Below are 576,716 nucleotides of genomic sequence, written 5' to 3'. Positions count from 1 at the left end.
TGCTGCCAAGGGTGTAGGTTGTTCCAGTGATTTCTCTTTTTCATTGACAGATTTGGTTCTTTCATTTACTCTTTCCTGCAAGGGACTTAGTGAGTTTTCTCCTTCTGGTTCCAAATGTGCAAAGAAGGGATAATAGAAAGATCTCTCCCCCCACTTTTTGGAACATTATCCCCCCACCTATGACACGGTGGGTGGCTGGGCTTCTATGTCTCTATCATGGCTCAGAAGGCCTTGTTTAAGAAGTGCACTCAGTGTAGTGCTAAAATGACCAAGACAGATGACCACTATCTCTGCCTTCTCTGTCTAGGCAAGGGCATAATGTTTTGGCATGCAAAGCCTGCCAGCGGTTTACTCCAAGGCCAGGAGTGACATCAAAATTAAAAGCTGCACTTTGGGAGAAAGCCCTTCTCTTGACCAGTGCCCCCTAAAAATCAACATCAGGTCCAGGACGTCTGTCGAAGTCATCTTCTTCAGCCTCAGTGAGGTCGGTTCCATCAGTACAGTGATCTAAACCCCAATGGCACTGGTCGCATTCACCATCCCCAGTGGCTCCGAGGTGCCCTGTGGAACTGCCTGCAAAGAAGACCAAATTTAAGGCCAAGCACAAGTAGAGACACAGATGCGGCAACGAACACTGTCTCCAGTACCGGATCCATCTCGAGAAGTGGAGGAGGTCATTGCTCTCCCCCAAATTCCTTCGCCCAGACCAGCGTTGCCTCCATTATCTTTTTGCAAGGGCAAGATTGAACCAAAACGGAACCCCACCCTGGTTCCACTGGATCCAAGGCTGCCCTACTGGTTCCATCACCACAAGCTCTGCCATCTATGCTTTGCCCTCCATACCCATGTTTTATGTCTCTGGCATATATTGGGGGATTATTATGGAACCCCATCCAAACTGGATCTGACTCGAGGCCAGCAACCCTCCCACACAGACCCTCAGCCATCTCAGCTCCAGCCAGTGTTTCCAGGCAGCCAGTTTCAGTTCATAGTATATACCAATTGAACTCACTATTCCCATATCATTTGAACCAGTCCTGGGAAAGTAAGTAGATCATCATCTGTGGTCCAAAAGATAGGTTGCTGGATATTTCATAGAATGTCCCTGGATATTTTAGTTCAGAAATAATTATACTTTAAAACTACTTGTTCAAAATGTTTTACCACTTCCAAAAATGTACATTTAGGAATTCAGCATGATTCTCTACATATAATTGTATATCTACAATTGGAAGAGCTAACTTTTTTTTCCCCCTCTGGGGATTCCTCACTTTAGAAAATAATCTGGTTTCCCACTTGTTGATACCTGAAGAAAGAGGGTGCCGCCATTTTAAAAAGGGTGGAGTTGCTCTATTGACATCTATGCAATGTGGGTTTTACACTGTAAGTGTGAATTAATTCTTATTCTTTTTCATATACTGTCTGGTGGCTCCAGGTTGACAGCTGGTAGCTGGGAACCAGACTGGGGTCTCTTTGCTCTCTCTGCTGCAGGACAGCAAGCCACTTTCAGATAATATCTTTCGGTTGCTGTGACCCGTAAGGTCGATCCAAGGTAAAGAGTACAGGATGAAAGTCTTTTCTGTGCTATTTCCTATTCTCTGGGCCATCAAGTGTGTGTGTGTGTGTGTGTGTGATCCTAGAGTTCCCATATCTTCCACATAAGAGATTCCAGGCTACCTTTGAAGTTCTTTCACAAGTACCGTATTTTTCGCTCCATAGCACGCACCTGACCATAACACGCCCCCCCCAGCTGGCCGTCGGGGCGGGGAAAGCTGGCTCGCGCTGGAACGACGCGAGCCGGCTCTGTGTGCCCCGCCCACCTCCCAGCTGGGAGGCGGGCGGGGAAAGCCAGCTCGCGTCGTTCCAGCGCGCCCAGCCGGCTCTGTGCGCCCGGGGCGCACTGGAACGACGCGAGCCGGCTCTGTGCGCCCCGCCTGCCTCCCAGCTGGGAGGCAGGCGGGGAAAGCCGGCTCGCTGTTCCAGTGTGCCCAGCTGGCTCTGTGCGCCCCAGCAGGGCGCACAGAGCCGGCTGGGTGCGCTGGAACAGGGCGCACAGAGCTGGCTCGCGTCATTCCAGTGCGCCCAGCCGGCTCTGTGCGCACATTTGCTCCATAACACGCACAGACATTTCCCCTCACTTTTGAGGAGGAAAAAAGTGCATGTTCTGGAGCGAAAAATACGGTATTTAGTGTGTGGCTTAGCTTTTACAGAGTCGGCATTAAACGTGCTAATAAATCATGTGCCTGTGTCATCTAGCTGCGTATTGTATTATTTGGGAATGTCATTAAAAGTTGCTTTACATATTTACTAGAAGTAATTGCAAACTAGGCAAATAAATCATATTTAACCCTTTAAATCATATATATCAGGAATGGCTATTTAAGTAAAATAATAAAATTGAACCCTGTGTTGTCTGCTCTTTCAGTATCACTGTTGGTAAGTTCCAGTTAAGCCTTTTCTGTTATATTTACACTTTAATATTCTGAGACTTCTCTTGATCAATCTTTCTGGATCAGATTACCTGTCTCTTCAGTCCAACGGCCAATTTCCCTCAGTGACTAACCTAATTAAGACAACATTTAAATAGCATTCCCATTGTTTAAAGTGATTCATATACACGATCACAGTAAGCATTACAGCTGTCATGTAAGGTAGGGCAGTTTATTATCCCCATATTGATGATGGGACTGAGAGGCAGCTGGTTGCCTAAATCCACTTAGTGAGTTAGTGGCTGAAGTGAGATTTGAATGTGTGACTTCCCAAATTGCAGTTAATTCTCTTAGCCACTGTGCTATGACAATCAGCAACTAGTATTCAGAATTATACTGCCTTAAAAAATGGAGGATCTATTTAGCTAGTGAGACTAATATCTGCATAACTGTGTATAGTATTCCAAATGCAGCTATGCAATGGATTTATGACATTGTTCCACTGGCTTTTTTATATTTAGACCTTTTCCCACTAATTCCTATCATAGAGTTTTCCTTTCTTTTCTTTTTTATGACTGATGCATACTGAATTGATCTTTTGATTGAGTTATCTACCACAGCCCCAAGATTTCTTTTGTGGCTAGTCACCACCTGTTCGGTATGTTTGGAAATTAGGATTTTCCTCCACTGTGCATCATTCTATACTTATTCATACAGAACCTCATTTATCACATTTTTGGCCTTTCATTCAATTTCATGGGATTGGTTAGGAGCTCTTTGCAATTTGCTTGGGTTTTGGCCACACTGAATAATTCAGTTTCATCTGCTCACTTCTAAATCAAAATCATTTATGACTAATCTATATAATAATAAAGTGAACAATTTATTGTGATGCTCACCACTACAATAGTAGTAAGTGTGCTAATGTGAGGACTCAGATTAAAGTAGGAACCTGAGGGTCCCCTCCCCCCAATTACCTATCTGCAATTCTTCTAGATTGATGGACATGCCCTAAAAAAAGTCTGCTTATGAAGATGTGGGGTTCAAATGCGAGTGCATTCACGTGAATTAGAAGGCTGCAGCACACTCAGACACAGGTTCCTGCTTGGCTTCCACCTATCCAATACACAGGACAGTGAACTAGGTCAGAAAACCCAGAGCACTGGAAAAGTAGAGCCATTCACGTACACTCTTTGGTTTTTAACACTCTAAACTACAGCAGTAAGTTTCTCAAACAAATGCACTGGACGCTTATGGATCAAAAATTATATCCACAAGTTTAGGCTTTAATTATCCAGTGCTTTAGGCTGTGTACTAATGAACGTGATGAGCGCCATCATAAATTTGGGGTGCTAAAACTAGTCCATAAAACATTTTATAAGCTGGCTCAGTGATGCAGCACATCATGTGATCCAGTGTAAGACTCCTAGCAATGATCAGCCTAGAATCATGCAGAGATATGACCCGAGTTCCATTTCACTCGCTAGCTGACAGCAGATATTCCAGGCCATGGGGTGATGAATGGAGGGAGAAGGGTGCTGATGCATGAGCAATAAAGAGGAAAGCAACTATTTCACCTGCATCTCTCTTGCCAAGTCTGCCAGTTATCAGCCTCTACTGTAAGCAGATGAGAAACAAAGAGTTGTCTATGTATGTAAATAGGCTTTGTAATTCATCTTATTATGATGATTATTTATTAGAGCCAAATACATACAGCAATCCTTTGGATTATTCTTCTCCTGTGTATCAAGAATATAAAAAGAAAGTGTAAGCTCTTTTTCCCATAGTCAAGAGAGGGAGGGGGATTTGTTACCACTGAAGCAGTGTTGTAGATAACAGCTGATGGCAAGCTATTAATTAGTTGCTTTGAGAGATTTCCCAGTTCAGCTGCCTAAAAGCATTACTTTGCAAATCAGGAAGATTTCACAAAGCCCGTTTGTTCGGCATTTTTCAAGCTGTGTGTTCCTATTGGTGGTGAACCGATGCAAAACAGTTGGAGTCAAAATAAACTGTATTGCCTGCCTACAATAAATTTTTTTCAGGCATGGTCAGTTTACAAGCGTCTAAGACAATCTCTTACTTTTGTGTTTGCCATTGTTTAGAGAATCCGCCTTTTGTTGGTTTTGCTTAAAACTGAGCTTGTGCGAATGGTGTTTTCCAAAACAGGTCTGCAACATCAGCAAGTTTGTTGAAGAAAGACAGTAGTTTGTGGACCCTGGGAAAAGGTTTGGTGTGGCAGAGGCCTCTTGAGCTCTAATCCCCTCATGAAGACCACGCAGTCTGCAGATTCCCAGACTGAACGGAACATGAAAATACACTATTCTAAATATGATGGACCATAGACAAAACCATGACTCCCAGTCCCTGCCCTGACTGGAAGAACAAGTTTGGATGAGACAGTAGTCATAGAAAAATTCTCAAAAACAACAGTAACAGGAGCTGCCAGAACATCCATCAGAATCACATGGACATTTCCTTTGTGTATTTGTCAGAGAAAACATGCCATTGCTTTCTGCTTCAAGACCATCACCCAGTTCCAAAATTTGTGCTCCGTTTCTGCATATTAACATTAACTTTGTACTATGCTTGCAGAGGTAAAGCTTTGTCATAAACAATTCATGAGTCAGGGAGGAGGTGGTGAGAGAGAGATAGGAAAGAGGATGGGGCAAGAGAGAGAAAGCTAGGCAAAAAGGTTGTGATAAAAGCAGAGATGCCATAGCCAAGGAGGCAGGCAAGGAGTTGCAGGTAGAAAAGAGATGTGTAATGAAGTGGTTAGAAAGAGGCAAGAAGGTGGCAGGAGAGGCAGAGGCATGCCAGGAAGAGAGTATCAGGGGATAGAATCAGACTAGTGAGAAGGTAGTGTATTGTATGAGCGAGAAGTGGGAAGGGAGACTTTCCCATTGTTTGTGATTGGGTAGCTAGATAGAAGGTAGAGAACAGAATCTTATGCCTTGAACTCTGCCAGCCAAAGCATCGGCTGCAAGACTCTTTGTGAGTAAAACACCAATTCAACCCTTCAAACGCTCTGAAGAAGGTCTTGAGGGGTTTCTGGGGGGGATGCTTGAGTCATATTACAAGCAAGGGAAGCAAAAACTTCACATCATGATTCTGTGATGATTTTGGCTATGGCTGAGTAATTCTCAGGCATTCCGGATGGCATCAGGGATTCTGTTTGGAGGCAATCAGCAGACTTAATTGAAGTTTATGTACAAACTGATTGGTTATATACATTTGGTAATCTGACCAGAATTTGTGCAACAAGCCACACTTTAAACAATCCTCAGTTTATCATGATGTCCAAATGGAGCCATTGTTCCTTTTTCATTCTCTTTCATACCAGTTATGTGTTAATCATTGTGGGGCTTTATAATATCTGTATTTTGGTCTTCACTGTTTATTCCTTCAGGCATGCACAGTACTTTTAGTTGCAGGACACATAGATGCTGTACGCTCAGCCTCTAGATTTCAGATTCCCCAACTCCGTTATCATTCCATTTGTTTGGTACTGTTTCAGTGCCAACATACAGTAAATATCTCTCTCCTTGTTTCTGCCTTTCTGTTTATGCAAATATTTGTGATTCTTCCTGGGCCATTATAATATAGTTTTACTATTTACTGTACTGGGTGGCAGTACATTATGAACTATGATTTTGGGGGGAAATTGGTTAATCATAGCATAAGAACATAAGAAAGGCCCTGCTGGATCAGACCAAGGCCCATCAAGTCCATCAGTCTGTTCACACAGTAGCCAACCAGGTGCCTCTAGGAAGCCACTAACAAGACAAGTGCAGCAGCACCATCCTGCCTGTGTTCCACCGCACCCAAAATAATAGGCATGCTCCTCTGATACTAGAGAGAATAGGTATGCAGCATAACTAATATCCATTCTAACTAACAGCCATGAATACCCCTCTCCTCCATGAATATGTCCACTCCCCTCTTAAAGCCCTCCAAGCTGGCAGCCATCACCACATCCTGGGGCAGGGAGTTCCACAATTTAACTATGTGTTGTGTGAAAAAATACTTCCTTTTATCTGTTTTGAATCTCTCACCCTCCAGCTTTAGCAGATGACCCCGTGTTCTAGTATTATGGGAGAGGGAGAAAAACTTCTCCCTGTCCACTCTCTCCAAACCATGCATACTTTTATAGACCTCTATCATGTCTCCCCTCAGCCGCCTTCTTTCCAAGCTAAACAGCCCTAAGCATCTTAACCGCTCCCCATAGGACAGTTGCTCTAGTCCCCTAATCATTTTGGTTGCTCTTTTCTGCACCTTCTCAAGCTCTGTAATATCCTTTTTTAGTTGTGACCAGTACTGTACACAGTATTTCCAAGTGTGGTCTCACCATAGATTTGTACAAGGGCAGTATGATATCAGCAGTTTTATTCTCTATTCCTCGTCTAATTATAGCCAGCATGGTATTTGCCTTTTTTACAGCAGCCGCACACTGGGTTGACATCTTCATTGAGCTATCCACTACCACCCCAAGATCCCTTTCTTGGTCTGTCGCTGCCAGCACAGATCCCATCAGTGTATATGTGAAGTTGGGATTTTTTGTCCCAATATGCATCACTCTACACTTACATTGAATTTCATTTGCCATTTTAATGCCCATTCTTCCAGTATGCAGAGATCCTTCTGGAGCTCTTCACAGTCCGATTTTGTTTTAACCACCCTAAATAATTTGGTGTCATCTGCAAACATGGCTACTTCACTGTTTAACCCCAACTCCAGGTCATTGATGAACAGGTTGAAAAGCACCAGTCCCAACACAGATCCCTGAGGCACCCCACTGCTCACATCCTGCCATTGGGAGAGCTGACCATTGATTCCTACTCTCTGCTTCCTATTTTTCAGCCAGCTCTCAATCCATAAGAGGACTTGTCCTCTTATCCCGTGACTATGAAGTTTGCTGAGCAGTCTTTGGTGGGGGACTTTGTCAAAAGCTTTTTGGAAATCCAAATACACAATATCCACAGGCTCATTCCTGTCCACATGCTTATTGACACTTTCAAAAAACTCTAATAGGTTAGTGAGACAGGACCTACCGTTACAGAAGCCATGTTGGGTTTTGCCCAGCAGACCTTGCCCTTCTATATGCTTGACAATTCTATCTTTAATAATGCTTTCCACTAATTTACCCGGAACAGGCATTAAGCTAACTGGCCTGTAATTTCCTGGGTCCCCCCTGGAACCTTTTTTATAAATGGGTGTTACATTGGCCATGCTCCAGTCCTCTGGTATAGAGGCTGATCGAAGGGACATATTACATATCTTTATTAGAAGTTCAGCAATTTCCCATTTGAGTTCTTGAAGAACTCTAGGATGAATACCGTCTGGTCCCTGTGACTTGTTAGTTTGCAGTTTGTCTAGATGTTCTAGGACTTCCTGCCTTGTTATCACTATTTGCCTCAGTTCCTCATTTTCCCCTCTCCAAAATCTCTGTTCAGGAGAAGGAATCTGCCCTGTATCTTCAACAGTGAAGACAGATGAGAAGAATTCATTTAGTTTTTCAGCAATCACTTTATCCTCCCTCCTTTACTCCCATTGTCATCCAATGGTCCAACCGCTTCCCTAGCTGGTTTCCTACTCCTAATATACTTAAAGAATTTCTTATTGTTTGTTTTGATGTGTTTAGCAATATGCCCCTCAAAATCTTTTTTTGCATCTCTAATTATCTGCTTGCATTTCCTTTGTGCAAGTTTGTGTTTGCTTCTGTTTGCCTCGTTTGGGCAAACCTTCAAGTCTCTGAAGGAAGACTTTATTTCTCTAATTGCTTCCTTCACCTTACCCGTTAGCCATGGTGGTGACCTCTTGGACTTATTACTACCTTTCCTGACCTGCGGTATACAAGCTAGCTGAGCCTCTAGTAATGTGGACTTGAGTAACCCCCAAGCCTTTTCAAGAGATTTAACCCTCCTAACTGTTCCTTTCAATTTCCTCTTTACCAGTTTTCTCATTTTAGAGAAGTTCCCTCTTTTAAAATCAAAGGTAATTGTGTGAGATTTCCCGGTCACTTTCCCATTTGCATATAAATTAAATTTGATGCCATTGTGATCACTATTGCCAACTGGCTCAACCACATCCACATCCCGCCTTCATCACCTTTCTTTCCCTGTATTCTGACTAGTATGTGATCAGTTTTACTCAAATAATTTCTATATGAATAAGAAAAGGATTGGAAATGATATCCCTCTGAAGCACTCTAATGAGTTGATTTTTTTTAAAGCCCAGAATTTGTTTGAAGCGTCCCATCTAATTTTGCTGACTCAGTGGCATTCGTTAATTTCTCCCTGAACACTGTAGAGCAGCTGAATCTAATTTCTTGGGAGATTATCATGAAGAAATTAAATTAATAATCTTCAGGAAGAGCAACTGATGATCACTTGTGGCAGGCTCTATTACATGCAAGATATGCCGACTTCCATTGGAAGGATGTTTTTGAGCCGTCCCAAGAGAGCTAGAAAGGGATCTCCAATTAGACAGATTACTGTCATAAATTGTAGGCTTTCTGCTGCTTTCCCTCCCTGGCTTTTTCCATTCTGTTCTGTATGTGTCACTTGCATATGACATACATGCATATTTGGTGGAAGGGAATTGCTGTCACTTCATCATAAAATGTTCAGTGCTCGTGACAAGAAGGGAAAGAGCAGGAAGGTACCTAGTTGGAATAGGCACATTTTTAATGGAATTCTGATGTGTGTTCTGGTGGCAGACAAAAGGAAATGCGGAAACCAGTTAACGCATGGGTTTAAATACACCAGAAGCATTCCCTCACCACCACCCTGGAAAACTGCTCATATGTTGAAAGCCTGGCATCTGACTTGGTCAGTACTAGAATTCTTTTTAAAAATATGTCTTTGGCTTTTCCACATAAAAAAAATCTAAAGAATGGTGTTCATCAGTCATTCTACAGGGTGAAAGAAGCAGCTCTGTCTTGCAGTCTCCTCTTCCTAGCTGTCTTCCCTGATTCTCGTCTACCCCCTTTCTTAACAATGCATGGCAGGATGTGTCAAAGAGGAGGCTGTCAAAGGCCATCAATTTATTGTGAGTCTCTTGAGATTTGTTATTTTTTCCCATATAGCTGTAGGCCCTTGAGTGATATAAATAAATCAAAGTGGTGCCTTTTGATTAAATGGAAAGAGGAGTGTTTCTGCTTCTGGTCCCCAAAGACTCACTGAACACTCTCTAGGCAAATAAAACAAGGACAGTGTTTCTGATTATCATCATTATGGTAAAGATCGGGAAGTCCATGTCTTTGGAATACTTCAAGTAGGACGGATGGATAAAATGTACCTTCTGCTAGGAATTTGTTGGAAGATATACACTTGCTGTTGGAGAGCAGAATTGGAATGAAAAGGCATGGCCATCCAATAATGAATGAAAGTGAATTTCTATCATCCCCAAAAGCTTAATGCTATGAGCTATTGTTGTTCTTGCTCCACAGCTCTTGAAAATGAGCTGGCACGGTAGTTCTGTGCTGGTAAAGCCCTCTAGTAGCAGCTTCAGTTTACTGGGCATTTGAAGAAGGGCTTGGGACTGTTGCTAAGGGACTGAGGACAACGGGTACTACTTTGTGCATGACTACTTATAGTAAGGGATCAGGTACAGAATTTTCATGGAGAGAGAGAAATGTCTCTGATTTACTTGCGAGGAATACATGCCATGATACATGCAGTGCAACACAAGTTCTTGGTGTATAACAACTTGAGAAGAAGAACCTTGCTGGATCAGACTAGGGGTCCATCTAGTCCATCATCCTGTTTCACACAGTAGCCAACTAGTTACCCTGGAGGGCCAACAAACAGAATGCAGAGGCCAAGTCTTCCCCAATGCTGCCTTCTAGCACTGAATTTCAGAAATTTACTGCCCCTGAATATGGAGGTTCCCTTTACTAACCATGGCTAGTAGCCATTGATGGACCTGTCCTCAAAGAGTTTGTCTAATCCCCTTTCCGATTCGTCTATGCTCATGGTCATCCCTTCTTCCACTGGCAGTGAGTTACATAGTTTAATTACTCATTGAGTAAAGAAGTGTTACTTATTGTCTGTCCTGTATTTGTTGTCCATAAACTTCATTGGCTGCCCCCAAGTTCTAGTAGCATTGGAAAGGGAGAAAAAGCTCCCTGTATTCATTTTCTCCACCCCGTGCATAAGTATAAACCTGTATCTTGTGCCTCAGTAGCCTTTTTTTTCTAAACTAAAAGGTCCCAGACTCGCTAGCCTTTCCTCATAGGAAGGGTGCTCCAAATTCTTGATCATCATGGTTGACCTCTTCTGCACTTTTTCCAACTCTTCAATAGCTCTGCAAGTTCCTGGTGGATTAGATTCATTGGAGAGAACCTTATAAAATGAATCTACTATTAAAACAGGACTGTGCAGTGAAACATGTCAGTGCCATAAGTTAACTGTAAACATTTCCTCCATATCTTTTGAAAATATTGTGCATTACATTTGTATAATATAAAATATTTCTCAAAACATATCAGAACTGCAAATCCTATCTGTCATATCATAAACAAGTATGCAGTACATCTTAATGATAGCAATGCAATACATTGGCATCGGTGTAGAGAAATAGCTATTTCTTGACATGGCAATGTAATGCTTCTGTCATCATTATTTTAAAAACGAGAATAAGATAAATATTTACAACTTTGTTAACCAATGTATAAATAAATAAATAAATAAAAATCTAGGTCTCATAAGAAAAAAAGTTGAAAGACTATAGATATTCTGTGACCATGCAAAAAGTATGCATAGTCTGATATTTTCAAGATGAAGTTTTCAATACTTGAATTCACCTCTGTCTTTTGGGAGTTTATATACACTGAAGAACAATGTGCCCAATTTTTACATTAGTATATATCCCAAAAGTGAAACCATGGAAAAGTAGATAAAGTAAGCTATTAATAATGAAAGCACAATCAGCCCACTTTATCCATAGTCAAAACAGGCTACAATACTAAGAACACTTTCCTGAAAGTAAGGCCCATTGAGTAAAATGGGGCTTACTTTTGAGCAGACCTGTTTAGGATTACTCCTACAAAGACGCAGTTTAGCAGATTTGTTATAGCTGATATGTATTTAACCACATAGTTTCTCTGAGAGAGCAGCATTTCAGGAAGAGGAGGTGGCGATTTCCACCAGTTCCCCTGTTCTATGGCAGACCCCCACTTTGCCCCCCATGTTGTTCCAGATGGACAGCTGACCTCTGGAAAAAATCAGCTGTAGTGGGAGGGGGGAATGGGAAAGCCCCACTCCATGAAGTCTGTGGAAGATAAGCTACACAGAGTCTTTTATTTGTAAAAGTAAGAGATTTTGCTGACAGTAGCAAAAGCTAGTGTGATGTAGTGGCCAGTGTGGTGATAATTGCAAGAATCTAACTCCAACTTTCTCTGGAGTTGAAAATGTTCACAATATCATAGCTACCTTAGCCTCTCCACCCAATGGAACTAAATCAGCCTATAATAGCCTGAACATTAAAATCATAGACCGGCGGTCCCCAGTGTGGTGCCCATGGGTGCCATGGTAACCCACCACCACATGTTTTTAGAAAGTGAGCAGGGCCAGACTGGGCTGTTGTCCAGCAGGGCTTTTGCTATTGCAGATCTCGTTGGCTGTGTGGGGTTTTCTTTTTTCTAATTGCTTCAGCAGTAGCTGCCACCACAGCACAAGGATCGTCACTGCATGAATGAAGGTAAGCTGTGTGTATGCAAGAAATTTTTTTAAACAATGTGTTAATTTTAAAAGGTGTCCTGTTAAGCAGAGCTTCTGCCTGAAATTTTGAAGAATTGCTATTAAGAGTTATGCATGAATTCACTCCTTGATATTTTGTGGTTGGTTCTGCCTCTTGTGGCAGCCATTTTGTGGTTGGCTGTGTCTCTTGTGAGAGCCATTTTGTAGTTGTTGCCCCCACACTGTTTCAGAATTCAAGAGGTGCCCACGGGCTCAAAAATAGACCTTGGTAAGGGATACTGTTTTTTACCTTAAGTCAAAGATCTATGTATCTAATACCCCTATGTACAGATAGCTAAATCCACAGATGGGGGCACACTCACCCCAAACAGATGTTTCTGCAGACTTGGGGACTCCCTAGGTCTGCAGAAAAATCTGAAATTTTTAAAAATAGGGGATTGAATTTCCCCCTACTCTGGGCCAATCCTCTGTGACTGTGAGACAGGCTGCCACAGTGGCGGATGCCTGGAGTGGCTCTAGGCCTGGCCGCAGCCAGGGTGGTCTCTGGGAGTTCCTCCAAGCCCGGCCACAGCAGGGCTGGAGAGAGAGCAGGGCTGGAGGGGGAGGCCGTGCCCACTTGGAGCAGCTCTGAGTAAGCCAGTGAGAGCCTGTGGCAGGGGGAGCCTCAGCGTGCGCGCCCAGAGCAGTACAGGTGAGCCACCAAGAGCATGGCTGGGGAGAAAGAGAGAGTTGGTGGTAGGGACAAAAAGAGAGAGAGAGAGGTGGGGCAGGGGACAGAAACTGAGTGCTTGAGTGGGGGGCAGAAAGAGAGAGCTGGGGTGAGGAGATAGAAATAGAGCTGTGGTGGGGAGGTGGGCAGAAAGAAATCTGGGGTAGGGTGGCAGCAAGCGAGACTTGGGGTAGGGGAGCAGCAACAGAGAGAAGAGTAAGAGAAGGGGTGGCAGGATGGAAAGTGAGAAGAAGGGGAAGAATGGAAGAAAAAAGGTTAATGCTCCCTCCTCGCAAGTTTCTTGCAGGTCTCCGCTTGTTTGTTTACTAACTCAAGATGAAATCAGATGGTTTAAAGCTGGGAAACGATCCATGGATATTTTACTTGTTGATCAGAAGACACGAGAGCAGTGAGGAACACTTCCTGTTTTGATGCTTTTCTCCCTTACACTTTGGATCGTTGCAAGAGGTCTTTTTTAATCCCATCCAGATGTGAGGTTTCCTACATGGAGTGAAATAATTCTCTGGCTGCAGATAGCCAGTGTATTTGTGATCCCAGAGTTTTTACCTCGCCATCTAAGGTGAGCATCTTGGTTTGTTTATGTGAACCAGATGAGCCCTATTAACAGACTTTAGCAATAAAGTGAGCCAGTGCCCTTGGTACAGTGCTCAGAGTGTCAGACTCTCTGGAGGGAGACCTGGGTTCAAATGCCCACTCTATCATGCGCTTCATGTGATGACTTTGGGCCATTTAGATTCTTTCTCTGTCGACCTAACCTCCCTCACAGGGTTATTGTAAGGATAAAATGTGGATTAGCACAGGCTGATCTGAACTCTTTAGAGAAAGGGCAGGATTAGTATAGCGTTACTCTGTTCCCTCAAAGACTGAGCTTGCATGGCATAGGTGGGGGCATTGCTTATTGAAATTATGATTGCGGATTCTGAACTGTGAGAGGCCCCAGCAGCTTCCTTCTTTCCACATGGTTTTTATACATTTTGCTCAGAGGTTAAGATAAATGAACCATTATTAGGATTCTGAATGCTGCACTTCTCATATGGTAGTATTGGTTTAATTTCTAAGGTTTCTTTGGAGATGCATCAATTAACTGAGATCTCATTTTAAACACAATGGAGTTCAGCACTGAATGTGCAGACATATTGCTAAAGAGCCACATTTACCATGAATTTGTTGAGAACACTGGAAGTCTATTATCTGAGATAATCTAAAAACTGCTTTATCAGCGTTTGTAAGGCATGAAAATCAGTCAGATAACTTTATTTGTATTTGTGGTCCAGCATCCTCCTCCACTGCTAGCAGTATTGACTATCTTGTTAAGTTTTGGTGGTCTGTATTGAATTCTAGCTGCACTACTTTTCCTTCATAGATCTTTGGTTCCATACTAGGCATGATGTTCAGTTTTCAGGAAATCACTATTATATCCTTTGTCTGAGCCAGAATTCATCTTGCATGCTGTGTTCTAACTAGGCGTATTTCCCAAAGGCACATTCCTCAAATATTTGCCTCCTTTCTGCTCCCATTACTGACAGCCTTGCAAGCCACCTCGGTGAACAGTCATACCTGAACTAAATGTGTAGGTTGTTTTCGTGATGCTGTGCTGTGTACGTTTAGGTAGCCCTTTTGAGCACTGGGAGAGCAGATTAGGGCAAAAAGGAATTGCTGAGTACTCTTTACAGGCCGTTGTCTGTGAAATTAGAAAATGCAAGAAGTGTTGTGATTAATAGGCAGATTTGAGATCTTTAAAGCAAGACAGCCTGTAGCTTTATCACAGCACCGATACCACGGGCAGTGTTTTAAGTCTCAGCTGCAGCTGTGTTGAATTATTCATTATTGCATAAAAACAGTGAAGCTTCAGAGGGCAAAGCTGTGGGATCCATTCAGAAGCTGCAATGGAAGACCATGTAATTAAAAATAATTATTAAACTTCATTTATTCTGTCTAGTTGGAGCTTTTTCACCATAGGATCATTATGAAAATTATTGTGTTTATTGTGGCTTTTATCTCTTTCTATCTGTTGGAGGGGGAGGATACTGGGTTTAAATTAGGCCTGTTATCCCTGTCTGCCTTGGACGGTTTGGAGAATGTTTTCGTCTTGCTGCCTCGCTTGTCAGTTGGCTTGTGTGAATAATGACAACGTTCATGGAATTTGACTCCAGACAACACATACACAAACAGAAAGCATCTGCTTTATACAAACTTGTCACTTAGGTGAACCTCTCAAAGTGCTCGAGATTTCGTAACAACTTGGATCTGTTAAAATAGTATTTTGGCTTCAACATGCAGGGAGAACAACAAAAACACAAGTTTCGTTCTGCGCTCTTAACAGTGGACAAGAAATCAAACCTCTGTTTCTTATTATGTCTCTGATTTTGAACAACTATAGCTCCTCTTTTTTTACGGTTTTGACATCTGGTGTGTTTGTTTACATTAACCTGAATTAATAGCACAGACTAATCATCCTCATGCATTTTAGAAGAGCCTTCCACTGTTCATGGCTGAAAACAGCCTCCATATATGAAAAGAATTGATTGTGCAACATATTTTCTCAATCATATATTTGGAAAGAATCCTCAAGGACCATCTAGTCCAGTTTCCTGGAGTACAGGATTATACTTCATCCGTCCATAGTGATTGCATATCCAGTGCTCTGAAAATGTCAAGAGTGGCTGGGTGAGCATCCAATGGATGCTCTAATTCTAGGGGATCCGGTTGTTCCAACTCTGATTCAATAAGCAGTGAAACAAAATTAAATTCTTTAGGGGAATAAAAGGCCCTCATATGGAAGTCATAATCCGTAACACTGCATAGAACCTCTTAAATTTCTCAGGAATGTTTCCGCTTGTTGCAAAGCTAAGGGGAGTAAATTGGTTTCCTTGAGTCTGTTTTCATGCAGAAAGGGAAGCTCCCAAATTAACCCAATTCAATCCTCATGAGTTACTTTATAGTACTGGGTTTTGGATTTACTAGAGCTATTAACTGTCTTTCCCCTTATTCAGTCACTCTCAGCAGGGTTTGCATGAATTACCTCTGCTAGTGAACTTTATCTGTCACAGAATAATGGCATGTTAGCAGGCACCCTGTTAGAAGGCTGACATGCTTTCTGGTATGAGTCATAAGGATAGTCTATGCTCCTGCTTATTTCAGTGCCCCTGTGAACCCAATATAATGTGTATCTCATTACAGTCCTTTTATTCATATCTCATTCATCATTCTTTAAAAAAAAACTTTAGAAAGAATGAGATCATAGCTGGTGTTTATTTAATAAGTATGTTGCCTCCACCCTTCTGGCTATTTCCATAAACTGACCTTATCCAAGTTGTTTCTCTCTTCTTGGTTTAGGGAGTCTTATAAGAGTCTTCATAATAAGTGAATGCTAGAACTCCAAATCTTATATTTCTTTCTGTGCCTTAGACAACAGAAGGCTATAGGTCAGGGATAGGAAATATGTAGCCTATGGGCTTTCAGTTAACCTCCTCCTTTCTTCTGTATGTATGTTATGTATGTATGTGTGTGTATGTGTATGTATGTATGTATGCATGCATGCATGCATGTATTAAGAGAACATATATGCTACCTCTCTAGAGTCTTGTTGTCTCTGTCTTTCTTTATGCTGCCTATTCTTAAGTTGGGAGGCACATGCATATGAATTTTTCCCCATTTGGGAATGATTATTTTTATTTACTTTATATCTCACCTTCCTCCCCAGTGGGGACCCAAAGCAGTTTACATTGTTCTCCTCGCCTCCGTTTTGTCCTCATGACAATTCTGTGATTTTGTTGTAATTCCCAAGCTTCTATCCTCTAGCAACCTGTCCAGAGATTTAATGATCATGTTACTTTTTTCCCACCTCCTCATATCACACTTCCACTCTTTATTTTAAGGCACTTGCCAGCACACCAGCTGGGCGGGTCTGTGCAGTGCTAAAATCTGGCTCTAGTCTAGAGGGTGAGTGACAAAACAGACAATACCATAGTATTGTACCTGTCTAGCAACCACAGGAGAAAACATAATGGAAATCAGACCTGCTTGTTGGTATAATTGATGGTGGTGGAATGTGTTGTCAAGTCGCATTCAACTTATGGCAACCTTGTAGGTTTTTCAAGGCAAGGGACGAAAAGAGGTGGTTTGCCATTGCCTGCCTCTGTGTAGCGACCCAGAACTTCCTTGGTGGTCTCCTATCCAAATACTAACCACGGCGACCCTGCTTAGCTTCTGAGATCCAACAAGATCAGGCTGGTCTGGTATAATTACAAAGGACTAAAACAGTTGAATATATGCAGAACACATGCATTTAACTAATGGAATATAATAATGATATAGCAAATTAATGATACCCGTAAGAAATTCTAGTGGCTGTTTTTCTCCCACGTGAAAACTATTGAAACACTGATACATATTTTTTCATAGAAAAACATGGTATTTAGTGTAAGAGAAACTTGGATATGAGGAAGTTAGTTGATAAAAGCCTAGTAAATCTTGTTTTGAAGAGATAGATTGGGATGAACATTTCAATGGCTCAGTTCATACTGTGCTCCAAACCATGGTTTGAAAGTTCAGGGATGTGCAGTAGGATTCATGGTTTGACAGTTCCCACTGACACTTCCAGATTGGTCCAGCTGTAAATTTTCTATGACATCTGAACTGGGCTAACAGTTATTAGCACTGATCTCCAGAAGTTAATTTTTAACCCATGGTTTAAAGTTAGTTGGCCAGCCCTGCCTGGCATAGGGTTGCCAACTTCCAGGTAATAGCTGGAGATCTCCTGCTATTACAACTGATCTCCAGCCGATAGAGATCAGTTCCCCTGGAGAAAATGGCTGCTTTGGCAATTGGACTCTGTGGCATTGAAGTCCCTCCCTTTACCAAACCCCCCTCCTCAGGCTCCGCCGCAAAAACCTCCTGCCAGTGGTAAAGAGGGACCTGTCAACCCTAGCCTGGCAACTGGATTGAGCTTTAGAGGGGCAGGGACATTCAAACAGGCATAATGCCGATGGTGCGAACCCAGCAGTGCGAACCTGGTCTGGATGTATGAACCTGGCATTGACGTCATTGTTTCAGCGTAATGCTCTTGGATTCTCCCTGAACTCTATGGTTTTACCATCGAATTTTGGAGAATCCTAGAGTGTCGCACCAACGCAATGACATCACTCTGCTGATCCAGAGTATGCAGCAAATGCTAGACAGTGTGCCTGAGGCATTGACATATGGTAGCACATGCACAGTGTATTTTCAGCAGCTGTGTTTCTAAAAAAGATGATAGAAAATGTTGACGTCCCCACTTATTTCAAATGTTAATCCTCAGCCACTCAGGAAATATACATAACAGCAGATTACGTCTATGGGACATCTTTGGTTCTCATCCAGCTTCACTGTACTGTGCATATGACACAAAAGGTTTCACAGCAAGTGTTGTTTCTAGTCTGAAGGGGGAAAACTTAGTCCTTGTACTGTTAATGATACTTATGGACTTCTAAAAAAGTACTGAAGGCTGTTTGTGAACTGTTGCTGTTGTTCCGAAGCAAAGGATGTCTGTAAGAGTTTGATATTACATCTAGATTAACTTCAGCATCTGTGCTGTTTTTCCTCATTGTCCGTTAGGCCCTTATGAAACCAGAATAAACCTCCACTGAACAGAGGGTGGGCCTGTAAGGGAGGCCAGCAGAGCCTTCAGGTGTAATTGAGAAATGCACTATTCTAGTTGGGGCAAATGCACTCTTGGATAATTTCTCTGTATTCTTGCACATATGGCTGCCAATTCCATATTCATATGACCTGACAACATCAAACAGGTTATCAAGGTCAGGCAGCATTGAAGGCACTGATAAAGGAGCGTCAGAAGGTTTAGTGAGCTGAAACAGAATGTTAAAAAGGAGAGTCCATGTCCTTGCAGTGACAAGAATGATAAGATGGGGCATACTGTCTTCTGTAAAAGCAAATACATTCAGTTTACAAATTTAATGTCTCAAGCTCATTTAGTTGATTCCAGACCAAACGTTGTTTGTTGAAACATTGCTGCTGCTGTGGAACTCACGCTATTATGTGATCTTAGGGGGAAAACTGTTTTTATGGTTAAGAGGTTTCCAAAAATGGCCTTAGTATTGGGCAAAACGAGCCTTCGTGTAGTACCACAAGGTTTCAAATTACAGTTTGAATTGTACATCCTGACCAGGTTTTTGCCTTATATTCCATTTCTGGAAATCTTGAAATGCTACAACATTTACAATGTTTGCAAGTTTTATTCCAGTACATGTCAAAATACAGTGAACTATCTCCAGGGCTTAATTTCAGCCAGGACACAGCCCTGGGATATATTTTCAGTATCAAGGATCATATCTACCAAATTATTACTTGCATTAGCCTTATCTGGGATTTTTTTGGCACAAAAGTTCCTCTGGAATTTCAGAGTGCATTCTCTCATTGCTGAATAACCTAAACTGTTCCCCAAAGATCTAGAATTAAGGAGCATAGGTTTAGGAAGGTTTGAGCCCCACTACCTCTCATTTTACAAATTAAGTACAGCCTATTCCCAGATGTTTCATTAAACTGCATACCATTTCTGCCACGTAATAATTCAGTTCTAATGTTTAAGAAAAATACAAAGAATGCAGTATACTTCCCCCTCCCCAAATGGCTTATGTTTATTGTTTATCACAGAGCCTTATCCCCAGCATGCACACACACACATACACAAATACATCCAACATATACTAGACACAGAATACTTCAAGCAGTCAATCAGAATCTGTACCTTATGTGCTGGACCAGAACATTCTTTGTAGCCGAAGAAGCTCCAACTAGTAGAGCTGGTGACTCAGTACTTTTCAGTTCAGTATGACATGCAATGGGATATGGTACAGTAGGGTTGCTAGGTCATTCTTCGCCACCGGTGGAAGGTTTTTGGGGCGGAGCCTGAGGAGGGTGAGGTTTGGGGAGGGGAGGGACTTCAATGCCATGGAGTCTAATTGCCAAAGCGGCCATTTTCTCCAGGTGAACAGGCGATCAGTTTTAATAGCAGATCGCCTACTAGTACCTGGAGGTTGGCAACCCTAGGTAAAATAAAACAATCCAGATAAATGAGCACTAACAAAAGAGGAAAGAACATTTGGCATGGGGCATAAATATGCAGATCTGTTCAAAACTGAGTGAAGGATACATCCCTAGATCTTACACTTGTACCATCAATTCATGTCCGCACCTACAGTCCTCACTGATTTTACACCTACATCTTCATCGTTATGTTTGTGTGTTTGTACACATTCAAGACAGAATTTGTGTTGCAGCCACCAAGTATATCGTACTGTTATGACAGCAATTTGAGGTGTGTGCTTTCTAGCAAAAGAGCTGTCACCACTTGGTTTGATTTCACTGTTGTACCAGCACATTTTGGAGTCTTCCTTCCTTTGTTTCCTTTATACCTCACTCCCCAAATGTGGCTTGCTGGGACGATTCAAAAGATAAAAGGCTTGTGAGTGGCGTCTCAAGGATGCTTTGCCTTGCAGCTATAAATTAAACTGTAGCCTGAGTGGCTTATCCATTCTCCAGATCACCTCCCTTACCATCTGTGTGCTGTGCCAACTCTACGTGACATAGGATTATGAAGTCAAAAATAAGATTTTCTTTCTTTTCTCAACTATTGCTGCTTCATTTTTCACTGTTCTTGCTTTCTGCGTGGGAGCCTGAGGCAGTTCTAAATCGCAAATGTTTAAGCAGATCAGAGTTCAGGATTATTTCAGTCCCAGGTCACTATGTCAAGTGCTGCTGTTTGCAACAATAGTTTGAAGGATTTAACTTCTTAAAGTGTCCAGTTATCTAGAGAATAAGCATACTGGTTCAGTGTGGAGCACTGTAATTGTAACATGTATCTCTTGCAAGCTTAATACAGGAGTACTGAAAGGGGCCATTGGTGAAAGTTGAACAAGTAGAACAATTCTGTTCTAGCCAGACCTTCGAATACACTACTGGAGAATTTGTCAGGAGAGAAATTTGGGTTCACACTCTCTCTTCTAACAACCATCTTCGTCAGTTTTTCTCAGCATTCAAACTTGATCGCTCATATGGCCATGAACATAGATGGCTTTGAGAAGGAATTATATTCATGGAGGATAGATCCATCAGTGGCTACTAGCCATGGTGACTAAAGGGAACTTCCATATACAGAAGAGCAAGATTTGAGTCCAGTAGCACCTTAAAGATCAAGAAGTTTTCCAAGATACAAGGTTTTGAGAGTCAAAGCTCCCTTCGTCAGATATCAGCTCTTTGTATCTAACGAAGGGAGCTGTGATTCTCAAAAGCTTATACCCTGGAAACTTTGTTGATCTTTTAGCTGATATTGGACTCTAATCTTGCTCATCTACAGCAGACCAACATGATTACCCACCTGAAACTGTCCATATAAAGAGGCAGTGAACCTCTGAATGCCAGTGCTCGGATGCCTTCTACCATCAGAGGAAGGCTTTGGCCTCTATGCCCTGTTGGCCCTCCAGAGTAACTGGCTGGCCACTGGGTGAAACAGGCTGCTGGTCTCGATGGACCACTGGTGTGATCCAGCAGGGCTCTTTTTATGTTCTCACATACTCTTTCTCTTCAATCTTTATTTTGTACAGTATCTCCCTGTACTACACTACTCTGTGGGGAAACAGTTGGGGCTGCTTGGACGGCTCCGTGGGACTCCAGTGGTCCAGTGGCACTCTTCACAGCCCAGCCAGAAGAAAACATGGCCCGGCCAGACAGAGCGCAAGGACACTGGCTGGAGGGCGGGGGTTACTCTGATCAGCAGCATGGTCAAAAGGCAACCAGGAGCAAAGGAAAAGCAGGAGGTGAGGCAAAGGAAGGCACACTGGGGCCACAAATGGAGTGTGGCAGCACCCAGTCAGGAGAAAAAGTGGCCTGGGTGAGACACAAACAGCAAGGCACCCGGGGACTGTCACCAGGACCTGTGAGGGTGGCCGAGACTCAGTGCAGTCCAAAAGGATACCCTAGCCCTCCCTCTAGAAGAGGGAGCCAAGAAGCTCAGAAGGGGTGAGGGGAAAGAAGAAGGGTGTAAGGACTGCAGGCAGGCAGCTACAGGAGAATTGGTGTGTGTGTGCTAAGGCAGCAGGGACCAGAGATGCCAGTCTCCACCTCAACCCCAGAGAGTCGAGAAACAACCTGGCCTGAAAGCATGGAGGTGTGAGGGAAAGGTATTGAGATTCTGCACAGAGACACCTGTTTGTGGCAGAGATTTTGGCACTTAGTACCTGGTAAGGCCAAGGAGGATCCCCAGAGGAACTGACCACCAGCCGATGGTGAGCCACCTGGCCTGAGGCTGCAGGCAACAGCCAGAGCAGTCTTATTTGGAATCTGTTGAGAGCCTTTTCTTAACCAGCTTTGGTTCAGTTCAGATTTATATTGGAACAATGGTGTATGTTAACTGTGGTTAGTTTATTAAACCAGGATTCAGCTTTCAGATATCGTCCTGGTTTGCCTCAACAAGTACTGGTTTTATCACTTTGGTTTTGGTTTGACATCTCTGTAGCTGTGGCATGTTGTTCAAGGGCAGCATAGGCGAGCAATCCAGGGTTAAACCAAGATGTTTGTGTTTGTTCATCATGCAAAAATCACAGTTAAGACTAACTGGTAAACAAATTGACTTCAATCCATGGTTTCAGATTCTGGTTCGATTGACTAGTAGTTAAATCACATTAACTATTTATTTTAATTAAACCATGGCTTTGTGTTTTGTCTGAATTGAGCCTTTGACTAGATCATGGTTCTGTCACTGCAGAGTAGGCTTATAGAATTATAGAATCATAGAGTTGGAAGGGACCACCAGGGCCATCAAGTCCAACCCCCTGCACAATGCAGGAAATTCACAACTGCCTCCCCCCTCCACACCCCTAGTGACCAGAAGATGGCCAAGATGCCCTCCCTCTCATCATCTGCCTAAGGTCATAGAATCAGCATTGCTGACAGATGGCCATCTAACCTCTTCTTAAAAACCTCCAGGGAAGGAGAGCTTACCACCTCCCGAGGAAGCCTGTTCCACTGAGGAACCGCTCTAACTGTTAGAAAATTCTTCATAATGTCTAGACGGAAACTCTTTTGATTTAATTTCAACACGTTGGTTCTGGTCTGACCTTCTTGAGCAACAGAAAACAACTCGGCACCCTCCTCTATGGAAACCATTGATTGTATGGCAGAAGATGCTTTAGAGACCAGTATATTTCTGACTGCCCTGACCTGGATGGCCCAGGCTAGCCTGATCTCGTCAGATCTCAGAAGCTAAGCAGGGTCAGCCCTGGTTAGTATTTGGATGGGAGACCACCAAGGAATACCAGGGTTGCTGTGCAGAGGAAGGCACTGGCAAACCACCTCTGTTAGTCTCTTGCCATGAAAACCCCAAAGGGGTCGCCATAAGTCGGCTGCGACTTGAAGGCACTTTACACACACACACATATTTCTGACTAGAAGCCTGAAGCCAAGGAATTGGCTGGTTAATTCCAATCAATATGTGAAATTCAACCCCACCCATTCCCTTTGGCACTTACAGCTCCCCAGGATTGCCTGCCATATCACAGAATTCTCACCTCTGTACAAAGGAGGTCTCTCAAGATCTAGACCTGGTAACCCTGTGTCCCTTGGCTCCCTGGATTCTAAGCTTTTTTTCTTGTTCCTCTATATTTCTAAACCATCTTCTTGAGGTTCTAATATCTTATTTCGTCAGCATCTACTCTGTGTCTTTTCATCAGCCATCTTGCCTCTTGAACGCAGTGTTTGCTCCTAGTCAGCTTTCAGATATTTCGCTTGTCCACAAGTGGCTTTTTCTTCTGTAGTGTGATGTTTTAGTCCCAGACAAATAGAAAACTTTCAGAAGTAGGACTGTGAACATTTTGTTTCCAAACAGCTTTGCTCCATAAGTGGGTAGAATATTCATGGATATTGTGTTGGCTCAGTTGGACCAGAGAGTTCACTGATACAAGTGTAACAAATGCAGAGTGGCAACTAGGCTGACCGGTGGTGGCCACCTTAGGATAGAATGCTACGGTTGCAGTGGCAGATGAACCAAAAGGCTAAAGAAGTAGGAACACTTTTGTCTGGGCTAGCAAACCAAGTTGTTGCCCCTTCCCTTGTATGCTACTGCAAGGCATTCAAGCACCTCTCGGGTCCATGCATTTCACCATCCATTCTTAATACTGTACTTAATACTGTTTGCTCGAATACTAAGCCCCACAATGTTCAATAGGGCTTACTCTTTGGAAACTGTGCATAGAAATTATGCCTTAGTCTTCAGCGGCCCTTTCAGTTTCATGTGGTCAGGAGTTCTGGAATCCTAAATTTTGGGGAACAAATTTCTTGACTGAAAGAAATCTCGTACAGAAATTGAAAATGGATGCAATTTATTCTTTTCGTCAGTTTTATTCTTATTGCAAAAACCTAACTTGCACTTGAATCCTCTGCCCCAGTTCTCTTCTGTGGAATGATTTTTGATTGTCAGTCTCTGAATAAATCCATCATTATAAACTGCTTTGTTAGTTGCAAGCTGCCTTGGGCCTCTTTGGAAGGAAAAGTGAGGGCAGAAGAATTTTAATACATTTTAGTACCTAAATGATTTTTACCCAGGCATTCCTTTCAACTGTTACTTTTGATGATTACTTTAGATTTGAGCTGAACTGAAGCATTTGATTGATGCTACTTCTACATTGACCAATTAACAGCTGGTTGCTTCAGTACAAACCCACTAGTAATTGAAAGGTGTGATCTAGAAAGTGAACCATAGTTTTATTTTCATAACAGTCCTGGTAGGCCTTCTTTAATAGTAAAGTTCCAACTAAATGTTTTAGAGGCTGTGAACAGAGGCAGTTTCCCTACTGAAATTTTGTACAGCAACAGGATAGGGTCCCATTGTTGGAAATATAAGCCAATATTCATCTAGCTTTAGCATGCTAATCTCTTGTTAGGAAGGGAAAGATTTTCATGTCACTTGCTCGTCATCTAGAGGTGAACCACCACAAACCTTATTACTGACTCTGTGCAATCTTCTGCCCCATTACGGATAATAATTTATCATGCTAGTAAAGTCACCTATTCATCTCAGAATGCCCTTGTTAGTTTCACATTCAGTAATATAAGAAAAGCCAGGCTCACCCGGTCTAGGAGAGAGGATTTTCAGACTCACAAGAAAAGAAATGTAAGCACAGCCTAGGAGAAAGGAACTGTTCAATGACACAAGAGCAGTAAGCTTGAATTGAGAATGCCAGCTTTGCTCCCAGTCAGAAGCGGAATTCCAGAGAGGGAAGATGCAGGGCAATATTTTAATTCTCCAGTTCAATAAGGACATCCACAAATTTATGCCTTGTGCATTGTCTGTATGTTTCCAGTCTGAAAACACATTGTTCTGTCTTTCTTGAATGCTGTTCTGCTAAGATAAAATAAAAAACCCTGTGTCAGCCGTGATGCAGCTCTCCCTAAAGTGAGGGGGGTGGAGAAAAAGGCCCAGCTGGGTAGCATTGTTCAGTGTGGGGCTTCTGATCTTAAGGAAAACCTACATGCACGCTATTAACAGAAGATGCTTGGTGGATTCAGTTTGTAGACTCAGCCTTTCTCTGTGTATTAGACATAGATTTTAAACACCAGACTTAACAATTAACACAAAGCCTGTATATTTCTCTTTGTATCATGTTGCTTCTTGGCCATTACCCAATTCTGCTGCCTCTTGTGCCACTGTAATGATGAACATAGTTACATTTCAGTACTTCATAAAGACACACACAACATATTTTTTTATTACAAATGATGGTACTTCACATCGGAATTAGGCTTTTAGTTTCAGTCAAGAGCCTAATATCCTAAAAGCCACTCAACAAAAACCACTGTTGAAATTGAGAAGTAATAACAGTAAATGGTACGGTTCAAACCTGAAGACATTATAACAATCACCATGGGGAACAGGAAGAGTTAAACTGGCATCCCAGGTATCCACTGTTCTTCCTATGACAATTGGAGTGATACATAGCAAGGAGGAACACTTGTTGCTATAAAACATTAGAAATAAAATAACATTTTGAAGCCTGCAAAGTTCTGTGAAGAATTGTAGGCAGGGAGTTGTTGCTTATCCCAGTATCCGTCAAGGGCAATATCTAGTAGGCATGCCCGTGACAATTCCACAGCCACATTCCCCATACCTGTCACACATTCCCCATACATCCTATCAATGGATGTCCCACCATGGGGAAGAATCACATTTTCCACTTTATAGAATAAAGTTGTCTTCAAGGAAATGCACTGTTCTGAAATATGAGTTCAATTTCAAGTAGTTATTATTTGGAACTAGCAAAACTAGCATTATAAACAGCTGGTAGGGAGAGAGCCCATATTTTGGATTGTAATTTTGACCCTAGTAGTGCAAGACACTGCCGAGATGGGTTTTTCCCCCCTACTGTACTGGTGTCCCCATCTGCAGACCTTTGCCCTTGGGGTGAATGATTCCAACAGTGACTATTTTCTGTTGAATTAAAAACAGAAGGCAGTCACAACTTTGTTCCACTGTCCATGCATACAATACTATAGCAGTGTCGCTCGGCAGAGCTCTTTGTATGTTTAAACCTCTCCATACATTCAAGCTAGCTCACAGGATTACCTAAAATATAATTAATTGTAAAGACCCTCCTTCCAGGACAAGAGGACTTTAATGTCTTGTTGTCCTGCCTCGCTTGGATGGTGGTTCTCTAGCCCTTCTTCCCAAGACAAGAGGTCTTTAACACAAAATAAAGATGTGCATAGAGGAAAACAAGTGGAAAATGCTACCTCAAAATTAGTCATCTATTTTGTCAGAAGATCCCTTAAGAAGAAGCTGAGAAAAATTCATCTCCTAGAACCATACATGAGTATTATTCTGTTTATAATATTTTATTGTCACTTCAAAAGTAATGATTACAAAGGGTTTTGTTTTGGTTTTAAAAAATGTTTAAAATACTGTCAATTTCAGGTCATATCAAGTAGTAGAAAAGGGCAAGAGTCCAGTAGCACCTTAAAGACTAACAAAAATATTTTCTGGTAGGGTATGAGCTTTCGTGAGCCTCAGCTCATACCCTACCAGAAAATATTTTTGTTAGTCTTTAAGGTGCTACTGGACTCGTGCCCTTTTCTACTACTGCAGACAGACTAACACGGCTACCCACTGTGAATCAGGTCTTATCAAGGTTTTTTTTATCTTTTTCCAAAAGTCTGCTTTTGCCTGGATCTCACACTGTTGTTATTGTTATTTTGTGCTTCAGCGACAGGGTTTGGGAGATCAAGGTATGTTTTTGAGGTGGAGGGTCAATTAATGTATTTTAAAAGTATAAATATTAACTTAGGTGGTAGTTGTGTGTTGTCAGGAATGAAATGTGAGCCTTCTGCACTCAACATTCTAAAAAATCTCAGCAAGGACAAAATAGTTAGTGGAGTGCTGCAGGTTCACTCAGGTGTAAAATGGAACTCAGGTGTAAAATGCTTTGTAAAACTAACATCCATCAGGTGTGATGACTAGTCTCCAAGGTGCCGTGGCCATCTCATAGTTTCTAGTGGTGAGAGAAATAAGATGAATAGACTTTTCCTGTGAATTGGTGTGCCTTAGGCTCTGTTTGAAAATTCAGAGCTTTCCCAGTATGAATCTTTAATAGGCCCCTTCCTGGTATGCTTAATTTGTGCCCTCAAGTTAAAACTGTGCTAAATAAATTTATGCTTCCATTGTATTTAATATTATTTTATAAAGAGCCCTTTTTTCTAAAATACTACACATAAAATTTTGTCTAGAAGGAAAATGTTGTCTGTTTCCCTTATATCTATATCTTATGATAGTTGGTGTGGCATTTTAGACAGAATATCAGAATTGAAAGACCGGAGTTTAAATCCTCATTCAGCCCTGAACTCTTAGGTTGACTTTGGGTCTGTCACTATATTTTAGCCTAAATTCCTCAAAAAAGTGTTGTGAAGATAAAATGTAGTAAGCCCATCCTTATAACACCAAGTTTCATGGTTAGGTATCTATCATGAAGGGGCCCATCCACAGACCAGGTCATGCTTGGAAAACAGTAAAATATTATGCAGGAAAATATTACTCTGTCAAATAAAAAGAAGGAAAAGAAACCAGAAAATGGCCTGAAGTGGACTGTACACACTCATCCAAGTTGGGGAACTTAAGCTGCTCAAGCCTCTAAGAGTTTATATTATCTTCGGAAGAGAGATTTGTGGGTGGGGGGACGACGACATTTCCCAGTTGTTCATCCCTTTCCCCTATCCCATGAGTTTTTATAAGATCTCAGTTATGTATGAATATTTGCATTTGCCTAGCTGTGTGGGACATGATATTAAAGTTCCTGCCAGAGTTGTACGTTTCTCAACAATGGTTCACAAGTTGAACAACAGCTACTTTTCTCCTCTAGTAGAATATATTCTGTCATTGCTAGCAGCTGTAGTTCAGATACTGCATAGTAAAAACTTCTCAAATAAGTAACCCTTATGCACATATTTTGTCCTTGGTTTTAGGAAGAAAGTTGACTTTTTATACTTTAAAACCTTTGAATACTTTAAAACAAAATAAATCATACTATTCCAGTGATTCACTCAAAAAATATGACCTTGTGGGGCCATTTCTGCTGCAGTTGACTTTGGATAGAACCAAAAGGCCTGATCATGTTTTTTTATGATAAACAGTAAGAGTTCTTCTGATGCCAGATTGCTGTTCCATTAATGCAAGCGGTCACTGTATGCTTGTCGTGGAGTGAATGGTCACCCTCTGAGCAAACGTGTGCTGACAATGAGACAACGTTCTTTTGTCTAAAGTTAAAGTACAGGAACCCAATGTTTCCCTTTTAGCTAATCTAATGCAGGATAATAGCGTTGCAATGATGCCTTGCCTCTTTTGTTCTAGGACAGGATGAGAGAGAACAACCTGTTGTTTTCTCACTCAAAATGACAGTCCTTTGAGTCAGTTGAAGGAGAGAGGGGTTGTAATGATAGCAGGGACAGAAGAGATCTGTGAGTGAGTATACGGAAGTTAGCCATTGTGGGGAACACCAGCAGGGAAATGAAATTAAGACTGCATCCATTTTGAGTTCATCAGTAGCAAGAGTTGCAGAGGGATATTGTAAAGTGTGTGTTCCACACATCAGAGTGTGAAGCAGCAAATATTACAGGATTGAGTACAGAGCTAGATATAGCTCACATCGGTCATTGTCACCAAGGACAGAGCATTGCCTTATGAATATTTAGGGAATACAGTCAACAAATGTTTTTATTTTTGCAACGTGTATTACAGCTCATTCCTGAGCTGTGCAGCGGCTGGGGACAGCATAGCCGAGGCGCCACCGCAACACCTCCAAAGAGGTTCCCCGGCTGCCAAAAGGCTAAAGAAAGGCTGTTTAAATTTATAAATTCAAAAATGGGGCATTTTCCCCCATTAAGAACAGTGAGGCTGCACCAGGAAAAATCTGGTGCAGCAACACTGTTTTGGAGGGAGGCGTTCCTGGGCTGGAAGGGGTTAGGAGGCAGCCTACCAGCAGCCCCGCCCCCCGGAATGCCCCAAGAACACCTGCCAGGACGCCGGTGTGAGCACTTGCTGGTGGGTCGCAGGAAACTGGTGGGACACAGAGTCAGCGTCCATGGGCCGCACTGCCACGCCAGTCCTGGGGCGCCACCTCAAGTGGCACTATGCTGGCGTCCATGCCACTTTACATGGCACAAGAGGCACAGACACCAGTGTAGGGGGCTGGTTGCCTCCTAAGTCCGTTCAGCCCCCAGACTCAGGAATGGGCTGTTGATCTGTATGCTTGACAGCTTTGTAACCATGGTAGCTCACTGGCATCAGGGCTGCAGCCATACTTCCCTGCTTTCCTGGGGCCAATTCTGAGGAGGATTAGAAAACCTGGCCAACCTGGAGATGTGTGATGGCGGGCACAGGAGAGTCCACACCAACCAGCTGAAAAAGCAGCCCCAAGTGCACTGGCTGAAAGACATTTAGTTGTGTGTGAACAGAGTGGGCTGTCTCAACCTCACTGAGTAGTGGATGGATCCCACCCTGCTCAGTTGAGCAGTGGCTCCAGAAAGAGGGCAGGGAAGGAGAAAGCAGTGAGGGAGGACAGTGTTTAAGAGGAGGGAGGTGGCTGATAGGGAATGTGAGCAAATATTGGGCACGACCAAGGAGGAAAGGAAGAGAGATGGTTGGCAGAGGATCAGGGAGAAAGACCAAGAGCAGAGGCCTAGCCTAGAGAAGCTTTGAGAGAAGGAGCAGGAAGAAAGAAGGATAGCAGGACAGGGATGAGCCTGCCTGTGAGGCTCTTTGAAGGAAAACAAGCTCAAGGTGGCGTGAACCATGGAGATGTTATATTGTGACCGACTTGTTTGCAATACATGAAACTGTGAACCAGCCTTTTTGGATCTGGTGTCATTGATGGATGGCAGGCATGATACCCCTCTCCACAGATGGGTTCCCAGTAACACACAAAATCATTTGCTTTGAGCCTCTTTGAGAAAGGTGTACTATAAATAGAGTAAATAAAATACAATAAGTATATTTGTAAACAAACCCAATAGTAAGGAATATTAATAAGCAATGCAAACATATTGGTATATCAACCCAATGGCTGCCACACATGACTGCATACCTTTGCTCAAAATTCTTATGTTTTACTCTCCTCTTTTTTTTACAAGAATAATCACTATATAGTTTATTACCAAAACAAAGTTTTCAAATACAATTTTTCATATTGCATGTTTATTCAGAACTCACTGCTGTAAATAAAGCAACATTAAAATGCAATAAGTGGTGATGAGGAGGCAGAAGTAGAAAACAAAGACCACACAGCATCTGTATTCTGGTCTTTCCAAGAATCTTTTACCAGACTTGACTCTTTGTTCTCTGTCATACTTGAAAAAAAACCAAAATCTGGAAAAAAAAACTCAAAATCTGAATTTGCATCACTGGTTTAAACAATTCTAACAGCGCTTGTGTTGATGAGGTCTGTTTCCTTTGTTTCTCCTCTTGAAGTGGCCCTTCCCTAGGCTTGTCACCTGTCTCTGTGATGGAGCATGTGCAGAAGGGCCCAGATTTGATCCCTGCCTTTCCAGTTGAAAGATCTCAGGAGGCAAGTCATAGAATCATAGAGTTGGAAGGGATGACCAGGGTCAAGGAAATTCACAACTACCTCCCCCTCCCACACATACCCAGTAACCCCTACTCCATGCGCAGAAGATGGCAAAAAAAAAAAAAAAAAACCTCCGGGATCCCTGGCCAATCTGGCCTGGAGGGAAAATTACTTCCTGACCCCAAAGTGGCAATTGGAACTACCCTGGGCAAGCAATCGGCCACAACAGTCAAACACTGATGCATACCTTCCTGCCTTCCCTCTCATGATCTGCCTAAGGTCATAGAATCAGCATTGCAGAGGGATGGCCATGTAGCCTCTGCTGTAAAACCTCCAGGGAACGAGAGCCCACCCCTTCCCGAGGAAGCCTGTTCTACTGAGGAACCGCTCTAACTGTTAGAAAGTTCTTCCTAATGTTTAGCCGGAAACTCTTTTAATTTCAACCTGTTGGTTCTGGTCCGATCTTCTGGGGCAACAGAAAACAACTCAGCACCATCCTCTATATGACAGCCCCTCAGATACTTGAAGATGGTTATCATATCACCTCTCAAATGTTGGGAAATACCTTTTTGTGCCCCAAGACCTCAATAAGCCACTGCCAGACAGAAGACAATACTTGACAGGATGATCTGGTTGGTATTAGAGGAGTTTCCTATGTGTTCTGGGTTGGAAGAGGAAACATCCTGTAATCCTTAAGCCTCCCTGGTCTTTACTTCTTGTTTTGTGGCTTTCTTTATCCTCTTGCTTCAAGGGTCAGTTTTGCTTCACGAATACCCCAGTGCATGGAGGCAATTTGATTAAAATTCACTTGTGGACCAAGAGGCTGACCTACATAGAACTGCCTCCTGAAGGCATTTGTGTTATCTTCCTAGTTCACTAAATATAATAAGCAAAGCAATAAAATAGAAGCAAATATTTCATGTTTAGAAGTCCTTTCTGTTCTAAAATTATGCAGCATTTAAAGCAATCAGTGTGAAAAGACAAGGAGGTGCATTTCATCCTCACGTCTTTCAATGCAAAAAAAGAAAACCTGTAAATCAAAAGACAATCGGTGCCACAGACATTGCCGGCATCCTAAAAAAAATTCCTATATAAGCTGTTTGCATCTGACCAGTCATGGCTACTGGGTTCCACCCACCATTGCCATCACCACTCATCAGAATCGAATGCACAGATTTATGCACAGACTGACTGATAACAAAAAGATACTTTAATAGCATACTTGGGAGGTTGGAATCTGTTTAGGAATGGGGACTAATGAAGACAAGCACCTCCAAATATACCCAGGCACTTTGAAAGATAATTTAGTAGAAGGGCCGTCAATAAATAGTCATTTGTTGAATATTTAGTCAAGCCCTTTCAATCAAGTAGAAGGAGAGCCAGTTCCTTGACTTCATTGAAAGGAAATTAACACAGGAGTGAAGGAACTTGGAAGGTTTAGCTCTTGGTTTTAGTATCCCACTGTGCATATTAGGAGAATTCTCAATTAACAAATGTTTATCCTTCCCTGGGAGAGTGTTGCCATGCATAGTCCATCTTACTGTTCTCATTAACTCCATCCTGGATACAATCTTATAGCAAGACAGTTCTAAGGCACGCCCCCCAGAAAGCCTTAGGAACATCAGTGAACTCTTAAGTGGTCTGTTTTCTCATTTAATTCACTTTTTATTAGACCCAGAGTCAAGTGGAAGGCTCTGTGTGAAGGTAGAGATTATACATATACATTTTTGGGACACAGCATTAGCTAATAGTGCTTACCTGTCTTAGCCCTGCTCAGCTTGAGGCCTATAACCTGACAACTCAGATATGGTATATGATGATTACATCCTGGAAACATGTTCACAACAGCTTGTTTATCCAGAACAGCTGGTGCTGTCCATATCAAATCCTGGATGGAATAAATTTGTAATGCTCAGCTTCCAGGAAGGTTGCAGGAAAGTGAGTCATTTGTTCAAGAGAAGCTTCTTTTACCCACAAAGTTTTTCAAGATGTCTGAGCAGCTATCTTAAACATTGTCCCTCCACTGGCAGCCAATCATTTGATAAGGTGGTTGTAGCTATGTCAGAAAGTTGAAATCCTTTAGAAATATGTTCACAGAGCAGAAAGGAGAAGGAAAGGTGGCATGTCCTCTTTACATCCTGTTCTGTGCCCTAGGAAGAATGGCACCTTTCTTTTTAGGCATCTGCCTTCCTTGTAAAATAAAAATAAAAAATCAGCCAATAGGAAATGATTACATCTCCAATATATTGCTTTCTAGAACTGGCTGCAGAACGTCCCTGCCAGTATTAGCAGCCGTAGGGAAGTCGCAGGCTTTCTTAGCAAGTAATGATGCTTGTGAGGAACAGCTGAAGTTCTCTTCACCCGCATCTCACTTACCCCACCTGCAGATCCACTTCAGAAAAACAGTGGAGCCTTGTGTGCCAACATAGGCTGACCCCTGCTTCATCACGGGGTCTACTTGTGTCTTCACATTTAATTCCCATGCTGCCGTTTGCATGTGCGAAAAGTGTGAGGGAGATTTACTGGGACAAGCAATATGAAGATTGCTTGCCCTTCTTGGCTGGTGCACAGACATCCTGGGATACAAGCTGGACTGCACATTGCTGTCACTTCTCATTCCACATTCTAGCTGAATTCTGAACACAGATTCACAGATAAGCCTGAGAACCAGCTCAACCATGGGAACAGAGCAGAAGAAACAGGGTCACCGAGGTTTTGAGCACTACTTCCTGACAGCAAAGGATCCACTCATTATCCTACCAATGGCTTCTTGTAGTGTCAGGGCTCCAGCAGGCAAGCCTGACAAGTCTCGTTTTTTCCTAAGGCTTGAGAAGTTTTCTCAAGGGACTTGCCTAGCATTTTATTTATTACTTTGGTATCCTTGCTCTAAGGAGCTCAAAGCAGCATATGTTGAGTTGCACAGAAATTTCCTATCCAAGGAAAGGCCAGGCTTAGACAGTTTTAGCTTAAGAGATGGACCTATGGCTTTAGAAACAGCTTGTGGCTAAGAGGTGACTTTGAAATCTACAAAGCTTGCAGAAAGGAATCTCTAGAAACCAACTATTATTTATTACAGCTGTCAACTGATTAAGGATTTGTAGTTGATTATTATAGGACATCAGCATAAGCACCATTTCTAGCACATGTAACAAGGACAGTTATTTCTCTTAAGTAAATAATGCAGGCAGATTTTTCACAATCTTTGCCAAATCAACCCTGGCAATCAGTGGGGTGACAGATGTCACAGCCAGATCGTCCTCACACTGATTTTTGACATCACGTTCAGCACCGAATATTTTTTCACATAGGACAACTCCACTTAGAATTCAATTAAAGCTTACCTTTACAGTCTTCAGTGTGTGAATGAATCAATCAGTTCCTTGCGCTCTACCATATATTTGTCAGGCCTTTGCCTTTTTTGCTGGAGCAAAGGCTCTTGACATGAGTCAGGCCAGGTTCTGGCCACACGTCAGGTCCTTGGTTCTCATGCCTATGAACGTCTGTGTACAGTTTCGCTCATCCTGTTTTCTGCAGCTGTGGTAATGTTTAGTCTGTCTTCCTGGGAACCACTTATCTCGAGGTTGCCTAGCAATGTTTACCTTTTCAGTCCATAGTGTCTTTAACATGTAACCTGCCTGTGTTCGCCCTTACTAGCCTCACCTGCCTGTAGGCAGTCAGTCCTTTAATCTGTCTTTTTGCTCCTAATAAAGTATTACTGCTTCAGAGCTACCTGCCTGGATGAGTTTGCTTATGGGATGCTAGGGACAGACGCCTGAAACTGACAATATTGTTCAGAGACAAAGAGCCAACTTCAGAGTGCAAACCAGAATCACACTAACTGGCCATTGTGCTGAAGCCATTCAAGTAAAGAAATATCTTGAGATCACACAGTTTGCAAAGCCTAATTCATTTGTGTCCAGCTGGACTGCTTCTGATTGCTTCTAATTGCTGATATGCATAGGCAAAAGTGGATTTCTGTTTGGGATCAACATTTGTCTGACACTTCCTTCCTCCTAATATGCAGAAATAACGAACCCATTCCAAAAGCAAAAAATCCTGTTTATTATGTTTCCACTCTACACAAACATTGTTTGCTGCCCCTGGAGGCTAATTATCACCTAAGAGATGTTAACAGCCAAATCATTGAAACTTCCAAAAGGTTTAGATCAAATACAAGCAAGATGTAGTTTGTATATTACCGCCACATATTCCGGGAACAGCTGGTCTCCTGAGGTAGCAAGTGTGGACTGTGTTAATGAATTTGAGTACGTTTCTGGTAGATCTTTTAATTGTAAATGTAATTGCAGTTGGTAGTTGTTTTAATTTTTAAAGCTAGAGTATATGTTTGAATTTTTTGTTTAATTTGGTGCTGCTAAAACGTTTTCCTCTGAGGATCTTGTTATCATGGGCTGTCGGCATGCTGTGCATCTTGAATGAATATAGAACAAATATAATTTATTTAACTAACATCTCTCATCTCTCCTGCTTCTCTAATCTGGGAATATATATATTCAATATATATAGTGAACATATATTGTGCTCATCTTGGCACTAGTGGGGAGGTATATAGCCATCTTGTGCTGAGTTTAGAGTCATACTTTTTAAAAAAAATAAATGCTGGCATTTACACTTGCTAAATTGGAGGAGGCATGGCACACATCAACTCTTCCTTCATCTGGAACTACATCAAAGGGAGTTCCAACTCCTAATCCCACCATTACATTATCATGTGGTACTTTCTTGTTTGAAATAAATTAGCAATAAGAATTTTTTTTAATCAAAAGGATCCATTAAACCAAAGGACTTCTAAGTTCATCATTACGAATGTTAAAATAATACTGTAGTTCTTATTACTGTATTATAATAATGGTGACATTTGCATCCCTAGATTCGTTAGAAATGGGGTGTCGGAGAAGAGTTTTACATATACCAAGGACTGCCAAAAAGACAAATAAGTAGGTACTAGAGTAAATCAAGCCTTAATTCTCCCTAGAAGTTAAAACGATTAACCTAAGGCTATTTGGTCACTACAAGAAAAGGCAAGACTCACTGGAAAAGCAATAATGCTAGGAAAAGTTGAAGGCAGTAGGAAAAGAGGAAGACCCAACATAAGATGGATTGACTCAATAAAGGAAGCCACAACCCTCAGTTTGCAAGACCTGAGCTAGGCTGTTAATGTTACAAAGTCTTGGAGGTCCTTGTCATAGAGTTGCCATAAGTCAGAAGCTACTTGACAGCACATTACACACATACTTCCTCCAAGGAGGCAGAGATTGGAGATTATCTCATTTTAGGTTCACAACAACCCTGTAAAATAGGCTAGGTTGAAATATAGAGAGTGGCACGCAGGGTCATGAACTTCAGTGCTGAGCAGGGATTAGAATTTACATCTCTTCAATCTGACATTCTCTCCATTACACCAAATTGGCTCTAGGAGATGCAGTGTGTCATAGACTGTTGATATTTGGTTGGGATTGGAATAACTGATCATGCCACATAAAAGAAGAGGATCCGAACAACTTTCTAGAGGCTTTCAAACATAAATGCCCTGTTGGATCAGACCAGTGGTCCATCTAGTCTGGCATCCTTTCTCATATATACCAGTCAGCCTCTGCCTCTAGATATGGAGGTTTCCTGTAGACATCATGGCTCCTAGCCATTAATGGAGCTGTGTGTGTAAAGTGCCATCAAGTCACAACCAACTTATGGTGAAAGGAGCTTTCAAGGCAAGTGAGAGGCAGAGGTGGTTTGCCATTGCCTTCCTCTGCAGTCTTCCTTGGAGGTGTCCCTTCTAAGTACTGATCCAGCTTAGCTTCTGAGATCTGACAAGATCAGGCGATACCATGCTGCCTTCCCTCCCATTGATGGACCTACCTTCCAAGAATCTGTCTAATCCCTTTTTCAAGCCATCTGTGCTAGTGGCCCTCACTATGACCATTGGCAGTGAATTCTACAATTTAATTACTTATTAAGGCCTCTCAGATTGAGAGTCTTGAAAGGGCTATAAAAGGTTGGTGAGGCAGGATTTCGCGTTGCAGAACTCATTTTTGCTCAGCTGGCCTTGTTCTTCTGTATGCTTAATATTTCTATTTTAAGTAATAGTTTCTACTAATTTACCTATTACAAACATTTGGCTAATGAGCTTGTAATTTCCTGGATCCCCTCTTTCCGTTTGCCATCAAGTTACATCTGATTTAGGGCAACCCCTGGTGGGGTTTTCAAGACAAGAGACATTCAGAGGTGGTTTGCCATTGCTGCCTCCGCATCATGACCCTGGTATTCCTTGGAGGTCTCCCATCCAAATTCTTGCCTGGGTTGCCCCTGCTTAGCTTCTGAGAACTGACAAGGTCAGGCTAGCCTGGGCTATCCATGTCAGGATGGATTCCCTCGAGAACCCCTTTTAAAAAGGGGGTCTAGAGGGGACCCCCCCCCTTCAGCTGTCTGAAGAACCTTTTTTTAAGATCAATGTTAACGTTTGCTACTTTCCGGTCCTCTAGTAAAGTTCAACAGTTTCACATTTGAATCTTTGAATTCTCAAGTATATGCCATCTATAGAGAGCTATTTATTTTTAATTGTTCCATTAGGTTTAGAACTTCATCTCCATTACATCTATTTGACTTGGTTCTTCAGACACTCTTCTCCAGAAACAATAGCTCTGGGTAGCTGTCACACATTTTCCATGGGGATACAAAGAATGTATTTCATTTCTCTGCCATCTCTCCACCTTCCTTCAGCAATCCTTTTACTCGTTTATCATCCAGTGGCCCAAACCACATCCTTGGCCAGCTTCCTGATCCTGAAACATTTTAAGAAACACTTATTGGTTTGTCTTAATGTTTTTAGTAACTCAATAACTCTATGGATTAGGCCTCCTTAATTTAAGATCAATATATCTTATCTGTAATTTTACCACCAGTATCCAGAAAACCGCTTTTGTAATTGTAACCATTAACCATGAGTTCTTTCATTAACCATTAACCATGAGTTCTTTCATAGTATTTCATAGTTCTTTCATAGTATTTGCCTTCATGTGGATGATTTTTAAATTGTTCTCATGAAGAAAAAAATGCATGTTATAAGATTAGTCATGCACATGGATTTTTTTCAATAAAGATCTGTATGAAGGCACTAGCAGATATCTTGTACTTTCTCATGACTGTTTCTTGGGCATGGGGGGGAAGCATGTGGATGGATGATCAGTTACAAACTAATGCTTAACCATAGTTGTTATTCTGCGTAGAATCATCAGCTGTCTAAAGAACCTACTTCACCCAATATGTCAGCTGTGATATTATATGCCCTGGCCCCAAGTCCCTCTCTTTATTTCATATGTTTTCAGGAATATAAGAGATTTACGTGTACATAGAGTGTAATGAATCTATGAAAGTCATGGTACTTTGCAATGAAATGCATACTTCACCAGCTGTCTTTTGCATATTGGGGAGACCCAGCCGTGTGCTTTGTTTGTCACGCATCCAGCTATTGACTGAGCTGGAAACAGATCTAACCCCCTTCCCCTCTGGAATTGCTACTGCAGCTTAAAAGAGCTATTAGAGTCCTGGAAGGAAACAAAGGCGGGGTGGGGGGAGGTGGTGGTATTAATTGTAGCCTTGTGCTGTGTACTTTATGAGAGCCTTCGAGAGGCTTTCTGCAAGCCCAAAAACAAAGTTGTTCAGAACCAACTAGGCAACTGTGTGGTTTGCTGGTATTCTAGACAATGCCGCCAACAAGCAACAACCTGGAATGGGGACTTATTTAAATTTGATGCGCACTATTCCAACACCCAAGGCAGTTAAAAATCTAGAACCCACGAAGAGATCTGACTTTTCTGCAGTTTTTCTCTATCTTCACACAGTTCAGTTGACACCCAAGGAATCATGATGCTTCTTGAAACGAAAAACGCCCACGATCATATACGTCTTCAGAACATTTTAAATTGTAATGGTGGGCATTCACTCTGGTCTGGGCAAAAACATTGCACACCCTGCTTCAGCAGGCAATAAATATGTCCTACAAAGCTGTAAGCATTAATATAACATGAACACCGGTGGCATCTCCTGTGAATTCTGTACAGCATAAAGGAGATTCAGTAATATGCCAGGAAGTCCTCCTTGGGGAGGATGTACTTGGTTGGCTTGGTGTGCCTGCCTTTGCTGGCAAAACATGCAGTTGGTACCCAGATGTGTCCTGACGCCACTTGGTTCTCCTTGTCAATCCTTGTCAGTTCACTGGCATTATGAACCTGCAGCTGAGATCTACATAGGAAATGGACCCCCTTCGTTCCTTTTTCCCCTCTTATCTCCACAGCCAATTATATTCAATTCCACTTGTGACCTTAATATGTAAGACACATAGTAAACCCCATGAGAACTGAAGTAAATGTATTGTAATAATGTGAAATGCTACAATCTTCTGCTCTCTAGAAAGTAATATCCTTTCAGAGGGCTCCTCCTCACCTTCTAGATTTCCAAAGTAGAAAAGTGCCATCTAGTGGATATTTCCTTGAGTCACTGCATCCTGGACATACGACTGTGGAGATAATTGCTGCTTTGACTGCTGCTAAAAATAGATTAAAATTGGTGGAGGCTTTGGGGTTTTATTTTGAGGACCCCCTGTCAGATTGATTTGGTTTGATATTGTTTGATTCATGTGAATCCTCAGTGCGGGTGGGGAGGGTGTCATGAAAATCTATTACTGCATATAGCTTTTCAAAAAATGCCAGGCTATCGTTAAATTGGCATTAATTTACTTAATCTAGGATGTGATATTAAAAGAAGCCTTATAGATAATGCAAATGGGGAGCTAATGGAATTCAAGGCTGGGAACTTTTGCTATCTGGGTTCCAAAACAGGCAAACCAGAAGCTAAACAGAGCCTTAAATAACTAGACATTTACAGTCTTCTGTGATTGTGTGTTTATTTTTATCATTTCTCTAAAAGGAAGGCTCGGGGAGGGGGGGATTGTCAAGTGTCCTGGCTTTAACAAGCGACCCTTGTCACACCAAAGTTCAGTCATCATTTAACTATGGCTTATTGATAGATTATTGACCCGTTGGGTTCACACATTCTGTTTCCCTTTTCTCCTCCTAACACATAGTACAGTTCTTTCCCTCTCTTCCTGTTTTATAGCAACCATGTCGTTGTATCCAACATGCTTTTCTGCTGGTTAAAAAGGGAGGAGAGGTCTCTTTTGACCACTCAAAGAGGCTATGCTGGGCGATAATGGCATCTGCATGGACACAAGCCATGAGGGAGAACTATTTATTTTTAATGATTTATTTAACAGATTCCTATGCCACCTCATCAGAGTAAAAATTATCAATATTAAAAACAACAAACCATTAAAACAAGCCATGGGTTTTTGAGAGCATAGAATTGGGCAAGCTTGAATGAAAATGTTGGCTGGATCCAACTCATAGTTTGCCATGACATCCAAACGAGCAAATGTATGTTTTATATATGCCTTCCAACCCAGAATTGGAAACTTCAGTTTAATTCTATGTTGTTCGAATTGTTCAACTAACCAATTTTGCCGTCACACCTCTCGGCATCTGCAATGTGCTGGGTTGGATTATTTCCTCTTTGGAATAATTGCCTGTGTGAGCCTGGCTTTGGCCAGGAAGAGCGGGGTAACAAATGGGAATAATAAATAAATAAATAAATAAATCTGCCACATGTTACACATGACAAAACCGGATTGCTGATGCTTCAGATGCCTGGATACTGTAGTACCATGTGGCATAAAGCAGTTGAACTCTCCACATTCTTTTCAAAACAGGAGGAAAACCTTAATTTCCGGACAAAACATGCTGTGGTATTTTCAGGCAAATGAAGTTGGAACCACGAATTGCCCTGCTGTTTCCAGATCAGCAGTTTGTGAAAAATGATTAATGAGGCTCGTAAAGTCTCCAGTCACATTTTCAGAAAGCAGCAGTCTTAGTTACTCTACCGGAATAATGAACAGTTTTGCTGTGATCCATCTGTGGTGTGTTGTGATGCTTCTTGCTTCTCCACACAGCAATTTCATATTTTGAGCAATTTTTCAATACGCTTTTAAGACCAAGTTTTAGCCACCATTTGGAATATTTCAGAAGATAGTTCTATATGTGTTAGCTGGCTGTTTGCAAATTGCAAGCGCATCAGTTCTTTCTATAGTTGTTGTCTTATTTTGCATCTTGCAGTACAAGTAGCGTGGCTTGCACATCTTTGTTCTATGTGTATAAAGCTGTATATGGGTTTGACAAACTGGGAAAATTCAGGGAGTGTCCTCCAAAAGGTAAATTCCATTGTGCTAGATGTAGATTTCTTTTCAGTGAATTTGGGTGTATAATCTGCCATGTCAACAACAGGGTAAAGGTAGTCCTCTGTGCAAGCACCGGGTCATTACTGACCCATGGGGTGACATCACATCCTGACGTTTACCAGGCAGACTTGTTTATGAAGTGGTTTGCCATAGCGTTCCCCAGTCATCTACACTTTACCCACAGCAAGCTGGGTATTCATTTTACCAGTCTCGGAAGGATGGAAGGCTGAGTCAACCTTGAGCTGGCTACCTGAAACCAACTTCCATTGGGATCAAACTCAGGTCTTGAGAAGAGCTTTTGACTGCAGTACTGCAGCTTACCACTCTGCACCACAGTTTTCATGTCAATAACTTAAAGGGCACAAAGCTGTATTCCACTAAGCTGTATTCCTCAGAATCTACCAGTTTCAATGAGCCTTCAGTACACTTCCTGTGTGTAACTAGTGGAAATCATGCAGTGGCATTGATCAGTTGAATGGCCCTCTAAACCACTAGAACAGCTGTGTTAACTGGTGTGTTTTACTGCAGTTTTGCAGATGATGGTTGTTTAGGTTACTTTATAGTAAATCATTCAAGAGCATATACTAGCCTGTGAAAGGGAAGCTCAGAAGCAGACAGAGCATGATTTACCACACCATCTGGCAAATCTATCCACCCCCTGTCTTTGTTTTATTTTGGACTAACATATTTTAATTCTGCACAAAAGTGTTTTCTTTTGATCTACAGCAGTAGGATTTTCAGCAACCAAATGTTAGTGACTAAATAATGCATTATAGTCTGTGTCTGATTCATCCTCTCAACAGCTCTATGAGATAAATCACTCACTAATATTACCATTTTACAGATGGGAAAGGGCTGAGAGAAATCACAAGGCTGAGACCGCCTAATGTGTTCATAGAAGTGCATGTGTTTTTTAGCCCTCTTCGGCCAAGCCTAACATTCCACAATAGCTGTTTTCCTTTTTGACACATCTTTCTGTTCTTTATGCTTTTGGTACCCCGTTTTATGTATAGGTCTCTGAAACAGTATTTTAGCTGGAGCGTGCTTAGGTTGGAGCAAAAGTAATCAGGGAAGCCAAATTACCTAATGACAGTTCCTGTTGTATTTAACCATACAATTTCACAAGGGCCACCATATTAATCCGTTGCAACAAAAAGCCTTGTGGTACCTTGAATGTATTGTGGCATAAGCTTTCATAGTCTAGAGTCCACTTCATCAGATGCATGAAGTGGTCACCTTATTGGACTGGAATGTGTGTTTTAAACTTTTATTTGTATGTATTTACTTCTTTTATAGCCTTCCTTTCTTGCTGAGACAAAGCAAATTACAAAATATTTTTTTAAAAATTCAGTCAAACAGCAGACATCCATTTAAAAAGGCAGCATGGCTAGGATTACAGAATTAGAAAAAAATGCAAAAAAACAAGTACTGTGTAAGCCACGCAAGCCATAATGCTGAAAGTGGTTACAAAGGTAGAAGACAACAACAACATTAATAATATAATTTATTTATATTCCACCCTCCCCCTGCCAAAGCAGGGCTCAGGGCAGTTTACAACAAAAATAAAACAAATCTTCAATAACAACAGATAACAACTCTAAAATACACTCTAAAATAATGGCATTTTAACATTTGTCTGCCCCCAATACTTAAAATGTCCAGCTTGTATTTCACACAGCATGAGGGAATAATGACAAGCCTGGCCTGGATGCAGTAAAGGAAGGTGATACATACAGTTAAATTCTGCAGTATGCTGAATTCAGAAAGGGGGAAACATTAAAGTGAGGCCAAAAGGTCAGGCATACAAGAGATCGTAATACCTGTGCCATACTCCTGTGTAGAGCCCAAATGAATATAGAATGCAATCAACAATAAAAGATGCTGTTAGCATGAAAGTGACTTACTCATGAAGCTCTGCGGCCCATCCTAGGATCATTTCCTCTTGTAGGCCTCAAGTGGTAGACGCCTGCCCTTGCTTACTAACAGATGCCAGCCTGAAGCAGGTTCACCTACAAGGGGCCACCTAATGTAGATACAAATCAAATAGCAAGCCCCTGTAATAAATAGTGCCAACTCTGCCCCCCCCCTCTTTACTGAAACAACAAAGCATCAATCATGTCACCCAGGGCTTGGTTACCTGCACATCTGCCAATGTTACATAAGTCATTAGGTACCACCATCATAGGCCAGTAGGCCAAACAGTTATGGTTGCCAGGTCCCTCACCACCACCAGTGGGAGGTTTTGGGGGTGGAGCCTGAGGAGGGAGGGGTTTGGGGAGGGGAGGGACTTCAATGCCATAGAGTCCAATTGCCAAAGCGGCCATTTTTCCAGGTGAACTGATCTCTATCGGCTGGAGATCAGTTGTAATAGCAGGAGATCTCCAGCTAGTACCTGGAGGTTGGCAACCCTACAAACAGTTCAGCCTATTCAGAAGAGAATGGTTACAAATTAGACTCTTAAAGTAGTAAAGCTTGACATAAGGAAACAGAACTATCCGCTGGTTACAAACATAAAAATCAGGGTTGTTAAAAAAGAGGCTTTGTCCACTAAAAATAGAAAGGACAAAGGGAAAAGAAAAGGAGTATAAGAGGAAAGCTAGCCCCCAGTTTCCTCCAGAGCCTAGAAAAGGGTGCCTTCTTGAGCAAGCCAGACTGATGAGCTGTTGGCCCTGCTGCTTTTCTCTGTCATGCTTCTTGAGGGTAAGGCTGATTGTGGCATCTGCCACTACTGCTGTTAAGTTTGAGGCGTCAGCAACTGCTGCTTCTGCCCTACTTGACAGCCTACTCTATTCTTCACCACCAGAACATGGAGAGGGAGACCATTTTTATGACATACATTGCTATGCCCCCTCTCCCTGTGCCTCCACTCCCACCTAGCTTCCTATCACAGCATCTCTCCTTTAACGGGCAACAGGTCAGCTATGTTTGGACAGGGCACCTGAGCTTTGGGACTCTGTGATGGTAAGAAGCCTCCTCTGAAGTATGGCGGTGTGAGCAGGCCCATCTAAGCCAGTAAATTGTAGCACACCAGTCTTGGGAGGTTCTTGAGATGTGGTGAGGTTGGTGGCCACGCCACAGGCAGCATTTCAGTCTCATATTATGTAGATGACCTTCAAGTTGCCATGCGCTAATGAAAGTTTCACAAGCGATTCCAGTGTGAAATTTCCTAGATGGAATTCATTAGCACATTTGACATTGTGAAATTTGGTCTCAACATATCTTGGATGTGGAAAGCTCACTGCAGAAACTAATTGTCCCCTTTTAGGCATTTAGTTGTACTACTGATCTTTCTGTAATGGTCTTTGATTGGGGGTGATTCAAAACTATGTCAATTGGATTCTGTATTCATTTGTGCTTGGCTTAATACTGTGAAACTTCTGCTATCTCTTGAACTGACCATTTGGGCTCATTTTTTTAAAAAGCTTTTGTATGCAAGATATGTATATACTGACTAATTGGGGTGACCATTGCATGCATCTGATGAAGAGCGCTTTAATCCAATAAAACTTATGCCACAATAAATTTGTTCTTGGAGAGGATCAAACTTTTTGAAGGTTTTTTTTACACTGGAGAGTGCCTGTTGTTCAGTGATGGCCATGCTCAGAAAAAAATGAGTTTTGTGGCACTCTAACCATCTATACAGAAGTACAGATGAGAAAGGAAGGACGGGGCTTATTTGGGGCTGATACGAAGAGAACAGACTGTAATTGTGTGCTGTAATTCATTTCTCTTCTTTGGCGCATTTGAGTATCCATCTCTTTGTTGTCTCCATTACACATTGTTGGGCTCTCAGGGAACAGATTTTCTAAATATAATAGGTCAATCTCTTTCTCTTTCATATTCCTTCAATTTTTCGGGTAACTTCTCGCACAGATTAGTAATCAGATAGCAGAACTCTAGTAAACCGCTGCAGACCACTGGCCATTTCTGGGCCAGTTTCTAGGTTTGTTGAGAAGGCAAGAATCACTCATTTTCATATGGTGCTCAGTGCCGCAGCCTACGCTGACCAACAGAACTTATAACACCCACAGGATTCCTCTGGCGTCCCACTAGCTACCTGAAATATACAGAACATAGGGGCCAAAGCAAGGGGGATTTGAAACTAAACCAAAACTGAAGCCAGAGCTGCTTTGAGCTTGTTGTTTTTGAAATAAGCACTTAAGAAATGTTTTATTTTTTTTCAATTAACCATGAGGGAGTGTTTGGCAGTATTCCTCCTATTTGGAGTATTTCTTTTTAGAGAGTGAAAATCATAGATAAAATTATACCTTTTAATAATAATATTTAGAGTATGCCTACTTCTCAGATCCTCAGAAAGTTCTTCTTAGGCATACGTGTTCAGAGCAGAAGTAAAATAGATTTTGTTCAGGGGACAGACTTGGAAGTACAACACATGGATGTTCTAGTTTCACTCTTTTTTATAGTATAGCTATCAATTGCTCTCCAGTGGTGTCTGATTTTTTTCTTATTATCTGGGGAAAGTTGTCTTGTAACCATTAATGATTCCTCTTCAGTATTACACTCCTGCTAAACTCTCTAGGTTACAGTTCTGACAAGGTATCAGCCTTTTGACCTGGTGCCTGTGCCAAACAGCTACTGGATCAGTCTTATCTGCTGGATCCATATACAGTATGTGACAGAACCATAGAAAGCATTCACTGAGTTATGACCTGTGAATAGAGGATTGTGTTCACGAAGCTGCTCAACATTTCACATCATAAACAATTCATCTTTTTCACATCCCAAAGGAACAATGCATCAATTTAAAAAAACAAACCCAGCTTTCAGCATAAATGCAGCTACCAAAGCATTCATTCACTTGATACACAGTACTCTATGACTGATGGGAACATAAAATATTAAAAACGTGTGTGTGGGGGGGGGGTATTTATTCATTATTTCAGGAAAAAGCCCTGAATTTTGTTGTCTGTTTGCCAATTTGTGTTGCAGTCTTTATTTTGCACAAGCATAAACATAAGCACAAAGGAACTGTGTTTTTGTACTTTTCACTGGGAACACTGAAAAGGCTGGTGGATCTATTTTGAGTGCGGAAAAACAGGAAGAGACCTAATAAGCACCATATGAGAGGAACAGGTTGAGGAAAATTAGACCTATTTGCTACCAATCATTATACACATATTAAATTACATTCAAACAGAGAGGACATGTTATGTCAGGCTGAAGGAGAAAAATGGAAATCGAATTGTGTGGCGTCAGAGAGTGAAGGAGACTTCTAAGAAAGGTGGTTTTTCAAAGATACGCTTTCTTTGTAGCGGGAGTCCATTTCCTACTTATCAAATAAATGATACAGTACAGAAGGGGCAGCAGAATGATCCCACTAGCTAAACACTGGGGTGTGTTTTTTTTTCTTTTGAAAGTTTGTGCAGTGACAAAGAGTTCTATCATCGCTCTTGAAAGGGCCTGTTACCAGTTCTCTATTCTTGTTATACATTTAAATATATATTTTTTGCACACTGCTATAATTTTTACTGTGTACTTTCAAGATATATCAGTTGCATAGGTTCAACTGTGTTAGAACTGTAGGCTGCTTGTATGGCAACAGGAGCCAGCACAGAATGCTGTTTTCCTTCCTTTAGCAGACTGGTGACCTCCTGGGTGAACATCTCATTAAATGACACTGTGCCTAATGCTGGCATAGCCTTAGAGAGAAGATCAATACATGCACAGTAATTTATTTAATTGCTTCCACAATGCTGAGCAATAAATTGGCCAGATTAGTTTACCTAACTTTTTTTTTTGTGAGACAAAGATCTGTGCAGTAAAGTTTGCTTTATTTACTCAAACCTGGAATATTTTAGCAAAAGTCTGGGCCAGTTAAGAAAGACTTACTGATTTTGTTTCATTAATTATAGTCAATTACCAGGGGAAAAAATGAACATTTTGGATCAAAGAGCTGCATCATAGGTTGTGGCAAAGCTAAACTTGGGCGTATACCGGTGACTTCTTCCCAGCCATATATCCCAGCATAATGTTCATAATTCTTTAAATATAACTGAGCTTTATATAGATAAGAGTCCTGTTTAATTAATTTAACCAGAATAAGTAGAGAAGGCTGAAGGTATCAGTATTTTAAACCAGCAGAGACATTCTCACACTGAGACAGTTCATCCTAGCAGATTTTAGGTTATCTGTTTGCAAATCATCTAGTTCACCTCCCTCTCCTATGGCAGGTATGATGGACTGAAGTGGAATTACTTACAAGATAGAGCATGTAACACCATTAGGCTGTGGCTAAAGGCCGCCAGAAGAGGAGTTGTGGGCATAATGGCTTGCAAAACAAACATTCTGCTGTCTTTAAAATATCTCTGAATGTCCAGTTGTCTGGGCGGCTGTATCTCCTACTTGAGGCCTGTATTCAGTTGTCACATCTGAAAGATCAGTGTTGCTACTTTTGTATATAGCAAGAAGGGGAAGAGAGCAGCCCACCACAATAGCACCACATAGGGTTGCCAACCTCCAGGTACTAGCTGGAGAACTCCCGCTATTACAGCTGATCTCCAGCCAATAGAGATCCGTTCACCTGGAAAAAATGGCCTCTTTTGCAATTGGACTCTATGGCATTGAAATCCCTCCCCAAGCCCCGCCCTCCTCAGGCTCTGCCCCCAAAATCTTCCCGCTGGTGGCGAAGAGGGACCTGGCAACCCTAGTGCCACACCTACCCTGGGGCCTGCCCTCCCCCTCTGCCAGCACAGAACGAGTCATCAGGGTTGTTTTGCAGGAGGTTGCCCTCTGCCCTTGTTATGGCACACTGTAGCCAACACAAGAGAATTGCCTATTCTTCCCCCATCCAGCTCTTGGTTGAAATGCTTCTGTATTCCTTTTTTATTTCATTTACCTTACTTGTGGAACACATTTCAACCAAATGGTCCCCAAGGTGATTTACAAACAATTCAATAAAATCCAAGTATAATTGCATACTAAAACACCATATAAAAACTTTGTTCTTATTCAGCCCCACTCTCATAAAGTGCCATCAAATTAATCTGACTCAAAGGCCTTCTTGAAAAGACAGGTTTTCAGACACATCCAGAATGCCTTCAGAGATGTACCAGCTCTTAGCACCGGAGGGAGGGAGCTCCATATGGGGGGAGGGACAGTGACTGAGAAGGCCCTCCTCCAGATTCCTGCCACCAAACCTATGCTAGTGTTGGTTCCAGGGGGGAGGCCCCTATATGGACCTCAAGCCTTGATGTGGGTGGAGGCAGTCCTTCAGATATTCCAGGCCAGCAGAGAGAAACAATTTCAGTGGGAGATGGGGAACTGATTTTCAAATACCACTGGGGCAGTAGTTCACTGAATTCATGTTAGCAGTGCAAAGTATATAACAGCCAGCAGTGGCAAGCAAGATGATTGCAGTCATAAGGTAAGGCAAATGAATTCTGCCATGGAGCTGGTGTTCTAGTGAAGTACTGTTCCAGTATTGTCGAAGGCTTTCACGGTCAGAGTTCATCAGTTCTTGTAGGATATCCGGGCTGTGTGAACGTGGTCTTGGTATTTTCTTTCCCGACGTTTCGCCAGCAGCTGTGGCAGGCATCTTCAGAGGAGTAACACTGTGTCCTTCAGTGTTACTCCTCTGAAGATGCCTGCCACAGCTGCTGGCGAAACGTCGGGAAAGAAAATACCAAGAGCACTGTCACACAGCCCGGATAACCTACAAGAACTACTGTTCCAGTGTTTATCTAGCAACAGTTGTCATCTAGATTAGAAAAGAGGACTTCAGTACACTCCGCTGCTGATCCTTAGAACCCAGTGCCAGAGGTCAAAGATAAAAGCCAAAGACAAATGGCACATGCAAATTTGATTTAAAAAATGTAACCACTAAAACTAATTCAAAGCACGAATCTCGCTAAAATTATCAGCACTGGGAATAGTTTGTCCAGAGTCCTGATATCTTGCAGTAGTTACAAATAAAAAATGAGTGGTTGTGATCAAGAAAAATATTAGCCAAATATAAGAAAAAATTGAAGTACAGTCTCAGCAGAGAAAGAATAATAGAATCATAGAGTTGGAAGGGGCCATACAGGCCATCTATCCCAACCCCCTGCTCAATGCAGGATCAGCCTAGAGAATCCCTGACAAGTGTTTGTCCAGCCACTGCTTTAAGACTGCCAGAGAGGGGGATCTCACCACCTCCCCAAGCAGCTGATTCCACTGCTGAACTACTCACTGTAAAAAAACAAAAAACCTCCTAATGTGCAGCTGGTACCTTTCCGCCCATAATTTATACTCATTATTGCGAGTCCTATCCTCTGCTGCCAACAGAAACAGCTCCCTAGCCTCTTCTAAATGTTAGCCTTTCAAATACTTAAAGAGAGCAATCATGTCCCCCCTCAGCCTCCTCTTTTCCAGACTAAACATTCCCGAGTCCCTCAGCCTTTCCTCATAGGGCTTTGTCTCTAGGCTCCTGGTCATCCTTGTTGCTCTCCTCTGCACCTGCTCCATTCTGTCTGCATCCTTTTTGAAGTGAGGCCTCCAGAACTGCACACAGTACTCCAGGTGCAGCCTGACCAGTGCGGTGTACAGCAGGACTATGACACCTTGCAATTTGGATGTTATGCCCGTTGATACACCCCAAAACTGCATTAGCCGTTTTTTTGCCGCTGTATCACACTGACTGCTTATATTCAGCTTACATTCCACCCGTACCCCTAGATCTTGTTCATACACATCCAGTATATCGCCCCATCCAGTATGTGTGCTTCTCTTTTTTGTTTCCCAGATGTAGAACTCAGCACTTCTCCTTGTTGACTTGCATCTTGTTCATATTTGCCCGCTTTCCAGTGCATTCAGATCTTGTCGAATTCTATCTATCTTCCAGGGTGTTCACTACTCCTCCAATCTGGTGTCATCTGCAAATTTAATGAGTAATCTCTCCACTCCCTCATCCAGATCATTTATAAAAATACTGGAAAGTACTGGGTCTAGAACCAAGCCCTATGGCACCCCACTGGATACGTCCCCCACACCATCAGATGAAATGCCATTGACAACTACTCTTTGAGTGAGGTTCTCCAACCAGTTCCCTATCCACCTAACTATCTTAGAGTCTAGTCTGTAGTGCTCCAGCAAAGAATAGCAAGGGATGTCAGACACACTCAGTAAAGTAACAAGGACATCTGTACCCTACTATACTCTGGGTTATTTTTCATTCCGCTCATTTCACACTTGGAAAAAAGTTTCACGATGATAAACTATTTTGTATGTCATTATGTTCCTTAGAATGGGACAAAAGTTTTTCTGGCTAGATATGAAGTCTAGCATCCTGTTTTATACATGTGCAACCAGATCACTCTAGTAGATCTGCAAACAGTGTACAGGGCCCCCCCACTGTTGCCCCCCCAGCACTGCTATTCAGATGGTTATGGCTTCTGAACATAGTGGTTCCATTTAGTCACTGTGGCTAAAAAAAATTAATGGATCTGTGCTCCATAAATTTATCTAATCCCCTTTCAAAGTCAACTAAACCAGTGGCTTTAATGTCCTACACCTTCAAAAAACGTTCTTAAGATTCTTTAAGAATTATATTGGCTTCTAAATGCCAGAGGAGGTGGATGTTATAGTGTGTTCTATGAGAAGAGTTAAGCTTGTCATCTGAGCTTTGAAAGTCTTCTACAACATTTTAGCCTGATGAATTAATCGGCTGTAAATGTTTGAGCAGCAGTCATGTCTGAATCCCCTTTTGTGAATAACATAAAAGGAGAGGGGCCAAAGAAGCACTGCCACCTTTCTACAAGAGAAAAGTACAAAAATAGAAATAAAAAAAACAGGCTGCTTGAGTATAAGTTCTGTGGTTCAAACAGAACTTTTTTTACATGTAACATTTAACATTTAAAAAATTGAATAAATGTATTATTATTATTGTCGTTGTTATGGTAAAACAGCTTGCAACAACCAAGAAAGAAGCTTACATTCTAATACTACTGGGGGAGGTTGTGAGGGGTTTGTGCTTTTGGGGCAACGAGGCTGAATGTTGAAGAGGAATAGAAATATGGTTGCCATACCGTCCAAATTAGTTGCCCAGATTCTAGGGAAAGGTCATCAGAAACTTGGGCAAATTGCCTAATCAGCTAGCAGGGCCAGGGATGACATCTGTTGGGCTGGGATGGTCAACTAGCCATATAATCAAGGCAAGACTAGCATTTTCCCCTACAGCCCTTTTTTATATTTAGACCCAGACATGCTGCTGCAACCCTGAGGAGGACTGTGGCCTCAGTTACCGCAGAGGCTCAGGCTGAAGCAGTTCAAACACTCAGCAGAGTCTGAGAGGTAGCCTGCTTTCTTATTCCCTAACCCTAAATGCACAAATTGTTTGATTAAGATATTGTCAAAGGCTTTCACGGTCAGAGTTCATTGGTTCTTGTAGGTTATCCGGGCTGCGTAACCGTGGTCTTGGTATTTTCTTCTTTCCTGACGTTTCGCCAGCAGCTGTGGCAGGCAACTTCAGAGGAGTAACACTGAAGGACAGTGTCTCTCAGTGTCAAGTGTGTAGGAAGAGTAATATATAGTCAGAAAGGGGTTGGGTTGAGCTGAATCATTGTCCTGCAAAAAGTATCAAAGGTAATGTGCTAATCATTGTCCTGTAAGTATCAAGATAATGTGCTAATGAGGGTGTGGTATGTTAATATGGAACCATTGTATCCTGAAGTGATCTGTTAATGTGTGAAATCCAAAGCTAATCTGCATGGCTATTGTGGACTGTAGTCTTTGTTAGTCTGGAGGTTTTCAGGAATGAATAAGGCTTGGCTTCCTGTCCCGAAAACCTCCAGACTAACAAAGACTACAGTCAACAATAGCCATGCAGATTAGTTTCGGATTTCACACATTAACAGATCACTTCAGGATACAATGGTTCCATATTAACATACCACACCCTCATTAGCACATTATCTTGATACTTACAGGACAATGATTAGCACATTACCTTTGATACTTTTTGCAGGACAATGATTCAGCTCAACCCAACCCCTTTCTGACTATATATTACTCTTCCTACACACTTGACACTGAAGTTGCCTGCCACAGCTGCTGGCGAAATGTCAGGAAAGAAGAAAATACCAAGACCACGGTTACACAGCCCGGATAACCTACAAGAACCAATGTTTGATTAAGGTTGCTAGGGGAGAGATAGCATAGCATAAGAGCTCTGCACAGAATTCAGTAATGTCTATTTCCATTGATGAAACTGTGTGTGTGTGTGTGTTAAGTGCCATCAAGTCGCTTCTGACTCATGGCGACCCTATGAATGAAAGTCCTCCAAAATGTCCTATCTTTGACAGCCTTGCTCAGATCTTGCAAATTGAAGGCTGTGGCTTCCTTTATTGAGTCAATCCATCTCTTGTTGGGTCTTCCTGTTTTCCTGCTGCCCTCAACTTTTCCTAGCATGACTGTCTTTTCCAGTGATGAACCTACATTTACAGATATTCATTAGACTGCTGGACCAAGTCTGAAGAGATCCAGGTTCCATTGCCCACTCTGCTATTTGGGTGACTTTGGGCCAGATCCTCCATCTCAGCTTAATCCTCCTCACTGTGTTGTTGCAAGAATAAAATAGAAGAAGGGAGAACTGTGCGTACCGGCATGAACTCCTTGGAGAAAGGGTGGGAGGAAAATGTGATAAATATGCATGGACTGCTTATGACCAGTAATTCGCTTATTCAGTCACAACAAACCTGGATAATGGGTGTCATTTATTGTAGAAAGTTTTACCTGGTTGGATAGCACTAGTTGTGTGCAGACTAACTTGAGGCCTTGGACTGACATGTTCTATTTTCCATTTGTTTAACATTGGCAGTCGCCATATTCCATGGTCTTGGGAGCTAGATTTGTTCAATGCTGCAGTTCTAAGCGTATATTCTAAGAGCTCAAATATACATGACATAGATTACAGATTTCATATCAGCTTGTTAAAGGTAAATTGCCCATGTGTGTACCTGCAAATAAAACAAGTTTTACTAATCAAAACTGGGTTCCCTGCACTATGTTATCAGATATAAAGGCGGGGGGGGGGGGGGAGAGAGAGAGATGTGTCCTTCACAACTGAATAGCGTAGGAAGCCCAGTTCTAATTAGCAGAACCAAGCAGGGTTAAATGCCCTCTTCCTTTCCTCCATGGTTCTAATCTGAATCACAATTTCCTATGTAAGCAATTTACCTTTAAACCAGATCAGAATTAGCCTCTGTGGCTGCAATCATATCCACTCATTCTTGGGAATAATTCTTATTGAACTCAATGAAGCTCCATTAAAATCAACAGGAACTTGTTAGGAAAGGTTATAAACTGGTATGAGCATCATGCCAAGATAAAAAGGGAATTCACTTTGAAACGGATACACTCAGCAGTATCTGCTTTGTGGGTTTATTTATACCTGTTGACGTGAAAAGTCATTGGTCATAAATTTAAATCGGTGGCTGACAAATGTCTGTCTCTGCTCATGTTCTTAACCACACAGAAGCAGAACACCATTCCTCTGAAACGCCAGTAGCCACTTAACCTGGGCAAATGCCAGGGGATCCTCCTGCTGCTACTTCCTTTTAAGCAGCTGGGGCTCAAAGCTGGCTTTGTACGGAGGTATTAGGAAATACTCCCTCTCATAATACTAGAATGCGGGGTTATCTGCTGAAGCTGGAGGGTGAGAGATTCAAAACAGACAAAAGGAAGTATTTCTTCACACAACGCATAGTTAAATTGTGGAACTCCCTGCCCCAGGATGTGGTGATGGCTGCCAACTTGGAAGGCTTTAAGAGGGGTGTGAGCATGTTCATGGAGGAGAGGGCTATCTACGACTACTTGTCAAAATGGATACTAGTCATGATGCATACCTATTCTCTCCAGGATCAGAGGAGCATTGCTTTTTAGCTCTCTTATTTCACAGTAGGCCTAAATGCAGCTCAGTCCAAGGAGCACCCTGAGAACGCCTCCCAGGACACCAGCGCAGGGACTTGTGCCACTGGAACGCTTCCAGGAGACAGTGCTGGCACCCGAGCCCCGCACGGCTGTGTTGCATCCCGGTGCTAGCATGTGTGCCACCTGTGACGGTGTGAATGCCTCCTTATCCTGGGTTAAATGGCCACTTATGCCGATACGGGGTCATGCCAGCTCCTAAGGAGCTTTGCCCCCCCCCCTCAGGATTGCAGCCAAAGTATTTGCAGTGGTGCAGTAATAATAAATAAGTCCAAAATGAGATTTGGAATTTCTGTGGTCTAACTAAAAAATACCCCCCCCAAAAAAATAACCTCAGTTCACCATCTAAAATGAATAGGTTAAAGGTTTTAAGTCTGTGTCTGTCTCTGGAACATCTGGCATCCGTCGTCACTTCTGCGTACCTTCCAGTGTCATATTTTATCCCTGTCTGTTGGGGTTTTTAGAGCCCTGATGATTTAAATCAAACCTGGATCCTGGTCAAGGAAGATGAATCATGATTATGGGCTGCTGTTAAAATGAATAGAAAAGAAATGCATGGGAGCTTGGTTCCCCCTTCTACCCTCCTCTATAAATGTTTCCTTATTTGACATTGTAACATCTTTGGCTTGGTGAGAGACTGAATAGCAGACATTCTTACTTGCTCTGCTTACAAAACCAGAAGGTGGAAGACGCATACTTTGGCCCTACTCCAATGACAATAAATTAAATGAACTTTTTCTCAATGATTTAACTGGGGGTTGCATTGAGTCCATTGGTGAATGATTCGAAAGTGACGATGTGAGCGTTGTTTCCAGTTTGATCTTCTAACCGGTGTTTTTGATGCACTTTTAAATTAAATGGGCTGACTTCTACCCAATTTTTTTTTTAAAGATAGAAACTATTAGAAAAATACTACATATCTGTCGAAATACTAAATGCCTGTCCAAAGGAAAGCAGAGATGGGTTTAATATTTAGGGCTTTGTTACACATAGATGTATATACCTGGATATCTCATAATCACAGCTGAATGTGTGAATTGCCTTTATTGAAAAGTATTGTGTCTGAAATCATCTGAAGAGAAATGAAAGCTCTGTTTGAGGTGTTACAATATGTGACGCCACATCCATATATGTGGATCCTTACTTGATGTTGCACTTATTTACTTCTTTTATACCCTGCCTTTCTCCCCAAAGCAGCATACCATGTCTTCTTCTCCATTTTATCCTCATTCATTGTATGTCAAAAATTTCATTTTAAATGGTGAACTGAGGTGATTTCTGTATTTTCTAGTTAGACCACAGAAACATTGTGTGACAAACATGTGTATGATACCTTCCCATAGTCCTTTCCAAATATTGCATTATTTTCCTTTCCCATAGTCCTTTCCAAACATTATATTCAGCCATAGCAGACCATTGTCTTAGGGGAAATAATTCTGCTCCTGCCCTATTGAAAAAGCCCAGGGGGGATTCCTTGATCTTTCTAAACACTTTGGCCACTGTTCCTGTTTGGAACACATCTGGTCCTCAGCCAGCAGGGTGTAGTGGATTGGAGCAGTGGACTCTAATCTGGAGAACCAGGTTTGATTCCCCACTCCTCCACGAGCGGCAGACGCTAATCTGGTGAACCAGGTTGGTTTCCCCACTCCTACACATGAAGAGGGTTGCCAACTTCCAGGTATTAAAACAACAGATAGCACAGCAGCTCAATGAAAATAAAAATAAAAAACAACGCCACTTGAAAGCAATGAAATAATTTGTTAATCAGGGGCTGATAACTTCTCAGCCTCTTACAAACTAACATGCAAACATACACCACAAGCCAATATACTCTCCAGTATGCTGGCACAGTCCAAAGTGAAGAACATAAATTGTTTGCATCAAAGGCGGCAACGCGCTCAAATTACACTTCTGTAAAGATAATCCAGCACTCATGGGATGGTAAAGGGACGCAGAGCCGGTCTGTCACACGTTTCAATCTTTCTTCAGCCTCACCATCAATCCTTGTAACAAAATGTCTTGGCTGGTTCACATGTAACGAATATGTTCTGACTCACTGCAGTTGAGTGTAAAGCAACAGGAATGGGTTATTTCATCAGTTATAATTATTTTGGAAGTACAAATACTTTTGTCTGGGAGAATGAAAATAAGAGATTGCCTGGCCACTACATTTGTTCTTCAAAGCTGAATAGTATTATATTGCCTGTTCTAGATGGGATATCACTCCCTCTGAAAGACTAGTTTCACAGAGGTACTGCTTGGTCTAGCTTTCTGGGAAAAAATCAAGGTGCTATTTTTAACCTTCATAGCCAAAAATGGTCTGGGACCAGCATATCTAAAGGGCTCCCAGCAGCCATATAGTCCTGTACATCTCTCAAGATCTTTTGTAGATGCTTGCCCCAGGTGCCCATACCAAATGGAATGGAGGTGGGTAGCAACCTGGAACAGAGCCTTCTGCATGGTTGCACCACAGGTTTCTCTGGGAATTTAAGTATTGCTGTGTTTCACTGGGCTTTTATTATGTCTTGTTGAGTCTCTTATGGTTTATTGCAGTAATTGCTGCTTTTGATAATGACTTTAATATTATTTTAGTTATTGTGCTACTGTTATTATTTAATGTGTGATGGGACCAAATATATTATTGTATTTTTATTTTATGATTATTGGCTTCCTTAAACATTTTATCGAAAAGGCAGGGTTCAAAAAATCCTCTTGAATATAATAAAAATGTGGGGGGGGGTGAAAGAGAGAGAGAGACAGAGAGATTATGCAGTCTGACGTTTAATATATTCCTTATTATGCAGGCACCTTAGTGCACCATGAGCCATTTTGTTCTTTGTCAATAGCACTCTGTAACCTGGATTAAATAATCTGTTGAGAATTTTGTCCTATGGTAATCCTAGGGTAGGTTGATTTAGATTAGGTTTCATCTAGACAGCAGTTCTGCAGTTGTAGTGGGTGTCCTGTATATAAAATGTGAGTGGTATATGGGCCATGCCATAGAATGAGATACCTTGACGAAATTCTAAGGTGTATGGTATTATGGAAGACCAGTTGATCCCTAAAAGTTAGTGGGCTGTTTGAATTCTGGTGATTTATTCGGACCTTGCAGTCTATTGCTGGAAGGTGATATTGTAAAGCATGGCTAAAATAAAAATAATGCTTCTGTAGTCTTTGCTATATAAAAGATGTATCACAAAAGACTCTTATGATTAAAAAGCCAGCAAATATAGACAGTATCCAGATATTGATTGTTAACTTTCTCATCTTACATGTTCAGTATGCCCCAGTAACAAAATAATTATTTCATGGTATAGACTATTTATATACTTTTCTCTTTCTTACAGGAAATTTTATTACATCACTCTGCTGAGAGATCCTGTGTCCCGTTACCTCAGTGAATGGAGGCATGTGCAACGAGGAGCTACCTGGAAAACATCCTTGCACATGTGTGATGGCCGGACCCCAACCCCTGAAGAGCTACCATCATGCTATGAAGGCACAGACTGGTCAGGCTGTACCCTTCAGGAGTTCATGGACTGCCCATATAACTTAGCCAACAACCGTCAAGTGAGGATGTTGGCTGATTTGAGTTTGGTGGGCTGCTATAATATGTCCTTTATACCAGAAAACAAGCGAGCACAGATACTGCTGGAGAGTGCCAAGAAGAATCTCAAAGACATGGCCTTTTTTGGCTTAACAGAGTTCCAGAGAAAAACACAATACTTATTTGAGAGAACTTTCAATCTGAAATTCATCAGGCCGTTCATGCAGTACAACAGCACAAGGGCAGGTGGAGTGGAGGTGGACAACAATACCATACGAAGGATTGAGGAGCTTAATGACTTGGACATGCAGCTGTACGACTATGCAAAGGACCTCTTCCAACAGCGATACCAGTACAAGAGGCAGCTGGAGAGGATGGAGCAGAGGATAAAGAATCGGGAAGAGAGGCTTCTTCACCGGTCTAACGAGGCGCTTCCCAAGGAAGAGATGGAAGAGCAAGGACGCTTGCCTACAGAGGACTACATGAGCCATATTATAGAGAAGTGGTAACCTTGACAGAATTTTTTTTACTGAGAACAGGATATTAAGGTTTCCATAATAAAAGAAACATGGAATTAAAAAAATCTTATTTAAGAACAGTCTGTAAAACAGAAGGTAGAATGCTTCTTTAAACAAAGGGTCTTTTTACTATTTCTTATAAGACCAATGGGGTTCTTAATAAAATAAAATAAAACAAAAAAATTAAAGAGTCAATACTAGAAAGCTCAGATGCACAAACACTGGCCCCCAGCTCTGAGGCCAAATTCAGTGTAATGTTTCATTTCCTCATAGAGTCAAATCTAGAGGTCATGGATGGTAGCTTTGTAACCACTCTTCTCCTTCAAGTTGATCTTCCAAAGTCTGAATGTTTTTTCCTTGTTCATGTGAGGTTTTCAATTATTAAAATCATGATAATGGTGGTGAATCTCCCAGACAGTGACTTTGCCCCAGATACAGCTTCTTGGCCTCAAATGGAAACAATGATAAAAAAAGAACGGCATGTAATCAACACAAGGAAACACAAAGGAAAAGGAAAAAGCAGAGAATGAGAAGTATTCAAGCAAGTAGACCTGGATCACATATCAAGCACAGAGGTTTGGATATGTTGTACTGGTGTCTTGCATGCATAGACCCACATGCACTCATATACACTGCATTACCTAAACAACTGGAGAATTTGCAAACAAATATCCTCAACCTTTGCTTTACAGACAAGTGTCCTAAAGCTTAGTAAGTCCTACACTCAAGACGGAAGTGATCTTATCAGATAATCATGTGATTCCTTTTATCGAGATGTGTTGTGTGTGCACCAGTCCTTTGCATTTAAGAAGAGATGGTCCACTTGGGTTATGATGTTTCATACAAATGGATCATCACAGCCAGGGTCAATTGATCTCATGCTGGAGCTTGCTTATGCCTAAAAATATCCTGTGCTCCAGTGAGGATATTCCTTTAATTGGAAACAAATATGAAACATTTAGAATACTCCTTATTCAAGATGACACATTTTATCATAAACATCAGTGAGTACAATAAAGATAGGCCTATTTAAGTCCCATACATGGCTTGACATAAGCATTCAACTAGGCACTTTAGCTGCATTGATTTCAACAGGACTTAGATGCAACTATTTTTTACTAGATTACATCCACTGTCTATAGGAGTGATAACTGCAGTTTTACTGAATTTATGAGACAGCACTGTGTATCACTTTTTCACAGGATAGACAAATTTTGCCTTGACTTTTCATTTTGAACAAAGCAGCTGCATTGGAAGACTGGAAATCTTGACTGAGTCTTAGCTTCAGGCTTTGATTTTACAGTCCTCTTTATAACCACTGTATTATTTTCTTGAACGCTATACATCTTTTGTTCTGAGCTTTTCCAATGATAAGTTTGATCTCCCCATTTAAAATGTTGGTTTTGTTTCTTTTCTATGCACATCTGTGAGTTGGTCTGAATGATGCAAAAACAAATTGTGTCCATCACCTTCCTTGCCTGTGACTACCTGTTCCTAGAAAGTGAATTGGCTACATTGGCAGTTTAGTCTGACTGAGTGGACCCACCAACTTTATTTTCAGATGAGGGTTCACTGCAAATCATTCAGACAAATGACAGTACAGAAGGTGATGCCGACGTTTATCTAACTTCTATATACATAGCTTTATCTTTTTAGTCATTCTCCCCCAGGCAGTCAGTGAAAAGGACTTGGATCATGTAGAAAGAAAAGCTCAGTAAATGCATGGAGTTCTTGAAAAACATATTCATCTAATGTAATGCTTATGTGATGAAGCCGAATACCCAAGGGCCCCTAACTACTCCCACATTGAAAGTTACACAGGGTCTTAAGTACTTGACCAGATCAACCTGTCAATCAGTGCTAGTGCTGTACCTTGTCTTGGCTTGTTAGTGCTTCCATGAAGAAGGCCTTCCTGTTCTCTTAGTGTACACAGCTGGCCATATGTATTCACTTAAGGTTTAGGCAAGGAAAACCCATCTCAACCTAGAATTATTGTTTTATTATTATGGGGGGGAGGGGGCTGCATGTTTAAAATCTTAAATTTGGAAATAATGGTCATTGGCTAACGAATAGGGCACCTGTGCATTTCTATAACTAAACAAAGCCTTTTAAAAAGATGTTTTTAACAAATTCTTTACCCCCAAAATGTATGTCAGCCAAGGAAGGCAACTGTTCTTTATGCAGTACATGTAGCCTCACCCAATGGCTTTCTACTGTGCATTCAAAATTAGGGATCTATAATACAAAAATGCAGCTTGTCCATATTCATAGTGCACAGAGTGGAAAGCCTGCTGTGTTACCCTTTGTACAATTCACACCAAGTTCCAAGGGCCGAAATTTGCTTCTGCATATTGAGCTACATGATCAAAGACAAAACGTATGGTACTGTTCTTTGTATCTAAATTTAACTTCCACAAAAACCTGAATATATCTTAATGGCCCTGCCTATGGGAACCTCCTGAAACATTAGTTGTAGGCTTTCTCCAACATTTTCTTTGTATAATCATGGTATAACAACAAGCTAAAGAAATAAAACTACTGAATATGGTTATCAACTTCACTTAAATCTGCCAAAGGCAAGTGAGTGGGTGTGATCTTTTGTGTTCGGAATTCATTACCTGTAGTTGAGGGGGGTGAAGGGGGTGTATCCCGTTTCAGGTCCCAACTCTGGCAAATGGTCCCCTTCCTGAATTTTCCTATATGTAAATCAAGAACATTAATCTTTACCCATTACAAAAAGAGATCTACCAGTTGACATTTCAAAATGGTTTGAATCGCAACATCTAGGCTGTACTAGGTGATAGCCAAAAAGCAAAGAAGCTACAAAAGAAAACAAGAAACTGGCTGGATCCTCACCTAAATCAATACAAGGGCAGAGAAGGAGCAATGTGTTAAATTTCCTGTCTTTATAGGCATTGTAGGGAAACTAACATAGTATGAATATAGTTCATTGTAATTTATATGAACTGCTGTTTGGTGTGACACCAGATGTTTTGAGAGTAGATGGATGCTATAAAAGTAAAATATATGCATTGTTTTAAATCTGAAATACTGCTTAAACCTCACTAGGCCACATTTTTACATGAATGATATTCTACCCTTTCTTATTGCATGTCACCCACTGAACTTTTCTTACATTGACAGTTGCCTACATAGTCTGCAACCATAGAAAGCTGCATGATGCTGGAGGTACCTTTGATATTTCTATTGAGACAGCTTGAAGTCAGTCATGCAAGTGACAACAATAGAAACTTCAGAAACACTTCAGCTACACATGTCATTCCTCCCTTCCCCCAGTGATCAAAGCTCTATACTGTAGGTAGGATTGCCAGGCCTCGCTTGGCAGGGCAACCAACAGGAGATGGGAAGGAACATGGGGGGGGGCTGTCAGCGATGGTGTGATGTCACTTCCAGGGAAACCCAGAAGTAACTTCATATCTCTCTAGGAATTACCAGAAACTCTATGGTAAAAACATAGTTTTCTGGGTTTCCTTAGAAGTCATGTCAGTCCTTTCTAAAAATTGCCAAAAGCTCTATGATTTTACCATTGAGTTTCTAGCAATTGCTAAAGAGGTGTGACCTCATACCATTGTTGACAGCAATTTTCGTTTCTTTCTCCCACTGGGTGCTTGAGTGCTGGTGGGCACATGGCAACACTGCCTATAGGATTTTAGCATTATTCTTTTAAACAAAGGAGGATTTTGTAGTGCTACCTGCTGCGCAGTGCTGTCTCAGTGAAGAAAGCTGAGAAATGGTTTTTGGTGGATGCCTTCCGTAGGTAGGACTTGCTGAGGCTCATGAAAGGGCTCTGAGGAAACCAAGGAGGAAGACAGACTGGACCTCAGCCTAGCAAAGCATTTTTCATTATAACTTGAATTATTATGTTATCAGTCTGCTGTGGTTGCAGGATTGTTCCAAAAAAAGCTATAATTAGTAACACTTTGGGGTGAGTAGAAATGTTTAATGAGGATGACAGCAGCTTTCCCTAATACTGGTAATACTAAAGATGAAAGTGTGGGGAAGAGAATATTTGCAAAAGTATCGACTTGCATGCAAGGTGTTTTTGTGCTCCAGTTACTGTGCCACCTGTACTGGCCCTGCCAAGTAGCTGCAATCAGCACGAGGGCTGGCAGACTGTGTGGATTGTACAGAATGATCAGTAGGAAACAGCCACAAAATTATAATCTTAAAGTTCTTTCCAGTGTCATGTGGCACCAGCTTGAAATATGTGTGCCAGTTAGTTTTTTGCAGTTATCTCCTCCACTGAATATTGTTAAATGGTTCATTCCATGTGGCTAGGCAGAGAATGCAGGGGGGGTTAGTCCACTGTATATACCATTGCTCTTTGTTGCATTTTTATGTGACCGAGACACAGAACAAGGCTATGCACATGAAGGAGCTTAGCTATGAAGAGTCTATCCAGTTCTTCAAACTTCTCCCCTTTCTGTGATAACAATGGTGGCAACGACTTGGACTGAACACTCCAGTGTTCTACATCCAAGTCACAGCATCCATCACCAACCCAATGGGCCAGTTCTCACTCTGCCCTCCTTTTGGAGCAGTTCACCTGCACACCAAGGAAAGCAAGTGGGCATGCAACATCAGTAGACCAAGGCCCTTGCTCCCTCCTTGCATTTAACTAAGCATAGATTCTCACCCCCCAAGCAAATGTCATCTTCAAAACACAGTTATTGTTACTGGAAAGTATATACCTTTTGCTCAACCAGTCATATCAGAGCCACTTCTCAGGAGTGATGTCTCTGCCTTAAGCTTATTTTCCCCATTGTGACACTCACCAACACAGGGTTATCTGGCCTCAGAAATGCACAAAGCAGCAAAAACGCCCACAATACTATTCAAGCTTCATTTTACCAGGGCTTTTCTTTTGTCAACTGGAAATATGTGCACACTCAGCTTTTAGGCTGGTTGTTCACTGGCGGTATAACAAACAAGGACGTTCAAGGTGCCTCTGCAAAGGGCTTTCTTCTGAGACTAGGTGCACTTGCCACACCTGACACCTGCATTGCACATAGACATGGATCTTCTTTAGCCCACACTGATCCCTCAGTTGCTTGAATGACAAATGTGAAAAAACTGACCCTGTGCACAGTGGAATGTCAACCTGAGATGGGCTCATGTTTCATCAGACCTTCTTTTCAAGGACTTCTAAACTTTCAGCTTAATGCTTAAGAGTCAAACTAAAAATGTATGATGCTCCATTGCAGAAGCACCTTAATTGTAATTAGGGCATCATTTTTTCTCACCTGTTAGATGAACCATGATTTCAGGGTTGTTCTGACTAGGTGAGCCTGATCTAGTATTTGAGAGTAATGGCCCTATAAAAGCCTTAAATCTGTTCGAGCCATTCAGCCCTCCATAGTTATCTGGGTAACAAACCAGTGGCAGCACTACAAGCAATCTTCATACAGGTAAATGACCTGTATTGTTTTGCACCAGAAGATGCTTCAAGCGGCAGCTCTTTGGCCGCTTATACATCACATTCCTTTTTATTAAATGATACTACTCGTAGGAATTAATTCAGGGTTTTTAATGGCCAGAGCAAAGTCTGAGCTGGGCCAGTTTAAAAAGCACAGAGCAGTTAGCCAACAAAATCACTGTCATTTGGGACATGACTGAATGTGATCATGCATCGAATAACCTGGTCTATAGGAAGGAACTGGTTTTTGTTCATAGGCAATGGCTATTAAAATTTTGTTCTGCCCCCTCCATCAATATTTTTGGTTTCAATAAAATCTGAAGGGCACAATATGCAAGAGAGCCTCCCTCATCTCCATCTTGCTCTGCCATTCCCTTCCCCTTTATCAGGTGTCCCTCCCACATGCTGAACTTGAGAGCTGAACTATGAAAAATGATTATGTTAAACTTATTTTCAGAGGATGATTTGTTGTGTACATATTGGAATGTTTTTAACTTATTTTTATTGCCTCTTTTGAACTGATTTTAAAAGTGCTTTTTAAAAAACACTCACTGTGACGTTCCTTCATGTGTCAATCACCAGAAAAAATTCAGAAGTCTCCAAGATTTGCCACCTATACTCTTGCAATCCAACAAGAAATGTCATAATGGCTTGCTTTGTTCATGTACTCCTTGCTTTCCCACTGCTGTACAAGAAATATCAGGAAGACCGTGGACAATGCATATATTGGGAATCCCTTCCTTTCCTTGTGTGATTATTTGCCAAGGAACTGAGTTTGACATCTGACCTTTCAAAATAAATACCTACTCTCTCTTTCTCTCCCACTTGAGCTCTGACAGGCTCTTATTATTGCAAGTAGCTGAGAGTATCCCAACAGTTGTTTTCCAGTGGACTTAATCTGAAGGTCTGCATGTTTGCTGCAGGAACTAAAAGCAATGTCTAAGTTGCACCAAGTAACATTTAAAGCTTTATGTATTTATTTATAGCTTCATTTTCAAGGTATTTAAGGTCAAGGGAGTTTTTTTTTCTCGACAACTACTACAAAAATGGATAAACAAAGCAAAGAAACAGTCATTAACTGTTGGTTCTTGTAGGTTATTCGGGCTGTGTAACCGTGGTCTTGGAATTTTCTTTCCTGACGTTTCGCCAGCAACTGTGGCAGGCATCTTCAGAGTAGTAACACTGAAGGACAGTGTCTCTCAGTGTCAAGGGTGTAGAAAGAGTAATATATAGTCAGAAAGGGGTTGGGTTTGAGCTGAGTATTGTCCTGCAAAAGTATTGTCCTGTAAGTATCAAGATAATGTGCTAATGAGGGTATGGTATGTTAATATGGAACCATTGTATCCTGAAGTGATCTGTTAATGTGTGTAATCCAAAACTAATCTGTATGGCTATTGTTGAATGTTGTCTTTGTCTGGAGGTGTTTCAGGGCAGGAAGCCAAGCCTTATTCATTCTTAAACTCTCCTCTTTTCTGTTAAAGTTGTGCTGATGTTTGTGAATTTCAATGGCTTCTCTGTGCAATCTGACAAAATAGTTGGTAGAATTGTCCAGTCTTTCAGTGTCTTGGAATAAGACCCTGTGTCCTGTTTGTGTCAGTCCATGTTCAGCCACTGCTGATTTCTCAGGTTGGCCAAGTCTGCAGTATCTTTCATGTTCTTTTATCCTTGTTTGTATGCTGCGTTTTGTGGTCCCGATGTAAACTTCTCCACAGCTGCAAGGTATACGATATACTCCTGCAGAGGTGAGGGGGTCTCTTTTGTCTTTTGCTGATCGTAGCATTTGTTGTATTTTCTTGGTGGGTTTAAACACTGTTTGTAGGTTATGTTTTTTCAAAAGTTTCTCCATCCTATCAGTGACTCCTTTAATAAATGGCAAGAATACCTTTCCTATGGGAGACTGTTTTTCTTGAGTTTTCTGATTTTTGTTTGGTTCAATGGCCCTTCTGATTTCATTCTTGGAGTAGGCTACTCCAAGAATGAAATCAGAAGGGCCATTGAACCAAACAAAAATCAGAAAACTCAAGAAAAACAGTCTCCCATAGGAAAGGTATTCTTGCCATTTATTAAAGGAGTCACTGATAGGATGGAGAAACTTTTGAAAAAACATAACCTACAAACAGTGTTTAAACCCACCAAGAAAATACAACAAATGCTACGATCAGCAAAAGACAAAAGAGACCCCCTCACCTCTGCAGGAGTATATCGTATACCTTGCAGCTGTGGAGAAGTTTACATCGGGACCACAAAACGCAGCATACAAACAAGGATAAAAGAACATGAAAGATACTGCAGACTTGGCCAACCTGAGAAATCAGCAGTGGCTGAACATGGACTGACACAAACAGGACACAGGGTCTTATTCCAAGACACTGAAAGACTGGACAATTCTACCAACTATTTTGTCAGATTGCACAGAGAAGCCATTGAAATTCACAAACATCAGCACAACTTTAACAGAAAAGAGGAGAGTTTAAGAATGAATAAGGCTTGGCTTCCTGCCCTGAAACACCTCCAGACAAAGACAACATTCAACAATAGCCATACAGATTAGTTTTGGATTACACACATTAACAGATCACTTCAGGATACAATGGTTCCATATTAACATACCATACCCTCATTAGCACATTATCTTGATACTTACAGGACAATACTTTTGCAGGACAATACTCAGCTCAAACCCAACCCCTTTCTGACTATATATTACTCTTTCTACACCCTTGACACTGAGAGACACTGTCCTTCAGTGTTACTACTCTGAAGATGCCTGCCACAGTTGCTGGCGAAACGTCAGGAAAGAAAATTCCAAGACCACGGTTACACAGCCCGAATAACCTACAAGAACCAATGAACTCTGACCGTGAAAGCCTTCGACAATAGTCATTAACTGTTTTTGTCTAGATCAAGACTGAATGTTAGCAGATTAAATAAATCCTTAAAAACAGTCTTGGGTGTGTGCATGTGTGTATTATTTAATCTCCAACGTATAGTCTCCAATGATTTGACTGGTTCGAAAGTATGAGAAATGTCCTTGCTTCACTGCAAGTTATTGAAATTTCTTGGTAGGAGAGGTAGGTGACAAGCTTTTCCTTGAAGTGTTGCAAAAGCAGAATCTGCACAATGAGAAAACAAAGAAGTAGGCAGAAAGTGATAGTTTGGGGCTATTTCTTCTCACCCTCAAATATGATAATTGTTTTCTTTAGAAATGTTAACATAAAGTATTCAGGGATATTCACACATCAGCTGTAACAAAATGCTGTAATTTAAGCAGTATAAACCAGACATGACAATTTTTAATCAAAGTGTCCATTTTTAAAAAAGGTATATATCATGGGTAAAACTGTACAGCAGAGGCAAGAATTTAAGTCATGTCCTTCGTGTTTTGACTGACCAGGCTTCAAAGAAAATACCTGTAGAATCAGAGGTTGCTATCTGTTCTTCTGAAATGCAAAATCTCATTAGTATGAAAGCACCATCTGGCTTCTGTTAATGGCTAGCAACAGCTCCTTCAACAGGAACAAGGGTAAATTAATGGCTGCTGCAAGATACCTGCAGGGAGAAGGGCTCCAGCTTGCTGCCTCATTAAAAGCTCCTGGCTGGGACCAAGCTCATGCCCCAGGAGATGGGAGGAGGAAAGGGGGAAATATATATGCTCTGCAGATCTTAGTCTATAATTCAGTGCAATGCTGTCTAAGATATTGTTGCACCAATAGTCTGACTTATTTGCGTATGGGACAAATAGTGTTTCCAATAGTGGGGTGGGGCTGCTGCTCAATGGTAGAGAATCTTGGCATGCAGAAGGTCCCCGCTTCAATCCCTTGTATCTCCAGTTAAAGGATCTGGCAGATGATGTGAAAGACCTCTGCCTGAGACCCTGGAGAGTTGCTGCCAGTCTGAGTAGGCAATACTGACCTTGATGAACCAAGGGTCTGATTCAGTATAAGGAAGCATCATTTGTTCATGTGTGTTCAATAAGGGTCTAAAGACGATTGCAGTATCTGTTTTATGTATTTACTTACTTTATTTATAGCCCCTCTTTCTCCCTAATGGGGACCCAAAGCAGCTTACATTGTTCTCCTCTCCTCCGTTTTATCCTCACAACAATCCTGTGTGGTAGGCTGAGAGTGTGGCTGGCCCAAGGTCACCCAGATCCTTGTCCAACATTGAAACCACTACACCACTTTGAAAATTGAAACACTATACTACTCTTACTATCTAGTAATGATAATAGTAAAATGTACATATTGGGAAATCAAAACTTTATAAAGCTTCTGTAAATAAGCAAGTTAGTTTACACACAGGCTAAACTACCTAGGCAGAATCAGAAGGAAAATACGAAATTTATGGACACAGCCCATGGTCCAAATCCAGTCAAGAAAAGTTAAGCTATGTCCTGTTGAAATCAATAGGACATAAGAGAGTTGCAATTAATTCCCAGTAATCTAAGAAAGATTTGCAGTGCCACCCTAAACAGAGTTATACCCTTCTAAACCCATTGACTTTAGTGATCTTAGAAGGATGTAACTGTGCTTAAGGGGCACTAACTATTGTCTGGTTCGGGCCTATGTCTGCACAATGTTGTGAGGCCTTGTACACCAATGTTATTCCACAGATGTGTTAACTATTATTTGTGTATATAAATTTCATTCAGTGTGTTCCAATCACGATGTTGATTCTTTTGAATGGCAACATGGAAACTACCCACCTAATCCCCCTCTCTCTCCCTCATACATAATTTTTTGTCTTCTCACTGTTAGGACATTTCATTCAATCCTCTTGTCTTCCAGACTGTCTCAGTTCTTGTTTTTAGTTTGTTAAAGCTTTATTACATTTTACATAACAATACATTTCAATATAGTATTTATCTTGCATCCAGGTTTCTTGAAGAACATTAACTCTAAAATTTAACTTTAAAATTAATACAAAGGGGGAAGAATACAAGGGTGTGGAGAAAGTTCTATGGAAAATAGTTTCATGGGGGAAGGGGGAGATGAAAGGGATTTTTTATTTTTATCACCATTATTTTTTAAGAAATGCCAATCCAGGCCTAAAAACAGCACATTATATATAAAATGTCACAGAGGGAAATGAGGGGGGGGCAGAGTGAAGAAAACCCACAGTCGTAACAAGGGGAAGGGAAATTTTTAATAAAGAGAGGAAAGAAGTTTGACAACAATTTTACTATTCAAAAACTTTAAGGTTTTCTTTCAGATTTTTTCCTTCATATTTTCAAAAAAAAAGTAAAATTTACAGAGGGCTGCCTGATATTCCCCTTTCTTTCACACACCAGAATCAAATGTACAGCAAAAGCCTAAAGGGGGACCCAATAGGCAACAATGCCACAGTCTACAAAAATAAACCAGAACAATTACCACACTGCAAACAAAAACATCCAGAGTTAATACCATTCAGCCCTACCAAATATACTCCAAACTGATGGCTAACATAAAACCAGGCATCCTGCACAGCAAGAAGTAACAACACCAAGGCAAGAAACACTGCAGCCGCCACCACAAGAAGAAGAGTTGGTTTTTATATGCTGACTTTCCCACTTAAGGAAGAATCAAACCAGCTAACAATCACCTTCCCTTCCCCTCCCCACAACAGACACCCTGTGAAGTAGGTGAGGTTGAGAGAGTGTGACTAGCCCAAGGTCACCCAGCTGGTTTCATGTGTAGGAGTGGGGAAACCAACCCTGGTCACTAGATTATCATCCGTCGCTCATGTGGATGAGTGGGAAATCAAACCCAGTTCTCCAGATCAGAGTCCATTGCTCCAAACCACCGTTCCTAACAACTACACCACACTGGCTCTCTCACAACCATCAGAAAAAGCGCGGTTTCAACTCCACACCATACTCCCAAACCCAAAACCGCCACTGTGGTTCAAATGGATGACCAAACAGGAACACAGCATCCAAGGGAAAAAAGACATCACTCCCACCCACAGAACCCGAGAAGCCAAGGATGAGAGACCCCCCCACACACACACACACACACACAAATGCCATCATCCCCAGGGCCCAGGTCTCCATAATGAGTTCCACCAGGCCAGGGCCAGAGCTGAAAAAGCCCTGGCCCTGGCTGAGGACAGCTGCATGTTCCTTGTGCCAGGGACCACCAGTAAGTTGTTAGTAGCTGAGCTTAATGCTCTGGGGAGGGGGTGTATCGGGAGAGGCAGTCCTGCAGGTACAGTGGTCCCAGACTGTTTAGGGCTTTGAACCTTGAACTTGATCCAGTACTCACCCTGGAGCCAGCAGGTGGAGCACCGGTTGTATGTGTGTAAGTGGGGAAACTGCATACTACTGCTACTGTTACTAAAACAGCTGTCATTGTACTAGCACTCCAGAATAGATAAAATGTATTTCAGATACATTTTTAATGAGTATGCTTGCAGGCCTTAGGACAAGTGAGACATGTTCTGGCAATGACCAACTGCAGTTCAATTTACTAGGCTGGAGATCCAAATGAATGTAAAAACAAAACCACCTATCCCAGGTTCATTAGCATCCATCAGCTTGCTGCAGGGGGCGAGAGTCTTGAGGCTGGAGGAACAGACATCTGCCTCTTCTGGAAAAATTGACAGGTGTGCACCCCTAATACATAATGCTGACAAATGATCTGTTTCCATTATGCTTTGTCATATTATGGTTTCCAGAATGGACTCGTGGGATGGCAGGATTGCCGCCTTAGGTCGATTGCCTTAGGTCTTCTCACTCTATATATCCAGTGCCTTCTCCTAAGAATAGGCAGCTGCTCATTATCTTGCTGCCCCAGGTGGCTGCCTGCTCTTCGAGGAATGAAAATCTGACCCTGACAATCCCAGCACCATAGCAGAAGAGGCAATGGTGAATTGCTGCTCAGAAGTGAACTTTCTGTATCATCAGCACAAACTGCATCTAACCTTGGATTTTCTTTTCTATTTCTCCTTCTACCTGGCTTTGGGGACGTTTTCTGTTTTATTCACAACCACAAGGCCAATACAACTCAGTTATGACAAAACATAACAGCCCTGCCTTGCTTTTGTCTTCATCACACAGCCAGTCGGCATTCTACAGACTTAAAACTGATTTAACAATCACTCTGCCTTGCCTAGGAACCCTTGGGACTATAGTCCCATTAAGGGAGCTAGCAGAAAATTCTTGGCACCCTCAGCAAGCTACAAATGATGACCTCCATTATATCTGGGGATTTCACCATTCATGGCTGGCCCAGCATCCTAATTCTACCACCTGACCAACTCACAGCAATGTAGAGCCTAATGTTCTACCCTCAACTGTGCTATTAGGAAGGTTTCAGAAAACTCCATACATAAACAGACTCTGCCCTTACAGACTGAGATGTGTAGAATCATTACAACGTTTTTCTGTATCGCCCTTTTTATGCTGACATTCGAGCCAAACTCCTTAACCCACCCTTAATTAATTGGAATGGAGCTTTAGGCAAGTGCAAGGAGCAACTTTTCCTTCCTGGACAAAATCCTGCCACAATAGACAGGATAGCAAAATTTTTGCAGCTGGCTATGAGGCTCCGAGAATTTAAATCTTAATCCTAATTTTTATGCTTTACAGTCTTTGTACTTATTTCGAACATGTTGTTGTTGTTAAAAAATAAAGCTCTCTTGGATACAAATAGGGTTGGATACAAATAGGGGCCATTAACACCGCCAAGGTAAATAGTACAGCATTCTCCAAATTTTATTTTTCTGGAAGAGGAAATCAGTATATTCCGGCAGCTTTAAAAGTCTTTAATGCCAAAATAGGGACACAATTACTTTATGGTGCCCCTATTTGGATCCAAGCATCTGATAAATCAATAGAACAATGCAGCGCTTCCAGAAGTAAAACTGGAAGTGATGTCATTGCATGCACACAGCCATGCATGTATACGCTCACCGTGCAGGAGCAGCTGGGTGGATTGGCGGGCAATTGCCCGCCAAAACCACCCACCTGGCAACCCTAGCTACAAATGATAAACAAAATAATTATTGTGACCTATGAAAACCCAGGTTGGCTTTGGGCATGAAAGGTGCAAACTTGGGAAGGAAGGGTCGTGTCATAGATAGCTCTCACGGGTATGGAAACCACTTTCTTGACTTGTTTGTAGACATCATCCTGGTAGTTCTCTGTTTTGATTTGTTGTAGCAGCCAGGTAATCACAGCAATTGGGGGAAATATATAAAGGCATTCCCATGGCCCTGCTGCAATCAACACCTCCATAGCCACCAATGGAAAGCCAGTGCAAAGAGTGATTGATGCCCAGCTTCTTTGCTTTCAGATCTAGACAGTTTCCCCATTTCCTTTCTGATTTACCTTAGTTATCACCCACCATCCTTTGACCATGAAGAGTCAAATCCCAAGAGGCACAGTCAACAGATGAGGAAAAATGAAATGTGGAACCACACTATTTGGCTATCTTGATGACAGTAATCAGTATTTGAGTCGGACCCAAGGGGTTTCTTTACATTGTCTTCTATCCCCATAAGGACAGAGACCACCTGATGAATAGCAGGAAAAGGAATCTCTGCTGGTTGCCCTCCAACACTTCTTGATTTATGGCAGCATTCATGACATCCCTCCCACTGGAGGAACTGTGTTATTTTATGGGACCCCGACCAATGACCCCCAACAACCATTTCATCTATTCATCTGTTTGAGCTAATGTGACTAAGGAAGGTGGGGTTAGGTCCTTCTCTTTTGGATTGAGAAGCAGCTTAAGCAAAAACCTGTCTCCACAGCAGCAAGGAACAGTCTGGCCTTCCAAAGAAGCCCCCACCCCCGCATCCTGCATCCCATCAGCCCAGGGAGACACATTTTCCAATAAACTCCTGAGGGATATTGTTATATAAGACCCAACATAAACTTGCATGCCTTGTTGCTCTTTGGACAAGGAATACTGAGTGCAGTTCCAGCTACCTGGAAATCTAGTTGTCATGGCAACACTGAGGCAGGGAATGTTGTTAGGTGATTAATTCCACAATGGTCAGTCATAATCTAGTTTTCCACCTTAATGCTAGTGAGAAGCACACCCATATATTTTGATATGTTCTTTTTTCTAAATCTATTTTAAACATAGAATTCACTCTGCTAGCCAAGCCATCTAATCCTCAACCCCTCCCTTTGTCCAGATTGCTTGTGTGAAAGTGGCCACGCCTACATTGAAAGTGACCACTCTGATGCCAAGGGTGACCTCACTATGTCCTCTAGATGGACTGTTATATTATCTTGGCACAGCATGAGAAACAGGCAAGTCAGCCTCCCAACTGGCTATCAGTGGGGAATGCCAAGAATATAGGTGAGTGTTGTCAGAATGTAAGAATATAAGAAACAGCAGGACTTTCCCTCTCTGCTCTTCTGTCCAAGAGCATTCTTCAGTCTGGTTGAGGTGATGAAAACCAGATGCTTGGTTAGTGACATCTAATTCACATCAAACAGAAAGGCCATTCATGGTGTTCTAAACATCTCCAGTCTACGCCCTTTTTAAAGACCTCTTTCAAATATTACAACCAGGGTGTAATTCGACAAAACCATGGAGTTCAGTGATCAGATTCCCATCTTGTCGAATTCCTATAAATAGTAGCTGCCATGTATGAACTGAATCAGGACCATGATGCTGAAGAAGAAGGTTACCCTGTCTCCCCATGCTATTTTCCTTCTGAAACTACCCCCTGCAGCTGCTATTTGACCTAACAGGGAAAACATATAGGTATCTATATTTTGTTTTCCCTACCGGTGCAAATAGTTTCGGGAGGGCAATCTACAGTAAGAAACTGGCACAGAGCAGAGGGTTAGCCCTGCTCTCCCAACACCACAATCCTGATCCGATTCTTCCCATCCCTCACTGCTGCTGTTTATAGAAATATAGACAGGTGGGAGGATGGGGGCCCCCATGTGCTTACCCAAGGCCACTCTTTGGAAAATGTTGCAAGAGGCTATTCAAATGAATGGTTCAAATAATAATTCACTGATAGAGGGATCTGTGCCTCTAGCTTAAAGAGAGGCAGTGGTACAGCCACCATTCAGGAAAAAGATCCTTGCAAACACGAGTCAAGGGAGTAAAGAGGTAAAAAAGCTCTTTGTGCAAGAGTCTGACTTATACAAGAATAAGTTGGGGGCAAAGCCACTCAGCCACTGTTCAGCTTAATAAACAGAATCTCCATTAACATCCAGAACATTACATTTTGTATTGATGAAAAAGCATCCCCACCCTGCGAACCCATTTGTGATCCTTATAGGGAATACAGTTGTACAAGAGCCCTGGGCTCTGATTTATGTTGTTTGTAATGTTATTAGTGATGAAGCACCACATCCTCCTCATCACCACCACCTTGCACCCTCATATAAATATATATTTTAAAATTTGGTTTTAACTCTGGATACCTTTGCTCCCCTGTTAAGCAGACTTAGCACTGAAGTACTGAATCATCAATTTAAAAAAAATTCCCCAAGAGCAAATCAATTCTCCCTATAGCTCCGTTGTCCCACCAAGGTAATAACTTTTTTGGTTTTCCTTTAGTTGGCAGCATGCTTTCTTGGTACGCACACGAACACTGGGGCAATCCTTCAGTCTAATTTTTTAAGAGCAGAAATTACCCCTCCCCAGCCACACACAGCAAGTATAATCCCCTTATATCAGGCTGGAATGTCACGCTGCTGGCACCAGGCTCATGGAAGTATAGTTCTGAGGTCCTTTTTATACCGGCTCTCTAACCCACTTTGGCAAATAGGTATTTAAAAGGCTTCATACACCTTAAGGATAAAACGCAATCTGCCTGTAGTTAAACTTTAATTTGGGTTTTCCAAAACCTGCTTTAGTCCAATTTTTCTTCTTTGTGTTGCATTTTATACTTAAGGTAAAGAAATCCAGTGGAATTCTGATTGTTCAGAAAAGCTCTTAGTTTATCTCCTTTGCAGTCCCCCATGCTGTTAAACATGTGGATATTTTAAGCCATTATAGAGAGAGAGTTGTAGGGGGGACGTTGTTGTACATATACTGCTCTAATTGCATTGCTTTTAAGGGCATACTCAGCCTTAAGTCTCAGTGAGCCAGGCTAACTATAACTCATGTAAATAAATGAGTATGTTAAGAATTTCTCTGTTGCCTTTTGGTTTAAGCTCTCAACAAGGCTTACAGGAGTGAAACAGGAAATTCAAACCCTCAATATAGGCTCTTCTCCCAATGTCAGGTGTATCTTCTGCAGGGGGGAATTAAAAGCTAAATGTACATGTACACTTACAATATTTATTTCCATTTGGAAACTCATTATTTGGGGATATTTTTCTAGTAGAGATTTCACAGCGATACATTTCTCACCTTGCTGTGCTTACAGAATCAGAAAATCTTATTTTCCCCCCTGAAAACTTCTAAAATTGGCCAAAGCAAGAACTTACAAATACGTTACACAGTGATTTTTGTTCTCCATGGAAGAGTAAAACTGGCAACCACTCACTGCTCCAGTGATTTAACTCAATCTTTATCTAAAAAAGGTAAAGGTCCCCTGTGCAAGCACCGGGTCATTCCTGACCCATGGGGTGACATCATATCCCAACGTTTCCAAGGCAGACTTTGTTTGCGGCGTGGTTTGCCAGTGCCTTCCCCAGTCATCTTCCCTTTACCCCCAGCAAGCTGGGTACTCATTTCACCGACCTCAGAAGGATGGAAGGCTGAGTCAACCTTGAGCCGGCTACCTGAAACCAACTTCCGTTGGGATCGAACTCAGGTCGTGAGCAGAGCTTTTGACTGCAGTACTGCAGCTTAACACTCTGCGCCACGGGGCTCCTCCCCATCTTTATCTAGAGATGTAAAATTTCTGAGAAATTTTTAAGCCACACACAAAAACAAAAACAAAATTCAGAGGAGGGGGTTCAGGAAACAATTGGGAAGAATTTATGCAATATTTACTTTCCTATCAAACCTAAACTACCATTACTGGTTTAACAGCATAAACTGCATCATTTATAACTTATAACATTGTACTACTTACCATATTTATGGAGTTTAAACTTATAAATATCTTTTATAAGAATTTTTTGAAACATATGTAAAATTTGAGAGTTATAAACTGCTGCAATCTATGCAGCCATGGAACATGTATCTTAATTTTTGCCATCTGAGAGGGGGGGGGCATTGAATTTAGATTGTGATGGACAGGTCCCATTCTACTTCCTTCAGAGCGCAACCAGTGAGAGCTGATGGAATGTTGGTGCGAGGCTGACAGCTGTTGGGGGGAAGAGAAAGAAAAGGGTAAGTATTTTGAGAGTGAAGGACAGAATTGGAAGCTGACAGGGGGGAAAGATAGTTTGTAAATGAGAGGAGTGGATGAAGATTTAGTAGGGTTGCCAGCTCTAGGTTGGGAAATACCTGGAGATTTTGGGGGTGGAGCCTGAGGAGGTCGGGGTTTGGGGAGGGGAGAGACTTCAATGAGGTATAATGCCATAAAGTCAACCTTCCAAAGCAGCTGTTTTCTCCAGGTGAACTGATCTCTGTTGCCTGGAGATCAGTTGTTATAGCGGGAGATCTCCAGCCACCACCTGGAATTTAATAGGGATCGAGATAGGGCACTAAGACTATATAAACATTGAACACAAACATGAGACTGCTTTATTGACATTTATTTCATTATTTTCTACATGTATTGTATGGCCATAGTGTCTGTGATTTTTGTATGCTCCAATTGTGCAGCACACGTTTTCTTGTTTTATTAACCACCTGGAAGTTGGCAACTCTAGGAGTTAGGGATCAGGAGTTCAAGTATTGAGAAACATTGCATCCAAGTACATAGATCACTCCAATATTGTTTAAAGTTTTAGAACATAAGAAAGGCCCTGCCGGATCAGACCAAGGCCCATCAAGTCCCGCAGTCTGTTCACACAGTGGCCAACCAGGTGCCTCTAGGAAACCCACAAACAAGACGAGTGCAGCAGCAACATCCTGCCTGTGTTCCACCACACCCAAAATAATAGGCATGCTCCTCTGATACTAGAGAGAATAGGTGTGCAGCATGACTAGTATCCATTCTAACTAATAGCCATGAATACCCCTCTCCTCCATGAATATGTCCACTCCCCTCTTAAAGCCCTCCAAGCTGGCAGCCATCCCCACATCCTGGGACAGGGAGTTCCACAATTTAACTATGCGTTGTGTGAAAAAATACTCCCTTTTATCTGTTTTGAGTCTCTCACCCTCCAGCTTTAGCAGATGACCCCGTGTTCTACTATTATGGGAGAGGGAGAAAAACTCCCTGTCCACTCTCTCCAAACCATGCATAATTTTATAGACCTCTATGTCTCCCCTCAGCCGCCTTCTTTCCAAGCTAAACAACCCTAAGCGTCTTAACCACTCCCCATAGGACAGTTGCTCTAGTCCCCTAATCATTTTGGTTGCTCTTTTCTGCACCTTCTCAAGCTCTGTAATATCCTTTTTTAGGTGTGGTGACCAGAACTGTACACAGTATTCCAAGTGTGGTCTCACCATAGATTTGTACAAGGGCAGTATGATATCAGCAGTTTAATTCTCTATTCCTCGTCTAATTATGGCCAGCATGGAATTTGCCTTTTTTAAGCAGCCGCACACTGGGTTGACATCTTCATTGAGCTATCCACTACCACCCCAAGATCCCTTTCTTGGTCTGTCGCTGCCAGCACAGATCCCATCAGTGTATATGTGAAGTTGGGATTTTTTGCCCCAATATGCATCACTTAACACTTACATTGAATTTCATTTGCCATTTTAATGCCCATTCTTCCAGTATGCAGAGATGCTTCTGGAGCTCTTCACAGTCCAATTTTGTTTTAACCACCCTAAATAATTTGGTGACATCTGCAAACCTGGCTACTTCACTGTTTAACCCCAACTCCAGGTCATTGATGAACAGGTTGAAAAGCACCGGTCCCAATACAGATCCCTGAGGCACCCCACTGCTCACATCCCGCCATTGGGAGAACTGACCATTGATTCCTACTCTTTGCTTCCTATTTTTCAGCCAGCTCTCAATCCATAAGAAGCCTTGTCCTCTTATCCCATGACTATGAAGTTTGCTCAGCAGTCTTTGGTGGGGGACTTTGTCAAAAGCTTTTTGGAAATCCAAATACACAATATCCACAGGCTCATTCCTGTCCACATACTTATTGACACTTTCAAAAAACTCTAATAGGTTAGTGAGACAGGACCTACCCTTACAGAAGCCATGTTGGGTTTTGCCCAGCAGACCTTGCCCTTCTATATGCTTGACAATTCTAATAATGCTTTCCACTAATTTACCCGGAACAGACGTTAAGCTAACTGGCCTGTAATTACCTGGGTCCCCCCTGGAACCTTTTTTATAAATGGGTGTTACATTGGCTATTCTCCAGTCCTCTGGTATAGAGGCTGATCGAAGGGACATATTACATATCTTTGTTAGAAGTTCAGCAATTTCCCATTTGAGTTCTTGAAGAACTCTAGGATGAATACCGTCTGGTCCCTGTGACTTGTTAGTTTGCGGTTTGTCTAGACGTTCTAGGACTTCCTGCCTTGTTACCACTATTTGCCTCAGTTCCTCATTTTCCCCTCTCCAAAATCTCTGTTCAGGAGAAGGAATCTGCCCTGTATCTTCAACAGTGAAGACAGATGAGAAGAATTCATTTAGTTTTTCAGCAATCGCTTTATCCTCCCTTAGAGTTCCTTGTCTTCCATTGTCATCCAATGGTCCAACCGCTTCCCTAGCTGGTTTCCTACTCCTAATATACTTAAAGAATTTCTTATTGTTTGTTTTGATGTGTTTAGCAATATGCCCCTCAAAATCTTTTTTTGCATCTTTAATTATCTGCTTGCATTTCCTTTGTGCAAGTTTGTGTTTGCTTCTGTTCACCTCGTTTGGGCAAACCTTCCAGTCTCTGAAGGAAGACTTTATTTCTCTAATTGCTTCCTTCACCTTACCCGTTAGCCATGGTGGTGACCTCTTGGACGTATTACTACCTTTCCTGACCTGTGGTATACAGGCTAACTGAGCCTCTAGTAATGTGGACTTGAGTAACCCCCAAGCCTTTTCAAGAGATTTAACCCTCCTAACTGTTCCTTTCAACTTCCTCTTTACCAGTTTTCTCATTTTAGAGAAGTTCCCTCTTTTAAAGTCAAAGGTAATTGTGTGAGATTTCCCAGTCACTTTCCCATTTGCATATAAATTAAATTTGATGCCATTGTGATCACTATTGCCAACTGGCTCAACTAAATCCACATCCCGCACTAAGTCATTGGCAGCACCACAGAGTATTAAATCCAGGATTGCCTTCCCTCTGGTTGGGTCTATGACCAACTGTTCAAGGGCACCGTCATTTAGGATGTCTAAAAATTTTATCTCTTTGGCTTGACTGGAGCATACATTTATCCAATCAATATGAGGCAAGTTGAAGTCTCCCATTATTACTACTTCATTACCTTTACATGCTTCCCTAATCATTCTCCATCTCAAGATCACCCTGAGCCATCTGGTCAGGGGGCCGATAGAACGTCCCCAGTACTAAATCTCCTTTGGGGCCCGGAATCGTCACCCATAAGGATTCTGTGGACGAGTCTGCCCTTTTTATGGTCTCTAGCTTATTAGACACTGTGCCTTCCTTGATATACATAGCAACACTCCTCCAATACGCCCTTCCCTGTCATTTCTATACAGTTTGTAACCAGGGATGACTGTATCCTACTGGTTCTCTCCCCTCCACCAGGTTTCTGTAATGCTCATTATATCTATGTTTTCTCTTAAAACCATGCGCTCTAATTCCCCCATTTTTGCTTGGAGGCTTCTAGCATTAGCATAGAAACACCTCCACACTGTTTCTCTCTTTCGACTTGCCTGGCATGTGCCTTTGGGCATCTTTAAGTGGCTATCCATCATTTTTTTTCCATTCCCTTTCATGTCTAAGTAATTCCTATGTGGGCAATCTGAAGCAATTTTCGCTTTGTCCGTATGCACTGAGTTTGCCCGAACCAGATGCTTCTCAGCTCCTGTCAGCTTTCCCCCCAGGTTCAGTTTAAAAGCTGCTCTGCCACCTTTTTTATATTACGCGCCAGCAGTCTGGTTCCATCCTGGTTCAAGTGGAGCCCATCCCTTTTGTATAGGCCCGGCTTGTCCCAAAATGTTGCCCAGTTCCTTACAAATCTAAAGCCCTCTTCCCTGCACCACCATCTCATCCACACACTGAGACTCACCAACTGTGCCTGCCTAGCTGGTCCTGTACGTGGAACAGGTAGCATTTCTGAGAAAGCTACCTTGGAGGTCCTGGCTTTTAGTCTCCTGCCTAGCAACCTAAATTTGGATTCCGGACTACATTTCCCCACGTCGTTGGTGCCAACATGCACCACAACCACTGGCTCCTCCCCAGCACTATCTACCAGACTACCTATATGACGGGTAATGTCCGCAACCTTTGCACCAGGCAGGCAAGTCACTATGCGGTCCATGCACCCACCAGAAACCCAGCTATCTACATTCCTAAGGATTGAATCCCCCACTAGAAGAAGCCCCCCTTCCCCTCTGAGGCATATCCTTGGTACGAGAGGATATCTGTTCATCCACCAAGGAAGAGGTCCCTTCTAAGGTACCGCATCCCCCTACCTCAGCGAGATGGCCTCCTTCCCCAAGGGCTCCATCATCCGTGACTGGCAGGTTGCCGTCACCTTGGGACTGGGATGTGACTATTTCATCCCCGGAGTCCTTAGTCACCTCTCTCTCTGCCTGCCTCAGCTCATCCAGCTGAGCTACCTTGGCCTCAAGGAAGTGAACTCGCTTCCTGAGAGCCAGGAGCATCCTGCACCGAGAACACACCCACGACTTCTGTCCAGCAGGCAGATAATCATACATGTGACACTCCATGCAGCACACTGGATAGCCCCCCGACCACTGCCTGCTTTCTACCTTCATAACTGGTATTTAATTAATTAATTATATTATATTATATTATATTATATTATATTATATTATATTATATTATTCTTTGGTGTTGTAACCCTGCACTTTACTCTCTTGCAGTCTTCCTGTACCAAATAAGAACTTGCCCTGCAGCTATCTGCTGCTAATTCACATAGATATTCAAGTTGCTCGGTACTCCAACTGGATGGAGAGAGTTACTCTGCCAAGATAACAAGATTTTATACTCACCCTACAGATCCCCAGTCACGATCCACAGGCTAAGAGCCACAGGGCAAGAGCCCTGGCGAGCAGGAGCCTTAGAATTTAAATGCTCACAGCCCCCACCTCTCTCACACAAGCTCCAATCACAATAACCCCACTTAACAAGGTAACAGTCAAGTTTTCAGGCAGCAATCAACCTTAATCACCCACTGGCACAACAATCACAACCCTCTCCTAGCAAACCTCAATTAAATTCTCAGTTTAGTTAGGCTTCCCAGCGTTTAAAAAAAGGCAAAGTTTAAACTCACCCCTGCCTGTAGTCCCCAGCTCAGCTCAGCTGAAAGTAAAAGTAAACTCCCTTTTGTTTATCCATGCTGACTAGGGTTGCCAACTTCCAGGTACTAGCTGGAGATCTGCTATTACAACTGATCTCCAGCTGACAGAGATCAGTTCACCCGGAGAAAATGGCCTCTTTGACAATTGGACTCTAAAGCACTGAAGTCCCTCCCCTCCCCAAACCCCAACCTACCCAGGCTCCGCCCAAAAAATCTCCAGGTATTTCCCAACCCAGAGTTGGCAACCTTAATTCTGACTGAAAGTACAGTATATCAGTCAGGCCTCGGCCTTAGAGTTGCCAACCTCCAGGAACTAGCTGGCAATCTCATACTATTACAACTGATCTCCAGTCGATAGAGATCAGTTCACCTGGAGAAAATGGCCGCTTTGACAATTAGACTCTATGGCATTGAAGTCCCTTCCCTTCACAAACCCACCATTATTTTCCCCCAGGCCTTCATATTGCTACCTTTACCCAAAAATTCACTTAATTCTGTTTACCCTACAACTGCACTAAAGCTGTCTAACACTTTAACAAGAGTAAGATTCCATTTCCTGACTTTAACAGTCAGGTATGACACTGACAAACATCTCGGTATTAAGATTCATGTGAAGTTGGCTTCAAGGAAGAAGATTCCCCCAAAGCCAACTGACTTCAAAAGAGCTTTTTAAGCACCACTTAAAACATTATAACATGTCAAAATGTAAAAATCATTATTAGAGTTATGTGAAGTCTGTTTAAATACCCAATTAATCTATCAGGGTCTACTTAGATATAGATGAGAAAGAGGGGTGGTAATTTTTAAGGGACGAAGATTTTATGACACTGATGAGGAAGTCTGAACTCTCAAACTCTATTAGCGTGACTGAATCACACAGTTTCCTTGTGAGTTAATTAGAAAATCATTTTTCCTAATATAATGAAGTTGTATTTGATTCTAAGATTGTTGCGGCTGTCAGATTTATTATAACTCCAGATGGCCTGGTGAGCTCCCCCACCCCACCAAGCAAAGATTTTTCAACATGTTATGAAGTTAAGCTACAAATGCTATTTGGTGTCTGTTGTGTTAATACATTTTCTAGGACTGCTGTTAACTTTGAAAGAAAAACCTTCAGAAAGGTACAGTTCACCTTTTGGGACTTCAATCAGTTCCACATGAGGGATGATTAATAGTCTGACAAAAGACTATTAATTAGTTTGGCCAGAGGGCATTACATCCATAACTCTAACTAAATATTAGAATTATTAAAGGCAACATGTCCCTTAGATAAATTCCCTATGATTTGACAGTTCTCAATTGGCTTCTTACCAACAAGAACATAAAATGGCTTGGGAAAATGGAAACTGGCAGGCAAGGAGTTTGTATTCCAACTGCAGTTCCTGATAAAGGAGGGATCTGCCTTGCACAAAGATAGAACCCAGAGCAACACTGAGATGTTTTAATCCTAACAAGAGAAAAGAGGAGGAAATTGCCTTCAACCGTCCGCAAAAAGACCAAGAACTGAAACCAGTGGGGTTATTTCCTTATAGTCAGTTGTTTGTTCATAAACTATTAGACTCTTCCTCAATTTTCATTTTAGGTTTTGATCCAACCTATTCAAGCTCCATGTCATTCAGCAGCTGCTCAACTCTTTCCCTGGCAGTTCTTATGTCATCGCAGATGCCATAATTATCTTCTCCCTGGACCTCTGAGACTAAGGTCATTTCTGCATGGTCGCTTGACCCTCCTTTATTCTCTGTTTCAGCCAGGATCAAATTTTTCAGTATGCCCGTTACCTCATTCCTTGGAAGATCAATGCTGTTTCAATGAAAAACGAGCCTGGCTTTTCCCATTCCTCTTCTGGCCCGAATTAAACCGTTCATCCTGGCTCATTCTGGAGTCACAGAGCATGCATACTCTGTTCTCGGGTAGAACTTCACCCCACCCTTTCCCAAACCCTTCTTCAAGGCAGCATGCGGATAGCCAAACGGGAAGCACAGAAGATTGGCTTCTCTCACAGCCAGTCATGAAGCAATGTGTAAAGAGGCAGGGATTCAAGTGTTTCCTGCTACCTTGGAGCTCTTTCTGAGCAAAGGAAAGGCTCTTTTAAAACGAGGCTTGGATTTTTCCCCCGACCCCTTCTTTCAGATTGCTCCATTTTTTGTTTTTTGTTCTTAAAATGCTTTTTTAAGCGGCAGTTGGGTCTGGGGGGAATGAAATCTTCTCTCAGGGTGAGTACTGTGAAGTCATCCAATTACAGAGCAGATTTAAAAAGGTGGGACTAGATTTGAACTTGGGAGAGTGCTTTTCTGTATTCATTCCTCCATTAGCACACAGTTTCGTCCCTGATCATTCCAGCCAATGCATACACCTCCTTTATTCCCCGTTTCAGCCAGGATCAAAGTAGTACTTCCCATTTTCCCAAGCCATTTTATGTTTTTGTTGGTATAAGGTATGAGGAATGAGGTAACGGGCATACTGAAAAATTTGATCCTGGCTGAAACAGGGAATAAAGGAGGGTAAAGTGACCATGATAAATGACCACAGTTTCCTCCAACCTGGGTTACTTTGATCCTGGTTGAAACGGGGAATAAAGGAGGTTAAAGCGACAATGCTTAAATGACCTAACACTAAAATCCTATGCAGACTTACTCCAGTCTAAGCCCATTGAAATCAATAACTCTCAAAAGGATTGCAATGTAAGGGCCTTTTACGGCAATCACATACAAGTACTTAAGCAATACAAGCAGCAGTTCTTCATCTGCTGTGGGAGATTCAAAGTATCATTTCAGAAATGAAGATATAACTTTTTATTGTATTTAAAAGTAATTTAATGGGGAAATCTATTCTTCCCCTAGCCAGAGAGGTCACAGAGTCCTAGAGTTGGAAGGGGCCATATAGGCCATCTAGTCCAACCCACTGCTCAATGCAGGATCAGCCAAGAGCTTCCATGACTAGTGTTTGTCAATGACAAGTCACTGCTACCTATTAGATTTGGTCTAGGATATAACCACAGTTTAGGGAGGGACACAATCTTCCTCTTCCATGTGCCATTTTGTGACTTCTGGTGGCATTCTTTTCCCCCAGAAGTTGAGCATTTCTCCACCACTACTATCAGTATAGTGCACACATGGCCATGCCAGACTTTACAAAAGTGGTCACTACCATTAAAACGATGTCTTCCTCTGCCTGCAAATCCCTGTTATTTTAAACTTTTTCCTGTTCTTTTCTTCTGTTCTAATTGTGGGCTTCCCACTCTGGTATCTTGGTTTTAAAAGGGAGGACGCAGGAGAAATAAGAAACCAAAGATTTTCTTGCCTTCCTCGCAGCACCGAGGTTCCTTGAAGAAATTAAGATTTGGAGATAGAATCTGAACCTTAGATATAAGCACCCACCTAAACCTGTGGCTGATAACTGAAGGATTAAGTAAATGGAGATAAAATGGAGTATTTTAAAAAAAACTGAATAAGAACGTTTATTTAAAACAACACAGACTGAGGTAACTAGAAATAATGAAGATCAACAAGTGGGATTTCAGTTTTCCAACTATACATGCCAGAAAAAAACTGTTCTAGGCAGATAGCACTTTCACTCTCTTGTTAAAAAATTTACTTTAAATCCATAAAATCCAATGTAATTTGTCGTGCCACCCCAAGCAGTTGCATCCTTCTAAACCCATTGATTTCAATGGGATTAGAGGGGTGTAACTCTGTTATCTCAGTTCCACAATAGTTCCCACTTTCCTATTACACCAACCCTCTTTGAAACTCTCCCCTCTCGCTACCAGCTTCTAACCTTCCACTGATAAAATCTAAACGGATTCCTGCTGATTGAGCGCTGCTCTCTTTGGCTTTTTGGTTGCTGAATGCTTTTTTCTTCTCTCTCTACCATAACTAGAAATTGTAAGGTTATCTTTGACTTTGAACATAGGAGACTATTCCACTGCAGATGGAACACAATCTAACCCTAGATACTGATTGTGTTAAGGCAATATCTTCAGATTCTCCTCATAAGGTTTTTCAGCTGTGACACATGATTACCTCAAGGTATACTAATGGTTCTCAAACTGTAAAAAAACCCATTTTGATCTTTAATGTTTTATGGACCTCCAAGCCTTCCCCTCCTCCCTCATCAATGGGATTGCTAATCACAGGACAGAGAACCCTCTTTAAAGTGTGAGAAAAGCCAAGCATGCCCCAAGGAGGCTTCTGTCCATTAGTGTGCTCAAAATAAAACCATTTAACAAGAACCACATCAGCTATGCTTAAAAAAAAAATAAAGTAAGGTATTTCTGTTAAGACATAATCTACAAACAGGGCCCCCCAGTATGGCATTCATCAAGCGTTTTTAGAAAGTGGGTTGGGCCTAGGATTGCCAGGTCCCTCTTCGCCACCGGCGGGAGGTTTTTGGGTGGAGCCTGAGGAGGATGGAGTTTGGGGAAGGGAGGGGCTTCAATGCCATAGAGTCCAATTGCCAAAGCGGCCATTTTCTCCAGGTGAACTGAACTCTACCAGCTGAAGATGTTGTAATAGCAAGAGATCTCCAGCTAGTCTCTGGAGGCTGGCAACCCTAGTCAGGCCAGCAGGGCTTCCGACTGGCCATGGAGATCTGATCAGCTGGGCATATTAAAATAAAATACTGCCGGCCATTTTAGGTGCGGTGACTGCAACGCTTGTGCACAGGCGCTGCAAGTAAAAGAATACTGGGACGAAAAAACGGGCTTCAAATTCACATTAAAAAACTTTACAAACTGTAACAGTAAATATGTTATTTACATTATTAGAAGCCCCTGTGGTCTTCTTTACGTGGGTAAAACTAAAAGAGCCATTAAAATCAGAATACAAGAACACAGGTCCCGCATACGGAACCAAAATTTGGAAGCACCACTTACCGTCCATTACCTAGAAAAGAAACACCTAGATTCTGAAATGCAGTTCTTTGTTGTTTGGCAATATAAGGGCAAGTCCTTTTCAATTACTGATATAGATTGTCTTATGTCCCAACAGGAGTCCCGTTTTATATTTATGTTCAGTTCCCTAGCCCCTAATGGCCTCAATACTTTTATGGATCTTTCCAGTTTTCTGTAACTTCCTACTATAATCACACATGGCACTTTAAAAAAAGACATGGTGCTATGTGTAGAGTTAATACGGTAATGAGTTTGCTTGTTCAGAGACCCTTTTTAATGACGTGACTCAGTCACTAAATTAGACGTCTTACTTTGCCGTCCAGATACACAGGAAAGGTACACTCCTTCATGCACTGATTGGTATGATATTTTAATTATTTATGTATTTATTCTATTATGAGCATTTTACAATGTATGGCATTCTGTGGAACTATGTATTTTTTTGCAGAATAGTGCACGGCAAGATTGAAGGCTTGAAAAAGTCTACTCGAAATGGAATTATACCGGATGTCCATTGCTCCACATCTTGTTGCTGTGATTTACTGATGCACTTTGCACAATTATTCATACGGACTGAATAAGAACTGAGCATTTTGGCTTATATTTTGCACTGTAAAGCCTTATGCTAAGAGTTGGGGTCTGACTCAGACCAATTGTGATATACATTTCTTTGCTCTAGAGTTGCATGTTTCCAATATATATCTTTAATAGCAAGAGTTGCTTTTGTTTGATTCCTTTAATTTGGAAATAATAGTCTTGTGCTGTATTTTGAATTCCACAGTACCTGGAGCTTGGCAACCCTAGTTGGGCCTAGGGTTGCCAGGTCCCTCTTCGGCACCAGCAGGAGGTTTGGGGGCAGAGCCTGAGGAGGGCGGGGCTTGTGGAGGGGAGGGACTTCAATGCCATAGAGTCCAATTGCCAAAGTGGCCATTTTCTCCAGGTGAACTGAACTCTATCGGCTGGAGATCAGTTGTAATAGCAAGAGATCTCCAGCTAGTCCCTGGAGGCTGGCAACCCTAGTCAGGCCAGCAGGGCTTCCGACTGGCCATGGAGATCTGATCAGCTGGGCATATTAAAATAAGATTTTGGCAGTAGCTGCTTTGGCAATTGGACTCTATGGCATTGAAGTCCCTCCCCAAACCCTGCCCTCCTCAGGCTCCGCCCCAAAAATCTCCCACCAGTGGTGAAGAGGGACCTGGCAACCCTATCTATGACATTGAAACCCTTCCCCAAACCCTGCCCTCCTCAGGCTCTGCCTCAGAAACCTCCTGCTGGTGGAGAAGAGGGAGCTGGCTGGCAACCCTACTCTTTAAAGTTATAGGGGATTAACGCATGGGCAGAATGTTCTTGGTTCGCTCCTCCCTTATCTCACTATATTTTAATCCAAGACTGGATAGTCAAACGCATGACGCTAGTCCATCCCACTATAAGTCTGAAGCAAGTAGCTGCTGGAGGCTCCCTGTGCGTTTGAGCCACCCATATAATGTGGGATAGTAGGAGAGTGACCGCCGTGTCATTGCCCAAAGATTGGCTGAGGGGTTATCCAATCAAAGGCCGATTCTCCCCTTTTTTTTCTTGGGACACCAGCGTTCCGGTATACCATCGTGACGGTGTGAAGCACCCTCCCTACAGGGCTGGTCGGGGGGGGGGGTCTGTCTGGCCTGGAGAGGGTCGGGGCTTGAGGCGCCTCTTCAGCCTCAGACCAGTCCGAGGGAGAGTCTGAGCTTTCCTCTCCCTCGGAGGCTACCTGGGTGGCTCTATGCCTGCTTCCTCCCTGGCTACAGCTCTCCTCTGGCCTTTTATACTCTTCAGGCCAGAGAAGCTCCGCCCCTTCCACCCTCTGCCCTCCCCCCGGAAGTCCATAAAAGGAGCTCTCCTTCCCCGTCGCGTCACTTCCCTTCCTAGCCAGCAGCGCGGCTCGCACCTGCCCCGCCCTTGCTCACCCGCAGCTCAGCTGTTTGTCGGGGCTGGGAGCTTGAACGAAAGGAGGTTAGTAGCGGGCTAGTCATGTGATTACATGCACGCCGGCGTTCCAGTAATGTAGCGAAATAAAAAAAAAGTAGCTGTTTAGCATTGAAAAGATCGCTTAACCCGGTTTTTGTGTGTGTGTGTGTGTGTGTGTGTGTGTGTGTGTGTGTGTGCTCAATTCGCGCCTAAGGTGGGTCCGATGCTCAGCCCTTGGACGGTCATGCGTTTAGACCACGGGAATTCGCTACTTTTAAGGCACAAAGGCGAGACAAATTGGCCATGCGTTAAACCCCATTGTTACAGTAGATGTTAGACACAGTGAGAACACTGGCCCCTCTTTCCTGCTCAAACCGTATCATTTTTAATTTAAATTACTTTTGACTAGTTTTCTGTTTGGTGCATTTGCAGAAATATGAGACTGCAAAAGGACACTGGTTTTTCATAGCAGCTGTTTGTCCAAGGTACTAGTAGAAATCATTCAGAATTACCAGTTACAATATGTTGATGGAGAATAAATAAGTATCTGCCACCCCACAGCAACAGACAGCTGTAAAATTCTATTGGGCCACCTGCAGGTATATTATTCATTTATTTGAGTTATTAATGACCTTGTAACTCTCCAGTGACACAGCAGATCCTGTCCACAAGTGAACGATGACAGGTCATAAATAATAGAAATAAATAATGTATCATGCAGCAGGCAATGTATGCTTCACCTAAACAATGGTGGTTTTACTTTATTCTGTTCCCCCCCTACTCCTACCCTGTATTTCAGAGACTGTTTTATCTGGTTATTCTCTATCCTGGTTGACTAGATCCACCTAAGCTCTATCAACATAGTACTGGACACAAAAAGTGGTCCTCTACAAAAGGTGTCCCTGGAAGGAAAATTTCCTGAAAAACAAGGACTATTTCTACTTAGAGCACCTGTACAAAAACATCTAGGAAGTGGATTATCCCATTTTAATAAGTTGTAAAAGATCATGTATGTTAAAATGTGCGACTACCCTCCCATGCTGAAATCTGTCTGCAACATGGACAGTAGTTACACTCAAAATCATCTTCTTGATATGTTAAGTCTTTCAAAAACAGGGAGATTTTCACTTAAAGTAATCCTCACGTGGTACAATCCCAAATGATAAACATTGAAATTATATCAACCACATGGGCTGGCAGAACTGGAAAAGTTCCCATTCTGGGGGGAGAAAAACTGGAAAAGTTTGCCTGCTTCTATAACAAGAGTTGATTCCAAGCAGAGGTGCATATTTCATGTTTCTTATTCAGTGGGACCCATGAGCATGTACACTACATGCTCATGGGGTTGGATCCAGCAAAAAAAAAAAAAAATTCCATTGGGGTATGATTATTGCCCATTTCCACTTCTTCATGGCAGACCTCAAACTCACCTCTCATGCTGTTCCTGGGGAGCAGCATTTCAGGGCCTATTCTTCCTTTCTTAAAGGTATGAATTTTATTTACAATAAAGGGCTTCTATTTTCGTCTAAAACAACAAGCCTCATGTGAACTTTATTCTGAAAGCAGCATCTCCCTTGTGCAGCACAAACCAAGCTCTAAGCTAACACAAAGCACCTTTCAGTGACACCTCAGATAAATCCATTGACACTTGGATACCTTGTAAACAATCAATTGAAAAACAAGTTGCCTTTGAAATGTTCATTTTCTTCCTGGACACAAATAATGACAACCTAAACCCGATAAAACTGTAGAACAAAACTGACAGTTACACCAGAGACTCCTGTTCCCACTTTGTGTTGGTCAGCCAAGTGAGTAAACACCCTAATTGACTGACTGACCTCATGGATAACATTTAGAAGGGAAATTCAGAGGTAAAATAGTTGTGCACATCAGACTGGGCAGTCTGTCCGGATATCCAATTAGCCTGTTATTTCTATCATTCCTTGCATGTAAAACTTGGGAACACTACTATTCAATGTGATGAATTTGGACAGGAAAGGATACTGTAGCCTGAAATAGCAGGTTATTTGGTACAGTCCCTCCATGGGTGGGAAGTAATTAGGAATTAGTCCTGTCTTTGGAGCACCAGCATTGTGAAGAAAGATGAAATGTAATGTAAGGAAACATAAGTTAGCCGGGTTTCATAAGCTTAATATCACACTAACATGGACTGGTGAGGCCCAGATTCAAATCCTGTTGAGCCATAAGACCACCTAGTTCTGCACTCGTGTATATATTCCTGGTGAGCCGGAAAGCTGCTGAGAGTGATTTTGAGCTGGAAGGGGGTAGGGCAGGCAAAGGGTTACATTTCCCCTTCCCCAGACACCAAACATCTAGTCCTGGCTACACCCTCCCATGGTGAGATGTGGAAAGCCCTATGCTGAATTGTCCCAAGTGACAGGCTGGGCAAAAACAGAACCAGCGCAGGTATCTAAAATAGCATATCTGGCACAAATCTACTGCTCTAGTTACTTGGGTTACATTCACTTCAATTTAAAGTCACAAATAATTACCTATGTGGGAAAGTACTGTCTAGACTGGGCCACTGACTATGGCATCAGGATGAGCCAAAGGTACTGAACTGGAAAGCCCCTTAAGGCCCCCATTTTCCCATTTAGAGGAAGCAGACTTTAGCTGATTACAGATACAAAATTCCAGTGTTTCCCCCCTTCCCCATTTTCTCCTTTTGGTCTCATTACTACTGAAATACTTTCTATTGCTGCAGCAGTACCTGTGATCCGGAACCCACAGCCTCCCAGCGCAGGGTCAGCAGAGTACTTTGTTTAATGCACCATGCAGCCATCTTGCTTTGCAGAGCCTGTAGGAGAGCAGCTCAGTCTGATTTTCTGCTGCATGGGCATTTAACTTTACAGTCTTAAATAAATGAACCAATGAAAAGAACAAGCCAGACAGTTCTTAAGTGGCTAGAAGGTCAGGGCCTTCCACAATGAGCTTTTGAAGTAGTTAACTGACAGCTTCTTTTCTCTTCACCCAGCCTCCACCTTTCTAAAATAACTTTGATTTGCTGAAACTGCTTTTTAAATAAAACAACTGAAATAAAAACCCAGCAGCTCCAAACACAAGAGCAGCTTGCGCTCGATAGTACTAGAACTATTTTCAAATCATTTTTGCTGTTTGCAGAGCATGCTTCTTGCTTTGATTAACACCATAAAAGAAACAGGAGCATGTATTATTCTGTAAGAAACTGATGCAAACAAAAGAGTCCTCATACACCAGTTCTTGAACTAGCACCCCTCCTCCAGCTCATTTAACGTTCAGAGGATCCTATTTTTTTAGCATGGGGTAAACACTGTACACCTCTGCAATACATATAACATGTGTTCCAATGATAGAATGTTGGCTTTACTGCAGGATAGAGGTATGATCTCAATAACTGGAGCAAAAGGGTTATTTCTCACAAAGGATTAGCTCTTTCAACAAGGTATCTTTGGAGAAACATGTGCTCTACCACTGTCAGACTGTACTGGAAAACAGCTGGCAAACTGACCTGGGCTGGCAAAACCACTGAGGGGTTTTCATTCACGAAAATCAACCTGTTCTTATAAACAAAATAAATCTCACTTCTACAATGGAAAACCCTTGTGGTCATATAGGACTTAAAAGAACTGGGGCTTTCTGTTTAGAAGCCCAGTGGAGGGATTTGACCTTGCCTGGCATAAGGGAACCTGGTAACTGATGAAGATAGTTGAAACTGTACATTTGTAAATTAAGGTTTTTTTTTTTAAATCCAAGACACTTGTATTCCTAACAAGACACTGGTACTATAACAGATGTCTTCTTAAACCTTTATTATTCAGAAAAGTGGTACTGAAACAGAGGCCTTTTATGCATGGCTGTTTCCCTTGCTGTCACCCCTCCGATGACTTCTGGTCTTTGTTTTTATTATGCCTGTCGTTTCTGACCATCAGAGGTTGCCTCGCTCTCCCCCTGCATTTCCCCGCGTTTTCAAATTTGAGATAAAACTGGTTCCTGAAAACAAGGGCAAAACGTGGGGAAACACAGGGGGAGAGTGAGGCGACCTCTTACGGTTGGAAACGTCATGTATAATCAAAATAAAGACCCAAAGTCATCAGTGGGGTGACCTTGAGGGAAACAGCCATGCATATAGGGCCATTGTGTGGATTCACCTTGGTTGTTCAAAAACAGGAATGCTTGAGAGACCATAATTGTGTTGCACTGATTTTTTTAAGGTAATGCAGACGATATTTAAGCTTGCACTTTCTGACTTGAAATGATCAGTGAGAAAGTGTTAACACACAGCAACAGCTCTTGAACCTAATCAGCTGGCCCACATATCTCCTTCGTATTTCAAAACCAGCATCTGGTAGACTGTCACAGAAGCAATGCTGGAGGCTCACATGTGAAACACCGCAACTGGTCTTGCCAATGAATAACTACAGTGCATTTCCTGTACTGAGACCCAATTTTGATTAAGATCAGTATGAGCCACTTGCCTTTCTTCGCTGTTAATTTCCCCAAGTTAAATGCCATTTCAAACCACATGGAACAAATGTGTTTCCCAATTTAAAAACACTGCTGGGAATTATAGCTGGAGAAGTTTTCAATAGCGCAAGTGCTCCACCTATAGGTATTGACTGTTCCCAAATGGTTCTTGAAACAGTTATAGCTAACACTCAGATTGGCTATGGGCACTCTTGATAACATGATCATAAATTAATTACATTTGTGCTAATCTGAACAAAGTTACTGCTTATTTCTCAAACTAGCTGGATTTCCCCTGACCTGGAAGGAGGCAGTTATTAGACCTCTGCTGAAAAAAAAGCTTAATTGGCTAGGGATGAGATGGCTAATTATAGGCCAGTTTCTAATTTATCTTTTCTAGGGAAGGTGATAGACCATGTGGTGGCAAAGCAGGATTTCCTGAATTATGTCTGTCCTTGGCCCATTTTAACTTGGTTTCAGGCCTGCGTTTGGTACTGAGACGGCTTTAGTGGCACTGGTAGTCAATCTTTGTTTAAAGGTGGACAATCTTCCCTGTTGATGCTGTTAGGCCTTTCAGTGGCCTTCAGTGACCATTCCATTTTCATCCACCAGCTTGAATATGGCGTTGGAACTAAGGGTTTAACTCTTCAGTGGTTTCACTCTTTTCGGTCTGACTACACACAGAGTCTCCACCAGAGGTGCAGAATCAACTGCATGGAAAATATTGAGTGTCACAAAGTTCTATTCTCTCACCCATGCTCTTTCTATCTGTCTGTCAGTCTGTAAAAGAGCCAAATATATTTAACAGCTTTTTATTTTTAACCAGTACTGGAATATTATATCGATACACCATTGTAATAACCTGTGTAGCAAGTTCCCCAAATTCCCAGCTTTCATTTTTTTAAAAATCTCTAGTCTCATCTTTTCCAGACATATAAGGAAAAAGGCATATCTTTGCAAGGGAAAGGGGAATTCAGACTGGGAATTCAGACTGCTGTGCTTTATCTGCAGCCAAAAAATCCTGTCCCTGTGTGGAAGACACCATAGAAAGATAATTGAGAGTAATGCAAAACAAAAAATGTCTTGTAGTTTAAATAAGCAAGACCGTTTAATCTCCCATATTTTCTCTCAGTTCTGTTTCAAGACTGCTAGATAATTTAATAATCCACGTGCAACTCTCACAAATGAAAAAATACAGCACAATTGTGCTTAAAATAATCATGTTTTGTTATGGTTCTCCCTCTTGCACAACAATGATACTGGATAATTAACTCCTTTATGACAACCAAGGGAAGCCTATTAGCTGCTATGGCTTTGGGGCCTTCTTTCCCCACTGCTGAAGTGGCTGCCCAGTGCCTCTCTTGGAGAGCAGTGCTTACACACTGCTGTTTGCACGAACTCCTCCTCATTTACCATTTGTATTCTAATTACATACAATCACGTTAATCAATCCCCTTTCTTTATAATTAATCTATATGTATACATTCCACAACTACTGGTGGCTTACCTGTTACAGCCAGCTATTCTTTTACTTTGGCAAGAATGAATGCTCTTCCTTTGGTGGTTTTGGAGGGAAGACATAAAAAAAAAAATACTCAAATAGTACATGTAGATGCTCATATGATAAAGTTGAAACTATTGAACATATGATCATGTAGTGTCCTATATTTAATGAGCTGAGGGTCAGTTTAATTAGTCTTGTTAGGGGCTTCCCAGAGGCACCTGGCTGGCCACTGTGTGAACAGACTGCTGGACTTGATGGGCCTTGGTCTGATCCAGCAGGGCTTTTCTTATGTTCTTAATCCTTTATTTTAAAATATGGAAAGGTCCAATGAGGCATCTGGCAGAACGAGGGCACAGGTGATGTGGCTGCTATCAGATACAAATTATTCGTCTGTGGCAAAATTTATAAGGGCAATAATTAAATACCAAAAGAATAACACTACGTAAGGCATTTTTATTTATTTTCTGCTCAAGGCTATAGCTGTATGAGCAGGACTAGATAGTCAGCTATTGCAAGTATAATATTGGAAACTGCAGGAGTAGGAAGAGCTACTATGGCCGTAAAGGATTTGTTTTATTGTAAACTGCTTTAAGCTAGGATAAGGAGCATAAAAGTATAGCCCGCAAATAAACAGCCAATTTGAAACCACACTTTAAAACATAGTTGATTAAAGGGAGAATATTCTTGCCCATTACCTGAGACAGAATTCAGTCAGGCTTAAGAACGCACCTACAGTTCTGGAGCCTTCTTTTCTCTTTCTGAAACGGCTGCCTCTTCTGGTGAATTCAGCTAATGGTGCACACTAAGCAGAAAGCGCTCTCCTTTTGCAACAGAAGGGACAACATGAGTGGCCATAACTGTCCATTCTGACAGTCCGCCAATAATACAATTAAGCAGCCGCATTGTTAGGTCCCGGTAAGCAGTGTCTGTTATTAAGACCTGTGGAGTTGGCCCTTAATGAGGCTTCTGGTTGCCAGCAAAAGGGAGTTCTCTCAGCTTTTACAATGGAATCGTTAAGAGGAAAATGCCGTTTAGGCCGTAGCCAATCACTGCCTGGCTGCCCTATCCCTCATGAGTAACTGGGTAAACTTTGGTACACTCAGATGTGAATAGCTAAATTGACCAAGCAGAAGGATGACCTATATTTTCCAGGGGCACAGCCTCAGCTCTGGCAACACGTTTAAACTGTGGGTCTTATCCAACTAGGCAAACTCACATCACTTGTGTGTGTAAAACAACCTTCAGCTGCAATTAATATCAACAACATAAAAATGTAGCTCTAACAATTAGCTGTTGAAGAAGCAAAATGAAATGTTGAAGACTATGTGAGACCAAGCCCTTCTACTTCAGAGGAGAGCTTCATTAAACAACAACTCAGGAGTAACTAATCAATACACAACAACAAATAAGGAGGCCAAATCAGCCGCTTATAGATCCGCCTAGAGGAAACAGCTGTTCTAAATGTAGAAACTAGGGGCAACAAAATAATGCCTAATTAAAGCAGAACAGTCTGCTTTTACACTAGTGCACTATGGGTTCAATCCTAAGGACACTTTCTGGGCAGTAAGTACTATTGGGTAACATGGAATGTCGGAGTAGACTTGTTTAGGATTGCTTTCTATGGTACTGAACCAAGGTGGTGGGTAGCGGGTAGCAGCCATGCTGGCACATGCTAATGAAACCAAATGGCATCAACCACGGCAGCAGTTTCTCTCGTTCATTCCCAACTTCTCCTGTCCTCTTTGCCATTACAAGTTCAATAAATGTTCCACTTTGTTAAGCATTTTTATATTCAAGCACACACACCATTCATACAGAACAAAATGGAAATTAAATACATTGAAATGCATATATTAGTTGTCCTACTCTTCTCCCATTGAGAAAGATTAGTAAATTGCAGAATAAAATAGCTGAATGGAGGTTCTGTGGCAATCCAGGTTAACAATAAGCCTTGGTAGTCAAAAGCAGTTTTGCTCTGGTTTCCTCTTTGGAATCCAGATAATTGAACAGAGTTCTTTCACAAGCAGCTGGCATGCAAGCAGGAGGCAGGTATGGTGAGAAGTTAATTATCTTGAAGTGAAGAAAGATCAGCAAGCTGACTTGAACCAGATGGAGTGCATAATGTACTAGCAGTATGTGCGCCTTGGCAAAGCATAACTTCCCACATCTTGGAAAATGGAAGCAAAACTGGTAGGAATGGAAAAGGAAATTATCTCATATAGCTCCTGATTTGTTTTTACTATAGTTCTGAGACACTGGCAGATGAAGACAACAGCTTATGCATTGAACAGGACACCATGATGTAAACGCTGGTTCTGAAAACTGTACGGCAAAAAACCACAGCTACATAGCACCAGATAAATCCCACTTGGGAAATAAAGAATCTACATGAAAAGTGTGACCTCATATTGCTATGCAGTGTTTAAAACTGCACTCCAGTCCTTGAGTAACCAGTTCAGAACAGACCTTATTCTGCAATAAGGCAAAGCCTAACCTCACCTAGTAATTAATAGCTGGAGGGAAGTCTTATTGAGTAAATTGTGCCTTGTGCCTATTTACCCTAAGCCCACAAGGCATTGGACTAAATAAAAAAGGAAATCCTTGCATTAGAAGGACCACCCTTCTTTGCTATAATGAGTTGAAATTCGAAGGACAACTGTGTTAACCATTAGAAATCTGAGGATACTTAAATCCAGTGATTGGAGCTGTGAACAAGCAAAACGGACCTTTCTACAAACATGGAAATCGCCCCTGTTTTGTAGAAAAATGTGAAATCTAAGGAGTGGGTACATGTAGGTTGGCTGTTGGGTGGGAAGGAGAGAAGGAAGCATAAAAGAGGAGAGGCTATGGGGGCTTTCAGGAAAGGGAAAGAGGAAACAGTGTGGGAGTGGAAATGAGATGCCTCCTGTAAGTCTTTGTGGGTTCCCCTTTGTGCATTACTAAAGCTTACTCAAAGTAAACAGGGCACTGTCAGCATTTTCAAATGCAGCAGGCTTCTAGAAATACAAACATACAGACCCACTATGTAACATTTATCTGAGCCCAAGAATCAGACACATTTTGAAAGGTGACTGATGAAAAGACTTTATTGTGTTGAGCAGAACTGGGAGAATCAATTGTAACTTACTTTCTGTTAACATCCTGTAGACATTGAACATTTTGTATATCAACATTTTTTTACTCAGCATGGTATTATCAAACACAGGCAAAAGGGGGGGGGTTTACACAAATTCCTTGAACTCCTTGCCCAAACCAATTTTATATCCAAAAGCTAGCTAACAATGTATTATATCCACAGTTTCTGTTCTGCTAACACTGGAGACTTCCTCCAGCACAAGGAACTACTTCCGCTGGCACATGGCTCTGTGTGTCTGAGGAAGGTTTGCTGGTAGCCAAACCTGAACCCAACACAATGACCTTTTACATCTTCATTTTGTTGCAATTGCCAGTTTTAGCATTCACATGGAGATAACAGAAATTACTGCAATAAAAGCAAGTTACAAAGCAAAATTTTGAAAGATTACTTTTTAAAAGATTGTCTTCTTCAGCAGCCAATCAACATGGACAGAGATCTCTCTCTCTCATTAACGGTACTATGTAGAGCACCAGGTACACTGATGGATTTGTAAAAATAATTACAATTGTGTAAGTCAGTCCCCATTGCTATTTAATAAATTATACTCCCCTTTTCAGGAGAAATGAGTAGGTAAGATTATAAACGAACCTGCTTAAACAGGTTATAATCCAAGTAATTTCAGCATACCAGTTCCTAAAGAGGCAAAGTTTTGTACAATGACGTAGAGGATGGACTTGCCTGCCGTTCTGTTAATGTGCAGCAGACTAAGGCGTGGCCCAACTATCTTATTTTACTCCCCTTGCTTAAGCCCTTCAATTTTACTCTTGACCCTCCCCTCAATATGTTATCATCTTGTCCTACCACTATCAATATGCCAGTCTCCACCATTGTCTTTACTGTCTCAAACAGCAATTCCCTTCTTCCACCAGTGATCACTTTAGTGGGTGGCTAGAAGCATCAAAGATGGGATGTTATTTTAAACTTAACTCAAGTCAGCATTTATTTTAAAAAACGTGAAGTTATTTTTCAAAAAGCAATTTTATAGATTTATAACCCATCCAATCACTAAGGCTTAAGGCACGCAAATGTGCCGAAGTCATACCTGAACAAGAAGGTTCTGCACCAAGTGGAACATACCCAGACCTGGGCTTTCCCAAATTCTCCAGGTGTTGAGAGTTCCACAGCTGTGGAGAGCCCTCTTCCTATGGGCCTAATGCACAGGTGGTCAAGGGTGGCACTCGTGGCTGGTCTTCAGCATCACAACATGACATAAAAAGTGGCTAAGAACCTGATTTTCCCAGGATGCCTGCACACAATGAGTGGTACAGGTACTCACAATCATTTACTTCAAATGCCGCTTCAAATGCCTCAGATTCCTTGTGCTGCTGAATTAACAGGAGCAAATGAAAGAGGCAACTGTAGTCATCACAGCCAAGGTTATTTTGTCCTTCCTTGGTTCAAAATGATACAGCGGTTGTCAGGCCCAGTCAACTTATCTCCTCGGGAAGCATCAGAGACTCCACAAAACGGAGTTCAAACTTCAATGTTCCAACATCCTGACTGTAGTACAAGAGAAAACATTACACTGCCAATGGTCCTAAAGAGAAGCATGTTTAGAAAACAGCAGTTTTGATTTTTTTTAAAAAACGTTCATTTACTCGATATCAAAGCAAACCATAAACCTTCATAAAACTGGAATATATGTTACGCTGATCTTAAATGAATCCTCTTCATAAAGCATAATAGACACATAAAGCTGTGTCAATAGCTTCAGCCTGCTTAATAGCTTCGCACACGCTATAATTTTTTAAAAACTGTACAGCAATGTCATACTTGATGATCCATTGGTGGTAGATATTTCAAGAAACCAGGTTTTTTGAACTGCAAATTATGTTGCCCCTAACCTGCTTAAAAGCTAAGAAGTTACAAAGTTTCTTTTTAAATTAAGAGTTAAGAGATTCAGCATAACATTCTGATTAGGACACACACAAACATCTTCACATCCACCATACTTCTGATGGGAAATGTGTTTTCCTGATTTTCCAGCAGCCTTTCCCATGTTCCCATATATTGCGCACTACAGATAATAATATGCGTACAAGTGAATTATCATCTCTGAAAGCTGAGACCAACCTAGTTAGTATTTTGGATGGGAGAGCACCAAGGAACACCAGGGTTGTGATGCAGAGGCAGGCAATGGGCAAACCACTTCTAAAAGTCTCTTGCCTCGAAAACTCCATGGGGTCACCATAACTCAACTATGACTTGACAGCACACACACACAAAAAACAGAGTTTGTATGGTGAGATGCAATTATTGCTACTTTTATGAAACTGAAATGTATACAGCTAAATACACGCCTCGTGACAGCGGGGTGCTAGGGATTTAACTCACAGTTCATTACTTAGGGTATGTGAGAAAGCACTTGTTTACTGATTAAGATTCTTATTTTGTATATGGAGACATCAGTGGACGTCCCTTCCCTATTTTGTAGGCAATGACAAATATTTTTGGCATTCACTATGCATTCTGCTGGCCAGTAAGCAGTCTAGAAAATGTAACAGTCTTTTTGATAACAGGCATTTGTTGGCATTGCTCTTTTGGGGGTATGCGAATGTACTGGACCCCATGGGATCTCTTTAAAATTACTTCTAAGACCAGCTGGGGATTGGTAGTTTACAAAACAGAATCTGAGCCAATGTGTTGACATTTAATTTTACTGTTTAGAAGTTATGCCTATCTTTCTCTCTATTGAAAATGAATAGTGTGATCACCAAAGCTACAAAACTAGCTTCTCCTCACACAGCTAATGCATTTTTATGATCTGGGAAAACATGGAACGCTGTTACCCAGTAAACAGTTTTTGTAACTATAAGTCTCTTGGCCATTCTGTTCTGACACACCTTTGGTTTTTTTAAAGTTTAACTAGTATTAGATATGTGAAGAAAACAGTGGTACTGATAAATCATCGTTTCATACTGTGTTACCCTAGGTATTAAGGGAAAGTTTATAGCAAAGGTCTAGAAAAACAGTAACATTAACATTTTCAAAATGCAAAAGACCTGTTTGCTCATTTATGCTCTTGTATCCGCTTTCCAGCCAATTAGTATGCCCTTGTTTCTTAAGTTTTTATTTGTATTGAGTGCGTGCTGCCCTTTCAACACCACCATCCAACCAGTCTAGAAACACTGGACCTTACCACTGCAATCTGATCTAGCCTGATCCCAGCTGCAGGGGTGGCTACCCAAAGCATCCATAATGCTTCTCTTGATGAGGAGGGAAGACGAGGCAGCACTAAAAGCCACTTTGAAAGCCTCAGCTGCCTCAGCTCAGGAGGACAGCCAGAGGTACTAAGTAGCAGGTAGTGAGAGAAAGAAGCAGGCAACTGCTGTTTTCCTGTAGTGTCTCCTTGCCTAGTCCCCCTAACACCTTCAGTTCCAGCTATAAAGCATTCCAGACACAAGATCAGAAACACAGCTACTAGAACAGTCTAAGCAGGCTTGAAGTGCTCTTAAGAAAAAGGATTCTCCCTAGGAGTCTCCCCAGTATCCTGACCAAGGTATGGGAATACTAAAGGGCTGCAAGTACAAAATTTAGGAAAGGCGAAATCCAAAGAAGATGGCAGAGTTTGGATGGATCCTGGAACAAGCCTGCTTCCTAGTCTCAAAACAGTACCAGTATGGAATGGACTGGTGGTGGGGGAGTAGATTCCCTCCACCACTGGAGTCAGAGGTTGATCCTAACTTTTTGATCAAGAGATGGTGTTTTCCCACTTGTAAAAAAAGAAACCTGCCCTTCTCCGTCACAAGTTTAAACAAGTTTTAAACCTATAGAGATCTTGTCGAAGGCTTTCACGGTCAGAGTTCATTGGTTCTTGTAGGTTATCCGGGCTGTGTAACCGTGGTCTTAGAATTTTCTTTCCTGATGTTTCGCCAGCAACTGTGGCAGGCATCTTCAGAGTAGTAACACTGAAGGACAGTGTCTCTCAGTGTCAAGGGTGTAGAAAGAGTAATATATAGTCAGAAAGGGGTTGGGTTTGAGCTGAGTATTGTCCTGCAAAAGTATTGTCCTGTAAGTATCAAGATAATGTGCTAATGAGGGTATGGTATGTTAATATGGAACCATTGTATCCTGAAGTGATCTGTTAATGTGTGTAATCCAAAACTAATCTGTATGGCTATTGTTGAATGTTGTCTTTGTCTGGAGGTTTTTCAGGACAGGAAGCCAAGCCTTATTCATTCTTAAACTCTCCTCTTTTCTGTTAAAGTTGTGCTGATGTTTGTGAATTTCAATGGCTTCTCTGTGCAATCTGACAAAATAGTTGGTAGAATTGTCCAGTCTTTCAGTGTCTTGGAATAAGACCCTGTGTCCTGTTTGTGTCAGTCCATGTTCAGCCACTGCTGATTTCTCAGGTTGGCCAAGTCTGCAGTATCTTTCATGTTCTTTTATCCTTGTTTGTATGCTGCGTTTTGTGGTCCCGATGTAAACTTCTCCACAGCTGCAAGGTATACGATATACTCCTGCAGAGGTGAGGGGGTCTCTTTTGTCTTTTGCTGATCGTAGCATTTGTTGTATTGTCTTGGTGGGTTTAAACACTGTTTGTAGGTTATGTTTTTTCAAAAGTTTCTCCATCCTATCAGTGACTCCTTTAATAAATGGCAAGAATACCTTTCCTATGGGAGACTGTTTTTCTTGAGTTTTCTGATTTTTGTTTGGTTCAATGGCCCTTCTGATTTCATTCTTGGAGTAGCCGTTTGCTAGCAGTGCGTGATTTAGATGGTTAGTTTCTTCCTTGAGAAACTGTGGTTCACAGATCCGTCTTGCACGGTCCATTAATGTTTTGATTATTCCTCTTTTCTGTCGGGGGTGGTGGTTGGAGTTTTTGTGTAAGTAGCGATCTGTGTGAGTTGGTTTCCGGTAGACCTTGTGACCTAACTGAAGGTTTGATTTACGGATGACAAGGGTATCAAGAAATGGGAGTTTACCCTCAATTTCCTTTTCCATGGTAAACTGAATGTTTGGATGGATATTATTAAGATGGTTTAGAAAGTCCATTAATTTTTCTTCACCATGGCTCCAAATGGTAAATGTATCATCTATGAACCTGAACCAGACTGTAGGTTTGTAAGGTGCTGATTCTAATGCTGTCTTTTCAAAATATTCCATGTAAAAGTTTGCTATTACTGGACTGAGTGGACTTCCCATAGCTACTCCATCAATCTGTTCATAAAATTCTTGATCCCATAGGAAATAACTTGTTGTCAAACAATGGTGAAATAAGGCTGTTATATCTTCTGGAAAAATCTGGTTAATCAATGAGATTGTGTCTTTAACTGGAACCTTGGTAAAGAGGGATACAACATCAAAACTGATTAATATATCCTTTGGATTGAGTCTTAACGGACTGATTTTGTTGATGAAGTGAGTTGAATCTTTGATGTAAGAAGTGGTTTTTCCAATGTGGTCCTGTAGGAGGGTGGTCAAATATTTAGCTAATTCATATGTTGGGGAACCAATGGCACTCACGATGGGTCGGAGTGGAACGGAATCCTTATGAATTTTAGGTAGTCCATATAATCGTGGTGGTTGTGCTTCAGTCTTGCATAGTTTTCTGTGTGTGTCGGGATGAAGAGTGGAATTCTTGATCAGAATGCTAGTTTTCCTGGTAATTTTGCAAGTTGGATCTCGTTTTAGTTTTTTGTATGTGGCAGGGTCCAGAAGTTCCTCAATCTTCTTTTTGTATTCTTCTGTTTTCATGATCACTGTGGCATTGCCTTTGTCAGCTGGTAGAATAATGATTTCTGGATCTGCATTGAGGGTCTTGATGGTCTTAACAGATCACTTCAGGATACAATGGTTCCATATTAACATACCATACCCTCATTAGCACATTATCTTGATACTTACAGGACAATACTTTTGCAGGACAATACTCAGCTCAAACCCAACCCCTTTCTGACTATATATTACTCTTTCTACACCCTTGACACTGAGAGACACTGTCCTTCAGTGTTACTACTCTGAAGATGCCTGCCACAGTTGCTGGCGAAACGTCAGGAAAGAAAATTCTAAGACCACGGTTACACAGCCCGGATAACCTACAAGAACTATAGAGATCTGTTTGACTTTATTTCTGCTCTAAAGGAGGTATTTCAAACTTCAATATTCTTGCAGCTTACTTTGGAAGCAACAGAACAAAAGCATACAATTTCTCAGAATGTTCTTATGAAAAACTTGACACAAAATAAATACATTCCATAATGTCAAAATACCCTGGACTGTTAAAAAAACCCAACTATAGACAAAAGCTGTCGTTACAAGAACTTAGCACAGTCACATGAATGCAAAGTAGCGTTCTGTTCTCTTGTTTGCAGGTCAGCTGTAGATCTATTTGGGAATATCCAGTATCAGCCATGAGCTGTGGAGGCAACACTTTTCCATAACAAAGCCCACTACTACCAGTGTCCAGAACAGAATGGATCTACAAAAATGTCATGTTTTTTATAATGACTGGGCACTTGTTCAGCACATCTGTGCTGGATCTACTAGTAACACATGACAGCCAAAAAAGGTAATTACAAGTGGAGAGGAAAATCTCCAAAAAAAATAAAAATAAATAACACCCAAAAAACCCTTTTACCCAGTGCCAAACACGTTCTGCTTTGTGCACCTGAAACCTAGAAAATACAAGCGGCCATGAACAAAAAGTGTGAATTTAGAACAATATTGACAAAAAAAGTCAAATGGTGTTTTATGTTAAAAAGCATTACGAAAAAAAAAGTGACTAATAGGGTTTGAGAGAGGAGAATTCAAGAAAAGATCTAGGAACTCTAAGGCTTTATTTATCTGACATTACTGTTGTGTTGAGGAAAAATAAACTTATAAAATTTACAAAAATCAAGAAGCTTCCACAGATTTGCATCAACAAAGTACATTCATGAAATGACGAATTCACAAGAGTATTAATGCCCTGATTATTTTGCAGTCTTTAGGAACTTTGAGGGAAAATGTCAAGACGGCATCTGGGCATCTTCCCCAACGAGGGGAAAAGTGCTAGGTGTTTGCTTCATTAAAATATACATTTATTTTCAAATGTACACTTTTGAAGATATTGGGGTTGCTTTAACATTTTGTTGTAAGATGAGTTAAAATGTGATATTCACAGTCCCATTTTAAATGAAAGCGCTGCAGTTCTAATACCAAAGATGAGGGTGTAATGAAAAGGGGAGGGAAAACCTGAATCTCATTTGACACCTGTGTGTCAGTCAGATACCAAGTGTGTTACCAAGCCCTGTTTCAACCAGAAAAAAACTTAGCTCTACCTCAAAACCACAAGCGAGGTAACAGCCTGTGCATTCTCAGTGTTTTGCCCTTTTCTGAGCAGTTCTTTTCCTCTGGCTGTGCCAGAAAGGTAGACACAGCCAACACGACCTTGATGTTCAGTGGCATCTTCTTCCAAAAGTTGATGAACAGACCTGTTGCTTGCTTTCCAGGGTGCTTCAAAACATTACCGAAACCTGACATTCCTCTTCCGCTTCATCCAGGTGCAAATAAAGCCAGTTACACTCATTCTAAGCATCCAGATCCCATTCCATCTGCAGAAATCAATTCAAACAAGCAAGCAAGATACATCAAAAACCCCTTTCAGTTTATTCAGCAGTTTTGCAAACATACTAGAAAAAACTAGCATTTGATAGAAAAATTGTCTATGGAACAGTCTCACTTGGTTGGTTTCCGTGGATCATAATTCTATGTGTGCTGATATTCCTGTAGGGGGAGAAAAAGGAGAAATCAACATGCAAGTCACAGGTATATAGTTTTGGTTCCAAACCATGGTTTGTGTCCCAAATATACAGAGACCAAAGCAGGGTTTGTGCTCCTTGCCTTCTTCCTATTTAATCTGTATGAGACCAGTATTTTTCATATTAAGGTGAAAAGCAGTTGGAGGGGGGGATATGATATTTGATAGGAGAAACATTGCAGGGGGAAGTATTAGCCCCTACCCTTCATGGTGTTCCCAATCAAAACCGAGGCCCTGTGAATTTTTGTTTATAAGGAACAATTGACATATCAGGAGTTACAATCTAATCACAGAAATGGACAAGAGTCCAGTAGCCCCTTAAAGTCTAATAAAGATTCTTGCGGGGTATGAGCTTACATGAATCACATCTCACTTCTTCAGATAATCTAATCATAGGGTTGGATCTGGATTAAACATTTCCATAGGTACAAGGATTTCCACCCATAGACCATGATTTTCCTGCCTTCCCCCAAAATGTCTCCTACAGTCCTATTGCTGGAGATCCCCTTTAGACCAGAACAGGATTTCGGGGGCGCATTTCAGGCTGCTGCGTGAGGAAGGGAAATCATGCTCTGTGGGTAGAAATTCTTGCACCCCCGGAAATGTCTAGTCTGGATCCAAGCCATAGTGCAGTTTTGCCCTTAAGGAGGTCCCAGGAAAGCTTCAAGCATACAGCAGTTGTGTTGCCATTCCTCACTGTTGGCATAACCACTGGGTTTAGGTGTGTTACAGATGTCACAGAAGAAAAACAGCTACCTTCTTGACTTGGCTGCTCTGTTTCATTAGTTTTAGAGAGTGATCCTGTTGATTTCTCTTGTTGGAAACGGCTGTACAGCTGCTTGATTTCTTGATCATAGTCCTGCCATTCAGGGACAATCCTCACAGCTGCCTCCAGCTTGGGCTCTTTGGTCATTGGGTTATTACACTGCAATAAAATGCAGAGGTTAATGCCAAGAAATGTGTGGCCTTTCATACATAATGGAAGAAAACACACATCACAAATATGATCTACCATGAAAGACCGCTTTCTAGTTCTCTTTTAAATTATACTGCTGCCACCATCAAGAGCTGAAATTTCCCAGAGAGAGTAAACACATGTTGCAAAACTCCACAAATTAAGGCAAAGGGGCCTGAGGCCTCCAAAAACTGGCAATTAAAAAACATATTAACATTTATTTTAAAGTACAGACAATTAACAATAAATAAACTTGAGTTGATGTAAACAAAAGTAAACAGATTCTTAAAGATGGTTTCCAGCTGCCTTACCAGATTTTAATCAAGGCGCAGTAAAATAAAATTGATGTTAAAAGAAACGGATACATTCCACAGTTTAATGTTACTTACATCTGTACTGGATTTTTTAAGCTAATGTGTATGTGTCACGGTGGTTTAGGGTGGTTCAGGTGGAAGGATAGAGGAAATTCAGAGACAGAGATTGTTGCTTCCCATGATCCCCTGAACCCATTTGACAGCTGCCTGTCCACACAATTTCAACTGCCGCCAGCTTATCCATTTAAGATCCTAGGCAGAATCTGAAAGGCTAAGTTCTGCCTCTCTCTGCCATACACATCCAGCTACGCAAACAGCCTGGGTCAACTGAGAGCTGGCGTACACAGAACACAGTTCTTTCATAACTGAGACATTCAGAGACAAAACAAAATTTTCTTAACTAGAAAACTTAACTGTATTTGAAAACAGAGGAAGAAGAGAGATTGCATGTTAACTACTTCCATGGAAAAAGGAGAGTAAGGAAAGATTTCAGCCACACGGGAGGAAGCAAAACAGAGATATAACGACACAGCAAGCTAACACAATCTGACTAAACTGGTTCGCTAGCTTGACAGTTTATAGTTTTTTATAGAACTTGAGTCATATTGGCTTGACATGGGACTCTTCTTCCCTTGCTTGCTCCTGGAAAAGGCCATAGTAGCTCCCCCTTCAGGGCTTTAAAAACAGAGTTGCACTTACCTGTAACTGTTGTTCATCGAATGGTCTTCTGTGCAGGCACGCATGGGACTGCGCTTGCGCAGGCCAGCCGCGGAGAACTGACTAGAAAGCTTTTAGGAGCCATAGTAGCTCCCCCTTCAGGGCTTTAACAATTTTTCTACAATTACACTCCTTTTGCATGGCTAGGTACTCTTCTCCTGCCCTAGCTGGTGATAAGCCAATCAGGTGACCCCTTTTGCAGGAGAAACCCTATCCCTCTCTGTCGGGTTTTGCGATTTGCTGTTCTGTTCCTGCTCTTGGCTAGACCTGCCTGAAGGTCTAGCCTGGTCTTGGAGCTCAATTAGAAACAGGAAAATCATATGGACCAGGGTGGGACACATGGCAGTATGTAGATATCATATTTATATATAAAGTGATGCCTGTGCTCATCTGGTCTATAACAAAGCATTTCCTCCTAGATGGCAGCCAGTTTTATTTGAAGAAGAGTTGGTTTTTATATGCTGACTTTCTCCACCACTTAAGGCTCAAACCACCTTACAATCCCCTTCCCTTCCCCTCTCCACAACAGACAGCCTGTGAGGTAGGTGGGGCTGAAAGTGTGACTAGCCCAAGTCACCCAGCTGGCTTCATGTGGAGAAGTGCGGGAAACAAATCCAGTTCACAAGATTAGCATCTGCCACTCGTGGAGGAGTGGAGAATCAAGCCCGGTTCTCCAGATCAGAGTCTACCGCTCCAAACCACTGTTCTTAACCATTACACCACACTGGCTCTCTTGAGTGTCAGTTTGTGTGGCAATGCATACTTCCAGTCTCTACGTGGAAATTACTGTAGCCCTCAATAACAGATAGTCATCCCTCATGTAAGTGTCCATGCTTTTAGGGGGGCATGAAAACAGCAAGACTGAAAGAACATTCTTCTTTTATAGTTTATAGCACTTAATTCAGTTTAAAGTTTTCCTAAGTTGCGCCATGACCCCTTCTTATGCTGTTCATACCAGAAGCCTTACCAAATCAATGGTTTTTGCTCTCTTCTTTGACACATCATCACACCACGTTTCGCACCAAAGCCACTCTTGTGGAAGTGATTTAATGGGCACCTGATGGATCATGTTATTGGGCAAGTCCTGATGGAAAGAAAACAAAGCTGCAGTTCTCTTAATGTGATAAAACCATTTTGGAGACAAACTCCATAGTTACAACCAGATGTTAAACAGAACTAGAAGAAACAGAAAAATCCAGAACAAGCACATACTAGGGGAGTACAATCAGAATGTCATTTTCAATACATGAGGGGCTTATAAATAAAGGTGAAGCATGATGACATGTAAACCAGAAAACACCAGCCAGACAAACAGAACAGAAGCCAGTAGTAAAGAATATATATTCTCATCCTTTTTTTTCTTGTTTCAAGCCCAGGCACAATCTACCGCCATAAATTTTAATCATTTAACTTATAAACAGTTATAACCATATTCTGATTTTTCCCCTTGCCTACACTTAAGAGTCCATCAAAATGCCATTGAGTACCAACTACTATGCCCAATTCTACCAAACCAATCCAGAGCCCATTTCCTCTTTTCATACTCTATGGAATGACAGTTACTGACTTAGAACCTCATTTGTCCACTCACTGCAGCTATAGTATTTCTGCATTCTTTTTCACTCAGTGTCTCTTTCCATAATTAAAGCATAGCAAGTAAGTACCTGATCAAGGTTGGACAGACTGTTGGGGTCTTGGCTAAGACCTTGATATTGTCCTCGGAGCCGGTCACCAGCAGCTATCTTTCTGAACTTCTTCAGATCTACCACATAGAGAGCACTAAGAACAGATAAAGCGGCTCTTTTAGTCAGTGAACAGGTATGCTTCTTTAATAGGCCAAATGCAAAACAGACTCTAATTAGACCCTAAAATAATTAGATCAAAACTGGATAACTAAAATAATATTCTTAAAAAGAGAAAGCATCACACCAACAACATGATTCAATGTGATTTCATAAACTCCACTGATGGCAGCCAACACAGGTTGAGTATCCCTTATTCGGAATGTTTGGGACCAGGTGTTCTGTATTTCAGATCTTTCAGTATTTTGGAATATTTGCATACACATAATGAGATATCTTGTGGATGGGACCCAAGTCTAAACATGAAAATTCATTTATGCTTTATGTATGTTTTATATACACTTTATACATATAGCCTGAATATAATTTTAAACAATGTTTTAAATAATTTTGTGTACATTCAACACTCAGAAAGCAGCTTGGCACGCTGCTGAGGGCCTGTGAGTAATGCCTGCATGTTGGCTCAAAATGCCCATATTTCAGATCTTTCTGCATTTTGGATGTCCGGATAAGGGATATTCAACCTGTATGATGGACTGTGAAGACCTAACTCAGCTGTGAAGCTCACTGGGATGACCTGGACAAGTCACTTGGTCACTCTGTCTGGGCCTAACCTACCTCTTAGGATTATTGCAAGGATAAAATGGTGGAGGGGAGAACCATGTATGCCACTCTGCGCTCTCTGGAGGAAGGGAAGGATAAAAGTGTAATAGATGCACCAGTCAGGGATGAATTGGTTTCAGTGTGCTTTAAAAAGGAAACAATAAAACCAGTAATCAGTCAGAAACAAACTTATGTCACCTGATGTGGTATTTTCTTCCAGCCAAGTGACTTGCCCAGTATCCTGACTGCCAGAATCTGTAGCCATCCATCTCTCGTCGGCTGTCACAGAATGGTGTATAACCATATGGTGCACCGTCCAAGTTGAAATCTCTTAGCTCCTTGAGGTCCGTCCGAACAATCTGAAGAAAAGTAGTTCACAGGCTACCTTGAATTTCAGAGTTCTGAGGGAAAACTTGGGACTGAGACCTCTGAAATTATTATATGACAGTTATTGCATTACTAGCTAAAGTTTCATTAAGATTGAAGGGGGGATACAGATGAAGGGTTCACCTCTCCATTTGCACCCTTTTGAGGCCATTGCTATCAATAGGGCAAAAACAGACTTGTTGTTTCTAAACCGGGACTTTCCCCTCTTCTGCTAAAGAATGCTTCCACTCTCCTCCCATCATGAATCTGCACTGCCTCCTTACTTTCTCAAATATGGCTTTGGGGGCAGGGGAACAGGAAGAACCACCTCTGAAAGCATGCTGCCCTTTCCCTTTGAACCCGGGACCTGCCGTCAGAAGGGGCTGCTTGGATGTTGTTTGAACAGAGGGCAGATTTTACAATATATATATATATTAATAAATAAAATAAATATGTATTCACTGCCTACATCCCTCATCGAGAAAGTGTAGGAAAGTTGACTATAAAAGATGTCAATAAAAGTAAGTAAATTGTAAAAACGGTCCTAAATGCACAGCGTGCATATTCTTATGAACTGGTTTAATCTAACAACCAGCTTGGTCAATTTATATTTATTTCCCTGAGCAAATGGGAAGACTGCCTGCCTGCAAACTTAGAAAGAAAACCTAATGAACATTTTCCAGATTTGTTAAGCATCCTAATCTTTATCCTTCTCCTGCAATTAAGCAAGGACTGAAGTCTGAGGGGTCCATTTGTTAGTCAACAGTCTGAATGAGCTCATGTCAGTTTTTTTCTGGGGTTGCAAACAGGCAAATAGATATACAATATTGGTCTACTGCTGTGTTGGCGAACCCATGGCACGCGTGCCGGAGTCGGCACGCAGAGCCCTCTCTGTGGGCACGCTGCGGTTGCATGAGAGGGCCAGGCGCACGGCAGCAGCGTCCGCCCCCTCCCGAGCCTCCCGTCCTTCACTTCCAGGGCTCCAAAAGGCCTCCCAGGTCGGCGTCTGGGCCCCTCCCTCTCTCAGCTGAGCTGCGGCCATGGCTCAGCTGTTCCTTGCGCCTGCTCCCCTCTCCGGCTCTGCCCTGCCCGTCTCCACCTCCGACGGGTGAGGCTGTGGCTGTGTGCCTTGGTGGGCAGCTGGGTCGGGAGCGGAGTGGGACGGATGAGCTGTGGGGGCGAGAGGCGGGCCGGCTTCGAGCCCCTCCGCAGTCGGCCTGAGCGGTGCACTTTGGGGGACAGCACAGAGTCCTCTTCCTTCTCAGATCCCCCCCTTCCTAGACGGGTTGGCGTGGGAGAGGCGCCATCGTCTTCCTCTGGCTTCCCTCTGGGCTAAGGGAAGTGGCCAGGTGGGCCCCTTCCAGTCCAGCGCTCTTTGCATGCTCTCCTCCCTCGGTGGGGAAGGGCTGTCCTTAGCTAGTTCTCCGCCGTCCACTCTTTCCCCCTAAAGTTGGGACTGATCGGTGTGAGATCCGCCTCCTACTTCAACTTGGATCCCCATAGCAAGATGGTACAGGGGACCCCCCAACACACATTTTCTTGCTTCAGGCCCCTGGGATAGTAAATTCTCTCAAATTCTCAAAACTCTGCATGGGGCTTATTGTTGCATTTTGAGAACCTGGGTGAGAAAAATGTGCATCTAAAGAGTGGCAAATTCAAGATAAAACCTCCCATGCATAAAAGCTTTCAAGCTATGACTGTCTTAAGAAAACTTCACATTACTAGTTCAGCTAGTAATGGATGGCCTCTGTATTTCTCCTGATTAGATTTGAGCTTTGCAGAGTTGCATTTTGCTCTGTCTGCCCTGTATGCCAGGGGCCCCTCTTGGCTGAGCTAAGTGAGTACATGTTTTCCCCAAACCGTATGCATACAACGTAAGCCGAGTGAAGATCTATCTGCTTGGTGCATCTAAGAAGCGGAGTTTTAGCCACAGGGGTTTCTGCTGAAATAAAATTTTGCTAGCCTGCAACGTGTTAAGCAGGGACTAATGTTTGCTTTTGCTGTAATAGATGGATAGGGCGACCCTTCTTATAGTTCTTCCTTTTCCATGTTCTTTTATTTAACGGTACCCTCCAAGATGGATTTATAGTGGGGTCTTGCTCTTTGCCTTTAAAAAAAAGTTTTCTGCTACCAAAATTCTTCTCTTCCTCTTCCCCTAGATTCCAGGTTAAATTGCTGTGTTGGCACTTTGCAATAAATAAGTGGGTTTTGGGTTGCAGTTTGGGCACTCAGTCTCTAAAAGGTTCGCCATCACTGGTCTACTGGCTACTGACATCATCAAAACCACTCAAGTCAGATATCCTTCCTGTTTTGTACCACACTGCAGTTCCTGGGAAGAAAGAACATTTTGATGACTTTGTCCCAAGTCATAGGCTGAAGATTCCCCTCACATGAAGCTGCCTTATACTGAATCAGACCCTTGGTCCATCAAAGTCAGTATTGTCTACTCTGACCGACAGCGGCTCTCCAGGGTCTCAGGCGGAGGTCTTTCACATCACCTACTTGCCTAGTCCCTTTAACTGGAGATGCCGAGGATTGAACCTGGGACCTTCTGCATGCCAAGCAGCTGCTCTACCACTGAGCCACAAACCGTCCCGAAAAGCCTTTCCTTCTTCAGGGCCTTCTGAGAGTACAGGAGGGCAAAAGTATTCAGGATCATTTATATATGACTTGATTTTGCTAGCACTGAGATTTCAAACCCGTTTACCTGGTCAGCATCCACAAACAAGAATTTATCAACTGCGAGGGGGAAAAGCACATCCAGAAAGAGGATTTTGTAACCCCAGATGATACGCTGCTTCTCTGTTTGCTGGTGAAGCCATCGTGGCCATTTGTACTGGACTAGCTCATACTGGAAATTGTACTTCTCAGCCATATATGGGATGAACTCCTGGAATGATATGATGGTTACAGGTCCGAAGAGTTTCTAATACTTCAAAGACAATGTTCCGAGAAAACATTACTTTCACAATTAAAAAAACCACCCTTTAAAAAGCCAGACTGTGAAATTTTCCCATGCAGTGATGGAAGTGCAAACTTAAGAGCAGGGTTCTAAAGTTTGACTTCTCTTGGTAGCAACCATTGTTTCTATTTACCACTGATGTTTGGCTTTCTCATTTCCTGCTCCAGAGGCAAAGTATGTGTGCCGCTTTTGGACCCCCTGCCTGGCAAAAGAGGTTTACAGGGGAAAAACAATAGGAAAGTGTGTTTGTAGCACCCTTTTTCCTGCATCCTACACCTTGGGATGTTGTATGCCAGTGAAAGATGCAGCCTGTTGCTCTACCGAAAGAGGCATATTTTTAGTTTCCCTCTGTTGAATGTCCATTCGTTTATTTCTTCTACAGCAGATTATGAGAGGATTTCTGTTGAGTTCTCTTTACAATAAATCAACATATTCTTAAATGAAAAAAGTGAGGTGCAAATTATATTATCAACTGTATTATAGTGTTCCTTAGCCAAGCGTACAGATATGAAGCCTCCTTCCTCAAACTGTGCTACTATATGCACTTAATATTTTCTTTTTTCTTTTTTACAATAATGTATAATTGTGCATTCCTGAAGGGGGGGGCGCAGCTCCATAGGAACCGGTGTAACCTTGCACTGGTATGAGTGCCACTTCGCCCCGTGATAAGGGGCACTTATGCCGGCCCCGGAGAGCGACGCAGCAGCGCAGCGCTGTGACGACGGTGCAGCCTCCTTGCCAGCATTGTCCTGGCGTATCTCCCCATGCTGGCGTCCTGGGAGGTGTTCCCAGGGTGTTCCTGGGGACAAAGCTGACATTAGTCAGCTTCCAAACCTCTTTTGCCTCAGGAACGCCCCCTCATGCTGCGACATTGCTACACCAGCCTCACTAAAGTCAGTGAGACTATTTTTGGGGGGCTTTTTTTCAATTTTAATTGTATTTTTATTCCTTATTCTGGCCGGAAAACCTCACAGGGGAGGAGCGGCAGCACTTTCCATGGCCACCATCGTAACACACACACCGCTTAGAATGGGCTGTCTGCCTCTACCAAATACCTTCATTAGACTGGATCCACACTAAATTTTCCCGTGACATTCCTATCTCACCCTTCCTGCTGCAGCCCACTGATCTCTACAAAATGCTGCTCCTGGGAGGAGAGGGAACCCCTGAAGAATGATGTGAGGGTGTATAAAGTGGGAAGGGGGAATCAGTGGAAGTGGCCAGTTTAGTCCGGATCAAATCCATTGATCTACAGATAATACATTTTTAGGACAAACGAATGTTTTCAAAATGCTTTGGTTCATCTCTAAAACAGGTAACATTTTTGTTTAAACAAACCTTAAATGTGGGTGACAAGTAGTTCTTCAAGAACCAGAACTTCACGGGAGTCTTTGTGTGTTTCAGCACAGATAACATCATTATGCTGTCAAAAAAGAAGTAGCTTTTGTTTGTAATTGAAGCAAACCAAAAGCACAGATGCTACAAACTGATGGTGTTACATCCCAGGCCCTCACACAGTTTGTATTGGAGTAACTGGTGATGACCACACACTGAAGAGCAAGAGGGCAGCCCCTTTTTATGTAAAACTAGTGTGATCAGCAACAACAAAAACACACATCCATCCTTAAATAACAGCTCAAGGCAAAGCAATTTGTGTTGCTAGGTGGCTATGATCATATAGCAAATAAATCACAGGATATATTATATGTGTGGTCTTGTATTCCTGCATGAACAAATCTCGAATCACTATTATTAATCATTACATTAAATCAATACATTAATGAATAGGTGAAATAATGTAATAATGAATACAAAAGAATAAAAATCCAGAATAAAAATATTTCTCCCCTCAAGAGCTGTATTATATAAGCAATATAGTTTCTCTCCCAGTTCTTTAGAAGTTTATAAATGATCTAAATAAACAAACCAAAAATATTTTTATTAACTTGTATAAAGGTATGTTACAACACACCCTCTTGTAACTCCTTGACATTCAATGGCTCTGTGGAGGTTTTAGATGTCTTTTAAAAAAATCACTTTGGGAAGGAAAAATTGATCTTGCACTCAAACTGACAAATTGTGAGAACTGCTCCCGCAGAAAAAGGGAAGTGTACAAGAAGCTCTAGGAATTTCTCAATTTATTTGCAGCATTACAACTGATGCTTTTGCAAATCTGAGTGAAGACAGACCCTAAATTTAAAACAGTGCTACCTGGGAATGCCTTTAATGTAGCTAAGCAGTTGAATTTACTTTAGGAAACCTAACTCCACTTGGGAGTTTTTCAGTATGATTATTCAGAACATGGCTATTGGGCTCGACTGAAACCTCATACCTTAATTTTCTGACACGAGATCTCTGAAGAGAAAAAAAATGAATTTCAGGGATTACACAAAACAAGTGTAGATTTCAGTGAAAACCTCTAAAAACAAAAAGGCCATCTCCTTAAAAAAAGAAAGAAATCCAAACACTTTTCCTATTTAAGTAGCAGGGATACTGTATGAGAAGTGTTGTCAAAATCGGTTGAAGAACAACCACGAATTGAAATCTTGGGGGGGGGGGTTTCTCTTCTCAAAGCTAAAAATGCTAAGGGGCTCAAGATTTTTTTCATCTCCTACAGAGAAAGTGTAAGGGTAAAAATTGTCCTTTTCTAGCTTGCCTGGAAAATGAGTAAAATTTAGATGGGTTTGATCCAAAGGTGCTCTCCTGTCAACATTTGTGTCAGTGGAAGTGCACTTCTGTTGGCAGAGGCGGGGGGCAATTTGTGTTAGTTTGCACCACATACAGGGCAGACCTCCACGCTGGTTGGGTCCTCTAGCCCCCAGGAACGGAATCTGAGGGCTCAATGGGCTACATCACTGGGGGGGGGGGGATATAAGAAAAGTCCTGTTCTATGAGATGCGCTGCTCATTTTACTCTGGATCCAACCCTAAATGCCTTACTTTTTATATAAATAAGAGGCTACATATATATGAATCCAGCTTTAGTATTGATGCAGCAGCCATTGTAAATTTGGATTGTTTAGAGTAGACTTAGTGCAAAGAAATTAATGGAGAGACTATATACCAAGTCTTCAAATTACCTCTTACAAGCAACAATGCCTTTTCTAATTTAAACACCACAGTATTGATCCTCAACTCACCGAAGGAATCTCTCATATAGATGTCCTGATGCCACAGAAAATATATTGATCACATCATCTTTATCCTGCTTCACCTCTTCTTTCTTCTGTCCACCTGTAAATCCCCTATAGAGAAACAAAATAATGTTTACACTGAATATGCAATGTCACCAAGGACAGCCAGGTTTCTGCTTCTGGTCTGTGGTTAAAGAGCCCTTGTTACTAGGGAGGAGAGAAACCTCATTTAGCAGACACACCCACACTGGGAAATCATAACTAAGTGAACTGAAAACTTCAATTTTCAATCTCTCGCAGGGGGAGGAGGGAGCACACAAACATGACAACTGACTAGATTTGTTCCAGTCACATATAAACTGAGGCCTGCTTGTAAAGTCTGAACTAAGCCTAACTCCCAAATGCAACTGATATTATTTGGGGCTGCGGCAGACACTAGGTGCTTGGGCTTCAGGAAAACACGACTGCTTAGTATTATCAGCTTAAGTACATAATATCCTCCTGAATCCAATGATTTTGACTGTGACATGACCAATATGAGAAAGCCAAGGGTCCAAAATTCCAAGACATAAATCCAACCTTTCCTGACTATAAAAAGCACATGATTAAAAAATAACAAATGTATCTGATGATGTGGGAACTGGACAGAGACACTCTCATAACCCCCAGCAGCAGCAGATTTGTAAGTTGTCCAGAGGGGAGGTAGGAAAAAAATCTGCTTCCTTGAACTCCTTCCGTTCATAGTCAAGTTCAAGCAACATGAAAGACAGTGGAAAACAGGCAACCATGTTTACCATTTAAGAGATTCCCAAAATCCAGACTCATTCTCACTAGTTCCATCACTTAGCAAATCTTCATTTATCATATCTAGTTTCTTCTGAACCTACAAAGAGATAACGTGCTTTGATATTTCTTCAAGTAGAATTGTTCAACACTATCAGACAGAATCTTTTAAGGGCAAAAAAAATTGAGTTTTGACTAAATAGGGTATAATCCAAGCTAGCTCTAAAAACGTGAAGAGACGGGTAGATGTATTTTATGAATGGGATGCCACAGAAAAAGAAATGGTCATCTTGCACTTCATCAAAAGTTTCCCACTGAAGTAGAATTGCTACATATGGACTAAAAAACTCAATAACAGACAGAAAGAAGGAAACAGAAGCAGTTAACAAGCTGGTGTATAGCAAGTTCTACCATATGGGGTAGATTGCCACAAACTAATCATGTGCCTGCATAGTGATTACATACCATCACAATTATCACCCATCGTTTATCCCCATAATTAGACAGATTATAAAGCTCCCTCTTTATATATCTTTGTTACAGTGATGGCGGCAAAGAAACAACACTTTCCCACCACCATTGTGTCTGTACAGTGTAGGGTTGCCAGGTCCCCCCTGGCTGCCAGCGGCAGGTGGGGGGGGTAGGTATGGTTGCCAGCTCCGTGTCGGGGACCTCCTGGAGATTTGGGGGTCGAGCCTGGGGATGACACAGACCTCAGTGGGGTACAATGCCATAGAGTCCACCTTCCAAAGCATCTATTTTCTCCAGGGGAACTGATTTCTGTAATCTGGAGATGAGCTTTAATTCCAGAGGAATTGAAATAGGCTATGGTGCATTCACTTCTAAAGAGGCCTACCCTGAACCAAGGAGATCTCAGTCTGAAATGTTCTATTCCTGAACAAGGTGATTGAATGGGTGATGGCTGAACAATTCCATACTTTCCTGGATGAAGCAAATTGTTTCGATCCTTTCCAATCTGGTTTCAGGCCTGTTTGTGGGACTGAAACAGCCTTGGCCACCCTGGTGGATGACTTGTGCTGGGAGATGGACAGGGAGAGTGCGACTCCATTGATTCTCCTGGGCCTCCCATCGACTTTCGATACCATCAATCATGGTATCCCTTCTGGACTGCCTAGCTGGGCTGGGATTGAGAGCACCATTCTGTAGTGGTTTCGGTCCTACTTGGAGGGTAGGTTTCAGGTGGTGATGGGGGACTGTTGCTCAGCCCCTTGGCCTACGGGGTCCCACCATGCTCCAAATTAAAAATTTGCAACTCTCAGCATGCAGCTATAGATATTAGATTGGACCTTAAGGTGTCCAGTGGGACCTTCCCCTGATATGGGTACATATGACTGCTGCCTCTGCCTTTCACTACTCACTGCCTCAATTTCCTGGTCTATGGGAATAAGAATTTAAAAAAGCTTTTCTGGTAGTCCTTGAAAGGATTACAAGGTAAGATAAAAATTCAGCAGTGGCAGCAAAACATATTGTTCTATCCTTTCAGGAAGCTGCGGCAATAGAAAACACACATTAGTTAGCTTACACAGCTGTTATTCCATTCCCTTACTGTCTATAACTGAAAAAGATTTAGGCTTTGCCTTGCCCATAGGGTCCTCTATAAAATAGGTATATAAGAGGACAATAATTTTTAAGAGTCTCTTTATCCCATTACAAAACAAATCTCCTCCTCGCAAAAGCTAGTTTATAGGGTGATGTTTGAACTCACCTTCACTTTGATAATTTTGCTCTTGAAATTGTTGATAACGACGACAACTTCACTGGCATCAGGAAGAGAATCTGTGCCATCATGGCTAAAATTAAATATAATAATTAAGACATTCAGAGCTAGTGATGTGTAAGTGGCTAGAGCCTGGACTGGGATCCAAGAGTTCAAATCCCCGCACTGTCATAAACCTAGCTGGGTGACTTTGAGTCAGTCGCACACACAGCCCAACTTACCCCACAGGATTGTTGTGAGGATAGAATGAGCAACAGGGAACAACACTTGCTGCCCTGGGCTCCTTGTGATAAGAAATATTTTGTTTCTGGTTGTGCCATTCCTTTCTTCACCATAAGCCCCTCTCAAAATACTTTTCCTATAACCCAGTTGCAAATAGATGTCCACTGCATTAGTTCAGGGAAGTGAAGAATGTCTCTGGGCCACTGTGTACCCCTAGCTACAACAACTGGAGTGTGTAACAAATGGCATGCTGATGTGCCATATTATTCCAAATTGGTTTTGACCAAACCAAAAGCAGTAATTCCCAGTACTCCACCTGTAGATTCTATAGATATCCTCAGATCTCCCCTTTCTGAGTCTCAGAATCCAGGCACCAGGATTGGCTTTTAACTGGAAGTAACCCTATGAAAGGGGAAAGAGAAGGAGACAGATGTTCTAGTCCAGTGACAGGCAATTTCTTCAGCACCAAATAAATAACATACCGTAAGCTGACAGGCTGCAGCTAATTAGCATACCTTAGTTCAACAAATTAACACAGTAAACACTTTCAAAAATGTGACATACACCCAGTTACAATTAATGGGGATTATCCGTTTCCTCAATAATTGAGTTAGACTTTAGAAATTAACATCAGAAACTCATCTTGCCTTGTTTCAGAAACTGCACAAATGCGATAGTAAAGTTCTCCAGAACCAAGAACAATTTTTAGAAAAACATAAAGTGGTATTGATAAAATTCTAATAAAAGCCCTACAATGACACAGGAACGTGAGTTAATGTATGAATGATTTTGCAGATGCCTGCCACTCGTTATGATTTATGAAGTCATGGAAAACCCTGGGCCAGGATACCTTATGAGGTTCCTATTCCAATACAGGGTCCAAAGACGGCAGCTAGCACAGCAAATTACGATAAGAAGCCTGTGACCCCGGCACCCTCTTTTATGGAACTCCTTCTCCAAAGTAACCTGTCTTTATTTGATTTTAAGAAATACTGCACTTATTCTAGAAGGGGTTTTGATTGCTACTAATATATTATTGGCCTTTTTTTTTTTTTTTTTACCAGAATGTGTTTTATTGATTTTATATGGATTTTTGTTACAAGTGGAGTTACTTTTGGGGGGAAATGTATAGAAAGGATTGAGATTTGCATGAATGAATTTAGATATAACCCTTTAACAGCTCAGCCTCTAATCTGTTTGTACACTAGGAGAATGCAGAAGCTATGAAAGCAACATAACACCACCTAGTAAAATCAGTGGTTCTTAAACAGCTTCCTTTTATTCCATAACAAATGATTGTGCAAATAAAAGGACTGACGTCTCATATATGCAGATATGATATACTGCAGATCCTCAGGATTCCAGCAGATACCTTGATATCTTCTTATAAAACACCTGGTACACAGGGGAGCCCCGTGGCGCAGAGTGGTAAGCTGCAGTACTGCAGTCCAAGCTCTCCTCACGACCTGAGTTCGATCCCGACGGAAGTTGGTTTCAGGTAGCTGGCTGAAGGCTGACTCAGCCTTCCATCCTTCCGAGGTCGGTAAAATGAGTACCCAGCTTGCTGGGGGTAAAGGGAAGATGACTGGGGAAAGCACTGGCAAACTACCCCGTAAACACAGTCTGCCTAGTAAACGTCGGGATGTGACATCACCCCATGGGTCAGGAATGACCCGGTGCTTGCCTAGGGGACCTTTACCTTTACACATTCAGTACAGGGAGATGACCTGAGGTAACAGAATGGAGGTAACAGAATGGACTGTGCTACTTCAGGGTGTGGATAGGGAAGATGCCCACCATTTTCTTAATGGCTGCTTGTGTAAAAATCCCCTGCAAGTAGAAAACTAGCACAGCAAGGAACAGGCTAGGCTAGAACATCTTGCATGGTGTGCTTTGCTTTATTGGCAGGTGCTGGGTTGGATCCTATGACTGCCCCACGAATGGCAGTTCTTTCCTCCAGCACAAAGACACCTTCCACTGAGGCTTCCTTGTACCTGAGGTAAGCAAAAATGTAGTCACTGATTCCAACACATTTTTTATATGAAGGAACATTCAAAAGGAATTCCCAGCTGGTAATCTGATGTGGTATAGTCCAATTCTACCATCTCAGAAGTCTATCACCTCCTTTGGCAGCACCTATAGACCACGTTGCACCTATAGGCCAAGTTTCATTCAGCTGGGGTGGCAGCTGAGTATATGCAAGTTTGTTTCAAAAGGCATTTTATTCCAGCTTGGTTGGCAAGATAATCACTTACTAAGTTGGCCATGACAATGGTGTCAACCACCACAGGGCTTGTTGATGTTCCTAGTGTAAACTGAAGCCCTCGGGGAGGCTGCCCTGTAGTGATGTCATAGCAGTGGCCTTCCAGAAGGAGGTGCTCTAATTCATACTCAGCTGCCACTACACTCTCCACCTGCGACAAGGAAGAAAGAATCACTATTTAAGCATTCCAGAAAGTATGACAAGTTAAATTTCTTAGTAGCTGGTTACTTTTTGTAACTGAAAACAGGATGAAACACTGTTCTGTTATGCATTTTGCAACCAAATACTCTAAGCATGTAGCATAAATGTAGTAAGACAGTTCCTGGCTTTGCAATTAACACTAATCCTAAGACCTTTAATGCATTTGGAAATTTAGACATCAAAGTTGAATAAATTCCTTGAAGATGCAGGCTTGATCATGAAAGACTTCTTAATTTTTGAGCCTTGCTATAACCAACTTTTCATCTTCCAACTCAACTATTCTACCTCTAAGTTAGTGATAAAATGATGCCATTTTTATTACTGTTATTATTTATTATTTTATTAGATTTTTACCCTGCTCTCTTCCCAGCCAAAGCCGGGCTCAGAGAGTCTAAGAATCATTGGAAAAAATCCAACATCACAGCATAAAATTCAATATAATAAAATGTATTCATTTTAAATTGTATTTGTGTTACAAATTATTGTAACAATAAAACCAATAAGGCCCATTAAAACCAGTTGGCACACGTTAATAGCACACTGGAGCCACAGTGTGTCAGGGGGAAATCAGTCAGGACCCCACCAAGGAATGGATTAGATGAAAGAGAAAACAAAAAAACAGAAGTACTGGTGGGCAGGATTTTAAAAAAATATATCTGTTTGGAGATATTCAAAACAGCGACAACCTCTCTTTGCAATATTTAAGTAATGGGAATTTAACATGTTAAGATTCTTCAAATGAAACCCATCTCACTCAAGCATTTTCTCCACATAGGAAAGGACGAAGGAACCCCTGATTCTCAAATTCTTACTGAGTCACTATTTGCATCAAGTATTTTATTTAATTAAGCTTAAACCCTGGGCTATGAAGCAAATGAGCTTTTTCCAAACAGAAGTCATCTTTCAAACTCTCCCTCATACCAATTTTGGAATGAGAAATGTAGGATATGCCCTAAGAAAGAAACACACTAGCGGTGAAATAACTTCAAAAACAGGTATGTTAAACTTCCATTACTTAGACTATAGGCATAAGATTTCAACTGAGCACTGTTCACTTCAATGGCATATGGTTTTTAGTGCTGTGAAAGAAAGCCATTGTGGTTTTCCCTGAAATGCAAATACCAATCTGCAGCACTGGGAGGAAAGACTGACATGTCTTTTCAGCTTGCTCCCCAAATAAAACAAAACCAATGACTCAGGGCAGATTTAAATCTGCCATTAAACCTGATCAAAGCATGCAGGTCTATTCAGTATCTGTCAAATCCTAAATGAAATCTCACTCTCCAAAAATTAATGTATGTGTTTGACAGCAAACCTGTCACGTCTCTTACCTCCTCTAAATAAATGTTGTCAAGATCATATGTCGTCCTTACAGACTCCACCATCCAGCTCTCTGGAGTATTTAGATTCAAAGTAAACAAAGGAGACTGAGGCATGTCCAAAAATGTGGCCACCGGGCCAGGAATGAAAAATTTGTCCGGTGTGAAAGTGATCTCTGGCTCCAACACGTAACGATAAAAACTAAATTCAAAACAGCAAACATGAGAATGTTTTAGTATCAACGCCCGTCACTGTCACAGTGTTTAATGTGTTTTCAGTTTGTAGCTTTGATAGCCTCTTTGCCAACCCTGCATGCCCAGCATTAAAACATATTATTTTAAAATAATGTACTTGGATCCCTTGTACAATAAGCCTGCTGGATTCTAACGCTCTTCCAAGCAAAGGACAGAATTTTAGAAACATATTTTTCCCCTCATTAATCACTTCTTTAGTGGCATCAGAGGACTGAAGCAAAGCAGGAGATATACTGTTCACTAAGTACTAACAAAGTAGTTTGCTTTGGGTTTTTTTGGACCTTAAATCTTCAAGTTTTGAACCTATACAAGCCTCTTAGGTATTTGGTGTCAAATAACACACATGATGCCATAATGTACAGTATTTAGAGATCCTAGCTTGCTGACGTATTACCAGGTTGTGCCATTATTTTACTCATCATTCAATGAAATTTCAAACCTTAAGAATGATTTACCAGACTGGTATCATATTTTGTAAGCAATTCCACTAATTTCTTTTCATCTCTAATACAACTGCACCAGGTTGAAAACCTTGCAAATTTAAACATATATTAATAAAGGCATGGTGCTATGGGACCAGCATGGCAGATCACCCTTTACTACAAGTTTAGCAGTGCAAGAAATTGGGCACATGCATGAACATGCAATCCCCCTACCAGTGACCTGGGTGTGCCTGACAAGGCCTAAACTTCAGGCCAATTAACTGTTGCAATTTCTGCAAGCCTGCTTCTAAATTGCCTGAAGAGCTTACATGAACAATAAAGCGATAAAACATGATGGGTAGCTGTGTTTGTCTGTCTGTAGCAGTAGAAAAGAGCAAGAGTCCAGTAGCATCTTAAAGACTAATGCATTTTTGGCAGGGTATGAGCTTTCGTGAGTCACAGCTCGCTTCTTCAGATACCTGAAGATCAGTTATCTGAAGAAATGACAGTGACTCATGAAAGCTCATACCCTGCCAGAAATTTTGTTAGTCTTTAAGGTGCTACTGGACTCTTGCTCTTTCCTACTAAAAGACAAAATAAATTCTTAGATTTTATTGCACAAAGGCCAAAACCCTTCAGATGTGGAAGTCATATGCCAATCTGAGCTGAGACTAACACCACCTCCTTGGACTATTAGACCTGCCCATGCAAAAAGTCATCAATATACAAAGGAGCTTTGTGGCAGAAAACCATCACAAGACACATTCATAGCGTTTTTTTTAAATTAATGCTTTCTATCATATTCTGTAAACTGCACCAATTCTCACCTTTTCAAAGGCATGTCAGAGAGTTTGGACTGGCAATTCATGAAAACTACGAGGTTCATGTTTATCAGTTTGTTCAACACCTTTAAAAAAAGGGGGGCAATACACACAAAATTAATATTTACAACAGAACAGGTTTCTAGCAATCTTGTGCTTCTTTCTTAAGCCCATCTTTTTCTGTTAACTGACTAAAGCTGCAGTGCCCCCATCACATGTCCCACTGAGGTCATTTCAACATAATCTGGAGAGAAGGGAAAGATTACAAGGGGTTCTAGAACAGAGTCAAAATTAACTATCCAAAGAGGAGCAAGTAACCCCCGCCCCCAGAAAATATCAGCCTCTATACAATCATGCAGTTCAAACAATTTAATTTCCATGAATTCTTCCCTCCCACTGCAGACTCCTATATGGTGATGCTGAGGGCTCAGTGACCGCCCTACCCCCGGAACAACATTTCTGGAGGCTAAGGGGGCTACAACAAGAGGAGGAAATTGGCAGAAATTGCTGCTATTCCCTTAAGCAAATTTAAGCACCTAAGTCTCGGGAACTCTGTGGTTGGATACAAGACATTATCATGGATCCTCTTTCTGCCCCCCCACCCGCCCCAGCCACTTCAGAGGCCTGGAGAACACTTGAATGGTTTGGAATGTTGTGCAGGGCACAGTGGCAAAGGTTCAGGAAGTTCCAATTTAAAAATGGCTTCTCCCTCCCACTCCACCCTGAACTCTTCCCCTCATCTCCAATTTTTCCAATAGAAAAATTAAAATTTAGGGGAGCACTGGGGAAATAAGTGAAATACTTTTCAATACAATATTTTACCCACTCATAACATGCAAACAGATTTTTATGTAAGATTGTGTATACTACAGAGATACACAATATTTTCACAATTCATAAGCTTTAGCATGTGTGAAGATAATACACCATATGAGAGTTCAATTATTTCCAGTGTTACAAAGTTTAACTTGTTACCCAAATATGTTGCTAGTCTATTTGTGACTATGAGACTAATTCCGTCTCAACACTACACTTTCTTTTAGCTTACTACAAAATGTGTGTTTTCTGTTTTCAACTTTTATCTTTTCCCTACCTTTGAGGCAGCAAAATATAAGATGTATATACTAATGTAACACAAGTAGTAGAAAAGGGCAAGAGTCCAGTAGCACCTTAAAGACTAACAAAAATATTTTCTGGTAGGGTATGAGCTTTAATGTAACACAGGCAGCAACTGCCTCTTTCTCTAGTTATTGGTTCTATTCAAAGTTTTGCTTGAAGGCACTTATATTTGTCATAAACAGTATATTAAAGTGTAATATTTAGAATAAGTTATAAACAATTCATTTTGTCTTGTTAAAGCAGTAAAATGAATTTAGGTTTGATAAGGAAATAACATCATCCTAAACAGAGTTTGTAGCTCATCAACGTCAGTGGCCTTAGTGCTTAGGATGGCTCTGTAATTGGTGTATGTATTTCAGTGTTTCCACAAATTCCCCCCCCCCCCAAAAAAAAAACAAAATAGAGTTGACTCCCAATAGAGTCAACATTTCTGGAAATGTTAATCCCTAGCATGGAGGGCTGCAGTGAAAAGGAGACGGTGAGCTGGAAGAGAACCAAACATACCAACTAATGACGGCTTGAACAATTGGGTACTGCTATGTGTACAGAAGACAGCTCGACACATACAAAGAGGTCAGGGTCCCACAATTTATGTAGAATTCCCCCTTGAGCTGCAGCATCCCCTGCCATGTACCAAACTAGCCTCCCACCCAGTGCTCCAACCCCCAGGAGCTGCTTTTAAGATTCATCCCACAACCAGATTCATCCCACAACCAGAGCTCAATTTGCATTTCACTGGCTCCAATCCATTGCCTTTTGTATGCCAGTTTTATATGCTGCGAGATTTATTCCGCAACACTGTAGGCATCACACAGAGTCTGTATTCACCCTGCTACCCATCATAAAGAGGGCAGAGGAAGAATTAAACCTGTTAACTTCAGAAAATATCAGTTTGATTGTCCCTCGACTGCTTATCACTATGAAACAATAACGTATTCACACCATAAGTAATGGAGCCAGCCTTTGCGCATCTCTAGTAGCAGGGTCAACAACAGCCACAACATCAAAATATGTCTCCCCCTCCTTTGGTCTCAACTTAATTGCACTACTGTAAAAAAAAAAAAACAAAGATAGATTTTACAAACATACATACATATATATGGAAAACATTTTCACTTTACCCCCTGATGGAAAGGTAAGTAAAGGCCTTAATCAAGAATGCCATAAAATTACATGTTTATCAATGACTTCTTTAAATAAAGATTGAATTGTCATGGTACGGAGAGATATAACCCACTAATGATTGAATTTCTCTTCCCAGTAATTTGTTAGCATTGTTCACTCAGCCATCACAACTTAGTCAATATCTTTACTTGTAACAGCTGGTAGAGAGAAGTTATATGGTCCATATATGTCTAATGAATAACCAATTCCACTAGTTTTTTTACCTATGTCGGACTTCGAAGAAAAGGTTTTCCATCCTCGCCTCTCCTTTCGGCTGAGCAGACAGAAGAGCATCCACCTTCATAACAAGGTCACTTGCACTAAAATAAAAGAGAAGTTCCATCTGCTAAAACAATTCTTTTTCCAAATCACGTCATATCTGCACAGGAAGCTGCCTAATATGCAGTCAGAACAGGGTCAACGAGCTCAGTACTGTCTTATCTCCAGGATCTCAGGCATCTTAACTCCAGGACCACTCCATCCCGACGCGCAATATCCTTTAAATGGAGGTACCAGGGACTGGACATGCCAAGTACACAGTCTGCCACTGAGCCCCCCCCTCCCAAATACCCAAGGGGGCATTTGAAAAAGACATATCCTGGCAAACGAATTAAAAATCATTGCAAAAAGCAATCCACATAGATCCTAGACGTCTAAAGTGGGGCTCACAGAAAAAAAAGAACCAGCAAATTATGTTATATTCTAAATCAAAAAGAGTCCATAACAGAACATGCACTAGCTAATATCAAGAACTGAGCAAAAGGAAACAGGACTTCACTGTCAACATTATTTTCAAAGACTACTACATTTTTGCAAAATTCTATCTATGTTTAATTGGTAATGCAGCAAATTGAGCTACTTTTAGGAATACATATTCATCTACATCATTTAACGTTGCCACCATGGCCAAGAAAGGAACCAAAATGTCCTACCCAGGGCCTCTATAAAAGGGACAGGCAATGCATAATAAGTAAGACCTTCAATGCTCCTGCACCATATAGGCAAGGTCTTGCTCCATAAAGTATGCTCTAAGTTCACTACAGATTGCATAGTTTGCAAACAATATAAAAATAATTATCTCGAATCTATTCTATTCCTCTTGACCAACACCTATAGAAGCCAAATAAACAAATCCCACAGCCAAACTTTCCTGTAGCTTATTTTTACTTACAGATCTTCTTCCACTCCTAGCTCCTGAACATGGGATTTTATTTTCTGTCCAGAAGTCTTTAACATAATATTTTCTAACAAGTGGAAGTCATCCTGGTTAAACAGCTCACCATCTTCCAAAGGGCCAATAATCTAAAGTGGAAATGATACAGTGGAAATGAGGTCGTAAGCTAAGCAACTGCAGAAAAAAATCAAGGGCATCTGGCATTTATTAAGTCCTGTGGCATACCCAGGGCACCGCAACTCATATTATTGTTGAGAATTTGAACACATCAAGTGCCTTCAGCTGGATTCTAGAAACTCTAAAGAGTTGTACGTCTCCTAATTGTGCTATCAATTGTCACAGGGACATTTTGCCATTCTGCATCCACAGGAATTAAACTGGTAAGAAAAACCAGTTTCACTGTTGTCTTTTAAGGAGGGGAACGGGGAGAAGGATTTGGAGTTTCAATTTTATTTTGCTTTTAACTTAAAATGTTTTCAACTATTCTTGTAAGCCACCTTTGAACCATGAGGAAAGGCAGGATATAATGTTTTCATAAATAAATAAAACTGCAAACCAAATATTTGACTAATGCAACATATTCAATTAGAACAATGCATTTGGAGTGGCATTGTTTGCATCCATCAGATTCTGGATATTTTATTCATTTATTTTATTAAATTTGTACCCCGCCCTCACTCCCCAGCCAAAGCTGGGCTCAGGATGGCTAACAAAATATAAACCATACAAGTTCTGTTAAATACAATAAAACCAACCTGAGTAAAATTATAAACTATCCAAAAACTTTTAAACCAATAAATAACTAATAGATGGTCTCATATATTAAAACTGCTATGGTTCTCAAGCAGGCAGAGTCTCCAATTCCATCAAGGATATGACTGCAGTAGAGAAAGGGGGGGGGAGGCCAGCAGAGACATAAAACCAGAGCTGTCCTCAATCAGAAGGAAGAAATTCTCTGTTGGAATCAGAAACAGAAGTGCCTTAGTGCAACATCTTAAAAGGCTAGGCCACATTCCTTTACATTCATACTGTTCTATCCATGCTACAAGTAACCGTGCTCCTAACATCTATATCATTTTTACAGTTTTCAGATTCAAAAGGCTTCTAAAAGGCTCTTAATACCCAATGAAGGAACTTAATGGAACAGTTTGAAATCTTTAGAAGTAGTCCAGTAAGTCAATCAGCCATGTCTGGCCGCATTCATCTCCAGATGTCTTTAAGAAGGTAGAAGATGTGAATGGAATTTCAGTCTCTCATAATCCGGGGCTAAGATAGGGCTTTGACCTATTGGCCGGTAAGCAGCAGCTGCAGAGAACTGGAAGGGTTATTGGGAAGAAACGGTGACAGAGATGTGTATGAATGTGTCAGCAAGCTGGGTATGGCAAAGTTGGGTGCAGTGGCATTATGGCACTGGAAGAGAAAGCAATAGTATACTGCTGGGTACACACATTCCTGGATAGTGATGATAAAGCCTGAGAGGAGTGCTTGAACTGTGATCTCTTGAGCTTGGTGTTTTAACTTCATCTGACAGTTTTGGAACCATGTTTTGATTCTTTTACCACACAGGCTCGCAAGAAGCTTCCGGGCATGAGGTAAATGTAGGGTGCCTGCAGCAGGGACAGCTTCAGCACCTTGGACAGCTGCTGCTTGTTGCTGGTGCCGAGTGCTGCTCCTGGAAACTTCTTTTCAGCTCTTGCAGCTGCTCAGCCACTTGGTGTGGCTGAGACCTGAAGTGGCCATGCTGGTCTCAGAGCAATGGCTGTTGCACTCCCAGGCTTCTTGCTCGTAGGCACTTAATTTGGAATGGCTCCTGCTTGATTGCTCCCTGGCAGAGGCCCCTGAAGCCTCACCTAAGGCCGTCCTTGCACTGCTATGGGCCTGCCTTTCTGCCCCTGGTTGAGCCTCATGGGACAAGCCTTGCTTCTGGAGCAGGCACATGCGGCAGTGAAAGGGTGGCCGCCTACAAATCCACGGCTACCACTGCCAACCATTCTATTCTGCTTCAGTTCACTCTTCAGCCCTGCTCTGTGGCCAACATGCAGGAGACTCTGGTAGCTTCAAGGAGAGGGACTTTATTGCTTTCAACAGGGAGAGAACGCTCTTGAGAGTTGATTTAAATATGCACACTAGGAATGACAGGCATCCTGCCTTGTTGCATTCCATTGCCTCAGACACTGGTGGGAGGAAAATCTAATGGCCATGGAAATGTCTTTCACATACTCAGAAGTAGAATGCTATTGTGAAAGTCATCTTGAATGAAACAAACAAAAATGAAGGCATTCAGTAGTATTTTTTCTGGATGAACAATCTTCCTGGCTCTTTCGGAATATATTATCCAAAGCAGCCTGGACACTGCCCAATAAACTGTAATCTTAAACTCTAATTTAGATCTGAAGTACACAGCCCATTCAGTCTCATTTGTTTTTTCTGAGGCAAGACATTTGTGAACTGGGCAACTGTTCAATGCAGTTAGAGTGAAATTAGCCGCCGATTCCACCCAGAACAAAGATCCATACGATAACACTGATGATTTTCGGTTCCAACTATTAAGCCATAGGTAAAACCAAAGGATTACAGTATCATTCTGATTTCATCAGGACATGTACCAGTATAAAATTCTGAAGTGCTCTAAGCATGAGGAATGAGGTTAGACATGTAATTAAATATGCCTGAACGTGAGCAAGATCCTCTCTTATTTTGGACCTAGTTTGCTCACCCTTCCATTGTTGATCACTGCCCTCTGTCCTTTCTTCAGTTTAAGAACATCCCTGCTGTACATCGCATGAGAAAGAATAAAATCCACTTTAGGAGACTCAAAGGCATCTTTAAAGGTATCGATGTCCATACCCTAAGCAAGAGAAAAAATTATTTTCAATAAAAGTTAGTTGACAGACAACATACTATCTCTTCACAATTCTTTATGATCCTTCTTGGAGCTCATTGGTTTTCTTTTGGGATAAACAGATTTTATAGCTGAAAAGGTTAGGCAGACATCTTCACAAGGCCATCTAAAAAGTCTTTAAACCAACTGGTGGATGGGCAACTCATTCCTGCAGCCCCCCCCCCGAGCTGCATAGGAGCCAGCGTGTCCCCTACACCAGTGTCCCCTACACCACTTGTGCCGTGCAAACTGGCACAGATGCCAGCATAGGGTAACGTTCACTGGCCCTCCTGGGTGCCGGCGCTACTTCCCGCTAGTGTTTTCCCAGCATATCTTCCCGTGCCGGCGTCCACAGGGGCATTCCCGTGGGCAGAGCTGCCTTTAGGCAGATTTCTAAGCCCTCCTGGGCCGGAAATGTGCCATTTTGCAGGTGTTCAGTTACACCTGCAAAACTGAGGCACAGCTCTTTGGAACTCTATGGGGAGTTCCATGGACTTTTAAAAAAATTGTGCTCCCCCCCCCATTTTTGGCTTGCTGTGCTGGCAGTTGTGCTGCCTCTGGGCACCACCTAACCACTCCCCCCTTGGGGAGCTGTAAGCCTCTTTTATCCTGACATCAAAGAGAAAATGCTATTTTTTATATTCTAGCAATTCACGAAACTAATTATTCTGTAGGGATTACTGTATTCAATTGGTGGGTTTAATGAGAAACCCAGACAAATATGAAACACAGGTTCCATTAAGACTGGAGAGGTCCCAACCCCAGCTTTTCAACAGGGGCCAATATAGCCCACCCACTGCTGTAGTAGGAGGAGAGGGGAAAGGAGTCAGTGCAGAAAGGTTTCTCTATTTTTCTAAAAAAGTGGCTTAAATTTTAAGCAGCACAACCTCAAAGACAACTTTCAAGCCTCCTCCCTCCCACTGCAGCCTTTTGCATACTGAAATTGTACTCCCACTGGTCAATAATTGTCCTGGAACAGCATGAGGGGCCAAGTATGAGTCTCTCCTTCACAGAGATTCTGTTCCACTGGAGGAACTGCTGTTGTGCTGACAGAATGGCAGTTTAAGATCCAAGCCTATGATTGGCATTTCATTGGACACCAGTGAAAACAGCGGAGAACTTACTAGCAATAACTGGTTAAAAGGGGGTGACACGAACACCCAAACGTAAGATTTACAAGACCAACAAATCAAACTGTATGACTAGGCATATTCTTGCTGCTGAAATGTCCCAAGTTCTGACATGAAAGGCTAACAGGTGGAAGCTGGGACATATCCAATTTGGGACAGCAGAAGTGGAAAGGGCTAGAATTTGCCCTTTCTTCTTCCATTTCCACATTTTGCAAGTTGTAGACAGTGGAAACAGAAGTACAGCTCGGGCTTGTGAAATTCAGGAACCCCAGTTCTGCCCCTGCTGGAGTCAGATTCCCTACACATAAACCAGAAAAGATAATCAGAGAAGATATTCATCTGCCTCATAGTAGAATCAACATTGCACACTTACTCCAACAGCAAATTCAGTGATCTCAGCTCCAGCCTCCAGCTCCTTGGCATTTTCCTCTTTGGCCAATTTTGTGATGAAGTTTTTGGCAATGTTAGATGTTTGTGTCTGCAAGGCTGCCCATATGGCCCTGGCAATGACTGTATTCTCATTGGCTGGGTCTTCACTAGGGTTGTTAATCATGCCAATCCGAACATGGTTACTGGATTTCTGCACAACAATGAAATTTACATTCAAACAATTTTGTTCCCACGCAGCGCTGAAATTCAGCAAATGAAGATTAAAACAGCCAGGAGTTCAGCATTAAGATGCCACCATGTACACCTCCTGTCCTTTTCCAAGTACTATTTATCAGCATACCTTACAAGTACACGTGATCAGAAGAAATAATGATGTGGAAAGTCGCTATTAAAAAAAGGCTCAGTCATAATGGTGCAAAGCTGCTTTTTTCATCTTGTCCCAAAACATGACACAAGATTCATTCACGTGTCCCTGCCTTGTGATGGTGAGCCCTAAAATGAAAATGCACCTCTAAACTGATCAGCAAGAAGTACTTTCAGCAGTTGTTTGTTGAAGGTCTAATATTAACTGAAGGCTATTTTGCTATCAACCAACCACATTTTCATCTATGGCACACATAGGCGTCCCTCCTCACTATTTATCCTCACAACTCCATAAGGTAGTTACACTAACAGATAGTGAGAAGCCCACGTTAACCCAGTGAGCCTCTCCCCACTAGCACACTAGCCACTATACCAGCAGTTGTCAAACCATTCAGAAATGGTTTCTGTTAAACGTAATTTGAGCATTGCTTATTTATTATGAAACTTGAAATGATGTTTGAACTTCTCATTATTCAGTGACTTATTTCAACGTCATGCTTTCACAATCACCATGAAGACATGAATTTTCTTTACCAACAACCACCACCAAGTGATGAGATTTTAATAGGAAATTATGAGCTTTTGTGGGCTGCTGCTTCTGACACTAAAGCAGCATTTACATTCCACTGAGTTATAAAACAATAGTTCCTATAGGATTTTTTTTAAGGAGCAATAATAGTATAATCTCTTCATTGGGACCAATTAAAAAGTCACAAAACAATAAATAAGCTTTCAAGTTTACCAGACCTCTTTTTCCAGCAAAGTTAAAAGCATGATAAAAAGCTCCTACCTGCAGCCTGTGATAGACATAAGATAAATTGGACAAGGCTTACAGTTTACTCCTGTTTAAACCCAGTGATTTCAGTAAGCTTACACTGAAGTAACTCTCTGCATAGGACTGCATTGTCAATTAGCTTAAAAGGTAAAGGTCCCCTGTGCAAGCACCAGGTCATTCCTGACCCATGGGGTGACGTCACATCCCGACGTTTACTAGGCAGACTTTGTTTATGGGGTGGTTTGCCAGTGCCTTCCCCAGTCGTTTTCCCTTTACCCCCAGCAAGCTGGGTACTCATTTTGCTGACCTCGGAAGGATGGAAGGCTGAGTCCACCTTGAGCAGGCTACCTGAAACCAACTTCCGTTGGGATCAAACTCAGGTTGTGAGCAGAGCTTGGACTGCAGTACTGCAGCTTACCACTCTGCACCACGGGGCTCTTATGTCAATTAGCTTAGACAATGCCTTATGCAAAGAAAGAAACAGAAGGGGGGGCAGAAGGGAAATCTCAGGTTGCAACAAAACAAGTAGTAGTGCTTGTTGTGCAACTTTTAGTGACGAGTCCAAATAACTGTTGGATTTGTATTTTCGAAGAGAGAGACAGCCATTGCACAAAGCTAGCAAGTGGAGGAAGCTTAGTTCCCAGTATATGACAATAATGCTTCCCTGCCTTTTTAGTTAAACACTGCTACCTACCAGGTGTTTGATTGCATCATATAACAACTGCCTGCCAGATGGTTTGTCATAGTCTCCAATGATCCAGAAAGTCACTGGTCTAATAAAGGAATCATCTGTACAGGGGAAAATGACACCGTTATAGCAAAAACTGATCTTGATGTAATCAATGTACATTTCCATTTCATGCTAGGCACATGTGGTGTTTTTAAGAAATGTAAATGTAAGACAACATGCACAACCAAATGTCATTAGTATTATCAATGGAAATATGTTAGGTTTGGTACAGTACATGCTTGATTCTGTTTCAAATTTGGCCTCCTATTTTAGAATATTTAGAATATGGTGAAGAACCTGTAATAACTTAAGATTCCCCATTAGGATACTAATACTTTTTTGATAAAATACTATGATCAGCTTTTTTTTCCTATAGGAAACTATTTAAAAGACGTGCATTATGTTTTGTTTCTTACAGGTTCTAATCAATGTAAGACCTATATATGTAAGTACGCAAGTATATTAATGTAATAGCAGAAAGAAAAGGAAGATGCTTTTAAGCTCATTACCATAGATTTCCTTGGAGGACATCCCTGAACAGAAGTAAAACAGGAAAGAGTGGGGAAAATATCATTAGTTTAGATAAAATAGCCCGTGTAAGGATCCTTACTGATAGCAAAAACAAACAGAAAGTCTTGTAATACGTTAAAGATTAATATTTTTATTCTACCATAAACTTCCATGGACTAAAACTGACTTTGTCAGATGCACATAACAGCTCCTCACTAGAAAGACAGACATGCGAAAGGTACAAGAGGTATGGGGTATTATGTAAAAATTAAAATGTAATCAAAAGTACAGAAACCATGCAGAACAACAGTAACAATGCTGCTTTCTTCTTCTTAGTTTTGCTAAGCTGCTTAACTTCTCTAACAGCAGAGGAATCCCAGGTCCTTCTTAAAACCTTGAGAGATGTTATCAAACTTCTTAATCGATTCTAAGTTTCTCACTCGGAAGTACTTTTGATGGAGAACAGTGACTTTAGAACATAAACCGAATGTCCTGGGAAACTGAAATATACCCTGCTTAGATTAGCATTCCTCAGAATTTTATGAAATTTTATATCCATTCTAAATATCTGTGTTTGTCTTAAACAATTTTAAGGTTGACAACTGAAATTGTTAAATTCTTCAGCAGTCATTACATTTGTCTTCTTGATATTCAGTTGTAATCCTGCTTTGCACTTCCTCCTTTAATCTTTATCAGTAGTCATTTGAAGTCTTCACTACTTTATGCCAGTAATGTGGTGTCATCAGCATATCTCAAATTGTTAATGTTCCTTCCACCAATTCTAATTCCACCTTCATCTAAATCTAATGCCGCTTTCCTTATAATATATTCTGCATATAGATTGAACAGAATGGTAGATAATATACATCTTTGTCTGACATCTTTGCCATTCTGTTTCTCCATATTATGTCCTAACAGTGGCTTCTTGTCCAGAGTACAAGGTACACATCAGAACAATCCACATAGTCAAAAGGTTTGCTTTGATCTATAAAACACAAACTGATTTTCTTCTGAAATTATCTGGTGTGCTCCAGTAATGATTGTAGATTTGCAGTATGATCTCTAGTGCCCCTTCCTTTTATGAACCCAATTTGAACATCTGGTATTCCTTGTTCTGTGTATGTTAAGAGTCTCTGTAAAATTTTGAGGATCACTTTGCTTGTGTGGATAATTAATGCTATTGGTCCAATAGTCGCTGCAATATTTGATGTCTCCTTTTTTCAGAACTAGAATGTAGATCGAACATTTCCAGTGTGTTGTCGTATTATTGTTCAGATTTTGATGGACTAAGTTCCATAACTTGAAATAGCTCTATTGATATCCCATCTAAAACTAGCTCTATGATTGGGCCCAGAATGTAACAGGTAATTAGTGCAGCCTTTTAATGACACACATACTATGACTAACAGAAAAGACCTTGCTCTTTGGCTAAACTGTAAAATGGCTGGCTGAAGGTCTTAAAGGGCTAGGTGACAGCTGGGCCAGGTAAGCTGACAGAAAGGGCTTCATTCTTTCTCTATTCTGGTCAGTAACAATGGTTGGTTAGTAATAAAGTTGGAATTCAAGTAAGACTTAATTATAGGTAAGGTGAGCTGAAAGAAATTCATGAAGGTGAAATTGTTGGTATACCAATACCAAATAAAGGTATTGAAAATAGAAGGTGAAATTGCACAATTCCACAGCCCATTCCTGAGAATAATTATTTAGAGGATTGGAGCTTGTTACTTAGGCTGAACACAGTTTGCATAAGCTATTAGCATCTGACAATCTCTGATGAAAATCCAATCCAAAGGAAACACTTATAATAATGATAAAAGCGAAATCAATATAACTTACACACCCATACATATCTAACTGAAACAGCACTGAGTTTTCTGCAAATGTTCATCTAAATTTCTTGGCAAATATTGAACTATTACAAAAAACGTGTACTTTTTCAGGTTCAGTGCTAAGAAAATTGAAGACAGCACTGCCAAAGATAATGGTTTTACTATTTTGTTGTTGCTATTATTGTTTCAGCAGCAGCTGTAGTTGCACTTAGGTTTGAGTTTTTCCAAGTGCAGTTAACTATTTTATGCGTAGACACATACTGGCATTATTCTCTACATTGAAGGAGTGCAATCAGAAGTATAAATTAAACAAACTGCAGGAAGACCAAAGCTAATATTTCCCCCTGAACACAAAGAAACACTTGACCGTGGTTGGGTTTACATACGCAGCAGAATGAGACAACTTTATACCATATCACTGCCCAGTGAGCTAGATACAGACTTAGACATTGCCCAGTCCAGCCCCTAATACCAACAGTGGAAGTCAGCAACTCCACTGGGGAAGGGGAGATCGGCAACACTACACAACAAGGCAGCCAGAACTCCCTGATTGTTCTGGCTGCCCAACTACCTCCAAGATCATCATTACCAAGCCTCACTTATTATTGGAGACCCCAAAGGGCCTGCCAGGAGGTCACAGAAAGCTACAGGAGAACAAGACTCCAAAAGCTAATGCAGGCTCTTTAAGAGATGTTCTTCCCCCTAGGATGGTGGAGCCTGGCTGGATATTTCAATCAGTGGTAGCATTTAAGAGCTCAGACTGGCTCTGGGCAGTCAGTGAAACAAACTGTCAGCCACAATACAGATCTTTGGTTCTTGTAGGTTATCCGGGCTGTGTAACCGTGGTCTTGGAATTTTCTTTCCTGACGTTTCGCCAGCAACTGTGGCAGGCATCTTCAGAGTAGTAACACTGAAGGACAGTGTCTCTCAGTGTCAAGGGTGTAGGAAGAGTAATATATAGTCAGAAAGGGGTTGGGTTTGAGCTGAGTATTGTCCTGCAAAAGTATTGTCCTGTAAGTATCAAGATAATGTGCTAATGAGGGTATGGTATGTTAATATGGAACCATTGTATCCTGAAGTGATCTGTTCACGATCCTGACCGTGAAAGCCTTCGACAATACAGATCTAATTGCAGGTTAAATCTATAATGTTATTTTATCCTGCATACAATAAACCAAAGAATGTGATCAGACAGATTTGGCTGCATGTGAAGAAGCACACTCATGGGGGGAAAAATGACATGAAAGCAATAAAAACCTTTTCAAAAAATGAAGCAAAAGACCTTATTGTGCATTGCAACACAAAGTAACTCTTTAAAAAGTAGCGGGGTAAGCATTCACCAACATACAATGCACACAGAAAGGGGGGAATCTCTCTTAACTGTACCTTTCTTGGACAAGTAAGTCATACTGTTAGCTACAGCTGTTGTCTTGTCTTTGGAGTCTAAAATTGTAAATCTGGGGAAATCATCCACATAGAAATTATCTGAAAGAAAAATGAAAAACACAAACTGTTATTACAAATATCCGATTGTCCAGTAAGAATAGGAAAAGCATGACATTAAACACAGAGACATAAAGACCAGCACTATTATTTTAAATTTAGGAATTCACACAATTTTAACTAGATTATAACCAAAACAGCACACATTTTATGCACTAAATATCAATAAAACCAGACAGTCTCATACAGACACTGCTCACGTGTCTCCAAATGGTCTTCTCATCTATTTATTTTATACTTCAAAATATATCTACAGTTGTTTTGGCTACATTGTAAGAAGGGGGTGCTAAGCCCAAGGTATAATTGAGAGACAAACTGCAAGAGGACAATCTGCATTACAGCTGCATACAGCAAAGGGGAAAGGGGGGAAAGAATGGAACCACACACAGACCTGAAAAGACAGAAAAGAGTTGTTGCAGGGCCTATCTATGAATTTAAGCACAAGAGAAAACCCAAACTCTGCATCAAAGACACAAACATCTTTGCTCTTAGAGCATTATGTACAAAAGCTACATTATGTGGCTGATTGCACCTCAGAAGTTCTTTCAGAATATCTGCTCAAGGACATGATTAAGCAAAGACCAAAGAAGAGAGGCACAGACAAGGCAGACAGAAGGCAACAGAGCTGGGACTAGAAAGTCAGGAAGGATAAAACGTTGGGAAGGATCAAAAGCCATTCATGCAAAATATTGCACCTTGAATGAACAATGCCTAAAGGTTTTCACAGTAATCTTATTGTCAACTGGCAGGCTCTCATATGTAGCATTTCAATAGCAAATGTGCCTTACTAGTTGCAGTTAAATCCAGGTACTCTCTGTCAGCCATTAAGATTCTAGAGTTGATTCTTGGAACAACATTAGGCTGGTTCATGATATATTCAACCACATCTTGATCATTTGACAGTTCACCCTAAAAAACAAAACAGATATACAGCTTTAACAGCATGTGGGCTTTCCGAAGCACTGCTTTTGCAACAGCTGAGAAATTCAGAATCATATTGAATAGCAAGGCATTCCTGTAGCAAGTACTATCGTTTTAAAAATCAGGACACATTAGTATATTATACAATACCAAGGTTGAAAGCTACTTTATGTGCATGCCTTGGTATTGTTGACTTATTTCTTGGAACAGCAAATGCCCAACATGTACCACAAACTGCTTCTGAATCTCTGTTCCATTTCAAAAATTGCTTGCCATGTGGCACCGGGGGGGGGGGGGACGGGGACAACACTAGTTGCACAGTTGTGCAGAACTAGCTGTACAGCTCTTTGAACCCCAGCCCTAATATTTAAGCTTAGAAAAGTCCTTGTAAATCCCTGTTTACTGTTGGCATATCTTACCAGGTACACAGCCCTTTGGAAAAAGCTGGTGGTTTCCAGTATTTTATGCATGGTCACAGTTTCCAGTTCATCAGGATCTAGCTGTTCTTTCTGAAAGGGCATCCCATTAAAAAGCACTATCGGTAGGGGGCCCACACCAGTCTGCTTATAATAGCCGTGTCCTTCCTGAAATACAGATATGTGATTATTTCTTCCCTGCCTTTATTGTAACACACAGCACTGAAACGATTACTGCATAAGCAATGCCCCAAAGTCACTGCATCCTCACTAGATCTTGCACGTTCTTCATGCAGCATTATCTATCCTTAGAAACCAGTTGGGAATAAATGTCAGGCTTTAAAAGCTAGCTCTTTAGACATGAAACAAATTTTGCAAGGTTCATTTGAAGCGGTTCTCTCTCTGTACAAGAAGACAGCCTTTTTAAACTGAAGTGCATCACGACTGACATTCCAAACTCAAAAAAGACCTCAATGAGATAGCTTTGAATATAACACGTAGATGCAAAACAAGAACCTTCGACATTTCCTTTCACATTTGGCTACAAAATAAATACCAAACTAAAGAGTTGTTGCTGTCCAGCAATTTTATATGTCCACAATAGCCAAGTGGTCTGTGCCATGGGCCTCATCCCAATCCACCTGCTGCTGCTAAAACTGCTGCTATCATACTGCCCTTGTACAAATCTATGGTGAGACCACACTTGGAATACTGTGCACAGTTCTGGTCACCACTTCTGGTCACCACACAAAAAAAAGGATATTGCAGAGCTTGAGAAGGTGCAGAAAACAGCAACCAAAACGACTGGGGGCTAGAGCAACTGCCCTATGAAAAGTGGTTAAAACACTTAGGGCTGTTTAGCTTGGAAAGAAGGTGGTTAAGGGGAGACATGATAAAGGTCTATAAAATTATGCATGGTATGGAGTGGACAGGGAGCAGCTTTTCTCCCTCTCCCATAATACTAGAATGTGGGGTCCTCTGCTGAAGCTGGAGGGTGATTCAAAACAGATAAAAGGAAGTATTTCTTCACACAGCACACAGTTAAATTGTGGAACTCCCTGCCCCAGGATGTGGTAATGGCTGCCGACTTGGAAGGCTTTAAAAGGGGAGTGGACATGTTCATGGAGGAAAGGGGTATTCATGGCTACTAGTTAAAATGGATACTAGTCATGATGCAAACCTATTATCTCCAGGATCAGAGAAGCATGCCTATTATCTTAGGTGCGGTGGAACACAGGCAGGATGGTGCTGCTGCAGTCGTCTTGTTTGTGGGCTTCCTAGAGGCACCTGGTTGGCCACTGAGTGAACAGACTGCTGGACTTGATGGGCCTTGGTCTGATCCAGCATGGCTTTTCTTATGTTCACCTGCCCATCTCACCCCTTGATATCTTCTCACGTGGGCTCCGATGAAAAGGGAACGGGGATCTGGCTCACCCACCTCCTCGTCTCCCTTCCTGTATAGCAGGCAACTCCCTAACAGCTCTGCTCCCTGGCCCTTTAAACAGCAGCAACGCAGCTTGTACGTGCCCCACTGCAACTTTCCTCACACGAGGAGGAGAGCCCATATGCCTGGCAGTGCAGCTGGGCACCACACCCTGCCCTATGCGGATTTGCTACTGATTACTGAATTGCTACAGAATTGGGCAGCGGATTTTAAAAGGGCTGTTTGTCGCAACAGTTTCCTAGACATGTGCCACCCTCCCGCATGCCATGCAGAGATCACTGGTCAGAGTCAGGACCCATTCTGCCCTCCACCATCCAATCTCTGCCACATCCAACTGGACAGCGGTCTGGTCTCTACTCCTGTGCCAGCACAGCTCAAAGATTCACTGGTGTAGTTGAAGTGTACCAGATTAGCACTCCTTTTACACCAGCAGAGGCATCCACTGGTACAACACTTATGCCAGCAGGACCCTGCCCAGTGCAAGGGGGAAAGCAGATGGAATGGGGCAGATAAATCTTGGTAGTGGATAGAGGGAAACCCAGCTGTTCCCCCTGCGGGGCTGCCACAATTTTTTCCCTTCTGTGATTCCATGCCCTTCCAGAATGTATGACAAACAGAAGTGTTAATGTGGGCACTGTTCACTAATGATGAGATAGCTGCACCTCTTAAACAAGCACCCCCTCCCCACTCTGATCTGTCATCATGCTTTCAAAGGCACCTATGAAAATTTTAAGGTTGGCAACACCATTCGTCTGTGATATCGTCAGATTGCACTGCATGGTATTCCATAAAAAACCCATTATGGTTTCAGCTGTCACTGTTCCAATTACAATTAATTGGTGGGTTACCCCCCTCACCTGCTCCTCCACACAGCTGTTTTCATAAAGAAGAGGGAACAATGGGAGTACGGGTAAAGAATTCTCCACGAGAAAACTTCCCCCCCACACAATGTAACCCAGCAGAACCCAAAATCCAAACAGGAAAGTATCCTGGTCTGACCACCAACACAGTCAGTTGTTTAGCAGATATCTTACTATGAAAGTCAGAATGTATGAGAAGCGTGCTAACCTGTACACATGAACTCCTTACCTTTCGGTTTTGATCATAGGCACAATCAACTCCCAGGATGCTGCTTACTTCTACGTAGGGGTACTGCTTCTCAAGAACACTCACCACATGTTCCACTTGCAGTTTCTCCCCTGTACCTACTTTATTATATATCTGTGCAGTGGAGAGAGAAAAAAAGCTCGCATCATTACAACCACGATCTCCCTTTCCCTAGGATCACCGGCATAAACAGTTCTCCCAGTCTCTGTTGCTGCCTTTTCTGCATGGAGCTCACTTCTCTCCCAGATCGCCTGCATAGCGCCACTTCTCTCTCTTCTCTCAAACTCCAGGTCAGACTCTACCTCTTCCATGAAGCATTTGTTTTAAGACTTTAATCTCATCCCCAAGTGAAATGGAGCCTGAGAAACTCGGGGAGTGGCCTATTCTGTTTTTCCGTTAACTGCTTTAACAGCCCCCTCCCCTCATTATGGAGAGGCTGTTGCTCAGCAGTGCAGGAGATAAAATACGGCCTAGAACAATGGTGCAAAATAGGTAAAAAAATAAAATTACTCAGAATATAATTTCCCTACGCGTTTTGCCCAAGAGGCTTCTTCAGGGGCATCTGTAGTTATTACAGTAGTCCTTCAAACAAGCATATGATGGGAGTAATAATTTTTTTTAACTTACTTTGCACCATTGGCCTCAGACTTCTTTTTATATCTTGTCACTCGTGGGCCCTTTTATTTTTTGCTCAGTGGTACAGTACATGCTTTGCTTGAAGAATGTTCTAGATTCAGACTGTGGCATCACCAGTTAAAGAATCCTAGAAAAGGTTTTTCTCTTCCTGAGGCCTGGAAAAGTGCCACCACTCAGAGTAGACCATTCTAAACTAAATGAACAGATTGACTCAGTTCTAGGGCAGCTACATACTAGCACTGCATCCTTGCATACTAGCGTAAAGTGGTGGCCAACAGCCAGACCCGAGTCACATAACACAATATGCATAGGTGAATATATTAAATGTTAAAGTGGTAAGCAATTTGTATACATTCTAATAGTAGACTTTTCACTATAAGTTCTTTCAGCATCTGTAATTCCCAAAATGCTTACAGAAAGGAACACATAAAGCTCCCTTATACTGAATCAGACCCTTGGTCTATTGAAGTCAGTATTGTCTACTCAGACCGGCAGCGGCTCTCCAGGGTCTCAAGATGAGGTCTTTCAGATTACTTACTTGCCTAGTCCCTTTAACTGGAGATGCCGGGGACTGAACCTGGGACCTTCTGCATGCCAGGTAGATGCTCTACCCCTGAGCCACAGCCCCTACCCAAAGCAGAGCAAAGAGTCTCAGAGGCAGAATGAAAGCACTCCCAGTGATATGAGACAGCCTCTAATCACTTTTAAAAATCAACATCATAAAGAAGTTCAAAGTAAAGGCTACGACTTCAGTAATTAGACCCTACGGGAAAACATCACACTGCATACACATACACCATGAACAACGATTGCTCATAGAATAACAATTCCTCTAATGGCCCAGTACCACATACAAACATAACTGCATTGCTTTAGCAAAGGAATACTTACAGATATAACTGTCTGAAAGGCATAACTATTATCCACTTCTTGCGCAGCATAATTGTATGCTCGAAGAAGGGCAACTCCAGCATCCTGTAGCCCATCAACATCTTCTGAGTCATTAACCACAAAGACTAGGCCAATCCTATATAAAAAAGAAATCCACCATGCAGATTCAAATCTTTATCAAATATTCAAACAACATAAAATGATGCATGCCGGATCAGTCAGAAGTTCATCTAATCCAGCGTCCTGTTTTCTCTTTTTTTTAATAATTTTTTTATTATTTTCACAATTTTGTACTGATAGGTAACTTTTCAGCAACACATTCAGTTCAAATATAAAATAAAGAAAAATTTAACAGCGTCGTTGAAAAGCATTTCATCCATTAATAAAATGATATTAAAATAAAAGACTTCCCCCCCCAACTTCCTCCACCTTGCTATAAATTTATGTACTCTTTTGTATTGAAATTCTAATCCAAAAATATACATCAAACTTAAAACTAAATTAATTCTTTATTATCTAAATCATTACAGTTGTTACATATTGTTAATTTAATATATAGTAAAAAAAAAAATTTCCCCCAAAAATATTCCTTAAGCAAAAGGATTAGATCAATAGTAACAAAATTCACTAGTTATCATTTAATTTCTTATTTAACCCTCCGTATCTCTCTATCACCCATGAACTGCATGCTTCCTTTTAACTTTATTCTTGTTATGAGCTTTGGTTTTTCCAACACTTCTGTTATTTTTAGGATCCAGTCTTTTTTGTTTGTGTGTCAAGGCCAACTTCTTTCCCTCCTCTTGTTCTTGTTGTTGGTCAGGGTTAAGGTCAACTAGATCTTTTTCATGGTTTTCCAAAAAAAAAATTCACATCCTCCTGTGAAATGATAGTAAATTTGACCTTTTTGTAGGTAAAAATGAGTCCCTGTGGAAAGATCCAACAAAATCTTATTCCATTCTTCTTCAATGTCCCAGTAAAATCTTTGTAGATATTTCTCTTCATCAAATGTTGCGGAATATCCTTGAGGATTATAAGTGGGTTTCCTTTCACGGACAAAGGGTTGTCATAGAAAGTTTGCATAATATAATCTTTCATCCTGATGTCATAGAAGGAAATCATAATATCCCTGGCCTTTGTAGTAGGTAAAGGGATTCTAGTAGGTAAAGGAATTCTGTATATTTTATTTATTGCATAGTCCAGGTCTTGTTCATTTATCTGAATCAGGTCAGCCAATGATTTTATAATGGTGGTTCTGGAACCTCCCAATTCTTCTGGAAAATTACGAAGGTGAACATTTGATTGTCTTAGCTTCATCTCCATCATAGCCAGCTGGTCTGTAACAATTTCCTGTTGGGAGTGAATAGCTTGGATTTGTTTATCTTGATTTATCTGTTTATTTTTGATATCTTTCTGTTCTTCAACTGCCTTTTTAATTGATATGTCCATTTTCCCCATATCGGTTTTTATTGTAGAAAGTTGTGATTTCATGTTTTTAACATCACTAGTCAATATGTCCAATTTCTGGCAGAATTGGTTAGTGGTTTGAGTCAAGTTAGTCAATATGCTGGTTAACTGAGCCAGTTGCTGAAATACTTTCTCATATTGTTTAGTAAAGATATCAGTGTGTTTTAATAGCATTTCCTGTATATCCTTGTTGACCTTCTCCATATTTGTTTCTGAGATTAATTCCAAACAATCACCAGTATCAAAGGTGTGTTGTAAGTGTGCTTGCAGGAGCCAAGATCTGTGACAGTTTTCAATTCGTCAGTTTTATAGTCCCGGGGTTAAATGTCTGCAGATTCTTTTCTTCGTTGTAAAACAATTAGTGTGAAAGATTTATGGCACTCTAGCGTAGCTGTGAAAGGGGGAGTGAAAATAATGATGTTGTTTTCGCGGACCTTTCCTCGTCTCCTCTCGATAGATTCCAAGTAATAGGAATGCTTTAATTGATGCACAAGGGAGGTGCAAGTCTGATCCTACGAATTCCTGTGACGCTTGGTAGAGCAGTGAGAGTATTTCCTTGCTGTCTTCTGTTTCTCAAGACAAGTCTTTCAAGTAGAAACGTGGCAGAAAGAACGTCTTAGATCGGAAAGACGTCAGCTCCAAAGGAATTTATCCAGTTCACTCCCACCCCTTTTAACACCTCGGCGTCTGATTGGTAGCTAGAATGTCTTTCAAACGTCCCGTTTGTTTTGTCTAAGTAAAGATCAGATAGATAAGGCTCCTGCCGTTTAACTATAGTCTTTTTAAAACTTCAGAGTCACTTATATTCTAGGCGGAGAGGTGAGGATTGCAGTGATGATTATATCAATCTTTCAAGTCATCAAAATCAAGGTAAAACCAAAAGAGTTCTTGTGACTTACTCAGGTTTGGGATGTTGAGGGTTTCATTGCAATAAAGTTGTTCCTTGGTGTTGATAGATAAAGGAGGTTGAAGTCTCAAGCCAATAAGCCGTTCATGGCGATGGTAATCCTCTCAAATGCCCGTGGGACAACGTCCATATCTCCGGGAGGCTTATAAGCACTCTCAGAGGGTATGGGAGTCAAACCACCTTTCGTGGCTGCAGAGGAAATCCTGCTCCCCAGTTCCCTGATTAGAGCTGGGGTGGGGTGTTGATTTTCACCCCTATTTGAGCGTTTCTTGGGGTCTCTCAGGGAGGGAACTCCTGAGAGACATCTTGCTTCAAACCAGCACTGTACCAGAAGTCCAATCCAGCATCCTGTTTTCCACAGTGGCTAGAGGTGTACAGGAAGCACACAAGCAAGGTACAAAGACCAAAGCTTTCCCTTCTATTGCTGCTTTACCAGCAACTGGTGTTAACAGGAATACTGCCTCTGAATTTGGAGGTTCCATTTACCCACCATGGTTTAATAGCCACCAATGAGCCATTCCTGCAAAACACAAATCACTGACAGTGGAAATCTTTGGGCTTAAGTACATGACCAGGTGACTGTGAACATGACTAGGGACTGGTTAAAGGGATTGGTTATTGCAGGATCACCCTTCCCCTCTTGCTGTATATACTCTCCCCCCCTCTTGTGTGCAAATTTCTCCACCAGTCTACCAAAAGTAGATCGACAATGGTTAATATTAACCAGGGTTCACTTCTAACCAGAACCTGAAACCCACACCAAAGCCTTGCACCGTTTCTGGGTTCAGAGCAAATACTGGTTAGCACTAACCATGTTTAACATTGGCACAGAGCAGTTTAAAGACACAGTTCAGACTAACAGGACAATCTGTACAAAAAGAGGAGAGTGGAAGTGTGCAATCCCACACTGTTATCTCTTCACAAGCCTACTGGCTCTGCTTAAAAATGCAAGCAGTGCATAATGTCACAAGCACGTGTACCACATTCTAACCCCATATCCCTGGACCCCATGATACCATCGGGTCCCGCATACCAAATTGTTACTTTTTTAAGCATCATAAAGTAGTTTTAAACATTACTTAACTGCAAAAAAGGAAGTTAACTTCTTTGGTACTTAAAACTATACGCCCACACACACTCATAATTACCTCAGAGGTATGTGGTTACTAAGGAACATTTCGGCCAAACTGAGCAATTCTGCAGTGTTTTCATGGGATGGGTCCACTATGAGTACCTGCAGGTGAAAACAAAATAAGTGCCAGCATGAAATTTCTTCACTTTAGAACACACAGGGCAATGCTACATGACCTGAAGGATATTTGTCTGAACTGCAGCAAACAGACGCAGACAATGTAAACAGACTTGACTAACAGCGCAGAAAACCAAAATCAGTGACAATCCTAAGGTTTTTTTTTCCAGATACAGTTAGACACTTACCTGTCAAAGTCCACTGTACGTTTCTATATGTGGGACTATCACGGAAGAGCATTCAGAAGCTTGAGCGGTGGTAGAATAAGACGACCAGACCCCTCATGGTCAATGCCCTCAAGGGCAATCCTTATTAAAAGCACTGGCTTGAATTTATAAATCCTTATACAGCTCAAGCCTTATACGCTTCAGAACCCACCCTCTCCTCTGCGTTACTTCATGATTTCATACAAATTGAGAATGCCTTTTACTACAGGCCATCTATAAGTCAGGTGTTTTGTGAGGGAAGGGGGATGAGGAGAGGCACCCTCAATGATTGCCTCCTAATCAACACAATTCTGTCTTTCCCTGGAAATTCACCAAACTCTTTCAGAAGCATTGTGAAACCTTTTTATGCATTTGGGCTGCCTTTTAGCTGCCAGCATTGGGCTATCAAAATGAAGGCTTCAAGGTATATTTTTGTCTAGTCCCACTTTCAGCTAACCCCTGAAAGGCAAGCAACACTGCCAAGTGAGCAAACTTGTTACTTACAAAATTATGAAAGTTTTTCCTTATCTGTCTGATTACACCAGGAAAGGTAGGGCGCAGAAGCTCCTGGACGCTGGAAGGCCAAGAATTGTATTTGCTGTCAACTTCAAGATTATTGATCCACTAAAAAACAAACAAGAATAAATTTAAAACATTACACTGCTTAAGCTACCAGAACCTACAGCAAATTAAATAGGGGTTAACATTTCTCCAAACACTACACTTTGATTTTAGCAAAACAATGAGATACAATCCTACACTAAAGAAGTAGATTTATGTTCTGGCATTCTGTTCCTAACTTTCTTTTAGTCAGTCTCTTGTTGTGCACGTCTTGCTGATCTTGCCATTTTAGACTTCACTAAAGAGGCTGACAATAAATAAAGAAGAAATGATCCTGAAGTTAATGATGAGAGCAGCCCAATCATATCAAGCACCGCGGCATTCCATGAAAAGGCAAACAGGATACGACTAGACCGTTCTGTCTCTGCTTGCCTGATCCAACAGGGAAATCCCCCCTGCTATAGCGGTGCAATATTAGTAAGCCAGAAAGTCCCTCTTTGGGTCGCAGGACAGGATGCAGATGGACAGCATTTGCCCCAGGACTAACACTGATTGCTTTGGCTGCTTTGACCACAGTGGGCGGGGCCGGACTGCATACTGGAGCAAGGGAGTGAGTTGCCCCCTGGCACCAAGTACTGGACAACCTCAAGCACCATACTGTGTTCTGCCCCCTGCTTAGCTCAGTGTATGGCTCGGCTTGAGGGAAATTACAACTTTGTTCCTCTAGCAGAACATAACCACTAATCAGCTTTGTTTTACGGTCCCATTATTTCTCAATCATTATCTGGAATTCCACCTATGATTCAAGCAATATAGCACCCAACATACAGACTTCCTTTCATAAAGATTTCTAGTATCCCATTATCTCTTACTGTATGTTTGCAGATCCTCTGCTAAACTGGCAGTTCTTCGGGGCAGGACTTCAACCTTAGGCTAGTTCCTCTTCTGTATCTATACATCTAAGATGCTTTTATAACACACTGAATTCTGATGGCTCAGATTCAAAAAGGGCTGTTTGATGGCATCGCCATCAGCTTGCATCACTAGCACCCATACTCACACAAACAGCAGGACTCCTGATATCTACAGCATAGTCAGAGTCTGATGGTTGGATGTTTAGCTTTAGCACATTGTGCATGGAATGACCTACGATTCCTAAGCTGTGCAGCCCTTCCATAACACGAGCTTCATTCCGCAGCACATCAAACAAACTAGAGAGAGCACAGACCAGACAGATACTTTAAACTAACAGCTACAGATTTGCTCTAGCATTTTAAAAATGTCATTGAACATAAGCAAGAAGCATATGTTGGGAGCTCGTACCTAAATATATCCTGTGTGTCTAGATCTATGTGAAGTCCATTAATGAACAGGGCGGAATCTCCAGGTTGTAATCCTAATGTCCCTTTGAAGAACTAGAAAAAAAGAGCAACACAGTCATTAGCTAAAAAATCAAAAATAGCTCACTTATGTGAGACTTCAGGAGCACACAAGTTTGTACTGAACCTTTCACTGACTTGTATTTGAAAGCTAACTTTAAATTTCACAACTCACAAGTATTCTGAGATGTCAGTGCCTGTATCATAAATGTTAATATTTCATGTTTGGTTGAGAAAGGGAGGTCGGACTTAACATGAAGCTCTTTTCCACTGAGTTGTCAGGAAAGCAGGTGGGAAAGGGCTGATTCTTCCACTGTTTCAGAAGGTCAACCAAGCTTGCATCCCTGACTGGATAAGAGAACCCAACCAGTTCTGGGGGATCATTTCAGCAGTTAAAACTAACTGCAGGAAAGTATGTGGAAACAGGCAGATTTCTACGATGAAAAACACTTGAAAAGTCATATTGGAATGAGAACATTATAAACAAGAAAATAAGAGTGGGAAGCCCTTGGTCTCAAGTGCTAGGGACAGCAAGCCCCTCATTATATGGTATCTGACCACCACTTGCTACTCTCCTACCAAACAAACAAAAAGGAACTTCACAGTAAATCCAACTTGCCTTTCCCTTTTAGTGGTAGCAAAACAAGCAACAAAGGAACACACTACAGCTGCTCAAAATCCCAGAGTAGAGACTGAACAGACCACCCTGCAGCGGCGAATCTGCAGCAAGACTTGTCTTCCGAAGGCATCCACAGAGGTGATGGTGTTCATCTTGCGATGCCTGATGGAGTCAGAGTGGCCAAACTTGCTGCTTTCAAAAATCCTTGATCAGGGCATCAGAGTAGAGAACTGCAGAGACAGCCACCCTCCTGAGCTGCGGAGCAGTGGTGCCATTTAGAACTACAGTTTAGAATCCACCTACTACTAACACTGGCTTTCAAGACACTGTAACACTGATCTCCCTGACAGTGGAAGACAAATTCCAATTTTCTGATAACCTTCTGTCCAGAGACAGCAGAGCCCTGCACATTAGTAGGTATCAGTTTCTGAAACTGATATACTGTCATTTCCAAAAATCAGCTCTCAGTCGTATGTGTAACGCAAATTTAGCTAACAGCAACAGACAGTATCTCTTTTGTATGTTTATGAATGTAAGAAGCCCAAGGTAATTACTTGGGCTATAATTTGCATCCATGACCATGTATTTGCATCCATGACCATGTCCGGGCCTGATCAAATGATATACAATATTATGAAAGGTCAATTCAGGCAAAAAGTCAAATTTCACTGAAGGGATATATCTTTGCAGCTAAGCTACCATTAACAGCGCAACTGTAAACAGAGTTACACTCTTTTAAGTTCACTGATTTCAATGGACTCAGAAGGTTGTTAACTCTTTTTAGGATTACACTGTAAGAACAGAGATGTAGGTAAACCAAAGATAATTCTAAGTATCTTCTCTGCCACATTAGTCCCAAAATCCAGTTTTTCAGTCCCAGAAGAAGTGCTGAGGAGCTTGAAGCCTTCAGTTATATTGAATCAAATACAATGCAAGCTCTAGAAAAGAGTCCAAATGACATTCTGTACATTTTGGGATCCCCGTTCCCATAGCTTCCCTCCTCACTGCTGTGGTAACACAGTTCCTTTGAGGATGGAGTCTTTAGGGAGCTTGTTAAGGTCGCTTTCTTGATGCGCTACAGTTTTTAAAGGCTGTACTCTTTTCCTTAAGATACAGCACAATTGATATAGACAGCAGGAGCAGTTACAATACACTGTTTGCAGTCAACTAGAACTTTCCTTTTATCCCTTAGAAGCTCCTTGATCAATTGATCTTGAGCAGCATATATCTAGTGTTGAGGGATATAAGGATTGAAGCAAATCTTGCCACTGACAATGTAGCCTTGGGGTCTCTATCGCTTAGTAAAAAAGGCATTATGTCAGTCACAGAGGCATTGGATTTGTATATTCAAAGGGGGGAAATATAGTGCGATCGAAGTTCCTCATAAAAGCGGCATTCCAAAAGGGCATGGGCTAATGAGTCAATAGAGCCAGAAGAGCAAGGGCAGATCCTGTCTGAGTATGGTATATTCAGAATTCTGCCCTGCATTACCATAGAAGGGTTAGCATTCAATCTAGCCAAGCAAAAAGCTCTACAGAGACGAGGAGTTGTCAGATAATATGTATAGGCAGGCAGACCACGTGGAGGGTCAACTAGAACTGGTAATTAAATATGTAAAATGTGAGGAATATGTAAGTTTCGCTGCTACTCATTATGTTTGTATTTGTTTAATTCCCAGAATATTTCACAAAAGCCACTTATGTTACTAGTCTGACACACACTGGGATTTGTTCAAAAGCAGAGACAAACACACAAAATCAAATTATTCTTCAGTGAGTGTTAATTACTCTTCCCATCCAGTTTAAGCCAAAGACTTTTTGTTGATGAAGGTCCTATATGCCCCTCCCCTCAACAATGCTTCTTCAGGGAGCACAGAGGACTGCCATGAGAATGGGAAGACAAGGAACAATCCACTTCATTGGATCCAGCCCCCTTATTTGCATTTCAAGATGTTCTACATGAACAACTGAAAATAAAATACATTATTTTTAATACTGTAGTAGTAAAATATTTCTAAAAACATTTGAAGCTATATTTAAAATGTTACCTTTTGATTTCCTTCAACTTCTGACCTAAGTTCTGATGACACAACTGTCTTTGTGATTGCTCTGCAGAAATCAGAGATTCAGTTTGATCATCATCTATTGTTTCTTCCATTAATCTTCTGCTTTGGATTCAAATATATTTCTGGTGCCCCCCCCTTCCCAAACACAATAGGCTCTACTGGAGTGCACACAATTTTACACCTATGAGCAAATAAATGCTTTAACATTTTTTTCATTCATAATATTCTTGAGGCACACATTCCATTGTAACAAGGATATTATTATTATGAATAATAATATATTCAATTTCTATCACAGATTTTACTAGAATGTGCAGTCCTCTGTAACAATAAAATGGGTACCTCATTAAACTCTGAAATGCTTCAAACTAATGCCAAAATCAATTCCAGAATCCGTTCTTAAGCCCACATACAGACAACTTGTAAATGCCAACTAAGCACTGAATATCTCTCATTTCACAGTAACCACTCCATTTTATGAATAAATGAATGGGACGGGCTGTAGCTCAGGGACAGAACATTTACTTGGCATGCAGAAGACTGCAGGTTCAGTTCCTGGTATCGCCAATGAAAAGGATCAGGTAGCAGGTGATATGAAAGAGCTCAGTGAAAGAGCCTAGACAGCCAATGTAAATTGGCAATAGCGACCTTGATGGACTAACAGTATGACTCACTTTAAGACCGCTTCAACAGTTTCCACAGATTTCAACACTTAGCACAACATTCATATTTACCCATAATAACAGAAGAAGAGCAGGAATTACCTAGCCTTAGTTGGAAAATTCTGGCTTAAATCTTTCATGACCATCAAAGCATCCACTGTGGGAGCAGCTAGAATACGGGCAGCCATTTGGAAACTTAGATCTAAAAATGAAAACAGATTACCATTCAATCATAAACTAGCCCTTTAAATAAAACAAAACAAAAATGTTAAGCCAAACTCTGCTGGAAACATCAGTCCAAACCCTTGAAAAGCACAGTAGTATTCCCCCACACACACTCATCTTAGTGAAGCTGCTCACTTGTTTGAAGTTGAGATCATCCTTGATTGTTAGAGCAGGCTAACCCATTCACTTTGCTCAAACGACTTTCAGCAAAACAGACAATTCCACACAACTGCACTTTTATTCCCACCTCAAAGAATACATAACACAAAAATATTCACCAGTTGGATATGAATGACTGTAGAGATTTTGGGGTGAGGCTGTGGCTCAGTGGTAGACCATCTGCTGGACATGCAGAAGGTCCCAATTTCAATCCCCGGCATCTCCAGTTAAAGGGAGTAGTTAAAGACGTCTGCCTGACACCCTGGAGAGCCACTGTCAGAGTAGACAATACTGACTTTGATGGACCAAGGGTCTGATTTAGTATAAGGCAACTTCATGAGATTCAGAAGTCCACAGGGTGAATATGTGTTCTAAACAGAGTTAAACCCTTCTCAGCCCACTGAGGTTAATGGGCTCAGAAGGGTGTTAACTCTGCTTAGGGTTGCGCTGTCCAAGTCATAAATACAATGTGGCAACAAAGAAAGCGAGTGCAATCCATTTGATGGAGTCCTTTGCCCCTCCTTCTCATCAAAATTAAGCCTTCATATTCACTAACATTCACTAATTTCTATGAAAATTTTATTATAAAGATGCTCAGCAGCATCCAGAAAGTACACAGAGGACTTCCTTCAGATGCTGCCCAACACAAGAACAAGTACTTTTCTTTCTATACTAAAAGCAAGAAAGTTTGAATGAGTTATCACCTTGTAATTGCCACACTTTTAATGGTGCCATTTCATTGGTACTTTCAACAAGATATTTTCTGAATTCTTTTAATTCTTCTTGCAAGGTTGGATATAGCTGTCTGAAAGAGAAAAAAATAAATTCAGGAACTCCGTTATCTTTAAAATATGATCAATTATTAGTAGATCAAAGCAAAACAAAGCCCTGCACCTAAAACAATGTGGATTTCTCTTTCCCATAGTAGTTTTTGGTTTGAGAATACAGCTGCTATTCTTTAACTACTTACCTGCAAGTCATTTTCTGGAATGTTTTAGGTGGGAAAGAAAGAAAAGTGAACAGGTACATACAGTGAATAGGCTTACCTTAATTTTCCAAACAGAAATCCTAGCACTTCATCAATGGGGTCATTTTCCCCTATTACTGTTGCATTCGAACCTGCACCTATAACATGAAAACCAGCCTGATTATGATGCTGTTTAGGACACCTTCAAACACAAATCTACTGTAACTGGTTTTTCAAGGATTTAACGCACAATATTAAAATGTTGCATATACTTTTTCTTCACGTGTTATTTCTTTCTTCAATAACGTGTGAGTAATCACTGTGATTTCTTAGCCACAGGCATCAACGTATAATGGGGCAATCTCTACTAAAAGATGGCAGCTGGATTCCCTGGGAATTCTTACCCTCATTCATCAGTGCTGCTGCAGTTGGCATCACTGCAGATTCTGCTAATGTCTTCAGCTGCCACTGTCAGGGACATACTCCAGGAAGGGGCAGCCAACAACCTCAAACCCTTCATGACTGCAGTAACCTACATCCCAGACCCCCTGTGGCTATGTAGGCATCCAACGCCTAACACTTTTCCCAGTTATGAAAAATTATTTGCTACTCAAAGGGACATGAAGCAAGAAGCTCAAGTCCTTGGGACAGGGCCCTTAGAGGAAATCCTGCCTACAGCTAGCAGACACACAGGCATAAAGCAAGTTAATATGGAGTCAGAAACACCCAAAGTTCCAGCATCTCCTGGAAACTTTTACAGTTCGGCTAGCTCAGGGAAAGCCAATTGACTGCCTGCCTGGGCACAGTCACCTTGGAGCCTCGCCTAACCTAAATACCCTTCTGATTTATGATCCTGAGTGATTCACCGAAGAATAGAGCCAAAGATTCCTCACCCAAGCCCCAGCAGCTCCTATGTAACCAACTGAAGTGATAGGAAAATCAAACCAAGGTGTCCTTTGGTTCAAGGGACCTTGCTACTCAATACTATTTCATTTAGGGTTGGCACAGCATAGTGCTAATATACTGTGAAACAATAATCCAGTATTTTAAAAATAATTGTGATAGAATTAAAAAGAATAATAGTAAGCTTCTTTCAGCAAGATGTTAGTGAATATGTGAAGTGTTTGAAGCATATTCCATTTTGTGGCGCAACCATTGCTGTCCTTAAGGTAGGAATTCACCTTTCACCTGGGTATCATCCTTGGCCTTATATTCTGTGCTTTTAATGGCCAGCTCCACTCCGTAGCCTGACAGGTAGACCTTTTCTTTGCTTGGATTCTATGAGAAAATGTAAAGCAAGATGACATTGTGCCAGCAAAAATTTCTCAAGTAAGAGGACATCTGACTTTAAACTGCTCCTACTGAAAAGAAGAACAGTGCATGGGCTAAGCTACACTAGAAACTACTGCTTTCTTGGCAGACTATTAGCACTTCACAGCAGGAAATGATGTGGCGCCTACTGATCTGACCCAGTCCTGGTGCTCTTAGGCTACATTTATTTTTGCCCAGAGGTGACATCTAGCAGATGATGGGATAGGGAGTGGGCAAGTGTTCCATCTTCCTAAATACAAGCAGCGTGGGCTATCGTACTGTAGAATTTATGTCCATTTCTTAAGACAGGAAGGAACACTGCCACTACAGGAAACAAGACTTCAGCTCTTCTACATTCTTCCTTTGACAAGAAGATGGCTCATATCACCATAGTTAATAAAACGAAATGCTGTAGGCACAGTGAATGCCAAAGAGCACCAAGACCTTCCTACAAGCCAAAACAAAAGGATTCCAACCAGAAATTACATGAACCCATTTGCCTCTCTAATTCGAGATGAAAAGGCCCAATTGGTTCCAGTTAGAAAGACAAGTCTGTCCCGTTCAGTTCAGTTTACCTGTTGCTTGGCATGAACAGACAAGAAGTCATTGCATCTTCTAAAGACCTGTCAGTTGTTAGTGAATATATCATATAACGAAATTCCTGATTAGCAAATACAATTATTGCAAGCAATAGTAAACTGATCTTATAAAAGTAACACTGCATCACAAGAATAACATTCAGTTTTAGACCTTAATATAAGTTTAACAAAATGCTTAGAGGCACTTAAGCCTCCTATATCTTCTCCTATAAAAATACTTGAAAACCAAATGGCCTTTTCTAAATCATAACAGTACTTACAGCAATGTAATGCCTAAGGATGTACGTGATTTTTCCTGCATTGGCTTTTGACACAAGTAGCTTGTGGTATCTAGACATCTCCTCAGAGCCAATGTCAGCATACATTATTACAACAGGGCTTTCAGGGTTTGAAACTGGATACTTGTGGTCTCCTCTGAACAAAAAAGGCTTCGGCCTAAAACAAAGAGTTATATGAAAATGTTTAACTTTAACAAAATTTAAGAATATGATCAATTTTCATTTAAGAATATGATATGCTCACTTTGATGCAGCAACTTTTTAAAAATTAGGTCAAAGACTAAAAATTGTTCTAAAGCTCAAAGAGTCCACAATGGTCGTATGGAAGAACCAAAGGCGCTCCGCCAAGAAAGGTCAAAATAAGATATTCAAATGGAACTTTGACTTCTCACTGCTCTGTTTCCTTAACATTAGGGAGCTGAATTAATGCCCAAAAGAGCTCCACCTCTGCTTCCTTTTGGATATGAGAATCATATTTGAATTCATGCTTTGGTTCTCATGTTGCACGTAAATACGGAAGTAATGTATGTAGTTGAAGCAACATGGTCAATTTAAACAACATTACATAACAAGTATGCTTAAACATTACAGACAACCTTAACTGGCTAAAAAACACTGACTGTCCTTCCTGAAACAATTTTGCAAACTACCAAAAATCTTTTTTTTAAATAAAATCTATGCAGGCCAAGTCTGCAACAAAATTACTATCCTTGTAATATTGTACAGAAGGAAGAGCAGGCAAGCAATTTTGTTTGCAAGAGCAAATTTATGAATGAGAAGTTGAAAGGTAGAATCCATGTATTCCTCCAAAATTACTATTCTAATTATTTAGTAGGTCTATATACAATCCTCATGGTTTTAATTCTTATGTTAAAAAAATTTCTGCGCCCCCAACAATACAAATTAGAGATTGAGCTGTGTCATTTGGTTCTGCAATCATGTCAGCACTAATCAATCCTTCAAGGACAGTTTTACATTTACAAGTCATTTCCAGAATACTCCCAAGTTAGCCAAGAATACTAGACAGGAATTTGCTTATTCTTCATAATCAAGAGGATAGAAGCAAAATCTGGGAGAAAAGTACAAGCACACTGTGATTTTATTAGAATGGGAAAATGTTATATACAGTTGGATCCTACCACTTTTCCCACTGGTGCAAGAGGAAGAGCCCCCTTTAACCCTTGAAAAGGCTATGCTAGAGATCATGGGATCCACATGGACAAAAATCAACCCAGGATAGGGCTGCAGTTAGGAGACAAACTGGACAAAATCCACTTTCCATCCACTTGCATCAATGGAAAAGCTGGTAGGATCCAATCCATAAAAGGAATAGTTAATTATTGATTTAAAGGTTGACTAAGAATATACATACATATACACATACCTTTCTGAAGCTGTTTGTAAAAGTATTCCAAGTTTGTCAAATTCACAAGTCTTCTCTCCATGGACAACAAAGAATGCATTACATCCCTTCAGTGGGGGCTCATCAGCAGCTATCTGTATTAAAATGTACCTGTTATTCTATGGTGCCAATCTCCCTTATTGGTGTGTGGCAGGGAGGGTAATCAAAGCAACAGGATTTAGGGACACTAATTCTAATGGATCAATCTTTGCAGCATCCTTTTGGACAATATAAATTAATGGTAACATATTTATGACACCTCTCAACTCAAGGTTCCCGAGGCAGTTCACAATAAAATCAGAGCACACAGCAAGAAAAATTCATACATTACAAAATTAAATCATGCAAGAAGAGCAATAGTTAAAATCGCTATTTAAAACCATTAATGGCAAAACTACATTGCATAACAAAACAATAGGAAGCCAACAGGAGGGACAAACTGACATCACATACCTCTTGTCCTCAGAGAATATACATGTTTTTTTTTAATCTGGCACTTCAAACACAAAGGTGAGGGCACCAGGTGAACAAATACAGGAGAGAGTTATACACACTGGGCCATATCAAAAGTGGTCTTGACTTGAAGAATCAAAGAGCCTACATCGCCTCTGTCCTTCCCAGCCCAGAAGATACAAGCAAGGAAGGCAAAATCAACTGCTCAGATTCTTCCAAAGACACATAGCAGGCAAAATAAAGATCACTCCATTGCAGAGGCAATCAAGAGAAGGCATTCATCATGGAGCTATATTGAACATAGAGGGGTATTCTTATTGCAACTTTCTTCCATAAGCTCCATCCTCCTCCCCACCCCAATTCCTTCCTGACAGTCTGCTACTAATTAATGAGGAACAGTGGGTGAGTACTAGGGGGGGTGCATAGAAGCATGCAGAGTTCTGGGGAAGTTCTCTGTGAGTGAGTGAGTGTAAAGTGCTGTCAAGTCACAGCTGACTTATGGCAACCCAGTAGGGTTTTCAAGGGAAGAGACTAACAGAGGTGGTTCACCTTCCTCTGCATAGTGACCCTGGTGTTCCTTGGTGGCTTCCCATCCAAGTACTGGCCAGGGCCAACCTTGCATAGCTTCTGAGATCTGATGAGATCAGGCTAGGGCTGGGCCATCCTCTGTAATTGTACAGTGGAAAAACACTTTTTTAAACAGTTAAGGAAACAGAGAAATCAGTGCTTTAAATTTCTGCAGCCCAATCATTTTCTTGGCTGACAGGGAAGAAGTGGAAGGGTAAAAGCAGAGTTCTTTGTCAGAAGAATTCAGGACTGGCAAGCAACCAGGGAGGGCAATTCATCCACTACCTCAGTGTGATCTATCAGCATATTACCAATCCTGATGTAAACAGGAGTTTTAGTCACTGTCAGTGAAGGGCACGTAGACAGTTCAGGGGACAGGATACTTCAGAATTCCTTTGAAATGCATAATTGTTGTCCATATAGAACAACAACCCTGTGAAACTATCAGAAGGGTTCGCAAAATTCTTTACTAACCTGCTGAAAGGCTTGAACAGTAGCAGAATAGGAACGCAAAGACAAAGCAAATTTCAACAAGTTCTGTTGCAAAGGTGAAAGATTCTGGGAAGCCGCCTTCAGAACTGCATTGTAATAGGAATATTCAGTACCTGTCAAAACACAATGCAAACTGTTTACTTGTTGTACAGAGATCTTTTAAGAATGACCATGAGTTTTCACAGTTCATCTTGCAATAAGCAAGCAGAGTGATTCACTTATTCAATTTATTTGAAATGCTTATATCCCCTCTTTCCTATTATCCCAAAATGGGGCAAAATGGGGATTTATTTATTTATTCGATTTCTGACCTGCCCTCACCAGCAGAACCAGGCTCAGAGCGAGTTACGACATGGAGCCAGCATGCATCCAACTTCAAGAAGCAACACCATCCCCAGACAGTGCAAGACATTACAAGCCGGTACAGCTAGATCCATTATAAAAATGAAAATGAATTTCTACAGAGCTTTCAGTATACTGCCCAATATATTTATTCTAGGAACACCAATCATAGATTACTTTCCTCCAGTCTTGCGCTTGGAAATTCTCTCTCTTAACTTCACCATTTGGTCACTGCAGCAGAACAGTGTCGTGGACTGACATAGTTTAGAATGGGAAGAGGAGTCCTCAGAGGAAGAGGACAACCTGCCCCTGAGAACCAGCTTGGCAGATTCTGAATTGTGCTACTCCACCCCAGACTTTGGACTGGGAACTCTCGAACACTTGCTGGTCTGTGATTCGCCTCAAATTTGGTGAGCAAGACAAAGTCACTATGGTAGCTGTACACATGAGTGTGTTTATTGAGAATTCACATCCTTTCTGGCACTATAATGTAGAGAACTTAAGAACATCTTATGACCATCCTGCATTAAATGCTAATTATATTGATGATGCCAAACACTTCCAAGTTTAAGCTTTAATTCTACAATATTCATTTTAAAGGTCTGTATTGTTGACACTTTTATAACATTTATCAACTTTTGAAAAGAGATTCCCCTTCCAACAGCCTGAAGGGAGAATCGGTAGATATTGCACAACTTGTGCAAGAAAAAGAGGATGAAATTTCTGTTGATTCTACCTTCTGGCCTGCTCCACAAGGTCTATACTGCGAACAGATCTTGCTGGATACAACCACCATGTTACAAAAAAACCCAATGAAAATTCAGTTTTAAATATTTGTCTGCTATACCAATGACCCTTTACAAAGAATTTTAATTTTCAAAAGAAAACACTAATTTTTAAAAAGCAACCAAGGAAGATATTAATTACCATCATGATTAGATGATCCAAAATCTTGACAGGTTTCAACAAAACTCCAGAATTTCTCTTGACCTTCTTCCGCTAAAAATTCACTGAAGAAAGGGTAGGAAATTATTAAATGTTTCTCCAAAAAAGCTGCAATATGATGGTTTAGAGAACAGATAATGAGTCAGAAAGTATCTGATTAAAATTTTACTCTGCTACAAAGCATTTAGTTATTTTTAAGCTAGTTATCTCTTAGCCACCCCAAATCTGGTATTATGGGAATTACAGATATTGGGCTTACAGAGGAGTTGTAAGGGTCACAGAGATTAGTACTTGGGAAGAGACCTTCCCCCCACCTCCGCTAGTCAACAAGCCTTACCTTGCTTCAAGTAATAAAGGTGTGGAAAACCACTTAGTAGTCAAGGAAGTCGTCACTGCTTTTGAATCTGCTTTTACTAGGGAAGAGCTCACCCAGATTCCAATAAGTGCAATAAAAATTCCCATCTTATACAAAAACACCTGAAGAAAAATGAAAATATTTATCTTGATTCATGCCTCAAATATAGAGGCACAAGCAATCATAATGCAAATGGCGACGTCCAAACCAAAGGATCTACTCTCTGTTCAAAACAGCCTAAGAATTGAGCATCCGCTTCTCCGAGAGAGCCCTAAATTCAGAAAAGTAAAGCCTGATCTTGGAGGGCTGGCTGAATTAATCCTAAAGGGGAACTGCTATATGTTTGGAAATTATTCTCTCAGCTATTTTCCTCTATATACTCACTATGCATCTGGCTTGCAATGTTAAATTCAATAATATTTAAGTTCTTGACCAATCCAACTAGTTGGCATAGTCACAACTATTTTAAAGGACTTTCAGCACCACATAGTAACCCATAAAGCTAAATTACCAAACACTCTAATATTTCTAGCAATAAGCATTTTCTTTATTAGCTATGTGAGCATCTTTATGTTTTAACACATAATGGCTAAATCCAGCATGTGCAATTATTTCACTACATTGCTGAAAGGGTATATATACAGAATATATGCAGTATAGCTGGCAATTTTGTCATCTGCAAAGCAGTTCTAAAGGAAGAAATTAAAAGACCACAAAACCCTCCACAAAACCTATTAAATTTGCCCAATCTGGCTTCTCACTGGAAAAACACAAGCAGCACTGCAGAAATGAAACATCTTCATGAGCATCCACCAATGTCCACTATTAATGTGAAGCAAGGATGCATTGTTGTGGCTCTCCAGGTATACAGCCACGTTGCATATGTGACAAAAATGAGAAAAAATATCATGCTAATTCCAGAAAAGCAGCTGAGTTTGCTATAATATACTCAACAGGACGAGTCTTATGGCACGTGAAAGACGGACTAGTTTATTTCAACTTAGGCTTTCACTGAGACTTTCAGAATACAGTTCTTCGCTGTGTACACACAGGAAGTGTCGCTTGTTTATCCGCCAGCTTTACCCTCTAGCTCCCCGTAACTACAGACATAAACTACACGTGTAGAATAATCAGATTTCATAAACTTAGGGAAAACTGGAAACAGAACCTCAGACTTTAGGCAACGTTTTGCTCAGAGCACGATACCGACTCTCCCACCCTCTGCCCGGTGCCTCGTTTCCTTGCATCTCTGAGCACCTCCCTTCTGGAAGACCGGCCCCACTTAACCAATCGCGGTCCAGAACTGCCTCTCAAAAGGCGAAGCTTCAAGGAGCAGACAGATCACCGACGGCGCACGCACCGCTCCGTATTGGGGACCGCCGAGGGACGAGGGTGGCGGCGCTACCTGGCCAACGTGCCTCCTCCCCGCTTGCGCTCCTGTGACTACTGCACCTGTAAATCACCGCCACGCTCCCTTCCTGCTTCAGCCGCTGCGGCGCCTTCGAGTTCCTGACATCTCGCTTCCGGTTCCGGCCCGTTGCAGACTACCCGGAAGCAGCGTGCAAAGGAAAAAAACCATTGAGAAGCTTCCTCTCTCTATAGGGAGGACCGATCTGGGAGCAGTGAGAGGCTGGCGGCGCCATCTTGGCTAAGGGCACATATCCCTTAGGGTATGTTCCAAGCGCCCACCAGGGGCGCTGCTACACGTCAAGCTGGAGCAAAAAGCCGGATTCTGAAACAGGTCGCCGACAGCAGGACAGAGCGGCACGCAGCCCTGGCAGCGCCTCTCTGCTCGTCAGTCTGGGCGACGGAATCGATGCTCTCACTGAAGAATCGTTTATTATCTGAAGATTAATTGTGGGTCCTCATTCAGCTGTACAATCCCAGGAGTTACTGGAGTAACTACACCGAAATCATGAATCGCTTCTAGACATTTTATACACCACCTGTAAGAATAGGGCTGAATGTTTTATGACCAACTAAACCAGGGGTGGGGAACGTCAGGCCCGGGGGCCGCTTAAGGCCCCCGAAATAATTTTGTCTGGCCCTTCGTGGGTCCTGGCAGATCTCTAGCTCAGAAGGATCTAAGACTGACGATCTGCACCCTCCTGGGGACAGGAATAGCCTCTATTCAAGGCAGGTGTGAGTTTGCTTTGCTGAGAAAAGCAACCTTTTCCCCCCCTTGCAGAAGAGTCGTTAGCTATGGAGCTGCTAGGACCGCCCAAGAAACTGTGTTAACCCTTTCCCACCCGGGCCATGGAGAAATGTATTGGTTGGCTAATTTTTAAGTTGATAATTTTGTATGGCCCGCGAATGATGTTATAAATATCCAAATGGCCCTTGGAGGAAAAAAGGTTCCCCACGCTGAACTAAACGCACCAATGTGTCGTGCTCTGACAAGCCCCTCACCTTTTGCATTGCTAGACATACAGCAGAAACAGGGAGTTTCATTCAGGTGGATTAAGGATAAGTTATGCAGGTCTGTATAGGAGAAAGGGTTAAAAAAGCCTGCTGCTTATAGTTCTTCTCATCAGTACAGTCTCATATCACAAAGCTGGCATACAACCTAACCTACAGCATGTTGAATCAAAAGTCACACTGAGTTCAAGTTATTCCCAAGCAGGCATGTTTAGGTTTGAAATTGTGGTGTACTTGTTTGGGCTTTTATCTGGTTTGCCTCAAGCTACAAAAGACATTACATTTTCCTACACATGTAAATTAGTAGGGTGAAAGCTTTTCCTGAGCAAGTCAGAATAGTAGAAAGGGATGCAATTCAGGGTTATAAATCCTAGTTTTCTTTATTACCAGTGAAAGCCACAGGGTGATTCCTTTCTATCACTTTCTACCACAAGTGGTGCATGTAGAAGTTTATTTATATCCTGCTTTTCTCCCCAATGAGGACCCGAAGCAGCTTACATCATTCTCTTCTCTTCCATTTTATCCTTAGAAGAACCCTGTGAAATAGGTTAGGCTGAGAGTGTTCAGTATAAAATTCTTAATGCAGTCTAAAATTCTCCCAGGCAATTTTTGAAACCAGCATGTATAACAGCACCTGACGGGCTTTTCCTCTTCTCTGGTTTTTGGTACGGTCCACCTTTCTTTGGTTCTTTTCTACCAGCAACACCTTCTAACTTTTACATAATATATTTTATTCATTTAATTTTATTTATATGCCACCTTTCTCACTGGGATTCAAGGTGGATTACACAGGACAAGTCAATACAATCAACAGGATGGGGCATCCAATAGACAGTGCAATAGGATTTGACTTATAGACATCTGAACTAACCAGAAATCAGAAACAGCAGTGAAGCAAAGCATAAGTATTAGCATGACACATTGCATGATGCAAAAATTACATAGTAGGAGCCCGCTTACAACAGATGGTATAAACTAGACACAGTGGTATAGTCTACAGACCCTAACCCTTTCCTCCAAGCTTCCATCTGAATTATTCCTATTATTCATAGCCCTATGACCTGTGCATCACTATGAGTCCAGTCAGTGATGAATGATTTGAACCAGTCCAAAACATACACGCTGATGCCTACTTTTGCCTCCAAGCACCTCAACAAGATGGCATGGCCCATTGTATCAAAGGCAGCAGATAAATCCAGTTAGAGCAACAAAGAGGCATGACCTTTGCCTACATTCCAACCGAGGTCATCAACTAAAGCCAGCAAGGCCTTCTCCTTCCCATAGGCCAGTCTGAAAGCAGACTGAAAAGGGTCTAGAGCAGATGAATTATTCAAGGCCTGTTGGTCCGCTACTGCTCTCTCAACAACACAGCACACTATTCAAAAGAACGGTATGCATTTAAAAAAAATAGTAGAATGAAACCAAAATATTGTTGACTTTACTGCATGAATACCAGGACAGGTCTGGAAACTTGTCTACAGTTTTCCCTGTTTATATAAAGAACACTGATAACATTACTGCAGTCTGGAATCTTTTGCTCAGATGTACCATTTCTGCCCTGTGGCGCAGAGTGGTAAGATGCAGTACTACAGTCCAAGCTCTGCTCACAACTTGAGTTCGATCCCGACGGAAGTCGGTTTCAGGTAGCCGGCTCAAGGTTGACTCAGCCTCCCATTCTTCCGAGGTCGGTAAAATGAATACCTAGCTTGCTTGGGGGTAAAGGGAAGATGACTGGGGAAGGCACTGGCAAACCACCCCATAAACAAAGTCTGCCTTGTAAACGTCGGGATGTGACGTCACCCCATGGGTCAGGAATGGCCCGGTGCTTGCACAGGGGACCTTCACCTTACCTTTACCATTTCTGCACTTTCTCATTCAGAGACTTGGAGAAACTTGGCAAGAGGCTGCAAAAATTCTGAGTGTTCTTCTAGAGAACTTCTAAGAACAAAGCTTAGAACTGCCATCATTTCACCAGAAAACTCGTGCCAACAAGTAGGTATGACAGAAAAAAGGCACTAATGGCATATAACATAGAGATATCAAGCAATATCCAATACAATAAGTGCTAAACTATTTATAAGAACAATGCAAAGATGCAAGGCAATGTATACAATACAAGCAATGCAGAACTAATCCTAATAGGAATCTGTAATAAAGGTAAGACAAATTACAATGTCAATGCAGTAATGGTACAATAGTTCTTGCGTCCAAAAGAATAAAGACACTGTAAATAAAGATAGTCTTTTCATAAGTACAAACAAGGCAGGAAACTCTTCATAGATCCAAAAGCCAGGAAAAATGGGATTCCAGTATTAGTCCCCATTTCGCATCATGCTTCTTCAATTTCTGGCCAAATTCTGGCAGCTTTTTAGTAGTGAGATTCACTCTGGCAGCTTTTTAGTAGTGAGATTCACATTCCTAAGAACATATGTTCTGAAATATATTTACACACATATAAAGAATAACCATAATGTATGGAAATACCAAACATAAACATAAAAAGCAATAAAATAAAATAAATACAACAATTAGGACTAGTTCTGCTTGTATTGTATACATTGCCTTGCATCTTTGTATTGTTCTTATAAATAGTTTAGAACTTATTGTATTGGATATTGCTTGATATCTCTATGTTATACGTCATTAGTACCTTTTTTCTATCATTTCACCAGAAACTGATCCACTTTCTCTGAGTACCTCAGGCCACAATGACAGCATACGTTTCCTCAACAGGGTCACTTCAAAATGTACCAGGTACTGAACACTACTTATTTTATTGCTTGAATGTTCGGCTATGGAGGTACGTTCAGTCTGTGAAAGGCCTTACTGTGCGCAAAATAGAATCATAGGATCAAAAGGAGCAACATAATGGGATGGAGGGCCAAGCTTCCCACCCAGTAAATATGTTAAGGCCAGACCAATAAGTTTTGACTTACTAGTTTTTAAATGTAAAACTGATAGTTATCATGTAAAAATGCTCGTTGCCATCCAAACCCAGCATGGCATTCTCCCATAACTTGCTTGTCAAAGTCTTTTCATCAACACAGCTCCCAATCCCCAACTCTGCTCCTCAAGGGCTGAACTTCCACTTGCAGCTTGCTATTGCCCACCATCTAAGCTGCCATCTACTGCATGACCTCTAAGATCACCTCATACACACCCTCATCACAATCCTGCCAGCCTAATAATTTCCAGCACCCGTCTCTATGTTCACTAACTAAAAGTCACCACTACACCCATCCGTCCCACCCTTAGTAGCAAATGCTGGCCAATTTCAGTTTGCACTGTCAAACAATACTAATTTAAAAGGAGAATGCTGTGGTATGCAATGGCAGACATTACTAGATCAGCTGTTGCCCTATGAAGGGCATCACTTCCAAGCCCAAAGGTCATAGCCTTAAGATTTTTAGTCCCTCCCTCATTCCCCCCCCCGTCTATCTTTCTTTTGGGTTTTTTTTTTAATAGTCGCCCTCCTTTTCAAAGCCTTTTTCAAAGAGACTTCTTCCTTCCCCAGACAGAACATTTTTTGAAAACCTGTTTGCTCAATAGGAAAACTGTACAACAAAATATTACTGAGATGGTAGCAACAGGCACGAAGAAACTTTCTATAAAGCAAACAGAGGCTACGGAACATATTTTTCTTTCGCTAAGGTAGAGTCGGAAAATGTAATTCAATTCAATTCGCGCAACGCCTTTAAGCAAAAATTGACAGTTCTCAGGTTGAGAGTTTTTCTTTTCCCGCCATCATTCTGAGACTCGGCTTCTCAGTACAGCGAAGCTCCGGAGAAAACCAACCAATCCCGGCTTTAGGAGAGTGGGACGGGCGAAAAATGAACGTTCCGCCTGTTCCACGACAGCCAATCGCATACCTCTCACGTTCCCCAACCTCTCGCGACATTAACGTCTGCGACGTTCGGCTCTCGAACTACGACTCCCAAGAACCTCCTAGCATCAACCGCCTCAGCCAATCGCCGTGCCCGCTGAGGAGAAAGTATCGCCACAGTGGGCAGGATTCGTCAGACCCAATCAATCTGAAGGGGGGGGGAAGGGGTGCTTTGCTGCGGCAGCGGAAGCAACACTCCCGACTGAGCCCCCCTCAGTGTCAGCGAAAGAAGCGGCTGGGGGGAGGGACTTTCCCGAAAGTCTACGCCGCACCCTGGGCTGCAGGTAACTCGGTGGATGAGGGGAGGGCTCGTCCTGGAAGCGGGGTTCCAAAGAGATCCGGCGCTGCTGCAAGCCAACCAGCAGCGGAGAGTAAATTAAGTAGAACAGTTCGTCCCCTCACGTTCGCGACGTTTACGCGGGTCTTGAGGGGGGGGAGAGAGAGAGACGCCGCAGCTTTTTTATTCTTGCTGAACATCCGGGTCCCGGCCCTGCGCGTCCGTTTCACATAGTGATAGGGAGGGAAAGGAGGCGGGTCCTGCCTACTCCTGATTAGCTATTACTTGTCCCTCCATTGGTAGCTGGGCATAACCTATGCTGGCTTTCCCATTGGTTAGTGGGTTGTGCTTTAGTCCGACTCGAATTGGCCCGTGTCGGAATGAGGAAATCTTCCCATTGGCTGGCTCGGAAAAGAGGCGGCGGCTTGACGCTAATCTCGTAGGCGGAGCTTATGCGAAGAGACGAGCCCGGCCCAAAGAAGGCGAAAGGGGAGGAGCCTGGGGAGCCACAGCCTTGGCGGGTCCCGTCGCCGCTTGCTTTGCCGCCCCGGGCTGGGCGCTCTGGTGGGTGGGCTGGATGCTCCGATTCTCGCTTTGGGTCGGGGATCCGGTATGAAACCCGGCCGGTCTCGCTCGGCTGGGAAGTGAAGCGGCTGAGAGCTGGCGGGGCCGGGCTAGCGCAGCCATCGCTGGCAACGCTGTAAGACCCTCGCAGGACCGATGAGGAGGGGGCTCCTCCTTTTACTCTCACCCCTAGAGATCGCTCCGGTTCTGAGAGTGGCCCAATCGGAAAGGCGGGGGTTATGCTGAGAGAGGATCCTGTGAGCGTGGTTTGGCTTTCTCGCGCTATGCAGGTACCGAACTCGTTTTAGAGTCCATGAGGGTGGGGGGAGCCTTCCTGCATCTTACTACCTGGTGCTTAATAGAAGCGCGTTTCGGCTGGTTCAGACACTCGAACGGAACGTTCCAAAACTGCACCCGGGTTTTAAACCTGTGTGTCATAAAGGGGGGGGGGGTTGCAGATAATAGGATAAGACAATGGCTGGGTAGGAAACGCCTGGAGCGGATATTTGCATATTTTTTTAATGTGATCACAAGTTACTGCCGCTAATGTTTAACCTGACCTTCTAGTCAAAGGAAAAAGATCCGCTCCCTGCTAGAAGGTGATCCGCTCCCTTTCATTCCGGTTCCACTGCCAACTCCATTGTGCGATCTGAACCTGTGCAGATTATTTCCACTGTGCTTAAGTGGAGTCTTGGTTCTAGTGTTATAGTACTGCTTGATGAGCACTCCCACTAAGGCTTTTGCATGGTTTAGCCGTGCTGCTCAAATGACTGCAAGCTGCAAAAAAGAGAGGAGGGGACATAGTAGAATCTGTGCTGCTTCTAGCCCCATGCGAGGGCTAAAGAAGAAGAGATGGTTTTTATATGCGGACATTCTCTCCCACTTAAGGAAGAATCAAACCAGCTTACAATCACCTTCCCCTCTCCACAACAGACACCCTGTGAGGTAGGTGAGGCTGAGAGAGTGTGACCAGCCCAAGGTCACCCAACTGGCTTCATGTGTAGGAGTGGGGAAACAAATCCAGTTCACCAGATTAGCCTCCGCTGCTCATGTGGAGGACTGGGGGATCAAACCCAGTTCTCCAGATCAGAGTCCACCGCAAAGGGTTTTCGGACTTTAAGACATTTTACAGCTTTCTAGTGACAAGTACCACTTTGCCTAGTAAAATATGTGACTGTAGCAGCAACACAAACATCTGTGTTGCAGCTGTAGCCTCACTATCAGACTGCTTAAGCGGAGGGAGAGTATATACCGTAGTCTGTGGATCTCTCACATAACAAATATCTGTGTCTGTGAACAGTAGACAGTGCTGAACTGTACAGACCAACCATCTGTCTTTGTAGCTTTGTATGTTCATGTATATAGTCCTGTCAGTGTTTTTTTAATCTTTAGTTCAGAATTCCAGAAGCTCCAGCTGTTGTTGCACAAAATCAGAGGAAACTTCCTGGTTGCGTTTTTTACATTTGTGTGACAGTAGTGTTTTGCTCCACTGCACTCGCTGTCACGGACAATTGTGCAAGCTCTCAATTGGGTGTTTATAAATAATGATTTTGAATATCTCTCCCTCATTTGTTCTGGAATTCAGTGTGATGATTCCATACTATGCTGAAAACTGGGGAATACAGTTCAGGACAAAATGTCTCACTAACTTAAGCAGATACTGTTTCTGACTTCTAGCCATATACAAAATATCAGAGAATCTACACAAGTAATTCCTAATATCCATCACGTGTGTATTTGTTGAAGATGTGTGGTGTCGTCTGTGGCATGTGATTAAATTCTCATATGCCAATGTTAGACCAACATAAGTACATGATTAACAACTACTACTAACTAATATTAACTTTTATGTTAAGTCTGATTTCATGGGATCTGTACAGCCCTGAAATTGTTACATTTCCCTGTTTCGATATGATCCTGATTCTAGCATATACCTCAGTGGTTCTCAAACCTTTTGGGCCACCACCCCCTTGGTTCAACAAACTCAACCCCACTGCCCCATACCCTATCCTATAAAAAGCATTATTCAAAATAGGGGTTTGCATGATGCACTAAAGAAGGTAAGAACAATAAAATTTCAAAACAGTAACAGTTAATTGCACATCTCTTCAAAATAAAATTAAAACTTTTTAGTTGAACTTTATTCAATAAAACTGATGAGCTTGATCCAGTGGTACTAGCTCTTCAAAGTCTGGAAAAAATTCGGATAATTTCCACCAAATTTGCCAGCATGGTGCCATAGCTTGATCTGTTGTAAATTAGTGAACAACACAGTTGAAGGGGCCAACCTCTAGTTTCCCCCTGCTGCCCCCTTGTCTCTTAGTGCGCCCCTAGATAATCCCACTGCCCCCCAGGGGGTGGCACTGCCCACTTTGGGAACCACTGATCTACCTTCAAGCAGGCTGTAAATTTCAATTTGTGTCAAGCCCAGAGTTTTCATAATTGCAGATTTATTATTTACGAATTGTAACTATCTTTTGAGCCCATGTTCTGTTTTTAGATGGTGCTGCATTCTTATATTTAAGAGCAGCCTTATCGAACTTGATTAAATTATTTACATTTTAGGGTTTCAGTCAGAATCTGCTTATGGAGATACCACTTGTCAGTAGCTACAGTCTTAAAACATTAGAGACTAGTCCAACTGAATTTATTAGGATTGTTCATGAACAAAAGCATTCAAGACTGTGGCCATATGAATGATTTATAACTCTATGTATGCTCCATAGGTGAACATGAGTTCTCAACAGTTTCCTCATTCAGGAGCCCCTCCCACAAATCTAGGACCAGCTCCTCCTTCAATCTCCACCAGTGGAGCTACTGGACTGATAAACCCAACAACTACAGGTAAGGCAACTATTGAATTTGTAATTGTTCTACCAAGTTTGTAATCCTAAGCATACTATCCTGAAAGGAAGTCCCATTGAAATCAACAGTGATTGTTCATCTTAGCTTTTTAGGTCTCTTCTTCATTGTTTCATTTTTCTTCTTTTCCAGTAGTAAGTGATGAACCCAGTCGAGAATCAGAAGTTCCTCCCAGAGATCACATAGTGCCAGGTGGTTCTCTGCAGTCTCGTGAAGAGAAGCAGGAAACAGTTGTGGTGCGCCCATATCCACAAGTGCAAATGTTGACTCAACACCACACAGTGCAGTCTGGTGCACCAGTTACAGTGACAGCTCCTCCAGCACATCTGGCTCCAGCAGTGCCACTTTCTTTTTCTGAAGGACTTATGAAGGTAATAATGGCTCATGTCCCATATTGGAAAACAGGGGACTTAATAACACTAATGCCATTGGCAGTGGAGAGGTTTGTTTAGCAAAGCTTTAATCCTGAATGCAGCTTTCTCTTCATTTTAGCAGTTAAGTGTTTGGATGGTATTATTTGCCCTAGTCTTTGGGACAGAGCAGGTTGAATATATTTCATTTTTAAAAAAACCCTACATTTGGTGAAGGCTTTTTTTTTTGTTGAAAACAGTTTAGCAAATAGAATGCACTAGTCTAAATACTAAATCAAAATACTTGGTACCACTGTAAACACCCAAATTTCTTGCTGAAAATTACTTCCTAACTGTAGCATCACTCAATAATACCATAATATAATAATGTTAATCCAGTCCTGTTGAATCCCAGATTAAAAGCCTTCTTTCCTTCAGAAAGCCACATATTAATTATATTGCAAAAGTTGGCTGGTTCATTTATGACAGTTAATACTTCTGGGATTCTTCCCACTACCATAAAGAGTAAATCAACTTTAAAAAAAAGAGTTTAAATAGGGCAACTGACATTTCTGAACTGTAAGACCAGTTAAGGCATGGATAACCCACTTGTGGCCCAAAGGCAGCATGAAGTCTGTGATGTCGTTCGGCCCAGTCTCTGTGACTACGCTTTCAAATATTTATTTTATTTTTTAATTTTAATTTTATTGGATTTTTAGGCAGCTCTTTAGCTGACATACTGTACTTTGAGTACAGGGATAGATTATATACTGGTGAGAGTGCTTTAGTGTCATCCCCCCCACCTTCCTATATAACCTTGTTAAAAGTTAGAAACCAAGACAGCTTTGTCCTTTCATTATATCCTCTGTATTATGAGCATAGCAGTGAAGTCAATCAAAGATGATCTGGTTGCAAGCACCATGCCTGACAGAAGGTCCAGATTTCCAAACATGGGGTATCAACCAGCCCTCTTACAAGGCAGCCAAGCAATTGGTGTTCTGCAGTTTTATATTAACAAATTCCAGATCCATTTTTATTTAATACATAGGAGAGATGATGACATAGGTTGTTATTGGCACAAAATAAAAGCAAAAGATTTTCAGGGAGGTTGATGAAGAACCCTTCATACTGTGTCAATAAGATGACTTGTTTTCTGCAAACATTCTTTTTTTTAAAGCATTCCTCTGCTGAGGAATCTTATTTACAGAAGCGTATACAATATTTAATAATAATACTGTTTCAGACAATGGTTACCACTGAATTGCTGTACAGACTCCCCCATATAAAATAACCAGTTCATACTTGTACTGTTAACTTCTTTTTATGTCACAAAGCACAAATAGCGACCGTATTTCTCTGTTCTTTGCAGCCTCCTCTGAAGCCCACCATACCTAGCCGTCCCATTGCACCAGCTCCGCCCTCTACTCTGTCAGGTCCTACCAAAGTCCCTGGGCAGGTTACTGTAACAATGGAGAGCAGCATTCCACAGGCCTCTGGTATTCCTGTAGCAACAATCAGTGGTCAACAGGTTGTCTCTTTTATTCTGTTAAAGTACATGGTTTCTTGTTAAGGCCATATGACGAAAGGTCTACCTTTATAATACATATTTAACCTGTGCCATCATGTCTTTTTAAAAATATATATATAATTGTAATTTTTCTTTGTGTATGACATTTTACCAATGGATTATCTCTAGAAGGACTTCTAATGTGAACCTTCTTGCCTTCAGGGACATCCCAGCAATTTGCACCATATCATGGCAACCAATGTTCAAATGTCAATCATTCGAAGTAGTGCTCCTGGGCCCCCACTACACATTGGAGCCTCTCACTTACCTCGAGGTATGGAATGTAATGATCTTTTCTCTAGAGGAATGGTCCTGGAGTAATAAATTTTGGACTGTGGCTAATACTTCCTGTGGTGGAACATTTAGAGCGGACTGGTCTCTTGATGTCACTGCTTGCATTTTCAGCTGTCTTGTCTTGGAATACTCTCCGGGTGTAGTTAGACTTACTATATACTACCATGTGCCAAACACAATGAAAAACAGAAATCATTAAATCATACACACCTTAGTTTAGTAGCACTACTAATGATTCTCTTTCCTCTGTCTTTATTTTTTGTGTCAGATATCCATCACTCTGACTCTTTTTAAAAAGTGGATCACCTAACTATATTTTAGTAATGTGTGTGTGGTTTTTTTCCCCCTTAGGTGCAGCTGCTGCTGCTGTGATGTCCAGTTCTAAAGTAACAACAGTCCTGAGGCCAGCTTCACAGTTGCCAAATGCAGCCACAGCTCAACCAGCAGTTCAGCACATTATTCATCAACCAATCCAGGCAGGTGGCAAATATAGAGTGTTGTCATGAGACTGTTGTTGAACATTTTCAATCCCTTCCAGTGGGATGTCACCCAGAAGAAATCCTGCAGACTTAATGCAAACGAAGCCCTCTGATTTCCAAGTCTAATCTGTCAGTATCATTGACCTAGCTTTGGGGATACCACACAGAGACAAATGGTAACACCAAAAAGAGATCTTCAAATTTACGTTTTCTTTTAAGAGCTTTCTATTTTTAAAACTTATGGCTTAGTGCTTTTTGATTAGTCGTTTACAAAATATTGTCGAGTAATATTTGAAGTTGTAATTGGAATATTTTTCTTTATAAAACAGACCTATATATTTCTTAGTAAATAAACTGCTTCAGACGTAAATTAGCTTGCATTTACGAGAGACAAAATTCTCCTAAAAGTTTCTTTGTTAAGTTTTTATGTAGATGAAAACTGATAAAATTCAGTTACCTCACTTTTAAAAAATCTTCAATTGGCTGACAGCAGTACTGTTAACCAATCTGTGATGATAATAATTATTTTTTCCTTGTCTTGACAGTCCCGAAACGCTGTGACAACTGCAAGTACCATCCCCCCTGCAGTAGTAGCCACAGTCTCAGCCACAAGAGCTCAGTCCCCAGTTATTACAACTACAGCAACACATGCCACAGAGTCTAGTCTCAGGTAACCACCACAGAAAGTATCCTAAATACTCCTTATATGTATTAAGAGTATGATAAGGTGCGTGTAGGAGATGCAGCTGAGGACCACTGGACACGTGGCCACTGCCTGGAGACTTTTTTTCAGGCTGCTTGTCCAGCCAGCTGTTCTATATATGTAGCAGCTTCACATGCAAATCAGATGAGCACTTTTCTGCACTGTAGCCACATAGCGTATAATGGCCTTCCAAAAGATACTCTTGCATCTGCTGTTGTGTATGATACGAATTAGTACACCAACAAGGAGGTAAAGCTAAACTACATTCTGGTATCTCTTCTAGCTTTATGAGTTTGCTGAGGCTGCATTCAGGTATTACTTTTAGACAGCATTACATTGCAATGTATGCAAACCCAGCTTGATGCTGGGCTCATGCACCTCACTCCTCCCTTCCATTCAAAGATGGAGGAGTCAGGCGTACACACAAACCTGGCAACAACATGGGTTCATGTATACCTGAAGCCACATGAACACGGGTTCATGTATACACGAACCCGTGTTGTAATGGCCTCGCAGCCTCAATCAACAGCAGAAATTGCATCCAGGGTACCGGGCAAGGAGGAGCAGCAAATGATGCCCCCCAGACCACACCTGCCTGTGAGCTGTGTGGTGGAGCAAGCATGCTACTGCTGGCTCCAGCCTTGCTGTGGCAGAGGTGCCTGCAACAGCACTGGGAGGAGCTGATTAAGGGCATAGGCAGTATGGGGGGCATGATTGAGAGAGTGGTAGAGGGCTTTGGACAGGGCAGAAGGAAGGAGCACAGCAGGCATTACTATAGGACCAAGAGAAGATGGGATAAAAGAAACCAGGAAGGTGAATCTGGGGAGGATGAAGTGGTTCAGCATCAAGGAGAGAGGGAGGAGGATGAGGAGAGACAGATTTGAGGAATGGCACAGAAGAGGAAGGTAGAGGAGAGAAAGAAAGAGTTAGGAGAAGCCACAGGGGAATGAGAGTGCACAGGTGAGAGGAACCTTGGGGCATGGGTTGGCCAAGGTGGTGGGTCCAGATGACAAGAACCATGCATTAATGTCGCAAATGAACATGAGTGAAGGAACACTACATGCCCAAAGGAGGGGTTTAATGTGCCAGTGCTCCCATAGCCTTCACTACTGCAATTTAATATAGTTAAAAATGACATCTGAATGCAGCTTGACTTGAGTAGCTTCAGAAAAATAATCTTCTATTCCCCCCCCCTAGTCGGCCGACATTATCAATTCAACAGCACCCACCTACTGCACCTATCAGTATTCAACGTCCTGCACAGCCACGAGACACAGCAACCAGAATTACCTTACCATCCCATCCAGCCATAGGAACACAAAAACAGCAGCTCCACACCATGGCTCAGGTAAATCGGTAATCAAGCAAGATTAATTTAGTTTCTCCCCCTACATTGTCTCTGTCTTTTTTGCTATGAGGTCTTAAAGCTCCATGTTGAATATAGTTTTGTACTGGGCTTGGGAAATACTTTCATTTAGAACTGACAAAGCAATGATGTTAAAGCAAGACGGTTCAAAGCATACCAGCAGTGACTTCCTAAAATAAAACTTTTTTTCTTCTTATAGAAAACCATTTTTAGTACTGGCACACCTGTGGCAGCTGCAACAGTGGCACCTATTTTAGCAACCAATACCATTCCTTCAGCAACCACAGCAGGTGAGTATCTGATAGGAAAATCAACTTGAAGTCAGTATTATAGACTCCATAAGCCTGTGTACAATGGATTTTATTGGGGGAAGGAATTGAAAATATCCTATTGTTAAAGGAGCTAGGAAGGGGGATTGTATGGGTGCCTGGAGAAAAGTGTCCTGTCCCTTTAATAGAGGCTTGGTGTGTAGAAATGGTCAGCTGAAGTTTTTCATGGCATACAGGTAAACAACAACACCTGATAACAGCCCACTGAGCCTCTATTGAAGTCACAGGACACTTCTTTTTCTCTCCAGAAAGTTCACAACCCTAGTGGAGGAGGATTTCCCTGGCTAAAACAGGGGGCTTGGCTCTCCCAACCAGCTCCTACTGCCAGTTCAGTCACCACTGCCCAACCTCACCATGCTGCCATCATCTTTGGCACATTTCAAAGCCATCTGAGGAAGTTGCATGAGGTAGGTCTTAAGGGTAGAGAGAGAGACAGGGAGGACTATAAAGGGTGACAAAGGAAAGAGCAGAAAAGAAGCGTGAACAGGATGAAGGAGGACCCTTCAAAAGAGAAAAGGAAGGAGTTGGGAAGCAAGCAGGAAATCAGGAATCAAGGGTCCTCAAGCAGGTGCCCTGATTGGAATACCTGAGTTGTCAGATAGGTTGTTTGAAGTCCTGCTGTGAGTTGTCAGAATTAGAAATCTGTTGCATAGAAATTTTAATGTGTGTAATCTACATTTTCTGTTTGTTAAGGACGTAGATGCCAAGAAAGATTTAACAGTATATACATTGAAATGGGTTTGCTGATTAATCAGATGTTCAAGCTTATTTCTCTGCACCAGCCCCTACCCAGAGGAATCCACAGTGACCAGAACCTATATTACAGGGCATTGCACCAAGGACTCTCAGGCAGGAAGCTGCACCTCCCCACACACTTGCTTCATCTGATTTCGATCAATATTGGAACAACACACTCCACCTTCCCTCTTCCTGAGGCAGCTGTGGCCTCCCCATTGGTCCCAGTCACCCTATTAGGCTTGACAGAGAAGTGGGGCCATGCAGAGGAGAAAAGCACTGCCAGGCCCCTCCCTCATAGTGCCAGCAAGCTCATCCAGGTGAGCCTATGGCTGAAGGGGTTAGCAGAGAAGCCAACGGCAATGCTCTTTTTTTTTTTCTTTCACTGGCCGTGCTGCATCTGGTCCCATGGCATCTGGGCATACAAGTGGGGGACTCAGTGATAAGTCCAGGCTGTGGACCTCAGACACCCCACACCACTGGGAACAACATGGTGATAGCCCCATACCTGACAGGACCCTTCCTCTTCTTGTCCTGAGCCACAGAGCCATCCTACGCATTAGGCAGATGAATGGGCCGGCTGCCTGGGAAGCCTTTAGCAGAGCTAGCTCCTGACAGCTTGAGGAAACCTCAGGGAAAGGAGCCACCTTCAGATGCCGGCTGGTAGCACCATCTGACCAAAGGCATTGAACTGGCCAGCTGGAGTGGCACACGCATGTGCTCCAGAATGCAAGCGTGTAGTGGTTGAGGGGAAGGAGCTTTCCCCTTGGGTGATACCTATTAATAGAGTGTTCTTGATAATTAAGTGCCAGATAACAAAGCTTTTACCATATGTCTTTCTGCATTTCAGGTTCCGTCCCCCATACCCAAGCGCCTACGAATACGATTGTCACTGTGACTATGCCTTCACATTCTTCCCATGCAACTGCCGTAACAACCTCAAACATACCAGTTGGTGAGAGCACTGGTTCAGAGCTATTCTTTCTTTGGTTCACAAATTTTATTGAATGGTGGGGACAACATGGGTTTGGGGTATCTATGCATGATAGCAAATAAAGCAAGAAAAGACAGCTCAAATTGGGAGCAATGAACTGGCAGATTGTGATGTGGTCTATTCAATTTTATTAATAGTTACTGATAAATCAATCAGTGCTTTAAAGACAATTTCCACACATCACTGCTTCTCTCCATTCAACATCCCTGGGTTTTCAAAAACAGACTACTGTGACTTGAGCTTTTGTGAAAGGAAACAGTGAACAACCTACAGCATCCTATGTTCTTTGTCTGAGTTTGCGAAGAACTGTGGTGTCTTTTCTCACTGTGCAGCTAAAGTGGTCCCTCAACAAATCACACACACTTCTCCTCGCATCCAGTCTGATTATACTGCAGAGAGGAGCAATCTCATCCCTTTACCTGGGCACCGTGCATCTCCAAACCCAGTTGCAGTGGAAACTAGAAATGACAACAGGTAACTGAATACATTTGGTACTTGTTAATTTTGGCCATACAAGAGTATTCTGTGTGAAGACAGCCACATAAATAGGATGAAATGTCTTGATTTCTGCAGTTAACTTGCAGTGCAATCCTATGCAGTTACTCAAGCTAAGCCCATTGATTTTCATGGGCTTAGGCTTGAGGAACTAAATAGGATTGCGCTGTTTAACACTTGAGGTAACACAGTTTCTGCTTGTTACTAGTAGAAACCACTTGTGGTTCTTAACCTGCCTCCCTGAAAAGGCATCTGAGTAATCAAGCTACAATAGATGCTTCCTGTTCTTCAAGCTATGGACAGTGGATGCCTTCAGTTCTGTGGTTCATTGATTCTGTGATGTCCTTTCCAGTAAAGAACTTTATGAAGAGTAAATATGCAGTAGCAGTATCGTAGCCAATGAGGTTATCTGAAGAGTAGATAATTCAGAATAACAGACTTGACTCATCCTGCAGTCTTTCGCAGCTGTGAAAGTGAAGGGAGATGCGTTGCTCGAGGATGAATAGGCGTTGTTCTGTTGGTGCATGTGCCCTGGTCACAGAGAGGTTTGTTAGTCAAGATACTACAATTCAGGATTAAATTTAAATAAAATTAACAGCAACACGATTTTGTAATCTTAAGTACTAGTGGTATATGCGAGCCTGGCAATACTTCCACTTCTCTCCATGGGGTTTGCTCTTTTGCTTACAGTGTACTATGTTGGAAGATTGGGGGCGGGGGCTGTAGCTCAGTTTGTAGAGCATCTGCTTGGCATGCAGAAGGTCCCAGGTTCAATCCCCGGCATCTCCAGTTAAAGGCACTAGGCAAGTAGGTGATGTGAAAGACCTCTGCCTGAGACCCTGGAGAGCCGCTGCCGGTCTGAGTAGACAATACTGACTTTGAAGGACCAAGGGTCTGATTCAGTAGAAGGCAGCTTCATGTGTTCAAGATTTTTCTAGTGGCCTTTTAAGTGGAAGCCACAATGTAAGAAAAATGTGGTGGTCTGCAGAGAACCAGGCAAGCCAGAATGATAGTGTGCCATATGACCAAATGTAAGCATTGTTGTCACAACTCCAGTAGCTGTCATTCCAATGACACCTCTTCTCTTTTATAGGCAGTCGGTGCCTGTTCAATTCCAGTACTTCTTACCAACATACCCACCTTCTTACCCTTTGGCTGCTCACACTTATACACCTATTACCAGCTCTGTGTCCACCATCCGCCAATACCCTGGTAAGCAGCATAAATGAGCATAATGCATACAAATATTTTTGGGAGTTAAAGGCATTCGTTTCAAATACAGTGAATGCAGTATTTAAATATTTCTGAGAACTGGCAACGTTTGCCATCATTTTTATAATAAAGGAAGCAATTTTTGTTATAGGTAACAAATGTGTATCTGCTAGTATTTGAAGCAGTCGATGTAATTTCTAAATCTGTAACAGTGAGGTTGGTATACTTGTGTGTTAAATAATGGCTTGATTTTGCTATTGATGTATCATTTGAGCAGTAGCATTTAGAAAGATAGAAAAGCTAGTACAAATGCATTGATGCATAAATGCCATTAAATGGAATGCAGAATAAAACACACTCAAGTATGAGTATAGAAACTTGAAATTCAAGGAATATTAGATATTAAAGTGCATGCAACGCAAAGGCAAGGAGTTGCATTGTGGCTTAAACAAAATCTAAATGAGATAGATCCCATACATATAAAATCTCTTTGGCTGTTATTAACCATTGCAGAAGAGAGCTATAATATGCCAGTTACACAAGCTTGGCTACTGAGCTATGCAAGCCCAGAGACGCTGCAGAAGAGAACCTTCTGATTGACTCCTTTCCCCCATCCATTACAATATGGTGAGTGAAAGGAAGTCTGTAGAATGATGGGGGAAATCAGCAAGAAGCATAATTTGGATCCAAGCCGCAGCCTTACAGTTCAGAGTGAACTCAGTTCTGCCTATATGAACAGGGTATCGGGTGATGTGATTAGTGAAGCTGTCAAAATCCAGAAGTGCGTTGTTTTAAGAAAAGACCATGTATAAGCTCATTTTCTAAGTGCTCAAAGTACTTCACCTGCATTATCTCAGTCATTCTTGCAGTAACCCCATGAAGTAGTCCAGCATTCTTATCCCCACAATGCTTGGGGCAACCGAGTGAATTCCTGATTGAAACGAGATTTGAACGGGGGAACTTTCCAGCTTCTAGCTCATGTTCATGATCTCTGCTGCGCTAAATTTATATCTCCAGGTTGTAACATCTCTGTTCCAAGTCATTACCGTATTTTTTGCTCCATAACACGCCCCCCCCCCCCCCAGCTGGCCATCGGGCAGGGAAAGCTGGCTCGCGCTGGAACGACACGAGCCGGCTCTGTGCACCCCGCCCGCCTCCCAGCGGGGAAAGCTGGCTTGTTGTTCCAGCGTGCCCAGCCGGCTCTGTGCGTCCTGCCCGCCTCCCAGCTGGGAGGCGGGCGGGGAAAGCCGGCTCGCATCGTTCCAGTGTGCCAAGCCGGCTCTGTGCGTCCCGGGGTGCACAGAGCCGCCTGGGCGCGCTGGAACGACGCGATCCATCTCTGTGCGCCCCGCCCACCTCCCAGCTGGGAGGCGGGTGGGGAAAGCCGGAGCGCTGGAACGGGGCACACAGAGCCGGCTCGCGTCGTTCCAGCGCGCCCAGCCGGCTCTGTGCGCACATTCGCTCCATAACACGCACAGTCATTTCCCCTCACTTTTGAGGAGGAAAAAAGTGTGTGTTATGGAGCGAAAAATACAGTAATGTAGCTCCTAAATGAACCATTTCTGAAAAACTGATCTCCTCTGAAAAACTGGGATAGGTATAGTTGGCCATAGTTTTTATTTGGGAGCGGCAGTGGTAGAAAACTGTCTCTTTGCAGCTGTACAATACTAATAATGTTCATGACGGTTATTACAATGTGGCTTTAGCAATGTAAAGCCTACATCGCTTATATAAATTGAAACTAGACCAGTTGATTTATGAACTTTTTGGCACTTTCAGCAGCACTGTAGACTGGTAAATACAATACAGTATATCTTCATTACACGTTGCTTGACAATACAGGATAATAAACAAGGGGTTTTTTTGCATGGCAATAATTGGAGTCATTTTGCCGTTCCCAGTTTCAGCTCAGGCCCCCAACTCTGCCATCACTGCTCAGACTGGTGTAGGAGTCGCCTCCACAGTCCACCTCAATCCCATGCAGCTGATGACTGTGGATGCCTCTCATGCTCGTCATATCCAGGGCATCCAGTCCACACCGATTGGTGCACAGGGGATACAGCCAGCACAAGGAATACAGTCGACACCAATGGGAACCCAGGGGCTACATCCTACTGCACCAATTGTTACACAGGGTCTTCAGACTGCACCAATGGGTGCTCAGCAGCCACAAACTGAAACAAAGACATCAGGTAACTAGCCAGTGGTATTTCCATTTGTTCTATGATGCTGAAGAAGCCAGTACACTCTTGTCTTCACGTTTTTATTTGTTATATAATGTTTAAAGGATGCTAAGACTGCATTTCTATAAACACTTACTTGAAAGCCCTATTGAAGTTAGTGGGTCTTACTTCTGAGTACACATGTAGTGGATTGGGCTTTCAGTAATATAAAAGACTTTTGTAGTTTCATTGTCCACATTTAAACATGCATAATTGGCACATGATTTATTTAAGCCAGCAGATTATTCTCTATAAACCCATAAAATCTTGGATCATAGGGCAGAAGCAGCTTATTGAGCTTCTGCCATCCCCAACCAAGGTCAGGTTTGTGGATCTTTTAGTTATGACACGTTAAATGACTATGGGAGCAATCCTAAGTAGGTCTATTCAGAAAGAAGAGTTTTTATACCCTGCTTTTCTCTACTGTAAGGAGTCTCAAAGTGGCTTACCATCACCTTTCCTTCTCCCCCCCACAACAGACACCTTGTGAGGTAGGTGGGGCTGAGAGAGTTCTGAGAGAACTGTGGCTAGCCCAAGGTCATCCAGCAGGCTTCATGTGGAGGGTTGGGGAATCAAACCTGGTTCTCCTTATTAGAGTCTCCTGCTCCTAACCACTACACTATACTGGCTCTCCAGTTCCATTTTCTTCAGTGGCTTAATCCCAGGAAAATGTTCTTGAGATTGCAGCCTTTAATACATTACATATAGAGTTTGTGTAGGAAACATAGGGTTGGATCCTGACTGAAGTTTCCACTGATTTCTCCTGACCTCCCCCACCATGTCATTTCTTAAGATTCCCTGTTTCTCAGAAGCAGCATTTCGTTGTGATCAGTGGACTGTAATGTGGGGCTGGGAGAAGGAAGCATAGAGTGGACCAGTTTTCTTACAGTGACAACAGCTTTTCATTTATCTTTATAGTGTTCTGCTTACTCCCTTAGCTTCTCTTTATATCTCTTTCTCCTCCCCCTCCTCAGTGGTCCTGGCAGATGGAGCCACCATTGTGGCCAATCCAATCAGCAATACATTCAACACTGCTCCATCTTCAACAACTGTGGTGCAAACCCATAGCCAGACTGCCAGCTCTAGCACACCAGCCCAGGGTTCATCTCCTCGCCCAAGCATTCTCCGGAAAAAACCCACAACAGATGGGTGAGTGAAATTAGCAATCACTGTCATACTTGAAATTTGCTTACTGTAATATGAAAATAGTTATATTAGGTAGAGTAGGCAGAATGATGCTGCCCATTGAGAAACTGTTTTTCTTGAAGATTATGTTCTTTGATTTCCTTTTTTGTTTAAAAGAGAAGGTGAGCTGCAAGTTTAGGAACCTAGTATCTTCTGTCTCCTAGCGTAATGTATAGAACAGCTAGAGACTATATAGTTTAAATAGTAAAAAAAAAAAAATCAGTTCCTTGGGGGAAGTACTCGAATAGTTTCACTTCTAAGGAATTGCAATGGGATCTTTTCCATTTACAACAAATCTTTCAGTGATCCAAATTAAATGTTACATGTTTATTTTTTTATTATTTTGCAGGCTGGCAGTTAGGAAGAGTCTCATTCCTCCTCAGCCACCTGAAGTTGCTGGCCCTCGAGTAGAGAGCTCTATGAGGAGTGCATCTGGATCACCAAGACCAGCCAGGTAAGACTTCACAACAAAATAAGATGCAAAAAATTCAAAACTACTGGAATTTTAGTTTCTAGGAGTAGAGGAAAGTGTTGCCTGTTCTTACACATTGCAGTGTAATCAGATTTTTTTGTGGAGACAGCTGTTTGCGCAGATGTGAATTGAGCCAGTAGCTGCACACTGAGATGTTCAAGCTTATGAAATTTGACTTCACCCCTGCTCTTTTTTTTCTTTTACAAATTCTTTTCAGAGCTTGGTAATCCACTGCTCCCATTCAAATATGTCATTTTTTGAAGATTGTTTGATCTTACTGACTAGTACTTCCATCTTCCAAAAATGTGGTGTGATTGCATGACTATTATGCTTAACAGCCTTACTCCTGTATCAAACCATATAATCTGATAGGGGGTGGGGGAATAAAAGCCAAAACCTGAATTTGGAATAAAGTGCACAAATGTGGATGAAAAATGCTTTTAGTAACACCGTGTGCACGTGGGTTTTCTTGGTGCAGAATTTTGGGATAGAGTAGAATAGTACTTTTAATAGTGTCTTGATGAACAGGCAGAGATCCATGGATATCCCAGCCATGGTAACCAAAAATTACATATAGGAAAACACTTATTCAAGTGGTTTTCTCACATGAAACTGAACAGGATCATAGTGAATAATGAAAAGGAGCTCTAGTTAAGAGTGTTGAAAGAATCTTAACAGTATCACTAGAACATGTATAAACATTTGGTTCTAAGCCTTTAGCAGAAATTATCTAAATGTTTCTTAGGTTTGGCACTATAAGTTGCTGCATCTTTTTATGTTTTTACAAAAGAATCAGAATCCCAGCACAGGCACTGTCTGAGTTAGTGACTGTATTGCACAATTTGTGGTAGCCTTGAGGCCATTCATATTCTGGGCATACAACGCCTCATTTCTGCAAATGAGATGGTACTATGTCCATCATCAGCTTCATTTTGACTGAAAGAATGAAAGCAAAATAGGTCTTTTGGAGGCTCTAGCTTCAACTTCTCTGTAACACTGTGGTAGGACTTTAAACGAAAACATTTTTCTAAAACTGATGTCCCCCCCTCCTTTGTTTTGTTTTTAGTGCCAAACCTAAACCAGAAATCCACGTGTCCATGGCCACTCCAGTCACCGTGTCTGTGGAGGCAGTATCAATTCAGAGCAATGAGCAGCCTCCAATTGCAGTCCCTGCTTCTCAGCAGCCCCCGCCTGCCATTCCGACAATTATCACAGCAGCCAGTCCCCCGTCACAGCCCACAGCAGCCCTGTCTACCATTCCAGGAACTGTTCCGGCTGCTCCACCCACTTCTACCACAATCGTGGCTCCTCCTCCACCTCCGTCAACTATCGGTGGTGTTCTCTCCACAGTGCTGGGTCCTGTTGTATCAGAGATAAACATCAAAGAGGAAGTGGAGCCTATGGATATAATGCGGCCAGTCTCAGGTAGCTTGCTGACTAGGCGGTCACAAAAAAGAGACCTGATTTGGTTACAAAAGTCAGGATGATCAACTTTGCAGAATGTTTCATTATAACAATGAAAAATAATTCTTCTTGCTTAATTTAAAATACATTTTTAAAATACTTTGGTTTTCTATTTGATCTCAGCATAAAAGTTCATAATCTTGGGTCGAGGCTGGGTGGTGAAATGTTCTTGGGCTTCACGAATGATTGAAATTACAGTAAAAATGGCTTCATTGACCAAGAGTTGGCTAGAAAGATGTATTCACTATTATTTACAAATGTTTGCATATTCAATGCATCTGCAGTCAAAACCAAGAGGGCAAATAGGCAGCCTTGCAACAAAAAATGAAATGGAGCCTTAATTTCAGTATCTTTTTCACAAAAGGAATTTTTTCCTTTGTTAACAGCAGTTAATTTTTCATGTATTAAATAAAAAAACTTGGGGACTGAAGCAATGATCAACCAAAAGGATTCTGAAGCTCCATTATGGTGAACTTTTATAAAACAAAAATTTGTTTTATCCTTTCTCAGTGTGACTGAGGTAAACCGAGGAAATAGTTTCTGTGCCAAGAACGAGTATAACTAGCAAATAAACCATTCAAAAGAATATTAGAAAGGAGCTGGCTTTGTATAAGACTATTACAGGTTTTAAGATCCTCAAGTCAGAGAGACCCTCAACAAAGCATTCCCACTTTTAACAAAATACTGCCCTTTACAAAGGCACCATAATGGTAGTTTTCACTTTTGGAGAGCACATACCCTGTTTCATTGCACTATTTGGAAGAGAGAAGTGGGGGACCTATAGTACTTTTTAATTTAACTATCTTGTACATATATAGCTTCTTTTCTTCCCTTTCAGCAGTTCCTCCTCTGACTACAAATACTGTGTCTCCATCTCTTACACTGTTGACCAACAACCTTTCAATGCCCTCAAGTGACTTGCCACCTGGTGCCTCCCCACGGAAAAAACCACGGAAACAGCAACATGTCATCTCTACGGAAGAAGGGGACATGATGGAGACCAACAGCACAGACGATGAGAAATCCACTACCAAAAATCTGCTGGTAAAGGCAGAGAAGCGCAAGTCACCACCAAAAGAATATATAGGTGATCACTTCTGGTGCAAATCTTCCTTCTCTGGTACTTTCTAACCCATAGCTGTCAACCAAAAATACACCTTGGCCGGTAAACAAGAAACCACAGTGGGGGGAAACTGGTAGACCTCTGCTTTTCCAAATCTCATTGTTTTGTAGCATTGTATACGTAAACACAAGAAACTGGCAGTGCTCTCATATGCAGTGCTTCTCCAGCCTAAACAAATTGAATCACTCTGCATACCGTTGCACTGTCCATATTGGATCTGAGCTAATCTATAGTTCAGGTTATATTTCTGTATTTCAATTGTGAGGTTGTCTTCCCAAGTTCAAACTGCAGACATCTTTAAAACATTTGAATAGTTTTTTTTAACCTTCCTTAGATGAAGAAGGTGTCAGGTATGTGCCTGTACGTCCAAGACCTCCCATAACACTGCTTCGTCATTACCGGAACCCATGGAAAGCTGCGTATCATCACTTTCAACGGTACAGCGATGTCCGGGTGAAAGGTATGTTTTCTAGTCACTTCCTTTAGCGTGGTTCTATGAACTGGCATGTTATACTATCAAATATGATTTGAAAACATGTCTAAATATTTTCTTCCAGTGATCTAGTATCAGATGCACAGTGCATGAATAGCTATCCTGTATTTCATTGCATTGTGATTGGGTTCCTTATCTTTGACTCATCATCTTTGACTTTCTTTCTAGAAGAGAAGAAGGCCATGCTTCAAGAGATAGCCAATCAGAAGGGTGTATCCTGTCGTGCACAGGGGTGGAAGGTCCATCTTTGTGCAGCACAATTGCTGCAGCTGGTAAGTGGGAGAATCACTCTTATTTTGTATAACATGGGAGAGCAAGAGATACTTCAGGCCAGCAACTCTCTTGAAAAGGGATATATTTGTGTATTTTTTGTTTGTAATATACAACCGCCAGGTTGATTACTGAGAGTACATTTTCCATTAAGAATTAAGTGGTAAGTTGTCAGTTTGCAATTGAGTATATGTATATCTCTTAAACCTGACGTTTGTGTGGATGGAGGTTTTGATCCAGGCATAAGAGCTGATACATTTTATACAGATGCTCAAAACTGGCAAATCCCTCCCTCTGGTGCACAGGTCTGAAGAAGTGTCTGGGATGGTGCCGCTGACTTGAGGAGGCAGCACTGCTCCACATTCCTGGATGCTTCTATTTCAGGTGGGGGTGAGGTAGGTGCTTTGAATTCTAGCACCAAGCTCCCCAAGCCATTCTGGAGGAATACTAAAGAAAAGTGAGATTACTGTTCTGTGCTAGGAATATTGGGTTCATGGAAAGCAGCTGAAGTTTTAGTATTGATGAAGGTTGTTTTGATTTGAGAGTAAGAGCTGATGGTAAGAAGTCTGAGAATCTCAAAAAATTTCTTTCACAGGCTTGGGCCAAGGGTTGGCTGACCTTTAGTTTGTCTTTAGACAGCATAGGCTAGAATCAGTGTTTCCCCATCCACGGACAGGGCAGTCTGGCTTCATTATGAAGTACATTTAACAGAGCTCCCCATGGTAGATGCAAGACACACAAAATCTAGAAAGGAAATGGAATTTATGTTTCATGCAGCCTTTATTATGAAACACTGTGAATGTTGGGTGTTCTTGCCAAATTTTAATCTTATAGACTAACCTGGAACATGATGTATATGAACGACTCACCTCCCTTCAAGAAGGGATCATTCCCAAGAAAAAGGCAGCAACTGATGATGACTTGCACCGAATAAATGAACTGATACAGGTAAGGAGACTGTGACTTATTTTGTCAGTTTTGTAAAATTTACTTTAGCCTCTACTTAGATTAAATTGTTTTCAGTCTAAGCAGTGGGATGTTTTAAAATTCATTAGACAAAGAATTATGAGAAAGAATTGGAGGTTAAACTAAACTGAACATACTGTATACCCACTCAAAATAGTGATAAAATATAATGCCCTTTAAAATTATGAATCATTACTAATACAGAGACTGAAAGGTTCCATGTACCAGTCAAAATATAAGCAAACATTTTAAATTAAAAAATGTCTCCCACTTACACATGCACACATTCATTTCTGTGCTTTGGAGACCAATCCACCACCTCATTTTGAATTTCTTCTTCATGGAGACAATACATTCAAAACATCAGTGCATAAAATATGATAAACAATTGGTGCAATCCCTTTATACAGTTACATATTTTTAATCAGGAGAAAATACAAATGCATTGATATAGTACTGTATCCTTAAAGCTGTTCATTTTGAAAGGCTGTGGGGGTGAGCTATAACAGACACTGGATGATTTGCTTTAAAGTTCTTGAGATCATATTCTTTCTGGTATTTCAAGAATTACTACTCAAAGATAACTTACATGTCTTTAAAGTATTTGACTTTTTAATGTTGGTGCTATGTTGTGTTTCAGGGGAATATGCAGAGATGTAAGCTTGTAATGGATCAAATTAATGAGGCTCGAGAATCCATGCTAAAGGTCTTGGATCACAAAGAGCGTGTTCTGAAACTTCTCAACAAGAATGGATCTGTCAAGAAAGTGTCCAAATTGAAAAGAAAAGAGAAGGTCTAGAGCCAGAGGTAGAAGGACTCTGGAAACAAAGGATTGTACAGAACAGTGTTAAGGCTCATTTATTTTGGGTTTTATTTTAGAGAGCTACATTTTGAGTAAAAAAACAAAAACAGGACAAGTTTCAGAGAAAGACAACAGATGGATGTGTGGAGCCCAGAGACCTTAAGGGATTGTTGTTGACCTATCAAAGGAACAAAGATTTTTTTCTCAGGCTCGTCCCTGTTTAAATTCTTCACAATCACATTTTGTTTTGCCCTCTTGATGTGCCAGTGCCTACTAATTGGAACCATTGATGCAAATGTGGTAGACAGCTCTCCTCCTTCCATCTTACAGTTTTAGCAGAAACTTCACAGATTTGTACAATGGATTCCTGAAACAGACCTCAAGAACCATACATCTATTATGAGTGTTGAGAAACGGGGAGGGTGGGAATGACACTACTTCCATCTAGCCCACTCAGTTCTTGCTCCTTTTGACCTTGCAGCTGGCCGGAGCAGCCTTCATAAAGCAGTGATGCTGCACAGGCAATTCAGCTATATTTAGAATCTTAAGTGGTTCTGAAGTCCTCTAGCTGTCAATTTTTTAAACAAAAAAATACATTTCAAAGTGATTCGTAGTGTTGTGGAGTGTGTGCGTGTGACCATGTTGGTGCTCTGGGATATAATTGTTTTCAAAGTACTCATACAGCGCAGTACTTCCTGTAGCTGGTGTGGTGCTGTTCCTTGTGTTACATACAATTGTACTACATAGCATCCTGAAAACATTAAAGATTTGGAGGATTTTGTATAATAGTTCTGATTTTGTGCGGTGAGAAATCACTTTGAAAAATAGATATTTGCAGAGATAGAAGATTAAATAATATAGTGTGGAGGGGAATTAACTTCTTCCTAGTGTTCTGAAAGAGCAGAAGAATACATCAGGTTTTAAGATCCTTTCCCTCTTACTTCTGCAGAAGCAGCTGAGGCCTTCACCATCCATGCTTTTCACTATGGTGCTAAAACAGTACATGTATCACCCTATGAAGTATAACTGGCAAGTCAATGGGAAACCAATAGAGCAAGTAACCCAGTTTGGTTATTTAGGAATTCGCTTCCAAGCTAATTTGGCCTGGAGGGCCCATCTTAAGAATGCTCATAACAGGGCCTTAGTTGCAACAAAGTCCCTAATATGGTTTTGTTTACAGCAGAGGTGGTCAGTTTGTTCCTGCTGCTATTCTCTCTATGGAGCTCCAGTATGGATCAAGGCATGCAAAGAGACATGAGATTCCCTTTTGTCATTATTTTTGCAGAAGATCACAGGGATGCCAAGTTGTGTAGCTAATGTTTCTTTAAGGGCAAAACTAGGCTTACAGTCTTTGGAAGCACAGGCATGCCCTTCGGGCTTTGGCTGAAAATTCTATTTGCCACAGAAGCTAATGGGTACCTATTAAAATCTGGTGTATATGCTACCCCATGGAGGAAATTAATGGAGACTAGACTCCAACTACTGGATTTTAGCAGTAGTGATTTCAAGATACTGGGAAGATCAGCAGCAGAATAAATACCTGTATCACTTGGACTTTATCAGCCCTACAAAGAGAGCTCATAGGATATGCTCTCCTTTATACTTAGGATTGTCTTTTGCAAAGGTGCCCTTACCCTGTTTAGATGTTTTTAACTGTTTCTTGACATAGGAGAGCATGTCCCCTCTCAAGTAATGCAAGGTCAAATGCAAAAAACTGCATATTCTGTTAGACTTTGTGACTGTGCTTCTAGACAAATCAAAACTTTGGAGCATTGCTTTACTTAAATGCAGTACCTTTTGCAGTATTAGGGATTTGTGCATTGCTTCTCACTTATGCGATGACGAGGGGCAGTTAACACCAGACAAGGTTAAGAAACTTTGGCCGGCATGGATTTAGGAATTACATTGGCTGTAACCAAATTTTTTGCTCACATAATCATATTTAAAGGACCTCAAGTATGGTAAATTATTTTTATTGTATCTAGTGTGACATTGCTCATGAATTTGGGTAAATGAGGAGCACCATTAAAGTAAAAACAATGTACTTTTTCCTATTATGTACCATTCTGATTAGTAGGATGGGGAGAATAACAATTAGATGTTATTTCTATTTTATTTTTGTCTCAAAAAGTTACTGTTCCATTACACAGTTGTCTATACTATTTAGAAAGGACAAAACACAATCCATTCCCAATCTCATACCCAAGCTTTATGAAATGTATATCGTTCCCATTCTATTTCATATGAACTTGTACAGAACATCTTAGTAGAGTAGGGTTAGACCAGTTAAGGTGAAATTACACTTAGGTGAAAATAAATCTATAGACAACTACTACAGTGTCATAAAGCTTGCTATGTGACCTTGATTCACTCATGCTCTTAGGGTTGTTGAGATGATAAAATCAGGAGGGGAGAAACAAAACTACTCTGAGCTCAAAGAGCAGCACAAAAAAAATCTATTATATACCTTCGTTCCATAATGTTTTGTACTGAAGCTGACAAGACACATCATACCTCTAAAAACAGGAAGAAGCAAAGCTTCCTAGGCTGCATCATTCAGATACCACCATATAATGTGATTACATTGGGCTCGAGCATGAATGCTGTAATTCAGTCGTGTGTTCGCAAATAGCCACAGTTAAAACTTAGCCACTTTTTTTTTTTGCCCCATGCAAAGATTTAACATAACTGTGTTGAACAGACTTTGGGTGGGATCTTACCGGCTTTTTTACTTCTGCAACAGGCTCTTTTAACCACACAAAAGCCTATGTCAGGCATCATAGAACCCACATGGATGAAAGCACTGAGATAGGGAATTGAGAGAGATTTCCCCTCTTCTTTGCACAGGTGCACAAAAGTAGTAGAATCCAACCCTGCTTGAATCCAAAGAACATGTTTTTTCCCTTTACTCCATCCTTATAAACGACTTTGTGAGGTACATTAGGCTGTGACTAGCCCATAGTCACCCAGTCATTTTCATGGCTGACAGTGCAATCATTTCAATGGGCTTAGACTGGAATAACTCTCTTTAGGTTTGTATAGTTAGTAGAGATTTGGACCCAGGTCTCCCCACTCCTAGGCCAACAGTCTTACGTACTACACCACAATGTCTCTCCAGTGTGTTGCAGGTATCTTCAGACAGCAGCAATAGTAAGATAGTATTGTCAACCTGCTGGACTTGATAGAAAGCAGATATTTAGGCCAATCCTGTGCACAGACTCACAGTGAGTGTCATTCACCAGGGCTGGATCCCAAGTAAGGATACTTAGGACTACAGTTGATCAAGCTTTTTGGGAAAATATGGGTAAGAATTTAGAGATCAAAAGAGGTAGAAGGAAAAGGATTCATTTCTTCAAACAGTAATGGGAACCTGCCTCAACTACAACTAACCAGCCTACACTGGGGTATTTATGCATATTGTTAAGGGAATCGACAGATCATTAGTTACCTAGACTGTCATTCCCTAAAATCTGATAACTTCTTGCAGGAAGTTGCTTCCCTAAAACATTCATAACTTATTCAAAAACTACTAATATCCAATTGATGCTTTCTTGACTATCAAATTTTCTGGGCTGATTTAGACCCAGACTGGATGTTAAGTTTATCTATGTGGAAGTCCCACTGGTTTCAATGGAGATTACACATAATAGCAAAACCCTATGCATGCTTACCTTAGACTCAATCCCACTGGATTCAGTCAAATTTTCATTTAGGTAGACTGCCCAGTCCTATGCATGCTTACTCAATATCAGTATGTTCAATGACAAAATCTTCTGCCTCTTTACAGGCTATCAAATTTATTATGCATAAGTTTTCATAAACCAGACCTCACTTCATCAGCTGTATGAAGGCTGGTTAAATTCTCACGGGAGCAGGATTTTGGTACAAAGCTACAAGCTGAAACAGGGCAACATGAAGAGAAAAGGAGTTTTACAAAGAGGCTAAAACGCCCAACATTTCAGGGCGCATCTGTGTTACCTTACAGTGAACACACGATAACAAGAAGCTAAAAAAAATCGCAGATGATCCAGTCGGGAGCACACCCAGTTCTTCAGGAATCAGCAACATTAGATGAATCTCAATCGCACAGGCGAACCTGTAAGGACAGACAATTGCTTCCTGCCGTAGGTCAACACAATCCATATGGAGCCCAAGTCTCATATCAAATCTGCCCACGAATTCCAACTCAACAACGTTTCCCTAGGTTTACTGTCAGGCAAAACATCGAAGCCCCATCGTCTTCTGTAGCTCGACCTACTAAGGAAACCCACATCAGAAACAGGCAAAACAAGGACAATCACCAAGCACAGCCCTGCTGCACGGGTCCCTCACCTACCTTGACCACGCCAGAATCACGTGACGCGAAAGCGCAACACCCCCCCCCCCCCGGTGAAGAAAGGACCTTCTATTTTCGATCTTCCCACCCGGCCTTTCTTTGAGTCACGTGACCGCCTTCAACTATTCACGCGATGCCTGGGCGGGGGGCGGAAGTGTCGCTCTTCCCGAAGATCTATGGTTCCCCCGTCGAGCGCCTGTCCTCGTTTTTCAGTCTATGGTCTTCCCGGGGCCGATGGGCGGTCGGCGCAAACATTCCACCCCCATTACCTCACCCTTGGCGAAGGGGCCGCTGGGATCGTGGAGGACCCGGGCTTTTCTGCCTGGCTTCAGCTCCCTCTTTGAGCCGGCGGCGAGGCTGGGGTTCCTCGTCCGGTGCCGCTGGGTAGTTTCCCTCCACAGCCTGCCCCTCCCCGCCCTGCTGGGTCCACTTCTTCGGCGCTCCCCCCGCCCCGGCCCATGGCTCCATGAAGCGCGGGGCGGCAGAGGGGGCGGCGGCGGGGAGGCAAGAGACGGAGCGGCGGCGGCGGCGCTGGTGGCGGCCACGGTGGTCAGGCTGAAAGCGACGGGGGCAGAGAGCCGTCAACGGGGCCAGGAAAAGAGAAGGTGGGGGGGGGGTCTCCCTTTTCGTCTGGACAGCGGCGGCGCTGGGCTGAGGGAGGGGGGCCTAATGCCCCTGCAGACCTCCCCCCACCCACCCACCCACCCACCCCGCAACTCCTCCGACCTTCCTTATCATCGGGATAAGCCTTTCTGCTTCCCCGTGGGAGCCTCAGCACTAACCCTTCCGCCCCCTATAGCTTTGCGTCTCTAGGGCGTCCGTCTTCTGACCCCCCCTCTCCCGAAATATCCCCGTGCTCCCTTTTACCAGGCCGCCAAGACCACCCTGTCTGCTTCCCTCCCACGCTCCTGCTCGCTCTCTCCTCTCTCCCCCCCCCCGTTTCCTTTCCCACGTTCCTGCTCTTCTGGCCTTTAAGTATCTCCATTCCTGTATTAGCCGGGTGGGCTTAGTTTGGATCTTACAATTGGGGGTGGGATAAATATATAAGGCACCTTCTGGGCTGAGAGCATGCTGTGAAGGAAGACCAATTGCTTCCTCGTTTTACCTTTAGTGGTTGTCATACAGTTTTCCTTTCTCTGCCATACATAGGCTGTCGTCCTAAATAACATTCAGCTTGTAAGTGCGCTAAACTCTGTGGTACTGACTTTAGAGTAAATGCAATTAGAATTGCTGTGACTGAGTGCCTAGTTACCTGAAATCATCTGCTGCGGGCATTATATTTTTGATGCACCCTTAGTATTTCTATAACACTTTCACTTGTTCCTAATGCTTCATGCAGATTATCTTAATGTATCCCTGTAAAACAGGCCAGCAATACTATTCCCATTTACTGTACTCTGTGTCAGCACTGATAATCCTTTGATCAATATAGTCCTTGCCCTCACCCTATTAGTTATTTTCTTGTGTATTGCCTGAAAGTACTCGGTGCCGCCCCATTTTTCGTTTTTATCAGTGTTTTCATTTTACTTATGCATCACTGCTCTGTTGAGTGCACGTTATCTCTACCATACCATAAAGTGGCTTTGCGTATAGCTCAGTTGAAGTGAGTTGAAGTGCCTTAAAGTTATTAAACATCAGTATGTTTTCTTTGAACTTGTATCTTGATGGGAACATTATTAGCCTAGTTCAAGGGCAGAAAATAGGAAGGATGAAACCCATCAAAGAAGCCTCACATATATGTAGCCAGATTCTATACATGTTTACTGGAAATTAAGTCTCTGTACTCAGCAGCTCAGAAGCTGTTGTTTGTTATACAGGTAGACGGTGCATGCTATCTAGTATACTCCTTTGTCTAATTTACTGGCACGTTGGCAAGAATGCCTTGGGTTATTTAGTTCAATGGCTGAGCTTATTCCTGAAGTGCTTTTTTTTTTCCAGGTTTGGGGAACAGGAATGGGACGTGAGAAAAGAAAATTCATTCCAGATATAAAATAGTTTCCCCTTCCACCTGCCCACTACCCCCTTGGCAATAACAAGGTGTCTGCTTTCAGTAAGTATTGTCTCAGATGTAGAAGCATGTTTTGTAAAATAGGGTGAGAACAGTGCAAGCTGAGAATGTGCTGAAGTGGAGAGATTGTCGTCTAGCTGTATGATTCCTGATCCTTATTGCCTTGCATGCTTCAGTCCCTTACATGCTTCTCTCGTTGCTTCAGCCCCCAAGTTTGGTTACTGCAGATGCCCCTTTGTTCAAATGCTGTGCTGATATGTTGAGGCCTCTCTCATACTCATGTTGAGTTTAAATAGCTATCCAAACTAGTGGTGAGGAAAGCAATGCAGTTTTTCATATAAAGCTACTGTTTGTTGAAACCTGTTCTTTTTTTCATCTGCTGAGACTATTGCAGTTAAGTGATTGTAAGGCAGGAGTGCATTAATCCTTGGACAAAGAAGCATTGTTCTTTTCCATTTGCTGATGTCCATAAAGTTTCAACATCTGTCATAGCTTCATCTGTGTTCAATTTCAGAGCTTTGCAAATAGTCTCTTGTGTGCACACCATAAGCTTACAGTTACACTTTGACTACAATCTTGTGTATACTTATTTAGGACTTTTTAATTTTTTTCTTTTACTTCATATGCCCCCACGTTCCTCCCCATTGGGGGCCCAAAGTAGCTTACACCATTCTCCTGTCCTCCATTTTATACTCACAACTACCCTGTGAGGTTAGTCTGAGTGTGTGACTGGCCAAAGATACTCTCGGCTTCATGTACATAGACACAATTGTACAGTTCTCCTTTGCACTTTCATTGCTATATGGCTTTCCAAGAATGCAGGGTTTGAAAATTATGTTTCTGTCAGGAAAACTAAAGAGGGAAATTTTCCTGTTCAATGTATTTGAAATTAAGCTGTCCAAAAATTAACCTATCCAGAAAGAGATTTAGAACTTGACCCTTAGTCTGTGGTGTTGATATTTGGGATTCCTCGCACAAACTCCTTGGTGCATGCTTGTATCCTAATTTCATTAGACAAGTTATGCTGACATCCAGGAAGGAGTGGTGATTGCCAATGAGCTTCCGGGATACCTTGAAAGGTAGCTGCTGGGAAGATTTATTCTCTTGGTCCTGTCAGGTTGTGTGTGTGTGTGTTAAGTGCCGTCAAGTCGCTTCCGACTCATGGCGACCGTATGAATGAAAGTCCTCCAAAATGTCCTATCTTTGACAGCCTTGCTCAGATCTTGCAAATTGAAGGCTGTGGCTTCCTTTATTGAGTCAATCCATCTCTTGTTGGGTCTTCCTCTTTTCCTGCTGCCCTCAACTTTTCCTAGCATGACTGTCTTTTCCAGTGACTCTTGTCGTCTCATGACGTGACCAAAATACGATCAGGTTAAGGAGGAGAAATACCTTCCCAGGCCTAAGCCTTTATGACAGAGGGACATTTCCTAGCTCTTTTGATCCATTGTGTTCCTGTCTCATTTGATTTTATTAGGTGAAAGCCAGCTTCTTCTAGCACTACCTTATCAGACTAGTTTATGAGATACAAATGGATGAAGTGTTTAATAAAGTAGAAGGAATCTCCCGTAATTAACTGATAACTGGAGAACACTGAAATATGCTCAGCCTTTTCTTTTGAAAAGAACAAAAATCAAATTGAATGCAGCTAATGTTTTTAGTAATTGGGGAGCCTGAATGATCCCCATAGTTTATGTCTTTTTGGCTACATTAATATTTTAGAGGTCCATTAAAACTGTAATCTGAAAGCAACCTTTAACTGTTTAGAGGCATATAAGTGAGCACTTTATAGCACTGGATGTGTTGAATCCATTGCATGCATGGTAACATTGGTCATTACATTGTAGACTAGGGCATCTAGAAAATCCCAGAATAAAGTTGTACCAGTATGCACAAAACTTGCTTCTACTTTCTCTGTTGAGATTAAAAAGGCACTATTGAAATGTTGATGTGTTTCTGTAGCTGTGGTTTGTTCTGCCTGATTGCCAAAGAGAAAACAGACTGAGAGCTGTACTACATGGGTATTATTAGATAAGATGTTAAAACCTGTATGTAGGTGGGATATGCAGGTCGCATGTAGCTCTTAGTTTACATGTTGATCATGCTAGCTTCTTAGTGAAATACTGTTTCATGAATAAAGAGCACATGACCTGTGTAAAAGTTGTAATGTCTTGATGTCTTTGAAACATCAAAGTCTGCTTTCTATTTAGTTTTTGGTCAGTCTTGTGCAATCATATGTGAATTTTCTTCTGAAATTCGCAGGTGTTAATGTGAGAGATGCTGCTTTCTTAGTGGAAAAAGTACATCCCTATAATTTGCTTTTCATTTAGTATAATGTCCTGTGTTGCATGTCATGTGTTTTTGCCAGGGTTCTACAGTGCTCCAGACAGCAAGTGCTGAATCAGGATGGGAAAAAGACGCTGTGTTCCTCCACTTGAGCCCAAGTTGGCAGCAGGCTGTTGTGGGGTAAAGAAACCCAAATTGTCTGGAAGTGGAACACACAGCCACGGGAATCAAGCCACAACTGTGCCAGTCTCTAGTTCAGGTCCTCTTCAGAACCACCAGCATGCAGATGGGGGCAATGGAAGGGAAAACGTTTCAGATTTGACTTTGTGCCCTGGAAACTCTCCAATTACTCGAATGAATCCCACTTCAGGAGCTTTGAGCCCACTCGCCCGGCCTAATGGAACTGCCAACAGCACCAAGAACCTAGTGGTGACAGCGGAGATGTGCTGCTACTGCTTTGATGTACTCTACTGTCATCTTTATGGTTTCCCTCAGCCACGACTTCCTCGGTTTACCAATGACCCCTAGTGAGTAAACCCCTGGGCATGGGAGGGAAACTGAAAATTCATCATCCAAGGTTCTATAATTGTGGGGTAAGAGGGATAAGGTAAGGGTTATTTGGAACATGGGTATATTTTTATGGAGGAATCCACAATGTTCTTTTTAATGTTTGTAAGGTTGCTTAAACTTTGAAATGAAACTGTACACCACACCATACACAAAGAACTTGAATAGGCTGACTGTTATGAGGTAGAACTTTATACTTGGATGTGTGCTTTTACAAGGAGGAGGGACCATGCTTTCTGTGCAGAAAGGCTCAGTTCAATCTTTGCTATCTTCAGATTTCAGGTACTGGATATTGGGAAAGACCGTTCTGCATCCTGGAGAGGCAGTGCTGGACAATACTGATCTAGATTGACCAGTTGCCTGGCTCTGTATAAGGAAACTTCACGTATTTGATATTTGTTTGTATGCCGTAGCCTTGTTTCTTAAAGGTCTGTGATGATGTCATAATAAATTAACCAAGATGAAGCAACTGGAAGCAGGCCACGGGGTAGAGTTCTCCCTCTCTCTGTCATCTATACCCTCCAGTGCTTAGCTATGGTTTAGGCCTTAACCACTGTTAATACTAATTGAGCTTTGTTATTAACCAGTGGCTTGAAGTCAAAGTGGCCTGCATCAGCTCTCAAAAGAGCAGGCTGATTCAAAAGGGTGGTACTATTCTATCTAATGTTGTGTGTAGTTTGGTAAGCTATGTACTATGTCTTTTTACTGTGAATACAATTTTATTATCTTTGTTGTAATTAGAATTTTCATACTGCAGGGATATAACTGGCAACATCATAGCACAACCTAACCTTTACTTGGTAAAAAATTACATTTAGTAGGAAAGCTAAAATAGACTGAGGAAGTATGAATCAAGAAAACAGTGTTTTTAGAGGATTTGAGTGAGTTGGTATGTTGGAAAAGAGTGGTGAGGGGGTGGTCTTTCTTGACAAGTTTATAATTTAATTCAGTGAAAAATATCCTTCACACTTCTGAAATGATGCCTAAAAGGATTTTATGAACTACCTTAGAACTTGCTCCTCCTAAAGCGCTGATCTTGTACCATACCTTTGGTATGAGGAGTATGTATGTTGGGGTATTTTCACTGTTCCCAGCAGGAAAAAATGCATTTCTAGGCTATAAAGGGCTGAAAATGAATCATATATAGAATTTTAAAAGTAGAACTACTGTGGGGACAGCTGGATCTTACCTTTGCAAATACGGTAGATATCTCAGCATTTCCTCATTTAAGATCTTCAAAAATTACAGTTATGCTCTGTGGATTTCTTAGATTTTTTTTAAAGCATCGCTTAGTACCATTTTAGGTTCAATAAATGTGCTTATAAGAAGGCTGTATCAGGCAAGATTCCCTGCTTCCACAAATATAAGATTTTGAGCTCTCAAGGACAATACAGGCCAGGCTCAAGTGGTTCTGTGTGACCAGAGCATTCCCAGGAAAAGAAAGTTCTGAGATGACAAACTGACTTCAGTTAATCCAAAATCACATCTTCAGAAAAAGCTTGATCATTTGGGCTCGGTACCAACTTTCATGCTAGAAAAATAGTATTGATGAGTTATGTTTCCTGCACTATTTTCTGTATAGCGTGATTCTGAGATCTCATCCATCTGTTTGGGTGCGTGTGTGTGTGTTTTAATTTCCTTTAAGCTGCATACAACCGAGTCAGAAAAGTCCTCAGATATACTTGTTTGTATTTACTAAAATTATCTCAAGAATTTGCATCCTTTCTATAAGAACCAAAGTGGTGTTTTAGCCTGGCAGCCCCTATCTCATGATAAGGGGAAAGAACTTAAGAACATAAGAAAAGCCATGCTGTATCAGACCAAGGCCCATCAAGTCCAGCAGTTTGTTCACGCAGTGGAAAACTAGGTGCATCTAGGAGGCCCACAAATAAGACTGCAGCAGCATTATCCTGCTGTGTTTCACAGCACCTAGTATAATAGGCATGCTCTTCTGATGCTGGAGAGAGACTTGCCAGCAGCCCATAGCTGACCTGGGTTAGTTCACATCCAACCTCAGCATTACAGTGTTATAATTCAAAAATCAATCGACACACTAGGATTAGTATACTTTACCTGTGATTTCTGTGAAATAATCTAGATGAATTGACTTGAAAAATCTGAGGTAGTCGTCTTTGAAAAGTCCGATGGTGCCATAGGACCTTAGCTCTTTGTCCCTTAGTTGTACTGGTCTAGCACCTAAATTTTTGGATATTAATGGTTGGAATTTGCTTTGTTTTTATAGGTTTGCCTTAATACTGGGATGGAGGTGGGTAGGTTGTAGAGAAAGGCAAACGAAGGCTGAGGTCCAGCGGCACCTTAACGATTAACATCACTTATTCCAGTGTGAGCTTTCATAAGACAGAGATCTCTTCTTCAGTTCCTAGAGAGTAAATAATTGAATTCAGGGGGAATTGCTTCTGAATAAATATGCTACGGGTAATCCAGTATGTCCTGGTTTTTTGGTTAAGTAGTTCAAGTAGTTTTCAGCCCTATAGTGTGTTTTTCCCTTTCACCAGTGTTACTGGCTAAGAAATCTGTGTTCTTTGAGCCACCCCTCCCTCATGGCTCCCCTGATTTGCCGTCCCTTCTCTTCCAGAGATTTATGCCTGTGGAATTAGCACAGGAACTGAAAGTGGATGTGGCCATGCTATCTTTTATATTTACTTTCTTGTGTGCACAACCTAGCTGTGCATACCCTCACCTCTGGGGAAAAAACTTTGAAGTTGTGTGTCAAATAGCAACACAAGACCACAAGTGGGCATCATGAGGAAGTGGCATCTTAAAGATCAGGAGTTACCACAAGGTGGGTAACGGTACTTCTTATCAGCTAATATGTTCACTTACTGTCTGTCAAATTGGGGGGCAGTTAATGAGGATTGATGCGAGCAGATTAATTAAATTTTCTCATAACCTTTCTGCTAAACTTCCCATTGTACATTTTTCTGAGAATGAAATAAGCTAACAATGTAATCCTATGCAGAGTTACTCCAGTCTAAGCCCATTGAAATGAATGGTCTTAGACTGGAATAACTCTCTTTAGGATGGGGGGGCAGCTCTTAGACGCCTAGATACGGCTAGCGTGCTTTTCCCCAGACTACTGGGTAAGTAGACTCTGAACTGATGTGCTCTGTCCAAAAGGAGGCATGTTCCAATAGTGCCCTCTGTTGCCTCTTTTGATTTACTTAGAGCCTGACCGTTGAAAAAGCTAGTCCTTCTCCCCAGGGCAGGAATATGAATGCAACAGACTATTCCATTCCAATGCCATTAGATTCAGGTATCCGAGGGAACCAACAGAAGCTGATATACTGCTGCTGCCGTGTTAATCTGCATGGGTAGCTTTTTGTTTCATAGGGCCACTGTCCCTTAAAGAAAAAGGGACATAATCTTGGGCAGCCTGACATGTCCCCCTTTCTCTAGCTGTGTTTGAAGTAGTCTTAATATTGCCTTGTAATTGACACAGTGAGTTAAGCACACATGCTTAACTCTTCGCTCCCATGGCAAAGACCAAATAGAATGATGATTACTGCTCAGGTGTTTACCAGGTGAACATTGTTATTGGCTTTTGATATTAACAAGACTGTAAAGTAAATCTATATAAAAGGAGTGTAATTAAGACAGCATGCTCAAGTGATTACCAATGGAGATTGTACAAAAGTACTTTAACTGAGTCACAAGAGACTTGTGGGATAAAGATAGCCAGGTTGTACTCAAGAAAGTGCAGATGTCAGTAGAGAATAGAGGATTCAGCCTATCAGGGCTGGATCGATTTCAGTCATTTATTTGTTATGCTTTACATTGGCGCAAAAAAACCCCCAGACTGGTAGTAATCAGGTTTCAGTTCTGCAATTTCTACATTTCCTGGAAAAAGCATGTGCATGCTTTAGTTGCTATAACATTTAAAACATTGGTTCATTTAGCCAAACTCAAAACCTGTGATTGTGCAACCCCACGTTTCTTTGCATTGAAGAATTATATCTACATAGACAAGTGTGGGCTTGTGAATGTAATGGATTTCGTTGGGTACGCATGCAGGGACTTCAGACTTTTTCTTGAAGATTGTGCCTGAAACAGTGCAGAAAAGGATGGTGGTTACAGAATTGTAAAGTTGAAATGGGGGGAAATCTAGTTCTACTTTAAAAAAATATATCTGATTCCAATCATTGCTGGTATCCTCCCTGCAGCTTTTTGTTTTTAAAAGAAAGGTATTTCTATATGGAATGTTAAAAGTATTTTTTTTAAATTACAGGAACCAAAAGAAAATCACTGAATCAGGTCCAAACTAGATGTTACCTCTGACATGAATCAGTTTGAGGGTTTTTGTTTCTTTTACAGTCAGACATGATGTTGGGAAACTATTGTGCCCAAGTGCACCAGGGACCAGTTCAGCCAAGTCCAGTATTGTCTATTCTATCCTGTTGCAGAACCTTTATTAGGCATTTGTTACAGACGTTAAACAATCTGAAATGCAGCATAACCAGTTAACACAAATATACGCATCAGAAAGCACACTGGTAAATGATCATAAATTTAAATAAAGATAAAATTATTCATGATCATTCACAACCAACCCACAGATCCTTCGTACCTATGGTGCCGCCTCTTCTGGTATGCCCCCCAGAGAGCTCTACGCTCTATGAACAATAATTTACTCATGATTCCCAGCCTGAGGAGTTTGCTGCTGTCCTCGATGAGGGCCAGGGCTTTTTTGGCCCTGGCCTGGTGGAACAGTCTCCCTATCAACATCAAGGCCCTGTGGGACCTAAATGAGTTCCGCAGGGCCTGTAAAATGGAACTGTTCCGCCAGGCTTATAACAGGGCAGCCGTACGTTTTTCTCTCTTTGTCATCATTACTGGCCTCCCCATCCTTCCCCCCAACTGGTTTATTGGGGGCTCACTGCCTGGCCGGGTTTTTCTAGTGGCCACTATTTATATTGAATGCCATCTTATTAATTTATATGGAGTATAGAGTTTTAATGAAGCTTTAAAGTATGTTTTAACTGATGCTTTATTATGCATTGTTGTAACCTGCTCTGAGCCCGGCTTGGTGGGAATGAGGGTGGGCTATAAATATAAGGAAATATATAATAAATAGCAGCTAGGAAATACCTAGCAACTTGATTGGTAATATAAGGATTCCACTCAGATAAAAGGTATAAAACCAACCACTCATCTGAGTAACCCTGACACTTGTGTATGTTTATTCCTGCAGCCTGTTGACTTTTAAGGCATATCAGACTTCTTGCTGTTTACCAACATTTCTGCTGTGCCATTTGGAATGCCGTGCTCAAAATTCCTTTCTTTTATTTGAAAAGATTTCCCATCCTTGAGTTGGAGCCATGGCTGTGAAATCAATAACTTAAGGGTCCAGGCAGCCTAATACACATCAATTCTAGTTGCTTGTCACTCTTGATTTACACTGGATAACAGACTGAGTTTTGCCTTTCAACACATCTAGTACTTCAGAACAGTTCTTCAGTCAAAATAGGGGTTAGATTTTACTTTCGGTGGTAGAGCTGGTCCCAGATGCTTATGTCACCTGAGTTCTGCAACAATCCCATCAATTGAGAAAAGCTGTATTGGCGTATAGTTATGTCCGCACCTGTTCCATGAACTGTCTGTTCTGCAAATGGAACAAAGTCAGAAGCAACTATCCACCCTTTGTCTACCTTGAGTTAATTCAGCAATGGGACCAGGAGTACTGCACCGAGTTTATGGCTTGAATCCAGTGCAATGTTCCTGTGGGTGGAAGATTTTCCATCCACACAGTGTAACTTTCTTTACCTCCCCACTCCTGATTCAGGCCAAAATTCCCCCCAAATACTATTCCTGTGTGGTCCCCTGTCCTGTGAGAGAGAGAGAGATAAGGTATTCCAAAAGAATTATTCAGTTTTTAATGAATAAAGATGACCAGAAGATATGCTATTCCTCCCTTTCCTCTCATGATGTGCCAGTTACTCTCCCTCTCCCTGTTTCTTTCCCCCCCTCTTGTTCTTTGCCTTTCACCTTTTCTCTGGGTATATGACTATGAGGACAGGGGTAGGAACAGTTATGTTTTATGGGTATGATGATCAGCCTGCCTGCTCTGGTTTATTTGTATGTTAAAGTAAGAAAATCACCTAAGATAATGCAATGGTGTAAGTATTCTGTTACCATACCATTTGTATCCAAGGATAAGAAATAAGTGTTATAAAGCCTGAAATCTTGCAAATGCCTCGATCTAAACCTGGAATTAATTGTTTCTATGTATTTGCTTAAATTGCAAGGTATATGTTGGTTTCATAATGTTTATGGGTTTTAAGTCAAAAGTGAGGGTTTTTTTTTAAAGCTCTAAATATTAGAAAGCAAGAGGTGTGGAAGGGCAAGTTTGGGATAAATTATTTCAGAACCCCATGACACCTAGAATCTGGGGTTCCAGAGAAGTAGCTAGCTTGCTTGCTGTGATTTGTGGTGTGATATAGTTACTTAGATTTTCTTGCCTGCATATGTAACCTGTGGGACATTTTGCCTGTTTTTCAGTCTGTGAAACTGAAGTTTGCATATCATAAGACTGATTTGAACCATAAGGACATATGGGAAAAGATCTACATGTGCTTAATACAATGGAGAGAACTTGCTTTTCAGGGAAAAGTGATCACAGAGGCAGTTCCATTTTTCAGAAATACATGGCAAATGATTATGGAGTTAGCTTCTTGCTGTAATTAGTGCTTGAGTTAATTCACCAGCATTCAGTTAAGTTTTTCTCTGTTCTTTTATAAAGCTGTTGCAGATAGGAACAGGTTTGAAAAATTATCAGTGACACAACTAGGTAACCAACAAGCAGCTTCCATAATGAGGCATTCTTTAAGAATTCATGGGAAATGAATAAAATCCCAGGGTATCACGTCCAGTATCAATTTTTTTGTACAAGAGGTAGTAAACTATATAACACTGAGCCTGATTACTGAATGATGTTATTAGAACAAATTATAAAACCATTTGTAAACATCTATTAGAAAATTGGATGACTGGTGATAGTTAATGCAGATTAAAAACAAGTATAGTCCAGGTTTGATATGCTTAATAGGAAAGCAAAGAGATCCACATATATCTGATGAACTGGGCTCAAGTTCCTAAAATCTGGTTCCGTTATCGTCTGTTAGTCTTTTAAGTGTCATGTGATGTGACGTTCTTTTTGGTGACCTAGAGAAATGGAACTAAAATCATTGTGCGTTGCACTCAGTGGTTCTTTTGTTGTATTATAGGCTAGTGGTGTGTACTTCAAAGATTATTGTTTTAATTACATATCAGAAAGTTGGGGTTATTGTTTTCATTAAATGTCGAGAACACTGTTGTCATTTTTGAAAGTTGTGTCGGCAAAAATTTCCATTTTAATTAATATTAGAACCGTGCTCTCAGTTGAGTGAAAACTATAATCTGCCCTTTCTTAAATTACAAAAGGAAATTAAAATGATGATTTTTTTTGAAGTGCCTCCTCACCTGGCAGAAGAAACAGGGAGGGAAAGAGACCAAGTGCTGGCCCACAAAATATCGGCCACTGTGTCAATATCGGCTGATATTGACACAATATCAGCCAACATATCTGCCTCCTGATGCCAGATCTACCCCCATTGAAAATAATGGCCCCTTTAACTTTAAAGAGCTGGTGTGCCACAGACCACCTGGGGTATGCTGACTCCTCCCCAGACACTACTGCTGCATCCCTAACAATTCTCAATTCCGGTATTCATCAGGAGTGAAATATCTTAATTGGGAATATCGGGGTGGGGGGACCTTTCACAGTGTCAGACAAGGGCAATCCAAATCCAGAAATATCAGGTGGTTCATTGGGTTGGCATTATGATTACATACCCCTGTTGTAGACCACTGGTTTTGTTTGTTCTCTGTGAACCAGTACATATTCTTACCTGGTAGGCTTTATATAGCCTGGCCACTTGAAACTCTGCTCATATTGCTTTACACGGTTGCACATGGTTTGATGGGCCAACTATTTGCTGGGCATTCTCAGGTACTGAACTTTTACTTACACAGTCATGCCATCTTTCACACTGCCTGCATGTGGCATATGCATTTTCTGGAGTGACAGAGTAGTTTGATCCATTTTTATAAATGTGTGTTGCCTAAGGAGGATTTTAAGATGGCATATGAATGTTTGTGAATTATCATAGTGAGGTACAGAAAGACATTTCCTGGAGGCAAGGGATGGATTCCACCATCAGTTAATGAATTTTCAGGTCCATGATCTCCACAGTAAAACCCATTATATGACCTGCTGTGTTACAATGCTTGACCTCGAAAGGCAGGTACTTTTTCTGTGGTTCATTATTTCAATAGAAAAGCACTCATAACAGTGTCCATAGTCTGTCATGTTTAGGCACACTTAAGCTATCTGAAAATCTTGAGTGGCTTTAAGCACACAACACGTGCTAGATTGATAGAGGATGAGGGATTCAGTTTTAAGAGCTAATGGCATGGCTTCTAAAAAATACCTATGAATGGTAGGGTTTTTTGCCAACTCGTTGCTCAAGCCTTCTGAGCCCCCTGAACAACTGCTCCTGTGAATCTTAGGTATGCTGTGTGCTAAATTGGCTGCCATCTTGTGAGACTCTCATTTCATTTATGCAAGACCTCACAAGAATGGGGAGGCAATTCCAGTGTATTCCTCCCCTTCAGGTACTGCCTTCCAACACTGCGTCCTGTTAATTCCTGAGATTCCCACAATACTTAGGAACAGGTTTTTCCATTCCATGAGAACAGAAGGGTGGAAAAGCCTCTTCCTTGAGATCTGCTCAGTTCACAGATTAAAACTTCAATATGTTTAAATTCAGGTTTCATTTTAAACTAAATGATTTTAGAAGAGAAACTTACTAGAATCCAGTCTGTTTAAAAATTAAGTTTAAAATCCGTTTACATTGTTTCAGCCATCCTGAAAAACTGTGGATTTTAAACAGACTGATGAAAGCAATGCAACTGAAACACATACAAGTTTGTCAACAGTTAAGGGGTAGTATATTAAGGGGTAGTATATTAAAACAGTGGGAATCCTAAGTGAAAGGTGATGTGAATGAGAAGGAAAATGCTAGCTTACAAAGGTTTAGCTAAATAAAAGGAAGCAGGTTCTGAGTAGGCATATTTGGTTTCTCATTACACGAGCGTTTGTATCCTTTTCATGCTTAAATTGGCTTCTCCCACAGCATGAATTATTTGAAGCTGGAGTTTTTGTGTTATGCATTTTCAGTCCTCTGTTTGTGACGTGGAAGACAGGGCGAGACAAGCGACTTCGGGGCTGCATTGGAACTTTCTCTGCCATGAATCTTCACTCAGGACTCAGGGAATACACATTAACCAGGTAAAGACAAAAAACAGGATTTAGTTGGCATCTGTGATGTAAATATACCTCACCTATCGTTGTCATGTATGGCAGGATGGTCTCCTCCTGTCTAATTGTGACCCAGGAGCGTCTGGCTTAGCTGATCATCCAGGGCAGTGTACTGTTGTCTCCAGATAGGCAGGTGCACTGTGATGTTCCATTTGGGACTGGAAGACAGTCTGCTGGAGGTTGTGGCATGTACGCTAAGTAACCAGTCTTGGTGGCAAGCACAGTATATTAGTGCTCAAAGGACCATATTGGCTTCCTAGAAACCTGCAGGTACAATCTGAGGTACTGGTTCTTTTGTTTTGTTTCGGTACCAAAGCGGCTAATATACGCAGCGTAAAAATAAATATATAAAATCTATAAAAGCAGTTAAATCAATCAAACTATTGTCTTAAATCTTGGGGGGTTGTTTAAAAACACAAAAACAACTCTGGATATAGAACAGTATCAAAGGTAATGCATCTGATCAATGGGGTTGTACTGTAAAGTCATAAGTAATATAGTCAGCATATATTTAAGTAGCCATTTATCCCCTCCCCAGATGCAATTAAGGCATATTGAGGTATTCTTTATTGGTTCTTCTTGGTTATCAAATACTATTTCTCTATGGGATTACCAGAAAATGAGCATTTTGGGAAGGACTGCAGTGTCTTCCCACTTCTTCATTTTAATAACCCTACATAGAAATCACTAGTATAGCTCTAGCTTTGGTATATGCATTGTTCAGTTTTGATGCTATTCTGTTCTGCGCATAATACATCTGAAACCTGTTCTAAAGTCATATTCCTTGTCCTAAGCCTTTGAGATAATAGAAGTAAATGTTTTACTAAAAATTTGATTAAGCATCACAGGGCTTTGTTTTCAATTGTGTTTGTTTTGTTGTCACTCCAGTGCACTTAAGGACAGCAGATTTCCACCCCTGACCCGTGAGGAGCTGCCTAAACTTTTCTGCTCTGTCTCCCTCCTCACTAATTTTGAGGATGCCACTGACTACTTGGACTGGGAGGTGAGAACACTTGCACCTGGAATGCTGCATCACTGTTGTATACAATTTGGGCTCAGTAATGTGTCTGCTTTATTATAAGGGTAGTTATAGGAAAGAGGGAAAACTGACAAGCTGGGTACTCCAATAGCACTACATCAGTGATGGTGGGAAGTTAAGTGTTAGAGGAGAGAGGAGATTGTGATTAGATTTGTGGTGGTGTATATTTTTAGTTTTGCATTAGCGAGACTTGCTCAAACAATGGCTGATATAGTATGCCAGATTAATTCCTCTCTGTGGCAATACCTGATGGGATCACCAAAAGAAAGGAAGCTTATGGTACTGCCAGTGCAAGAAAGTGAGGCAAGATAAAGGCAAGGGTGATCCCCAGAGTGAATGGATGGCAATGGAAAATGTTTGGTACACTGTTATGGAAAGTACCTCTCAGATGGCTTTATATTTCCATTGTCAGGTGGGAATCCATGGAATCAGAATTGAGTTCATCAATGAGAAAGGTGTCAAACGCACAGCCACATACTTACCTGAGGTTGCTAAGGAACAAGGTGGGTTTGAGATAAGCTGAATCCCCCCCTCCCGCCGAGCAAAAATAGTCTGAATGTAAAGATTTGAACTGTGGATCTGGCTTTTGCAGTAGCTACAAAAGCCAGCTAAAGTTGTTAATCTGAGGCTAAACGGAAATATTTCCTTTATGCTAGTTATACATTCAGTATGTTTTTTTCAAGACTGACCATAGTTTGACTGATATTTTCTTCATGTAACTGTTCAGGCATTGCCTCCCATCCCACAGTCACAGAGTAAAAAACAAACTCCTAGTTTAATTCACTGGTTGAATCCAAGGCTTTGCCAGTCTGACATTTTCCAACACTCTGCCTGAGTTTCCTATTCAGCCTCACCTCAAACACAGCTCCAGAGGACCCCTTCATCTTCCCACAGTGCAAAGCTCTTTGCTACAAATGTGGTCAACAGCTTGGCCTTTTTTAAGGAACATTGCAGCACCCATCACTGTAATTACACAAAATATTCCTTCTGTTCAGAGAAGTAAATTTGTTCCTTCTGGAAACAAGTCAAAGGATCGAAGTACAATGTGCTACATTAGGTCTTCAGCATGTTAATGCACTGCTTCGTGACTGGGACACTCAGGAGATTTTAATTTGCATTCTGTGTTTCTTACGTTCAAGAGCCTGAATGCTATATCTGACTAAAATAGGACAGGTCTTTCTAAAATTTCACATGACTTGCAACACTTGGTTGGCCAAGGCTGGTAGTTTGATTCCAGTGGTGTTATTCTACTGGTATACTTGCAGTTACATTGGTGGGACTGTACTTCTTTTGGCAGATGAGGGAAGAACAGCTTCCATCATTGCGCCCCCTTCCATCTCAGGAGCAGTATTTCAAAGGGCCGCAGGGAAGTCCCTTTCTGCCAGCTTTATTGTAGTGCATCCAACCCATTGTGTTTAAACATATGTAGACCTTTAATAATTAGATTTTAATCAGCATCTGTGATATTCTGGACTTGTTTATTGCTCTTCTGAGACATTTTTTTCCTTAAAAAGAATGTGTATTTAGCTCTTTGCTATTGTTTTTAAACAGATTGGGATCAGATTCAGACAATAGACTCCCTACTCAGGAAAGGTGGTTTCAAAGCTCCAATTACCAATGACTTTAGAAAAACTATTAAACTCACCAGGTAAGATGCATATTTTATTCTTGTAACTTTTAGCTGTTCAATTGCTACTGCTACTGTTTATGGTAGAGCGTCTTCATGAAGGGTTGGGTTCCTTTTGTCATCTGATTTTTTGCTCTTTTTCTCTGCATGGGATAGTCTGCTCAGGTTGGAGGCTGTTTTGTATGTTTCTATCTCTGTTCTCTTGTTTTAATTGTGCAATACTTTGTATACTAGAGTAGGGGGATAACTTTTTAAAAAATTAAACATGCATCTGTTATCAAGACTGTTCTCAACTTTAGGGGCTTCAGGCAAGACTCTTGCAATAAGCCACCCTCAAACCCACCCACATGGGGCAGCTGAACTGGCTGGCTGGGGCTTACTTTTCTCATTCCTGCTGCCATTTCTAGCTTCCTCTCTAAATGTAAGATACAAATGCTAAGGTGGGCATAGGATGCAGCAGTTGGCAGCTATCTTTCAAGTATTGGGTAGAGTTGCAATTTTGCTTGTAAAAATACTTCAGGCATTTTATAAATTTTATAAACAGTGTATTTTATGTTAGATCTGTATAATAACATGAGTTTTGTTACGTAAGTAAGAATTACATACTTTTCAACTTCTCCCAAAATTTCTGGGTTGTTTTTTTTTTGCTATTGCTTCAGAATTTCTGAAAATCTTGCATCTCTGTCTGGTGAAAAATCACTCCTTAAGTTCTTCAGAGTTTCAGAAGTAGCTGATTGGATGGTATAAGGGAGTTGTTTTTTCTAGGGACTTGGAAGTGTGACCGCAAGCATAATTCTAAGTGCATGGCCTTGCCATTAAAATGTTCAGGCTCAAAGTGAGATGCAGAATGTTATGAAGTGGTGTATTGCAGCATAAACTTTGGCTGCCTACAGTCATCGTGTTGCTGAACATTGTAAACAAGGCATTACAGTTGTATGTTAAGCTTATTCGACAAATGATTGTAGAGAGAGAGGGACAGAATTCTCCAGTTTATTGGTAGCCACCTAGTATTGCTTACATTGTGGTGCTTCCAAAGTCCGAACTGCTGGGTCCACTGAAAAGCCATACTATGATTACTTAAACTAAATATCAATAGTTAAAATGCTACTACTTCTGAATACTACAACCTTAACTTTTAGACCCTTTTATTTCCTGGATAATGGCACTTTATGGCCTTGCGGAAAATCAGGACAAGGAAAGCCATTGAGTGAGGAAAGGAGCCAAACTGATGTATTTGAATCTCACGACTTTTATATATATTTTAAGTTGACTTTAATGGTACAACCTTAACTTAACCAAAGGAAACTTCTCAAAAGTGTGTGTTTATCTTTTTGTGCCACAATTATATGCATAAATGTGTGGACAGATAGGCCAGTAAAAAAAAAAGTGGTCTAGACACTTCCAAGGACATCTCTAAGGCAGTGATAAATATCTTATCCCGCTCAAAGATTGTACAGTTCTTTGATTCTGGAACAGCAACTGTTGGTAGAAATGTGCTTGTGTATGGCACACATGCCCCAAATTGGGTTTTTAATTTTTTTTAAAATGTTCTTGAACTCATGGACATGGTATATAAGTTGGACAGCTTTTAGTAATGAATGAGGCAGACAATGGAAGATACTCACTACTGACTTGCTTGGAAAGTTCTAGGAAGTCTTTGTAATGGATTGTTTTAACTTGTTGAAAAAGTCTCCCACCATCAAACCGAAAGGCTAAGTAACATTTAAATCATAAAACGACGTATTTTAATGTTAAAGGAATTTTGTTATTGCAAATATTTGTCTTTACCTATAGAGCTGTGGGTAACTCGTTATGTCCTTTAATATATTTTTCAATACCTTTTTTTTTAGGTATCGCAGTGAGAAGGTGACAATCAGTTATGCAGAATACATGGCTTCTCGTCAGCATTGTTTCCAGAATGGCACTCTTCATGCCCCGCCCCTCTACAATCATTACTCCTGACACAAGGCTGCATGACCAGTCCCGCCCCCCAGCTGCCACTAACAGCTATGACATCATTGGAGCAGATGCCTCCTCTTCCTGGTCCAGTTACTTCTATTACTGCACCATTTTATGATGCTAGCTTCCGTTGCCAAGTCTGCCTTCCAGCTGACTGAGGGGTTGAGGGATACTGGTGAGCGCAACTGAACTCCAGGGTGCACAAGTCTTACCTCTTCCTTGCTTCAGAATGAAGGTTCAGTTGGGTTGAGGCTCCAAGTCTAGCAGTTGCAGTTAGGTAGAAAGAATCTTGAGGAATGGCAGTACCACTTCAGATTGCTCTGTTGTTAAATTGCACTGTGTTTATTTGAATTGTTTATTACGACAGCCCCCCTTGGATCAAGTTGGAGAGTTCTCCTGGCAGTCTGGGCAACGGAGTCCAACAACAGATTTTTAGGTTATTTTTATTTTTTTTTAACCTCTGATATTTACCTACCATGAGCTGATTAGTCCTAACACATCCCAGGCAAGCAGATCACATGACATGTTGCAAGGAGGGAATGTCTGCAGGGATTCCTCCTCCTCCTTGCAGAAGATGGCAGTCGCTCGAGATTTTGAAGGGGAAAAACAGTTTACTGCAGATAAAATAATTGCATATACATATTCTAGAGATTTCGGTTCATTTATCTAGCTACTTTTGCTTTTGACACAGAAGGAAAGTAGTCCCTAGTCATGGACCTGCAATACATGTATACTGGTTGTTCACGGGAATGGCTTAGGTTTCCTTTTCCCTCTAGAGTACGGTCTCATTTTTCTTTGGGGCTGCTCTGGGTAAGTAATCTAAACATTAGCAGCAGGGTCTGCAGTTGGATTGGGGCAGGTCTGTTCCCCACAAAGCCATTACTATTGTCCTAGAGGGAAAAATATGTAAAAGTTGTGTAAAGGAAGTATCCAGTGGAGACTGTTTAACAGGCAGCAGCTTTCTCTGTCAAGATTCTGATATCAGATAAGGAAATTTGGTACATGTTAGCCTTTAAGTGGCTATCTAATACAGCTGTACTGGTGCCTCAGTCCTAAATCCATGTACTTGGACATAAGTGAAATTGGTTTAAATTGAACTTGCTTCTAAGTAAATATACTTAGAACAAGAACCTGAGGAATGTTTGGCTGCCAAAAAAAATCTGTTAACTCAGATTCACTTTTTACTATCCTATAGATTTGTTTCCTTTCCCGTTATTGCTTAAAAAAATATCTAGAACACCAAGTAGTAAATGAATTCCATCCTTTTCTGTTCACCATCCCAGGTCTCTTGTGTGAGTTGCTGAATGATGTCATGAATGCAGCTGGCATTATGACTCTTCTTAAATGAATCCACAGGAACTATGGAATGATAATGCAGGAATTCTGAATGTCTTGATGATCATCATTGATGGACAAAGAAACCCCTGAAAAAAGCATAGTATAATTAATCTTATACCATGTGTATGATAAAAATAGCTTTTATAGATGGCTGATTAGAGGGCATTTATTGAGAATTCTCTTGGGTTGGGATGTAGGTCTTCAATCTTTAGGTTGAATTAACATTGTCCTGGAAAGGGACAAATGCCTTCTGTCTTTAAGTAAAGTGTCAAGAGCCTGAACAGATGTTGAATCATTGAAGTATAAATAGACGTTAATAGCCCATAGTAGTAAACAGTATTGGTCATTATCTGGCTTGACTGTGCAAAGAAAAAGGGAAGACAGCAATTTGAAACCATCTTCCCTGCAACAGGACAATTCACAATCAAGAACTTCTCCAACAGTGCCATCCTATGCAGAGTTGCATCCTTCTAAGCCTGTTAATATCAGTGGACTAGAAGGATGTAACTACGCTTAGGATGGCACAGAAAATCACAACTTTTAGCACTACTGTTCCTTTCATTTCCCCAGAAAAAAACACAACCTTATTTGCCAGTGAAAATTTACCTGGTTGTGAAATGCGAAAAGGCACTCATCCCAGATATCTGCAGTACCAACAGTTTTAGATTTGTATTTTGTGTGGATTGCCACTTTCCCCTTCTGATGATGTTGAACTGTGTTTGGATATGAAGGGACTGTTTCATGATTTCCTGCTTCTGAGAATAAATCAGCCTTGTTACAAATTAGAGTGATTTTTGTAGTTACTATCCCAGATGCCCTGGACTGATAGGAAACTGTAGAGGGGAGAGGTGGGTTCAGCTCTGGTCATACCATCCATCTCTGCTCTCAGACAGTATTGAAACATAGGGCTACACTAATTACTATTCAAGTGTTCTATGTTAGAATTTAAATTGTAAAGATTTTTTTAAAAGCAAAAAGGAAAAATATAATAAATGGTGCTAAACTTTCACCCCTGAGCACATTCGGTGAGACTGGTCATGCAGGCATATAGTGCCAAGCTATTCAATCCTGCTTTCTTTTTACTTTTCAAATGTTTGCCCTGTTATGTGTCTTCAGCAGTGTAATAGTGTTAATCAATTTCATTTTAATGGGGGGGAGGGAGTTTAGGAGCGGGGGGGGGGCTTTGCTGCCATTCTAAAGAACAGACTTTTAGGAGTGACTTGACCTACTTCGTTTAATTTTACCATTACACTGAAGTATGTTAAATTGGTTTTGGAGTGAGAGGTGGTCTCATTCCTTGTCCTTGTTTTCATCCCAACCACCCACCCTAATATCAATGGAAATGCCTCTGTTAAAGTTGGATTGTGGTGTTTTCTTGTAGTAAGCAGCACAGCAACCAGGCCATGAAGCACTAAATCAGTCCTCTGAGGAAAAGGGCCTATTCAGCATTGGTCTCACACGGAGTCCAGTTACAAAGCAGCTGAAGAAGAAGTCAGGTGTTCCTGCAAAATGTATAGGAGGGATAGGATATCCTCAAAGAGAGCCTTCCTTCTGTATCATACATAGCAGTAGTGCATGGAATTGAGCCCAAAGTGAAAGGTATCGCATTTCAGTTGACTAACAGGCATTTTTTTAAAGTTGTGGGAATCAACAAAATAGCCAACGGAAAACCACCTTTTCTAGAGTTCTAGTCTGTTGTTTTCCTCAGCTAAACAGTGAGTAATCTGACCTTAGCAATAGCCTTCTGGTCTGACTGGGAACTGGCTCATCCTTAGCTACAAGTAAGTGCCTTTTGGTCTTGATGGGTTTATTTCTGGATACCTGTGGTTGGGAATCTACCTTGCTGCAGCCATGTATGTTTAATTATTTTTGGGGGGAGGGGTTTTCCAGTTACAACAGGGAATGTCTGTTGTCTATTCATTCTTTGGATGTTTCCCTTGGTAGTAGTCCCTTTTTATAATAACTAACAGCCAATCTCAATAGAGGCATTTCAATCTGAAAGATTTTAAGGCCAAACTATCCTATCTGCAGATACCAGGTTGGATCATGTTGGTCTGTTCCACTAACCATAGCACCTTCCTCTGCTGCAAGGTGCCTTTCTCTGACGCAAGAGCCTCTTTCATTCGCCACTTTTGTCAGAGAAAGGGATTTGTACTAGAAAAATGTGCCGCCATTAGCAGAATGGATCCGCAGGACCTAACCCATCACATCTGCTGATAAGGGCAAAGTATTCTGTAAATTTTAATATTCAGGATTTATTGAATTTCACATTTGTTCTCCCTAATTCATCTTAACATCACAGTCTTCACTGACTGTTTCCTGTTTTGTTTTGTTTTTCAGAGCCAAAATGGTTAAGGTTTGGTTAACTTGAGTTTATTTCCTTTTAAAACAAGGAACCTCCTTTGACCTTCAATGCAAAGATGTCAGACCAATTCTTTTGTTATTACACTTGGTTGCCTCCTAGCTATATAACTTCTGAGTGTAAATCATTGAACTTTACCCTCTAATGAAGTATTGTAGAAAATAAATTGTAATGGATACATTTTTATCTTGTCCCTTTTTTATTGGTGTCTGTTTGTTTTTGAGAGTAGTAGTAATTACACATTGAAAAAAATTAAATCCAGTTTCTGAAAACACAAAGTCTAAAGCAATGAGGTAAAACCAATACAAATTGTATGCAATCACGTATTAAATAAAATACTGCAAATAGTAAGATTGGACTTTTTAAAAAATAAGCCTTCATGTTCATAAATCTGTAATATTTATCTCCTGATCTATGCATGAGTTTGAGTAATATGCTATACTGAATTTTCAGTATGAGATTTGTTTGTGAATACCAGAGGGTTTTTTTTATATAAATTAAAGAACTGCCTCTTCTCACAGTGGTTGATATTGAAGGGAAAAATTGAGAGAACAATTCTGAAGTAGCTACTCATACCTTACAAAGCAGTGTGTGAACTGCTACATAAAAGCTAAATAACAATTCAACATGCATAATTTCAGTTTAATGTCAAGTGTGTTCAAAGGAAAATTGATAAATGCACCACTTTATCATTCAGCGTGGTATAGTGGTTAGGAACGGTGGACTCTAATCTGGTGAACCAGGTTGGTTTCCCCACTCCTACACATGAAGCCTGCTGGGTGACCTTGGGCTAGTCATGGTTCTCTCCAAACTCTCAGCCCCACCGACCTCACAAGGTGTCTCTTGTGGGGAGAGGAAGGGAAGGTGATTGTAAGCTGGTTTGAGTGTCCTAAATGGTAGAGAAAATCGTGGTATAAAACCCTGCTCTTCTTAAATGCCAGCTCTGAAATTTTGGAGAAGGTATAATTCAGCAGTAGAATACATGCTTTGTCTACAAAACATCTCCAAATGAAACCCTTGCATTTTCATTTAAATGTTTCTCAGGTTTCAGATGCTGAAAGATCTTTTTCCACTAGATCTTTTTCCCACTCCCAGGCAGTGTAGATGATATTCCAGGGTGCCCGACCTTTTTGAGCCTGGACAGTTTGGGGAAAAGACTGCCACCACAATAGCTTCCCCCACATGACTCTCATTCTCCTTCCTTTACATGCACAAGTTAGGAGTTGTTCTTAACTGCTGGTGTTTGGTTTGTTCAATAACAACTTTTACTGATTGGCTCTTGAACCTTCCAGTACAGGGAACAGTATGTGGAGTGTTACACCATCAGTCACTTAGTTCCCATGGAGTCTTCCAATGCGTAAAACCTTTCCTATAGTACCTTGTTCTTTATCCTAATCCAGTGCTAATGTATCTGCATCTCCTCCATACCAAGTGGTACTTCTAATAAATTGATATATGTTGTTTTGTAGATGCATAAGGGTGATGGCTGCTTTCTCTAAGCATCTAATGCTCAGCTGAAGGCTGCTCATACCATTCTGATATTCTATAATTTTAGTCATAGCAGGTTTTACTCCACTGGTGTTAATTCCTGCATGTCCTAGGGAGCAAAATTATGTATCTGTTCATGTATGTAATTCAACTTATGGTGTGGAAGTTTCAAGAGTTTACATTGATGACAAAATAGATGCTGGTAGTGCAAGTATACAAGAGACTACATCTTTACATTGGGGTGCAAACAATAGTGGGATTTAATCTCCTATTGCAAGCAATCCAACCTTTGTTGCATCATAACACATACTTCTTGTGTGAACTATGCCCCTCAAACACTTCTATTCATCCCCAATTGCTGGGGGAAGGTGGGAAAGAGAAATATGGTAAGGACTCAATAGAACGTGTATGCATGTCTCAAAACTAATGCTCTAATCTGTGTGCATTTCTCTATCCTTATTCATTCTTTGTGTGTTCCCTGACCTTGGCGACAGAAAATGCACTGTGAACCCTTAACTCATTCGTTTCTCCCTACCTGATCATATGGTGTGTTCATTTTTTTCATCTAAATATGATACATTCCAGACTGACTTCAGACAATAATAAAACAGTATGGTGATTCAAGTATGTCTGTTGCATGAGTATACTTGTGATTCAGCCTGCCTTTGAAAAGAGGTGAGGGAAAGCCTTTTATATATATTGCTTACTTAAAATTACTCTCTCATATACACTGACAGTGCAATCCTGAGAGGAGGGAGGCCCAAAAGCACCTAGGAAACCAACCAGCTGCTCTGCCAATGTACCTTAGAGACACACTAACATATCTCCAAGATATGCTAGCGTATCCCCCACCCAACTGCTATTGCACCATGGCTGGGCACTGGTACAACAATGCTACACGCCCCCACCAGAGCACTGTGGATGCAAGCTGGGCACTGGCAGAAGAAGGGGTAGGGCAAGATGTGGTGGAAGTTAGCTCCCTAAGCCTTCCCAGCCTGGGAACACTCCCCAGAGCTGGCATAAAGTCCTGCCCACAAAAACTATGGTGCAGCCATGGGTGCCCATGCAAAGAAGCCCAAATGCTCCCCCACAGCTGAAGTCCCACCCTCACCCCCCACACACAATTCTTGGCCTACCTTTTGATGCCACAGTGCAGCCAATCATCAACCCAGCCGCTGGATACACCCTCCCTGCACACCCAATCATGGTCCCCCCTCCCAGTGCTACATAAACACCAATCAATATACTCACAGTTCAGATGTTAGAGCATGTGGCATGGGGTTCTGTCACCCGTGCCCTTGATGTGCACACTTAGAGCATGCAGCATTGCACCTTGGTTCACAAAAAGCACAGAGAGGGCACTTAATATTAACATCTAAGTGAAACAAATCAGTGGTTCCCAAAGTGGGCAGTACCACCTAGGGGGGCACTAAGAGGCAAGGGAGCAGCGGCGGGTGCTAGAGGTGGGCCTCTTCAACTGTGTTGTTGGGTAGGGGCGGTAGGGTTGAGTTTGTGTAATGAAGGGGGCAGTGGGCCGATAAGTTTGGGAGCCACTTCATTGAATGTTGCCGTATGACTAATATGCTTTTCTGTCTAGAACCCATACAGGTGCCTCATCTCTGCAGATCCACACCAAACAGGAGGGCCTAGCACTATAACCCTGAAAGGTAAGCTGGGCCTGAGATCTGGCACCCTCAGATTGGGAGTCTGCACTGGCCATTCCCTTCCCCCACCCTATGTGCCACCCCAACAATGTGGGCTTTTGTACTGAGGTTAATAGTGTGTACCTATGAGGGTAACCTGAGGCAGACCACTCACCAGTGTGCCCCATAACATGCAATGGAGCATACACCCAGGAAAGTGTGCCAGGGAGGGCTGCTTATGGGATGGGGGGTGGGGAGTAAGGATGCTGGTAGCCCTATTTAAGGCTCTCAGTACCTCCCCTTGCCAGGGCACTCCCTCCATGCAGGGGACTGGATACACCCCAGGGGCCTGGGGTGACTGATTGGCAGCTGGGCCTATTGAAATTGCTGTCCAGACACTCATGGCACTTATTTCCTTGCAGGATAGGAGCACTGTGCAGCAGCGCCTGTGGATGGAGTACGGACGGACACTTGAAGTGCAACTCCATACAGGGTAAGTGTCAGCAGCACTGGTACCCTGAAGGGATATCCTGGCAAATGGAGCCTTCCTCCATGCTCATGGGGGAACAGCAAACCCCTACTGCTGTCCCACAGACATAGCTCTAGTGGCACCCACTGTGCTGTCTGCCATCGTTGCATATGTCTCTGTTTGGCATCTGTGGAGGTGGTGATTCAACAGGGAGGAGACCTGGGAGGATGGGATTCAGGGTGCTCTATGGACTTGCTGCAGGGACTGGTGTGGGCAAAGCCATGGTGCTGCCATCTCATGGGTTCCAGCCCAGCTCCTGCACCATTCAGGATGTTCAGACAGCCATCTATCTGGTATATCCACTCCACTCAAAGACATGCTGTGATAGACCAGACTTGCCCTTGTCTCCCCATGGCTGCCAGCTTGCAAAAGGTGCAGGGGCTATACTGGACAGAGGGAGTTCACTACCCTGCTCATTGGATCTTGTTAATATTTCCCCACTGCTGTTCAATAAAGTCTGGAGTGTTCAAAAGCAGTGTCTCTGTTTTGTGTCTCTGAGGCTTGCCCTGCCCTCTCCCCTCTCCCTCCCCCTCCCACCACCTCATGCCACACTACTAGGGTTGCCAACCTCCAGGTACTCCACAAAAAAGAAAGGCTCCGTGCTGAATAGTTATTTGGCAAGAAAGGACAGCACGACAATATCTTAATATAAATATGAAAAAACTATATTGTGACTAAGGTGACAAAAAGACAAACAACAAGAATACAAATGAAACTATATACAATATGCACAAAGAGCAAAAGGAAGAGTATCCGTCTGGATAACAAATAGGCAATAAATAGGCAACAATATATCAAACTTAACATCGGGTCCACGGTCAGAACCATCAGAACCAGAATTTGTGAGCATCGCTCAAGAATACATGCCCACATAATGGAAGCGCCCTTACATCCCATTTCATTGAGAAGGGTCATAGTGAAAACGACATGTCCTTCTGCGTCTTATGGCAATATCGTGGTCGCATGCATGACTCTCAGAATGCTCAAAAGATTCTCCTTCAAATGGAGACTAAGTTCATTTTTCTTTTTAGGACGCTTGCCCCAGAAGGTTTGAACTCAGAAATGAATTTTTCTTGTTTTTTATAAAAAATGTATTCTTTTGCTTTAAGAGCTCCTCTGACATTCCTTTGACTTTCACTGATTAAACTACTTCAGCTTATTGCCTACACCTGCAATTCTAGTTTTATCCAGATGTATTGTTAGTTTTCCTTACTTTGCCTTTTGAAATTTCTGGAGAAGAACCTTCGGGTCCATTACAATATAGCACCTATAATGGTTATTTTCATCTTCCTATTGGTAAGAAATTTTGCATTTATGATGGCTTTTCTATAATGATATTTTAATAATTATATATTTATTTATTTGTAAAATGATCTCATTTAGACTATATTATTAGTATATTGTACTTTTATTGGGCACAGACAGCTGATGAAGCGTATAGCGAAACGTGCTAAAGTGATCTAGACGACACGTCTTTTTTCACGCTATGACATGAACATTTGGACAGTATCCTCTGGTTGGATTTTTTTCTGAAAAGAAGAAAAGAACAAGTTAAAAAGGAACAAGCAAGTCGTCTTCTACCTGGACTTATTAGGTTTTGTACGTGAAAAAATCTTGTTCAACTGTTAAGGCTGATATATTGTTTACTATTTATTGCCTATTTGTTATCCAGACGGATACTCTTCCTTTTGCTCTTTGTGCATATTGTATATAGTTTCATTTGTATTCTTGTTTGTCTTTTTGTCACCTTAGTCACAATATAGCTTTTTCATATTTATATTAAGATATTGTCGTGCTGTCCTTTCTTGCCAAACCTCCAGGTACTAGCTGGAGATCTCCCGCTATTACAACTGATCTCCAGCAGAGAGAGATCAGTTCACCTGGAGAAAATGGCCGCTTTGGCAATTGGACTCTATAGCATTGAAGTCCCTCCCCTCCCCAAACCTCGCCCTCCTCAGGCTCCACCACCAAAACTTCCCACTGGTGGCAAAGAGGGACCTGGCAGCCCTACACACTACTCTGTGACCCAAGTCTTACCCCCCCTGTGGGACCTCCCCAAATGATTTCCTCTTCACACTTCCGAGGGAGCAGGGTCTGATTCACAGGATGCTCACGCTGGGGTGCATTTTGTTAGTCTGCATGATGCTACTGGACTTCTGTTGTATTCAGCTTCAGCAGACAGGCATAGACTGAGGTGGGAGGAAGGACTCTGAGGCAACCGCTCACTGGACTGAAGAGTGTCCACTCTTCCACTCCAGCCTCTCCTATAGATTCTTTAAACCCCACTTGCCGACAAGCAAATAAAAAGTGGAACACAAGCTTTAATTAAATGATTGGTGTAGGGTTGCCAACCTCCAGGTACTAGCTGGAGATCTCCTGCTATTACAACTGATCTCCAGCCGATAGAGTTCAGATCACCTGGAGAAAATGGCCCCTTTAGCAATTGGACTCTATGGCATTGAAGTCCCTCCACTCCCCAAACCTTCCGCTGATGGCGAGGGAACTGGCAACCCTAGATTGGTGTGTGTATGCTATGTGCTCCCCTAAGGTCTCTTATTTGGGAACCTGCTACACCAAGGCTGTAACTATTTGTGAAGTAAATAGAAATCACTTTTTCCTAGATATTTGACTAGACATACAAGACACAGATGGAGATGAACAACAAAGGCTTATTTAACAGAAAATAAAGTATTTTATGGGGTAAATGTTTTGTGTGGATGGCTTCTATATATAAAGTGGAACTGTCTCTCAACTTCACCCTCAACAGTTACAAATTTTCCCCCAATGAGAGTAACTACTTTGTAGCTGAGCCTCAAATAAAATTTATAAACCCTGAAGGAAGATTTGATTTCCCTTTTCCAAACAGGTTACCTCAACAGGTTCAAGGCTGATCTGTTACCACATAGACCTCCTTTACACAGAACTGATGTTAGGAATGTAGGGTCCTTAACAGGATTCTTCTTTGTCTCACCGAGACAAGCTTTCTTCCCTAAGCCAACCCCCAAAACACTACCTAAAAGCCAAACAAATGCCTGGTTAAGCTGATGCTCTTATCCAGAGCCACAAAATCCCTGAGAAAAGTTTTTCTTCACCCTTCTTAAGTTGAGGCTGTCTCACCTCCTTCTACCCAGTGGAACTCCATTAGGGTTGCCAGGTCCCTCTTCGCCACCGGTGGGAGGTTTTTGGGGCAGAGGAGGGTGGGGTTTGGGGAGGGGAGGGACTTCAATGCCATAGAGTCCAATCGCCAAAGGGGCCCTTTTCTCCAGGGGGACTGATCTCTAACGGCTGGAGATCAATTGTAATAGCGGGAGTTCTCCAGCTACTACCTGGAGGTTGGCAACCTTAAACTCCATAGGTTCTGATTTGCTGATTATCACATGGGGCCTAAATCATAAGGTTTGGTTCAGAGCCTTGGAGGAGAGGCAGGAGTTTTGGAGAAGATTGCTAAACCACCCCCTTTGCGGGCCATACCCTTTCCCATTAATATACTCTGCTGGTTGTTGTGAGCATGGGGGGTGGGCTGCGGTGTTTCAAGTGTTACCATCACCCCTACAAACACATGAACATGCGTTCCAACTGATATGGGGAATTAGCCTGAGTGTTTGTGCAGGGAGCAGAAAACAGAGGTCTTTTATCTCAACTTCACCCTCAACATTTACAAATTTTTCCCCAATGAGTGTAACTACTTTGTAGCTGAGCCTCCAATAAAATTTATAAACCCTGAAGGGAGATTTGTTACTACTCCCCCTGGCTGTGAGTAGCAAGTTTCAGCAAGAAAAGGACCATAGGGACCTGATTTAAAGTTTTTTAAAGGAATATGCAGTTTATTGAGGAATTTAGTACAATAGTGAGGAGGGGGAAACATCCTAAGCAAATACTAAATAGCACATACTTTGCCCAAACTAACAATGTAACAACAACCAAAAATCAGCCAGAGCTACTCCAGTTTGGAGCAGGAGTTATGTTTAAGCTAGAGATGTAAATGTGGGAAGGATTGGGGAATAGGACAGTGGAGAAGTGGAATCCGGTGGGTCAGTTGTCCAGCCATCCAGTTATGAGGCCTAAATAGCAGAGAGGAGCAAAGTGCCAGCTCTCTGTTTAGTGCAGCATGGGTTGGAAAATAAAGGGTGATAGACTAAGGTGGGGAGCAAAGATATTCCTTTCCTAGTCTGCAGAGAAGTTGGGGAAGAAGAAGAAGGGATCCAATATGTTGACAGCCTGAGTTGCAGTCCGAGTGGTGCAAAATGTATCCAGGATAATTAACTAGATTAAAATCCAGTAGCACTTTAGAGACCAACAAGATTTTTGGGGTATGAGTTTTCAAGAGTGAAAGGCTCGTTTCAGCAGAGGGATGGTAAGGTTAGCTGCACAAAATACCAGCTTCGGCTGGTTTACCAAAGAAGTGGGCATGCTTCTCCCAAGCTCTTGATTTAATTATATAGAGCTAGGAGATGGCCCTGGCTTCCCTTGTGATTAGGTCACTAGGGAACTCTGCATTGTAAGGCAGATTCCTGGATGGTCCTAGAAAGTCAATTATCCAGCAAACCTTGGTCTTTACATGGCCTGAATTTTGATGAGCCCTCAGGAAGCCAAAGAATAGAACTATTGTCAAGAGAGTGCCCATGCTTTCAGGAGAACTTGGCTCTTTCCCTGTGAGTCAGCTTTTCTGTTCCTTCAGCCATTCTAAATGTCTTAGTTTTAATATCAAACATGAATTATCCCCCACAATCTCAGGCAGCATATGGCCTTAGAAAGCATGGAGGTGACCCAATTCTGCTTTTGGGGTTACACAAGGGGGGACATGTATGCCCTTGCAAGCAGGGGTCTCAATGAAGGAAGAGCTGGGGTGCAAAGGAGGTGATGATAGCAGCAGGCCCTTGAGTATGGCACAGAGGGCTTGTGAAAGGGCGTGTCAGCCAAAATGTCCGTCCTAGAGGCTCATCAGCTGGATGGTTCCCCTCCCTTCTTTTCCAGTTAGCAGAGGGAGGCAAAATATTGCCTGCCTTCTCCCCATGTGGGGATCAAACCAGGGGTCTTGGGCTATGCTATCCCTGTGCGTTTCTACTGAGTCATACCTGTCTTTGTAATATTCTTTGCCTGGCCCCATATGGTTGGTGGTGACATCACAGCTGCAGTGGAAAGCCTAATGCTTGATGGTATTCCTCCTTTCCAGATGTCTGCTTGGCCCAGTGGTTAGCATGCTCTGTCTTGTGTTTTGCCAGTAACTTGGCTATGCTGTGACTCAGATGATCGTGTACTCTGGGGGGGAGCAGCATGATGTCTAGGAGCCATGGGTGCTGGTTGGCTGCATCTGTTTATGTTACTCAGAGGGTCAATATCAGCCACTGCCCCAGGATTAATGGGTGTAGGGATTCTGGCATGCTTGCTATGGGTTTGTGCTTGGTGAAGGTGCCTGAGTTGTTTCCACACACACATGCACAATGTCCATAGGGAGCCAACGGATGGCACCGCTATTACACTGACCACTGCCCTCCACTGCCACAGCAGCCCTTAGGATTGGGCTTTTTAATTTATCCTTTTCCTGGCCTCAGGAGTGAATTGGCCATTTAATTTACAGGGAAATCTCCTTGTGAGATGCAGTCTGAGAGAGTGGCTGGTAGCCAAGCCCCAGAGATGCTGCCAGCATTTCAAGGGCCCCTTGGCCCCTTGAACCATCTTCATTGGTATTAGTTCACCAATTGTGTCCTCCTGCATTTTGTGGGATGAGGCATAGCATAAGCCAATATGCCCATTGTTGGTGTCACTGAGTTCAGTAAACCCTGAAGTGCTGGCTCGTAGCACCACAAGGGCTGCTCATATGGTCTTGTTCCAGGGCTATTTTCATTTCCCATTCTGCTCCTGATGGGCATGGTGGTTGAGAAGCAACAGTTGACCACTCATACTAGCAGCAGCATTATGTACTCTGGTAGAAGAGTGTCAGTACTTCATGCTTTGTATTGTAAAGACAGGCTCAGTTCTAGCATCATTGAGAGCTGACACAATAAAAACTACAGCTAACCATCTGGTCTGTTAGGGGGAAACATTCAAAAGCAACAGCACTGTGATATCTTTTTTGTTTGTTTAACTGGGAACAATTAAAACAGCACAAACTAGCAAGCAAGTTTGAATTCCCCAGTACTCTTCAGGCTAAATGTTCAGGAAAAAAAGAGAGGCAGAGAGAGAAAAAACGTTTTAGGCTTTTCCACAATGCCCTGACAATCTGTAACTTGTAAACGCCTTGAGTTGCTGACTTCACTTAGGCAGCGTCAAAGGCTCCTCTGGGACAGAGAATCTAGCAATGGTTTATGTCCTTTGAAAAGAGAAACACCACAAATAATTTTGATCTACCACTCATGATGACCCCGGGGGTGTATGTAATCCAAACAAGCCAGTAAACTATGCGTATTATTGTCAGGGGCTAGCCCGAGAACATATCTTGTTTATTTTAAAACTGCTACATTGGCTGTCAGTTTGTTGCCCAGTTCAATTCAAGGTGCTGGTTATGACTATAAATCCCTTCACACCCTAGGACCCACATGGCTAAAGGGCGACCTCCATACATGTTCCTGTGTGCCACCTGGGATCCTCAGGTTGCCACATGCTAGCTATTGTCACTGCATGCAGGCAAAGAGAAAGCCAGCAACGTTTGTCCTGGGTGGTAGGAATATGATATCAATTCTGACAGGAAGATGACCCTTTCACATGACATTCAAGTCTGAAACTAGTGGTCTTCTGTGATAGGAACAGGGAGCTGGTGGTGGTGAGACAACTGTTAAATTGGCAGAGAACTTGAGATAATTTCACTCCCTGACAGTCAACAGGAGAAAGGATGAAAAATGTATGAGGAGTTGGCTTTTTCCCCACAGAAAGGTTATGACTGAAATAATTTTGTCAAATTAAATTGCTTCTTGAATTTTCCCTGTGAATAGAAGCAATATTTCTTCTCCCAGAAACAATTTGTATATCGGTAGCATATTCCAACGAGTGCTGATAGACTACCAGTGTCACCCGAAGAACACTTTCCTGGGAATCAGCCCCATTGAATAGACGTGATGTAAGCAGAATCAAAAAGTTGAACAACTACAGTATCAAAATGTTGAACAACACAATAGAGTTCTGGACCGAAATGCGAATGCACACAGACACCACTGGACACAGCTGAAAAATGTGAACATTGAGGACTGAAAGCCAAAACCAATTGGTTCCATTCTGTAACAGGGAAAATGCAGATCTATTCCAGTTTAATTCGAACAAGAAGTTTCCAGGGTTTTTTTTTTTTTTTTTTGTAGTTTTTGGGTGGCAAGTTCTGATCCAATGTTTCTTCGGCAACCTAAGCCTGCATGTTTATGTGGAAATACATCCTGACAGGGTTAGTGCCACCTACTCCCAAGTAAGACAGTGCACGGATTATCGTTCCATGCTTTGCTACATTCCCGGGAAACGAGCCCAGGCATTGAAAAGACTCCCAGAGACTGAGATGTCAGTTTTATTTATGACATTTATATCCCACTCTAGGGCTAGGGATGCCAACCTACTAGTTGGTGGCTGGGAATCTCCAGGAATTATGACTGCTCTGCAGTCGACAAAGAACAGTCCCCTGGTCAAAACAGCTGCTTTGGAAGGTGGTCTCTATGGTATTATACCCAGCTGAGGACCCTCCCCTCCCCAGGCTCCACCCCCAAAATCTCCGAGTCTTTTCCAACCCAGAGCTGGAACATCCCTTCATGCCCTAGGACCAGGGTGGGTGCCAGTCATTTTTGCTCCCTAGGCAAGGCTGCCCTGACCTGGATGGCCCAGGCTAGCCTGATCTCATCAGATCTCAGAAGCTAAGCAGGGTCAGGCCTGGTTAGTATTTGGATGGGAGACCATCAAGGAAGTCCAGGGTTGCTGTGCAGAGGAAGGCACTGGCAAACCACCTCTGTTAGTCTCTTGCCATGAAAACCCCAAAAAGCGGTCACCATAAGGCTGTGATTTGAAGGCACTTTACACACACACACACACACACACACAGACAAGGCTAACTACTTGTGCCCCAAAATATTGTCGAAGGCTTTCACAGTCAGAGTTCATCGGTTCTTGTGGGTTATCCGGGCTGTGTGACCATGGTCTTGGTATTTTCTTTCCTGACGTTTCGCCAGCAGCTGTGGCAGGCATCTTCAGAGGAGCAACACTGAAGGGCAGTGTCTCTCAGTGTCAAGTGTGTAGGAAGAGTAATATATAGTCAGAAAGGGGTTGGGGTTGAGCGGAATCATACCTGTGCCCTGCCCCCGCCCCCATTGCTAACCAATTTTGAAAAGCAGATGTCTTGTAGAAGAAGAAAAAAAGCACAAAACGTTTTACAAGATGTGACAGTTAATTCCGTTCCGTAGCACTGTTGTGGTACTTAAAATAAATAAATAAATAAATAAATAAATAAATATAAATATATATATTAAAATATATATCTAAAAATGCAACTGACAATTTAGATAGATAGATAGATAGATAGATAGATAGATAGATAGATAGATAGATAGATTGTCAGTTGCATTTTTCCCCCCAGAAACTAATTGGTTTAAATACGGTGCCCCTCTGAGGTCTGCGCCCTAGGGGACCGCCCAGCTCGCCTAATGGCAGCACCGGCTCTGCCTAGGGCCCAACCCGACGAGAGGCCCAGTCGGCTCCCTGGAGCGCTCGCGCCCACCCAACACCGCCCGCCGCCTTCGAAAACAACGCCTGAGGCCTGGCGGGGACGTCGCCCGCGGAGCGCCTTTCCCGCCAGCCTGCCGGGGGGACAAGGGGGGCAGCCGTCTTCGGTCTCCGCAAGGGGGCGCCCCCTTCCTTTCCCCTTCCGCCCTCCCTTTCCGCCCGGGTTTCCGGGCTTTGGTTGAGACGATGGCGGCGGGAGGGACGGATCCACGCAGCCTGGACGTGGAGGAGGATGCTTCTCAGCTTGTCTTCCCGAAGGGTGAGGGAGGGCTGCGCCTTGAGAGAGGCGGGAGAAGCGGGGGAGGGAATGTTATAGACGCCGGTGGAAACGGTTTTTCTGCCGGTGACACGTGGGGTGAACCGTTCGAATATGCTCCTGAGTAGTATACACTTGCGCAGCAGGGCGAGTGCTGCCCTTTCTCCCTGATGTATATGTTTTCTGCTTTGAAGGAGTGTTTTTAACTATTGGTGGGGACACTGAAAAATATTCTCTATCAGATTGTGATGTATTCTATTTGTGGGAGAATGGGAGGCATGGACAATTATATTGTCAAAATGAATTTAAGTTGGGAAGTAGTGAAGGTTATGTTTTGCTCTAATTCAATTGATTAAGGTAGAAATATTATTAAGATTAATGATTTAGATTTTAAGAATTGTAATCCGATTTATATATGAAGTACTGTATTGAATTAGAAATTAAATGCAAAGGTGACAATAAAGTTATCAAAAAGATAGAGGCGGATATGAATATTTCAAAATAAAAAAATAATAATAAAATCTTATGAACAATATGAAAGCTAAGTTGACGATCAAATATATTATGTTAACAAGTGACTGTAATTTGAACTTTATAAGGGTGTGTGTATATATATGTGTGTGTGTGTGTGTGTGTGTGTGTGTGTGTGTGTGTGTGTGTATGTATACACACACACACACACATACATACATATATATTTTTCGCAATGTTGTTTAATTGATGGTTAACTGATGGTTTAACTGATGGTTTTTCCCCTTCCTTTTTCTTTCTCCCTGTATCCTTATTTAATATTGAAAACTAATAAAAATATTTAATTAAAAAAAAAGATAGAGGAGGAGAGAGGGGAAGTCAATGTAAATATATGAACTAATTAGATATATAGAATAGAGAAATATTGTTTATATCATATAATTATCTTAATGAATGATGGAAACTACTGTACTATAAAAAACAATAAAAAAAATTATATATAAAAAGATTGTGATATATTCTGTTCTGCCTCTTTAGGGTTCTACAGTTTCATCCTGTTGCATGTGTAGGCCGGGCCTAAGATAACACCAGTAAAGATCTATACTGCTATGTATTTTTTTTATTATTATTGTAACCATCTTTACATACAGAATTTGAGACCGCTGAGACACTTTTAAATTCAGAAGTACACATGCTTCTTGAGCATCGAAAACAACAGAATGAGAGTGCAGAAGATGAACAGGAGCTCTCAGAAGTCTTCATGAAAACATTAAACTATACTGGTCGCTTCAGCCGCTTCAAAAACCGGGAGACTATTGCTAGTGTTCGCAGGTCAGTAAATTTAACCAATGGAAAAAAATACTTTATTTGAAAATGTGCGTGCCAAAATGGAAGAGTATTCCTACCGGTTCTTGTAGGCTATCCGGGCTGTGTGACCGTGGTCTTGGTATTTTCTTTCCTGACGTTTCGCCAGCAGCTGTGGCAGGCATCCTACAAAACCCGGATAGCCCACAAGAACCAATGAACTCTGACCGTGAAAGCCTTCGACAGTATTCCTACCACCTCTAAAAAAATTTAAAAAGTAAAATTTTGCTGTATGCAAAGAGATTTTTGGAAGGTTTTTCTTCTTTGCAAGTAAACTTTATTTCACAATTTAAAAAAATTCATATAAATAACCAGAACATAGCTAAGTAGATCACTGTGACAGCTATTTGTATTTATATATGACAAGTATGCTATCTTGGGTGGGGGGGAGGCAAATGATGGGAAAGTTGAATTTCTTAGTCATTCCCAATATATGCCCATACACTTGCCTATTAAGTAAGTCCCAGGATGGAGATTCCACAGTTTATGAAGGCTTATATGAGCCATGTTCAGAGTCTGGTTGGATCTTGGAAAACTTGTTCATGTGCATATCCTTATGCCTGAAGGACCAAGTACAGTGCAGGCTTCTTCTTTTTCCTGAAAAACTGATGTTTGGTAAAATATTCCAGCTAAGTCCTAACAAGTAGACAGTTGGACAAAAATGCAACTTCCAAATCCTGATACAGTACAACTGTTTTATGGATATGCTTTGACACTTACATTTTAATGTCTCATTTCCTCCAAGCATATCTTTTTTGATACTTTAATGTTAGTGTGTTATATTTTCCTTTTGATATGTATAATGTTTATGTTGTGTGTACTAAAATGTATAAAATAAATGGAGTCTGTATTATTATTATTTTAGTGAAACTCATTTTTAAAAACCCCACTGAAATCTTAACCTGTTTCACTTCTTCACTAAATCTTTTTATTCTTTCACTGGAAACGTTTTTCCCCACTATGAGAAAAAATGATTAATTCTTGTCTCGCCCCACCACCCAAGTTTATTACTCCAGAAGAAGCTTCATAAATTTGAACTGGCATGTTTGGCTAATCTGTGCCCTGAGACCGCTGAGGAAGCCAAAGCTTTAATTCCTAGGTGAGTAATTCTGAGGATCTTCTTGATGACTCAAGTGGTGTTGTTTAGAATGGGTGAACAACAGGTATATCAGGATAGTGACATTCCCATCCATCTAGTTCTAAACTGTGATATTCTGTGATTTTGGTAGTACCACATGACTTTATTGTGGCTTTAGATCAACAGGAGATTAGACTTGAGGACAATTAGGGCTTCACTCCACACCCCTCTATTTATTAATTTAAACCTTGTCATGCTCCACTCTTTTTCCTAATTTGAGAATAAAAGCAGATACTGTAGTTGTGCTTCCCTCTCTACCCAGTTCCTAATCAAGAAGGGCTGTTGCCATTAGTGTGCTGCTTCCTGACAGTGCAGTGCTAGTGGTGGTTGTGCCCTTTCTCTTCCTCAGATTTAAACCTCATAGCTAAGAGAGAGAGACTCATTCCACAGGCAGTCTCTTGAACATCGCTATTGAGAAGGAGCCTGCTTTTGCAATTTTCTCTGCCACCCCCATGCTTCCAACAATGAGGAGATGCAATCCAGCATGAGTGGAGGAGGTGGAATGTGGAATGAGTGTGTGTAGCTGTTTCTCTCAGAAAGGAAGAAAAGGTAGCTCCACACACCTCTTCCAGAATTACGGGGCAAGTCTGTCGTATTCTCCTTTCCTGCAAGAGGAAAAACTATAGCTCTCACGTGAAACCTCAAACATTATGAAGCGGATTGCCTGGAGGCAATTCTTACAGGAGACCAAGTGGATAATCATTTCTATCCCAGTTGAGAACTGGGATATGTTGATTTCAAATGATTTCAATATGTTGATTTCAAATGATCAGTGGAAAGGCTAAAAGAGGACAGGATCTTAAAAACTACTGCAGCTGGTGTTCATTAACCTGGGTGCGAATGGGAGATGTTGAGTAATAAGAAGATAGTTGTTATGAAACTTCTTGGTTCAGCCTAATTTACCTCACAGGGTTGTTGTTAGGATAAAATGGAGGAGGTGAGATTTATGTAAGCCACCTTAGGTCACCGTTGGGGAGAAAGGTGGGGTATAAATAAAGTAACTTTAAAAAGCTTAAGAAATAAATGAAGAGTATAATTCACATATAAAATGTAGTTCTATATAAAATATTCACAGAGTTGAGCAAGCAATAAAATCAGCCAAGAATAAAATACATGGTAATTACAAAAGCCATCATCCAAAACAAATTTAAAAACAAAAGTTACCAGTATCTAGTAACCTAATATGTGGGACTGTGATTTGATTATTTGTAATGTGCTTTTTGTGGGGTGGCCCATGAAGACAATTTAGAGATTTCAGTTAATGCAGAATGCTGCTTTCCTTCTAATGAATGTAATACAAATATAGTGCCTTTCCTCCTCTCTGAATAAGTACAGCTGACAACCTCTGGCCACATATCTGGGATTAAGAGTCAAGACTTCCTGGTAGATTTGAGCATTGTGTGTGTATGTGTGTGTATTAACCACTACTAATTCTTCTCCTTCAGTCTGGAGGGTCGGTTTGAAGATGAAGAGTTGCAGCAGATTCTTGATGACATTCAGACCAAAAGAAGCTTTCAGTATTAGAAGGAATTACTAGAGTCTTCTGTAGTCGGAACACTGAAGGAGAAACATCACTTGTTCCTGTGTAGTCTTGGACCAATCCTGATTATCTTTTGACAACAATGGAGAAACTGATGCAGGATACATACCAAAAATATTTGGACTTGTTAAATATTAGCATAGTTGTTAAAATTCATGTGGTATGAACAACAGAGTTCTTCAGAGTTTGATCAGATTAGTTTAATATTTGTTTCCAAACTTCCTGTCTTCATGGGAGGAACATACAAAATACTTCTATCGTTGGCTGTAAAATAAATGGAAGTGCAGATCTCCTTCTGAATATTTGTTGTCCAAGGGAAACTTTCCCCCCTATTATATCTTGAAAACTAGTAAAAATGGAATCCAGTCTGATATATTTCAGTGTATTCTTCACGAGTTTGATCGAGAGAGAGAGAGCTCTTCCCTCAGGACTCATTTTATAAATTGTTTTGTGTGGGAAAGTCCTGTATTTGTAACTAGGGATATGTGGTTTGTGAAGTTATCCACTAATTTTTGTGGAACTCCCTTTCACATAAAAAAGGAAACGTTATTGGGGTGATGGAAAAACAGTGGCAATGAAAAGGATTTTTTTAAATTGAATATCTTTTTGATATGTTGTGTTGATGTAATATATTAAAACCTATTGTATGTTTAATTTTATATGTATGTTGTTATAAACACCAGTTGTCTACAAGTCTGTGTTTTGGAGAGAGAAAAATAACACTTTTGTGCTTTTTGAAACTGAGACTGAAAACCTATACTGATATTGAAAAGTCCAGATGTGTGCTTGAGTTGCCATAGAGCTGCCATAAGTAGCATTTCTTAGTTTCACAGGACTTGCTATACTTGAAGTATGAAAGGAGCTTTGTTAACATTTTTGCTGGTGGTATCATGGAACTGCAGAACATAATGCAATCTGTGGTGTACACTTAGAATAGAATGCACTATGGCTATACCAGTTTAACTTTTAGGAGTTACTGGACATCATTCAACTCATTTCTGATGCTGTGTTCCTCATTCCACTTACAAAAGATAACACCGATAAGAGGGTTATTCCTTCCTATCCCTCTCTATAAGATCACTTCCAAAACAATGAGTTGGTTGCTGTGTTTTAAAACGAATATCCTTTGCAATATCCCCAGTTAAGTGAATTTATCTCTCTGCTAGGTGTTAGTCCTCACTCATATGGTATACCGGAGGAATAATAGTCTGGGAAAGTTTTACTGAAGTCAAACTGTAATATGGCTACCAATGCCTCCTCCTATTATCAACAGGTGTGCAGTGGAATAAAAGTGGGTCCCTTACAATATCTAATGCATCTATAAATCATATCTTGGGACCATTTTCTTAAAGATCATGTTTCAAACTTATGAATGCAATCCTACTCTGCCACAGAAAAGTTTGTCTGATTTGCTTGACATCTTGACTCTAGTACTTAAATGCTCTTGTTGCACTTTTCTAACACTGTCATTCAGCTGTCTGAATGCAGTTTTAAACTAAATCTGGTACCTTTACAAAGTTACAGATGGTGTGTAGAAAGAGGATATAATTTTTCTTCCTTGTAACACAAACTTGGGCTTACTACATGAAACAGATTGGCCACTTTAGAACATATAGGATAAAGTATTATTTCATGCAGTATGCAATTAAGTTATGGAACTCATTGTCCCAGTACAGTGATAACCACTGGCTGAAGGAAATTAGACAAGTTGATGGATGATAGATCTATTAACTGCTGTAAACCGTGACAGGTAAATTAAACTTTCATGTTCAGGGGCAGTATGTTTGTGGATCCTGCTAGGGGCCAAATAAATCTTGCAGGATACAAGCAGCACTCCCCAAGCACCACCATCTGAAACTTACCTTCCAGACAGGACCAAAAGCACTGCAGAACAGTGCCTCTCAGTCCCAACCCTGAAAGACTACGAAGGAACCCAGAAGGATACCATGACTGATGGTAATGAAAGCTGCTAAGGGGTTCAGAAGGATCAGCAGGGTTGCACTCCCCCTATCTACCAGCGTAGGTCATCCACCATGGCAACGAAGGCAGTTTCAAACCCATAGCCAGGCCTTGAACCAGATTGGAAAGGACCCAAATGGAGTTGCTATTATGCCTTGCTTAGGGACTTCTTGGCAGAATCAAACTGGCCACTGAAACAGGATGCTAGATTAGATGGACCTTTGGCCTGAATTAGCAAGACTCGTATTTATATTCTTTGTACCCCTTTACACTGTGCTGTAGTAATTAGAATGTTGCCTCAGGAGACTGGTTCACATCGGGGTGTGTATGTACTGTATATAACCTCATAAGAACATAAGAAAAGCCATGCTGGATCAGACCAAGGTCCATTGGTTCTTGTAGGTTATCCGGGCTGTGTGACTGTGGTCTTGGTATTTTCTTTCCTGACGTTTCGCCAGCAGCTGTGGCAGGCATCTTCCTCTGAAGATGCCTGCCACAGCTGCTGGCGAAACGTCAGGAAAGAAAATACCAAGACCACGGTCACACAGCCCAGATAACCTACAAGAACCAATGAACTCTGACCGTGAAAGCCTTCGACAATATTTAGACAAAGGTCCATCAAGTTCAGCAGTCTGTTCATACAGTGGGCAACCAGTTGCCTCTAGGAAGCCTACAAACAAGACGACTGCAGCACCATTATCCTGCCTGTGTTCCACAGCACCTAATCTATTAAGCATTTTCCTCTGATCCTGGAGAGAATAGGTGTGCATCATGACTAGTATCCATGAATACCCCTCTCCTCCATGAATATGTCCACTCCCCTCTTAAAGCCTTCCAAATTGGCAGCCATCACCACATCCTGGGGCAGGGAGTTCCACAATTTAACCTCCCCTCATTTGAAGACGAGATCTGACTCACCAAAGCTTATGCCAAAATATATTTTTTTTCTGGATGCTAACTATTACGTACTGACACTGGTTTTAAACACCTCTATTTCCGGAGCGGGAGCCGGAAACCACGCCTCTGCTGGCAGTCCGTTCCTCCTCCCCACCACATTCAGCACGAAACCCCACCCTTCCTTCCAACAGCGCACGCGCACTTTGAAACTCCCCGCGCGCTCCGCCCCCTTAGCCTCCCTTTGGCTTGACTCCGCCGCTCGCGTGCGCGATGACGTTGATCGTGTGCACCGCCTCTGGTCGCTGGTGGGGAAGATGGCGGATGCTGGCGGCGGCTCGTGAGGTAGCAGCTTCCGGGATTGGAGGGCTCTGGGCGTCGGGGCCCCGCGTACCGGGGCTCCGTGTGCGGCCGCTTTGTGAGTGTCTCTCGTCAGGGAGGCTGGGCGGCTCGGGAGTGGGGAAGAAGAGTCTCGGCAAGCCGGAAGGCCGCTGCTGCTTCCGCCATCTTTAGGCCTCGAGGGCAGCCCCTGCTGAGGGATAGGGGCTTGCGGTTGAACGCCGGCGTAGGTGTTCGTGGACTCTGGAAAGAGAGATGCCGGCGTGGGGTTCATCGGGAGAGGCCTGAATAGGTCGAACAGGATCCCTATTCTCGTCCAGTAAATATCTGAAGTCTGATGTCTGCGAGGCGAGAGGGAAATGGGCTGGGTATAGTCTTTCCGACGCGAATAGTTTCTAATAGGACTTAATAAATGGTGACGGTCAGAGCTTAAAAGATACCTTTGCTTTTAGTGTAGGGGAGTGGCAGTATCATCTGAGAAGTTTTTCATTCAGGCCTCCTCTCAGCTGCTCAATAGACCAAAGTAAATCACTGTCTTAGCGTCTTCTGCTCCTGTAATATGGAGATGATGATAGTCTTAATATTGGGTTATACTGCAGAGGTGTTTTGAGAATTAACCATTTGTTCATAAAATATTCCTGTTTATTTATATAACAGGTAAATATAAGCAGCCATTCTTTGGAATTAATGACTTAGTCTAACAACATACAAGTATTTGTGATACAATTGTTAGGTAGAAAATGTAGGAAATAAGGACCTCACATTACTCAATACTTTACAGTGCCATCATAAGTAACAGTACATCTTTCCAAGCCCATTGACTTCATTGGTCGATTCCGCTTAAGATTGTGCTGTTAGCCCACATATATTTGATGTAATCACAAATATGGTTTCTTACTAATGTATATATTTAAATCCCTTTAGTGCCATGAATGCATTAATAAGTATTATTAAGAGTATATTAGGTAAATGTATATACTTTAATTTTTACACCCTTAAGATGTAAACTTTAGTGTTTATAGAAATGCAAAACAGTGCCATTAATGGTTATTTCAGCAGAATGGTTAGAAAATATGGTTAGGATCAAAGCTTGTGTTGGTGGATCTCTGGCTTCCCAATTTTAGTTTTCTTTCATTAAAGTCCTGGTTCTAAATTTTTTAAAAAGGTATAAAATAGCATTGTAGCCGCTGTGCGTGAATAGGACCATATTCTCACCATGTAGTACTTAACATACAGTTGTTATAGGTTTAACACATACATTGTTATGAAGCCTTGTCATTGCATGGTAGTAAAAGTTATCATTTGTTCTTAGCATCCATGGTTATGGCAATACGTTTAATACCCTGTATTTTTTTATTAATTGCGATCATGTATTTGTGTTTCAAGCCATTTGGGGGCCCTTTTCCTTCACAGGAAGGTGGGATGCAAATGTTGACATGAACAAACTCTGGACAAGTGCTACATGTTTAGTGATAAAGGCTTGGTCATCTTCAAATAAAATCTCACTAAACCTATAAAATAACCTTTCATTTCTACTGCTTACTTTAAAAAGTAGCATGTCTGCTTTAAGATAAGCTTATAAATCTTTTGGAACGTCAAAAAATTGAAATAACATCTGTATAGTATGTTGTGTGAAATATTTTCAACTTGGGGCATTAGTTTCAAATAGTCACATGAAATCACTGAATAAGATGTTTTCTGCATAAGAAATAAATCTAGCGGCTTGTGATCTTGCACTTTTATTTTTCTGCATGAAATTTTGTATGTCAAGCTAGGTGAACAATTCCCAGTTGTGATGCATACAGAAGTCATGTAGGAGAAAAATGCACAGGGAGTACACAAATCGTAACTTGCTACGATTGAAATAGTCACTCCTCTTTTTTTTTTGGCTGTCAAGTTACAGCTCACTTATGGATTGAGTAGTCTTAGCAGGTCACCACATTTTCTTGCATCATGGCTACTCATAGGAAGACTGCTTTGAATGGAGTAAAGTCCAAGTTCTCTTGCAACTTATGGGCGTGAAGGAGAATAGAAACAATACAATGTCGTGTCATTGAGAATTTTGCCAGTTGAGGATTGGTGCTATTGTTCTGAATTGGTTTTTACGTTATCACTATGATGTGAAAACCTTTACCACTGGCTTCCCCTGTACATTTAGTACATATGCATTGGAGCTGAAAGAGTTCAGTATTTATTGGGTGTTTGCTGCTCTTAGTTCTGAAAAATGAACTATTTTTGTCATGATCATGTTGATCACCTTAAAGCATCCTGGGTAAGTATCACAGTCTTTGCTCATTATATTTCTGAATATACTTGATCCCATTGATCACAATGATGTTTTCTTACCAGAGACTTAGTCTTTGCTTAGTAAAAAGGAGTTAGCTATGAAAATAAGTGAAGTCCATTAGAAATTGTGAATGTTTGAGATGTTCCAGTCTCCCTGAAAATCAGATGACTCTTTGAAATTTCTATATAGTATGTCTTTCACAATATTAGACTTAGATGAGAAGGACAGGATATAACTTGTAAATCAGGAGGTCTGCCTATAGTTTGATGTAATCATTCTATTTTTGCTGAATGCTGGGATTAAATGAACTATATTTCTGAACAGCTTTTCTTGCTGGAATTATTAACTAGAATCATGACTTTTGTGGAGAAGCTAGCTTCCTAGTAATATCAAAGAAGCTATGAGAGTGGCTGTCCATGGAGACTGGAGCTAGCATTGATTCTAATTGTAAATTGTCAGTCTCTGGAGAAGCTGCTTGGCTTTCCATAGTTTAGTAAGCTTCATTATTTTCCATTTCGTTCTGCAGATATTTTTGAGAGATTTAGCTTGCTTAATTGGCAAGTTGCTTCTTGCGCTCTGGGAAGGTTACATGAAGTAATGTGCGTTAAAATACATTTGAGTTATGTTTACTAGGCCATGATATTTTCGAGTCATGCCACTCTCAGACTTCCTAAGAAAGCACAGAATTCAAGCAGCCTGCATATGCGTTATTGGTTAAAAGTGAGTTGTTTAGCTTCTAAAACTTGCCTGCAAGATGCATTTAGACTCAATTCTGGTCTTAATTTTCAAGAGAAACATGCCATAACTGGAAGTGAAGGATAACGTAAATGACAAGATTTATATATAATAGTGATGGGTGATCCTTCATTGTAGAGCAAAAAAATCTGCAGTGTTTGTGCATCTAGAGCCAGACTATATATTTCTGCAAATTGAGTGAATCCCCAGTTTTGCTAAACAATATAACTAGTTAAAATATGTATATACGGCTTTAAATCCCTTCCCAATAGTATACCGCAATGTTTGTGCATGTGCAGATGTCTCATAAACACAGCTGTCTGAGTGGGGCACAGCCAAGAGGACCAGCTTACAAGGGGAAGGAGGGAAGAAAATGGGTGATCATGTGAGTTGAGTGCAAAAGGAAAATATGCAGTTTAGAAGAGCAGATAGAGAATAAATACAATTCAGAAGGGTGTGTGGATAGGTTTTCCCATCCTCCATGTTCCTTTTGCATTGTCTAACTCGCTTTTGTGCTAGAATGTAGAATATGTTGCCTTCTCAGGGGAAAATAGCAGGCATATGAAGTTATGTCATCTACATCCATAGTTAGGTTTCTATGTTTTAACAATGCCGCAGTTTGCGTGTACATTATTTCTTTGCTACGCATTTTTCACCTTTTGACTATAAAGCCCTCAAGGAGATAAGCAGTAAAACATGGCACTCCACTCTCTGTGATCAGTTGGTTATAGTTATCCTTTTTGAACTTGCTATTACTAGTGGTATACCTAAGCTTACATTATCCATAATTACAATGCTGTATTCTGATGGATTCTTAAATGTGTGTTATAGTTAAGTATGCCTGCTTTTTCATATCCTCTGAGTAATTATTTATACTGTGGTTGAAAGACTTGGTCTGCAATTGCTTGGAGACACAAGCTTTGAGAAGCCAGCCCTGCCCCTTATGTTCTGATATACGTGATTATGTGAGCTGCCCTGAGCCCAGCTTTTACTGGGGAGGGCAGGATATAAATTTAATAAAACAATAAAGTACTTTAAAAAATGGGTGTGTTTGAAACTGTTAATTTATGTGATTTGTGTGTGGGGGTTGCTCCATATTTTTAAAATAGTATTTTCAAAGTTTTCTGAAAATGCTTAAATTTGGTGTGTTGGCATTTTCATCTGCATTGTCAAACAATCCGCATTCATATGAATGCTGTGGAAAGTCTAGTGAGAAGCTGCATGAGCTGTATTAGCAGTTCAGATTTCCCAGTGTCGTTCCGAATGATCCAGTACTCTGGGTAGAAAGCTGTAAAGGTTTTAAATGACCCACCAGTCCATTTGATTATGCATTTAATTTGCAGGTATAAATCCATGTGAGGAAAAGCTATTGTAAATCAAGATGAGTAGGCAGCAATTTCTGTGATCAAGTCTACTGGAAAACAAGTAGCTACAGTTAAAGAACAGGCTGTTGACTTTTGGAAGTGGTTAAAGTTTAGACTGAAGTTGACTCCATTCACTTTGCATAAACATTAGAGATAGGCTAGTGTAGCCTTTTAGACTGTCTGTGGCTGCTCATCCTCTGCTCATTTGCCTCCCAGTCTTGTTCCCTATGCAATACCATCTTCTTCAACCTGTACTAATCCTCCTTTCCTGAATTACACCATTTATTAGTCCCTTCTCTAGTTAACAGAGAAGCAGTGGAGCATAAAGCTGGAGTATTTCAGTGGCGGTGGATAAAGATAAAGCAGGTGTAATATGTTCCCTTATGACATTGGCTGCATTTACCATCTTGGGTGAAAGGCAAATTGTACCATTCCGCTAATATATTACTTAACTGTGGAAATATTGTGTAAAATGTGTATTGCTTAAACAGTGAGTAACTTGCAATCTCCTCCCCCACAGGCTCCAAGCTGTTCTCTGCTCCATGAACATCTGCTGGAATTCTGAACAAAACAAATATCCAACACAAATTTTCCATGTATTAAAGAAGTTGGCAATTTCTGCTGCGCAGGTATTTAAAATTTAGTGCCTACCAATTTCCATTCAATTAAATTGTGAACCCGTGACAGTTTTGTATTTCCTTAATATATGAGAAGATTCCTGAATTTGCTAACTGGAAATTGCTTTTGTGCCCTTGCTAATCAAATCTAAAGTGGCTTGGAATAAACTCAAGCCATTGCAGAAACGGTTAAAATCAGAAAGTACTTTAAAATGGTGCTTTGGTGTTTTTTTTAGAAAGATCAATTTTTCTGAAGAATAGCCCTACTGTAAATGGTTTTTGCTTTGTATGTGAGAAAACAGTTACTACTTGCTGTGTAAATAACAAAGAATTTGACAAGTGCTTTATGACATCTACTGTCCTCGCCTTCACAACCATCATTTGAGACAAGGGGCTCAGGCTTGAAACAAATTCAGTCTATTCATAGGGATAAAGTCAGTGTTCTATTTGTGGAAGCCTTGCATGCCTATTAGCATTTATGAGTAGCCTATTCATGTAGGTCTCTAACATTCTTGAAGGTTTTAATTGTACTCTGCCTATAATTCAGTTGCCCTGACCTGGATAGTTCCAGGCTAGCCTGATGTCGTCAGATCTCAGAAACTAAGTAGGGTCAACCCTGGCAAGTATTTGGATAGGAGACCTCCAAGGAATGCCAGGGTTGTGATGTGGAGGCAGGCAATGGCAAACCACCTCTGAACATCTTTTGCCTTGAAAATCCCAACAGGGGTCGCCATAAGTCAGATGTGACTTGATGGCAAAAAAATTTTAATTTTCAAGCAAATATACAAGAGATTACTAATTTGGATTTTATGCATATTGCTTTAGTGTGTGCTTGCTTATTGAATATTCTTGAAATATGATTTTTAAACTTAAAGGAATGGGGAAGTTCTAGTTTTAGAATGTTAACTATTTTAGAATGTGAACTGTAAATATTATCTACCAATATTCTTGCACTGCTCTTCTGTGGAAGGTATAGTTAAATACTCATCACAGCTGCTGAAAAATCCCAGTGTAGTCTTTTGGTGAGTTCTGTCATTTGTAAGCTATTTTGAACTAAGGAAGAAACTGGGTTTGCACTTACTAATCAAAACATGATTGATTTATTAAGTGGAGTATAAAAAAGCAGTTCCTTGTGACTAGAGTCATCATGTTGGTAATGTTGTTGGGATGGCCTGGAGTTCTTGCCTTCTATCATAACTCTTCTCTTGGAAATTGTATCCAACGTTGTTAATATAAAATGCTCCAAATAGAATTCCTTTCATTTTAGGTGTTTTTGTAAATCTCTGTCATGCCCTGTTAGTGGCCTCATTCATTCCTTATAAATGTGGGGGTGGGAGGGGTCATGGGAACATTCCTGTGCTAGGACATGAATTGAATGGTCACCCTAGGATTGTACACATCCCTTTACTTACCAAACTTGGATGGAAGGGGAAAGAACCAGCTGGAGTGGCACACTCTGGAGCCAGTGGCTACAGGATTCAGGAGAACTGACCATGCAACTCTCTAGTTGGCTTCTTCCTTTTGTGTCCTGGTCCTGCTAAGGGCTATTGGGGACTTCTCATCCTCCCACCCTCCCCATTGCTGTTACTGTTTTCTCCAACCATCTCCTCCCAAGTGGTCCATGCATAACTGAGCTTTGTTCTTAAGCTTTCTGGGATTTCCTAAGGGTATAGAAGGCCTCTCCCATTGCTGTTCTTCTCATCCAGGGCATACCTGGCCACATAAGCACACATGTCCTGGAGTCTTAATACAAATGCATGTAGTATGTGCATCTGGTTCATGTGCAGCCCTGGGGATTTGTTTGTACATGTGAAGGCTTGTTCTCTTTGCCCTCTATAATCCAAAGCTTGGTTCATCATGCCCAGTATTCTTGCGCTAAGCTAAAAAGTTTTAATCATTTAAACCATTTTTCATTAGATAAATTAGTAAAGAGTAAATCAGTAAGCCTTAATTTATGACTGATAAATCTCTTTAACAAGATTCACTAATGTGGTTTCACTGTGTTACTTGAAACAGGGTATAATAAATCCATACATTGATTCCCTCAAGAATTGTTGTTTGAAGTTTATACTAGCCTTTTGTTGTATGTAATACAGCTCTAGTATAGTATTATCAACTTGAGCCTTGCATCACGCAAGATAATTATTGTATTACTTTGTACAGGAAACTTTCCCTAGAGTGTGAGTGAGATCAATTAGAACTAATTTTAAGTGTCCCACAAGGGAGAGCAAGCCTATTATGGAAAATTATCCTATTAATTTCAGGGCTGCACACTGAAGAACAATTTACAGCTTTAAGAAACATTAGATTGAACATAGAGTTGCATTAGATTAAACAAATGTAGGGTTCCTACTGCACACATCAGGTGTGTCTGTGCCTGACCCCTCAGTAGATTGTATTAGTGGAAACGCATGTTCAGATTATGTACATTTAACCTTTTGTTCTTACACAGTCAGAACATCTCAATTTTTCCCTGCCCCATAGCAGTCCTTTCTGACCCTGGGAAAGTTTATTTCCCAGGTTTGTGGGACCCATGCAAGGCAGGAGCCTCTGGTGGAGAAGGGGACAAAATCAGTCCCTTCTTCCTCTTCTATTAGCAGAGCTCTGCTTGTGGAAGAGCAAGAGGGAATGATTTCACCTTCTTCACATACCCTACTACAACCTCCTGATTTGCATTTTCTCCACGCAGGTCCTGCAACCCCAGAAATAAATTTTCTCATGGCTGGTAAGGGCTTCTGGGGGAAGAGGAAAGATGGAAAGATCTGTGACAGTGCTTTCTGCTGATGGCTTCCTGAATCTAATCCCCTGATACTAAATCAGTACATTTTAAAAAAACATCTTCAGATTTATCTATTTATATCCCACATTTCTCCCCGATCTTCTTTCTTTTTTTGCCATCAAGTCACAGCTGACTAACGTTGGCCTTGTAGGGTTTTTAAGGCAAGAGACATTCAAGAGGTGTTTTGCCATTGCCTGCCTCTGTGTCACGCCCCTGGTATTCCTTGGAGATCTGCCATACGAACACTTGCCAGGGTTGATTCAACTGGCCCAAGTCATCCAGCAAGTTTCTATGGCAGAGTGGGGATTCGTACCTGGGTTTCCCATATCCTAGTCTGATACTTTATCTGCTACCCCACGCTGGCTTTTCTCCTGGATAGGGACCCAGAACAGCTTACATTGTTCTCCTTTCCTTTATCTTCACAACAACCCTGTGAAGTAGGTTAAGCTGAGAGTGTGTGACTGGCCCAAGGTCACACTGCAAGCTTACATCTTAAACTCCATATGTGAGGTAATGGTAAAAGCCTCTAATCTCAGGCTAACTTTCAGACCCACATATCCTGACTTTGATGTTCAGTTACTGTGTTAGGCTGTAGGCCCAACTTGGGTAAAATGTTGATCCTAGGCTACATTTTACTGTTTTAAGTAGTTTTGCTGATCAAATAACATGAAGCCGAGTTCCTGTCAACTGAGGTACATGGAATAATTATTAGAGTGTCAAGATGACATCTAGAAAATCCTGGTTCAAATCTTGCTTAGCCATGAAATGCTGTCTTGGATGCTTCAGAAAGAGGCTGTAATGCATTGAAGATTTGTCCACTGGACAGCTTCAGGAATTCCTAAGACCCTGAGCTGACCAGTGGTTCAGGTAGAGGTGTTGAGGTTACCCACATGGAGAGAATTCAGCACCCCAGTGTTTTTCTGAGCCCAGAAGTTGAGACATCTCAAATAAGAAACCAAAATTCCACAGATCCATTACAGTTCCAGTTGCCCAAGACTTCAGAGTCCCCTGTCCCCTCCTAGAAGTTAAGATGGTATACCTGGAGACCACACACAGTGCCAACCAGAGTGCCTTTCTTCAAACCAAGGTCCCACTTCTATAGAGTCTTGCTAATTTTCACCTGACGTAGGGCTTGGACACTTGGAGGTGCTGTTTCTCTCTTTAGTTGCTCAATTGCATTTGGACCATTTATGAGCTGCGAGTTTGCAGTGGAGCTCATGCAGGTCCAGTCAAGAAATTCTGGTGTTAATCCCTTGAATATGGATACTTGGCTTCCTGCTGCTATAGGCCAGTTACTTCCAGTCCTTGTTCAGAACCTGTGGTCTAGCATGCTAGCAATCCAATCCCAACTGTTTTTATTTGGAAGTAAATCCCAGCGTTTAATAGGACTTGCTTCCAAATATGCATGTTTAGCATTGTAGCACAACAGATGATTTAATTTGGGTGCAGAAGCAATTTGGAGCCAGTATAAGTGGAAAAAGACTGAAGTGATATGGTCTCTACAACTCCAGTTACCAGTATTCTGTACTAATTTGGAGTTTCTGAACACTCTTCAAAAGCAGCCCAACGATGAGTGCATTGCAGTCATCTAATCTACATGTTATCAGGGCATGCACCACAGCAACAACATCTTTTTTGCCTAGGAAAGGCAGCAGCTGACTTACCAGCCAAAGCTGGTGAAAGTTGCCTCTGGGAATTGCATGCTTATTCAACAGTAGTCTGGATTCCTGCAGCACCTAAGCACCTCTTATTTAGAGGGAGTGTAGCTCCATCCAGAATAAGAGACACCTCAATTTCTGGGCAAACCCTTCCTCCCACCAGTAGCACCTCCATTTTGTCAGGATTATTTCAGCTTGTTAGCCCTCATCCATCCCAAAACTGCCTCCAGATACCAGTCCATAACTTATCACAACCTCCCTGGAATTTGCTGGAAGTGTGAAAAAGGGCCGAGTATGATCTGCATACTGATGACAACCCACCCCAAATCTCTGTGTGACCTCCCAGCGGCTTTGTGTAGATGTTAAAAAATATGAGGGGATAAGATGGAACCTTGTCGGACCCTGTAGACCAAGGGGCCAGTCAGCAGTCCCCCAATACCATCTTCTGAACCTACTTTCCAGATAGGACTATACCACAGAATAATGCCTCCCAGTCCCAACCCAGAAAGGTGATATAGAAAGATACTGTGAGCTATAATACCCAAAGCCCCTGAGAGGTCTTGCTCCTGCCGCCTATCGTGGCACAAGTCATCAACCAGGATGACCATTTCAAAATGTAGTTTATATCTGTTATATATACAGGAAATAACACTAAATTAAATGTTGGGGGTTATTTTATGTAAAAATCTGTATACAACACAGTCTGAGTGACAAAAACTTTGTTGCTAAAAGCATTTTTTTTCATAGCAAAAGCAGAAATATTTCATGGGAATTTTTTAGTGCTCCTCTAAATTTCTAATTTTTCAGTCAAATACGAAAAAATTTGTTTTTTTCCTGGGCTTTGACAGCTCTACCCCTAACAGCATTCAGTGAAATATAGTGAAATCCATAAATGCTCATAACGTCTTAAATGATCTTGGGCCAGTCATATTTCACACACTCTCATCCCTGCAGTTCTCATAGGTTATTGTGAAGGTAAAATGGAGGAGGTGAGAACCTTGTATATACTACCTTGAGTTCTTTTGAGGTATAACTTTTTGACTGGGTTGGTTTAGTGATGACTAGGGGGCTGTTCCCTTTTACTTCATTTATGCTCCACCTTTCTCCAAAACAGGGCGAAGCAACTTACATTGTTCTCGCCTCTATTTTGTGCATTGCAATATAAACAAGCAACTATAGGGTTTTTATGTTGCTCCTATAGTAGTAAAGTACACAATCTTCTGTGCTTTGGATAGCTGTCAATAGCTGTGCATTACTGAAGGGAAAGCTGGAATTTGGATACTTGAAATAGTTGGAATTGTTGAGACAACTGTAACCATGGTCTACAATTTTAAAAGTTTAGGAGAAAAATGGGGGCGGGGTATGTATATGCATGTGGACCAATGCACAATAAATAACTAACAGATAAGAATAGAGAGGAAAGGCACAATAGAAGGAATGGAGAAAAAGAAATTAATCGGTTGGTGGTGAGGATGATACAAATAGCAGCAGCATTAAAAGACCAGTTCTCCAACAAATCACAGCACGTTGGGGGGAATTGGAGCAAGAAAGATAAATGATTTTTTTAAATTCTAAAAGATGGAAGAAATGTGGAGTAGAACATCTTTTCTTGGGACAAAGAAGCAAAACTTCTAAATACTGGCTTATTTATGTACTGCACAGATTTTTTGTGTTCTTCGTTTCTAATTTTCTTGCTTTTGCTGTCATTTTTTTCTAGAGCTTTCAAAACAAAAGTCACCATGGCCACAGAGATTGGCTCGCCACCACGGTTTTTCCATATGCCAAGGTTTCAGCACCAGGCACCTCGGCAACTCTTCTATAAAAGGCCTGATTTTGCTCAACAACAGGCAATGCAGCAACTCACCTTTGATGGGAAACGTATGAGAAAAGCTGTGAATCGAAAAACTATCGATTACAATCCTTCTGTGATCAAATATTTGGAGGTATGTTCATAATGTGTATACTGAGTTGTTATGCTTTAAAATTCATAAGTGTACATAAGCATTAAATTGTGTGGTGTCCTTGTCCTAGTTAAAAAATCCATGACGTTCATTAGAACTTTGAGAAGAAAATAATGGTATCTATTGCTTAATGTTAGGTTTTAGATCAACTTTGGGGCAAAATAAGCCCATGTTTTTGCTAGTGGGTATCTTGCTAAATGTTGCAGAGGTTTCTTTTTCCATTTCTGAGAGTGGAAAAAAGCCTAGCTTGTACAGCTAATGCAGGTAACTGGCTGTGGGAATAGTAAAGGATTGTGCTACCAGGTCAGAACCATTTATGACAACTGTGTACATAGATATTTCACACAAAAAGTACATGGAAGGGGGGGAACATGTTTGTTTTTGCTTGCTGCAAGAGTATTGCAGGAGCAAAAGCATCAAACTTTTCCACCTCAGGCATCTTGAAGCTAAGAAGATTGAAAGACCTAGGAGTGTTTTTCTTTGTCTCATCAGTGAAAGGTTAAGACCAGTTTTTCTTCACACACTGATGGGATAGGAAAGACTGATGGGGTAGAGCAAGATTTAACTGTTCTTTCCAGAAGGCTGTGGTTTTTTAGGTGGGGTCTCATTCACTAAGAGCCTAGATCAGGGTCATTGATAAGTTTGAGAAGGAAGCGATGAATGGGTCTCTGGGGGCACTGTGTTTCAGCTTTGTGCTGCTGGAAAGTAAAAAGTAACCAGATGATCCTTCCATGCTTTCCCATTATCTGGAAAATGAAATATTCTGCTGAAGAACAGTATAGGTACATTTTTCCTTGTTTCAAACTATGTAAAATTGTATATCTGATTAGTATTAATCCGAAAGTTTTACTTCTTTTCAGAATAGAGTATGGCAAAGAGACCAACGGGATATGCGGGCAATTCAGCCTGATGCAGGGTATTATAATGATGTGAGTACACAGTTTTACTCTCTTGGAAGTTCATGAACACTAAAGCATTCTTCCTAACAGGCTGAAAAAATTAGGATAAACTGCAGTTCTCCTTTTACTGGTTGGAGATGTGGATATGAAATGAAATGTCTTGAATTTGTGAAACAGGGTCTTTGGATCCAAGCCCTAGCATAGAATATTTAGAATTGGGATAATGCTTTGTATGCTTGAGATCCCAATATACAAGGTACAAAAATTAGTCTTGATTGTCTTGCTCCAGTGGGAGCAAAATCCTGCCAATCAATTTATTAAATGTAGGAATAAGAGTACCCTTTTTTTCTTCCAGCTGGTCCCACCGATAGGAATGTTGAACAATCCTATGAATGCTGTGACAACAAAATTTGTCAGGACATCTACCAATAAAGTAAAATGTCCAGTGTTTGTTGTTAGGGTAAGTATGGTGTTGCAATCTGCGTGGTATTGAATAACTCAGTAGTAACTTTCCTAAAATTGAGATTTATGTGACCCAGCGATTGCAGAAGGTATTGTGGTTACACTGTATTACACAATAGGCAGAACATAAATTGACGGTGCTCAAAGCACTGGGAGATCATCAGACAAAAAAGACGACCAGCATTTGTTGGGCAGGCATGTTTGTTACATCAGAAGGAACATATGCAAGACTGAAGAATTTAGTTCTGCTGTATGACAACTGCATGTTGTTCATCCCTGCATTAAAATCTGCAGTTGTGGTAGAGTAGCAAATTATGGTCTGACAGATGATTAATTCACATTTGCTCTTGCAGTGGACTCCTGAAGGGAGACGCTTGGTGACAGGGGCTTCTAGTGGAGAGTTCACTTTATGGAATGGGCTTACTTTCAACTTTGAAACAATATTACAGGTAAATATAGATAAAAACGTGTACTTTATAGGTGTTTTAATATTGTCTGCTTTCTGACCTTTTCAAGAAACTGAGAGCAATGCTGGAAATTAAAATACCTTCAAGGCTTTGGATCTCTTGACTTTGGCAATTGAGGTTTTGAGCAATTCACTTAATCTTGTGCATCCTTTTGCTGTAACAGTCCTCCTTACCGAACAATTGGCATTCATCAAATTGCATTTGTAGGCAAATCTCGAATTAATTGCTAAATAACATAATTTGACAATAGTCCCTGCCAAAAATATGTGTGGATATACAGTATTTAGCATTTTCTTACATTTTCCTGCCTTGTTTTGCAAAAATTTTAGTTTTAGTGAGTGACTGTACTTGAATCATTTGAACGTTAACTATAAATCCTTTTTTTCTGACTTTGCAGGCTCATGACAGCCCAGTAAGGGCTATGACTTGGTCACACAACGATATGTGGATGTTGACAGCAGACCATGGGGGATATGTGAAGTACTGGCAGTCCAACATGAACAACGTCAAGATGTTCCAGGCACATAAGGAGGCGATTAGAGAGGCCAGGTTTATACACAATATACCATTTTCTGTAGTTCCTATTTCCATGATTAGACTGTTCTATAAGTGTATTCTGGATGCAGGCATGCACGGGTGCTATCAGATTCTGGGAAATGTCTTGCACCATATAAACATATTTTCATTTGTTTCCACAATTTCATGGATTTGCTGGCATTTCTCTGAAATAGTGTTGTCCCAGTATCTGCCTCTGCAATATGTTAGAGATGTATTTGTCTGCCGCATTTTGCACTGGTATTGGTATCTTTTATATATGGTTGCAATGTGTATTAGTTATTCTTTTTTATATTCACTGTGTAAGATGGCAATTTCATTCCAAATAAAGAATTCAGTATTTAATAATATAATTGAATAAAATATAATCCAGAAATAAAACAGCTGCATAGTTCTCACAACATAAAAAAATGAAATAAAGTGAAGAACTGCTTGGCTTGGGGAGGCCAAGAAGTCCAGTAGCTTGAAGGACCCACACAAATTTCCACATCCAGAAGTTACGCTTAATGTTGAATGGGTTCTTCAATTAAAGAATCTGATGAGATGACTTTAGGACGTCTTCATGGTTCAGTATTGAGTCTCCAATTGTGCAATTGTAAATATAAAAATGAGGTGATACTCCCTCGCTAAGATGTATGTGAAGAATGTTTATAGTCTTTGGCAACGGATGTAAATAGAGGAAACTTGCTTGATTAAAGTGTGCCTGAAGAGGAGTTGCAGAACCAAATTAAACCTGTTTCCTCAGTTTTTGGTCCTGTCTACTGGCGAAGAAGATGCACCACCACAGAAGCATTTTCCATTGAATTTGCCATTTTCCCTCATCACTTAGGATTTTCCTGACAAAACTTTTACGAAGTGTTTTTACTGGTTCTGTAGGTTTACAGTATTGTAACTGTGTATTGGATTTCTCAAAACTAAGTTCTTGTCATGTATAAAGATCCAGGAATTTCTGTGGGACTACAGCTGAAAAGAAACTTCCTTGGTTCTTCACTTCATCAGAAAGGAAGTGGCTGCCTAGCCATAACTGCAGAGGTTCCAACCAAAGCATAATAGAGCTGCTGCCATGTCATCCCTCCATATTTTATGAGAAACTTCACAACTTCTGAAGTCTCTGTCACAGTTCTTGTATTTCATGGGAATGGCAACTCTTCTTTCATGACCCTTTTTTGAATATGTAGGCCATGAATGATTTTTTTTAAACCCAACTACTTTTAGCTGTTCCCTACCTTCCCTAGGATGTTTTCTTTTTTTTCTTTTTCTTTTTTTTTTGCTTCCCTTATTACAAGAAGTCTGTGGATGAAGAAGGATCTCATATGAATTCTCCTGGGACTATTATTTCCATACCTTTTTCAAAAAAAACATGAAAGCCTTGTCAGCCTTGCTCTTGTCAGTTTCACATTTGTACCGATATTGCAGAGAAGGAGTAGACAGACATATGCAACCATAGGTGGAACAGGGCTAAGGGGAAGTTGTATTGAAGCTGTCTCCATTTGGTTGGGGAACAAAATGCAGAAATAGGTACTTAGCAGTATTCCGTTACTCAAATGGACTGGCTAGATGAACACCTTGGGATGAAGTATGACTTCCCTGACAGGATGTGTTCAGGTGCCTCCCATCACTTTATTAAGTTAAATTTTGCCCTATCTGAGAAGTTTAGATAATCTGTTAAATGCTGACTTCTTTCCCCTGCTGTGTGTCTTCATGTAACAGTTTCTCACCCACGGATAATAAATTTGCTACATGCTCTGATGACGGCACTGTTAGAATCTGGGACTTTCTACGTTGCCATGAGGAGAGAATTCTTCGAGGTATGTGTACAAAAAGAACTGATTGGGATATTTCAAAAAGGGAAAATTCTTTGTAACTATTCCACATTATTTAAACAAGCCCCTCCGCTTTTGGCATTCATGCCTTAATTCTTCAAGCAACTGTTATCACAAAGATTTCAGAACTCTGTTGGTGGTTAGAGTTTATGACCTATTTACATAACTTGTAGTACTGGAACAGTGTACTGTGATTTTTCCCTACTCCTTAGAGTTATAAACATCTGTGTAGGAAGACAAGCCAAATGTCGAGTCTCACATTCTCATTTCACTATACGATGGCTGCAACAAGTCAGGGTAGAAACACTTGCTCAAGCAGAATGAGCTCCCGCCCCCCCCATAAAGTAATGTTGAAGCCATTTGTTTTTCATTTTTTCAAACATGAGTCAGATTATACACTGAATGTTTTTGTCCTGCGATTCATCCAAGGAACTCGTATATGGGTTTCCCTACTACTATTATAGAAGGTACAGCTTTTCAGCAAGTGTATACTAGTATCCACATAAACACAGTATACTTGGTATACCTTTACTTACCAATTTGTGCAATCACTATACAAGTTTAGAGACAGTATCTTCCATTAATATCTATTTTTCTCCCACTTTTCTCCCATACTGAGGACTCAAATCAGTTTTACAGTGTAAAAGATGTGTAAACTTTTAAACAAGAATAGACAATCCAACAGGGCCTCAGTCTAACCTAAAACAGGCAATGAGCCATGACGATGTCCTGGGCTGCTGATAGTTCTGCCAGCGTCTCTCAGTGCAGTGTTATAGGTCCATGTGTCTGGTCCCAAGATTTAAACCACCTGCCAAAAAAAACCTGGCTCACATGTCCACGGTTCTAACCCTTCCTTGCACCTGCTGCAACAACTTGGGCGAAATGGGTCTCCTATAAATATAGTTCTTAGAACATTTTTTTGGGACTTAAAAAGGATGTATAAAATAGAAGGGGGGAAAGGGGTGTAGCAACACTGTTCTAATTTTCATAATATCACATTCTATTTCTAATTTTCATAATATCACATTCTATATCAATATTCAATTTCTATAGCATTGAATTAATTTCCATGGAAATATATTTGACATAGGACTCCCAGCCTAGCTTTTGCAGCCTGATTTGATTTTTGTAAATACAGAAGATTCAAAAAAACGCGCTTGTTTTGGGTTTGATTCTTGATGTATCATCCACCAAAGAGCTTATCTGCAAAGAAGTACTACACTTAAAATGGGTTTGTTTAGTCTTCCTGAAAGTTCCTCCCACGGTTACTTGGGTAATAGAAACCATCCCCCAACAGTGTTACTGCTACAACCCCCAACATGTTTAACAGAGCAATCCTGGGGGGGGATAGTAGAGGTGCGCCTGGGGACAGTGCAACCAGGCTGCCTCCTGATCAGCTTGCTGCACTGCAGCGAGCAAACCGATTTGGAAAAAAAAACCAAGCCCTTTGAAATGGCTCTATTCAGTTTCACAGGGCCATGACACCATTTTGCCTGTGCAAGTTCGCACCGGCAAAAATGGGTGTATCTTGGGTGAAAGGGCTTAGGGAGCTAACTAAAGTCAGCCCCAACCTCAGGAATGCCCCCTTTGGCACCAGCGTAAGCCCTTGCACTGGAACAACGCTGCTATGATGGTGTCCATGTGTGGCTCCCCAACACCAGCATTAGTGTCTATTTAGCCAGTGCAAGTGGCATCGCCAGTGCAGGGGTCACGCCAGCTCCAAACCCCTTTCGCCCCTCCCTTCAGGATTGCTGTGCCCATTTCTTAATTTTGGCTGGAAAACAGACACACTGATGAAATCCAGGCATTGAGCTGTGGTTTTCTGTCTATGTACCATGCCTGCACTACCGTCATTCAAAGTAAACAACTGAAACAGAGGATATGCTTATACTACTCAGTTACTATTCTATCAATCACTGCTTTCATACTTGAAAACCTTGGAGCAGTGTACAAAAGAAATTATACAAATGGGTTTCTTAACTAATTGGCATTTAAGGTTGTATTCATTCTGTTATAAATTGGATTACAAATGATTGCTAAAGGCTTTATATATGTATGGTTACTCAGAATTCAAACCCTATAACATCACCGAAGACATTAGGAGTTGGATCCTACATCACCAAAGAGTTTAGGCATTGGATCCTACTAATGGTTAACTGATAAAGGCCAACCTTTCTCTCCCCTTAAATGATATTGCTGAGGGCTGGAAAGCCAGATAGCCTGGTTGGGGAGTAAGATTGCCACCCTTATTTTTTGTCGGTGGAATGCTAATAGAATTTAACTGTAGTATTTGATACTTTTCATTTTCTATTTCTATTTTGTACTGTCTTTTCGATTCCTTAGATTAGAAGTTATTTATGTCATTTGGCTTAAACTCCATCAAATCATGTTCAGATAGAAAACTTCTTTTACTTCTGAGAAAGAAAATAACCTGAGTTTGTTTTCAGCTCATTTTTCAATAGGACAGAACAACAGTGCTAATTAGGGTTGCAGGTGCATAGGTGTTGCAACCTTAGAATCCTTTGCTATTATTAATTCAGGGATTGATACAATGATTCACACACACACACACACACACACACACACATATATATATATATATATATATATATATATATATATATATATATATATATATATAGTTATATATAGTTATATATAGTTATATTGGTTTTGTTGCTGGAAATTGCAGATCTTGGTATAGCTCTTTAATTCTGAGCATTCAATCCTTTAAACACTTTTTAGGAATGTTTGTGGGATCACTTCATTAACTGCCTTCAAACACAATCTTCCATCATTCCAACACCTTGAAAGACATTTTTATGCAGGTGTTAGAAGTAATGGTTTAACTAATTGTAGATTAGAATCCTTAGTGGGAGGGAGAACTCACTAGACATGCACACAGTTCAACCCCATCTAGTTCTCTTCATGTAGATTAAGTGACCGGTAGTGATATCGAATGGCAGACCCATTCTCCAAATACTTTAGCTAATGCTTAAGACATTGAAATTCACCATTCTGCATTACAGAGTTTATGATCCAAGATTTTTAAAATAATCAGTGATTATATTAATTCCAAGGATTTCTTAATGCCTATATCTGTTATGTTCAAAATATAAATATTACTTTGGGTCACTGTACATATAAAACTCCAGTTGAACCTGTTAAAATAAAAGATGTATGTTACAGCTCATTCAGATATGTATCATAGCCCATAGAATTTTACCCAGTACTACTGGTGTGAGATTCTCAGCATCTAGTTCAAGGACCGTTTGTGGATCTGGTTTGACTGCACTTCAGAGCTAAAGCAATGGATACCTTTAAATCAGTAATCTTAAAATTTAGCCAAAGATTATACCTGTGATTAACTGTTAGAAGGGGCACCTTTTGAAGAAAAAAAAAAGTCCCTTTGTGCTATGTTCTGTAGGACGTTAGTAGAATGTTGTGAGTTGGGCATAAAACTGAAGAATGGGAAGGTAAGGTGCATAGATGTGAGAACAGAATAAAACTGAAAGTTATAATGTTGAATTAGATCAGACAGAAATTTTTGGTCATCTTGGCTTTATCAAGGATAACATCCACTTATGAAATTGATGCTTCAAATTAAGGTATCCCAACTTCTGTTGAACTGGGGTATCTTAATGAAAAAATATGTGTTTCTCAGCTTTCCCTTTTACCTGTCAAGCTATTATTCTAGTCATAACCCCCTTGCAGAATACAGAATTCTCCAGTATTCACTATTAAAAAATTATCCTAAAACATATTCACCTTAGCTTTGAAGAACTATTAACATTATAAAAAGAGTTTAGAACAATCAATTAATTTAATCTTGCTTATAAGAGGAATGGATTTAGGTAGCAGGGACAGATTCCCCACCAGGCCAGTAAATGGTGTAAATACTATATAAAGGCCAAAGATATTGACAGATGACTTCATGTAACATTTATTTGTTTTCTTTGGAGTTCAAAGACAATAGATTGGATCCTGATTGCTGTGGCTAGAGCAGAGCTTGGAAAAGAGATGTTTACTGCTGTTCTTTCTTTTGGAACAGAGTGGGGACTCTACAGAAATATCCCCCATTGTCTGCAGGAGCATAAGCAAGCATGTAGATGGGGGATTATACCAATGCCCCCTTCCCAGTGCAGCCCTTTTTGCTAAATCCTGCATCATTTCCTATGGGCCAGCTTTATGACTGGGCACAGGGAAAAGACAGGGAAGGACACAAAGATCTCTTCCACAAAATTGCTTTCCTGTAAATGAATCTCATACTGGTGTTGACTTAAAATGGTGGTTTTCAAATTATTCTGTGGAAATGTTGGTGTTCCTTAATTAAAAGATCAGTAGTAGTAGAGAAACTTCCATGAAAGATAACGTATTTATTACTGGCCTGTCATCTGCTCCAGTGGGCATGTTCCAGGATGAACTTTTCAGTTCACATGATGTAAGGCTTCATAGGCCTTGCCATCACCTTGCATGAAAAGGGTCGGTGCATTACAACACTTCTCAGAATCCCCTGCAACATCCACCGGCTCCTCAGTAAACAAGCTGATGCAAGATGGGTTTCTAAAGAACTTGCCTTGTATGCAGGAGGTCCCAGGTTCAGATCATGATATCTTCAGTTAAAGGATCTTGGTTAAAAGGTATTAGGAAAGATGTTTCTCTGCCCAAGAGCCTTGGGAGCTTGTTTCTGATCAGAGTAAACAGTACTGAGCTGTCAAAAAGGGCAAGAGTCCAGTAGCACCTTAAAGACTAACAAAATATTTTCTGGTAGGGTATGAGCTTTCGTGAGCCACAGCTCACTTCTTCAGCTCATACCCTACCAGAAAATATTTTGTTAGTCTTTAAGGTGCTACTGGACTCTTGCCCTTTTTGACTACTGCAAACAGACTAACACGGCTACCCACTGTGAAGTACTGAGCTGGAAAGTCTGATGATCAGACTTGTTCCAAGGGATCTTGTGGTGGACCTGAAAAATACTTCCTACAAGGCCTAAATCTAATAATAAATTGTGCAAGTGATATTGGAGTATGGAGTTATATTCCTATCACTTGTGACCTCTATGATATTTACCCAGAGAACTTGGAACAAAGGAAATACTATAAACCTTGAATTCTTAATCTCATTCTGTCTACAGCTGATACGAATTGAGACAGTGACTTAAATATGCAACCTAGCAACATACATTCTTTTCTGCTTTTTGTGGTGTCTGAAATGCTATTCAGTGAAATTGTTCTGGGTGGAGAATAGTTTTCCAGTCTTCATCAGGAATGTACAATATATTCTGTGATCCACTAGTTTGAATTTGAGGTGAAGAATCCCTCAGCTTTGTTCTGTGTGTGTGTTCCAGAGCAGAGGGTGAGCATGGAGCATTACAGGCAACTGGTAGCCAATTGGCCACAGCAGTTGACTGATGAACATGGAAGTATTGCCAGCTAAAAGCAATCTTCCTCTGATAGAATAGGATGCCAAGCAATCTTGTGTTTGTAGATTTCTGGCTGGTGTTCAAGGAATCATCTCTTGGCTCCAGTTTTTTTGGCTAGGTACTACCCTGTATCCAGTTTGCCTTTTTACTCAAATGAAACAAATAGTTGTTTCACACTTCAAGCTGTGGTATTTTTTAAACTGGTTTTGGAACTGAGCATGATACTGATTTGGCATGTAGCCATAGCCTGCATTTGAAAGCTGAAGTAGCCAGTTGTGTCCTGTTTAGTGTATTGCATTGTTGTATGGATTCAGACCCACTGATGGTAATGATGTGACTGCTGAAACAGGACTGTGGTTCAGAAGTAGTTCTTGTCTCTGATAAGAAAATGACAGAGAGGTGATGATAGCCACTCAAGCTTACAACCTTGTGTACTACAACATTCCCAGGAATAAAGGAACACTTGCCATTGAGAGTGAACTTCCCCCTTTTTTTCTTTATTAACTTTGGTTCTGACAACTTACAGTATGTCTCAACCTTAATCCATGACATAGCAATGCATTATAGGGCAACCCTTGTTGACTGGAGATTGCAACCATGACAGAATATAATGACTTGCATTTAGACTAGTGTTTCAGGGTCTGCACTGGTTTACTTTAACCTTCCAATTCAAGGTGCTTTTTAAGCTTATCAAACTGTACTGCTCAAGTCTGCATATCATAGACATTATTTTCTTTTCTTTGGTTACAGCCCAATGGAGTAGTTTCTTTGTATGTGCTCTGACAGTAAATATGGGTGAGGCAGGTCCACATGTTGACAGGAAGTGCCAGAAGGGTTGCATAAATGATTAGGATAGAGTTGTGAGCCGTAGATTGCACCTGCCCCTGGGTTTGTAAAATTTCTCCTTCATATTGTCCTGGAAGTACAAAATCCAAAGAGACAAGACCATCCAATAAGATTGCAGAAATCTTATACACTTATAACTGACACAAAACCAAAGTTGGATGACTTATACAGTTTTGGCACATTTGGTACTGCATTTAACAAATCATCTAAAAAGTTGATTAAGCAGATTTTTAAACTGATTGAAATAATGACTTCCTGTTTGTATCTGTGGAGATCTGAGATTAACAAGAACTGCCAGAGGAAATTCTGCTTCCTTGTTAGATGTAATCACTATACAAGCATCTTTACAATGTATGGGAAAGCACAAAGCTTTGTCCAAACATATGCTGTAGTTCAACATGAAATAGCTATATCATGAGTTTTTCTGCACTTACAGAGTAGTTTCTAGCAGATAAAGCTTTACAGGATCATATCGTGTTTTATCACTCTACTATCCATAGGTTTGGATCCTATGGTTGTGGAAGCAGAGATTCTCACAAGATAGATCTTCTTTGCCTTTACCTTCCCAAAGAAACTCTCTGACTGCTTTCATTTCACAAATGGCTGTAGGGAGCTGTGGCATGGAGGAAGAATCAAGTGAAATTGCCCCAACTCACTGTTAAGCCAGTGGAAAGTTTGCTCCACTACACTTCATCCACCAGCAGCAAAGCAAGGTGGGAGCAGTTTCACTTAATTCCTCCTTCTCACTGCAGTCCCCTTGCCTGGTGGCTTTCTGTCCATTGAGATCCCATGATCCCTTGAAATCCCTCTTTAGATCTCCAAGAAGATACAGTGGATGGGATAAAAGATCCAGCTACTGTGGTTGGTGCCTCTTCTGTTCCCTTGGTCTCCAGGATGGGTGCTTTTGAAGACATTTGTCATGGCCATTGAGTTCTGAATGAAGTCTCACTGTCTATTATTTGTCTATAAACTATAAATATCACTTCATCAGCTGCAGTGATGTCCTAGAATGTTGACAAACATTCTTACTGCTTAGGAATAACTTGTGAACAAAGGACTGGGGTGTGAGGGCTTATATTGGAAAGGGATGCAGAGGGGTGAAGATTAGTTTCCATTTGCTCTTTAATCATGGCTCCTGAAAGCCAGTTTGAATGGTCTTGCACAGTTTCTGGAAGATGTTCAGTCTTGGGCTTTGGTGAGTCTTATAAGTGTTCCAGGTACATCTTAAAGGACATTATGAAGTGTAGGGGTGGTGGTAGGCTTAGATCTATTGGGGCCTTACCACCAATTAGGATTTACCTATAATCCCACCCTGAATTGTTTGGAAGATAATTTGGAGCCAGTGTTGACACTGGGAGCTCTGGTGTCATGTATGTTCAACCTTCCCCTTCAGAAGTCTGACTGCAGCATTCTGTACCAACTCTTGTCTCTGAACAGCCATTAAAGGCAACCCCACATATAGTGCATTAAATTAGTTTAACCTTGAAGTTATGAAGAAATAAATTAGAGTTGGTAAGTCTGTGTCTTCAATATGCAACAATTTATTCACAAAGTAAAGCTGGTAGATGATCACCACTGCACTCAGGGAATTCAGGAATATCCTAAAATGAGTCCAAATTACAAAAAGGGTCTGTACCTCCTCTCCATGAGAGGAGTCCCAGTACCAATCCAGCCTGAAAGGCCTGCCATTCAACATCATGTCTCAGTTTAAGGCCCCAGGGAGAGTATAGAGCTGGTTGGGCCTCGGTCAGGTGAAAGGAGAGGAGAGTGAGGCCATGATGTTATCAGTATATTAATTCCATCACATTCCCTTGTACGATCTTACCCAGCAGCCCCATATACATATTGAGTATAGAAGAGGGCACCCTGTGAAATATCACACAGAACATTCTGGAGCAATAAAGGATAGTTACCCACAACTATACTCTAGGACCTTCCTATTAAGAATTTGAAAGCTTATGTTTATTATTTTGGTATTTATGTAATTTGCTTAGAATTCACTGGAAGCTAGAATTGCTTCAGTAGACCCATATATCCATAAGAGTTTTTCCATATAAAAAATAATAAAAGCTACTTATTTCTTACTAGCGTTCCCTCTGTACAGCTATAGATGGAATGTAGATGGATTAGAGCAGATGATTTGGAAGCCTTTCACATGACTTCCCATTTGACATACGAAAACAGGATGGTTGTCAAAGCACAAGTGAATAGTGGGTTGGTTCAAGAACATTTAAAATTGCTGGGCTATACTGTGTGCATATAAATTCGTTATTTTAAATTCTTTTGGCTTAAGAACTATTCTTCATTTCTTTTTAGTATTCCATTTGTTAGGCAAATAGTAAAGAACATACAATTGATATATAGTTTATAAATGAAAATCAACCAAAATGTATATTTTTTTCAGTGTTAGTTATAATTATCACAGAATGGGGACATTTGTATCTGTCATCTTATCAAAGAAATCGTATTTGCTTAATTGTATAACCTTTAAATCAATTAATTGATTAGGTTTGCATGTGAAAAAGAAAATGCCCTGGTTTCTTTGTTTAGATGATGTTACAGTGTTCATACTAATCAGGTTTTCCAAAAATATTCTTATTAAAATATGGATTTTAAAAAATCAATCTGGGGCATTTTTGAAACTTTAACCAATTGTCTGATTATTCTAGTCCTAGATATATAGCACTCCATAGCTGTTAATATAATCGATGTGGGAATAAATTGATCTTGTTGCTTTATGCTACACAACAGTTTTGCAACAACTCTTACTAATAAAGAGTAATAATCATTCCTTTGAAAACTGACTTGCTCAGGATTCACTGCCATGTTTTTGTGTCATGTGATATACTTTGTATGAAAGAACAAGTTACTGTAAGCTCTCTGCCCTGCTTCATTTTTTATGGTGTACATTATTCCTCCTTTACCATACCCATTACTATGCCGTATTTGGTGTTTTCTATTTGGTTGCATTCCAGAACAAGAAATAGCAAACCCATTAGCCTATTTATAGTTTCATTGACATTCATCTTAGGGTTATTTGAAATTGAGACGTCTTACAGTAATTAGGATGCATACTTATTTTTTTGAATAACTGAATTCTTTGCTATGTTTTGGTTAGTTTTTTTAAAAAACCATGAATTCTAGTCTTTTTTTCTTTTAAAACTACAGTTTCCTGAGCTCCAGGTTTTTTTCCTTTTAACAGGGAGCAGTAGTCTATGGTTGCATATTCTGGAAAATTTATAGTTCTTGCTTTTCTTCATTGATTAATCAAGGGTTTGTAGCCTAATTATTATTGGAATTATCTAGATTTTTGGACTATTAGTTTATTATATTGAAATGAAATTAGATACAAACTTGAATACAACCTTCTCTTTACCTGGAGAATTGTAACATGTCATTTAATGTATAGCTTCCAAGATATTCATCCATGGCAGAAAACCTGAAGTTCTCACATGTGCTCCATTATATCTTTTACTAGACCAATTTTGCTAATTCTTTTTACACTGATGATGACTCATAGGATTATATTCACTTTAACTTAGAGTTGCCTTGCAATCATGTGTGTGGCACCAATGTGGTCTTTGTGTATCTCAGTTAACTCAAGCCGAAAGCCATTGTTTCTCTCATTTCTTTTTCCATGGATTACAGCAAGCCAACCCTAAATCCACAAGACATCCATTTTACATTTCTTTTTCCATGGATTACAGCAAGCCAACCCTAAATCCACAAGACATCCATTTTACACCAGTAGGTTCTATAAAATGTACTTTACAATTCATGCCATGTGTGCCCTCAACCCTCCTCCTTTGAGTGGGAGTGTAGTTTGTACTATGAATTCTAAGAATACCATCTCTCACTTTTAATATTGTATTTATCCCTTTACGGTTGCAGAGATAGTTCCAAATAAGTTGTTCACCATGCAGTAGATTCTCATCAGCACTGAGGAGCCTCATGTTTTGTTTCTCAGTGTCTTAGAACTGCAAACCACAGATTTCATTTCATTCTGTTGTTTTTTTTCCTGTGTGAGAAACAAACGTGTTCAAGTATAAAAGGGTCATAGCTTTAGTTAATCAAATTTATCATAATTTTTGTGTAACATCTTCATTAAGCTTGCCTGCCAAACAACATAAGAGCCCTGCTGGATCAGACCCGTGGTCCATTTACTTCAGCATTGTCTCTCACAGTGGCGAACTGGTTACTCTAGAGGGCCAGCAACAGGGCATAGAGGCTGAGGCCTTCCCTGATGTTGCCTCCTGGCACTGGTATTCAGAAGTTTACTTCCTCTGATTGTGAAGGTTCCATTTAGTCAATATGGCTAGTAGCCACTAATAGACCTATCCTCCATTAATCTGTCTTTTAAAGACTGTGGCCATCATACATAATCTGGCAGTGAATTCCACATTTTAATCACTCGAGTAAAGAAGTCCCAGACTCTTTAGCCTTTCCTCATAGGCAAGGTGCTTCAACCGCTTAATCATTGTGGATGCTCTGTTTTGTACTTTTTCTAGCTCTGCAATGTTCTTTTTGAGATATGGTGACCAGAACTGCACACAGTATTCCACAGTACACCTCTTGACATAAATCTGGAATGACTGAACAACAAAGCAAGAATGATATTTCCTGGCCCAAACAAGATTTACTCATGTAGCCCCTCAACCTATATTCAGGAAAAATACATGTGTGCACCATAGTTTGATTGGAAAGGTTACAGATGGAATCCTAGCAGTATGTCTGACTGGTTCTTGAATTGAGAAGGGATGTGCATACAGGAAATAGCACTGGAAACCAAGAAGCTACTCTGACTGGCAGTATGGGTCTCCAGGATCTTAGGCTGAGGTCTTTCACATCACCTGCTACCTGATCCTAACTGGAGATGCTAGGGATTGAACCTGGGACGTTCCACATGCCAAGCAGATGCTCTACCACTGACCCATGCCTTCTCCAAATGTTTGCTCTCCCTAATGACAAACAACATAGAGATCAGAGCTTTTCCCTGATCTTGCCTTCTAGTGTTATGCCACTAAAGGTAAAGGTTCCCTTTAGTCACCATGGCTAATAGTCATTGATGGATTTATCTTTGAAGAAAGTGTATAATCCTTTTTTAAAGCTACATGTGCTAATGACAATAACTATGTTCACTGGTAGTGAATTCCACAGTTTAATTACTCGTTGAGTAAAGAATTATTTCCTTTTGCCCATCCTATACCTATTGCTCAGCAACTTCATTGGGTGCTTCCAAGTTCTAGTATAAGGGAGAGACACAAAAGTTCTCTCTGTCCACTTTCTCTATCCCGTGCATAATTTTTAAAGCTATTATCATGCCTCCCAGTCATCTTTTTGTTTAAATGAAAAGTCCCAGACTCCTTTTTTAAATCTTTTGACATTCTTGCCCTCTTTTTTGCAGCTCTATGGTATCTTTTGAGATACTGTGGCCAGAACTGTATGCAATACTCCAAATGAGCCTGCACCATAGATCTATACAAGGCATTACAATATTGGCCGTTTTCAATCCATTGCCTAATCCCGGTATGGAGTTTGCCTTTTCACTGCTGCTGCAAACTGAATTGTTTGCATTGAACTGTCCATTACAACCCCAGGATATTTCTTTCTCAGTCTCCACCAGCTCAGATCTGTCAGCATATATTTAAAGTTAGGAATTTTTGTTCCAGTACCCTTACACTTACATTGACTTTCATTTGCCACACTATTGTCCACAAACCCAGTTTGCCTCACTATTGTCCACTCACTCAGTTTAGAGAGATTCTGGAGCTCTTTGCAATCCGTGTTGGTTTTCACCATCCTGAATAAGTTGATAACATTCTCAAACTTGACTACTACGCTGCTAATCACAGTTCCAGGTACAGGATTTTCATGGGATTGAGGTCCTTATACCTGAAATTCAAGGAATCTTGTATCAGTGTACAATTGACATTTCACTAACTAAAATAACATTTGCAATGACATTCTATATACTCATTCTCAAGGAGAGCTCAGAATGCTAAAAGTTTAAACTGGTTTGAATATGTATTTCTACCAAAACCATGGAAATTGTTTATTGCGCTAGTGTTCTTAACAAAGGTGCTACCGTGTGAGCAGAAGGCACAATGCAGAGGGGCTATCATTTCTCCCCCCCCCCCCAGCTTATCTGTAGGGCCCCTCAAAGGCACCTTGGGCTAGAGATTCCCCACCAGCTTCAGATGTTGGCATGAATGGGGATATGCCACCTCCCTTGAGTGAGAAGAAGTGTCTGGAGCACAATTAGCTCTTTGCATCCAAGTCATATTTGGGCTACATCAGCTAGACCTCAGTTAAAACGTAATGTTTTCATTTCTGTAACCTGAGATGAGATACACAGCTTCATGGGCATGGTATTAGCCTCCTTTTGCAAGAACATCTAGGAACTTTTTGCTTGCAATGTAATTTTTGGTGAGTAAAATGCCCAGTTTTGCCTTGGAATTTGGAAAATAGAGATTTTTAATTTCTAATTATGATTCTTCAGCATAGTGACTTTTAAAGTTAGAACTATTTCATGGGTCTCTTATGATACAAAGAGATGTGCTGTTCAATGTTATTGTTCCCATCTTTGCTACATAGAAATGTGGCATCCAGTTTATTCACCAGTGGCATGGCCAACCCACATTATAAAAGCTGGTGTGAAATTTCTAAGAAAAAAATGTTAATAATTGGACATGTGTACTTTGGTTCCTTCTGAAGGAAAGTTCAAAATTGGTTTTAGTGTGTCTTGTGACACCTCTAGCAGTCCACCTCTTCAGCTGTTGTTGTGCAATTAGAACATTGTAATTGCACCTAAAGCAGCCGCCTATATTTAGGCCCAGTTCTGCCTCTCTTGCTGTTTATATGTTCCAAAATGCCTTATTGCTAACAGTTGGAGGCATAGTGATACGGCTATTCTGCAAGAGATCTTTTTTCTCCAATATCTCCCAAAAAGTCCTCTTTGCATCACAGTTGGCTTTTTGACTAGTTGGGTCTGTTGCTTTCCCTTTGTCAAAAACCAAACATTTCCTGTATCGTGCCACTGCCTGATACTTCAGTTTTTTGGCAGAAGGAGAAGCGATTTAAGATACATTGTAAGCAATACCTTTCCAGAGATTTTTAAAGCAGTATTTCAGAAGCACTGGTTCAATACCTGTGGTATGCACTTTTTATTTTATTTTTTCGTTATTCCATGGGGTTTACAAACTGATCTTTCAGGGTGGTCTGACATTAAGTAGAAAAAGCTGAAATTAAACTTCCAAAAAGTACATTCAGTGCTATGGCAGTAGATACATGTACAGTAATTACTAGCACCTGTTGGATAGTTTCTGTAATATAACTAATGATGAGAACTACACTTTCTTCCTCCCATTCCTCTCCCCTGTCAGGATAATTTTTAAAGTGCCCTGTGAAGTCATCTTTATAATTCAGTAGAGTGCTGAGGCAAATGAACCTTTTCCAGAGGGTCCCATTCCATTTGCAGGCTCCTCTAAAAGGTATGGAATATCCAGAGAATAGCAAGGGTATCTGTTGCCAAGGCAACCCCACAGTGCTCCCTGTCTTGCCATGCTGTGTGGCAGCAGTTTCAGTGCAACAGAACTTGGTAAGTCAGGAAGCTTCACCTGGTTGCCTTGGTAATAGATTGGTGTGTTTCCTCTGCCTCAGTTCAGAAAAATCGAATAAACTAAACAAAAAAGGAGAATGGTTATCTGGGGATTATTTTAGCCTCCTCAGGAACACAGTTTTGCCTCCTGAATGTGTGAGGATGAAAATTTTACACAGTTTTAAACTCTTATCAGATTTAACTTATGTGCACACTTCTATAAAAATTGTATTCGAAATGCTAGGGACATTTTAAGTGCAAATTAAAAATGCAAAAAGTAGTGGAAATTTTGCAACAGTTGTAGTGGTCAGGCACTGCAGCAAAATATTTATTTAGAATCCAGAAAATTAATTTAGTTATATTTCTTTTGTGAAGGCTTTTTGCTTTCTCTTGCATGTGCTTGTTTACAGAATATACTTAACTGTGGAGAAACATATTGGGGCACAGGCAGAGTCAGCCCTGTCCCTGCAGCTTTAACTGCTTCAGTATTATCAGAGGTATCTACTACACCAGCTCAAACATTAACCTATCAGTTGCTACAAAGCTTCTAGGTCTTCTACTAAAGCAAAGTTTGGCATGATATGGAGGTGAAACCACATCAGCCACTCTTATGCAGCACAAAACCAGTGCGTCCCCATCTCATGCTGGAAATCCCTATGCACGCCCCGAATTTCACAGTAGCTTTTCTGGAATGCTGACAAGAACAGCCCACCTAAATGTGTGGGTGACTCTCACACAGTGCAATCCTACGGAGAGTTATTCCAGTCTAAGCCTATTCATTTCAATAAGGAGTAACTCTCCTTAGGATTGCATTGTTAGTGTTGGAACAAGAGGACAAGGATTATTTCATGCCACAGAGCGTAGAGTTTAGCTGTTTCTTTAACAGAAAATAAATAGTTGACCCCTTTTTCTAGTGTTTTATAAAATAGGTTATCACAATTTGTGTTGAATAAGTGTTTATCTAGAATCCATATGTTTCTAGGTTTAAGCACTCCAAATAATTGTAATGCAATTATAATGTAGAGATACAGACCTGTTATTATAGCGAACATACTAGAAACATTTGCATAAAGCATGCATTCCTTATGGACAGGAAGAGACTACAATTTTTCCATGTTCAATTGTGTGACACATTATATGACATATGCGAGCAATAAGTATTTCTGAAGAAATATTTCCCAAACAATTATATTCTCATATGGATAATCCTGATTCTTTGTAAATACTGACAGTTTACATAATACTTGCTTTAACCATACTGTTTCCATAGGTAAAGGTTTAAAAAATTCTGTAATTTTTGAAGTCACAGCAAAAAAAATTCTCCCAGGTTACTGCCCCCACCCTGGAAATTTTGGAAAAAATTGAAAAATATGCAGTACTTTCCTGGGAACCTAAAATACATTTACCAATTTAACAATATAAAATGCATCATTTATAACTGATTTGGCATATAAAATTTTACTGTTTGGCATATTTATGGAACTTAAAGATGTAAATGTCTTCATTTCCTATTTTTTAAAAAAGACAAGTATGCTCAATACCTGAGAAGGAGTTGCAAAACTACTTCACTCTATCTTACCATAGCACATGTATGTTAATTTTAGCCGTCTGAGAGGTAGGAAAAAATAACAGTTGAAGGTAGAAATTGCTGTGGTTAACAAAAGAAGGAATATTGTTTGAGCAGAAACATTCTCATACAGTTACAACACCAGCATATTTAGATATGAAGTTAAACTTTATAACATTGAAAACATTAAACTCTTTAACACATTACAGCATATTGTTCTTCAAACTGTTGACATGTAAGTGAAAAAAATCTTCAAAATGCTGTGTATGGCTGCAATCTTGAAGGAGGGGCCGAATTGCCTTAGGAGCCAGTGTGATCCTGAGCCGGCATAGGTGCTACTTTATCATGGAATAAAGTGGTAACTGCTGGCGCAGGGGCAAACATGGGCGTCTGAGCTATGGAGCGCCGCCGGCTCCCGCTGCCAGCACGCCCACTCTGGGAACGAAATCCTGGAAGAGAACACCCGCGCCAGCGTAGGGGAGGCGTTCTTGGGGGCAGTGCTTTTGGGCAGCTTCCTAACCCCATTCACCCCGGGAACACCCCCTTGAGCTACAGCATGGCTGTTCCACCTTTTTTTGGTGGTGCAGCCTTGCTTTATTCAATGAGGCACATTCCTCCCTTTTTGTTTTTTATTATTTTACATTGCTCTTTGTCTCTCTGTGACAGCCGGGAAGACTTGGAGGAGGCAGTGAAGCTGCACTGCTGCCTAGCTGCCCCCCCTTCAGGTTTGGGCTGTGTCTCTGGTATACAAAAGAATTATCATTACCATTAGATTCTTACATAAAGATTTTCATACTGCAAAATATTGCACATTTTGTGTAAAGCCTTGTATTGATTTCACTCATTTCAAAGGTAGGTAAGTAGGTAAAATTTATTGTGTGAGTCCAAAGGCCATAACAATATTTAAAATATGTCTAGGCAATAATAAATATAACAAAAGAAAACAACAGAATTAAAAACAGTTTTAAAGTTATCGGAATTAGGCATAACATATATTGCAGCACGTTAAACATCAGGATGAAAGTTCTTGACTGCCATTGCATACAGTGACATATAGGTGACATAATGATCCTCATCAGATAAAAGAAAAATTATTTTGTCTGCCACTAGCCTAGCTAGAATGGCTGCAAGAGACTTGGCCCTGAGGCATTTCAAAGGGGAAAAAAATCATAGGAGGATTTTTCAGTGTTCCCCTGGGAATCCTGCATACACTACCTGAGGTGGAAAAAAGCCAGGGTATAACTGAAATAATGAGGGTTTGGGGGCTGCAAAGGATGAAAGAATGAATTGAAAGTATACTTGGCAACACTTTCAGATGCGTAAGTAACTTTTCGTTACTTAACTTCAATGCTTAGGCTTTGCTGATCCAGCATTTTTACATAACAAGGATTATACATGGCTGTGTACCCCCCCCCCCAAAAAAAGAACCACCCACAGATATGACTTACATAGTTATTGCAGGAAGAATAAACACATGTTACTGTATATTTGAAAATATTTGTATCTTGCATTTCAAGCAGAGAGTTCACAAACCAGCTGGTGGTGGAGAGTGCTGTCAAAGCTGACTTATGTCGACCCGGTAGGATTTTCAAGGCAAAAGTCATTCAGAGGTGGTTTGCAACCCTAGACCCTTTTGGTGGCCTCCCATCCAAATACTAACCAGGGCCGACCTTGCTTAGCTTCTGAAATCTGATGAGATTGGGCCAGCCTGCAACATCCAGGTCAGGGCACAAACCAGCTAATGAGAGATTAACTACAAAATCTGCAAGTATAAAAATGCAAAAATATGAGACTTAAGCAATGATAATCAGAATCAATAAGTACAGTCAACTAAACAAACAGAGAAATCAGCGGAAAAATGGAGGTACAGATTACCTGTAAAACTAGTTATCAATTTATATGGTGCTGCATGCAAGGTTGTGGAGAGGCTGTGGCTTAGTGGTAGAGCATCTACTTTGCATGCAGAAATCCCTGCCATCTCCACTTAAAAAGTGTCAGGTAGTAGGTGATGTCAAAGACTTTTACCTGAGATTCTGGTGAGCTGTTGTCAGTCTGGGTAGAAAATACTGACCTTGATGGACCAGTGGTCTGATCAGGTATAAGGCAGCTTCATGTGCCCATGTGTTCTACATAATCTACAGTGAAACAAAACATCTAATCATTTTGATAGGGATGCACCGACACGGACATATCCTAGCATCCAAGATAACCTTTTTGTGTTTAGATTAATGCTGAAGAAAGCTCCTTACAAATCTGTTCCCTGTTCTGGGAGTTTCTTATGGGTGCAGGAGCTCCAAGGATACACAAAGCTCCCCTTTCTATAAGTGGAGACAGCAGATCATGTATGCTTTTCATTGCTTTATTTATCTGCTATCTCCAATAAAATTGAGGAGGCACCTGGTACATGCAAGACTTCCATAGGCATAGGATACCTATTTCTTTGTTTATGTAATTGAAGTCCACTTTTTCTATAAGATACATCAATGTGGCTTACAATTAAAACATCTACATAAAATTGTACATTCTGAAATGAATAAGTAAAGCACATTTATGAAAAACATTTAGCAGGCATTATGTAGTTTATAAAAATAGTCTAGATATCCTTGGATACAATATGTTATTTGATGACAGTCATTGTGTGTTCAAAGCCACTGATTTTTTTGAGTGTACCTGTTCACCATGATAGGCTTTGGACCAAATGAGACTTTTGATTTTCCCCCCCCTTTGAACAAAAAATGCACATCCCATATCATAAAGTGCAGTGGATGTCCAGTGAGGTGTTGCAGTGCTGCATCTGCAGCAAGCTTTGTGATACTTGCAGGCATGAATACTTGCATCTACAGAGAACAGCATGCTGATTCCGCATTTTTACAGTGTGAATGGGGTACTCTTCCCCCCCCCCCATACACACACACACACAAATAACTTTGTTGTTGCTCAGAAGTGGCAGCTAGGAATTGCCATGCACATGTACTCACATGCCTTCTCTGTTTTCCCTGCATATAACCAAAGCAGCTTTAGACTTTTATGCTCAGGCAAAGCTGACCCACGTTAAGTAGCATGACTGTGCTTCTGGTGTTCAAATATGGTGGTTGTAATATATTTTTAAACCATAAATGGTAACAATCTAATATTGCCCTGTGCCAGTCATTTGGTAGTTTTGTTTGCTTACAAAGTGATTTTCGGGTTAAGCATAGTGCCATTGTCTGCATTAATTCTGACTAAATAGATGTTTTTAAAAGCAGAAACCAGAACTTCAAGTAGTAGACAAAGTTTATACCAAAAATAATCTGAAATGGAAATGTTCCTTTTCTTTCTGAATTGGGTGGACTGGGTGAAGGATATCCTTTAGATGGACTGGCAGGAGGATCAAATTGTTGGATAGCATATGATCTTGAGTCATACATTTGATTACTTGGTACCCTAAAAATATTAGTATTGTGTTCTGGTAGAATGGTGACTGTCGTGCTTCTTTACACAGCGATTCCGGTATGAATAAGATTCTGGGGAAGTTAATAGATAAAGTTATCCTTTTCTTCCTGTCTTCAAAACATTCTGGAGCTTATTTGATTATTTAGTTCCTAAAGAAGAAGACTACATAAGTACTTGTGCATTTGATGTGCACACATTACTTCAAAGAGTCCTCAGTTCTTTAGTTGCATTCATATCATTTCTGAAATTGCCAAGATACTTCATTTTACTGTATAGCAGAATTTTGTTCCCTTTATTTTAATCCTTAATCCTAAAGTTGGAAGACATAGGGTTATATCCAGAGCGAGGACTTCATGAGGTCCACACAAGGATCCAAGATCTTCCAGGTTCTTCCTTCTCCACAGCAGCCATCTCTGACCCTAGGGAGATTTATTCCTGGGGTCATAGAACACATGTGGAGTAATAACCATGCCAATTGGAAAGCTGGAGGGGGGAGGGGATAGATATCTTGCACCTTTCTCACTGTAGCCTCCCAACCTATGTGGCTATTATTCAGTGCAGGTCCTGTAACACAGAAATAAACCTATCCAAGGTCAGAAATGGTTACAGGAGAGCCAGGAAGACCCATGACAATCTGTGCTTTCTGCTGACAGATTGCAGGACCCAATCCTTTCCCACCCCCCAAATATAAATGGGAAATTTAAGGATTTGCATAGTTGTAGTCACAAGACTGATTACACACAGTTCTGTGCTCTGTAGGTACTCCACAATAGACATAATTTTGTTGAATGTGTAAAACAAATGTTCAGGATGGCGTTTTTATTTTAGAACCATAGCAAAAGGGAATAATTATTTTATAAAGGAATAGGATTATAGTCTTTTGCAACATTTGTTGTATTTATCACTTTGATTTTATTCCATTGTCTTCTACTTTTATAACATACTTTCCGCACTATGGTACGTCATGCCTTTGACAGGTTTTTTTTGGGGGGGGGGGAGGCGTTGTTTTATAACCCTGTACTGCTAGTATTGAGGGCCAGCATGGTGTAGTGATTAAGACAGGTAGACTCTGATCTGGAGCACTGGGTTCAGTTCCGCACTCCTCCACATGAAGCCAGCTGGGTGATCTTGGACCAGTCACAGTTCTCTCCGAACTCTTTCAACTCACGCGGAGGCAGGCGATGGCAAACCACCTCTGAACGTCTCTTGCCTTGAAAACCCTATGGGGTCACCATAAGTCAGCTGTGACTTGACGGCACTTTTCACCACCACTGCTAGTACTATTGCGTTGTTTATTGAAGGCCTTGCCACATTTTCTTTGGTTTTGCAATCTACCTCAAAAATTTAGGAGCCAGACTTATTTTTCATCGTTCAGGGTTTTATTTTTATTTATTTTTATTTATTTGATTTCTAGCCCACCCTCCATCCCTAACCAAAGCCGGGCCCAGGGCAGCTATCATATTCAATATAACAATATGGCAATATAATATACAATATATAACAATAACAGTAAAGCCATAAATAACCTAAATTATTAAAATCTCTTCTAATAGTTCACCAGTACCAGTAGATAAAGACAAGTGATGCACCATTGAAAACAGTGCCACGGCGAGACCAGCAATACAGTCAAGGCCCCTAAATTCATTAATGATACCTTATAAGGGGGTAGGGAGGCCAGATCTGATAAAACCGTTGCTGCCCTCAACTATAGGCCTGGCAGAATATCTCCGTTTTGCAGGCCCTGCAGAACTTTTTAAGATCCCACAGGGCCCTGGTCTCATTAGAAAGAGAATTCCACCAGGCCGGGGCCAGGGCCAAGGAAGTCCTGGCCCTAGTTTAGATCAGGCAGACACACATTGGGCTGAGGACCACTAGTGGATTGTTGTTATTAGCGCGTAGTGCTCTCAGGGGGGAATACCAGGAGAGGCGGTCCCACAGGTATGATGGTCCCAGACCGTATTCTAATGACCGTACTTTCTAATTATTGCTACCACAAAATCTAATCCTAAACTTTTCACAGTTTCTCGTCACTTTTTTCCAAAATTATAACAGAAGCGTTGTCACATATAAATAACTATGGGGTAACCCTGGTTGCTATCACAGCAAAAAGCTGACCAGTATCCCTCACCTAAATAAGCTTTGTAGTTCTACTGAGAATGAGAATCATGAAGAGGCACTTACAAGGAAAGACTGCCATGGCACTTTGGCGTGTGGGATATGTCAAACACTGGTTTATAGGATGTCTAATGTTATCTGATTAAATTGTTCTTTATATTTTGTAATTTGCCTTGAGTCTCAGTAAGGCAGGCTGTAAATTAAGTAAATAAACAGTGTTCCCAGAAAGCATGGATTTCTTCATCCAGTACAGTGTGGACAGTTCCATGCATGTTATGGGTCTGTGCATAAGGAGCTGTTGCCATAATTGCCCCGAATTAGGGAATGTTTGAATGCATGTGAATTCTTTATCAGTCTCTGCATAAGCAGAACCTTGAATAGTCTTATGGCTTTTCATACAGAATTTAGTAGTTTCAGCATAATTTTGAGATTAGGGTCTTCTTAAAAGCAGTTCAGTCTTTAAAACATCTTGCTAGCTTTTGCTAAAAACCTAGAAAACAAAGAGGATCTCTGTAGGAGTATCAGTGACAAGACAGAATATTCAGAACAGTTTTAGATTTCTGCCACAGCTCAAATCTGTGGCCTTCCAGTCCTGGACCTTCTCACAACAGCCAGTGTGTTTTATTAGTTAGTGTTGACCTGTTCAGATCCCCATTCTGCCATGAAGAGCTCGCTGGGTGTCTTTGGGCCAGTCACTCCAACTCAGCCTCACCTACCTCACAGCGTCATGAGGATAAAGTGAGGATGGGATGGGAGAATCACGTATGTGACCCTTTGCTCATTGGAGGGAAGACAGCTTTTTTTCGGGGGGGGGGGAGTCCTAGTCCTCCTTCCCCATTTTCTGACCAGCAGCCTGAGCATAGAAATGTTGGTCTACATTTCTGTTTAGGTGGATTGCCTTTACTCATTGTGCCATAGTGTCATAGACTCTTTTTAGAATGTTAAGATTACACAAACCCTAGTGGTACACTAACCGAAAAATCAACATAAAATAATAGACTTCAAAAACAGATTTCAGAATTTTCAATAGAAAAGGACAAAAAGAGCTTATGCCTCAGACCATACATGGCTTGGTGTAGCATAGCAGCTGAGGGACTGAGCTATGATCCAGGAAGTCACCAGTTCTAGACTTATCTCAGCCACAAACCCAGTAACAGTGTAATCCTAAACACAGTTACACCTTTCTAAATCCATTGAAGTCAGCGGGCTTAGAAAGGTGGCGATTCTACTTTGAATGGCTCTGGAGTTCAGCTAGCTGCAGTTTATCATATAATATCCCCACACCCCTTGTGTCATAGAACAGTATTATAAAACCTTTGAGTTTTAAATAAATTTAAAATGTTTTTATTGATGAAGTCTTGTTACAGAATTCTTAGGCGTCATGTCATTTATTTTCTGGCAGCACTGGAATGTCTGCTCATAGGCATTATTAAAACTGAGGATAACCAAATGCATGTCCATGTAGCTTTCTCCTCCAAATAATTTTAAATGTAGACCAATATGCAACAACACTTAACTTACTACCATAGTGGTAAAACTTCAGAAGGAATTTTTGTATAAGTCTGGTAAGCTTGAAGGAAGCTATTTCAACTGAGGTGCAATATATTTAAGGTGAATCATGGTGCATTTTGTGACTGCTTTGTATTGTTTCACAGTAGACATAATTGTTTTGCTGTCATTTCAATTTTTGTGTAAAATATTTTAAACAATACTTTTGTGCTTTCAACAGGCCACGGTGCTGATGTCAAGTGTGTTGACTGGCATCCAACAAAGGGGCTGGTGGTTTCTGGAAGTAAAGATAGTCAACAGCCAATCAAGTTCTGGGATCCAAAGACTGGCCAGAGTCTCGCCACACTGTAAGTGGGTTATGGTTGTGTCTGTGCTCTTGTTAACAAATATTTTTATGGGTTAAATCTTTTCAGAATTACTGAGTACTGATTTTATCCCTTAAAAAATCTTTCATCTTAATAACAAGCCTTTAGGCACCAAAGTGATATAACTTCAGGTAAGTTTTACTTTTACAATGTATTAAATTTCTATTTTACAGGAATTTGTTCTGTAGGTTTGTGTGGGCGTGATGGAGATGGAGAAAGAAATCAAATTTCTTGATGTTTGTTTTCTTGAGCTTCAGCATTAGTTAAACGATCCCAAGTTTTAAAGAGATTTAGAATTTGGTGTGAGATGTTTAAAGGGTAATAGTGGACAAGCATGCTCAAGGCCAAACTTGGTGTGTGTTTTTTTAGTTTGGGGAGCATAACATGTAGCTTGAGGTATTCCATAGGGGAAATTGGTTAGTGGGAAACTCATCAAAAATGTAAGGTTGTACAACCAGATGGTGCTCAAAGACTCATTTTAATTTTGTTTGTGTAAGGAAAAGATCTTTAATGCCATCATTTCCTCTTCCACTATTTCCTGGTGCAGATAGATCTTTCTGCAAACTTAGGAAGAAATGGGGGAAGGCTTGTGAGGGAGGAGAAATCCTACATTTACTTTGTCTGCTGTCTCTAACCCTCCCCCATCAGCCATGGGCTCTCTTCCCTTACCACTGGACCGCCTCTTGACCCCCAGCTCTGGTTTCCCTCTCCTTGCTACTGTCTCCTGACATTTGCCAATGTTCATGTGCTGGGTTGTATTGTACAAATCCCAAATGTTGGTTTTTTTCAGTGATCTGCACATACACAGACTTTTATCAACTTTGTGGGGGTTCATTTACCCCCAAATTAATGGGTTTGTTTGTTTTTTGGGGGGAATTTCCCCCCCTGCAAACCTTTTATTTCCCCGAGGTTGACAGAATCCTGATTCATAACTGTGGTTGGCCCTTTGTGTAGATTTGCCTGTCTGCATGGAGGCTAACTCTTGGCTGTTAGATATAGGGATTGGCACTAGTGATAAGATCTATAGAATGCTTGTCTGCTGTTGAGAAAAGTCTGCAGGTTAATGTAGACCAGTGTTGGTGGATACTGATTACCTATAAGAAATACTTTTTATGTTACCTTGATGGGGCTGGATTCATAATACTTTTAATGTAATACACAGAAGGGACTTGCCATTCCTACCTCTGGTGATATCCATGAACATCAGGGGTAAGAATGAGAATCTCATTTTGTTTGTTACTATATAAGTAAGAAAGAATATGATTCCCTTCCTTCCTTCTCAATAATTATGATCCAGTAACTTCAGTTTCTCAAAAGAGGTTCTCATATTACTCCTGACATTTTATATTTTAGGATCTCTAATTGCTGAGAATGAACAGGTAACAGTCTTGAACGGATTCTATCCATTTAAAAAAAAAATGGTTCAAGTTTAGTTCTTGAGGTCTTCTGGGGAGCAGCGATAATAGGATTGCTGTTGGTTTGTTGTAGTTCCTTATGTATTAATTCTGTACAGTTACTCTCTTTACATTCTCTCCTAGACATGCTCATAAAAATACAGTGATGGAGGTCAAGTTGAACCTAAATGGCAATTGGCTACTTACAGCATCCCGTGATCATCTCTGCAAGCTCTTTGATATTCGAAATCTGAAAGAAGAGCTTCAGGTCTTCCGGGGTCACAAAAAAGAGGCCACAGGTTAAAAAAAATAATTACTTCCCTTTTAACTATTTCTGAGCTGGCTGGTTGGATAGTCAGGTTTCTAGAAATCCATTGAAGTTTGCTGAAAGCAATCAGGCTGGTGTCTGTCCTAGTCTTCTTGTGTCTTCCTCTGTACTGTACCACTGCTAGATCCAGTCATCAGCAAAGGCTTATATGTAGAAAACTGGCATAGTCATGCATGATATCCTGATTCACCTTTATGAGTAAGATAACTACTTGAAGAAACATGTAACAACTGTCAACTGGAAAACATAACTGGACTTTATAACTGGCTTCTAGAGCAGCCTCTCCATCTCTCAAATGGCTTTCTTCTCCCAGTCCTTCCTTGAGATCTCCTTCTTGAACAGATTACTCTGAACCGTTATGTCAGTTACCTTTCTTCCACTGATGCTTGGCTCCTACTGCTCATTTTTAATCCCTGACCTCCGTCCCTTCCCCAGTTCTTTGCAAGCTCTCCAGTTGAACATAAGACTTAAGCTGTGTGTGTACATCATAGCAGCAAACACGTTTGAGCACACTGATGGTAAAATGTAACTATGTAGTACTAATTATGAATTTCTATATTATAGCTGTTGCCTGGCATCCTGTTCATGAAGGTCTTTTTGCCAGTGGAGGATCTGATGGCTCTTTGCTGTTCTGGCATGTTGGGTACGTATCTCAGTCACTGGCTTAATTGCAAGTTACAGCTGAGAGGCTCCACTTTAGTTATTTTAGTAATTGTAAAATGTTTTTATTTGATACTTTATAAATGTTTATTATCATCCACCTTGGATGCCGCTGGTGGGAAGCAAGGCAATCATATACATGAATCACATCAATAATTTTTCTCCTTTGGGTAACATTTGAGTGTCTTCATACTAAGCTTTGACATTTTCCTTCTTATATACCTGTAGAAGAAATCTGAGGAAATATGGATTAGTCTAAACTCTGAAATAAGATAATATTTTTACTGGCATCTATTAGGGCTTTTCTTGAGGAAAAAATGGAATAAAAGTGATCTCTTTACATTGACACACATTAAAATAACATAATTGGTTTGTCTTGTGTGTCACTGTCCAGCAGCCTTCTGAAAAGAAAAAAACCCATGTACTTTTTTTCCCTAAAATGTGTTATTAAGAACATACTATTTATAATGCCAGAATGGCATCTGCATTACAGAAAGTAACTTACATTGAGCAACACTCTAAATCTGGCTTCATTCGTTAAGAAATAATCCCTTGTACATCTGTTTAATTATTGGTTCTTGTGGGTTATCCGGGCTGTGTAACCGTGGTCTTGATATTTTCTTTCCTGACATTTCGCCAGCAGCTGTGGCAGGCATCTTCAGAGGAGTAACACTGAAGGACAGTGTCTCTGAGAGACACTGTCCTTCAGTGTTACTCCTCTGAAGATGCCTCTGAGAGACACTGTCCTTCAGTGTTACTCCTCCGAAGATGCCTACCACAGCTGCTGGCGAAACGTCAGGAAAGAAAATACCAAGACCACGGTTACACAGCCCAGATAACCCACAATAACCAATGAACTCTGACCGTGAAAGCCTTCGACAATGTTTAATTATTGTTTTTCATATATTTCAGGGTGGAAAAGGAAGTGGGTGGTATGGAAATGGCACATGAAGGAATGATCTGGAGTCTAGCTTGGCATCCTCTAGGACATATTCTGTGCTCAGGATCAAATGATCACACCAGGTATTTTATTTAAATTGATAATTTGGAATTTTTGACTCAAAGAGCATTTTGCTTTTATTTGGCAATGTTAAATTTATTTATTTATTTATTTATTTTGTGATTTATAACCCGCCCTCCCTGGCTGAAGCTGGCTCAGAGTGGGTAACATTATATAAAAACATCACTACACCAACAATAAGAATCTAAATTTAAAACATTAAAATCCAAATTAAAACACAAAATTACAAAGTTTCAAATGGCGCCTAACCATACTCGCATTCTGTTTCATTGGTGTTGTCCTCAATATTCATGTGCATGCACCCACACAAATCCTCTCTGTAGGATGTTTCATTTCAAACATGTCAGGTTTATAATACTGTTGATTGTCCCAAGAGCAAGCTGGAAGGCGTAGCCTGTGTCAAAAAGGAAGAATGAAATGTAATCTGGTAAATGTGCAAAAGCAAAAACATCGTTGAATAAATGTTTTGTGTGTACAAAGAAGATAATGTTGCAGTTGTTGTACCACAATCATTAATAATCAAAATTGTTTATTTAGAAAATGTATATGCCACCACTCCAGAGACCTGCTTGGCCCACCTCACAAACCAATAACATCCATAAAAACAACTGCATAAAAATTACCAGTAATAAACAAGCCAGGACATACAAATTAGTGACAAACGTATTAGTTGATGTCACCAAGGATCATAGAATGGCAGCTGCAGGAATTCAAACACTGTTCTGCAAACTGCAAACATGTACTTCAACTCACTGCATTCTTATTAATATGGCATTATGTATACTTCCCTCACTGACCGCCTCCTGCCACAATACATATCTTCCCCTTCGGGATACTAGATTCTCTTGGGGATTAAATGGCCAGTCTTTCTTTCTGCCTCTGTTGTGAATTGTTATGCAAACATGTCCTTCAACTCATGTACTTCTGCCACCACTATCTGGAATAACCAGTTACTTCCAAAGCAACAAATGTTATTTTTTCCTGCATCCTGGTCAAGGTTTAAACAAAGTCATAGTTTTCCCCCCACATATGTAGAGACCTCTATTTTGTTTGCAGGTGGACTGGTTTTGCTACTTTCATGACTGGTATGTTTGTGTGGTGGGGGTGACCTCTTGTTACTGTTAAATTCAGAGGCTCAAATTGTACAACATGTATATAAGTTCTCTAGTCCTTTCCGTTATTGCCCTTGGTGCAGAATAAGTTGTCCTTTTCTGCTGTAAAACTGCTTATTATTTAGGCTGCTTGGTCCCATTTGGAGAGTGGCCTCCCACTTCAGTGGCCATCGTAGCCTAGCAGTCCAGTCCTAAGCTGTTTTACTCAGAATCCTACTGAAGTCTACTCAATGGGAATTACTCCCAGGAGAGTGGGAGTTAATTTACCTTTATGTAAAGTTAGAAGGTGGCAAGCTTTTAAAAGTTCAGCTTACAAATCAACAAAAGATTATCTCTTAGTTTTATTTTGACAGCAAATTCTGGACCCGCAATCGTCCTGGAGATAAAATGCGAGATCGTTACAACCTGAACCTGCTTCCAGGAATGTCGGAGGATGGCGTGGAATATGGTATATATACAAGATTTATCCAATACATCTGTTTATACAAAAATAATGAAAAATTGATTAAACAAACCAAGCAGGCAATTATCTCAGAGTTTCTGTATCTTACAAATGGGTAGTCCTCTTTAAAATGTGATGGTGCCTACTGCTTGTGTTTTCAGTTCACTTCTTCAGTCTAGTTAAATGATTTAGTAATCATCAGTGTATTTTCCATTTCCAGATGACTTGGAACCTAATAGTCTTGCAGTGATTCCAGGGATGGGAATACCTGAGCAACTGAAGCTAGCCATGGAACAAGAGCAAATGGGTAAGAAATAAATTTATATTTAGAAGTTCATTTTCATGTACCTCAAAGACATTGGCTGGATTTGTCCTTTCTCTTTTTGTTTTGATGTCATTTTTAGCTGAAAAACCTTAACCTTTCTGCAAAATGTTCTTCTCTGGCATGAGATGGGAATGAAATATTCTGGTGGTTTTACTTATGATGGTATGATTTATTCACCACACTCAATTATATTGATTATTCTTGTTGAAGGGAAAGATGAGGCAAATGAAATTGAGATGACTATCCCAGGATTGGACTGGGGAATGGAAGAGGTGATGCAAAAGGACCAAAAGAAAGTACCACAAAAAAAAGTTCCCTATGCGAAGCCAATCCCAGCACAGTTTCAACAGGTTAGTAGTTATATGTAATGGGTCTGGACATCTGTACATTTCATAGACTCATAGAATCATAGAGTTGGAAGGGACCACCAGTGTCATCTAGTCCAACCCCCTGAGCAATGCAGGAAATGAACAACTACCTCCCCCCACATCCCCAGTGACCCCAACCCTCCCCCCGCCCTGAAGGATCGCTCAATCAAAGCACTCCCGACAGATGGCCATCTAGCCTCTGCTTAAAGACCTGCAAAGACAAGGACTCCACCACCCTCCGAGGCAGCACATTCCACCGTCGAACAGCCCTCACCGTCAGAAAGTTCTTCCTAATGTTTAGGTGGAATCGCTTTTCTATTAGTTTAAATCCATTACTCTGTGTCCTAGTCTCTGGAGCAACCGAGAACAAGCTAGTTCCCTCATCAACATGGCATCCCTTCAAATATTTAAACATGGCTATCATGTCTCCCCTCAACCTTCTCTTCTCCAAACTAAACAAACCCAACTCCTTAAGTCTCTCCTCATAAGGCATGGATTCCAGACCTCTGATCATTCTGGTCGTCCTCCTCTGGACACGCTCCAACTTGTCAACATCCTTCTTAAATTGTGGAGCCCAAAACTGGACACAGTATTCCAAGTGAGGTCTGACCAATGCAGAATACAGTGGTAGTATTACTTCCCTTGATCTAGACACAATACTCCTATTGTTACATGAGACTTATATTCCTATCAATAAAGCTTTCTGTTATATAGAGTATTGCCTTACTGGAAAGCAGAATGCCAAATGTGTTCTCATTAATGAACTGTTGCAGATCAAAGATTCAACAGCTTTGACTAAAATATAGTCAAATATATATAAAATATATGCCTTTTGGGCAGCTTATTTGCCATGAACATTCCCCCTTCTGAGGAACTTCTAATAAACTTATGACAAACTCAAACATTCTGAGAAGTACAGTTTAAAACACACTGTATTTTGACACACTTTCCTAAGCAGGGTTGTGCCCTTCTAACCCACTGACTTCAGTAAATTTGCAAGGGTGAAGTTCTGCTTGGGAATGCGGTGCAAAGCACCCTATTTCAAAATTCTCTTTGGCACCTAGCAATATTTCATCAAAAGGTTTGGTTCTTTGGGTTCGATCCAAACTATAGTGTTTGTTTGCTTTATATGTTTATATATGCTATGCTTTCCAACAGATCCAGATACTTTACAAATAAAAACCAAAACCAGCCAAAACAGAAAAAACAATTGCACTACACTAGTAAAAGCTTGATAGTAAGAAGCCAGTTTAAACCAAACACATTGTCATGATAATCACGTTTCCAATAACACCAATAAAACTTAGTAAAAGAGCCATAATAAATTCAAAGTACAAATGCTAGCAGCCATTACAGAAAACAAAATAGCAACTGTAGTTATTACAATTCAAAAACTTAACAACAAGTAGCAGCAAAAGGTGATGGGTTTAAAATGGTTAAAACTAGGCTTTCTCAATAATCCCCAGAAACATCCTCAACACTCTTTAAAACCAGTAGTTTGCAAACACTATTGAACAAAAGTGCTCTAGCTTGCTGCTGAAAGATTACTAGGTTTGGTGCCAGAGGAAGGGTGTTGTGGGGGAGTTGGATCCAAAGATGTTGTTTTGCCAGAGAAAGATCTTCTTCATTGTGTGGAAGTGCATCTTTGGATCCATCTCAGTGTATTTTGTCAATAATACTTTGATCATACACTTTTATTATCATCTTTCAGGCTTGGATGCAGAATAAAGTTCCCATCCCCACACCCACGGAGCCGCTGAATGACAGAAAGGAAGATCTTAAACTAGAAGAGAAAAAGAAGTCACAGGCAGAGATTGAGCAGGAAATGGCAGCGCTTCAGTATACTAACCCACAGCTTCTGGAGGTATGTAACAGGGCCAGCATCAGCATAACTTCAGGTGGGGACAGCTCCAGAGGTCCTGGGCTTCCAGCAGGGCCCGCTGCCTCTCCCAATGCCCATCTTCCCCCTTGTGAGTGCTGTCACCACCCACACACTCTGCTGCACGCAATGCCCAGTACTGTCAGTGGAAAGTGTGCAGGTGGTGGGTACGCTGAAAGCTCTTTAGCGTGAAGGGCAAGTTACCCTGTTTGGTGCCATTATAGATGCTTGCTAAATACAGTCAGTTTAATGAGTAAATTATGCCACCAAACATTGTGGAAAAGATTTCCCTGCTCCTGACAAATCTCTAATTGACAGGTGTATAGTCATGATATGGTAAAAGTTCTTGCTAGAGAATTGCATCCCTTCCTAGCCATTTTTTTTCCAGTTGAACCCTGTAGATAAAGTTGTAATCTGAATTCAGAGTCAGTATACTTTAGTTTCCAGATGTTCCTGAACAGTGTTTATATGTGTGAGTCATTATTATTAGCTGGAGGCCTGCAAGGAATTGCACTGGAGGGGATAGTTTGGAAATTCCTCACTCACTCATCAGTCTTCCCCTACAGAATTTAAAATATCTCCATATATCTAGTAGGCCACTGTCCCTGTCTTCCTGTTTGTTTTTTCTTTTAGCTGACTCCAAACTACTGTTCACATTCTGTGCCTTTTGGGAAATGTTGACCTTTTTCGGAAAATGTTGGGAAATGTTGACCATCAGACCTTTTTCGAAGGGTTTTTTGGCTCTATTTTGTGTTTTGTCTTGATACACACATGGTCATATGTTTCTGCATATCTGAGGAGTTCCTTGAATATTTAGAAACCGCAGTGTCATGGAGGAAGTTGGTTTTGGTGCTTTCATTTTTGGCACAAGGTACGTACTTTACTGTTAGATATCACTGATTATTATTATTATTTTGCAGCAACTGAAGATTGAGAGGCTTGCACAAAAACAAGCTGAGCAAGGTCAACCACAGCCTCCTGCAGGAGGACCTGTTCATGGACCCCAGCATTTCCCAGGGCAAGGTCCAATGTCTCAGGTGCCTCAAGGCTTTCAGCAGGCCCATCCACCTCAGCAGATGCCAATGAATATGCCTCAAATGGGACCACCAGGACCACAGGGACAGTTCAGACCTCCAGGACCTCAAGGACAAATGGGGCCACAAGGTCCTCCTTTACACCAAGGAGGTAGCGGCCCCCAAGGGTTTGGGCCACAAGGACCTCCACAAGGACTACCAAGGCCTCAAGAGCTTCATGGACATCAAGGAATGCAGAGACATCCTGGTCCTCATGGGCCAATGGGGCCTCCAGGGCCACCTGGTCCACAAAGTAGTTCTGGACCTCAAGGACACTTAGGTCCACAAGGCCCGCCTGGCCCTCAGAGTCATATAGGACAACAAGGCCCACCTGGGCCACAAGGTCACTTAGGTCCTCAAGGACCACCTACTGGACAAGGACCACCTGGCCCAAGAGGGATGCAAGGTCCTCATGGAGTGCAAGGAGCTCAAGGGATGCAGGGTACTGTATCTCAAGGGCCCTTGATGGGACTTAATCCAAGAGGTATGCAGGGACCTCCAGGGCCCCGAGAGAACCAAGGGCCTGGTCCACAAGGGATGATGATGGGTCATCCATCACAAGAAATGAGAGGACCTCATGGTTTACTGGGACATGGTCCACAGGAGATGAGGGGTCCCCCACCTCAGGGTTCAATGATGGGGCCTCCACAAGACCTGCGTGGGCCACCAGGTGCACAAGGACAGCAGGGACCTCCACAAGGCACTATGGTAGGACCTCAAGGAAACATGCCAGGGCCTCAAGGACAGCAGAACCCTTCAAGGGGACCACATCCTTCCCAGGGCCCTCCACCTTTCCCTCAGCAGAAAACTCCCTTGCTTGGTGATGGTCCTCGAGCCCCCTTCAATCAGGTACGACTAGTAAAGATGGTTCATCATGGTATATGTCAGCAGGATGGTACTGTCTTTAAAAATATATATGATTATTTAAAATGTATAAGCACAAAATTTCCAAAGTTGCCCATAATCCCAAAATAAATTAGATGAAGTTTGGATTGTATAGCTTGTTGTTCATTGTAGAATATGACAATATGATTTATAGTTATTAAAATAAAGCTCACAGTTAATCTGAAGCCACGAAGAGTATAAATAGCAGTAGTGCATCAAAGATTGCAAGAATGTTTTTAATGTAGATTTTTCCCTGGTAGTTCCAGCATGGTATAGTGGTTAAGGTGTCGGACTGGGATCTTTGAAACCCAGGTTCGAATCCCCACTCTGCCATGGAAACTTGCTGGGTGACCTTGGGCCAGTCACTCACTCTCAGCCTCGACCCTGGCAAGTAAGGATGGGAGACCTCCAAGGAATACCAGGGTCGTGGTGTGGAAGCAGGCAATGACAAAACACCTCTGAACGTCTCTTGCCTTGAAAACCCTATGAGGTCGCCATAAGTCATCTGACTTGACAACGCACACACAGTTCTTATTAATGGCCACAGTCCAGAGTGCCATTAAACTAGCTCCTGCCAGCTAGACTTGTGAGCTTTTTTATTTCCAAGTGCATCATTTTTCCCTCATCACTACACATGCTACTTTTGAAGGCTGGAACATTTGAAAAGCCGTTTTTGGTGTGAGGACCTGTGAGCTATCCTTTGCACCCACCTCAGGCAATATTGAGATTATAGCCCATGTGGTCCAAATGTTAAAATGGCTCATATGTTCTTAGGTTTTAGTGTTACCAGATTGTTTTTACTTCAGTTGTGCAACAAAATATTTTCGTATTTGTCATATCTCTATCTGTACAGATTGCTGTAAAGCACACTTAAACTGGGTTATAGTTCCTTTATAAGAATAGAAACATTCTACTTATGAGTAGTGAGATATTTGTTGAGAACTGATAGAATGCAAAGTAAAGGAGAAAGTTGTCAGTGGCTGTAGCTGTGCCTGCATTATGTTGGGATGGTGTGTGGTGTGGACTATATTGGGGCTATTGTCAATGCTTCCTTGTGCATGTTTACACCTCTTCCAAGGTGTTGTGCATTTCTTATTCTAACCCTTAGTAAAGTGATAGAGTCATGATGCGCCTACTACTCTGAATGACTGGGATTACCAAAATTGCTGTGAGTCCTGGTTGGTTGTTTTTTGTGTTTAGTAGGGAGATTTAATTTTTCCAGAGCCATGTGATTCATTTGCAAGTCCATGCTCTGTAGCGTTGTAAGGGAGAAGAGGAGAACTACAAAATGTTCTAGAATTCTCTAGATTTTCTTTTTTTATAGAATGTCCAGATGCAAAGGAGAAAAAGGTTCCACTGCTTTTCAAAAACTTCAGCAGATTCTCTGCTGCTCTATGTGGGGCCTGTCTGTTCTGGGACCTGTCCTGGGACCTTGCTTTGGAACATCCCTATATAGCCTACTCTCCTACTTCTATATGAGAAAGGGCAGCTGAACATACTGTGAATTTCTCTTCTGTCTTAATAGGTAGGAGAGCAAGTAGACTCACTCAGGAGTAGGATATATACTTGTGGGTGAGGGGCAAGGTCCTGGACCTGTGGTTTCCTGCTAGAGTAGGCAACCGTAAGGCCTGGTTAGTCTTTCCTGAATTGTTCAGTTTGTTTCTTATCCACGGGTTTCCTGGTTCCACTGTAGTTCTGTTCTGTTCTGTTCTAATAGCTCTAGCTAAAGTTGTCTCCAAAACTGGGAGTCAGTTCAACTTTGGAAGGAGATGTTAAAATTGTTTGGCTGTGCTTCCTTAGTCCAAGGAGAGTTAATGTATCCTTCCTTCTGTCCTACCTACTAAGAAAGGTTTTTTTTTTATGATAAGCTGAACTTTCTATTTCATAAACACCTCTTTTATATTGAACTTGCAGGAAGGACAGAATCCAGGTCCTCCACCATTGTTACCAGGTTTGGGGCAGCATGGAGGGCCTGGCCGACACGGCCCTCATAACCAAGGACCTGGTCCTAATAAAGGTAATTAAATACACTGCTCACTTAGAGTAAAAAGCCTTACGCTCCATGTAATTGCCAAACAAGCCTGGGCAATAAATAAATAAATCTTCCGTGCTGTATTGGGGGGTGGGGGTGGGTAGTGCATAGGCTATATAAGGCAGTGTATATTTTTTAAAAAATTATGTCTTGCCTTTTGGCCCTTTAAGATCACTCGACCCTTCTAACAACAAAGAAGATACATTAATGTTAATAAAGCATTGGAACTAAAAAATTGAGGTTAAATCATTATAAAACAATAAAATACACACTCAAATAGCGTGCTGACATCTTACAGAAGTAAGGAGTAATTTAGGTGATTAATTCCCATGGTCTCTCAAAGCCTATATATAAAATTGTCAATACTCTGGCACTGGTGTTCTGAGATACCTTAGGCCCAGGCTCTTTCAGGCAGTAAAGGTTAATACAACTACTCTGAATTGTGATCAGAATCAGACCATTAAATAATTACAAGTAAGTAGCTCTTACCAATAGTCTGGCATATGAATTCTGACCCAGCTGAAGTCCCCCAAATGATTTTCAAACACAGCCTTTCATAAAGTTCATTATCGGAATACTCTCTGGAAGTTATCATGGCATGTTGAGTGGTGGTAGCAAAATGCCAGTCTTCCAGAAGAGGGCAAAATTGGTAAAAACACTTCTAGCTGACAGCTAACTTTGCAGACGTTGTATACATGCTATTTTGGTTGGTATAAATAGATTAATGCATGAAAAGACTAGCTGAAATTTCAAATCAGAAAAAAAATGAAATTGCTTCTGTTAATGCAACAGGAAGGCAATGAATATATACAAACTGAACAGTATAATAAAAGAACAAAATTGGTTTTTAAAATAACTTTTGCTCAAACAGTGGAATGCATATAAAGAGGTGAAATAATCTCTCAGGGAACTAATGATATTGAAAACTCAGATGATGGCCTAAATGGTAATAAAGTGCACTATAGGAAATGGCTAACCTTCAGTATAGACTTTCTTCTAGAAAATTAGAACATTCTAAGAGTATTAATGAATAATTTTAAAAGATTCGTTGCTAACAGAAATGTCTGTGTGTGTTTGTCAAGGTGATTCTCGTCCCCCAAACCATCACATGGGCCCTCTCTCAGAACGAAGGCATGATCAAAACAGTGGTGGTCCTGATCATGGCCCTGAGAGGGGTCCCTTTCGAGGTGGCCAAGACTGGGGTGATGGTAGAGACAGTAGAGGCATGCAAGACAGACGAGGACCTCATCCAGATTTCCATGATGATTTTGACCGACCAGATGAATTTCGTGATGACTTCCATCCAGACAAGCGATTTGGCCACCGCTTACGTGAATTTGAGGGACGAGGAGGCCCATCCCAAGAAGACAAATGGAGACGTGGTGGTCCAGGCCCTCCTTTCCCCCCTGATCACAGAGAATTTAGTGAAGGAGAGGCCCGGGGTCCAAATCGTGGACCTTCTGGACCTTGGGAAGGACGGAGACCTTCAGATGAGCGATTTCCTCATGATCCTGAAGATTCACGGTACCGGGGAAGAAGAGATGAAAGGTAAGACTGATTTTTATTAACTGAAATTTAACTGAAACAGATCTCTCCTGTTACACACTATATTAATTTCACATAAACATGTATGTATATCTTTATGAAAATGTTTTTATTTACAAGTCCATCAAATGACCCATTATTAAAAAACTGTTTTCATCTGCATAGCAACCCTGGAACTCCTTAGTGGTTCTCATCCAAATACTGACCCTGCATAGCTTCTGAGATCTGACAAGATTGAGCTAGCCTGGGCCATCCAAGTCATGGTGCAGATTTATATAGGGATGTAGAAAGAGAAATTTGTAGCTTCTTGGATACTCTCCAAAGCAATCTTAGGTGTGACCAAGAGTCTTGTCATTTCCATGTTATTTTTTACTTTTCTGTAATTCAAGCTGTTTGCCCTGTGATATTGGTTGCTCCAAAAACTCAGCAATAAGGCCCACAAAATAATTCCATGGGGTTGGATTCACCCAGTGTTTCTTCTTGTGAAAAAGATGGGGGGGTCCCTTTGACCACCCCAAAAAAGCTATGCAGGGTATCATGGAACCTGTATGTATAAAGGCAATGTGGGTCAGTGGCTTTAGTAGGGAGGTGAATTGGGTGAAAAAGCTGGCTGAATCCAACAAATGTATTTTGTTCCTCTTTTGAAAAGCAAAAAGTACATTAGACAATATGGGCCTTTACAATTTTTGAGGAGGAGAAGAAATGTTTTCCTCTTTTCATCCTTAGAATCATAGAATAGAATCACAGAATCATAGTTGGAAGGGGCCATACAGGCCATCTAGTCCAACCCCCTGCTCAATGCAGGATCAGCCTAGAGCATTCCTGACAAGTACTTGTCCAGCCTCTGCTTAAAGACTGCCAGTGAGGGGGAGCGCACCTCCTCCCTAGGTAGCTGATTCCACTGTCGAACAACTCTTTTACTGTAAATTCCCCCCCCCCTAATATTCAGGCAGGACCTTTCCGCCTGCAATTTAAACCCATTATTGTGAGTCCTATTCTCTGCTGCCAACAGGAACAGCTCCCTGCCCTCCTCTAAGTGACAGCCCTTCAAATACTTAAAGAGTATTTGACTGTAGGCCCTTGTGAGTTGTGAGAAGCATATGTCCTCTCTCTTGCTTCCTTGCTTCCTTCCTCTCTTGCTTCCTTACTATGATCCAGCTAATGAAATATATGCATAAAAGCAGGTTTCTGAGCTTATATTTCTTTAGTTGAATAAGGAGAAGGCATAAATTAGATGTGCATACATATTTTCACTCCTTTGAAACAAAGCATTACAAATGGAATCTGCACTTGCGCGCACAATTAACTGCACACCAATTTATTCCCACTCCTGATCCAGCTCAGATGATCCATGCTGATACCTTTAATTGGATCCTATCTCTGCTCAGCAGGAAAGCACTCAGCTCGAGCACAGAGGTACAGTTGTTTCCCAGCCTTGCCTCCAAGTTAGTTGCTGGGATAGAGATGTAAAATATCTTGACACTTTGAAGCCGTCGGGGGAGGGGGGGAGTTGTACATGCTGTACATTTGGAATGAGTGAAATGCTTTTTGAGACAAATGTTTTTTCTCACACCACAAATACAATATATAGGAGGGTTTTCTCAGTATTCCTCAAAAACTTACAAGTTTTCAATTGGAAAAAGTAAATGAATTTTGAGTGTAAAAACCTTGCCTCACGCTAATTCATTCTTAAAGTGTGAACATATTTTATAGGAGTTTTTTCAGCACCCCCCCAAAATTGCCATTTTTTGTAATAGAAAAGTTGAAAAAAGGCCCTGTTGGGGAAAGAAAAATGTTTTCCCCTAAATTTGTCTTCCCCCCTCTTGGTCTTCTCAGAGCAACAGTCATTACTCCTCTGCTCCAGCCGGTGAGCACCTGATTCAAATGGAAGAGTGGTTTGCACTAGCTATCCAGTCAGTTCTATGGCAGCTGTCATCACCTGGCAGTTTGGAGGAGATTTCCAGGAACTAAGGAGTGTTTTTAGAGGATCAAGGTTTCCCTTAAGTAGGGAAATTCCCCTACTCCCCCCGCCCTATAAAAGAACATACTCAGAGCCTCTCCCAGGGTGTGTTTTGATGCCCAGTGAATCTCCACATGAGAACATCATTTATTAGTAGTTTGTAGTTGTTACGTTGTGGAGGCAGCAATAAAGCTCAGTCTATTTAACTTAATTACTTTTTTCCTGGTTCTGTCTCCATGATGTCATCGCTATTTGAAAACACAAACAAAGTTAATTGATTTCTCAGACAAATTCATTCAATCATTCATCTCATTTTCCTGACAAATCCAAAAGGGCCAACCTTTGCATATTTCTAGCCTGTACAAATCTGGAGCGGTTGTATTTAGAGCCAGAAGTTATGATTCAACAAAACTCTGTTCATGCAAAGAACAATGCTGTTGTTAGTTCTTTGGCACTTGTAGTGCAGTAATGCCAACGACCGAAGAAACAAACTACTTTTTAAACGGAATAATGTGACCTCCTTTCGGCACCTGCAAAAACTTCTAAAAAACCCAAACAATCTACCTGTCCAGTTCCCTTCCTTTTTGGAATGTGTGAAAAATAGTTAATAACCAAACAAAAGTAACATGTAAACAATGTTTAAAAAGAAAGGGGAGCAGCACTGACGGTCTGCTCTAGAATCAATTTGATACCTGAACTGTCAAGCAAATTATTTTGCTAACTAATATCTAGCAACACAAGAAAGCTGATATGGCAGTTTGGTTTCGCAAGTGATGAACAGAGAAGCCAAAGAAAATCATAAATCTCTTCTTTATCCTGGGACAGATGGGAATGTCCAGGGTACTCTTCTATAAACTGGAAAACCTTTTAGAGAATACATTAAAACAGCTAACAAAGAAGGGCCATGCTTTGATTAGTTAAGCACAGAGAGAGAGAAAAGTAGCATCTGTTGAAGACCTTTAGAATTGTTACAATTTATTCAACCAATTTGATTTGAATTTTAAATGTTTTCTTTAAATGTGAATGCTGCGTGTGTGAGTGAGTGAGAGATGTAAAATACTACGACTTTCTGTCCCTTTCCTGTTTTCTTTTTCTTTCTGTTGTGCATGTTAGCAGGCCTGCCAATCTAAAATGTTAATTAAAGCAGCTTATAAAATGATTAAATTGCATTAAATGGCTGCTTGGACTAATGTAATACTTCGTACTGATTAATGCAAAGCCCGAAATAATCAGCTGATCTTATTAGGGGTCAGTACGCTCAATTAAATGACACTGCATAATGTCTGTCCATGAATAATCTCTTCAGTACATATTTGGCTCATTTTAATTCTTGCGGAATGCTTCTGTGTCTGTGCACAAAATTTCCTTCAGCCGCTGCTGTATCAATCTTATAATTCTTCTCTCAACTCTTTTCTTTTTTGTATTGTTTGTGTTTTCCGGAAAGCAAACACCAAATGCTTCATAAATATTGTAAAACCAAGTTTTGAAAATATTCCATTATTATGATTGCTGTAAAATAATATTTAAATTTGTAATAAGGTAAATGATGTTCCTAAATAAAAACATTTATGTTTTGCTTGTAATAGGATTGCATTCTGTCTTTAATGAGATAAGAGATGGGGTGTCCCACAGTGCCCTAAACCATTCCAGCACCCCCTTAGTCAGTGAGGAGACTAGAGAAAGTCTTTTGAAGTAGGAGAGCAGTGAGTGGAAGGTCTAGACAGAAATGCTTTAAGACTATATTTTGAATATTAATTGAATAGGCAATCAGGTGAATTTCGTATCAGTGTCAGGAACAGAAAGTGAAACAGGGCTGGTATGAGATGAAGATGTTTTGCTTTAAAGTTGTCTGTGGTGTTTTGCAAATACCAGAGTGTTTAAACCAAAACTATTAGTTTAAAAATGAGTTTGTGTGGACATGGCTTGTGGGTGTTTAAAAAACTGTTGATAACATGGAGGCACTGATCTTCATGAGGAAATTCTGAGCTGACTTGCCTTTTGTGGATTTGTTTCTGCTGTTTTCTTCAAGTGGTACAGTATCTCTTCTTAGACAGGAACTCCTAACCATACCTTATTATTAGTAACCTAACAGGACCGTGAACAAAGTAATTTGTCCTCCATCAACACCGTTTCCAAATAATTGTATGCTCGGTCTTAGAACAAATCAAGCCATTGGGGTCCCCCAACCTTGTTGAGCCTGTGGACACTTTTGTAATTTTGAGAAAGGGTAGAGGTCACAATAGAATGGCTACCAGGGGAGACATGACCAGTCATAAAATGGCTGCCATGTGGGAAAATTACTAAATGTTGGGTGATTCTAAGCCTTCTATGATAGAGCTATTTCCAAATGCGCACTCCTTGCAGACCCAAAAGTGAAGCCTTCTGGAATCCTCCAAAGCATCTCCTGCTCCAATGAGGTATAGGAAAGCCAGGACTGGCTCTTTACTTTGGGAAGAGATGTTTGTGGAAGAAACAGGTGGTTACCAGGAAATACACTGATGGGCACCATGGCTTCATGTTGGGAACACTGGCCATTGTTTACATTGCTCCACTCTTTCAGTTGTTGAAATTTTTTAACAAACTATTGACCATTTCTGATAATCTCTTCAGGCTGAGGATGTCATTTGCTAAATTTGTGAACTCTTTGGAGTGATAAGTAATGAGCAAACTCTTTGGGATGATCAATATTGAGAACCAGTACTGTGTAAACACAAGCCAACTTATTTGAGTTTCAGGATCTCAAAAAAATGCTGAATTATAAAATTCCATTTTAGCTTGGGATAGGTGCATCACTAAATCATTTTACCAAACATAGCACATGTTGTTTATATATTGGAAAAGAATATGAGATGGCTTCCATTAATATAATCCTCTTTATTAACTACCCCTTTCATTTAATGTTGTGCAAATTTAATCACAATTTCCTCAGCTTTGATCCCACAAGTCAACATGAGAAACAAAATGCAAGCAGTTAAGCTTGAGTTCCATTGCCAGTTCTGATAGGGTTTCATGTTTTATTGATTGGTGGCATATGGTAGGAGACCAGTCAATTGACTGTTTGTTATCTGACCAGAGTCAAACGTTTCATGAAGTCAAGAATGCTGCTGTATGAGTGGCAGCCTACTCTATTACTGCATCTTGTGGTCATCTGACAGCAATAGCTCTTCTGGAATCAGGGTCACAGATGCTTGCACCCTTCATTTTGGAGTAGGTACTTCCTGCCTTGAAACACTCCAGAGTGCTTGTTTGTGCCTTCTGAACACAGAAAGGCTGTAGGAAGAAGTATGAGTAAATATATGGATGTGGTCATTACAGTGGCACATTTTACAGCTGCCTAGGAGTCAGAACTACTTCTGATATCAATTGCATTTACTATGGGAAAGCATAGTAAATCTAATCTTAATCTAACCTTTTCTTCACCTTTTCAAGCTCTACAATATACTTTTTCAGGTGCAGTGACCAGAACTGTACACACTATTCCAAATGTGGTCTTACAATAGATTTGTAAGGGAAGGATGATAGTGGCAGTTTTATTCTCTGTTCCCATTCTAATTATGGCCAGCATGGAATTTTCCTTTTTTGCAGCAGCTGCACACTGGGTTGATGCTTTTATTGAGCTATCCACTACCACCCCAAGGTCACTTTCTTGGTCTGTCACTGCCAGGACATTTCCCATCAGTGTATATATGAAGTTAACTTGGGATTATTTGCCCCAATATGCATCACTCTACACTTGCTCACACTGAATTTCATTTGCCATTTTATAGACAAGATAAACCGTAATTTGTTGCCTTGTCCAAATCGGGTGGTTTGACAAATTGCAGTTTATTCTAAACCAGGACATCTTTAATCTTGGTGCACCATATGAGGAGAAAAAGAGCAAACATGAACCCAAGAATGTCCTAGCTCATTTGCATTGCCAATAAACTGGTTGGTCATGATGTCTGAATGCAATAACTATCTTCCTCCTCCATGGGTCAGAAATACTGACAGTGCCTTTTTTCAGTTTGTTCTCTAAGCTAGAAAACAGTTTATCATGCAGGATGATTCTACAGTTGGTTTTCCTGTAATAATGATAAGAGATGATTAATTTTTTAAAAAGCTTTTAACTGACAGAAAGCCCTGGTTTTTTATTTGACAGAACAGACTTAATAATACTTCCCACGGTAACAATTGCAGGTGTTATTTTTAAAAAGGGTTACACTGTTGTTGTTTTTTAAGTTTTAAGTTTTGGTTTGAGCCATGGACTTCTAAACATGGACTTCTAAATAACCCAAGTGTATTTGTACCTTTTTTTCTTTGGTGCAGTTTCAGAAGAGGTACACCTTCAAGACATGAGGGCCGTGGACCCAGAGGGAGGGACAATTTTCCTGGGCCTGATGACTTTGTGCCAGAAGATAACTTTGACTCTTCAGAGGAGAATACAAGAGGAAGAGACCATGGTGTCCGGGCACGAGGTCGAGGTACTCCAAGAGGTAAGGCAACGTTGTTTCTTGCTAGAGATGTACAAGACAATACAACTGGGATTTTTATTGGTGTAACTGAGTTGCTCAAGCACCTTCATATTCTATTGTATGTTGTTATGCAGGGGGTCGAAAAGGTCTGCTTCCCACTCCAGATGAGTTTCCACACTTTGAAGGAAGTCGAATCGACGGAAATCGAGACCCAGGTGAAATTGGAATAATTTATGCAAGAGTGGCTATTATCAAATGTCTGATGTTGGTTATTCTTTCCCATATGCAACTTAGTAGCTGCTTTCACTTCTCCATTTGCCTGTCCAAAACCAATAAAAATGCCTTGGTGGCCATGACTGGGCAGAAAGGCAGGATATAAAATGTGTAAATAAATAAAATAAATCTAAAAACTTCTGGATTTTTATTTTAGCATTTTTCTGAATACTAGATTTTTAAAAAACCCAGTAGTAGTATAGACTATCATAGCCTATGTCTCCCCTCTTTCATGCTGTTTTTATTACTATCATATATGAAACTACAGATCCTAAACCTGGCTTGCTTTTTCTGTCTTAGTCCAGCAATAGACCATCTGTGTTAGATCCCTCCAAGACGTTTCTCCAGCATCCCTTCCAAGACTTTCTCAGCCCTTGTTACCGCATCCACTTCCCTGCACCATAAGTCTGTCAGCTATTTCATCTCACCTTTCTGAGAAATTTTGAGCCTTCTGCAATGTGCAGTATGTTGTACTCACCTTCATCCCATCCTTGCCCAAATATTGGTAGCTTGAATTCCCACTGCATGGTGGTTTAATCCCCCTTCCCTAGAAGAACATGCTCACATTCTTAATCTCCTTCCAAGACCTCAAATTTAGTGATCTTACTGCAAGGGCTGCTATTCTTTTTCCTGTCCCCTAAGAAATATGCCCACAGTCTGTTTGCCTGCCATCTCTGACGCTTTCTGATGAAGGCAGAGAAGGCAGCCTCAGGAGGTGGGGAATATTTGGAACAGCATACATTGTGAAATTTTATTTCCTCTCAAAGGATTCTGCCTGTCTAATGACATATGTTAATAGTAATTCTTTATGTGTGTTGCAACATGTTCAGGCCCTCGCCAGGATCATCCTCCTCATGATGGTCATTCTCCTGCAAGCCGAGAACGTTCCTCCTCAATCCAGGGGATGGACATGGCCTCATTGCCACCTCGCAAGCGTCCTTGGCGTGATGGGCCAGGAACCTCTGACCATAGAGATATGGATCATATCCAAGGAGGGCCTCCAGAGGAGAGAGGAAAGGGTAAGAATAAGTCCTTGAGAAATAAGACCATTTCTTCTAGAAAAATAGCCATTGAAACATAGGGGAAAAGATCAGTTCAAATAATATTAATATTAATTATCTATATAAAGCACCTACACTAAGCATTGTACAGTCAGAGTGTCAGACTAAGACCTGGAAGACCTGGGTTCAAATCCTATCTCAGCCATGAAGCTCACTGTGAGTGATCTTGAGCCAATTACTCTCTCTCTCTCTCAGCATCACCTGCATCGCAGGGTGGTTGTTAGAATAAAATGGAGGAGAGGAGAATGATGTATGCTACCCTGAGTTCTTTGGAGAAAAGGTGGAATAAAATATACATTAAATAAATATACCCCACTTACCTGAAACATAATTGTGGTTACTAATTTCCCCCACTTATTTTTCTAATTTGCATTTGTGTTTTGCATCAAACAACCTGCAAGTAACAGCAGACACTTGCTAGTTTATTGAAACACTTGTGAAACTACACTAAAGGCAATCTGTTCTTGTTCCCAAGACTCCACAAAACGTTTGCTGACCTTGGTAGCTAGCTGCCCCTTGTGGGTAACCACTAACCCTGCCTCTCTCCCAAATCCTCTGATGATTTATTCACAAGAAGGATAAGTTGTTCACCAATTTTGCATTTAGCTTGTGAGCATGGGCTTCTCGGAGAGGGGAATCAAAGCACCATGCAGTAGGAGCACAAGCTACTAATACTTGGATGGGGGGGCGGGATGAAGGTGAGTAAAACATACTGCTTACTGCAGAGGGCTCAAAAGAAGATAAAAAGTTGAGAGATATGTTAATACTTTGGAAGGCCACTTTTGCAAACAGAAGCCATCTAACCGTTTCTGCTTAACCCATGTGCTATCAAAAAAAACTTTTAGTAAGAACTTAATGAGCCCTGTGGCACAGAGTGGTAAGCTGCAGTACTTCAGTCCAAGCTTTGCTCACAACCTGAGTTTGATCCCGATGGGAGTCAGTTGCAGGTAGCCAGCTCAAGGTTGACTCAGCCTTCCATCCTTCCAAGGTTGGTAAAATGAGTACCCAGCTTGCTGGGGGTAAAGGAAATATGACTGGGGAAGGCACTGGCAAACCAACCCGTAAACAAAGTCTGCCTAGTAAACATCGGGATGTGGTGTCACCCCATAGGTCAGGAATGACCCGGTGCCTACACAGGGGACCTTTACCTTAAGAACTTGAGAACTTCCAGTGCTGTTGTTCACATTAAACTACTTGATGAAGAGGTCCACTAAAAAGAGATGTGTTTGTCTTTGGGAAAGTGCAAGTAATTTAAGATAGGGCCTTATTTTAAAGGGGGGGAAGTTAAGGCTGCAATTCTCCTAACCACACTACACGGAAAGTATGTACATAAGATGGTGCCTAATAGTTAAGTGAGTATACCACTGGGCCATCTACCTAAGTATTGTCTACACTGACTAGCAGTGGCTCTCTAAGGTAGGGGTCACCAGCGTGGTGCCTGCCAACACTTTTCTGGCGCCCATCAACTGTTTTTAGGAAGTGAACTGTGCCATCTAGTGCTTTTGCCCAGCAAGGATTCTGATCAACTACTGGAGATTTGATTGGAGATTTGATTGGCTGTGCAGATTTTTTTAAGCTGCTTTGGCAGCAGCAGTACCATGCCACAAAATTGGTGAAAAATAGAAGTTTTCAAGTATGCTACCAGTTTAAAATTCCAAATCCTGGTTGTTTACAATGATACCACCATTACAAGGCTGATCACTGTTCTGTCTGAAAAAATTCACCAGGTCATATTTTCAAAACATGCTCTAAGCATTTCAGTGTGGGAAACATAAAAACATTCTGTAGAGTGAGTGACTCGTTTGTGGGCAATATGAAGCAGAAGATGAGGTATTATCTACACCACTGTCCATTATATGAAGACTGAGAGAGAAATGTACACATGACTGTTAATAAATGGTAGAGAGCAGCCAGATTTGTGAATAGAGTGCTAGTGGTGCACAAGGGCATCTTTGGGAGAGTTTACATTCAAACTTTCACTCTCAGAATTGCCATGCTCCAAATTACCACTGCAAACAATTGCTGTTCTGCAAGAGGGGACCCCTCCTTAGGGTACTGCTGGCTTTCAGATTGCCCTTCCACCTCTCAGCCACCCCCCTGGGGCATACGGCTGTAGAATATCTGGCAGACAGCTGGTGGTTGCGGAATTAGATATGGTTGCTTTGATGGCTTCATTTGTGGAATCTCTTTTATTCATTCTATCAGAATACTTCCTTTGGAATGTTCAGCCAATACCAAGTTCACTTGCCAACAGTGCTGCTACTACTTTTGATCATGATACTATAAATATAATTTTCAAATATTAGGAAGATTTCCTCACTATATGATAAGTTTGCAGGTAACTACTCATCTGCTCACCTGGAGCAAGAAAAAATTACCTTCAGGCAGTCAAGTGAAAGAGAGCCCTGTGTGCTTTCCATTTGATGCTCTCATTCTCTTCCTTTAAGAAAAAAAAGAAATAGCCTAGCAGGCATTTCCCGATAGAGCTCTGTTTAAGGTCACTACATTCTGTATGCGGATTATGGCACTGTTTATCTCTCTTCCTTCATGCTGGGTTTTCTCTTGGCTGCTAGGAGGACATACCCATGTACTTCCTCCAACTGAGAGCTCTGTCTTATATAGAGTTCCATTACACAGAAAGCAAGACCCATTAGTTCTCCTCAGAAATATAGAAAGCAAGTTCTAATATAACGGATTTGCTGCTATGTTTCATTCTGTTTCTTTTCCCGAGGGTGGGGAGTAGAAATAGGTCAGGAGTTCACTAGTGCTCTGTGTTTACCTAGCTGGCTGACTACTCTTGTCTTCTTTCTCTATGCAAAAGAGAGAAAGGAAGCTCATACTCAGCCACTATAGTAAATTTATGGGGAGGCTGAGGCCAGTGGATCATGATAAGACAACCAGCCATCCCTTGAAAAACTGCAGTATATTACATAGCTGCACCTTACATTCACAGTGAGAGAGCCTAGATTCGAATACCATGTTTTGCTTCTCAGATTTGAGCAAATAATCATTGTACTTTTTCAGTAGTGATTGATTTCACAGAAGCTTTTATTTGCCAGTGTGGGGACACTGCATCAATATTTTATACAGAAGCTATACTTTGTATATGTCACAATTTTTAGAAACTCTGCAAATTAGAAGAAGAAAATATAAAGCCATCTGTTCTTGTTCTAGGGCGTGGGAAATCAGGACCTTCACAGAGAATGTCGAAATCCGGGAGATCCAGCTCTTTAGATGGAGAGCACCGTGATGGATATCATAGAGAAGACTCCTTTGGCGGTCCTCCAGGAGGCAATAATTCTTCCAGAGGAGGGAGGAGTGGAAGTAACTGGGGAAGAGGAAGTAATATGAACTCGAGCCAGTCAAGGCGAGGAGCTTCTAGAGGTGGTGGAAGGGGTCGATAGAAGAGGTTATGACTGGGCAAGACCCAGTCTTTCTAGGACAGTATTTAAATACATCTGTTGCAGAATCATTGAGAAAGTAATTCTGCAATCCCACAAACCTGGACTCTAAATGGAGATAAATGAATGTGCATTAGTTCCTAAAAAGGTCTTTTCAAAGATTAAATGCCAGCTAGTAATGCTATCACAACTGGCTTTGTTTCATTCTCCTCTCCATCCAAACCCAACACTTCCATATTTCCTGCATTGATTTTTGAAGATAAAAGCTGGAATTTTTTTAGTGTTGTGAGACATGGAGCACCTCCACAGATTTCAGTTCATGTCCAGAAGAACTTGTTTCTATATGTACAGTTGTCAGGAAAAAGTTAAGTTGTTTTTGTATGAATACAGAATGCAATTTGTCCAAAAATTAACAAATGAATTTTGTGTGTGATTTTGTTTATACTTGTTTTCATATCTCACTAGAGAAAACATCTTCTAGAATTTCCATATGGTAATGTAATATACATTAAGCCCCAGAACTAACTCTTAGTTCTGTTTAGATACAGAATCATTTCATCCACCGATTCTCTCGGGATGTAAACTCATCCATTGTCTGAGTTTACATAAAGTAATGAAAATATCCATTTGTAACTATCAGCGCCATATAGTAGTTATTACCTAATGTTTGATAAAGAAACTGTGATCACTTACAAGCCTCCCGTCTACCAAGGATGGTAAAGCCCCAGAAAAGCAATGAAAGACCTACATTAAACCATTAAAAATGACTAAGCCTTAACAAAGATTGTTAGACAGCAGCCAGCTTTTATTTTAGAGATGTGACCTGTAGTCTTCTAGATTGAATGGCTGCAAAAAGGTTCTAATACTTTGGTTTCTGAAAAGTAATAATTTAACCAGACATTCCAAAAGGATATTTTATTGTTCATTGTTCCCTCAGTAAAACTTCAGCACCCAGTGTCAAGAAAGTAGTGGCTAGATAAAATTTGGTACATTCTGAATATTTAGTCAACGGAAGAGAACTTAAGACTTTCCCCATAAGTTCAGTAGTTTCATTCCCTTGCAGTGTTGTGCCTGTTTATTACCTTTTATTTTCCAATAAAATGTTCTCAGTTGAGGTGATTGTCATCCACCATTCTAACCTTGAGACAATTTGACTTTTCCCATCAGTCTGTTGTGTAACTCAGTTCTGCATGTTTATTTGGAGGTAATTCCCAAGTAGCTTGCTGGGGGTAAAGGGAAGATGACTGGGGAAGGCACTGGCAAACCACCCCATAAACAAAGTCTGCCTAGAAAATGTTGGGATGTGATATCACCCCATGGGTCAGGAATGACCCTGTGCTTGCACAGGGGACCTTTACCTTTACCTTAATTGCCAAATAAGTATGCATAAGATTGTGGCCTAAGTACTTCTCAATTGTGTCTATGGCTACCAGACCTTGTGAGGTTATTTGAGGTAATTGTCAGACTATCAAGTAGAACCAGTGTTGCTCAGGAAATACTGGTTTGGAAACTAAGCATTGAGCATGGACAGGAAAGTACAATAGGGATTGCATCTTTAAGAACAGCTGTGTAGGCCAGGGCAATGCAGGGAGAAGAGGCAACAGTTACAGTGCTCCTTCTGTGTCTTCCACCAGCACAGCCCCTCTGATGGCGAAGAGGGGGCTCTAACCCATTTCTTTGCAGTGCTGAAACCCACACAGCTATGGCTCCCACAGATCCTGTTGCCCCGGGAATGATCTTTTGGCAAGTTGCCTGGAAGTGGGAAAACACCACGTCTTCCACACATCTGTATTTGGATTTGGGCCAGCATCTTAATGACCTGTGGATCAAAGCCTAAAACCACAATCCTGTGCACTCTTATTCAAGAGGAGTACATATGCTGCACAAGTCTCCTTCAAAGTTATCTGTACAACTGGTCAACGTGTCTACTTAAAAAAGGGCACCAGCAACTGAGTTTCTGCTTCCAAGTACTTCTCTTCATATACCACAATAAATGTTGTACTTGCATGACAGCAAATTCATACTACTGTAAAAAGAGGCCTTCATTGCATGTTCTTGAGTATGCATATCATTTTTTTATTTTACCTTTGTCAAAACGATATTTTCACATTCTACTGTAATCCCGTACCCATTTTCCAAAGCATTGTTTGATTACTTGAAATCCATTGAGAAAAAGAAATAAATGGGAGACTACTTTGAAGGCTGCAGCTTTAAGAGATACAAGCTGCAGATAAACAGGCACACAATTAAGTGTAATGTTTACTGTGGCCCTAAATAAGCTTTAGTTGTTTATGAATTACTCTTGTAAAATTAATCAATACATCTGATTTTTAACATGGCCAAATCTGTGGCTATTCAGATCCAAAAGCCATGGACAGACAAAGCAGTGCTTTCTACAAACCTAAAAAATGCCCAAGGTTTGCAGACAAATATGAAATCTTTTAAAAAGCAACCAAAATAATAGAAGCAGCACCTGTAGCTTTAAGAAACAAATGTCCTCAATGACCATTGGTAGTCAACCGCAACAGTATTGCTAACCATCAAGCCTTGGTTTCTGTCAGTAAAAGCCCTGGGAAGAGGGTAGGTACCTTTCCAGGAATGTTCTGGCCTTTGAGGGAGGACTCGTCAGGGCCAGGGCCACTAGCAGCCACTGGGTGACTTGCTACTACATGAGTTTCACGACTCACCCAGGATTTGCTGTTTGCCATTGTTCAACAGTAGCTGCTGCTCCCCCAAAATGCCAGCATGGTATAGTGGTAAGAGTTTCAGACTAGGATTTGGGAGACCCAGGTTTGAATTGCCACTTTGCTGTGGAGGCTCACTGGGTGACCTTGGGCAGGTCCTACATTCTTAGCATAACCTACCTCACAGGGTTGTTGAGGATAAAATGGAGGAGAGGAGAGTGGTGTAAACAGCTTCGGGAACCCCCCCCCCCATTGCAGAGAAAGGTATGGTATAAATTAAATATCAATATAGCCAACGATGGGAGGCAGATAAAAAGTTTGGTTGGTGCGCAGGAAGGAGAGAAAGAAGCAGGGAAAGGTGACATTATGGGGGTTGGCAGGAGGAAGAAATGAAACTGGGGAAGGGGATACGGGAAAGTCAAGTGCTCCCACCAAGTCTTTGAAGGTCCCCAGCTTTCCCAGGTGGAGGCTGCTGGGTGGTGGACTGAAGATTACGGGCAGATACAGATGGGTTGGCTGGTGGGGGGGGAGGAAAGAAGGAGGCAGGAAAAGTTGACAGACTTTGGGAGCTGCTAGGGAAGGGAAAGGAAACAGGAAGGGAAACTTAGGAAGGGGAACCCTCTGCAAATCCTTGCAGGTCCCCCACTTGTGTTTCACTAAAACAAACTGCCACAGTAATAACGTGTAGTGATTAAACAGTGCAAACCTAAACTGAGTCATATTCTTCTAAATCCATTGAAGTCATTGACCGGGTTTGGGATTGCACTGTTAGGTAGTCTTGATGCATTAAATACGTTCTAAGTAATCCTGCTTTCATTACTAATTCCAAAGGTGTTGCTGTGTTAGTCTGTTACTACAAAACCAAGCAGGCACCTGGAGGTACCTTAAAAATTAAAGATTTATTTTCTGAGGACTACAGCCCACTTCTTTAGCTGGCAGACATATGTCATGGAGGAAGAAAAAGTTTTAAGCTGGGGAAAAGGCCATGGAATAAACATGCTGCATGCCTGTCATTGATGTTCTCTCTGTGCATTCACACTGATTGACTTTATGCCTGCATAGAGCATCAGTTCAGAAATTTTTAGAGCTATATTTGAGACATGAAAATTGTCTACTTTGAGTTACAGCCTTTATTTTGCATGCTTGAGGGGGAGGAGTTGTAGCTTCCCTCTCAGTTCTTCAAAAAAAAAAAAATAACACAACTTCAAGTTAAAAAGAATCTGTTGCAGGGAAGAAAAGCAGTTCATATGAATACAGAGATGAGCACTTGGAAGAATATCATTTACATGTAAACAAACTGTTTCTGTATCATGGTGACAGGGAAAGACTAGCATGCTGACCTACCTGGTGGGTACAGATAGAGCTAAGAAAGCAATGACAGCCCCTGGGAGTAGCAGAACATTGGTTTGCACAGGAATTGCAAATTGCAGGAGGAACACAGAACAAAAACAGTTTCCAGGTTCCTGCCAGAGATTACACCATCATCTTTCCATGGCATATAGAGACAACTGCTATTACAGCATCTTTAATCATTAGCCGATAATGGTCAACTTGCCCAGAGGAGTCATGCCAGGGCAACTTCATGCCAGAAGGCGGCATGGTGTTCTGCTACAGCTGCAGATGGTGGTATCATGCAGCTTGCCTACCACCAGCCGCCATCAAACTACCAGCATATTTCATTTGCAAATAGTGTGTCCACTAGAGATAATATTAAACAAGTTTTGTTCAACAGTTAATACTTTATGGGCAAATTTTCATTTGTGAACCCTTCTTGTAATTGCCACAGTGAACAGAAGGTAGGAGTGTGTGTCAAGAGGTAGAGGTCAGGGGTGTCAAAGGGAAGGGAGGAAGCATACTGTTCACTTGTGCCTGAGATACTAGCAAGCCAGAGGCAGTCAGAGCTTGTGTCAACATGGGTGTGTAAATGGTGTGACGTGCTATAAAGAGATGAGATATTAAATCTTCATACACATCACCTAAAGCAGGGGTCCCGAATGTGGTGCCCACCAAGTGATTAAAGAAAGTGGGCGGGGCCAAGTGAAACTTTTCGCTAACAAGGCTGTACAGATTTTTAAAAACATCCCACAGCTGCCACCACATTACAAGGATCATCACTGTGTGACTGAAGGTATGCTGTGGCCATCCTTTCCTAGCTGGCTATACCACCTGCAGCAGTCATTTTGTGTCTGCACCCTCGACACTGTGTCAGAATTACAAAGGTGCCCACAGGCACAAAAAGGTTGGGGACCTCTGACCTAGAGAATGGGATGGGATTTTTCACAGAGAGACTATGGAAGAGATTATCTGGGTCAGTGGTCAACAAATTGGGCAAAAGTGTGCAAGGAACTCAGGCAGGGTATGATACATAATGGGAACATGTAGGTCAGGAAGGCAGCAGAACGGGACACTGGGACTGGAAGGGGGACAAGGGCAAGATTTATACCTGATGACAGAGGAAGTGGCTCACATCAACCTGATGAATTTGTAAGGAAATGAGGAGCTGATAGGCAGGATAATTATTGAGGTAGAGCTGATTCGGCTATAACTACACACCTTCCAGAAATATTAATTAAAATGTAAAGTATTTTATTACATTCAATCTGTGGTTTGTGATTCCAGTTGCAGAGCACTGACTTTACTCTCAGGAGCCGTCAACCCACTCTGGGGGCTGTAATTGCAGTACCAGAGCACAGATTCTTTTGCTAGAGACTGTCATTTCACCCTAAGACCTGTCGTTCCTGTCCCAGAACACAGATTCTGTTTCCAGAGGCTGTTATTCCACTCTGGGGGCTGTCAGTCCAGTCCCAGAACACTTATGCTGCTTCCAGAGGCTGTCATTCCACTCTGCAACCTGTCATTCCAATCCCAGAACACAGATTCTATTCCCAGAGGCTGTCAGTCCAGTCCCAGAACACTTTTGCTACTCTCAGGGGCTGTCATTCCATGCTGGGAACTATATTTCCAGTCCCAGAACACTTCTGCTCCTAGGGGCCATCGTTCCACTCTATGACCTGTCATTCCAGTCCCAGAACGTTTGCACTACTCCATTCTGCGACCTGTCCTTCCAGTCCCAGAGCACAGATTCGATTGCTAGGGAGGAGCTGTGGCTCAGAGGTAGAGCATCTGCTTAGCATGCAGAAGTTCCCAGGTTCAATCCCCGGCATCTCCACTTAAAGGGACTAGGCAAGTAGGTGATGTGAAAGACCTTTGCCTGAAACCCTGGAGAGCCGCTGCCGTTCTGAGTAGACAATACTGACTTTGATGGACCAAGGGTCTGATTCAGTATAAGACAGCTTCACGTGTTCATGTGGACTGTGATTCCACTCGGGGGGCTGCCATTCCAGTCCCCAAAAACGTCTGCTACTTGGAGGGGCTTTCATTCCAGTCTGCGATCTGTCATTCCAGTGACATAACATTGATTCTATTGCTAGGGACTGTCATTCCACTCGGGGGGCTGCCATTCCAGTCCCAGAGTAGTCTATCTGGGCCCAGAGACCCAAGGGGCAAAAACGCATGGGAGGTTTGGCCTTGGATTTGCCGCTCTCTAAATACACATTTCCCCCATCCAAATTCTCAAAACTCTGCATGGGGGCAGAATGGAAAATCGATTCCGCATTTTCTTTGCAACCTTTTTTTGTGCTAGTAGTAGAAAAGAGCAAGAGTCCAGTAGCACCTTAAAGACTAACAAAAATATTTTCTGGCAGGGTATGAGCTTTCGTGAGCCACAGCTCACTTCTTCAGATACAGCTAGAATGTGAATCCATCTGCCTTTAAGTAGAGGAGAGTGAATTCAGACAAGCATTAGTATGTAAATGTTAACAGTATGTAAATGTGAATAGCAGGCGTGATGGGATGAGGTGTGGTCTGCAGAAGAGTCTGTGATGTCCAGGGGAGAGATGGGTGTGGAGAAATCAGAATTGGTCACGAGCCATGAATGCAAGGTCTTTATTCAGCCCAGGTAAATGCATTGTCTTTAGTTTGAATATCAACTGTAATTCAGCAGTTTCTGCATACCACACCTAATCCCATCACACCTGCTATTCACATGTACATACTGTTAACATTTACATACTAACGCTTGTCTGAATTCACTGTCCTCTACTTAAAGACAGATGGATTCACATTCTAGCGGTATCTGAAGAAGTGAGCTGTGGCTCGCGAAAGCTCCTACCCTGCCAGAAAATATTCTTGTTAGTCTTTAAGGTGCTCCTGGTGCTACTCTTGCCCTTTTCTACTACTGCAGACAGACTAACACGGCTACCCGCTGTGAATTTTTGTGTGTGCTGTACTATATTTCAATAAAGCCCATGCAAGTCATCTGGCCTGCCTGGATCCCGTTCCCTCCATCGGGCCTTCCGGCCTCTCCCGTCGTTCCCAACGGGCTAGCCTGCCATTCCTTTCCGGACGCCCCTCAGCCTGGGCCCTTTCCAGGCCCGCAGAGGCAACGTCGCTAGAGCTGGCTCCAGAGCGGCCGAGCAGTTGGTCCCCGCCCGCAATCCCGTACAAGCCCGTCGCCGCTTCCCCTGCGGGGTTGGGCTTTTCCCCACAAGGCCCACCCGCCCCTCGCCGGTTTCATTATTCCCTTTCTAGGGAAAGTATGTGCTGCTAGGCCGATGGGCGGGAGGAGGCCGCGGCCGCCCGTCTGGAGGCCTGGGGGCGGAGGAGGCGAGAGAGCCGGGCTGGCCGGCCGCCGCCCGACCCCACCGCGCCGGGGGGCCTGGCCTCTTCAGCGCCGGCCCTTCCACAGCTCGGGGCCCCCCGGCCGTCCAGCCGCCTCAGCGCGGACCAAGAGCCACCATGACGGGCAGGTAAGGGAACGAAGACGGCCAGGCCGCGGCCTGAGATTTCGCGCCGCTGCCCGGGCGGGAGAGGAGCCCAGCCCTGGGCCCGCTTGGGAAACCGCCGGGCTTCAGCCCTCTCCTGGCGCTCTGAGGGAAGGGGGGGGGACCCGGCCCTGGTGGCCAGGCAGGGAGGTGGCGGATCCGCTCCTGCCACGCCCGTCAGAATCCTTCATGCTGGAGTCAGAGGTTGTCAAGAACGCAGCTTGAATTGAGGTTTTCCATAGGAGGGAAACGAGCTAGGAAGGATCCCGCGTTTCTGGGGTTTGATTCAACAAACACTTGTAACAAAAACAAAAACAAAAAAACCCGAACATCTGGACTCTTGGTTCTTGAAAGTGAAGGTACAAAAGACTAGAAACACCACCTTAGTGATTTATTGTACCTTGAGTTTTGTATAGGGATATCACAGATTCTCCGTATCGTTCATGGACTTTTGGCCCCGCTGTTGACCACTTTTCTCTGTCCACAATAGCCATGCAGATTAGCTTTGGATTTCACACACATTAACAGATCACTTCAGGATACAATGGTTCCATATTAACATACCACACCCTCATTAGCACATTATCTGGATACTTACAGTGACAATGATTAGCACATTACCTTTGATACTTTTTGCAGGGCAATGATTCAGCTCAAACCCAACCCCTTTCTGACTATATATTACTCTTCCTACTCACACTTGACACTGAGAGACCCTGTCCTTCAGTGTTACTCCTCTGAAGATGCCTGCCATAGCTGCTGGCGAAACGTCAGGAAAGAAAATACCAAGACCACGGTTACACAGCCCGGATAACCTACGAGAACCAATGAGTCAGGAAAGAAAATGCCAAGACCACGGTCACACAGCCCGGATAACCCACAAGAACCAATTTTCTCTGTGTGCTTAGAGATTGTTATTCTAGGTTGCAGACCTCAGTAAACAATGCATTGCTGTCACACTACAGTGCCACAAAACTTTTGTTTTTGCAACAGTGGGCTAGCATGGCTACCTCTCTTTATTTTAATGAGTTGGTAATGGATTGATTAAAAGCTAGAGAGTGTCTCTGAGCGCGGGCAGAGTGGATTTCCCTCATCAAGTGACTACAAAACAACTTTCACGTGAGGGAAAGCATCTTTTAATGGTAGTCTTCTGTGGAGTGCTTGAACCCTGACACCTCTCCTTTTTTATAAATTAGGCAGTATAAGTTGCTAGTGTTCTGAAATATTGCAGCCACTATGTTAAATACAACTCAGTGATTGTAAACTGATTGACTGTGTGAAATACAATTCAATGAATGTAATAACCAAAATACAACTCAGTGAGTTTAATAACTAATCAAAGCTGGATTTATAATCTTTTTAGGAGATAGAAGTTTAGCCATAGTGGCTGCAATATTCTTACCAATACTACATTGGCAGCTCAAGTGTATAATTGTTTTGACTAAGTGTTCTGAAATATAGCAGCAAGTGCTCATGCATTAAAAGTAAATTCTGTTGTTGATTTGTGCTAATTTATAAGAGTAAGTTATCACTCCTGACATTTGTGAGGCTAGTGGGGAACACAAAAGTCCGATTCTCTGCATGATTACTCAGAATTTAGTACCTCGGGTAAGTTAGCATAAGGTTGCAACTTAACATTCCACTCTTAAACGTGTCTACTTAGAAGAAAACCTTATTTACTGAAATAGAATATTTCCAAATAAATATACTTAAAATTTTAGTTTTTAAATTTTTTTTAACTCAGTTGTATTTATTCAGTTTTCTGTTAGCTCCCTTTTTCTGTTTAAGCCCCATAGCATGCTCGCTTGTTCCTCACTGCACCAGACTGACTGTCCACAGGCTTCTCTGAAAAACTCTCTCTTCAAAAAGACTTTATACTCCCTAACATGCATTATCTTCTTTCTATACCATCAAAGGTCTGTGTTCCCCTTAGTTACAGAAAAGGGGTGGAGGTTATCTCCTTACTGGTTTCTCAGCATCTCTCCACCTTTTCTGTAGCTCTCTTTGCAGCCTATTTTATCCCCTTTTTTCTTTATACAGCCCTTAATAAAGGAAAAGCAAGAAAAGTGATTGTAGAACAGGGTAGAGGAACATCTCTGCCAGCAAGTGAGATCTGGGCTGATCTGTAGGGTTGCCAACTTCCAGGTAGTAGCTGGAGATTTCCTGCTATTACAATTGATCTCCAGCCGATTGAGATCAGTTCATCTGGAGAACATGGCCGCTTTGGCAATTGGACTATATGGCATTGAAGTCCCTCCCTTCCCCAAACCCTGCCCTCCTTAGGCTCCGCCTCCAGGTATTTCCCAACCCGGAGCTGGTAAGCCTACTGATCTTCTGTTTCCTTCCATATTGTAAGCCTGGGGTGGCCTTTAGTGAGCTAGCCCTGTGGATCCAGGATGAGCCCAGGATGTTGTTGTGTTATATATTTGTATTTTGTTCTCTAAATTATGTTCCTTTGTAAGCTGCTATGACAGGGGTCCCCAACCTTTTTGAGCCCACGGGCACATTTGGAATTCTGACACAGCATGGTGGGCACAGCAGCAAAATGGCTGTGGTGGGAGGTGGGGGCAGCCATAGATGGCTGCCACAGCTTACCTTCAATCACACAGTGAAGATCCTCATGCTGTGGCAGCAGCTGCTGCCAAAGCAACATTTTAAAAAATCTGCACAGCCAATCAGATCTCCAGTAGACAATCAGAAGCCTTACCTGGCCTCACCTACTTTCTCAAAACACTTGGCAGGTGCCAGAAAAGGTCTTGGCAGGCACCACATTGGGGAGACTTCTGAGCTATGAGTCCCCAGTGGGGAGAAAAGTAGAGTAGAAATACTTAAATAAAGATTTTTAAAAGAGTGCTGAAAGTTTTATTACAGTGAAATTGTAAATATGATCATGTATCCTAAAATGGTGCTTTTATTTCTCAGTTTAAGTTCATTGTACGCCTCTAAAGTGAGTTTAAAGTGAGGGGAGAAATCCAGAATTTAAAATAATCTAGAGGGCCAGAGTAAGTGACAATTATGTTTATGTCCCCGTCATTGCCTGTATGGGCAAGATATGGAGTGGTTGCAGGTCCAAAGAAAGACACAGTTATGTGTAGGGAGCAGCCTTTGCGTTTGTGTGCCTGCTTGTTGGGAAGAGGTCTTTAACATTTTGGATGGGGAATGGAAACTGTTTCCTCCAAGGCTAAAGCAGTAGGGAAAATAGAGCCATGGACATATTTCACAATACCCTGTCCTTTCCATGTGTTTTGGACTTCTTCCTGCCATCCCATGCAGAGAAGGTGGAACTAAAGGGTCGTATTGATCTCCCTTGCACACCCACCCGCCTTCCACAGTGTACTTTTCCCTTTTGGATTTTAATGTTGGGATTGTAATTACTGACAGGCACAGTGTAATCAGAAGTATTGTCTTACTTGGGATGCTTGGGAAGCACTTCTCCTTCTGCTCACTTCTTATTTTAAGGAACTAAATTTCTCTTTGTGTATATCATAACATTAAACTATAACAAAGCTGTAGGGAAAGGGGGCAATGTAAAACAGCCTGTTTCCAACTTGTGTAATGTGATCTCCTTTCTAGGGTGGGCGTGGAGGTGGAGCTGTGTAAAAGGACAGCTTGAGCCTATAACAATTGTGCTGTGCTGGAGTGAATGTAGTGGGAAATAGAATGTAAAGTATGTTTCTTTGCTCAGCTTCTTCATGTTGTGGTAGAATGTGGCTTTTGTAGATTGAAGTGAGCTTGAAAGACAGATGTCTATCTGTTCTTCAGAACATTTGCCTAAGTGACATACAGAGCAGTAGGTAGTACAGAACTATGGTGGAACTGGTGGAAGAAGACTGTCCCAGAGGAATCTGTTTCTGCAAGTAGCCTGTAGTTTTGTTGTTTGTTTGTTTATTATTAGTAAAGTGCCTAAAATCTTTTAGTAAAGGAGTTTGGTCGTTTTTCTAGAGGTGGCCGCTTAGTTTCACTGTTTCTGTGATTTTAGTGAATGAATTAAGTTACCTAAAGAATAAGATTTTGACCTCGTTCAAATGTCTAGGGAAAAGTTACACTAATCCCAAATTCACATTATTGTTAATAACAGGATACAGCAAAGAAACAAAGTGTATATGTTTGAAATAGGTATGGAGCAGAACATTCTTCATTAAAAGGATGGACTTCATTGTAATCTGTGTTTCTGAAAAGTGCAGTTCCCTGGTAGAAATGTTTGTGAATAGCTCTTTGATTATCCTCATATAGTTGTCTTTCCAGAGGTAATAAGGTCCATGGCTGGTGTGAGACTTCGGGGGCTGACATCTTCTAAACTTTATCAACGCCGGCAAGATCGTCTGAGTGGCACAGGGAAAGAGAGGGCAGCTGGGATATTTGGGTAGGTCCTTTGGATAGCAGATTCATGATCAAGGATTAATGGCAAGTTTTCCTAGGCTTCTTTTAAAGCAGGAAGTAAAGAAAACTAGACAGACTGAAACAGCTATGTTACAATTTCCACTCTTTGAAGGTTTCCTTTTAATTTCTGCACAATAGCAGGAAAACAACCATGGAAGCTTTCATCATTAATGAAACTGAGCTGACTAATAATATGGAGTTGTAAGCACTGTATAAATAAAAACTGGTAGTATAAATTATCATAGTTTTGTTATATCCTGCATCAACTTTAGTAAGCATCTGGAACTGACCAGTGGAGACTTAAAATAAGTTTACTGTAATATGCATAGTTTTCGAAGTAAGTTATTGCTTGCTTGCTCTTCAGAGTTTTTAAAAGGGACAATAATCATGTCCTTTTCAGAATATGATCATCTATAGTTTAGATTAAACAAATACACTGATGCCTATCTAAAGAACTCCTTATAGGAGACCCTACCATGTAGCAAGGGTTTTGAAATCTATATCCAGATAGTAGTACCCCTGCCTTACATTTTGTTGTTTTAAGCTCTAAGCAGGTTTTAAAAGCAGCTTGTGTGCTATTTGGTAAGTGAGTTAAAAAGCACACAGGGGTTTAGAAAACAACTCCTTATGCTCATGTGCAAAGGGGCTCAGTAAATTGGAGCCATTATAGTTATGAGCATTTGCTCTGAAGTAAACATAAAGGGCCCTGACCTGGATGGCCCAGGCTAGCCTGATCTCGTCAGATCTCAGAAGCTAAGCAAGGTCAGCCCTGGTTAGTAGTTGGATGGGAGACCACCAAGGAATACCAGGGTTGCTGTGCAGAGGAAGGCACTGGCAAACCACCTCTGTTAGTCTCTTGCCATGAAAACCCCAAAAGGGGTCGCCATAAGTCGGCTGCGACTTGACGGCACTTTACACATGCACACACACACAAAGGAAGTTCTAATGTAGAAATTGGTCAGTAGGTGTTGGGAGACCTAAAACTATCAAAGACAGTTTCAGAGGGTAGCCATGTTAGTCTGCAGTAGAACAGCTAGAAAGGAGCTGACAAAGGGAGCCTTGACTCTCAAAGCTTATTCCCTGAAAATCTTGTTGGTCTCTCAGGTGCTACTGGACTCGAATCTAGGTCTTCTAAAGCTATCAGAGTACAGGAGCCCAGTCTTCTGGCCTCCTGTACTTGGATAGCTTGATGGAAAAGGGAATTTTGGCTAATGCAGCATCTTTGAGAAGGATGGGGAAAGGTGACCCTGACAGAATTCTCTGTTCTGTATTAAAGGTATAAAAGCCTTTTAGTCAGCTAGATGGACATTTAGAAACAAGATTTAAAGTTTGACTGTAAGCATTGGAGTTAGAATTTCACAATTGGCCAAAGAGCACTTCAGTACAAATACTTCAACTTCTTCCATTTAAATGAAAAATTCCTAGGTAGTATGGATGTGAGGGTAACCAAGGCCTGTGTAACTTGTTTTCACCAAGTTAAAAACATGCATCCGGCCTTGTATTGGGGCCTACCAAGTATGCAACAATTCTCCTCACTGGGTGTCTGTTGTAGGGAAGGGAAGGTGATTGTAAGCCGGGTTGATTCTGCCTTAAGTGGTGGAGAAAGTCGGCATATAAAAACCACCTCTTCCTCCTCCTCCTCCTCTTCTTCTTCCTCCTCCTATTTTGCTGTATTGGTCAGGAAGCAAAAAGTGATCTGTTGAACCCCTGGTGGCTGGATTTAGGTCACAAGTTATGCAAGTCTGGTGTAAATAAAAAAACTGCTGTCTTCCTAGTCCTCTGGTCAGTGTCTGCTTACAAATTTTCTAGTTTTATGTTTTTGTCTCTGAAAGTGACTTTTCACTGTTTAAGTAAACTGACACAAACTATTTTGTTCATTTTAACTGAGAAACTTTGAACATCTGATGCTGTCAGTATGAGTAACAAATAAGTTTACTGGGATATTGTGGCAACAATATTTGATGGACAAGAAAGAGAGTATTTTTTTCCCTCTCAGAGACGATGAAGATTCAAAACTTTCAGGTACTGGTAACTATAGGCTGCCAAAACCAGACCGTAGTCTGAAAGAAAACCTGCTACCTTGTCTTTTATTTAGCGTTTATAACATATACTTTGTTTTTGTGATTGAATTTTAGCCTAGGTTGTGTGTCTAATTTCAGCCTAGGTTGTGTGTCTAATTTCAAGTGCTGCTTTAATTCATGCTCTTTTGGTTTTCCTGACTCATTTAGGTCCTCTATAAAGCGTTTAATGGATTTGTGGATTTTGGGAAGTATCAATTAATGAGGAAAGTTATTCAGTAGAAACCTTGAGATAGTTTGGAAAGGCAAGAATAACAGGTAAAGTGGAAGGTGTAGAGCAGTGGTTTTTAAATTGTGTTCCAAGAAATTGCCAGAGGAGTTTGTATATGTTCTCAAATGCATGGAGCAACAGGATCAATAATCCTGGCTGGCTTTCTAGGCAAAGTGAGAGTGTGCACCATGTACTACCCTCTGGAATCTTCTGCAATTCCTTGGCACATAAACGTAGGTCACATAGCCATCTTCAGAGGTTCTTCTCTGTGAACCTCTACTACCTGAAGTAATAGTGGACACTACAAGGGAGATAGCCTTGACGTGGATGGCCCAGGCTAGCCTGATCTCATCAGATCTCAGAAGCTAAGCAGGGTCAGCCCTGGTTAGTATTTGGATGGGAGACTACCAAGGAATACCAGGGTTGCTGTGCAGAGGAAGGCACTGGCAAACCACCTCTGTTAGTCTCTTTCCATGAAAACCCCAAAAGGGGTCGCCATAAGTCGGCTGCGACTTGAAGGCACTTTACACACACACACAAGGGAGATGGCCTTTTAAGAGTGGGGCTATTTCTTTGAAACTCTCTGCCAAGTTTGGTCTGCCCAGCCCTTTTTTAAATCAGTGTTCCAGCAACTGTTGAACACTTTGCTTTTTAAAAAGGCATTTAGATTTTAATTTGCTGGTTTTATATCTGTGTTTTGGCTAAAAAATAATTATTGTATGAGGATGGTGATTGGCTCTTATGCTGTTGGCTTTGTTGTATAGTTGTACTGGTTCCCTTGGTGTTTGTTTCTATAATTTGTTTTAACTTCTGTTGCAAGTGCTTGCCCTGACCTGGATAGCCCAGGCTAGCCCAATCTCATCAAATCTCAGAAGCTAAACTGGGTGGGCCATGGTTAGCATTTGGATGGGAGACCATCAAGGAATACCACTGTCAGTACCCAGAGGCAGCCAGTGGCAAACCACCTCTGAATGTCTCTTGCTTTGAAAACACTATGAGGTTATCATAACTTGGCTGCAACTTCACAGCAAAACGACAAAAAAAACAAAAAAAAAACCACAAACAAGTGCTGGCGGTATAGGATGGAAGGACCGGGTGGAAATGTTTTAACAAATAAAAACAAATCCATGTCAAAAGTGTTTCTTGAAGTGAGGAAGTTTGGGAGCCGCTGATATAGAGGACAAAGTAACGAGAAGTACAACTTTCTCTAAGGAATTAGAAATATTTTGGGGGAGGAAATAAGCATTGACAAGAACAGGAACAAATATACTGTGATCTACAATGATAGGAAAGGAAGGGAAATGAACCCAAGCTGTGAAGGTCAGAAATGTGGAACAAGAATTCCCGGGATCATCTACAGTTGGAACATTTGGAATACCAAGGTTACTAAACAAAAAGTGACAATTAAACTCTTAAGTCTCAAATTTGTTTGTTCTGTGCAAATTCAAAATTAATCTTAGACAGAACGAAGAGTCAGTAACTTAAGCATGGGATCTTGTTGCCTCTCTTTCATATATACTGGGTTGTGCGATCATATAAATAACAATAGAATTGTTACATCTGGAACACATAAATTGTTGACATGCAAAGTTCAATGAATGCAGTGGGATAGTGAGCAAGTATGTATGGTTGGAAGGTTGCCAGATTTACTTATCTGTATCAAAACTGTTCTTTTATGCGTCTTAGGATCTAATACATTTTTGTGTCATTAAGAATTAATGTTGATTGATATAATTCTACCTTCTGTATATATATTTTTCTTTTGAGAGGATTGCTTAGATAATTGGGCTTTTATAACGTGTCTAAAATTAAACACTGTTGTTACTTCGATGTTAAATATGGTAAATCTTTTCACATTTGACATTTTTGCCTGATGTATGTGGGTGGATGGGTGGAATGAATGCATTTAAGATCTGCTAGAATCCAGAAATGTTTCTGAGGTCAAAAGGAACTGAATTAAAAACATGACCCCACAAAGAAGCAGAGAATTTGACTGTGAGTGGGAGTTTTAGTTTCTCTGGGTTGAAACCTATGGTGAATGGAAAGAACAAATATAAGTAGGTCTTTTCTCACCCTCTCCTCCCTCCAGAAGCTCCCCAAAAACCATTGCTAATTTATGGGGGATCCTTGTAAACAAAGGGGACTGCAACTAGAAAAGGAATTGGGTAAAATCACTTCCCATCTCCCGCTTGTATGAATGAAAAGCTTACTCCAGCGGGCTTCCTCCAACAGCTGAAGGGTGGAGTCTATTTTGCCCAATTGAGTGTAGTGGTTAAGGTGTCGGACTAGGATCTGGGAAACCCAGGTTTGAATCCCCACTCTGCCATGGAAACTTGCTGAGTGACCTTGGGCCGGTCTCACACTCTCAGCCTCAACTCTGGCAAGTAGAATCATAGAGTTGGAAGTGACCACCAGGGTCATCTAGTCCAACCGCCTGCACAATGCAAGAAATTCACAACTACCTCCCCCCACACCCCCAGTGACCCCTACTCCATGCCCAGACAATGGCCAAGATGCCCTCCCTCTCATCATCTGTTTAAGGTCATAGCATTGCTGACGGATGGCCATCTAACCTCTTCTTAAAAACCTCCAGGGAAGGAGAGCTTATTACCTCCCAAGGAAGCCTGTTTCACTGAGGTACTGCTCTAACTGTTAGAAAAGTATTTGGATGGGAGACCTCCAAGGAGTGGCAAACCACCTCTCAATGTCTTTTGCCTGAAAAACCCCATAAGTCAGCTGTGTCTTGACAGCAAAAAAATTTTTAAAGCATGAGATGAATAAATCATTTACACTTGTCCCTTCACCCTCTCTCTCCCTGCCATAGTAGAATAAGTAGCTTTGTTTGACATAACTATGCAAAGGTAAAGGTATGGGTCTTAGGGTTGTGTGGAAGAAGTACTGTGTTGGCAGATGTGGCATTGGTGTCAGTGTGATGGTACCATTGTGCTGGCTCCGAGATCCTGAGTTGTTGTGTTCACACTATGGTTTATAGCATTCGTCCCCATTAGTGTGTTTGTTATCAATTCTGTTGTAAATGCTCAACTCTGTTACAAATATTGTGCCTATACTTCATTGTTTGCATAACTACTCATACTTCTGGTGGAGTCTGAGGGTATAGCTTTACATTTGACACGGGGAGGGGGAGTGTGTTCATTAGTTCATATCTGTGGAGAAAACATCATCAAGGAGATCTCCAAGCTGAAGAGTGAGCTCCTTGTGAATTTTTATTTGAAGGAGTGTTGTTGGTTAACAATATCCAGTTTTGTGGCCCATTTGTATTTATAAGCCCCAGTTTATGTGAAGAAGAGATTTAACTGAATACGAGAATAGTAGATTATAGGAATATCTTCCTCTGGTATCCAGTAACTATGGACTGGTGCTGTCCATTTTTAAGCTGTAGTGCAGGAGTTAAGGAAACTAACTGAAGAGTTTATTTTCTGCATGTTCCTAATTTTGCTAAATATTTAAAGTTACGATACTGCAAGCGGGCAACAGTTAACATCATGTTGTAGTGAATTTTTGTAAAGTTTGATTTTCGATCTAAAAATTGTTATTTTGGGAGAGGAGGGACAAAATTGTTCACAACACCCCTACCTTTCACTTGTATAATAAACACTTGATAGTGTGCTAGAACATAAATAAAGCCATAAACATGGGCTTGGTTATGATTTGGTTATCTAAAGTTATTTTGTACTCAGGAGCCTACAGAAAGCTGTCACTGTAATATAAGTAATGCTCATGTTTTTATGAAAATGGTATTCATGATTTCTTAAGCTGTAAAACAAACTGCACAATTATTTCTTACCTTTTGCCTAGTTTCTCCTTCTTGCCATATTTCATTATTCTGTAATTATATGCATTTTAATATGTAAATTGAATTAACATAAATAAAAATTTAAATGTGAGAAAACAGTCTCTTAATTTTGTTATTCACAAAGGAATTGAAAATGAGGGCAAGCTTATTAATTAGTGTGACTTGCATGGTGTTTATAATTGCTGTGATGGTTTTGTTTTGATTCCTAGTAACATGTCAGATGCCCTTGCCAATGCTGTTTGTGAGCGCTGTCACTCGCGGTTTGATCCCACGGAGCGAATTGTGAACAGCAATGGGGAGCTGTATCATGAAAACTGCTTTGTCTGTGCTCAGTGCTTCCGTCAGTTTCCAGAAGGACTTTTTTATGAGGTAAGATTCCTGCACTTGTATTAAAGAGGAAAGTTCCTTGGCATTTTCCTCCACAGACCTGGTCCTGTGAGAATTAATGGAATTGTTTTGTATGGAGCTTCTGATGGGCCTGGATTCTTCAGGTACTGCTTTCCTAAACAAGTGGACTGTGTAGTTTTAGCTGTTAAAAGCCATAAAGAAAGACTAGGCCACCAAAAAATGTGTCTCACTGTCTTAATTTGTGTTAACATCATTGATTTCATGGAAGCGTAGGTCAGAAGCACACTTTAGGTCATCTAACCTGCCTCCTTTGCATTGAAATAAATCCTTGACCCTCTAAACAGATTAGCCAATATTATTCTGAGTAGAGAGTGCTGCAAAGCAAGCATCGATGTGAGAGTTGCTCATAGGGTAAGGCATAATGATACTGAAACAAATGGATCCAAACGGAAACAAACTGATTCAGCAGTAACCCAAGTTCTGTTAGGGTTACTTGCCCATTATGTTTCCTAAGCATAAATTATTGTAAGCAAAGATGCATGGGTATCATAACATGCATAGTGTAAAATAACACTAAAAAGCACAGGAACTGAAAAAAAGATTGAAAAACAGCATGCAGAAGCAGAGGAAGTTGTATGAGGCTCCCATATACAGGTAAGAATAGTGTCATACTGCACCTGCATATTAAATACAGCAATATAATTTAATAGTGGACATTTTGTAAGGATATGTTCTCCTACATCTGTCTTACAGTTTGAAGGAAGAAAGTATTGCGAACATGACTTCCAGATGCTCTTTGCACCCTGCTGCGGGGAATGTGGTAAGTCCCCTGATTGTCAATAGTTATGCCTTCTCTTTTTCAGGGGAGGCATACTGAGATGAAGCAGGGTGGAGTTGGTGATAGATGCTTATTTCTCTGGGGTCCTGGGTGAGAACAGAAAGCTGTAATGAAGAAGCATAGTATTGGTTACACTGCATAACACAGCCTTGTGGTTTTAAGTTGTTCCTGTGACTGAGAAAGCTTTTGTGGTTCAGTGGCACTGATGTTGGTCTTGAACCTGGCAAACCTGGCTTTGATGGCCTGGGTTGCGTTAAGCAAAGCAAGCTCACAGCCTCTGTTTGTCATCCATAAAATGGGGATAACATCAGTTGCATGGTGGTTTTGAGACTGAGGAAGATAATCGTAAAGAAGAAGAAGAGCTGGTTTTTATATGCCGACTTTCTCTACCACTTAAGGGAGACTCAAACCGGCTTACAATCACCTTCCCTTCCCCTCCCCACAGCAGACACCCTGTGAGGTAGGTGGGGCTGAGAGAGCTCTAACAGACCTGTAACTTGCCCAAGGTCACCCAGCTGGCTTAGTGTGTAGGAGTGGGGAAACATCCAGTTCACCAGATTAGAATCTGCCACTCATGTGGAGGAGTGGGGAATCAAACCGTGTTCTCCAGCTCAGAGTCCACTGCTCCAAAGTGCTGTGAACATTAAAAGTGCTCCATAAATAATATAAATCTATTAACCTTGGGGTTCTGAGGGAATCTTGATTGACAAAGAAGATTATTCTCCATTAAATGGCCTCTTTAAGGCATGTTTCTGTTCCCAGGTGAGTTCATCATTGGCCGTGTTATCAAGGCAATGAACAACAACTGGCACCCAGAATGCTTTCGTTGTGAGATCTGTGACGTGGCTCTTGCTGATTTGGGCTTTGTGAAGAATGCTGGCAGGTAAGAAGGGGGCAGAAGGCATGAACCGGAGAGCATTTGTGGGGTGATGAAGAATGGCGTAATTTGAGTCTGCTGTACAATGTTATTTAGGGGCAAGGGCTGCTTCAGTCACTGTAGGATGATATGAGGGAAGTGATCAACAATCACATTTCCTAAAGATATGTGTGCACTGACAGGAAGATCTGAAAATCATTGGCACTAACACATTGCCTTTTATGGCACTTAATATTTCTTTCAAAACAAACCATCTTCCTTACACATGATGGAAGTTTATATGTGCTAAGTATGTAACATGTCAAGAGGCTTTAGAGAGGAACAGCAAAGTGGCTATAGACTCAAAATGACTGTTACATGCCATATGTAGAATTGAAGGAATAGGATAGGGAGATATTGACAGATCATAAATAGTAGGATGCAGGTAGAGTCAAGGTGCCACCCTCAAAATTGTGGATAAATTCCTTTAGACAAATAATACAGGGAGGATGGCTATGGATCCTCTGAACTGGATACTTACCAACAGCAAGTTGAAGGATAGAGTATTGCTCAACACAACACCTACTTTTCTTTGAGTTTTAACATTTTTACACGTTCAAGCAGCATAAACAAGTTTATAAAAGAAGATGTACAATATAAAGATAAAGGAATAAAAATAGACCTACTCAAAAATTCTACAAAGGACATGTCCACATCAGCCTAGTGATTAATGCATTGTGCAGTAATTAAAAGAGGACTTCAGGTTTTCCTGCATCTGATGTCTTGGAAGATTCATTTGAGTTGATGTTATGTCTTCCTCTGGTGGAACTACGTGGGAACAGGTTTGGAAAAGTATGTCTGTAACATCATGGCCCAACCTTGAAATGCCAGATGCAGCGCTTTTGTAGCACAGTTGGTAGATGAACTGGTGTAATTAATCAGTATTGAGGATCTCTTTGCTGCTTAAATCAATATGATAGGAGACAGGATATGATAATTATGGCAATCACATCAGAAAGGGTAGTATCACTTACTGTTAAAATCAAAGAGATTAGTGATTTGTAGCAAGCCATCAGAAATTTTTTAGCTCCTGTACAATTCATTAATCGTATACATTCAAATAGGAGCCACATAAAGCTACATAGCATTGTTCTAATCCTGTTTCTGTAAACAGTACTGTACAAACAAGGCCCTGTCAAAGAGTATGAAATGCCAGTGTGGTGTTTATAAGCTGTTCAACATTCTGTATACAGGAAAAAAATGTGCAAAGCACCAGAGGTTACAAGGCGTTTATCTAATAACTTGCAGCTATTCCAAAATTTTACAAAATAGTAGTAACAACAAAGGTTCAAATAAATTGCAAAACATGTATTACAGTATACAAATTATGAGCAAACGCAAAAAAACAAGTGTTGATAATATAACACAGAACCACAACAGTGACAGGTCTGCCGGCTAGTATCCTGTTTCAATATCTTTCTTCGGACTGTAACCTTGTAATTCAACAACAAACAGAAGTATAACTGATACAAATATCACACAATAATTACATATAACTTGTTTACAACAGGTTACATGGGACTTACTGTAGCTATCATGTAATACATGTTTTGCAATTTATTTGAACCTTTGTTGTTACTACTATTTTGTAAAATTTTGGAGTAGCTGCAAGTTATTAGATAAATGCCTTGTAACCTCTGGTGCTTTGCATTTCCCCCGTCTTTTATCAGAGGTTTCTCCCCTTTCTTTTTTCAGTGTTCTGCATAGACAGAAGATGGGCAGTGAGACAATTGTCTGAGCTTTGTAAGGAATCCAAATGTTCTTCCTTTGTTTAAATTGTGGTAAAGTTGTAGTTTTCCTTTGGGACATAAAAATCCATATTCACAGTCTTTACAAAGCTGCTAGACAGAACATCTTGTTGAATTTTCCCAGTTTTTAACTAGACTGTTGGCTTTTCTTAGTTCATTGGAGAATATTTCCTGCATGCATAACATAGAATAGTGGGAAAAGCTGAAATTTACTTGACATCTGAGACAATCAATATTTGCCATGGTCATCTTTCAATGCAGTTCCTTTTTTTAATAGAGCGCTCGTGGTTATTGAGCGTTTGCTTCTTTCCCCAATCCCCAGTTATTCAGTTCTCTTTGTTAAAACCAGGCAACTGGAAGTGAAGTTACTGTACTGTAACACAAGTTGTATTTTGATAGGTTGACATTGCACAGGGAATCAGCTCTTGCTGGTAACATTGCTGGGTTTTATTTCTTGATATTTCAAGAGTGAAGCATGAGCTTGGCTGTGATCTTGGAGAAACACTATTGTGGTAGCTGGGGAAAGTCACTGAAATGGTTATGAAAGTCTGTAAAAACGTTGTTCAGTTATATTTACAGTTCAGATTTAGCACTTAAGGAGCTGTCATTCGTTTTCCCATCGCCACTCGAAGGCAGCCTTGCAGCCTTTTTGCTGCAAAATAAACCACATAATGCTTCTCGGAACTTTTCTGCTACAAAGAAATACATTACCGGGTCTAGGGCACCATTTAGGCTGGTGAGGCAGGAGGTAATGCGATTGCCAAGGGCCAGGATCCGCTGCATTTCACAGGAAGTTTTCACCCCATCATAATTGAGGATATAAATGTAGCGGTTTATGTGATAGGGCACAAAGCAGATCAGGAAGATCATAAGAACCATTATGATCATTTTGATGGCTTTTTCCTTGAGATGTTTCTCTACTCTGTTCCCGCTCTTCAGGCTGCGTATAATCAATAAATAGCAAGTAACTGTGGTAAAAAATGGCAGTGTAAATGCCACAGCTAGAGACACAAGAGCATGACGTGATGCTTTTTCTCTGTAAAGCTGCAGGCAGATGGTAGTATTGTTCAACTCAGCTGTCTGCCTGCTGACCAAAAGAGGTGCCATTGCTACTGCAACTATAACCCAGAGGAAGGCACAGGCCAAATGGGCATAGAGTGACCTGCGGAGTTTGATGGACTTTACAGGGTGCACAATAGCTAGGAAGCGATCTACACTGATGCACATGAGGAAGTAGATGCTGGCATACATGTTGAGGTAGAAAAGAAAGCCTGTGAGTCGGCATGGGATCTCTCCAAACGGCCAGTGATTGCCTGAAAAGTGATATACCAATCGAGTTGGTAAGACCAGCACAAAAGACAGGTCGGCTACAGCGAGGTGCATCAGGAAAATGTTGGCTGGGGTGTCTGACTTTTGGTCCCGGATAAAAAGCCAGAGAGCCAGAGCATTGCCAACGAAGGCTAGGATGAAATCCAGAAGATAGAAAGTAGCAAAAAGGATGTTCTCCACATGGGTCTCTTTGCCACATTGCTCTGAACTTTCCAGAGAAGTGTTAAAGAGCACATCCAAAGAGTCTGCTAGGTTGTTCATTCCTCACTGTAGATCTTGATGTAAACCTGAAATAATCAAAAAGAAAAACCTAGACAGTCATCTTCATAATCTGAGGAAGCAATATAGAAGCCATTCAAGCCTGCTGTTGGTTTAAATTTGTACCAGTCACATGCCGGGCTTTTCAGATGCCTTCTGCCTGCAGTAGTAGCCCCTCACACCCTCTAAAAAGCCCCCCAAACAGAGCAGGACCCTCTGAAGCACAAACGGCTGCTTCGGGAAGTAAAAATGAGCCGGCCCCTGTGCACATACAGAAGTGCTCTCTAGAGCCTGGCCACTGTTTTTATACACTGTACATGGCTTTCATTAAAAGTATACATATCATTCTTTTATTTTATGATATCCATTTTAAACAAGTAATAGGATAAGGATTGCGCAAATCTGAAACAAAGAAGAAATCTGAACAGAGCCGAAGTGTTAACTATGACATGTTAAACAAGCAGTAAATGGTATAGTTGTTTAGATTATATTGTGCTAACAAGGAACAAAATTTAAAATACGAAGGGGAAATGTCGATGTTGACCTATTAAAAAGTCATACAACAACAAGATATAATACCTCTCATTAGGATTAACTAAACAGTCACAAAATAATGAGCAAGCTTTCAAGTTCACACAAACTTTTCTTCAAGCTGACATTAAGTGAGATATAAAGAAAGATGGGGTGAGGGAAAACATTACTGGGTATAATGAAAAGTTCAGCCTGCAGTAGACTTAACATGAAACGGAGCTCTATTAGAAGATATCATAACTGGTACCAAAATATTTCAGAATACAACAAATCAGTTCAATAATATAACGTGTAATTCCTCCATATGACCACAGAGTGGTCCCTTGTGCACCATTTTACGAGCTTTTCAGTCCTAAATCATTACCTTTCTTTTATCTCCTGTTCATTTCAAAGGAACTTGAGCAGTCAAGATATTTTATTAATTAGTTGTTTATACTAAAAGAAAGCAATTCATAAGGCTGTACAGAAGCTCCCTTTCCCTCTTAGAAGAAGTTATTTTTTTAAAAGAATGCCATGTTGTAGTTCTCTTGTACCAGTCCATTAATAATTTTGGACGTCTTAATTTCTGTGAGGCTGCAGTACATATTTTTGAAGCAGGCAAATTTTCTGGTGGATTGCAAGATCTGCAGATGCACAAGATGGCTTAGTATTATTTATTCTGTTCTCAAGTTTGCTTGGGAGTAAAACCCTTGCAATGAGTATAGAACAGTGGAATGTCTGCATCAGATACAGTTTTAGCAATCCAAGCTTCTGATCTTTCTCAGAGTTGCATCTGTAGGTCCATCACGTTTCATGTGGCAAACCATATATGGCATTGGCCATCTGTGATTGGATCCCCCAATGTGCATGATAGCTACAAGATGCAGCCATTGAGGGTGAGAAGATAGGGATCATGGCTATAGTGCTGGGAAGAAGATTAACTCCTTGCCTCTGGGCTGTTCCCCTATCAGAAACTGCTAAGCCCCAGGAAGAAAAAAAAAAGTTCATATATTGGGCTGTCTTTTTTCCCTCCTGGGGCTTAGAGCACCTGTGGGATGAGGATAGGGGAAATTGCATGGCGGCAAAATTTACTCTCCCCCTTCCCAGCACCTTGATCCTGACTGATACTGGGGAACCCACACAGCTGCTTTTTGCAACTAAAATGCACATCTGTTGTTCCAGTCCCAAGTCTGCATTGTCACATGTCATCACATTTGGCTAGCTGGCTTGAAAATTAAGGAACAAGGTATGCAAACAAGTATGTTGTTTTAACTCAATCACATATAATTCATTGATTAACATTACACTTTTGGAATAAGATCACTGCCTTCATCGTGTTAATATAACTTTATATGGAATGACTTCTGGGTAATTCACCTGTAAACATTGTTATTGTAAAAGTTCTGAATTAACACATAGGTAATTTACTTAGCACTTTCTTATGGACTACATTGATATAGCAGTGACTGTTGCTAGAGATCTAGATATGGTGTATTCAGTGTCTGTTTGATTTAATAGTTGCCTACGCTGGTGTTTAGTGGTATTTGAAGTGTGACTGCACATTGCTGCTCATTTCATGCTGGGTGCTTAAGCCCAACAAGTAATGCATATTATTCACGCTGGTGTGTACAGTGTATTGGAGAGTTGCTGTAGTTTCCACAAGAAGAATGTTGATGTTATACAAAATATTATAAGTGCTAGTTCTGTTAGAAGAATTAATCTACTGTTAGGATTTCTGCAACACCAATGAACACATGAAGCTGCCTTATACTGAATCAGACCCTTGGTCCATCAGCAGACCAGCAGCAACTCTCCAGGGTCTCAGGCAGAGGTCTTTCACATCACCTACTTGCCTAGTCCCTTTAACTGGAGATGCCGGGAATAGAACCTGGGACCTTCTGCATGCCAAGCAGATGCTCTACCACTGAGCCACGGCCCTTCCCCATAATTATATCAGCTTTCCCAACCACATTTTTTTCTGTAGAGACTTGATCTGGCCACTGTCATGTGTACCCTGATCACTTCCAGAGGAGAGAGTTATAATGTGCTGTATATGGAGCTACCTTTTAAAAGTTATCAGAAAATTCAGCTGGTTCAATAACCAACCACCGAGTTGTTGTCTGAGGCTAGTCACACTGAGCATGTTGCATCACTTTTTGCTCAACTTCATTGGCTCTCATTTCTCATTTCTAAGCCCAATTCGAAGTGCTGAGTTTGACTTTAAACCCATGAACAAATTGGTGCCAGGATACTTGAAAGATTACCTACTGTGTCCAGATACTGAGGTCATCTGCTGAGGTTCTGCTTTTTGTGCTGCTGCCATCAGAAGTCGAAAAGGTGGCCAAATATGATGGGACCTTTTTGGCAGTGGCACCAATATTATAGAATTCCCTCTCACAAGGTGCATGTGACTTTTAATTTTTTCAGGCTTAACTGACACTGAGTTGGTTTTGTAATTAATTTGCATTTTTGTCTATTATTTGGTTTAATTCTGAATTCAGCTGGTTTCTGTCGGATATTTTATTCTGTTTGTGGTTCTCTAGTTACTGGGTGATCTTGTTCTTTTCATTAGTGTGACATTAAGAAAAAATAACTATTTTTAATTGATATTGTATTTTAACGTAATCCACTTTGGGGACTTTTTAAAATAAAAAATAGCAGGATACATTTTTGATAATAGATAAAATAAAATGAAATACATATCCTCCTGGAACCAAGGGCATTCTTCTGTCTGAGAAAGCGGAATGATTTCTAAAACCATCATGGTAGGAACGCTTTATCAACAAGAGGGTATACTAATTGTAGACATTCCTTAGCTGAGATTGTTTTACAGTGCTAGCTATCTGTTCTCATGACTTGGAGAGATGTTGACACATTCAAGGAGTTTTAATAGACTATTGCATGCTCTTTGAGATTAGTTTCTGGTTATTAGACCATTTTCACACAACTTTTATAAAGTTCTTTTAAATATCTTTTGCATTGTATGTTTCATGTGTAAAGGTTATTCATTCAAGATAGAATACAGGAAAAAAAAATATGTCCATGTAGGTTTTAGATTTGCGTTACAAATCAGACTCACTTAAGTTTCTTTGTGAAAATGCCTTTGCATTATGCATAGGCTGCTCTTTGTATTTTATCTTCCAGCTCCTATAATTTGCAGACACTACAAAACTACCTATTGCTGTAAGTGGGAAACTGCTAGGGTTTCTAGTGCAAAACAAACAAAGAGATCTTCCTCCCCACTGGAACCAAAACTCTTACCTTTGTGGAGATGATGGACAAAGATCTGATTCAAGTGCCGGCAAATGAAGGAAAGAGAACACTTCTGGGAAAAGTGTGATGATCCTGAAGACCTGCTCAGTGGGAGAGAAGAGGGAGCTCTCCTATATAGAGCCCTGCTAATGATGATAGTCCATTATCATCCAGCTTGCATAAGAGTAGGGTAGATAACACATTTGCTGAGAAAGACAGTTTTTATTTCAGCAGAGCTCTTGGAAGGAGGGGGAGTTGTTGTTGTATTTATGAATATTCCAGTGTTTGTTCTGTCTCTGACTCTCTGAACCCCCTGCCTTTTACACGGAGTCTTTGGAGCCCTCTGACCATTTTTAGTGGGTTTGGAAAGAGTTACAGAAAGGGAGGGGAAGTTTGGTGTTACAGACACAACAGGACATTTCAGTAGGGGATAATTCCATAATGGTAGGAGTGGGGGAGAGTAGAACAGCTGCCATAGTAACGGCTCTGTGATTCCAAGACCTCCCTTTGCCGGCAGTGGAGGAGGGCCTATAGGGTGGCAGGGGGGGGCTCCTGAATGAACAGGGGTGATAATGGTTTGTCAGTAGAAAGGGTTGAAGGCCCCTTATTCAGTTGAATGAGAGGGATCTCTTTTTAGGACATTTGCTATAGGGTCTTAGTGTCCTGCCCTGTATAATTAGTCTCCATTCCACAGTGTGGAATAAAATTGATGCCTTTATGCTGAGATGAACACAGCTGCATGCTCCCTTTTATAAAGGCACGCTGTCTGCTTTCTTTCTAGGGACTGTGGCTCTTGTCTGGATTTACAGTATCGTCAACTCGAGGGAGGGTCAGAAGAGAGAAGACTTGTGAAGAGGGGGTGTTAATAACATTCCTTTCCACTTATGCTCACAGGGACTTTCTATTTGAGGCTTGTAAAAATACAAAGCCACACGACAACTTTGTGGCATTGAGGGTTATTATTAGCACTATTTTCTGACCTGGAGGCTAAATGACCTGCCTGCATCTCTCAGGAAGCTTGAGAGACAGCCCGGAATAAGACCTCAGCCTCTGGGCGCTTTAATATTTCTTATATATACTGCCACCATCGGTGTCCATGCACTTTACTTGACAGATAAGAAAATATGGGTATTTCCATATATGGGGGCAAAATTGCGTACAGGGAACTTGGAATTGCCCACACTTGCCATTACGTGGACATGCGAAAGGTTACTGACGGTTTCTGCTGCTTTTTTGTCACACTTGCATTAAGAAATGAAGCATGAAAAATGACGGATGGTGCCTCCCAGTTCTTTGCTTTCTTTCCATTTGCACTCTAGGCACCTCTGCAGGCCTTGCCATAACCGTGAGAAAGCCAAGGGCCTGGGAAAGTATATTTGCCAGAAATGCCACTTGATAATTGATGAGCAGCCTCTGATGTTCAGGAACGACTCCTATCATCCGGATCACTTCAACTGCACCCACTGTGGGTACGTTGGCCATCTCCTGTCCCAGCTACAGCTAAGGAACAAGTTAAAAGGCATAGAATGGGTGGTTGTGCTGTCTCTTTTGAGGAAGAGCGATCTTCAGACTAAAATTGCTGCCTTTAAGCAGACTGACAAAAGTTGTTCTATACACAAAAGATCAAAAAACTGTTGAAATGGAAAACTAGAGGAGCTGTGGTCAGTGTACTGAACTTCCATAAACGCCCCCTTACACAATAATTTTTCAGCTGGATCTATTCTGATAGAGTATGAAAATTGTTCTTTTAAGAAGTCTGTTGAGAAAATTCGGTGTTACTGAGACATAGCTAAGGCTTCACTGAACACCATTGCTGATAGTGGTTTAGAATCCCTCTCATTCTAACAGAGCTTGACTATCTAGTCTGAAACTCTATTACCCAGACTTAAACTACCATTATAAAATGGCTTTACGCAGTATATTTCATAACCTTGCTATTAGTCAAGGGGTGGAGGGGTCACAATAAGGGCATTTGTTTTTAATATTTTCTCTTGAGACCTTTATTATTCTTTGGCAGGAGGCTCAGAAGAATTCTGGGACTTAGTCAGGAAGTAACCCCTTAGCTTGTAGCAAAGCAAAAAGATTTTTTTCTCAGAGTTCCTCATTTTGTGTGTGTGTGGGGTTGTTTGTGCAGGAAAGAGCTAACGGCTGATGCCAGGGAGCTGAAGGGGGAGCTCTACTGCCTGCCGTGCCATGACAAGATGGGCATCCCGATCTGCGGAGCCTGTCGCAGGCCAATTGAGGGTCGAGTGGTCAATGCTCTAGGAAAGCAATGGCATGTGGAGGTGAGAATGTTTCCATTGTGCTACTTGCTGTGGGATGCATGTTGCAGCATGACTGCTGACAGAGGCTGTTAAGTATCAAAATTAACAGCCAATAATTCCACTGTCTGTGTGAAGTTATAAGTGCATGCCAGTGTTTTGAATGTATGATCAATCATTATGATGTGCTTATTTAGATCTCTAGTATACCTCATTCCAAAAGATTAGGGACAGGAAACAATGCTTAAAAGTTCTGTTTAGGATTGCTTTAATGGTATTACAAGATTTAATGTTACGAGATTTACTACTGCTGCTTCCCGATCCAGGCCGCTTCCCGATCTAAGGTTATCTCTAAAATAGGTTCCTGGACCTAACATACTACTTAATTTTACAGCATTTTGTTTGTGCCAAATGTGAGAAGCCATTCCTAGGACACCGGCACTATGAGAAAAAAGGTCTGGCTTACTGTGAGACTCATTACAACCAGGTAAAGTCTGCCGAATTTTGTATCATGTACATTTCTTTCTGATGAGGAGAACAGGTAGAAAGCAGTTGCCAATGGAGAAATTGGAGAAATGTTTACTTATAATCTGAAACAATTTGAAATATATAAAAATTGCTTGCAGTCTTAAAAGATACAATTTAAACCATGGAAATTCAAAGTTTGAACCATAAGTAACCATTTTTAACGCTTCCCTGTTTGTATATATGGTGTAACTGCTGCCAACAAATGACCCTTGGTAAAGTTAATTGCAGGGTAATAGTCCAGCATGGTCAATTAATGTTTCATCAATGGAAGCTAATCACCAGAGATGGTCTTCTGATAGAATGGATATTGGAAAGGAGATATTTTCCAGAGCTTGGAGAAGGTGACACTTCTCCAGCTGAACAAAAGGGCCGCAGAGACAACAAAACAGCAGTTTGCAGTTGAGTGGACAGAAGTAGAGACACCTGACTATTTTCTAGCTGGTCTAAAACTGGAGATGGAGCCTGGAAAAAGAGATGTACATATTGGCCTTGGAGATCTGCTACCTGCTGTAGAATTGCCTACTTCTGCTCTGCTTGTATATTTCAAAATAAATATTACACAGATTCTGTAATTCTCCAGTGTTCTCTCATTCAAAGGACACTAAACTCCCTGTACATAAGTAAGTGGAGAGTGTGTAACTTTGGGAGAGTGTATCGCTGGGCTTTGGATACAATGCAGATCCTGTGTGACTGGGATCTTGGGAGGAAGGTGGTGGATCTCTGTCCACAAAGCACACCAGGAGCAATAACCTCTTTTCCTTCTTTGTAGGAACACTGTCCATTCTCATTTGTCCTCTGCAACTTCCCCACCTGAGAAATTGGCAGAATTGCCATTAAGTGGTTGGGATGGAAATCTTGCCCACTCCCTGACTCTAGCACCACTAGTGTTTGGATCTAGTAGCAGGTTTTCTTCCGCCTTTTCTTTCTCCATACAAATCAGGAGGGCACAATTCACTTCTGTGGGAGTGGTGGGTATTTTGTAGTAATCCATGTAAGGCAGCCTATGCCACATGTCTGAGTCATGCTATTAACAAGCCATAAGTGGTGGGCAGGAGGGGAAAACTGGCCATCTGGGTGCTCACCAATGAGTTACCCTTCACAGATTAACTGAAGTGTCACTCACTACGCAAACTATAATATGCTCCTCCCAGAACAGTGAAAGGCAGACTATGTAACAAAATTTATTTGAGATGCTCCAGGAACATCAGGGCCTCCAGATGAGTTCTTACAAAGAAGAAAACTTTCTGTGGTGTTAACTATTCATTCTTGAGTATGTCTCATGAAATAACTGATCTGAACATTGTAGAGGACTGTAGCCACATTCTCCTTTCTCCATTGAAAAATGAACTATTTTTGTCTTGATATTTGTTTACTGATATTAAATAGTGGTGCATTGCCTCTGTTAAAGGTACCAGAATCAACCTTCAGTGTCTAACAATTCAAAGGTAATTGACAGGTAACAAGTGTGCAGCTGTGTGAGAGAAGCTGAAATGTGTAGTGGTTTGGGGCATTATTACAGTGCATCTAATTAATCAGCGCTGAGGATTCCACTAATAAAAAGTCTCTCATTTTGTGTTTTTTGTGTTTTTGCTACAGCTCTTTGGAGATGTCTGCTATAACTGCAGTCATGTGATTGAGGGGGATGGTAAGTGTGGGACTGTTAGTTAGTGCAGCTGTTGCAGTCCTGCATGGACAAGGCATCAGTGATTCCTTTTACATCTGGCCTCACTGACTCTGCAGTTTTATACTCTCCTTGTTTGATATTTCTCACTAGTGGTATCAGCTCTCAACAAGGCTTGGTGTGTCAACTGCTTCTCCTGCTCCACCTGCAACATCAAGCTCACATTGAAGTAAGTAGCAAGCAAAGCCTGTTCTGATGGGACAGTAACCCAGAGGGTTACTGCGGAGACCACGGTGGTACTGCATTGTGCTGAGAGGAAGCTGGTGTCAGGTTCTAGGACTCCGTTGCCTCTCAGGAATCATCCACTTTACTCCAGACGTTAGCAGAGAGTTTAAAGTAGAATTTATTTGAAAGGAAGGGTACAGTAACCTATGAAACACAACGTTACAATGGCGCCAAATCATTTGGAGGGTATTCTTATAGAGTACACACACTAGCATGTTTACAAGTAACATCTTTGAAATGCAAAACATCAGAGGTTCCCCAATACCAAGAGAGAGAATTCACACCTTAAGATCAGAGCAGGATTACAATCAGGAAGTCACTTTGAAGTGGAGATCTCTCGAGCCTTTTGGCTGTTGCCTCTTCCTTCCCACGGGAAGGAGAGATGAAACGAAAGTCACCTCGCTATCCCGGGTCCGATTGCATGCCCTCGCTGACACTCCGCCTCCCCAAAGGCCCCCCCTCCAGATTTCCTGGTTTGTCCGGGTAATGGCGATGGAAATCCGCTACAAGGGTTGGAGCCTGTACGTGAACAGCGGACACCCACTCATCGTGACTGGAATTTAAATGTTTCCAACGCACAAGATATTCCAGTCGGCCCCTGCGCCTCCGAGAATCGAGCACCCTGGAGATTTCAAAGTGCCGTTCGCCCTGTACCATGATGGGAGTTGCCGCTTCGGGTTCGGGGTGCCATTCTGGTGCTTGTAGAAAGGGTTTTAGTAGACTCACGTGAAACACCGGGTGCACCCCTTGTAAGGATTTGGGTAGCTCCAGCTCTACCGTAACCTCATTGATAACTCTGGAGATAGAAAATGGGCCCACAAACCGTTGGCTCAATTTTTTACACGGGCGTAAAGACCTGAGGTTCTTAGTGGAAAGATACACCTTTTCTCCGACCCTCAATTCCCACTGAGGTGTTCTGTGTTTGTCTGCTTGTAGTTTGTACCTATCTTTAGCCTGTTCCAGGTTTTTTACAAGCCAGGGCCAAGTGTTCCTCACTGTGTGAGCCCATTTAGACACCTCGGGGGGATCGCCTTCTGGCGGGGTGGGTACAGCCCCTAATGGTCCAAAATCCATTCCATAAACTGCTTTGAATGGGCTCACCCCGGTTGCAGAGTGCACCGAGTTATTGTAGGCATATTCTGCCAGTGGCAGCAGATCAACCCAATTGTCTTGGTGATAATTAACAAAACAACGCAAATAACATTCCATCACCGCATTAACCCTTTTGGTCTGCCCATCCGTCTGGGGGTGATAGGCAGATGACAAACCCAACTGCACACCTACAATTCCTAAAAACGCTTTCCAGAACTTGGACACAAACACGGAGCCCCTGTCACTCAGGACCTTCCGTGGAAATCCGTGCAATTTGAATATGCAGTGCACAAACAAGCGAGCCAGTTTATGTGCAGATGGCATCCCTTCACACGGTACGAGATGAACTTGCTTAGAGAAAAGATCCGTGATTACCCACAGGACAGTCTTCCCCTGACTGGATGGGAGGTCTGTTATGAAATCCATCCCAATCACTCGCCAGGGTGCCTCGGGAGTTTCTAGGGGCTTTAATAATCCCGGGGGTTTTCCCATCAAACGTTTACTAGTTGCGCACACAGGGCAGGATTTGATAAATACTTCGATGTCTTGGCGCATCCCAGGCCACCAAAACTGTCTTCTTATTAGGTGTAAGGATTTAGCAAACCCAAAATGTCCCCCTATTGTTGAACTGTGGCTCCGTTCCAATATCTCCCGCCTCAGTTCCCTGGGCACGTAATGTTTGTTCTTACAGATACCGTTTTTGTCCGTCATCTGGGACGGGATAGATTCTTCCTCCCGCTCCCGTTGAAGAGCCTCCCCCCACCTTTTCTTGACTACCTCCGGGAGGCTTTCTGGAACTGCCCAGAGGCGGGGAATGGCAACATCCGACCCCGGCAAGGGGGTGGGTACCGGCCCTTCAGCCTGGTCCCTTCGCTCTATTTGGGAGATTCCCCCCCCCTCCCCAGCGGTAGTGGTTGAGAGTTCTCCGGGGACTGCTGGGGATGAGGAGGTGGGAGCGACCACTTCACGAGGGGAACTCGAACTCGAGTCCTGTGCCGCCGCGCGGCTTTGCGCTCTGGTCAGAACTCCTGCACTATTCCCCTCTGGAGTCAAACCCAGGTGTTCCCGTGTGAAAAGAGAACCCACCGGCCGCTCAACCTGACACTCATATTGCGGCATGCGAGACAGTCCGTCTGCTAAGCAGTTTTCTTTCCCAGGCATGTGTTTGATGGTAAAATTAAACTTAGAGAAAAAGGTAGACCAACGCACTTGTTTGGCTGACAGCTTCCGCTGACCCAAAATAGATTCGAGGTTGCGGTGATCAGTACATACCACAAAGGGCTCGGCAGCCCCCTCCAGGAACTGTCGCCAAACCGTGAGTGCATGTTTAATCGCCATTGCCTCTTTTCCCCCAATTGGCCAATTGAGTTCAGGGCCAGAGAACTTCTTAGAAAAATATGCGCAGGGTCTAAGCCTCCCTTGATCATCCCTCTGAAGGAGTGCGCCTCCCATCGCCTTGTCCGAGGCATCTACCTGTAAAGTGAATGGCCTGGAGCAATCTGGGTGCGCCAGAATGGGTTCAGAGGTAAAGCGCTCCTTAAGAGTTTCAAAAGCCGCCTGACACCTGGCGGTCCAAGGTACCTGGTATTGTGCAAAAGTGGCCCCTTGCCCCTTCCCTTTGGTTTTAAGCAAATCAGTAATAGGCAAAGCTATTTGAGCGAAATCCTGAATAAAATTTCTATAAAAGTTCGCAAACCCCAAAAACTGCTGAACCTGTTTGCGAGTTCTGGGAGGTTCCCATTCTAACACTGCCCTCACTTTCTCCGGATCCATGCTTAACCCTTGTGGCGAGATCACATAACCCAAAAACGACAATTGGTCCTGGTTGAATGCACATTTTGATAACTTAGCATACAAATGATTGTCCCTTAGACGACGCAACACCTCCCGCACCAATTCCCTGTGCTCTGCGGGATCCTTGGAGTAAATGAGCAAATCGTCTAAAAAGACTACCACACCTTTAAATAGGAGGTCGTGTAGAATCTCATTAATTAATTGCATGAAGCACGAGGGCCCCCCAGACAGACCAAACGGCATGACTAAAAATTCAAACAACCCATAACAACAAGAAAAGGCTGTCTTAGCTTCATCCCCCTCCTTGATCCGGACCCGGTAGTAGGCTTCCGCCAGGTCAATTTTCGAGAAAATACAACCCTCCTGTAACACACTCAGGAGGTCTGGGATTAAGGGAAGGGGGTAGGCATTAGTTTCAGTAATCGCGTTAAGCCCCCTATAGTCTACACACAGTCTGAGATCAGATGTACCTTTCTTCTTCACAAAGAAGCAGGGAGAAGAAAATGCAGCTTTGGACGGTCGTATGAAGCCCCGCTCCAAGTTCTTGTCCAGAAATTCTCGCAGCACTGCTTTCTCTTGAGGACTCATGGCATAAACTCGGGCCTTGGACGGTTTAACGTCCTTAATCAGTTCGATGGCACAATCCGTAGTGCGATGAGGAGGCAATAAGTCACAGTCCGTCCCCTCAAATACATCTGCGAAATCACTATATTCTGGGGGCAACGTGGGTTCCTCCAAGGCAGCGGCGCTTCCCCCTTCGCCCCCGGGTAAATCATCCCGGCTGTGTTTTTCGCACTGAGGAGCTCCAAACACCACCCGCCTTTGTTCCCAGTCAATGCTCGGGTTATGTCCCGCCAACCAATTAACGCCGAGGACCACCGGGTAGGAAATCTTAGGCACTACCGTGAAGTGGATCTGTTCCCAGTGGTTTCCCACCCCCAGCCACATCTTGCGAGTGTGCAAATGAACCGGCCCCCCCCGCAGGTCACTCCCATCCATTTGATGGAAATGTAAGGGTTGATCCAGTTCTCGAGTCCCAATTCTCAGACGTTCTACCACCGCCTGATCAATTAGGGTCCGGGAGCACCCGGAGTCCACGATAGCCACAACGGCCACCGGTTCCCCCCCTTGGGGATTTCGTAATACAACAGGTATCAGCAATGTCTCTCCCTGGTCACTCACCCTACATGGAGCCGGTTTGGTTTCTTCCAAGGGTGCCCTCTGTGCCGGTTCCCTCACAGAAGGCCGTCCTCGTTTTTTGCCGGTGAGGGGCTTCGGAAGCTATCTCGGGTGCCACGATCCGATGAGGTTTCCGCTTGCAGGGCCGCCGCCCCCCGGCGACCGTTCGTCCCCTCCGCTCTCCTGTGCTCCAGGTTCCGAGGTGGTGTCGCCTCCCGCTCTTGTGTCGCCCTGTTGCTCGTCCCTTCTGACGGCGTGTTGGTACATCTTGCTGCAAAATGACCCATCTTCCCACACTGAAGGCAAGCTCCCTCCCTGAACCGACGTGCCCTGTCGAGACTGTAGACTCCTCGATGTCTTCCCTCTCGCCTGGGACCTGCTGCGCTGTCCCCTCTCGTGGGCGGGATAGGGATCGTCTTCGAAGGACGATCCTTGGAGAACTGGAGGGTAAGCTTGCGGTTCTCCACTAGAGCTGCCAAATTTACCCACTCTTCCACTGACTCTGGATCTCCCAAAGTCAAACAGCCATCCAGCACTTCCCACCGCAACCCTTCGCGGAAATGCTGGACCTTTGTGGCCTCACTCCACTCCCTTATCTTGCACGACAAAGATAAAAAGTCCTGTGCATACTCACTTACTGAGCGGGCTCCCTGCTTCAAACGACGCATGGCAATCTTTGCTTTTTCCCCCCGGTGGGGGTCTTCGAACCGGCGTCGTAGAGCGCACAAGAACTCATCCAGGGATGCCAAAACTCGGGGCATAGTTTCCGCCGCTGTCACTGCCCACTCCACTGCCTCCTTCTCCAGCAGGCTGATCACATACCTGACCCGAGCTTCTTCCGAGGCAAAGGTCTCCCCCTGGTCCTTCATAAAGCCGGAGATTTGGAGTAAGAAGTGAGACAACTGTGAGCTGGACCCGTCGAAAGATACCTTCAGGTCTCTGGCCGTAGGGCGTCTGGGCGTGGGAGCCTCCCCAACAACGAGCGGTCCTGTAGTCGGCCGTGAACCCGTTTGGGATTGTTGCACGGGCTGTCCAAGCCCCCTCACTGCCCCTAGAACGGCTGCCAGGTCTCGCTGCAAGGTATCTAGCTGAGTCTGCAGGTCCCGATTCTGCAGAACGAGCATCTGATTCTGTCCGCGTATCAGAGTGGCCGCTTCTGCAGTGAGGGTCGGGGTGTGAGCGAGCGTGGGGTCCTTCCACCCTTCCCCTTCTCCATACCAAGCGGCCAGCGGTCCCCGGTAGAAGTCGCCTCCTGGTTCTGACGCTGCTCTCTGCCGCTGCCCGGTCTCCGAGAATCGGGGGGTCCACGTCGGCCTCCCAGGGACATCGGTAGGCCCGGGTGGGCGCTGCTCCGGGGTCGCTGCTCCTTGACCAACCTCAATATCAGCGGGAGTCTGCCGAAGCTCCTCTCCCGCGTTGAGCGGGACCGAGGGTGGTGCCGACATCCTAATACTACTTCTAACCCGAAAACAAAAAAGGTTGGGATTGTAACGTACTGTCAGGTTCTAGGACTCCGTTGCCTCTCAGGAATCATCCACTTTACTCCAGACGTTAGCAGAGAGTTTAAAGTAGAATTTATTTGAAAGGAAGGGTACAGTAACCTATGAAACACAACGTTACAATGGCGCCAAATCATTTGGAGGGTATTCTTATAGAGTACACACACTAGCATGTTTACAAGTAACATCTTTGAAATGCAAAACATCAGAGGTTCCCCAATACCAAGAGAGAGAATTCACACCTTAAGATCAGAGCAGGATTACAATCAGGAAGTCACTTTGAAGTGGAGATCTCTCGAGCCTTTTGGCTGTTGCCTCTTCCTTCCCACGGGAAGGAGAGATGAAACGAAAGTCACCTCGCTATCCCGGGTCCGATTGCATGCCCTCGCTGACAGCTGGCCAAGGGAACTTTTATTGATGATTATACCAGATAGTCAGTTGTTTTCTGCTTAGCGAAAAATCGCAGATGCTAGAGAAGCTGAGAGAATATACTGTGCTTGTCAACCAGGTCAAAGGGCAAGCTGGAATAAGTAGCTAAGAGCAGGTCTAGTCATGAGTAAGCACCCTTGCCTGCCATGTCAAGCAGCAATATTCTTACGATGTTTAGATAGATGTGAAAAATACAAGAGAGGCCAGGACCATAGCCTGGTATTGAATGATGTGGTTTGTTCTTGCAGATTTTTTAAAAAAAAATCATATTTGGAACTCTATCAGACAGACAGGGGAGACAGAAGTGAGAAATGTTGCATCTAGGGCTGCCTGTCCCAGTACACAGTGGCTCTTTGAACTTCCCAGCAGAGGACTTTCCCAGCCTCAGAGTCTTGTAACTAGAGATGATGAGCACTGAACATGGCACCACCTTCTTTCTTAGCATGTTCTTGTGCAGTTGGGATTTTTTTTTTAGATAATCTTTTTTTTTTTAATCCACTGAAGTTATACGTTACTTAGATATTAGACCTCTACTGATTTTGTGATTGAAGTTTAATGACTCTATTTCTTTGAAAGGAATAAGTTTGTGGAATTTGACATGAAGCCAGTGTGCAAGAAATGCTATGAGAAGTTCCCTCTGGAGCTGAAGAAACGACTGAAAAAGCTGTCTGAGCTGGCCACTAAGAAAACCCGTCCTAAAGCTCTGGATTTAAACTCTGCTTAAACATTTCTGTGCTTTCTACTGACTAACATATGTTAACCAAGCACAAAAGAAAACAATAAGAGTGGCTTAAAGAGCACAAGGCAAGCAAATACTTACTAGTAGTATCTTGCATCCTGAATGTTTTATTCACTTGGAATATGGTGTGGAGACTAAAGTCTCCTTAACAGTTAGGAGGCTGCACTAACCTTTGTACAAAATTATGTCTTAAGGTTTTCACCATTTGTCCTTTTTTAATTTTTTTGATATTCAGGTTCAAAATGTTAGTTTCCTCCTCTTCTTTTTTTCTTCTTGACTAAGAAAAATCAAGATCAGTCTGAGTCACAGTACAAGGGTGGACAGAAAGAGGCATCCACACATTTTTTCAGTGCAAAGACACCCTTCCCAATCTGCTTTTTCCCTCATAGGGAGAAAAAATACAGGATAATGCATAGTATTTTTCACCTGTGGGAGAAAAGCAGCTCAGGAAAGGTCGTTTTGACCTGAAAACTGGGTGTACACTTAAGGATTAATCAGCTTGTGTCTTCCCACCCTTTATTTACCAACTCTCAGCTTGCTCAGGCTGTTTAAAACAAACATAGAAGAAATTAATATGGAACTCCATGCAACCAAAGCTGGTTCCTCATTAACTTGAAAATTGCAGGTAACTAATGTGTGGGGCCAATGAGAACTAAGTAGCAATTTCTTTAGAATGCTTACAAATTAAATTATTAGAGTTTTTATATTGCTCAGCACAAACTTTAATTGTTGACTGTTTCAACCTACTGTAGTAGCTAAGCTGCTGGTGATTACTGTTTTATACTAATGAAATACATCAGCTGCTGAAAATGTTCATGAAGTTCAGGCTTCCCTCCTCTACTTTCACAAAGATATGAATTAAGAATAGAAGATCTGAACCGACCAAAGAGATGAATTGTAAGCCTATAATTTTAGTCAAAGAGAGAGAAAAATACTATTTTTGGAGCCTGTATTTATAGTATGTGGGAGGGATTGTTTCTAAACTTTTACACCTTTGCTCCTAGTTCTGCTTCGTCACTTGTAATGTGGATATCAGGGAGTGTTGATAATATGAACAAGGGAATAGGAAATCTCTGGGATTTTATCCTAGGTATGATATACCTTACAACTTGCCTTCATTTCAGTGTTGGTTTTAATGTGATCCTGGCTAGTTGCTCTAAAGCTAGAACTAGGTGCTACCTTAGCAAATACAAGTTCCCAAACCCTGGGGAAGGTATATTTAATTTGACTGCCCCTTTTCTATAACAAGACCTGCCCACTTCCCAACCAATTTCCCATAAATTGCACATTTTCTTTCTGGGGGCTTGGAAGAGAGATTGTTGAAGGCGGAAGCAGCAGGTGGGTGAAGAGTGAAGCACCCCGCCTTCCACCCACTGATTTTTCTTCTAATGCTCTCTCCCAGCAATCCCAGGCAAATATGCAATTGGAAAGCTCTGGCTTGCTAGGTCATGTGTAGTTCCAGCCTAAGTGGTATTGTTCTTACCAATTTCCGCTACAGTTAAACTGAGCTATTTACATTCCTATGGTAGAAAGATTTAGGAAGAAAAACTAGCCACCATGTAGCTGTTGTTCAAAGCACAATTTTGTCTTCATTAATGTCTTTACTATAGCAACTGAGTATTCAATTTCAATTTATTACGGTCATTGAACAGCAAAGCAAACATTCAAGAAAAGCAACTGAGTATTGTGCACTGTTTCCACTGGGACACAGGAGGATCCATTTTTATATTTTCCTTAGGCTATGGCAGCACATCTAATAGCACCAGTTGATTGTTTTTCTTGAGAATAATCCTTTGAATATAAACACAAGGAGCAGTGTATGTTCCTGGATAAGTCAGGGTATGCTCACTGATTTCACTTGTCTCCATCCAGAGCCCCCCCCCCCCCACACACACACACACACGTGCTCTGGTCAACATCTGGATATTTTGTACATGTATGCGCCCATATTCATTTCAGTGGAGAGAACAGGAACACGTATATGCGTATATGTTAATTCAGTTGAAAGGAATGAGGCTGCCCAGGTGGGTGGGGAAGCTTTGTGTGACCATAAGAAAAGCCATGCCGGATCAGACCAAGGTCCAACAAGTCCAATAGTCTGTTCACACAGTGGCCAACCAGGTGCCTCTGGGAAGCCCACAAACAAGACAACTGCAGCAGCATTATCCTGCCTGTGTTCCACAGCACATACTATAATAGGCATGCTCCTCTGATACTGTAGAGAGTAGGTAAGCATTATGACGTAGCCATTTTTACTAGTAGCCATGAATTGCCCTATCCTCCATGAGCATGTCCACTCCCCTCTTAAAGCCTTCCTTTGTAGCTCCCATTTCTAAGACACTGGTGGATGTAACTTTCTGTAGTGCAGCTGAAAGAACAAAGCACAAACACTTCTGTCCAGAATCCAAGTCTCAGTTCATGTTGAGTCTTCTATTCTTGGAAAATGTGAAGTGTACTTGCATGCTCTTCCCACAAACCCAGCTCCTATTCTGTGATCCAGTTTTATGATCTGGAAAAATGGTATTTTTGAACAAGTAGTTGAACCAGACTGTGGATGCAGCTTATTGTGAATCTCTTATTAAGTAATTAATGTGGGCAGGCAACATATACACATAGATTTATTCCTGATTTTCTTAATCCAGCAAGTGATATTGATATGCTTACCTGGATTGAGGCGGTAGTATTTATTTGCTTGAACAATTTTAATGTGGTGATCTGTGGAATCACTGGTTTTATGATACCCTTCTTCCTTCATAAGACTAGACAAAGACTGGGTTCAACTTCAGGCATATTTTTCAGGCCATCTGTAATACTGTATAAAGTATGTGCTGTGCTTTCAAAATAAATAAGTAATGTCACGGGCAAATGCTACATTAAAATATGATCAGTGATGAAGGAAAATACCCTGTTTACTAATATAAAGAGGGATATCTTTGAAATTCCAGATGTCATTTTGGCTTCTGTGGAATTGCAAGAGAGTAAATGGTTTGATAATTCCAGTCCCACTGTGCACAGTTTTATAGTGTGAAGACTCAAACCCCTTAAAGTGCCTTCTGTTTTATGTTACACAGGCTATTATTTGTATGTGTGCAGCTTGGCAAAAAGACCAGTAGATTGGAGCCTACACAAGTGGACAGGCTTTAGGGACACTGAATTCAGTAATTTTGGGGGTGAGGCTAGACTCAAAAGATCAGAAAGTTTTTACAGGAGAGGGGAGGGAACACATGATTGTAAGGAAATCTTACCACCGCAACACAGAAAGTTAGCGTGAATATGCATTAGAATGTTATCTGTTAGAGTGTATGCATTTTGCTGTAGCTAGAGCCACATCAGATAGCAAAATCTGATTGGTTTCATAACGTCAGCATATTCCTTATTGGCAGGGAATCATGTAGTGAGAGAAAGAAGTCATGTTAAAAATGGTATTGAAGGGCTGATTGGGAAACTATGGCTATGAAGATATGAGAAATAATGCCGAGTGTGGAAGGAAGGGGTTTTGGAGTGCTTTCTGTACCCCCTTGAAGGGCATGCATTTTTTCCCTTTTAAAATGGTTGAAGTGGGTGAGAATTTAAGTAGAGCCATCAGACCATGACAACTGGTGCGTCATAAACAGAAATTAAATGCATTCTCTTAGTTTCAGAAAGAGTAGGTAAATGGGAAGCCAAATTAATATTGCGGTTGTTATCCTTTTGCTATCTTGCACTGAATGTGGAATTATTTTCTTACAATATATTATTAAACTATATAAGTTTAGTATTAATGCCTTTTATGGATATATGCATCACTTAAGCGTATAGGTTACCCTTTAAGATATCAAGTACTTCCAGAAACCATTATCTTACTAAATGAAAATTGCTAACCATTCCAACATAATTGCACTTTCTGTTATCCAGGGGGGGTAAGGTGCTGGAGCTTCCAAACATTTTGCAAAAAAGAGTTACAATTTGTATTTGCAGTCTTCATTTTCAAGAGTCTTCATTAACAATGGCACACTGTGGCTAAGCCAGTCATATAGAAAATGCTTCACTGTAGTCATATAAAGCACATTAATGTGTAAAAAGGAGCTGTCTTATTTCCTAGGAAGTCCCAATAAACCATCAGTGTATAGTGTACATTATTATTTTTTCTTATGGAAGGTGCTTGCAGAGCTTTGCTTTGGCACGTGTGATTTCTGTAGCAAAAGCATCCACCCTGTTGAATTAAACGTATTAGATTATTTCATTTCCATATATGTTTTTCAAATGACACTTCACTGCCATGTACCTGTTAATTCTTCACAGTAAAGGTCATTTAAAAGTTGCAGATGTTGAATTGCTTTCGTCTGAATTCGAATTATTTGTACATTGCAGTTCCAACTTGTTTTTTCAGGAGTAATTACAGAAGACTGGGGAAGGCAATGGCAAACCACCCCATCAACACAGTCTGCCTAGTAAACGTTGGGATGTGACGTCACCCCATGGGTCAGTCATGACCCGGGGCTTTCACAGGGGACTGCCTTTACCTTTACCCACAGAGGGTATGTGTTGTTAGATGGCCCCCGGTTCATTATGTTGCCCAACCACTTGCATACTGTGTGTTAGTTTATATCACAAAATATAGTTGGCCATCCTGCTTTACAGAAAACGGAATGTCGGTTTCTTTTATCAAGCAGGAATGGAGTCGTAACTGCTGTTGGTATCCTTGACATGCAGTAAGGATTTCTTTGTGCCAGACTGCAGCATTAAGCATATGCTAATATAAGACTCTGATAATTTCTTCAATATTTTTTGGTTTATTGATTTGTAGTTTACTACAGTGTACATTTCTGGAAGGAAGTTAACAGCAACACTCTTGCCATTCTGCATTTTTTAAAAAGTGGGTATAATGTTGATACCATTAGTACCTTTAAGACAGCAAATTGAAATTTAAGAATTCAGGAATATTCTGCACTCATAGTCACCTGGATCCAGCTAGTATGAAAAAAATCACTGCCAGCAGTGGCTGCTAAATCTAGAATAGCTGGCTGCTTGCTTGCAAGAAGTCAAGGATTCTGAAAATTGTGGCACTCATTCAGCTGTGCACATATATTGACACTCTAATCTCCCATCAAGCACACGCACAAAAAAACCTGTTCACAAGAACTGCACGCCCTCCTCTAGGGACAACAGATAACTACTTTGGCAAATGACAGAGGGGAAGCCAATACAGTTGGTTTTCTACAGCTGCTGAAATGTCCCTCATGGTGTAAATTGATGACAGCATTTGGAGTAACTGATTGGGGAAGAATAAGTTTGGTACAGTGAAGAGTGGCCTTTCAACAGTGAAGAGTAGCTTTCCGGTCTTTGATTTATAGCAAGAGTTTTACTGTAAGAACAGTCTTGTTAACTAAAATGTTTGTGACAGACAGGACAGATAAAGACCATATGCTGAGTAGATTCCATAGCCTGTTGTACTGCTGAAATTATCTGACACAAAACAAGCAGTGGAAAGATAAAAGGATATTAAAAAAAACCCAGCAATTAAATCAACTGCTATTGTTCTGTCTCTGAAGACTAACTAAATCTATAAGACTAAGAAAATCACACATCAAAGTGTGCTTTTTCTCTAGAGAAGATAGTCACACTTTATCTAAGTGTGAACTCCAGCAGAATGGCGCAATCATAGGTCTAGTTGTCTTGCTGGCCGGTTTTAAGGTGGGAAGAGCAAGCTGGTAGACAACTGGACATAATTATTCTTAAGTTAAGGCAACATTCACAGAGCAGCCTGGAGTCTCAATTCAAGGAGATGCTGCTGCTTTTCAGTATAATTCCTTTGCAAACAAAAGGTAACATAACCACCTTTTTTTGCTGTGGAGAGGTGAGGTTCATAATGGTAGCATAGAGCAAGATGCACTTCGTACCTGCTCAAGCAGGAGGGAAATCATAAGGCTAGTGAACCAGTGTGGTACTGGTTCATGTGCCAGACTAGGATGGCCAAGATGTGGGTTTAACTCCTCAGTCAGTAATGAAGCTCACAATATGACTGAACCCTGTTTCAGCCTACCTCTCAGTTTTTGTGAGAGTAAAATAGAGGAGCAAAAAACTGTACAATGTTGTAGTAGACAGATAAATCAGTATAGGTTATAGTTCAGGAAAGGAGAATACTATTGCTGAAACCCCTGAGAGGTTGCTTTGGAATAAAAGCCAGCTATGTTGAAATCCCTGAGTTGGTACAGCAAACCAAGAGTGATAAAACTGTGCAGTAAGCATAAGTACATATACGGTTGTGGTGCTTCAGCAGCATGAGATGCCATTAGAACTGGCAGATGCAAACTTAAAAAATGCTTCTACGCTATGACTGGTAATTTGGCAAAGTTGTGAAAGAGGGACTGTTGTCATTGTCATTCTCAGGCAGGAACACTCTGCTTTTTCTGTTTGTTTACAGCATTCATTATCAGGTGCACATATGATGTTAACAAGTCATCCATTTTGTATCCCTAGAGGAAAAATTGAAGACGTGTTACCATTGCTCTGGAAAAGGGTTGCAAAGACACAAGACAGCTTTGCAGATCATGGAGCAGTTCTCAATAGTACCACCAACTGTCCTGGCAAACAGTCTACCTACTAATTTAGTGGTTGTAATAAGACAAACACCCAATTTCCCAAAGCCACATGTGTGCCTGTGTACTAGCCCATCCCATCCCCTTCCTTACCTGTTCTTAGTTGCAATTATGTCCTCCTTTCGCCCCTCCTTCCCTACACTGAGTCCAAGAAAGGTGGGGTAGTATAAACATCCCCTCTAGATGATCTGGGATAAGGGAAGTCTTGACCCAAGAAATGGTCAAGGAAAACTGGAGGGAGAGAGCTGCCACTGCAGAACTTTTTCTCACACTTTTCCAAAGAACTATTAACCAACTTTTTAATTTTGTCTGCTTGCAAGACTTGCTTTGCATAACTTCATTTGTTACTCCCCCAGAGAAGCAAGTTCAGTTAAGAGTCAGACATGACTTTCTTGGAAACAGTTTCCCAAGGGCATACTTCCTTCCACCAAAAAAAACCTGCAGTTGCAGCTACGTTTTTAGCAACAAATGAGAGTGGCAAAAAGGACACCTTGGCCAATTTTTCATGGATGATTTTGCTGCTCTCTTGCCGTGGAGAAAAAAAAAGCAATTTAAATTTTTTTCCCATGGCCGCAGATCATCCTCGTCAATCCCGAAGTAGTTTTGGTTTTTCATGGGAACAAAGCAGGCAGTATTCTACAACGGTTTGGTCTGCCCCTTCTCTGGAGCTCTCCCCTTCTGACAAGCTCATTGTTTATGCCCGCCCCCAACTCCGTTCCAACTCCACTCAGTGGATTACCTTGTGCGATTCACCTCCGTGGATACGGCCCCAGCGCAAAAAAAACACAAAACACCAAGCACCAGTCCCTCTGGTTTCCTTATATAATTTTTCTATTTACCATGCTCCCCGTTTCCCCCCACCCCCATACTTGGCGACGCTCCCCGCCCTTTCCCAGACTTTGACAGACAGTCATCGTTGTGCCCCCCCCCCAGTAGAGCTCCGGCCATCCAGGGGCAGGAACTTCCATCCAAGAGGGCTGGCAGCCTTGGGGGCGAGCCTTGGTGGCGAGAGCTCAGGAGACCAAACCACTCGGCTCCACTTTTATGCAACCAAATGTATGGGGAGTTTTGCCTTGGATTTGCCGCTCTCTGGATGCACACTCTCCCTTTGCAGCATGCCGATCCGCACACTTTCCCAAGATTTCCATACTTCCTTTGTTCTGTTATTTTACCAGGTAGGGGATGCACAGGATGCATGGGGGGGGGGGGAGAGGAGGGAGACCCAGAGCAGACTGGCCGCCCCTCCTCAGAAGGGTGACGGGGGGGAGTTTTGCCTTGGATTTGCCACTCAGGATGCACATTTTCCCCATCCGAATTCTCAAAACTCAACAATAAGCCCCCAAAGCAGAGTTTTGAGAATTTGAATGGGAAAATGTACATCTAAAGAGTGGCAAACCCAAGGCAATATCTCCCATGCATAAATGGCCAAACACTCTCCCTTCCCTTCGCAGCATGCCGATCCGTCCTGCCTTGAAGGGAGGCTATCCCTTGGGTGCGATTCCCTAAACAGACACCCCCCCCACAAGAATGAATGACGGGGCTCGCTTAGGTTAGTAAAGCCGCAGCACTCGCTCTCCGAAAAACAGAGTGCGATCTGCAGCAGCTATGCGCCGCCCAGCACTCCTATGAAGAGGAAACGCACACATCTCCGGCCAGAGGACTTCTGCGGAGGTGGAATGGCGGCCTGCGATACTTGTCAGAAAACAAAACTCCCCTTGTCCAATCACCGTTCGCGTGCGTGGCAAGTCATGGGAAGGGAGAAGAAATTTGCCTGCATGAGGGGGAGAATAGATCCAACTCCAGGGAGTTTTTCATGGAAATTTTCAACAGAAAGGGTGGGGCAAACGCAAAGATCGCACCAACTCAGGTTTGAGATGCTGCGGGGATGCTGTGAATTTTGTGGTCAAATCTGGACCAGCCATGAAAAATCAAAAATTAGCAACGAGGCAAAACAACAGTGAAACTGCAGCAAACCTCTGTGAAAAAATGACCCTTATTTATTGCACAGAATTGTACCCAGAGTTGCACTGAGTCCTACCTACATCCCTCTGTGCTGTACAGCAGCTAGGGTTCAGCTGAACTCTGCCTGGCACCAAGTAAACACCCTCCCCATGTCCCCTGGCTGTACAGCATTGAGATGGTGGAATGCACTGCCTCGGAGGGTGGTGGAGTCCCCGTCTTTGGAGGTCTTTAAGTAGAGGCTAGATGGCCATCTGTCAGGAGTGCTTTGATTGTGGGATCCTGCATGGTGGGGGGAGGGTCGGGGTCACTGGGGATGTGGGGGGGAGTTAGTTGTTAATTTCCTACATTGGGCAGGGGGTTGGACTAGATGACCCTGGTGGTCCCTTCCAACTCTATGATTTTATGGTTCTATGAGAAGGCTGGAAAGGATATTTTCTTGTAAAGAGGAACAGACTTAAATAATGGTGTCGACACTATCCCTGGGAAAAGACAGGTGAAATCTTATTGGAGCTTTCATGCATTGGCGGAGGATCACAATCCTCCTGCTCCCCTTGCCTTGTTGGAAAGCAGGTTCAGAGGTTACTATTTCACTCTGTGCCAAGCAAGTTAGCCATACCAGAGACAATACTGCACGATTTGATCATCTGTCTCAATGCATCTCTGGCTAAAACAATTTTTGGTGGTTATTCGCATGAGCACAGCAACACGTTTGTCCTCTGTCAAACTTATACAAGTAACTGCTGCAACGGTGGCCAAGTGTTATTTTCACAGTGCAGCAGTCTTTCTAGAGGCCGTTTTGGCCGCTCTCTGGGGATCAATGTATAAATGTCTGAGCTGGTCCTCTGAGGATCCTCTTCAGTGAATAGTCTTAACCACATCTGAAATCACAAGTTTTTCTTACCAATGATGTCTCACAAAGAAGTCGACTGCCTCGTACCAGGTTCCCTATGGTCATATGGAAATATGTGCTGCCACTACTCCAGTTGGAGATTTTATTGAAGGGGTAAACTGTCAAGATGTCCTGCAAGCCAAAATAAGCATTACGTACATGATTTATTTCTGTATGAAAAGACCTTTATGGCTTAAAAGAGGCAGCAGTTCAATGGGGGCAAATTTATATTTTTCTATTCAAGGACATCAGCTTGTGAATTTCAGCTTGTGAAGAGAATTCAGTGTAGACACTTCTTAGTATTATCCTTCTCCCCACTATATACGGCCATTACTTTAAACGGGGTTGTTTCTAGTAATGACTGCCTGGGACTTCCCTTCGATCCAGCTCGTCCGGCCCTTTAATGTTATCTCTTAAATGTCATCTTTCTTCCAAAGTGTATCTGAAGAAGTGAGCTCTGCCTCAAGAAAGTTTATTCTGGAACAAATGTTGTTTGTGTTTAAGGTGCTTCTGGACTTCTGTTTTATTTTGTTATCTCTTAGCCAAGCTTTTACTTATTTACTGTCTGACAATTTATCTTCCTTCCAGGAAGCCAACATGTGATGGTACTTGTTTTGCAAGATTCTCTTCCCTGAGCACACAGATTTCATGCTTATCCCCTTTTTACAGAATTGCTTTTAGACTTTCCTGATGATATTATTTGTAACAGTAAATAAAGAAATGGCCAAAACCGGAACAAGCTGCTTTAGCTAGTATATAGACTTCCTTCAACAGAAGCAGGAGACCTGTGTATCCGTCTCCTGCTGCATCAGGTTGATGCTCACCTCCCTTGATGCTTTTACCCTAAGGGACTTTCCTAGTAACCTTGCTAGCTTAGGTCAGGTTATATGGCTGTTTTTCCAGAAGCCAAGCAGCAAAAACAAACTCTTACCTTAGTTTTTGAATCTATTAAAGATACTCCTTGTTTGTTGATAGCAATCAGGACAATGTCTGGAAAACTTGGCTCTGAGGTTTGCTAGAGAAGAAAAACCAAAAAAATGGGGGCTACTGGTAAGGAGCTATTTCTTATCACAGACATTCTCAATATTCACTAATTCACCTTCACTTTATATTAGTGTTACTTGCTATATATATGCTGAAGGCAACTCATTTTCTAAAATTAAAAATGATGGATAAAGCAAAGGTTAAATGCCCCTTCCCACCTGCCTTCTCTTTACTCCAAATTGCCCTCCCAAATGGTTTTGGTATCCACAGGGTTTCAAATGTATGTTTGCCTTCATAAACATGTTTGACACCCTGCAAGAGGGGAAAGTCACATAAGAGGAGTCATTTGGATGGGGCCAAAAAAGACTGAAGTGCCCTTCTCCAGTCTCAACCATCCCCTTCTGAATTAGGTTTTCATAAGGTGGGGGGAACCTACCATTTCACAGGTTTGTATGTAACACATAAGATTGAGCATGTGTTACATATACTATCTAGATTCCCTTTTGTACTGAATTAAAAAAAACAATTTTATTAACAGTTTTTATAAATAAATAATTTAGTGGATCCAACCATTATCCAGCCTTTCTCTACCCTAATGGACCTTCCTCCGAGGGAAAACCCACTTAAGGTGGAGGTAGGCTTCAAACTTGAGCCAAAAGGAAAAGTGGGGTATAAACATTTAAACAAATATCGCTCAGCAGAGTGGTAGGATCCACCCCATTAACAGCAACGAAAATATCACAATGTATGAAAAACATGAATAGAACAGTATTTCAGCACTAAGCAATGAACAAGTGATGACAATAACAAAATCAATTTGAAAATACACTGTTCAACGTCAGCACACTAAGCAAAAAGACATAACGAAAACTGGCATATTGTATATGTGCAGTGTCTAAATCAAAAACAAAACCAGAAAAATAACATCTATAATACCACTCCATAAACTATATCAATTTATTTGGAACCCCTAAAATTAGGCAGAAATTTGGATGCAGAGTACATCATAACATCCCTGTTTAAGACTAGCTGATTACCATCTTCCTCCTACAGACAAATTTCCTGCTTATTATCCCTCCCAAATTTTTGAAAAAATACATGAATTATGCCTGTTAAGTACCGTAGCTCTCTGTAAATGCAGGTAATTTATCTACAGTATTCTGGTGTGGGGTAGTTTTTGACATGGAATTCTAAGGTCTATTCTTCATGACCACTTCCAGCCAATGGGTGTCATATCTCAAGGAGGTTGAGTGATTCATAGCCATACACAGACTGTGCAGATCAGTTGTTCCCATGCCAGGGCAACAGTGATTCTTCTAGTACTTGAGATGATATACCAAAAAGAAGGCCCATGCAACATTTGATACAAGGCATTGGGCTTCTTACAAGTGACACGGAATATGGTACCTGCATCTGGAATTTAGCATGCACAAAGGATGCCAAATCTGAATAGATCATAAGAATGGGATGTCATTTTACTGAAGAGAATACACAAGCTCATACGAAGCATCAAAGTGGCACATGCTTCCATTCTGTTGAAAGTTTTAAATCTTGTGGCAGCCAGAAACATGAACATTTTGAAACTTACCTTCACTTCAAAGAAGGCTGAGCCAAATGTTGGCCAACGACAGATGTACTTCAAGAAGGCAATCTTGGCCTCTTCCTCAGTTTTCTGTTCATGTTTACTGCAGGCAGAAATAATGTTCTGTATAAGACATAAACATGTGAGTGAGTCAAAACTGTAGGCAGCTTTTCTCTGACCATAGTTTTGGATTCAAACAAGTGGGGATACACAAGAAATTTGCAGGAGCAGCCATCCCATTATCCCTGCCTCTGCTTCCTCCCCTGTCCCCCATACCTTCTGTCACTCCCTCTCTGTCCCCCCACCCCATCACTATTTCTCTTGGTCTCTCTCCTCACACCACCTCCTGTCACTCTTCTTCTCTCTTTCTCTCCCCAACACCTGTCAGTATTTTGTTCTCCCTCCCCGCAACAGCCACTGATTCACTCTTCCTCCCTAGTTCCTACTGTCATGCGCTCTCTCACATACATGTTGTCTCTCTTTCTCCATGCTTCCTCCCATCATTCTTTCACTTCCTCTCCCTTTCTCTCTTGCTCCCCTGCCAGCTACTGACTACAACAGTTCGTCCTCTCCCCCCACCCCAAGTGCTGCCACCAGAGAAGTAGCAAATGCAGGCCTGGCTGCCATCAACAATTCTTTGCTCCTTGACTCCCCACCCCCCATCCTCAGCACAGTGCTCGGCTGCTGTCTCTTCCCTCCCATCATCAGCATGGCACTAGCCTGCCTCCCCACCATCCTCCTCTTCTGGCAGCAGTTCCTCCTTCCCACCATGCCCCCACCAGTGCTCCAGCCCACATCACTGCTGTGGCTGTGTTGTCTGCCCTTGCACTCTGGTTGGGGAGGGGATTTAAACCCCTCCAATGATGTTTTTAAAGTTTTCAGATTTTTCTGCAAACCTGGGGGCATCCCCCAAGTTTGCAGAACTATCTGTTTTCTGTCGGTGTGGCCCAGATATAAGTATTCACAGCTTGGGGTGCACTTGACTATTAGATATATGTCGAAGGAGGGAATGTTATGAATACAGCTGTGGCAAACAGACAACATACACCACGATATATTCCTTGAATCTCCGGAACAGAATTCTTCACTAATCAATGGGCTCTTACCCTTCTCCACTCCTCTGGAGACGTTGTTCGGATCAGGTTCTCAGGCACTAGTTCCTTCAAAGTTTTGGGGATTACTGTCTGCTGCGTTTGACAATTCTTAAACTGAACTTTGAAAATCAAACCACCTAGCTGGATGGCATCCTCTTTTGTGCACTTGTGATAGCCTCTTAGATACTTGGGCAGTTCCTGAAAGATACAATAATTGATGATAACCATTCTGCATTTTGAGGCATTGACGCGTGCCCCCCCCCCCACCGCCTACTCTTCAGTTTTGCTGAGGCATATGTGTATGTGAAGGAAAATTTGCATTGGTTTCATGACATTATAGCAAGCTGACACTACATTTGTCCTTGTAAAATCAAGCCATTGTTTATGATTGATGAGAATAGCATTGAAGGGCCTTGGTTTTAAAGCAAAGGACCAACAGACCACAGGGGCTCGAGAACCTTTTTCACCAGTTTCATGGTGGATATACCTGCAGTCACAGACAGGATCAGGCTTGAGGACCTTCCAATCTTAAAAGTAAAGGGGATTTCCTTGGGAGCCAGAGGCCTTTTATACAGGGACTTTTCCGTGGTCACCCCCACCGACTGCTTCAGGGCTTCCTTTTGATTACGCATGCCTTTTCCTCCCATCAGAAGTCGCCTTGCTCTCCCTGTGCATTCTGTTTTCCAGATACTGTTTTAGCCAGAATCTGGAAAATGCAGGGAGAGTGAGGCAACCTCTGACGGGTGGAAAAGGCATGCATAATCAAAAGGAAGCCCCGAAGCAGTCGGTGGGGGTCACTGCAGGAAAATGTCCCTGCATAAAAGGCCACTAACACAGTCCACCTACATGTGAATCTTCAGCCAATACTGAGTTACTGTCTTGGATGTTATTATTTATAATAGGCAGACAAAAATTTCTTAACAAATAATGATCACATTATGTCTGCAAGGCTTAAAGAGACAATAGTGGCTCTCGCAAGGGCAGTGCTGCGCTGCCAAGGATCTCCCATGGTTCATGGACTGCTTCACCAGGTTGATATCTGCACACAAAATATACGAGAGACTTATACTAACCAGTACTACAACAAAAACCCAATATACCAGTTGTTTGAATAATTGAGAATAAACTTTACAACATAGTCACTTACCTGGTTGAGTTTTAAACTGTTTGTACTTTGTATTTGTATTGGTTCACATAATTGTATTTCTATATATGTGTGCAGATTTTAGAAAAGGTTTTAACTAACCACTGATGAAGGCCCTAGAGGCCGAAACACATTTGGGTTTGTGGTTACAAGTATCAACCTTAAGTTTGGCCATTGTGCCATTTTAATGCTTTTAAAGAATTTTAAAATCTGTATAGCGCTTCTAATCAAATATATTTGTAATATTTCCACATAGACTTACATACATTTTCCTCTCACCCAACCCCGGGTACCCATCTCCCATGGTTCAGCCACCCAACTTGTGGGTTTTTTCATGTATCTGCATAACGCCATCCTTGATTTGTGCACAGTCCATTAACAGCATATTCCTTCCATTTAAAAAAAATCTCCTTTGTTTTAAAGCTTTTTAAAAACTGGTATTTCCTGGACACTATCAGCACGAGCAGTTTCTTGTGTCTGAAGGGGAAACAGCATAATTACAGGACTTTGGTGGAGCCAGTCTGAATTAGCTTTCATCTGTAACTGCAAGGGGCTGTTAGGATAACAAAAGCAAATTGCCTGTCTTTTAAACAGAGGGGATATCTGGAGGTTTGGAAGTGTGTTTTTAAAGGGGTTTAGAAGGTATTGGGTTACTCCTATGTAGCATTAGGCATATTCGTGGAGGTTTTTCTTGTAAAAATAGAAGAAAATCCCCCACATCTCATCCGTCCTTTTGGACAGTGCGGAAGGGATTGCTCCTCTAAAAAAAATTTAAAACATCGTGGGAAGAAAATCCTGAGGGTCACATGAGAATGCAGCAGGGGGAGCTTCAATGCACATCAGGAGTGAAAGGGAAACCACAGCTAGCAATGGAGAGAAATATTACCCTCTGCCATCTAGAATCTCCACTGCAAGTGTGATTTCACACACCATGGCATTAGCAACCTGGCCACCATGGAAAACCACCCCAGTGTGAAAGCAGCCATGTTCACACAATTCCCTCTCCACTGGAATTGAGTTGTTCAACTCCTTGTTGAACCTTATTTTAGAAGGTTTCTTTTGAGCCTCCAGTTTAACACAATGAATCAAACTGGAGATAAGACAAATTTCTGTGCCAAAACACTCCTGAGGCCAATATTTGACTGCCTCCTTAGTGTATCACCCTTCCAGTAGGAAAAAATGCTGCCTGTAATTCAGTTGCCGATTCATCCCTGAAGTAAACTCCATTAGTTCTAGGCAAGGCCCTTAAGGTAACCCTTGCCCAGCAACAACAAGGGAGAATGTGTTATTTTTACTGCCAAATTCTAGAGACCTGAGACATAATCACACTTGTGTCTCCAGCTATCCTCAACCAGGTCAGGGCCTTTTTGGCTCTGGCCCCAACCTGGTGGAACACTCTGCCAAGTGAGATACAGGCCCTGTGGGACTAATCAATTCCGCAGGGCCAATAAGACAGAGTTGTTCCACCGGGCATATGGTTGAGGACAACAACGGTTACTATCTTGCCGGCCTCCCTATCTCCTCCTTTCCCCATTATTATTGGAAACTTTATAAAGAATTATCATATGCGCAGAGTAATGCTGCCACCATGAGTCAGGCCACTGTCATTTTAAATGCTTTTTTAGTTTATTATATGAATTTTAATGGCATAACCTTGTTATAAGCCGCTCTGAGCCCAACCTGTCAGGATAGAGCAGCCTAAAAATCCAAGAAAGTATTATTATTATTGTTGTGGTTGTGGTTGTCCTCCTGGTTCCCACTAATTGCTCTGTATAAGCAATTCTTACACCAAGGAAAATGCCTCGTCATCATCCTCAGTGGCATGCTACAGCCACCAACACACTTACCTGGTGGTAATGAAAGATGCAGTCAGCCTTCAAGTCCTTCCCAGGAGTCACATTTAGCCATAATTTCCTCATGAAATATACCTGATAATTCACAGTCACAGGAACCACTAGGAAAACACAGTTGTAGAGATTTCAGCGTGTGAGAGGGAAGCCTTTTATTTATTTATTTACTGAATCACCAGGATGCAAGGCAGACCACACAAAGTGAGTAAATACAATCAACAGGATGAGACATTCAAGAAACCAGGCAGTAGGATTGTAGAAATCTGGTGTCAACCAGAAATCTAAAAACAGAACTGAAGCAAAGTATAAGAATTGACACATTAAAGGATGAGACATTCAAGAAACCAGGCAGTAGGATTGTAGAAATCTGGTGTCAATCAGAAATCTAAAAACAATATAAGAATTGACACTTTAGATGATGCAGAATTACACAGCGGGATCCTATTTGTGTGTGTAAAGTGCCTTCAAGTCGTAGCCGATTTATGGCAAACCCTTTTGGGGTTTTCATGGCAAGAGACTAACAGAGGTGGTTTGCCAGTGCCTTCCTCTGTATAGCAACCCTGGTATTCCTTGGTGGTCTCCCATCCAAATACTAACCAGGGCTGACTCTGCTTAGCTTCTGAGATCTGACAAGATCAGGCTAGCCTGGGCCATCCAGGTCAGGGTGGGATCCTACTTACAGACAGCTATATACAGTAGTATATAGACCACAGTTTCTAATTATTTATCCAAGTAACTTTGTGAAACATTTTGTACAGTTGCAATCCTACTACCTGCATAGAAAAGCCCTCTTGAATAATTCAGTTTTGTATAGTTTGTGGAAAGCCAGGAGAGAGTGGGAGCCTCCCTGACCTCATCAGGCAGGCCATTCCATAAGGTGGGGGGCCACAACGGAGAAGGCACATGTATGGGCAGCTGTTGATTTTGCCTGTTTACAGGTTGGCACCTGCAGAAGGCCCTGCTCAGATGAGCGAACTATCATGGCGGAGCATAGTGGACAAGGATGGACCTTGGTCTGATCCGGCTTTTCTTATGTTCTTAAATCACTGTTTTGCAAAGCTCAGCCAGCCAATTCTTGCTGCTAATAAATTCAGAGGACAATTTTCTGCTGTGTGGTTGCAGAAACCGCACCGTGGCAGCAAGTCACACAACTAGAAGATATGAGATAAAGAGAATATGTATAGACAACACACCTGGGGGCAATCAAAATAAATCCAGAGAAAGGTGATTAATCCCTGAGGTCACAAGCACTCGCAACTTTCCTCACAACTGCACCAGGTTTAGCTCCACATCCACCCACTTCCATCCATACCCTCTTTGCCAGGCTTGTTCTTCCGTATCCAGTCTGTCACTTGCCTCAAGGAGTCAAAGAAATAATCAGCTTCATTCTGACTGATCACCTAGAAGAGACAGAGGAATGGGAGGCCAAGTTAGCCCACAGGGTCAGGTCTCACCCCATAGCTCCCTCTGCAGGAACAGGAACATCCGGCCTAAAGATCTAACTCGACATGCTGGCAGCATGACTCACTGTTCAAAACATAAGTCAAGCCGAACAGAAATTGAGCAGAAGCAGCAAATGGCAACACATGCCCTTCTCACCTACAAGGGTTAGTTGAAACGTGGCTTATTATCAGAGTAGAGAAGCAACCAAGGGAGCCTGTCAGTCTCATACTGCTGCACTCTGAGCCCATTACCTTGTCTGCAATCTTGACAAAGAGGCTGAATCCTTCCCAGGAACTCAGTTCCAGCTTGCTGGCAATGGTCTGACACAGAGTCCGCACTTTTGTGTGTGTCCCTACTTGAAATACCTGGAATACGACAATGGAGACCAAAGTGAGAAGACCAGATGGAAGGAAAATAGATTTTCACTGGCCTGATGCAGGGACTGCTAAGAGCTGATCACCTGCTTCCTTGGCAATGAGCAACAGCAGCCATTAATGAAGCAAAATATGTAAGTCCATGTAGAAAGGAAGCAGATTGCCAGATGCTGGGGAGAAGCAATAAGAGTATTGTACTGTTTGGGTGACCCATTCAGGGACATCTATTTGGCCACTGCTGGAGAGAAAGCTGGTCTAGATGGATCTTTGGTTTGATCCAACAAGGCAAGTCTTGTGTACACATGATATGAAAAGCAGCCCCACACAATGAATTAGCAGACATGTGCAGGTAAGACAGCAATTCTCACCTGCTCTGTATCATTTGGAAAGTAAACCTGGTGGGAGATCTTTGTGATGTTCTTCTGGATCGCCTCCACTTCCACACTGTGAGGGGGCCACTTCCGAGAACCACTCCTGGAAAACAGTCCGTGCACACAGACAACTCAGAAGTAGGCATGGCATGGGCTCACTTGGGGGTGCACAGCCTGTTAAACCTGAATATCGGGTCACTTACCATACACCCCTGCCTAATAAATATATCCTATGAAGATATCACAGGTTGGAAGGGCCCAACCAGATGAAACGGGCATCCTTATGTTTTTATTCATTTGCTTATGCTCCACTGCTTTAAACAGTTTTGTCCTGGCCAACTCCAATGCACTTCAGAATTTTGTGATTGACCTTTCCCATCACTTTGTTTCTCAGGTAATTTTTGGAGAAAATACCCATTTGTTCCTTTGGCATTTTCCACACCAAAGCTACAGACAAATTAATCTTCTTGCTTCAAATCCAGAAAAATCCACAGGTATTCTGTTTAGTGCAAGTGAAACAGTACTTGCAGAAGTGAACTTTCTGATCCCCCCACCCCCGTGACAGCCTGATATGCCACTCCATCACACCAGTTAACCCAAGGACATACAGTGGGGAGTTGCCAAAAGAACTAAGAATCAGTGAAAACCATCCTCCCCTTTTCCTCTGGCAGAAATGCCCTCCATCAATGGAAAATATAGTCATGATCCAGACTACGCAGAACAGCAGTGGACAGCAGTTGGGAAACAGGCTGGATGACACAAATGGCATGAATGTCAATAAGAGATAGATTAGGAAATGGGGGGAAAGGAAGCTGTCTCAGAACAAGTAAAATGCTACACAGAGTCTTCACTGTGCAGACAAGCACAAGATAAGGAGGAGCATGAAAGGAGAAGAGAACCCAGAGAGAGGGTGAGAACAAATAGTATTCTACTACAGGATCTAAAAGGAACCCCTTGGGTAAACTGCAACATGGCCATGAACCAGAGGTTCAGGTTACTCACTCCTCATACAGAAGGAATTCCTAGGCTTTCATATTTTTTGAAAATTACATGATATACCTCATATATAGGGTCGCCATGAGTCGGAAACGACTTGACGGCACTTAACACACACACACACCTCATATACCAGAAATACCTTTCCTATGAGCATGTACTGTGGACACAGAAACCTTACTGAATAGGGGTGAGGGAATCAAAAAGGACTTAGAAAGCATTTATAAAGTACCTCATCACCCTCTGGATTCTACGTCTGCAATCTAAAGCTAGGTCCTCCTTCTTACGAGTCTCCATGAACTTCTGAGCATGTTTCAGCAGAGATTTACTAGGAGGGAAAAGGCCTGTGCAGAGCCAGAGTAATTGCCAGCCCTTGTTCACGCTGTACCTGTAGTTTTGACAAATAATTTCAAAGCTTTACTGTACATACAGTGTTCATACAAAAGATTATTCACCCATCCCAGCAGGACTTCAGACTTAGAAATCCGTGTATTGTCACCAGGAATGAAAGTTTCTGCTGTCACCCACTCTGGAGAATAGAAGCAAAGAAGAATGGAAGTCAATTCCACTAGTAGGCTTGCCTGTGAGGTGCTAGCAGGTCAGCGAGACCTTTTTCTGACAATGAAGTATAAATAAATACATATTAAGAGGTCCCAGCGAGAAAGGTGGGTTACAGCAACAACAACAATTTAACATGGTAAATAATCATGGCAAACTTTAACATTCCAGTGAACAGATCTGAGGAGGCACCAAATCCTGACTATTTGGATGGTGTATCCTGATCACACTTCTATAGCTGCTTGAGAATATGATCTACAGTTAACTGAGGAAGGGGGGGGGAGAGAGATCACCACTACATACACTTTTCCAAATAATACAAACCAGCATGTCACAGATTAATTATGCAATTTAAAAGGGCTACTAAGGTAGTAGCACTTCTCATTGGCTTCTCAAACTTTTTATTTCATATCTGGTACCTTATAAACCAGAATTAATGCCAATGGAGTCATCCACCATATAGCCATATATCAGCCTTAAATATGTGTGTAAGTCAAATCACAAACCAATGTCTGGTGACCCCAGCAAGGGACTTTCCAGGCAAGTGAGAAGTGGATGTGGTTTACCATTGCTTTTTTCTGCAGAGTCTTCCTTGGTGGTTTACCATCCAAGTATCAACACTGCTTAGCTTCCGAGATCTAATAAGATTGGGGTCTACCATGCTGCCTTCCCTCCATCAGCCTTAAATACCAAAAACAAAAGTAGAAGAGAAAGATTTAAAACACTGTGTTCTTAATTTGTGTTAATTTTACACCTCCAGCTTTCTGATTATGATTCTAAAAGCAAAAGTTGGATGGGAGTGGTCTTATGTTTCAAGCCTTGGATAATCTGAATATTTATAAGAAATCAGGATTTGTGGTTTATTGTGGATTTTGCTTGGTTTTGACTATGATCCTGCAGGAGATGGTCAGCAATGCTTGGCCTTGTTACCTGTTGCTGTTCTCTGTGAGCTGCTTCATGATCTGACAGTAGATCTCATCACGCAGAACTTCCTCCTGAATAGCCACTACAAATATCTGGTCAGTGAGCTCTGCAGGGGATCTCTCTTGCTTTGAGGGGTAATCTCCCATGTATTTCATGATAGGTGAGCAAACAGATAAGGAAAAGTTTATGGAGAAGACACACAATTAAAATCAGTTCCGAGCTAATTTTAGAGGCTGCATATCCCTCTTTTTCCAATGACCGGCTAAGCAGTCTGGCAAATAAGGTGAACATAACAGCACACTATTTACTAGTTTGCTCCACTTTCTGTAGCCGTTAACCACTCTCTCAATTTTCTTCTTAGCATTATTTTGATCAGAAATAAATAATATAAGCCCTACCAATCACCATATTGATATACAGTTGTCTCTATGTTTCTCTTGGAATTATTGAATGTCGCTAAGTGGATTGGCAGGCTACCAGGGACTGGGTGCATTCACCTGACCCCCAATCCTCTGCCTCCGGGGCAAAATCAAAACTGGTCCTACTTTCAGCAAATAATAAAAGACAGCACCATCCCAATTCACTTCTTATGAGAAACATAGAGAGTGTATTGTAGTGGTTAGACTAGGACATGAGAAAACAAGGTTCAAATCCTCGTTCTGCCATGAAGCTCACTGGGTGATCTTGGACCAGTCATTTTATCTCAGGCTTGATATGAAAAATAAAATGTAGGGAAGAATGCCATGAGCTGCTTAGAGGAAGGGTAGGATAAAATTGCCACAGACACATATCAGGAAAAGTAACATGAAAGCCAGTTCTGGAGAAACAATTCACTTTCAGTGGTTAATGAATAAATCATCCTCAGTATAACCGTAGATAGGATATCAATGAATGTCTGGCAAGCAGAGTCCCAAAGGTCTGGATTGGTGCACACCTTCTTCAGTAAGGGCTGTTTCAGGGGCTCCCGGGAGTGAGCCCACAGGGGACTCCGCCCACGGGACTTGTGTAAGACAGCTCTGCTGATGGACTCCTTTTCGGGAACCCTGGACAAACACAGAAGAGCAATGTTGTCTCAAAGTACTGCCCGGTCTCTGGCAGCAGAGTGCTCACACATCTGCCTTTCTGGCCCAGATTTGCTTACAACAGAAAGAACCAGCTACTTGGGTTTGACTTTAAATTCTGTTGCCACATGGTAGGAATCCACACTGCTCTGATAACATCTACAGGAAAGAATCCCCTGAGTTAACTGATGTGGTTACTTCCCAGGTGATTCCATCCTATAGCTATTACTGAAGCAGCTGGAGTGTCTTTGGCAGTGGGGCTTGTTTCTCAGTAAGCATCTGTCCCATCCCCCAAATCTAGACTTGCTGATCTACTGGCCTGCCAGCCAGTTTGCCCATTGAGCCAGCAACCATGACACAATGTGAGATTCAGGCATGTGGAAGCCAGACTCTGAGAATATACTAATTGGTAGTTAAACAAGCCAAATGGTGTAATGGGTACACTGAGAAATCTAGGAAACTTCCCATTCTACTTTAGAGCAGGGCCTTTGGCCCTTGTTCCTCCAAATCTGCAGTACTCTGGATTACAGCACACAGGTAAATCAGCAGAAAATGCAAGATGGCAGACAATAAGGGCAGAATGTTTAACCTTCCAAAGGCAAGTCAGTGATACTTTTACAAAGACATTTTAATGAAGCAGCTACTCTATACTCAATATTTGAGAAGAAATTAATAAGAATAAAAACCATATAACTAAGGCATTTTAAAACCACCTTTTGGCAAGCAACAGTTACTATCACATGGAAAACCAGTGCTGTCCAGGCAAATCCCACCATGCTTCATAAAGATGATTTGTCTCCCACAGTAACTAGGACTGGTGAATGGAATAAAACTGCAGACCTTGGCAGAGGCTAGCAAAAGATGAAAACAAGAACTAGCACTGCGATCCTAGCATATCTGCTGGCATACAATTTCTTCCTGGATACCCTGCAAAAAGTGTCTGCAAAGCCAATCTGCAAAGATAGCATTGTATGGTTCTAAACTGAGATAACTGTTGAAACAGGCTATGCTAAGCACTTTTTACAATTAGCCTTCTTTCTCCCAACTTCGTCAAGAGGAGCTTGGTGCCAGCTCTGCCTTACAGCCTGGTGACTATAGGGAAACGAGTGGCTAGAAGAGTGCAGCATAGGTCTGATTTACCTAATCCATATTTTACTTATTTATTAATTCATTTTAAAATTCAATCCCGCCTCTCCCCGACAGGTCGGGCTTGAAATGGTTTACAACGATGTAATCAACATATAACCAGTTACAACACAATAATACATATGGTACATATAATTTCCTATTAAAATGAATAAACTCAGCAATTTATATAATATCAATTGATCCACGAATCGGTAAAATCATATACAAACCCTCCGTAAGGAGAGAGAAGGCAGGTGGGCAAAATGGAACCAGGCTTAGTTGTACCAAAGCTGGAGCAGGGAGGCCAGTTTCAATGGGAACTGTTGCTGTCCTCAGCCATAGGCCTGGTGGAACATCTCCATCTTGCAGACCCTGCAGAACTGAGCTAAGTCCTGCAGGGCCCTAGTCTCATTCAACAGAGAGTTCCACCAGGCCAGGGTCAGAACCAAAAAAGGTTTGGCTCTAGTCGTGGACAGCCAAATACTTCTCAAGCCTGGGACCACCAACAAGCTGTTATTTGACAAGCTTAATGCCCTCTGAGGGGTGTATCTGGAGAGGCAGCCCCACAGCTACGATGGTTCCAGACCGTTAAGGGCCTTAAAGGTCAAAACCAAAACCTTAAACCTGATCTGGTATTCAATCTGGAGCCAATGCAGCTGGTGGAGCATTGGTGTAATTTTGGCTCTCCAAGGGGTCCCCTCGCCGCTACATTCTGGACCAGCTGAAGCTTCCAGATCAGGCCTAAGGTAAAGAATATCAATAGGGAACACATAGGGTTGCCAACCTCCAGGTACTAACTGAAGATCTTCTGCTATTACAACTGATCTCCAGCAGATAGAGATCAGTTCCCCTGGAGAAAATGGCCGCTTTGGCAATTGGACTCTATGGCACTGAAGTCCCTCCCCAAACCCTGCCCTCCTCAGGCTCCACCCAAAAAACCTTCCACCGGTGGTGAAGAGGGACCTGGCAACCCTAGGAACACAACACACCCCAAGAGGAATTTCCATCACATGGAAAACAAAGTGGAAACTGCAACTAAGATGGGCTCAAGCACAATGTTCATTTATTCTCAGATGTACTCAAAATGATGCGTATGACAAATCTTTGAAGAAACAATGGTGATTCTATGACCGTAGGCAGATCATGAGAGGGAGGGCATTTTGGCCATCTTCTGGGCATGGAGTAGGGGTCACTGGGGATTTGTGGGGGAGGGTAGTTGTGAATTTCCTGCATTGTTCGGGGGGGTGGACTAGATGACCCTGATGGTCCCTTCAAACTCTATGTTTCTATGATTCTATGAAGAGGAAGTTCTGCATGTATACCTGAAGTGCTCATAGGAGAATTCTTCAAGAGTATATGGTTTCACCTTCAATTCCTCTTCCTCAGGCTCCTCTGTGCGAGAGTTCAATGATGCCAACCGCCGTTGTTCAGGTGACATCATCAGTAAACTCTGAAAAGATATTTGGCCTGGAACAATCTGTGCTTGTTGTCATGGAGGCAACATCACCTCAGAATTGGACATGCCTGTGCTAACAGATTCTCCTCAGTAAAAACCATACGAAGTACCCAGCCTAACAACATTTCCCAAATGTATGCCAAAATGGATGCCTTTATGGGGTGGGGAGAATGCAATAGCATTTCACAAGGCCAAATATTGCCAGAGAAAAAAAATTAAATTCCTAGAATTCAGTTTTTTTAACTATCTGAAGTCATGCTGCAATACTGATTTACCATTTCCTTTTCAATTTAAATAATTCTCAAATCAGAGATAATAAGAGCCTTAGAATAAAATTTAAAGCAACAAGATACTAATGAAAACAGTACATGAATTCACTAAACACACAGCAATAAAACCAAAGTGTCAAAACTAATAATATCAAAGATTAAAAGTCTGCCTAAAAAGAAATGTCATAGCTACATGCCTAAAGAGGCTGGAGCAGGCTAACACTGTGCAGCCCACCAGTTAAGATTCTCATCTCAAGTATTACTTTTGGTGTCCCTGCCCACAGAAGTGAGATAGGAAGCTTCTTGGTGGTAGCACCCTACCTGGGGAACTCCATCCCCTTTGAAGCTTGCCTGGTATTTTACTGGCATTTGGACACTAGGCCAAAACATTTTCCCCTCACTCAGGATTTATCCAGCATAGTCATTTCCATCACTCTTATGGTTCTATGATCACAAGTTACTCTTGTTTTTCACTACTAGTCACAGTGGACACATGAACAGAGGGTATATTGCAGCATGTCCAGAACCGAGCATTTGTACATTTTTTCTGAGTATCAATATATCTGTAATACCAAAGGAGTGAGGAATGGTAGCTATTTTTTCAGTCAGAGGCTGCATTAATTGCTCCTTACCATTATTTGACTCGAAGGTTTTGTAACAGAAGGGATGATGTAGATAGCCTCTTCTGAGACAAGCCCAGATTTGTTGGTTCGCTCATTATGAGCATGGACCCAGCCTTGACTTTCTTCTGGTCCTCTCTCACGGTTTAGAATAAGCAAATCCCCCTTCTTAAAAGCCAGGATTGTTAAATCCTCTGATGAGCAAAAAGACAAATAACGCATGCTAGTCAGACAGGCCATGGCAAACCACCTCTGAACGTCTCTTGCCTTTAAAATCCTTCAGGTCACCATAAATCAGCTGTGACTTGATGGCACACACACACACGCACACACACACAGTCAGACTTTACATATCAGAGAGAAAATCTAAGCAAGGGAGACATCATCAGCTGACAGCAGTTGAGGGAGGGGCCATAACCAACCTTCCATTGATAATTTCTGCCGCTGACATAGAAGAACATGAATTAACATCAATCAGCCAAAAGAGAATCCCAAACCAGCCACCCACTAGTCCCCACTATTTCCCCAGACAGAGAAGTGACCAATCTGGATTTAAACAAAGAACTTCAAAGGGAAGGTATCTACAAACACAAAGATGTGGCAGTTGTTTTACTGGCTTTGCATCACAGAGCTGTGTTATTTATGCCATTTGGGCCAGCAGCATGAGAATTGACACAGTCAGGCATACTGATGCAGAATACCTAATTCTTTCGAAACCTTCTGAAAGCATAAGTATCTGCTATTACTTTCTTCTACTGGAATAAAGTGTCACACCAGACCTTTTGTTTTTTTTCTCCTGACACTCTTTTGCCAGAGCAACCACCCTGCAGTTACCTTGCTGCCTGCTCTCTTGCATTGCTATAGCATATTGTGACCTCTTCTTTAGTCCTTCCAGAAACGTGACCACTAGTTCTGCGATGGCAACACTGTTGACTGATGTCAAGACAAATTCTTCAGAACGCAATGTGGTAAGGGTGCAACTTTGCCCAAATGTCTTGACTGCCCTGTGGGTGACAAAATAACCCAGCTTTTAGAGATGTGAGAATGCGAATCTCTGCATACAGCGCTAAAAAAAAAAGAGCTCACACTATTCAGCCAGACACATGATAGAGTGTTTTAGCACACATCAGAGGCAAGAGGGTGAGAAAAAAATTAATCTGATGATATTTAAACTTGGAAACTGAATCACCTTGTCCTAGGAAGATGTCGTTTTTTCAGTTAAGCTTCTCCATGTTTCTTATCCTATAACAGTAATTCCTAGTCTGGATGTGCATAATGCTAAGTAGTGGTGCTGAAGTACAAGCTGCAAGAGGATGGAACTCCCTTTGTGCAGAAGGTTCTCTCTAAACCTAGAAATTTAAAACTTTCTCCTCCTTCCTCCTTTTGCAGTTGTGGTGACAGGAAAACAGAGGAATCAAGCGCAGATAGTAGTATAAAGAGGAGGTACTTCCAAGGATGCTGTATATGGAGACTGTGGTACTGTGTTGCATGTAAAATAAGCCCACAAGGGTCAAAGCGGCCTCTCTGCAGTGGAGGGCAATCTCATGAATGGTGCATTGGATACCACACTTATCATACCACTCTAGCTACAGAAGATTTTCAGCCATACCTCTACTGCTACTGGTTTTACCATAAATTAGGAACATCTTTCCTAACCCTTTACGTTGAAATCAACTAATTATTTCTAAAGTTCCCCTCTCTGTGGAATGTCTATTTTACATCAAGGTTTCCTAAGTCCTATAATGAAAAGCACTAAAAAAAAATTCCTGAGTTGAATTTTGGCAGAGATGCAGCCACATTCTGTCTGGTCCAAGCAGACTTACCTGATGGTATGAACGCCAGTAATTTCTGGAAAGGAAAGGTCTAGTAGCCTCTTTTCTGAATCATCTAGAAAGTAAATACCTTTCCAGTTAATTGCCACTATGAAATGGTTCTTTGGCAGGCTGGGCCCTGCAAATACAACAAAAAAGGTGCTGTAACAACCTAGTCTTGCCTCAAATATTCCTCCCTCAGTGCCCTCACCCACACCCAAACTGTTGGCATTACCTGAAAATTTGGTAACTTCAAAGAACCTAGAAAAGAGCAGGGGCCACTGAAAGCGGGCAAAATCCACCAACTGTTCCTTCACGCTCTGAGCTGAATGCCTGTCTTGGGTGTACAGAGCCTGCAATAAATTAGCAACATACTGGATTCCTTTGTGCATATCGCCCAGAAGATACCAAGAGAAGGCCCTCGCCCCCCCCCCAAAGTGTTTTTGAGAACCTGTAGCTAATGCTGACATCAAAGCTAGTAAAGTTCAGCAATTTGCAGAGAAGTTTGAACCTCTCTATTAAAAAATAAAGCAGACCTCTAAAAGCACCCAGAAAATGTAGATTCTAAACATGTTGACAACTCTGCTTACATATTTTCAAAACGTATACACTGCTTTTCAAAAAAAATATTCAAAGCAGCGTACAACAGCCAATTATAAAGCATACAAGTTTAAATAATATTACAAATAGTAAAGGCATAAAAAAACCAAATTCACACACACAAACAGCAACAGTGTAGCCTTAAAAATAAATTACCAGGAAAACAAACTGATAAAAATGCAAGCAAACTTAAAATCTATCCTCAAGGGTGCCATCCCAAAAGCTTTCAGAGCTGAAGGCACGACGGTCCAGGGCTCCACAGCTCTACACCTGGGCTGTCACAGGATCTTTGGTTTGCACAGACAAAAAAACTCAGACGTTATTTCTAAAGAAGGGATGAGAAGCCTTCTCAGTTTCTTCTGAATCTCCAAATTTAAGGTATGTGATAGCTGTTTGGGAAAGAGAGGCAGAATTGGGTTTGAATGTGGGGAACCCAGACTCAGATCCCTGCTCAGCTATTACACCCCTCATTTTTGTTTCTGAAATAATTAAAGGTATGGATGTGAGGGAATCTAATTCAGATGTAGCATGCTCCACCTGCAGATATATTGATCTCTCTTGGAATACATGGAAGGAACACATCATAAAAAGAGATCTAAATGAAACAGAAGTTCAAGTCAGTCCCTTTACCTGATGAGCGTACATACCTTGGCATGAGCATATGTAATGAGGCTCACCCACTTCTCCTGGGGTTTGGACCTTAGTAGCTTTGCTGGGATACACTCCTGGAGTATGTTCCGAACCAAGTCATTCTGGATGGACTCTCCAAACTGGACATAGCAATATTTGGCTCCTATCTCCACCAAGTCTTCCTCCTACAACAGTTATAGAGGTTAGGTGATTTGTTGGGGGGAAGTCTTAAACCTAATCTCTGTCATCTTTCAGTACCCTGTTGCCCGTATCTGACAAATTTGAGAGTAATCTTTTTCCATAAGGGTTGATGTAAGAATCTGTACGTCATAATGCATTTGGAACCATGAGTTATGCAAATGGTACTAAACAGGACATTCAAATGGATGGTAAAGAAAAACCCACATGGCAAGGAATGGGCTTTAGGAAGAATTACTATATATGCACCAGTTATTCCTCTGGATGATATAAGTGAATACAAACCAACCTTCTCACAACAGTATTCTCCAAACCGAATCCCACGTATGATTTGATGATAGATGAGATCAGTGCTGACAGGATCTTCTTTGGAGTCATGCCAAGGAGAGAAGATCTCTTTCCTAAAGTAGAGACGCCAGGGAGTGTGGCGCTCATGGCCGCCCTTCTCCCTTTCCTGCTGTTCACACTGGGAAATGGCATCCATGACATGATCCCGTCCACTACCTAGTGACAAAACCTAAAAACATGGTCTGTTTTAAATATAGTATTCATTGAATTCATTAATAATCATGGGAAATTGATCCTGAAGTCATCTAATTTGTTGGGAAAAGTCAAGAAGGGGGATTAAGAAGTACACACCAGCAAAGGCAATAGTGTGTGTGGGGAATATGTTGTATCAGGAGAATTAGGTAGCGACACGGTGTAAGGCAATGTATTCATGTGTAGCTGGAGAAGGGGGTGGCCTTTTTATGCATCCTAGATTGTTTTTTGTTTCTTCAGTTCTGCCCCTGAGGGGCACATGGTTTTAGCATGGGGTGTTTTGCTTTATTTTGAATATTTTTGTGTATTTTAATGTATTTTTTTTACAAGGCACCTAAGAATTCAGGAAAATCCAGGCATAAATACTTAAATAAATAAAATAAATTAATTGGCACATATCCCTTGTAAACTACACTAAAACACAAGACACCTTTCAATCTATTTCAGTATTTTGAAACTAGGAGAAATGCTATATTGAGCTATTCATCATTTGAACATTTCACATCAGACTGAATGTGCATGTTGTTATTCAGGCACATGAATAACCTGACATGACCAGCAAATCAGTGGAAAGTATGTGACGAACTGAGTCAGAAAATTTATACCTATAGTGCACAACATAAGCATGCAGGCAATTTTGTTCTCACACAATGCAGTAAGCATGTCCAATATAATCAGAAGCAAATTCCATCCAAGCTGGAAAAAAATATTTTCAAAAGCTCACATTGTGCTAGTGTGGCCTTCAGTTCCAAATTATTCTTCCCTTGCTACAATTGTGAGATGATTCAGGCTTGGACTAATGACATTACCAAGTGAAGTGTAAAATACAGGAAATTGGATTCCATTGGATATGCTTCATTTGCAATGATGGTTAAAGAATAGGGAAAGCAAAGGATACTTTCCAGCAAGGGATGGGGAAAAAACAACCACCAAAAATCTTACATTTAGAAGAGTTGTGCAAATGGGCCTCTAAGAAATCTGGGCATAGTTCATTATAAGTTATGTACTTCACCTTGTCATACAAAGCAATGTAGAGGGAGAACCCAAAGGTGTCCTGCAGCTTCATTTTATCAGCTATCATGTGGCAGATCTCCTTTGCAGTGGAGGCTGAATCTGCAGGGACTGTGATGCTGTTTCCATTCATCAGGGTCACACTGAGCATGGTGGGCATCTTACTCTTTGTTGCCTGCAAGCCAGAGTTAAACAAATTCAGACTTGCACAGCATCTCTCTCCTCACACTCTATCATGCAGCCATAATAAGGTGTGTCTGTAACAACAAATAAGATGTAGAAACCTGACCTATTCCTGTTTAGACAAAAGAAGTTGGTAGCTTATTTCAGTCTACAGCAAAATCCAAAGCCAAAATCCATGTAACACCTTTTATTTAGACCAACAAAAATAACACATTGTGCAAGCATCTGACTTCTCCAGAACATTTCAGCAGGCTAGATGTATGACTCTTGCCCTTCCTGGATGCTTAAACCTGATGGGAGGGAACTGGCCGACTGGGTTCAGGAGACAGTAAATGCCTTTCTGAGAGAGGGGGTGGTCACTCCTGCCTTGAAGGGGGCAGTAGTGCCTCCACTCCAAAAGAAATCTACTCTGGACCTAGGAGAGTTGAATAACTGCCCCTCAGTTCTGAATGTTTCCCAAGATTTGTAGCTCATCCCCTGCCCTCATATGGCAATGTTAAGGATCACCTGACTATACCATAGGGAAGTTAGCTGCTTTCGTTCTCCACATGACAAGATTTATCAGGATGAGGAAAGAAAAGAAAACAGAACACAGACAAGGGCTACCTGAAGCTCCAGCCAACTAGGTGGCTCAGACCGTGCTCCGTTGGCATAAGTACGCCTCAACCTTTCAGCGCAGTATGGTGCATACAATGTTGGTCCGCTTCGGATGAAATTCAACAGATACTGAAAGTACAAAGTATAAACAAGGCATAAAGACCTAGCAGAAAACACAGATATTCACTGGGATTTGGGGGTCTACTATCACAGGCATCATATAGAATTTATTATCTGTTCCATATCTCCCTGTGTGTTGATTTTTTCTCCAAGATGGCAAAATGGTTCTAGCGTATCTAATATGATTCTCTATGGCAGGGTCATCTCCAGATGGCAAAGCTAGAGTGAGGCTAACGGGGAAGGGAGGAGGGAGAGGAGGAAGATGGGAAGGTACTGTTGTGGGAGCAGTAGCTATGGATTTTAAAATAATATACTCTAAGGTTTTCATCTGCACTCTTCAGCTACCAACTAAAGGCTGGTGAACATTGTCCTGGGATTGAGGAGATTGCTTTATATGTTAGAATCCAACATACCCAAGATCTAAAAATCATCTGAAGATCTGAAAAAGGCTGGAAAGTTTTTACTTGATGTCCAAAATACACTATGGGAATCTAATCTACTGCTGAGAAGACCCAACACCAAGATCAAAGAAGATTTCTCCTGATAATCTCAAGATCTAAGCATATTAGCGGATAGGGAATGAACAAGGAGAAAAAGGAAGTGAGGTATGACAAAAAAATGTCAGATTTTCCTTCCTCCATTCCTCATTATATGAATGCCTTAAGTCCTATCATTGAGAGGTCAATTTAGCCAATGTATGCAAACAAAATTGCAGTAAATGTTCTTGCAGCTGCACTGTACTGACTTCAAGCAGATCTGTCTCAGATGTTGTAAGCGCTGCTAATATTTAAATACAGTAGCTACCACCAAGGGTAAACAACTGTACAATACATACCTTCACAAACTTTTCTGAAGGAGGGAAAGAACCAAGACAGAGAGACAACAGTATCCAGCCTCTTAGATAACTAGTCCTATTGTTGTTTTCAGTAAGCTGCTTGCAGATCTGGCAGTAAATCTCATCCCTGTGAAAAAATATAGGTAAGATGACCCTCATCCCAAAGACAAGCACGTTGTCATGTAAATTCCCCTGCCACAAGTGTATCTCATTGGCCAACTTTTCACAGTAGATTTTGCTTCTCTCTTGCCGTACAGCAAAATAAAAAACTGATTTAAATGTTTTATTCAGGGCGGTGGATCATTCTCGTCAATTCTGAAGTAGTTTTGGTTTTTCATGGGAACAAAGCAGGCAGTATTCTACAACAGTTTGGTCTGCCCCTTCTCTGGAGCCCTCCCCTTCTGATAAGCTCATTGTTTATGCCCGCCCCAACTCCACCCAGCGGATTACCTTGTGCTGTTCACCTCTGTGGACACAGCCCCAGCGTAGAAAAACAAGCACCAGTCCCTCTTGTTTCCTTATATAATTTTTCTATTTACTATGCTCCCCGTTTCCCCCCACCCCCATACTTGGCGACGCTCCCCACCCTTTCCCAGACTTTGACGGACGGTCATTGTTGTGCCCCCCACCCCCCAGTAGAGCTCCGGCCGTGCAGTGACAGGAACTTCCATCCAAGAGGGCTGGCAGCCTTGGTGGCGAGCCTTGGTGGCGAGAGCTCAGGAGAAAAAAAAAGCTCGACTCCACTTTCGTGCAACCGAATGTATGGGGGGTTTTGCCTTGGATTTGCCGATCTCTGGATGCTCTCTGGATGCACACTCTCCCTTCCCTTTGCAGCATGCTGATCCGCACACTTTCCCAAGATTGCCATACTTCCTTTGTTCTGTTCTTTTACCAGGTTGGGGATGCACAGGAAGCATGGGGGGGGAGAGGAGGGAGACCCAGAGCCGCCCCTCCTCAGAAGGGTGACGGGAGGGAGTTTTGCCTTGGATTTGCCACTCTCAGGATGCACATTTTTTCCATCTGAATTCTCAAAACTCAACAATAAGCTCCCAAAGCAGAGTTTTGAGAATTTGAATGGGGAAATATACATCTAAAGAGTGGCAAACCCAAGACAAATCCTCCCATGCATAAATGGCCAAGCCCTCTCTCTTCCCTTCGCAGCATGCCGATCCGTCCTGCTTTGGAGGGAGGCTGTCCCTTGGGCGCGATCCCCTAAACAGATTCCCCCTCCCCGCAAGCAAAGCCGCGTAACTCGCTCTCCGAAGAACAAAGAGCGTGATCTGCAGTAGCTATGCGCCGCCCGGCACTCCTATGAAGAGGAAACACACACATCTCCGGCCGGAAGACTTCTGCGGAGGTGGAATGGCAGCCTGTGATACTTGTCGGAGCACAAAACTCCCCTTGTCCAATCACCGTTTGCGTGCTGGGGAGGGAGAAGAAATTTGCCTGCATGGGCAGGGAGAATACATCTGACCCCAGGGAGTTTTTCATGGAGATCTGTGCCAAAAACCGTGTAGCAAAAGGACGGACCAAAACAGGTTTGACTTGATGCAGGGATGAAGCATTTTTTCCCCACAAATTCGAAGCAGTCATGAAAAATCAAAAATTAGCAGCATGACAAAACAAAGTGAAACTGCTTCAAACCTCTGTGAAAAAATGACCATTGTGTATGTGTGTCTTAAGTACTGTTTTGTTGTACTGTACTTTTTGTTTTATATAAAATGTTACACCCCAGAACCTCATACTGCATCTTGGACAGATCTACATCCTAGCCCTTTTCATACTTCAATTTTGGCACTCAAGGAGCATACATGACCTGTGATCTTGATATGCATGGTTGCAATTTTGTGTCAGTGGATCAAAATGTATTTTTCATGTGTGTACAGTTTTAGTACATGTTAATGGAATCTCAGATGTTTGAAGAAACACACTTGTGCATAATGAAACTGTACACTCATGGAAAATATGAGCATTGCCCCATACAGGCCAAATGGCAACTGTGTGTTTGGGGAAATCAGGAATAGCATGCACTTCAGTTGCATGTTTAGAAAACCAAAATCAAACGTCTCAAAAGGGGCTACTTCCTCAGGCAATGTGAATTTCAGTCTGAAAAAGGAGGATCGTTTCATTTCTTGGCCTAAAGGATCTCCCTTACCATTGTACATAAACTTTGTCACTATCATTCCAGCTATCAAAAGAGAGAAAGTGAAATCAACAAGATACTCAGGAAAGAGGTGGGCATATAAATATTTTAGAGAAAGGATCTTTCACAGCAGGAAATAAAGACAAAACTAATTGAGGGCAATGAGAGAAAGACTTATTTGTGTACAACCACACTCTGCCTAATACACTTTCACAGATGAATGATCTGGAGGAAACAGTTTTGTACTAATGACAAACAGTACAGTTTGAGAGCTGGAAGGCCGTGAAATAGCTATAGCACTACCCAGAGTTACACATCTGGATCACCCAAGAAATTAGTAACAACTGTATGTTTGCTATACAAAAAAAACATTGCATTAAAAGACCCCGTCAACTAACGCTCTTGCACTGACCACCATCTCTCTCTAGAGGTGGTTGTGCAGATATACAGAATGCTCGGTTCAAATAGTAGAATGAAACTAGGCAAGGCACGTTCTTGGAAAGAAGCCCCCCCTGCTATTAACATCCTTGTTCCTTCAAATATATCTGCTAATGCGTCTAAAATACAGAACAAAATATGTAAAAGAACATGGAACCAAACCGGTAGATAATTACACAGTAATCTGGAAAAGGGGATGCTAGATGCTGCTTAATTCAATTAAATGGACAGCTGGGCCTTATATGGGTTTCATACCTGATGGCAGGACGCAGGATAGCATTGCCGATAATGAAGTGCACCTTCTCGAGGTTAGACATAGCTCTCTCAGTCACATCGCTTTCTTCCCGAAGCATTTCTTCCCCACTGGCCAGCTGGTTTGCCACCTAAAATGTAGCAGAAGACCATTTTCCTCCTTTGAATTAAGGGGTCCTTTAAAAGACACTCGGAAGCGAGAAACTATCATGGCTGATTACTTTATTCTAAGAAACTAGCTACTAAATGCTTTCTCGCACAAAACTCTACTAAGGGCAGTTCAGTTCAAACTGTGTGTGTATAAAGTACCATCAAGTCGCAGCAGACATATGGTGACCCTATAGGTTTTTAAGGCAGGTGATTAAACAGAGGTGGTTTGCCATTTCCTTCCTCTGCAAAGTCTTCCTTGGTGGTTTCCCATCTAAGTACTGACCCAGCTTAGCTTCCAAAATCTGATGAGATCGGGCTATACTATACCATTCCAGATCTCCTCAATTCAAACTAATTAGCCTTAATTCTTTCCAGTTTGCTCTCGGTGCAAAGTCCAAAATCCACTGCCATGGTCACCTTAATCCATCTTGATACCATCTTATATTATTCTTGATATTCTTGCTGTTAATATTTGATCTAGAAGTTTAGTTTCTTGTGCAGTTAAGTAACAGTAGGGTTGCCAACTGCCAGGTAGTAGCAGGAGATCTCCTGCTAATTCAACTGATCTCCAGCCGATAGAGATCAGATCACCTGGAGAAAAATGGCCGCTTTGGCAATTGAACTCTATGGCATTGAAGTCCCTCCCCTACCCAAACCCCGCCCTCTTCAGGCTCCTCCCCAAAAATCTCCCTTTGGTGGTGAAGAGGGACCTGGCAACCCTAAGTAACAGGCCTGTAACTGCCTGAATTTAAAAATTAAAAAACTGCCCTTTTTTAAAAACAGAAGCCCAATATGAATTAATCTCCATTCCTCAGTACCCCTTCCAGAGTGGACTGATTAAAACTGCTATTGGATTTATGACTTTTTAATAATTTAGGCAGAGATTATTTGCTTCCAGATTTGCATGCATTATGAACTTTAATCTTCTATTTACATTCTTGCTTTAGGCTCCATTAACCAACACCAATCCTCCTCTGCCTCCTTTTCACGATATACAGCCTTGTGCTAAAACTGGGTAATTAGGTCATGCTCAAATGACTATTGCAGTCCAGTCGTATGCATATCCAGCCAACTAGATTGCTGAACTAGTAATCAGCCTTTCCCACATGGTTGGTCTGACTTCCTCCGTGGCCTTTTAGACCCCCTGCAGATAGTTTCACCTACTATTGCATCCTTCTTCTTTTTTTTAGTTTATTTTTAAAGGCTTTTAAATGCCACCTTGACTAATTTTTTTCATTTTTGATTTTATTCTGGTTTATTTTGTTGTGTTTTATGGCTGTTGTTTTGTTTACCTGTTTTGATTTTTTTTTTACCCATTTTTAACATACTTTTATTTTATCATTTGATCTTGTAAGCCACCTCGGCTTACAAAGTCGGGAAAAATACTTTAAAGAAACCTGCATAGCATTGCAACCGTAATCTCCCTTCCATTCTAAAGAGACAGTTGCTCCCTCTCCTGTATTTGTAGTTTCTTTTTAACGTATAGAATACTAACATCTTTCTGTTTTGTCTTTAGAGTTCAGCAAAGAACTGAATTCTCCCATTACTTCTTACCATAAATATTTCCTTTGAAATTTTACTGCTAATTGGGTCACTTGATTCTGGGCCAAACCAGATGTGATTATGGGAATTGCATGACTGAGCTCCCTACTGGTTTTTCCCCCTTTAAAAAAGCAGGCATATGGGCCCACAATCCAGATCAGAACTGAGGCACAAGTGAAGGGGGTCTTTCACCCTGAACAGTTTTTTTAACCGATACATGAAATGGACTCATGGAGCTGCTATTTACCTTGCTGGGGCAATCATACACGGTTTACCGATCAGTTTACCTCACTGAGTAAACACCAGCTCTTTGGGATCATTTCGGGTTGGGAAAACAGCATAGGAAGGAGGCATCGGTCTAAAACGCATGGTCACTTAGCCCAGTTCCAGCCCCGTTCCAGCCCAGTTCCCTCCCAGTTTCACCCAGGATCAAATCTTCGCAAACGGACGATATCTTATTTACTCTTCTTTCAGCCCTGTATCAAAGCGAAATGAACCCGCCTTTTCCCATTCCTCTCCTGGGAGAAACAGAAACAGAAACAGGGGGAAACACAGATGATTGGCATCTCTCATAGCCAATTGCGAAGCAGTGTTTGAAGCGGCAGGGATTCAACAGTTTCCTGCCTGCTGCTACTTCGGAGCTTTTTCTGAGAAAAAGAGTCTTTTTTAAAACGAGGCTTGGATTCCCCCCCCCCTTCTTTCAGGTAGCTCCATTTTTTGTTTTTTAGTTCTTAAAATGCTTTTAAAATTACAAGCGCGGGGGGGGGGGAAGCCTCCATTAGTCAATTCGAAAGGACCAATCACCAGCAGCAGAGGTGTGGGGGGGGAGGGCTTACTCAGCAGGAACCCGCATTTTCTGTTTACATGGATCCATTTGCACACAATTTAGTCCCTGCTCATTCCAGGGTTTTTTTGATCCTGGGTGGAACAGGGCTGGAACTGGGCTGGAACTGGGCTAAGTGACCATGCTTTTTAGACCTTAACCTCTCTCCCTTGGCACCATACTGCTGTGCTGTTTTGAATCAGGGCCCCATGCACTTGCTTCTAAAAAGGAAAAAAACACTTGAGAACTAATTCACATAACTCTCAGCATCATGTCTGGGTACGATTCTCTGAGTCCCATTTGCCCTATCTTTATGATGCAGTAAAGTCCATTTTGAATAGATACATTTTTACATGAATTATAGTTGCCTGTGACACAAAGTAGTGGAAATTTTTATGTTAATTTGCAAGTAAAAGCACAAGGGACAGAGGGGAAATAAGGTTTTAAGAAGTTCAACAATTAGTAGTAGTAAAAGAATTGTTTTTAAACCCTCTTTTCTTTACTGTAAGGAGTCTCAAAGCGGCTTACAATCACAATCCCTTCCTCTCCCCAACTAGATGTGTTCACACATTCATCTTGTGGAAATCCTGTACAAAGAGTGGGGGTTACACCTCCCCCTAATTTATGATGTAAGTTGTGATGAAGAAAGTACACACATACAACTATATGCACAATGCCTGAACTTTCATGATCTTTCCAACTCTTTTTTGTGGTAGGCTAACTGTGAGAACTGGACATATTCATGTACATCTCAGGTTACATATTATGTCATACATCTAGTGGGGGACAAACATGTGCAGGCCCTCTATCCTACTACACACTTACAAAAAATATGGGAGTCAGTTTGTAATAAGGTACAAAAAAGGACATTTTGCCTGGGGGTGGTGGTGGTCACAATTCTTGGAAAGCTACAGGAGGCTGAGGAAAACAAGACAACACAAACCCTACCTTTCCAGTTACCTTGGAGCTAAGTTTTAGCTTCACAGAGGAAGCTATCTTGGAAAGCTTGCTATCCTTCCTGTTGTCTCTCTAAAATAAGAAATACTCACTGTAAAGCTTGATCCCCAAAAGACACCGGAAACCACTGGATTAAGAAAAAGTCATCTAGAGAGTAAACACATAGATGAAGGGAACCACCTTGGGCTGAAGCCCCTTCTCTGCAGTCTTGGGAACTTTTGCCTGTAAACTTTTCAGGAATGTCAGTCTCATGTCAAACTGCATCATTTGATGGTGGATGCTGCTAAACAAGTTGAATTTAGATCCCAAAGGATCTAGGTGTACTGTACCTAGGTGCAGTTATATTCCTTATTGGACTGACCAGTGTTTGAGATATTTTGCAAACTTTCAAATTAGACAACATTTTTATACAGCATAGGCTGGAGTCACATCAAAAAGGTAAAATATAATTTGCACCATGTCTTCCTGAGTGATGGCTCTCTGCCCATTCCATGTACCCTGAGAATCAAAATTTGAATAGCAATAAGACATCATTGCACCATGGCAGCATAGTGACTTTTAGAGATATACGACACACCCAAGAATGTTGTCCAGCTTCTAGAATATACAACAGATTCTGGTAATGTAGCATCAGTTGATATCTGAAGGATATTCTAGATCAAGAATGGGAAGGCCTTTGGAGGACTTGCAAACAAACAATCTAGTTGCTGCAAACCAGTTTTATTGGAGGTGAACTGAGATTCTCTGCCCATTCCATGTACCCTGAGAATCAAAATTTGAATAGCAATAAGACATCATTGCACCATGGGAGCACAGTGACTTATACGACAGTGACTTATATGACAGCATAGAGATATACGACACACCCAAGAACGTTGTCCAGCTTCTAGAATATACAACAGATTCTGGTAATTTAGCATCAGTTGATATCTGAAGGATATTCTAGATCAGGGGTGGGGAACCTTTTTCCTGCCAAGGGCCATTTGCACATTTATAACATCATTCGGGGGCCATAACCAGGTGTAGATCTCCCGGTGGGGGGGGAGGCTAGGGTTGCCAGGTCTCCAGACACCACCTGGAGGTTGCCAACCCCGGGGAGGCCATGCAGAGAAGGCCTGGAGGGAGCCCCTGCTCCCCCACCGTCCCCCCTCCCAGACGGGAGGGCAACCAGCGGTGGGCCCGAGCAAACGAGGCGCCAGGGGGGCTGAGCCCGCAGCCAATCCACAGGGAAGGAAGGGAGGAAGGAAAGAAAACAGAGAAAGAGGAAAAGGGAGGGAGGGGAAAAGAGAGAGAAAGGGAGAAAGAAATGGAGGGAGGGGGAGAAAGAAAGAAAAGGACGGAGACGGACAGAGACAGAAAAAGAGGGAGAGAGGGAGAGAAAGGAGAGTGACAGAAAAAGAGGAAGAAAAGAAAGAAAAGCCTTCCCCCCCACACACACACCTGTGCACGCCAGCCCCATGCGACCAGGCCCCAGCCTCCACATTTCCCCCACACACACACACCCGGCCCCAGAGCTCCCGAGGGCCACGGAAAATGTTCTCGGGGGCCGCATATGGCCCCCGGGCCTGAGGTTCCCCATCCCTGTTCTAGATCAAGAATGGGAAGGCCTTTGGAGGACTTGCAAACAAACAATCTAGTTGCTGCAAACCAGTTTTATTGGAGGTGAACTGAGATGTTCTCTAGTTTACAGAAACCCCTGTTGTAACTTTGCTCCCACTCCAGAGAGCACAGCAGGATTAGGGTCATGCTGAGGACTTAGCGTATTAATAGAAAAAAACCCAGACTATCTTTATTCCAGTGCTATAAAACATGTGTAGTGAGCAATGTAATTGGAATGTAGTGCTTTCTTTGCACACAACAGAGCCCTAATGAACTATGACCCAGTTTTCTGGCAAAATCAAAATGCTTCACAATTAACAATAGTACATTTACTGACAGGCTAGACTGTCCCCATTAATTATACTGATTCAAGTTTGCAAGCACTAATTACAGGAAGTTAAGCAAATCTCAGCTAAACCATGGACCAATTATCTATTCCTTTAATCTTCACTGATCAGACTCATAGCCCCTGGTCTATAACAACAATATAACATGGCCCCACTAAGTGCTAGATGAATCCTATTTTTGCAACCATCTCATACTTAGTGGATTTGTCATATACATCTTCAGGGTGATACATTCAATAGATTTACTTTAATTGTAATACATCACCCCGCGTGACTGAAGCAAAATAAAATGCAGACTTTCAGATCTCCAACGATCAGTGAGGCGTTTGCCCTGGCCAGAGAAGCTAAGGGAAACAAAAGCAGTAGGAGCCTTTATCCTCATGGCAAAAAATCTTAGATGAGAAACTGTCGTTGCTGGGCTTCTCGCAGGATATGTTATTAGATCTTGGGAAAACTGAAGCTTCCACCAAAATTAAAAAGCGCATTAAAGAGCTTGATTATAACAGCACTACTTTTCGTGCTCGCCGTGTTTGTTCATCCCAGTTCTTCGGAATACCACCACCACGTGGTTTGCCTGCTTATACATATTATTTGACAACTCTGCGTCTTTCTAGAGCCTTTTGTTTAGCTAGATTGAATGCTAACCCCTCTATGGTTATGCAGGGCAGAATTTTGAATATACCATATCCAAACAGGACCTGTCCTTGCTCTTCTGGCTCTATCGATTCACTAGCTCATGCCCTTTTGGAATGCCGCTTTCATGAGGAACTTCGATCACATTATATCTCCCCCCTTTTAACATACAAATCTAATGCCTCTGGGTCTGACTGACATAATGCCTTTTCTACTAAGCGATAGGGATCCCAAGGCTACATTGTCAGTGGCAAGATTTGTTTCAGTCCTTACCATATATACCCATGTATAAGCCGACCCGCGTATAAGCCGAGGTGCCTAATTTCTCCCCAAAAATGGGGAAAAATTAGGCACCCACGTATAAGCCGAGGGTCGGCTTATAACCCCTCCCCCCCCCGCAGGCTTACCTGACAGGGCTCTCCAGCGGCGAGGGTCCGGCGGCGGCGCGGCCCGGGGGGGCCTGGGCAGCCTTCCTGCGGCTGCAGGAGGCTGCCCCAGGCCGCTCCCGGCGGGAGGAAGCGGCGGCGAGGCCCAGGGGGACCCGGAGCAGCCGTCCTGCGGCTGCAGGAGGCTGCCCAAGGCCCCTCCCGCCCGGGAAAAATGGCGGCGGGGGCCGGGGGGGCCGGGGCAGCCTTCCTGTGGCTGCAGGAGGCTGCCCCAGGCCGCTCCCGGCGGCAGGAAGCGGCACGGGCCCGGCGGCAGCGACGGCGGTAAGTTTCCCCCCTCCCTCCTCCCTCCTCCCCCCCGTATTGACCCGCGTATAAGCCGAGGCCGGCTTTTTCAGCCCATTTTTGGGGCTGAAAAACTCGGCTTATACGCGAGTATATACGGTATATCCCTCAAACCCTAGCTGCTCAAGATCAATGGATCAAGGAGCTTCTAAGGGATAAAAGGAAAGTTGGAGCCTTTGCAAAGTGGTCCTCCCAAACCCCCGATGAATACATGGCCCTAGTATGAATGTGAGTTGTGTGCATGAGCACATGAGCTGGAGGAAGTTTAAAGGAGATGAACAATGTATGACCAAAATAATGTTGAGTGTAAGTGTGAATGTGTCCTGGAGGTAGACTGTACAATCTGGATAGTGCCCACTCCTAGCTGGAAGAACAGGTCAATCTTATGACTTTACCAGGGGAGGAGCTCCCTACCCTTCCAGACTGGAAAAGTAGAAACACTTCCATCTTGCCTGCTCACCCTTAGAACATGAATGTATAACTTGAATACCAAACTTGTCAAAATTAAAGGAAAACTGAAAAAAAAAAAATGTGGAGATTCTCCTTAAACAGGACGTGACTGTGGCTCAAGTGTAAAAACTACCCTCCACATCACTAAAAGGGAAAATTCAGTTTTCAAGAGGGGCAGGTTCTCCATTTCAAGTTACTTCACTATGAAAATACAGACAGAAATAATCAGAAATCCTGAACAGCTACTGTAGACATCACCAGGTGTGTATTTGTTCTCTCTCTTACCCAAGTCACTTTTTGTCCACTTCTCTCTGATATTACAAAGAGGTAAGAAATAAAAACGGCCAAAAAAAAAATCACAGGCAAACGCACTCACATATGCAAAGGGGCAGCCCAGTTACAGAAGTGTGAAGATAAAGAAGAAAATACTATCACATATATGAGCAAAGTAAGAGTAGATAATACAAAGCAAATGTTCTTTACCATAACCAATGAAAACTAAAACCACACAAAAAAGAGCAGGTATCTGGTATTTCACTCAAAATTTACAGTGTGATCCTCTGCAAAGTTATACTAAGTCCATTGAAGTCAATGGCTTTAGAAGAATGTTAATCTGCTAAGGACTGCACTATTAAACACAGAAGGAGTAAACACACTTTAAAAAATCTAACAAACTACTAGCTGCAACCCTCTTACCAGTTCAGGACTGGTGTTGGTTGTGGGTGGAAATTGGCTTCTGTTGCTATGGTTACCATAAATCTGAGTCACCTCAGAGATGTTCTTACTGCTGATGTTCTTTGTTGGTTCTGGTATATCACCCATGAATCGCAAGATGACAGTCCAAACATTTAGAGATGCCTAGTAAGAACAGAACACACTGTCAGATATTTTCCATACATTTAGTTAGCACCCATGTGACAGCCCCTACACAAAACAAATGTAGCTGATCAGTGCTGTTACCACTGCCACATGCCACGGTCCGTTCTACAGCGGGGTATGTGAGCTGCGTTTCCTTCATGCCCTTCCTTGTTGAGTACTATGCATGGGTGGCAGCACGATGATGTCAAGGAGGCATACTGGCATTAATGAGCATTGATTGGCTGTTTCCATGTATAGCCATCACAAGGGCGTCATCAGTATGCTGCTCCACAATTGGTGGGTTATGGGTAGTCTGGTGCAATCACTATATTCTCAGATCCATGGAGTTGGGTCTTTTCGTCCCCTCTCCCTGACAAGCACAAGATACTAGCAGCTCCAGCACTGCAAGGCACCACCCCTCAGACTCAAGTTTGGGCTCCCAGTGTTGCAGCCCAACATTCATGTTCTGCTGTGGATTATTTAAAATGGTATTTTCAGTGGCCTGCATGAAAAAAACCAAAACAAGCAGGAGAAGGACAAGGAGGAGAAGGAGAAGGAGAAGGAGAAGAGTTGGTTTTCATATGCCAACTTTCTCTACCACTTAAGGGAGAATCAAACTGGCTTCAATCACCTTACCTTCCCCTCCCCACAACAGACACCCTGTGAGGTAGGTGGGGTTGAGAGAGCTGTGACTAGCCCAGGGTCACCCAGCTGGCTTCATGTGGAGGAGCAGGGAAACAAATCCAGTTCACCAGATTAGTCTCCGCAGCTCACGTGGAGGAGTGGGGAATCAAACCTGGTTCTCCAGATCAGAGTCCAACGCTCCAAACCACCACTCTTAACCACTACACCACACTTGCTTTAAGTACAGTTTATAAGAATGTTTACATTACCCGAACATCATCCTTCTCATCATGGTAGAGCAGCGGATGGCGTAATGTCCGCCGAATGTGTGTGTGTGTAGAGGATCTCTGGAAGTAAGTGGCTGCAAATTTGGGGAATGTGTATTGTGCTAGGTCATCAGTCTCCTCTTCCACCAGCTCCATAGTCATTGGGATCATATCCAGGTCTACCTCACTCAGTTCCGGTATTTTTGTCTCCAGGTCCTACAGCACACACAAACAGAAAGCACAGCTTTGGTTCTACCCCTCTAATGCTTGCTTCCCATTTTGCCATAGTAAGCTACAGATGATGCATGCAGGTACTTTCTAGATAATGTCAATGCTGGACATGTCAGCTATTAATAAGTACCAGTATGCATGATGTCCACTTCACCATGAAGTAATACCTCTAGTGACCACATTATGGAGACTAATTTCCATATTTAAAAAAGTGCAAAACCCAGCATCCTGAAAATATGCACTGGGAAGCTGATGCATATATACCAATCACATGCACCTGGAACAACCAAATCCTCTCTTATTACAGTGTTTTTTTGCTCACCAAAAGAGAGTTATTTGTTGATTCTAATTCACTATCCCATCTGGAATATAGCAAATCTCACTCAGAGCCCTCTGGGGCTCCATTTTGTCTTTGCTTTCTGTTCAAGTCAATCAATTAGGCAATGTTTATTTGGCATTCATCTCACATGAGAAAATTGCAAGACTTTACTAAACTAAACAGATGGAAAGATAAACTACTTTGTTCCACTTTCTAGGGAGTTCCCAGAGTGAGACTGCCACATGATCATGCAGCTGCCCCAGGGGTCTAGTCCTTTAAAAAACTGCTACAGCAACAACTGATGGGCTGCAGCCAACTGCTTGCTTAAAAGGAAAGGTGATAAACAGCCAGGAGGCATGCACAACTTGCTATGCTGCATTTAAAGAGGATGAGAAGAAGGCTGAGGAGGAATTATCTGGCTACCATCTGTAGGCTCTGAAAGAGGAAGCAGGCAGGAGAAGGAGCAAGGTGCTGGAATACCAAGGGCGGTCTTAGCCAATGGGCAACCAAGGCACTGTCCCAGGCCCTGTGTTTGGAGGCCCCCAACCAACACTCTCAACAAAGTGGGGGGGGGGGAGATCAGGTTCCTGCCACTGCTCATGCTTGCCCCATTTCACAAGCTTGTGGTGGCTGCTCACGCCTGTCTTGTCTGGGGCTTGGGCAGCTGGCTTTTGGTGGCAGTTCCCACTAGGGTTGCCAACCTCCAGGTGGTGGCTGGAGAAGTCCTGCTATTACAGCTGATTCCCAGCTGATAGAGATCAGTTCACCTGGAGAAAATGGCAGCTTTGGCAACTGGACTCTATGGCATTGAAGTCCCTCCTCTCTCCAAACCCCACCCTTCTCAGGCTCTGCCCCCAAATCTCCAGGAATTTCCCAACCCAGAGGTGGCAACCCTAGCTCCCACCCACCCCTCACACCTGGTGAAGGTTGCCCTGTGCTTGGCCTCACCCTGGACCTCCCCTGTTAATTCTGAAGCCGATGGGGGCACTGACAAGGAGCATTGGGAGGTGGGTACTAAAGAACCCCCCCTCCAGACTGGTAGTCTGGAAAGCTGTTCAGAAACAATGTCAAACGTCAATATCAAATGTCATGACCACTAAGATATTTATATTTTCTGTTCCAATTTATTTTATCAATTCTGTTTACACTTAGTAAAAAAAAAGGTCAAGGTGAATTTTAATAGTGCTTCCCTGGGAATGTACAGGCTTCTCGTTTATTTATGGCTGTTTTTACCTCAAAGCCCAAGGGAGCTTGTCCTTCTTGGCCTCCAATGAATGAAGGTAAGAAACCAAACACTCTGTCCACCATTTCCTGGTCGCTGATGATGTCATAAAGTTCATTGTGTTTACTGTCATGAGCGTCCTGTTCTTTTGTCTTGTCAGCACCTTTTTCTGGCTCCTGTAAATGCATATTAGAATTCCACTGAGCAGAAGCTAGGAGCTTATTGGAATAGGAACCCTTACACCTGTCCATATTTCACAGAGACAAATCTTTTTGAAGACACCTCTGAAAGTTTGGATGTGCATTGCCAGTAAAGGCAGAGTTATAATATTAGTCACTAAGCGCATGTAGGAAGCAGAACATAAAGCAGATTCCAATAGAGTATAATTCACATAAAGAGAGACAAGAATCACATAACTCGCAACTAGGACTCATGCAAAGGATAATAAGGATTCACAAAAGGGCATCTCGTTATACCCTCTGGCAGTTTTCACATCTCAGTTGTTTCATTTTCTGCTCCTATAAATCAAATTAAAATACTCTGCTAGAACTTAACAGTCTACTTCATAATGGCTGCTTTCCACTTATAGGCCTTTTATGCATGGCTGTTTCCCTGGCGGTCACCCTTCCCCCCAGGACTACTTTGGGGCTTTGTTTTGATTATGCAAGGATTTTCTGTCAGAGGTCACCCCGCTCTCCCCGCACATTTCCATGTATTTTGCCCATGTTTTCTGGATGCTGGATGCATCCAGAAAATGTGGGCAAAATGCGTGGAAACTTGCAAGGAGAGTGAGGCAACCTCTGAAAGTTGGAAAATCCATGCATAATCAAAACAAAGCCCCAAAGTAGTTGGGGGGGGGTGACCGCCAGGGAAACAGCCATGCATAAAAGTCCTCAGTCTCATTAGAATCAGAAGTAATGCATTCCAGACATCCTCAACATTACTTGTGAAAATGTCCCAGCTTTGTTTTCATGTACTCAATGGCCATTTATGCATGGCAATTTGCTGCGCGGTCCATGCTGATGTACCCCGCAGGTTTTTTTTAGTTTTGCACAGGAAATTGATGAATCAGACGCCACTGTGCAGCCAGTGCTCACAAATTGCGCATTTTTGAAAAGCACTTCTAACGCGACTTTTTTGGACTGCCCCGCCGTGACTGTGAAGAATCCATGCTAGGTTGCATGAATAATTAAAGCCGCGAATGATCTTGTCCCCGCCTCTCCTCCGCCCACCCAGGTCTTCCCCCGCCTTTGTACCACCTACCTGCTCTTCCCGACCCCATCCCCTTTCCGAACCTGCCGTCGAGGGAGGAAGCCATTTCCCTGTTCATTTTTCGCACGCGGAGTGCGGCGTGAATGCAAACAACTCGCTGTTATTTTTTATTATTATTTCATTTCCTTTCTCGATATATCGCTTTATCGATATATCGCCACTGCCATGCAGCATATTCTTCTCCTGCTTCACTCTTTCTCAGATCCCAGCAACGTTTTTCCATGGCCTCATAACCCCCCACCCCTTCTATCTGTAGATGCATCTTCCCCAGTGAGTTCTCAAAGCAAGTAGGGGTGCTTGTTTTTGACTTCTGAACATTCTTTGGGTAAAATGTGCATCTACAGAGCGGCAAATCCATGACAAGTCCTCCCATGTTCCTCTTCATGACATCTGAGGTTAATTAGACGCTTTATAAATGCATATTTTCTCGTGAATTTTCTAAGCAGGCAGGGGTGCTTGTTTTTGAGTGTTCAACATTCCGTTGGGGAAAATGTGCATCTAGAGAGCGGCAAATCCAAGGCATGCCCTCCCAAGCAGGAAATTTTTTTTCCAACTCTTGCGATAAAGCGGTAGACTTCTCTATCAATAGCTTTTGTTCCTTTTCTCTAGAGGTTGGGATACTGGGCCCACATTTTGCCTTTTGTTTGGGGGGGGCTTGCAGGAGAAAATCTCTGGAATTCTTTGCATGCTCTGGGAAAAGCTTCTGGAATTCTGCTCCCTGAAGGAAAAACTCCTCTCTTTTTGGAGGAGCAGGGCCATGGGGGGGGGGGAGTCTGCGAGGATTCAGGAGGTTCCAGTGAACAGCTGCTGCTCTAAGGTGAAGGCGGTGTGGGGGGGGGGTGATCCTCCCAGTCCTTTTACCCTGTGCAGAAGGCACACAACGCACAGCCTGCTTCTCTTTGTGCAGATGGGATTCTTGCAGCCTCTGCTTTGGGCTGGCAAGAAAACTTTGCTCTGGGAATCAAGATACTTCTGCATGGGAGGTTTTGACTTGAATTTGCCGCTCTGTAGATGCATATTTCTCCATTGCCGTGAATGCTGAGACCTCTTGTTTTTCAGTTTTGAGAATTCGGGTGGGGAAGATGTGCATTCGGAGAGCAGCAAATCCAAGGCAAGACCTCCCATGAGGGAGTATATCGCTATTTTATCGGGGAGAAATAAAAAAAGGACGACATAGTCCTTAGTGAGATCTCCACCAACAGAAAACAGGCTTTTTCGAGGGTAGCTGCTGCGCCCCACGCATGTGTGGGAAGACAGAGGGTGGGGAAAGAGGTGGGTAAATGGCTGTGGGAGGAACACCATTGAGATAACCCAGCCCTATCGGAGCAAAGTTCTGCCCGTTGGGATACCATTGCATAATTCGAGGCTCCAATCAATATCGGATTTTCTCATTTGATTCAGTGCCATGAATAAGCGTTTTAAAAGGCGGATTTAAAAAAAGAGCTTTGAGGAAGCAACAAATTCATCCGTGCATAAATGGCCAATGATCCTATTTTCCTTTCTCTGTTGTTTGGAGAGCAGTTGTAATCCCAGGGGGATCTCATAGCCCCACCTGGAGGCTGATAACTGTAACACCAGCTCCTGTAAGTTGGTACGTCAGAAAACTTACCTTTCCTGCTCTACGTGCTTCTTCCTTGGCTTTCTTGGCTCCAGTTATTAGAAGGAGATGCTTTTCGTCCTCCAAGTGTAGCTTTCTGCCTTCAAGTAGGCGTTGCTGCTGCAGGTAACAGGAACTATGGTTGCTTTTAGTCAGCTTCATCACTTTGTACTCCCCCATTTCCACATGATTCCCACCCTGACATTCACACACCAGCTGTCAAGGTAAAACTTGCACTGGGGATGGGCTTGCCTTTTATGCTTATGAGTGACTACTGAAGTCTGCTGTTAAAACCTAACTCTGCAAATCTGTGTCCGTATATTTTCATGACTGTGTTGAAAGGCAGACAACACATTCAAAGTTGCTAAATTCTGCTTTTCCCCCTCAATAAGGCCTCAAAAAGAGCCCCGTGGAGCAGAGTGGTAAGCTGCAGTACTGCAGTCCAAGCTCTGCTCACGACCTGAGTTCGATCCCAACAGAAGTTGGTTTCAGGTAGCCAGCTCAAGGTTGACTCAGCCTTCCATCCTTCCAAGGTTGGTAAAAGGAGTACCCAGCTTGCTGGGGGTAAAGGGAAGATGTCTGGGGAAGGCACTGCCAAACCACCCCATAAACAAAGTCTGCTTAGTAAACGTCGGGATATGACATCACCCCATGGGTCAGGAATGACCCGGTGCTTGCACAGGGGACCTTTACCTTTACTTTTTTTAAGGGCTCAAAAATTGTCTAAGAAAATGTTTCTCTCTTTTAAAATTAACTCATGCAATTTTGGGAATGGACAAATATGTTATATGCACAAGACATTAAGACAAATACAATATATCTAAACATATACAATATATTTAACTAAGTGGTTTCGATGTAATCAGCAAACCACAATTTGCTAGTGTATGAACAAGCCTGGGTGGGGGAGTTTTCAAGCTTCCATGCTTTGCCTTTCATATTTTGCTTTCATGGCAAACTGTTGTTGCCATGGCATCTAAATGGGCAACCTATGGTTTGTGCTTTCCCTGCAAACCAGAATTCCAAAGCAGGTTCAAAGCACTGCTTGGAATCCTGTTTGCAGGGAAAGCAAAAACCAAAGTTTACTGGTTCAGACGTAAAAGCAAACTATGATTTGCTGCAAAACTATAACCCCATTCATCAGCTAGGTACATGCAAGGGGTGAAGATGTGTGTGAGTCCACAGATTCCTCAGGTTTGTGGGTCTGCCTTTATGCCCTTGTCAAGATTTCCAAGATAACTGCATCTGCCAAGACTATATCACCCTTACCTCTGTGAAGACCATAATGAATATACAAAGCTATTTTGCACCATGAGTATACTAAAATAATTCCTAGATAGAATTTTTATTGGCTGATGTCAAACTTATTTCCATGCATCACAGAGATAGTAGCATGCAGCCCCTAGCCAACCATACCTCTGTCTTCATTCTTTGGAAACTCCTGCGTGCAAACATCCCCCTGGCGTAAGCCTGAATGATACACACAGCTTTCAGCTGTTCAGCTTTTTTCTGGCGCATCAGGTATCCTCGACACAAGGCTTGGAACTTAATTACACTTGCCCGGGCTGTCTCGTACTGTTTCGCAAGCTGTCTGCCCCGGAAAACGGCTTGCAGGCGCTCGAACCCCAGCATGATCTACCACAAAAGAGGAGAAAAAGATAAAATGGAAGGTGAAGGCCTGATGTAAATAAGAAAAGGGATGGGATACAGCAAGATAAATGGGGTTTAGGGGGGAAATAAAGGAGATGAAATACAGGAATGGAAGAAATAAAGCAAAGATATAACGAAAATGGAGATAAGCTATGAAACCGACGAGTGACGGTATGATACAGGGATAGACAAACTTCAACATCTGTGCGGCATGCAAGAGTATTTTGCTTAGCATGGCAGCTCCATTGTTCCACCTTCAAAATAGAGATGTAGTTGAGCTGGGATGGGCTCAGGTCATACCTGGGAAGCTGAAGGGGAGGCTGGAAGCGAGCAGCATCCTGAGGAGGGGTCCCCTCCTGCACAGCAGCAACTGTTTCAAATTATAATTTGGGGTATAATAATAATTCTGAAAGTGAAAGTGTGAGTGGAAACTCTCCCACTCGGTAGCCTTGTGCCCCACCAGAACCCTGCTCACAAAGCACCTTTTAGGACCAGACATTACCCTATTATTTTCACTCATTGCAATGAATCCACACTGGAAAATGGTCCCTGTGTGGAAATACCCTCGGAGAAACCTTTACTACAGCTAGAAAACAGATTAATTCAGAGCACTTTAGTTTTTCCATCAGGACTACATGCAAACCATTATTTTCCCTGGCAGATAAAGAAATTATTTGATAGACCCTTGCACAGTGTTTGCATTAAAAAAAATATTACTGAACTGAGGCCACAATCCAAAGAGCTACATTAGGGGACCCTAAGGGCTTGGGCACACCCAATGGGATTTTTGACACATGGCAACCTGCCTTAAGAAGTCCCCTCAAATTAAAAAGCAGTTTGCCATGCAATTGGAGGGACTGCTATTCAAGAAACACAACTTCAAAAACTGGCTGGGCATGTCAAACTAGCCTTGTTGGGTGGTCTTTTAGATTCTAGGCCAAGACATTTTCCAAGAGCTATTGAGAAGTTTTTCTTGTATTGTGATCCAGAGGTATCTTGCGTTTTAAAGCATATCCAGGGCAAAAAGTTGTCTTTTAAGTTCAACAGAAGCATTACAGTTTCTTAGATACATCACTTCAAGTAAAAAGTCACTTGTTGAGTGCAAATCATGTCTGTTGTCATCTTTCATATAAGCAACCTCTCTGAATGCTACACCTAGCTTTGCAGGACCCAGTTTTTACACTGTATCCTATTTGTACTTTTTTTTACCATCTTGAAGTTCTTCCGACAGTAATAGCCCCTCCAGGCTGTCTGAATAACCACAGCACAGTGCCTCTGCTTCAGAAACTGTTTCCTACAAACAGAAGGAATGAGGAGACCATTTATTGTATATAAAGGTTAGAGGAATAATATGCTAATACAAATACCCCAAAGTGGGACCAGTGTAACCAACAACTGACAATGAGACTTGGGACCGTCTACATGGACAGATGAAGGATCTCCCAAAAAAGACAAAAAAATAACAAAGCTTTGTATTTGCATTGAGCACAAGTACAATATATTTTTTCTCCACACATTTTGCTTTTTCTTAATGAGAATAGTTGTATCTGAATTATCTCTCCCATGTATGTATACAAGCAGTACTCCTAGGGTCACCTGCTCTTTTTCCTTCTCTTTATGTTGTACCTTTAATGTTCAGCAGATATTGCTGAGATTATATTTCCAATCACAGTGCAGAAGAAGAAGAATTGGTTTTTAAATGCCGACTTTCTCTACCACTTAAGGGAGACTCAAACTGGCTTACAATCACCTTCCCTTCCCCTCCCCACAACAGACACCCTGTGAGGTAGGTGGGGCTGAGAGAGAGTGACTAGCCCAAGGCCACCCAGCTGACTTCGTGTGTAGGAGTGGGGAATCAATCCCAGTTCTCCAGATCAGAGTCCACCTCTCCAAACTACCGCTCTTAACCACTACACCATGCTGGCTCCCACTCAATCCTCTCCCTCTTGCTCTCTATCTCTGTCTACCCTTGTAGAGCATTAATCAATTCATACAAGAAAAAAATTAAAGAGAATTCCAATAAGGTTTCCAGGAAAGCAGCATTGCCAATCAGTGGGCCCCTGTGGACCTATTGTTTAAAAGTTACTGTTTATTGCAGCTGTATCCTAATTTCCCCTCTCGCTTCCTTTTATCTTTAGTTTCTCTTTTCCTTTTCCTGCCAGCATGGTTTGTCTGTCTGTCTACAGCTAGCTACTACGTAATGTGATCAGACAGCAACTCCCATAGCTTCTGCTTATATTGTGGTAACAGGGGCAGTGTTAGTGATTCTGGGGGCCCAGGCAAAAAGTTAGGGTGGGGCCCCATCCACAATAACTCAGGCAGAGGGGAGGGCAATCAGCTGTAGGTTGGTGACTTCCCAACCACACTATAGCTGATTTCCCTCCCCCTCCCCAGCCCGCTTGAGTCTCAGGTAGCACGGGGGATCAGTGGTGACTCTGCAATGGGGGGGCTTCAGGGCAGTAGTTGGGGCAGCTGGCTGGAGGGTGGTGGGGGCTCCCAGCACAGATCCCCCTCAGTGCAAGGCCAGGGCAGCTGTCCCTGTGTGGTAGATAGGCAGAAGATTGTGTCCACACAAGAATCCGAGAGGCAAAGGGACTTTAAGTCCCTCTGTTTATCCTAGATTTGGCTGAGTGAGGGGTGGGAAAACAGGAATTTATGTATTTCTTTCAATATTTCTTTTTAAATTGTACATCAACCTCACAATCAAACATTTAGACTTTTCCAGTCTAAATAATAAAACAGTAAACAACAACAATATACAATTAATACATTTATATCCTGCTCCTCAGCCTGCAACAGTTTTCAAAGTGGCTGTTTTCCCTTTCCTTCACTCTGCCCACCTTAGCATGAACATAGAAAAGAGAAAGGCCATACCCCTCTAGGCTGGGCAACAACCTGGGAGGCCACAAGCCTTCCTTTTTTCTTCACCAGGCTACCACAGCCCTTTGTTGACATTTCCTCTTCAGGCTGTGCACAGGTTAGGGATGTAATGGAGAGGAATCATCTGTTTTTGTTTACTACTTTTAAGAGCACTGCTTTCGTTCACTGCTTTACCTGTCTTTGAATCCCCTTAGCACTTTCTGGATAAGAATCGCTTTCTCTGCGAGCGCTTTGTCTCGTTGCACCTCCAGTACTGCGTCATGATAGTCCTATTGAAGAATATTAAAGAAATCCTCACATACGGCTGTAACACAACAGAACCAGAGAACATACTGCTTACAGATCATTCTGGGAGCTGAATTATTCCTCTTTGGAATGAAGTGCAGTAATAAGACAGTAATTGGAGGAAACATCTGTTCTTGTTATTCCGCACCTAACACTACACACCCACCACTGCTGACTGTACTTTCTGATGGCCTATGTAGGAGTTATCAAGGGCAGCAAACATGTAATCTATATATGATGAAGTGGCACAGATTCAATGACACTATCAAGGAATTAGATTCTGTGATGAAGATGGTAAGCTCTTGGGAAATATACAGTGCAATTCTACACAAAGTTACTCGGGTCTAAGCCAACTGATTTCATTGCGGGCAGGGGCAACTACTCAGGTATGCATGCATATGTATGTATGTACAATGCAAATCTGTTAGATAACCCTTGTAACTTACTTTCAGGAAAACTTTGGTCTTTCCGATTTTCCATTCATCAGCTCTTCCTATCACAGTCTCACATATGTAAATGCAGCATTGGCAAGCATCGTTCTTCACCTAGAATGCAAATCCATTTGATTTGGGCTCAACATACAGACACTGCGTGATTTCAATAAAAATGGCACTTCAAAGTACTATCAAAATGGCCATGCTTTAGAAGTGCCTTCCTACATTAATGTAGTTTTGACATGCTCCTTCTTCTTAATAATTAATTACAACCCATCATATGCGTATTAATGATATCATCAGCAATACTGTCATTTAAAAAATGTAGTATTAAAATTCTACCACAGCTGCTAAAGAAGAACTAAGAGCCGAACAACATGTGATGTGCCAGTTCTGTAATTACAGATGTGTACCCCTGTGCAGGCCAAGATACATGATATGCCATACATGAGTCCAGTCATGGGTGCGCAACTGGACTCACAGTTAGATGTACACAGTTAAACAGTGCTCATTTGCTCAGTGCTGCAAGTGGGGAGAAGGGAGCTTCCAGTTTCCTTCTTTTGCCATTTTTGCCAGTGGAAACAGCAGGGGCAGGAAACTGGAAGCTCCTTCTCCTCCCTTGCAGCACTCCCTCATAGTGCCACACAATGTCTACTGTTTAAGGTGAGTTCCCCTGATAAGGCTTATGGTATTTTGCAAGCTAATTAGAAGCCCGTTGTGGCTGCTTCATCAGGGATGAGATGTCAAGAGAGTTTTAACCTTTGCTTCCCATGGGATTTTCCGCATTCTTGTTTTCCTCGTTTGTAAAATCTGGTTTTTTTCTAAGGGTTTTCTTCCGTTCTGCAAGTGTTTTGCTCCCTCTAGTGGTTGATTAGATATTACACCAGTTTATGTCTACCATACTTCCCTGCAGATTTAAACTGCAGGTTTTTATGCCGGACATAAGCCAGCATAATATATAATTGAAGGAGCAAAATGCATGTGGAACTGGAAAAAAACACTGATGAAACAGGAATTTACAAGCAAGGAAAATGAGAATGCAGAAATGCCCAATGTCTCTTTCATGAGTTAAATGACCCCTCTAAAGCTGCATTTATCTCTGTGGGCAGAAAAGTGCTATACCTGCCCAACAAAAGAAGCTTTGATTCTTGAATGCTTATACGCTGAAACTCTTGTTGGTCTCTACGGTGCTACTGGACTTGAATCTAACCATACCTATTTTACTCTAGCCATGAGGCCAACTGCAGCTTCAGAGGTATTATTGAAATCATATAACAGAGTCATGGGAGGAAATAGTTAAACATTCCATCCCCAGTGACTAGACTCTGATGTTCAGTGCTGCTTCCAGCGGGTTTAATTAGCTTTCAAAAAATTATAGGAGATTTTAGTTGTGGAACTGTCACATCATGTGTAATTTAGCCCTAAGAAAAATGTACAGAATTTTACCCTGTGGCTATGCAAAGAGAAACAAGAGCCAGCGTGGTGTAGTGGTTAAGAACGGTGGTTTGGAGTGGTGGAGTCTGATCTGGAGAACCGGGTTTGATTCCCCACTCCTCCACATGAGCGGCGGAGGCTAATCTGGTGAACTGGATTTGTTTCCCCACTCCTACACACGAAGCCAGCTGGGTGACCTTGGGCAAGTCATTCTCTCTCAGCCTCACCTACCTCACAGGGTGTCTGTTGTGGGGAGGGGAAGGGAAGGTGGTTGTAAGCCGGTTTGATTCTCCCTTAAGTGGCAGAGAAAGTCGGCATATAAAAACCAACTCTTTTCTTCTTCTTCTCTTACATATACAGATCAGCACATTTATTGCCACAATAATGCCCAAACTAGACATTACGTTTAACATATGACCAATATGGGGGCTTATAGTCAGATGGCAATATCGAGTTCCCCATGGGAATTTAATTCCCAAGTGTATGGATCCCTGATTTGGAGTGGCATCACAGTGAGTGTGGGTGGGAGAGGGGGGCTTCAACCTTCTCCCCTGCATCACTTTCCTGTCCTGCAACAGCTCTGGGGGTGCTATTTGCCCAGTTGGGGGTCTGCATGTGTACTGATAAGCTACACATGCAGCCACCAAGAGGGGAAATAGCGACCCTTTGACTGTGCTTGGGAATTCAGTTACCACAGAGAACTCACAGCTTCCTGTGAACTCACACAGGGACTGCAAGTGTGTCATGTGTTCAACATAACAACTAGCTTGGCCTTAAAATGAGATTGCAATGAATTGATGAGATTGCAATAAATTCTTCTTCTTTCTTACATACCTTTTCTCGAGCTGATACTGGCTGCAAGACTCGGTATCTCTCAAAGAACTCTGCAAAAGTGTAGCGAATTGGATAGCCAGCCTTCCTAATGCGAATGGTTTCCATCATCCCAGAATAGCGCAACTGTCGAATGCAGAGTTCTCGATCAAACAACTGAAATTAAAGGAACACACAGCCAAATTCACCACATAAGAAAACTGTGCATGTTATCACAGATAAGAGTGTTCTTGCCTATTCCTTCATATATCAGAGAAACAGTTCTCTGGGTTAGAACCACGTTTTCAGCAAATAGGGTAGAAGGTTAAGCAGAGGAGTAAAGAGGGAATGCCAATAGCTCTGCATTAGGTTTTATTTTTAATTCATTTTAAAATCTGAAATGAATAGGGTTAATCCACTGAAATAGTTTAAGTATCTCAACCATTTGGTCTATTTAAGTTAAAGTTCAAACTAAGCATGATACACAGTGTTGCATCTTTCACCTCATGTCATTTTAGAACCAAAAGATGATTCAGAAGGCTGTAAGTTTGAATGGAGGAAGAACAGGGACAGTTTGGCCATTATGGCCACCAGAATATCTCCTGGTGGGCTCATGGCTCCCCCTTCCCACCTGGGCCACCCCAGCCCTGTGGAAGAAGGGCTACACCCAGCCTGCCCAAGCCTCTTGCAGCCCAGGGAGGTGGCGCCCAGCCAGCTGGGCAGGCAAGCTGCCTCTTCCTTCATCTCTCCCTTCTTGGGCAAGGGGGCAAATAAGGTTGGGGCGGGCAGGCTGCCTCTTTCTTCTTCCCTTCCTCCTTCTTGTATGGCTTGATGCCTAATTTCCACTGATACCTCCAAACCCTACCCCCAACACTAAGTATTTTTTACTTGTTGTAATAAAGTTCTGGCTAAGAACGCTGGAGTGGATGTTGCTGGCTTGATTTTTTTTTTTTTGGTACATGCCAAATCCAGTGTATGCATGGTCAAAGCCAAGATGGTGTTATTATGCTACTCAATGGATCACAGATCCAGTAGGGAGAATGGCAGTGCCCATAATTCTGGATCTGATTGCATATGCATGGTCTACATGGACACAGCCATCTGGCACAGCTGGGTTGTCTCCTGAATGTGCTGGTAGACCTTTGTTGTAAACAACCAAGCAAATTCAGAATGAATTCAGGGAACATTCTCACCTGTCCCTACCTATTTTACTTATTTTAACTGCCTTGATTATGATTACATAAAATGACAAAATTTAAACAAATAAAATCGTTAACTTATTACACACTTTCCTAACAAATGAGTCACCTCCCCCACAAACTGGAGAAAACTTCAGAAAACAGAGTGGTCTACATATTTTAATGGAATATTACCATTGGCTTCTTGTGGTCGTTGGGTTTGAGACAGCGGATAAAATATGGCTGGCAGGTGCTCAGGATTTTCATCAGCTGCTCCAGGGACTGTTTGAACTGACCTCCTAATGTAGACAAGCGTTTGATAGTATCGGACCCCTGTGGTGAATAAACAGAGGGGGCCTGAATACTAGTTTAACATCAATGAGTTACTTAATAACAGTGGTGTTCAGAAAGTGAAACGGAGATGGCAGCTCTTTCTGCATTTTCACCGCCATATTCCTCACTGGGGAGGGGCTTTTCAGAGGTTTCTTTAAAAAACAGAAATGGACATATAAATATACCATTGTATCTACTTGCCAACTGCTGATTTTAAAAAAAATCATGTTAAAAGCTCGCTGGTGGCATACAGGGGGGGAGAGAATTGCTGCCATATGGAATATGGCAGAGAAAATAGCTGTTATGTGGGTGGGACTGGGAAATTCCAAAAGTCCTGTCCCACACAGCAGCCACCCTCGCATTGCTCTGATCTTTCCCAAAACAATGCAGCAAAGCAGTATTGGGAAAGTTCGCAGAAAAGTTAAGGAAATCTCAGGTTGTACATAGAAGCACCATGATCCTGCAGGGAGGCAGGGAAAAAAACCACACTTCCCAGCAGCATTAAAGTTGGGGCAAATCCCCCATGTGGAAATGGCCTTTGCAACATATGAATATTGCCTCTCCTCTTGTGCATGTATAGATTCACATTTACCTTTAAAACATTACGGAATTCACCAGCAAAAATTTGGTGGACAAGTGGGAATATCAGCAACTGTGTAAATCAGCTGTTAGCCTTTCTGAGTCTGTAACTGGTACCTTAATATCACTAAGACTATTGATTTATATATGAAGTACTATTGCCCTCTAGTGGCTGTAAAACACAAAGGAAATTAGATGATCCTTTTACAATATCTGCTAATGTTCAGCATTGCCATTTCATAGAGCTCGCATATATATTTAGTGTTACATGTGTATGCTAGACTGGCAGCCCATTCCTGAAAGGGGGGGCAGTTAGGCAGTGGCCAGGAGTGGCGAAGCCATGCTGCCTCCACGGAGGCTTCCTGGCCACCAATATTAAAATAAAAGGGATTTAAAATAGAAAACAGGCCAAATGCCCCCATTGAAAAGAGAGGCTACACCACCAAAAAAGGTGGCGTAGCCGTACCGCAGCTCAAAGGAACGTTCCCAGGTCCAAAGAAGTTAAAAAGCTGCCTAACGGCAGCTCCACCCCCAGGAACACACCCGGGAATGCCCCCCACGCTGGTGCAGGCTCCCACTTCTGGCATTTTGCTGCTGGCGTCATAGTGCCAGTGGCAGAGCCCTGCACAGCGGTGTGGCTTCCTCGTGCTGGCGTGTTTGCCCCCTTGTTGCTGAAGGTGCCACTTTATTCCATGATAAGGTGGCACCTAAGCTGGCGGGGGGTCACACCAGCTCCTGAGGACCTTCACCCTCCTTCAGGATTGCAGCCTTAGTCTTGTAGTAAGGTGGATGTCTGAACTTCTTTAAACACAGAGCAGGAAGGTGATTTGGGTTACAAACCACTGTTTAATATAATCAGCTCGGTCACTGCATAATACCATGTCCCTTGCTACATTTTTTTAAATTGTTCCATACAGTTTCTCTTTGTTCTGAAGCCATTTTTTGCATGTTTCCTGTACATATGCATGAATAATAGAATTGAGTTTCAGGTTTAAAAATTAGCCATGTTCGGGCACAGACATCACAGAGACAATGGGAAAAAAATCCATGCCCCTTGGGCCAGTCACACACTCTTAACTTAAGAAGAAAAAGAAGAGTTGGTTTTTATATGCCGACTTTCTCTACCACTTAAGGGAGACCCAAACTGGCTTACAATCACCTTCCCTTTCCCTCCTCACAACAGACACCCTGTGAGGTAGGTGGGGCTGAGAGAGCTCTTAATAGAACTGAGACTAGCCCAAGGTCACGCAGCGGGCTTTGTGTGTAGGAGCGGGGAAACCAATGCAGTTCACCAGATTAGCCTCCGCTGCTCATGTGGAGGAGTGGGGAATCAAACCCAGTTCTCCAGATCAGACTCCACCGCTCCAGATCAGAGTCCACCTCACAGATTTGTTGTGAGGATAAAATGGAGGAGAGGAGAATTATGTAAACAATTTTGGGTCGCCATTGGGAAGAAAGGTAGAGTACAAAGGACGTAAGGAAGTCAACAGTACAGAATGTGTAAGCTTGCCAGAGTCTTACGAGCCTCAGCTGTCTCTTAAGGGAATTCCTACCTCTTATGCTTAGGAATGTTGCCTGACAGCAATACAAGAGCACGCACATCACTTAAATATCTCCACAACCATAAAAGACAACAAAATAACAGCCCTAGGTGGTAGGAGCCACAACAGAGGATATACACGTACAGGCAGTTGCTGATCTTGACCAATTGTAGGGTGGCACTCACAAAAGGCTCTCCTCAGATGAGCCAAGCTATCATGGCAGAGCATAGCAAGAGAGGTGGTCTTGTAGGTATAAGGGTCCAATGCCACAAAGAGATAACCAATACCTTGAATGGAGCCTGATAACTAGCGGGCAGCCATTGGAGTGACTGCAGAATGGGAGTGATATGCATGCTCCATCTAGCGCCTGTATCTATTCCATGTACGAAAAAGTAAGAGTTTAGCAGCAGCTGCACTGTCTTTTGCACTTATGGAATGTTTAACCCCATAAATATATGTTATTTGATTTGTTCACCCTTTTTAGATTGTATTCCCATATTTTCTTTCCAGTTTTTTTAAAAGTATATAATATTTTTAGAATATCCATTTAATACTGTTACATTTCAGCAAATATATAATGTATGTTTTCATCTTTTCAGTTAATTGTTGTTGGGTTTGCCATTCTCTTTTCTGTAATTTTTGTGTGTTAAAGGGACATGAATGTTCTTCGGGCTGCTACTTGGCAACCCAAGACAAAAACGGTTGGAACTTTCTCAAGAGTTGGTACAACCCAATGGAAGCTGGAATAGGAAACACAGAAATAAACAGGAGTCACACAAAATGGCAACTGCTACAAAAATAGTTAGAGCCAATTGCTGAAAACTGTATAAATGTGATTGCAGAAGCTCTTTGGTGAATATTTGTCTGCTATGGCCGTTCTCCTCCAAGCCACTTACCTGCCCAAAAGCAGGAGGTAATGTTCTGGACTGCACAAGACCACAGCGGGACAGTGACTGATGGCAAAAGGGCAGTAGAAGATAGGATTGCGAAAGAAAAAAAGAGTTAAATGAGCAGACAGATAAAAGTAAATACAGAAAGATTCATCATGAGCTATGGAAAAGATGAGAATATTGCTCTTACTGATGCTGAATCAAAGCTAATTCATATATGGCACTAAAGGGGATTTTTTTTAATCTGGAAAACCCCCCACAGATTATACTGTCTCTACAGAAGAGCATCATTTAATATGTCAAACCCCAGGCCTAAAACTCAGACTGGCAGTGGCGCTCCAGGGTCTCAGGTAGAAGTTTTTCATATCATCTCCTATCTGATCCTTTTAACTGGAGATGCCAGGGATCAAACCTGGGACCTTCAGCATGCCAAGCAGAGGCTCCTCAACTGAGCCACAGCTCCTTCCCTCCAAACAGCTATCCAGTGACATTAAACTAAGAGATTATGATTGCCTTAGGATCACCCCATGAGTTTCATGGGTGAGTGGGGATTTGAACCCAGTTCTCTATGATACAAGCCCAACCTCTATTTAATATACCACATTGGCTCAATGTTTATATATACAATATTCTGATTGGCCAGTATTGCAAAGTTGTAGTACCTGCACTGTCTGAATGGAGTTTACCCTTCCTCCTCAGCCAACATTTGACAGTAGTAGTCCAGTATCACACAGATCCCAACTTACTTCTCAATGGTGGCATCCTAGAAGTGTGGCATATATTCCCACATGGGCTAAGTGTAATGATAATTGTCAAAGAATCTACTTATTTCCCATCTGTATATTGAAAAGTACAGTAATGCTGGTCTTTATTGCATTTGGCAACCCAAAATATTCTGCCAAGGTAGGCCAACTCATATATTTGAATTAGGGATGTTTTTTCTGCCTTAATAATGACCCCAAATACACATTCTTCAAGCTATCACTGTATATTGTGAGGTAACACTGCAAACCTGGGGAAGGCACTGGCAAACCACCCTGTAAGCAAAGTCTGCCTAGTAAACGTTGGGATGTGATGTCACCCCCATGGGTCATGAATGACCCGGTACTTGTACAGGGGACCTTTATCTTACCTTTAACATTGCAAACACTTACAGACACACACACACACACACAGCAACAAGGCAAAGCAGTGATCTGTTATAAGCTGCTTGGGAAGGATGGTTATTAAAATTTGTACAGCATCTAAAATATAGCAATTTTAAAAAGACACAAAAGGCGAATTACAGCTAGAATTTTTAAAAGACTGAAAAGGGGTTCATTTTCAAACAAACGTCAAAAGACTAACCTTGAAGGTGGGATCAGCTCCAAGATGCCTGATGTTCCCACGCCCCAAAGAAGCAACATTCACTGCTGCATCCACCTGGAAGATTTGCCTGAGGAATTTGTTTTTGGATGAATGAACCAACTGCATTACATCAGAACTAAGCGTGTCACGGTTTTTCTCAAGAAAGCCTATGAATAAGAAACAAGAGAACCTCACATTTTCTACCTGATGCTGATTCCAGTTTGATGCTCAGTTCACATCCTCTCTGATGCTGATTCCAGTTTGATGCTCAGTTCGCATCCTCTCACAGGGCCACATCCTCTCTTCACATCAATAACTTCCTTTTCTACTGCATTTAAATTGATCCTCTACAGCAATGCTTCTTAAACTGGGGGTCACGACCCCATATGGGGTCATGTAACTGAATGTGGGGGTCACGAAACTAGCACATCAATCTCATTAGTATGCAAATTTGCTTTCGTCTTTAATAAATAGTAAAATTATATGTATACCAAAGAATTGTTTTAAAATAAATTTCATTATGATTTATTATCAGTAACAGGCCATTCCTGACTTCTGAGGATGAAAGTCCTCAGGAGACCAGGAAGGGGCTGTGCCGGTGTTAGGAGCCCCATGCCGGTGCCCGGGCTACTTACACCGGTATTCCGGGGGGGGGAGTTCCGGCATCCCAGGGGACATTCCCAGGGCATACCAGGGGGCAGAGCTGCCTATAGGCAGTTTTCTGTCCCCTTTAAGCCTGGAACACTGGCGGTGAGAACTGTTCATGGGGTGAAAAGCCCCATTTTTTCAGCAGCCGTGAAACAGCTTTGGAGGCGCCTCGGCCATGCCGCCTCAGGCTGCTGAAAGCTCAGGAATGGGCTGTAAATGTTTTATTTGTATACCTATTTTATATACCTATATAACTGGGGTTGCATAAAAATTTCTTGGGCAAAAAGGGGTCACGAGTGGAAAAAGTCCTGCTCTACATAATAGGGCTTTTGCTAAGTAATGAAACAGCTGTTTATAATATGTCACAAGCACATTATCAGTGATCAGCAGGGTGTGCAACCTAGAAAGGAACACTCCTTGAATCAAGGGATGACAGGCAGCTGATACCACCTTACCTTTAGACTGATAATAAACAACACCAGCAAAGTGATTGATTCCAAAGACTGTATCATGGACATTTTTTGGTGCAATATAAATTTTGCTTCTGCCATGATGAGAGTTAATTTTGTTTAACATGGTAGTGTCGGTGCCCTGGAAACAAACACAACACGAAATAAAATGAAATAAATGAATGCTATATGCTAGCAATGAATACTATATGCTAGTATGCTCAAAACGAATGAAAATATGTGTGTGTGGCATATCAGTACACATATCAGTCTCTCCCAACAGGGCCAACAGCAGCTCCTCAGAGCCACTTCAGGTCACGAAAATGGCACCGGGAGGAGCTCCTCGCTCCATGTGCTGTGGCCCCATCGTATTTGGGCCCACATACTCTTGGGAATTAAATCCCAGGCACAGAACTTGGAAGACTGGTTGACAAGACTGGAACAGACATGTGGGGGACATAAGGATATTTAATTGGTAGTTATGGCCTGAGGGTAGGGGATACAACATGGTAGGCTGTCACTTGAGGAGGAAATTTGCAGAAATTTGAGCGGGGAATTTGCAGGATTTTTTTCTACACCTCCTTATACAAGCAGAATTGCCTTCTGCTCATGCAAGGTTTTCTTAGGAAAATATAAGAAAAACCTACTGGATCTGTGCCTCCTAGCACTAGTATCAGAAGTTTGCTGCCTCTGTAAATGGAGATTCCCTTCAGTCAGAAGGGTTGCCAACCTCCAGGTACTAGCTGGAGGTCTCCTGCTATTACAACTGATCTCCAGCTGATAGAGCTCAGTTCACCTGGAGAAAATGGCCGCTTTGGTAATTGGACTCTATGGCATTGAAGTCCCTTCCCTCCCCAAATCCTGCCCCCCTTAGGCTCCGCCCCAAAAACCTCCTGCCGGTGGCAAAGAGGGACCTGGCAACCAGGGTTGCCAACTGTCAGGTAGTAGCAGGAGATTTCCTGCTAATTCAACTGATCTCCAGCCGATATGAAGTGCCTGGTTGTCTTATAGAGTCCAATGATAGACAACAAGGAGGAGGTTAAGTTAAAAGCAACAGTTCTTTATTTAGCTAAACACAGACCTGGGGTGAAATAACCACAGATAAGATGCAGGGTTACTCACCAGAGAACAAAGGAAACTCAGTATCATTTATGCATCCGAATGGGGCAGGCCCATAGCTGCTGACAAGCAGACTGATACACAAAAGCACCAATACACGTTAGGTGTCTACTCCTGCATTAATTTCATAGCCTATAGATATTGCCCGAAGGCGTCACTGAGTGAGGGCTTGATCTTGTGAGCTAGTAACCAGAAACCACATTCCTAAGGATAGAGGTAATTCAGAGACAGCTTTCTCTCTACTGGTGTGAGGCAGTACCAGGTAAGCAAGTATAGCTGTTGGCAACTTATAGTTGTGGATGCCAACATTTCCAAACATCTACATATGTATATATGTGTGCATATAGTATAGTTTTATACTAGCCCTTATATTTGGGCACTACAGATAGAGATCAGATCACCTGGAGAAAAATGATGACTTTGGCAATTGAGCTCTATGGCATAGAACTCCCACCCCTCCCCAAACCCCACCCTCCTCAGGCTCTGCCCCAAAAATCTCCCGCTGGTGGCGAAGAGGGACCTGGCAACCCTAATGGCAACCCTACCAGTCACTATGGCTAGTAGTGGATCTCTTCTCCATGAATGGATCTCTTCTCCATGAATCTCTCTGATCACCTTTTAAAATTATCTATGCTGGTGACCATTGCTACCTCCACTGGAAGTGAATTTTACAGTTAATTTACTCTTTGAGTAAAGAAATATTTCCTTTTGTCTGCCCTGAACCTCACTGGGTGCCACCAACTTCTGGTACTATGGGGGAGAGAGAAAGAGCTCCCTCTCTTACTTTTTCCAACCCATGCATACTGTAATTTTATAAACCTCTGTCATGTCTAACCTTAGCTGTCTTTTTTCTCGACTCGTTGGACTTTTTCCTGCTCTGCAATATACTTTTTGAGATATGGAGACATGAACTGCATACAGTATTCCAAATGAGACTGCACCATAGATTTATACGTGGGCACTGCAGCAGTGGTCATTTTATTTTCAATCCCTTTCCTAATAATTCATAATATGGAGTTTGCCTTTTTCACCGCTGCCATACATTGGGTTGACATTTTTATCGCGTTCTATACTACAGCCCCAAGATCTCTTTAAATCTTAGTCTCAGCCAGATCAGCATGTATTTAAAGTTAGGATTTTTTTTGTTTCAGTATGTATCACCTTATACTTACCCATGCTGAACTTCATTTGCCATGTTGTTGCCTACTTACCTAATTTAGAGAGGGCCTCCCCTAGGTCTTCACAATCTGCCTTGGTTTTCAACATCCTGGATAATTTGGTATCACTTGCAAACATATCTACTACACTGCTCATTCCCAATTCTAAACCATTTATGAACAAATTAAATATCATTGGTCCCACTACCAATACTTCTAGGAACCCACTGCTCGCTTCCCTCCACTGTGAGAACTGTTAATTTATTTCCACTTCCTGCTTCCTGCTGTTTAACCAGATTTTAAACCATAAGAGGAGTCATTGTCCTATCCCATGATTGCTACTCAGGAATCATTGGTGAGACATTTTGTCAAGAACCTTTTGGAAGTCTAAGTATATATCACCCTTATCCACATGCTTGTTAACCTGCTCAAAGAGCTCCAAATGTTGGTGTGGCAGGAATTCCCTTTACAGAAGCTATGCTGATTTTCCCTCAGAAGGCTTTGTTCCTCAACGTGCTTAATTAGTCTATCTTTAATAACAGTTTCCACGAATTTACCTGGAATAGATGTTAGGTCTAACTGGTCTGTAATTTCCTGCATCACCCCTGGACCTCTTTTTAAAAAGTGGGGTGACATTTGCTATTTCCTATGGAGCCCTTCAGAGCCTCGCAACTGTGCCTCTAGATGGGCCAGTGGATTTGTAGATTCTAAGAACCCATTAAAAATGCAGCTACTTCCTGTGGGAGTCCAGAAAAAAAAGATGATGCTCACCTTAGGGAACCTGCTTTCCTCATCAATGAGTGACACAATATTCATGGGCTTGAGTGCAATCACTTCTAAGGCTGTATAGTTATCAGTGAAGTCAATGTGGTTCCAGGAGATGTGCTCAGCCAGGTATTCCTCCTGCTCCAACTTGAAGACATGTTGCACAAAGAACTGCTGGAGATGCTCATTCGCAAAGTTGATACACAGCTGTTCAAAACTGCAGGGAACCACAACCCAGAGAACCACAAACACGGCTGTGATGTCATTGTTAAACAGGATCACTAATTTTCTGTTAAAGCCTAGATAGTGCCAGTTTACATTCAGCTTTTGAGAATAGTATAATTTGTGACAACGATCACTGTGCAAACTCTCTACAAGTGACAATGCTGGATCAAGCCAAATATTGGGGGTTACCGCACTTTGTATTCCCAGCAATGTATTAAGAGTTTGAAAATGTTATAAAAAAACATCGCTTTAAAAGGGTTTTTGGATACCACGGCTTATAAATGGTTGGAAGACGTCTTCACAACTAAAGGCGCCAAACAAAGTGCGAACAGTATTTTTTATAACATTTTCAAACTCTTAATACATCGCTGGGAATACAAGTGCGGTAACCCCCATTGTCATGATGCTCAGAAACTAGCTAAAGCTGGAGTTAAGGTAACCTTGGCAGTTATGGATTATTTTTAATCTCTTACAGATTTTAAAAAACCACTAATGATTCTGTGGAATTATCAGGAGCTTGACCAATTCAAATGTACATTTCAGTTTGATGCTTAATCAGTATAAATCAACATGTATCATCCTCAATGGAGAGATTTATTTCCCAAAACATCACTCCTATCACGAATAGTGACTAAAATCTCCTGCTTTGGAAGGATGCAGATAATGTTCCACAGACAAATTAACGAGAAATGGCCATACCTGTTGGTATTAAAATTTTCAAAGCCAAAGATGTCCAGTAGTCCAATAGACCTGCATATGTTCTTATTATCTTGTGAGGGTGGCTTGTAGATTGCGGCATTGATCTTATTCACTATCCACAAGAAGAGGTACCCATAGATCCCCTGGAGGTAGGGTTCAAAAGCAGTGTGAAAGCTCTGTGCTTTAGAGAACAAACCATACCACTATCCGTATATGAGGGTCAGATAAGCCGGGGGGGGGGCATGGACCTTGCTAGGGCCTCCAGGTCTGGCCTTTACAGAAAAAGTGGTGCCTCAGTGTAAGGCGGTCTGGTTGGGTGTGGGTGAAACCTGGGCCATTGGGGCAGGTTTAGGGTTGCCAGGTCCCTCCTCACCACCGGCAGGAAGTTTTTGGAGCAGAGCCTGAGTGGGATTTGGGGAGGGGACTTCAATGCCATAGACTCCAATTGCCAAAGCGGCCATTTTCTCCAGGTGAACTGATCTCTATCAGCTGGAGATCAGTTGTAATAGCAGGAGATCTCCAGCTACTACCTGGAGGTTGGCAACCCTAGGCAGGTCCAGACACAGTTAAAAAAAATGTGTCATGAACCATGAAGGCTTAAGTCATGGATGGAAAGAACCAAGAACTGGAAATGTATTCTTCTTGATCTTACAACCCTGTAGCTGTAAGTTACTTGAGACTTTCTTATCAGATCAAACAAAGAAGCAAACAGGACAAACAGGACATTATTTGCATGATTTTTATCTTTAAACAACTATTATTAGTGCTATATTATTGTTACAATTAATGCATTTATTAGGCTTAGGAAGCATTCACAACTCTTACTGACCATAACTGAAAAACACACATGGAGAGAGTTGTTGATTTCCTTTACCTTCACAAAGGCATCTCTCACATCAGCAGCCTGGGCAACGCTTAAGGGCATGGAGACACTTTCCCCTCGGATAAGGATGGAATGGTTTGTAAAACTATTGTGGAGTTCCCCAGAATTTACCTGAAGGAATTAATATTAAATTGGGTCATCTAATGCAAGTGATGCAGGGAGAAAAGGAGTGGTATCTGATTCAGAAGAACAGATATGAAGAGACCCAAGAGAAGACAATGAAACAAAACTGGCCTACCGTCATGAGAACAATTTGTGTCAATGACATCACAAGAAACCATCTATCAGCAACGAGGGTAACATGGACAAAACTGCAGAAAATTAGTCAGTTTTGCATCAAAGTGTGTTTTCTTAAGAACATAAGTGCAACTGTGTTGGATCGGACCAATAGTTCATTTAGTCCAACATCCTGTTTCACACAGTGGCCAACTACATGCTCCCAGAATGCCCACAGAAAGGCCACAAATATTCAGTGGGTTACAGTCTACGAACATGAAGTTTCCATTTAATCATTGTAGCTATCCTCCATGAGTCCTGTCTTATCCCCTAAAGTCAACTAAACTAGTAGCCATCACTACATCATGTAGAAGGGAATACCACAATTTAATGAGTGATTATTGTATATTGGGAGCCTGTAAGTTCTAGTACTGCAGGAGATAAAGTTCTCTCTATTTTCTCTGCTCCATGCATGATGTTATAAACTTATATTATTTCCCCCCTTAGATATCTTTTCTCTAATTAACAAGTGTCAAATTCCTTAGCCTTTCTTTACAGGGAAGGTACTGCAATTCCTTAACCAGCTTAGTTGTCCTTTTCAGTATCTTTTCCAATGCTGCCGTGCTTCCCCGAAAATAAGACACTGTCTTATATTTATTTTTCCTCAAGAAGACACACTATGGCTTATTTTCAGGGGATGTCTTATTCCGAGGGAATCAGAACTGTCCTCCCTCTCGGCTCCCGTTCTCCCCTTACCACCCCCTTCCGGTCCCGCCCCCAGAGGCCCAGGCGCGCTGGTTGCCGGGCCTTTGAAGTGGCAGCCGGAGACTGCATCTGCTCAGCTGGGCTCCTCCTGTCTTCCCCGCCCCCAGAGGCCCGGGCGCGCTGGTTGCAGAGCCTTTGAAGCGGCTGCGGGAGACCGCCTCTGCTGAGCTGGGCTCCTCCTGGTCTTTTCCACCCCAGCCCCGGGCGCGCTGGTTGCCGGGCCTTTGAAGCAGCCGCGGGAGACTGCATCTGCTCAGCTGGGCTCCTCCTGGTCTTCTCCACACCAGCCCCGGGGTGCCTTATTTTCGGGGTATGGCTTATATTAAGCAAATGCTTAGAAATGCTGCTATGGCTTATTTTATGGGTATGTCTTATTTTCGGGGAAACACGGTAAATCATCATTTTTCAGATAAGGCGACCAGAACTGTGCAAAGTATTCCAAATGTGTCCACGCCATAGATTTACATAAGTGCATTATGATATGGGCCATTTAATTTTCATTCCCTTTCCTAATAATCCCTAAAACAGAATTTGTTCCCCCCCACACTGCCCATGCACAGTGAGTCAACATTTTCATCAAGTTATCCACTGTGACCCCAAGATTTCTTTCCTAGTCTGTCATTGCAAGTTGAAACCCTAGCACCATATAAGTTAGGATTTTTTGCCCTAGTGTACATAATTTTACACTTATTTTGTGCCCTATATAAACTTTTGCAGAGCCAGCAAACTAATAACAAGTAGAATAATGTATAAAGCCAATACCTCAAGCAGTTTGGTTGCAATGGAAAAATGTGCAGAATCTATCACAGCAGAACAGTCTAAATTATCATACACTGCAGCTACAAAAGAAACAACAAACCTTAGTAAATATATGGAACAAAAAATGTAATATAATTTTCCTCATTCTGTAGCAACTGTAAAGCACAAACAATGTCAGAACAAAAATGGAGTCCCTATAAGACATCACAGTGTGACCTGCTTTATAACAACAAAATATTTCTCGCTGGAAATAGATGCCCCTAAGGATGGTAATCTTCTTACAACCATATGTAAAGAAGCAGAAGTAGTAGACGTAGCAAAGCAACTGTGGTAAATAAAATCATTGCAAAGATGCTCATCATTGTCGCGAGAATTTTTTGTATTGAACATTAGTTCATATTAAAAATATTAGTTTATATTAAATGAGTTTGGGTTAAAAATAACCACACTTATATCTTAATATTATAACCTATAGCCACACGAAGACCTGACTTTTTAGCTGACCCCAGTTTCCAATTTAGGGCCTCTGATCTTAAAGCAAATTGCAGGCTAGAGGCTAGTTACCCAAAAGAAAACACACCAGGATGCTTGTAATTGTTTAAGGAGAGAACGAACATTTGGTCCGGCAGCAATCTATCTGCTAAATTGGGGGAACTTGTCACAAACAAACAAATTGTCAGAGACCCTGTTGAAAATAACATTCTGGGAACAGAAAGCTTCAAAGCAAAAACATGGCAAGCCTATCTCCGGGAAAACATGAAAGGAGGGCTGTTGTAAAAATCTTTCTCCCACAGTTTTACCTATAAAAGAGCCTCCCAAAATCCTGGTATTTTGTCATTCTAGGGAAAGAGATCAGGCTTCCCAGTTGTTGCCATCTCTCTCTCTGGAATTGACCCAGAGGCCTCTGTAATTGTTTGTCTGTAATTGTTTGTCTTGCATGTGTGTAAGTTTTGTTATATTCTGTCATATATATATATATATATATTTAGTTAAGTATTGCTTTTTCTCTTTGCTTTATATTTCCTTGTAAGTATAATAAAGCTGCATGATTTACTGTATCTGTTCTGTGTGCTGTGTAAGAGTGTTTCTCCAGATCTCTCTGGGTTGCTTTTTGGTAAGTGAAGCAGGCAGAGAACCATGCACAACGAACTAAGGTTTTTGCTAAGCTTTGGTGAGTAGGCTAGCAGAGATTTTCCATTTACATCAAGGACCGAGGGAGAGGGCAAAAGGAAAATTCTTCCAACAGTTGGTGCCGTGACTCGGATGATGTCTTGGCAATTTCTCTGTTTATGCCAGGAGTAGGTAAGTATTCCTCTTCCTTTTAAAAGTTTAGTTTTAGAAAGCGTTTAGTTTAAGGCTTTGTTTAGGTAGCGAATCTGTTTTTGTGAAAATTGTGAGTAAAGGATTGTTACTGTTAAGGAACTGTTTTTGTGAACAAAAAGGCTTAAGAAGCGTTAAGTGTTTAGAAATTTCCAGTACTGTAAGTGGTTTGAGGATTGTTTTGGTGTGTGTGTGTGTATGTGTGCATGATTTTTTTGTTGTTGTTTGTTTTGGTTGACAGAAATTTGATAGTATTAAAAAGGTTCTAAGAGCTGGGCTTGAACCTTAGCATTAGAGATATTACGAGCCGGCCTGATATCTCTACAGTAGAATATGTGATTTCCCAATACCCTCCCCCTTATGAGCTGGGTCTAGGGGAGAGGGATGGTCTATAGTATTGTGTGTTTTAGGGCTAGGAAAAGCCAGATAGGATCTTTTGGTAGTAGAATCTTAGAGGATTTATGAGCTGGCCTAGATCCTATATTTTTAATGCCTTTATGAGCCGGAACTAGAGGTATTAATGCCCCTCTCTACGAGCCGGTTTGGGGAGGTGGCAAAATAAGTAGATTAGAAGGCTTACGAGTTGAACTGGGCCTTACGCAGTTTATGAGCGGGGCTAGACTGCGCGCTTTTATATGTGGTGGCAAAATAAGTAGATTAGAAGATTTACGAGTTGAACTGGGCCTTACGCAGTTTATGAGCTGGGCTAGACTGCGCGCTTTTATATGTGGTTTAATGATTAAAGAGATCTCTGTGTGATATTTTTTTTAGATAAAATTATATGCCTTTGTTTTCTTTTCTTTTTCTTTCTTTTTTTTGTGTGTAACCGGTTATAAATGTCATTGTGTCTGGGTATGAGTATGTCTGAAATTTGAATGAGTGATATTGTGCTTGATTAGAGAGGTGGTCTGTAAGACTCAACAGAATGCATGTTGTAGAGGGAGTGTGATTGTGTGTGAGCAATCTCTGTGTATTCTTTGTACACCTAGCCCACTCAAGTGTTTTCACAAGCACACACTTATATCCCATTAGCTTCAAATAAGCTTGCCCACCCTCTGACTGGGACTTTACCTATGATGCCTCTCATGCTGAGAGCCAAAATGGGAAACCTCGTGTCAAGGCAAGCAGGTCCTGTTAATTTTATGAGCCTTCTACCTTGGTATAAGGAAGGCAGTCTCCTCAAAACCTTGTCCTCTAAAAACCACTTAGTTTTATGAGTTTATTGGGGAACAGAGCTAGTCCGTAAAAGAGCAGAGCTCTGTGCCCTAATATCCAGCTACCTTTTCCCCTTTCCATTTATAAGCTTCGCTGACCAGGTCTAAGCGGGATTTATCCCTCTTGTGACTCAGTGGAGCCCCCTTGTGTCTTCTCACCTTCTCTTTATTATGTGAGTGTGTGTGTGTACAAAAGAAATATGTGGGGGGGGAAATAAAAGGTTGTTATGATTAGTTTTTAGCACAGTTTTGAAAGAATACCATCAAGGAGGCTAGTAAAGAGAGCCTCCTCAGTATGGAAGCCTTTTTTTTAACTCTACAATTGGAAATGTGTAGCTTTTAGTCATGATTTGCAGTTGCAGTAAAACTTCCCAACCCAGAGACGTCTATCTGGCACAGGGAGGACATAGCTATGTAACATGTTTTGCTCTTATATGAAATAGGATTGTGTGTATGCTTTACCTTTAATGAATCAATATTTAAGGTGCCTGCTTTGTGGGAAAATCGGCCGGTTTTCCCCCAAACTAGACAACCCTGTTCTCTCAAAAATGGAACGCGGTTTTCGCACAGTTGGCAAATGGAAAGTTAAGTTGGAGCGTTGCAAAAAGCACGTTTCCCCCACTCTTGCATGCGTACTTTTTCTGGACTTAAAATAGTCACCTCACACCCGGCAAACATCTATGTGTGTCTGGAACAGTAAAATCATGTACCAGATGCCCAAAAATCACATCTCCAGGCCATTCCGGGAGAATCTCCAGGCCATTCCGGGAGAATCTCCAGGCCATTCCAGGAGACCTCTCTTTCTCATCTAAAGATAGCTGTCCCTCCCATGGGCAGGCTTTGGCCCCTTGTGCCTATATCATTTTGTTTTGTTTTGCAAAACCATAAACTTTGTTTTAAAACTTGTACAAAAAGACAGGCTCCCTGGCCCTGTCCTACCCACCCATCCCCCAAGCTCCAGTTTTGGCTGCACAGCTTGGTTTTTGCCGTCTACAGCAGAGTCCCGTGTTTTTTTTTAGCCAGTCCAGCAGGATGCCCAAAAGCCCTCTGCACAGGTGCAGAAACACAGTCCTTTTGGGTAGTCCTTTTTGCTGTCACCCTTGCTCCTTCTTCGGAAATAAGAGCTCTTGCTTGTTTGCAAAGTACATCACATGTCTAGCTCCATTTTGAAAGGATTTTTTTTTTTAATCACTTTGGGAAAGTTTCACAGGTCCTGTTTGGGCCCCTCCCCCGGCAGGAACCTTGTGGTTTGCTTTAATTTAGCAAACTCACACCAGGACCTCAATACCCAGGGAAGCACAGAAGCCCTATTATCTTTTATTTTATTGTTGTTTTTTTATTTTAATTATTATTGTTTTGTTCTCATTCCAATGTATTTTTGCCTTAATTTGAAAACAGTTTTGAAACTTGATTAGTAAACATTGGGTGCCTCGTTGCTCTCCCAACCTGGAACCCACCCCGGCTCCCACAGTGCACTCTGCACGTGCCCAGGAAATATATGAGCCCATTTTTATTTATTTATTTTGCATTTTGAATTTGGAAGTTTTTGCAGTTCTATGCTAAAATTAAAAGTTTTATAGGGGAAATGCCCATGTTTTTTTTTTTTTGTTCAGTCCTTTTTTCCCTTTAAAATATGAGTTACTATGGTCTTTTGTACTTATAAGTTTTTATTTGATGTTGTCATTTTGGACTTTTTCAATTTTTTAAAAAAAATTTGTTTTATGTTTGGCATTTTTGAAACTTTTCAAAGGCCCCAATTTTTTTTATTTAGAACTGCTAGTGAACTGCTTTGACCCTCCCCCCCAGCTTCTTCATTCCCTTAAATGCCTGTCAAAAGGTAACCTGGGATATGAGGGGGGGGGGCGACATGCAACCCTGTAGGAACCCGGTTGCTAATAGAGAACTCATAGTTCCGCCCCTTGCAAGCACTGCAGCAATCAGCGGAGCTTTTTTTGTCTTTAATTGTGCAGTGCACACCAATTTAATACCTTTAAAAGCTTTGGGAATGCCCCAAGCTGCCTGTTTTGGTGGCAGGGGAAGTTCTGGTTTTACAAATGGGGGCACAAGATAGCCCAGGCACCTCATTTCATGAGTCACCTGGGAATGGGGGGAGGTTGGTTGGGGAAACTAGTAATCTTTTAATTTAGTTAAGTTATGTAGTTATGTTATGTAATGATTGGTTAAGTTTTGTACTAATTATAAGTTATTTACTAATACTGGATTGTCGTGGGTGAACTCACTTCCCACAGCCATGATATATTCCTGTTTTATTTTTATCTTTTATTTTTATTTTATTTTTTATTTTTATTTTTTTAGCAGTAAACCAAATTTTATTTTTGTTTTTATATTTTTATAATCTTCCTCACTACACCAGCCTAACAGAGGAACACAACATGATTACTAAATATGTTTTGTCTTTTCTTTAATACTTTTGAGGGTCACCCAAGGAGAGGTGCAGAATTACAATCCATACCGGCTGAAGTGGCATAACATCCAGTCAGGGGATCTGGTGTGGACACTGACATGCCGCAGGCACAACGAGTTCCAGCCACAGTGGGGAGGGCCGCACAAACCGTTCCTGGTATACTACAACCGCGCCTGATATACTACCAAAGTCCAGTGGAACCATGCTTCACATGCACAGAAGCTTGTCAACCCTGAGACGACTGCAGAATGTGCCAGCCAAGAGCCAGGCCAACCAAGGAGATGAGAACCCTAGCCCAATTCCCCCGCCTCTCTTTACGCTACAAGAGGGGGCGCGTCCTGCAACCACCAGCCCAGTACCCCAATGAGAACTGTTTTTTTTTTTTTACATCATGCCACCAGCCACCAGAAACAACTCATGACCCTTGAAGCTTTTTTTTCCCTGAGCTTTGCTTTAAATTTTGCTTTGAACTTTGAGCCTCTGATCCACAACAACGGACACTTGCTGACAGTAAATGTACAAAGTATTGCTTTCCCATCTAGATTAGTATGAAACATTTTTTATAGATAGTCAGGAGTATCCCCATTGGACAAGACTCTGAAAGAAATCCCTCACCAATCCCCAAGAAGTTTAATAAAAAAAAAAAAAGGGAATCCCAACACCCCACGATGATCCAGAACAATTTAGGGAACTATGTAGATGCTTGTGTGTGTAGTATTTTTGGATAGGTACCAAGCAATGATTGTGAATGCTGATTGATGGCGGGAGGTATGTTGTTTTCATTTTTGTGTGGGTTTGGGTATGGGATTGGTGAAAGGGCTTTAAAATACAGGGCTGTTCTGTTCACAGTTTTAGCCAGCAAACTAATCTGAAATATTCCAAATTTAGTTATTTTAAATATACTCCAGAATTCTTGATTCCGGACAAAGTTTATGCAAAGCAAGCATTTGTTATGAACAAATGGGGGACCTCAATATGACAACATTTAACTCTATAGCAAATTGTAATAAAACGGTCCCAATATATATTACATCTATTCACAGACCCAGCAACTTCATACCTCTTTGCAATGCCCACACACACATTGAAGGAGGAGCTTTATAAAAGTGCTCCACAGAACGATGGTATGCGGATAGGAGAATATATTAGAAAGTATAAGGGGAGGTACCCAATAAGTTAAGGAAATAGAATGTAGGGAATAGTTTCGGCAGCTAGCTGATAGGGAAAATGGAAGTGACTTGCACATCATGACACCTATGCAAACACAAACCCCAGGAGTATTTTTCATGTACGAAATTGATTTCCAAGATTGACAGGATGGGTTAAGATACTTGTGTAATGGTTAGCACTCTGGACTTTTAATCCAGTGATCCGAGTTGCGTACATTATGATTCTAATCTTAGTCATTTCTGTTACTGTTATAATTATGCTATGTTGCCTCTCACATTGTATGCCAGCAATATTTACACTTTTAGACCGCCACCTGATAAGTAATTTGGGTTATTTTTAACCCAAAAATGGGGGTACTGTCGCGAGAATTTTTTGTATTGAACATTAGTTCATATTAAAAATATTAGTTTATATTAAATGAGTTTGGGTTAAAAATAACCACACTTATATCTTAATATTATAACCTATAGCCACACGAAGACCTGACTTTTTAGCTGACCCCAGTTTCCAATTTAGGGCCTCTGATCTTAAAGCAAATTGCAGGCTAGAGGCTAGTTACCCAAAAGAAAACACACCAGGATGCTTGTAATTGTTTAAGGAGAGAACGAACATTTGGTCCGGCAGCAATCTATCTGCTAAATTGGGGGAACTTGTCACAAACAAACAAATTGTCAGAGACCCTGTTGAAAATAACATTCTGGGAACAGAAAGCTTCAAAGCAAAAACATGGCAAGCCTATCTCCGGGAAAACATGAAAGGAGGGCTGTTGTAAAAATCTTTCTCCCACAGTTTTACCTATAAAAGAGCCTCCCAAAATCCTGGTATTTTGTCATTCTAGGGAAAGAGATCAGGCTTCCCAGTTGTTGCCATCTCTCTCTCTGGAATTGACCCAGAGGCCTCTGTAATTGTTTGTCTGTAATTGTTTGTCTTGCATGTGTGTAAGTTTTGTTATATTCTGTCATATATATATATATATATATTTAGTTAAGTATTGCTTTTTCTCTTTGCTTTATATTTCCTTGTAAGTATAATAAAGCTGCATGATTTACTGTATCTGTTCTGTGTGCTGTGTAAGAGTGTTTCTCCAGATCTCTCTGGGTTGCTTTTTGGTAAGTGAAGCAGGCAGAGAACCATGCACAACGAACTAAGGTTTTTGCTAAGCTTTGGTGAGTAGGCTAGCAGAGATTTTCCATTTACATCAAGGACCGAGGGAGAGGGCAAAAGGAAAATTCTTCCAACAATCATCTCTTCCCAAAACTAAAGCTCCTCATCGTCATTTTCTTCTAAAAATGTTGATTCCTATAGATTGCTAAGATTTTGCATTATTCATTGCTTACAAATTTCTTTTTTTCTCTATATGGCTATGTGACTGTATTTTTATATCTCTGTGACACACACAGCTTTGAATTACTAGATTTCTCTGAAGCTAAAGTGTATTTTATTATATTATATATCAAAATACACTTAGAGTAATTCTAGATACTAATAGCCAAGTTGGCCAAATCTGTGGATACTTAAATCTGGATACTCAAATCCGGCGAGTGCAGGGCAAGATAGACCTTTCTAGGTTTGGGGGGGGGGGAGGAAAATCTAAAAAAATACATATGGGGGGTTAAAAAATCCAAAATGAAAAATGGAGTATCTGTGGCTTTAAGTAACAGATTCCCTCAGTAGCTGTTGCTAGGCAATCACATATTCCAGGCTTGGTTCTCTCAGTAAAAGGCAGGGTGAGCAGGCAAGACCCTTTCCAGTCCTATTTTGGCCTTCGAGGGAGAACTCAGTGGGGCCATACCTGGCTAGAGTTGGGCAATTCCTATAAATTTTGTGATGGAGTCTGAGGAAGGCAGGGTTTGGGGAGGGGAGAGGCCTCAACCAAATATAATGTCATAGAGTTCACCCTCCAAAGCAGCCATTTTCTCCAGGAGGACAGCTCTCTGTCATCTAGAGATCAGTTGTAATTCTGGGAGATCAGCAGATCCCTCCTGGAGGCTGGCAACACTAGGCCTGGAAGCAACCTCTGGGTGACTTGATACCACCTGATTTGCATGACTCAACTAGGACTTGCTGCTTGCTACTGTTCAACAGCAGCCATGGTATGAAAACCAGTGTGGTGCTGCAGTTAGAGCAGGGATCCCCAACGTGGTGCCTATAGGCACCATGGTGCCCAACACCTTTCTGGCACCCACCAAATGTTGCTAGGAAGTGGATGAGGCCAGGTAGGGCTTTTGCCAAGCAAGGCTAACTCCTGGAGATTTGACTGGCTATGCAGATTTTTTTTTAATGTTGCTTTGGTTTCAGGTGCCACCACAGCACAAGGATCTACACTGTGTTACTGAAGTTAAGCTGCGCCAATCATTTTGTGGTTGGCTCCGCCTCCAGTGGCAGCCATTTGTGGCAGCCATTTTGTTGCTGCACCCACCACGCTGTGTCAGAATTCCAAATGTGCCTGCAGGCTGAAAAAGGTTGGGGACCCCTAAGTTAGAGCTTCAGAGTAGGGTTTGGGAGACCCATGTTCAAATCCCCATTTTGCTGCTGAATAATAAATATAGCTGAAGTTGGGAGGCAGATAAATCATAGGTTGGTGAATGGCTAAGAAGGAGAGAATGAGTCAGGGAAAGGGAAGAGGGAAACTGAGGTGCCACTTCATAAGTCTTTGAGGGTTCCCTACCATGCAAATGTGCCTGGCCCAGCAGCTGGGACTACACAACTGGGTCATAATTTTCCTAGGTAGAGGCTGCTTTGGGGGGGGGGGGGAGAGGGAAAGCTTAAGACAAAGGGGCAGATAAAGGTATGTTGGCTGTTAAGTGGGAAAATGATATGGTAGCCAACTCCAGATTAAATAAATTCCTGGATATTTCGAGGGTGGAACCTGGGGAGGGTGGGGTTTGAGGAGGGGAGGCACCTCAGAGGGTTATAATGCTATATCCAGCCTCCAAAGCAGCCATTTCCTCCAAGGGAACTAGGGTTGCCAACCTCCAGATGGGCGCTGGAGATCACCCAGAATTACAACTGCTCTCCAGACAACAGAGATTAGTTCTCCTGAAGAAATGGCTGCTTTTGGGGGGGGGGGGCGGGTTCTATGGCATTATAGAAGAAGAAGAATTGGTTTTTATACGCTGACTTTCTCTACCACTTAAGGAAGAATCAAAACAGCTTACAATCACCTTCCCCTCCCCTCAACAGACACCGTGTGAAGTAAGAGAGGCTGAGAGAGCTCAGTGTGAAGTAAGAGAGGCTGAGAGAAATGTGACTAGCCCAAGGTCATCCAACTGGCTTCATGTGTAGGAGTGGGGAAACCAATGCGGTTCACCAGATTACCGTCTGCCGCTCATGTGGAGGAGTGGAGAATCAAACACAGTTCTCCAGATTAGAGTCCACCGCTCTTAACCACCGCTCTTAACCACTGCACCATGCCGGCTGTCTATATTTATTATTATACCCTGCTGATGTTGCTTTCCTCCCCAAACCTCATTGCCCCAAGGTTCCACCCCCAAATCACCAGGAGTTTCCCAGCCTGGAGCTGGCAACTCTAGGGAACTGATCTCTGTGGTTGAGAGTTTTTTTTTTTTATTTTTTCCCCAAGTTAATTCAAATTCAGTTACAAAAATCCATTAACATATTGTGTAATCTAAGAAGTTCTATCCTGTCATTTAACAAACGTATATATCTTTGACTTCCCCTCTCCCCTCCTCTGTCCATTTATTGTCATTATCACTCTCTTTGTATTTATTGTCTAATTCTTTATAATAAATCACTTGTGTCTTTAGCATATATATCTAGTTGACTATTGTCACCTCTTAATTATCTCAACCAATCTGAATTAGATCAAAACATATCCCTTGATATCACAATTAAATTCATTCATACAATATATTGTCCATGCCTCCCATTCTACCACAAATTCAGTGTCTTCTTTTTGAGTTATTAATGCTGTAAGTTTTGCCATTTCAGCTAGTTCCATCATTTTATCTATCCAACCGGTTTTATCAGGTATCTCCGACGTTTTCCGTTTCTTAGCATAGACCAATCTAGCAGCAGTAGTGGCATGTATCAAGAAAGATCTCTGAGTCACTATAGTGTCCGGTATTTAACAGCATCATCTCCGGTGTTTTAGGGATATTTTGTTGTAATATCAACCTCAATTCATTATAAATCATATCCCAAAAGTTTTTTGCCTTCTCACATAGCCACCAAACGTGATGAAAAGAACCCAGTTCTACTTGACATTTCCAACATTTTGGTGACATATTTCCATACATTTTGGCTAATTGCTTTGGTGTTAAATACCATCTATAAATCATTTTATATATATTCTCTCTCAATGATTGTGAACATATATGTTTCATATCTTTTAACCAAAGTCTGTTGAGAGATCTATTGTGATTCCAGGAGATCTCCAGGCCCCACCTGGAAGTTGGCAACCCTAGAAGGAGAGTAGGAAGCTGGAAAAGGGGAGAGGCTATGGGGGCTTTCAGGAAAGCGAAAGAGGAAATAGCCGGGGGGGCGGAATGAGATGCCCCCCACATTTCCTTGTGGGTTCCATGTGTATAATGAGGATAATAAGAAGGTTTCTAGATGAGTGCCTTGTACCTACTACTGTAGCCATATTTCCATTTCATTTACCTTTTCCAGAAAATTGTTTTCTGCTCAGGATGTAGCTTCATAAATCCATAATTTCACCTTTTTTTGCTCTTGTGTTTCTCCATGTGCATGCCACAGGCTTACCTTCAAACTCTATATTCCCCAGATGCAGAATAGCTGCCAGCAGTTTGCTTATCTCCCAATGCTCAGAACCAGAGAACATGAGGATCTTCATAGCAGAGCAGATGTGAGCATACTCCTTGGCATCATTACGGCCTTCACAGGAAGTACAGTCACCCTGCAAGGCAACATAGAGGCAAAGCAATCCCCCAAACCAGTCCCCAAACTGCAAGTTCAGTACATGTGTCTCTGCTGCTTCAACAACCTGGCAAATCACTAGGAAGGATATCCAATTTCACATCCATGCTGCATTGACCTAAAAATCCCCATTTTAATGTCACTTTTCCTTTGTGTGAATTGAGCCTGTGTTTCTTTATTTTTGTACCATTTTTATTTCCTCATATGAAATATTTCCCATAAATGTATTAGTATTATATATATCTATATAAATCTATACAGATGTATAGAGTATATATCATCTTTATAAATTATATGAATTGTACATATAAATACCATATATATAATGTGCATAAACTATAGTAGATACAAATGCAATACAAATGAATGGCAACCAAAACCACTGACAAAAATGTAAACAATTTTAGAAAATTAAAAATGGAACTCTACTAAAAGTCACATGGCACATGGTAGGAGGGAGAAGACACATTTTATTATTGATTCCATGAAAGTAGGCAAATATTACATATTTGCATGCAATAAGTGAATATTTGGCCCTCAGAAAGCACCCTCAGATATGGTTTCAGAATTTATAATTGAGGAGACAATTGGATGTCGTGGAAAAAATTTAAATTCAGATCCTCATTTAGCCATGGTCTTCACCATGTCTCAGATAAACCTACTTCATAAACTTAATGTAAGGATCAAATTAAATAACCTCATGCCCATTGCTCTGAGTACCTTAGAAGAAGGGTAATTTGTTAAAACAAATAGACAAAGATGCACTCCTTATCCACTTGATACAAGGAACTAGGTTGCACCCAGCATCTTGCTTTCAGCTCTTTGTAAGCAGTACTTGTTGATTCCACTTCCCACTGCAGACCTCAAATCATACCCAGCATTGTTCCTGAAGAACCTCTGAATCCCAGGTGTAGCTTTTTTAGGGAAACAGTGGGCTGCAGTGGGAGGGGAAAAGAACCATTAAGCAAGCAAAGGTCCACTAGTGGTTTACTGGATACAGTTCAATGAATAAACTGGGAGCAATCACTTACCATAGTGAGGTAGGTGTACTCAGAAGCAGTGCCCAGATTTAGCCTCTTTTTCTGTTCCAGATTCATCCCCATTAACATGCAATAAAAGATGTGATAGTTCCTTTCCTCTGGAGCCTAGAATGGTACAAAGACCTCATAAACCCAACTGTTAGCATACTTAAAGCAAGAACACTGTCAATACATAAGCTAAAAATATGCCTTTACCTGGCGACAAACGCGGGACTTCTCCAGAAGGAACTGTTCTATCCTGGCTCCTTCAATCACCCCATTTTGAGAGAAGTGAATTTCAAGATACTTCCCAAAGCGGCTTGAATTGTCATTTCTAATTGTCTTGGCATTTCCAAAAGCTACAGAGAATGAGATGGTATTGTAAAAGACAAATTGATAGTGTGGAGGGTTTTTTTTTAATAGGAAGAATCATTCCTTCCCATTTGAAACTATTTTGCAGTATCCTTTACAAAGTAGAAGGCATTTATTTACTTTGCTTTAACAGAGAGGCCATGTCATGAAAAAAGGTGGCGTAGCAGTGGTGCAACTCAAGAGGGCATTCCTGGAGCGAAAGCGGTTAAAATGCTGCCTATAGGCAGCTCTGCCCCCTGGAACGCACCCCATTCACTCACTCACACACACGGCGGCATGGGATCCCACTTTTAGGATTTCTCTGCCAGCGTGGTTGCACTGGCAGTGGAACCCTGCACAGTGGTGTGGCTTACAGGTGCGGCGTGAATGCCCCCCGTGCCAGTGTAAATGACCCTTAAGTAAAGGTAAAGGTCCCCTGTGCAAGCACTGGGTCACTCCTGACCCATGCCTTACCCCAGGATAAATGGGCACTTACATCTGTGTGGGGTCACGCCGGCTCCTATGCCGATTCGGCCCACCCTTCAGGATTACGCTCAAAGTAGGTTAAAAGTTAGACTTGTGGTGCCACTGGACTTCAGTTTTACTTTGCTACAGCAGACTAACACAAACACTCCTCTGGGATTGTGTTAATGTGCAGCCATTGGACTGGGCTCATCTGGTAAAACCCTTTTAAATATTATTCCCATTGTGGATTTTTGGCAGCCTCCCTGAAGGGCAGGATGAAAATGTTCCAGATAGGATCCGCATAGGGGATCACAATATTTAAATAGGTCATCTGCTCCCCAGCCACTCTGACCTGACAGAAGCTAAACCACTCATAGCCATAACCCATCTGCTATGAACTCTTACTTGCCTCCAAATCCCACCCCACTGAATATTTGAGCATCACCACTAGATATGTGTGACATCTGCTTCTTATTCCCACTGCACCAAAGATTCACATGTACATATAGCCTACCTTCTAAAATGGGATTGGCCTCTAGAATCTGCTGCTCAATCCAAGAATGTTGACCACTGACAGAAGCTAAGAACTGCAATATTAGCTTTGTGCTTTCAGTCTTCCCAGCTCCAGATTCTCCACTGTAATAAAATTAGAAATCTGAAAACAAACCAGCAATTGGCTCTTTTGAACAACCAGAATAAAAAGTGACATTTATTTTCCTTCTTATTGAATAATTTTTATTAAATGTTTAAAGAAGTGAATTTTACTTTCTACAATCACACTTCCTATGATTGCCAATATCAGAAACTGACAAGCAAAGGCTTAAATGGGTTGATAGGTAATTTCAATAAATGGCTTCTAGGCAATAATGAGTTAAATTCACTTCTTTCCCCCAAAATGTTAAGTTCTTAATCTTATTCAATTACATAAAGTGACACCTACTCTTAAAGTGGGGATTATTTGGGGGGCGGTGAATGAAGCCTTCTTAGCCTTACATGTAGTTGATAACAGTCCACATATGTTTTCAAACGGGTTAGCAGCTCCTCAGAGCAATTTTAGATTGTGTATCCCATATTCTCATCCATGGCTGCACATCAAGGCAATGTACACCATCTCAAAATTACCCCCCAAAATGATCCAATTAATTCCTGTCATAAAATTCACCAGTTTATACCTCCACTTTCATACCTCTGTCTCTATCAGAGGTTCCCTTTCTTTGTTTCTCCTTGACCAGTTTAGACTGTTAGTCCTTTGGAGCAAGGACATGTTCAATCTGCCATATGTCTATACACAAAACCTATTAGACTATCTGTAGAAGAAGGTGTCATAAAAACAGATCTTTTTGTTCTCAGTTTTATTTAAGTCTACCTCTGGTTGCTCTCCCAAGGTATTTAAATATTTTCTCTTCTGCACAGCACCAAACTTCTTCTGCCTCTCCTTGACCATTACCTGATAACACAGCACTGATCCCTCTTATTTCTCTTCATATTGAAATAACAGTTGTCAGCGATGGCAAAGACATGAGGAGGCAATTCCCCAATCCTTTTGTTACAGTAGAGTCTGATTTGTTCCATGGTATACAACGGCAACTCTTGGTACGGATTCACTGCTACTAAGATACAGCCTGTATAGGTCTAAAATGTGAAGACACTTTTAGCATGAATTCTAACAAAGAACATAAGCTTTGGTGTATAAGAGAGGGCATCCTAGATGACATAACTACCACTTTCCAGAAAAATTCATTATGTTTTTAAACAATAAAATGTAACCCCCTTACTCACATAGATTTTGTGCTCCTTATAGCGAAAAAGGAGGTTGCGCACCATGCCAGCTTCATTGAGGTCTCCAAGGCGTATCATGTCTTCAACTCCTTGGACAGAGGTGGGATGCATTGGTCGCACAGCATTGATGTTCCGAGCCGTGACCCAGTGTTCCTTAAACATAACTGCTTTTAACAAATCACCTTGGATTTTACATTCTAGCTCAGTCAATTCAATAAGAAAATATGTTCTTAAGCTACATTAGATGTGGGGCCAAAGATCACAATGTTTTCAGGTGTGCATGTAAATGGAGTTTTGGCTGAACTACTACATCATGCAACATGTATCTTGTTCAGATCAGAACTAATTTTGGAGCTCTACCAAATCCAAGGATACTGGCATCTGGGATGGTATTGGAACCCATCATGCAACATGTATCTTGTTCAGATCAGAACTAATTTTGGAGCTCTACCAAATCCAAGGATACTGGCATCTGGGATGGTATTGGAACCCATCTCTAGTATTACATAACATGCCTGGTTCTTTTGAATAAAATATTGCATAGCCTACCTTGCCTTCATCATCCTCTAGTAAAAACTGTCCTGATTCAGAAATCTTCACAACTGCCCCAATGGGGACATTGTATTCACTGCTTGAAGGGGATTCCAGCCATATGTGATCACCCTGAAGAGAGGAAACTATAGTAATCAGCTATAATCCTTCAGAGCCTCAGGCCCACATATTTAAAGGACCCCCCCCCATAACCCTAAGCACCAACTATGGTCCTCAGGGTGCCATCTATTGACTGTTCCCCTACTTAAGACAGCACATCTGGCATCAACCAGAGCCTGTGCCTTCTATAATGTAGCTTCCGCTTTGTGGCCCTGAGGAGATGAGGGGGTGCTGTCTTGAGAAATTTTCGGGAAGCATTGCAAGGCCATTTTATTTGCCAGGGCTTTTAAGGGCTTTCAGATATGACTGTGGGCAGCTTTTGTGGACAGAGGAGTTATTTTCTATGTTTTAAATTATGAGGCTTTGCACTGTGATCTGTAAGCTACCTTGAGACGCAAGGAAAGGTGGTATAAATATTTTAATAAATAAAATCAAGTATTTTCTTATGGGCATATTGTTATTAGGTGGGATACCTGCAACTACTTGATCAAATTGTAGGAACCCGTGTTACTGATTTTAGAAGGATTTATCTTTGGCATTGCTTCATCTAATGAGTGCCATCAAGTCGTAGCCATCAAGTCGCGGTTAACTTATGGCAACCCCATAGAATTTTCAAGGCAAGTGATTAAGCAGAGGTGGTTTGCTATTGCCTTCCTCTGCAGTTTTCCTTGGGGGTCTCCTATCCAAGAACTGACCATGCTTAGCTTATGAGATCTGATAAGATTGGGTTATACTATACTATTCCGCATCTAACAATAACTTACGTTACACCAGTATGATGTATGCAGTGACATGGATCCTGCTTGTGGACATCCGGTGGGGGGACAATTTTCACTAATTCACCCCCCCCCCTAGGTCTCCTGTGGGAGGGGGTGAATCAGTGAAAATTGCTCCTCCTGGTGCCCATAGGCTGATTTCTCCTCTACTGATAAGACTAGTTATCTTTCATTGTTGAGGGAGGACTGTTATGTAAGACCTTGGATACAATTGATTGGATCTAAGCACCCTTTTTGGTGAATTCAGATTGTGGATCTGAGGTCATCAGGGATGGAAGGAGCTTGAATGTTGATTTTGAGATTTTTGTATGAACTGGATTTCCTAAGCTCTTATGATGGAGCATGTAGAGTTTGCTCCCCCTTTTATTTAGGTTGTCATATCCACGGGCCTTTCCTGAATATTTAAAATATTAAACTGTCCCATAATATAGAAGAGTGTTTATGTTAGCTAGATTAAAGAACTAGCATGGAATAATGGTTAAGAACAGCAGACTCTAATAAGGAGAACTGGGTTGTATTCCCCACTCCTCCACATGAAGCCTGCTGGGTAACGTTGGACCAGTGAATGTTCTCTCAGAACTCTTTCAGCCCATGTGGAGGCAGGCAATGGCAAACCACCTCTGATCATCTCTTGCCTTGAAAACCCTAGGGGGTTACCATAAAACAGCTGGGAACTGATGCGAACCTTCCATTTAAATCGTGACAAAGCAGCAATTGGAAAACCCGGAAATGTATCAACAGGAGTTGGGCTGATCACATGTGCGGAATTAGGACGTGCATTTTAACTTTAGAGATTCATTACATTTGAGAGACAATCGCTGTACAAAACGGCCATGCATTATCGACCATAGAAGCTTTGGACAGACTAGCAAAATTAATCTGATTACTGATCACTTTTATTGCTGACGTACTAGGCCCCATGTAGATGTGGTATATAATTGTGTGTCATCTTTCCCCTCAAAGTTTATTTTTTTAAACTAACAAAGGAGACTGCAAGTTTAGGCAGAGGAACAATGGGGGTGTATGTGTGTGAAGGATATGCTTAATCTTTCCTCTGCAGGAAAAATGTTCAGAAAGGTTTTGAGCTGGAAACAGTTGGAAGGGAATGGGTGAAGCAGGCCTTCCTTCTGCTGGTTCCCTGTTTAAACTCATAGACTCTCAAGGCTGCTATAGGATTTCTTTAAAAATCAGGAAAAAAGATACAGAGGACTGCATATCTAGTTTAGGCCTTACTGTACCACCACCTAAATGCATTTCACATCAAGGCCAACAACGGGACTCACTTTTCTGAGAATCACCATCCTGCTTCAAGGTGACACCCAAATCTGTGTTCTGAAAGAAACAAGCACAATAAAAGCAAAAAATGCTGCCCTCAACATTTCCTAGCATGACTGTCTTTTCCAGTGACTCTTGTCGTCTCATGACATGACCAAAATACGACAGCCTCAGTTTAGTCATTTTAGCTTCTAGGGTCAGTTCAGGTTTGATTTGATCTATAACCCACTGATTTGGTTTTTTGGCAGTCCACGGAATCCATAACACTCTCCTCCAACACTACATTTCAAAGGAATCTATTTTATTCCAATCAGCTTTCTTCACTGTCCAGCTTTCACACCCATACATAGTAATAGGGAATACGATGGCGCGAATTAATCTAGTCTTGGTGGCCAGTGACACATCCTTACACTTCAAAATCTTTTCTAGCTCCTTCATGATTTCTTGGCTGCAGTCTCCCTTTTGGTTGATGGTGGAGCCAAGGAATAGAAAGTCTTGAACAATTTCAATTTCCTCATTGTCAACCTTAAAGTTGTGTAATTCTTCTGTAGTCATTACTTTTGTTTTATGTTCAGCTGTAGTCCTGCTTTGGGACTTTCTCTTTTAACTTTTAGCAGTAGACGTTTCAAATCTTCACTATTTTCTGCCAATAATGTAGTGTCATCAGCATATCTCAAATTATTAATGTTCCTCCCTCCAGTTTTCACCCCACCTTCTTCTAAATCTAATCCTGCTTTCCTAATTATATGTTCTGCATGTAATAGTTTTCAGCAAAATGGAGGAAGAAATCCAATATGGAACTAGTAAATAGGTTACAAAAGTAAGAGACTGGACAAGTATAAATTGTTTGTGGACAGAAGGTAGGTGGTGGGATGAGCTGTTGATGGGACTGAGACGAACGCTAGAAAATGTAAAACAGCTTTGAATAGATGATATTTTGAATGGATTATCCCAGATGTTTTATATACATGTACATGCTACCTTTAAAAATCTAAAAGAATTGATAGTGTTCTGAGAGGCTCCAGTCCATTTTCCAGGCACAAGATTGCTTTCAGCTTCCATGTTGCAAGTTGTTGCTTAAACTGAATCAGAGGATTGGGGCATTAAAGATAAACAGGTTGTGCCTTCTCCTGTAATAACTGTTAGAGAATCAGAACAGATCGACACAGAGCCACTGAGATCTATTGGATAGACAGTTGGAACTGGAAGATTATTTTACAACGTTGTTGAGCTATAAAACCATAGTATGGCCCTGAGTAAGTCATTATTTCATAGCCTCAATTTCTCAGCCTGCAAATTGAAATAATAATGAAACTAGTATATTGTGAAGAGAAACAGGACAGCTGCTGCAAGGCTTTTCATATATAAAAAGTGATAAATGATGCATCATAAAGGTGTAGTTAATTTATAATTCTGCCTTTGGTAAAGTAATTTTACTTTTTGAAACAATCGGAAATTTTTAAAATAAAAGTTTACAAGGTTGTGCTCGGAGAAGACAAAAGCAAAAAGCAAGCAGGGGAGGGGAGGGGGAGAGAAAAAAAATGTTACTCTTGGTAATCCTATCACTTCTCCAGTGATTAAATTCCAACCATCATCCTAAACCTTTTTAACTACTTTCATATCCTCTTCTGTGATACATTTTACCTGGAAGCCCATTGCATTTCTGAAGAGGAAAGAACACTGGGTTATCCCACCTCCAGTCCCACCTTTGTGCTGTGCAGAAAAGGTGCAGCATTAAATAGAAATCTCACAGCTGGAGGAAGCTGAAATCCATCCCCAAAAGCTTCGAAAAGCAGAATATTATTTCGAAACATTTAAATACTATGCTATTGTTAACCATCCTGTAGTTTTGCTTAACAAGCATTTGAAATTGACTTGGTTTGTTCTTAACTGGCTGGTTGCAACTATAGTATGTTTGACTTATATTTCATATTCTTTTTCCAGACAGTTGCTTCCACAAAACCAAGACTGACATGAACAACGGCCATCTCCATCACATTTTATTACTATGCTCATATGCTGCCATATTCAAGATCATGGAGATAATGTGTCCTTCAAGCCCTTTGGATGACAGAAGTGCTAGGATTCAACTCTTTGGTGCTCCTACACTGATCCTTCAGTAACTGTGTTGTTGTTGTTGTGTTCGGGTTTTTTTGCAATGGCAATTGTTCTGCTCTTCTCAAGCAGGGTCTCCCTTGGCCTTCTTGATAAGGGTCCACTCCACTTACTAGGCACCAGATTGGCTTTCAGCTTCCATGCTTCAAGTAATTGCTTAAGCTCAATCAAAGGACTGGGGCATTAAAGATAAACAGATACAATCACCTGATGTTGTTCTCATGTAAGCTCCATTTTGAATAGTAGGAATAACAGTATAACCACATGATTTACCCAAATCTGAATAAAAACTTAGTTTAGCATTGCTATTGCATAGTTAAATGTTGGACAATTTCAATTAAAGGCTCTTGGATATGTAATAATATTTTTCCTATATCACAGTGTGGCAACAGACACCTTAAAAGCCCCATGGCAAATGTTTCAACACATGCTGAAAAGACATTGGGCGAAAACGCACGGGAGGTTTTGCCTTGGATTTGCCACCCTAGATGCACATTTTCCCCATCTGAATTCTCAAAACTCTGCATGGGGGCTTATTTTTGAGTTTTGAGAATTTGGCTGGGGGAAACATGCTTTTAGAGAGCGGCAAATCCAAGGCAAAACCTCCCATGCATTTTCGCCCAATCTTTTAGGCAAGGCAGCTATTATTTGACCCATAACATAGTCCTGCTAGCTTCAACTATTAATGAGAAAATATCTAAGAAAATATTTTTGCTTGCAGCTCTCCTGATGTAACTGTTGTACATTTCTGATGTAGAAAGCTTCCATCTGATCCCATCCATGTTTACTAAGACGTTAGTTCCACTCTGTTCAGTCTGCCTCTTTCACACAAATGTTATTGACGTGTTAGCAATAGCATTAATCCCATATAAAGTATTAAGTAAGAGGAACACAGCCCCAACCTCACAAGGAACAATCTGTAAACAGTTTGGATGGCTTTGTCATAATACCTGCATTTGTCCTCATTCATTTCTCTAATAAATTATTGCATTCCACCAAAGCAGAACAACATATTACCTGTACAGAAGAATGGTTGTGAAATCTGGGTTCCACTTTCCTCTTTCACAGAAATAGCTTAAGAAGAAAGGAGGGAGCAGTGCAGAAAGCCAGTGGTGAAACCGGTGAAGAACTCTGTCCCCTGTTCCAGGAGGAAGGAGGAAATGATCTCCTTTCAGTTATTTATTATAGGACTTTGGCCCCAGTTCAGAATATACTCCATTACACAGCTGGCATAGTTAGGTGAGGTAAATTACTGGCCTCATGGTGTGTGATGAATGTTCCTTAAATGTTAAAACAGAGTCTTGTGGCACCTAACAAATCTGTTGCGACACAAGTTTTCAGAGCAGGTGCATAAAGTACTATGCTCAGTTGGAAGATATATATGAGGATAAAAACCAAAGGAGGGTACCAACAATGGCTTCTAGTACTGCCAGGATGGATGATGAAAGAGCCATTGAGGCTTCCTAATTGTGGGATCTCCAATAACTGCAAGGTCTGTGTAGTTCTGAGAATCCATCAGTGGAAGGTGATGATGGACACAAATCTTTCCCATATTGTCCTCTCCTCACCATTCAACCCTGGGAAAGTTGATTCCCTGGGTTAAAGGTCTGATAGCATGTGCAATGTGTAGGCGGAAGGGGATGAAAGGTTCCTTCCTGTCTCTTCCTGGCCCCTTTCCCCTCTGCAGCACAGCCCTCCAACCCACCCGGCAGTCCACATGAGTCCCACAACCCCAGGAATCAACACTCCCAGGATCAGAAAGGGCTGCTAGCCTGGGAGAAGGAAAATGTGGAAATGATCTGCGATCTTTGCACTCACAGATAGTGTCATCAACCCCGTATTTATTAATTTACATTTTAATATCTGGCCTTCCCTCTCAATTCAAGGAAGCTCAAAGCAGCTTATAATCAACATGAACATGAGAACACAGTACAAAAATAAATAGAAACAGACACTTGAACCATTTGTATAGCAGAAATACAAGTTTCCTGAACAATATTGGTTTGCAGAGTTTCTTTAAAATTGCTCAGGTAGATACTTCCCGATCTTCTTCAAGACACTATTTGAAAAGGATGGCGCCAACACTGAAAAATGCACCAAACCTAAATATGAAGCCATTGATACATGCCCCCATCAAAATCAATCCACACATAACCCTCACCTTGTGCAGAAATAGTGGAATAACAGCACCATGTCTATCGACACGCACATGGCAAAAATCAGTCTACTGCGGTTCAGTGAGCAGTTATGTAGATTAATTGGTACAATTCTCATTGGGCAGACATCTTAGGAAGTATTAGGAGGTGAAAGAGAGTCAGTATATGCTATGGGCAATTTACAGGATGAACAAATGTATAATGCTAGCTGACATTAATCCTGTTATTCTGTAGAACCGAAACTCACCTATAAGAGCGTACACTGACAGAATAACTCAGCAGCTTCTTAATTCACAGTCTGCCACTCAGATCAAAGGATTTAAACAGCACCTGGCTTTTGCACTGGTCTACTTTAAAAAAATCACAATAGTATTGTTACTTGTATGTTGTACACAATGAATAAATTCACATTAATCTGAACAAATTACACATTAGTCTATGGCTTCTGAATTCCCAAATATATCCTATAGCTAAATATTAGTTTCACATTACGTATCATTTTCTTTCTGCAACTTCCTGTTAACCACCCTAAGCAGCTTTGTACTGCTAAGTCACTGAAGACTACTGAAGGTTAAATTTTAAAAGCACATGGCAAAGAATAAGGCCAAAAGGAAAAACTTACCAACAAAAGATCACATGTTATTTCCCCAATTTTCTTCAGGATGTTAACTTTAACTAGATTTAATTCCTTCTAGCTTATTCATGGTGCAGCGAAAGTAACAAAATCAGGATAATTCTAGAGTGTTTCACCTATGCACACAGACATCAAAAAAGGGGAGCGTCTTGCTTTGGTTGTTACCAGGTAGGTCGTTCTTCCTTGCTGTGCAATCTCATTAGGATCTAACGTGTCATCCATCCTTCACTTTGGGAGCCAGCCAACTAAGTATTAAACACTTACTATTTTGTGCTAAGATCTAGTTCATCAAATACACATGGATGCATACACAGCAAATATACACAGATGCCTTCATAAACACTGATATGCTTGCAACACTGGTCTCTGGAATAAAATAATTTTAGAATGATTATTCTGATAATCACAATGATTGCAGTATAACCTCATTAAAACAATGCGTGCCAGTCTCACTGACTGATATGACACATATAAACCATGGTTGTACAAAGTATTGTTTGTATATGTATGATGCTTAGGGTTGCCAATCACCAGGTACTAGCTGGAGATCTCCTGCTATTACAACTGATCTCCAGGCAATAGAGATCAGTTCACCTGGAGAAAATGGCCGCTTTGGCCATTGGACTCTATGGCATTGAAGTCCCTCCCCTACCCAACCCTGCCCTCCGCAGGCCCCTGCCCAAAAACCACCTGCCGGTGGCAAAGAGGAACCTGGCAACCCTAATGACGCTGGACACATAAAGAACAGGTTCCAACTTTTTTCTAGGGTGTGTGTAATCATGTGAACACTAGGGAAAGAACTGCACTATAAAAGGCACATAACCACTACCTATTAGTTTGTATTTGATTTGTTTTTTTAATACTTTAATGGACAGTCAACAATAGATATATACATATACTAAAAACAGTCGCATAATTACATAAAATCACATAATATACTTTACAGCTCTACATCAGTAACTTCTTCTCGCTTATCCAAAACTATATCTTATTACAAAATGGACATTTCTATTATTTGAATTGTTCTTGTCCATAAGAGGTCTACACTATTAATATCATTACATTTTTGGTAAGCGGTTAACCACTGCCTATTGGATTTGTATTTTGGCCATTCATAGTGTATGTGTCTTGGATCTGTGCATGCACCCCCACTTGCATGCAGGCTCTTCCCTTTGCTCCTGGAAATGCTGGTCATTTTCCTCTTCAGCGCTGCTTTCCCTGGATGTCATTGAAACCCTGTCCACCTTCCTCCCTTTTCTCTTAGCTCTTGTATGCTTTGTGTGCATATGTTCATTGCTGAAAATATATTTCTTGTCTTACTATTTGTATTCTTTAATAAAACCAATTTTAATTATACAACTGCCTGCTCATTGAGAGTTTTCACCCAGGACTAGGGCTTTTTTCGGGTTCAGTTTTATTAAACACTGAAATTGCTGCAAATATTAAAGATTTGGCTTTTCCGAATGATCAGAAATTTTCATGTTTAATAAACCCAAACCCAAAAAATATGTGGCACAGAGCTGGGCAAATTCACAGCCAGGGCTTTTTATGTGGGGGCATGTTGTCTTTGCGTGCCATCCCACAAACATCCATGGGGTGCCTTGACTGCTTTCTTTTAAGTGCCAGGGGAAATGTTTTCATTTCCCCAGGTTTCTTGCTCACCTACTTCCTGATCTGAGAGACCCTACTATACTGGTTTAAATTATTTTCTGGGCTTATATGACTGTTTTAAACTGCCATTTTATTTCCACTGGTTAAACTTTGATTGTTATGGTTTTATTATACTATATATTGTTTTTACAAATTATAGAAGCTGACTTGGGAACCTTTGTACAGTAAAGCTGACAGCAGCTGGAGATAAACTGTTTAAAGCTCTGATGCTTTTGCAATGCATTTTGCTGATAAACCACTCACATCTGCCTTGACCGCGAAGTAATTCCAGTTAGTGCAGTTCAGTATCAGGATGCCACTGGAGTGCTGTTTGGTCCTAGTAATACAGATGACTTTCAATTGGTGAGACCTGACGAAGAGGGCAAGCTGCTCAGAAGGGTGCAGTCCACTATATCTAGACTTTTAACACTTACTCTTCACGGCTATTGGTATTGAGCTGTGCTGGTCAGATGGGTCCGGGAAGAAATACCTCTCTATCTTGCTTTGCTTTAGGTGCCAGGCCAAAACATTTATTTTCACCCAGGCTTTTAATTAAGGAGTTGATTTTTTTAACACTACTTTATTCTGGAAACTGCTATTTTAGGCTACATTGGTCCGTTTTTGTAGTCTATGTTTTTACGTTGAGCTGGACTTTAATGATGGATTTCAATGCTTTCATTTTGTGAGCTGCCTCCGAAAGATTCCTGGAGAGGCACCAGAATTTTTTTCTAAACCAGAAAATAAAGCACAACGAGCTTTCGGTTTTGTAAATCTGATAGCCTTTAAAAACAAGAGCACTTTAAAGTTCTAATTAAACTGCAGCCCCGCTCCTTCCCCAACTGGCGGCACAGGAAAAGCCGCCCCTTCCCCCGGATACTATCACTAAACCTCATAAGGAAAGCACCAGGAAGCCCGTCAGTTTAGGCCACGCGGGATATATTATTATTATCGCGAGAAGATATAGTGCGAGTCCATTCCTTTCGTTCTCAAGTCACGCGATATTTGATATTTGCCCTCTGCACCCATACTGGTTGGGGAAAGACGAGAGTAGTAGTCTGCATTTCCGTTAACAAAAAACTGAAAGCCAGGTTCCTCGGTAGGTCAAGAATGCCGTCGACCGAGCCTTTATCTCTCGGTTGAAACCCCTGTCCTTCTTTGCGCCGGAAGTTAGAGTGGAATCCAGTTCCGTTGCAGACCGGAAGAGCAAATAAGGACTACGATGACGTGTGGCTTTACTCGACCTACGTGGGACGGCGCCGGCGTCGCGTTCGCACCGCTAAGATAAGGGAGGTAATGGCACTGCGCATGCGCAAACGTCTGTGAGCCGCCGGGTGGCGTCATTTCCGATTTGCGGAAGTTCCTTTGGAGCGGGGGTGTATGGGAAAGTAGTGGGCATTGTTGCTTCCGGTTTAGTATCTGGAAGTTGGTTTCCTCTCACCCCCCCCCGCCTCTTTCCTCTCCGGTGGCCGCCACGAAAACCGGTGCCCCGCCCCCTCCGCTCGACGCCCGGTAGTGGGAGGCGGGGCTATGGAGAGGGCGTATGACGGCGAAGAGCAATCAGGTACGAGCGGAGGGGCTGGGAGGGGGTGGCCGGTTAGCCTCGCAAGAATGTCAAACGGAGAGTGTTCGTGGGAAAGGGTGTTACGCGCGCGAGGGTCACGGGATGGAGCCCTCGCGCTTGGGAGGCGGGGGTGAACCGGCTGCAGGAGAAGAGTGTGTCAGAAAGTCAGTGCTTCTTGGGCATTAACAGTTCCGATTGTTTCGTTTTGTTCTAATCGGATGTGTGTGTGTGTGATGCACACTTTCGTCGTTTAGTTTCCTAGGATGGGAGAGGGACAGAATCTCGGCAGCATTTTCATCTCGATAACCTTCACATTAATACGACCTAATGATTAGTGCTTTGGTTGCCCACACTGGCAGAAGTTGGAAAGAAGGGGCCTTCCACTGGATCTGAATCCAGCCACCGTGGAGGGGTACCTACTTCCTCTTGACATTTTGTTCTTGGTTATGGATACCCACGTTTAAAAAGCGTGATAACTTTTATCAAGTATGAAAGGCATGTTTTCGTATAAAATTATATGTATTTGACTGATCAGGTTCAGATCGGCCGTAATGCACACCTGAGGTTCCTCTAGAGTCACTGAGAACTCCTTCCGATCCCTTCCATTTGCTGTTTGTGCAGCTTAGCTTGCCCTGACCTGGAGAGCTCAGACTAGCCCAACCTCATCAGATCTCAGAAGCTGCTAAGCAGGGTCAGCCTTGCTTGGTGATTGAATGGGAGACCGCCAAGGAAGTCCGGGGTTGCTATGCAGAGGTAGGCAATGGCAAGCCACCTCTGTTCCTCTCTTCCCTTGAAGACCCTATGGGGTTAGCATAAGGTGGCTGCCACTTGGCGGCACTTTCTACCACCACCAAGTTTAGTCTGCCCTCTTCATGGTTTTTTGAGCTGGACACTGGTGTAAGCCCACTTGCCATTCATCTTGCCAAGTGGCAAAGTTTGTACTTGCTAATAAGGTGCAGTAGTAATAGTGTTACTGATGTCTCCTTCTAGTAGTGGCAGCTCAGGGGTCTGACCTGTTTTCTGCTTAATAACTTCTGTTAGATGGAATAGGGTGTAGGGTTCAGTAGACAGAAGCCCTGGTTTAGTAAACCGCGCAGCAACTGAAATTTGTACTTAACACCTTTTCCTGTCAGCCCTAGATATGTGTGTCTAATTTGCTTATTTGTGGTTGGATCCACTTAATATCTGTGCTTGTCAGCCCTAGATAAATGTGTCTAGTTGCTTATTTGTGGTTGGATCTACTTAGCTGGGATTTGTAAAATTTCCCTCCTGTCTCCCATTTGCATCAATACTTTTTCCTTGCTTTACAGCAGCATGAAGAACTAATTCCCACTTTTAAAAAATTCATTTATAATTTTTTCCTATTTTTCTGCCAAAAATTGACTCCCAGAGTGGCTCACAGGAGTCAAAATCGGGTATAAATTATAGTGTTCAATGTGCAGTGTCACTTGGGGAAGTGTTCTTAGATGAATTCGCTTCAAGCATGATGGAGGGGTATCTGACTGCTGCCTCCCCTCCCTCTGTGATGGCCTCAGCACTGGCAGAAGTTGGAAAGAGGGGGCCTTCAACTGGATCTGAATCCAACCACCGTGGAGGGGTACATACTTCCTCTTGACATTTTGTTCTTGGTTATGGATACCCAAGTTTAAAAAGCATGATAACTTTTATCAAGTGTGAATGGCATATTTTCGTATAAAATTTAATTCATGTCTCCTCAGAAGTAGTGACAAAGAAAGGATTGAGACCTTGCCCCTATGGATTTTAAAGGTATGTGTGCATCTCACTTCAAGCAAAGTTTCTTCTTGTTGAGTGCACACTGATAGTGCCATCCTAAGCTGAGTAGTCTTCTAAGTCTCTCAAAATTACTGGGTTTAGAAGAGTGTACCTCTGTTTAGGACTGCACTGCTAGTTTCTGACATGTATAATAGATGCTGTTGAAACATGTTTGGAGATAAGTTGGTTCTACAGTGATGCCATATACTTTACATTTTTATAAAACAGTTACAAGATTACAATTTACTGAAGTGCAATTGTATCATGAAAGCAATAGTTTGTCAACAAAAAGGGTGTGGTACAGCTGATATTGTTTAATTTTACTTCAGTCTGAGGTCTAAAGAAAGCAGAACATTGGTTCTGTAGGCTCTGATAATATCAATTTTTCAGATAGCTATGTATTGAAACTGGTTTCATTCATATTAAGTCTAATATTTGGTGATTTTTGTCTGAATAATCATATGGCTAATTTCAACCAGTTGATCGAGAATTGATCAAACAATCTGCAAAATGGAACCAGAGACAGACAAGGGAGATTTCTCTACAAACCTGAAAGAAACCCCAAGATTGCAGAAAAATCTGAAAGCTAAAACAAAACATTGGGGGATTAAAATGCCCCAAAATAATTGAGATAACGCTTGTAGCTTTAAGAAAAGAATGCCCACTGGGACTACATTCTGAGGTCTCAGGACTATTTTGGGGGTCGCTAGACAACCACAACTTTATTGCCCAGCCTTCCAAGCTTTGGTTTCCATAAAGCAAAGTTACAGGGGTGGACTTGGAGGCCAAAACAGCCCTGAAAATGTCTCTGGGGACATGCACAGTGAGGCTCTGGAGGCTCACTACCCCCACAATTCAGGGGTGGGCTGGTGATAGCGGCCACTGCACAATTTTGCTGGATTTTTCTTAAAGGGAGGAAAGAAGGGAAAGCTGAAGTGGGGCAGATAAAGGTATGTTGTCTGGTGGTTAGGGAGCAGGAAAGGGGGAGAGGCTATGTAGGCTGCCAGGGAAGGAAACAATAGGAGGGGATGCAGGGAAGAATGAGATGCCCCCCACAAGACTTTGGGGGTTTCCCCATTTGTCCTTCTCTGTGAAGCTGGAGTTTCAGCTATCTTGGCAGTCAAAATGTCTAGCTGTTTCTAGGAACTGATAGACGTTATTAAGGTCAGTGTTTTTAAAAAATTGTTGCAGATGATGGTGGAGCCACTCCAGTGCAGGATGAGCGTGATTCAGGATCAGACACGGAAGAAAATGGAAATGAACAGCACTCCGGATCAGAGAATGAAAGCATAGGACAACATTCAGAGGTAATACTGATATAGTTCAGACCATCAAATGAGAAGTCACTATCTGTGGGCCGTTTTTAAAGGATGATGGGCATTATTTGAAATTTAGAGATGCTGGATCCTGAAGAGTGATTCTTTAGAAGAGCCATAAGCATTATTCCTTACGTAACAAAGGCAAGTGTTGTAGCCTTTCTGAATAAAATTATCAAGGAAAGGAAAAATATGTATTAACAATTCCTGATAGTTCTGCATGAATTCCTAAAATGCCTTCACACATATCCTGTCGTGTGCTGTGTGTGTGTGTCTGTTAAGTGCCGTCAAGTCGCTTCCAACTCATGGTGACCCTATGAATCAATGTCCTATCTTTGACAGCCTTGCTCAGGTCTTGCAAATTGAGGGCTATGGCTTCCTTTATTGAGTCAATCCATCTCTTGTTGGGTCTTCCTCTTTTCTTGCTGCCCTCAACTTTTCCTAGCATTACTGTCTTTTCTAGTGAGTCTTGCCTTCTCATAATGTGACCAAAATACGATAGCCTCAGTTTAGTCATTTTAGCTTCTAGGGTCAGTTCAGATTTGACTTGATCTATAACCCACTGATTTGGTTTTTTGGCAGTCCTTGGTATCCGTCACTCCTCCAACACCACATTTCAAAGGAGTCTACTTTCTTCCTGTCAGCTTTCTTCATTGTCCAGCTTTCACACTGATACATAGTAACAGGGAATATGATGGCATGAATTAACCTAATCTTGGTGGCCAGTGACACATCCTTACACTTCAGAATCTTTTCCAGCTCTTTCATGGCTGCCCTTCCCAGTCTCAATCTCCTTCTGATTTCTTGGCTGCAGTCTCCCTTTTGGTTGATGATGGAGCCAAGGAATAGAAAGTCTTGAACAATTTCAATTTCCTCATTGTCAACCTTAAAGTTGTGTAATTCTCCTGTAGTGTGCTATCTTGGCAAAATGAATAATTATTTTTCATTGTCTCAGATGACTTGGTTGCTTTTGTATTTTGTTTTAGATATTATCTATTGATTATCAGTTATTTTCATAATTGAATTGTATGTCATGAACTGTCTCGGGAACATGTCTGTGTAGAGCTGATATACAAATGTTTCAAATAAATAATGCTGCTAAATACAGAGGTAAGAAATATGGGTCTGAATACCCATGCATGTTTCACCTGTGCTTCCTCGGGGGACCTGTAAAAAGATATAAATATAGGCAAGTCTCAAATAATGTGTGTGTGTGTTAAGTGCCGTCAAGTCACTTCCGACTCATGGCGACCCTATGAATGAAAGTTCTCCAAAATGTCCTACCTTTGACAGATCTCAATAATATCTCAAATAATACTCGCATATATAATTAAAAACACACACATGTTTAAAAACAAATTGTAGAAAGACAGTAGTAACTGAGCATATAAAAAGACAGCTAATAAATTGATGTCCCAGGAGCCAGAAACCAGTACCCATTGTGTAAACCATTATTTGTTTCTTCACAGGTCCTTTATAAGAACATACTATAGAATGCACATTATTGGAAGCCTGGTTCTTAAACAGAGAGATACAGGCTAGTCTCACAAATATATATGTTAAACAAAGTTGAATATAGCTAAGAAACTTTGCACAGCAGAGAAGCTTCAGAGAAAAGAGTACATGTAGAACAGAGTTTTTGTTTTTTAATCACATATGTGTGGTAGCAACTCCAAATTTTGACAAGGGCCATGAGAGTTGGAGGGGAGTATGCTCAAAGAAACATTTAGGGTTTGTCTTGGGGAATATTTCATGTTTCTACATGTGTCTTCAGCAGTGGAAAAGATCTGTTGATAACTAAGCAGAGAAGCATTGTAAACAGGTAAACTGAATTGTACGTGATGAACAGGGTTATATACTAATGTGTAAGGTCTTGAACTTGGATTATTTAAATAAGCATATTTGTTGCATTCTGGAATCTGAATAGGATGGAATGGGGGAGGAATGATGTAGAACCCAAATCAATTGTATATAGCAATACCATAAACGTCTAAAGATTGTGTGTGTGTATAGAGAGAGAGAAGAGGCTTAACAAGTATGCTTTTTAAAACCCAAATTCCTAGTTAATATCTCTCTGCTTCCTTTTGCCTGCTTGTATCCAAAGTGTTATTTTAGGTGACATTGATGGCTTAAATTAGCCCAGTAGTTTTTAGCGGGGGTTTTGTGTTGTTGTTACTGAACAAAAGGTCCCCTGTATTGTGAGTGTGGGGTGTGTGTATACAACCAGCATAAAGGTAACACTGGGGTGTGTGTGTACAACCAGCATAAGGTATTGCTGGGGCTATAATCTGTATTCAGGGAGTTCCTGTGCTCTAGTCTACTTTAATATCAGTACAGGTGTTCCTTGGTGTATGTTATCTAACATATACATTTAAAGGATATCAATGTGCCAGCATCCTATGGCAGAAATTTGTTTTTATCGTTATTACCCACTTGATTGATTGTAGTACTGAAGGCAATATTTGAGATACCAAGAGGCCAATTCTTATTTTTCTTTGTAAAGTAGTTTTGACTATAATTTTCAATACAACTTATAATTGTATAACTTATTCTAGGACTGATTTTCTTCCCCTCACAGAACGAACTCAGTGATGAAGAGGATGATGGACAAACTAGAGGCCACCCAGTGACAGACTCTGAAAATGAAGATACCCCAAGGCAAAAACATAGTGATTCAGAAAACGAGGATGTCCCAAATCATAATGCCAGTGATTCAGAAAATGAAGTGGCTCATGTAGGTAAAGACACTGATTCTGATAATGAGGATCACCCTGTTCGTCGTGCCAGTGACTCTGAGAACGAGGATGCTATAAATCCTCAGGCCAGTGATTCTGAGAACGATGAGGCTCCTAAAGGCCATGACAGTGATTCTGAAAATGAGGAACCTCAGAAGCTCATAGCCAGTGATTCTGAAAATGAGGAACCTCAGAAGCTCATAGCCAGTGACTCTGAAAATGAGGGTTCACACAAAGATCATACCAGTGACTTAGAAAATGAGGAGCCCCAGAAACACCCAACAAGTGACTCAGAGATTGAAGAGCATCCAAAAACTCACAACAGCGATTCAGAGACTGAGGTGGCTCCAAAACCTCTTGCCAGTGACTCTGAAAACGAGGAGCCGAAGGCTCAGCCCAGTGACTCTGACAACGAAGAGGACCCTGGAAGCAAGCAGGGAACAGAGTTGGGCGACAATGACAGAGAGAATAAGAAAGAGGAGGAAACGGAGAATGGTGCTCACCTTTCAGACAGTGATCAATTAGGAAAAAGATCTCATGGCTCTGATAGTGAGGAAGAAGACAGCCCTAAAAAACGTAAGATAGCGGACAGCGATGAGGAAGAAGGGGGAGAAGAGGAAAAGTCAACAAAGAGGAAAACTGCTGTACTCTCTGATAGTGAAGATGAGGAAAAAACACGTAAGGAAATACAGAATTTGGCCTAGTACATGTACATTGTTCATTCACTTCTTTATGAGCAGGTTGCGGCTGAATGTGTGAAAGGAGTTAATTGAAATGCACATTGAATAGTTCTTTTGGTATTTGATCTGTGATGGCTCATTCACACCTGCAGATCATCAGTTGTTTCTTCAGGTGATGGCTGTGCAGATGTCAGCCAACTGTCTATTAATAGTCAGTGTTCCAGTAAGAGAAGCTGTGATGTAGAGAGATTTATCCCAAAGGTCAGATGTAGGTGTCGCTTGATCAACTGGGCTGAAGGGTATCAGTGGTCCTTTCTAACCTCTTCGAAAGGGTATTTCTTGAGGGACTTACTAAAAGCATAAACTTAGATACTGATGCCAATACTGAATCAAGGGCAGTTGGGTTTATGAAATCTTCTGCTGCCCCTTTTCCCTGGTAGAATGAAGAAAGTTAGCCCCAAGCAACTGCTTTCTTGTCTCAAACTATCTTTACTGGAGAGGAGGAAGAAAGCATAGGATCTACAGCAGGCTCTACAACATGTGCAGCCAGCCTGGCTTTGAATGAGGTTGATCCACAGTTCTTGTGCAGTGACATTAGTGTGTTCAGTTTCACCTTTTTTTTTTTTTTGTACTATTGAGCAAAAGTAAATAGGCATTGGGGGTAGTCATTTGCCTTGGTTGAACCCACTTAAGAGGGAGCAATTGGAGGGAGATACCAAAGTACAATGTCTGGGCTCCCTTGGACATTTGCATATGTAATCACATGTGCCTTAAGGATCATCCAAAAAAACTGTAGTTGAGTCTGTTGTTGAACATGTCTGACTTCTCCAAGAGTGCATGAATCTAAAACCATTATTGGTGACTGGATCCAAAATGAACTTTTAGAGAATCTTTGTTTATCAAACAAGCCTTGGTCACTAGGTAAGATCTTTGCACTGTTCCATGTGCCCAGGTCACACTTGGGCTAATGTACTGCATAACTGCTACCATTTTAAACTATTCTGAGGGTCATGACATTTCTGATGGACAATGTTGTTTTGAGAATATTTAGTGAGGAATATTTAGAAGATAGCCGTAACTTGATGTGAGTCTTGCTTTTACTTGGTACACTAATTACTATTTTCTGCAAAGTTCAGTTGAATAAGGTTATTTGATTAATTCTTGGTCTCTGTACCTCTTCTTTTTTAATGTTAATTGACGGATCTTCTACCTAAGCAGTCGTTGACTACTTTTATCCAAGTTGGCTTAATGACTTAGTGGTGCATTGGTTAATCTGCAGCTGTGAAAAAGGGACGCCTGATCTCTGACGGTGAAGAATCAGATAGTGATGCTGCATCGGATAAATATGAAAAGCAGAAGAAACCTGTAGCTTCAGATAGCGAGGACCAGGAAGATGATGACAAGGCCGATGACACTGGGAAAAAGAAGGAAGAGAAAGATCTCTTTGGGAGTGACAGCGAGTCAGGAAATGAGCAAGAGTAAGTGCCTCTCGTTTAAGAAAGGAGCAGGTTTATGGTCTGGATGCCCTCAGTGCTATGAGGAGCAGGACTGATGAATTAGCTGGGTGGGGGGAGAAATTGCTGGCATCCTGATTTTAGACTTGTAATGTGTGATCAGGAGCCCCGTGGCGCAGAGCGGTAAGCTGCAGTACTGCAGTCCAAGCTCTGATCACGACCTGAGTTCGATCCCAACAGAAGTCGATTTCAGGCAGCCCGCTCAAGGTTGACTCAGACTCCCATCCTTCCGAGGTCGGTAAAATGAGTACCCAGCTTGCTGGGGGTAAAGAGAAGATGACTGGGGAAGGCACTGGCAAACCACCCCGTAAACAAAGTCTGCCTAGTAAACGTCAGGATGTGACATCACCCCATGGGTCAGGAATGACCCGGTGCTTGCACAGGGGACCTTTAGCATGTGTGATACTCTTCTTTGTAATGTTGAAAGCACACCTTCCAGGAAACAAAGAGAAAATAAAACAAGTCATATAATTTTCCACAGAAACCTCATTGCAGATATATTTGGAGAATCTGGAGACGAAGAGGAGGAAGAGTTCACAGTAAGTATGTTGTGAACCTATTTTTTCTTCTTTCCCAATAACTTCCCTGTGCGCAGGCGGATGTGTGTGTGTGTGTCTGCACATATCCAGTTGTCCTGGCTTTGGATAGCATTTCAGCTGGGTTTATTGTGGGAGTTTCTAAATGCAGCCACTTTGTCAGTTCCTGTCTGTGTTAGATGCCTTGTAGGATATCCCTTAGCAGGTTGGAAACTGGTGATCTGGATTCAATGCTAGCATAAATAATGACGAACGTTAAAAGGGTGTGTATGTGTTGTGACAGCTGTGATGAAGCCTTTACGCCGATCCACTAACATGTTATCTTTAACCCAAGGGGTTCAATCAGGAGGATTTGGAAGAAGAGAAAGGGGAACAGAAAGGAATAGCAGATGATTCAGACTCCGATGACAATATCAAACGAGGAAAACAGTGAGTCTTCATTGCAATTGCTACAACAGACCAGCCTTCCTTTGGATCAGAAACTCCTGTTCCTTTAAAACGTCATAAGTACCCAGCTTCAGAGAAGAGGCTTCCCAGTGATAAGAAGTGCTTTCAGATTTCTTCTTTCATTCTTATCACATTTCTATGCTTATTTGCTCCCCCACAATAGTGAACACTAAATTACAGGAGGAGGTTGTCTTCTGCCAGAGTTTGAGTGAGCCATGCTGGTTGAAGAGCAGACCCGTGGCCTGCTTTCTACCCAACTTATTTTGTCAGCAAAGGGTCGCTCCAGTTGAGCTAAGTGAAGTCAGTGTAATGTAAATCCTGTAAGACTGGGGATACTCCTGTGTATGTGCAGTTATAGGGAGCTGTGTTTGTCCATTTGGGGTGGGGGTGGGGAATACAATCAAGGAGAGCATTGTATTCATTTGTGTAAAATCTTTGTACCCCTTTTCTCAAATGTGCTGAAAGCAGCTATCAGTCATCAATAACATACAATATAATCATAAAACAAGAAACCAAATCAACAGTAACAGTCTCCTCCTACTCAGATCACGCTGTCAAGGATTTTGACTGATGTGTTGCAGTTCCACTTGTTTTCTTAACTTCTTTGCATTTTTACTTTAATCCTCAAATTATTTAATTTGTGCCCATTGAAGACCTTTCAGTTTGGCTTGTAGGGATTATTTGGCTTTAGTTTTCTAAAACACATTCCATGTCCAGTGTAAGAGGCCGTACATAAAATGGCTAAAATCCCAGCACGCCTCTTTTGAGTCCTTGTTTTCCTTGGCACAAAAGCCAGTTTTGACAAAGCAAGTCATACAGTAATTCTCAAGGCTACTGGCCTAGTCTTTCTCTTTATATACAAAATTTCTAATACATAAAACTTTATTGGCGCTTTTAAATTATTACAATAGCGGGTTGTTCCCCGATAGAGGTGGAGAGTAGTGGAAGGGAAAAGCATAATCATGATACAAAAGTTTAACAAAATATAAACCAAGTAAATGGAGAGGGGGTGGGAGGCTAGCTAGATGGAAAACCGTCGCTGCCTTCAGCCATAGGCCTGGTGGAACATCTGAGTCTTAACAGGCCCTGCGAAGCTGCATCAGATCTCGCAGGGCCCAGATCTCACTAGGGAGAAGGTTCCACCAGGCCGGAGCCAGAGCCAAAAAGCTCTAGCTCTGGTTGAGGACAGCCGGATACTCTTTGGGCCAGGGATCACCCATAAGTTGTCCCTGGATGAATGCAGCACCCTTTGATGGATATATAGGGAGAGAAGAGTTAGTCTCTTAGGATGGCAGCTTACCATCCTGAGCTCTTAAAAAATTATAGCACTTAAATTATAGCACTTACAAGCCGATAACGTGATCATATTTGTAATTAGGTCGATCAGCTCAAATGGCTATCAGATTTATAACCTGACAACAAAAATTCATTGTGCTACAAAATGGGTTAGAGGTCCAGTCTGATTTAATTGACACCTTCTTCTGCATTTCAGTCTGGACTTCATGTCGGATTTCGATATGATGCTACAACGGAAGAAGAGCATAAGCGGCAAGCGCCGGCGCAACCGCGATGGCGGGACCTTTATTAGCGATGCTGATGATGTTGTCAGTGCTATGATCGTTAAAATGAATGAAGCAGCAGAGGTGTGTTTCTTGTTTCTGAAGCATATGCTACTTCAGTTCAAAGTAATTTTTTTCCAGCACTAGGCTATGTAGAGCAATTAAGTCTATATGTGGAGCACTGAGTGGGTAGAGTTGAAAGTTTTTAATTGTTCATACAGATAAGTGTTTATTTCTTAACAGGGATTCTTGGGGTTTCCCCCCCTAAAACAGTAGTATAGCACTGTTTTGCCTTCTCAAACCACTAGCGTTGTCCATGTTCCATGGAGTAGGAATGGGTAAGGGGCACACTGTCAGCACAGCAGCCAAGTAACAAAACCTCCCTCATTCAGTGCATAAGTCATCCATATGCTGGGCCAGTAGGTGGTGGCATGGAAGCATCTGATTAGTCGGCAGGTGTATGCGGGGATGGGGAAGCAGCAGGATTAAACTGTCACATAGAATCCTGATTTGTAGGCAAGAAAGAAACTACAGTGTGTCATTTTGCCTGATTTGGACATCACAAGCAATTGCAGGTAGTTGGGGAGGGGCTGTGGCTCAGTGGTAGAGCATCTGCTTGGCATGCAGGAGGTCCCAGGTTCAATCCCCAGCATCTCCAGTTAAGGGAACTAGGCAAGTAGGTGATGTGAAAGACCTCTGCCTGAGACCCTGGAGAGCCGCTGCCAGTCTGAGTAGGCAGTACTGACTTTGATGGACCAAGGGTCTGGTTCAGTATAAGGCAGCTTCATGTGTTCAACTGTGAGGACTTCAGTTTCCCAGCTCTACAGAAGGGAGTGGGATTGGGAGCATGTGATTCTTTCTCATCACAAACAAACCAGAGCTTGCTTGTTTGTGGTTTCTGAATGCAGGTCTGGCTTGTAACCAAAATAACCATATTGTGCTCAAGACTTCTAAATAAAAAGCAGATAAAGCCCTAAGGATATACTGGTGCCACTGTACAAGGATATCGTAAAAGAAACTCTGGTATTGCTGGCTGTAATACCAGTGAAATTAGCAGAAATGTAGTTGCCACTTGTTTCCTATTTTTCCACTTGTTCTGTGACAGAGATTAATAGCCAGTTTGCTTTTCATATCTTTGGAAATGGGATTTTGAGTGTTCTGCTATCTTTCTGGTTATTCATAATTAAATCTTGGACTCACCACAGGAGGACAGGCAGCTGAACATACAGAAGAAACCAGCACTAAAAAAGTTAACTTTGCTTCCGACTGTAGTTATGCATCTGAAAAAGTACGTAGAACTTTGTCTAATTGTCCTACATAGTTTAGAGAGCTAGAAGGCCTGATGTGTTGTGCTGACTAGGCTAGATGCAAAATACTAGTGTTCCGTTTACTCTTAAATATGTTTGCATTGCTCATTAAGTTGAGATGAAATTAAAGCATTAATGTACAATAGACCAAGTAACATATCTAGATTGTATTAGCATGTTTAACCTACTGCTGTTGAATTTTTGTTTTCTCGTTATAAGCTAAGCTTAGAATAAAAAGTTATAAAAAACTGAGATAAATTAAACGTCATTTCAGGGTCTAACAGGGAGTGGTGGAAACCATGGTGTTCTGGCAATCAGTAAAGCATGCAAAGGGAAAATGGGATATATGAATCTTGAATCCAAAGATCTGTGCATGAACCAGGGCTTTCCAGACCCTCTGTTTACTTCCATATCACATTGTTTTCCCCCTGAAAAGCTGCTTCTGATGGTCAAGAGACCTTCCAGTCTAGCAATGCAATGCAGTATCGGGCTGAAACCAGAAAGGCAAATCAACTTTCGCCTTTAGGGTGTGCACTGAGGTTACTCAAGCATGCACAAGATGCTCCCCAGCCTATATTTTATTTACTTTTAAACATGGGAAGTTCATCCTGGCTTTGCAATGGGAATAAGAGTGCCGAATTCATAAGACTGGGGAGTTTTTGGAAGGATTAATCTGGTTCTAAGTGGAGTTGCTAATGGTTTTCATTCGGACTTTCCAGGCAGGACCTGAAGGAAACTTTCATTGACAGTGGTGTGATGTCAGCTATCAAAGAGTGGCTTTCCCCCTTGCCAGACCGGAGTCTTCCAGCACTGAAAATACGAGACGAGCTTCTGAAGATTCTGCAAGAGGTTAAAATCTTATTCATAGCTCTTAGAGTTTACGTAATTTATATGCCATTTATGTTAGGCTTCTGACAGCATAAATGAAAAGTTGGTGTGTATGTGCATTGTGTGCACCAATAAGAGAATTGTAAATGGCAGAATCTCTGTTAGTCTGCATCCATTTGGTCTGATTGAATATGTGAGATGAAAATACTCTTGGGATGTTGTAATGGAATTTTTCTTATGAACCTAATAGACATTCTTCTCTAAAAACAAAGTTGAAGGACCACAAAGAGTCCTTGCCTCAGCAAGAGTGTTTAGTTCTTCAGTAGATGTCCATCTATGCAGCTGAGATTCCACATATTACGTGGGCAAATTGTCTTGCTGTCCAGCCGTGGTTACTGCTAAGATTGCTATCTTTTTGTTTCTGTCTCATTTGAAACTTTTGTGCCTTCTAGAACAGGGGTTGCCAATGCAGCACCCATGGGTGCCATGACACCTGCCAGTATCCTTCCTGTGCCCTCTGAGGGTTTTTAGTAAGTGGAGAAGGCAAAAGGGAGGCTTTTCCCCAGCAGGGCTTCTGATTGACTATTGGAGATCTGATTAGCTGTGCAGATTTTTAAAAAGTTGTTTTGGCAGCAACTGCCACCGCAGCACAAGGATCTTCATGGCATGAATGAAGGTATACTGTGTGTATGCAAGAAAATATTTGAAAGCATCTGTTCCTTTTTAAAAGGTGTCCTACTAAACAGAGTTTTTGCCTCTAATAGCTACTGTTAGAGTTATGCATGACCTTACTCCTGACATTTTCCGGCTCACTCTGCCTCTTGTGGAACCCATTTTGAGGTTGGCTCCAGCTCCTCTGGCAGCCATGTTGTGGTTGTGCCCACCACCCTCTGTCAAAATACCAGAAGTGCCCACAGGCTCCAAAAGGCTGGGGACCCCTATTCTACAGAAAACAGTTGTGGGGCTTTAGTAGGTGATGGTTTCCTAAGCGTGTGTCTTATGTGTTTGTTTTTTTCCTAGTTGCCTAGCGTGAGCCAAGAGACCTTAAAACACAGTGGGATTGGGCGAGCAGTGATGTATCTCTACAAACACCCTAAGGAATCACGGCCCAACAAGGACATGGCAGGGAAGCTAATTAGTAAGTCAGTTTTGATAGTCGCATGATGCACTGCAGGGTCCCTTTTGAGCATTTACTTTTGACATCAGTATTTGCTCCTGTTGTGAAGAAAATATGTGATGCAAGGACCTGCAACCTTCTGTATTATTAATTCTGATGGTATATGCTGAAGGTGTGCATAGTTCAAGAGAAAAAGTTGCTCTTCTTTAAGTTAAATATTTAGGTAATGAATGGAAAGATAGACGAGGTTGGCTCATTAGTTGCTTTCCGTTTGTTAAATACTTTAATATGTATATTTTCATGAATGGGATGGTTCTATACTGCAAATAGGGTGCAAGCACATCCCATCTTTAACTGTAGGCCCACATTCACGAGAACTTAGGAACATTTTTTAAATGAAAGCCAGAATTCGTGCAAGTGTTCTGACTGCCACAAAAGTACTTGGAAGCTTTGCTTGCCTTCCCCCCCACCCCCGGCTTTCTTCTTGGTAGATAGAAGAGGACTAGGGGTTGTGTGGGTCAGGGAGGGGCAGGATTGTTGGGGAAATTATGTTTAATGGACTGTTTAAAAAGCTGATGAAATTGCCAGTGAAATGCAAGTAATAACAATTGCCTGTGACCCACCTTAAATGGGCTTGGAATCAATGTTAAACATTAGGCAAGGCAGGCAGATGCCTGGGGTTGGCGGCTCATTGGGCAGTAGGAGCTTCTCATAGTTGCAGTTTAGATGAACTGTTCTGCTGCTTGAACGTCACTGAGTTTTGTTTGAATTTAACCCCCCCCCCCAAAAAAAAAACCAGATGAGTGGTCTCGGCCTATTTTCGGTCTAACCTCAAACTACAAAGGAATGACAAGAGAAGAAAGAGAGCAGAGGGATCTGGAACAGATGCCACAGCGAAGGCGATTGAGCAGGTAGGATTATGTGTGTGCAAAGATTTCAACATCTGTTGTGTCCCCCCACCCATGCTGGCTTCTGTAGCTTTGGCCAGTTGCCATCCCCCCCAGCACAGTTTCCAGGGGTGCTCTGAAAGCTGCGTTTTGTTTGGTGGTGAATCTTGTTTTCACAGACTTGATTTTTTTCTGTTTGTTTCCTTCTACCATTTTGAAGCATCTCTTCTGTATTTTTCTGTTTCAATGTGAGCGATGTTGTTCTCCTACAAGGAACTTTTGTGAATACCTAGTAAATGCTTTGTAATTTTGGAAATGATTATTGTCCAGAAATTCAAAATCTCTCTTCTTTACAGCTCCGGTGGTCAAACACCCCGCAGGGACTTGGAGAAGGTGTTGACAGGAGAGGAAAAGTGAGTATCTCCCCCTCCCTTCAAGGAGAGCTTTGCTTGCAGGGGTTTTTTTCCCTGTGGTTTGTGTTTTGGAGGGTGTATAGGAAGTAATTTGAGCGGGATTATTAAAGGTTGAGCAACCTCGTGCTACTTAGCAATATCCTTGTCCTATTTCCTTAGAGCTCTGAGGCCTGGTGATCCAGGATTTTGTGCTCGTGCAAGAGTTCCGATGCCCTCCAACAAGGATTATGTGGTCAGACCAAAGTGGAATGTGGAAATGGAAACTTCCAGAGTAAGTGGATGAGGAAAAAAAGGGAAGAAATTTGTTCTGCAAAACTTACGTCTAGACCAGTTCTGGTAAAATATTACAGAAATCAGTTCAGCCTCTCGTCACTACTGCCTTGGTTTTTGGCATCATATCAGTGTTTCCATCAAAGTGCTGCATTTGCCTTAAGAGGCCACTATCTTGTCTGGTCTGAAAATCCAGCCAGTAGCTCCTGTTGTCAAAGGTAGCAGCAAGAATTTTTACATTACTGCTCTGATTGTGAGTGAGTGTGGAACCCCAGGGAAGGGGTTGATATTTCCTGGTGCAACTCCTTACCCCTTTTGATATTTTTTTCTACAGCTCCCTCCCCACCCTCACACCCAGTAGTCTGAAGCTTATGGAGTTCATATGTCCTTTGTCCCTCTCCCACCCCATCCCTAAATCAGCACAGTGTTATGGCACAAGGTGAGATCTGCCTGTGTCCAATAATTCCTATTTTTAGTTTAGAATCAAAGGCAAAATGAAGGCACCATCATCAAATGCATTACAATTTTCAGTTCTTATCAATTGTCCTTCCTTTAATTAAATGAGATGTTGTTTCTAGCCCGGAACTGTTAAGAAAGGTATTAGTCGGTTGGAAAAACACAAGAGGCGGTTTGCGGAAAAGAAACGACTCGGCAAAATGCATCGGGCTGTCAAATTCAGCATTGAAGGCAACAGGATGCCCTTGTAGTAGCCTTGAAATTCTGCTTACCTCAGGTTTGAGAGGTATCCTCAAAGGAAGTGTGAACGGTGCATGTGCTTGAGTTGATGGCAGTGTGCACGTCCAGGCAAAGCAGCGTGACTCTACTAACTGTTCCCTAGAAATTATTGTAAAACAGAAAAAAGAAATGTATGTACTTACTAAACTTCCCCAGCTTCATGATCTGCCTTACAAGATGAGCACAAAATGTTGATATCTGCATTATCATAGGTGACAGAGACAAAGTCTTGCTATGTTTCCCACTTCAAATAGTTTTAAATTTAGTTCTGTGTTGAAGTACTAAGTTTATCTTGTTTGTGGGCTTCCTAGTGGTACCTGGTTGGCCACTGTGTGAACAGATTGCTGGATTTGATGGGCCTTGGTCTGATCCAGCATGGCATTTCTTATGTTTATGTTCTTAAAGCTGGCCTGTATAAGACATTTATAGTTGAGTTTGATTTCTCTTAAGATTTGCAGGAGTCCTGCATCACCTTAAAGATTAAAACGTTTTTATTGTAGCATACACTTTCATAGACTAGAGCCCTCTTCATCAGATGCATGAAGATAAGAACATTTTAAATGCAGTTGAAACACAGTTCATTATCTATAAACAATGTATTATTCTAAACAGTCTGCTTACAGTAGTCAATTAGTCTGCATCAGGCTTTCTATAGTGAAACAAATGCTCTGTGAGAAATAAGTAGGCTTGATCTACTTTTTTATGATAGATTTTTTTAGGATACCCTACTCAGATTCTAGTCTTACCCTCCCTTTAGTAGTTCTCTTGACAACTACCTGTCCAAGTATTATTTTTATTTATTTTACAAAATTTATATCCCACCTTTTTGCCCTCATAAGGGCACCAAGACAGCTAACAAATTAAAAACTTACATAATAAAATCTCATTTTAAAAACCATTAAAATCAACAAAAACAGATCATTAAAATCTACAAAAACAACAATTAAAACATTGGGCAGAAAGGAGGGATCACTAAGGGAACGCTAAATGAAACAAAAGTTTTCCTGGCAAAAGATGGCAACAGAAGAGCCCAGACAAGTCTCCCTGTGCCACAACCATGAAGGCCTTCTCCCGGTTGCCACCTGCCAAGGTGGTGGCACTCAAAGCCAAGTTTCCAGAGATGACCATGATGGTTGGGTATGTCTAGCTAGGCCCAGACCTGCTTTAGCTTCAGCAGTGCAATTGCATAACGCTGACAGCAAGCTCAACGAAAACATTTGATCAAGAATATTGGCTTAGATCCAAAGATCCCACTTCTTTTAAGTGAACGGCATTTTACTTTCAGATTTCCGCCATCTGCAGCATCCTGCATAACCAGAAAATCTGCTCTGCAGGGTTCTCAGTCCTCAGCTACTTTTGTGGGGTACAGAGGGCTGCAGATGGCAGAGGGATTTGGAATGCCCACGTGAGTGAAAATGTCTTCTGTTCCCAGCGTGGCATCTTTGAATCCAAGCCATTTATGCAAGGAAGGACATAGAGAATTTGAGAGTATTTATTTGGCTTCATTTTAAAGTCATTCCATTTTAGAGTTTGACATGTTGAGTCAAGATTCAGATCTGTGTTTTAGCTATGATGTTTGCTGAACTGGGCATGCTGGTATCTCTCAGACTACCCTACTTCACACAGATGTCAAATGAGAAATTGGCTGAGTTCCTTGAAGGGCAGATGGGCACAAATATATCAGGTCCTTATATATTAATCTTTTGTTTCAAGGAACTCTTATAAGTTGCGGCCCAAGTATATGATACTCAGAAGCTTTAGATTTGTTCAGGGTACAAACAATGTAAATTACTAATCAGTTCTGAGGCAAGTAAAGGGAAAGTTAAAGAAACAATTTCTCAAGAATGAAATGTGGTGCTGACGTCTGTTGGAGAAGATTTTGGGGAGATAAGCCTTCACAGGAATGTGCCACTTTAACTAGTTTTGATCAGCTGAATGTGAAAGTAATTGTGTTGTAGCGTTCATCTTGGAAATGGAAAAGCCCATCTTGGAATCTCTACTCAGCTGCAAAATTCACTGAAAGGACTTGGGCAAGACATGCTCTGAACATGACTGGTTTGGGAAGATAAAGCAGAATTGTAAAACATGCCATGCATTGAAATGGGCTATAGAAGTAATTATTTGGATGATAAGGACGTCAGTGCAATATTTAGAGGGAGAGAAATGTTTGCAGATACAGTGATAGACTTGGTTGTATTCCTTCTTCAGCTAATTATGATACCAATTCCCCTTTAATCAGCAGCTAAGGTCCTGGACCTGGAGGTGACCATATCCTAGACATGGTAGCTTTCTCGTTTATCTCAAGCTTTGCTAGTGTTATTCGGTAGCAAGGAAAACGAATGCTACGCATGCTTAGAAGTAACTGGTGTCGAGTTTTGCATACAGATGTGGCCTATGCTACTGTGTTGCTTTTTAAACATTTTCTATTGATTATTGTTGTCTATTTATTATTATAACGTTGGAGCACTCAAAAGGGCAGCAGGAGAAAGCAGTACAGTTGTAAGGGAAGGGGCTGTAGGTTGGTGATAAAGAGGATATTTATCATGCAGAAGGTGCCAGGTTCAGCCACTTACACCTCCAGTGGAGAAGATATTGGGTCACAGAGCTTTGATGATCTCTGTCTGAGGCTTAGTAGAGTCACTGCCATTCTGGAAAAACAATACAAAGCTAGATGAGCCAGTGATCTAGCTGGTATATGCAGAGTCATGTAACGATAGAAGTTCTGGTGTGCTCCCTTTTTGCCATAGGTATGTATTAACACTCTGTTGTACAGTCTGTGGAGATTTGCAGGTCTGCAGCTTCCTGTCTGGATGCATGTTCATTGACTGAATGAGGCCCAGGTCTTGTGCATCAGCAGTGTTTGTGGGTTTTCTCTCCTTGCCTGTGAAGCTGACCTTTTGGAATTGGTTGCAGTGTGGAATTGCTCAGTTAATTGACATTTAATGAGAAGTGCTGTGTCAGTACTCATTGCCTTCCATTATAAAATGTGTAGTTTACAGTGCTGGTGGTAGTTTTGGTGTTACAAAAACTCTAGATTCCAGTATGTGGTGGTAAAATACTTTTGGGGGGATAGAAAAGCTTGCATTTATGCAACTCTTGTGAGCAGTGCACTTTTTACAGTCTTCATCTGAAATTATGCTGATGAGATTATTCTTGGTTGTTGTTTTTTTGAGGCTCTAGAAGAATTAAGCATGCATGCTTTGTCCTCTTTAACAAAAAAAATCCAACATTTTTTGCCTTTTCCTAATGCTAATCTTAAAACTTTTGTTTCAAGTTCCAGGCCAGCTCTAAGAAAGGGGTCAGTCGACTGGACAAACAGATGCGGAAGTTCACAGATATCAGGAAAAAAAGCAGAACGTCCCACGCTGTGAAGATCAGCATTGAAGGCAACAAAATGCCCTTGTGACATCGCACTGGATCTTTTTGGAATCTTTCTGAAAGGAGTTTTGCGCCCTAGAGACTCTCTGAAGGTGTCTACATTTTTAAAACAAATGTTGGAGTTTTTTTTTAAAGTGTGTCTTCGAATTGTTGGTTCAGCTTGTAGTAACACATTGTCTGAGGCTTTTGACTCCCTCACCCAGCATCCAGGCTGTTGTTCATTATGATTGTATTTAACTCCAATCTCATGTGTCCTTTGTACAGACGGAACTGTGTATTGCTGCAGCCCTCAGACAATAAAATCTGTTTCGGATGTTGTGGGGCTCAGTGGTGCTTGGTAAGATGAATCTGTAGTTCAAAAAATTCAGGACAGCGTGCAGCCCCCTTAAAGTATATGCGGGGGGGGGGCGGGGAGATATGTGAATATATTCTACACGTCCGCATTAATGAGTGCAAATTCAAGCAGCTGCCTTAACAACAGCAGGATCCAATCTTCCATGATTTGTTTGGGACCGCTGAAGAAAATAAAATCTCCTACCTTTGAAATCTAATCAGTACTACCTAATTGTCATGTTGTGACATGTCAAATGAGGAATACTGCTGATATTAATCAGTACCATCTAATTGTAGTGTTGTGACATGCCATATGAGGAATACTGCTGGAAGTATTTAACTCTGTTCTTTGGCTCCACTGATTTTAGTGGAACTGAGATTGACCTAACTCCTGTTGGATTGTAGCCCATATTTTGAACCTATGGTTGCATTGAAAAATGAGGCCTCCATGGGTATCAGTGAGTGCCCCGGAACTCTCCAGAGTAAGCTGATATGAGTTAAATGCTTGAGCGTCCAGACACTGGGGGTGGGGGATGGCTGGAGTAGTAGGGATACACTTGGGCAGTAATGCTTTGGAAGATTTACATACAGCTTCAGTATTTTTTTTTTCTTGACAACAGGTCCAGCCACCTGTGAATTTTTTGGTTGTCTGTAGTATGTGGGGCTCATAACTGGGTTTGTTAGAAGTCCCAGATCCTGCTAGAATTATTCTAACTAGTCTGTTCCAGTGTTTATAAAGCTGGGTGTATATGTTTGTCTGCTGTGCAGATAATAGTAATGGTTGCTAGAAGTAATTCCGTTGTTTTAAAAAGTCATTTTAATTGCAAAAGATTTACCAAGGTATTTAAGTAACTAAAAGGCTGCTTATTAAAATTATAGATAGTCATGAAATTCCAGTAAGTACACTTCTAACCATCTATAAACAGGGACCTATCCTCCAGATAATTAGCTTTGGAGTAGTTTTCTAGCTTCTTTTGAAACAAATTCCATAAATTGCCCCCTTTTCCCCCTCTCTTTTTTTTTAAAGCAAAGTGAAATGGAAATAAATCATCACTGTCTGCTCAGTCATTGTTAGCTAAATTATATGGGTTAGCACAGCGTGAGACAGCGAAAGAGAAGCTCTGAGGTAAAACATTTTAATAAGATCATTACAGCACATAAGTTGTGTTCAAATTTCTCAGTTGTTTTTCATTCTCCTACTGAATGTGACTCATGCCAGGCATGTTGTTAAGAGTGAAGTAACCCCAACTTCTAGGCTACATCTTTCTCTGAAGAAGCTGGTTTGATAAACCATTCTGATATGTTATTTTAATTTTTATTGTCGAAGCTACATACAACAGCATATGGAAAGCACTTCTCCAGTGTAATCAATACAGTGCAAACAAATATATTGCAGTAAATTCAAAATACAAATAGTATGTTTTCTATTAAAAATAGCTTTCATATCAACCCACGTAAAAATCCTTCCGAATCAGTCACACTTTCAGTGATTTCTTTTATCCACGAAATGTAGTTGGACACACGGGTGTAAGCCCCATATTTTCCTGCGGTTGCACAACCTTCTCCCCAGCTGACAACTCCCAGGAGAAACCAAGTATTGCGATAAAGTACAGCGAAGGGTCCTCCACTGTCGCCTTTACAAGAATCGTGAGCTGCGTCAGGATAACCTGCACAGAACATGTTGTCTGTAATGAGTTTTTCTGTGGATTGTCTGCAAGTATCCATGCTCACCACAGGCAACTTGACTTTCAGGAGAAAGCGGGTTGACCGCCCCTTCATATGAGTACTGCCCCATCCACTCACTATTCCTACCGTGCCTTTTTCCGTCAGTAAAGTAGCCAGGTTAGGGCTGGGAAGACAAATGGAGAGTACATGCTGGCTGAAAACAACATTGCTGGTCAGCTGAATCAAAGCAATGTCATTGTTGAAGTTGACTGGGTCATATTGGGGATGCTGCCAGAACTGATGCACTCTAACCTTTTGTTCATCCTGTTCTCTCTGGTGCTTGTCATAGTCTCCTGAGAGGCAAATGAAAGTATAACGAATTAATACCTTTGTAGAGCTAGTTATAGTGAGGGGAAAGGAATGAGAGGTGTTTTTAAAAATTGTCTGAAGCAGAAAAGAAGGGGAAATGCCCCTCCTAAATGCCACTAAAACGTTTGCAATTTAAATCTAGGGTGTTTAGCATCACACTCTCTCTTCATCATGGAATTAGCTATTCCATTTCAAGTGCAAGTATTTTGGTTTAATGAAACAGCATGCACCGCTTTCAAATTTTCCTTGAAATGGACTATTTGTTTACAGTATTGGGAACGTGTTGATATATTATCTCTACCATGATCTCGATGGCTAAACACACACTTATGTTAAAAGAGAAAAGAGAGACTGCACCATATATTCACGGGTGTGTGCTGTGGACAGGAAAAAAATGGCTGATGATGCTTATGGCTCCATGGCACTCACCAACAGTAACTTGATGAGGGGCAATGGTATCAAGGCAGTGTGCTGCAGTGAGTACCCACTGACTGCTGATTAAGCTGCCCCCACAAAAGCCATAGCCTCTCTTATTTTGGATCAGTACCTAGGAAGAAAAAGAAGCAGCACATTAAAGTCAACTACATTTCATACAAAGAATAATTAGAAGAAGAAGAGTTGGTTTTTATATGCCGACTTTCTCTGCCACTTAAGGGAGACTCAAACCAGCTTACAATCGCCTTCCCTTCCCCACAACAGACACCCTGTGAGGTAGGTGGGGCTGAGAGAGCTCTTAAGAGAACTGTAACTTGCCCAAGGTCACCCAGCTGTCTTCGTGTGTAGGAATGGGGAAATAAATCCAGTTCACTGGATTAGCCTCCGCCGCTCATGTGGAGGAGTGGGGAATCAAACCTGGTTCTCCAGATCAGAGTCCACTGCTCCAAACCACCGCTCTTAACCACTTCACCACGCTGGCTCTCTACCTAGCTAGGGCACAGAAGTAGAAATCCTTAATGGAAATAACAAGCAGGTAAGCAGCTGTATGGGAAAAGGCTGAAGGTACATTTGTAGATGAGTTTTATACACTTCCAGTTCAGATACAGTGAGGGGAAAAAGTATTTGATCCCCTGCTAAATTTGCCGGTTTGCCCTCTGACGAAGAAATGACCAGTCCATAATTTTAATGGTAGGTTTATTGTAGCTGTGAGACAGAATAACAACAGGAAAAACCCCAGAAACCCAGAAGACAAAAGTCAGAGATTGATGTGCATTATAATGAATGAAATCAGTATTTGATCCCTTATCAACCAGCCAGATTAGGGGTAGGGGTAGGGTTCTGCTGTCGACAGAAGCAATCAATTCATCAGATTCCAAACTAGCCACCATGACCAAGACCAAAGAGCTGTCCAAGGATGTCAGGGACAAGATTGTAGACCTGCACAAGGCTGGACTGGGCTACAAGACTATTGCCAAGCAGCTTGGTGAGAAGGTGACAACCCTAACCCTAACTGTCAACCTCCCTCGGTCTGGAGCTCCATGCAAGATCTCATCTCGTGGAGTTGCAATGATCATGAGAACGGTGATGAAGCAGCCCAGAACTACACAGGGGGAACTTGTCAATGATCTCAGGGCAGCTGGGACCATAGTCACCATGAAAACAGGTGGTAACACACTACGCCGTGAAGGACAGATCTTGCAGAGCCTGCAAGGTTCCCTTGCTCAAGATAGCATATGTACAGGCCCGTCTGCAGTTTGCCTATGCACATCTGAATGACCCAGAGGAGAACTGGGTGAAAGTGTTGTGGCCAGATGAGGCCAAAATCGAACTCTTTGGTATCAACTCAACTCACCGTGTTTGGAGGAGGGGGAATGCTGCCTACGACCCCAAGAACACCATCCCCACTGTCAAACATGGAGAGGGACATATTATGCTTTGGGGGTGTTTTTCTGCTAAGGGGACAGGACACCTTCACCACATCGAAGGGACGATGGACGGGACCATGTATTGTCAAATCTTGGGTGAGCACCTCTTTCCCTCAGCCAGGGCATTGAAAATGGGTCGAGGATGGGTATTCCTGTCAACATATGTCAAAGTTATGCCTAGTCTGTTTTGTAAATAACCAAAATGCATTAAGTTTCAGTCGTTCAGCTACATTCTGTGAGGATTCTAATTGGCCTAAGATACATGCAAACCAATTACCATCTACAGTAATGTTACCTATGAATGATGATTCTGATAACATGCCAGAAGTAAAACAGGAGGTGCAGTCACCAATACATGCAGACTCTGAGAGTGTGCAAAGTGCAGATCAGAGAGTAGTGCCAAGAGTGTCCTCTAGATCTACAAAAGGTATTCCACCTCAAAGGTATGGTGTAACTGCTAACCATGTGTTTGTGAAAGTTCCAACTGATTACAATGATGTGTTAAGTCTAGCCTCAGAAGAGAAAAATGCTTGGCTGCAAGCCATGGAGGCGGAATATAACTCATTGGTGTCAAATGAAGTATTTTCCTTATCTGAATTGCTGGCAGATAAGAAAACTCTGAGTTGCCGTTGGTTGTACAGACTCAAAACCTTGCCAAATGGGAATGTTAAATATAAGGCAAGATTAGTTGCGAGGGGATTTACGCAGGTGGTCGGACAGGATTATTATGAATCATTTGCCCCCACGATTCGCATGGAAACAATAAGAGTTGCATTAACCAAGGCTGGAGCAGAAGGAATGCTAGTTGATCATTTTGATTTTGATACTGCATATCTGAACGCACCTATTGAGGAAGAGTTATATCTTGATCAAATACCAGGGTTCAAATGTCAAAATGCCAAAACAGTGTTAAAATTGCACAAGGCATTATATGGCTTAAAGCAATCAGGACATGCATGGAATATGTGTATAAAAAATGCTTTAACCAAAAAAGAGTTTAAGCAGAGTGTGTCTGATCCATGTCTGTATCAAGTGGAAATATGTAAACAAACCTGTTATTTATTACTTTTTGTGGATGATGTATGTCTAATGTACCACAACAAGGAACAGTTGAAATGGTTTATGCAGACTATACAGGAAATATTTAAAATGAAACATCTAGGCCCGATTAAGAATTACCTAGGGGTGCAAGTCTCCAGAAATGAGAATGGTTGGTGTGCACAAAACCAGGAGACTGAAATGTTTGAATACTGAAAGATGTAAATACTTGAAGAAATGGCTGTGTTTAACAAACGTTTGACTAGGGAGGCGTGTCAACATATGTCAAAGTTATGCCTAGTCTGCAGTTTGCTAAACAGATCATACTGATCAGAGTGACAGCTAAGTCATGTGATAATGCTGGTCTGATCCAGTTTGTACAGCCAGGAATGGGGATTTTCAGAATGACTCATCTCAGGTGAACTGTGATTGGTCATGAATGTGTATATAAGTCTGTATAGTGAATGTAAGTTACCTATTGCCTGAAATATATATGCTGGCGGAGCATGCTGATGCTCAGAGCTGTGAATGTTAACAGCAAAGGACTCTGTGTAGATATTGTAAATAAATTGTACATAGCAGAACTGCATGGTGTGAAGTTGCTACCAGGTAAACTCCTGAAGTCCAGACAAGCTGTGCGCGACAGGGTTATGGGCCCAGATAGACTGCGCTGAGAGCTGGAGGTTCTATTGGAGTTGGTGAGCTACTGCCGTGAGTTGCTGCTGTGAGCGGTTTGGATGACTACAGAGGCCAGCGACACTGAGGACCTTGATGTTCAGTCTGCAGACGGTTCAGTTGTTTCTGACAAGGAGTCGGAGGAGGAACCAGGGGAAGATAATCAGCTACTGCCGGTGAGAGAAGATATCATGGCGCAAGCTGCTTCTGCCCTGCTGATTGATAAACTGACTGCAGATAACTATGCTGTGCGGTCTCTGCGAATGGAGCATTATCTTAAGCGTGAGTCATTGTGGATGTATGTGGATTCTCCCCCACAAGCTCCCACACCTGAGGAAAGTTTAAAAGACCAGAAGGCATTGGCCACGTTGATATTAAGTGTTGCTGATGACCAGTTGGTGCATGTGGCGGGACAGGGGTCAGCTAAAGATGCCTGGAATAGCCTCAAGGCTGTATATGTGCAAGACACGGCTGGATCTCTTATTTCCCTGATGAGAAGGATTTATAGAAAGACTATGGAGCCAAATGAGAGTGTTAGAGCTCATTTGAATACCTTAGCCACATATTTTCAACTGCTGGCTCAGAGGGGAAAGCAGATTTCTGACCAGGACCAGGTGTTTATAGTTTTAAGTTCCCTGACGGAGCGTTTCGACCCACTTATCTCAGCCCTTGAATCTGTGGATGCAGCAAAATTATCTTTGCAGTATATCTCAGGGAGATTGTTAGCAGAGGAGGCGCGATATATGCAACGGGAGTTGGCAGTTAGCCAGACCGGGAGCTGTGCCAAGCATGAGATAAGGAAGGATACAAGCCTCAGCTGTGAAACAAGCAAGCCTATACCTGTGGCTTTACGTGTCAAGAAATGTTACAGATGTGGAAAAGAGGGGCACATTCAAAGATTTTGCCCTGCTGCAAGGAAATACAGAGAAGGAAAAAAGACTCAAGTTGTGACCAAACAGCAAGCTACGCTGGTGAGAGTGAGTCCAGACTCCCTGAATGACTCTTGGATAATTGACTCAGGAGCTTCACAAATATTTGTGAGGGAGGAAAGGCTACTAATGAACTCACATCAATCGGCGTTAGGTCATGTAAGTGTGGCAGATGGACGTTCTGCAACTGTTTCCTGTGAAGGAAGTGTAATGTTTGGAAGTTTAAACCATACATTCAATGATGTGCTTTGTATACCCTCTCTTGAGAGAAACTTATTAAGTATAAGTGCACTAGATTCTGCTGGATTCAGTGTGACTTTCAGAAATAAGTGCTGTAATATTCTCAAAGGTGATAAAGTTATGGCAGTGGGGAAATCGAAAGGTAATGTGTATGTGCTAGAGAACATGGCAGGTAAAGCACAAACAGTGTTAAATAAAAACCCACACCATAAGTGTATACATTTGCTACATAGAAAACTCGGCCATGTGGGCTGGGGTACCTTGAATAAAACTCTTGCCCTGCTGGGCAAAGAGAAGGTTGAAGGGTGCAAAACATATCTGGATTGTGATGTGTGCAAGCAAAGTAAGTCTAAAGCACACCCAGTTGCACCAAGGAGTGACAGAGTAACAAAAACCCCTCTATATCTCATTCATAGTGATGTGGTAGGCCCTTTCCCAGACAGTATATCTAAAAGAAAATATCTTCTTCTTTTGATAGATGATGCCACAAGGTTCACATGGGTGTACCCCATAGCAAAGAAGTCAGAGGTGTGTGATACTATAAAGATGTGGGCTAATAATGTGCAAAGGCAATTGGGGCATAAAATTTGTAAGTTCCAAAGTGATTTTGGGGGCAAGTACATGTCTGGTGAAATGGCTCATTGGTTTAAGACTCAAGGTATTGAACATAGAATTGCAAATGTATCTATGAGTCAAGAAAATGGTGTTGCAGAGAGAAAGGCAGGAGTACTGCAAACAATGATAAAATCAATGCTACTTGATGCTGGATTGCCAAAAATGTTCTGGGCTGAAGCGGCAAAAAATGCTTCTTATATTTCAAATAGAATTTGGACAAGTGCCACAAATAATATTCCATACAAGGCTTTGTATGGGAAAGATCCCAGTTTGGATCATATCAGGATATTTGGCAGTAAAGCATGGGTTAATATACCACTGAAACAAAGTAGGAAAGGTGGTGAAAGAGCAAAAAAGTTGACATTCCTGGGGTATCAGACAGGAATGAAATCTTACCGTTTTGTAAATAACCAAAATGCATTAAGTTTCAGTCGTTCAGCTACATTCTGTGAGGATTCTAATTGGCCTAAGATACATGCAAACCAATTACCATCTACAGTAATGTTACCTATGAACGATGATTCTGATAACATGCCAGAAGTAAAACAGGAGGTGCAGTCACCAATACATGCAGACTCTGAGAGTGTGCAAAGTGCAGATCAGAGAGTAGTGCCAAGAGTGTCCTCTAGATCTACAAAAGGTATTCCACCTCAAAGGTATGGTGTAACTGCTAACCATGTGTTTGTGAAAGTTCCAACTGATTACAATGATGTGTTAAGTCTAGCCTCAGAAGAGAAAAATGCTTGGCTGCAAGCCATGGAGGCGGAATATAACTCATTGGTGTCAAATGAAGTATTTTCCTTATCTGAATTGCTGGCAGATAAGAAAACTCTGAGTTGCCGTTGGTTGTACAGACTCAAAACCTTGCCAAATGGGAATGTTAAATATAAGGCAAGATTAGTTGTGAGGGGATTTACGCAGGTGGTCGGACAGGATTATTATGAATCATTTGCCCCCACGATTCGCATGGAAACAATAAGAGTTGCATTAACCAAGGCTGGAGCAGAAGGAATGCTAGTTGATCATTTTGATTTTGATACTGCATATCTGAACGCACCTATTGAGGAAGAGTTATATCTTGATCAAATACCAGGGTTCAAATGTCAAAATGCCAAAACAGTGTTAAAATTGCACAAGGCATTATATGGCTTAAAGCAATCAGGACATGCATGGAATATGTGTATAAAAAATGCTTTAACCAAAAAAGAGTTAAGCAGAGTGTGTCTGATCCATGTCTGTATCAAGTGGAAATATGTAAACAAACCTGTTATTTATTACTTTTTGTGGATGATGTATGTCTAATGTACCACAACAAGGAACAGTTGAAATGGTTTATGCAGACTATACAGGAAATATTTAAAATGAAACATCTAGGCCCGATTAAGAATTACCTAGGGGTGCAAGTCTCCAGAAATGAGAATGGTTGGTGTGCACAAAACCAGGAGACTGAAATGTTTGAATACTGAAAGATGTAAATACTTGAAGAAATGGCTGTGTTTAACAAACGTTTGACTAGGGAGGCGTGTCAACATATGTCAAAGTTATGCCTAGTCTGCAGTTTGCTAAACAGATCATACTGATCAGAGTGACAGCTAAGTCATGTGATAATGCTGGTCTGATCCAGTTTGTACAGCCAGGAATGGGGATTTCCAGAATGACTCATCTCAGGTGAACTGTGATTGGTCATGAATGTGTATATAAGTCTGTATAGTGAATGTAAGTTACCTATTGCCTGAAATATATATGCTGGCGGAGCATGCTGATGCTCAGAGCTGTGAATGTTAACAGCAAAGGACTCTGTGTAGATATTGTAAATAAATTGTACATAGCAGAACTGCGTGGTGTGAAGTTGCTACCAGGTAAACTCCTGAAGTCCAGACAAGCTGTGCGTGACAATTCCAGCATGACAATGACCCAAAACACATGGCCAAGGCAACAAAGGAGTGGCTCAAGAAGAAGCACATTAAGGTCCTGGAGTGGCCTAGCCAGTCTCCAGACCTTAATCCCATCGAAAATCTGTCGAGGGAGCTGAAGGTTCCAGTAGCTACACATCAGCCTCGAAATCTTACTGACTTGGAGAGGATCTGCAAAGAGGAGTGGGACAAAATACCTCCTGAGATGTGTGCAAACCTGGTGGCCACCTACAAGAAACGTCTGACCTCTGCAATTGCCAACAAGGGTTTTGCCACCAAGTACTAAGTCATCTTTTGCAAAGGGATCAAATACTTATTTCACTCATTATAATGCACATCAATCTCTGACTTTTGTCTTCTGGGTTTCTTGGGGTTTTCCTGTTATTCCATCTCTCACAGCTACAATAAACCTACCATTAAAATTATAGACTGGTCATTTCTTCGTCAGAGGGCAAATGGGCAAATTCAGCAGGGGATCAAATACTTTCCCCCCTCACTGTATAAAAGGGTTTATAAAAAGATACTGTGATGTGTGACAATATCTCTAGGCATTGAGAGCTGTGCCCACAGTACCAGAGCAGCAGCTCCTCCTCACAGGATGTGCACAGAGGTTCCAGTACTGGCATGATGGCACGCCATAGTTCCTTGGCCCGCTTATAATGGCCCAAACCCAAGCTTAGAGGCTGGCACAGCCGCCACCACACTTCGAGGACAAAGCTGTGCATTCAAGGGGAACTCATGATGAGTAACTTCAGGATGGTTAAGAGCATTTTTGTTCCCTCCTGTAAAAAAATCCAGCCTGATGCAGAGTTCTGGATAACTCAAAAGCTTGCATACTTTTTCAAGTCTTAACACATATTACCTGGCTTTTGTTTTGGCTTTTTACATTAGATCAGCAAAACTATTTGCAACTTTTTGCATAAATGGAGTGTGAGCTAAGGCAATTTTGTCAGAACTTTCAAGAAAAGTATCCTTACCTGCCAGGGACAGTCTCCTGGGCGGCAGAAGGAGCCTCCAATTATCCTTGAGTCGCCATCTTCATCAGAGTAATTTATGTTTAGCCAACTGTGTTGATCCACTTCTGTGAGGTTCCTTTCAGTCTCTTTAAGGTCATCTTCCTCATTCTCTCCTTCTATTGCAGTCTGATTCAATTCTACCATGGCCTGAATTAATGTCTGATTCCAACTGGTCATGTTCTCCTGAGACAATGTTTGGTTCATTCCATCCCTAGTCCAAGCATTAGTTTGGTTGTGCCCAAAATATCCTTCTTCAGATCCTTCTTCATAAGAACGTGTAGATCCTTTAGCCAACCCACAGGGAAAGTGATCTTAAAGGAAGAAAATTCAAGAGAAATCCACTTACTTTAATGTAAGCTATTTAAATAATTCAAAAGTAGTCATAGGCCTGATTACTTTTATTAGTGAATTATCTGGTTTCCTGAAATGAGAAAAGTTGTAAAGAACTTCAGCAATTAATGTAACCTAAGAGAGAATTTCCCCTCAGCTGATCACTGAGGAAAAAAATTAAAGATAAAAAAGTGCATACAAATTTACCTATACTCTTAATTGTATACAAATCATTAATGCCAAAATTATTGTGGCATGCAGATAAGATAAGGTACTATTTGTTCACTTACACCTCTTTATCATATTTTTATATCAGCAAAAATAATATACATGGCCTTAGAGTAAAAGCATTTGTATGCTAATTTTCCCTACTTGCCTGTTCCCTTGGCAGGCATTTCTATTCCTACCCTGAGAGAGTTGATTCCTGGTGGGTTTGCGAAACCTTTGATTCTCCCTTAAGTGGTAGAGAAAGTCGGCATATAAAAACCAACTCTTCTTCTTCTTCTTTGTGAAACAGGAGAAGGGGGTGGGTATTGCCCTCCCTGTCACTTCTGTCAGCTCAGCACAGCTCCGCTGACAGAAGAGGAAGAAGGGAGAAATTTCACTCCCTTCTCCCTGCAACCCCCTGACCCTCGTGGCTATTAGTCACAATACTGTGACCAATACTGTGATCCAAGGAATCAATTTTCCTGGTTTTGGAAATGGCAACTGGTGGGATGCAAAAGCAGGGAAGATCCAAGACAATATGTTGGATCCAACCCAATATTTCCCCCCCCCCCCATTTACTCTTATAATCTTATTCCTTGGCCTGCAATTGATCAGAAGTCTGTATATTTCCCTTATTCATCCTTTTATCTTTCCCATAATAATTCAAATTGTGGCTCAGTGAAAGAGCATCTGCTTGGCATGCAGAAAGTCCCAGGTTCAATCCCTGGCATCTCCAGTTAAGGGACTAGGCAAGTAGGTGATGTGAAAGACCTCAGCCTGAGACCCTGGAGAGCCGCTGCCCATCTGAGCAGACAATACTGACCTTGATGGACCAATGGTCTTATTCAATATAAGGCAGCTTTCATGCGTTCATGTGTGTATGTTCAGGTTTATAGCCCTCAGCTGAAAGTACTGGAACAGAGATAATTAATGTTTATAAATATGTATTAAATTAATTTACATCTCTATAGCCTAACAGTGGATGGCAGATAAGGAAATATGTTGGTTAAAGTTTCTGTGCAGCTGACAGCAATTGGCTGATTATTATTAGTTCATTTTAGGATGAAAAACTAGGATATGTTTTTGGTGGAACCATTATCTGTGAGTAGGTAAATTACAACTGCACATCACAACACAATATGGTACAGTTCATTTGGGGGTTGTGCCACAGTCTGAGCATGAGACCCACTCTCTTCTCAATCAGTAAAGATCAACCTTTACCTGTTGGTATGCACCGTTTTCCATCTTCACTTAGTATATAACCCAAAGCACAGGAGCAGGTCACATGAAGAGACTGTTCATTATCTTGGCAGTATTGCCCACAGTCGCCATTCTTGTACCAGCATTCTGACTTCTCTGCATAAGAAGGACACTTTTTAACAGGTTCTTAATTGGAAAAGAGCCACTCAGCACTGTTGACTTTTCAATGCCATCTTAAATAGCAGGAATTAAATTCATAACTCAGGACTGTTACACATTTCTATATGCTATTTATTTAAAACGTTTATTAGCCACTTTTCTACCATTTAGGAACTCAAGACAGCTTACAAAGCATGAAGCTGCCTTATACTGAGTCAGATCTTTGGTCTATCTAGGTCTGCTCTGACTGGCAGAAGCTCTTTGAAGTCTCAGGTAGAGGTCTTTCACAATATGTGCTGCTTGACTCTAACTAGAGATGCCAGGGACTGAACTTTGGGCCTTCAGCATACAAATCAGATGATGTACCCCTCAGCAGCAGCTGCTCCTGACATTAAAATCACTGCAGTGAAGAAGAGGGGTCATTTAATTAGTTTTTTCAATGAATGCATAAAAGGAGATTATCAGAGTCATAGCCCCTGGCTAAGCCCTCCCTGCATGCAATACTCGTGTGCATAGGTGGAACCCTGGAAATTCACTGTATGAACACGGGTGCCTTCACCACATGAGCTCCGTTCACAAATTACAGTGAACATATGTACCATCAGTGTACACTGTTCACTTGATTTTTCTTTATATGTTCACTGAATAATTCTCATGTTACATTCAACGCATGCACATTTGAACATGTGATTTAAACCCCACATTTGTCCAGATACTGGTCTCTAGTTTCACTTGTAAAGTGAATGTGAGCTTGCTCTTTCATACAAATAGATGCATGCACTGTAACATGTCAACAGGGATATGGAGTTTTGGATTCTGGACAGCAGCTGTGATCCTAACTCCCCACACTTGACACATTCATGTGTAGTCTGAAAAGTGCTACTGTGTCACTACTTTATATATGTACTGTTTAACTGAAGAGTTCCTTAATATTGTTTATTTAATTTATAACCCACCTTTCTCCCCAATGCAGACCCAAAGCCACTTACATTGTTCTCCTCTCCTTTATTTTATTTTATTTTATTTTATTTTATTTTCACAACAATCCTGTGGGGTACTTTAGGCTGAGAGTGTGTGACTGGTCCAAGATTACCCAGCAAGCTTTCATGGCAGAGTGGTAATTCAAACTTGGATCTCCCAGATCTTAGTCCAACATTCTAACCACTGCACCACACTAGTTCTTATTCCTTTACCTGAGAAAAGGGAAGAGCTTTGTGCATATGTATCTGTGTACAAACAACTGAGGCAACACCAAGGGAGAAAGGGCAACAGAGAGAGAGACTTGAATTGCCTGAAGGTGAAAACCCCTTTTGATGCAGGGTCTCTTCTACTGGCGTAATGGATCTGCTGCCTTGTTGGAATGCCTTCTTTGCCTCTACCAGTGCTCTGTTTGCATATTTGTGGATAAAGCACACATTGCAAGACACCGTAAATCTCCAGTGTCATCTCATCCAAAGAAAACTAAACCTGGGTATCACTGCCCCTGAAACTCCTTTCCACTTGGGGAAACTGGAAACACAGTGGTTAAAGTGTCAGCATAGGATGAGAAAGACCTGGGTTCAAGCCCTCACTGTGTCATGAATCCCAATGGGTGACCTTGGGCTAGACACACTTAGCCCACCTGTGGTTTTGACAGGGTGGTTTTGACTATAAAATAAAGGAGGGGATAATCATGTATGTGGCCTTGAACTCTTTGGAGGAAGGGTGGAATGCAAATGTACTCAATAAATATAAATAAATATTGTATCATCACAGTACTGCATTAACAACCAAGGCACAAGAGTTCCTGAAAGTTAACAATCATTCTCTTATGTAAAAATCAATCTGTTCCTCTTACTCACCTATGTCACACTCATTCCCTGCAAATCTTGGAGGGCAAATGCAGGAAACTTGGTAGAACTTCACTTTGCAGACTCCACCGTTCTTACAGGGATTCTCTTTGCAGGGGTTTAAATCTGTTTGGAAGATGAGAACTGCCATGTGAAAAACATCAGGGCAAGAGACAAGTAGTGAACTGAACCCAGGAAAGGGTATTATCAGAAGAGAATGAAATACGCACCACGGTGACTGCTCTTAAAAATCGAACCATCACCATTCATTCAGTATTAGGATAATCAAGAAGCAAGCCTGTCAAATTTCAGGGTATTTTACTTGATGCTATTTTAAAATATATTAATTTTTCTCTTAAATTCTGTTCCTTGGTATTTTAACTTTTAAAATAGCATCAAGTTTTAAATTTTTAATTTGTCTAAAAACCAATGTGCTTTCCTTGAATAAAGAAATTACAAATTTTTACTAGCCTTCACGTTAGCTCTCAGTTGACCATAGCAGAAGGGGGGGAAATCAAAGATAATCTCCTACCTTTGTAATCAAACCAGAACTCCATCTGCAAAATAATTATGAAAGAATTGGTAAATTAGTCATCAGACATTATCTGGGGATCCCTCCTTTTAAGATTAAGCTGTAATGGATAAGTGATTCTATATATTAGTTTAATTTAAGCCACACATGATTGTGCATTGAAACATCCTGCTCCTACGATCTGCAATACCACATTCTGGCACCCCACTCAAAACATTTACCTGAACATCTTGCTCTATCTACATAGCACAATGTTGCCAATGCAAGGGTGGTACCACACCAGCTTTCTAGTATGAAACCCTATAGGAACTGTGGAACTGGTGCAAAGCTGGACCAACCAACCTGCTTTGTGGGGCGGGGAGGACAGCACCAAGTTGTGAAAAAAGGGGAGTTCAATTATAACAGTTTAGATTTATACACCCATTGCTGCATCTTTAATCAAGTTGGATGGCTTTGAGGATTTCTTACTGGCTTCTAATTCCAGATAGGTAGCTATGTTAGTCAGCAATACTGGAATAAAACAGTGACATCTTAAAGACTAACAAAAGTTATTCCAACATACACTTTTGTAAGTCATTTTATCAGATGCATATCTATCAGGCTACCTTAGATTACTGGCTTCTGTATAACTAATCAGTGATTTAAAAATATTTAGTGATGACTTATACATTTTCAAATAACAATACTGATCCATATGAATGGGGAAGTAGGCTCTTGTGGTTGCTTGATCTCATGATTCAAAGTATTTTGGGGATGCTTGGAGAAATGCCCTTCCACGTATCTCCCAGGTGCCAGCTCTAGGTTTAGGTTTCCTGAAAATCAGCTCACTGTTTTCTCCTGCGATTTGAAAATCTCTTTTGCCTCCTCAAAAGAGCACTTTTCTTCAAAGCATTCTCTCTCCAGATCTCCTGGGCGAATTTCCTCTAAGAATTGGTTGGCACGTTTATGAATCCTCAGGACCTGGTTTGCCTCTTCTGGTCTCATGAAAACTATGAAAACAGAGCGATGCCATTATGAATCCTGCTTCTTGAATCCAGTCTAGTCATAGACTTGAAGAAGTGAGCAGAAGTAAACATGAAGTTATTCCCCCTTGGTTAAAAAAATTAAAGGAACAAGTTATGGTAGCACATTTGAAAATATTAGATCGGAATTCAACCTCAGGCTTAATCTCAGGATAGGAAAGATGTAGGTTAAATGGAAGCTGCAACTTATTTTTGGGATGGAATATCTAAAATGAAATTATGGGTGCTAGCTCTTATTTAGGTATACGAGTATATTGGCTGGTGTTTGAATCAACAGTCAGAGCCCCATTTTGAGATTAATAAGTACCTACCTGAAAATGAAAATGCTAGGCTGCTGTAGAAGGAGCATATTAATAAAATAAAGGTCACGCTCAAGGAACTTCTAGCCATTCTACAGCCAAAATGGGTAGGCTCTTATAGTTTTGTAGAAGGTCACCTACACAGAGAAGAAGAGAATGAACAAGTTCCACTCGAAGTAAGTGAGATGAGAGAGAATGAAGGACAGAGGGTATGTGGGTATATAGAAATCAGGAAGTGAGGAGAGGGAGAAATAGAAATAAAAGGAATGAAAGTAGGATTGCCAACCTCCAGTTGGTGGCTGGAGATTTCCTGGGATTACAACTAATCAGGTGACAGAGCTCAGTTCCTGGAGAAAATGGCCACTTTGGAAGGTGGATTCTATGGCATTATATGCCATTTAAGCCCCTCCCCAAACCCCACCCTCCTCAGGCTCCACCCCCACAATCTTTAGGTATTTCCCCGTTCAGAGCTGGAAATCCTAAATTAAAGGCCAAGTAGGTTTCACAGACATGAAGTATCTTCGCAAACCAACAAGCTAAATGCACTGGAATAACAGCTCAGATGATCTGCACATGTAGCCAAATCTGCACTTTGGGAGACAGGAGCATTTATTAGGAGAGTTAGTCCAAACCCAAAAACCTTTGCTGGACTGCTAAAGGTGTGCAGCAGTGCTCAGAAGCAGATAGAAGCCCATTCCGTTGTCTCCTGTTTGATGACCATGGAAGGCATCAGATTGGCTGAGTTTGTTTAGTCTCCTCCTAGTACTTGCTCCAGCTTCTAGATATCATCAGTTAAGTGAGGGCCAAACTACATCTTAAACAGGAGGCCCAGGTCTGGATCGCCTGAGGTTTTCGTTTCACTTTCTTGTGGCTGACGGGGGCTCTGAATTTGATTGGAGCAGGGGTGCTGGGGAAGTTTATTTCACTCCCAAAGTTTACAGGTTAATGGCATCCAGCGGCTGAAACCTCCCTGCCACATGGAGCAGCATGAATGTTGAGGGGAAAGGTGGACGTGAAGAGTCCAGTGATGACCTTGAGCCATTAACATTTCTTTCCTGAAGAAAACAGCCCCAGTTCGTCATAATATAGAAAACCTGCATTCGCTTACCTGATTAGGAAGGACAAAGCGCCATTTAGATCAACACCAAAGAAAATGGTGCGAATTTAACTGTTGATGATTAATCTAGTACAAATATTGACAAAGAGGCCTCGGCATGTCAACTTTCCAGCTCAAAGAAATTTCATGTAATTAAAACATAAACAAAAAGCAATTCTATCTCACCATTCCATTAGAATAGCTATAGCACGGTGTTTATATTATTCATACTTTTGTGGCAAGTCTCCTGACTGGAGGCCCTTTTTGTCATTGCAGTCCTTATTCTCCCGAAGATGCTGTGAACTTTCCCACCGAATTCTCGACACAGCTATTCTGTAGAAGCAGAAAGACTGTTTTCCAGAAGGCAAACATACTTTCCTCTCCCCACCCCCAATTCCAGCCATGGTTATTCATTGACTTTCTAGACCTTCTGCTTTTCATAAATACTTTGGATTACCAGACTGCAGGAAAAGATAATATTTGGAAGGAAGAGGGAGAAGAGAATATAAATGAATTAATTTGGTGGATTCATCTTTAGTGTAATGGAGAGTCCTAGAGTTCTTGCATATTTAAACAAACAGGAGTCCCCCACCGCCCCAACTCCTTACCATGATGCTTCCATTAAAGGCAAACCTTCTTACATGCAGATTTAAGTTAAACTTTGGGAAAGCAAATACAAGAAATCTTACATGAGTATTCCACGTGTGCAATATCCTAGGGGCCAAGAGGTGCTTGGCAAGAAAACATCCATATGTAATCCTGGAAGCCTTTTCTGTGCATGTGTGGATAATGTTCAATCCACATACCTTCTTGAATTAATGTGCATACAAATATTTCATTTTTCCCCTGAGCCTTCACATATGTAGCAGTGCTTGAGGAGGGGGCTCAATAGGGTGTAATGCCAGAGTCTGCCCTCCAATGATGCCATTTCCTACAGAGGAATTGTTCTCTGTAGTCTGGAGATCAGTTGTAATTCTGGGAGAAGCATGGGCTCAGACTTACCTGCAGAACCCCGGTTTTCAGGCATGTGTCAAGGGGTGCACCTGAGCCAGCACTGGGATGCTGGGTGGTGGGGCCAGGGAGGTGAAGCAGAGAACAGCAGAGCCCACCAGGTCCCAGGGCAGCCGACCTGGGGAGGTGGTGGCAGCACATGGCAGACGGAGCAAGGCTTCCCATGCTCCTGCAGCCATGTGGCCACTGATGGGCTGCCCCTTGGTTCAAATGGGCCAATCAGGGCTCAGGGCGGGCATGATGCAAGGGCGGACCTTGGTGTTTTCACCAGGGTTCCCCTTTCCAGCAGAAAAAGAGGCCTCTCCCGGCCCCATTCTGCAGTCTGCTTCAGATAACTCTTAATAGCAAGTAGGATGTGAAGAACAATGGGCAGTATAACTTGGAGGGTCAGGATCTAGACCATTGTCTTTTTTGTGCATGTCTGGACACCCAAAGGTTTTAGCTGCGTCGCTTCAGTTGGGATAGAGGTTGGGGTACAAGTCCAAAAATAAATTTTAAAAGTGTAAAAAATGATGAGCGCTGCTGCATCAACATCATGATGTACAAAGCTTTCTTTTCAGTCTGAATTCCCTGGCTTTAAATGGGAATTAAGTCATTGAGTCATTCTGTGTGACCGAAGGAATTTCTACCAAGGAATTCACAAGCAACCATGGTCTCAGCTGCAGAAGAACCTTGTCGGGTAGTACTGATTGTTGCACACATTAGGCTTTTGCTGGGGTGATGACTTAAGGCTACCAACTCCAGTTTAGGAAATTCCTGGAGTTTGGGGCAGCTCCTGGAGAAGATGGAGTTTGGGCAGGGGAGGGAGATCAGCAGGAATGTAATGCCATAAAGTCTACCCTCCAGAGGTACCATTTCATCCAGAAGGACTGATCTCTGTAGTCTGGAGATCTGTTGAAATTCTGGGAGAACTCCAGGACCCACCTTGAGGTTGGTAACTCTAGGTAGGATTGCCAACTCTGGGTTGGTAAATTCCTGGAGATTTGGATGTGGAATCTCGGGAAGGCAGGGTTTGGAGAGGAGAGGGACCTCAGTGGGGGATAATGCCATAGTGTCCACCCTCCAAAGCAGCCATTTTCTCCAGGGAGATTAATCTCTGTAGTCTGGAAATCAGTGGTAATACCAGGAAATCTTCAAGCCTCGCCTGGAGTTCGTCAACCCTATAATGACTATGAAAAACAATCCCTAGACCAGGCCTGTGCAACTTGTGATTCACCAAGCCAAATTCAGCCCATCAGCCACATATTGGGCCCTGGTAGATACTTCACTCACCCACTTGCTTGCTCCCAAACACACTTATAATAGTCAGAAGTCAATTCCATGTTTTACATTAGTTCCAGGGTACCAGAGTCTGGAGCAGCCCTAGCCCAGGGTTTACCTATGGCTCTGGATAAACTGGCTAGGCAGACTGTTGTGAAGGACTGCAGTTGGCGTTAGGTTCCTTTGTTTGTTCTGAATAAAGGTATACTTGGTTTACTCAAGACAAACCTCACCATATTCCTCAGTGATTGCAGGATTCTACAACGCAGTTTCTTCTGTCCTAGGAAGGGAGCAAAAAGGGAGCCATGATCAAGCTTATGACAGGTGGCAACCATAAATGGTTGGTTGGTTGCATGCAGCTTGGTGGGTCTAGCTAGGCTTACCAGGTCTCCTGCCCACTGTCTCTGCCACTGCTCTGCAGTGTAGCCAAAATCAAACAAAACAACACCAGGCTATGAAAACTAACCAATCTATATTAGAAAAAACTAAGCAAGTTATATAATAGCAAAGTAAGGATCAAGCGTATCACAGTTATAACATCAAAACATACAAGAGCAAATGCTCTAGCCCAACCTCACAAAAGAGGTGGAAACAGATATAGTCCAACAAGTCCACAGTGAACTCCAAAATGAAGTGTCTTCTGCAGGTAATAATCACCAAGATGATAAAGAAAACGTATTTCTTCAATAGGTAACCGGCAGTGGTGAAGGCAGATCAAGGGAGACGGATGTTCCAGATAGACGATTAAGATCCGTTTCAGCCAGTGGCTTCATCAGTCATTTGATCCCCGTAAAGCCATTATCTTCTACTGTGTTTCATTCATATTTATTTCAAGCTCTCAGTGAGTCAGCTTATCTAGCATCGCTCTCAGCGTAAGAGACTTTCTTTGCTTTTGATTACTGCTCTGCTGTGCGCTAGGGGGGTAGAAATATGGGGAGAAGAGTTGTGAAGTCATTGTGTTGGCATGATGCTCTAGGATCCCCCTTCCCAATTCGATGGTAATTCTAGGGTATTCTAGAGTGTCATGCCAATGCGGTGACGGCACTTCTGGGTTTATGCCAAAAGTGACATCATGCATTCCGAGGCAAGTTGTATGAATGTGATTGGGTGCACGAGCGATACTGTGAATGAAGACGATAAGACAAGGAGTCTCTGCACAAAGAACTGACCTGCTTAACTCTTGGCTCTGAGAGGACTTCCTTTCCTCCTGAATATGCCGTAATGATTATAATGATCAGGGGATCTTCTGGGTGCTTTTAGTGGACAGGCAATTAATATGGTTATATATGCTATTTTAACATTATCATATTTAGCAACATATTTTGTATCAATATTATATACAAATAAGCAAGAAAAACACCAAACAAAACCTAGTTCATTAAAATCATGCCCCAGAATGTCAGCTCAGGTTTTGGTGAGAGAAGTAACATTCAGTGTGAGCTGGCCACCAAAAATCTCAGGAAGGAATTTAATATTAAACCACTGCATCAGGTTTCATGGACTGCTCTTCAGCAAACAGTTCAGGTGATGCAACAATACATTCTGGCGCTGTATTATATACGTTCTATTTATTTATTTGGAAAATACGTATGCCGCCTCTCCAGACCTGCTTGAGTTGGCTCACACATCAAACAGTAAATCAATAATAATAAAAAATTATATCAATAAGAACAAATAAAAACAATGCATTTTGTTGTGTGTATGTCAGGAGTGGAATGAATTTCTTTTAAAAATAAACTAGAATCTCTAGATACACAAAGCAAGAGTTCAAAGTACAAATTCCTAAAGTTCTATACGGCTTGGGAACATTATAACTCAAGGATTGGCTACTCCCATATTATGAACCTGCCCAATCACTGCGGTCAACTTCATGGGCTCTTCTTCAGGGCCTCAGCTGTCTAAGGCTAGATGGGTAGCAACCTGAGAAAGTGTCATGGCACCAAAATTACAGAATCCTTTCCCCATGGAGATTGATCTTTCCCCCTCTATCATTGTCATCTGCCAGCAGGTGAAGAGATCTATCTGTTTTGTTTGTAGGGTTACCTGCTCTGGGTTGGGAAATACCTGGAGATTTTTGGGGCAGAGCCTGAGGAGGGCAAGGTTTGAGGGAGGGGAGGGACTTCAATGCCGTAGAGTCCAATTGCCAAAGTGGCCATTTTCTCCAGGTGAACTGATCTCTATCAGCTGGAGATCAGTTGTAATAGCAGGAGATCGCCAGCTAGTACCTGGAGGTTGGCAACCCAATGTTTGGCATTCCCTCACTGACCCTCCTTCTTGAATATATGTTTTAACTTTGTATGTGGTCTGTTTAGTTGTTGTTTTTAAATTGTTTTTATACTCCATATTTTGCTTGTTTTGATATTTTTGACCTTGTGGGGGGGCTAAGCTGGATGGAAAATTGGCATAGAAATGTTTTAAATAAATAATTTCTTAAAGGATAACTAATCTATGCTGAGTCAACCTAAGTATGCATACTTTAAAGACATAAGAAGTGTTGTGCTGGATCAGTCCAGCACTCTTTGTAAGAATAAGGGCAACCAGCGGGGACAAAGTGATCCACCAAAACGTGATCAGTGGCTCACTGGACACTGTGGTCTACCTTCTGCCCAACTGTGACATACACATGGAGGGAATAATTAAGGAATGCAGCACACTGTCTTGTGGTATACTCTGTATTTATTAGCAGAAGACACTGGGTATATGATTGCTGAGCACAGTACCAAAGTGATTGTTACTTTTCTTTTTCAGACTTAGGTATTAACGGTTTTTTTATTTGCTGATCAATCCATTCAAGGTAAGGGCTGACCTTGGTGTAGATTCCAAAGTTATCAAGTTTCCCACAGCCCTCTCCCCAACTCACCAACCCAACTAGGAACCAGGTATCCTTGAACTGAGTGACCATAGGACCGCCACTGTCCCCATGACAGGAATCCCTCTGATCTCCCAGGATCCCTCCACACAGCATGTTATCTGAGACTGAATTCTGCATAGAATGGGCACATTCGTTCCGAGATGCCACTGGGATTTCGATATAATTGAGGACGGCGCTGTAGTTAGTTGCAGAGTTCGCGCTCTGGCTGCCCCAGCCGGTCACCACTGTTGATGTCCCTTCTTTCATCAGCTGCTGCTCTGCAAGGTTCTTGATGGGTAGGCATATGGGCAGCACGTACTTGTTGAAGAAAACCGGATGGGCCAGGTGCAGCAGTGCAATGTCATTATCAGAGGTCTTCTTGGTGTAGTTTTCATGAGGCACTAGCTTGTCAGTGAAGATTGCTTGCTCGCCATCATCTGCTCGCCAACGATGATATTTGCCTGTAAGGGCAACAAGAAAGCAGAGAGAGGGTACTGTCCTCAGGAATCAAACCCACACCTCTCAAAACAATAATGTGGAACCTTGAAAGGGTGTGCGAGTGTGTGGATTGTGAGTCATCCTTCCTTTCCTGAATCCCAGGGTAAGCAGTACCAAACTCAACATTGGAAAGTGGCGGTGGCTATATGTTTTTTTGCCGAGTAAAGTCAAAGGGCCAGTTTATACATGCAACACAATCTTGCATTGTGTTGAACTTGAAGTGATGAAGCTTCACCACAAACCACATAAGCTGAAAAGGGGGGAGAGAGAGACCTTAAGCAAAGAATAGGTGTGTGTGAGAGAGGGTGCTTGCATCCAGAATGAGATGAGATGGCAGAGCGGGGTAGATAGTCTGATCGTTACCTGACTGGGTAGGTATGAAAGCAGCAGGTAGGAGGAGCAGTGGTGTGCATCAGTATTTACCAGCCAAAATGTTATTGAGCCTCTGCTCAAGTGTTAACAGATGTCACTGTGGAATCATTTGATTGCATAGAAAACAAGCAAGTCAGGGACAAAGGTTTAGCCAAGTGTTCTCTCTAATGTGCTGTTTGTCTACTTGTGGGGATTTTTTGGTGTGTACTTCTGATGGAGCATACAGCTCCTCTGGCCTACTCGCTTACACTTTCCCATGTACACCTGCACCCTAAAGCCTAGTCCAGAAATAGTTTTCCACTTAATTCTGTTAACTGTAAAACCCAAGTTTAAAAGATTTGATACAGTGAGAAATAGATACAGATACTCCAAGATTTACATAGGTTAAATGTTGCAAGAAGCAATAAAGCAAGCTTGGATTTTATTGCCTTTATGTTACTTCCAAGATGTGATGGTAAACCATATATCATCTAACAAACAGACTGTTCATTCTTTGGCTCTCATAATTGAATCAATATCTGCCATCCTGCCTAGTTTAGCTCTTAATTTTTTTTAGTCCAGCCTTGAGTCTTAATGAGACCATACTCTATGTCTCCAGGGGTAGACTGGGAGGCAAAGATGACCCTGGAAAAGTGTTCCACCCCCCCCCACAGCCTCCCCCCCTCAATGGGGGCAAGGGGAGGAAAAGCAGGCTGTGGTCACGGTGGCAGCTTCTACCGGACTCATGTGTTGCTGGGATCAAGGACTCCAACCAACTTCCCACAAGGCTGGGAGGTGAGTCTCGCCTCAGTTGGGGCCAGGGTATTCCCAGCAAAGGGGGGAGGCCCCAAGGCCATCAGCCCACTGGGACTTTTCCTGGTGGTCTTTGTTGGGTCCATCCCTGTGTGTCTCTTCTATGTCCTGCCCATTTTTTTCCTGGAAGGGAAAAGCTCTGATGTATTGTTTGAAGTGTCCTATGTTACAAAGAAGGGCAGTCCTTTTTCCATACCAAATTTCAATTTGAATACTTCTTCTCCCTCCAAACAATGAGCAGCTGTCAGCACCCAGGTGGGGTGTATGAGAACACCCCCACACTTAAATTTCCCTGCTCCATTGATCAGCATAACCTGAAATGGAAAAGAAGCGGTACAAGGCCATTGACTCATTTTCACATATTATTTACTTCACAGCATATGTTCAACATTGCCCTGTTGGAGGTCCCAGAATCTCATATTTTGCTCTCTGTGTCTAATGATAAAAGCCCCAATACCTTTCTAGTCAAGATAATGGCTTCGAATGAACTACATAGAATTTCCTTCTCACTTTTAATGGAGCTGTGCTCCTCTGTTGCTGTGATGTAGAAATTTGTATGGGAGGCTGAATCCACACATCAGTTGGATATTGTGCTATTAAAGCAATAATTTGAAACAGAATTCCCTTGTGTGGACAAATTGTGAACGATTGCAACAACAGCACAACGTCCAATTATGTGTGGAAGTAGCTTCTGCCTAGGACTGTGTTAAAAGCATCACTCAGCCAGGAAGGTTGCTGGGTGAATGTTGAGCCAGTCCTGCTCTCTCACCTTAACCTACCTCCCAGGATAAAATGGAGATGGGGAGAACCATGCCCTGAACTCCTTGAAGAAAGGGTGGGACAAAAATTAACACAGGTACAGTGAGGGAAAAAAGTATTTGATCCCCTGCTGAATTTGCCCGTTTGCCCTCTGACGAAGAAATGACCAGTCCATAATTTTAATGGTAGGTCTAGTGTAGCTGTGAGAGGCAGAATAACAACAGGAAAAACCCCAGAAACCCAGAAGACAAAAGTCAGAGATTGATCAAGTAGGATGGTTAAACAAGAAAAAATGTTGCTTAACAAACAGTGGCAAAATACATGGGAGAAGGTCAAACATTGGGTTTGACTTTGGAGTGTCTGAGTAGAAAATGTTGTGCCAGCTCTTGGGAAAAGGGAAATCCTCCCAACAGAAGCAGTTGCAGGTAATTGAAGAACTCTTCAAAACTCCTTACTTGCCAAGGACTGTATCCTTTTTTTCCAGCTTTCCCTGCAATGAGTTTAATGTTCAGCTTGGGGACTGAAGAGTGGGGATCCGCGACTCTCCCACAGGGGAACTCTACTGTAAAAAAGTAATTGAAGGATTGTATGAAAAGACCAAAAGATCTATACCATCCCATTCAGATTGTATTTACCAAAAACAATCTACCCTGCTTTTCAATCAAAATGTTCAAAACCATCTTATATGTTCCTTATTTTTGGGAACTGTGTGAATCTAATTAATCGTTTCATTCCCAACCCCAATGGATCAATCTGAAATAAATTCCCAGTCCTTTTGGCAATCATAACTAATTTTTAGCAAGAGCTATTTTGTGCAAGGCATTGCTGTTTTGTTCATTTCTTGTGTCTGCCTAGTAAACGTTGTGATGTGATGTCACCCCATGGGTCAGTAATGACCCGGTGCTTACCTTTACTTTTACCTTTAAAGATTTATAGCACTGACATACTAATGCAGCATGTGTAACTGCTTTCAAGGGTGGCAACCCAGTTTAAACAAGCCACTGGGCATGTGCAAAGCACAAGTAAGTTCTTTCTGGCAGCATCATACTGAAATCAGGCCTTCTGGATTGTGCCGCTATTCAAACTGTAGGTGAAGGTTAATGTACTCGAACCTCACTCATTTAAAAACTCCTTGCATGCAGAACACCATATATCAGGAGAAATTTTTAGCATATGGAAACTCTTGGCTTGATGTGCTAATTTAGTATATGTAAGGAGGTTTTGTTTTTACGTGGGGGAGAGGTGAGATCAAAAATATAACTCCTCTCTCAACTACAGTTGATACTGAAGTGGTGCAGCCCTATTATCCTCACTCTACCACCTCCTTTTGTACAATGTACAGAACACCTCTCCCATTCAAACCAGTAAGATCTGAATGCTTAACTGGGTGCTTTACAGACCAGACTACACAGTGGACTATATATTTATAGTCCAGTACTCTATATAATTACTGAGAATTAAGTCCTATTGATTTCAATAAAACTCATTTCCAAGTATGGCAGCTTAAGCCATGTATCCAGGGAGCATTGTGGGTTGTATCCAGTTAGCTTTTTCATCCAGTCTTGCTCCATTCCCTTCCTTACTGCAGCGTTTGTCTTACATGACTTTTGTCCATGCAGTTCCCATGATCCCAAGCACAGCCTTTTTGGCGGTCACCTTCCATTTTCATCTGCAGAAAATCTGGCTGGATCCAACCCATTGTGTAGCTATCCACCTTTCTCTGACATACCCAGGCCTGCACACAGCAACACAATAATAGATGCCTACTGGGTATTATGAATGGCAATCATTCTCATCACTTGAATAAAATTGTTTCCTTTGTTACTCTCCATAATAATTATCAAGATTTTTCCCCTCAAGGCAGCTAATGAAGCACCACAGGGAAGAATCATACTAGTTGTCTATTTCATGCAGAGATTTGGATTGAGTCACTATGCAGATAACACTCAACTCCATATCATCGTTCCAGGGAAGCGGTGGATATGTTCAGCCAGCATCTGGAGGCAGTGAGGGATTAATTGAGGATGAGCAATTTAATCCAGACAAAATGGAAGTGCTGTGGCTTGTCAATAAAATTGATCTGTTTCAAGTGTTTTCAGTTTTTTATTACCACAGTTATGGGGTGTTTGGGCGTGCGTGAGATTTCTGCTTTGCGCTACCTTGTTGTTGTTTTTAAATAAAAAGGTGGTATGTAAACAAATAAAATGAGTAATCACTGATGAGGGACAAAGAAAAGGTGCCTTTAAATTAACATTCATATGTTAAAAAGAGATCTGTTTCTAAAATTATATTGCCAACTCCAGATTGGGAAATTCCTGAAGATTTGGGAATGGGCTTGGGGTGGGCAGGGCTTGGGGATGAGATATAATGGCATACAGTCCACCCTCAAAGGTAGCCATTTTCTCCAGCGGAACTGATCTCTGTCATCTGGAGATCTGTTGTAATTCCAGGAGATCTCCAGCCACCACCTGGAGGTTGGCCACCCTACTTCAGTAATCAGAATGTTATTTGAAATGTCTTGGATTGAAGACAAGCTTGCTTGTGTACCCCCTTCTTCCTTACCATCAGCTTGACATGAAGTATGATCATCCTTCAACTGGTACCCTGAAGCACAAGTGCAGAAACGCCGGCCCTTCTCCTGAGCCTCATGACAGAAATGCTCACAGCCACCATAGTCAATGGAGCAGTTGGTGTAGTTGGACACTGGGCAGCAAAAGAAATAAAAGATGTGATGAAAAAAGGCATTATCTGTCACAAAAGATTAACTGGGGTCACTTTAATATCCCCTTTAAAGCTGCACAGAAATAAAACTATTTGAGGGCCAATTCAGATGACCTAAAGCTGCTCTGTCCGTAGTGTAAGGTCATTAGGAACATGGGTTGGACTAAGGGTTGCCGGGTCCCTCTTTGCCACCGGCGGGAGATTTTTGGGGTGGAGACTGAGGAGGGCGGGGTTTGGGGAGGGGAGGGACTTCAATGCCATAGAGTCCAATTGCCCAAGCGGCCATTTTTCTCCAGGTGATCTGATCTCTATCGGCTGGAGATCAGTTGTATTAGCAGGAGATCTCCTGTTACTACCTGGCAGTTGGCAACCCTAGTTGGACTAAACATGAGTTTAGTATTATCTACTGGTAGCAGCTCTCCAGGTTATCCTGCAGAGGAGCAGGGCTGGTTCCAGGTTTTTTTTTGGGGGGGGGGGTAGGCAGAGAGTTCCTACAGCCCCCTTCCCCTCCTCTGCACACAACCCAGCACTGATGCCCTCCTTGCCTCCCACCCACCTGCATACCTCCCATCTGTTTGCATGCCCCTCCTTTGTTTGCCCAGAAGCCCTCCCACTGCCCATGCCCGCAGATGCCTGAAGCCTTTCCCCTGCGGCACTGGGCAGCGCTTGCAGCAGGACACATGGATGGTGGAGTGCTGGCAAGGGAGTGGGCAAAGGGCTGTGGCAGTGGGGCCTGCCAGAAATCTTGGGCTCCAGCAGCTGCCCCACCTCAGGATATGCTGATGCCAGCCCTGCAGGGGAAGCTGTTTCTCAGTATCTTCTACCAGAGATCTTTCTAGACTGTTTTGCAATATCATTTCTTGTAATGGACACAGAATGACACATTTTGTGTGGTGTAAATGAGCTCTGAGGCAGCTCCTATCAGAAACAGATTCAGGAATATTCCGGTTCAGATTTAGAGAAGAGGTTGTCCACTACTGAGGGGGAAATTGCAACTTTCCCAGCATTTAAACTGTTCTATTTTGTTGCTAGGAAACTGCAGTTTTGCCTCTAGCTGCAGCAAGATATTCCAATTTTGAACACACAAGAGTGCGAAACTACAGTTTGCCAGCCTCTTCCAAGAACTGATGAGGGGAAACCTTCCTGCAAGGTTATTCCTTCACTGCTAAGAAGAAAAAAGTTTATTTTTGCTTGGTAAAACTTTTCTCATTATACAGCCTGTAGCAAATAAACATCTGGAAATACCTTTGGATCAGCATGCATTTTCTGCAATGGTTTAAGTACTCCTCTGAGCTTTAAACAATATAAGGCACCCATCACACTGCAACAATGTTTGCGCTTTAATGAAGGACTGAAGCCTGTAATTACCATGTTGGCACAGAAGTCCCTCCCATCCTGAGTTACAAATGCAGTTAAATTTCTTAAAGCTGTCCACACAGGTTCCACTGAAACACGTGACATTTTCACACTGATCTCCATCTAAAAACACATTTGCAGAGAAACTCAGACCATACATTGCAAGTTAAAGGCCAAATACATTTCCTGCAGGTTTTCCCAGCTGACATATGTAGCTTACTTCCTTTGTTGTACTTCATCTCCCTTATGCATATGGGATTCCCAAAGGTACCAAGAGCCCCAAAAGCAGTAAGTTTTGGGGAGCAATGGAGGACTTTGGAATGCAATTACTGAATCACTAGATGCACACCAAGTCCATTGCTACAGCCGAGTCATGGAATGTTTGCAGCTTCTGTAGTAAAGACAATGGAAAGTACCCACTTAATTCCCTTTGTAACACAAACCAGAGCAAGTAGCAATAGCTAACTTAATGCATCTGGAGGCAATCCTTTGGAGTACAGAAATAAGTGATCGGGGAGTAAAGAAATACAAGTACCCACTAAAAACATAAAAAGTGAACACTTCTTTACTTACCAACATACTTTGTCCAGAAATTCAGCTGCAAAGACACAAAAACTAGGTTAAAGTTGGAAACAGACTGTTTTGCATAAATGTACTCTTACTGTGCCACATCATGCTTGGATGCAGATAGGAGAATCAGCATCCTGGATGGAGTCATTATGAGAATGAACTAGTTCTGGGGGACACCCCCTCCCAATGTACACCACAAGAATTTCTTGCATACAAGAAGCACAAACTTTGCCAGGTTGAACACTGCCAGAAGGAACTTTCTTTCCACATTGCCTTGCATCCCAACACACATATCAAAATACTGGAATGAGCTAATGGATAACATTCGCAGGGTAATTATCCCCTTGGAAACAACATGCTGCATCTCCAGGTGGCTTCAGTCATCATAGTTCCACCGAGACAATGGACCACATCCCAATCCAGTGTCAACTAATGTTGACTTCAGTGACATTCTATAGATTTATCCCATCTGAAATTGACACGTTAATTCAGTGCAGTTTACACAGCCAAATCAGATGTGTTAAAAATGGGAGTTGAACAGGTCACAGTCATATTCTTGCTTTACCACAAGGCCATCGCACAACTGAACAAATATGTGCAAAGACACCAACAGTGGGTTGGGAATGGGAATGGAGAGGCTGGTAAATATGATCATACAACCACTCTACCATGTCTATAATTGTACCAACAACCACACAGCCCCACAGACACCCAACAAAACAAGCAACCCAAGAGATTGCTTGGGATGACAATGCTTTTAAGGATGCCAACAAAGCAGCATCCAGTCCAAGAGTGCTCCCAAAATAATTTGCAACACCACTGACAGTGCTGGGATGAATAGCTACGTGGGACAACAGAATGATTTGGGCTGCTCTCGCTCAAACCACAGCACACATCAACATGGCAATGTGATTTGATCCTTCCCATCGTATGACAACTTACAGTTGCTTCCTTGGTTTTAAATATCTCACTGGCTTCCTCAAAGTCACATTGTTCCTCGTAACATTCTCGCTCCAACAAGCCTCCTTTGAGCTCCTCCAAGAAAGTATTTGCCCTCTTCTGTATTTTCAGCACTTGATTTGCTTCCCTGCTACTGTAAAATACTTTGGACAAAAATTGAAAAACCAAACAAGCCACTAAGGCCAACTTGCTAGCAGTAAGCACTAACTCAAATGTGTTGTCCAATTTATTGTAAATGATGTGGGGAAAGCATTTTTCAACGGTTCTGAACAGAAAATGCTGAATGCTTTGAAGTGATTAAAAGCTGATCTGGACAAGATCAACACAGATTAAAGGTGCAATCCTAAAGCTAGTATGTACTTAGGACTTAGTATAGCAACTAAACTCCACACTGGAGTAACTTGGTAATATGTCACTGTATTGGAGATATGATGGCATAGTTCCTGCTGGTACATACCAGTGCTAACTTTATGCCAATACAGCCATATTGGTGTAGGGTCCTGAAATGGATAGTGCAGTCATACCTCTTCTAAATACTATATAAATCCCTGCTAGGATACACATAGCTTAGGTGATAGGGCACATGGGCATGGCATATGGTTACATTTATCTGCCCTCGCATAGTGCATACTTCGAAAGCATGTACACAAAGGGACTTTGGTCATGAGAACTTCAGAGAAATGGCAATTTGTACCGAAAAGGAGCACTATACATTGTCAATGCAGAGCACAGACATTGCTATAGTATAATATTGCTAAAACTGGAGCACACCTCTACACCTTGGAAATGCAGCTGTTGGCTCACCCCAGGCACTTGGCATTCCTCTCTGATGGAGCTGGATGGGAACCCGCAGTCCTGCTGAGGAGTTTTAATTAAGACACCCATTGGCATAATTGCTGAGGTCAAAGCCTGAGCCAAACAACTCCTGCAGTGCTGCTAACACTGCAGTTTCCTCATACCAAGTGAGCAGTGGAGATGTCTGGGTAATATGGCTGAGCTGTCCATTCCTCCTCCCCTGTGTGTAGGCTTGTGAAAAGGGTGTATGAAGGTAAGGCTTTGATCATTCCTCTGTGGAACTCACAGGAAGGTGGTATAGTTACAGAGCTCCTACTAGGTGTGCTACAACAGAGGGTGCTGTGCTCCCTTGCTTCCTTCCCTTGTTGTGGTCAGTGGGTAGGGTTGCTAGCTCCAGGTTGGGAAATACCTGGAGATTTTGGGATTGGAGTATGAGGAGGGCGGGATTTGGAGAGGGGAGGGACTTCATTGCCATAGAGTCCAATTGCCAAAGCGGCCATTTTCTCCAGGGGAACTGATTTGTATCTCCCGGACATCAGTTGTAATAGCGGGAGATCTCCAGCCACCACCTGGAGGTTGGCAGCTCTATCTGTGGGTGGAGGCAGGGTGACATCAAAAAGGTATGGTGGTATGACTTTCAGATGGGCTGACCTGGCTTTCAGGTGGGCATAGCTGTTTTCCAGGTCAACAGACCTGGGCTTCAAGGGGAACTATTTCCATATATGTGTTGTGTATATACATATTCAATATGTACACATTGTAAGCTGCCAAATTCTGCAAGGGAGAAAGGCGGCTAATAACTGTTTCAAATAAATAAACATATGGCTGCTGTGTCATCAGTACGCTGCTCAGTACATAGTGACTCAATGTATAAGGACTCCAAAGCAGTTGCAGTGCTGTTAGCTCCTTGGAAATTTGGAAATTGGAAATCTTAGCCTATGAAAATATTTTTTTCTCTGTTGAGGGAGCATAAGGTTCTCACTAGCTATGCCAGAGTAATGCTGGTGATGCATCAGCAGCCAGGACTCAGGCTGTTGCTACCCGCTACAGAGTTTTAAGAATTCATGGCTAAAGAATATCAGTACAATTGTTCTCCATAAGCAGGAATAGTCTTGTAAAGATTTAGAGAAGAGGTTGTCCATTACTGAGGGGGAAATTGCAACTTTCCCAGCATTTAAACTGTTCTATTTTGATCACTTAATCACACATTATATTTGGAATATGACAGTTAAATTTCAAGGGCCAGGAACGCCAATGCTTAGCAAAGTAGTGTGGGCTTCCTCCACTCTCAGGGAAGCTTTGAAATTAGCTGAAAACTTTGCAAAGTTAATTATATTTATCCTTATGAGATTTAGTTTAAGATAGGAAGGATTACATTATGATGCCCATTTTCCCAGCTGAGACACAGTCCGTTCTAAAGAACCTGTGAGGATGGAATGCCAAGTCTTAGGTCTTCTGCTTTCTTTACTAAAACATCTTCTCTGCATTAGGGCACTCAAAACAATTGCTGCTACTGCTACTGTGCACAACTATAAAAAAGGGTATTGATGAATGCAGGATCCTCCCAAGCTATACATAACAATGAGGTATAAATGCTCAAGCATTTCCTTTCTCACTTTACTTGCACATCAAGGATGACCACAGCTACATACTGTGACATCTAGACTTATTTTGAAGAGAATTATATAGACAGTATGATTCTGGGCTCTTCAAACGTGTGTTTAAAAATGTAATGGGGATAGACTGGAGGATATAGAATTTCTCTCACAAGACCAATGTAGGAAAGAAAGATATACCTGAGGCGTCGTATCCACTAGGCAATACAAAGGCAGCTGAAAACACCCAAAGGGTAATGATTTTCCACATTGCACCACACTTAAGACCTAAGAGAATAACCACAAAAGTAGTTAACAGATTCTAGGGAAACATATGCTCCTTTACCTTTTAAAATATTTATATTTTCATTTATTGAAATACATTCCAATATGTGTGAGTTGGCATATAAAATTTGGCACATAGTTCAGTAGTTAGTTCTGGTTTTATATTTAGCCTTGTACCATCTGCCTTGTCCTGGCAGTAGTTTCATCATGTTATGGCTCCTGATTGCTTTACATAACTAATTAATTGGCATGGTTGTGTCTGTTCATGACAGTACATTACTCTTCATATTCGATTAAGTTTTATGTTCATATCCAAAAATTACTCAACTGACTTTCAAGAGGTTTGTGTTTCAACAGCCAGAGGGGATATCAGAGAACCAAAGATTATACTAAACATATCTGATTCTCATTTTTGCCTTACCAGATTCCCACAGTTATTTTCCACACATACAACCTTTAATAGATTTTAGCTAGGTTTAAAAAAAAATTAAAGTAATCTAATAAGGAAAATCAGAGGGCAGAGAAACTTCCAAAAGACTTACTGATTTCACCGGCTGAGTTACTGTTGCCTACAGCTCTGCCATTAGATCCAGAGGACACTAGTTAATACATAACCTCAAATATTTACTCATCAGATAGAGACTCACAGGGACTTCCTTTCAGTCAAATAAAAACTGCTTCTATGGGATTGAACAGAGCACAGGGGAAATACCAGGAATCACTCGCTTTCAGACATCTTCTCTGATTTTATTTATTTATGTTTTAGATTTATATCCCTCCTCTCCCCCACTACAGCAGGGCTCGGGGAGGGTAACAACAAATCACATACATTTAAATACAGAACAATTAAAATAAAATTAAAATCCATAGAATACAGATAAAATGGTGCCTTAAATTCCCAGCAAAGCAAGAACAACAAACCCTCCATGAAGTAAGTGAGGAGGGGACTGAGGGGAGCATACAGAAGAGGGGGGCTTTGCTCAGTGACTGGTGGATGTAATAGAGCAGCCAAAAGTCCTCAACCATCTTGCAGGCCCTGTGGATATGGGCCAGATCCCGCAGAGCCCTGATCTCCTCAGACAGAATTCCACCAGGCAGGGGACAAAGCCAAAAAGGCCCTGGCCCTGGTTGAGGGCAACCGGACCGCTCTCGGGCCAGGGACTTCCAGCAGATTTTGGGAACTAGACTGAAGCATCCTTGGGGGGACATAGCAGGAGGGGCGGTACCATAAGTACCTAGACCATTAAAAGATTTAAAGGTTAAAACCAGCACCTTGAACCTGATCCAGAAGCGTACAGGCAACCAATGCAGCTGGCAGATAATTGGTTGAACAGAAATTCTCCAAGGGGTCCTTGCAGGGTTGCTAACCTTTGGGAGATCTCCTACTATTACAACTGATCTCCAGCCGATAGAGATCAATTCACCTGGAGAAAATGGCGCTTTAGCAATTGGACTCTATGGCATTGAAGTCCCTCCCCTCTCCAAACCCCTCCCTTCTCAGGCTCCACCCCCAAAATCTCCAGGTATTTCCCAACCTGGAGCTGGCAACGCTGGGTCCTTATTAGGACCCTCGCAGCTGCATTCTGTACCAATTGAAGCTTCCGGAGTAGTCTCACGGGCAGCCCAACGTAGAGTGAGTTACAGTAATCCAGCCTGGAAGTGACCATTGCATGGATAACCGTGACCAAGTCGGAGTGAGACAGGTAAGGGGCTAACTGAATAAAATACCAGATACCATGAATAAGGACCAACAGATCGTATTAAAATATCTTACAACAACGGCAAGAGTAAGTCTGGCAACACTATGGAAAACAAATAAGATTCCAACACTTCAAATATGGTCAGATAAATCTCTAGATTATATCACAATGGCGCAATTAACAGATTATCTGAAGGAGAACTCACGAGAACAGAGCTGTGAGAGATGGAAATCCTTTTATGAATTTATTAAAAATATCAAACAAAAGACTTAGTTAAATCAAACTATTATTATGTGAAGAGAAAGTGGATGACTGTATTATAAACAGGGGTAGAGATTGTTAGGTTCTAACAAAATGAGATGTAAATAAGACTATTTTCCCTTCCCCCATTTTTTTTCCTGTATATCCTCCAATTGATGAAAAATAATAAAAATAATAATAACCAAGAAGGGGAAAAAGGAGGATCCAGGTAACTACCGACCCATCAGCTTGAGTTCTATACCAGGAAAAGTGTTCGAACAAATCATCAAACAGTCCATTCTTGAGCATTTAGAAAGGTTGGATCTGATCACTAAGAGCCAGCATGGGTTTCTCAAGAATAAGTCATGTCAGACTAATCTTATCTCCTTTTTTGAGAAAGTTACTACCTTGTTGGATCAGGGGAATGCTGTAGACATAGTTTATATAGATTTCAGTAAGGCTTTTGATAAGGTTCCACATAGTATTCTAGTTGACAAATTGGGAAAATGTGGGTTAGATCCTATTATTGTTAGATGGATCTGCAACTGGTTGACAGATCGTACCCAAAGAGTGCTAGTTAATGGTTCCTCGTCCACTTGGAGAGAAGTGACTAGTGGAGTTCCTCAGGGATCTGTGCTGGGCCCTGTGTTGTTCAAATTCTTTATAAATGATTTGGATGAAGGAATAGAGGGGATGCTTATTCAATTAGCAGATGATACTAAATTGGGAGGGGTAGCAAATACAGTAGAAGACAGAGCCAAGATGCAGGATGATCTTGACAGGCTGGAGAAATGGGCTAGAACTAATAAAATGCACTTCAACAAAGACAAATGTAAAGTTCTGCATTTAGGTAGGAAAAATCAAATGCATAATTATAGGATGGGGGAGACTTGTCTGAGCAGTAGTGTGTGTGAAAAGGATCTTGGGGTCTTAGTAGACCAAACACTGAACATGAGTCAGCAGTGTGATGCTGTAACTAAAAAGGCAAACGCAGTCTTGGGCTGCATCAACAGAAGTATAGTGTCCAGATCACGCGAATGGATGGCATCGCTTTACTCTGCTCTGGTTAGACCTCAACTACAGTAGTGTTCAGTTTTGGGCACCACAATTTAAGAAAGATGTAGACAAGCTGGAATGTGTCCAGAGAAGGGCAACAAAGATGGTGAGGGGTCTGGAGACCAAGTCCTATGAGGAAAGGTTGAAGGAGCTGGGTATGTTTAGCCTGAAGAGGAGAAGACTGAGAAGGGATATGATAACCATGTTCAAGTACTTGAAGGGCTTTCATATAGAGGAGGGTAACGAGTTTTTGACAGGCTTGGCATGACTGTACATTATGCCCCTCTCCCAGGCACAGGAGACAAAGGGTGTGTTCATCCGAATGGGGCATTTTTGCTTCGCACCCTTCACACTTTTTGAAAAGGCTCTTCTGCGCCATTATGCCGCACTCTCTCAACCTTTTTGTGGTGAAGAGCGGGCCTCCGTTTCCAAATGTCTTCTTAGAGGTAAGTCTGAAACGACCTGATCCGTTGGCGGCGAAAAAGGAACTGAGGGGAGGGCGCTAGACTGTTGGGATAGGGACCGTTAAAGGGGAACGGTCAGAATAAGCGCGAGACGGCTCTAGCGCCCTCAAAGGGTTAAAGCTGAAAAAAACCGTCCGAGGCAGGCCTGCACGAGCGCAGTCCCCCAATGTGGGACTGCACAGAAGAATGAAGATGAACGAGTTGTTTTCTGTTGCTCAAGAAGGTCGGACCAGAACCAACGGGTTGAAATTAAATCAAAAGAGTTTCCGTCTAGGCATTAGGAAGAATTTTCTAACAGTTAGAGCGGTTCCTCAGTAGAACAGGCTTCCTCAGGAGGTGATAAGCTCTCCTTCCCTGGAGGTTTTTAAGAAGAGGTTAGATGGCCATCTGTCAGCAATGCCGATTCTGTGACCTTAGGCAGATGATGAGAGGGAGGGCATCTTGGCCATCTTCTGGTGACTAGGAGTGTGGAGTGGGGAGGTAGTTGTGAATTTCCTGCATTGTGTAGGGGGTTGGACTTGATGGCCAACTCTATGTTCTATGATTCTACGATCACTCCACCCAACAGGGAAAATTAACTTGCAAAAGAGACTTGCAGCCACTAGGGGCGCATGGAAGGCAGAGCGCAGTAAATAGCAGCAGCTCCGCTTTCTGCTTAAGGGAGCCTTTCTGCAAAGTTAACTACAAGGAGGAAAACGCTTGCAGATCCTGCTAAACCCATCAACCAAGACAGCACTGGAGCAAGGCTAGACCACAGCTCAGCTCGTGGCTGCTACAAGGGTGTTGTTTCCAGCAGTCCATTTCCCTCTTCCTTTCCATAGTTTTTTTAAATGAACTTTTATTTTCAATTTAGAAATTACAAATACAAAATGGGACATAACACATTGACATAACACATAACATACACCACACAACATGTTGCCAAATGTGCCTGCTTGAACCTATGTCAAATAGTTTTTATTTCTATCATCTCTTCAACACTATTCTTTATTATCTCCAAGTAGTTTGTTGAAGGTTAACCTTTAAACTTATATTTGTATCTGCATTTAAATATGAAAAACTTTTTATTATAATATGTGTACATTTCTTATATATTTGTATTAAGCTATTAACATTATTTCTCCAAAATATTCACCTATTTATTTGAACCTATAATATGGAGTAATTTGTTCTCTTAACATACTAAATGTAACTTTACTTAGATCATTATAATACTTTCTAAGAGTTACATATTTGCATATTCATAATAAAATTTTCTTTGCAGTTCTTCCAGCAGTCTTGTTCAACAGATGTGTCAGCTTGGCCCTTTACACCGATAGTTTTGTCTGCTCAACCACATTTCCCCTCTTTTCTTAATTTCTAATGTGGGGGGGAGGGGAGTTAATATTTCCCAAAGTAAAAAGGATGCTCCCCCCCTTACATGCATGGCAATGGAATGTTACTCTGACTTAGTAGTTACACAGCTAGATTCGAGTCCAGTAGTACCTTAGAGACCAAGAAGATTTTCAGATTGTAAGCTTTCGAGAATCAAAGCTCCCTTCATCAATCTATAACAATCTACATGAAGAACAAAAGTTAGAACTCCCCCCCTTAATTAGATTTAATTACATTTTTAAATACTGTTCAGCCAGTGGGTTGCTGTTATTGTACTAGTGAGACATCTAACATCCCTTTGTAAATGCCACTTTGCTATTGTAGACATTAAGCTTCATGTTATATGACAAGTGACACAACCTTTTTAGAAAATGTCAGCAAAATCAATCCCAATTATCCCAACACTGCTACATGATAAATTTGCCCCTGCTTTTGTGCTAGCTAAAGGTATGGGGGTTAACTTAAATAGATTTCTTACTGATTTACTTATTAATGACTTATTGTGATATGAAGTTTTTGTGAATACATCCCACTTCATGAGATTTAAGAAGTGTGCCTGTGTTTGTGTGCATACACATGTATGGATGTACAAATATAAAATTACAAAAGTAGACACATAGTTTGGATCAGGGTTATGTGGGGGAGCCTGTGGTGTCTCTCAGCAGCCCATAGGGCAGAGAGCTGAGTGGTTTATTTTCCCTACTATTTCCGCCTTGCCTGTTTGCAAAACGTTTATTGTATAAGACCAAAGGCCATTACAATTAGGACACACAGAGGGACATACATAACTGTAACAAAAGCAAGAACATAATAATGTTAAAAAAACCCAGCCTTGTCTATTTGCCTGTTTGGTTCCCCAAGCCAAATGTATTCATGTAAAGTAAATTTAATTAGATTTACAAAATATTCTTGCACTGCCATTTGGGAGCTGAAGATCAATACAGCAAGTTTTTATCATGAGCCAACATGCCACCCACTGAATAGTTGCAAAAGCAGCACATATATTTGAAACATAGTCAAATAATGCATGACCAGTCCATGATGATCCTGATGAATATGTAAGGCCAATATGGTTATCAAACTTTTGGGGTTACGAGTGGGAAATGAATGCAACTGAAACAGAATTAGGGATGAGCCAAAGAGTTTGGATACATTTTTGCAAACATTTTCATTGGTTGAAAAGCACTCCACCTTTCAGTAATTGTTCAGTTGCTTCAAAAGGAGACAGATGCTTTGTCTACATGACAAATTGCCCTCGCTTTTAATCGGCTTTCTTGCCCCGGTGATGTCAGCATGCAGCCACATCTGAATGGCTACATAAATGTGTCGTTCCTTTCAGCAAATGATTCTGGATTGGCTATTATCATCCTTGTGATAATCCCAGATAGCCATCATGCTGAATGGACTTCACTGAGCAAAATTGCTGATGTCCTTACTCATGGTATGCTCCATGATAGGCTGGGACCAGTAAGTGATGATTCTAGGGGTCTTAGTGGATCCAGCATTATCGCCGGAGAAGGAAGTTAATTCAGCAGCAAAAAATACTTTCTGCCATTTTCATTTGCCATTTCAATGAAGGCAGCTCCCTTCATTGACCAGGCTGATTTCACCACATGGATCCATGCCACAATAACCTCAAGGCTAGACTATAATACTGTACTCCACATGGGTTTGCCCTAGAATCTCCAGCTGATAGAGAATATTACAGCTCAATTATTATTGGGAACTAGACAAAGTATGCCTGTTGCACCTGTTCTGCTGTCACTCCATCGGTTACCAATTAGTTCCCAGATTCATTTCGAAATATTGACTACTACCTACAAAGCCCTTCATGGCCTAGGAGCCACACATCTAGAGATGCGCACTTCAATAACTATTGTTTTAATTCCATATAACAAAGTTGGGAAAAGCATGATTATTTTCAGTAAATATCAGAAGCATCGTTATCATTTCAGAAAGTTGCACCAGGGAAAATATCCATTTTTATTAATATTGGAACAAAACTCCCAATTGAGTGAAAAAATAATCATGCCCTTTCTGAAATTACAAAAGGAATTTAAACAATAATTTTTGAAGTGCATCCCTTCCAGAGGCAGCAGGAGAGAGGAAGGAGGGCGGGAAAGAAGTGTGCCCCTGCCCCCCCTGTACACTGGACCTAGAAACTTTAAAGGGCCACTGTGTCAATGGGCAGTAGACCTGGACTCCAGAGTTCAGGTCTCCTGCCCATTGAAAATAATGGCCCTTTCAGTGTGTGTGTGTGTGGGCATGCACCTAGGCATGGTCCTAGGTTCAATCCCTGGTGCCTCCAGTTAAAAGGATCAGGTTGTAGGCGATGCAAAAGAGACCCTGGAGAGCTGCTGCCAGCTGGGTAGACAATACTGACCTTGTGGGACCAATGGCCTGATTCAGTATCTTCACATGCTCCTTGCTGGGCCTTGTGACTCCTCAGCTGTCCCAGCTTCATAAGATACAATATCCCCCCTCCCCCGGGCACACTGGCTCCTACCTAGCGACTCCTGCTGCCTCCCCACAATGATTCCCAATTCCAATATTTTATCAGGAGTAAAATATTGGGGTTGGGAATATTGTTGATCCAATCCAAGAAATATCAGGCTGGCAATATCTGATTGGGCACCCTTACACATATCTAAAGGACTACCTTTCCCACTATGCCCACTGCAACAGCTGCACTCATATGAGCAAAGCCTGCTGAAAGTGCCACCCTCCAAATAGGTAAGATCAGAGCTACTGGTAACCAAGTATCCTCTGTTGTGGCTCCCACTTTGTAGAATGGCCTACCTGAGGAGGTCAGTAAGGTTCCCACACTTTTATCATTCTGTAGAATATGTAAAATAGAATTGTTCAAGAGGGCATTTTTATAAAGGAACAAGGACTGTAGTTTATGGTATTTAGTGTCTGCTATTCTTTTTACTGCATTATGTTGCATTTCTGATGTCATGCCTTGTACAGTTTATTGCATTGCCTTCTAATTTTGTAATCCAATCATATTGTTTATTATGTCTTATACTGTTTGTACTGCATTGCTAAATTTTGTAACCCACCTTGAGATTCAACAAATGTGACAAATCTGAAGCAGCATGAAGGAATACTGCAGTGGCTTGCAGAAGTAAGTGGCTGGAAGATAGCGCTGCTCATGTTTATGCTTCAGAATCCTCATGCCTCAGGGCTACTTAAACGAGGCTCCCAGCTATGTTCAGGAACATAAACAGGAATCAGTGATGCAGCTCCATTGATCGCCTAGGCACTGAGATCTGCCCTTAGCATCTTCTCTTTCCTCCAGTGTTAAAACTAAAGGAGTCCAGGACATGAAAAAGGCAGCTGTGCCATCATTAGAGTGGTGAAGTCGGACTAGTCTAATGACTCTCCGCTACATGAAGATTTCGGTATATGGCTCTTAGGAAACTGAACCAGCTCTATTCCCTCTTGCTCTTCCCCTCTGCTTGGACAACTACATCACAGAACTAAAGAAGCAGTGCTCCCAGATGAAGTGAGGCTGAATGATGAAATGTTTTAGGAAATGTTTTTGCAACTCACTTCCCAGCTCCTCCTCCTGTGACCCATGACTTACCATTACACCCCCCCCCCGTTTTGTTCATTTATTTATCTAATTGGCCTCAGTCTCAAACAAATCAGAGGTTAACTGTCATTTACCATACCTATCTGATTGTGTGCATGCACCTCATTGTAAGTAAAGGATGGCCAATAAAATACCACCTACTAATAATGGCCTCATTCTCTGTAAAAATGTGCATCTATCGCTCGACTCTGAAGATGGTGAATTTCATCTTCCTGCAAGAATGTTTCCCCCCTCTTCTGTCCCATCCACCACTGAAGCAGTGGCACCTGGAAGAACAGACAGTATAAGGATACCTTCCTCCCTACCAATCAGGGGGATGATAAAGACTGCTCTGTAGAATTGTAGGGGAGAAAAAGCTTCAAATACCATCACCAGGTAGAACTGACAACATGGAAGATGCACAGGTATCTGAATGAAAGCTAAACTGAATCCTTGTAACACATCAAGGCTCATGCTTTCAAGTTTTCTACCTGCTTTCTCAGTGACATCATACATAAATGTCACAATCATAAATAGTTTTAAAGCATCTGTCTCCATATAGGACCACGGTCAGGGTTTAAATATATACTGTGTGTGTAAAGTGCTGTCAAGTTGCAGCCAACTTATGACGATCCCTTTCGGGGTTTTCATGGCAAGAGACTAACAGAGGTGGTTTGCCAGTGCCTTCCTCTGCATAGCAACCCTGGTATCCCTTGGTGGTCTCCCATCCAAATACTAACCAGGGCTGACCCTGCTTAGCTTCTGAGATCTGACGAGATCAGGCTAGCCTGGGCCATCCAGGTCAGGGCTTAAATATATACTACCCAGCCAGTAAAGTAAAATCAACTGGAGGCGCTAGTATTGTCCTGTCTAGAATACCCATGGGCTCCAGGCAGGGAGGGGGGGGCAATGTTTGCCAATTCTGCTTTTCTGCAGCAACCCAGAATACCCACCCATATGTTGCTCCTGGAACACAGGAGTTCCCCAAGAATTGGGAGGGGGACCAGAGGTCTCCCAATGGAAGGGGGAATTAGCAAAAATCTCCCTCGTCCTTGTACCCAACACAAATTCTAGGTGAGAGGCAAGCCAATATCTCTTTACTTTTTAGGAAGATTAGCACTGGTCTCCTTTTGACTAGCTGACTATTTGACTATTACTACTTCCTCAATAAAGGCAGCAACAAATCAATTCTTTATAAAGAAGCTCAGAAAAAGATTTTCTTTATATACAAGAACAATGTATTTACACCAATCAGTTGCAAAATATGTACATACAAGAGGTGTTTCCATAGTAATCACTGTATAAATTAAAATAATAAATAACAGGTCCCATTCTTAAGGCACAAAACCTTTGTTCCCTAGACTGTACAGGACTGGCATGCTTCCCTACGCTTTCAACAGATCACCAGAATGGTTACAACACCCCTGAGGAACGGCTGTTGGTGGGCAACAATACAGACAAATGACTTATAAAAACAATTTTCTTGCTTTTTGCTTTTTTCCCCACATCGTACATCCACTATGATACAAGGAACTTTGTGTAAACAGTCTTCCAATTATCACTCATACTATATTAATTTTTAAACAATACTCAAAACGTTTTAGTATGATATAGATGGTCAGAGCTTTTCAAGATACTGTCACGATGCCTCTTTTAGGTTCCTATTAGAGATGCAAGAGCTAGTTGCGTTTTTATTTCTTGAGCATCCACAGACTAACAAGGTGAAAATATCCATTAGAATGGAACATAATAGGTAACTTTGGCTGCAATCCTAGACATTCTTACTTGGGAGGAAGCACCAACTAATTCAGTGGAAAATACTTCCAACTAAACATGCATATGACTGCACAGCACATTCATATATGTGTCTTATAGCTGCATTGAACTGAAAGTGGACATTTTGGGCACTAAATAACAACTTCAGGTTTTTTTTTTTTTTAAAAAACATGCACACACACACACACTACACCATGTTATTCTTTCCAAAGTTGTTTAGGCTTATACTTTCTTGGATAAATTTCTTCTTTTACTTACATTGAACGCACCCCAGTGAATGCAATGGACCCAATAGAAGATACTAGCAGGCAACATTCCAGTGAGGTGCCATGCAAAAAAGGGCACAAGACATCCAAAATTGTATTATTTCCCCCCCAAGAACAACACTGTTCTCTTTCCAACTCAAAATATATTTCAAAGGTGTAAAACGACTGGTGTCTAGGAAATAGGATCACTTGATGCATTAAGTCCCATCTTTTATAAAAATCATAAAAGATATGCTTGAAATTCTGAAGTCCCCGAGGTGCAATATTTAGCTTGCCATGGCAGAGTTAAGTGTGCCTTTCTCCAACATCATTTTCGGAGACCCAACTCCATGGCAGCTAGATCTTCACTTTGCCACAATGTTGTATTGGCATCTTTTTACAGTATCTGTGGTGCAGAGAGGCTGTGGCACAAAATATGTTTAGGATGTGCTTTAGGCCTAAATCGGCTCGTTATGAATCCAAAGGTGTTCAGCTTAAAAACACAAGTCTCATTTTCTAGGCCAACAGAGAAAAGGAACCCTTTCTGATGGCCAGGCCCCAAGATGACAAGGATCTTCACAACGCAATATGCTGGAATGTGTTGCAAGGAGGATACACGTATAAAGAGATCGTTCTGTGAGAGAACCTGCCATTACACAATTCAGAACACAGTGATTCTTTCCCTGAGGTGTTCGCCAGGAAATGGGAGAGGCTGCCATATGGTTTTCACCAATAATAAAGTGCAGGGATAATATTTATTATCTTCTATTTAATGGTGGTCTTTGGTCACAGACCTTTACTTGTATTCTAATAAATAAACATATGGAGGGTGAGCAACCTAGGTTAACAGCATGTGCCCTGAAATTTGAAATCCTCCACTGCATGCAGGGAATCCAAAATAAGATCAGAAATCTGTACCTTTAAGGCTAAATATATCTGCACACAGTGATAATAAAACAGAGCCAAAGATGCTGGGCTCAGGTTCAAGGAGCTTTCCCCCCGGTCTATACATAAAAAATTATATTACAGCTTTAACTGTTGTTTTTTTTGTAAATAAGACCGTGTCTTCCTCTGTGGTAAAAGAAGTGTAAGAAGGAAACAATACTAGACTTAAAGGTAAAGGATAATTTTCAACCAGAACAAATTTTGAAGAATTCAGAAAATTTACACAAATAAGGAATTTGGCCAAGGTTCTCTTAAAACAGAGAAAAAAGTATATACATCTCCAGCAATGATGCTCCAGCTTCATAAAATGTGGGGAACAGTCACTGAAAGAAAATAAATATTATACCCTGCCTAAACCTATGCACAGAAGGACCCCAGCATCAACAGTAGGCTCTATTCCAGAAGTGTTTTTTTAGAAATATCAATGCTATTCACTTTCTTTAACTCGTTAGAATCAGAGGCTACGCGTTGAAAAACCCAATGTCAATAGGAATCAGCAAATTCTCCCACCCTGGATGAACTTCTGGGATGTTTCAATATTTTAGGCACTTGATGTTCTAAGTGTTTGATGCAAGCCCTCAGAATAACATGTAGTTCCATTCCTTTGGCATCCACAACCATTACAGAGCAAAAAGATGACACAGTTTTAAACTTAGTGATAAAACTCATATCCTTAGTGGGTGGGGGAGAAGACTCTGCACTTATATCTCTCTCCGGCCCACGGAAAGGGCATTAATTGAGAAGAATCAGTTCCCAATGTCAATCAAGTTGGGGCTCTGTACAAAGACTGTGCATATACACCATTTGGTGAATGTATTTCTTTATACTACTCATGCAGTTCTCTTACAAGCCCCCCTTTTCACCCCAATAGCCCATTTCTATGGTTTTGTGTGCATGTGTCATAATTGGTGCTTTCATTTCTCTTAGTATTTGGCACAGTACTCAGAATATAGAATAATTTAAAATATTGGCATCGGTGACTAGATGGGATGTTCACCTGTGCACAAAATTGGCTGATCCACAGGCTGTGTTATTGGGATTGGCTGGAAGGAGTCTAGCATGCATGGTGTGTGCCCGTTCCAGTGTAAAGGTAGAGAAGAGGTGGCTGGTGAGGGCAAAGTAACACTGGCCTTTGGAATGCAAGGTGCCACTCGACTGGATAGTGGTGTACCTCACAACAGAAAGGTAGCACCATGGTGTTAAATATGAGCTCTGAACACTGGTAAAGTGTTTGGCTGGTCCGTACAAACAATTCCGAGAAAATCTACTTCTTGATGTGTCAGTTTTGCAGACATCAGTGGGAATGGTATACACAGGCTCTGAAAACAGACGTCAAGCCTCGCTGACAGGGATACTCCTGCTCAGTTCCTTGATCCCATGCAATATCCTCTTCATATGGCCCACTTTGGTCACCCCGAGGTCCTGAAAAAATAACATGAAAAATAATCTGAGGCCAGCCTATCAACTGCAGACTACTCAGCTCACTTATCAGAACACAAAGAAATTGAAGTTGAGATAAAAGGAAATGTGACAAATGGAACATTTCTAAAGAGAAGCACTAAGGTCACAGCACTTGAAAAAGTAATATATCATTAGGTTCAAATCAATAAGTAGGCTGTCAACGCAAACTAACAGAAATTTAACCCTAGCTATCAGCCAGGAAGATTTGTAGAGAGTCGAGGAACCAAGGTACACTACAAAACAGACGATCCAGAAAATGATAAATCAAGCACCACACACACAAAAAAGAAACCTGTTCAGTTTCTCATGTACCAAGTAAATAACTCAAGGAAACATGCAACTTGAAGACACCTGCAAATTCACAAAAATTCATTCTGTTTATACATACAGTTCTCATTTCATACCAATAAAAAATCACATTAAGCTTCCATAACACAGACTGCCCTACAGCGATCGCAGTGCCAGATAAAAGCTTAGCAGGGCACTGTAACATATTCAAACTATTCATTCAACTAGCTCAGTAGTCTGACCGGCTGCAGTTCTCCAGAATCCTAAGCATGCCCCCCATCAAGATACTTTTAACTGGAGAGACCTGGGATTAAACCTGGGATGTTTTGCATATTTTATTGGATCCAGTTTTTTCATTCCTCCAGGCTACCTCTGTACTTTCTGCTGCCAATTCTTGATCAAGCCAGGACACTGTTCCTAAAGTCACAAGATACCTGGAACAATGACCTCACCGGAAGCTGTACAGAACTGTTGCCTCATTCTTGTAACTGATATTGGTTGGTTGAGCAACTGCATACAGTCAGCAGAAAATTGCCTTTGTACAGGCAAAGTCAAAGTTAGAATACTTGCTGGCTACAGGATCCCATATTTCCTCAATTATCCGCCTTACCTAAAATACAGCTACTTACTCAATTCCATTTAACAGAAGTTTCTACTTTATGAAAAGTGATTGCAGTCTTTCAAGAAACAGCATTCAGAAGTTAAAAACAATCTAGAAGACAATGGTGAATCGCAGACCTGATCTACAATTTAAGTGGTGAAGTTTAAAATATTTGGGTGCTTTGTCTCTAATCTGACTCAGCTAATCCATACCTGCAATATTACTCTGTCTAAAGCCACCTAGAACGGAGAGTACGCAGACCAGCTCCAAGCATAGTCAGCACAAATGGCCATGCAAATGCAGATGGCTACTCTTGATGAGTTGCTCATGAAAGTACCTTGAGGTCTCTCCGTTCGAGATGCAGGAGCTCAGAGCCCCGGACGTCATGCCGGATGAAGATATCCTTATACTCACAAAGACTGAGATGCTCAAGCCAGGCCGCAACCTCCTCCGTTCCCCAGAGGTGAACTGTCAGAGATGGAAAAGCAGGAGTGTGTTGAGTACCCAAAGCCCAGAGAAAAGACAGTGAGAAACGGTGATCACCAGCAAAAGCCAAAGTGGTACGTGAAGAGAACTGAAAACAGTACCTTAACCTCAGAGCAGAAAAAAATGAAATGGGGTGCAAAAAAATCCCAAAGCAAGAGAATAGAAGCAAAGGTGCAAGAAATTTCCTCTTAAATAGAGGCCAGGTACACTGGAAGTTGATTTTTTTAAACCCATGACCAAATCCAACACTTCTCAGTTAGCTCAGACCACTGGATGCTTACTGCAGCACCCAAGAAGTAATTTTAATGTGATTTAATGTATGCAAGAACAAAATAGATACAAATTATCAAGAATCCAGCCAAAGTGGATGCCTATTATTCTTCACACTACTCTATCACAAGACAACTCTCACTGGCACAGCTAATATATAAAATAGCTAATTGTTATTTTTAAAAAAATGTGTGCTCTGTATTTATGGTCAAGGTAATATATGAGCAGACCCCTTGGAATCTTTACACAGAATGAGACCAGGGGCAGGCTTCAGGTTTGTTTGACCTCTCTTACCCTTCCCCCTTAACACACAGAGAAATACCTGGAAATACCACAGAACTACAAGCTCAGGAAAACTCCATGTTCCAGTAAATGTGGTGGCCCAGATATAATCTGTTACATGAAATGAAGAAGGCCTGGGGAAAAGTACACAAATCTCAAACCTTTCCAATCTCACTGTGTGAAAAAGCTCCAAGGGGAAAAAAACTGTCTTTACACCAGTCATCCCAAGGCACTGTGTGTTTCTATGGCCCTCCCCACAAGTGAAGGAAATGGAAGAGTTCATTTCAATTCCTTGCATCATGAACAATGTCTTAATGCAAATGTTCTGTGTAAGAAATTTATTTGCATTCATTCAAGAAATAAATATTTTCTAGGCATACAATGTCCTCCTCTCTTAGGGAAGGAGGACCAGCCATCAACACACACAGCCATACAGCACCTCTGCTGGTCTCTAAGTAAAAGAAGGGGTAATACACCTTTACAGTGCAGAGGAAAAAGAAAGATGCGCTGTAAAAAAAAAATCAGGAGTACAGAGGATGGTACCATTAGCGCCAAAGAGCAAACAGCTCTTTCAGAAGTTAGAGACAGAAAGTCTTTATAAAATGGAATATAAGCCAACAAATCAACCCAGTTGCAATGAAAGTATCCTGATACAATTTGAATTGTTGATTTCAAGGTCTCATTTTAAACATCATATTGACCAACAGAATTAAAGCTCAGGATGCACCGGGGATGATGAAGGATCCACAGATAATTTATGCATGAGAATTGATTAAAAGCCTGGGAATTAATCAATGAGAGAAAACCATTAACCAAATTCGGGAGCATCAGAAGTGGGAGAGCTGGAGTTATGCGGATGGGCCCTGCGGTTCCTCTGATTTCTAAACATCTTTCAGACCCCGAATGACACATCCCTGAAAATCACTGAAGGCTTCCTTGTAGGGCGCAATCAGTTTTTATATTTGGGAGTAGTCACTCAAGGACATTACTATTATACAGCTCTGGGAGACATCCTAGAAAATAGTATTGCTATGGGAATGTCAGATACCTGTAAATACAAATGAAAAGGGCAAACTCAGAGGAAGAGTGAGGAAAGAAGCAGATGACAGTCACAGAAGAGGGGAGGCATTTTTGTGCAAAAGGTAGCGCACATGCGCACATGTGCTTATGCATGGGAAATAGGGCAAAGGGGAAATACACAGGCAGGTGGTACCCGGCAATCCCAGAGTGCTACGGGTCTCCTTGTTTTTGTTGTTCTTTTCCTTTTTAAACTTTGTCACCAGACGAAATTTGCCACTCCGGCTACGTTTTGAATAGTCCAACATCTGGTTCTGCAGGGGGGGAAAATTCAGGAATCACAATTCAGGTAATCTATAGATCTCCAGCCAGCGCAATATTTTCATAACAAGAAATAATTACAGGTAAGGACTCCAGTGGAGCGATGAGAAATTACCACATTACTACACAATTCATGACAGTACAATATAGTCAATTCCATTCAAGTTAGCTTAGGGAACTTTGTCAGAGTAAAGTATCAAAAGTAATCCCTTCCACCTCACTGAGCTATCCCAGTAACAGAAGGGGATGTAAGGGTCTCTAGGAGATCTGCTCTTCTCCTGGTAAATTACCTCTTCATCACTGGGCTCCATGAGCTGCCACAGCCAAGGAATATCTGCTAACTTCCTCATCTGAAAGTCAATTTCTGTCAGGGCTGCTAGAAGCTGCTCTTTCTGTGGAGGATCCAGCTGCTGCATGAGAGATGGGAACACAAAGGCACAGTTAAGAGCTGCACAACTGAAAACAGAATTGCCTAATCTCTACTCAGATCACTTCTGGACAAGTACCTAAGCACAAATGATTCTCAAATCAAATACATATGTTAAAGTAAAAATAAGCAGGAATCTTGTGGCTGTCATTTTAAATAGGACGTATGAAAACAGACATCAGAATCAAGGGGCCTTGAAATGTAGGAAATACAGGGTGAAATCAGATTTGAATTTTACATAAACACATAAAGAAAAATACAGAGACCATTCATAAATTATGTGGTTAGTTACTGATACCCTCCTCATCTCCTGACTACCACCAGCTCCTTTCTTCCCACCTCTCCTCATCCTGCTGCTGCCACCTCCTTCACTACTGCTGCCACATGGTGTAACATTATTTTCTGGGGCTGTCTTATTATGGTACTAATTCAGACTAGGCCCTATGGAGAATGTGATCGGCTCATGACAAAAATGACGGGTGGGACTTCACAGCATAAGTGTCGTAAGATTATTATTATTTACTTCTACAGGTTTTAAATCCCCCACACATTTGTTTTTTGACTTTTCAGTTTTTTCTCCAAACCTAGGGGCTTCTCCCAGTTTGTGGAAAAATCTCCCCTGATGCACACTCTGAGGCCATGTTCAGAATTAGATATAAAGATAACGTGGACATAAATATTTGCTCATTTTAGACTACAATTCCATTACATCTTCCATTGGGGGTTAGAATATACTAGACAATCCTAGCACTATAAGCTTTAGAAAATCAGGGTAGTTATGCCAGTGTACTTAAGACTGTCCTGCTCCCAACAATACCATGGTGCAATATGGTCAGTATGCCATCATTCTGAAAATATTTTCAATTTTGTTGCCTGATATTTTGTAAGCTTTGAACAAGAAATCCCCCCCCCCCCACTTGTCTCTATAATGTAAGCAAAGAAACTCTTGGTCTCTTATTTAACCAAAGGAAATTAGAAATGTTTGCCAACTGGCTAATACCTGTAGAAATACTGAGTATGGAACATTTTAAACCAGGAGCAACACTTTTTTTTAATAAAATCATCATATCATTGCCAATTTGACCTAACCAAGAGACCGAGATCATGTCTGTAAATCAGTTTTTACCTCCGTTCATCATTATTAAATCTGTTCTCTCAAACAGGCACAGTTCTCGTGTTCTGATTTCACTTAACAACCCTATATGGTTACCAGATTTAGAAATAACTGGAGATCAAATGTAAATAAAACTGTAAAATGTCAAAAGATCATCATGGTTTGTAAAGAAGAAGGGAAAAAGAGAGATCTCCCAAGAAAGAGTTAGGACTTGTTTACAATGCAAACTACCCTGGCACAAAGCTATATTGTGTTGTTGCCTCTATCAGGCCATCAGGTTCTAAAGCTGTGGCCAAAGTATCAGCAGATCATTTACACAGCCATGGGCTCATGCCAGAAACATTGTCCCGAGGCACAGTCAATTGCTTCCTTCCTGTACTCACCCAACATATCACAAGAAAAACGTGAAAGAACAACGACTGAATCTGTGAGCCAGGTAGAAAGGGGACATGTCTAGCATCAAATCATTTTTGTTCCAGACAGAATGAACACCAGAAGCACGCAGAAGGGCCAAAGGGCAGCCTAGCTTTGGAAAACAGATAGCAATGACAACAGCTTGAAAGAAATGCAATCGGACACCTCCATATATTTTGGAACCATTAAGTTTTAAAAGGAATGCTGCTGCTAAACACAGCCCCTGAAACTATGTGACACAATTTTCAATCGCACCAACAACAATCCCTACAAATTCACTCAGTGTTGACATCACAGTCCAGCCACTAGGAAAATCAGCTTCAACCCATTATTAATGTGGAGGCATGTTATCATTCTTATCTGAATTAAATGGGGCAAATTTTAGGAACAATACCACAATATTTACATGCAGGATGAGGGAAGTAACAACACTGTCAAATCTGAGTTTTAGTCTTAAACGGGAAAATTATCTTCTCAATAAGGAATAAGGATGAGAAAAGCAGCAGAAATAACAAGAGATATTTTTTTAAAAACTATTTATCCCTTACCAGGGCCATTTTGCCAGCCAGGAGCAGTTCTGTCTCATTATGCAAGGCTTTAACATTATTCATCATTTCTACAACAAGGTTACAATTAAGGCCCTGTGGAAAGAATATATGCATGAGAACTGGATGTTACAAGCCAACTTTAACAAAATATGCCAGTCAAAGAGTCCACTCAATAGGAACAAGATGAACAAACTAAGAGAAGCCAAGTAATACCTCTGCAGACTTGGATTTCGCATACACTTGGTCCATAGATTTGGAGCTAGCATTGACTGCGTGAGCAAGTTCTTGTTCCATGTCCTGGTACGACTGAGCTATTTCTCGAATGCTGTAGAGAAGGGGGAGAAACATATGAGTCTCCTGGATTGTTATCTTACTGTGATGTCCCTTGCTCCACTTGAATCCAGAAAACAAAGAAGATGACCCTCCACCTGTGAATTAGAGCTCCTGCAGCACGGCAGAACTGATTGATCTGAGTGGACTCTTCTTCAGATATAGTCTCTGGGTGCAGTGAGAAAGAGGGAGGTCTGGGCAGCTCACATTTTTGTTTATCCTCCCAGGACTTCAAGGTGTTCTCAAATGCCTGAAAGAACAAATCACATTGTTCAATGTCTTCTGTGACCACTTAAGAGAAGCTGTACTGTATATATCTTGGATGCATGCACATAGTCATGCCTGTCTATTTCTGCAAAGCCTGTCATGATATTTTACTACCCTACTGGGGATACCTTTTGCTGGCTAGGTTCACCATGTAAGCAAGTTACTCTTACCCTATCACGGGTTAATGTCTGGGCTCTGTTTTTATGCACAATCCAAATATATCCTGGTGGTTGGATCCAGGCTTCTCCATCAACTTGCACAGGAACTCCCTCATCTCCCAGGATTGCTATCTTCACTGTCCGGCACTGTGAGAAATTCATTTGTTAAATGCACTCTAAATCATAAGACAAACGTGTTTTGTACATGCCAAACATTCCCCTATGTCCCATAGCAATTACTAGTTTTCCCAGGCTCTTTTCTCCAGTAAAAGCAGAAATTTGGCTGTTGTTGCTAGTCAGAACATGAAATCACGTATCTGAGCAAAATTTAGAAAACAGCCCATGTCTAATACTGCAGATCACTGCTCCTATTAGCCTTGGACCTTTCATCAATTGCCATTTTTTTGCCATCAAAGTCACACTGACTTATGGTGCCCCATAGGGTTTTCAAGGCAAGAGATGTTTGGAAGTGGTTTGCCATTGCTGGCTTCTGCATCACAACCCTGGTATTCCTTGGTGGTCTCTCATCCAAATACTTGCCAGGGTTGGGGCTGAGAGTGTGGGACTGGCCCAAGGTAACCCAGCAAACTTCCATGGCACAAGTGGAGATTTGAGCCTGGGTTCAATACTTCTTAAAAAGGATCAGAGACCACCTTATGCGAAATGTGTAGAAGGATGAAATACCTGGGCAATCCGATGATGCTGAAGATTAATTACACGCGAGACAGCCATTTGCATACTACCAAACACTGCTACCACTTCCAGAACCTTGTCATCAAAAGATGGAGCTGTGAATGTCTAGAAAAATAAAGAAGAGAAAGGAATCCAGCTTCTGCTTCAAGGATGCTGGGTTTTGTTTGCATCACAATAATGACGGTCTAAGCATACAGGACGTCTATATCTTAAAAGGAAAAAAAATTTTTTTGGGAGGCAGAAATTTGCCGACAAGCAACGTGTCCATGTGTATGGGCTTAGCCCCTTCCCCACTCATGGTTTCTCTACTCCAAACTCATGGTTTCTCTACTCTTTATGGCTGGACCATAAAGACTTCCAAGAGGGCAGGAACTGCACGCTTTTGCACCACAGGCAGTGTAGACTAGGTACTCTACTGTCGGCAGATATTAACCTGTCCCTTCTATGCAAGGGGACCATGGGGGAGTTACTGTCAGCATAATGTTGATACTGGTAGGTGGTGGTGAAATTGCCAGTGACACTGCAGGAATGTTTCAGAGGGTAGCCATGTTGGTCTGCAGTAGAACGGCTAGATACGGATCCCATAGCACCTTTGACTCTTTCCTCCTGTCAAAAGATCACACCCCAAAAATCTGATTGGTCTCTAAGGTGCCATCGGACTCATACCTGGCTGTTCTGCAGGAATGTTTGTTGGGCCACATTATTGCTTATTTCTACTGGTATTGTCTTTATTTCTACTATTGTGCTGGAAGTGTACAAGACGGCAACTATGTAAACCTGGCACAGCAGCCACCACTATAGCAGGACCATAGGACTGGCTTGCCTGAGTCTTGCTTCTGCAGCCCTCTCACTGACTTGCCATTTCCTCAGGCCCTTCCATTTCTGTATCATCATCTTTTCAACTTAAAAATTCACTCAAGCTGAGCACCCACTGTAATGGCATGCATGAAGTATAAAAACATTAGTACTAAAAATGAGGAGGCATTGCAATTCACCAGCCCATTTATATCTTTGGTTTTTTAGTGAGCAAAGACACTTCATTTTTCATGCTGCTAATGGTGGCTGCTGCCTGCATTCCTCTTATTCTAAAAGCTGTTCTCTGCTCAAAGGAGTTATTTAATCACAAGTAAAACAGGGGTCGCCATAAGTCGGCTGTGACTTGAAGGCACTTTACACACACAAAACAGAGTTGTATGAGTGAAACAAGATCAATCACAGCATTCTTATGGACTCAAAAGTTTGTCTTGTGATGGGGGAAATTTGGCTGCAAAGGAGGGAGTCCGGAACCCAATGATAGTACACAGAGTCAAGTCTCTATTCTAAAAATGATTTATTGATTAATAGTCTGTACCTTACTATTTCTATAGAAATATCTTGGCCCCTGCCCAGGGCAAGAGCTTGCAAGATCAGTTATAATAGTAGGGACATCACCAGGATTTACATATAAAGGTAAAGGTCCCCTGTACAAGCACCAGGTCATTCCTGACCCATGGGGTGACTTCACATCCCGACATTTACTAGGCAGTCTTTGTTTACGGGGTGGTTTGCCAGTGCCTTCCCCAGTCATCTTCCCTTTACCCCCAGCAAGCTGGGTACTCATTTTACTTGGAAGGACGGAAGGCTGAGTCAACCTTGAGCCGGCTACCTGAAACCAACTCCTGTCGGGATCGAACTCAGGTCGTGAGCAGAGCTTGGACTGCAGTACTGCAGCTTACCACTCTGTGCCACGGGGTTCCTGGATTTACATATAGCCACCAACATGTTGTTCAAGACTTTCTATTCCTTGGCTCCACCATCAACCAAAAGGGAGACTGCAGCCAAGAAATCAGAAGGAAATTGAGACTGGGAAGGGCAGCCATGAAGGAGCTAGAAAAGATTTTGAAGTGTAAGGATGTGACTCTGGCCACCAAGACTAGATTAATTCATGCCATCATATTCCCTATTACTATGTATGGGTGTGAAAGCTGGACAGTGAAGAAAGCTGATAGGAAGAAAATAAGATTCCTTTGAAATGTGGTGTTGGAGGAGAGTGTTACGGATTCCGTGGACTGCCAAAAAAACAAATCAGTGGGCTATAGATCAAATCAAGCCTGAACTGACCCTAGAAGCTAAAATGACTAAACTGAGGCTGTCGTATTTTGGTCACGTCATGAGATGACAAGAGTCACTGGAGAAGACAATCATGATAGGAAAAGTTGAGGGCAGCAGGAAAAGAGGAAGACCCAACAAGAGATGGATTGACTCAATAAAGGAAGCCACAGCCTTCAATTTGCAAGATCTGAGCAAGGCTGTCAAAGATAGGACATTTTGGAGGACTTTCATTCATAGGGTCGCCATGAGTCGGAAGCGACTTGACAGCACTTAACACACACACACACACCAACATATTGATTACAATTCAATCAACCTCACAGAGATCTTTCCTCCTATGTCTGGTGATACCTCCCTTCCCGGGAGTTGGTAACCTGTAGGCATTATTCACATACCAAAAGGAAAGGGAGGGGGAGTGAAGATGCTTTTCGTTCCACTTCAGAGATTTTCAAGGATATATTGCTCTGACCAGAACACTTTAAAGAATAACAAACCCAACATTTGTTCAGACTTTGTGGCACCTTGGAAAAAATAAGTCTTCACAATAACAGAACAGAACTAAATCAAAGTAGGTGAAAGGGCATAACATAAACTAGATACTTCTAATTTAATTAACTACATGAATTAGAACATCACTGGATTCAGGACTCCCTCCTTTGGAGCCAAATTTTCCCCATCACTTGCTCTCAAGGAACATGGGAATTTGCTTCAGAGAGATTTTAGTTCAAAGCAGAAGATATGCAACAAAAGCTACCATTTTTATTCACAAAATTTCAGAAAGACTCACATCATCTTCTTTGGTTCCTCCCCAGAAATTGGTCCCTCCAGCGTAACTGGGGATGTTGAGGACAGCAATTCCTTGAAGACTAGGCAAAGGGATTGGGCGCCCATCACACTGCATGACACAAAGACAATTTGTATACCATAAGCAATCCCAGCTTTAAAAGTTCAGTAGATTAACTGCCTGTCAGAAGCTAGAGAGACAAAGCAGTTGCCCAGTGGAGGCTGAATATTGCATCCTCTTGCAAGAAAGAACTTGTCCCAAAACATGATAAAAGGAGCAGAGATATGCTAATGATACTGTAGTGTGCAGAATCCTGACAACAGAAGGGAAAAGGTCTTAACTTATCTGTAACAAGATATCTCCAAGAAGACATCCAGTGCTTTCTTAAAGAAGGGCCACTGCTCCTTCTCCACTTTCCTATACTTTCCCTCAGATAAGGAATGCAGGTTCATTGCAACTCATACTGAAATTCCATTGAGTTTCTGACCACAAGCATTTCCAGACTATGAAATACCCTGCACAGAAATCATGTGAGGGGAGGGGACGTGGCTCAGTGGTAGAGCATCTGCTTGGCATGCAGAAGGTCCCAGGTTCAATCCCTGGCATCTCCAGTTAAAGGGACTAGGCGAGCAGGTGATGGGAAAGACCTCTGCCTGAGACCCAGGAGAGCCACTGCAGGTCTGAGAAGACAATACTGATTTTGATGGACCAAGGGTCTGATTCGGTATAAGGCAGCTCCATGTGTGTTCATGCTGTACATGACAGAGTAAAGCTGTGAGGAAATGATGCCTTGCAGGTGTCTGTCATTTTGAAAAGGCTACATAATGAACCCTTTTACCCTCAAGTGGTATAGCATGAAGAGCATTTAGATTTTACAATAAAAAGAAACCTTTTTAAAAGTACAAAGAAGTAAAGGAAGGGGGGAATCACCACATATTTCAGACACTCTATTCAGCTGAAGTAATGCAAAGTCCTTCCCAAATAACTTCAGTTACAGGATACATATCCTTCTTTTGCTGCTGATTCCCCTCTTGGTATTCTCAACATATGTGTACAAAGCAGTATCTCCTCCAACAGATGGCAGAAATGAGCAAGGCAAGCTGATTCACTAGAATTAGTGGTTCAGCCAACAAACATTAGTAGATGCTGTATTAAAGCCCAATGATGTTGCTTAACACATAGGAATTCCATTGCTGCAGACAATATCTATTACATGCAGCAGACCCATGAGGACTATGGACAGGGGTCTCTTCCCCCCTTCTGTATCCCCTCCCCCAATATTTCCTATTTCCCTCTCTCTGGCAGCCATATGGCTTTTTCTTGAGCTTCCTCCTCTTTCCCCCACTACATACATCTTCCCCCTTCCTGTTTTTCTCCTTCCTTCCTCTAGCAGCCTATCCTCTTTTCTTTCTTTCTTCCTTCCCTCCCATCTATCCTTTTTTGCTCTTTACCCTTTACTCCTTTCCTCTCTTTCCCTGCTTCTTTCATTCCCTCCCTATGTTTTTCAGTTTTTCTCCCCCCCCTTCAGCTGACACTGACTGAAGCCCCTTAGCAGTGTTTGCTGGGGTTTCCTTAGCAAGACTGTTAACAATAGGACATTTTGGAGGACACTGATTCATAGGGTCGCCATGAGTCGGAAGTGACTTGATGGCACTTAACACACACACACACGCACAAGACAGCAGAGTTCACTGGAAATCAGCAAAGTAAAGTGGATGGATTCAGGTTTGCTCCTAAGAAAACTGACAAAACACACACTGGTTAAGCAAAAGAGAAAATGGGGGAGGGATCCAACAGACATCTTTTGCCTTACTATGGAGAATCAGACTTGAAGGGCCAACTTGCTGTGAACAGCTCCAGAATCCATTACCTCTAGCAAAACTTTCTGTTCCAAGTTCTTGTAAGTTCTGTGTAGCAACTCCTTAGTCCCAAGAACTCCGTACCACATCATGTTCTTTGTACGACTTCTAATAAGAGAAAGCAAAGCAACAAGCAATACAATAGACCTCAGTACATGCTACTGCCACTTATGCTCAAAGGAACAAAAAGTCAATGAAACCCCTGGTAGGGATGTGCATTTGGATATATGTGGTCCCAATATATATCCAAAGAACACCTTATCAGTATTTTCTGGATATATTTAGGTCTCTGGATGGTATCTGGGATTTTTTGGGATACCTGGAAATAGATCTGAAAAATCCTGGAAATATTCAGGAATAACTGGAAATATCAGGAATCAGCATTTTAAGGCTCCCAAGACTATTTTTTCTTTATTTTTCCGATGTGTCTGTGTCTTCCCAGGGCTTGGTATTGGCTTGCCATGTTGGCTTTGATTTTGTCCTTTTAAATAGGTTTTGTTGGCCTTGCAACATTGTATTCTTTGTGTGAGTTCCTTTGTATTGGGTTTGCTTTTTGCAGAGAATTGAACACATGAACACATGAACACATGAAGCTGCCTTATACTGATCAGAAGCTTGGTCCATCAAAGTCAGTATTGTCTACTCAGACTGGCAGCGGCTTTCCAGAGTCTCAAGTAGAGGTGTTTCACATCACCTACTTGCCTAGTCCTTTTAACTGGAGATGCCGGGGATTGAACATGGGACCTTCTGCATGCCAAGCAGATGCTCTACCACTGAGCCACAGTCCCTCCCCTCAACATTGCCTTCAATTCTCGAGTTGTATATTGGTTCAGATTCTCTGATTTTACATTTGTTGGGCTTGCAACAGCAATTTTGTTTGGCTTTGGTGATTCTCTAGATGGACATTAGGTTGGATTCTTGGGTTATACATTTGTTGTGTTAGGCTTGTCACATTGTCCCAGAGTTCTGCTGGGATTCCCTAGTTCTGCATTGGTACTTTGGCTTCGTTGGTTTTGTCTGCTTTGAGTGACTTTTGGCCAGGGGTTGCTTTGCTTGCTCTTGTGTCTTTGGCTATTCTTTGCCCTGGAGAACGCTCATAAAACAGCCCCTCCAGCTCTCCAGAGTTTCCCCACTGGGAATAATGGAGCCAAAGAATATTGGAATCCCGAAAAAAACCCAACCAGATCTGAATACTAAACTGGTTTTTGGAATCTGGAGAACTGGGAATACCAGTATTTTTTTGCTCTCTGGTATCTGGATCCAAAAAATACCATTTTTTTCCCAAGCTGCAATCCCTAAATCCTAATCTAATTTCCTAGAGCAACAATTTTAAAGCAACAAAAGAGTATTATGATCTATGGCTTGTTTCTAGAGGAAAAAACAGCCTCGAAAAACAGAATTATAATTCAATCCAGCAATGCAAATCACCACAGTTATCCACTTATAACTTCTAAGCAAGAAGTATAGAATAGGTGTTACACTTGATGGTCCTGGTCTCCAGAGTAATGCTGATGGCTTCAGGAATATGATTACATTAGGACAGGTAGCATTAAGTAAAGCTTACCACTAAAACAGAGCTCAGAACAGGTGTTCAAATCAGTAAGAACACAGTTCACACAGACAGGTACCTGTCAAGAAGTTGAGGTCCCTCAATTTCTTGGGTTTCATTATTTCCTTGGTTCAGGCCTGGAGGCCTATGAGTTTTGTGCTATTGGGATGTTAGAACAGCAAAATAGTTCCGTTTTGAAAGCTGCTTCTGGGGAGGGAACAAGATAGGCAACCAGCTGCTTCTCGTTAAACCTTTCTCTCCCCTTTCTGGAATGCAAGGCCGTGCGTTGCCACGGTAACTAATCGGTCAGCCACTATCTTAATGTTTGTGACGACATCCAGGTGCAGGGAGTTCTGCAGGCTTCACCACCTGAATGCGTCAATGAGTGAGTCAGCATTCTGACCAAGCGATTAATTAACAGCTAATAACTTTCATTTTCTCAATTGGCTTCTATGAGCTCATGCCATTGAGAAAACGAATATAAGGACAGACCAGTCCTGAGCAAATCATGCACACTTTGGGGTACAACAGGAGAGCTGTGCTGGCGGCATCAGACCCCATTTGATTTTGGCCCTTGAGAGGGAAACTCTGGTCAAGCTGTCCTTTTGGAGAAACCTTTGGACAACCTTTTGAAACTCTTGTATGCTGAAAGAACTCTTGAAACTGGTAACTATTGGAACATTGCTTTTGAAAAAGCCTTGACAATTTTGTGAACCTTGGAAAACTGAAATATTGTATGAGTTAGTTATGCTAAATCATTTTGTTATTTTCTTGCTTAAAACTTCATGACTTTTCCTGTAACCAGCATAAATCTTATAAAATAAATCATTAGCCTTTTAAATTGGCTGCGTCTATGACTCTGGGATTCCAAGCCTAAATCTAAGTGCCTTGTGTGTGTGTGAAAACCACCTACCAAAAACCTAAGACAGTTTTGGGAAGTGTGAACCGTCCTGGCTAGGTCTCAGCCTGGCAGGAAAAGTGTCACACTGAATTTGGAGCTTGGCAGGGGTTACTCTGGACCTCTTGCCTGGAGGCTTAACTTTTGGTCCAGAGTTGGTGGCAGCTACTCATTGGGCTTGGGGCGAAAGCCTGGAGTTCAATGTTTTGTTTTTTGGGAAACTTTTGACCAAACCAAAGCAGCCCAACTGGTGGAGACTGGTTGGAGCTCTTTGACAGTACCTTATCCATTTTGACCAGCATGGCCTCTAGTTCTCTAGAAGTGAAAGCATCCCTATAAGCACATCCACCAGAGCAGTTGTAAAACAAACAGAAACTGCTGCATCCAGTTCTCATTGCTTTTTTCAAACAAATTGAAGGAAGAGACTACCCCATGTTTTCCCATTCCTTCCTAATTAACCATGATCACTGAGCAGTGTGCTCATAAGAGATCTACACAAGTAACTTGATGAGGCTGTAAGCAGATTTATAACTACAATTGATACATACAGTTTCTAAAGAGATCCAGAGCTCTTAAATGGATAATCTACCTGCACTTTTCTGGATGTTCATCACGCTTGTTGTTGAAGTCCAAAGAAATTTTTGCATCCAATCCAATTCCAAAATAGTTGTTCATTACACATTTCTCTACATAACAGTCACTGTGAAGTACAAGGCAGACACTTTGACTCAACATGGTAGAACGTTTCAATATCCCTCACATGCTCCTATCAGCAACAGAAATTAAATCCTATAATTTACTTGTAAGTTGCCTGTAAGTTTTCTGTATAGGTGAAATAAATAAATAAATAAATCCAAGGAATTCCCAGGATTATGTCTCCAAGAAGCCAAGAAAAATTTAACAGAAACAAAATAGAAAAGTAAAAACTAGGTGTGTGGATGATTAACGTAAATCAGAAGGCAACTATTTATATATCTTATAAAGTAGGCGGTCTCTTAGGAATTGCAGGGTAGTGAAGTCATTAGGAAATTTCTCCTGACCCAAATATCCTGTTTCAGGCTACTGTACAGACTTGATACTCTCCTGATTTTACTCTTTTAATTGGTACTCAGCTCCCCCCAACATTTCATGCTTCTTTCAACATGCTTAGCCATCATCAGACCATTGTGCATGTTCCTCCTTTTCTACCCAAGTAGAAAAGGAGATATTTGGATGTACACAGGAACCTCAGTCATGTTTGTGCGATTCTCAGGGTTGATTAATCTGACAAAACCTCTCAAGTTTCCAACTGCCTTTCTTTCTACTGAATCAGAAGGACAGGATATGAAACCATATGTCATCCTTGAACATTAGTCTCCTTGGCAGAAGATAACTTCAGTTTTCCCTCTAATCTTAACTATCATCACTGAAAAATAAAAGCATATGAGAACAGACGTCAGGATAGAGGGAAGCCATTCTTATTGGCACGTTCATCTGAACTCTAGGATAAGACATTTCTGTCAGATCTGAACAAAGCTGTTTTCCCATTTGTCATTTTCAGTATAATCCAAATACTGCCAAGGATAGGTTTGTTAGGGAATTCATATAGTCTTGCTGCAAAATAAATAATAGTTTTTATTTGCTCTTAAACTTATTTTTTCATGAATTATGTACTGTCAGAAGGCAATGCCCTTTCCCTTCATTTCTAGTTGAACACTCACAGATTTTCAGGTTCAGAGTTAAATGGGTCTGCGTTGATCAACAACCGGCTGATAACAGATCCTCCAGGTAGAGAGCCAGATGCTCCAGCACGAATATCTACCAAATAGAAAAGTTACAGGAAATGATAATGAGTTAATGAGGTGCAGCAGGGTAGAATTTATTTGTAACTGGCAAAACAGGATCTATTTTACCACCACAACCAACAGAATGACATTTTTGGAGCATGACTATTACTGCACATATTTACTGTTGCTGAACAATGGAGGAAAAAGAAGACTTCAGACTATTAAAAAGTTTAGTCTTGTTCTACACAGCAGCAATTTAAAATCAAACATTCTTTCTGCACATTTGGGAAAACAGAACTTTCCATTCAGTCTCTTTCATTATAATTTAGAAATCCAGAAGAATAGTTAATGCTCTGAAATAGGACCAATTCCGCCTCCCAAATTGTGTAAGGATGGAAAGTATGGAACAGCCTCAGAGTTCATTTGCACGTATCTACAAGCAAGGGTGCTCCAAAACAGATATGTAAGAGAAGCCTCAATAAAACTGCAGTTCTTTCATGGAGACAGAAACAGGAACGGAAATGGATTTAAAGGTTACATCGTACAACCTTCAGAAAACCTGGACGTTTTAACACCTGCACCTCACATGATCTGCTAATCACTATAAAAAGCTTGAGAAATTGGTTCTGAACAGGAGCAAAACTGTATGAACAAGCAAGGACTGTTATTCAAAGCAAAGAGGCAAGCACCAACTGCTGGGCAAAAGCAACATTCATACACTATTGATTAATCAAAGCAGACCTGAGCTGTGTGAGAAACCAAGAGAAGGATCAGAAGTACCTTCAATCTTGGCTCCAAAGATAATTTTTAATTCCTGGGACTTTTCTGAATTTAGTCTACAGTACTCCATTGACTATTCAATAGCAACACTATTTCACTCCCAAATATCCTTTTTGTGCAGTGTGAACAATATATTAATAAGAAAGAAAAACACATTATGCCCTGAGCAGCAACTGGACATCATCCCCAGTTCAGCTAGATTGGACGATGGTGCTGCACTCACTGGGGAAGAGGATCTTTGCATTCAGCATTGGCAGATTGTCCCGGGTTCCTGTCTGGGGAGGAAGAGAGGCAGAGCTTCCCACTGTTAAACCTCCTTTACTTATTAATCTTTCACAAGGAGACTTGATCACTATAAGATATAAACACAAACCACAGATACCATTAGTATATTACTGACACTGTAATAAAAGCTTAAACTGGAGGACAGAAGAATGGTGTGAGTTATTCTGGGTCCCCATTGTGGGCAAAAAAAGTAAACAAACAAATAAATAACAGGGTGGGGGGTGGAGACACTCTGTTAGTTACCAATTGTGACATGCCAACATTTTCTAGCTGGGTGCTCATCAGAACAAAGTCTGTATGGGCTTTCTTATTCTAGCAAAACAATTACCGTCTCTCATATTAGTAACTAGTATGATATAATATTGTTGAAGGCTTTTACGGTCAGAGTTCATTGGTTCTTGTAGGTTATCCGGGCTGTGTAACCGTGGTCTTGGTATTTTCTTTCCTGACGCTGATATAATGGTTAGTGCTGGACTAGGATCTGGGAGCCCCAGTTTTGAATCCCTGCTCTACCATGGAAGCTCAGTGGGTAACCATGGGCTAGTCACTCTCAGCTTAAATGACCTCTCAAAGTAGTTGTGAGGATACAGGGTAGAACAGCTAAGCAGTTACATATACTAACTGAGCAGTTAACATTCCGTAACAAATAACTGATAGCATTGTAGCTTTGGTTTACCGTATATACTCGAGTATAAGCCGAGTTTTTTAGCCATGATTTTTGGCTTAAAAAACTCACCTCAGCTTATACTTGGGTCAATATGGTAATTCGCCTGCCGGGCCCTCTCCCAGCGCGCTCCCGCCAGCCAGCTGATGGGCGGGCTGTCCCGCCTTCTTTCCCCCACTTTCTGCACAGCGGTGGCTTCTCCCCCCCCACCCGATCGCACCTTTTGCGCGATCGCGCCTTCTGCGTGGCGGCGGCGGTTTCTTCACCCCCCACCCCACCCGCCTTCTGCTGGGGGGCTGCGGTTTCTTCCCCCTCTCCCCCACCCCCCCACCTCACCCGGGCCGGTCCTCCCGCTTGCCAGCTGACCCTGCAGGGCCTCCTGCGCGCAGGGAGGGGGCCGGAGCCTGCCCTGCTCGCCTTCCCTGTGGGCCAGGAGCGGCCTGCGGGGTCTCCTGCGCGCAGGGAGGGGGCCGCTGCCGCCGCCTGCCTGCACGCCTGCGGGGGGGGAGGGGGTGCATTTCCCCCTCGGCTTATACGTGGGTGCCTAATTTTTCCCCATTTTTGGGGTGAAATTAGGCACCTCGGCTTAAATTTGGGTTGGCTTATACCCGAGTATATACGGTATTCTGTAATTTCCTGTTGTAGGAATAGCCCTTCTGTACTTTCTTATATTTTTTTCAGCCACCAAAAATGTTTCAAGGAACATCCTTTCCAGTCATGAAGGGACTGAAGTTTATATCTGAATATGTTATTATTAGCTTGTATAGGCTGGGGGCCTGTGATGAACTGTAGCAAGCAAAAACGAAAGGGACAGTGTGTGTATGTGTGTGTGTGGGGGGGGAGTCTGGTTTTGCTGCTTCTGTGATTGGAACAAAACAACCCACTTGATTATTTGTTACACTCCCAAATAAAATTCATGTTTTCAAGGAGACCAAAATCTAGCATTAAAAACCCTGTTAATTTTTTTGCAAAATGAAGAGACTGGGGAGATAGGGTGATCTAAATATCTGGGACTTCTAATTATAAAATATTACAATTCCATAGACATCATGAAACTTGTGATTCCTGAAAAGGAGCTGATATATTTCGTGTTTTTGCATCTTGTCCTACACCCCCCCACACAATAAACAGTTTCCCTGGCTCTATTTGATAGTTTGTCTAGCTTGATTGTGTACAAAACATTTTGATTTTATAACTGAAGATTATAAAAAGTAAAGAATGTCAATAATTTATAAGAGGAAAATACAGTTAAGCTTATGGTGACTAAGTTTGGTACTGTGAATTACAGAATCAAACAAGGGCTTCCATCATGCTTTTAGTCCTACTGTTGAGATCTTAATCACTACTGCAAGTTGTCTCAAGAAATTTTAGCTGATCTTATCTATTGGAGAAGCTGTATACATATGGAGATGCTTGAAGTTGTTCTGCTCAATTGAGATGGTGCATCAAGGGATGGTGCAACTTGAGAGAGAAACTGCTTACTTCAAGTAAATGTAAAAATAAAATGTAGATGCTAGGAAGGAACTTACAGCGACACTGGCTGCAGTTGTTTTAGTTCCTATGAATTCAGTCACCTGGGCCACCTAGATTTTACCTTTCCGATGGCTCCTCCCTTTTGGAAATCCATAGTTGCCACTGTGTGAAGACTGCAAGGAGATTTTATTCTCATTCCTCAGCTCCTTCCCCTCTTCGGAGGTGGAGAGGCCCAGGATAAAACTCTCTTGTTCTTGGGTTTGAGCATTCTGTTCATCTACGGCTGAACAACAGAACAGTGGCGGAGTCAAGGCACACTATTTTATAACTATCATTGCACTGAAGGAATGAGGCAATTTAAGGTCAACAATATAGGAAATACAACACTTCTATGGCTTTTCCAGAATGCATGGGTTTGCTTACTTTTTAAAAAAAGGACCCAAGTAACTTTAGATTACTAAGAACATGTAAATACCAGGTTCTAGAGGGAAACAGCCTGATTATACCCTAAGGGTGAACAGGGGCAACAATACAATATGGCTACCCAGAGCCACTGATAATCTCAATAGGGTGCAACAGATGGACCTTTCAAGGTATACATGCAGAAAATGGCTATTTGTATGTGGATTTTTCAAGAAAGATCTATGAACTAATATTAAGGTCCTTCCTATTTTGTGGATCATTCCTCTACAATCCAAGAGGATGACCAATACTGATGTAATACTGGTGCACTTGCATGCCTCTACAAAGCATTATCCCCAAAGCACTCAAATGCTAAGCAGGAAGAGCCCACCCATAAGCGGAGGTGTGATGGAAGTGTTTACTGATCTGCCTGACTTCAATGCCCAATGTAACTAAGGGCTTGTTTACCATGAGAGAAGTCTAAGGGCTACAGTAACTACCAACATAAAACAGATTACTACAGTAGTTCAGCTGACACACACTATTTCCACTGTAGTTTGAATACCTGTACAAGAGAAAGCACTACTAACAAAAACTTCTGTCAGGAGGCAAAATTCAATATACCAGTGTCACTGCTAGGGTTCCCATAGATAAATATATCATGTAAGATAAGACATGGTTTTATTTGCAAGAAGTATTACCGGTAACCAAGCAAAGGATACCAAGTAATGCAAATGTCAGGGATCCTTCTGTTTATTTAACCCTCCCTATGACAACAGAAAGAAATCATGTGAACTTTTCCCAAGACTGATAAACTAAGGAACACCTAATTTTATGTACACTTAAAGAAATAAGAATAAATAAGAATAAAATAAACTTATTTGGAAATCATACATTAATAACTAAATGCGACCAGATTCAGATAGCATACAATAAACAATTTCAAAGACATCCAGTTGTGAAATGGCTGATCATTTGGTTGGCAGCTAGCCCCATGGAGTTAGCCATCATAACACCAGCTGATAAACAGGGATCCAGGGGAGAACCAGGAAGTTACAGGCCAATTAGGCTGATGTCTGCTCCAGGGAAACTGGAAGAATGGAAGAAGGAATTATTAAACACAGAGAAGAGTAAGCCCTGTTGAGGATAAAACCAGCAAGGCTTCTGCAGAGGGAAGTCCTATCTTACCAACCTTTTGGATTGTTTGAGAATGTCAACAAGGAAGTTAACGGGGTGATTTAGTAAACATTTTCTTGGACATTCAAATGGCTTTTTTCAACAATTTTTCCCCAATAAGTTTTTTTCTAGTCCTAAATGAATTGTTGGGCTACATATATAACCCTCCCAACTTATCATTTACCTATTAAGAAAACAGAAATCCAAATAAAAATCTTTTGTTTACCCTTTTCCGCATGCTCTATAATCTGACGAATGGCTTTTTTCAGACTGTTTGCTCTCAGCATTAACTGCTCACGTGGCCGGAATATCTGAGGACGGGCTGTGCACGATGATCCCATGGAACGTTCAGTAGAGGAATCACAAACACTGCCAGTACCTTCACCGTCTTCTGTCTCCTCGGCAATGGTAGGAGGTGGGTTTGGCAGAGAAGTTGACGCTTGAGATTCTTCATTCAGTGTCTTCAAAAGAGAGTCCAGCTTCTCTTTCAAAACAGAACACTGCAAGTACAAAGCACGAGGGTTTGATGATAGTTTGATAACTAACCCACCCTTCTACACATAGGTCATCTGAATGTTTCTTTCCTCCAAATACCTTTCTGGCCATAACTTCTGACTCCTCAGAGCTTTCCGTTGCTTTCTCATAGGCCTTCCCTACCCGAGCCACAAAATCTTTCACAGTCTCACAGAGCACCCTAGAGAGAAAAAGAGAGATGAAAAGCAGTAGCTATGTGCGTACCATTCAGAATGTAACTGGCTGTTGTATTTAATCATGAATACTCCCCGCTGAATACTCACTTGGCTGATGAGATGACCACTGAGTGTTGGTCAGATGTCAAGATTTTGGATAAATGAGCAGCCACAGAATCTTCATAGAAGAGAATCTGCTGCACCTTGTGAAATTCAGAAATCATTAAATGTATCATGATTTTCAGCGAAGCATACTACAGGGCCAATGTTAATTGGTATATATATAAAAAAACGTAAAGGTCTCCTTTGCAAGCACCAGGTCATTCCTTACACATAGGGTGACGTCACATCCTGACGTTTACTAGGCAGACTTTGTTTACGGGGTGGTTTGCCAGTGCCTTCCCCAGTCATCTTCTCTTTACCCCCAGCAAGCTGGGTACTCATTTTACCGACCTCAGAAGGATGGAAGGCTGAGTCAACCTTGAGCCGGCTACCTGAAACCAACTTCCGTTGGATTGAACTCAGGTCGTGAGCAGAGCTTGGACTGCAGTACTGCAGCTTACCACTCTGCGCCATGGGGCTCCTAATTCGTACATACTAGTATAGAATTTTATATTTATTTTATATTTATTTTGATTTTATATTTATTTTCATAGTTTAGACTACCCACAGCCCACTCTTTAGTACAATCAGGATTTCAGTTTATTCTATACTGAGCCTTTAAAACATGACATGGCAAGCTTGGTACTCACACCACTGTGGTATCAGGCAAGGCAAACATTTGTTGTCTTGGGACTCTGGAAAAACTTTGGCTTTTAGCAACTCCGAGTCCTTTCTACATACTTTATCCACTTAATGGCCATCTCTCCCTTTATAGCTCCCTTCCTGCACAGTGTGAGCGTCTCCCGCCCCCACTCTATTTTCCCCCTTATCATCTAACTTCCCTAATTCTCAGTTGTCCAGCCTTTGTAATGCTCTCTACCTCAGAGTCTTCACTGAAATCTTCAGCAACTGTAGAAGTAGATGCTTGACGAGGGAGTTTTGTTTCGTACACCATGATGCTCCACCTAATGAGGAAGAATCATTACAAAAATGTGGTGCTCTTTGACACAGGGCTGGCTTTACCCATAAAGTGACATGAAAGGCAACAGATTCCAGATGAAGTGCAGTTTTTGTGCCTCCAATCTCTACCTTCCCGCTTCAGAAAACATGAACAGGGGGAACTGGGTCATTTTGGCTTTTTGGTTCAGGTGCAGAATGCCCAAGGGTGTCTGTCCAGCACACACCTGCACATGCACAACCTTATCCCTTCAAACACAGCCCAACTGGAAAGGGTCTGAAATGAATGAAAAAGGAGAATGATACTCCCTAAACAAGCCTCTCTCTCTATGATTAGGACATTCTGGATACACAATAGGAACATGCACAGCATGAATCTTCCAGAGAACATGCTTTTTAGTTCAACTGTCCCATTTATTCTAAAGAACAGAGAGTCAATAAAATGTACTACCAAAGAGCACAAAATAAAACAATGACAGTTATCTTTAGTCTTTCTATATTTCACATATTGGAGAAAGTTGTCATCCATAGCACAGAACTGAAGCAGAGCAGGAAAAGGTATAATCATGTTCCAATTCATGTAATTTGCTATGAAGATGTCATTTTAAAAATATAAACCAAACAAATAATAATAGTGTTATCAGGAATTCCCTTACATCTACCTGTAAAAGGAATGTAACTACTTGCTAAAAACTGCAGACCTATTTAGGCTGCTTAAATCCTGTAGACTCTAACTGGATTCAAGCAGACTATGTGAGGGACTGCAGCTGAGCTTTGCTAACAATACACCTATAGAACTGGGATACATTCTGAGGAATGGACAAATTACACTACTACATATCAAGTACTTTCAGGCTTACTAATGGAGGTAAGAAACTTCTGGCAGCATCAGAAATTATGACACAGGGGAAGGAATGATGCTGCTCAATAATAAATTCAAGTGGAATGTAAAAGAAAATAAGCAAGCCAGGGATCATGTCTGCCTTCCTCAGAAGGCACTATTTCTGAAGAAGTGACACAATGTTCGGGTTTCAAGTAAAAACCAGGAGCTTGGCTCCGGCATCTTTGAGTGGCACTCACCTGTCAAGCATTTTGGTACTGGCCCTTTCAAGCTTTTCCAGTATCTGCGGGAGCTGGGTGTCATCATCACAAGCAGATCCCCAGCCCAGCACACGAGCAAGGTCATTACCTGTGCCCAGAGGTAACACTCCCAACTGACACTATACAAAGAAGAGATTAAAAACAAGTCAAAAGGGATACATAATCTGTCACCCCTCCCCAAAAAACTGAAGCGTCAATTTATTTCCGGCAGACAAGTTACTGTGAGAAAATTGTATGATACGCCATCAATGTTTCAGTCATATTCTTTTAACATCTTAATTTTTTCCTTTTCTTGTTTTGTAAAATGCACCTTACTCCCAGAATACCTACTCTGTGACTTTGTTCTCTTAGCCTTGTATAAACAGATCCTTCCTATTCAAAACACTTCCTTAAAACACACCTCTTCCACAAACTCTCCCTTCTAGCCCTCACCATAATTAAGTAAATATTATATGACTGCCCACAATCTCATCCATCTTCTGTTCTCATTATTTTTCTTCCTTGCATAACAGCCAATTAGGAAAATAAGCAGTTTCTTGATCTCTTGTTTTAACTTTAGGGAACCATTATGTAAATTAATGGAACTAACAACCACAATCACTAGGAAGCGATACCTAAATCACAGCTGGTAAGGAAATTACCTATTACTAAAAGCTATAATACAGAGAGAGAATCAGTTCCAATCACACTTGCAATTTATCCACTGAGAGCACGAAATGTCCAAATCACTGGTCAAAGTTCAGTGTTTCATTTTCAACACCTGGTGGTGCTATTACCCTTTTGAAGAAAACCTTGTAAAAGGCAGCACCAGAACAAATTAAATTCAATAAATTTCACTTCAAGAAAATAGCTCTTTCAAGCATTATTTATGTGACCAAACAGCAGCCTCGAGGCCACTTCAAATCCTGCCAGTGTGGAAGCTGTGCATGTAGCTGCTCACTACTGAGGCCCCTCTTATTTCTACCATGAAACAGCAAACTGCAATAAAAGGGACCTGAGTTGAAAAGCCATGCCTAAAGTTGGAAGTTTCTGCACGGTGAACACTTACAGATGAGTGGCTCAATATTTTGAACAGTCTCCTCACAGCTGGATTTAAAGAGGCCATTTTGCTTTGAAACTGGGCCCTAGGAAAAATGGTCATCCGAGTACACTTTCTTCACAAGACCAGATAGAAGCCTAGCCAAGGGAAGCAGTTGCAGGGGAAAGCAATAGGTCACGTTTATACACCTTTTCTGTTGCTTCTCCCTAATAGATTTCCCCTCCCCCTTCACATTAGGTAGCAATTAAAAAATGAAACACCACCTGTCTTCCATATAATGTCTAGGTTTGGCCTTAGTTACACCATTATTTCAGGCAAAACTGTATGTGACATTTCCTTATACTATAAGCAGAAAAACGTTTTGGTAACGTACCTGCTTGTGGAGACTGAGGCTGTCAATTTCAGAGAGAACCCACCCAACGCTTCCATCCCCACCACACACCAGAATTCGGAATGTGTCGAATTTCTGGAATAAACGTAAACTGCACAGGGGGAAAAATATTAGCTATTTAACACATTATTACAGGACTGAATGTGATTAGTAATGTGGGTAAGGATAGGATTCCATAGGATTCCAAATTCCAAATTAATCCAAATACGTTTGTGCATGACAAAGCGTATAAGTAAATGATCATCACAGAGAGGTAGGAATTTCTGCATGAGCATTCCTGTTCTTAAGGAGGCAAGATCTTTACACAACTCCACAGAGATCATGAATGAAAGATGCAGTGCAGCTGCATAAAGAAGGATACAGCCTCCTTGCAGTAAAATGCTAATGGAAAACAAAACCTTAAAAGTCATTAAAAGATATATAGAAACATTAATTACACTCCAGCATCAACATTTGCAAAGGAATTTTGACTTCAGGAAGTAATAAAAATCTCAAGTTAGGAAGCAGTCCTTAGACCTAGGAACCTCCAAAGCTACCTACAGAAAGAGAAATGGATACTAGTCATGCTGCATACCTATTCTCTCTAGTATCAGAGGAGCATGCCTATTATTTTGGGTGAGGTGGAACACAGGCAGGATGGTGCTGCTGCACTCGTCTTGTTAGTGGCTTCCTAGAGGCACCTGGTTGGCCACTATGTGAACAGACTGCTGGACTTGATGGGCCATTGGTCTGATCCAGAAGGCCTTTCTTATGTTCTTAAATCATAATGCTTCCTAACCTTAGTGAGCTTGGCCACATGAATTTTGGTGAAAAAAGTGAGGAAACAGCTCTTACCCGAGGTGAGGCCCTCCATTCATGAGATCAAAGACCTGTGCAGGATTCAGCAGTTGTTTGAATCTTCGTAGGAATTTTACACCCTGGTTGTCTCCACTTTTTGAGTTGACAAAGACCAGCAAGGGACTTGTGCAAGACGGGGGACAAGTGGCTTTCCAGAAGCCTGTGTGAAAAACCAAGAACAGGTTTAAGTTATTCTGTCACAGGGTGGCCAGCAACCTACAGCATCCTTTGGATCCAATGGGCAGCTTTGAGAATGGATCTGCATATGCTCAGTCGTGCTTTATGCTTGGATTTTATCAATAGGTTTACAGAAATGTCTACTATTCTGAAAACTGTAACAAAAGAAATGTTAAGTAAAAACCTTAAAATTCATTAAAACAAATACATCAGCTCTCTAAGTGGAAGTGAAGTAGATCCCCATAAACAAGATTATGTCCCTGTTAACCTTTGGATCTCTGTTAATTTGCAATTCATGTAAATAAGAAAATACAAATACCCATGTAAATAAGAATAAAAGGAGCAAGAGAAGAAGGGAAAAAAGTAAAAAAGAAAGAAATCAAGAGGGAATGAGGAGGGGAAGGGAAGTTTTTGTCTAGTATTCTTTCTTATCTTATGAGGACAGCAGCTTTTTCTGTTATGCCAACACTGCCAATGAAACAATAGAAGGCTGTGAAGCTGAAGCCAAGAAGCATTATCTGATACTTACCATCTGAATCAATGCTGTTGAGAGCAGTAGGGGGGATGACAGATACCTTACAAAGGCCAAGTGGGCACTTGGTTGGTAACAAGTCTCTACATGAGGTGTGTACCTGGAACAATAAAATTATTCCAGTTAAAGCTTTCTAAATCTTGCTTTATCCGGTATAATTTTTTTTGTTTCCATTTCTATTTGAAACACCAAGAAACTAAAATGGCACAGGAAACAAAAAAGATCACAGTTCTTCCTAAGAACATATCCCTAAATAATTAATGCCTAGAACACCAAGAATATACACCTGTTCCACAAACTTTTATCATTTATATTTATTTTGCAGTGTTTGACCTGGGTAGCCCAGGCTAGCCTGATCTCAGCTGTTTTTAGTTTGTAGTTGGCTTTAGCATGTATTTTTGTATTGCTGATTTTAACATTTTTTGGACATATTATGATTTAAATGTTCTGTTAAACTTTTCTGTATGCCAGTTCAAAATTAAATTGAAAGAGGTATGAAAAGTAATTAAATTAATTCAAATCAGTCATTGTAGTTCATGTCGCATTCTTTTATTTAAATAATGCTGTGGACAACTCTAAAACATTAACTTTAAAAACAGAATTGTTTGTCTTGATAGCTTTGGTTTATTTGGAATTTTTGCTCATGTTTCTTTCCAGCAGACATACATGTATGCAAAACAGAAGAGAAATTCATTATTTTTAGTATTTTCTATTAAGAACCAGCCAGGCATTCAATATAATTCAATTCCATCATACTAGTCTATCAAGCCAGGCTTTTAAATAATTGATTCCCAGATGTAAGAGGAACTTACATTTAGGTATCAAATTCTGCCATCTGAAATATCCAATTCATATTTATTATTTATTATTTACATAATCTAGTTTCTCAGTAGTCTAATTGTTTATTCAACACAGTGAGATTTTCTTGGCAGGATGCCACATGGATATTTCCTCCCACTGAGGAATCAGTGGATAGTATCCTGCAATTCAGAGAAGATACTAGAGATGGTTACACGCTAGGTATGTCCATTTTCCCACATCGCTTAGATCAAAAATTGATCGAAGCCACTTATAAACATTAAAAAATATTTTATAAAGAAGCCATTGGCCAAGTCAGAGGAAGAATTATTCCTTTGGAGGAACAGATCTGAAAGTTTTCCTTTAAATGGGTAGCACTAGCAGAAGGCATATGTACAGCACAATAAAGTAGAAATGCAGAGGCCCAACAGGTGTGCTTAACTCACCATGGCTTTGCACCAGAGGCAGCGCCAGTCTTGCAAACGCAGGACACTGCCACAAGTTTTATCACACACTGTGCATTTGGCACTCACAGGGAGGTTTCCTTCAAGCCATTGGTGTGGCATTGAAATCTGCAACAAATCAAATCAGAACGAATCTCTTTATAGAATTAATCTGAGAAACAGTAAAACATGAACAAATGTTATTAGCAAGGGCATAATCTAAGAGATGCAGCTAGTTCTGCATTGCCATCATGGGCAGTATATTGTTCATAATGCAATTATCTGTTCTGCAGAACGTAAGAAGAACCCTGTTGGACGAAACTGAGATTTCTTCTAATCCAGTACCCTAACGACAGCCAGGCAAATGTTTCCATGCATCTTGAAGAAACCTGTCTCTTCCATTCAACTTCCTTTTAACTAATCCCCTCTTTTTTTGAGTAATTTCATTGTTAGATATTACATCTGACCATGTTGAATCTTCGAAATAACTTTCCTTTTACATATATGTTGGACTTGATATGACTATGGTCATTATTTCTGCACCAGATCCTGGGGACTATTGAGAGTCAAGTGTCACTTCCCCTCAGGTCAGCTCAATGACTATTCTAGAACACAATCATTTGATGTAGCTAGCATTTTTGGGGGGTCACAACCTGAACATACAACATGAAGGTCACCCATTATAATGTTCTCATTTGGTTGCCTCTCTGATTTGTCTTCCTCTCAAGATTACCACCTCAAGGCAACAACATGTTTCTTGTACTAAATCACTCTATTTACCATCTTCCAAGCCAAGACTGGGGGGGGGGGAAACTCCCAAACCCCCCAAACACAACTCTAGAAGTAAGCACACATGATCCTTCCTAAAATCACCAGAACGCCTAAGCCAGGGGTCCTTTGAGCCTGTGAGCACCATTGGAATTCTGGCACAGGGTGGTGGGCGCAACTACAAAATGGCTGCCACAGGAGATGGAGCCAACCATAAAATGGATGCTGTGGGAGGTGGAGCCAACTGCTCAGAAGAAGCCCAAGGGAGAAGAGGAGTAACTTCAAAAATACACTGCCTCTGAAACAATGTTATTTTAATCTGCACAACCAACCAGTTCTCCAGTGGCTAATCAGAAGCCCTGCTGTGCAAGAGCCCCATCTGGTCCCACCCACTTTCTAAAAATACATGGGGGTGCCAGGAAAGTAGTTGGGGGCACCATGGCACCTACGGGCACCATGCTGGGGACCCCTGATCTAAGCAGAGGTAGAGGCATGTATACAATTCTTTATACAGTTCCTGATATCCTTCCTGACATGAGAAATGATCTGACACATACCCCATCTTCATCCTCAATGATATCCTTTCCAATAGATGCTAGTGTTGTCCATTTGCAGTTATTGGTTGCCCGTACAGCACATCGCTTGTGGGCTTTAAATTTGCACACTAGTAAAGAGGGGAGGGGGGAAAAACAACATTTCTTACCACAACAGACATGATGAAAAGTTTGTGTGAAAGAACTCCTTATTTAAGCCTAAATCTGGTTTGCTCCAGATTTAGCAACACTAGACCAATCTAATTTAAAGAGATTGTTTGTTAAATGCTGTTTTTAATCCTGCTGTTAATTACAAAATAATGTTTGTCCTGTTCTTTGGATGTTTAAAACATTGCTGTCATTCACAGTAAACATTATATACATGTGCACCTAAACTATTGTTTTCTGAACCACATATTTTACACACACAAAAACTAAAAGACAATAGTGACGGTTATGAATTAAAAAGAGAAAAAAACCAACACCAAAGCTTTTCCCTATATACCCAGCCCTACTTCTAATATTCTCTCTTGTTCACTCTCTCGTACCCCACAAAGAACCTTCGTGTATATTTATATGATCCCCAACTTCCTTGAGTTCACAGTACAGAAGCAAAATAAATGTAGATTAAGAATTCATTTTGCAACTATTTATATCCAACTTGTACTGGTGAACGGGATTTTATGGAACAGGGGAAGTCAATACACTCACCAGATACTAGAGTCCCCTTTTAGGTTTATACCAATCTTAAATGGCTGTTGACTGAAGATTAAGTGGAGGGGGGATGACGATTTAGCAGTAGCTTCTTATGCAAGCAGAAGATTCCAAGTTCAATCCTTTGCACCCCCAGTTAAAAGGGTCACATAATATATGATTTGAAAGACCTCAGCTTGAGAGCTGCTGCCAGTCACAGCAGCAAAAACTGACCTTGTTAGACCAATATTCTGACTCAGTATAATGTGTTCACAAAGCTTGAGTATGACTGACGCCTTTATTTTATTCAATTCATTCCTGCAAATCTAGCAGCAATATGTCCCAAGCAGAAACAGGATTTTTTTTCTTGTGTGTAAAGGGCTTTTTTTTTTACCTTCACAGGAGAGTCCATGAGACGTAACCCCTGATAATGCCTCCCGACACACGTTGCAGTATGTTGGCCGAGCATGGGAACAGGCGTACCAGTTATGCATACCTGAGAAATGGTCCATACTGTACTGGGTAGACTGAAAATGAATTAATGACAGAAAAACTAAGAAGAAATTCCTGAGAGGTGCTAAAATAATAAACACCAGAAAATACCAAATAAAGAGGAAACATTTATCTTGCTGAGAAAGGATTTATACAAAATGCTGTATAGAACACAGAAGATCAGAGCAAATAGGGAAGAAACAGATCACAAATTAAAACATCCAGCATGAAATGAAATGGTAGCCTCAGCCTTAGAATGCCATTTTTGTACAGAGCTTTTGAATACAACCTGCGTGTGTTGGTTGATCTGGTAAATAGAAAGTATACCAGCTATATACAAGAGGGATGATGAGACTGAAAGGTCTTTTTAGAAGCACAAACATTTTCATTTAATTAGAGTGGGAATGGATTAAAAGGCCATATCTTGTCTAATCCTCTGTTGCAAGGCAGAACAATCTATTTTCCTGCCCAGATCTTTAGCAACGTTCGTAGTAAACTATTAAGTCCTTTTAACAGGAGCTCCTCAAAGCTACAGGGAAGTAACATTTGTTTAACATAATCACAAACAAGCATATTTCCCATCATTTGCTGCTTGCCAATTATTTCTATAAGACAACCCAATGGCTAACAACTGAAGGGTAAATTGTTGGGTGGCTACAGGGGCACTACTGAACAATGTGCTACAGGTAAGCCTAAAATTTACAATGAAAGTCATGTTGACAGATTCCCCCATGACAGTAGGAAATTGTGTCAAGGGAGTAACTAAGGATAGACCATATCATATAAGCAGAATGCCCCATACACACATTATCTATCCATCTATATCTCCACCTCAAATCTCTATGGAAAAGGCATACTATAGCTGAAATAAATACATAAATACGTTTGGTGTCCCCCCCACCAAGTGAAATAGCCCCACTAAGGCAATCCCATCAAGTTAGCAATGATTAAAACTTCCTACATACTTGACCAGTAGTTTCTGTAATATTGTTTTAACATCTTTCTATGCTGTCTCACAGCACGTGGCTTTAAAAGCGGTTTATAACAGTAAAAGCAGTAAAACCAGCACAGTAGAAAAGCAGCAGTAAGAGCATAAAATACTATAACAATTAAACATGTAGCAATGGAATTTAATGAGAATAAAAACAGGAAAAAATTGTTCCTTTAGTATGGTAACACCTTATCTTAACTATACTAATCACAGCCTATATTTGCACTCTTGCAAAATCAAGGATAAATACTTTGTGTAATTCAATTATGGGAAAGTAAACCTTTCTTTCCCTATCTTTGGAGATTCATGGCAACAAGGTCATAAGGCCTCTGGTCTATAGAACACTTTACATAGAACCAACTTATACACACACATTCACAGAAGACTGAATCATATTTGCTAAAACAAGCAGCACATGTGAATTTCTGGTAGTCACTCACTTGGAAGGGAAGTAGGGCTGCTGTATTTTAAAGTAAGAAATATGAACATGTATACATACATGGGGGGGGACTGTGAGGACTTGCAGGGGGCATCTTCTTCTGCCCCCCGCCACTCTACCCACCTGCCCAGCTATCTGGCTCACACTGCAGTGGCGGCGGCAGCTGCTGCAACATTGACTCTATCAGGACAGCGGCAGCGATAGGGCCATGTTGACTATTATATGTATATTTTACATATATATATATATGTAAATAAGCTCTTAGATTACTTCAAAATGTTCCCGATTCTGTACAGTCTTCAGTGCTGCAATCCAGTCTTCCATTTCTTTTCTGTTGTCAGCACATAGGATAAGCTTCCGACATGGAGTAATAACCTGTATGGTAAGAAAGTTCAAGAGATAAATGAACAAAAAAAGACTACGGTAGGGATCCTATGACTTGTTCCACTCATACATTTGCACTCAGGTGAACAATTTCTGCTGATCTACCAACTCTCCCCTGAGACAAAGGTGGAAAAGTTTAATTCTCCAAGTGCTACTATGGTTTGCTGCAGTGCATAGAATCCAACCCAAAACAGGTTTCATCATTTTACAGCCACTGTCTTATTGTGACTTAACCCTGTGTAAACATGACCACTTCAGCAGAAATAGAAGAACCAAAGTCTGCTTTGAGCAATGGTACTTATCACATGAAAGTTAAGAAAACTAAGAGTGTTTCCAGGGGAACAATAGATATTTTCTCTTAGCACTTCAGAAGCACTAACCCAAATCCACCACCAGAGATATGACATCCCCCTCACTCCACCTATAGGTTACCTTGCAGAAATTGATATTTTTTCTGCTTCCTTAGGATTGCACTGTAAATGACTTGAATATTAGAAGCTCCAATATTCAATTATATTTTTATATTAGATGTAATGTGTAATTGCTTCTCTGTAGCAAAGGACACATGTTTCCACAGCTGACGTGGACACCATCACACATCTTCACATCCATTGCAAAGCTTATCCAGCTCTCAGTGAACTTTTTATTTGATCTAAATTTACCCATCAGTAATGCCACCAAATGACCTTTTGTTCTCCCATAATGAGCCAGGATTAAAAACAAGGGTCTGATTAGATAAATGCCAAAGTATCTTATTAGCCAAACAAAATGTCACAATACCCCAATAAACCCATTAAATAAACCTTGTGTACTTTCTCCAGGGTTTGGAGTTGGCAGAACTCCTACCTTGCTCAGATTTATTTCAACATATTTTTTTTTAAAATGGCTTTTTTCTTCATAATAGGAGAAAGTCAAATGCTAAACAGAAGGTTTAGCTATTATTTGCAGAAGCCTTTTAGATTTTGCATCTCAGATATGATTGCTATGCTGGAAACTTTAAAGTCTTGATATATAGCTCTACGCTTAGGTTAGTTTAGAACAGGGGTGAGGAACCTTTTTTCCGCCAAGGGCCATTTGGATAACATCGTTCGCAGGCCATACAAAATTATCAACTTAAAAATTAGCCGACCGAGCCCCAAGCAGGCAGCTGCCCCAGCACACAGGCAAGTAGGCAGGCATCCAACCAGTGGCATACTCGCCCACCTGGTGGCACAGGATGGTCTGTTACAGGGATGAAATGAGGACACACTGTCTAAGAACTCCCCCCCTCCCTGCGCATTCTGCCTTGCCTCCTTTAACCCCTCCATTGTCGCCACTTCCGCCCCCAGCCCTCTTGTAGTACAGAGGGAATACGTTTCTCCATGGCCTGGGTGGGAAAGGGTTAACACAGTTTCTTGGGCGGTCCTAGCAGCTCCATAGCTAACCACTCTTCTGCAAGGGGAAAAAAGGTTCCTTTTCTCGGCAAAATAAACTCACATCTGCCTTGAATAGAGGCTATACCTGTCCGTGGGAGGGGGCGGATCACCAGTCTTAGATCCTTCTGAGCTAGAGATCTGCCAGGACCCATGAAGGGCCAGACCAAATGACTTTGAGGGCCTTAAACGGCCCCCAGGCCTGACGTTCCCCACCCCTGGATTAGAACACTGCCTATACAGTCACTACTGTTTTGTGGAAACAAGCTGCCCAATATGGCCTAATGAAGTATGGCTCAGTTAAGAATTAGCAAGGTTGTGTAATATTCTAGTTGAATAGAATCAAGTTTATAGATCCAAATGGGAAGCAGGTTTGAAGCAGGACGTACCAGTTGAAAAATGGGAAAAAAATTATAAGGATATTTTTCATACCTCGATAAACATCAATATTAGAGAAAACAGGTTGAAACTTATGTTAAGATGGTACTATACCCCTGTTAGAATAAACAAGATGGTCAATAATACAACAGATCAATGCTGGGGATGCACCACGGACAAAGGATGCCTCATCCGTTTATGTTGGAGCTGCCTGGCATTTTCTAGTTTTTGGCAAACGATTTGTAGGATTTTGAGTGGCTAATAGGAGAGGAAGCGGAATGTACTCCAATGCTACTTTTGTCAGATGGACCTGTAGCTGGAGAAAAAACATGGGTACTTTGAAAGGAATTTGATATCAGCAGCAAGGATGTTGGTGGCCAAAGCACTGCAATCAAAAGACTAGCCCTTCTGTAAAGTCTTGGCTCAGGAGATCCTGAGAAGTGATTATCCACACAGAAACTATTCACACAAAGGATGGCTCCTATTTTTAAAATATTGGAACAATACCAAGCCCAAGGAATCAGTGCAGCCTTGGGCATTATCAGCTTGAGACTTCTGCTTTAATATCTTGATTTCAGTAAGGCTTTTGATAAGGTTCCACATAATATTCATGTAGACAAGTTGGTAAAATGTGGTTTAGATCCTATTACTGTTACCGGTAAGTGGATCTGTAACTGGTTGACAGATCGCACCCAAAGAGTGCTTGTTCATGGTTCCTCATCCTCTTGGAGAGGAGTGACAAGTGGAGTGCCTCAGGGATCATCTTATGAACCACCCATAATCTGACCTTCTATCTCCTCTAGCATCTGCTAGTAAAACACATTCTGTTTATCATTTGGTGCATTTATACAACCCAATGTGAACCTTCAAAAAATATATCTCCCCTCTGGATCTTTTTTGACTTCTATCAAAGTTAATGGCAAGTTCGTATTAATGGCTATCAGAACACCCTTAGATTTATTTTTGGCAGAAGCATGAAAAATTAAACCTCTATATACTTTCCTAAAGTAATGTTCCTGCTCTTCCTTTATATGGGTCTCTTGGAGACAGACTATATCTGCTTTTTCTTTTTGTAATAACCTAAAAATTCTTCTCCACTTAATCTTATCATTAAGACCATTAACATTAACCAATAGTAAAGTGATATTATACATATTTATTATCCCAAATCAACCAAAAAAAGCAAAGAACAGAAGAGCAAAAGAAACCTGGTCCTAAAGAGGGAGACCTTGATCTTAAACTTCTTTACTTTGTGGCCCCTTTAAGCCGCTTTGTTCTGAAACAGGGGCTTCCCTTATCCTCAAAGTATTCTCAGATAGACTGTAAGTACATGAAACAGATTCTCTTTGTCATTCAGTCTCAGTTCTGGCCTCACCATCTTCCTTCTCAAGAAACGGAGAAAAATCTTTTGCACCTCAACAGAATGTATAGTGAATGTCTTTTTACCATTCCTAATCTGTAAACCAAATGGGAAAATCAATTTATAAGGGATTCTGTCCCTAACTAGATGTTTTGTCAAAAATTGTAGTCTTTTCCTTTTTTTCAAAGTTTTGGGCAAGATATCCTGAAAGACCTCAATAGACACTCCATCTATTTTAAGAGCAAGATTATCTCTGAAAACTCATAATTTCATCCCGATGGTGAACCTCATTAAATTTGACTAAAATGTCCCTTGGCAAGTTTCTATTCACAGCAATTCTGCTGTTGATTCTATAGACTGTAGAGACTCTTGTAGGGCAGAGAATAAAAGAAACAGCCAGTAGTCCTATTTCCTACATTAACTACTACCATTTTACAGTTAGCAGCACTGCAGCTGTTGCTGAGATATGTGGACCCAAAACCAGCCACTGAAGAAACCTTTTCTAACTCACATGTGCACATACACCCAACATGACAGAAGAAAACTAAAGAAAGACAAACTTACAGTCTCAGTTACACACATACAAACATGTGACAGCCATGCAGGGCATGAGAGAAAAGGAGGAGACAGACTCTGTTGGTTGTCTGTTCTCTCCTAACACTGAAGGATTGTTCACACTTCTTGACTGAACTATCCTTGTATTAACATAAATGTTTTAGTCAGGTTAGCTTGAAAACATTTAAGATAGCTAATTTTACCTCAGAATAGATAGCCTGCTTCAGTGAATAGCTGTAGGCATACTAGATAACACATACTAGAATGGCAACGTTAAAAACAGATTTCTTTAGTTCAAAACGTTAAGTGCAGCCCTTTCTTTCAAGTCTTTGTATTTTGAACCAATTTCTTACATTGAATTCCCTCTGCAAGACAGAAAGTTAATGTTTATCTCCACACCTTCTTAGTGCCATAAGGTATTCTTACCCACGGCTATCTCCAAGTCTTCCCCAGCCTCCCTGAGAACTCTCAGAAACGAAGCAGTGGTTTTGGCCAAACGCAAAGTGAAATATCCTTTGTCAGAGTGGATGTTGCAGTGACCATGAGAGACAGGAAACTAACTTAAATATACACAGGGGTTTAGATTATCTTAAAATTAAAAAAAACACATATCAAGAAATAGAGGTGGTCTAGATGTATCTGCTAAATATAGCTATTCTGAGCCAGCATACTTCTGAAAGAAGCGTGGTAGGGAAATAACTATCTGATAACTATAGCTGTTTCCTTTTTACTCACATCCTGCCTGAATACAGCCATATGTACAATTTGTCAACCTTGAGGTCCCCTAGAGACTGTCAAATGTTTAAAAACAGTCACAAATGTAGGGAAGCTATTTATTTTATTAAAAAAACAAAGTCCTGCACATAAACCCCACTAATCTTAATGGAGCTTGCCCCTCTGTTGCACTGGAGTTCAAGTGCTAAGAATCTTGCTGCCACCACCCCGTGACTGGTAAACCCCTCTTCCACTTCACAGCTGAGCCACAGCTCTGCTACAAACCAAAAAATAAGCCTGTCCAAGGGATAAACGGTGAGGGTAGAAAAGCAGAGTTTAGCTCTGCCATTTTAAAGGTAAAGCTAGCTCTACCCCTCCCTGAACTAGCTGAGAGCAGAACTTCCATATAGAGAGTCTACTCACAGTCACCCTGCTGTTTCCCCGTTAAGTCAGAGAAAACGGGGTTTTCCTTTTGTTTCATCTTAAAAGGGAAAGTCATGGAGCTTCATATACCATGCTCAGAAAGAGCACAACATGATGCACAAATTCCCTGAACAAGTGGGGCCATGCTGTGTTCCCTGGGGGGAAATCCCATGTGGAAGCAGCCAGAGGAAACGAAGGAAAAACCTTGCATATCTATAATCAACAAAGCCAGATTTCTTAGGAGCACGCAAAATAGCTTTCTGGCTGATTCTCTTGTTAATATTTATAAATCAGCAACATCCACTGATAAAGTTTACCGTATATTCAGTCTGTCTGTAATCTTTTCTGAGGCGGCAGTGGAAAAGATGACATGATACTGCTTTCTCAGGGGGAGGGGGATAATCTCCCAGCCCAGGATCAAATTCTTTTATGTATCTGGACTTTCATTTTTTAACAAGCTCAAACTGTTACAAATATAACAACAGATTCATATTTATAAAACTGTAAGGAAAATTAAGTAATTTGTAAAGCAAAAGTGTGTGTGTGTGTGGGAGGGGTTATATAATCCCTGGAGAAATTGATCTTTAAGATACTAAACCATGTTTTATATTTTATGACTAAAAACTGCAATAGTATCAATTTGGATTCAGTTTTTTAAATTACATTATTTATAATCTGCCTTTCTCACGGAGACTGAAGAAGGATCACACAGTGTTTGTAACATACATTTAATCCACTTTATTTTCTGTACTCTCTCAGCCTCATCCCATGACCCTGAAGTACCTCCTTGCTTTGCATCCTTCTGACATCACTGCCAACATAACAGTACAGGACTCCACCTGCAAGGAAGCTGTGACTTACCAGTTGGGAATCATTGCCTTAAGTGATATAAAATACACATGCCAAGGCCACTTGCTATTGTGAGTCATGCACGGTCCCAAATAACTTAGTGCCAGCTACTTTATAAAAGCGTACTAGTTATTAAAGGGCTCTTGAAAACAGGTTTGCTACCATCACAGACAGCCTATGCCCAAATATTTTCACTACTACAACTGAAAGGTTGGCTGAGATCAGAAAGGTTTACGAACTGAAAAAGTGATTTTGTAACTCAGCTATTCACTGAAAAGGACTCATTTTACTCATCCTTTTTTTTGCCACATCCAAGCTTGACTACTGCAATTAATATTTGAGGCTGCTCTTGAAGGCGTTCAGAACTTTCAACAGGGGTCCTAGAGCCAGGTTGTTTTTCTCTAGGGAATGCCACAGAGAGCATACTGCACCAATAGAGATAGTTTCACTGGTAACCAGGTGTTCTAATTATAATCCAAGGTGATGTTTTTGACTTATAAAGCCCTAATAGTTTGGGACCAGGGTATCTGCAACCTTCTCCCATACAAACTTTCCTAGTAACTGAGATTGAAAGCCCTTTTTCAGGTGTCCCCACCTTCTGAGGTTAGTTGGGTGGTGTCAGCTAGGGCTTTCTGTCCCCGCACCCCCCCCCCGGCATCTGCACCTCAATGGAGACCCGGCCAGACAATCGCTAGTATAATACCAGGTCCCGCAGAACAGTGGCTGGGAGCCCTGGAGATCGCCTAGTTATTTCACGCGTTAATTTTTTGTATGCGTTTTCAATGAGTAATTACCGGCAGTTACCTTCCGTATTGTTTCCTTGTAGCTGAACTATCAAGGCAGCTCTGCCGCACCTCGTCCTTTTGTGTTATGCCCTGAACATAATTAATCCCATTGTATGTACCCTATAAATGTACCGGTGTTTCCCCACGTCTGTATTCTAGCCTTATGTTTCTATGAACCTACTGAACTCGCTGGCTTTCTTAATAAAACGTTTAAACTCGCGACTACGTCTGGAGTGAAGTTCCCTATGAAAGAAATGCAACGAGGTACTGAAGTATGACAGGTGGCTACTGGTGAGAGGGCTTTCTCAATGGTGGTACTTCAGCTCCAGAAATCTCTCCCCTGGAAAATCTGTCTAGGACTTTTATCATTTAGTTGCCAGGCTAACAGCATAATCTACAAGGGGGGGGGGGGCGGCAAAAGCGCTCAAGAGGCGGCGTGACCCTGGCGCTGGCGTAAATGCCACCTGCGCTGGCATGAGGGGTATTTACAGTGGCGCCGAGGCACTTATGCCGACACTGGGGAGTGCCACAGCAGCACGATGCATGGGTGCCAGCGCAGCCATGGTGGCAGCACTCGTGGCACTCATGGAGCAGGGACTCGTGCTGGCACAAAAGCGGCGTTCCTGGAGGGCAGAGCCATCATCATTAGTCGACTCCCTGGCCCATTTGGTCTGGGAACACCCACTTTTTCTGGTGCAGTTACGATGCCAAAAACTGTGGTGCAGCCCATAGAGTTGCATTATGGGACTGCAACCCCCCCCCATTGGTACAGCCCCACCTCCATGGCCACAGTCAGCTCTGGCCAAGCAACTGGCCAATGGGGCAGTGGTGGATGCGAGCCCAGCCCCGAGCAGTGGCCAATAGCGGGGGCCCTCCCCCTTCATAAACACCTTTCCGATACACATACCTCCCGGCAGGTAAGACATGCGGCCTAGGATGCTGTCCGACAGCTACCAAACATGTGGACTTAGCATGAACACAGGGCACCCTTGGTGGTGGGGCAAGCACTCGGAGGTCCCTTTCTGATAAGAGTGGGGATCTGCAGTCAGGTTTCAAGGGCCCTGGCCCATCCATGGGGGTAGGGAGGTGGCAACCAGGCAGGAGGGAGGCAGAGAGTACCAGAGCACCCTCCTGCTGGCAGGGGGTCATGGTGAGACTGCACCCCTCACCAGGCTGCTGGCAGGGTGAACGAGATGGCTGCCCCAACCCCTGGGCAGCTGAACAAGATGCAAAGGTGGGAAAGGGCTGATGGACTGCCCAGGATGGGCTGAGATGGCTACTACTGTTGTGGAGACATGTGATGGCCCATGCTAATGTCCATGGCCATCCAACCACTCTGCCTGGAGGAGGTGCCCAGGAAATTGGTTCAGCCAGCCTGTATGGGAAGGGCACTGGGCCGGGGGCTCAGGGCATGCTTGGGACGCCCATGCCTGTGTTGGGGCTCTGTGTCATCTGAGCTTGGAGGACAAACTCCCAGGAGATGGGGCCCAGGATCTGCGCGGTCAAGAGAATCACCATTTGATCAGATATGCAGTTCTTGGTACCCTCCCAGGTGGCTGGTTTCTTTGCAATGTTTGAGACTGGTGTGTCAGACTGGCACCCAGCAACCTTTCCAGCTACAATGATGACCTGGGATACTCTCGCAGGGACAGGAGTTCCAAATTCAGAAAGCGTTGCTGTCCCTTCCCCTCGTTGGGCAACCCCTTCACATGTGAATAGTAGAACCTTCTGCAGTACCCTGGCATGGGTGCACCCACACCATCTGGGGGAGGGGGACTGTCAGCAGTGCAGGTGGGGAGGGGGGTCTGTCTATGAGTGCTTGGCAGACCCTTTCCCTGGGGGTGCAATCCCTGTGTCACTGCAGCTCCTTTCTGGGCTCACTGATCGCAGTGGGATCAAACAGGTCCCTCCTGGGGGGGGGGGTTAACTGTCATAGTGGTCTGGGCGCCTCTGGGTTCTCATTTCGCCCCCTCTTGGGTCTTGGGCTGTCCCCAGCCTTCTCATAATCTCTTTCAGGGAACGGGGGGGGGGGAACGGTGGCTGGGAGCTCATCTGCCTACTCCTGCCCCTGGGCTGGCTTCACTGGCTCTCTCCTCCCCCGTTCCTCTGCCCCCTGATGGATGGCGGCCAACCTGTCAGTCAGGGCCCCTGCCCTGCCCCTTCCACGCCGGTGCTGCTGTGCCACTGTTCTAAGTCCACGGACTGGCTTTTTGCTCTGCCGTCCCGGAGCTAGTCACAGTGCAGCAAACTGCTTAGGAGGCGGCTCAGATGTGCTGTTTCTGCACTGTTCCCAGCCACAGCGCAGCCTCCCCCCCGCCCTAATTACACTATACTTCTTACTGAAGCTTTTACCCTAAAATTACTTTGATTATTACTGTTGGAATTGGATTCATCTTCTGCTTTAATGATGTTTGATTTTTTTTTTTAAATCACAGTGACATTTTATTGGAATGTTATGGTACACTGCCTTGAGGATGTTTTTTAAAGGGGAAAGGCAGGCTATAAATACCTTAAAAATGAATCATTTAAAAAGAGGTATCTATAGATATTGAAAAGAACATACACACATGGGTGAAGTAATATGGAGGGCATACCAAGTCAACAGGTTAGAATGCAAAAAATGTTTAATGTTAATACAGTAAAATGCATGGCTGACAAATCAAACATTAAAGCACCAGAGAATTACACTGGGGATGCTTATACAGTATATAATCAAATTTTCTTTGGTAAAAGTGAGTACTATTATATTGCTTCTATCATTTGTTATTATATTGGCTATTGAGGTTTTTCTCATTGCTGTACACTGTCTTCAGAAGTTAAAAATGAACAATATAGTCCCTTTTTGTGAAGATCTTATTTAAAAAAAAGAATACATGTAAATAATTGTGTTTTTTAATAAATAAAAAGGTATTTACCTCCTTTCATGAAATTTTAACGTACTCATACCAATTTCAACAATAAAAGAGAAGTCAGTTCTCATGATCCTGCCTTGCAGCAGCTTGATTTCAAAATTTTATTTGATGGCTTGTGAAATCACTCCAATTTCCCCTCAACCTCATCTGTCCCTGTAAACCAGTGGTGGGGAACTTTTTTTCCACCAAGGGCCATTTGGATGTTTCTTGGTTTACCCTGCTGTAAACCAAGAAACTGAGACAACCTATTTTGCAAATCTGAACTAGATTAAAACAGAGTTTATTGAACATATGTTACCAACACAACCAAGGCAAAGACAAAATTAGGTGCTGAATTTCCTTCCAGTAAAGAAACTTTCCTCATTGGGGGAATAACATTCCTTTAGAAATAATTATCAAACACTTCCTGGTTTCCACTGCCCCACCCTCTTTCTCTTCTTTCTCAGCTTGACTGCATCTAAAATGTGTCTAGGGTTGGCATCAGAACTGAAGTAGTGTTTTTTTTAAAAAAACCTCCACAACTAATCAAATTTCCATGTTTTCCTCTCCTTTCCTGAGATCTTTCCCAAACCTGGTTTGATATGCCCTTTTTGGATAGAACAGTCCAAGCAACTCTGCATATCATGTGGATAAGGAAGGTGCACATTTCTGAATGTCATGCCCACATTGCTGCTATTTTACTTGTCTCGGCCCATGCTGCCATTTCTATCCTTTTTTTAAAAATGGCACTTCCTAGATTGCTATTATAACGTAACATTATAATGACCTATTGCCATGGTCTACTAGTTCATTTAAATTTGCAGTTAAACCCAAGTCTCTAGCCCTTTTTGTTTCAGAGATACATGAGGTGCATGTTTCCCCTTATATCTCCACAGAAAAAGGGCCAAGGCTTATTTTTTAAAATGAAAGCTGGGGATTCAGAGTAGATTGTAGCATGGTTAAGGTGTCAGACTAGGACCTGGGAACCCCAAGTTCAAATCCCCACCCGCGCCATGGAAGCTTGCTGGGTGACCTTGGGCCAGTCACACACTCTCAGGGTGTGATCCCAAATGATACAGAGCTTTGAAGGTCAAGACCAGTACCCTGAACTGTGCCCAGAAATAAATGATGGGCCAAGACCTGAGTAATATGGTCCCTATGACCCACTCCAGTCACTGCTGGTGATAGAATTATGCACTAGATGAGATTTCTGAACACTTCTCAAGGACAGCCCTACATACAGCACATTGTTGTAACCTAATCTAGATGTAACCAGGGCATGAATCACTGTGGCCAGATCTTCTCTGCCAAGGAAAGGCTGCAGCTGGCTAATCAGTTGAAGCTGGTAAAAGGCACTTCTGGCCACAGATACCACCTGCTTATCCAGCAGTAGGACTGGGTCCAAGAGAACTCCCAGACTATGGGCCTCTTCCTTCAAGGGGAGTGCAACCCTATCCAGAATGGGTGACATCTTAAATCCTGGATCAAAACTTTCACTCACCAGTAGCACTTCCATTTTGTCTGGTAGCACTTGTCTTGTCAGTAGCACTTCCATTTGCTGGTCAATGACCGTAATAAATTGAAATTGAATTGTCAGAATGTTCAGTTCATTAGCCTGCATTCACCCCACAACTGCCTCCAGGCACCAGTTCAGGGTTTCTACAGCCCTCTGGGATCAGCGGAAGCCAAAGATAAAGCTGACTGTCATTCGCATATTGGTGACCACCCAGCCCAAATCTCCAGATGATCTCACCCAGTGGTTTCATGTAGATATTAAAGAACAGGACCCCACAGGCCAAAGGTCTGTGGACTGTGTGTTCATGTAAGTGGAATGTGTGTGTCCAATGGCACTATACTAATTTCATTGACAAGCATTAAGTCAGAAGACCTATTTACTAAAGTCCTGTCTTTAAGTTTGAACTTAAACTTGTCTATCAGGTCTACAATGCAAATGATAAAACAATAGTAAGAAATCAGATCAATTTACTTAGGAAACTAGTTGCTCTGAAAGCAGTGTAAAAATAAGATCTAATATAGAAATTAAAGCAGAGTATATAGAATCCTATTAAGACAGGAAAAATTATGTTATGATCTTACTATTTATGTTGGTAATGCATATCTGTAATAGGCATTCCCAACTGGAATTTCATGGGCTGAATCCAAAGCCTGAAGAAAGTTTACATGGGCTCCCGGTAACCACTGGAACTAAGTTGACTAAAGATACATTAAATAATTTTTCAATTTGTAATAAATATATTCCATACTTTAATGTTACACCTTGCTTTCTGATTATGACTGGTACATGATTATGACTGTTGCATCTGTTCACATGAGTGGCATAAATAAAATTAGTTATGGAGACAATCATTCTGGAAGGCAGCTGCATTACGGTGACCCATAGATAACTGTCTGTGAAAGAATGCATCCCACCCCAAGAACACAGAAGATGTCCACCCCGATCTACTATATTGTCACAGAATGATTGGGGGGAAATCTTTCATATTTCCTCTCTCTGGTGGCTCTTAAAACCAAACCAAACATGATGATGATGATGGAGGAGGAGGAAGAGGAAGAGGAGGAAGAGGAAAGAAGAAGAAGAGTTGGTTTTTTTATATGCCAACTTTCTCTACCACTTAAGGAAGAATCAAACCAGCTTACAATCACCTTCCCTTCCCCTCCCCACAACAGACACCCTGTGAGGTAGGTGGGGCTAAGAGAGCTCTAAGAGAGCTGTGACTAGCCCAAGGTTACCCTGCAGGCTTCATGTGGAGGAGTGGGGAAACCAACCCAGTTCACCAGATTAGCATCCGCCGCTCATGTGGAGGAGTGGAGAATCAAACCTGGTTCTCCAGATTCAAGTCCACCACTCTTAACCACTACACCACACTGGCTCTCTCTGTTTCTTTGATAATGAGTATTAAAAGACCAAGATCTAATCCAAGTACTAATGCACTACATGCTTGCCTCATCATTATCTGAATTAAGTACATTTTAGATAGGAAGTGAAAAAAGAAAGGTTCCAACCACTGAATCAAGAATCAAAGTATATACAATATTCATTCAGAGGAAGAAAAAAACAAGCAACAAATTAGACTGCTACAGTTCTTCATGTGGAACTATTTCCAATATTTAGTAACAATAAAAAGTGAAAAAATTAAGTTAAGGTCTCAACAAATTGAGCCTAAATAAACAGAAACACAAAATTCAAATGAAGAATCATATTCCACTTCACAAACAATGAACCCAACAGTATTTACATCCCAGTATTCCTGGTACAGTGATATCATCATCATCTTATATTCTATATTATAATAGCAAAATCAGCCAAATATTTGGATACTTAAATCCAGTGATTAGGGTTGTGAACAGGCATGACAGATCTTTCTACAAACCTGAACAACGCCCAAGGTTTGCAGAAAAATGTGAAATCTAAAACAAACAAACATTGGGTTTATTTAAAAAAAAAAACCCAAAATAATCAAAGGAGTGCCTGTAGCTTTAAGCAACAGATTCCCTCAGTGTCCATTGCTAGGCAACCACAGTAGTCCAGGCTTGGTTCTGTCAGTAAAAGCAAGAGGGAGGGGGGCAGGGTCCTTTCCAGGCCTATTCTGACCTTTGAGGGAGGACTCATGGGCAAGGCCTGGGCTAGGGTTGCCAGGTTCAGGTTGGAAAATTCCTAGAGATTTTGTGGTGCAATCTGAGGAAAGCAGGGCTTAGTAAAGGGAGAGGCCTCAGCCAGCTATAATGCCATAAAGTCCACCCTCCAAGGCAGCCATTTTCTCCAGGGGGACAAATCCGTGTCATTGGGAGTCCAGTTGTAATTCTGGGAGACCTACAGGTCCCACTTGGAGGTTGGCAAGCCTAGGCCTGGCAGCAACCTCTAGCTAACCTGAGACCACTCGACTTGCATGACTCAACTAGGCCTTGCTGTTTGCTACTGTTCAACAGCAGCCACTTTTGAAAGCCAGTGTGGTGTAGCAGTTAGAGCTTCAGAGTAGGGTCTGGAACTCCCAGGTTTGAATGCTCATCTTGTTGTGGAAGGGGAAAAGGAATTAGTGGCGGAGGAGATGAGATGCCTCTTGCAAGTCCTTGTGAGTTCCTGCTTATATACTACTATTTCCCATGTCATATTTTAGGAACTTGTCTTCTCCATATATTGCAATGAAAGTTCTGAATGTTTGGATCAGTCCCGCCGCTCCCCTTTCAAAAGCTTGGTTCTCTTAAATTCCTCTCTACTGTCCAGGGACCTGCATGTTCGCATAGAATTGTTCTAATTCTAATGCTACCATAGCTCACAACTTTAAGCTAGACACTTTGATTATTCTGTAGAGGGGGAGAGAGGGAGGAAGCTTAAAGAGAGATTAGGGGTATTTTGGTTTTTCCTCTCCTACAGAACATGGAAATCAGCCAGCTGTTTTTTAGATAAGCTAGCTTTTTAAGGAAAGGAAGTAGAAATCCATGTCACTCCCTGCCTTGAGAAAGATGAGCCAACTTCATCTGCTTTCTGAGAAACTTTCTCTCCAAACAACAGTTTAGATGCCCTGAACAGGATGCCCATGAATCAGACAGCATATATGAAGTGACAGTTTGTGGAATCTCACCAAGAGAAGCAAAGCACACAGCATACTCTATACTTCCTGCCATTACATTTGTAAAGCTGAGTCTAACTTCTTGCAAACATCTTGTAACAAACATGCTTGCACTCTTTCTGATTAAGAATAAGTCACATGGGGCTTAAAATTTCAGACCAAACAAGCTATCTCTGATCCTGATTTCCTGTATACTAGCAAAACATTATGAACACTGCTATCAAATCAGGATACTCTCAGAAGACTGTCTGAACAGTCCGAAGTATTGCGTACTAACTAGTCTCTTTGGGGAAAGGAGTTGGAAGGGCATATAACATATTTTCTGGTCAAAGTACAGCTTCAGTATCAGATAACAAAGCAGGTATTTATTCATAAGGGAGGTACACCAGTTTCTAACAACATTATAACACTGAAGCGGACATTTTGTTTCCTATATTAAAAGGTATTGTGAAAGCCACGAGAATAAAATAAATGAGTGAATCTAGAGCAAGGGTTATTCTGAAGTATTTCAAGTGAGAACGATGAACAAGTCAGACCGATGAATTTTTAAAAATCAGAACTTTCCACTTACTCTTTTTCTACAGATTAGGAAATTCTTTCACTCTTGAGCACCCACAATCCCATACATACTATCTCACATCTCTGAAACTAGAAAAATAATCTTGGACCCAGTTGTACAAGGGAAGAAATAGATCACACAATAGACCCAAACCTCAATTCCCCACCTTTCATCTCTTCCTGTGCTGGAAAATTTGACAGCATGTCTATTTCAGGCAACAGAGAGCTTTCCTGTGTACTTCCAGTCCTACAAAACATGTACCGGTACTTACACATCAGCACAGAAGAGTGAAATAACTCACTATTATTAATTTCACCACAAGAAAACAAGTAAAAAAACCAAAAACAGATCTACTTACTCCAAAGTATCTGAATTCCTAATAGATTCCAGTAAAACAGCAGATGTTGTCTTTGGAATCGTCTGGTGCAGCACGCTCAGCACACTTTTCTTGTTTTAATATTGCACTTCAAGTTGTGTATTCCTCCAGTTCACACTCCTGGCCCTTTCTGTCTCCCCTCTTCTACAGGGCAAATGAGTTTCAGATAGTTTGATATAGCACTACTAAGATTAGTCCTTCACTCAGCCAGTTTTCTACAAATTCTGTTTGACTCCCCACAAGCCGATTAGCTGTCTGCTTAAGGAGAAGCAGGGACAGATTTGCTCCTGCCGGCAGCGAACTCAGGAGACAGACACAGACTGTGAAAACATGCAGTTTCCGGTCTGCGGTAGAAGTAAGAAGTACTTCCCAATTCAAGAGGGTATACAAAGGATCCAAGTCTGATCTCTGCCCCTTTAAACACCACGTTTAATCTTGGAGAGCGGCTCTGCAACAAGTAGCATAACTACTGACAGCTTCTGCTGCATGCCATTAATATACTGGCCCCAAAGAGCTTTTCCAGTAGCACCGATGCAAGAGGATCAAGTAAGCAGTTCTGCCCACTCACTGCCTGTCTCAGTTTACATCTGGTAACTTTCGCCTACACAATCTCTAATGTCTGAGAAAGCAAACGGGGAGTTGATGTTGAAATCGTCAAAAGGTCACTCAAAATGGTGAGTAAACTGGATTCCAGACAATTTTTTTTGGCTGGAATTTTTGTAAGAGGAATCATATTCCAGAGGCACTGTCTGGAAATTAAATTACATAAAGGATTTTTAAATCAGATCAAAATAAGCAAATGCCCATTTGGTCCAACCTCTACATATAGAAAGTATATACAAACTCAAACGAACAAAAAGAGACACTAAAGAAAGGGAGGAAAAGTACAAGGGAGAGGTAGAATATCAGTCTGAGAGTGTCAGAGCAAAGTCAGCATTAATATCCCATTAGAGCAAACTGATCTTTCCTCAATGGTGCTCTTCCTTGAAGGGAAGGGACATGACCACTCAGTGACCTGGACCAGTGGCTGGTGGCAGAGGCCAATTATCCTTCACCTTGTTTGTGCAGTTCTTAGGAGATGGTAAGAGCCTAGTTCTTTCTTGCAGGAAGGGCAGAAGGAAGCAAGCTGATTCTGGTCAATTGCTGGGACCACGCTAAACTGAAGTGTTTAATTTATGTTTAAGATCATTTACTCCCATTCATTCTTCATTATCCTTAGTACTTACTATTCATTCCTCCCCAACCCTATCTCATTTAGATTAAAAACTCAATTGGCCAGAGTTCTATTGTTTGTGTCTTTAACTCTGTAAAGTGCATACTGATGATACAGTAGCAGTAATAATATGGGAAATATTAAAATTTGGCTTTTCTTTTTAAATTGTTCTAATCATATTGCTTCAAAATTTAAAATAATCTACAGATACCCTTTCTTTTTATTTTGTATCATGCACATCAGAAGAAAAGTAGAAAGAATCAACTCTGTTTTATATTTCCTTTTATAGTACTACATTTGTCAGGAAACTTCATAAAGTCCAATAACCCTAGGATCCCTTCTTTACACTACCGTATAAGTTCTTCTATCAACAAAAATTATTAAGCCTGTCCCTTTATCCAAATAGCCCTGCAGGCCCCAAAACAACCTGACAGCGCACCATTATCACACTCAGAAATCAAACAGTCCCACTGTGGCAAGATATAACTTCCCAAGTCATAGTGAACCTGAAAACCTTAGGCAGAGAATATTGGAGGAGGGCAGAGCATCTATATATCTTATCTTCAATGCCTATAGCTTTGGAAGTCATATTTTACATAAATAAAATAAATAAAAGTCCTGTCAGACTGGACATGTTTGATCCCTTCATATGATGAGGTGTCCTATTTGGGTGAGCCTGTAGAAGTAATTTCACTTGTTGCCAGCTCTTAGTATACTAGACTAATATTGATGGAGCTCTGAGTGCAGGGGTCTTGGTCTTCTTCACTATCATGAGCTAGTAAGTCCTGAAAGATCTGAAATTACCATGTTATGTGTGATCTTTCCTTTTTATACAATTCAGGTTCTGTGCACTAGGTCAGGATATATCTGGGAGGACTGTCCAAGACACTCCTGTAGATTCAGCACAATTTATCTCTTACACTGTAGAGAGTTGCTCTTTTATCAGCCTATCTGATACATTATGGTATCCAGGAATCCAATGGTCTATACAAACTGCCTTTTGGAACTATGGCCAACAAACAACAAGAGTAAAATACAATAGAACTGTAAAATAAAAATTAAGCAACCCAATAAATTACCTCCTATCACTTATCAACAACTGACATCTAGCATATAATAACCAGAATAATATCACAGGGACATCACTATTACCAACTGAACCTAAATGGTTTCTACAAGCCTCTTGCAACTTTCAAAGGATGGGACCAAAAATACAGCCTGGGTGAGAAAATTTCAAAGTTTCAGTGCCGCCATTGAGAAGGCCTTGCCACATGTACCCAAACATCTGACAACAGAAGAATACATAGCAGCACTCCTCTAGTTGACTTAAGGTATGTTCATATTAGAGAAACTCCATATGCATCTCCTCCTGGTGGATCAGTGGATCCAACCCCATCAACAGATCAGCTGGATCTGTATACAACTAAACTTTCCAATACGTCCCCACATATAGTACACTAAATAGTCCAAAGTGTGGAAGTGATCAGGACATGTGCAACTGTGGCCAGATCATTTAGCGCACGCTAAGAAGAAAATTTCCTCTTCTAGCTTTTCATTTTGTTCCCCTAATAAACAGCATCCTCTCAAGCTCTTAAATCTTGTTGCTACTCATTACATGAGATAATTATATGTCGTAGTTCTCACGCACCTGGTCAACCCTTTAGAGACTCCAACTGTAACATAATTCCAAATGGAACACAGTCTTCTATTTTAATCATTAGAGCTACATCCAAACAAGCAACATCCCCATCTATTAGAGACTACAATCCCAACTGGGACAGTGAACTCAGCAACAAGTCCAAATAGTTTACAAACAAGTCTAAATAGTTCAGAACAAAGCCGATTCCAAATTGGTGAATTTATACCTTGATCTAATTCATAGAGACATGCCATTAGTAATACTGGCAGAAATTCAAAGAGGTAAGCTCTACATTAGGAAGGACTCAAAGATAATATCCTCCATCACAGAGATATAGAGAATCAGGCCTGAAACATGAATAATTTAATCTCTAAACATCATTACAATATACTTTGGCATGTCTCCATCATATCTCTGAACTGCCAGAATTCTTTACACTCTAAAACCAGTTCTATTCCTCAAGCCAAGTTTTTAAAAATACACATTACCATATCCCAAAAGCTTAAAGCAAGTAACACATTTGATCACAGATGGAAAATTTAAGTAAAGAATACAAGAACAGAATCAGCTTTTAAAACCCACAGAATTAAACTAGCCAACTAAACAGGAACTTAGTATTACCATATTTACATGGCCTGTTGTGTTAATGTTCCTTCTCTTTAATGGTATGTGCTGCTTACATTTCGCTATGGTTGGATACCAAGTAAGGCCAAATGAGATGCCTATATTTACTTTTGTCTCTTGCATAACACAGCGAAGCATTTCACCTAGTAATTGCAGCAATACGGATTATGTTCCCCTACATTAATGAAAATGAACAATTTCAGCAACTGATGCCTACCCTTTTAACTTCACATTTCATAATCATGTTTGTCACCATCACAAATGCATGAACACTAGTTACCTACTTGGAAGCCATAGCCATAAATTTTATCTAGCCAGCTTTTCCACCCAAATTCACGGAATTTCCCTTTATTAAAACCCCTGCCCCACATGGCTTTTGTTCATTCCAGCCCTAGCATAGCCTTTTTGGCTGGAACCCCCCTCCTCCCTTTTTCACCAGCAGAAAAGCTGGTTGGATACAACCCTGTATGTCCTTTATTGTGCAACCATTAAGTTGCAACAGTAACATAACTGCATTAATCAACACATAATGAAACTAGACACTACTTCACAAACCTGCAATCCTGTGTTACCCACTTATGTTCGAAGCAGAGACGGGGGATAGGGTTTGCAAGAGAAAAGTGTGTGTGGTGGGGTGCTTAACCCTACTCTGTCTACCACTTTTTCTTTGCAATTTTTGTGGTGATAGTAGTAACTTGCGAGAACTGCTCCCCACCCATTATGGAACTCTCTACATCATCACCTTCCCCACCCAAGCCTGTCTCCAATAGATTGTTTCCTAGTCAATGAAGAAAAAAAAGGGCAGAAGAAGGGACCACTCAGCCATCCACCATTTCTCCACTGTAACCCATCCCATGTAGAACAATGGTGGCAAACAGTTTCAGATCTTATTTAAAGTGCCTGAAATTCACGACTACAATTTCATCAATGAAACTAAGAATGGACTTTTCACTCCACACCACAATTATAAGGGAAGACTGGATGAGACATACAAACATATTGGGAATGTGGTATGAGAAATCTTACCGTGAAGCTGTTGTTGACATTTTTAGTGCTGGATTCTGCCACGCTGGCATCTGTCAGATCCACTTCATCAAAAATGATTGACTGGGAGGAAAAAAACAAAAATTTCAATTAAAAACAACAACAGACCGTGTCTATAAGATTTGGGATTAAAAAATACTATCACTAGTTATTTGTGCTGACTAGTACTAAGGCTAATGGTAGGAGACAGATATACCATATTAAGGAGTCTTGGCATCTCACTTACCCAGCAGTGCCTCTGTCACCCTTCCTGCCACCTCTCCCATTTCCTTTCACGGTGGCTCCTCCTCCTGATGCACCCAGCAGCTGCACCTTCCCGCCACTCCTACTGGCTTTGATTGTGTATGGGGTTACTAACCAACCCTCAAAATGACAGCTGAGATCTTACAGCATAGCACTGTGAGATCTCTTTTTCCCTTCTGTAAGTTACCCTTTTAAAGTCTTAAAAAACTCCTGTCAACTTTATTTTTATTTTTGGATTTTTATGCAAACCTGGGAGCTTTGCCAAAGTTGTATACCCACACCAGTATCTATTATCAGCGAGTGGGTTTTTTCATCCACGCTCCGTGAGCCCAGTTCAGAATTAGATATAACAACCAGAAGACCCACAAGGACTTGTAGGAGGCATCTCATTGTCTCCTCCCCCATTTCCTCTTTCCCTTTCCTGTAAGCCCCCATAGCCTCTCCCCTTTTCCTGCTTCCTTCTCACACACCAGACAAACCTACCTTTATCTACCTTGCCTGTCTTCAGCTTTCCCTCCTCCCCTCCCCTTGGCACTGTCTACCAGAGAAAACTATGGTTCAGCTGTGTTGTGCTGGCCAGTAGGCTGGGAGAAGTTACATGGTGAGGAACCTGCAAGGACTTTCCCCCACCCCCTTATCTCCTTCCCCACATTGTTTCTTCTTTCCCTCCTCTTGGCAAACCCCATATCCTTATCTTTTCCTGTTTTATTCTCTCCTTTCCACCAACCTTTTTCATCTGATCCCCATCTTCAACTATACTAATTACTTCATTTATACTCTGTCTTTCTCCACAGTGGGGACCCAAAGCAGCTTCTCTTCTTCTCCATTTTATCCTCTTAACAATCCTGTGAGGTAAGTTAAGCTGAGTATGTTTAACTGGTCCAAAGTCATCCTGTGAGCTTCCATGGCAGAGGGGGGATTTGAACACAGGTCTCCCAGATCCTAGTTTGAAACTCTAACCACTACACCATACTAGTTTTCTTTGGGTGGCTGCTGTTGAACAGTAGCAAGCAGCCGGGCCTGGGTGAGTTATGCAAGTTGTGTGGTAGCAAGAAACCTGGTGGTTGCTGGAGGGCCTGGCCCCAATGAATCCTCCCTCAAAGGCCAAATCAACCCTGAAAAGGGCCCTTTTCCCTCCCCATACCCTTACAGAAACCAAGATCAAATGCTAGAAATACTGTTGTGGTTGCCAGAAACTGCCACGAAGGCATTCATTTCTCAAAGCTAAAGGCACTTGTTTTATCATTTTGTGGATTTAAACCCCCCCAATATATACTGTTTTTAGATTTCAGATTTTTTCTGAAAACATGTGGCTCTTTGCAGATTTGTAGAAATCCGTCTTGTCTGTCTGAGGCCCCAATCTCTAAATTTAAGTATGCAGATTAACAGCCATGTTAAGAATTAGGGGAGCCTGCAAGAATTGTTGGGGGGGGGAATTCCCTCCAACTCACCAGACCCCACCTTTGCCACAGTAGCTTCCCCCCATCCGGCCCAACCCCAGCCTTGCCGTCTCAACGTCAGTGGGAGCAGCTCCCCACCAACCCTCATGGCCCCAACTGTGGCTCCAACAGAAAATCATTGTCTGTACATGTGCAGACAACACTCCTTTGTTTTGGGGGGTTTACTCCCTGACCCTCCATTTCCCCCCTTGGTTTTCAGATTTTTCAGCAAACCTGGGAGATCTCCTAAGTTCGTAGAAAAATCTTCCTTCTGTGTAAATGGGTCTAATCCATTGATTTAAGTATCCGTACATGGGCCCACACTTCAGTATTAGATACAAGATTATGATTATGGCATTAATGAAGTAAAATAGCAATTATGAGCTCCCATCCTGAATTGAGAGACTGAGCCTTTCAAGTAAGCTACCAGCCCACTGAATTTCAGTCATATAAATCACCTGACACATATTCTGCAGTTTCTCCCCCCAAATTCACAGGCTCCGGGGTCAGCAACATACCTTGGCTGTTTTTGCGTAGTACAGAGTTCGTCCTCGCAACTTGAAGTATCGTCTCTTCCAGCGCTGGAATGAGCTGGTCTGTTTCATAAGCATGCCCTCTTTTATGACCGTCTAGATGTCAAGAAGAAACAGCTTAATTATTTTTGTAAAGCCCACTGACTCACTCTCCTCCCAAACACCAAAGGTTTCTAATGGGGAATGGCATTCTGGACTCAGTCTGAGAACTAAGGTTCACTTCCTTGTGCGCTCTCACATAGGAGGCAGGAAGGAAAACTGAGGATGGTGGGCACTCTCTCCCATCTGAAGACAGAAAGGTCAGCCTGATTTCTACCTCCAGGGATAATGGGTAGGAGAGTATCCAAATGTTCTAGCATGCCCTCCTTTCCTCAAGCAAAAATTAACAGTGACAGAGAGTTTTCCTGACAGAAAGAACACTGCTCGAATGGCTCATGGCCCAGAAACTGCAGAGGTGAAGGGAAGGGCAGTTTGCCCCTGTCATTGGCCAGAGGACTAAGAGCCACAGGACAGCTGCACACCTCCATCCGAGCAAGAACAACCAACAAGAGAAAATCAGCCTAGTCTCAGTTGGATATATATTCTAATGGTCTGACACATTCAAACTGATCTCCTTTGACTACCTACTCTCTCTCCTCTCTTTCCCTTGCGTGTCCTGACTATTTAACTTGTGAGCTTGAGGGCAGAGGCCTGTCTCTTGATTAATGTGAGCAGCTTTGGGAGACTACTGTCAGAAAAGCAGGATGTAAATATAATAAATAAAGGATGCACAGTATTGCACTGGAAAGCAGTATGCTTTATTGTTAGGCTGCCCTCTGCTGGAAGTAGCCAGAACACTCATAAAACTGAGCTGGTGATCTTATCTACATCCAACTGCAATAAACAACAGTAAAACACAAAGTGCAGATATTCCTTTCCTGTGTTTGAGAGATGTTATCATAGTGTGAGAAAGATACACTTCTTCAAGCTTGTCAAGGTGAACTTAACCAACTTTGATGATACAAAAAGCACTAAAGTCTTCAGAAAGCATAGAAGTCTCACAGGCTGAGGTCAAAGCCCTGTCCTGTCAAATCAGGATTCTGATCTCATCTGTTTGACTAAACTTAGAACAGCAGTAAAGTGATCAGCATCTTACTACCACAGGAAATGATCTGCATATTTAAGGGACAGTAATAAAAAAGGCAAGAATAATCTTTCCAGCTTTTATATTTGGTATTATTTTCACATATTCTTGGCTCTGACTCATTGCAGACTGGCGGGCTGCCATTTCCCAAGGCTGAAGAGCCAAGTTTGTCTACACACAGAATTCTCGACTTTTTTTCACTGCTCCACAGCAAGACACACAGACTCACCCACCCTCCCTACACTCATTCACATAATATGCATATACAGGCTACACTGCTATGTTTAGCTTACATTCATTTAGTCTCTCTGTACAAGACACATTTGTTAAACCGGCTGAGGAAAGATAATAAATACCAAATGATACATTTAAAATCATTCCAAAGTGGAACATTTAAAAATAGGTCAAAGGCACAAATTAAAGCAAAGGCTTCAACATGAATTCATTACCAGTGCACAGCTTTTGCCAGTGGCAAATGACATAATGTTGGGTTTGAGTATTGCACTTAACACCTCTTCCATCCCACCTTCAATAGCTACAGGCATAGTTTCAGCAATTTGGTCTAGCAAACCCTGTTGTGAGAAAATATTGCAGTAATTTCATAAAGCCGACTGTGAGATTGTTCTGTAATCAGAGGCTCTCAATATAGCACCAAGTCATCAATTGACACTTGACAGCAAATACAACAATTAAGATAAACTACACTACTATTTTTATTATAAGTGCTGCTGACATTCCACTCCAGTGACCGGGGGGCGGGGGAGCAAAGAGTTACTGATCTTCCTAGATATGAAAATTCTCTTAAGATAATTAAAAGCTGGTTTTTGAAGTGGGTAAGCCAACTGTGCAAAAAAGCCCACCAAAAATACTAGAGTAAAAGCTCCCCCCACCTTTCTAACCAGACTGTCCACAAATTATCATATTTGTAATCTATTCCACATCAACCTACAGCAAGAAAAGAATCAAAATTTTCCCACCTACAAAAGCTTCCCTTCTTGGTCAGTGGGATAGAATTGTTGTTTGCTACAAGAGAGGAGGCAAGCAGCTATTTACAAGCCTAGTCTATGGTACGTAAAGTTGAACTAGGGATGCCTGCCCTTGCAAGCAGTCGTAGTATTCCAGTTTTGGCATAGTTCCCCTTGCCAAACTCAATTTTACCAGCAGCTAGTGTAAAACTGCTTTCTGAGGAACACCAATGCCATCCAGTACAAATTTCAACTCCCTTCTACAGATAACTTGAACTAGAAAGAAAGAGAAATAATGAGAATGTGACACAACTGTTTCTTTTCACGCGTCTGTTGGAAAACAAACTTGATTTTTCCATTTTCTCAACCAAATGGTAAAATGCAAAAAGAATGGGGGCACACGGCTATCAAGCAGATACTTATCAGACTAGAATACCAAATAATTAGCAGGTAAATTCTAGGATCGTGTCTGTAACGTGAAGTTAGTCACGAACCTCTCAAAATCTTCATTAAAAAATGAAGACATTGCCTCACAGTACTGCTTCCATAAACAATTATTAGCTGAAACCTTTTTGTGTCTCCACAGGAATTGGCACTTCAGTAACATCAAAACCAAATATTCCAGTATTTCTAATTAAGCACACACATACACATAAAAACCCTGGCACATTGATGCAATTCTACCCCCTACAGGAACAAATCACAGAGGTGGAAGAACCAGAACAATTGCCATCTGTTATATTTTTATCCCACTCTTCCGCTGAGGAGCTCAATGTGGCATACATTGTTCTCACTTCATTTTATCACAATAACCCTTTGAGGTAGGTTAGGCTGAGTGTGTATAACTGGCCCAAGATCACCCAACAAGCTTCCTGGCAGATTGGGATTTGAACCTGGGTTCCCAAGATCCTAGTCCAACAAATAACCACTATACCACACTGGCTTGGATTACTTTATAGATTTAAACATGTATCAGCCAACTTTCTAGCTCACAATATAAATAGAACAACACTTATGAAACACATAAAAGATGACAGTTTCAAATCTCAATTAAGACTGCCAATAAATTAAAAAAACCAAATTAGAGGGCAGTCTTAGTATTCAGCTGTGTTCTGAAGATCGGCAGTGAGAGCGCCAGGTGCACCTCCCTGTGGAGGTCATGCCATAATTGTTAGGCTGCCACCAAAAATGCCCTCTCTTGTGTGTCCACCAGATCAGCTTCTTTGATTGGTGGGATTGTGAGGAGGGCCACTCCCTATGATCTTAATTCCTAGGCAGGAACATATGGGAGAAGACAGTCCTTCAAATACCCTACTCCCAAGCTATGCAGGCCTTTAAAGGATAAAATCAACATCTTGAATTGAGCTCAGGTGTTGATCAGTAGCCAGTGTAATTGCTGTAGTATTGGGGTCACATGCTTCCAATAGTTGGTCCCGACTAGCAGTCTAGCTGCAGCTTCCAAACATTCTTCAAGGCTAGCCCCAAGTGGAGAGCATGACAATAGTCCAATCCTCCACCTACTGATTCACCTGCATGTCAGTTCATACATTCCGTTCCATGACACAACTAGGGCTGTCGATTCGGTTTGGCCCGAACTGAAAAACAGCCGAATTTCCCCTGATTCTGCGGTTTTTAGTTTGAGACGAACCGAACTCAAAAATGGCGGGAAAACGGGGGAGCCGAATTCAGCGAGTTCGGGAGTTCACGAATAAATTCGGCAAATTCGGGGAGCAGCAGTATAACCGTCAGTAAGCAACATTCTCCCCCGGCCAATCGGTGGCCAAGCTGGGTCTTCTTCTGGCCAATCAGTCAGGATTGAGTACTGGAGGAATCAGCTCCTGCGCGGCCCGGCCAGGGAGAGAAAGAGAGAGAAATCCTCGTGGGGGGGGTGCGTGTGCACATCTGCTCCTTTCCGTGGCTGCAGGGGGTGCATTTTTGGGGGTAGAGACCCCAAACCTTCAGCGGAGCTTCAGACGAGCCTTCTTAAGAGACCCCCCAAGTTTTGTAAACATTGGGTCAGGGGGTCCCGAGATATGGGCTACATCCCTTTTCCCTCCACCCCCTTTTCCATTTCCGTGGCTGCAGGGGGCGCTTTTTGGGGGTGCAGCCCCCAAACTTTCAGCATAGCTTCAGACGAGCCTTCTTAAGAGCCCCCCCCAAGTTTTGTAAAGATGGGTTCAATGGGGGCAGAAATATGGGCTCCCCCCCTTTTCTCTTTCCGTGGCTGCAGGGGGCGCATTTTTGGGGGTGCAGCCCGGGGGTGCAGCCCCCAAACATTCAGCATAGCTTCAGACGAGCCTTCTTAAGTGACCCCCCAGTTTTGTAAACATTGGGTCAGGGGGTCCCGAGATATGGGCTTTCCCCTTTTCCCTATTGGGATGAATGGGAATTGATCACCCGATCCTGTATGCATCTCCAGAGCGGCAAATCCAAGGCAAAACCTCCCGTGCCTAAATAGAATCGTATTGGATTACCCAGTCCTCCCAGCCCCTCCTGATGGAACAGAAGACAGCTACAGTAAGACCCCGTTGGGGGCTTTAATCTATAATTTTTCTCCTGTGTGTGTGTGTGGGGGGGAAGCAGAGTCTGTGTGTGTGTGGGGAGGGACCAGTTTCTGTGGATGGGGGGGGAAGCCAAAGGGGTCTTTCGCCCGTTCTGCCTGGGGTGTGTGTGCCCCCTCAAGTCTCTCTCTCCCTGGTTTGAGGGGGGGCTTCAGTTGTGTGTCCTCAGGTTTTCCCTCATTCATAAGATCGGTTAGGTCTATTTTGATGCTTTCTCAAAACTGGTTTTCAAATGGTGACTTAAAAATGCATTTGCCTGGTCCCGATGCAAAAGGGGAAATTCCACCCCCTCCTGCTCATTATGCATAGCTAGCTGCCTCTGTCTCTTTCCATGGTTTGCAAACTCCCAGGTGTCAGGTGTTGCTTTGCACAGTTGCAAAGGTGTTGCTTACAAGGTTGTGCTGCTTTTGCTGTCGTGTTGCTTGCAGTTGTGTTGCAATGCTTTGCAAACGTATCAGCTGTTTGTCGGGGCTGGGAGCTTTGTGCGTGGGCGGCAAGCTCTGCTCAGAGATGCACATTAAGGGTGGGGGGGACCCCTTTCGGGGCCCATATCTCAGCCCCCCCTGACCCAATCTTTACAAAACTTGGGGGGGTCTTTCAAGAAACGTCCTTTGAAGCTCCGCTCAAAGTTTGGGACCTCTACCCCCAAAAATGCCCCCCCAGAGCCGCGGAAAGGCGCGGTTGTGTTTTTAATGGCTTTATTCGGCCGAATTTTTTCCCCGAACTTTGAATTTGCGCCGAATTGCACGGACCCGAAGCGGGGGAGTTCGGACTTCGGCGTATCCCGAATCCAGATGGGCCAAATTCGGCCTAATCCGAACTATAAAGAAATTTTTTTTTCAACAGCCCTAGCCACAACCAAAGAAAAAGTGGACTGCAAAAATTGAACCAGCAGATTAGATTGTTCCAGGATACTCAGAAACTCAAGCAAGTAAGCCAAATAACATTTTTAGAGGGGACAAAGTTGAAAACCAAGATCAGGTTAAAGACTGCTAGCCATGCCTATCTTGCTGTATCAGTAACGGCAAGAGCTAGAATCCTCTCAAGAGCAGTATAAACCCATTTAAAATATACCGTATTTTTCGCTCCATAAGACGCACTTTTTTCCTCCTCAAAAGTGAGGGGAAATGGCTGTGCGTCTTATGGAGCGAATGTGTGTGAATCCGGCCCCGGGGAGAAGGGCAAAGCTGCCTAGGCAGTGCAGAGCAGTTTAACCTCCCCCCTCCCCGGGAGTCCCGGGAAGGGGGGCGGTGGGTTTTTAAACTGCTCTGCGCTGCCTGCCCGGGCAGCACAAAGCAGTTTAACCTCCCCCCGCGCTTCCTGGTCCCGAGGCTCAGCTGTTGGGCGGGGACCTGCCCAACAGCTGAGCCTCGGACCAGGAAGTGTGGGGGGAGGGGGGAGGTTAAACTGCTCTGCACTGCGTAGGCAGGCAGCGCAGAGCAGTTTAAATATCCCCCCGCTCGGCTTCCAGGGAGTCCCTGGAAGCCGGGCGGGGGGGGGGGGTTCTTGAAAGTTCTCCATGCTGCCATCCCAGGCAGCGCAGAGCAGTTTAAATACCCCCCCGCCCAGCTTCCAGGGAGTCCCTAGAAGCCGGGCCGGGAGGGGGTTTGAAAGTGCTCTGCGCTGGCTGCGATGGCAGCATGGAGGAGTTTAAAGACCACCCCCCGCCGGGCTTCCAGGGAGTCCCTAGAAGTCGGGTGGGGTGGTCTTGAAAGTGCTCTGTGCTGCCTGGTATGGCAGCGCGGAGGAGTTTAAAGACCACCCCCCGTCGGGCTTCCAGGGAGTGTCTAGAAGCCGGGCCGGGGGGGGTCTTGAAAGTGCTCTACGCTGCCTGGGATGGCAGTGTGGAGAACTTTCAAGACCCCCCGCCCGGCTTCCAGGGACTCTGCTTTAAAATGGAGCCTTGGACACTTACCGTAGAGGCTCTTTCTCCTCTGAGGCGAAGGGCATCCTCAGAAGTGGGTTGTTTTCCCTCTCCATCCGGGTAGGCAGGACCAAAGACTTTGACTTCCTGTCCCCTTTGGCGGGAAAACAGCCTGCAGGAAGCCAGTTATCGTCTAGCCTAGCTAAAACAGCACTATTGGAACACGGACTCACAAAATTGATGCGAAACTGGAAACCTTGATGAAACAGACTCCAGAAAAAACATAAAGTATTCACTTGATACGTCATTCAGAAGAAATTTTTATCGTAAACTAATTAATTGGGATGGGCAGGATGCCCTTCGCCTCAGAGGAGAAAGAGCCTCTACGGTAAGTGTCCAAGGCTCCATTCTCCCCTGAGGCAAGGGCATCCTCAGAAGTGGGACTTTAAAGAGCTCCCTTATGGGTGGGTAACTTATTATTCTACTACGTTTTGGAGCACTCTGCGCCCAAAGGCCGCTTGTGCTGAGGACCAGACGTTAATTTTATAGTGTTTAACGAACGTCGATACGGAAGACCACGTGGCCGCTCGACATATTTCCTCTATAGGTGCCTGCTTATCAAAGGCTGCTGATGTTGCCATGCTGCGGAGTGAATGGGCTGTGATTCCCCTTGGTAAAGGGGTACCGGTCAATTTGTATGCCTCTGAGATACACTGTCTGAGGGTATAACTAATGGAAGCCGCTGACATTCTTTTTCCTTTGGAAGGGTTTGAAATTCCAATAAACATATAATCTGTTTGTCTAAACTCTTTAGTACGTTCTATGAATATGCGAATAGCTCTGCGCAGGTCTAGAGAATGCCACTGTTTTTCTTTGTCGCTTGATGGTGAAGGGCAGAAAGAGGGAAGATTAATTTCTTGAGCCCTATGGAAATGAGAATTGATTTTAGGCCGGAACGTTGGGTCTGGAGTCAAAACCACCTTATCCTTATGGAATACGCAGAGGCCTGTCCTAATCGAAAGGGCTCTGAGCTCCGACACCCGTCTAGCTGACGTGATAGCAGTTAGGAACAGTACCTTCATGCGAAGGTATTTAATAGGAACTGTCCTAAGTGGCTCGAAGGGGGGAGCCATTAATGCTTTTAAAACCAGGTTTAAGTTCCAGGATGGGAATCTGTGAATGACTGGTGGTTGAGTTTGTGACACTCCCTTTAAAAAGGCAGCAACGTGTCTATGATTTGAGATAGGAAGGCCATCTACGAAGGGTAGCACCGTAGATAGAGCGGTTACCTGTCTCCTTAGAGTCGAAGCTGAGAGTTTAAGTTGTACTCCCTCCTGTAGGAAATCTAGAATCTCGGATACAGAGGGTGAGAGAGGATTGACCTTTTTTCGTCTGGCCCATCTAACAAATGCTTTCCATGATGAATTATACATTCGTCTAGTGGATGGTCTACGGGCTTCCAGAATAGTATTAACTACTTCTATGGAGTACCCTTGATTTAAAAGAGATCGCCTCTCAAGTGCCAGGCGGTCAAACAGAACCATTGGGGGTCTGGGTGATTCAGGGGACCCTGGTGTAGTATGGCTCTGCTCGGTGGAATCTGCCATGGATCCTGACAAGACATTCTTTTTAGATTCGCAAACCAAGGTCTGCGGGGCCAATATGGGGCTATGAGTATGACATTGGCATGCTGTTGTTGAATTTTGCGGAGAACTTTGGGAAGAATGGGAATGGGTGGAAAGGCGTACAGGAGACCTTTTGGCCAATCGCTCAGTAAGGCGTCTGTGCCCTCCGCCTTTGGATGGAAAAATCTGGAAAAATATCTTGGTAGTTTGTGATTTTGTTCTGAGGCGAACAAGTCTAGAGAAGGGGTGCCAAATTTTTCCGAAACTAGATGAAATGTATCCTGGTCTAATTCCCATTCCCCTTCGTCGAGAGTTTGGCGGCTTAGCCAATCGGCTTGTACGTTGAGGGTCCCCTTGATATGTTCTGCCCGAATCGAGGGGATGTTCATTTGGGCCCATGAGAAGATTTTGGCCGCCTCCTTGTGGAGGGAGGAGGATCTGGAGCCTCCCTGCTTGTTCAGATACGCTTTCGTGGATATGTTGTCCGTTCTTATAAGTATGTGATGATTTTTTATTTTTGGAGCAAATTCCCGCAGGGCAAGATTTACTGCCCTGAGCTCCAGTAAATTGATGTGAAGTGTCATTTCCGGAAGGGACCATCGTCCCTGGGTTAGGTGTTCCCCTAGGGTGGCCCCCCAGCCCGTTAGACTGGCATCTGAGAATATTTGTAGAGGCTCCTCGTGTATGTACTGTGTTTGTTTGTATAGGTTCGCTGGGGAGGACCACCAACATAGACTCTGTTTGACCTGTGGGGAAATAACTATCGTTTTGATTCTTTTTCTGGAAATGTCTATCTGATGGGGACTCAACATCCACTGCAACGGTCGTGATTGGAATCTGGCCCATGGTACTACTGCGATGCATGATACCATCAGACCCATGAGTTTGGCTAATGTCATCAGTCTGGCTGTTCTCTGTCTGACTATGGATAGAGAAAGTGTGATAATCTTGTCCACTCTTTCCTTGGTTAAGGAAATGGAATTGGACACTGAGTTGATCTGAACCCCTAAGTGGATGGCGGTTTGTGATGGTATCAGGGAGCTTTTGTGAAAATTTATTAAGTATCCATGCTCCTGGAGAATTTGGATAACTCTGGCCGTCTGTCGTTTGGACAGGTCCAGAGTAGGGGCGCAGATCAGGATATCGTCCAGGTACGGATGTACCTGGATTCCTTCCTGTCTGAGGATGGCTATGACCGTTACTAATGTCTTGGTAAAGACTCTGGGGGCGGAAGTAAGGCCAAAAGGGAGGGCCCTGAATTGGAAATGATCGTTTCCATAGGCAAAACGAAGGAAACGTTTGTGGGAAGGGTGAATCGGAATATGGAGGTAGGCCTCCGTCAGGTCCACGGCAGTCAAGAAAGTGCCAGGGAGAAGGGACTCCACGGTAGATTTGACCGTCTCCATGCGGAAGTGTTTGTGGGCCATCCTCTTGTTGATGTACTTGAGGTTGAGGATGGCCCGCCAGTCCCCGTTTTTCTTGGGGACTGTAAAGAATATTGAGTATACTCCCTGGCATTTCTGGAGGGCCGGAACCGGTTCTATGGCCTTGATTTGGAGTAGATGTTGTATTGCTTTCAGCGTAACACTGTGTTTCCCTGACCTGGAGGGGATTGGGGATCTGAGGAAACGATCTGCAGTATAGGTTGAAAACTCTAGTAGGTAGCCTTGAGTTATGATTTTGGAGACCCATTTGTCCGGGTTGGACAGAGTCCACCTTGCAGCAAACTGCTGGAGTCTCCCCCCTACCTGGGGATGGATGGCGTCACTGTTGATTGGTTTTGGCAAACTTGTCTCCCCTGTCTTGTCTGGACTGGGGTCCCTGGCCTCTCTGGAATCTACCTCCTCTTCTGAAGGGTCGAGTGCCCCAGGAACCTCTAGATGGTCCCCAGGATCCTCTCCGAAAATCAGCTCTGAATCTGTTAGAAGGTCGAAAGGAACGAAAGGACTGAAAGGTAGATCTCTGATCCTTTTTTATCTGCATAGGCATAACCTGTTTTTTATCTTTGGATTCTATAAGAATACTATCTAGTTTTTCACCAAACAAACGACCTTCCTTCACCGGGTATGACATTAAGGAGGTCTTAGCCTTAAGGTCGGCCGGCCAAACCCTTAGCCACAGGGCCCGTCTGAGGGCGGTGACTGAGGCCATCGATCTAGCTACAAACGACATAGTGTCGAGTGAAGCATCTGCCATGAGTGAGGTAGCATTGAGTACTCTCTCCAGACCACCGAGTGCCCTAATGTTATCCTCAGGGACCAGCTGTATAATCTTTTTGATCCATAGGTATGATGCTCTGGCGAATATGGATGTGGTGGCGCTGGCCTGAATCGCTAATGCAGAGGCCTCATGAGCCTTCCTTGCTAAAAAGTCGGACTTTCTATCCAATTGGTCCCTTAGGGACCCTGCACCATGCTCTGGCACTAGACCTGGTGATTGGAGATCCACTATCGGTGCGTCCACAAGTGGCACTTTTAGCATCTCCATGGCATGAGGTGCCAGTGTGTATAATTTTTTCACATTAGGAGGGACCTGTTTATTAGATGAAGGCTTGTCCCATTCCTCCCTGACTGCTCTTTGAAAGAATTCAGGGAAAGGGACCGAGTTAGTGCGAGGTTGCTGTCTAGGAAAAACCTCTTTAACTCCTTGCTTCCATTTTGATTTGGGCTCCTCTGAGGAATCCGTCTCCTCATTTAGGTCTAACGCCAGAATGGCTTTGGCCAACAATCCCTGGTAATCCTCCCCTGTGAACAGTCTATTATGTTGTTCTGCAGGCTGGAGGAATTCTTCGTCTGAGTCAAACTCGCCCTCCTCTCTTTCTTCCCCTTCCTCATTCTCTCCCTCTTCCACCTCCAGAGAAGAAGAGGTAGTCTTGGATGTATTTGCTAAGGAGTCCCCAGTGTTAATAAGAGGTGCCTTCATGGCTGCCTTAGTGGGCCATGAGGATAGTCTAGGGATTGCTGATGAACCAGGCTCCACTGAATTGTCAGTATTAGGTCTAACCATTGGTGAGGGGGGGGAAGTCCCGAGGGGGGGGGAATACTCGGAGCCATCCAAGGATTAGGGGGCAAACGCGCCTGGTAAGCTTGAAAAGCTAACCACTGGCGCTGCAGGGCACAGTTAATAAGGTCATCTGCATTCTCCCAGGATAAAAAATGGCCGCCCGCCACCGGTTGAGGGGGGGGGTGCCATCTCCCGGCGGTAAAAAACCCGTTGCCGCTGAGTTACCAGTCGCTGCCGCTGACTCTGGAGCCGCCTGGACGCTGGGGACCGGATTCTGCGTCTTGCAGGAAGAGGCGAGCGAGGTCCGCCTGGCTTTCCTCCCGGCTTTTTGATCAGGGCTTAATTTAGTGCCGCGTTTCTTTTTCTTAGCGCCCTGGTGCAGCGGCGCGGCTTTTCGCGCCTTTTTTACTTTAGGCTGCACTCGGGACGGCCCCTCAAGCGGCGGCTCATCAGGCTGCGGCAACGTCCCTAAGGGTCCGCAATCGCGGCCGTTGGGAGAGCCGGTCGTCTTGTGGGAGGTTTGCACCAGTCCACTCTGATAGTCCTTTTCAGAGAGGAGGTCGTCCTCCCTGATCACAATGGCGTCGGCCATTTTGAATTCCCCTCGGCTCTAAGCCGAGAGGAATACTCACACACTGGGGGGGGGGGTAGGAAGGGAACAAGTATGGAACGACAACAAAGAGGAAAAGAATACACAACTTACTATTAGAATTTGACAGGGTGAAAAGACAAACACAATCTCTCCTAACTACACCTATGTAATCGAGAAGCACGGAGCTGTGCGAAATCTGCTGCTCTACCCGTGGAGGCAGGACAAAGACTGGCTTCCTGCAGGCTGTTTTCCCGCCAAAGGGGACAGGAAGTCAAAGTCTTTGGTCCTGCCTACCCGGATGGAGAGGGAAAACAACCCACTTCTGAGGATGCCCTTGCCTCAGGGGAGAAACTCCTCTAAAAACTTGTTTTCCTCCTCTAAAAACTAGGTGCGTCTTATGGAGCGAAAAATATGGTAAATAAAATAAGAACAAATCCTTTTGTTCTCTGACCACTAAATGGAAAACTGAAAGAAAATCCTAGAATGGAAAAGCTTACACTGGAGACAGGTACCTGAAGGAATGAAAATGACTGAAGTTACAAGGATACTACTTACTGAAGTCACAAGGCTACTAAGAAAGGCTACTACTTACTGCCACTTTATGAGTTCCATCATGCATCAGATAAAGTTTAAAAGAGGTCCAAGGAATATGATGCTAAGGCATGTCTAGAGATAAAGAAACCTTGCTTCACTCTCTTCACCAAGAAGAGATGGACATCCTTCAGAGGAAGTAAATTAGGCTGCAGTCTTGATGCCTTGTGAATAAATGGCTTCAGAAAGGGTATCTGAAGAAAGTTTGAAAGAACCCCTTATTTGTCTCAGCTTTGACTTGCAGAATAAAGAAAAGGTATGTTAGGTTCTGGAAGAAAAAACATAGATATATATCACCCTATAATTGCATATTTAAAATAATCTAAATAATAAATAAGGCCTGCAAGGTAAAAATGAAGGACAGGAGCTTGATGAACAACTGCTAGTCTAACCTGAATAATTCAGAGTTTCAACAGCAATAGCAGACACAAATGGTTGTCCTTAAAAGGATGACCACAGATCCTAAAGCACACCATGAGGTTTGTTTTCTTCAGCTTCTGTATCTATACAGCCCATTCTAAGAAACATTTCAGGCTCTACCAGCAATATGTCAGTTGAATGGTTTATTTTACTAGCTTGTTTGCAGGATCAATAGTGCCTGTAATATTCCACCCGCAACCCCCATTCTGTTCTACTTACTCCTCTAAGCTTTTTGGTGCCCCTTTTCCAAGTCCTACAGGGTGTTCACTCACATCCACAAAATAAACTCACCTGTGCCAATGACAAGCCCTCCTCCATCTCTTTTAAATAATGTTCTTGCAAAAAAAAAAAAAAACATTCCAAAAAAAGCTGTTACCATGCCCTCCCCAACAAGCAAAATATTTCAAGGCATTTCCCTGCATTAGATTCTTTATAGGAACCCTTCAGGTACATAACTCAGACATCAAAGGCCAGCAAAAAGCCTTACATATCTGTATTGCATGAGAGGCAGTATAACAGCTGTGCTGGGGGGAAAATAAGCCTGTAGTTTACAGCTGCCCATCTCTGTGAGAGAGCCGCTGTTCTATTTATAGGCAGACAGCTTAGTAAAGACTTTGGTGGGTTTGGGCGGAAAAGGCTGGAGATAAGATCAAAATGACTTTATAGCATTTTTTTCAGACATTGCTGCTTTTCTTTGGCTTGATACTCATTTCCCAGCCCAAGTATTGCTAAGTCTTTTCCATGGAGAGAAGTGCTTTTTTGAGCAATGATTTCTGTAGAAAGGCTGAAAGCAAGATAATATTTTCCTTTCTCCTTGGCATCAATAACCCTTCAAAGTACTGAGGAATCTACCCTCAATATATGGTCAGGCTTCAAGGGAGAAGGGAGAATCACAGCAATTGCTAAAGGGGGGGATCACTTATTCTGCCTCATCAAACAAAAATAAACCAGTTTACTGCAGGAATTTCTTAACAGTCAACTCTTCATATGAAGCAACTTGATATTCTAGTTATCTGTATCACAGTGGAAATAAAAGCAGATATCAAACAACTGTTAATCAGTGTTTATTTGCATATGAACAACCCTAACGATTCCCAAAGGATGCAGTGATTTCTCCAAGCAGAAGTACCCTTTTATATGGGAGAGAAGCCCAAGAACACCATTAGATGGACACTACATGGGCATTGTGTCTCCATATTTTGACTGATAGCATACAGGATTAATTAGTATTCTGCTTCCTTTGGTTTAATGTTAAAGGCCCATGTGGTCCTTTTTGTTACCATCACATCACAGCTGCGCTCTGACAGGTAAGCAGGGGTCTATTCCCCCAATACTCTCTCCTCCCTGCCCCCGGCCGGGAGCTGTCTATGCCTGATCCCAGCAGTCGGGGGGAGGGGCACAGGAGCCCCAATCCCCCCACAACACCAGCCCTGTGAACAAAGAGGTTTGGGGTGTGTGGTATGGGCCAGAACAGCTGCTGAGGGAGGAGGCCAAAGCTTTCAGCTCTGCACTGGACTAGGAGCTCTGACAGTTGCCAGGTGCTCCCTTGGACAGGATGCTGGCGGGGGGGGGCGAGCCCCACCATCTTGAGTAGAGTGGGTAACCACACAATCCTTGAATGCATTCCCTTCCAGGAGCAGAGACCTGTGGAGCAGCTGCCAAGGTGGGACCTTTATTTGATGATGGTTTGGAATTGAGTGCCATGCAGGTGAGAGAGCTGTGGTTGGAATGAGCCTATGCTAGGGGGGTGGCAGCAGTTGCGACACATCCCCACTCTAAGGGCCGCTGAGTGGACTCTTTGGCAACCCTTGTGGGACCGGTCAGGACCCTCCAGGGAGCTCTTGACCCCTTCTTGCAGATGCATGCGTCTGTCAATCGGCAGGTGGTGATCCAACAGGGAGAATTCCAACTCCCCCCCATGCCACACTGTGCCCTGGCCACTGAAAAGCCTGCTGTTGGAAGGCGTCAATTCTATGCAGCCTGCTGCCCCTCTTAGTCCTCCACACCATTTGGAAGCTACCGCACACCCATTTCCCCAGAGGTTACATGGAGGTTGATTCTGGTTCTTTCAGTTCCTTTGGCTCTGAAGCTCACCAATAAAGTGTCTTCACTGGCCACAACTGTTTCCTTGTGTGTCTTTGGGTATCATTAGAGGGAGGTTGGGGAGGCAGATTTGCACCGCTGATGCTGCAAGCAGGTCAGCTCAGAACTAGGTTTTGCTGACATCTCCAGTTAACTGTCTTCCCTGTTCCTTTCGTGTAGGAGTGAAATGGGTTGAATAGACAATTAGAAGCACCTTGCCACCAGCATTTGCACTGGATGGCTCTTTCAACAGTGGAAAACAATGTTGGTCAATTTTGAGGAGTCTAGCACTACAGAGGCCAGGAAGGGTTGAATGGATCCCAGCAACCTAGGCCCCATTTAGGTATCTTAATAAGTATAATGAGAGGAAGCCATGGAGTTCAGGCTTTGTAGGGGGCTGTTGGCAAAAAGGATTCATACCATGGCCATTGTGTTCATCACGCTGCCGGTTGGTGCCCCTGGAGAAAATGGCGACCATAACAAAAAACGTGGTTTCTACGGGTGGTGTACCAAGTTCCAGCTACCACTACTTCATCCTGGAGCCCACTGCCCTCAGAACTAGGAGCACCCACCTTTGTGAGGTGGATCCCTGGGACTGCACCGTAGAGGGATCAGCCACCTGTATGTATGGGTGGGTCCATCCACATCCCGACATGGATGAACACGCAGAAAAAAATTCTGGTTCTGCAACTGTCCTTAGCCAGCAGAAACATGTCCTGGTTAAGAAGAATATTTGCATCTTCTTTCCCCCCAAGCCCTTGCCCATGCACCTGTGACCAGGTGGCAAGTATAGGTTGGATGGCAAAGAGATTGACAAGTTCAAGGGACTGCATTGCCTGGCGCCCTCCTGTATGGAAGAGGCAACAGAACCACATCTTCAGCTGGCCAAATGCCCACTTAATGACCATACGTGTCTGGTGGTGGGCTTGGTTGCAGGCTGCGTGGTCTGGCGGGCCATCCTTGGGATACAGTGTCAGCAAATAAGGGAGATGGGGGTATCCGCGGTCTTCAAGCATGGATGAAATGACACCCATCAGGATTGAGGAACCCTGCCTACTGGCCTGCCCCCACTTCTTCAAATACATGGGCCATCCTTGCCTTCTGGCCATGCTGCCAACAGGCAGTCGAGGCCAGATGCCACACAAATCTGCATGTCATGGACATGGCCCAGGAACTTGCCCATGAAGATTTGTGTGGGCAGAGTCCTGGCTTGGGGTGCTGGGGGGGACATGCTCAGGCCCCTGCACCACTGTCAGGCGCCCATGGTCTTGTGACTGAACTTGGTCCCTTTAAGGGGGTGGGGGGGGGTGCCACTGACAGTGAGCAAGCCTCTCTGGCCCTGCCCTTCTCTGCCCCTAGACTGTGACAAGTGCTTGGCTCGTCCCCCGCGCCTAGTAACCCCTGATTGGTTCTGGCTGCCCTGTCTATCTGAGCCCTTCTGTCACACTACAACACTTCCACAGAAAGCAGCAGTGTGATTGCTGGGGACACTAACGCAGCTGTGCCCAAAGAAGGCCAAAACAACCCCACTTTTGCCCTGCCAGCTGCGGTGTACCTAAACCCTATAGAGATCAGACTAGCAGTGCCACTGTTGAGCCATGGTGGCCATGCCTCAGGATTGCTCTGGCAGTGAATGAAAGTCTAAACCTGGGCTTCCAACATCCATGTCAAACACTTTCACTATACCACCTGGCCAGAACTCAATTATGTAGAAAGAGGAAGACTGTGGAAACTGGCTTACAGCCAATACATTCATTATCTAGCTATCACCAATGATGTTTCTAGCCAGCAAAAGATAGTTACTGCATATTAACCCCTAGCCTTCAGAGAAGACTCACAGGTGAAGATTGTAGGTAGCTGTAATTGGTCCATTAAAAATTCCAAACACAATAGCTGTGAAATGTGTATTTGTTAGGAACAATCACAAAATAGCAAGGTTTAAGTTTCCCAGAACACTTCCATCAGGCTGTTTGGTAAGGGGTGGGGGAGAGATGAAAGAGGCTTCAGGACATGTAGGAAAGACCCAACTTTGCTGTTGAAGTATTTTAAAATGGAGTACACATTATGAGTTGAAAAGTTAACTGGATGGCATTTGGTGCAAAACACATTTCGAGACTACTGCGAGAGAGAAGCAAAAAAAGGAAAAAGGCTCCAAGCTGGGAAAACATCTGATCAACTGCTGGCTTTTATATTCTCAAAGTGAGATGGGCCATTTTTATTCACATGACCTAGAACTACCAAAGCCCTTTGGGGTACCCTTTAGCTTGCCTCTCAAGGAACAACTTCTTGTTATAAAGCTAAATAAAGAAACATGAACATTAACAAAGCAAAAGTAATGCTGCAAGCAACAGTAGTTAAAAAGACAAACATATCAAACATTAAGTCCATGGAGTCCAAGGGGACAGTTGGCAGAATTATGTGGTTTATGCCAACTGCCTTGGCAGGAAAACTTGTTGAGCCAGTCAGTGCTAGCCTGCCCACACTGGCTAGAAGCTGAGCTTGCAGCAATGCAATCCTAAACAGAGTTACACCCTTCTACAGCGGCACTGAAGAGTGTAATTTCTTAGAATTGCACTGAAAACCAGCAGCCATGAAGTCTACGGGGGTTACCGCACTTGTATTCCCAGCGATGTATTAAGAGTTTGAAAATGTTATAAAAAATATTGTTCGCACTTTCTATGTATTCCCACCGATGTATTAAGAGTTTGAAAACGTTATAAAAAATACTGTTCGCACTTTGTTTGGCCCCTTTAGCTGTGAAGACGTCTTCCAACCATTTATAAGTCGTGGTATCCAAAAACCCTTTTAAAGCGATGTTTTTTATAACATTTTCAAACTCTTAATACGTCGCTGGGAATACAAAGTGCGGTAACCCCCTACCTGTTCCCTTATCCTTCTCTACACTCAACAATTCAAAAAGGCTTTCATTACTGAAGTTTCATTACCATTTGCTGCCTATCAACACATATCACCCTCTTCTTTTCTTTCCATCCTTTTTCTGGTATAGCAGTATGATGTTCAGTGGCTCTTCTCCATGTTATGATGACAGCAGTCAGATATCCCAATGCAAATTACAGGAATTACAAGACCAATGAGAAAAATACATATACTACTGGGGCGGGATGAATAGAAATTTATACAAGTGCACACCATTTAAACACACAGGTGAGGACCACTATCATCCATACACATTTACTTTTGTAAATTTAAATATGTCAAAAGTCTTATGTAACTGCCAACATAAACATAAAATTAGCAAGTGCTCTTAATGCTAGATAAAACACACTTGTTAATTGCATTCTTTTGTTTCTTGTTTTAGCACATGGCCTATTAATGTAGACACTGTCAGAAGGAGGGATCTGAAAGCTTCCTTTGTGTTAAGCACCATGTGATTCTCAGCATGGTGCCTACTGAGGTGCCTTGTGGTGCCTACTTGCATCTTTCCCAAATCAAAGACCCAATCCTAGCTTTTCACCACCATGTTGGAGCAGAGTGAAAAGCTAGGATTGGAGTGCTTCAGAAGAGCACTTGAGGCATTTGTGTCTGCAGGGTACCATTTACATCCTAGGAATGCAGTTTTCCAATATTTTGTGATTGGGGGCTCCCCACTGCCTATCCTCAAATTTCTACAAATGCCCACAGGCTCAATAAGGATGTGAACCCTTTGAATAAGCAGTTTTGATTCTATGTAGAGCACACAATCATGGAATTAGCCAACCAGAAAGCTAAGGGATTATCAATATATCTTATTTATTTATTTACATTATTTATAGTCCGCCTTTCTCACTTGCACTCAAGGCAGATTACACTAAGTGAGTCAATACAATCAATGGATGGTACATTCAATAAACAATGTAATAGGATTAGGGTTGTAGAGCAACATGTTAGTACAGACCATAGTCTTTAATAATTTTTCTAAGTAACTTTGTGAATCATTTACTTCAGTGTGACTCTATTGCCTGCACAGAAAAGCCCTCCTGAATAATCTAGTTTTGCAGTTTGCGGAAAGCCAAGAGAGAGTGGAAGTCTTCCTGACCGCATCAGGCAGGCTGTTCCACAAGGTGGGGGACCACAACGGAGAAGGCACGTGTACAGCCAATTGTTGATTTTTCCATTTGTAGGCTGGCACCCACAGAAGACTCTGCTCCGATGAGGGAAGTTGTCATGGCGGAGCACAGGTAGGAGAGGCAGTCTTACAGATATGAAGGCCCAAGGCCATGAAGGGATTTACATGTGATAGCTACTATCTTAAATTGAGCCCAGTAAATGATGGGCAACCAGTGAAGTGCCTGCAAGATGGGAGTAATATGCATGCTCCATCTAGCTCCTGATAACAGCTGAGCCATGACATGATCTAATTCTCAACATGTCCCTGTATGTGGATCCAGAGATTGGGAGCAAGGACAGACAAGACAGATCTTTCTACAAACGTGAGAAAAGCTTTTGCAGAAAATTCTGAAAAAATATATATATTGGGGTTACCTCCCCGCCCCAAATGACAGAAGCAGCGCCTACAGCTTTAAGAAACAGATACCCTCTGTAGCTGTGGATAGGCAACCACAACAGTATTGCCAGCCTTCAAACTTCAGTTTTTGAGTAGGAGGCAGGTCCATTTCCAGGTCTGTTTTGACCTTTGAAGGAGGAATCATTGGGGCCATGCCTGGCAGCAACCAAAAGCAATTTGCTACCACATGATTTGTATGACTCATGCTAGACTGGTTGCTTACTACTCTTCAACAGCAGCCACCCAACAAAAGCCAGCATGGAGTAGTAGTTAAGACTTTCAGACTTGGATCTGTGAGACCCAGGTTCACATCACCATTCTGCCATGAAAGCTCACTAGATGACTTTGGCACAGTCACACACACTTTGTCCCCGGGGAGTTTAGCCGCAGCCGCAGCTGATGTGCGGGCACGAGTGGCTGAGAGAAGCATTTAGCGCCGTGATGGGATGAGGCGCCTCGCTTGCGTTTATTCCCCGCTTTCTTTGGTTTGCCTTTCAAATCACCAGAGTGATTGTCCGAAGACAGATCCTGGGTGATAGGCATAGCCTGTAATAAGCCCGGATCCAAATCTCCCTCAGAGATATAATTATCCGAGCGCTCGGTCGCCATTTTGTTTTGGCGGGAGAAAATTACTACTCTGTCCTGCCTCAGTAGACAGAGAAGAGATAGAGAGGGGAAGGAATAAAGGAATTTATTTTCTTTTTTTATATAGATTAAGGTAGAATAGAATTTAGATCGGAATAGAATAAGAAATAAGTTGTTCTATAGCTCAAGGAAAAGAGCTGTGATTACACTGCTCTTCCCGGACGAGGCAGGAACAAGACTGAAAAGGGTGGGGGCGTTCCCTCCAGAGATAGGCAGTTAAAAATTTAGGTCCTGCCTCCCGGAACAAGAGGAAGAGGAAACACCCACTCTTAAGATGGCCTCCTCTCCCAGAGCGAGAACTAACCGATCTCACAAGGTTGTTGTGAAGGTAAAACGGAGGAAAGGAAAATAATGTAATCTGTTTTGATTGCCCATTTGGGAGAAAGATGTGGTATATATGAAGTAAATAAATAATAAATATAGCTGAAGATAGGGGCAGATAAAGGTAGGCTGACTAGAAGGTGGGAAGGACAGAAAGGACCAGGGAAAGGGTAAGATATGGTGGTTGCCAGGAGGAAGGTAAAAGGAAATAATGTGGAGAAGGGGATGCAGGGGAAATGAGATGCCCCTGCAAATCCCTGCAGGTTCCCCACCATGCATCTGGGCCTGGCCTGGTGGCCAGAAGCACAGAACAGGGCCAGAGTTTTCCTGGGTACAGGCTACCAAGGGGAGGGAAGGAGAGAAAGCTGAAGACAGTGGGGCAGATAAAAGTAGTTTGGATGGTGGGTGGGAAGGATAGACATGAGCAGGAAAATGGGAGAGGCTATGGGGACTTTCAGGAAAGAGAAAACAGTGGGGGTGAAGAAAATGAGATGTCCCCCACAAGTCCTTGTGAGTCCCCTGCTTGTGTATATATGATAATGGTAATAGATATATAGAGATATAAAATTTGGTGGTATAAAGACTACTATGTAAACATGCAAGCATCCATCAGTATTAACAAATAGGACAATAAATACTACAGGCAGCAAAAACAACAGAGGCCACTAAAAGCAACACCTCTGTCCAATAATCTGATTGCAGGCATCAAAATTTACTTAAGGGTGGTAAAGCCAACACTATGGGTGGTGCCCCACTGGAGAGGAAACAGCGATATAGCTCAGTCTTATAGTGGAGAGGGCTGGAGGATCTTTCTTTAATTTGTGCAAGAAACTTGAAGGAATCCCAAAGTTTTGTAAACTTGGGGGCTAGAGGGGGAGGGATTCTACAATATCTGGAAAGGCTAAGCTGCTGGAAATGGAAACCACAACAGGCGTGGGAGAAGGAGAAGGGGAGAGCTTGAGAGAGCACACTACATGTGACAGTATAATCAACAGTAACAGCATAGACTCTGGCAAGGCTCAGGCTTCTACCTGGACTCCTGCATGCAGTGCAGCACTCCAAATGCCATGTGGCTTAAAGCCAATGTACTCTTTCCACTTCCTGATGCTGAATACAGGTGCCCTTGTGTAAATGTGGGGCAAGTATATGACAGCAAGTCTCATTTCTGCAGCTCAGTTCAACAGCCCACATGTGGCTGTTCAGATAACAGATACCAAGTAAAATCTCTCATGTATCACATTTCTATTTGCGGCTAAGTATTTAGTATTTTTAAAACCCTTGTGTTGCTAGTGTTTCTCACCACATCCTGTTGCAATGCAACACACAGGTAAACTATGCTGTTAAAAATAAAAGGGAGTAAAGATGATCTATTTTGGATTGGCCTTCTTAACTCATGAAGATATAGTGAACAATAAAACAGCAAAATATTACAATGAGAACATTACTCAACAGGTTCACTGCCTTAAATAAAATAATTTTATATTCATACATCAATTATTCTTTTTACATACAAAGTATGTTGTCATCCTTATCTTGCTTATTTTCTAACAATTCTGCAAGAGAGGGCATTGTTACTCCCACTCTCTAGACAGGGCTCCATACAATCCAACACTCTGAGCACAATCCTGAAGGGGGGGCGGGGCGCAAATCGGCATAGGAGCTGGCATGATCCCACGCCAGTGAAAGTGCCCATTTATCCCGGGATAATGAATCTGTATGAGCTGTCTTTTGTACTATGCCTATTAAAGGTTATTGAACTGAATTCCCGGGATAAGGGCGCTTATGCCAACATGGGGGCATTTACGCCAGCCCCGGGATGCCACGCTGGCCTTGATCAAATTATCAGAGCAGAGACAAAATCTACATTAGCCAGAATATTTTTATATCTTACTTTCATGCAGACAGTAAAACATTAAATCTGGCCAGCATAAAAGAATAGCAATGCCTAGAAATGGTTAATGTTGATAAATAACATGCACATTGATGTGGAATAATTGGAGCCAAATTGAATAAGTCAGGGGTTCATCTTTAACTGTAAAGTAAGTTAGGCTGAGAGTCTGCGACTAGCCCAACATAACCCAGCAAGCTTCCGTGGCAGAGTGGTGGATTCGAACCTGGGTCTACACCATGCTGGCTCTCCATATATTTGCCTTTTATGCATGGCTGTTTCCCTTGTGGTCACCTCTCCGACGACTTGGGGTCTTTGTTTTAATTATGCATGCCGTTTCAGACCGTCAGAAGTTGCCTCGCTCTCCTCCTGTGTTTCCGCACATTTTGTCTGGGTTTTCAGGGATTTGTTTTATCCTGAATTTGAAAATGCGGGCAAAACACACGGGGCCATGCATAAAAGGCCACAGTAAGGAGTGACTGTTACCCCCATACGGAAGAAGGGAGGAAGGGTTAAGAGAGTAACTTGCTTTGCACAATCCATTGGGACAGTGGAGAGGTAAAAATTAAACTGAGAGCTCTTACAACTCATTCTCTTAGCCATTACACTACAATCACCTTATATGCCAGAAAACTCTTAACTGCTCCAAGAAAAGTTGCAATAAGCATGTGTATATAACATACACATTTTTCTTTGCCAATCTTACAGTATGCTATTGCACCCTCCTATAGTTTAAGCAGCAGGTCTTTTTAGTTGAGTACTTGAAGGGTTGAAGTTTAACAATAAGTTTTGAAAAAAACACAAATATTTTTCTGTATAGTCCCCAGCCTCAAAACAACACACATAGCAAAACATGTGGTATTCATGCCTTACAGTTTAAGTGTGTGTATTGTAATGTGTGTATTGCAATTTATTGTATATTTTTTGTTTTGGTGTTATGTGTTTTATACAATTTGAAAATAAAAATTTACTTGAAAAAAAATGTGCTATTCATGCCTTTGTTCTTTTCTGTTCCCTTCTCTCTCTGGCTGGGAAAAAAGATGACTAAAAGCTAAAAGGGAAGGAGATGAAAAAATGTATACATGATGAAGGCAGGAGCCACATAATAAAGCGATTGATAAATCTAAAATATCCCAAATTGCCTTGAGAATCTGACAGTGCTTAGCTAAAGATTTTCAGCAGATTAAAGCAATGCAAGCTTAATAGCTATACACAATTTCTGTTTATAATCCTTGTACTTCAAATGTTTATATTCACATAGCACAAGCAGAGTGTTTAGGCTTTTTCCAGCCACAATGACGTAGGAAATGATGTAAAACATGTTAAATGATTAAGAGGGAATTCAGCCTTATTTGAACTACAGCAAAAAACAAGGCATCCCTAAATGTCCTATCTCCAAAACCTGTCAGTTAAAACAGGAGATACTTTCACTCTAATGTTAGGGAAGGATTGTGCCTCGTTGTTTTCATTTCCAGCAAACCTTACAGTAAAATACACGAGCAAGATTGCTGCATCCTTCCTGCCTATTCCTAAGGGACTTGCTGAAATATGAGAGTGAGTATTTGAATTCCATTCAAGTATCTGAGGCACAATTTCAAGTGTTCATCCTCAAAGAGAATGAATTGCATAGACTTTCTTCAGCAGCAAAATGACAAGTTACCAGCTACAAAACACAGATTAGAACATAGAATATGTTCAATAAACAAACAGACAGACAAATCTTAGTCAGACAAACAGATAGTGGCTTTTCCAAGTTAACCTTTAGAGCAGTTTCTAGACAATACGGGGGGGACGGGGGGGGACATAGGTGGTATGGGCAAAGGACTCGTTTCCCCCATTCTCTTCAAACATATATTGAGAAGTCTAAAACTGTTACTAGCCTTCTTATAGCTTATACTGAGGATTATGGTATGCATGCATGGCCCATGGGAAGGCTGAATATAAATTCAGTATGCATGATACCCTACATGGAATACACTGTCCCTGTATTCAGTCTGCCTGACTGCACTGTAGATGGGAGACAATCATGCGGCCCACAAAACAAATGCAACCTGCATGACTGAAGGAATGGTGTTAATGTAGGATTCGCACGTTGCCACATTGTTCCTATGCTTCTAGGGCACCATATCCTACACTCCTGCTCGAGGGTTGAAATGCCAGAACACTGGATGTTGCCTATGTGGACAACTCTGCAGAATCTCAGAATTCTGGTCCATTAAGGACAGGTTTGCTTAGAAGTTTCCCAGGAATGCTGCTTTAGACTGAGAATGGACAAGCGGAACCTGAAGAAAGAAGATAAACACATAACTGGTGCACAGCATGCAATTTTATGCCTCTGCTATGTGGACAATCACAGATAGCCTGCTTACAGAGACTAGATGCATCCCAAGAAGGAAATATGATGAGACAGTTACTCTTCCTTTAAACAAGAAGGGTGTTTCTGACCTACAAAGCACTACACCAGAGTCACCAGCAGCACCCCTATATGTGCTACCCTGACCCTTTAGAAGACAGCAAATCCTTTCCCCCACCTGTGTGTGTAAAGTGCTGTAAAGTCGCAGCCGACTTATGGCGATCCCCTTTTGGGGTTTTCATGGCAAGAGACTAACAGAGGTGGTTTGCCAGTGCCTTCCTCTGCACAGCAACCCTGGTATTCCTTGGTGGTCTCCCATCCAGATACTCACCAGGGCTGACCCCCCGCCTACCTCTTCTTTTTTTAATCGCTCCCCCAACCATGACTTCAAGTTCAAACACAAATCATACTGTCATGATACATGGCAAGGACTTTAGATACATGGCAAGTTCAAACACAAATCATACTGTATCATGATACATGCCAAGGACTCCCTACCTGCAGCACAAGCCTACTCTTCAAGCTCCTCAGAGAGACCAGAGGAGTCTCTGACAAGACCCCCATTTTCCCCCCCTAGCCTGGCTCCTGCACTTTCAACAGCCCTATGGCATACATAATTCAACAGCCACAGCTTTTTGCGGCAGAGAGACGCAAGGTTTCCCCAGCTGGATTCCTGCCTGTCGTACAAACTGGTCCAAAGAGTACCAAGAGCCCTCCCCCCCACCCCACGCGACATTATTCATGCTCGTGAGATCCACCAGAGACCTGGGATGCTGGCTCCACAGCCCAGGAGACCACACGAACTACTCGTCCTAAGCTGGTTAGAGGCCACACAGGCAATAAGACGTGCAATAAAAACGGCGCGAGGGGAGGCTGGAAGGAGGCCTCGGGGGCTCCATCCGAGCGACGGGAGGGTCCTTTAAAAAGTGGGGGGGGGTTTCTTAAGCCTGCCCAAGGCAGCGGCCGTGATGCGAAGGGAGGGACCGGGCCACGCCACGAACGGCACAAAGACAAACATGAGAGCGAAGCAGGAGCTCAGGGGGGGAAGACAACTGCGACCGGGTGGCGGAGGGGGGGGGAATCATGGTGGGCTCAAGGCTAGAGGGGCGTCTTGGCAAGCTGCTGGAGTATCCGGGCCACACAGGGGAGGGCAGATTGGAGCAGGAAAAGAAGGCATGGGATGAAATGGAGGAAAGGGAAGGCCGGGAGCGGCGGGGGAGATGAGGGAGGCCACCTCGCCCTCCCCTCCAGGCCCGACCCCCCCGCCGCCCCTCCCCGCCCTCACCTTCTGGCGGATCTGGCCCGACGTGGAGACCTTGCGGATCAGCTTCTGCGGGGAGCCGGGCTCCTGCTCGGGCTCGCTATCCGACGACTCCTCCGCCGCGGCGGCCGGGGCAGCGGGGGCAGCCGTGGCGGCGGCCCCGGCCTGAGGCTGCGAGGGACCCGCCGCCGCCATGCTGCGCCGTGAGGGGCGGGCGGCGCCACTCAGCGCCCCGGACGCCGCTCGGCGAGCCGGCTGAGGGCACTAGGCCGCGCGGCGCCGGCGAGGGGAGGGAGGCGCCGCAGGCCGCCCCCTGGCGGTCAAAGCGCGCCTTGCCGCGTCGCGCCTCAGCGCCGGCGGCAGCTTGGGTTGCCTCGAGACCAGGAGCCTGAGGCAGGACTGCTGGGCGCGGACGGGCTGCGCAGAGAAGCGGCGCGTGGAGCGTTGATGGGGGCTCCAGCCAGACACTGCCCTGCCGGTGAGGAAAGGGCCAGAGTCCAGTAGCTCCTTAGAGACTGACAAAAATATTTTTCTGGCAGGGTAGGAGCTTTCGTGAGCCACAGCTCACTTCTTCAGATACAGCTAGGAGAGTGAATCCATCTGTCTTTAAGTGGAGGAGAGTGAATTCAGACAAGCGTTGGTATGTAAATGTTCACAGTATGTCAATGTGACTAGCAGGCGTGATGGGATGAGGTGTGGTCTGCAGAAGAGTCTGTGATGTCCAGGGGAGAGATGGGTGGGGAGAAATCAGCATTGGTCATGAGCCATGAATGCAAGTTCTTTATTCAGCCCAGGTAAATGCGTTGACTTTAGTTTGAATAGCAACTGTAATTCAGCAGTTTCTCTTTCCAATCTCCCTTTGAAATTCCTTTGTAAGAGAACTGCTATTCTTAAATCTGCAACAGAATGTCCTGGAAGGTTGAAATGTTCTCCCACTGGTTTTTGAATATTGTGGTTTCTGATGTCAGACTTATGTCCATTTAATCTTTGTCTAAGAGACTGACCTGTTTGTCCAATGTAGATTGTGGAAGGGTATTGCTGGCATGTGATGGCATAAATCACATTAGAAGATGAGCAGGAGTATGAACCTGAGATAGTATGGCTGACATTGGTGGGTCCAGAGATGATGTTCCTAGAATCTATATGAGGGCAAAGTTGGCACCTTGGTTTGTTGCAAGCCTTGGTGCCAGCTATTCTGCATACCACACCTAATCCCATCACGCCTGCTATTCACATTGACATACTGTTAACATTTACATACTAAAGCTTGTCTGAATTCACTCTCCTCTACTTAAAGACAGATGGATTCACATTCTAGCTGTATCTGAAGAAGTGAGCTGTGGCT

At 42.0% G+C, this 576,716-nt stretch overlaps 13 protein-coding genes across 15 annotated transcripts; 7 read left to right on the top strand and 6 right to left on the bottom strand.

Annotated features, from left to right (window-relative positions):
- Positions 1-57,525: 57,525 nt before the first annotated feature.
- Positions 57,526-58,432, top strand: LOC130478066 (heparan-sulfate 6-O-sulfotransferase 1). The gene has a single exon (XM_056850187.1). The coding sequence runs from the start codon at positions 57,627-57,629 to the stop codon at positions 58,233-58,235; it is 609 nt and encodes a 202-aa protein (XP_056706165.1). The 5' UTR covers positions 57,526-57,626; the 3' UTR covers positions 58,236-58,432.
- Positions 58,433-104,393: 45,961 nt separating this feature from the next.
- Positions 104,394-161,363, bottom strand: UGGT1 (UDP-glucose glycoprotein glucosyltransferase 1). Its single transcript, XM_056849567.1, has 41 exons — positions 161,318-161,363; positions 159,848-159,987; positions 159,493-159,575; positions 158,206-158,336; positions 156,694-156,806; positions 155,292-155,466; positions 154,303-154,399; positions 153,201-153,279; positions 152,859-152,959; positions 151,873-151,972; positions 151,091-151,151; positions 148,369-148,460; positions 148,106-148,256; positions 146,989-147,108; positions 146,178-146,263; positions 142,659-142,794; positions 141,114-141,245; positions 138,584-138,748; positions 138,032-138,152; positions 137,127-137,225; positions 133,911-133,934; positions 133,366-133,460; positions 131,517-131,723; positions 129,849-129,980; positions 127,130-127,260; positions 126,183-126,278; positions 125,737-125,839; positions 123,682-123,761; positions 122,190-122,379; positions 120,650-120,808; positions 118,711-118,796; positions 118,161-118,245; positions 116,446-116,534; positions 115,658-115,762; positions 113,857-113,941; positions 112,264-112,446; positions 109,389-109,549; positions 108,450-108,564; positions 107,753-107,869; positions 105,556-105,724; positions 104,394-104,765 (listed from the first exon to the last, which is right to left on the bottom strand). Exons 2-41 carry the CDS (start codon positions 159,970-159,972, stop codon positions 104,740-104,742), a joined length of 4,605 nt encoding a protein of 1,534 aa, XP_056705545.1. The 5' UTR covers positions 159,973-159,987; positions 161,318-161,363; the 3' UTR covers positions 104,394-104,739.
- Positions 161,364-166,410: 5,047 nt separating this feature from the next.
- SAP130 (Sin3A associated protein 130) lies at positions 166,411-188,176 on the top strand. Its single transcript, XM_056849574.1, has 21 exons — positions 166,411-166,450; positions 169,734-169,851; positions 170,005-170,240; positions 171,589-171,747; positions 171,949-172,060; positions 172,432-172,556; positions 173,105-173,229; positions 174,460-174,610; positions 174,828-174,918; positions 176,543-176,647; positions 177,019-177,160; positions 178,275-178,393; positions 180,295-180,585; positions 181,590-181,764; positions 182,150-182,254; positions 183,339-183,697; positions 184,575-184,823; positions 185,194-185,319; positions 185,521-185,624; positions 186,457-186,570; positions 187,229-188,176. The coding sequence occupies exons 2-21, from the start codon at positions 169,740-169,742 to the stop codon at positions 187,385-187,387; spliced, it is 3,159 nt and encodes a 1,052-aa protein (XP_056705552.1). The 5' UTR covers positions 166,411-166,450; positions 169,734-169,739; the 3' UTR covers positions 187,388-188,176.
- A 4,103-nt stretch (positions 188,177-192,279) lies between these two features.
- Positions 192,280-211,244, top strand: AMMECR1L (AMMECR1 like). Of its 2 annotated transcripts, XM_056849577.1 has the most exons (8): positions 192,280-192,331; positions 193,665-193,776; positions 196,100-196,544; positions 205,820-205,930; positions 206,849-206,963; positions 207,412-207,502; positions 208,551-208,647; positions 210,477-211,243. In XM_056849577.1, the coding sequence occupies exons 3-8, from the start codon at positions 196,138-196,140 to the stop codon at positions 210,586-210,588; spliced, it is 933 nt and encodes a 310-aa protein (XP_056705555.1). In that variant the 5' UTR covers positions 192,280-192,331; positions 193,665-193,776; positions 196,100-196,137; the 3' UTR covers positions 210,589-211,243. The 2 variants fall into 2 exon arrangements, with proteins under 2 accessions (XP_056705555.1, XP_056705556.1); XM_056849578.1 differs by lacking the exons at positions 192,280-192,331; positions 193,665-193,776 and having other exon boundaries at positions 196,123-196,544; positions 210,477-211,244.
- Positions 211,245-226,819: 15,575 nt separating this feature from the next.
- POLR2D (RNA polymerase II subunit D) lies at positions 226,820-231,048 on the top strand. The gene is made up of 4 exons (XM_056850007.1): positions 226,820-226,892; positions 228,011-228,191; positions 229,228-229,323; positions 230,808-231,048. Exons 1-4 carry the CDS (start codon positions 226,820-226,822, stop codon positions 230,884-230,886), a joined length of 429 nt encoding a protein of 142 aa, XP_056705985.1. The 3' UTR covers positions 230,887-231,048.
- An 8,014-nt stretch (positions 231,049-239,062) lies between these two features.
- Positions 239,063-297,184, top strand: WDR33 (WD repeat domain 33). Its single transcript, XM_056849342.1, has 22 exons — positions 239,063-239,109; positions 245,252-245,477; positions 246,356-246,424; positions 246,750-246,854; positions 247,210-247,305; positions 247,721-247,872; positions 249,589-249,686; positions 272,410-272,536; positions 274,093-274,247; positions 274,841-274,919; positions 275,849-275,959; positions 277,423-277,517; positions 277,732-277,818; positions 278,047-278,186; positions 279,916-280,068; positions 281,004-282,005; positions 283,956-284,058; positions 285,156-285,621; positions 291,887-292,053; positions 292,167-292,247; positions 293,136-293,324; positions 296,541-297,184. The coding sequence occupies exons 2-22, from the start codon at positions 245,274-245,276 to the stop codon at positions 296,768-296,770; spliced, it is 3,909 nt and encodes a 1,302-aa protein (XP_056705320.1). The 5' UTR covers positions 239,063-239,109; positions 245,252-245,273; the 3' UTR covers positions 296,771-297,184.
- An 11,340-nt stretch (positions 297,185-308,524) lies between these two features.
- LIMS2 (LIM zinc finger domain containing 2) lies at positions 308,525-335,414 on the top strand. The gene is made up of 10 exons (XM_056850336.1): positions 308,525-308,637; positions 314,967-315,126; positions 315,859-315,925; positions 316,706-316,826; positions 325,276-325,425; positions 326,091-326,241; positions 326,612-326,704; positions 328,342-328,390; positions 328,520-328,595; positions 335,221-335,414. The coding sequence occupies exons 1-10, from the start codon at positions 308,534-308,536 to the stop codon at positions 335,366-335,368; spliced, it is 1,119 nt and encodes a 372-aa protein (XP_056706314.1). The 5' UTR covers positions 308,525-308,533; the 3' UTR covers positions 335,369-335,414.
- On the bottom strand, positions 319,175-324,257 carry GPR17 (G protein-coupled receptor 17). Its single transcript, XM_056850337.1, has 2 exons — positions 323,966-324,257; positions 319,175-320,223 (listed from the first exon to the last, which is right to left on the bottom strand). Exon 2 carries the CDS (start codon positions 320,195-320,197, stop codon positions 319,181-319,183), a length of 1,017 nt encoding a protein of 338 aa, XP_056706315.1. The 5' UTR covers positions 320,198-320,223; positions 323,966-324,257; the 3' UTR covers positions 319,175-319,180.
- A 6,271-nt stretch (positions 335,415-341,685) lies between the features above and the next one.
- Positions 341,686-422,061, bottom strand: MYO7B (myosin VIIB). The gene is made up of 47 exons (XM_056850333.1): positions 422,044-422,061; positions 419,883-419,996; positions 419,334-419,486; positions 419,002-419,186; positions 418,069-418,190; positions 416,955-417,097; positions 416,751-416,864; positions 415,546-415,699; positions 404,695-404,771; positions 402,943-403,062; positions 402,069-402,211; positions 401,151-401,361; positions 398,110-398,245; positions 397,007-397,173; positions 392,512-392,649; positions 391,163-391,315; positions 388,907-389,005; positions 388,350-388,444; positions 386,505-386,589; positions 385,062-385,280; positions 380,788-380,952; positions 379,008-379,220; positions 377,953-378,114; positions 373,488-373,568; positions 370,028-370,155; positions 367,192-367,318; positions 366,246-366,365; positions 365,458-365,631; positions 364,195-364,422; positions 363,725-363,892; positions 362,713-362,830; positions 362,490-362,616; positions 361,501-361,670; positions 360,679-360,860; positions 359,644-359,771; positions 357,018-357,175; positions 356,139-356,292; positions 354,883-355,038; positions 353,652-353,757; positions 353,161-353,274; positions 352,779-352,866; positions 351,464-351,570; positions 348,485-348,670; positions 347,385-347,501; positions 345,744-345,827; positions 344,825-344,944; positions 341,686-341,838 (listed from the first exon to the last, which is right to left on the bottom strand). The coding sequence occupies exons 1-47, from the start codon at positions 422,059-422,061 to the stop codon at positions 341,749-341,751; spliced, it is 6,417 nt and encodes a 2,138-aa protein (XP_056706311.1). The 3' UTR covers positions 341,686-341,748.
- Positions 422,062-430,071: 8,010 nt separating this feature from the next.
- On the top strand, positions 430,072-449,707 carry IWS1 (interacts with SUPT6H, CTD assembly factor 1). 2 transcript variants are annotated; one of them, XM_056850335.1, is made up of 14 exons: positions 430,072-430,151; positions 433,116-433,231; positions 435,819-436,653; positions 437,935-438,133; positions 438,651-438,708; positions 439,040-439,134; positions 440,645-440,795; positions 441,917-441,999; positions 442,738-442,867; positions 443,867-443,984; positions 444,763-444,874; positions 445,207-445,263; positions 445,423-445,534; positions 446,112-446,291. In XM_056850335.1, exons 1-14 carry the CDS (start codon positions 430,118-430,120, stop codon positions 446,238-446,240), a joined length of 2,229 nt encoding a protein of 742 aa, XP_056706313.1. In that variant the 5' UTR covers positions 430,072-430,117; the 3' UTR covers positions 446,241-446,291. The 2 variants fall into 2 exon arrangements, with proteins under 2 accessions (XP_056706313.1, XP_056706312.1); XM_056850334.1 differs by lacking the exon at positions 446,112-446,291 and adding an exon at positions 449,543-449,707 and having other exon boundaries at positions 430,074-430,151.
- A 1,712-nt stretch (positions 449,708-451,419) lies between these two features.
- LOC130478281 (coagulation factor VII-like) lies at positions 451,420-465,970 on the bottom strand. The gene is made up of 8 exons (XM_056850431.1): positions 465,892-465,970; positions 465,387-465,547; positions 464,559-464,583; positions 464,039-464,152; positions 462,060-462,194; positions 460,263-460,612; positions 452,443-452,560; positions 451,420-451,997 (listed from the first exon to the last, which is right to left on the bottom strand). Exons 1-8 carry the CDS (start codon positions 465,968-465,970, stop codon positions 451,420-451,422), a joined length of 1,560 nt encoding a protein of 519 aa, XP_056706409.1.
- Positions 465,971-471,964: 5,994 nt separating this feature from the next.
- Positions 471,965-483,388, bottom strand: PROC (protein C, inactivator of coagulation factors Va and VIIIa). The gene is made up of 9 exons (XM_056849859.1): positions 483,343-483,388; positions 482,717-482,803; positions 480,108-480,268; positions 479,169-479,193; positions 478,608-478,718; positions 477,081-477,221; positions 474,974-475,080; positions 473,956-474,073; positions 471,965-472,558 (listed from the first exon to the last, which is right to left on the bottom strand). The coding sequence occupies exons 2-9, from the start codon at positions 482,784-482,786 to the stop codon at positions 471,978-471,980; spliced, it is 1,314 nt and encodes a 437-aa protein (XP_056705837.1). The 5' UTR covers positions 482,787-482,803; positions 483,343-483,388; the 3' UTR covers positions 471,965-471,977.
- Positions 483,389-495,435: 12,047 nt separating this feature from the next.
- On the bottom strand, positions 495,436-575,513 carry DGKD (diacylglycerol kinase delta). The gene is made up of 30 exons (XM_056849996.1): positions 575,396-575,513; positions 549,559-549,669; positions 547,341-547,421; positions 527,834-527,938; positions 526,036-526,168; positions 524,973-525,079; positions 523,651-523,776; positions 522,404-522,506; positions 521,695-521,857; positions 520,843-520,951; positions 519,410-519,549; positions 518,253-518,337; positions 517,379-517,473; positions 517,176-517,275; positions 516,808-517,081; positions 515,125-515,286; positions 512,805-512,933; positions 511,736-511,832; positions 510,625-510,735; positions 507,600-507,696; positions 505,733-505,840; positions 502,846-502,959; positions 502,174-502,308; positions 501,835-501,986; positions 501,620-501,731; positions 501,407-501,499; positions 499,194-499,313; positions 498,779-498,896; positions 496,865-496,995; positions 495,436-495,599 (listed from the first exon to the last, which is right to left on the bottom strand). The coding sequence occupies exons 2-30, from the start codon at positions 549,649-549,651 to the stop codon at positions 495,510-495,512; spliced, it is 3,483 nt and encodes a 1,160-aa protein (XP_056705974.1). The 5' UTR covers positions 549,652-549,669; positions 575,396-575,513; the 3' UTR covers positions 495,436-495,509.
- Positions 575,514-576,716: the final 1,203 nt, after the last annotated feature.

This window comes from Euleptes europaea, chromosome 5 (genome assembly GCF_029931775.1).
Source record: "Euleptes europaea isolate rEulEur1 chromosome 5, rEulEur1.hap1, whole genome shotgun sequence".
In the NCBI taxonomy this organism is placed as follows: domain Eukaryota; kingdom Metazoa; phylum Chordata; class Lepidosauria; order Squamata; family Sphaerodactylidae; genus Euleptes; species Euleptes europaea.
This window is presented reverse-complemented; position numbering and strand designations above follow the sequence as displayed.

Excerpts from the sequence above, each read along its gene's own strand:
- LOC130478066 (XM_056850187.1), top strand. The coding sequence starts at position 57,627 with ATGTGTGATGGCCGGACCCCAACCCCTGAAGAGCTACCATCATGCTAT.
- UGGT1 (XM_056849567.1), bottom strand. The coding sequence starts at position 159,972 with ATGGGAATTTTTATTGCACTTATTGGAATCTGGGTGAGCTCTTCCCTA. Across the intron at positions 151,152-151,872 it reads AATTTTCCAACTAAGGCTAG|AGCAATCACAAAGACAGTTG; the intron begins GTAATTCCTGCT and ends TGATTTCTGCAG. Across the intron at positions 107,870-108,449 it reads GTCTGTCCAACCTTGATCAG|GACTTGCCCAATAACATGAT; the intron begins GTACTTACTTGC and ends TCTTTCCATCAG.
- SAP130 (XM_056849574.1), top strand. The coding sequence starts at position 169,740 with ATGAGTTCTCAACAGTTTCCTCATTCAGGAGCCCCTCCCACAAATCTA. Across the intron at positions 172,557-173,104 it reads TTATTCATCAACCAATCCAG|TCCCGAAACGCTGTGACAAC; the intron begins GCAGGTGGCAAA and ends TTGTCTTGACAG. Across the intron at positions 185,625-186,456 it reads CAGCACAATTGCTGCAGCTG|ACTAACCTGGAACATGATGT; the intron begins GTAAGTGGGAGA and ends TTAATCTTATAG.
- AMMECR1L (XM_056849578.1), top strand. The coding sequence starts at position 196,138 with ATGGGAAAAAGACGCTGTGTTCCTCCACTTGAGCCCAAGTTGGCAGCA. Across the intron at positions 205,931-206,848 it reads AGGGAATACACATTAACCAG|TGCACTTAAGGACAGCAGAT; the intron begins GTAAAGACAAAA and ends TTGTCACTCCAG. Across the intron at positions 208,648-210,476 it reads AAAACTATTAAACTCACCAG|GTATCGCAGTGAGAAGGTGA; the intron begins GTAAGATGCATA and ends CTTTTTTTTTAG.
- POLR2D (XM_056850007.1), top strand. The coding sequence starts at position 226,820 with ATGGCGGCGGGAGGGACGGATCCACGCAGCCTGGACGTGGAGGAGGAT. Across the intron at positions 226,893-228,010 it reads TCAGCTTGTCTTCCCGAAGG|AATTTGAGACCGCTGAGACA; the intron begins GTGAGGGAGGGC and ends CTTTACATACAG. Across the intron at positions 229,324-230,807 it reads GCCAAAGCTTTAATTCCTAG|TCTGGAGGGTCGGTTTGAAG; the intron begins GTGAGTAATTCT and ends CTTCTCCTTCAG.
- WDR33 (XM_056849342.1), top strand. The coding sequence starts at position 245,274 with ATGGCCACAGAGATTGGCTCGCCACCACGGTTTTTCCATATGCCAAGG. Across the intron at positions 245,478-246,355 it reads CTGTGATCAAATATTTGGAG|AATAGAGTATGGCAAAGAGA; the intron begins GTATGTTCATAA and ends ACTTCTTTTCAG. Across the intron at positions 272,537-274,092 it reads GGCCAGAGTCTCGCCACACT|ACATGCTCATAAAAATACAG; the intron begins GTAAGTGGGTTA and ends ATTCTCTCCTAG.
- LIMS2 (XM_056850336.1), top strand. The coding sequence starts at position 308,534 with ATGGCTGGTGTGAGACTTCGGGGGCTGACATCTTCTAAACTTTATCAA. Across the intron at positions 308,638-314,966 it reads AGGGCAGCTGGGATATTTGG|TAACATGTCAGATGCCCTTG; the intron begins GTAGGTCCTTTG and ends TTTGATTCCTAG. Across the intron at positions 325,426-326,090 it reads TTCAACTGCACCCACTGTGG|GAAAGAGCTAACGGCTGATG; the intron begins GTACGTTGGCCA and ends TTGTTTGTGCAG.
- GPR17 (XM_056850337.1), bottom strand. The coding sequence starts at position 320,197 with ATGAACAACCTAGCAGACTCTTTGGATGTGCTCTTTAACACTTCTCTG.
- MYO7B (XM_056850333.1), bottom strand. Across the intron at positions 366,366-367,191 it reads CTTCAGAAAAGTTTGTGAAG|TATCTGTTGAATTTCATCCG; the intron begins GTATGTATTGTA and ends TTGTACTTTCAG. Across the intron at positions 348,671-351,463 it reads GCATCTTTCATTACCACCAG|GAACTGCCCAAGTATCTAAG; the intron begins GTAAGTGTGTTG and ends TGTATCTTTCAG.
- IWS1 (XM_056850334.1), top strand. The coding sequence starts at position 430,118 with ATGGAGAGGGCGTATGACGGCGAAGAGCAATCAG. Across the intron at positions 438,709-439,039 it reads AAGAGGAGGAAGAGTTCACA|GGGTTCAATCAGGAGGATTT; the intron begins GTAAGTATGTTG and ends CTTTAACCCAAG. Across the intron at positions 445,535-449,542 it reads TGGAAATGGAAACTTCCAGA|TTCCAGGCCAGCTCTAAGAA; the intron begins GTAAGTGGATGA and ends TTTTGTTTCAAG.
- LOC130478281 (XM_056850431.1), bottom strand. The coding sequence starts at position 465,970 with ATGGCTAGAAGTTCCTTGAGCGTGACCTTTATTTTATTAATATGCTCC. Across the intron at positions 464,584-465,386 it reads TCAAATCGCAGGAGAAAACA|ATGGAGTTCTGGTTTGATTA; the intron begins GTGAGCTGATTT and ends ATTATTTTGCAG. Across the intron at positions 452,561-460,262 it reads CAGGAGACTGTCCCTGGCAG|GTACTGATCCAAAATAAGAG; the intron begins GTAAGGATACTT and ends TTTTCTTCCTAG.
- PROC (XM_056849859.1), bottom strand. The coding sequence starts at position 482,786 with ATGTGGAAAATCATTACCCTTTGGGTGTTTTCAGCTGCCTTTGTATTG. Across the intron at positions 475,081-477,080 it reads TACTTCATGTCAAGCTGATG|TAGAGTTCCCCTGTGGGAGA; the intron begins GTAAGGAAGAAG and ends ACTTTTTTACAG. Across the intron at positions 472,559-473,955 it reads AGTATTCAAATTGAAATTTG|GCAAATATCATCGTTGGCGA; the intron begins GTATGGAAAAAG and ends TTGCCCTTACAG.
- DGKD (XM_056849996.1), bottom strand. The coding sequence starts at position 549,651 with ATGCTTATGAAACAGACCAGCTCATTCCAGCGCTGGAAGAGACGATAC. Across the intron at positions 518,338-519,409 it reads AGTACCAAAATGCTTGACAG|GTGGAGCATCATGGTGTACG; the intron begins GTGAGTGCCACT and ends CTTCCTCATTAG. Across the intron at positions 501,987-502,173 it reads AGACATTAACCCGTGATAGG|GCATTTGAGAACACCTTGAA; the intron begins GTAAGAGTAACT and ends TTGTTCTTTCAG.